Source organism: Macaca thibetana, chromosome 7 (genome assembly GCF_024542745.1).
Source record: "Macaca thibetana thibetana isolate TM-01 chromosome 7, ASM2454274v1, whole genome shotgun sequence".
NCBI classification, from domain to species: Eukaryota; Metazoa; Chordata; class Mammalia; order Primates; family Cercopithecidae; genus Macaca; species Macaca thibetana.
Window position 1 is genome coordinate 77,818,767 of NC_065584.1, and position 576,716 is coordinate 78,395,482.

Genomic DNA, 576,716 nt, shown 5'->3' on the forward strand with positions numbered 1-576,716 from the left:
GCAGCCCTGCTCCTGTGGCTTTTCAGGGGTCAGCCCCGACAGCTGCTTTTATGGGCTGGTGTTGAGTGCCTGGGGCTTTTCCAGGGACATGGTGCAAGGTGTCAGTGGATCTACCATTCTGGGTTTTGCAGGATGGTGGGCCTCTTCTCACAGCTCCACTAGGCAATGCCCCAGTGAGAACTCTGTGTGGGGCCCTCAACCCCACATTTCCCCTTGATACTGCCCAACTAGAAGTTCTCCATGAGGGAACCACCCCTGCAGCAGGCTTCTGCCTGGACATGCATGCCTGTCCATACATCCCCTGAAAATCTAGGTGAAGGCTCCCTAACCTCAACTCTTGCATTCTGCATATTTGCAGGTTAACACCACATGGAAGCCACCAGGCTTATGGCTTGTGTACCCTCTGAAGCAGCAGCCCAAGCTCTACCTGGGCCCCTTTGACCTACGGCTGGAGCTGGAGTGGCTAGGACACAGTGAGCAGTGTCCCAAGTCTGTTCAGGATGGCAGGGCCCTGGACCTGACCCACAAAACCTATTTCCCTCTTAGGTCTCTGGGCCTGTGATGGGGGAAAGGCCTTGAAGTTTTCTAAAATGCCTCAGAGGCCTTTTTTCCATTGTCTTCGTTATCAGCATTTGACTCCTCTCTACTTACGCAAATTTCCCCAGCCTGCTTGAATTCTTCCCTTGAAAATGGGCTCCTCCCCTCCCCCACATCACCAGGCTGCAAATTTTCCAAGCTTTTACGTTCTGCTTCCCTTTTAAGTATGTTTGAGTTTTAGGTAATTTATTTGCTTATGTATATAAGTTGTTAGAAGCAGCCAAGATACATCTTGAATGCATTGTTGCTTAGAAATTTCTTCCACTAGATACACTAAATCATCACTCTCAAGTTCATAATTCCACAGATCCCTGGGGCAGGGGCAGAATACAACCAAGCTCTTTGCTAAAGCCTAACAAAAGTGACCTTTACTCCAGTTCCCAATAAGTTCTTCATTTCCATCTGAGACCTCCTCAGCCTGGACTTCCCTGTCCATATCACTATCAGCATTTTGGTCAGAACAATTTAACAAGTCTCTAGGAAGTTCCAAACTTTCCCTCATTTTCTTGACTTCTTCTGAGCTCTCCTCCACACTCTTCCAATCTCTGCCCATTACCCAGTTCCAAAGCTGCTTCCACATTTTCAAGTATCTTTATAGCAATGCCCCGCTCCTCAGTACCAATTTTCTGTATTAGTCCATTCTCATACTGCTATAAAGAAATACCTAAGACTGCTAAGACTGGATCATTTATAAAGAAGAGAAGTTTAATGAGCTTACGGTTCTGCAGGATGTACAGCAGGCATGATGCTGGCATCTGCTCGGGTTCTGGGGAGGCCTCAGGAAACAGATAATTATGGTAGAAGGCAAAGAAAAAGCCAGTACTTCCCATGGCTGGAGCAGGAGGAAGAGTGGGGAGAGGTGCCCCATACTTTTAAACAATCAGATCTTTGGAGAACTCTATCACAAACAACACCAAGGGGACGGTGCTAAAGCATTCATGAAAGATCCACCTCCATGATCCAATCGCCTCCATGATCCAGTCACTTCCTACCAGGCCCCACCTCCAACACTGGGTACTACAATTGAACACGTGATTTGAGTGGGAACGCATATCCAAACCATATCAGGCTGGCATAACAAAATGCCGAAGACCTGTTGGCTGCTATCATTTGAATGTGTCCCCCAAATTTCATGTGTTGGAAACTTAATGCTCAAATTTATGTGTTGATTGGAGGTAGGGCCTTTGGGAGGTAATTAGGATTAGATAAGATCATCAAAGTGGGGGTCCTCATGATGGGATTGGTAGTTTTATAAAATGAGGAAGCAGGAACTGAGCTGAAACATACTCTTGCCCTCTCTTCACATCATGCCCTCTGCGATGTTATGATGCAGCAAGGAAGCCTTTACTAGTTTCCCACACCAAAATCTTGGACTTCCTAGCCTCCAGAAGTGTAAGAAATAAGTTTATTTTCTTTATAAATTGTCTAGTCTCATGTATTCAGTTATAACAACAGAAAATAGACAAAAACAGTGGCTGACGCAGCAAAATTTTATTTTCTCACAATTCTGGAGGCTGGAAGTCCAAGATAAAGGTGCTGGTAGGATCGGTTTCTGTGAGTCTTTCTCTTTGAACTGCAGATGGCCATCTTCTCGTCTTTGCACATGGTCCTCCTTCTGTGCACATCTTTCTGTGTGCCCTAAATTCCTCTTATAAGGACACCAGTCAGACTGGATTAGAGCCCACACCTAATGGCTTCATTTTAACTTCATTACCCCTTCAAATGCCCTATCTCCAAATGTAATCACATTCTGAGGTACTGAGGTTAGGGTTTCAACATATCAATTTTGGTAGGGATACAATTCAGTCCATAACATCCATATTCACAATTGTGACATTAAAAAAAAATAAATTCTGTATTTTTGTTTGTTTGATTTTTTTTTTTTCTAGAGGCAGGGTCTCACTCTGTTGCCCATGCTAGAGAGCAGTGGCATGATCACAGCTAACTGTAATCTTGAACTTCTATGGCAGCTAAGATTATTTGGAAGTTTGAGGTGGGAGGATTACTTGAGCATAGGAGTTGAAGACTACAGGTGCATGCCACTACACCAATTAACTTTTTATTTTTTTGTAGAGACAGGATATTGCTGTGTTGCCCAGGTTGGTCTAGAACTCCTAGCCTCGAACAGTCTTTTCACCTTGACTTCCTAAAGTGCTGGGATTACAGGTATGAACCACCTTGCCCAGCTAAATTCTGTATTTTTGAGATTAGGCTAAGAAGGCTATTTTATAATGCCTATAGGTTTAGTTTGACTAATACAGTACACGGGTATGAGTGTGTATGTTAGACATATTCATTCGAAAGAAGCTAGCCTTCTCTCGATTGTTGCAAAGCTGTGGGCTGCTAAAGTGTTCCACAGATATGCAATTTAACTACTTAAGTACATGGTTTGTTAGATATCAGACAGGCATAATTTGAAGATGAACCAAGCAAATGCTATAGGCCAAATAATTTTGTGTTGCTTAATTATTTTTAAACTATGCTAATTTAGGCAACTAAATTATTTTATCAATTATATCACTACTCAAGTCTATGACTTTGCAAGTTTAAAAAATAGATTTGATTGTTAAAATGAAAAGTTTTCATTTAACACAATTTTACTAGGCTTCACAAATCAGTTTTAAACATCCTTTTATTCCATCTGCTTTTGAACCATGTGCTGATGGTTTTTAAAGTGCTATACTTTAGCATTAAAAAGATTTGATTGGCACTTACATTTCTAGCCAATTAACAAAGGACTAGAAAAAAGTATGGTTGGGAGGACTAGAAAAAAATGCGGTTGGGAGGAAAATTAAATGCAGTAAAGCTAATACCACTTTACAATTTCACTTGACAGTGATATTTCATCAAGTTAATTAATTTCTGTCATAATAAAATACAGTAAAAATATATACATACATATTCTATCACTTACTTTCTAGATATAGCATACATCACCGTTTTGATTTCTGACACCAGAACTGAACTGATATTCTCTTGGGGTGTCAAATTTGGTTTGAATATTAAAAAAAAATTTTTTTTTTGAATATTCATCTGCCTCTGGGGTTCAAGCAATTCTTCTGTCTCAAACTCCCAAGTAGTTGGGAGTACAGGAGTGTACCACCACGCCTGGCTAATTTTTGTATTTTTAGTAGAGACAGGGTTTCACCATATTGGTCAGGCTGGTCTCGAACTCCTGAACTCAGGTGATCCACCCACCTTGGCCTCCCAAAGTGCTGGGATTACAGGTATGAGCCACTGCGCCTGGAGAGAATATTCAGTTTTTAAAAATCTACACAACGTCTTGATAATTAAAAAAATAATTTTCTAGATTTTATGTCATCTTAATGTGTTTCATAATTATGAATTCTTTGCAATTTCTTGCATCTTTAAATGACTGTATTTTAAGTCTTGAGACATAATCCTTGTTAGCACAGCCAATCCTTTCCACAATTTACTAGTCTTAATTTATATTTATTTCCTGCAACTGAATTTCTAAATCTTTGTTTCAGTTTACGATTATATTTTCTGACCAAGTAGCAGTGACCTTATTTGCAATTTCCAAGTATGCTAGCAAAAACCAAGAAAAAAGTAAATATTCAACCATAGGGAGTCACAGACCATATTGTAAAACACTCTGCAGCCTTCCCAAATGATGTTTTGGAAGAATATTTAATGACTTTGGAAAAATGCTTTGGTATATTAAGTTTAAAAATCAGATTACAAAACAATATTTATAATACGAGTCCACACATAACCTGTACATAGAAAAAATAAAGGAGGTTAGTATTAACACTGAATTGGGAGATTACAGATAATTTTTACTTTTTAATTTAGACTTGAGTTTTCCATATTTTCTAAATTAACATGTATTAGCTTTACAATCAGAAAGAGAACAATACATGTTATTACCCAAATAAAAACACCAGCCGAGGCGATTGATTTTTTTGGAAGCTAGGCCATTAAGTAATGCTGTCCATTTTGTGGACGCATTTTAAGTTCTGGTCATTGACTTATTGAGTAAATGTTTATTGAACTATTATCAAATATGAGTACCTGTTCTATGCCAGATATAATACTTTGTTCTGGGGACACTTGAAGAGGGTTATGCAGACATAATTACAAAATGGTTCTACCAGGAATAGGATACAAGTAAAATCAATATTATAGGATAGGTGCTAGAGTAATAGCCCTAAGAAAGTCCTATACCCAGATTAGGACAGGGGAGCTAACTATTTCAAGCAAGGCATACTGAGTCACACGAATCACAAGAATGGAACCTATCTGAGCCTCATTAACTTAGTCTCACAAGGATATGTCTGTCTGATTTACAGCTGATTTGTGTGACCTGAGCTTTTGTATAGGGTGGATATAAAATAAACCTGCCATCTTAAAACAAAAGTTTGCAAGTTTTGAATCTTTAAACTGTAGTTGAACAGTTTCATTTTAAAAGTACATTAATAAACATTAGCTATATTCCGGTGCTAAGGGATATAAAGGTCAGTGAAACAAGAGTCTTGTCCTTAGGAAGCCCAGAGTGTAAATCAAATGTTTGTCTATATCTTATACAGTATGAATATCTGTGATAATTGCATCTAAAATTTTTGCTAAAAATCAGACATTGAGAATTAAAAGCCACATTGTTTTCCTCTCTTGTTTTGGCTGTGAGGAGGCATAGAACTAAATGTTATATCAGGAATCGTGCTCATTATTACAGATATTTGTGGTAGTTGTTTTGATACAAATTTTCTGTGCATAAAAATGGTTTTCTTGTTTCTGAGAAGAACACAGATGATAAATCATAAATGAAAACTACATAAAATCTTTTGTTATTTAATTATATAGTATTTAGAATTCTATTTTAAAGCAAAGAAAATATGTTTGGTAAAAGAAAAAAAGTTAAATGCATTTTCCTCACTGACAGTTTAAATTGTTTTGTTTCTTGACAGCAGGTAGAATTTACTTAAATAAGTGACTTTTATTTTTTATTTTTTAATTTTTTAGATGGAGTTTCACTCTTGTCGCCCAGGCTAGAGTACAGTGGTGGGATCTCGGCCCACTGCACCCTCCGCTTCCCTGGTTCAAATGATTCTTCTGCCTCAGCCTCCCAAGTAGCTGGGATTATAGGCACTCGCCACCACGCCCGGCTAAATGTTGTATTTTTAGCAGAGACAGGTTTTTACCACTTTGGCCAGGCTAGTCTTGAACTGGCCTCCCAAAGTGCTGAGATTACAGGTGTGAGCCATTGCACCCGGCCAAATAAGTGATTTTTTAGAAGTCCAATTTGTAAGGTCAAATCTAGATGAACATGTATGAAAGAAAAAATAAAGAGAGAAGACCAAGATGTTCTGAGCATTGATAGAACTGCTGTTGCACAGACAGACCAACAAGCATTCAAATCCAATTATCGACACTTGTCAACTTTGGCATTCAATCGGAGCAGCAAAGTGCAAAGGTTAGGGACCCTAGAATGTTCTTCTTCATCTAAAAGAGTAAGAAAAGTACATAGTCCTTTTCTTGAATACACTGTGAAACAAATCTAAAATGTTATGCTTTTTTCAGTTTATGAGGACTTAAGTTTTCCTGGATACTCTAGATGACTGAATGATTAAATAAAACAAAATGTATTTATAAAAATACATAATACTATATTAATATAGAAAGACTTTATATAGTTAAAATAGATATAAAATCTTTAACTCATGAAGTAAATACTCTATTTATAGATGTATGGAGCAGAGCTTTTTAGTTCAAATACATATGAGATTAAATAATTATATTTTTAAAAAGTAACATAAGACAAAGAAGTTCAGTGTGCTTACAACATAAATAATTTTTGGGATTGTATGTTTGAGGATAAGAATTAGTAAAGAGAATGCAGATGATGATTAAATAAAATATAATTTCAATTCCATGTAAATGATCTTATTTTAATTATGTAGACTTTTATCCTAGTGGAATATGCATATTATAGTAATAAGTGAATTTTAGAAATAATGCCATTTAAAATTTTCCTAAGCCAAGAAAAGCAAATTATTTTTTCTTAAGCTATTAAAAACTATTTTTCCCTGGTTATGTCACCAAGAAATAAATCTTCCAGATTCTTTCCCTTAAAAATTTGTATTTTCCAAATCAAGCAACAGAAACCACACACAAGAAATTTCAGCTCAAAAATATTTTTTCCAGGAAGAAACCCAAAAGCAACTTTGAATTAATTGTACCTCCTTTATTCTGTTTCATTAAATTTTCAAAATTTAGTCATTGTTTTTAGTAAAACACACTGAATAAAAAATGTAAAGTCTCATAAAATGACATGTATTAAAGAGAATAAAGTAGCTTACAGAATAATATCAACAAATGGGATATACTGATATTCATACTAGAAGATGTCTCGCTATGACACTCACCCAGTGAGAATGGAGGAAAGTTTGTATTTCAGGAACCAATGGGCCTTGAAAATATGATTAGAAAAACTGCATCTTTATAAAACATAAATGTACTGCTGGTAATGGTTTCTGAATTTGAATGTTGGATTGACTTAGTAAAAGCCAATGTGCACAATTAGAGTTGGCAACTCTAAGCAATAGCCTTCTGGGTATACCGAAGTTGAAGGAAAAAGTGTTAAAAGTGGTGATTTCATTCTGTTTTCTACAGGGAACCTAAGCAAATTTTATGATACCTTGGAACCAGCAGACTTTAGTTCTTATAAGAATAGCAGAGTTTTTACTGTCTAGGATGGAATGATATTTAGGAAATCAAGTCTTACCAAAAAACATAATATAACATAAAAAGGCAAATGTAGGTAGGTATTTTGGATGTGCATAAAAAGCATATGGTTAAAATCATCAACGTTTTGGACAAAAGAATTTAAAGTTTACTCATGCCTTTAAAAGTTAGAGAAATATAGTTTGAAGAAACTATTAACAGCAGCACTTCTTTTTTACATTTTTTAAATAAAGATGTAATTTGTTCAATCCTCTTCTCAAGGCCCATTAGTTCCAGGGATACTAACTTTTCCTTCATTCTCCCTTCTTGTAAAGACTTAAACACTGGTAGCTGGATTTATTCTTTCAGCCTGTTGATGAACATAAGCAGATAAAAATGTCCTCCAATAGTGAAGACAACCAAAATAGTTCAATTTTGGTTGAAATTCAGAAAAAACAAATGTCTGTAATGTTCTCCTCCAATTTGAAGTTAGAATAGCAAGTAATATAACATTTATTTTAGTTAACTCATGCCTGCTTTTAGGAACACTTTTAATTCATAATTGTTCATGAACCATTTGTTTAAATAATCTGATTTAGAATTTTGCTGATTATTGATGCTAAACTCACTGGTCTACATTTTGAAATCTTTCTGAAAATCAAGATATTTGCTTCTCTCCAAGCACACTTTAAGATATTTGCAATACATCCATCAGTACAGTCTTGTGATTATTTTAATGCTCATCTCCTATTTAGACAATGTGTGACCATCTTTTCACTTATTTTGAGCTTCAGTTTTCTTTTAACCATCTTTTTACATCCTTTTATCTTGCTAGAGAAACCAAGCAAAATGGAGTTAGGCTTGCTTTCTCTGTTGTTTTAACATTATAATAAGTAATGTGGCTGGCAGAAATGATGTTTGGACTAATATAGTTGATAATAGCTAGCATTTTTGGGGTGATTAATGTGTGGCAGGCACTGTGTTATGTGCTTTTATATACACTAAATCATTTAATGTTCACAACTCTTGAGTAGTGTAATTTTTTACTTTACAAATGAGGTGACTGTGGCTCCAGCCACAGTTAGTGGAGATGGTTAGGTGAGAAACCAGCCATCTCTCCTCTGAGCCACAACACTAATAAGTGGCAGATGTAGCATCAAAATTAGATCAGTCTTTTCCCCAGAGCTCATTCACATCCCACCACACTAAAGAATTTCAGGTTTGTTAGCAATGGGAACTTTTATTTTCAAACATTTGTGGGACCCTGGTATATTAACAAATGAAAGGAGAGCTGCTTGGTTGAAAGTGAGGCAGGATGTCTAACTGTACCCATTAGGGTCTAGAGAGAACCCTAAGTCCTTCATAAGAAGCAGGTCATAAGCCCTTGTTCCATAACATAACATAAAATTTCCCAAGAGCACCGTTAATATATAACATAGACCTATTAAAGCTAATTGATTGTTTTTAGCTTATAATAATTTCTATTTACTCTTGTTCATATTCCCATCTCTATTTTTGTTCATTTTTTTGGCCTGTTCATACTCATCCAAAACTTGAGGTGTAGTCACACTGGTTTCTGCATTTATTCCTCACCTGGATCATTTGTGATTTTATAGTTGAAAGCTTTTCTTCAAGGGCCTCCTGTCCTTTTGGGGTCTCTGACTCTAGGATCATACACAGAAATTTGGCTTCTTTCTTTCCTTCTCTTTCTTTTCTTTCTTTCTTTATTTTTATTTTTTTTTTTTGGGGAGGGGAATGGAGTCTTGCTCTGTTACCCAGGCTGGAGTGCAGTGGCATGGTCTTGGCTCACTGCAACCTCCACCTCCCGGGTTCATGTGATTCTCCTGCCTCAGCCTCCCAAGTAGCTGGGATTACAGGTGCCTGACACAACGCCCTGCTAATTTTTTGTATTTTTGTTAGAGTCAGGGTTTCACCATGTTGGCCAGACTGGTCTCGAACTCCTGACCTCGTGATCCATCTGCCTTGGCCTCTCAAAGTGCTAGGATTATAAGCATGAGCCACTGCGTCTGGCTGAAATTTGGTTTCTTAAAGAATGAATTAGTTTTTCTTCGTGGTGAAAAATTAAGTTAACAAGTTTACCTTCTTTCCTTTTATTGTCCATGAAACCATCAGCAAGATAAGGCAGCCTTTTGTCACAAAATCAGGTTTTAGCAGAAGAGTTTTGGTAGGTGTCTGTGGTTGATGTCTCCATTTGGAGACATCTTATTTTTCTTTTGTGCCATTATCCTTATTTAACCTGGTCTGATGAACAATTATAGTTGAACATTCTAAAGCAAGTAAACAACAATAAATTTTTAAATCATATAGTCACCCATCTATCCATCTTTATCTTCATGCACATAACATCCAGTGCTCATTAATATATAAAGGAAGCATATACTGGAACCATACTTTCTCCTTCAAATCTTTGATTTCCACATTGGTATATAATTTCTGTAATCCTCAATTTCTTAAGCTGGCAAATGTTTGGACTAGGGGATATGATCCTTTCAGTCACAGATTTACACTTTTTTGTTTTTTTAACTCACTTTTCTTTCTCTGCTGTCCATTTAATTTGGACAAAGCATATAGTGAGTGAGGCTGAGTGCCACTCAAATAAGGTTATTCTCAGCCCTCTTTCTGATTATTGTGAATTATTGTATATTTCCAAAATGACTTGAACATACAACTATCTTTTGAAGACAACCTAACAAGATTAACATTCATCTTTGAAAATGGTTGGAAGTACCTCCACATACCTCTGCATACCCTTGCAGGTCCACATCACTTTTATGTGAAGTCGTGATTAGGGCGTGAAACTTTCTCCTTTTTTTTCTTTTCTTTCCTTTTTTTTTAAATTTGAGACGGAGTCTTAACACCGTTGCCTGGGCTGGAGTGCAATGGCGCGATCTTGACTCACTGCAACCTCTGCCTCCCGGGTTCAAGCGATTCTGCTGCCTCAGCCTCCCGAGTAGCTGGGATTACAGGTGCCCGCCACCACACCTGGCTAATTTTTTGTATTTTTAGTAGAGACGGGGTTTCACTATGTTGGCCAGGCTGGTCTCGAACTCCTGACCTCATGATCTGCCTGCCTCAGCCTCCCAAAGTGCTGGGATTACAGGTGTGAGCCACTGCACCCGGTCTAGGGCGTGAAACTTTCTTACCCTTGCAGGTCCACATCACTTTTATGTGGAGTCTTGATTAGGGCGTGAAACTTTCTTTCCAAAGTTGTGCTCCCAGTCACTGCTAGTAGTCCATTATTCCTGTCTTGTTAGCCAGGATTAAAAAATGAAAGCCCATTTCATGAAAATAATTCATATAAGCTACTATTCACTTTCTATATCCTCTTTTCTTTTCCAAAATTAAAACATCCAGAAGAGATTAAAACCAGATTTTCCCAAATTCTTCAAGTTTTCTTTTCTTTTTTTTTTTTTTTTTTTTGAGGCGGAGTCTCGCTCTGTCGCCCAGGCTGGAGTGCAGTGGCCGGATCTCGGCTCACTGCAAGCTCCGCCTCCCGGATTTACGCCATTCTCCTGCCTCAGCCTCCTGAGTAGCTGGGACTACAGGCGCCCGCCACCTCGCCCGGCTAGTTTTTTTGTATTTTTTAGTAGAGACGGGGTTTCACTGTGTTAGCCAGGATGGTCACGATCTCCTGACCTCGTGATCCGCCCGGCTCGGCCTCCCAAAGTGCTGGGATTACAGGCTTGAGCCACCGCGCCCGGCCCATCCTTCAAGTTTTCTATGTACAATTTCAAAGTTGCCAGAGATATACACCAGATTTGTTATAGATATTATCTGTTTATTCATTCCCTTGTCATTTAGCAAAAGTGAGTAGCAAGTGGAAAACTGTTAGATTTCAGGTGCCTACAATAGAAATTGCAATAACCAACTCCATGGGAATTTTCTGCTTGCGATGGGGAGGTCTGGTGGATATATATATTTTTTTTTTTTTGCTTTTCTTCTTGCTTTTCTTTATTTACTCTTTTGCATTCAGTAATATTTCACCTTCTTAAAGTTAATTCTCTAGGTCATCTTTAGAATTCCTTCTCCTGTTTCCTTCTCAATTATTTCCAACACCCTACATGAATCTTTCATACTATTGATAAATCATAGTCTAAAAAGGAGTTATTCATACAGTTTTTTTAAGTTCCTCTAAGTCTCATAACTGATAAGTGCTTTAAGCTGTTTCTCTCTAGAGCTCTCATCTAATCTCACATTGAAATGCCTTCTGCACACTGAGAAGATTTCTAAATGTATTTCTGGCCCTCTTCTCTTTTCTGGATGCCGGACCCATCCAGCTCTAGTTGTTATTTCTAAGTTGAATAGATAGCAGCATATCAAACTCAACATGGTCAAAGTAGAAATCTTATTTCTCCCTGAACTTGCTCACTCTGTATCTTCTGTCTCAATTATTGGTACCACCATCAGTCAAATTGCTCAGAAACTTGGGAGTCTTTTGTGACACCCTTGTTCTGTCACTCCTTGTAAATGTCTCTGATTCATTCAGCAAGAACTTCCGCTAACATACAGCCTGCAGTTTTCCATCTCTTAGCATCTCTTCTACAACCATAGGAGTCTAACCCATGTTTCTAGACTGAAAAACAGCAAGTCTCCTACCTAGTGTCTCCACTTTTACTCTTTTCTATTATAATCCACACAAAATCCAGACAGTAATCTTTTAAAACATGCTAATTAATCTTATTATTCCCTGCTTTAAAACCTTCCATAGGGTTGGCAGTGCACTGAGAATTAAAATAAAAACACTTTACTATGGCTTTCAAGACTCCTGGTAACCTGGCTTCTATTAGCTCTCCCACCTCATTTCATGCACTTGCCCCTCTTTTCCTATGCCTTGAAAATGTTAAATACATTTCTGTGTTAGAGTCTTTGCACTCTGTTACCTGTGCCTATGATGTTATTCCCCCAGTTCTTCTGAAGTTTACCCTTTCTATCATCCAGATTTTGGCTCAAATGTAAACTTCTCAGTGAAGTCTTCTCTCATTCCCAGTCCAAAGCAGTGCCCATTTCTTCACCCCCTCCTCCCACAAATCACTGTCTTCACCACTGGGTTTAAAAAATTTATTGCAATTATGAATATTAGAAATAATATCATTTGTGGTTTTACTCCATCCCCCCTCCCCTTTTCACTGTGATCTTTTTAGGGCAAGGACCACCTGTCTTCACAGCTGTACAACTGGTGCCAGTACAGTGCCTGAAACAGAGAAGTCCTCAACATGTAGCTGTGATATCTATAAAACATGAATGTCTTCAGCTCTCTAGAATCTCACGTGAAACTAGCTTTTTGTAAGTCTCTTGTAAACTGACCAGCAAGCTTTTTTTTTTTTTTTTTTTAATAGAAAAACTGTAGAATATTAACTTTATTCTGATTTGAAAGAAAATGGAAGTATAGTTTTGGACATTTAAAAGAAAAAAACCTCCTACAGAATGCAGAAAGGCATTTCATCAAGAAAAATTCCACCGTTCTCCTAGATTAGCTGAATCTAGAACATTAGGAAAATTACCTACCTGTATCATGGATGAAGAGGACCACCTCATAAGTAACCACGCAGGGAAAATGTAAATACAGGTAGACCTTATCAAACCATCAAATTCAGAGAATAAATTCAAGTCTCTTCAATGTAGTTGTGCAGCCTTGCAGTGTTGAGGCTCCATTACTGACCCTGGGAACACCGTTCTAAAGGAAGCCACCTTGCAATATCTTAGGCCACAGGCAGAAGACAATAAATAAATAAATAAATAAATAAATAAATAAATAAATAAATATATCAGAACAAAATAAACTATACAAAATACAAAATGTTTGCTTAGGTATGTATGTGTGTACTTAAGCAGGGGAAGGGGAAAGTCTAGGGAAGTGGAGAAGAGAGAGGCAGCGCTGACTACATAATCTGCGTGGCCCATTGCAAAATACAAATGTAAGACTCCTTGGTTAAAAATTATGAAGAACGAAACAGCGACAGCAGACTATTGTTCCAGAACATTAAACCAAACACGGGTCTTATGAGCTGTGGCCTATACAACTGCACAGTCGCACACCCATGAAGCCCACCCTGGTGGGAGGAGAGAGTTAGAATTCATCTCCAACGAATGTAAAACAATCCCTACCCTGCCAAAACAACAAAAATAAACGATCCAAATTAGGGCAGGTTGTGAACAATCCTGATGGCTGTGCTTGTGATCATGGTGGCGGGGCTGAGGTGGGAGCACTGCTCCTATATAACAGACTTTAGAGGAGAAGGAAAATAGTTTCTGAAGCTCCAAAGGAGAAACTTCAGGAGCAAAGAATAAGGTAAAGGAAAGGAAACCGCGTCAGACCCTCCTCCTGCCCTTGGGCAGTCAATGCCTTTTCTTTCCAAAGCGACCCTCTCTTTAGATCACTGTGTATATCCGGTGCCTTAGGAGCTGGGGTGGAGTAGGTAGGGTTGGCTGTAATGGCGTGTCAGAGCGACAAAAAGGGTAGGGACAAGTTTAAATCCCTTTCTGTGGATTGGCTTCTACCCTCTTTGGCAACAAACCCCAGGGCTCCCAGAGGGGCCTGGATGTAAGTGGTTTCCGGATGACCCATCCTCCCTTGACCCTCCGAAGGTAAGACCCGAGGGGAACCGCTGTGATCAGCATTCTTGAATTCCTCAAAAGTCACCTCACTTGTAGAAGTGCGTAGTCCTCGAGCATTTGGAAGAGGTGGCAGGGACCGTGGGGCCCGGGAAGTTCGCGACCCCAGGAAGCGGGTGTGAGGAGGTGCGCCCCATCCACTCCGTCCGCAGTCGGGGCAGCGGGACCCGCGAGGACTGGAGTCCCTGCAGGGAGGGAAGGGCCGCTCCTGCCGCGGCGGCTCCGAGCCCCGCCACTCGGTCCTATCCCGGCTCGCGGAGGCTCAGGCCTCGGGAACTGCGGGCGGAGGGGGCGGCGACCGGGCACCCTGCGGCCACTGCTCCTGCGACTCCCGCGCCCGCCGGGTGGTGGCTCCGCAGTGCCCGCCCCCAGCTCCCCTTCCCCGCCCCTCACGCCCCCGCCCGGCGCTCTGGCCGCGCCGACCCGCCGCCCCGTCCTTCCGAGCGCGCCAGGCGGCAGCTTCTTGGCGGCGGCGGCGGCACCTCCCCCGCGCCGGCGGCCCCGCGCCGGCGGCCGCGCTCCGGGCCGCAGAGTCCTCCCGCCTCGGCCATTTTCCCTCCTCCCCATCTCCTCCCCTCAGTCCACTCCCCTCCTGATCCTCATCCCCTCGCCCTCCCCCCGCGCGGGGACTTTTCCGGAAAGTTTTTATTTTCCGTCTCGGCTCTCGGAGAAAGAAGCTCCTGGTTCAGCCGCTGCAAAACTTTTCGGCTGCCGCGCCGCCGGCCCCCGCCCTCGGCTGCCCGGCCCCGCGCCCCGCTGAGCGATGAGCGCCCCTCCGGTCCTGCGGCCGCCCAGCCCCCTGCTGCCCGTGGCGGCAGCCGCTGCGGCAGCTGCCGCCGCACTGGTCCCAGGGTCCGGGCCCGGTCCCGCGCCTTTCTTGGCTCCCGTCGCGGCCCCGGTCGGGGGCATCTCGTTCCATCTGCAGATCGGCCTGAGCCGTGAGCCAGTGCTGCTGCTGCAGGACTCGTCTGGGGACTACAGCCTGGCGCACGTCCGCGAGATGGCTTGCTCCATCGTCGACCAGAAGGTAAGTCGCCGCGCCGCTGCCAGCCCGGCGCCTCCCCGCGGCGCAGGGGGCGCTGCCCAGCTGGCCCTCTCTGCGCCAACTTTCCGGCTCCCGGGGCTCGGCCGGCCGCCAGCCTCGTCGGCGCTCTGGAAGCGACTGGCCTCGCCGCGGCTGGACGCCCGCAGCCCGAGGCACTGCGCTCGCTGTTGCTCATCCTCCTCTCGCCCCATCTTCCTCTATTCACCGATTTGTCTCCAGTCCGCCTACTCCTCACCCATTTCCATCCTTCTCATGACAATTTCCAGGTATCTTGCCCTTTCCTCGCCGCGCCCCTCCTTGTCCTTGAGACTTCCCAGTTTTCTTCTCCTCTGTCCCCTTCCCCTATGGACCCTGGACCAGCGCATTCCTGGTGCCGGAATCCTACTTCCTGCACCAGAGTGCCCCTGGAATGGCCTGGAGACAAGAAATTTCTCACCTGTCAGCTAAACTGACCAGGACTGCAGCTACCCAAGGCCCTGTCATCTTTTAGTTCCACCTCTGTATGAACATGGAAACACATTTTCCAACGACAAAACCTGAAAGTTGCAACCTTCCTATTTTTCATTCCCGGGATGCTGATAGTAGGACGTTGAAGTGGTGGGGGTGATGTCCAGGAACATCCCAAGGCTGGCTGTGCCCTTAAGTTTGAGGCTGTGGGGCTCTGGACAGCGGCCACTCAAGGCAGGTTGGAAGAAGGGCCGTTATCTGGGGCCAGGCCACTCCCGGAGGAGACTCAGTCCAGCCACCACTGTTTACAGTTGCAATTTGGATTTTCAGGTTGCCTCTGGAGCTATCCAGAGGGATGTTGCATGGAAGGGGGTGATACAGATGTGAGGGAGAGGGGGCCATGGCGCCAGTCTTCTTAGTGTAAACAGCCAGCATTTCAGGGGGTGGAGACAGAGGTCTCTAAAGGTGCTGAATTTTTCAGCCCTGGAGGACTGGCTAGCACTCCTTTTGCTTTCCAGTTATCACTTGAATAATCATGAATTGCTTTCTTTAAACTATGTGTAACAGAGTTTGCTAAACCTTGAGGGTTGTGAGTTGCGGCACTGAGCACAGGGATGTTAAAAGCCCCAGGTGGAAAAAAATAACCGATCTAGAAAGTTGTGAAAGTTCTAGACTAAGGTAACAATGAGTGCCAGGAATTTATTTATGGAACTTTACTTTTATATTACGGGTAATGTCAACTGTTTGCAACTTCGAAGAAAATGACACATTTTGTCTAATGCTGATGCAAGTCATATCATGCTCCTTTTCCACATCAGTATTGTGGAATGTCTATTGTGGGTAAGCAGGAGCACTCTCCTAGGCACCGTGAAAGCCTTGTATACAACCCTCTCCATTTGGATGCAGACCAGTTAATTAAACAGCAATGCTTCATAACCACATATACAATGTACAATAAAATTTCTCAAAAAGCAAAGGTAATTCTGTACAATTTTAACTTTTCTAAATTCTAAAGCAAGTGATGTAGTGTCAGAGAATATTCAAATTGGGTCAAAGTAATATTGATAGACTTTGTTTTGACCAGCTTGAATTCCCCCTCCTCCCCGCCCCCAACTTCCTTATGGAGTTCAGGATGGAGAGACTGATCCATGGCTCAAGAGGTTTGGTAGTGGGATTTTAAAATGGAGGGTGAATTCCAGGTGTCTTGGAAGCTACCAAGAGGCGTGTTACATGGAGAGAGTGAGATGAGAGCAGAGGGAGAGGGACAGCAAGCACTTACGGAATGCAGCAGGCCTGAAGGTGGTGGCTGGGGTCTTTAAGGGAAGTACAGTTATGAAAAGGCCTTGAATTAAACTCAAATTGCGAGAAGCCTCAGTAATCTTTTCACAGCGACATCATACCAAGGACATCTGAAACATGGATTTGCTGTGTGGAGGTTTTAGAATGCCAAAAATGTTATGGCAGAAAGAGCACCAGAGTTCAGTCATGAGCAGTTGGAACATGAGCCAAGACTCTTGGGGGAGAGACCGGGAGAAATACTGGAAAGGGAAAACCATCAGCCCTGATAGGTGACTGATTTATAAGGGGAATCCTTTCCTTTTGTATTTGTTTTGGTAGTTTCTTCTGTCTCTCAAAGAAGTTTGAAAAGTTTGACTGTTTGGGATAGTTAAGGTAAAGATCTAACTGATTTTTTTTTTTTTTAAGATTATAAAAAAGTTGGGGTTAGATTTATATATGTGAACTTGAGGCTTATTTATATACAGAATACTGTAAATAAATATATACTAGATAGTGTTTCTGGACAGAGGACTTTTTCAATTTCTCTATCATCTGTCATCTCTTTCAGAATATATTGCTATCCCCGCAGAAACAAAATTAAGACAGCTGAAGGTCCATCACAGGATACAGGGATCTCTGTGTGTTGTGACAGTAGGAATGGCAGAGTGTCAGTGTGGAGTTAAAGAAGTGGGAGGGAGTTCTTTTGTCTTTCATTTCAGTTTTTTTTTGAAGTCCTTTATGAGGATGTCAGCTATGAGGAAGGATGACAGGAGTTTGGGGAGTGGATGTTTCAGGAGAAAGCAGAGGATTTGAAATCATTTACAATTTACTATGTGGGCTGGAGTCATATGAAACTTACAGCAGAAGGTTCTCCTGATCTTTCTGAGTCTTCCACATCTGTTGTCTTAAATGTGTTAAGTTTTTCATTCACTTTGTTCAGGAGCTCCCTAAATACTAACATAGATCATATGAGCATTGGAAATACTAGCTGACAGTTTCAGTAACATCATAGGACATTTCCTTTGAGATGAGCAACTGAGGTGTACAAGGCTGTGTAAGTTTCCCTGAGAAACTCACCTCTAAATTATTATTGTTATTATTTAGAATTTAGAGTATAGTTGTTCTCTACGTAGCAGACAAAATTGTACTTGAAACATTGTGATGGCATTTCAACAAAAAATATTTACTTAAAATAACGTACCCTAAGTATATACTGACATATAAGTAAAGAATTATTTCTTTCATCTTCTAGTTTAGGTGAAAAATCTAGTCTTGCTTTTTGTATGTAACAATGTATGGATATGTAATATGTTATTCTTTCTTTTTGAGAAGTATTGATCCAGGGTTTCATTTACATTATGTTTATTTATTTAGTTTGCAAGTGTGTGACATTGAAACCTGGTTGTATATAAAGATATGTATTCTGTTAGTTTACATGATTATTGTTTTCAGGAGGGTAAGAAATAATAACAATAATTGACTTCACTTTGAAACACTGTTACTTTCTACTATCAAAGAAACCTTGAATATATAGACTGAGGAGGAATTGTTTTAAAGCAAGGAAAAAAATTCCAGAGGAAGAGCTAGTTTGGTTTCATAGTACATCATCTACCTACCTACCACACAAACAAACACACACACATACTTTTTTTTTTTCAAATGAGCAGTGTTACTTTAGGGATGCTTGATGCAATTAATATGACTGTTCATTTTGGCTGTTACCTTATTAGAAAGACGACTGATATTTTACTCTTAAATGTACTTTAATAGAGTAATAGCATTTGTAAGACTCCTGGCATATAGTTTCACTTTTCAGAATCATCTTTTGGCCAAAGAAATTTAACAGTGAGATTTTAAGTAGATAGCTCACTAAAGAAGTAAGGTTAGTGTCTTGGTTTGAAAGTAGCGTTACTTTGCTTGTAATTGTTTCACTTTAATTATATTATACATTGTTTTCTTAATAGTTGTGGTGTTATTTTTCTCTTTATTACTAATTTTAGATACTCCACACATTCCATATAGATTGAGAAAGCCGAAAGTAATTAGGTGCTTGACCAATCCAACTTCCCTGGACCAACAAACTCCTTTTAAGCTAATGATCGTCTTTGGGGCTTAGGTGTATATATTTTTATTCTGATTGTATAATTGACTATATTATATGTCTACTGATTTCTGATTTAATGATGAAGTATAGACTTTGTCATTTTACTGTGATTCTTTTTTTTTTTAGACAGGGTCTTACTCTCTTGCCCAGGCTGGAGTGCAGTAGCACAATTACAACTCAGTGTAGTCTCGCCCTCTGGGCTTAAGTGATCCTCTCACCTCAGCCCCTTGAGTAGCTGGGTCTACAGGTGTGGGCGACCACGCCTGGCTAATTTTGAAATTTTTAGTAGAGATGGTATTTTGCCATATTGCCCAGGCTGGTCTGGAACTCCTGGGCTCAAGAGGTCCTCCGACCTTGGCCTCCCAAAGTGCTGGGATTTAAGGAATCCCATTGGGTATGAGCCACTGGGCCTGGCCTATTAAGTGATTCTTAAGTAATATAATTATAGTACTCTAATTTTATTTTTATTATTTTATTTTTTGAGATAAGGCACAGACTACAAGTACAGTGCACAATCATAGCTCACTGCAGCCTCAGATGCCTGGCTAATGTGATCCTCCTGCCACAGCGTCCCAAGCGTTTGGGACTACAAGTGTGTGCCACCACATCTGGCTAATTTTAAAAATTTTTCTATAGAGACAATGTCTTACTATGTTGCCCAGGCTGTTCTTGATTTCCTGGCCTCAAGTGATCCTCCCACTTCAGCCTCCCAAAGTGCTGGGATTACAGGCATGAGTCTCTGTGCCTTGCCTGTATTTTTAAAATTTAAATTTCTTTTCAGGTTTAAGAATGTCACAGGATTATATTTTGGAACTGTATATTATATATGTATTTATGTATTGCAAATGTGGAATATATATGTAGTAGATTATCTATGTTTAACTATATTTTAAAGAGCTTCATTATCCTTGTATAACCTCCAGATGCTGAAGTATTTTTTTATATTTTGTATTATAGACTGCAAAAAACGAGGGCTCAACACATATCTCACAATCCCAAATAGAAATTCTGCTTTATATTTTTCTATCAATTCACATACTTATAAACCTTTTTAAAATAGGTATATACTATTTGACAGTTTTCACAAGAATATCCTGTAAGACTGTGAAGTTAAAACCATTAAGCCTTGTAGTCCTCGGGCTGGGAAGAATTGGATGATTGGCTCATTTGATAAATGCATGAATTCATTTGGGCCTTTGGATTCAGAATTGAGATCAATCTGAAAGAGTAAAAGTACACTGTGTATGGTGGTGGTGGGGGTTACTGGAATATTATTAGTAAGATTTAAAAACTTGCCCCAGAAGACCATACTTCATGACTGTGCTGTTCATTTTGACCAGGCTCCTATCATAGCTTTTATGGGAGATTTATAACTTTATTTTCTAATGATTATTACCTTTTTTGTGAGATGATTGTATATAAGTCTTCACTAATTTATTTATGAATAACTGTTAATGACCTTACTAGAGAATACAGAACATTTGTAAGTCGATGAATGTATATTTGTGACATCTAAGATTACTTTGAGGTTTAAAGACAATATGTGTAACATATTACACATACTGCGTGGTAAATATGTACATGATAAATGCTGTTATTGACTAAAGCTTAAAGCTCTATAGACTAGCATACTGTCTTATTAACAAAAGAAATTTTTATTTATTATCTTATTCTTATCTCAATGTATAATTAAAATTATAATATTAAACAAGCAATATGGCTGTAAGGCCCAGGTGACATCTTTTTCCTGCCCTCTGTATCAGGGCAAATCTTAGAAGTAGTTATGTTTTGAAACAGTTTCTCAAATCTCAACCTGTCAGCATTCCTTAAGGACTAATCTAATTATTATTACATGAAAGACACATTTGCTGATAAAAGCAAAGCATATTTTCATTGCTTTTTATTATTTTTGACAGAAAGATGATTTAACTCCTTTTCAATTACAAGTGCAATGTCAATGGTGTTTCACTTGATTTTTAAAAAAGGAAATAAAATAGATGATGGTGCGGCCTTTGGGAACACAGTTCAAAATTCTGGTTCTCAAGACCAAAACTGAAAGCTTATTTGCAGATCATCGCTTAATACATGAGAAGGAAGGTGCTTGGAAATGACTTCGGGGGATTGCAATTCTGTGTCATGCTAACATCTAGAGGTTGTTTGCTAAATTGTTCCATCTGATGATAGCTAATATAACATAATTGGTTATGCATATGCAGAAATGTCATATTGAGATGAGAAGGCAAATTTACTGGGAAACAGTTGAGTTATCAGTTTGGCTAAGCCAATCACAAGTCTTTTTTAGATATTCCCGCTAACTACCACTTATCTCTCATGGAACTCCACGCCCCATTATAAAACCTTTAGAAAACCACAATCAGTAATTATTTATAAATATTTTAAGGAAGAGTGTAATGGATAATTACATGAAACTGTGTGTGTGTGTGTATGTGTGTGTATTAGACTGGAATCATTGAATAAGCTCTCAAACTATGCCAAAAAACTAGTATAATGATCAAGATTGCAAGGCTGGACTCAGACTGTTAGAAGTTGGTAGAATGCAGTCTTATAGATGTTGATGGTAACATGAAGTTTCTTTCCTTGCTTTGTTTTTATATTTGTTTGCTTTGATTTATGTATAACGGTAATTAATCTTTGACCTCTGATCTTGCACTATCACCTTGTTTAATGTGAAAGATCTAAACCCAAATGTGGAAATAGAGGTAAAAATATAGGGTGTTTCTTTAATAATAAAAGATACTACTCATCTTTTAGTTTCCCCAGGATTACTTTAGAGTGATTTTGAAAATGTGATTTCAATTTCTTAAATCTTTCCTTATTGTTGGAATATGTTGGAACAAAACAAGACAAGCCCTCGCCCTCGCCCTTGCCCTTGCCCTCTCCCTGTCCCTCTCCTTCCTCCCTCCCTCCCTCCCTCCCTCCCTGCCTCCCTCCCTCCCTCCCTCCCTCCCTCCCTCCCCCTCCCTCCCTCCCTTTCCTTCCTTCCTCCTTCCTTCCTTCCTTCCTTCCTTCCTTCCTTCCTCAGGGTCTTACTCTAGTCACTCAGGCTGGAGTACAGTGGCACAGTCTGAGCTCACTGCAGCCTCAACTTCCCAAGCTCAGGTGATTCTCCCACCTCAGCCTCCCAAGTAGCTGAGACTACAGGTATGTGCCACCATGCCTGGATGATTTTCTGTATTTTTAGTAGAGACAGGGTTTTCCCATGTTGCCAGGATGGTCTTGAACTCCTGCATTCAAGTGACCCACCTGCTTCGGCCTCCCAAAGTGCTAGGATTATAGGCGTGAGCCGCTGCGCCTGGCCTCATTTCCCTCTTTCTATTGATAGAATTTAGATACAAAGAAAATGGTGATTTTGCATACAGCTATTCAAAAAATTTTTTTATCTATAAGAATATGAGATATTTCCCACAGGAATTCTTTTAATACTATCAACCAAATATTTTTGTACCGTTAAAAACCAATTGTGATAGCACCACTTGAAGTTATTTGGCAGCAGAGAAATTCACATCATTCTGTTTCTTTCTTTTTCTGGTCTCACCTAGAAAAACAGATCATTAAATATACCGAGTCTTCAATTATATGGCCACTATGGCTGTTATGGAATATCATGTAATTTGAATAGTTAAGAATTGGTATAAAAACAATGCATTTTCAGACAAATTTCGCCTGTCCAAATCTACAGTTTCCTGTGTAGAAGTTTCTTCCAAAGTTATGAAAGGTTTTATTTGGCTTAAGCCAGACAATTGATATAGTAGCTTAGCAATGTTGGCAAACATGGAACTTAGATTTTAAAATATGCAATCACACAGGAATTTTGTTCAACTTATTTTGGTGAAAAGGAAAAAAATATACACCCTTCACTAGTTCATTGGCATCTATTCTGACTACACTGATTGATGAGGAACTAGTGAATTTATTGCTTGTTTTTAGGCACAATTTCAGGAATTTCTGAATGCTTCTCTCCTTATTTGTCAGCAGCCACTTTTCCCCACATGTATTATAAAATGGTTGAAAAGTATTAATTGAGTAATGAAAATTTGAATGTAAAGTATGAATGTGCATGATACCTGGTGTTGTTGATAATTAGTTTGATTTTTTTCCTACGCTCAATGTTCTTATAGTTAGGTGATTCTCTCAACCTGAGCAATTGCTCAGTATAGGGTGAAAATATTAAAGAGATTGCTTATTTGCAGTTACGTAAATATCCACTGCAATGATGAGCATTTGTATTTTTCAGTTTGTTTGGTTCCGTATCAATTCTGGATAGGAGTGGCATGTTATACAGCCTTTTGTGAAAGTATTGACATTATTTCACACAATGTCTTGTACAGTCAGAGAGATTGGGGAGGAGAGGACTGAAGGGGCAGTTAAAAACTAGAAATAAAGAATCGAGTGGTAAATTGAAAAGGCCAGAAAAGTGGAACATTAGATTAAAGGGTTACCACTTGTATTATGGCAAGTATTTTAGCTACTGTGGGCAGCTGAACATTGAGATCTAATGGTTAGCACCATCTGAAAAGATATTCAGAAGCTTCCTAATCAAATTGTACATATGGTACATATTCTTGGTGTCATTGGGATCATAATAAGTAAGTGGTGTTTTTATACTTTTGTAAATTAGTATTTGATATTTTCATAGTTCTGACTGTCTGAATTACCTGTCTCACATTGAGTTCCCTTTTTAACACTGCAGGTGATCCTACAAGATTCTTTCTCCCTCCCCAGCATTATTAAGGTATAATTTACTAATAAAAATTATATATACTATGATATATGATGTAATATTTTGATATATGTATGCATTGTGCAGTGATTAAATCAAGCTAATTAACATGTCCATCATCTCACAGACTTATCTTTTCTTGTGTGTGTGGTGAGAACATTTAAAATCTACAGTCAAGCAATATATTATTTCCTGCTTTGAAAAAATCAATTTTGGGGTACTAGGCTTAGTACCTGGGTGACAAAATAATCTGTACAGCCTCCCATGACACAAGTTTACCTATATAACAAAACTGTACATGTACCCCTGAAACTAAAAGTTAAAAAAATCTATTTTTTACTAAAAAAAATATCTACAGGTATGTAGCATTGCTGTAATCATACTCTTCAGTTCATAGCACATAGTTTTCATCAGTCCAAGTAAGGATCCTATTGTGTTATGTTTCATTATTTATTTTCAACCAGGCATTGGAAGAACTGTGGTATATGTATGAAGTATTATATATTGACAGTTGAAGCTTGTTTCAGTATACAGAATTTTCACAAGATAATAGATGGTTAAGATGAAATTAAAAGAGTATTCAGCATTTTAAATAAAGAGCTGTATCTCTTTTCTTTTTCTTTTTTTTTTTTTTGAGACGGAGTCTCGCTGTGTCGCCCAGGCTGGGGTGCAGTGGCGCGATCTCGGCTCACTGCAAGCTCCGCCTCCCGGGTTCACGCCATTCTCCCGCCTCAGCCTCCGAGTAGCTGGGACTACAGGCGCCCACAACCGCGCCCGGCTAGTTTTTTGTATTTTTAGTAGAGACAGGGTTTCACCATGTTAGCCAGGGTGGTCTCCATCTCCTGACCTCGTGATCCACCCGCCTCAGCCTACTAAAGTGCTGGGATTACAGGCTTGAGCCACCGCGCCCGGCCTGTATCTCTTTTCTTTTTCATAAACAATGGAATAAAAATAATCTGAATATAATCAAATTCTAACTTGATATGTCACAAACAGAAACATATTTCTACATCGAATAAAATAATGTGTTCAAATATGAAATCCATGTATCATTAAATGAGCTTGCTGTAAATGGCTTAAGCTGACTTTTGATAGGAATTTTTTTGCTTGAAATTTATTCATCGACATTTATGTTGATGTAAATTTCAAATTTTCTTAAAAACAAAAGCACTTTTCATTAATTATTAATAAAGATTAATCTGTTAGGTTAAAGTGTTAATCAAAATTTTTAAACTGTCAGTTTTGTACATACCAAAAATACAGAGCCGTTTCCTCGGTTGTCTAAATCCATCGTATTAATGACACAATAATTACGGGATGATTATGGAACTGTTTCTTTGTTTTGGGTGAATGACTAGCTAGAGAGAGACCAGGGATTCAGTTCTAGTTGAGGTGCTAGAATTAAGTTCCAAAGACTTGATTGAATTAGATCATTTATCAATAGTCGAATGTTTATTCAAGACCCTCTTTCTTAAGCTTTTTATCAATTAAGCATGACCATTTCCCCCCTCCCTTCTAACTCCTCACATTGTTGAGAAATGGAAGTAGGCTAGTGTTCTGGTAGGGCCTCTTGGATTGGACCAGGGAGTTCTTATCATTGCAAAAAGTGGCTATGTTCTTTTCATAGTGCTAGGAGATCATGGTTAGAATTTAGGGAGGAACACACTTAAGGCAGCGTTTGGCAGAGGGAGTAGGAGGAATTTGGAGACATTTAAGTGTGACTTCTTTGCCACAGGAAAAAGAGATTATTAAGATGAGACATGAGACTATTTCTTAGCCTACAGAAAGGTGAGGTCTACTGTCCATTTTGAGACATCTGTATAGTTCTGTGGTGCAAAGCTGGTATTATCTTTGTATTTAGCATCCTTGAAAGGCTTGGTCTGTGTCTCTAATATTGAAAGCTGCAAGTAAGAACATGGGTGACCAACAAGAGTTGCAGTTATTTAGAGATTGGTTAGTGCAGTTAGACTGTCAGAACAGTAACACTAGAGGTTACAACCACTTGACCAAACAGCTGTAGCTTTTTCACCGTTGTCAAAAGCAGGAAATTGTTGGGGAATGATATCAGTTAATCTTTGGTGATGACTTTGAATCAGTGGTGGTGAATAGACCTGGAACAGTGACAATAGGCAAAGTCTGCGGGCTTCTGAGATTCATGGCACCTGAGGGCAGAAAAGAACAGACAGCAAAGCTCTGACCTTCCTGTTCCTAGAGCCAGAAGAAATGGCCGCGCTAAATCACTTAGCGATAACAGTGGAAAGAGATCTTGGAGGTTGCTTTTTACAAGTGGAGTAGTCCTCTTTAGAAATTTTATGAGTGTCAAATTTGAGCTCCGAGGGACAACTTCATGATGACCTGTCTGTAAGAATTTTGAAAAGCTTATCCCAGGAGACTTGGGTCGTGATAGACAAGGTTCCAGGGCCTCTTCTGGAAAATTCCGTGAGTAGCAAAGGACCTTGAACTGGCAGTTTCTCTCACAGTACAATGGCCAGCAGAGGGGAGCCTCCAGGAACAAAACCTTCCTGACATTTACTTTGTGTGCCAATCTGTATCTTGGCTTTTCATTTGTCATTTCTGATTTTCACAGCAGCGCTTCGTGGTAGTAATTTTATCTGTTTTAAGGATGAGGAAAGTACAGGTTGGAGAGATTAAATTATTTACCTCAAGTCACATAGCTACTATGTAAAAAGCAGATCCTCCCAATACTTTATTCACTTGCTTGAAAGGCCATAGATTTGTACAAAGAGTTTGGAATTATCAGACAGTGGGAAGAAATTTAAATCTTCTTATTATGTTGGCTGAAATTTACTTAAAAATGCTTAAACTTTGACAATGTGGTATTATTGATTTATTGAAATTATTCCTTAGTCTAGAAGGCTTCCCTTGTCTGGAATTCACATCCCAATTAGTAGCCAGCTAGAATCCTAGTCACTTCGGAGGTCACTACTACAAGGATTCTCTTATTGGTGGCAAGATTCCCCCCACTTCCCACTCCTTCAGTATTTATAATCAATACAGCAAACATTAGAACTGGACTCTCATTGGGGAAATTAGTGAAATTCGAGAGATATTTTTATATCTCTTTTTTTTTTTTTTTTTTTTTTTTGAGACGGAGTCTGGCTCTGTTGCCCGGGCTGGAGTGCAGTGGGTATCTTAGCTCACTGCAAGCTCTGCCTCCCGGTTTACGCCATTCTCCTGTCTCAAGTACCTGGGACTACAGGCGCCGCCACCTGCCCGGCTAGTTTTTTGTATTTTTAGTAGAGACAGGGTTTCACCGTGTTAGCCAGATGGTCTCGATCTTTTGATCCGCCCGTCTCGGCCTCCCAAAGTGCTGGGATTACTTGAGCCACCGCGCCCGGCCCCTTTTTAGAGTTACTAAATCTGCCTGTTTGGGAGATACTCCTCACCCTTGAGGAATCGTATGATCTATAATACGTCTAATTGTTAATTTTTTTTGAAATAGATTTCTGTTTGTGTAGCAGAATTTGGTTTGGAATTTGCTTTTCTGGTAACAAAATTGTGGAGATAGCCAGTCCTTACCCACCTGGAAATTTTCAGATGCCACTGTCTTTATCCAAAGAAGTTAATTACCTTGTGTAATTGAATTGGCCTTCTTTCCAATAAGATGTGGCCACCAAGTGTTTTGGAAGAAGAGATTATGGTAAGACCATATATTGATCATTGTGGTTCAAAATTAGTAGATGTAAAGAATTTTAGCTACCAGTGTAAGTCAATGAATCATTCTTGAATAGTATACTGATTCTGAGCAGGTTCTGAGAAAACAACTAAGGGTCCTTAAGAAAAGTGCCTTTCAGGGTTTGCTTTTCGTATTTATTTATTTAGAGATGGAGTCTCGCTCTGTCCCCCAGACTGGAGTGCAGTGATGTGATCTCAGCTCACTGTAACCTCCACCTACCAGGTTCGAGCAATTCTCCTGCCTTAGCCTCCTGAGTAGCTGGGATTACAGGCACGTGCCACCACACATGGCTAATTTTTGTATTTTTCGTAGAGATAGGGTTTCACTATGTTGACCAGGCTGGTCTTGAACTCCTGACCTCAGGTGATCCACCTGCCTTGGCCTCCCAAAGTGCTGGGATTACAGGCATGAGCCACCGTGCCCGACCTACTTTCCTTTTAGAAGTAGTATTTGTGTCGTATATTTGCTAAGGGTCATTCTTCACAAATACGTATGTTTATTCTTTTAATAAAGTTTGTTTGCTTGCTTATTTTTTGTCAGTTATGAATGAAGCCACTTGAAGGTAAACTTACTCCCACTTGTACATGATCAATCACAAGCTAAGTAGAAGTTTTCTTTCCACTTCAGTGGTTGAATTTAATTGTGAATTGCCTTGCATCCCTTCACATTGTCTGTGTGCAGGGCTAATGCCAACACTTACTTCCCTTGTAGACTAATTGTACTTTCCTCAAACTTGGTACAAAAATGTAGATACAAGTGTATATATATAGAGAGAGAGATGACTTGACCTAAAGCACATTCATAATTCAGTTCAATTCTAAGGGTTCCTGCCCTGAATGAGTACTGAGCAGCATATAGTAAAGTAGTTTTCCCTAATGGTCTAGAAAGATGCTTTTCTTTGATGCGTTTGGAACTTTAGAACTTTAGTACAATGGACAACTTACATAGAGGCTTTTTGCACATGACTTACTGGTAGTGTCTTGGTAATGAAAAGGCAGCAGACATCTCCAGCTGTACTAGAGGTCTGAATTTACTAGATGTCTGTTAGTCAAGTACTGTGCCTTGTAAACTTTATCTTCAGATAACTCATGTCTAACTAGTTGGACACAGGGCATCAGTTGTTGCTTGAGTAGTAAGGCCAATCACTCATGCCTAACTTTCCTTTACCAGATTATAAGTACTCAGAAATAACTGATTAGCTTCAGAGCAACCTTTGTGACAGATGTTAATTTCATCTACTAATGTGGAATGTCAACTAGGATGTAGATCTTACAATATTTACATAAATCCAGTAGCTTCTGTACATTTTTGAAGAATGAAAAACTACATCTTACATGATTTTTGCTTTTTTTCAATTCTTTAAGAAGGTTAGGGAGCAAAGGTAAACACAGAGTGAGGATGGACTAATGGAGGGGAGTCGCTCTAATACACTAAATTAAATGGGCTGATCATATGCTCTGTTGTCCAGGACAGTCCCAGTTCCATGCCTGTTGTCCTAGAATTCTTTTAAATTGTATATTCACTCATAAAAACAAACGAGAAAGAAAAACAGAAAGAAAAACCTGAGTTAGGCAGACATTTTATTACCTTTTGGCCAAAAAACCTGTACATTTAAGGAGAAAGGTAAAATTTACATTTCATAGAAAGAGTCATCAAATCATGTATATTAACCATGTCATTTTGGGTAACTCTTCTAAATGATTCAAGCTAAAAACAAAAGCGAACACCCTACTTAGGTTATAATGTTATCCACTTTGAACAAATGTTTCTGTATAACTTAAAAATGAAAAGACAACTAACATTTAGAATTAATTTCATAAGCTAATTGCTTAGATCTCACTTTGAATGTAATATATAAAGCAGTTTCAGTGCTCTTTTTCAACCAGTCAGCAATCCAAGATACTATAATAGTACATTTGTATCAAACAGCAAATAACTTTGAGTATTGTGGTATTACATACTAAATTGATTCTGGAAGTACATACTACCTTTATTAATTCAGCTAGTTAAACAGAAAAGCCTGCTTTGAAGCTTTAGCATAAAGTGCTCTTGGCAGTCATGACAAAGGCAAAATACATGGACTTAGATGCAGAAGGGTGACACTGTTTATCATAGTTTCAAGTTGTACTTTATTGTGTTCTTTTCACTGGAGAAAATATGGTTGGCAAAAAATGGAGGAACACTATACACAGATGTCTTTGGTTATTTAGAAAATTCTTTATTTAAAAAATAAGTAGGCAAATAAGAGAGATAAAATTTTGGAAGTTGTATTGTCCCAAAATAAGAATGTATGGACTGTAGTGCATATTTGCTTAAGATGTTCAGAGTCATGGTCTGGGTGAAGCAGATATATGAGTTATACCTATTACTCTATACTTGGTTTCTGTTGATGAATATACTGTTGAAGTAATGTTAAGAATTGTAGGTTTGGAAGTCATGATGTTGAATATTCTGTCTCTGAAAAATAATGCAAGTCAGGGGACTAAAGCCACTTGAATAGGAACTTGATTTAATCATTCCTGTTTAGAATTTTCTCCACATAGAAAATCATAGACTTTTATACTTTAATTAAATAATTGGGTTTTTTTTTTTTTAAATTACAAAATTACAATTTGTGGTAGGCTAAATAATGACGCTCCAAGATGTCTACATCCTAATCCCTGGAACCTTTGAATGTTACCTTATAGGTCAAATGGAACTTTGTAGATGTTGTTAAGGATTTTGAAACAGGGAGATTATACTGTGTTATCCAGGTGGGTCCAGTCCAGTCACATGAGACCTTAGAAGTGGACAGTTTTCCTAGTTAGGTCAGACAGATGAATATGAAGAGCAGAAGTGATTCAAAGAATGAGAGAGATTCAGTACCCTTTTGCTGACTTTGCAGATGAAAGAAATGGGCCATGAGCCAAGGAATGCTGAGGTCCCTGTAAGAGGAAAGCAGGAGGAGTTAGAGTCATGTAGTAGGAGATGTGACAACAGAAACAAGATGTTGGAGTTATTTGAGGAGTAGCTCATGAGCCAAGGAATGTAGGAAAAGCTAGAAGCTGAAAAAGGCTAGAAAAGGTTTCTTCCTTCCAGAAGGAACCACATTTTGACTTTTGTCTAGAGAAACTGATTTGGACTTCTGATCTCCAAAACAGTAAGATAATAAATTTTTGTTTAGTAAAGTCATCAAGTTTGTGGTAATTTGTTACAGCAACAGTAAGAAACTAATATGCCACACTCATTGCAGAAAAGGTGAGAAATTCAGATAAGCCCCAAAATGGATCAGACTACTCAGAGTTAAACATAGTTAATATTTTGGTGGATATCTTATTTTTTTTCTGTAAGCAAATATGCTCATCCAAATTCAAATATGCTTTTATTTGCTCTTTTTATTTGATACTTCTCTGTCAGTTTTGAAATATAAAATGTTTAGTGCCCTTGGGGATAGTTTTGTGTGAAGAAAAGACTTCAGATATGTACATTGGTTTTAGAATTTAGTATTCAAGTTATTAAACTTGTAGGTTCCGATGTTACTTCTTAATCTTTCTAGTAGAACTTAAAAATATAAATTTTAATAAGTCTAGCAGATTTGAATAACCACATTTAAGAATCTTTGAAGAATTACGGTATCCTTTATGAACTTAATTATTAAATGCTTTCAAACATTTGAAATTGCACTTCTAAATTTAAGATATTTGATTTCCTTTAAATACTTCAATCATCTGCTTGATAAACTTTATACGTTCTTAAGTAGTCCTTACACAGCTAATAAATTAAACATAAGTATTGTAAAGTTTAAGTTTTTTAATATTCCGATACCATACACACAAGCCAAAGTTAATTACTTAATCATATGTATATAGTATGCACAAAAGTATTAATATTATGGTTTTGATTCTCTTAAACTTCTCTATGTTTAATTTCAAACCTTCCCATGTTTGAAAGATATTTTTTCACCTGTGAAATAATTGTGTGATTCCACACAATTTGTGGAGTTCCCTTCTCACCTTCTCATATAATTTTGCAGTTGTCTTCTTGGCTCAATTAAAGTTGCATAAACACTAAAGCTTTTAGCTGGGACAAAGATTGGATTTTTGTGACAAGTATAGATCAATTCCACAGAACCCTATTTCTATCAGTGATTCTATCACTTCAAGAAAGGGGGTAATCATGTATCCCATATCCCTGGATTCCATTCATGTATTACCTCTTTGTCCTAACAAGTCTCAAATTCCTTCCTTGATTGATCACTTGATTGGATTTTTAATTCCTTTAGCTCTTAAGATAGGCAAATCTCTTTTTTATCTACATGAAAGACTATTGAACTTGATGAAATACTGCACTTTCATAATCTTTCTTTCTCATAAGGCTATGCTAATTCTTATAGATATTAAGTGTGTGACTGAATGTTGGCAGTCTCTCAGGCTTTGGGAACCATCTAGTCACAACTCATAAGACCATTGTTCTTACTCAGTATCTTCCCCTGGAAATAAAAGAACACTCATGGCACCACTTTCTAGTGTCTAACTAGAATTGGTATATAGATTTATTGCAGTATATTTAACTTGTACCCTACTCTTTGAAATTTAGAATTCTATTTTTTTGTTTGTTTTTCTTTAAAATGTCCTTATGCATAAGCTGTGGCACATTTAAAAAATTTGTCGATGTAGGCCAGGTGCGGTGGCTCACACCTGTAATCCCAGCAGTTTGGGAGGCTGAGGCGGGCGGATCATGGGGTCAGAAGTTTGAGACCAGCCTGGCCAACATAGTGAAACCCCATCTCTACTAAAAATAGAAAAAATTATCCAGGCGTGGTGGCGGGCACCTGTTATCCCACCTTCTCCGGAGGCTGAGGCAGAAGAATCTCTTGAACCTGGAAGGCGGAGGTCGCAGTGAGCCAAGATCATGCCATTGCACTCCAGCCTGGGTGACAGTGTGAGTCTCCGACTTGGAAAAAAAAAAAAAAATTTACTGATGTAATATGCATATTTAACTTCTTTTGATATTATCTGTTAATATTACTAAAATTAATTCCTGATATTAAATTGTAGCTTTTATTTCAGAATTATAATGATTCTTTGCTTTTTTCCGTTTGAAAAGTGCAAGTGCATAGGTTTTTTTTTTTTTTGCTTTGTCTTTACACAGAAAGATCAAGATGATGTAAGTACAAGAGGCAGAATAAACTGTTAGACTCAATAGCCAACACTTAAATGGATTATTGAGTAGACTACATATGAAATATATCCAACAGTTTCACAGTGAACAAATAAACTTTAAAACCACAGCCTTACACTTTCAACTTTCCTGCTCTTTAATAAGAACTGGCTTGATTTTTAAAAATATGTATCACATTTCACTTTGATCTTTTAAAAACAGTTTGGAAAATATACATCTTTATAAATGTTTAAGAAAATTCCATAAAACAATTCCTTAAAAGTGAAAAATTCCATTTTATTCTTATACAGTTTGTTCTACTCTGCAGTATTCTTTAGAAATCTGAAGTACAAATCATATTTTTAGACATAAATATGAATGTCATCTTTGACACGTCCATGTTTCACTAAAAGTCCAAAAGAAACAGTTGCTTGCTTATTGAATACTGTAGAGCTGTCTTTGGTAATCTGAAGTACGTTTTGATTGAGAAAACTTTGGTTTATACAAAAAGTTTCAGGATTATCTTTATTCAGTAAGTTTAGTAAGATTGGGTCAATCACACGAGAGTGTAAACATCACACGACCAGGGATCTTTGCCTATTTTTTTCACTGTTATATCTCAGGTATCCAGAACAGTGTTTGGCGCTGAGTGATTGAATGAATGATTTGTCTCATTATTTTCTAATTATACTCTTAGAAGCAGAATTATGTGGTCTGTGCATATAAAAATTAAGTGTTTTGTTATGCCTGGGCTATTTGCTTAGTAATTGCTCTTTTCTACCTTTGATCCATCATTATTATTCAAATAATTTTTAAAAGGATTTTGTAAGACAAGACGTAGCTAGGATTTTGTGATATTAGACATTACTGGAGAAAACAAACAAAAGCCCCGGAGATTTGGGTCTCTTCTGAGGACATGATATTCCTCTCCACTAACTAGGCCAAAGATTTAAAGATAGTGAAAGCCTTCCTTTCTGAAAACATTTTATGGTAGGGCCTGAATAAATATTTGTTGAATTAAATTGAGTCTGGAACAGAAAGAGTCTTCTGTGGTTGTTAGTGCATACCTAGTTGAAATATTATGAAAAACATTTCAAGATTTTACTTGTCAAATCTCAGCCTAATTTACCTGTAGATTTTAAGAACATAATTATGCAAATAATAAAAAGTCTGACAAATAAAATATAGTGGTAAGAGAGACAGTGATGCAGAGGAAGCAATAAAGTCTTTGGAGAAAAACATCAGAAAATAACAGACTCACCCAATCACCCCATGTAAGGCTGGAAGTCTCTTTGTCATTGTTTGTTTTTTCTTCCCTGCTTCCCACTCACCTGTGAATTGAATTTGAGAAACTCAGATGGGCTGACAGGGAACATTCAGCAGAGTGGCCTCCAGCCGAGAACTTTTTAGTCACTTGTTTGGCTGTTTTGATGTGAGTCAGTGAGATTACAGTTTAAAAACATTTACCTTTTCCTTATTTCCTGTCAATTCACAACCTTAGTTACTTTAACTGTTTATATTTTACATCTCAGTTACTCTGCTCTGAATTTCTTAAGTCAGAGTTTAGCCCTTTTTTTTTTTTTTTTAATTGATACAAGGTCTCACTCTGTCCAGGGGGTGCAATTGGCTCACTGCAGCCTTGACCACCTGGGCTCAAGCGATCTTCCCACCACAGCATCCCAGTAGCTGGAACCACTGGAGCATACCACCATGCCCAGTTAATTTTTAAATTCTCTGTAGAGCTGGAGTCTCCCTGTGTTGCCCAGGCTGGTCTTGAACTCCTGGGCTCAAGTGATCCTCCTGCCTTGGCTTCCCGAAGTGCCGGGGTTACAGGCATGGCCTACTACACCCAGCCTAGATTTCAGCTTTTAAAATGACTTAAACTCAGGCTTATTTTAAAAAATCATTTTTATTTATACTTTCAATACTTACTACATACTAGATGGTGGGTATTAAATTACATATCTATATCCATTTCTGTGTGTGTGTGTTTATTGTCTTATTTTCTGGGATTTTTAAAAGCCTTTTTCTAACTTTAAAAATTTTCTCATTGATTTTAGCTCTTGACAATCCAGATTTACACCTCATGTGTTTTAAGTTTTCTGCCTTGCTGTTTTTATCTTTTTTTCTTTACAATTTATTTTCTCATGCAGTGTTTCAGCCTTCTCAGATATTCTTAAATGTCTCAGGGATACTCATGAGTTGACTTTCTCCAGAGTTATAAGTCCCGCTGGGTGTATATTATATTTGATTTTCTGGAACCCTGTTGCTCGTTAACATAACATTCAATTCTTGAATGATGAATCTGTGGTTTCCTAAATACATAACCACTGTGTTTTAAGCAAACAGTTGCGTGCTGTAAGCCTGAAGTGAGTGTAACTTCTGCAGTCACTCTTGAGGAGGGCTTCTCCCAGCCCTCAGTGCATGTCAATCATTTGTGGGAGTGGAACAGTAGTGATTTTCAGCCATGTTTCTAGTACTGTTTTTAAGCTGTCTTACTTTTAAGATACTTATTACAAGGCTGGTCAGTTTCCTTTCCTGGCAAGGTTTTAGAAATAGATGAAGAAGCTGGTCAGAAGATGGTTATGCCAACTTGGATTTTCACAAATCAAAACTTTTTTTTTTTTCTGCTGGCAAATGGTTCAAGTTATCAAGTATATATTTTAGCTGGGCATTTTAAGAGTAGGCCTCTTGATATACAAAAAGCATTCCTCCTATTAATTTTTGGATTATAGACCATAGGACACCCACATTCATTGAAGTGCAGGGACATGGAAGACTAGAGTCCCTGCAGGGAAACTTGGTCAAATTTTAGGAATTGGTCCAGGTTCCAGCCCTCTTGATGATGTAGTGTGACTCCACCTTTCTCCTTCAAGAGTTTTATGTCTGACTTCTCTTTCATTTTTGGGGTGAGAGAGATGGAAACAATCCCCCCTGGTTTAGCACCAAGGCCTGGGAGAAGCCCTTCTCAGGGGTGACTGTAGAAGTTACACTCATTTCAGCTTGTAGCATGCAACTGTTTGCCCAGAGTACATTGGTATGTATTTGACAGACCACAGTCCAGTAATTCCCGCTGTGGTGTACCTGCAAATCAGTTTAGGAAGTGTCATTCGTTTGGCAGATTCAGAGTACAATGTCATCCAAAAAAGTGACCATGTGTTCCCCACAAATTATTGACTTACTGGCTTTTTGTCCAAGTTGATTTCCAACTGAAAATTCAAATCTGAGTATTTTAGACTGTTGATTTTACAATAGGAGTGTTAGGATTTAGGTATCATTCTTGTACTGCCTCTTTAAACAGGGAATAATATTAAGTTGCTTTCACGTTTTATTAATCTCACCTTGGCCTTTGAATCTGTGGATAAGAATTGTGAGCTAAGCTGTATGAACTCAGCATATATCCCTGATTATTTAAGCTCCATCAGAACCTGCTGAGTAAGCGGGGTACTGGCATAAAGATCAATAGGAATCCACTTCTCATAAGTCAGTTAACATAATAATAACAATTACTGCTATATGGCAGTAATAATAGCAATTATTACTAAAAGAACCCAAGAAGTAAACATCTATTACCCTTATTTTGCAGGTGAGGAAATTGGGGCACAGAAAGAATTGCCCTGGATTATGTAGGTAGAGGCAGAGCTGGGATTTTAAGTTTAGGCATCGAGCTCAAAGTTTGTGTGTTTAAATAACTACCAGACTATATTTATGGAACTTAAACTTTTTCAAGTGGTTTAATAAATCTGAATAAACAATGGTTCCTCTTCCCTTTTAACTTTTTTCTTAATCATTTGACAATGCTTTTGATTGAGCCTCAATTACTGTTGTGGTGAACACAAAGACACTATTCTTTTATAGGTAGATCTGTTTTATTATTTGGAATTACAGGGATTTCAGCCTAGAGGCTGACTCTGTTAATTATTACCATAAAAATAAGTACCTATAAACTTTTCTAAATCTAAATTTCTTATGATGCTAAATGTTTCCAAGTTTATAGTTGGTTTAAAAGAGACAGTTATGTGTATGTGTGTGTGTGTGTGTGTGTGTTAGTATATGAAAAAAATACATCCGTAAATATATGTGTATGTAAAAACACATGTAGTTATATATAAAATATATATGTATGTCGTAAGTTTCTTGGTATCTTTATTTTTAAGATAAATTTAAGTTTATCTTAAAGAGCACATTAAAGCTAGACTGTACAAGGTTAGGCTTTGTTTTCACTTTAAATGATGGACTTCATATACCATCTTCAGTACCCAGCCTTAATAAACATCTAAATATATTCAGTCTTTTTTCATTAATAAATTTTTTGTTCCTCAGTTGTCACCCCTTTATCCCTTTCTCCTCAGATTATTTTAAAGGTAAGTGTTAAGATTTATTTTTAATCCAGGGTTTTGAGTCTTCAGAATGACTTTTGGAGAACATCAGGATGTTGGAATAATACTCTCCCTGTTGGGGGATATCATGTGTTTAGATGCTTGGTTCTGGAAGACTACCTTTTACAGTTCTCTTATATGTTATGGCATGTGGTTCTCTATTTAACTGGCAACAGAGAGAAACTATACTCCAGTCATTATACTGATGGTTGTTCCTCAATATTATCTGTGAGAGAGAGCATGTATGAATAAATTGGTTGAAGGGCATACATTGTCCATTCTCCCAGATTTTTAAAAACATAGTCCTGAACCAAGTTATATTAAAGGGTCATGGGCCCAAGGTATTGCATTAATGAAACGCAGAATGATTTGTGGTGATGCCATTAGCCCATTTCTAGGCTGGTTGGACAGTATGCTCCTGTGAAACTGAGGTCTTAGGGAAGGCCCAATACAGTATTTGTTATACAGTCTTCTTTTGAGGAACCTGGAGGAAAATTCTCTGTTAAATTTTAATCGCAAGAATAGTTGTTCATCTCTTGAGCCATTCCTATGTTTTTAATCTTATTAATAGTGTGAAGTGTGTTATTAACATTTTTCCATCTTGTGTTGACTGCCCTAAAGCTGAGAGCCAAATCTGGGGCCCTAAGAGCAGGAATATAGGGCATTATAGCATGGATTTTAAATTCTCTTCCCACTTTTCATTTGTCTTCACCCTTATATTTCTTTTTTCCTTTTAAGTTAAAACAAAATATAAACAAATTCATGAAAATTCTAACAGTTGTTATATCTAGCTTGAGGTTAAGATAGATGATTTTATTTTATTTTTTCCTTTTCTAAATTTCTTATGATATACATGATAATAAAAGTAATTAGGAAAACAGTAATACTTTTAAAAATTGAATTTAAGTGACAAACTGCTAATATAAAAATGATTGGAAAGCCAGGTTCATGTGACAATTAGAAATCTATGGGTACAGTTTTCATTTTGAATTACTTAGACTTATTTAAAATGATTAAATGAATGTTTATTAAGCAGGGCTCCATACTGAGTACTTTCAGAATAACATCTCAATCTTGGAGCAGCCATGTAGGAAAGAAATGTTTATTCCCTCCTCTGTGGGCGAATAAAAAACTGAAAAATAATGAATGATACATGCTCAAAAATACCTTCTAAAGGAAATTATAACATCAGCTACACAATTAACAACTGTTAATTTGATGCTTTCATTTTACTAGGTGGACCTCACTTTTAAAAGGCATTATATGCTTTTCTTTTTTTTTTTTTTTTTTTTTTTTTTTTTTGAGACGGAGTCTTGCTCTGCCGCCCAGGCTGGGGTGCAGTGGCTGGATCTCAGCTCACTGCAAGCTCCGCCTCCCAGGTTTACGCCATTCTCCTGCCTCAGCCTCCCGAGTAGCTGGGACTACAGGCGCCCGCCACCTCACCCGGCTACTTTTTTGTATTTTTTAGTAGAGACGGGGTTTCACCGTGTTAGCCAGGATGGTCTTGATCTCCTGACCTCGTGATCCGCCCGTCTCGGCCTCCCAAAGTGCTGGGATTACAGGCTTGAGCCACCGCGCCCGGCCTATTAAAAGGCATTATATGCTTTTCATAAGTCATATTACTGATAAATATATTTTTACATATTTTTTCTAGTAATAAAATAATGTACAGTATTTTGAATCAGAGATTTTGACCATGAAAATTGATAAATCATAATTCCTTTTTTTTTTTGGAGATGGAGTTTTGCTCTTGTTGCTCAGGCTGGAGTGCAATGGCACGATCTTAGCTCACTGCAACCTCCGCCTCTCAGGTTCAAACAGTTCTGCCTCAGCCTCCCAAATAGCTGGGATTCCAGGTGCATGTCACCATGCCTGGCTAGAAAATTGATAAATCATAATTCCTATGCATTTTGCTCGAAGACATGCATTGAGCCCTGTGAGAGTGATATGATAATGTGGCAAGAGAATATTGGTTTACAAATAGGAGACTCAAGTTATTGTCCTATATAGATGTACATTGAGTTTGTATGTGTCAAACTCTATTCTAAGCTTTGAAGGTATAAAGTCAAAGAGCTTTGGAATCCTTGGCAGCCTCCTAACCTCTAGATATGGAGTTTCTGCATTTTAGTAATCTTGTTAAACAGGGATGGCAATTCCTGTTTTTCCTAACATCAGAGTTTATTGTAAAGATCAAAATAAATATGGCTTGAGTGAGTGTTTTTGAAAAAGGGCCCAGCAAAGTTATAAAAAGAAGGTAATATTATTGATTGACAAAGTTTGACATTTTCTACTATTGCTGTTGCTGTTGTACTGTTGATTACTATTGATATAGATGCAAATGTAAGTTGATTAAAGTATAAATTTAGATTTGAAGACTCAAAGAATTAATGAACTATGCTGTATCTTTTTTATTTTTATTGTTTATAATTTCAGCTTTTATTGTAGATTAAGGGGTACATGTGCAGGTTTGTTAAATGGGTATATTGAGTGATGCTGAGGTTTAGGGTACAAATGATCCCATCACCCAGGTAGTAAGCCTAGTACTCAGTAGGTGATTTTTCAGCCTCCTTTCCCCTCCCTTCTTCTTTGTCTAGTAGTCCCAGTGCCTATTGTTCCCATCTTTATGTCTATGTGTATTTAATGCTTAGCTCCCATTTATAGGTGAGAACACATGGTATTTGGTTTTCTGTTCTTACGTTAATTTGCTTAGGATAATTACCTCTAACTCCATCCACGTTGCTGCAAAAGGCATGATTTCATTCTTTTTTATGGCTGCGTAATATTCCATGGTGTAAATAAGTAGATTTCATGTCTTTGCTATTGTGAATAGCAGTGCAGTGAGCATATAAGTGCATGTGTCTTTTTGATAGAATAAATTATTTTCTTTTGGGCATATACCCACTAGGAAGATTGCTGGGTCAAATGGTAGTTTTTTAAGTTCTTTGAGAAATCTCCAAATTGCTTTCTGCAGCGGCTGAATTAGTTTGCATTTCCCACCAACAGTGTATAAGCATTCCTTTTTCTCCATAGACTCACCAGGTTTTGTTATTTTTTGACTTTTTAAAGTTGTTATTTCCGCCAACTGACTGGTGTGAGATGGTATCTCATTGTGGTTTTGATTTGTGTTTTTCTGATGATTAGTGATGTGGACCATTTTTTCTTATGTTTGTTGTTGCTTGTATGTCTTGTTTAGATAATTGTCTTTCATGTTTTTTGCCCACTTTTAAATTGGATTGTTTGTTTTTTTGCTTGTTGATTTAAGACCTTTTTCGATTCTGGATATTTGACCTTTGTCAGATGCATAGTTTGTAAATATTTTCTCCCATTCTGTAGGCTGTCTGTTTACTCTGTTGGTAATTTATTTTACTCTGCAAAAGCTTTTTAGTTTAATTAGGTTCTATTTGTCAATTTTCATTTTTGTTGCAGTTGCTTTTGGGGACTTAGTGATATGCTTTACCTTTTAAACTGCTCTGTTGTCAAGATTTTTCTTTTTTCATTATTAAAGCCACGAGTTTTAAATGAACACTTGGTCTCACTATGGACTCTATAAGGGAATGGTTAGGAAGAGGAGCCTGGTTTGAAGTCTGATTTTGCCACTTGCTTTCTGACTAACCTTGGGTAATTTACTTCAGATCTCAGTTTCCTTTTCTGTAAAGGAAGGATAATAAACATCTGTGCAGTAGACATTTAGGATTGTTATGGGAGTCAGTAACATCTATGGAACACTTACATATTAGTCCAATTTCACACTGCTATAAATTCGCAAGACTGGGTAATTTATAAAGGAAAGAGGTTTAATTGACTCACAGTTCTGCATGACTGGGGAGGCCTCAGGAAACTTACAGTTATACTGGAAGGTGAAGGAGAAGCAAGCACTTTCTTCCCAAGGTAACAGGAGAGAGAGCTCAAGCTCAGGAGAAACTGCCATTTATAAAACCATCAGATCTCGTGAGAACTGACTATTACAAGAACGGCATGGAGGAAACTGCCCCCATGATCCAATTACCTCCCACCAGGTCCCTCTCCCAACACATGGGGATTACAATTCGGATTACAGTTCGAGATGGGATTTGAGTGGGGACACAGCCAAACCATATCATAGTGCTTTGCATGTCCTAAGCAGTCAGTCCATGCTAGTTAGGATGACACATCCATTAATAACATTGCTGAGGTTATAATTTAAGGTCTGTATGGGCAAAATCCTAAATGGCAAATTTTTACTTTAAATTTAAGTTTTTGAGACAGAATCTCGCTCTGTCACCCAGTATGGAGTACAGTGGCACAATTTCAGCTCACTGCAACCTCTGCCTTCCCGGTTCAAGCAATTCTCATGCTTTAGCCTGCTGAGTAGCTGGGATTATAGGTGTGGGTCCCCATGCCCGGCCAATTTTTGTATTTTTAATAGAGATAGGGTTTCACCATGTTGACCAGGCTGGTCTTGAACTCCTGGCCTTAAATGATCTGTGCACTTCGGCCTCTGAAAGTGCTGGGATGAGACACCATGGAGCCTCTGTGCCTGGCCAAATTCTTACTTTATGTAAACAACCTCCCAGTGTATAAGGTGTATTGTACAAAATAGATTATGTGTTTTTTTGACAAGGTTTGAAAACCAATAAATTAATTTATAGAATGAATCATGAATGATTTCATGAAATTTCTTATGAAAAAATGGTTTAACCTTATTTCTAAATGTATCTAAATGTGATGTAATTAAAATACTGTATTTATTTGATGTAAACTGTATTCTATTGATGTGTGCTTGTATTGATTCTTAGTAAATTGTGGATTGAACTCAAAATAGCAAATGCTAATCTTGATATAAATATTTTCATATTTGCATAATAAATATGAGAATTTGCATTTGGAATATTTTATAAATATTAATCATTTAAACTTCAGAACACTTCAGTGATCGAGATATTATAAATCAACCTTCTGGATGAGTATTAAAATTTGCCTACAGAGAAATTCTCTGCCTTCTGTATTCTAAAATAGCATCCAGATAGGAATCTTTAATATTAAATGGTTTTTTAAAGTTTCTCTCACTTTCTTTTTGCTTATAAAGAAATATTTTAAAATGTCCATACTTAAAAATCAAAGAAAGGCTCAGGTAGTTTGTATCTGTGGACACAACTGATGTAATAATTTGTACAGGATTGAAGTCAATTTAGTCAAATTCTCAACCAGCTCAATTAAAAACAACACCAACAAGAACAGCAATAACAGTGGCTTCTATTTTGGTCTGAATTATCAATCTAGTGGTGTTTGAAGACGTAATGAAAATGACCTGATGATTTGCTTTGTTTTAAGTGGAGAAGTCTAATAGCTAAGTAAAATGACACAATGTGATATGTAATATTAATGAAAAGCACAAATACTTGAATAATGTTGGAATTCGTTTATTCAATAAACACTTTGTAATGTACCTTTATTTCCCCAGGCACTTATGGACCTGTTGATGTACATAGAGAAAAAAAATACTATGCCCTTCCCTGAAGAACTTATTTACCATTCTACTGACTGCTTTCTTAGACATATTGGCTAAAATGTACTGAAAATTTTAAAATTCTTTAAAAAAAGTAGACTGTAGACTCTTGCTAACTCAAGCTTAGATTCTTATTATATTTAATGACCATCAGAAACATACATAGAATCTCTTATTTTCTTGTATTAATGTGTAAAAATACACACAAATGTAGAACTGCAAAATCTGGAATTGAAAAGCTAGATATACCACGGACTTCAAAAGCAAAAGGAGTATAAAAAAATCTTCTAAACTCAAAACTTATAAATTCAAACTTATAAATTCAAAAATTTCTAAATTTGTGAAATTAAATAATTTGTAGTTTTTAGGATATGTTGTTTTTAAGTTTTAACTTATTTTAAATTTAAAGGGATAATGTATAACATATTTTCTTTATATTTTAAGAAACATAGATAGCTATATATTAGTATAACATGGTTGTTTTCAAGAAAGTACCACAATAGGTAAGAAAATGTTAACTCTTATTTCTTGGACGTTAGTATTGAGTTTTATCTTTTATCAAAAACTATTGAGTACCATTGAAGTAAATAACTTTCTTTTGAAAAGTTTTCAAAATACTATGAGATCGTATGGAAGCAACCAGTTTCTGTGAAGTGAGTAAGTCAGTCTTTCATAGATGCACCTCTATATCATAGCTTTAAAAAATATCTAGGCACCTACCAAGTACCCAACTTTACCTGTTTTCCTTTTATCTTTACAAAAATCCTGTGAGGTTGGAATTTTTCTTCTCCTACAGATGAGGAAACTATGACACAAAGAATTTTATAACAGGGCTGCATAGTTAGTAAATGATGAAGATCTGTTTGCTTCAAAACACTTGCTTTTCCACTGGATCACGGTTCTACAAAACGGATCATTGCAGTGCAATGCCTAGGATTGTCTGTATTTGGCATGTGTTATCATATGTGCAGGAATATCCAATTATTTGTGCGGTAATACCCATTTTATAGTTGTTTATAAAAGGAAACAAATTGCAAACAACTCAAATATCTTACAATAAGAAAGTAGGTAAATGAAATTTGTTATATCTATTATAATTAAGATTGTGCAGATTAAAATGTGGATGTGGAAATATATTTTTATTTACATGAAATAGGCTTATAAAATAGGCTTATAAAATGAGCCAATTAAAAATTTGTATAGATATATAGAAATCTAGAAAGATACTCTTATTATCTAAAATTGTAAGTGGTTTTATCTGGCTAGCAGGAGCATAGATATTTTCATTTTTTATAAAATATGAAAAAATTATAAATTTTTTATTATTAGAGAAATATAAGAAAGAAGTTTTTTACTTTAGAAAGGAAAAATATTTAGAGAACATACACTTACATTATTGGATAATATTCTCATTGTCTCTCATACTTTGTGCCCCATATCCCTTCTACCCACCTACCCCCTATTCTTCTGCTAAACATTATAGTTTATTTTCTTCCAAGGCTCTGACAAGATTCGTTTGCATGTCAGTTATGGTGACAGAAGGCAAGGAGGTTCCTACTCTCTCCCTGCTTTTTTTTTTTTTAACTGTTTAATTCTCATAATAAATTGTAACATCTTCAAGCACAGCCTTTTAAACCCATTTTGTGTAAGTAGCCTGATACATACGTTTACTTGGTTGCCACATATCTTATTTGTTTTGAATTGTGTTGGCCCAGCTTCACAATCTGAGATTTTTTTTTTGCCGATGCAGGCAGAAATCAGTCCTCTGTCTTTATTTTTCTGATGATTTACTGATTATCAGGGAGAGCAAAACCACTGAAGTCCATTTCCTCTCCTATCACCTAAGTAAATGTTACTCGTTCAAAGGAAAAATAAACCTTCATTTAAGCTAATAGTCTTGATGGGTGTGTGTGTGTGTGTGTGTGTGTTTGCCTGTGTGTGTGCACATACACATGCATGTAGAAACCTTAAAAACCTTATAATTGGGAAACATTAATGGAAAACAGGTTTTCTGAAGTTAAGAGTAAATCTGGATTTAAGCTCTGGCGTCGTATATTAATTACATAGGAAAACCACCTAAATTTTCATTAGTTTTCTTTTCTCATCTACATAATGTTGATAATTGTTTGAATATTACCTTACAGGGTTTGCGGCATGATTCACTTGGATAATAGTTAGTTCTTAATTTATTTATTCACTCATTTGTTCTCCAAATATATATTGAGCTCCTATTGTAAAGTAGATGTTATTCTAGGCACATAGGTGTATCTATAAACAAAACAGACAAAATCCCTGCTCTCTTGAAGCTACATTCTAGTGGATAGAGATAAACAATGAAAAGTAAGTGTAGTGAGTAAGAAAGTTAAATATAATTAGTGCTGTCTATAAAAGTAAAAAATATGATTAAGGAAAACTGGGACTGCCATGCATGGGGCAGGGTAGAGTTGGGGAGCAGGTTGCAGTGTTACCTAAGGTGGTCAGGGCTGGCTTCCTTGAGAACGTGACATTTGAGTAAAGACTCATTTGAGTAAAGACATTTGAGTAAAGCAGCCATGTGGACATGTCGGTGGAGAGTGTGCCTTAGGCAGAAAGAACAGTCAGTGCAAAAGTCCTAAAGTGCTTGCGGGACAGCAGCGGGGCTGCCAGGCTGGTATGGAGTGAGTGGGGAGATGAGGTAAGAGAGGTGAAAGTTGGATTGCTCCTGAGGGCCTTGCGGGACACTTCAGGACTCCAGCTTTCCCTCCAAATGAGACTCTAACTGGTGTAGGATTTTGAGAGGAGTGATGTGACCTAATTCAGGTTTGTAAAGGATCGCTCTTGGCTGCTGTGTAGAAACAAGTGTGGGGGTGAGAGTGGGAACAGGGAGGGTGGTTAGGGGCTTTTTATAGGAATTTAAATGAGAGATGATGGGGCTTCTATGAAAGTGAGCAGTCAAGGTGGGGAGAAAAATCCATTAAATACAGTATAAATGAAGGTTTTGTTTGTTTGTTTGTTTGTTTGTTTTTGAGATGGAGTCTCACTCTGTCACCCAGGCTGGGGTGCAGTGGCACGATCTCGGCTCACTGCAACCTCTGCCTCCTGGGTTTAAGCGATTCTCCTGCCTCAACCTCCTGAGTAGCTGGGATTACAGGTGCCTGCCACCAAGCCGAGATAATTTTTTGTATTTTAGTAGAGGTGGGGTTTCATCATGCTGGCCAGGCTGGTCTCGAACCCCTGACCTTGAGATCCGCCTGCCTCATCCTTACAAAGTGTTGGGATTACAGGTGTGAGCCACAGCGCCCAGCCATTTGTTCTTATACGTGGTGTTGAGCTAGAGAGTATCCAGTTCTCAAAGTTACCAGTTTTTCTTTGGGGCTTAGAATTTAAATATAGACTGTTACTTAAATGTACGTGTTTTGACATCATATGTCTAGAAATTAAATAGGACATCTTAGTTTAAACTACTTTTAGTAAAGATCTTGTGAAGAAATCAAGTTTCAAGCTCAATAAAGCTTGCTTCTGTGCTTCTTGTGATCACATAGCACACAGTTCAGGGGTGATTCAGTATTGCTCTGGCTTGTTTCAGAAACTGAGAAACCATTCTCAACACTACTCTCTCTCCAACCTCTCTCCACCATGTAATCCAAGTTTTGTCCATTGTGTTTTCAAAATATATCTAAAAATCTGTTTATTTCTCTCCATTTCCACTATTAACCCCATGGTCCTAGATGTTGTCAATTTTGCTGTACTACAAGTATCCTCATCCGTTCTTTACTTAGCAGACAGAGAGTTTTGTACAAATGTAGGTCTTCTTAAATCATGCTGCAGTATAAAACATTTCAGTGATATCTGCTAGAATATTCTCCATTTATGTCCCCATCCATTATCTGCCTTTCTTTGCTCTGTACTCCAGGAGGATACAGAATACATCCCTGGAACTCCTTTGGCTTCTGGCTTCCCATTGAGGATGGTATACTTCCCCTTGCACCTAGAACAAAGTCACAATTCAGGACATGGACAATCATTATAAGGAAGGCTCTACATGATTTTGCTGATCTACCCATCTCACTTCTTTCACCATTCCTGGCTTTGACAGTTGCCTTTCAGTTCCTTATACTTCCCGGCCTCCTCCCACCTCCTTGGTGTACACTCTCATTATTCCTGACTGAACCACTTTTCCTCCACCTCCCATCCATTTCACTTGGCTCACTCTTGCTCATCTTGAATGTCTCAACTTTAACATCACTTCCTCAGAGAAACCTTCCCTAGTTATATACTCCCATTTCTCACTGAATTTTTCTTTTGTAGCAGGTGGTGTGACTATGTATAAATATTCATGCAACATATTTGCATAGTAATTCTCTTCTCTGATAGATTCCAGGCTCCATGAGGTCAAAGATATGCAGGTTTTTCTTTTAAAACTAAGTCTCAGAAGCAGTGGTTGGTACATACAGAGCACTCACTAGCTGCCTGGCGAATGCATTTAGAAATTAAATATAGTCTCACAGGCAGTTTTCAGTAATTGCCAAGGAGATTGTAATGTGTTAGTGTAGAGTCGTATCTAGGAGCACACCTAGAACTGAAAATTAGAACGAGCACTGGAGCCCGGGAGTCTGTGTATTCTGACCTGAAACCGAGAAACCGACATTCATAAGGCTAGTGATGTTACGGAAGACACTAAGAACTACATGCTGAAGAAAATGACGTCAACAAGGTATTTCTTGTCTTTTAGTATTAAAGTTGAAAGTGTTTATATATATTTTTTTGTTACATATGCTTATTATAACTTTTGTGACTGGTATGATTTACTTATTTTTTCTGACTTTAAGAGCAAGATTCCATACATTTAACAAGTGGAAATAAGGTAGGAAGAGCTTTGGCACCAAATATGTGAGTGAAGACCAAAAGAATGACACATGCCACTAAAAAGATATGAAAACCAAAAAAACCTCTCTCCATTATAAATAACTTTTTATTTTAGAAAAAAAACTATTATAATTATTTTAGAAAGAGTAACTGTGGTTATTAACATCTTTATTAAAGTATAAATTTTCCACAAGAAAATTTGGTTTTGTTGGTAATAAACTATTCTTATATATATTAAATATTTTGAAATCTGATCTTTAAAATTTTGCTGAAATGAAATTTTGCCTTTCTACCATCTCTACTAGAAAATGAAAATATACTATTCTGTCAGAGTATTATTAATAAAATGAAAATTTATTAATCTGTCCATTTTGTCTTATTGATTCATTTAGAAAAGTTTGAATTGTATCCTGGGAAAGGTCCATTACAAGCCATTTCAGAAGAAAGTCAATATATATGTTATTGAAATGCATATGGTATTCTAAGGGTTTCAAATTCATAGAGCTGAATGGAATTTATTTTTAACTTTATGAAGAAATAGTCTTTGATGGATTTTTTAATGGTATTTCTATTCCAACGTAAGTTTGATGGCTGTAACATTTTAGAAATAGATGTGTTTGGTGGAAATGTTGAGATTCTTATTTGTAAGCAGTGAGTGAAGCCACCAAGAATTTTAGTGACCTCCCTTTTGATGAGTGACTATTCATATTTATTCTTATTCATTCTAATAATAATCAGTTTTAAAGTACCAACAGGACAGTGTATAACATCTCAGTCTGATGGGTCCACTTCTAAAGGTACTATGTCTAAAGGTACTGCATTTCGGCACACTGAAGCCAGTGTATACCTGAAAAGATGACTCAGCCTTGAGCCTCTACCTTTTCCACAAGTTAATATGTGATAGGAGGCCAGACATTGTAGCATTATGTCATTCTTGGCACTGAAAGGAAGGTAATTTGTGTAAGACCTTTATTGTGAGATCTGTCAACATGGAAACTGCAAAACAAACTTCTGAAAGAGATGATGTGTAATACTGTTTTTTTTTTTTTTTGTATGGGTGGCCATGAAATGATTTCACATTTAGTGGAAAAAGGCACAGAATGTTGTTCTTGATACAAAGAGAAACTTCCTCAACCATTTGACTAAGATATTTGGAAAACTTGAGTTCTTTAAAGAAAAAGGAAAACCCAGTTAACAGTTACCTCGTATCTACTGCATGCTTATCAAGCAAGGTGTTACACTAAGTACGTTGGTGTGTTTGTAAATGAAAGAAGGAATGGTTGTATGTACATACGTGGATGCGAAAATGAAGGAAATTAATATGTTGAAGAACTGTTTGTAGGAAAAACATTTGGAGAGTGTGGAATCTCAAAGAAGTATGTGATACAAAATCCTTCGTATATTTGGAGGGCATAAGGTTTGATGAAACTAAGTAAATCTTAATTTATGCCAAAGTGGAGTCACTACAATTAATACCAAGGCAATGAATTGTGTGACATATTCATCAGCATTAGTGGGTCTTTAAACTTTGGATGAAACTCTTTTAGAAATTTTAAGAGGTGAGCAGGGAAAGTTTTTAGAAGTTTTAATAAAATATTTAGATTAGATTATTTTGGTGTATTTCATATGCATATGTATTTGGAATAGTTAGCTACATGTAAATTCTATTTCTGAATTGAATTCCATGAATTTGTTTCAAGTACCTACTTTTAGAGCAGTGTATATTTTCTGAGTGATAAAAGAGGAGTAATACATGCATTGTTTAGAAATTCACCATAAATATGGCAAACAAAACAATCTAGAAAGAGATTTAAAAAAAACCCAAAAAACCCAAAGTTTACCATCCAGTAGTAAAGGTGGATTGTGAGGGACCCTGCCTTAGAGAGTCGTAGGAGAGCATGGTCCTATTCAGTTAGAGCCATCAGGAAAGCCTTCACAGAAGAGGAGGGGCTGAAATAGACTCAAAGGAAAAGGTTTATTTGTAATATGAAGATGAAGAAGGCAGAGGCATAGAAGGTGGCCTGCAATAGTGACATAGTGCATGCGTGCATGCATGAGGCGGGAGGTGGATGGGGGGAAGGAAAACTGGTATCTAACCAAATATTTCACCTGTGTTTTTTGGTTTTTGCTGCTGAATTGGACAGAGGCTGTCACCATTCATGATGGTTCTGAAAAAAAACAAAAGCCACTCCATTCCTGATTATTACTCTAACTAGACTGTTGTTGCTCTCTCTTGAGTTTTGGAGTAGTTGTACCTCTGTCACATCAGTGAAAATTATGCTACTTTAAAGGAGTTTTTCTTCTCACTTGTTTTACATTTGCTGCCTATTACATAGCTGTCCTTTGTGCATCTGGCTAGCATCTGTGAGCCATGTGTGTGCCCTATGATGGGACATGTGTATTGGTACATTTCTTCCTTGATAAACCCCAGTGTCTAGGACAGTGCCGGGTACATAGCAGGCATTTGTTAAATACATGATGAATATTTTTGTAAGGATTCTCTCTTGATTTTTATTATCAGGTATATTTTGCGTAAAATGCAAATAAAACTGATCACAAGAAACTGTGACCTTGGTGATAGATACAATTTTCAAAATCATATGGAACATTAACTTTTATTCGATATTAATGTTAACATTAACTTTCATTCAACATTAACAGCATATCAACTTACAATAAAAATTATATCTCTTTATTAAGAGTATGCAGTGTCAAAAGGCAATCAGGTTTCTTAGTATAATTTGTTTCTGTGTTTGTACTTCATCCAATCATAAACTAGGTAGGCACTTTCTTCCCTTAGAAGGGTTACTGAATTGGAAGATTATCTTTCTTTCGAATATGCTTGCAATGTATTATCTTTAATTATTTTACTGAAGAGAAAAAGAGAGAAAGACCAGAGAGCTTGTTTCAGTCCTGTGAACTTTTTAAGGTTATTGCCTAACTCACCTTCATTCTTTATATTGAGGCAGGAGTTCTGTCTATCTATGTATCTATCTATCTACATATTTATCTACTTATTTGTTTTTGGATAACATTTATTTATGTCAGGTACTGTGCCACGTTTGTTATTCTTCCCAGAGTATTTGTTTTATGGATGAAGAATAGAGGATTCCCTTGCTCAAGAATATACAATGAGTAAGTGATGGGTAGGAATTGGGTCTAAAAGTTCTTTATTTGATGAGACACTCACTCTCAAAGATGCCATCCAGAGATTTATTGCTTTAATTAAAACAGGTTGGGAGAATTAATAAAAGTTTTCAACCGTGAGAAAACAAATAAAACGCTTGAAATAATTGAACATGCCGGAAACTAGCAGTTCTTTGCTTTTTCTCAGGAGAACAGAATTATTCTGGAGAGAACTGCATTTGATAAAATACTGGTAAAAGTATTAAAACATTATTAAAATGTATCAATAATATAATCTAGGGATTTAAGAAATGCATATGTGTAATTAAATGACACAACTTATTTGAGAACTTCATTAGAAAATTAGACACTGTTCCTTTCTACTCCCTTTTGTATCCTCAGAGCCTAGATAAATGTCTGCCATAGAATAGGTGCTCTATAAATTCTTGTTGGATGAATGAAAGGATATTTGAGTGATTTTTTTATTATTATCATACTTTAAGTTCTAGGGTACATGTACACAACTTCCAGGTTTGTTACATAGGTATACATGTGCCATGTTGGTTTACTGCACCCTTCAACTCATCATTTACATTAGGTATTTCTCCTAATGCTATCCCTCTCCCAGCCCCCCACCCCCCAACCCTGATGTGTGATGTTCCCCTCCCTGTGTTCATGTGTTCTCTTTGTTCAACTCCCACTTATGAGTGAGAATCTGCAGTGTTTGGTTTTCTGTCCTTGTGATATTTTGCTGAGAATGATGGTTTCCAGCTTCGTCCATGTCCCTGCAAAGGACATGAACTCATCCTTTTTTGTGACTGCTTAGTATTCCATAGTGTATATGTGCCACATTTTCTTCATCCAGTCTATTATTGATGGACAGTCACTCACAGCTTCCCCTGGCTAGGAAAGGGAGATCCCCTGACCCCTTGCTTTCCAGGTGAGGTGACGCCCCACCCTGCTTTGGCTTGCCCTCCATGGGCTGCACCCATTGTCCAACCTGTCCCAATGAGATGAACCAGGTACCTCAGTTGGAAATGCAGAAATCACCCGTCTTCTGTGTCAGTCTCACTGGGAGCTGTAGACTGGAGCTCTTCCTAGTCGGCCATCTTCAGGTGTTGTTTTCAGTGGGCCTCTTGGAGAGGTGACAGTTGAGTGGAGTCTGAATGAAGTCAAGGCTCTGTATGCTTGTGAGCTCAAATTTATGTCTTGAACTTTAGATGCTTATATCCAAATACCTATCAGATAGCTCATTTGAATGTCTCAAATAGTATTAACGACTCGAGGACTAGAGGACCAATGCTATTAATTTTAGCCAACTGAACAGAACCCAAACATTAAACACAGGTTTTTGCACATATTAGGAACACCATAGTTTAGGGTCTAGGAAAAATAGATGCTTGAAAGGTTCAGGTGACTGCAACTGCTTATGCAGTAAAGAGCTAGCTTTGCCCAGCTTTACTCAGTATTGCTGTTATTTTCACCTTATACAAAGTCTTAGGCTTTTCTGTGATTGCTTTTTACATCAATTTAGAAATAAGGGTGAGTATATGTGAATTAATGCTCAGGACTTTGAAACTAGATCAGCTCTAAGTAACTTAGTGATATAGTAATAATAAATTCTGCATTACTGAGGAGCTGAATTTCTGATTTGTGTGGTGTGTCTGTTTTTTGCATGACTCCTCTACTTTCTGTATTTCATCACCATGTACAGTTTTATTTCCAGTATTCTCCTATGTCAACCCTGTTGGTCAACTTTGATGTCATAGACTTTCCTCAAATACCACTTCGGATTTGCTGTTAACATTGAATTATATCATGTAGGTCTGATTATTTTTCTTCTCTTGAACATATTTCTTTATTAAAATATAACCTGTGTTCCACGTTTCAAGCATACAGTGTTTACCTTCATGATGCCTTTCCAGTCATTCCGTGTACAAGTTGTGTCTTTCTATAGGCCTTCTTGCATTTCTGTGATTTTCCACTTAGATGACATTTATTTATTTATTTAGGTTTTATTTTATTTTATTTTTATTATTTTTTTAAATAGGTTTCCGCTCTGTCACCCAGGCTGGAGTGCAGTGGCAAAATCATAGGATCACTCCTGGGCTTAAGTGATCCTCCCACCTTAGCCTTCAAGTTGCTGGGACTATAGACGCATGCCAACACACCTGGCTAACTATTTTTATTTTTTTAAATAGAGATAGGCTCTCCCTATGTTTCCCAGGCTGGTCTCAAACTTTTGGACTCAAGTGATCCTCTTACCTCAGCCTCCCAAAGTGCTGGAATTAAAATTGTGAGCCGCTGCACCCAGCCTCATATGGCATTTATACATTGCTTCAACTCTTACAAAATGAGACTTATGTCTATTTTGACATATTCCTTTGTACAGTAATGCATCTCTTAACAACAAGGTTACATTCTGAGAAATGTATTGTTAGGCCATTTTTTGTTGTGTGAATATCATAGAGTGTACTTATGCAAACCTAGATGGTCTAGCCTACCACACACCCAGGCTATATGGTATAGCCTGTTGCTCCTAGGCTATATACGTGTACAGCACATTACTGTACTGAATGCTGTAGGTAGTTGTAACACAATGGTAAATATTTGTGTATCTAAACATATAAAAAGTACAGTTAAAATAGGGTATTAAAATCTTCTAAGACCACCATTGTGTATGTGGTTTGTGGTTGACACAAACATCATTATGTCGTGCATGACTATATACTCATAACCTGAAATCTTATTCTTCTTGATTTTAAATTATTTTGGGGAAGGACCTAAAGTTTATGTATCATTGTATCTGTCATACAGCCTAGTGCTGTTCCTTCCATATATTAGTGCTCAGTTTTTCCATAGTGTTCTTGTTTGTCACATTGCAGGTAATTGTTTAATGCTTATTTGAAAGTAATATTGGTCTAATTACATCAGTATTATGGACATATTGAATACACACACACATCATACAGATAAAATCTTCATGCAATATAGAGGGCATGCTTTTTGTTGACTCCCTCTTGTGTACCTGTCACACCTCTAGACTTGACCATCTTTGTGCTAGAGGAAAAGAGAGCAGTAGTGGCAGGGATGTGCCATAAAGCTAATTCACTATCACCTGTAGGACAGTCAAGGTTGCTTTCTGGGTTTCTTCCTGAAATTTGAGCTGATAGTAAGCATTATAACCACCACTATAAAATTTTATATTAACATTTGCAAGAACAAACAGTTGACATCAGGCATAAGTCTTACTTTGCATTATACTTTTGGTGCATCATTGCTGGAAAAATTATGCTAATTCACACCATCTGCAGCTACCAGATGTGCTATTGAGATGTGCACAAGTTCTTTTCCAGAAGACTATTTGATGTCAAATGTCAATAATGTGTTGAAATGACAGCACCTACTATCAAAGGATGAGGAACAATTACAAGTCATGTTTTCTCTTTAGGCTCACATACCAAGCTGGATGATAATACTGTGATAAATTAAATATAAATGACAAAGTAGAATTAACAAAATAATTCTTCAGTCTACCTTTTGGTCGGTTGCAAAATAACTATAGAATCTACTGAAGACTATCTTATTGAGTATATTTTTATAGTGAGTGTGGTGACATCCTGCCATCTACCTTGCATTTCTTGGCTTGTATTTTATTAAGAGAATTGGCTGAAAGGATATCAGCTGATGGTGATAGAATAAGTTTTTTCATTGCATGGCTGAGTACGCTTCTAGAAGCTCTCTCTCCCAAATATGATTGTTGAAAGTAAATTTGTTCATTTGAATACACTTAAGTTCTTCATCCACATTATGTCATAAAAGGCATTGCCACCAATTTAGTAGAACTATGGTTTTGTTTCCTTTGTCTGGGGGAGAGAGGACGAGAGAGTGGGAAGTGGCTCCTTTCATCTGAGATTTTTTCATGTTCTACCTGGATCTGGATGCATCTACATTTGGAGAGAATAGAAATCCTTTATGTTCCAGTTTCACTGCTTTCCCATTTTGGCAGCCACTGCTAAGAATTAAAAATGCCTGGGCACAGAAGCAGTTTGAGCTGTTGAACATACCAGGTAAACTCTGAAATTTTGTTGGTTTCTACAGTATTAATGAGTAATAGTGTTTGACAGCAGCTAGTACTTACTGAAAGCTTTTCCTTGTGCAAGAATGTGTCTGAGTGGAGGGCAAGTCTCTTTCTCTCCTTCCGTCATTTTATTCCTGTTCTGAAGTTCCTCCTGGACACATATCACTGCTGCCTCAGGGGGCTTTGTATGGACACCAGAGAGTATTTTCTTATAGCTCAGGTATTCTATAAACATATTACAACCATTGTTACAGAAAAAAATGTTTATTTTTTATTTCATTTGAGACAGAGTCTTGCTGTCACCCAGACTGGAGCATGGTGGTACAATCTTAGCTCACTGCAACCTCCATCTCCCAGGTTCAAGCAATTCTCCTGCCTCAGCTTCCTGAGCAGCTGGGATTACAGGTGCGTGCCACCACACCTGGCTAATTTTTTTTTTTTTTTTTAGGAGAGATGGGGTTTTACCATGTTGGCCAGGCTGGTCTCAAACTCCTGACCTGAAGTGATCTGCCCACCTCAGCCTTCCGAAGTGCTGGGATTACAAGTGTGCACCACCACACCCAGCTGAAAAAAGTGTATTTTGATTTAAATTCTTCTGCTTAGAGAATGAGGAATTCCCCTTAACCCTGGTAAATGCTGTTCTTATTCAGATTTTGCCAGGATATGAAGCATTTTTTGTTTTAGTTTTTTTTTTTTAATAAACTGTCTTTGATAAATATCTAAAATTGCCATTTTAGATATTGGCAAGTGGTCAATGTAAGTGATATATGACATATACTTTTAAGTACAGAGTAAATGGGAGTTTATAAAGGAACATGAATGAAGAGCCAGCTTAGTTAAAAACATAGGTTTCATCTGGATAAGCAGGACACCGTAAATGTCAAAAGAATTGCACTGCTTTGCTTTTTTGAATATCACTCCCCATTGATAACTCATCTCATAGAAATAAATAAAGCTATACATTTTATTTTCTCAGGACCAAGGAATAGAACTTACAAAGGATACTATTTTTAGCAATTTTTGCTTGCCTCTGTACCTTTATCCAGGTCATTCCCTTTGCCTAGAGGATTGTCAGTTCCACCATGCAGTCCCTGGGCTCAATCCCTGGTGAATTTTTACTCATTCTTAAGATTTAATTTACTTCTTTCTGGGATGCCTTTCTTGACTTCTCAGGGAAGAATTTGCTGCTTGCTCCACTCTGCATCGTCAGCTTCCTCCTCCACTCTCTGTGAACTACTTATATATATAATAATGTCCTAGCATGTGTCTTTGTCACCTAATCGAAGTCCATGATATGTTGAGATTGACTTCCTCATCTCCTTTCTTTTTAGATATATTTGTCTTTGGGACAAGTAGGCATCTGTTAGATGTTTGTTGAATGACTGAATAGTTTTATATCATTTTTATATGTAAAGTTCCTACACATGGAAAATCATCTTTGCTATTTTTATCTTCAGGATTCATGAGGGTATAAAATTGTGGAACATAAATTGCAGAAAAATAATTTGTATCCCTTTTAATGTTGAGAAATGTAATAACATATTGTACTAGTGAGTGATTATTGTTATTGCCAATATTAGACAGAAATATTAATACATTAGTATACATTTGTATGTTTTTGTAAAGTGCAATTAACTTTCCTTTTCGTGTTTTAGCCCAGTTTTCAATTTGAGATATTATTATATATATATTTTACATTAAAAATTTAACTGATTGAAAACCTAACTGGTAAAAGTTATATTACAAATTGCATTCATTAGTTTTAAAAAAGTGCTTTTAGGCCAGGCGCGGTGGCTCAAGCCTGTAATCCCAGCACTTTGGGAGGCCGAGACGGGCGGATCACAAGGTCAGGAGATCGAGACCATCCTGGCTAACATGGTGAAACTCCGTCTTTACTAAAAATACAAAAAAAAAAAAACTAGCCGGGCGAGGTGGCGGGCGCCTGTAGTCCCAGCTACTTGGGAGGCTGAGGCAGGAGAATGGCGTAAACCCGGGAGGCGGAGCTTGCAGTGAGCTGAGATCCGGCCACTGCACCCCAGCCTGGGCGACAGAGCGAGACTCCGTCTCAAAAAAAAAAAAAAAAAAAAAAAAAATTGCTTTTAACCCCAATAACAGGAAATGACTCTCAATATTTTTGCGTGTAGCCTTGCAAACCTTTGAAAATGTATTTATGTTCAAGGAGATCACACTGCACATATTGTTCTTTAACTGAGCATCACTTTTGAGTTGACCAAATTACACAAAACATTTTAGGGTAGGAGTTGCCATTTGATGATCATCTCTGCAGATGATGCTCTCATTGAAATTAGAAGGTCAACCATATGGGGAGGTTAAAAATAAAATCTGCTGGCCTTCAAAATCCTCTTATCAGCCACCTAACGGGGTCAGATGCTGACAATGATGCATCCGAGAGCAGCAAGTAAAGACAGATTGCAGAAGTTTTCATAATTGTGAATTGTGTTCTTGATTTATTCATTTTTACTTGTCTTTGTTTCCAATCTTGGGGATCTCTGGACTATGAATTTAGGTGGCAAATCTCAGGTGCATCTCCTAAAGACTAATAGTCATTTACACATTCATACATGAGATAAAGTATTTGGTGATATGTCCATCAAGTATAACTCAGAATCAGTAAACAAGTCTTTTCCCAAAGTAAGTTCCTTCTAAATGTAGCTAAAAAGAGCTACTTTGTCATTAAAGTGAATGAATATTCAGTTTTAGAACAGACTTGATGTTTGGATTGTGTTAAACATATGTCTGTTAGTGAAAGTGTTAGTCACAAAGATAAAATTTCTTCTAAAAATAATATATAGAGAAAAATGCAATAAATATACACATGGTAAAATACTTCTTTTTTCTGTAAACTTTTAGTTCTTTATAAGGGTTGTGATATCATTTAAAAATTTTCTGTTATTAAAAGAAACTGGAGATACTGTTCCTCGTAGCTGATAGTTTGGATATTTGTCCCCACCCAAACCTTATATTGAAATGTAATCCTCAGTGCGGACATGGGGCCTGGTGGGAGGTGTTTGGGCCACAGGGGCGGAGCCTCATGGTTTGATGCTGTTCTTGCAATAGTGAATACTCATGGGATCTGTTTTTTTAAGTGTGTGGCTCCCTTCCCCACTCTCTCTTGCTCCTGCTTTCACCATGTGGCATGCCTACTCTTGCCTCACCTTCCACCATGAGTAAAAGCTCCCTGAGGCCTCCCCAGAAGCCAGGCAGATGTCAGCACCATGCTTGTACAGCCTACAGAACTTCTTTTCTTTATAAATTACCCAACGTCAGGTATTTCTTTATATCAGTGCTAGAACAAACTAATACAGTAGCCAAAAGGTAGAAGCAACCCAAGTTCCATTGATGGATGAATGGCTAAACAAAATGTGGTATATACACCTGCACACACACACACACACACACACACACACACAGTGAAATATTATTCAACCTTAAAAAAGAAGGAATACATATACATGATAGACTATTGATGAATCATGAGGAAATTATGCTAAGTGTAAAGAAACCAGTCACAAAAAAACAAATACTCTCTGATTTAACTTGTATGAGGTGTCTAGTATAGTCAAATTTAGAGAAAGAGAAAGTAGAATGGCAGTTGGCAGGGGCTGGGGAGAGGGAAAGTGGGAAGTTGTTTAATGGATATAGAACTTCAGTTTTTCAAGATAGAAACGTTTTGCACAGCACTGTGAATACACTTAATAGTACTGAACTGTACATTTTAAAATGGTTAAGATGGTAATTTTATGTCATATATATCTCACCACAACTAATAAAAGATAAATAAACTGGAGAAAAACACAATTTTTAGAGTAGTTTGGACTGGGACTTATTTATTTTTAGCCATAATTGTTTCTAAAGAATAATACCTAGGACTGGTCTATGGGCCTTTAACAGAATCTCGTATAATACATAATAATGGATTAGTTGGAAATATATTAGAAAACTTTGGTTAAGTTTCAGTGCAAGTCACTATTTGTCCTATATTGCCCTATTTTATTTATTTTTGGTGGAAAACATGGACATGATAAATTATTATTTGTAGATTAATTGAAAGCTAGCTAATATACTGAAATCACCATATTCAAATATGTATTTAGCAGAGATCCTTTGCTTTTATGATTATCAATTTGTAATCAAGAAACAGTTATTATTCATGTATTTATTGACTGCTTACTGTTATGTCAGGAACTGAGCTGAGTTCTGATATGTATTGATGTATAAGTTAAATCTTGTCCTTAAGGAGTCTGCAATCAATTGCATTTGGAGATGGGAGAATAACACAGAAATAGAAAATTATGCTAAAAAACTATAAAACTATGGAAGGGGTAAATAAAATGTGATTCATGAGAACAGATAGAAAGTTTTGGGAGTTCAGGATTTCTGGTATGAGGAACACTTTATGGAAGAAGTAATAACTTCTTTGGGTGGAGAGGGAAAGGTAAAGGATGATATTATGACTTGGGTGAGTAATTGAGCAGTTCAGTGAGATAAGGACAAAAAAAGGAGAAGTTTTGGGAAACACATCCATATTAATTAAAGTTTTGGGAGAGAGGAAGAATAAGCCCAGTGAAAATTCATGGGATGGGATCAAGAGAGGTCCCCAAACTGGAACCTGATGAAAGAATTAAAGAATTACTAGTGAATGGCCCACAACCAAACTTAACCAAAACAAACCACCAATAAAACAAACCAGAAACAAAACAAAACAAAAAAGAAAAACTGAGGAGGAGTGGGTCAGAGATGGAGGAGGAAAACTGTGAGTGTCATTTCAGGAAACTAAGGAAATGTGATGTGTTAGTCCATTTTCACGCTGCTGATAAAGATATACCCGAGACTGGGAAGAAAACGAGGTTTAATTGTATTTACAGTTCCACATGGCTGGGAGGCCTCAGAATCATGGTGGGAGGTGAAAGGTACTTCTTACATGGTGGCAGCAAGAGAAAATGAGGAAGGAGCAAAAGTGGAAGCCCCTGATAAACCCATCAGATATTGTGAGACTTACTCACTACCACAGGAATAGCATGGGAAAGACCGGCCCCCAGGATTCAATTACCTCCCCCTGGGTCCCTCCCACAACCTATGGGAATTCTGGGAGATACAATTCAAGTTGAGATTTTGGTGGGGAAACAGCCAAATCATATCATTCCACCCCTAGCCCCTCCAAATCTCATGTCCTCAATGTTTCAAAACCAGTTATCCCTTCAAAACAGTCTCCTAAAGTCTTAACTCATTTCAGCATTAAACCAAAAGCCTACAGTCCAGAGTCTCATCTGAGACAAGGCAAGTCACTTCCAGCTATGAGCCTGTAAAATCAAAAGCAAGCTAGTTACTTCCTAGATACAATAGGAGTACAGGTATTGGGTAAATACAGTCATTCCAAATGGAGAAATTGGCTACGCAAGGGCCCATGCAAGTCCAAAATCCAGCAGGGCAGTCAAATTTTAAAGCTCCAAAATGATCTCCTTTGACTCATCTCACATCCAGGTCACACTGTGGAAGAAGTGGGTTCCCATGGTCTTGTGCAGCTCTGCCCCTGTGGCTTTGCAGGGTACAGCCTCTCTCCTGGCTGCTTTCACGGGCTAACATCGAGTGTCTGAGGCTTTTCCAGGTTCATGGTGCAAGCTGTCGGTGTATCTACCATTCTGGGGTCTGGAAAACTGTGTGTCTCTTCTCACAGTTCTACTTGGTGGTGCCCCAGTAGGGACTCTTTGTGGGGGCTTTGACCCCACATTTCCCTTCTGCACTGCCCTAGCAGAGGTTCTCCATGAGGGCCCTGCCCCTGCAGCAAACTTTTGCTGGGAATCCAGGCATTTCTATACATCTTCTGAAATCTAGGTGGAGATTCCCAAAGCTCAGTTCTTGACTTCTGTGCACCCGCAGGCTCAACACCATCTGGAAGCTGCCAAGGCCTGAGGTTTCCACCCTCTGAAGCCACAGCCTGAGCTTTATGTTGGCCACTTTCAGCCACAACTGGAGTGGCTGGGACACAAGGCACCAAGTCCTTAGGCTGCACTCAGCAAGGGGACCCTGGGTCTGACCTGCAAAACTACTGTTTCCTCCTGGGCCTGTGGGCCAGTGATGGGAGGGGCTGCCAAGAAGGTCTCTGACATGGCCTGGAGACATTTTCCTCATGATCTTGGGGATTAACATTAGACTCTTTGCTACTTATGCAGATTTCTGCAGCTGTCTTGAATTTCTCCTCAAAAAATGGGTTTTTCTTTTCTACCACATCATCAGGCTGCAAATTTTCTGAACTTTTATGCTCTGTTTCCCTTTTAAAATGGAATGTGTTTAACAGCACCCAAGTCACATTTTGAATGCTTTCCTGTTTAGAAATTTCTTCCGCTAGATGCCCTAAATCATCTCTCTCAAATTCAAAGTTTCACAAATCTCTAGGGCAGGGGCAAAATGCTGCCAGTGTCTTTGCTAAAACATAGCAAGAGTCACCTTTGCTCCAGTTCCCAACAAGTTCCTCATCTCCATCTGAGAACACCTCAGCCTGGACCTTATTGTTCATATCGCTATCAGCATTTTTGTCAAAGTCTCTAGGAATTTCCAAACTGGCCCACATTTTCCTGTCTTCTTCTGAGCCCTCCAAACTGTTCCAATCTCTGTCTCTTACCCAGTTCTAAAGTTGCATCCACGTATTCAGGTATCTTTTCAGCAGCGCCCCACTCCTGGTACAAATTTACTGTATTATTCTATTTTTGTGCTGCTGATAAAGACATACAGGAGACTGGGAAGAAAAAGAGGTTTAATTGGACTTACAGTTCCACATGGCTGGGGAAGCCTCAGAATCATGGCTGGTGGCAAAAGGTACTTCTTACATAGTGGCAGCAAGGTAAAATGAAGAAGAAGCAAAAGTAGAAGCCCCTGATAAACCCACCAGATTTCATGAGACTTACTCACTATCAAGAGAATAGCATGGGAAAGACCAGCCTCCAGGATTCAATTACCACCCCCCCAGGTCCCTCCCATAACATGTGGGAATTCTGGGAGATACAATTCAAGTTGAAATTTGGGTGGGGACACAGTCAAACTATGTCACAGGGTATTTTAGGAATGAGGCAGAAGTCAGTGAGCATAACAAAGAAGAATTTGGCACAAGGTGCTAGGTGATGTCCTTGGTGGAGAGCAGGTGAAAAGAGCTAGGAGACCAGGCAGGCTGAAAGTGGGAACTGAGCTAGAGCAGATGTGGAGGTTGTGAGCAAAGACAACCATTTCAATAACTTTTACTATAAGAAAGAGAGAGTATACTATAAGAAAGCAAGAGTTATACTGTGGAGGAATCTGGGTTTAAGGAGGTTAAAATTTTTATGTATTTTATTAAAATTTTCCATTGTAATGAGAGATACATAGTATAAGTTACCATTTTAATCATTTTAAATGTACAATTTAGTAAAATTAAGTATATTCTCATCATCACAATTACCTAATTCCGGAACTTTTTCATCACCCCAATCAGAAATTCTGTACCTGTTAAGTAATAATTCCCCATTCCTGTCCTCCTTTCAGCCCCTGGCAACCTCTAATCTTCTTTCTGTCTCCATGAATTTGACTATCTTAAATATTTCGTATAAGTGGAATCATACAATGTCCATTATTTTGTATCTCATTTATTTCATCTAGTGTAATGTTTTCAAGGCTTATCCATGTTGTAGCATGTATCAGAGCTTCATTCCTTTTTATGGTTGAATAATACTCCCTTCTCTGTATATACTACAGTTGGTTTATACATTCATCTATGAACGTTTTGGTGGTTTCTCCCTTTTGGCTGTGGTGAATAGTGCTGCTGTGAACATTGTTGTACAAGTATTTGTTTGAATCCCTGTTTTCAGTTCTTTTCAGTATATACCTAAGAGTGGAATTGCTGGGCCATATGGTAATTCCGTGTTTAGTTAGTTTGTTTGTTTGTTGTTTTTTTTGTCATTAGAACTCCAGATTTTTTTAAAAAAAACTTTTACTTTAGATTCAGGGGTACATGTGCAGATTGGTTATACAGGCAAACTTGTGTCACAGGGGTTTGTGGTAGAGATTATTTCATCACCCAGGTACTAAGCCAAGTACTCAATAGTTATTTTTTCTGATCCTCTCCCTCTGTCCACCTTCCACCCTTAAGTAGGCTCCAGTGTCTGTTGTTCCCCTATTTGTGTCCATGTGTTCTCATCATTTAGCTCCCACTTATAAGTGAGAACATGCAGTATTTGGTTTTTGTTCCTATGTTAGTTTGCCAAGGATAATGGCCTCCAGCTCCATCCATGTTCCCACAGAAGACACGATCTCGTTTTTCTTATGGCTGCAATAATACTCCATGGTGTATAATGTACCATGTGTTCCTCATCCAGTCAGCCATTTATGAGCATTTAGGTTGATTCCATGTTGTTGCTATTGTGTGTAGTGCTGCAGTGAACATCCACATGCATATGTCTTTTTGATAGAATGATTTATATTCCTTTGGGAATATACCCTCTAATGAGATTGCTGGGTTGAATGGTAGTTCTGTTTTTACCTCTTTGAGGAAGTGCCATTCAATATAATGGTTCTGGGATAACTGGTTAGTCATATGCAGAAGAGTGAAACTGGACTCTTACACTATATACAAAAATCAACGCATGATGGATTAAAGACTTAAATGTAAAACACAAAACTATAAAAACCCTGAAAGACAACCTAGGCAATGCCATTCTGGACATAGAAACTGGCAAAAATTTCATGACAAATATGCCAGAAGCAATCACAACAAAAGCAAAAATTGATAAATGGGATCTAATTAAACTTAAGAGCTTCTGAACAGCAAAATAAACTATTAACCGAGTAAACAGACAACCTACAGAATGAGAAAACATTTGCATAGTACGCATCTGACAAAGGTGTAATATCCAGCATCTGTAAGGAACTTAAGTTTACAAGAAAAACAAAGCAATCCCATTTAAAAGTGAGCAAAGGAATGTTTACCTCTTTGAGAAACTGCCAAACCTTTTCCCATAGCAACTGCAACATTTTACATCCCTACCAACAGTGTACCAGGGTTGCAGTTATTCCACATTTTTGTCAACACTTGTTATTCTCTGTTGCAATGTACCTACTTCTGTTTTTGTTTTTTTGTTTGTTTGTTTTGTTTTGTTTTGTTTTTTAAGACTGTGTCTTGCTCTCTGACCCAGGCTGGAATGCGGTGGCATGATCTCGGCTCACTGCAACCTCTGCCTCCTGGGTTTGAGCAATTCTCCTGCCTCAGCCTCCCAAGTAGCTGGGATTACAGGCATGCACCACCACACCTGTCTAATTTTTATGTTTTTGGTAGACACGGGGTTTCACCATGTTGGCCAGGCTGGTCTTGAACTCCTGACCTCAAATGATCCTTCTGTGTCGGCCTCCCAAAGTACTGGGATTACAGGCATGAACCACCATGCCTGGCCTTCTTTGTGGTTTTAATTTCCATTTCCCTGATGACTAATGACGTTGGACATCTTTTCATGTGTTGTCTATTTGTGTATTTTCTATGGAGAAATATCTATTCAATCCTTTGCCTGGTTTTTGATTTGGTTGTTTTTTGTTTTGTTTTTTTCTGTAGAGTTGGAGTTTTTATAAAATAGATACTAGAACTTGACCTTATATATGAAATTGGCTTTTGTTTTTTTTGCAAGTCCATTTTAGATATTGTCTCACTGTCATGATAATGGCCTTTGATGAACAGAAATTTAAATTTTGATGAAGTTCTGTTTGTCTATTTTTTCCTTTGGGTGTACATGCGATTTTTAAATTAAAAGTAAATTCGCAGTAAAATTTACTTTTTTTTGGAGTGTAAAGGTATGTGTATTTTAACACTTGCACAGATTTGTGTATCTACCACCAAAATCAGGATACACCCAAATCAGGATACAGAAAATTTTCATCATCCTCCAGAATTCCCTCATACTGCTCTATTTGTAGGCAAACTCTTACCCCTGGTTGGCAGTGACCTGCTCTTTATCCCCATGGTTTTGCTTTTCCAAAAATGACATATAAATGGAACCACATATAGTAAGATAATTCTCCATGGGTCTCGCATTGCTGCATGTTTTGCAAGCAGAGGCACTGACTGTTTTTGTTCTAGACTATCACTTTGAGAATGTTTGAATAGTGAATAGCCTTGGAAGATATAGTATGTTTCTCCCTCTGAAGCAAACAGCAGGCATACTCACTGCCCATTATAAAAGATTTGAGTTTTCTGAGATAGGGTTCCTCTCTTGTAACAAGTCAAGGTGTGTAACTTTCGGTTCTCTTCACCTTGCCCTTTTGGAATTGGGGCTCAGGGAACCAGCACTCATGTAAAAGTGCTGATAGTCTGACCAATTCTGTTGCTACAAAAGAGAGATAGGAGGGAATGGATTTGGCAGTTTGAGGAGCTTGGAGAAGACTTGAAATAGTTGTGGAAAATGAGAGTAAGTGTTACTGGGGAAATGTGGAATTATATATTAAGTAAAACAAGCTGATTGTAGCAATAACTAGTTATTATTTTTACAGATAAGCAAAGAAAAAAAAGAGAACAAACCAACAAGCCTTTTTAATACATCTCCTTATGCTACCATAAACCTTATAATGTTGTTTAAAGGGACATCAGCAGTTCATAAATAAAATAAACCTAAATTGTTGTTTGCCTTTAGTGAATAAATTGCTTATCTTTAACATGTCATTTATTGGAAATAATATTTAACACAATCATTAATTCTTACAATTCTTTTGTCAAGGCTGTCAGAATTGTCATTTAAAATGCATAGCGCAAACAATATTATGCGAACAATAACAGAAATGAGAAAAGGAAAATAACTATGCACAGTTTTGCCTCTAATAAATTACCTGTTTTCATGTGTTTTTATGCATTCCTAGTCTTTGTCCACATGCAAATATTATGATATTGAATCACTTGTTGGTTGCATCCTAGGCACAATTTAATTTACTTCTTTTTTATCAACATCATTTTATAAGCATTTTTTTGCATATTATTCCTGGACCTTAACAGTAAGAGTTTCTATTATCTGGGCTTTTGTGTACTTCCCCACCCCCCACCCCCCACCATTTTATCTATCTCTGGGAAAGGCATTATTATCTCCATTTTATTGATACAAAAACCAAGGCTTAGGAAAGTTAAAAGATTTGCCAAAGATAAGTGCGTTGCATCTCTTAGGGTAAAATCTTTACAAGTATAAAGAATTAATATATTTACCTTATTCATAATTGGTTTTCATTTGTTTTTTATTGATGCATATTTTACATATTTATGGAGTACAAGTGAATTTTTATATATGCCTATAATGTGTAATGATCACGTCTTCTAGCTACTTTGAAATGTACAATATATTGTTGCTAGTTATAGTCACCCTGGTCTGCTATGGAATATTAGAACTTCTTAATGTAAATTTGCACCCAACCACCAACCCTCTCTTTATCTCCTCATCCCACCCTCATACCCTTCCCACATCTGATATATCTGTCATTCTATTTTCTATCTCCCTGTGATCAATTTTTTTTTTAAACTCTTATGAGTGAGAACATATGAAATTTGTCTTTCTGTGCCTGGGTTATGTCACTTAACATAATGACCTCCAGTTTACGTCCATGTTGTTGCAAATGACAAGATTTCATTCTTTCTGTATGGCTGAATAGTATTCCATTGTATATATGTATATGTATACCACATTGTCTTTATCTTTTTGTCCATTGATGGACACTTAGGTTGATTCTGTATCTTTGCTGTTGTGAGTAGTGCTGCAATAAACTTGCAAGTGTAGGCATTTGATAAGGAAAGTTTCTTTGATATACTGATTTCTTTTTCTTTGGATAGATACCCAACAGTGGGATTGCTGGATCATATGATAGTTCTTTTAGTTTTAGGAGAAATCTCCATACTGTTTTCTGTAGTGGTCATACTAATTTACATTCCCACCCACAGTATATAAGAGTTCCCTTTTCTTTTCATCCTCACCAGCATCTATTATTTTTATCTTTTTAGTAGCCATTCTAACTGGGATAAGATGCTATCTCATTGTGGCTTTGATTTGCATTTCCCTGATACTTAGTGATATTGAGCACTTTTTCATATATCTGTTGACACTTGTGTATCTTCTGGCAAAGATTGTTATTTTTTCTCCCCATAAACATCAGCTAAAACTCAAAGCTGAGATTATGAAAAACTCTTGATTGTTCAGGATACGTGCGTCTTTTACTGTGTATATTACCAAGCAATAGAAATATATATTAACATAGTAGCCAGTCACATTTGTGAAGAATGTTAGAACTGTAACAAATAAATCTTCATATTATGTAAAATAACAACATAGATTTGATCTGTGAATGAAGGATTTTTCATTTTATATAGTGTTTATAGTCTTTTAAACACACACACTATTGGCATAAACAAATTTGGCCACATATTCCAGTGCAGGTGTGTGTTTGTGTGTGTAAAATTATATATGTGCTACTTTATTAAAATAATTTATATATTATATACAACTATGTATTTTTAAAAAATAAGATTAATATTAATAAGAACATAATCTCTAATATTTTATCTATTTTTGCAGTATTTTTTCTTGCCCATTTCTGGGATGGGTGTCCCCCAACTTGTGTAAACTACTGATTAAAAAATAGCTAAAATGCATCTTATAGATTTAGGCACTTTAAATATTTGTTTAGTATATAACAAAACTTTTGCACTGAAAACTGTTTATTGAAATGAGTTCACAAATGCATGTTGAATATCTGTTATGTACAAAGCATTTTGTATAGATAGTGATCTTTCTTTTGCTCTATGCAAGATTTGACGTTTTTTTTTTTTCTGTATCAGTAACCCCTTGTGAAATCTGATTTTGACCTAATATCTAGCTAAAGCTCCAAAAGTTTGTCCTTGAGAGAGTGCCTGAAATTGTAAAAGTAGTATAGCTGGGTGCAGTGGCCCATGCCTGTAATTCTAGCACTTTGGGAGGCCGAGGCAGGCGGATCATCTGAGGTCAGGAGCTCAAGACCAGCCTGGCCAATATGGTGAAACCCCATCTCTACTAAAAATACAAAAAATTAGCCGGGTATGGTGGTGGGTGGCTGTCGTCCCAGCTACTCGGGAGACTGAGGCGGGAGAATTGCTTGAACCTGGGAGGCAGAGGTTGCAGTGAGCTGAGATCTCGCCATCTCCAGCCTGGGTAACAGAGTGAGACTCCACCTTAAAAAATAAAAAGTAAAATAAAAAAATAAAAGTAATATAAGCAGCATCAAAATTACTTGTAAAGCAGTGTTTGCTAAGGCTTTGCACTCCTCACCTATGCATTGTATAATATTTAATTTGCCTTTGGAAAAGTGAATATGGTGATAGTTTATCACAGAAGTTGTTTGTGCTGATGTTTTAGCATTTTCAAGAACAACACAAATATGTAAAATGTAATCAAGTGCCAAAGGGAAACTGACAAATGACTCTTTGAGCTCAGATAAATAACAGCTTCTAAATACACATGTATATGTCAGTAGCCTGAATTTTCTTGAGTATGTTTCTGTTTTGACTTCTTTTGTACATTGATTTGTTCCGTAGCAACTACCAGGTAGAAATATTCTATAGGGCAAGAAAGAAAAGTGATATATTTGGTGTGGAGATTTTTTTTTCTTTTTTTCTTTTTAGAGACAAAGTCTCACTCTGTTGCCCAGGCTGGAGTGCAGTGGTGCAATCTTGGCTCACTGCAGCCTCTGCCTCCTGGGTTCAAGCACTTCTCCTGCCTCAGCCTCCCAAGTAGCTGGGACTACAGGTGCACACCACTACGCCTGGCTAATTTTTGTATTTTTAGTAGAGATGGGGTTTCACCATGTTGGCTACGATGGTCTTGATCTCCTGACCTTGTGATCCACCCACCTTGGCCTCCCAAAGTGCTCAGATTACAGGCGTGAGTCATCCAGCCTGGTGTGGAGATTTTAAGTGACTTTTGAGTCATAGCAGTGAGCTGTTTTGCTTTTGATTCTAGTAATTATTTAGGAATGTTTAAAATGTATTTTTGTCATTATATTTTAAGTACACTAATGTTTTTTCTGAATTGTATGCTTTTGTTTTTTAATTGCATGAATAACATGAATTTCCTCACCTGAAACAACCTCAAATTCAGTTTGTCAAAGTCAGAACACATAAACTTTTTCCTCAATGGTTTCTGTCAATCTAATGACTTAGCAGAGGTGATTATATACCTCAATTCCAGAGATATAAATAGATGATGAGAATAAGATCCTGGAAACTGTTTTTCAGTGAACCCAGCTGCTGCTGTATTAGGTCTGCAATAAACTGAAAATGACATTTTTTTCCATATATGCAGGTGAATCAAGAACATAAACATTCTAAGAGTGTTTTACATCTTTCACATACCCCTTTCATCACTTTAACTGGATTAGTAGGTGGTAGCTTGGGCCAATTGTTTACCATCTCATGCAAAGCTGACTTCATTTCCAAACATGTTATTGTCTCTTTTGGCAAGTAGGTCAATACACGTGACCCAAGAGGACCCAGAGCAAGAAACAAGCACTCAATGGACAAGTCATATGAAGCAGGGTAAGAGCACTTATCATCATACTCATACCATGGACCTACAACTGCTCTTTCAAATAAATGGTGATGATAAGGCAGCTATTAGTTGAGAATTGACTTGAAGCTGCTTTGCTCAGATCTTTGTGTATATTATCTCATTTAATCTCAGGATAATCCTATATTAGTTACACTTACAATCCCCTTTTTATAAATGAGCAAGCTGAAACATAGAGAGGGCAAGTCACTTGTTCAAGGTCATATATTAAATGGCAGATTCAACATAAGAACTCAGACTTTCTGAATACAGAGCTTGTGTCTACTACACTCTCCTGCCTCCCATTTTGGCAATAAATTTTTTGGCAGATGGTGATCACAGAAGTTGCTTAAAGTCACAACTTTTAAGTACTCTTTTTTCTAAAGTCAAATTGTGTAGTTCTTATCATAAAAAATTATATTATCACTTTTGTAGTTTAGAAGAGGAAGGCGTGAAAATTTGAAATGTTATCTATTCTCATTTAATTTCCTACTTTCCGTGGAGAGTATTCCATACCCAGATCTAAATGTCATTTCCAATTGTTGCTCACACTTACAAAAGGGAAAGTCTATGCTCAGTTTTGAGCAGAGGCTCCCTGTGTAGGAGTATGACAGTCCTCAGTAAAGTTTTGCCACTTAAGTTTGGCAAAACATCCTGGGCAGATGAGCGATTCATGTGACAAGAGCACTGCCAATCGAAAAGGTGCTTTAGTATGAATATTCGCACCTCTAAGTGTTTGTGAAATAGCAATGGTAGAAGGACTAGAATATTGACAAAGCATTTTCAAAAGATTATACTATTTCTAATAGCTTAACATATTGATAGAAAAGGTGATTTAGTGTAAAAGTCTGTGATGGTTCAATTCCAAGTTGTATGTAATAGAGTTAAAGTCTATAATTATATTTTAGAGGAATATTAAACAATGTAAACATGATCTGAGTCCTAAATGTCACTATTACACTGAGTTTTATATATAATTCATCTATAACCATATAATAGACACATAATGTTACTGTGTGACAAGCAATACTCTTAGATGTAGCGAGAAAAAATGGAAATTTCAAACATATGTGATTTCAAAATAACTCTTAACATTTCTTCAGGGGTTATTACAAAGCAAATGAAAGGAATTTTTACAAGGTGTAGTTCAGTTGCAGTTTCCCTCCTCTGTATTCACGTTATTGCCACAGCTTACGAATGACAAACATTTTGTGGACTATGGCAGCAATCTGTTGGGTGTTTCAATCTATTTTGAGCTGAAATTGATTAGCACTTTATGAAAAGTGTACAGAAAATTACCATGCTTATCAAGGCAAATCAAGCCATAATTCTGCCTTTTTTTTCTACACCTGCAGCTATGAATATTTTTTGGTGGATACATTGAGATGTGCTCAAGAATATACATATTGGACTGCATATCATGCAATTTATTCTGATCTTACTGACAGTTTGCAAACAAAAACTCAAAACAAGATGCAACTGTGTGCAGCTCCTGAACTGTAGGTTCTGATTTTGGCATCCATGAATGCACGAGGAAAGGGGGTGCAGCTGAAGAGGTGTGCTTTTGCTCATCTTACAGTGAAATATAATCTGGGCATTTGTTTGATGGATTTCATGAAATATGGAGGAAATCTGAATCAAGGGTTTCACCTGATTGCTTTTATTTTGCCCCACCTCGGTAATAATGAGAAGTGAAAATCAGCTGGAGTTGATGATTGTAGAGCCATAAGTTAACCATATTCAAGGAGAATCATTAAGAATGAGGAAAGGAGAAAGTGGGCAATGATGGTGATCTTCATTTTTTGAGAAGAAGGTGGCCCCCTCTCCCCAGTCACCCCCTGCCATGGCAATCTTTCAAAGAAGAACAAATACTGTAGGCCAAAAGAAAAAGAGGAAGAACATGGACTACATTGGGCTCCTTGTTTGAGTGGGTGTTTAATACAGAAAAATGGTATAGAAATAGGTTAGTTTTTATGCTGTCACTCTGGGCAGACTTGAGAATAAATACAATGAGATTAGAAAAGACTGGGGGTGGTGGCTCACGCCTGTAATCCTAAGACTTTGGGAGGCCAAGGAGGATGGATCACTTGAGGTCAGGAGTTTGAAACCAGCCTGGTCAACATGGTGAAATCCCGTCTCTACTAAAAATACAAAAAAATTAGCTGGGCATGGTGGTGTGCACCTGTAATTCCAGCTACTTGGGGATGTAGGGGGAGGGAGGCTGAGGCAGGAGAATCACTTGAACCTGGGAGGTGGAGGTTGCAGTGAGCAAAGATTGCATCACTGCACTTCAGCCTTGTCTACACAGCAAGACTGCATCTCAATCAATAAATAAAATTTAAAAAGAAAATTATTGAAAATTTGCATGTGCTTTGGAGTAAGCTATTTACCTAAAGCCCAGTTTAATTCTAGCAATTGTTGTAAGTTGCTAATTAAAACTAGCATATTATGTACAAATCTGTTACCTTATGCCTGACTCTATCTAGAAAAATATCATGAATCATCAGTTTTATATTTGCAGTGAGTCTATATTGATTAAATTCTGTGCTTTACATGGAAACACATTTCTGATAAAAATCATCTTAAAAATACTTATGAAACTTATGAATACTTATGATACTTATGAAAAATAGAAGAAGAAAATGTAAATCACTAATTTTTCTAACACTCAGTTGACACTTTTTTTCCTTTTTAACATTTCGAACTACATAGCTTCAGTCTTTTTAATTATAGATTTGATGTGGTAAGCTGTTTTGGGATTCTCTTTTTTTATACAATACACTATGAACCTATTTCTATGTCATTAAATATTCTCCTGTATTATTATATTTAGAGAATGTTTAGTTTTTGTGATATGGAGTTTCCAACATTATATCCAATCTCTATGTGGTTGGAAGTTTAGCTCTTTCAGGTATTTTCCAGTTAACAATTACAGTAATAATTATTATCATCATCCAACATTACAAACATACTTTATTGAGGTGAAATTCACATAATATTCACGTTTTGAAATTGTCAACTCTCTCTAGTTCCAAGATTCATCACTCCAGAGTAAAAATGCCTACCCATTAAGGGACATTTCTCTTTCTGGCCCCAGCCTATCTCTCCATTATTATTTCTGCTCTCCTTAAAATTAAACTCTTAAGGTCTTATCAAGACCTACACTGGTCCAGCAATTCCTGCCCTATCACCATTGTCAATGGCATTCACTTCTCCATTTCTCTCCATCCATTATTCAAGCCCAAGTCAATTTCCACCTCTTTTGTTAAAACTTCTCCTACAACTAAGCCTGAATGATCTCTCTTCTGAAAACTCTTAGCACATATGACTATGCTGTTCATTTGGCTATTTTTCATCTTATCTTGTAACGACAGTTCAATAGCATGTGTTGCATGCTTCTGAAATTATATTGCAAACAGCTTCTGTTTTTCTTGTGTGGCATCTTATCTATTTTATTTCCCCTGATAATTATCTTAGTAAATGACATAACAGAAATGCACCATAAAATTTTTGTCAAAAACAAATTAAAATTCCGTTTTTTCCCCTTGTAGACCAAAGCATAGTGCTTGGCACACAGTGAAATCTGCAACAAATATTTGCTGTTTGATTTTTAAATGTATTTGTACTTTAATTCTCTTGTGGTCTCAAATTCTTTATAACTAACAGCTTTACAAAAAGTACTATGTATTCTTTTCTGTATGACCTTATTTATGAGATTCCTGTTCATTTTTGGTTACTGAGATTTACTCAACAAGGTGATGTTCAACATAGGCAAATGTTTCTTTCGTTCTTTTTTTTTTTTTCTTTTTGAGATGGAGTTTTGCTCTTGTTGCCCAGACTGGAGTACAATGGCGCAATCTCTGGTCACTGCAACCTCCCCCTCCCAGGTTCAAGCAATTCTTCTGCCTCAGCCTCTCAAGTAGTTGGGATTACAGGCATGTGCCACCATGCCCAACTAATTTTTGTATTTTTAGTAGAGATGGGGTTTCACCATGTTGGCCAGGCTGGTCTCAAACTCCTTATCTCAGGTGATCCACCTGCCTTGGCCTCCCAAAGTGCTGGGATTACAGCCATGAGCCACTGCACCCGGCCTCTTCTTCTTTTTTAAAATAATAGTTTGATCCAGTTTGTTTTCAGCCTTCATCTTTGTATGCTTGATGTTTGTTTGCACACACCAAATTCCAAATGTAGGATTCTAGAGTTTAGGATTATGTTTTGCTTTGATTTTCATAATGGTACTAGTGGCTAATAACTTCAGAGAACATTCCTCAGTGACTTTCGAGTTCTTTTTTTGCTATTATTTCTGATAGCTATGAGCACATTTTACTAGAGACATAAATTATATGATTTCTCCCTAAGTGTATTTGCCTTGCACTTGTGTCCATATTGATTGGCCTCAGTAAGTAGAGTGCATGTTTCCATAGGAACTAGAAAAATAACTTGATATTACTGTGCCTAGAGTTTCATTGTTCCATGAAAACATTTGCAAAGCAAAAGAATGTGAATTTATATGCCAAGTAATCTATCAATTTTTGCTTTTTAAAAATGTATCTTTTTGAAAAGCTGCCCTTTACTCCAAGAAAACCTATTTCTCTTCTTCATTATTTTTGAGGAAAAATTGTTAGTAGGAATTATTGGATTTTTCACCTCTTATTCCTCTATTATATAAGTTTATGAAAACTAAATGAAAAAAATGCAGTGAAGGTAAGATTCAGTGCCAAATCTCTCCAAGTGTATGTACCTCCATATATTTCATACAGACTTCTTTACAGCATAAGGCTACTATTTATTTTTATTGTTCTTGAAATCAGTGAATAGGTTGGGTTTAATTTTATTGACACTCCTTTTTAAAACAATTCAGACTGATTTCAGAAGAGACATCTTTTGCATCAGAGAGGGCTAAACTATGCAAAGTGGCATCTTTTGAAGAATGCTTATTACCAGAGTGGTAGCAAGGAATTTTGCTCAAGCAGTTCCTATAGTGATTGCAAACTGGCTCACTTCCCAGCTCTTAACAATTTCAGCGTGGGTTTTTCTTGATTGACCATCAGTCATCAGCATCTCTGAAGATATACATTACACACACACATACACACTCACAATATACACATAAACACACTTGGCCAGACATAAGATAAACAAACAAAAGACTGTTATTGAACTCGAGGAATAGCTTACACAGAGCAATTTAATCTTTTTGCATAAATAAGATCCCTATTCCGTTATGCTGTTTTGGAATATGGAAAGCCTATAAATGCTGACTTTTAATTTTCAGAAAGCAGAATCAACTGTAGAATGCTTTCTAGTGGTTCACATATTCAGGGTCTATGACTAATCCCACCTTGTTTCCTTCATAGATTCTTTATACTTTAAACACAGTCAGATTAAGTATTCTAAAACTAATTTGTGGCTGCCTCTCCCAGGTTTCTGAGTTGTTGGCTCATTTATTCATTAACTCCATCATCTACTTTTGGGACATTTCCAATATGCCAGGCTCTGCACTAAGCAGAGTGTCAGACACCTTCCTGCAGATACCGCCTGACTCATTCTGCCTCTGTACCACTCCTTCATGGCACAGCCATGGCCATCTTTTAGCAACACAGATTTGATCACATGACCGTCCTGCTTAGAACTTTTCAATGAAGTCCCATTACCAAAATTCAGAGTCTGTCATAGCTCACAGAGTCCTGTGTGATGTGGACCCTACCACCCTCTCAAACCTTATTTCATCTTTCGCCCATTGAGTTCCAGCAACACTGGCCACCTTTCTGTGGACAGATGAGGCCACGATCTTTCTCAGTTGAGCCTTTGCACGGTGAGCTTTCACTGTTCTTCTTGCTAGAATGTTCTATTCCCTGTTCTTTTCAAAGTTTCTTCCCTTTTTTCCTGTCTTATCTTGTTACATTTGAATGTCACTCCTCAAAGATTCTTTCCCCAACCGCTATTTAAATGGGCCTTCCCTACAACTCTCTTTTGTTACACTGATTTCCTTATAGTACATAACAGTTTTAAACATATATTTATTTGCTTTATTATTTTCTCTCACCCCCACTACAGAATGATGTCAGGAAGGAATTTATAGACAGTGCCAAAATTATGAGATTGAAGCGTCTATCCAATTGAGGAGCAGGTATAGTGGGAATGAGTGGTTGAGAGAGCCAGAAAGATAAAAGATTGTAGCTAGATGACATTAGAAGATTGTAAGTGTCCAGCAGTTATGAGAACAATTTTGGGGGTGAGACTGTGGTTATAAGAGGCCAATGTCAAATGGAGGGTAAGTGAGGATTGTTAGATTTGAGTATCCACCATGTGTGAGGCTTCATTAGGCACTTGGTATATAAGTCTCAATTCATGCCTTCAAGTGCTCCAGACTTGTCTATAAAACAAAATTCAGTGCTCACAACCTGCCACAATATTTTTCTCATTCTAACTTGACTCTTCAATGATGCCATTTAGTAACCTCCTACCTCTGCTACATTCTTCTTTGTAAATCCTGTTTAGATCTGCTCTATGCCTTTCCTTTTTCTCTGTCTAAATCCCATCTATTCTGTAAGCCTCAAATCCTGAAAGTCATTTCTAATCACCTCTTTCTGCACTGCCCCCATCCCCTGTTATGTCATCTGTCTTTCCCCTAAACATGCAGAGAGCTGTGTGTGCCTCCTTTTGTCTGTGCTTTCACTGTATTTTATTCTTTGTCTCACAGATCTTATTTTCCCAACTAGACTTAAACACCTTGAGTTCATAATAGTTTCTCATACGTCTTTGTAATATGTCTCAATAAAATATGTTAGGAAACACATGGGGAAAACATTTGATCATGGAAGATTAAGTTAGAACTTTTCTCATGTATAGCTGCTAAATAAAAACCAACCACATAGTATAAAATGGTATATAATGCTAATATGTAGCCAATTAAGAAATTAACCATTTGGGGCACACCCAAGATGGCTGAATAGGAACAGCTCCAGCCTCCAGCTCCCAGCGTGAGCGACACACAAGACAGGTGATTTCTGCATTTTCAACTGAGGTACCGGATTCATCTCACTGGGGCATGTCGGACAGTTGATGCTCGTTCACGGGTGCAGCCCAACCAGTGAGAGCTGAAGCAGGGTGAGGCATTGCCTCACCTGGGAAGTGCAAGGGGGAAGGGAATTCCTTTTCCTAGCCAAAGGAAAGTGAGACACACAACACCTGGAAAATCGGGTAACTCCCACCCTAATACTGTGCTTTACCAAGGGTCTTAGCAAACGGCACACCAGGAGATTATATCTCACACCTGGCCTGGAGGGTCCCACGCCCACGGAACTTCCCTCATTGCTAGCACAGCAGTCTGAGATGTAACTGCAAGGCAGCAGCGAGGCTGGGGGAGGGGCGCCCACCATTGCTGAGGCTTAAGTAGGTAAACAAAGCCTCTGGGAAGCTCAAATAGGGTGGAGCCCACCACAGCTCAAGGAGGCCGGCCTGCCTCTGTAGACTCCACCTCTGGGGATGGGGCATAGCTAAACAAAAAGCAGCAGAAACCTTGGCAGAGGTAAATGTCCCTCTCTGACAGCTTTGAAGAGAACAGTGGATCTCACAGCACGGAGCTTGAGATCAAGGTTGAGATCTGCGAATGGACAGACTGCCTGCTCAAGTGGGTCCCTGACCCCTGAGTAGCCTAACTGGGAGACATCTCCCGCTAGGTGCAGACTGACACCTCACACCTCACACGGTGGGGTACACCCCTGAGATGAAGCTTCCAGAGCAAGAATCAGACAGCAACACGCACTGTTCAGCAATATTCTATCTTCTGCAGCCTCCGCTGCTGATACCCAGGCAAACAGAGTCTGGAGTAGACCTCAAGCAAACTCCAACAGACCTGCAACTGAGGGTCCTGACTGTTAGAAGGAAAACTAACAAAAAGGATACCCACACCAAAACCCCATCAGTACGTCACCATCATCAAAGAGCAAAGGCAGATAAAACCACAAAGATGGGGAAAAAGCAGTGCAGAAAAGCTGGAAATTCAAAAAATCAGAGCGCATCTCCCCCTCCAAAGGAACGCAGCTCATTGCCAGCAACGGAACAAAGCCAAACGGGGAATGACTTTGATGAGTTGAAAGAAGAAGGCTTCAGTTGATCAAACTTCTCAGAGCGAAAGGAAGAACTACGTAACCAGTGCAAAGAAACTAAAAAACCTTGAAAAAAGATTTGATGAGTGGCTCACTAGAATAACCAATGTAGAGAAGTCCTTAAAAGAACTGATAGAGATGAAAACCATAACACGAGAACTACGTGACAAATGCACAAGCTTCAGTAACTGACTCCATCAACTGGAATAAAGAGTATCAGAGATTGAAGATCAAATGAATGAAATGAAGCGAGAAGTGTAGAGAAAAAAGAGTAAAAAGAAATGAACAAAGCCTCCAAGAAATATGGGATTATGTGAAAAGACCAAACCTATGTCTGATTGGTGTGCCTGAAAGTGATGGGAAAAATGGAACCAAGTTGGAAAACACTCTGCAGGATATCATCCAGGAGAACTTCCGCAACCTAGTAAGGCAGGCCAACATTCAAATTCAGGAAATGCAGAGAACACCACAAAGATACTCCTCGAAAAGAGTAACTCCAAGACACATAATTGTCAGATTCACCAAAGTTGAAATGAAGAAAAAATGTTAAGGGCAGCCAGAGAGAAAGGTTGGGTTACCCACAAAGTGAAGCCCATCAGACTAACAGCAGATCTCTCAGCAGAAGCTCTCCAAGCCAGAAGAGAGTGGGGGCGAATATTCAACATTCTTAAAGAAAAGAATTTTCAATGCAGAATTTCATATCCAGCCAAATTTAGTTTCATAAGTGAAGGAGAAATAAAATCCTTTACAGACAAGCAAATGCTTAGAGATTTTGTCACCACCAGGCCTGCCCTACAAGAGATCCTGAAGGAAGCACTAAACATGGAAAGAAACAAAGGTACCAGTCATTGCAAAAACATGCCAAAATGTAAAGTCCATCAAGGCTAGGAAGAAACTGCATCAACTAGCGAGCAGAATAACCAGCTAATACCATAATGACAGGATCAAGTTCACACATAACAGTATTAACCTTAAATGTAAATGGACTAAATGATCCAATTAAAAGACACACACTGGCAAATTGGATAAAGAGTCAAGACCCATCAGTTTGCTGTATTCAGAAGACCCATCTCTCATGCAGAGACACACATAGGCTCAAAATAAAAGGATGGAGGAAGGTCTACCAAGCAAATGGAAAACAAAAAAAAAGCAGGGGTTGCAATCCTAGTCTCTCATAAAACAGACTTTAAACCATCAAAGATCAAAAGAGACAAAGAAGGCCATTACATAATGGTAAAGGGATCAATTCTTCAGGAAGAGCTAACTATCCTAAATATATATGCACCCAATACAGGGGCGCCCAGATTCATAAAGCATGTCCTTAGAGACTTAAAAAGAGACTTGGACTCCCATACCATAAGAATGGGAGACTTTAACACCCCACTGTCAACATTAGACAGATCAACGAGACAGAAAGTTAACTAGGATATCCAGGAATTGAACTCAACTCTGCACCAAGCGGTCCTAATAGACATCTACAGAACTCTCCACCCCAAAGCAACAGAATATACATTCTTCTCAGCACCACATCACACTTATTCCAAAATTGACTACAAAGTTGGAAGTAAAGCACTCCTCAGCAAATGTAAAAGAACAGAAATTATAACAAACTGTCTCTCAGACCACAGTGCAATCAAACTAGAACTCAGGACTAAGAAACTCAATCAAAACCGCTCAACTACATGGAAACTGAACAACCTGCTCCTGAGTGAATACTGGGTACATAACGAAATGAAGGCAGAAATAAAGATGTTCTTTGAAACCAAAGGGAGCCAAAGATACAACATACGAGAATCCCTGGGACACATTTAAAGCAGTGTGTAGAGGGAAATTTATAGCACTAAATACCCACAAGAGAAAGCAGGAAAGATCTAACAGCATAGTTAAAAGAACCAGAGAAGCAAGAGCAAACACATTCAAAAGCTAGCAGAAGGCAAGAGATAACTAAGATCAGAGCAGAACTGAAGGAGACAGAGACACAGAAAACCCTCCAAAAAATCAATGAATCCAGAAGCTGGTTTTTTGAAAAGATCAACAAAGTTGATAGACCACTAGCAAGACTAATAAAGAAGAAAAGAGAGAAGAATCAAATACACACAATAAAAAATGATAAAGAGGATATCACCACCGACCCCACAGAAATACATACTACCATCAGAGAATACTATAAACACCTCTACGCAAATAAATTAGAAAACCTAGAAGAAATGGATAATTTCCTGGACACTTACACTCTCCCAAGACTAAACTAGGAAGAAGTTGAATCCCTGAATAGACCAATAGCAGGCTCTGAAATTGAGGCAACAATTAATAGCCTACCAACCCAAAAAAGTCTGGGACCAGATGGATTCACAGCTGAATTCTACCAGAGGTACAAGGAGGAGTTGGTACCATTCCATCTGAAACTATTCCTATCAATAGAAAAAGAGGGAATCCTCCCTAACTCATTTTACGAGGAGAACATCATCCTGATACCAAAGCCTGACAGAGATACAACAAGAAAAGAGAATTTTAGAACAATATCCCTGATGAACATCGATGCAAAAATCCTCCATAAAATACTGGCAAACTGAATCCAGCAGCACATCAAAAAGCTTATCCATCACGATCAAGTGGGCTTCATCCCTGTGATGCAAGGCTGGTTCAACATACGCAAATCAATAAACGTGATTCAGCATATAAACAGGACCACATGATTGTCTCAATAGATGCAGAAAAGGCCTTTGACAAAATTCAAGCCCTTCATGCTAAAAACTCTCAATAAATTCGGTTTTGATGGAACATATCTCAAAATAATAAGAGCTATTTATGACAAACCCACAGCCAGTATCATACTGAATGGGCAAAAACTGGAAGCATTCCCTTTGAAAACTGGCACAAGACAGGGATGCCCTCTCTCACCACTCCTATTCAACATAGTGTTGGAAGTTCTGGCTAGGGCAATCAGGCAAGAGAAAGAAATCAAGGGTATTCAGTTAGGAAAAGAAGAAGTCAAATTGTCCCTGTTTGCAGATGACATGATTGTATATTTAGAAAATCCCATCATCTCAGCCCAAAATCTCCTTAAGTTGATAAGCAACTTCAGCAAAGTCTCAGGATACAAAATCAATGTGCAAAAATCACAAGCATTCTTATACACCAGTAACACACAAACAGAGAGCCAAATCATGAATGAACTCCCTTTCACAATAGCTTCAAAGAGAATAAAATACCTAGGAATTCAACTTACAAGGGATGTAAAGGACCTCTTCAAGGAGAACTACAAACCACTGCTCAGTGCAATAAAAGAGGACACAAACAAATGGAAGAACATACCATGCTCATGGATAGGAAGAATCAATATTGTGAAAATGGCCATACTGCCCAAGGTAATTTATAGATTCATTGCCATCCCCATTAAGCTACCAATGAGTTTCTTCACAGAATTGGAAAAAACTGCTTTACAGTTCATATGGAACCAAAAAAGACCCTGCATTGCCAAGACAATCCTAAGCCAAAAGAACAAAGCTGGAGGCATCACACTACCTGACTTCAGACAACACTACAAGGCTACAGTAACCAAAACAGCATGGAACTGGTACCAAAACAGAGATATAGACCAATGGAACAGAACAGAGCCCTCAGAAATAAAGCCACATATCTACAACCATCTGATCTTTGACAAACCTGACAAAAACAAGAAATGGGGAAAGGATTCCCTATTTAGTAAATGGTTCTGGGAAAACTGGCTAGCCATATGTAGAAAGCTGAAACTGGATCCCTTCCTTACACCTTATACAAAAATTAATTGAAGATGGATTAAAGACTTAAAGTTAGACCTAAAACCATAAAAATCCTAGAAGAAAAGCTAGATAATGCCATTCAGGACATAGGCGTGGGCAAGCACTTCATGTCTAAAACACCAAAAGCAACAGCAACAAAAGCCAAAATTGACAAATGGGATCTAAGTAAACTAAAGAGCTTCTGCACAGCAAAAGAAACTACCATCAGAGTGAACAGGCAACCTACAGAATGGGAGAAAATTTTTGCAATCTACTCATTTGGTAAAGGGCTAATATCCAGAACCTACAAAGAACTCAATCACATTTATAAGAAAAAAACAACCCCATCAAAAAGTGGGCAAAGGATATGAACAGACACTTCTCAAAAGGAGACATTCATACAGCCAACAGACACACGAAAAAATGGTCATCATCACTGGCCATCAGAGAAATGCAAATCAAAACCACAATGAGATACCATCTCATGCCAGTTAGAATGGCAATCATTAAAAAAATCAGGAAACAACAGGTGCTGGAGAGAATGTGGAGAAACAGGAACACTTTTACACTGTTAGTGGAACTGTAAACTAGTCCAGCCATTATGGAAAACAGTGTGGCGATTCCTTAAGGATCTAGAACTAGAATCCTTAAGGATCTAGAACCAGCCATCCCATTACTGGGTATATACCCAAAGGATTATAAATCATGCTGCTATAAAGACACATGCACCTGTATGTTTATTGCGGCACTATTCACAATAGCAAAGACTTGGAATCAACCCAAATGTCCATCAGTGACAGACTGGCTTAAGAAAATGTGGCACATATACACCATGGAATACTATGCACATATAAAAGGATGAGTTTGTGTCCTTTGTAGCGACATGGATGCAGCTGAAAACCATCATTCTCAGCAAACTATTACAAGTACAGAAAACCAAACACCACATGTTCTCACTCATAGGTGGGAATTGAACAATGAGATCACTTGGACACAGGAAGGGGAACATCACACACTGGGTCCTATTTTGAGGAGGGGGTAGTGGGGAGGGATAGCATTAGGAGATATACCTGAGATATACCTAATGTAAATGACGAGTTAATGGGTGCAGCACACCAACATGGCACATGTATACATATGTAACAAACCTGCAGGTTGTGCACATGTACCCTAGAACTTAAAGTATAATAATAATAATAAAGAAATGAACCATTTGACTGCTTTGTATATAAAATGATTGTGATGCCTGTTATTTCAGTAAGAAGCTGATGGAGAGAGATACGTTAGATGTCTAAATGGCATAGTTAAGGTATTCAAGGTTAAACTTTTTTTTTTTTTTTTGGTCTGAAATATCAGCAGTATAGCTTCTAAATTTTTATGGCTGATTTTCTGTATCACTTTCTCTTATGTGAAATTTCAGAATGATTTATCTATAATAAACATCATCATCTGACATGGCTGAAAACCTACTTTTTGTTCATTTTAATTTTTAATAATGCAAAATTATAGATTTAAAAAAAAATTATATTCAAGAATACTGAGTGCAAGGTAATCTTTCTAGGTTAAAAGGTATCTTATAAACCTGAATTGTCAATTATTATTGTATCCCAGATGTATGCAAGTTAATGGATAGTTCTAGTCAGTAAGATACGGGACTAGCAGAAGGTTTGTTGTTATAGGTAATCTGGAGAGAAGCCAGGTAAGTGGAATTTGGGATTTGCTGCTGCTGCCAGAAAGCAGCATAGGGACATGGTAAGTGGAAGACCCAGATAACTAAAACAACCATGTCTTAGTCCTTTTATGCTGCTATGACAGAATACCACAGACTGAGTAATTTATGATGAACAGAACTTTGTCTTCTGGTTCTGGTGATGGGGAAATCTAAGAGCGTGGCATTGACATATGGTGAGGGTATTTGTGCCTCATCATCCCATGACAGAAGGTGGAAATGCAAGAGAGATCAAAGGCAAGAGAGCAAGATGGGGCCAAACTTGCTTTTTATGACAACCCACTCTTGTGATAATGAACGAACTCACACAATAAAGACATAAATCTATTCATGAGGGCAGAGCCCTCAAGGATGAATCACTTCACTTCTTAATGGCCCCAGCTTCTAATACTATCACAATAGTAATTCAATTTCAACGTGAGTTTTATAGGGATATTGGAACCACAGCAAACTATAACCATTTTGATTTCCTTATTTGCACCATTTTTCCTGTTTATTCAGCGGATGTTTTTTCAGTGCCTATTCTGTTGTGTTGGAGACTAGAGGTAATTACAAAGGGAATAAGACAAACACAGTCACCCACTCTGGTGATGCTTACCTTATCTTCCTAATCCGTTTGTTCCTGTGATTCTTTGGCACATGAGTCCCTTACATCTTGCATATTAGTGTCCAGTAAGTTTTTCCTGGCCAATTGATAATATAGATATACATTGGTAGCAGTTTTGTGTATATTTTTTAGTTAGATGTTGTTCACACGTGACTTGTGTCTCAGAATAATGCCGAAAATGGTTAAAGACAGGAAGATACTCCCTGATTTCTCTGTTCATTAAAGAATAGCTATTTGGCTATTTGGGGGAAGCACTTGATACAATTATTTGAGCATGTGGCTTAAAGATTAGACCTATAAACAATTCAGGAGCATCTTCCAGCAAACTATGTTAGAATTCACAGCAATAAACCTGGTAAGTTTGTACTATGTTATTCACGTGGGCTGTTAACTCTATTCCATTCCTAGGTCCTTTATTTCCCTGCCCTCCTCAATCTCATGCTCTTGGGATTTTTAACTACATTACTTCTTTACAAAGTCATCTTCAAAATGAAATATTTTGGGTACCAAACTATCCCTCAACTTACCTACACACACTCATTCATATTCACATTCTGTCTTTAGCCTTTCTGTGTGGAAGGGAACATTTAGAATGTCTATTCTTTGCGATGCAAAAATGACAACACACTGATGATGAAGGGGGATATTTTTAGGAGAAAAAGTAGCTTTTCTTTTCATTATGCTGTCACTTTTGAGATTCTATAGAAAGAATAGGTATTGAACACAGACCATTGGGCTCTCTGAGGTATACTTTGGACACACTTAGAAGTCAGCTAGAATATGCCTTCTGTTTAAGGTCAGAGTCTACATTTAAAAAGAGAGAACTGGATTAATTGGCAGGAAAGTTGAGATTCCATAATTCAGGAAACCTTTAAGACTTTTAAGTGCAGGCTCTTTGTAGGTTGGAATGAAACTTAATATATGTATGTTCTTCAGTTCTTTCTGGACAGTTATATGGTTGTCTTCTGACCATGTTATATTGGTTGGAATATTCATATGTTACCTGTGAAATTCACATATGGTCATTGTCCAGTAGTGACAAAAATGTTTTAATTAATATGACTAAGTTATGTTATTTAATTTATAAAATAAATATTTTCTTTATTATCTTACTTCAGAGAAAAATTTTATACTTTAACTGATACCTTACATCTGAATTTAAAAAAAACAAGCATTTTTACTGCACGATGATATCATACTGTTTAACTTCAGGTTTACCATAAAAATTATTTTAGCTGTTCTTTACCACTACATTGTTTCCTAGAAGTCGCTAAAACTGCTGTTATTCATTGGTGTTTTTGAGATTATATTATTTTACCTTAGATTCTTTGAAAAACTCTGTATGCTCTACTGATTTTTGCTGGGGAAAAAGTGTGTATTTAATAACACGGTTCTCCAGATATAATGGACATTGTCCAAACATGGAAGGGAGTAAGATTGTAGAATTCTCCAAGGAAGCTTGAAAACCAAGAGGGAGAGAAAGTGGTCACATTTTCCTCATGTGCTTTGGTTAACGTTTCACTATATCTGTATTTATTTTTCTCCGTTTTTCTTCAGTTATAGTAAGTCACTTTGTGATCAGAGGAGATATAAATCTCCTCAGGGCTTGTCTTAACATTCAACATTTAGTCCTAAAAGCCAAATCGAGTCCTGAAGTCTAAAATTCATGCTTGTTTGTTTTAAACAAAGTGAGAGTGAGAGATTTGGAGAGAAAGGAAAAACCAGATTTGACAATAGAACTGAAGAATAAGATGACTCATTTCAAGCTCCAGGGGAGTGGTATATTTTCTTCACGTTGGTGAAATATTCAGTTGAAACCACTTCATTTTTAATTCCAGTGTCTTCAAAACACTTTTATATCTGATATCTTGTTTTTTCCTTAATCGGTGAATAATAATTTATACCTAGCTTGTTAATTAGAAGACAAAGATAATGATATTGAAAGGATACTAAAGGGACCTACTTCATTGTCTACAATGTGAAATAAATAAGCTGTTTATTTTTTGACTCCTAAACTGACTCTTTTCTGCCAATTTTACTTAATATGTGTGCATTTCCCACTTGTGAGATGATTGAAAGGAAACCTTGAACTATGCTACAGCCATTCAGTAAGAAATTCTCTATAAAGAGTTGCAAAATAATTCAGATTATTATTAAAATGTTGCCATCTTTATCAAAGTCAAAGCTAATTTTGCTTTATGAAGCCGCCAAAAGAAAATGCTTGGGGAAACTCTCCAGGACGTTGGTCTGGACAAAGATTTATTGAGTAATACCCCACAAGCACAGGCAACCACAGCAAAAATGGACAAATGGGATCACATCAAGTTAAAAAGCTTCTGCACAGCAAAGGAAAAAATACAGTGAAGAGACAACCCACAGAATAGGAGACAATATTTGCAAATGACCCATCTGACAAAGGATTAATACCCAGAATATATAAGGAGCTTAAACAACTATAGGAAAAAAATCTAATAATCTGATTAAAACATGGGGAAAGATTGGACTAGGTATTTCTTGAAGACATGCAAATGGCAAACAGACATATGAAAAGGTGCTGAACATCATTGTTCATCAGAGAAATGCAAATCTACAGTGAGATATCTTCTCACCTACTTAAAATGGCTTCTATCCAAAAGTCAGGCAAATAAATGCTGGTGAGGATGTGGAGAAATGGCAACCCTCGTACACTATTGGTGGCAATGTAAATTATTACAATCACTATGACAACAGTTTGGATGTTCCTCAAAATACTAAAAATAGAGCTACCATACAATACAGCAGTCCCACTGCTGAGGGTACAACAATAACCCCCAAAAGGAAATCAGTATATTGAAGAGATATCTCTCCCATGTTTTTTGCAGCCCTGTTCACAATAGCCAAGATTTAGTGTCCGTCAACAGATGAATGGATAAAGAAAATGTGGTACTTGCTAGTCAGCCACAAAAAAGAAAGAGATTTAGTCATCTGAAACAACATGGGTGGGACTGGTGGTCATTATGTTAAGTGAAATAAAACAGGCACAGAAAGATAAACCTCACATGTCCTCAGTTGTTTGTGGAATCTAAAAGTAAAAATAATTGAACCCATGGGGATAGAGAGTAGAAGGAGGGTTACTAGAGACTGGGAAGGGTAGTGAGGGAATGGATGGTGGTTGGGATGGTTAATGGGTACAAAAGAATAGTTAGAATGAATGAATAAAGCCTAGTATTTGGGCCAGGCACGGCGGCTCACACCTATAATCCCAGCACTTTGGGAGGCCGAGGTGGGTGGATCATGAGGTCAGGAGTTTGACACCAGCCTGGCCAGTATGGCCAGAGTATCCCATCAGAGTGTCCCATCTCTACTAAAATACAAAAAAGGAAAAAAAAAAAAAAAAAAAACACAAAAAAATTAGCCGGGTGTGGTGACAGGCGCCTGTAGTCCCAGCGACTCAGGAGGTGGAGGCAGGGGAATAGTTTGAACCCGGGAGGCAGAGGTTGCAGTCAGCCAAGATTGCATCACAGCACTCCAGCCTGAGTGACACAGCAAGACTCCATCTCAAAAAAAACAAAACAAAAACAAAAATTAAAAAACCCCCAAAAAACCTAGTATTTGATAGCACAACAGGGTGACTATAGTCAGTAATAATTGTACATTTTCAATAAATAATATAATTGGATTGTTTGTAACGGGAAGAGTAAATGCTTGAGGGGATGGATACTGCATTTTCCATGATGTGATTATTACGCATGGCATGCCTGTTCAGAATATCTCATGTACCACATGAGTATATACATCTACTACATATGAACAGAAATAAAATATAAAAAAAATTATAAATACAATTTAAAAACACTTGAAGAGGTAAGGTCGGGTTATATATGGTATAAAATCTTCTAGTGATGGTGTGTCAGGATATAGTTTGTACAAGTCAGGGCATCTGGTATTTGAGATTACCAAGCTAAAACCATCTCAGTTTGTGGGAAGTGTCACCAATCAAACTGAAAGCCCTTTTTTCTCCTTTCCATTCTTTTTCCCTCAAAGCTATCATTTGCTAAAAGTTATACTCAGTTTAAGAGGTGCTAGTCATAGTTTGTTGAGCTAAATTTTGCCATTTGTACTTTATTCTGGCAGACAAATGAGTTTAATTTGGCGTGTTTAGTATATTTTGAAATAATTTTTAATACAAATATTAAAAAGTAAGTAATGGAAGGGGAGGTCCGTTTCATCTAGGTTTGAAAATTGGACTGGTATATTCTTTTAGTAAGTGTGGAATTTTTAACCTAATTACGGAATTAACACATAATTGGGGAAGATAAAGATCTGGGAAAGTTGTTTTACTGGAAGGTCAATTGCTCCTGGAGTCAAATAACCTAAATTTGAGTCCAACTTCTTATCCAGTGCACTTAGGAATGTCATTTAAATTATTTAAGTATCCGTTTCCTTATCTATGAAGGGAGAGGAAAAACACTTACTTAAAAGGACAGGAGGTAATATTTTAAAGGCAATTCCTAAATTGTATATGTTTAAATACACATCAGGTATGTTTATTAAGTGAAAAGGCATCTGCAATACATCCAAATCTTAAAATTATATCACTAATTTAAATTTAATTTCTAAAGTTATAGCTGTAAAACAAGTATCTTCCTGTATCAGCTCTGGGCACCAGCTTCCCAGGTGAAATTTGAGCTGAATGAGCTAAAGTTTGAACTAACGTGATATCTCAATGTAGTGCTTCTTGGGTTAGTTGCAGCAAGTCTGAGTAGCTGGTTCTCAGGCAAGACCTCTTTCTTATCTTGCAGCTTTTACCATCAGGAGATAGATCATCTATCTTGCCTTACCTTAAGAAGAGTATCTTCATGTCCCTTTCTGAGCTACACACTGACTGTGTGATTTAGTTTGGATTTCATTCTTTCAGAAAAGTGTAGCCATTTGCTTGCTACAATAGAACTCTTCTTCCTCCACAGCCTTCACTGCAACACAGTGGGTCATGTCTAAAAAAACAAGGTGCTTGTTTTATAATCGTTTTGATTTTTTCAGGAATAGTACCCGCAGCAGAAAGAAGTGTACTTGTTTTGCAGATTGTAAATGTGGCACGTTTATTCACATGTATTCTGAGTAGTAAAGTGTTAATTTTTCAAAACTACTACTTAAACCTTGCAACCTTTTGCCCTTAAGTCTCTAGGAATGAAGAGTTAATTTGACTCGTACTGAATTATATAAGAAAGTGTTCTAAAAACCCACAAGTACCCTTTAATATATTTGATTCAATTCAAAATCTGTTTACTCATTCAGATATATGTGAATAATTTTAATTATGCATAGTTTTTAAAGAAATATCTTAGACTGAGTATGTTATAATTAATTATTTTAAATAACTGTATTTTTCCTGTGCATTGTCTCCAACTGAAGAATTACAAGTCTTTTTGGAGGCTTTGCATGTTTACTACCAAGCCATATAATTTCATAATAATTAGTAATTAGTTAATAAATTTCCTTTTCTGTGTTCGAATTCTTATAATGAGATTAGGGTTATAAAATGAAGTTTATTTTATTTTACTTTTTTATCTACATGAGGAAGCTTGATGACTGAATACAAGGAAATTATTACTGTCAGACCTTTAAATTGATTTACAAGCAGCTGGGCTTTGACTATTGATGGCCTAATTGATTTTGAGAATTATTAAACATTTAATGTATGAATCTTTGCAAGTGGGGAAATGCTTTATTATTTTATAACAGTTAGTATGACCTGCTTTTTGCCATTGGTTTAATAGTAAAGACCTTTTTGTAATTAAAAAGATAGTAATCAATTAGGGGGAAAAGGTATTGTGTCGTTATTCAAATAGAGGAGACACTTACAAGTGCAGTAGGTTATAGTGCCCCCTCCCAGCATTTTCTCTAAATAGCAGTTTTTTTTTTTTTTCTTATGGAAAAAGAAATGAGAATATCTTTCAGTTCTATGTGATTTGGCTTCGAGATCTTCTCAAAGATAAAAGATAATGAGTTTAAGATACTTTAAAAAAAAAAAGCAGGGAAAGCCATTATATTTATGTGGAATTTTCTATTTTTGATGCAGGTGGAAGCTCTTCGAAGATTTGCCATTAAGAAAAAAACAAATTCCAGGGGAAAAGTAGGGACAGTAACTAGTATCATGACAAATAATCTCTAGTGTTTCAAAGTGATCCATGAGGCATTATTTAAAAGGAAATGATCACAAGCTCAGAACGTAGTCATGTTCTTGTGGTGTGAAACAAGAAATGGGGAACTGGGTGAGGGAGGGAACTGCAGCATTACTCTTAAAGGCTTAGTGTTAAACCTCAAAGGTCTTATAGAGACATTTCCTGTTCAGTTCAGCTATTCACTTATTCAACAAATATTTACTGAGCATGTACAATTTGCCATGCACTATTATAGGTGAAAATCAGTTTGCATCCTCATAGAGTTTATGTTCTAGTAGGGAAGATGGTCGATGAATTATGAGGTCAGATGGTGATAGGTGCTTAGAAGAAAACCAAACTGAGATCAGGGGTGAGTCTTAACCAGGAAGCCCTCCCCTTCCTTTATTCATTTGTTTATGTATCTGTTCATTTATTTGTTTAATGAAATAATTATTGACCTTAAACCAACAGTTTAGTTTCTGCTTTCAGTGACTCATGTAAGTGAGTTGTATGAACTCAGAACTAGTTTTCTCAGACAAAAACATGTTAAACAAAAAATTAAAGTTAAGTTTCCTAGCTGACTCACAGAATCTCCTTGAACCCATGTTAAAAATTTCACTGTGCTACTATGATAGGAGACTCCACTCTGGTTCTTAGGAGGACAGAACCAAGGAAAATGAGGGAAAAGGTAGAGAGGAGTCTTTTGCTGTATAGTTGGCAGTCATCTTTTGGGGAGATTTTTAAATAAGCTAGTTTTGGTTTCACATTCTTCTATCAGATTTTCACCACCTTAGACTCCCCCTATTTCCCCTCACTGCCTTTTTCAGTCCTTTCTCCTCCCCCAGCCTGCTTTACTCATAGAAAGTGTTTGTGGCATTCTAGCATTTTCTTAGAGGGGAACAGTTTTATTGAATAACTTCTTCTAAGTGTATGAATGATACATAATATGAACATCACCCTAACCTGAACGAAGGTATTTGCGTTTTCTGAAGAGGACACTTGAATCACTCATTGCTGGGGTTTTGAGCTGCCTGAAAAAGCTATATGAAAATCCTCAGAGATTGTAGAGGACCTACTGTGGGCAGGAGGCCATTGGGTCTGTCAGGAAGGCCAACAAATCCTTTCAGTCTCCTGCCCAGGTAAGGTGTGCAGCCTTGCTTTTTACCTTTTTCTCTTCCTCCCGTGAAAAAAAAACTGTTTTTGTTTTTGTTTTTTTAATTGTTGTTGTTTTTCTCTGATGGCTCTCATGCATTTTTTATTTTCTGCCTTTTATAAGCTGGGTGTTTGCAAATGAGGGTAGTGTGGATAGGGTTCATGCTCCTAAGGCCCATATTCTTGCCTGTCAGCATGTGGAGCCAGTAACAATGACAATAACAATGACAATATTAATTACTATGTTTTCTGACTGCCTAAATATGCTAGATATTTCACATATATTCATGACACCATTTGGTCTTTACTACAATCCTGAAGGGTGCATAAGAAGACCATTTATAGATAAAGAAGGCAGGGGTGCTGAGAGGTTAAGATATTTGCCCCTGGTTACAGAGCTAGTAAATGGGGTTGGGTTTGGTCACAGTTGGGTTTGTTTGATCCTGAAGTCTCTTTTCTTTTCCCTACTATTATCCCAGAAATAAGTGACTGGTGATTCCAGGAGAACTGTTCCCTTGTTAGGCTCAAGCTGTTTTAACTCAGGACCACCAAGTGACTCTTGATGTTCTGCATGCCAAGGCAAATGGATTAGGCTACAGAGAAGAAAGACTTGCAGCAGGAGTTCCAGTGGAGTGATTTTACTCACGTTAGCTTACCAGCCTCAGAGATGTGCTCAGGAGTCTGTTCCTACTTTAGATACCCAAACTTCAGCAGGTCTTCGGGATGCGCGGTACTTGGACTCTTTCTTGGATGTGATAGTATCTGGGCTCCTTCTCTCTTGAGTATTTAAATAAACATATGAATGGTCAGTTAGTGCATGGAGCTCATGATACATTGATTGGTTCCTCTTGTGGTATTAACAGAGCTTATTGCTGCACATTTTACTGACAGATAAAACTGGAACAAAAATTTATCTATTTGTATTTCCCTCTCCATGGAGACACTTTCAATGATTATTTACTTTTATCCCCCATAAAAATACCTAGTGAGAAATCTGTGTTTTTAGTGTCTTTTTTCTTCTGCTTGGGGACCATGGCAAACCTTTGGTTGTGGTTATACAACCAGTTATTCAAGTATTTCAACAATTGGCTGCATTAATTTTTTTTTCTTTTTCAAAGGGGTTGGGGAATTGGCAGTGGTGCCCGAGTTGCTGTATTTGGAATATAGAATGATCTGCTTGTCTCAAGTGAAGAACTCCTTGTAGACTTGGAAAAAGAGTTTGCCTTTGACTGTATAGGCTGGTACCTACTTTTTGATTTTCTAGCATTTTTCCAATTGGCCCATTCAACTTCCTTTATACCCTTTGTGATGTGAGGTATCGGATGCAATATTCTTTGTATGGTGCCATCCTTCATCCAGGTGCATGTGTTCTAATGAAGCCAAACTGGAGGAAGAGAATGACTCTATTATGATGGATTTGTGTGCACATATTAGTCTGTTTTCATCCTGCTAATAAAGACATACCCAAGACTGGGCAATTTACAAAAGAAAGAGGTTTAATGAACTTACAGTTCCACATGGTTGTGGAGGCCTCACAATCATGGTGAAAAGCAAGAAGGAACAAGTCACATCTTACATGGATGGCAGCAGGCAAAGAGAGAGAGCTCGTGCAGGGAAACTCCCATTTTTAAAACCATCAGATCTCATGAGACCCACTCACCATCACAAGACTAGCATGGGAAAGACTCGCCCTCATGATTCACCAATCTCCCACTGGGTCCCTTCCACAACATGTGGGAATTATGGGAGCTACAAGATGAGAGTTGGATGGGGACTCCAAGCCCAACCATATCATTCCATCCATGGCTCCTCCCAAATCTCATGTCTTCACATTTCAAAACCAATCATGCCTTCCCAACAGTCCCCCAAAGTATTTACTCATTTTAGCATTAACTCCAAAGTTCACAGTCCAAAGTCTGATTTGAGACAAGGCAAATTCCTTTCACCTATAATCCTGTAAAATCAAAAGCAAGTTAGTTACTTCCTAGATACAATGGGGACACAGGCATTGGGGCATTGGGTAAATACAGCTGTTGCACATGGGAGAAATTGGCCAAAACAAAGGGGCTAACGACCCCATGCAAGTCTGAAATCCAGCTGGGCAGTCAAATCTTAAAGCTTCAGAATGATCTTCTTTGGCCCCAAGTCTCACATCCAGGTCATGCTGATGTAAGATGTGGGCTCCCATGGTCTTGGGCAGCTCCGTCCTTGTGGCTTTGCAGGGTTCAGCTTCCTTCCTGGCTGTTTTCATGGGCTGACATTGAGTGTCTGTGGTTTTTCCAGGTGCACAGTGCAAACTGTCAGTGGATTTACCATTCTGGGATCTGGAGGATGGTGGCCTTCTTCTCACAGCTCCACTTGGTGGTGCCTCAGTAGGGACTCTGTGTGTGAGGGCTCCAACCCCACATTTCTGTTCCACACTACCCTAGCAGAGTTTATCCATGAGGGCCCTGCCCCTGCAGCAAACTTCTGCCTGGGCATCCAGGTGTTTTTATACATCCTCTGAAATCTAGGCGGAGGTTCCCAAACCCCAATTCTTTACTTCTGTGCACTCACAGGCTCAACTTCATGTGGAAGCTGCCAAGACTTGGGGCTTCAACCCTCTGAAGCCACAGCCTGAACTCCCTGTTGGCCCCTTTCAGCCATGACTGGAGTGGCTGGGAGGCAGGGCACTAAGTCCCTCGGCTGCACAAAGCATGGAGACCCTGGCCCCAGCCCATGAAACCACTTTTTTTCTCCTAGGCCTCTGGGCCTGTAATGGGAGGGGCTGCATTGAAGACCTCTGACATGGTCTGGAGACATTTTCCCCATTGTCTTGGGGATTAACATTTGGCTACTCGTTACTTATGCAAATTTATGCAACCAGTTTGAATTTCTCCTTAGAAAATGGGACTTTGTTTCCTATTGCATTGTCAAGTGGCAAATTTTTTGAACTTTTTGCTCTGCTTCCCTTTTAAAACCGAGTGCCTTTAACAGCACTCAGGTCTCCTCTTGAATGCTTTGCTGCTTAGAAATTTGTTCTGCCAGATACCCTATATCATCTCCCTCAAGTTCAAAGTTCCACAAATCTCTCGGGCAGGGGCAGAATGCCACCATCCTCTTTACTAAAACATAACAAGAGTCACTTTTGCTCTAGTTCCTTACAAGTACCTCATCTCCATCTGAGACCACCTCAGCCTGGATTTCATTATCTATATCACTATCAGGCTTTTGGTCAAAGCCATTCCACAAGTCTCTAGGAAGTTCCAAACTTTCCCACATTTTCCTGTCTCTGAGCCCTCCAAACTGTTTCAAGCCCTGTCTGTAACCCAGTTCCAATGTCGCTTCCACATTTTTGGGTTATCTTTTCAGCAGCACCCCACTACAATTTACTGTATTAATCTGTTCAGCAGCACACCACTCCAATTTACTGTATTAGTACCAATTTACTGTATTAATCTGTTCTTATGCTACTGATAAAAACATACCCGAAACTGGGCAATTTACAAAAGAAAGAGGTTTATTGGACTTACAGTTCTACATGGCTGGGGAGGTCTCACAATCATTGTGGAAAGCAAAGAGGAGCAAGTTAACATCTTACATGGGTGGCAGCAGGCAGACAGAGGGAGCTTATGGGGGTAAACCTGCATTTTTAAAACCATCAGATCTTGTGAGACTCATCCACCATCATGAGAACAGCATGGGAAAGACCTGTGCCCATGATTCAACCATCTCCCACTGGGTCCCTCCCACAACACGTAGGAATTATGGGAGCTACAAGATGAGATTTGGGTGGGGACACAGAGCCAAACTGCATCCATGCAGTTCATGATATATCCTCTATTATCAAAGATGAATCCTTCCACAAGTGTAACTTTGCATCGGAAACTTCACCACTGGTAAATTACTTGGAATGTAGTGCAAAGAGCTTCAGTGTAGGAATGCAGATGGTTCGTGCATGATTTCATCTCTGCCACTGTCTAGAAGTATAAGCTTTGATAAGTTTGTTTATTTTGCAGGCCTTGGTTTCTTAGTTTAATTTTAAAGCTAAAGTAACCATCTCTGCCACTGTCTAGAAATACAAGCTTTGATAAATTTATTTTGTGGGCTTTAGTTTCCTAGTTTACAAATTAAAGGTACAATTAAGATAGCCTTTAAAGCTGTCATTATATTCTGTAATCCAAGGCTGAAATAAAATAGGGTGCACAGAAGTGCATTATTGTAGTAAAGTAATAGGACTTTCTATATCTCCCTTTATGTTTGTCAGTTTTTGCTTCATATATTTTGATTATCTGTTGTTAGGTGTATAAACATTTATGATTGTTATATTTTAATGCTGGATTTAACCTTTTATTAATAAATAATGTTCATTGTCTCATAACCTTTTTTGATTTAAAATCTGTTTTGTCTAATATTAATATAGCTACTTCTGCTCTTTTTTGGTTACAATTTAAATGAACTATCTTTTTTCATCCTTTCACATTCAATTTACTTGTGTTTTCGATCTAAAGTGAGTCTCATGTAGACAGAATATAGTTGGATCACATGTTTTGATCCATTCTACCAATCTTGGTATTTTTGATTGGAGAGTTAGGTCTACTTACATTCATAGTAATTACTGGTAAGGAGGGACTTACTTTGTCATTTTGCTGTTTGTTTTTTATATGCTTTCTAGCCTTCTCTCATTTTCTGCATTAGTCTGCCTTTGTGTTTCATTGATCCTTTTTTGAAGTGAAACATTTAAATTTCCTTTTGGTTTCTTGCATTTCATTTTCTTTTCAAAATCTAATTTGATTTTATATCAGATTAACTTCAGTAACATACAAAAACTATACCCCTTTTACAGCTTTGTTCCCAGTCCTTTCAGTTGTTGATGTCACAAAATTACATCTTTATCAAATTTGGGAAGTTTTCATCCATTATTTCTTGAAATACTCTTTATGCCTCTCTCTCTCTCTCTCTCTCTCTCTCTCTCTCTCTCTCTCTCTCTTTCTCTGTCTCTCTCTCTCTCCCCACCCCTTCTGGTACTCCCACAATGCACTTGTTAGTTCACTTGATGGTGTTCCACAGGTCCCTTTGGCTCTGTTCACTTTTCTTCAGTCCTTTTTCTTTCCTTTCCTCAGAATAGATATTTCTAGTGTTCTGTCTTCAAGTTTGCTGATTCATCTGCCTGCTCGAGTTTACCTTCTAATTTCTCTAGTGTGTTTTTAAATTGTATTTATTATACTTTTAAGCATCATAATTTCCTTTTTCTTTTAGGTTCTCTGCCTCTTTACTGATATTTGCATTTTATCCACACATTATTTTTTCAATTTTTATTTTAGATTCAAGGGATTTATATGCAGGTTTGTTACATGGGTATATTGCATGATTTGGGGCATGATTTAACCTGTCACTAGAGCAGTGAACATAGTACGCACTAGGTAGTTTTTAAACCCTTGTTTCTCTCTGTCATTCCCTGCCTTGTAGTCTCCAGTGTCTGTTGTTCCTATCTTTATGTTCATGTGTGCCCAGTGTTTAGCTCCCACTTATAAGTGAGAACGTGAAGTATGTGATTTTTTGTGTGTTAATTTGTGAAGGATAATGGCTTCCAACTCCATCTATATTGCTGCAAAGGACATGGTTTTGTTCTTTTTTATGGCTGTGTAGTATTCCATGATGTGTATGTACCATATTTTCTTTATCCAGTACGCTGTTGAAGGGTGCCTACACTGATTCCAAGTCTTTGCTATTAGGAATCGTGCTGTGATGAACATATGAGTGTGTGTGTCTTTTTGGTAGAATGATTTATTTTGGGGGGGTGCAGATCCAGTAATGAGATTGCTCAGTTGAGTGATAATTCTATTTTTAGTTCTTTGAGCAGTCTCCAAACTGCTTTCCACCATGGCTGAACTAGTTTGCTTTCCTACCAGCAGTGTGTAAAATTCCCTTTTCTCTGCAGACTTGTTAGCATCTGTTATTTTGGGACTGTAATAATAGTCATTCTGACTGGTGTGAAATTGTTGGTATATCATTGTGTCTTCTCATGAGAATTGTCTATGCCTTCTGCCCACTTTTAAATTTTTGTTTTTGTTTTTGTTTTTTGCTTGTTGATTTAAGTTTCTTACAGATTCTGGATATTAGACCTTTGTAGGATGCACAGTTTGTGAATATTTTCTCCCATTCTGTAGGTTGTTTACCATGTTGATTGTTTATTTTACTGTGCAGAGGCTCTTTAATTTAACTGAGTCCCACTTGTCAATTTCTGTTTTCATTGCAGTTGCTTTTGATGTCTTAGCTATAAATTCTTTGCCAAGCCTGATGTCAAGAAGGACATTTTCTAGGTTTTCTTACAGGGTTTTTATAGTTTGAGGTTTTTTATTTAAGTCTTTAATCAATCTTTAGTTTGGGGTCCCATTTGATTCTTCTGTGTATGGTTAGCCAGTTATCCCACTACCATTTATTGAATAGGGAGTCCTTTCCCCATTGCTTATTTTTGTTGACTTTGTCAAAGATCAAATGGCTGTGTGTGGCTTTATTTCTGGGTCCTGTATTTTTTTTTTTTTTTTTTTTTGGTTTGTCGTTGTACCAGTACCAGGCTTTTTTTGGTTACTGTAGCCTTGTACTATCATTTGGTTTGAAGTCAGGTAATGTGATACTCGTGGCTTTGTTCTTTTTGCTTAGGATTGCTTTGGCTATTTGGGCTCTTTTTCAGTTCCATATACATTTTATAAGAAGTTTTTTTAATTCTGTGAAAAATGATATTGCTGTTTTGAATAGTAACAGCAATAGGAATAGTGTTGAATCTATAGATTGCTTTGGGAAGTATGGCCATTTTTATTATATTGCTTCTTCCAATCCAGAGCTTGAGCGTTTTTCCATTTGTTTGTGTTATCTGTGATTTCTTTCAGCAGTGTTTTGTAATTATCCTTGTAGAGATCTTTCAACTCCTTGGTTAGATGTATTCCTAGGTACCGTGTGTGTGTGTGTGTGTGTGTGTGTGTATGTGTGTGTGTTTGTTGTGAATGGGGTTGCTTTCTTGGTTTGGCTCTCTGCTTGAATGTTATTATTGCATAGAAATGCTGCTGATTTTTGTATATTGATTTTATATCCTGAAACTTGATTCAAGTCATTTATCAGTTCCAGGAGCCTTTTGATGGGGTCTTCAAGGTTTTCTAAGTATAGAATTGTATCATCAGCAAAGTGATAATTTGACTTATTCTTTTTCTTTGTCCATTTTGATGCCTTTTATTTCTTTCTCTTGACTTATTGGTCTGGCTAGGACTTCCAGTACTATGTTGAACAGGAGTGGTAAGAATGTGCATCTTTGTCATGTTCCAGTTCTTAAGGTGAATGGTTTCAGCTTTTGTTCATTCAGCATGACATTGGCTGTGGGTTTGTCATCAATGTTTCTCACTATTTTGAGGTATGTTTTTTTATGCCTAATTTTTTGAGGGTTTTTATCATGAAGGGATGTTGCACTCTCTCAAAAGCTTTTTCTTAATCTATTGAGATGATTTTATGGTTTTTGTTTTTGATTCTGTTTACGTGGTGAATCACATTTATTGAATGGCATATGTTGTACCAACCTTGCATCCAAGGAATAAAGTTGACTTGATCCTGATAAATTAAGTTTTTGATGTACTGTTGGATTTAGTTTGCTAGTATATTGCTGAGGAGTTTTAAATCTGTGTTCGTCAGGGATATTGAACTGTAGTTTTGTTTTTTTCTCATATTATCAGAATGATGCTTGATTTATAGAATGAGTGAGAGTAGAGTTCTTTGCCTCTATTTTGGGGAATAGTTTTGGTAGGATTGGTATCAGCTCTTCTTTGTATGTCTGATAGAATTTGGCTGTTAATCCATCTGTTTAGGGCGTTTTCTGATTGGTAGGTTTTTTTTTTTTTTTTTTAATTACTGATTCAATTTTTTAACTCATGTTCTGTTCAGGGTTTCAGTTTCTTCCTGGTTCAATCTTAGGAAGTTGTCTGTTTCCAGGAATTTATCTGGATTTTCTGGTTTGTGTGCGTAGAGGTGTATTAGTCCATTCTTGTACTGCTATAAAGAAATACTTTAGACTGGGTAACTTATAAAGAAAAGAGGTTTAATTGGCTCATGGTTCCACAGGCTGTACAGGGAGTAGGGCTGGGGAGTTCTCAGGAAACTTACAATTATGGTGGAAGGTGAATGAGAAGCAGGCACGCATGTCTTCACATGGCCAGAGCAAGAGGAAAAGAAAGAGGAGGGAGGTGCTGCACACTTTTAAACAACCAGATCTCATGAGGACTCTATCATGAGAACAGCACCAAAGGGGAAAATCTGCTGCCATGATCCAGTCACTTCCCACCAGGCCCCACCTTCAACTCTGGGAATTACAATTTGACGTGAGAGAGATTTTGCTGGGGACATAAATGCAAACCATATCAAGAGGTGTTCATAATAGTCTCTGAGGATCTTTTGTATTTCTCTGGGATCAGTCATAATGTTACATCTTTATCATTTCTGATTATGCTTATTTGGATCTTCTGTTGTTGTGGTTGTTGTTAATCTAGCCAGCATCCTGTTGATCTTGTTATCCTTTCAAAGAACCAACTTTTGGTTTCACTGATCCTTCACCATATATTATTTTATTGACTTTATCTACATCTTCCTTTAGTTCTTTGAGCATCTTTAAGACAGTCGTTTTGAAGTTTTTGTTAGGTAGATCTGTCACCAGGTGTTTTTTACAGTCTCTGTTAATTAATTAATTTTCGTTTGGATGGGTTGTAGTTTTCTGTTTCTTTATATGGATTGTGATTTTTTGTTGAGAACCAGACGTTTGAATCTGATAATGTGGTAGCTCTGGAAATCAGATTCTCTCTCTTTTTCAGGGTTAGCTGTTTTTTTTTTTTCTTATTCTTTTTAAAATTGTTGTAGGCTGTCTGTGTGCCAAGGATCAACCTGAGGTGTCAACTTAAGGTCTTTTCAAGTCCTTTCTGAGCATGTACCTTTCCCTGAGCATGCACAGACATTTTCTAATTTTCCCCATATATGCAGTTGCTTTTGAATGTTTTAGTCTTTAATGCCTGACTTCTAAAAAGGACTGGGTGTGGAAAATGAGTAGTTGTTACTGTGTGAAGAGCTGACCTTGACCAAAATTAACCTCATTGACCATCCAAGCATTCTTATGGAAGTTGTAAGCCTTCAATAGACATCCGAGTTCCAAGATAATTATGTAAGACCTATTCTGCCAGTGTAATTGTTGTCTAGTTGGGGAGACACATTCCACATTCCTGTGCTTCTTGCCCCACCATCTTTCACCAATCCTAGAGAGAGTGAAAGGTTGGTGGGGGAAGAGAGAGAGAGAGAGCATGCGTGCATGTGTGTGTGTGTATGCTTTACATAGAAAGTGGTGTTCAAGATCTATGGATTGGCTGCAATATCTTAGAGACACTTCCTGCCCCTTCAAGAACATAGTATAGGAATCTGAATTTAGTGAGGCCTTTGTGAAAGGCAATGGAAGCATGAATCTTAAACTGGCTTAGCTGATATTTCAGAGGATTCTGGTTGCTTTGATCTCTGTTTGAGCATAACTGAATCCTTTTGTTAGTCTGTTGCATGAAATATATGATCAGAGTCCCTACAAAAAATAGAAAGCTGTAAACAAGTTTAAAGATTTGGTTTTTTTAATTTTTGTTTTTGCACTTTTGTAGTTGTTGATTAATACTCAGTGGATCACAGTGTATTCGAAGATTTCCTTTCCTACCTGCTTTTGATGTCCAGGGAAGTAAATTTAGACTCTTCACTTACTTCTCACTATTGGAGGTTGCTACTAAAAAAGAATCTCATGTTGTATATGGTGAAATTAGCTTAGATAAGTTTGCATAAGAGGCAGAAAATGTCACCTCTGCCACTTACCCAGCTGAGTGATGAGTTGTTTAGCATTTATGGGTCTTGTTTTTTCCATTTATACATTACCACAACTCGTAATTACTGCGATAATATATGCAATGTCCTTGGCACAGCTCTTGGAACAATGGTTAGAATGAAGAGGGGTGGGTTGATTATAGTTAGGATTTGCCTGGCACATTTGTGCCTATGAAGATCCGGGAAGAAGCTCATGCATGATATTAGACACAACCCCCCTGCAGTACAGGAGTTACAGAAATTGCTGGGTCACCTGATCCAAACTGGGCCAATCAGTTTATATTTCCTAGGGATTTGGCTATTGAACCTACAGTTGGTCTCTATTTGTAGCCCGAACTGTGTAGCATGTTTAAACTTGGGAGCTGTGGGGTTCTCCATCATGAGGTCACATTAACACAGTTGTCATGCTTGACATCTCTCTTTCACATTTATTCTGTATCCAGTTCATCAACAAGTGCTTTCAGCTCTATATTTACAATGTATCCCAACTCTGGCTCCTTCTTCTCATTTTTATCACTTCCTTGTCCTTGCCACTATCACTCACCTGGCAGTCAACCAGCTAGCTGGTCTCTGCTTCTGTCCTTGTCTGTGTATGGTTCTTTCTTCTCAGCAATCAGAATGATCCTTCTAAAGTGTGCCCATCATGTCCCTGCTCTACTATAAACCTTCGTCATGGCTTCCATCTCATTTTCAGTAAAACCAAACACCCTTAACCTGGCCCACAAGAGCCTGCATGGCCCAGCATCTGGCTGCTTATGTGCCATCTGTGACTTCCCTCCTTGCTCTTTCCAGTCTTGCTCCTTGCTGTTCAGGTGTGTATGGTGCAGGGCTTTTGCACTCATTCAGCTCTCTGCCTGGAGTGGCCTTCTCCTGGATATTCATAGGGTATCCTCTCTCCCTCAGTCAGAGCTACAGCTAAATGTCACCCCCTCAGAAAGACCTCCCTTGACCAAATTCAAAATACTCCCTCCTTCCCTTCATGTTTCACTTTTTCCTTACCAGTTTTTTTGGAACACTTATTACCACCTGAAATTGTATTTATATTTGTTAATTGTTTCCCACAGTAAAATGTAAGCTCCATAAATCAGGGATTTTTCTTGTTTGTACCTGTATCCTCAGGGACTAGAAGAATGCCTAACATCAGTAAATGCTGGTTTTAGTTTGATATTGAATGAATAAGTATGAGCAGGAACTGTCACTACTTAGATGTTGAAAAATACAGTACTGGTTAGGTATAACGTATTTGTATAGCATATTTTCTTAATTTTAAGATTTTTTGTTCTATTATTTGAAATCAAGTTGTACTTTACAATTGACGCCTATATTTAATATGGTAAGATAAACTACTGAGCTGTTATTAAATAGATTCATCAATATCCCATTGTAGATTGTAAATTTTAAGCAAGATATTGGGCCTTCAGTTGACAGGGGAATCAATACATTTCTGTTCCATAACAAATATTTAATAACAATAGATGCATAGTCTGTTGTTCAGAAGTCTTTGTTTTTCCTCAACCGGATAGAGGGTTTTGCTGATTATTCTATAGTATTCTATAAACATTAACATATTCTTAAACATTATTTCTGTTATACTGTAAACGATGATTACACTACAAATGCTACATGGGTAGTGATTTTTTTCAGTTGATTAGATTTATCAATTTAGCAAAATATGCTAGCATGTAAAATGTGAGATTTTCTAAGTCAGACTATTAAAATTATATGCCATCTTCCATTTACTCATGTTTTTGGAATTGTACGTTTATTTCTACCCTATTGTCTTATGCTTAGAGTTTATGTAAGTATTTTCCAAATGTTGAACTTCAATATAAAAAATGTAATTTTGCAACTATTTTTAGAAGTATGTTTTATAACCTAATAAGTCTATCTGTGAATAGCCATATTGGTAATGTGCTTATAGGTGGAAAATACTTTCAACATGTACAGATTTTGTGTCTAAGATAGTATAGCTCCTTAATATTCATTAACAAATAGACATTTAGTTAACCTCTGAATAATTTAGTTTTTTTATTTAACTTTAAGCATTTTTTTTTACAGACCAGTTATGTTTTAGTGTCACTCAAGAACTTAACATACCTTAAACAAGAAAACATTTATATCTTTAGAATTGTAAATATTATCCAGCATTGTAGAAAAATTGGAGAACATAGAAAACAGTCTTGGCAGTGACTACTAGATGCTTTCCTAATTTAGTCTCCTTTTCTTTATTAATTAGAAAAAAAACAGCAATAATAACAGTTAGATTGGCATGCTGCACCCATGTAAAGACTATATTTCCTTGCTGTGCTACAGGAGATTATGTTGCAGCCAGAAATGTTGTGTGGTCATTATGGAAAATCATCTTAACAGCAAAGGGGTGCCTTTCTTCCTTCTCTTTTCCTCCATCTTTCTGACCAGAATGGATATCTGATGGATAAAGCTCCACAGCCATATTGGACCATGGTGGCAGAATGAGGAACTAGAAGGAGCCTGGGCCATTGACAATTTGGTATAAGCTTCTGCCAGCCTTCAGACTTCGAATTTTCAATGTGGAAGAAAAATAGCTTCCGTATTGATTAAACTACTGTTATTTGCAGGTGATCAATCATCTGTTATCCTGCTAAACAGGGATAAAAATTGCTTTCTTTCTTACCTATGTCTATATATGATATACATACATGTCCATACATTACCCACAAACCCACATAGAGTGAGGCTAAACAGTTTATAGTGTACTTTTCTGAATTCATATATTTTTGGCTTATAGTATGTGCTCATTGTTTTCCCATATTATTAAAATTATTTTTTTTAATTTTTATATCTACTTAACATGTGTATGTACCATAATTTGTTGAATTGGTTCACTATTTTTGGACAATTATTTTGTCTTATGATGTAGAAGTCTTCTTAAAATCTATCCTAGGAATATTTTTCTTCCATTTTAACTTACTGAGTATTTCTTATGCCAGAAGTTATTTATACACAACACATGCAACTCACTTCTCCAAGAGCTCTTCTGTCTTAGAAAGTTGTCCTAGTTTTGCTGCACCTTTAGTCTCCTGTAGTTCCTTGCATTTTGCCTCTAATATATCACTGGCATTTCTGCTATAGTTATTTATTTTCTTCCAAGTTTCCCTCACTTGCCCTTAAAGAAAATCTGGAGCCAGGTTTGGTTACTGCCAAATACTTGGTTCACACAGTTATCCCAGGCCCTCCGCACAATAGCTCTGTGGCTTTTCTAAGCTTGAGCTTCTTTATCCTAAAATAGGTTTATTTTTCTCACTATTAGTATCTTGATGATAAATGAGATTATATTTGTATATTTCTTTCTACAATACTGGATCCAAGGTTGACATGCTTAATTGCCTTCAAGTCTGCTCAAATGTCATCTTTTCACTGAAGCCTGTCCTGCAGCTGTATTTAAGTTGCAAACAACTTTTACCTATTACTCTTAATCTCCCATACTCTTTTCTCTGTAACATTTACCATTTTCTAACATACCTTATAACTCATTTGTTTACTACTAGGTCTATTCATTATCTGTTACTCCACACCAGAGTGGAAACTCCACTGTGGGTAGGAATGTTTGTCTGCTTTTGCTTACTGAAGTCAAGTTCATAGAACAGTACGTGGCACATAGTATAGATGCTCAATACATGTTGAATAGTTGTGTTCATTTAAGATGTTTTGAATGCATAAAAATGTTTGACGAAGATGGCCAAATAGGAGCAGCTCCAGTCTCCAACTCCCAGCGCTAGCGACACAGAAGACCAGTGATTTCTGCATTTTCAACTGAGGTACTGGGTTCATCTCACTGGGGAGTGCCGGAAGATCGGTGCTGGTCAGCTGCTGCAGCCCCACCAGCGAGAGCTGAAGCAGGGCGAGGCATTGCCTCACCTGGGAAGCACAAGGGGGAAGGGAGTCCCTTTTCCTAGCCAGGGGAACTGAGACACACAACACCTGGAAAATCGGGTAACTCCCACCCCAATACTGCGCTTTAAGCAAACAGGCACACCAGGAGATCATATCCCACACCTGGCCGGGAGGGTCCCACACCCACGGAGCCTCCCTCATTGCTAGCACAGCAGTCTGTGATCTACCGGCAAGGCAGCAGCGAGGCTGGGGGAGGGGCGCGCCCGCCATTGCTGAGGCTTAAGTAGGTAAACAAAGCTGCTGGGAAGCTCGAACTGGGTGGAGCTCACAGCAGCTCAAGGAAACCTGCCTGTCTCTGTAGACTCCACCTCTGGGGACAGGGCACAGTAAACTAAACAAACGCAGCAGACACCTCTGCAGACGCAAACGACTCTGTCTGACAGCTTTGAAGAGAGCAGTGGATCTCCCAACACGGAGGTTGAGATCTGAGAAGGGACAGACTCCCTGCTCAAGTGGGTCCCTGACCCCTGAGTAGCCTAACTGGGAGACATCCCCCACTAGGGGCAGTCTGACACCCCACACCTCACAGGGAGGAGTACTCCCCTGAGAGGAAGCTTCCAAAGCAAGAATCAGACAGGTACACTCGCTGTTCAGAAATATTCTATCTTCTGCAGCCTCTGCTGCTGATACCCAGGCAAACAGGGTCTGGAGTGGACCTCAAGCAATCTCCAACAGACCTACAGCTGAGGGTCCTGACTGTTAGAAGGAAAACTATCAAACAGGAAGGACACCTACACCAAAACCCCATCAGTACATCACCATCATCAAAGACCAGAGGCAGATAAAACCACAAAGATGGGGAAAAAGCAGGGCAGAAAAGCTGGAAATTCAAAAAATAAGAGCGCATCACCCTCGGCAAAGGAGCGCAGCTCATCGCCAGCAACGGATCAAAGCTGGACGGAGAATGACTTTGACAAGATGAGAGAAGAAGGCTTCAGTCCATCAAATTTCTCAGAGCTAAAGGAGGAATTATGTACCCAGCGCAAAGAAACTAAAAATCTTGAAAAAAAAGTGGAAGAATTGATGGCTAGAGTAATTAATGCAGAGAAGGTCCTAAACGAAATGAAAGAGATGAAAACCATGACACGAGAAATACATGACAAATGCACAAGCTTTAGTAACCGACTCGATCAACTGGAAGAAAGAGTATCAGTGACTGAGGATCAAATGAATGAAATGAAGCGAGAAGAGAAACCAAAAGAAAAAAGAAGAAAAAGAAATGAACAAAGCCTGCAAGAAGTATGGGATTATGTAAAAAGACCAAATCTACGTCTGATTGGGGTGCCTGAAAGTGAGGGGGAAAATGGAACCAAGTTGGAAAACACTCTTCAGGATATCATCCAGGAGAACTTCCCCAACCTAGTAGGGCAGGCCAACATTCAAATCCAGGAAATACAGAGAACGCCACAAAGATACTCCTCGAGAAGAGCAACCCCAAGACACATAATTGCCAGATTCACCAAAGTTGAAATGAAGGAAAAAATCTTAAGGGCAGCCAGAGAGAAAGGTCGGGTTACCCACAAAGGGAAGCCCATCAGACTAACAGCAGATCTCTCAGCAGAAACTCTATAAGCCAGAAGAGAGTGGGGGCCAATATTCAACATTCTTAAAGAAAAGAATTTTAAACCCAGAATTTCATATCCAGCCAAACTAAGTTTCATAAGTGAAGGAGAAATAAAATCCTTTACAGATAAGCAAATGCTTAGAGATTTTGTCACCACTAGGCCTGCCTTACAAGAGACCCTGAAGGAAGCACTAAACATGGAAAGGAACAACCGGTACCAGCCATTGCAAAAACATGCCAAAATGTAAAGACCATTGAGGCCAGGAAGAAACTGCATCAACTAACGAGCAAAATAACCAGTTAATATCATAATGGCAGGATCAAGTTCACACATAACAATATTAACCTTAAATGTAAATGGACTAAATGATCCAATTAAAAGACACAGACTGGCAAACTGGATAAAGAGTCAAGACCCATCAGTCTGCTGTATTCAGGAGACCCATCTCACACGCAGAGACATACATAGGCTCAAAATAAAGGGATGGAGGAAGATTTACCAAGCAAGTGGAGAACAAAAGAAAGCAGGGGTTGCAATACTAGTCTCTGATAAAACAGACTTTAAACCATCAAAGATCAAAAGAGACAAAGAAGGCCATTACATAATGGTAAAGGGATCAATTCAACAGGAAGAGCTAACTATCCTAAATATATATGCACCCAATACAGGAGCACCCAGATTCATAAAGCAAGTCCTTAGAGACTTACAAAGAGACTTAGACTCCCATACAATAATAATGGGAGACTTCAACACTCCACTGTCAACATTAGACAGATCAACGAGACAGAAAGTTAACAAGGATATCCAGGAATTGAACTCATCTCTGCAGCAAGCAGACCTAATAGACATCTATAGAACTCTCCACCCCAAATCAACAGAATATACATTCTTCTCAGCACCACATCATACTTACTCCAAAATCGACCACGTAATTGGAAGTAAAGCACTCCTCAGCAAATGTACAAGAACAGAAATTATAACAAACTGTCTCTCAGACCACAGTGCAATCAAACTAGAACTCAGGACTAAGAAACTCAATCAAAACCGCTCAACTACATGGAAACTGAACAACCTGCTCCTGAATGACTACTGGGTACATAACAAAATGCAGGCAGAAATAAAGATGTTCTTTGAAACCAATGAGAACAAAGATACAACATACCAGAATCTCTGGGACACATTTAAAGCAGTGTGTAGAGGGAAATTTATAGCACTAAATGCCCACAAGAGAAAGCAGGAAAGATCTAAAATTGACACTCTAACATCGCAATTAAAAGAACTAGAGAAGCAAGAGCAAACACATTCGAAAGCTAGCAGAAGGCAAGAGATAACTAAGATCAGAGCAGAACTGAAGGAGACAGAGACACAAAAAACCCTCCAAAAAATCAATGAATCCAGGAGTTGGTTTTTTGAAAAGATCAACAAAATTGACAGACCACTAGCAAGACTAATAAAGAAGAAAAGAGAGAAGAATCAAATCGACACAATTAAAAATGATAAAGGGGATATCACCACCGACTCCACAGAAATACAAACTACCATCAGAGAATACTATAAACACCTCTACGCAAATAAACTGGAAAATCTAGAAGAAATGGATAATTTCCTGGACACTTACACTCTTCCAAGACTAAACCAGGAAGAAGTTGAATCCCTGAATAGACCAATAGCAGGCTCTGAAATTGAGGCAACAATTAATAGCCTACCAACCAAAAAAAGTCCAGGACCAGATGGATTCACAGCTGAATTCTACCAGAGGTACAAGGAGGAGTTGGTACCATTCCTTCTGAAACTATTCCACTCAATAGAAAAAGAGGGAATCCTCCCTAACTCATTTTATGAGGCCAACATCATCCTGATACCAAAGCCTGGCAGAGACACAACAAAAAAAGAGAATTTTAGACCAATATCCCTGATGAACATCGATGCAAAAATCCTCAATAAAATACTGGCAAACCGGATTCAGCAACACATCAAAAAGCTTATCTACCATGATCAAGTGGGCTTCATCCCTGGGATGCAAGGCTGGTTCAACATTCGCAAATCAATAAACATAATCCAGCATATAAACAGAACCAAAGACAAGAACCACATGATTATCTCAATAAATGCAGAAAAGGCTTTTGACAAAATTCAACAGCCCTTCATGCTAAAAACGCTCAATAAATTCGGTATTGATGGAACGTACCTCAAAATAATAAGAGCTATTCATGACAAACCCACAGCCAATATCATACTGAATGGGCAAAAACTGGAAAAATTCCCTTTGAAAACTGGCACAAGACAGGGATGCCCTCTCTCACCACTCCTATTCAACATAGTGTTGGAAGTTCTGGCTAGGGCAATCAGGCAAGAGAAAGAAATCAAGGGTATTCAGTTAGGAAAAGAAGAAGTCAAATTGTCCCTGTTTGCAGATGACATGATTGTATATTTAGAAAACCCCATTGTCTCAGCCCAAAATCTCCTTAAGCTGATAAGCAACTTCAGCAAAGTCTCAGGATACAAAATCAATGTGCAGAAATCACAAGCATTCTTATACACCAGTAACAGACAAACAGAGAGCCAAATCAGGAATGAACTTCCATTCACAATTGCTTCAAAGAGAATAAAATACCTAGGAATCCAACTTACAAGGGATGTAAAGGACCTCTTCAAGGAGAACTAGAAACCACTGCTCAGTGAAATCAAAGAGGACACAAACAAATGGAAGAACATACCATGCTCATGGATAGGAAGAATCAATATCGTGAAAATGGCCATACTGCCCAAGGTAATTTATAGATTCAATGCCATCCCCATCAAGCTACCAATGAGTTTCTTCACAGAATTGGAAAAAACTGCTTTAAAGTTCATATGGAACCAAAAAAGAGCCCGCATCTCCAAGACAATCCTAAGTCAAAAGAACAAAGCTGGAGGCATCACGCTACCTGACTTCAAACTATACTACAAGGCTACAGTAACCAAAACAGCATGGTACTGGTACCAAAACAGAGATATAGACCAATGGAACAGAACAGAGTCCTCAGAAATAATACCACACATCTACAGCCATTTGATCTTTGACAAACCTGAGAGAAACAAGAAATGGGGAAAGGATTCCCTATTTAATAAATGGTGCTGGGAAAATTGGCTAGCCATAAGTAGAAAGCTGAAACTGGATCCTTTCCTTACTCCTTATATGAAAATTAATTCAAGATGGATTAGAGACTTAAATGTTAGACCTAATACCATAAAAATCCTAGAGGAAAACCTAGGTAGTACCATTCAGGACATAGGCATGGGCAAAGACTTCATGTCTAAAACACCAAAAGCAACGGCAGCAAAAGCCAAATTGACAAATGGGATCTAATTAAACTAAAGAGCTTCTGCACAGCAAAAGAAACTACCATCAGAGTGAACAGGCAACCTACAGAATGGGAGAAAATTTTTGCAATCTACTCATCTGACAAAGGGCTAATATCCAGAACCTACAAAGAACTCAAACAAATTTACAAGAAAAAAACAAACAACCCCATCAAAAAGTGGGCAAAGGATATGAACAGACATTTCTCAAAAGAAGACATGCATACAGCCAACAGACACATGAAAAAATGCTCATCATCACTGGCCATCAGAGAAATGCAAATCAAAACCACAATGAGATACCATCTCACACCAGTTAGAATGGCAATCATTAAAAAGTCAGGAAACAACAGGTGCTGGAGAGGATGTGGAGAAATAGGAACACTTTTACACTGTTGGTGGGATTGTAAACTAGTTCAACCATTATGGAAAACAGTATGGCAATTCCTCAAGGATCTAGAACTAGATGTACCATATGACCCAGCCATCCCATTACTGGGTATATACCCAAAGGATTATAAATTATGCTGCTATAAAGACACATGCACACGTATGTTTATTGCAGCACTATTCACAATAGCAAAGACTTGGAATCAACCCAAATGTCCATCAGTGACAGATTGGATTAAGAAAATGTGGCACATATACACCATGGAATACTATGCAGCCATAAAAAAGGATGAGTTTGAGTCCTTTGTAGGGACTTGGATGCAGCTGGAATCCATCATTCTTAGCAAACTATCACAAGAACAGAAAACCAAACACCGCATGTTCTCACTCATAGGTGGGAACTGAACAATGAGATCACTCGGACTCAGGAAGGGGAACATCACACACCGGGGCCTTTCATGGGGAGGGGGGAGGGGGGGAGGGATTGCATTGGGAGTTATACTGATGTAAATGACGAGTTGATGGGTGCAGCACACCAACATGGCACAAGTATACATATGTAACAAACCTGCACGTTATGCACATGTACCGTACAACTTAAAGTATAATAATAATAAATAAATTAAAAAAAAAAAAAAACACAGGAGGAAAAAAAAAAAAAAAATGTTTGACTAGCCATTCAGAATTTTCTCTCCATTTATGGTTTTAGAGACTCTGTAAAAGAATCTGTAACTTTACCAGGCTGCAGAAGACATTTTTCAGGCTCTATATCCTGTTTTTTTGTGAATATCTGCAGCTCCTTGGGTCTGATACCTATAGTTTCTACCTTGCCCTTATCTTCTATGTTTATTTTCTGGAGCTGCCATAAAAAAAGTCCCACAGAGTGTGTGACTTAAACAATAGAAGTTTATTTTCTCATGCTCCTGGAGCCTAGAAGTACAAGATCAAGATGTCAGCAGGGTTGGTTTCTTCTGAGGACCTCTGTCTTTGGTTTGTGGATAGCCATCTTCTCTCTGCATCTTCACATGGTCTTTCCTTTTTGTGCTGCTGTGGCACAACCTCTTCTTATTATAAAGACACCATTCATATTGGATTAGGGCTTACCTATTTACCTTAATTGCCTCTTTAAGGGCCCTGCCTCCAAATACAGTCACATTCTGAGGTACTAGGAGTTAGGACTTCAACACACACATTTTGGGGATAAACAATTCCATCAATAATACCTTCTATTTCTCTGATTGGCTCTTTCTATAAGTTGCTTGGTTGGGATGATTTGTTTGAGTTTTTGTGTACCATTTCACTTTCGGATACTGTCTTTTTGATGACCTTTCGCTCCAAAGTTTGAGTTGCCAGCCATTCTTTCTTCCCTGCTATACCCGGTCCCCTCATTTATCCCTCTGCCTGGTCCGTACTCCCAGGAGTCTTTCAGAAAAAGAGGTTCAAAGGAAAGACTATTTCCATGCTTGGTATGCTCATAATCCTATAGACATATCAGTTTGGAGGCTAACATGGGTCAATCGATGGACGATTAGCATACAGAAAAAGGATTAGTTTATTAAATGTTTAAGGAACATTTCACCAGAACAGTACGACAGTTTGGATGGTGTATATACCCAAATAACATGGCCTTTAAATATCTAAACAAAGCAAACAGAATAACAAGGAGAAACTGACAAATTCTCAATGGGAATAGATGAGTTTTTAGCATATAGTCATGCACTGCATAATGATGTTTCAGTCAACAATGGACTGCCTCTACATGATGTTCCTATAAGATTATAATGGAGCTAATGAGGATAATTCCCATCATCTAATGACATCATAACTATCTTAATGATATAGCACAGCACATTACTCATGTGTTTATGGTGATGTTCGTGTCAACAAACCTGCTGCATTGACTGCCAGTTGTGTAAAATATAGCACATACTATTGTTTGCAGTATATAATACTTGAAAATGATAATAAACTAGTATGTTACTGATTTATGTATTTGCTATACTATTTATCATTATTTTAGATTGTACTTCCACTGATGTAAAAACAAGTTAACTGCAAAACAACTTCAGGCAGGCCCTTTAGGAGGTATTCCAGAAGAAAGCATTGTTATCATAGAAGATGACATCTCCATGTTATTGTCCCCAAATACATTCCAGTGGGACAAGATGTGGGTCTGGAAGACAGTGATATTGATGATCTTGACCCTGTGTAGGCCTAGGCTAATTGTGTGTTTAGGCTAATATGTGTGTGTGTGCCTTAGTTTTTAACAAAAAAGTTTAGAAGTGAAAAAATAATTTAAAATAGAAAAAAGTTTATAGGATAAGTATATAAAGAAAGGAATTTTTTTTCTACAGCTGCACAATGTGTTTGTGTTTCAAGTAAGTGTTATTACAAGAGTCAAAAAGTTTTAAAAGTTAAAATTAAAAAATTTGAAAAGTAAAAACAGTTACAGTAAGGAAAGATTAATTTATTATTGAAGAAATAAAACATTTAAAAAGTTAGTATAGCCTTTGTATTAGTCTCTTTTCATGCTGCTGATAAAGACATACCTGAGACTGGGAAGCAAAAGAGGTTTAATGGACTTACAGTTCCACATAGCTAGGGAGGCCTCATAATCATGGTGGAAGGAAAGAAGGAGCAAGTCACATCTTACATGGATGGTAGTGGGCAAAGAGAGCGAGAACTTATCCTGGGAAACTTCCATTTTAAAAACCATTAGATCTCGTGAGACTTTTTCACTATTAGGAGAACATTATTAGGGAAAGACCCACCCTCATGATTCAGTTACCTCCCACTGGGTTCCTCCCACAACATGTGGGAATTATTGGAGTTAGAACTCAAGATAAGATTTGGGTGAGGACACAGCCAAACCATATCATTCTGCCCCTGGCCCATCCAAAATCTCATGTCCTTTTTACATTTCAAAACCAATCATGCCTTCCTAACAGTCCCCCAGATTCTTAACTCATTTCAGCATTAACTCAAAAGTCCACCGTCCAAAGTCTCATCTGAGACAAGCATTTTGTCGTGAGACAAGGCAAGTCTTTTCTGCCTATGAGCCTGTAAAATCAAAAGCAAGTTAGTTACTTCCTTGATACAATGTGGGTACAGGCATTGGGTAAACTCAGCCATTCTAAATGAGAGAAATTGGCCAAAAGATAGGGGCCATGAGGCCCCATGCAAGTCCAAAATCCAGTAGGGCAGTCAAATCTTAAAGCTCCAAAATGATCTCCTTTGACTCCATGTCTCACATCCAGGTCATGCTGATGTAAGAGGTGGGTTCCGGTGGTCTTGGGCAGCTCCACCCCGATGCGGTTTGGCTGTGTCCCCGCCCAAATCTCATCTTGAATTCCCACGTGTTGTGGGAGGCACCTGGAGGGTGATTGAATCATGGGATCAGGTCTTTCCCATGCTATTCTCATCATAGTGAGTGAGATCAGATCTCATGAGATTTGATGGTTTTATAAAGGGGAGTTCCCTGCACAAGCTCTTTTTCTTTGCCTGCTGCCATCCATGTAAGACGTGACTTGCTCTTCCTTGCCTTCTGCCATGATTGTGAGGCTTCACCAGCCACGTGGAACTGTAAGTCCATTAAACATGTTTCTTTTGTAAATTCTTCATTCTGAGGTATGTCTTTATCAGCAGCGTAAAAACAGACTAATACAGTAAATTGATAGCAGGAGTGGGGTGCTGATGAAAAGATACCCATAAATGTGGAAGCAACTTTGGAACTGAGTAACAGGCAGAGGTTGAAACAGTTTGGAGGGCTCAGAAGAAGACAGGGAAATGTGGGAAAGTTTGGAACTCCCTGGAGACTTGTTAAATGGCTTTGACAAAAATATTGATAATGATATAGACAATGAAATCCAGGCTGAGGTAGTCTCAGATGGAGATGAGGAAGTTGTTGGGAACTGGAGCAAAGGTGACTCTTCTTGTGTTTTAAGAAAGAGACTGATGGCATTTTGCCCTGCCCTGGAGATTTGTGGAACTTTGAACTTGAGAGAGATGATTTAGGGTGTCTGGCGGAAGAAATTTGTAAGCAGCAAAGCATTCAAGAGGTGACTTGGGTGCTGTTAAAGGCATTTAATTTTAAAAGGGAAGCAGAGTATAGAAGTTTGAAAATTTGCTGCCTGACAATGTGATAGAAAAGAAAATCCCATTTTCTGAGGTGAAATTCAAGCTGGCCGCAGAAATTTACATAAGTAATGAACTTAATGTTAATCCCCAAGACAATGGGAAAATGTCTCTAGAGCATGTCAGAGGTCTTTATGGCAGCCCGCCCATCACAGGCCTGGAGGCCCAGGAGGAAAAAATGGTTTCATGGGCTGGGCCCAGGGACCCCATGCTGTGTGTAGCCTAGGCACTTGGTGCCCTGCATCCCAGCTGTTCCAGTTGTGTCTGAAAGTGGCCAACATAGTGCTCAGATCGTGGCTTCACAGGGTGCAAGCCTTAAGCCTTGGCAGCTTCCACGTGGTGTGGAGCCTGGGAGTGCACAGAAGTCAAGAATTGGCATTTGGAAACCTCCACCTAGATTTCACAGGATGTATGGAAATGCCAGGATGTCCAGGCAGAAGTTTGCTGCAGGGGCAGGGCCCTCATGGAGAACATCTACTAGCACAGTATGGAGGGGAAATGTGGAGTGGAGACAGAGTCCCTACTGGGGCACCACCTGGTGGAGTTGTGAGAAGAAGGCCACCATCCTCCAGACCCCCAAATGGTAGATCCTTTGACACCTTGCACTGTGCACCTTGAACATCCCCAGAAAGTATTGCCATAACTTTTGCCTTTGGCGGATCTGCTTTTGCTTTGACAGATCGACTTCCACTTCTTGGTAGCGATTGCTTTGATTGTGCTTTGTTTTCAGGATAGTACTGGTGGAACCATGATTCATCTCCTATTACAATGCTTTGAAGAAATGCTTCAGGATCATGATCACAGTTGTTTAAAATTTCCATCGAAAGCTCTGCCACTGTCTGTAGCTGATCTAGGTGCAACAGTTTTGGCATCCATCAAGTGGAAAATTTGGTCAACTTTAATTTTTCAGTAAGAATTGTGCAAGTTGAACCACCTGAAATGTCTGTGATGTTATTTATACTGTTAATCATCAGTCTTCTTCAATTAGGACATAAAAAAGAGGAATTTTTTTCTTCGCTTATTATTATGAATGGTCTGCCACTGTGGGCTTCATCTTCAACATTGTCTCATCCCTTTTAAAAGGAGTTATTCATTTGTAAACTACTGATTCCTTTGGGCATTGTTTCCCTAAGTTTTTCATAAAGCATCAGTGATTGCATCATTCCTCCACCCAGTCTTTTCCATAAGTTTGATGTTTGTTTTTGTTTCAGTTTTACAGAATTCATGTTGCTCTGATGGGGACTCTTCTCAAACTGATTACTTAGTCCTCTTAGTGCCTCAAACTAGATCCTGTTCAAACATGTTATGACAAGTTAGTATGAGTTTAGTTTGGTGTAAAACTTTTGAAATTTATGCCTAATTTCTTAATAATATGCATTTTCCATGAATTATATCTTACATTTATATACATATCCTCTTATATATAGATCCCTGTATCCAATAATTAGATAATAAACCATATTTTCAATTTTACAGTGAATATTTACAAAGTGGACTGAGTAATGTGGCATAAAGACAACTCAGTAAGCACCAAGTATTGTTATCATACAGAGAACTTTTTTTTTGATCACTGTGCAATTAAAAGCCAATAACCAAAAGCTAACTAAGGAAATATCTTATGTGTCTATAAACTGTTTTTACAAAACCCTGTATTTTAACCAATTTCTTGGAAGGATTATACAGGGGACCTCAATTTTATCTCTAATTTTTAATTCCTTAATAAACAAGAGATGTGAAGCATTTATGGCATGATATTAAGAATGGACAAATTAAGTTGGTGGTCTGTTGATGTTTGCTTGATTATACTCTACAGTTTTCTGTTTTGTATTTTTTTAATTAAAAAAGATAAGTGATTTCTAACCCTATGCCCATGTATTTAAACTTTAAGTAGGAGGGTAGAATTCAGGCATTTTTCCAAATTTAGGGGTCCAGAAATTTCATCCCCCCAAAACCTATCTAAAGGTATTATAAAAATCAGGAAAACTTCAGAATCCATTTCACTTCACAAAGCATGCTGAGGTCTTCTCCTATGAAAATTAGTATGTGAATGCAAACAGGGGGAGTTTTGTGCTGTGCAGTTTTTTGCTTTGCTGAGAAATCCAAATAGCTCCCCAAAGCCCACAGCAATGAAGGAACAGTATTTTCTAATGTAGTACCACAGTGACTAATCAAGAATGTTTACAAAATTCGTACTGATGGAGTAAATCTACCATACCCCAAATTAATTAAAAAGCTTTTTACAGCAATGCTTGAAATTCAGTCAAATCTTCCTAAAATATAGGTATACAGTATTTTATATATATGTTTGTGCATGTCACAATACATACAGTTAGCAAACCTTAATGTCTCTTACTGATGATTGAGGAATTGAGGATCAATGTTTTAGTTATGATTACTCACATGAATTACTATTGCTGTATATATTGCTATGATTAATGGTAGTACTTTATATTTGATTTTGCTTATATAAGCTTTAGGTATAAAATCGGACCTTGTATTGAATTTGTACTTGACAAAGCCATAGATTATAAATACTCATTTAATATAAGTCTTTTATGCTACTCTATTACATCCTAATTTGTCTTTCTTGAAAGTAGGTTTTTAGTTACTCAAGAGTTTTTACTTTACTTTTATAGTGTTAAATAGTAAGCTTCTTTAAATTCACATAAGAAAGCTGAAGAAACAGTCATAGTGCTAATGGCTAGTATTTATTAGAAAATAGTTGATTGAAAGTACAATGGTTTATGTATTATGAACCAAGTTAAATTTTTAAGGCACACCAATCATGTATGTCATGCTGTAGCAAAGCAGGAAGACCTAAAATTAGTAGAGTTTGTTTGTTCATTTTTGTTTTTCTATTAGTTTTGGAAATAGTTTGATTTTGAATTCTTTAATTAAAAAAACACTTCATGAGAAAGAAGCGTACTTAGTTGCCTTTCACTTCTTTTACAGTTAGTATACTTATCAGAATTATTTATGATGTGGAGGCGCATGACCCCTTTTACAGTTTTTAGGGCCATTTAAGGTCTTAATCCAGCTATGGATATAAAGATGTCTTGCTGGGTAAGGAAGTATATGAAATTATTTTAACTATACTCACCAGAAACTAAGCCAGAATGAAAGGTAACCATCCTGTGACTGTGATTTTATTATGAGTTTTATGAGTACTTCATGGAATCATGTGGCCTGCCATTTCTTTCTTTTACTTTTTTCCAGCTACACTTAATCCTAACCTTGTCTAGCTTACTCACCTGTGGCCTTCTCATTCTTAGCATTTTCATTGGCCCTAAGGCATTCAGGTTTCGTTGCTAACCCAATAGGACCTTCATGATGCCCATGTGCTCCCCTTTCCTGAAATTTGGATCTTCTCATTTGACTGGTCTTCCTCTCAGAACCCTCTCTGGGGGAGAGTGCTCTTCTCACTGCCTTTGAGTATGAGGAGCAGGCATTGGCGAACCTTTGCTCCTGAGACTGTGGTTATGCAATTTCTCAGCAGTTGTAGTTCCCACTGCCTACTCACACTAACTACTCACTTCATTAGCATGGTCTGGTGGGCTCTGAAAACATCGTTCTAGCACCCAAGCTTGCCAATGCCTGGCTTACAGCTCTCTTTACCTGTCACCTACCATCATTCTTGAGGAGCACCCCACCTACAACGTGACTAAATAGTTCCTGAAACTCCTCCAAACCACTGACCACTCTTTCAGCCCCTAACCTTGTAATAAGCTTTCCAGGCTCCATCCTACTTCCAGTTATCATATTAATTTTTCTAGTTCACTGCTGTGACTTCAGACTTAATGGTTCAAAAATCTTCAATAATTCTTCACAGTTCGCCAGATAGAATCCCAGAACCTCAGTCTGACCTCAGCCCCTCAAATCAGCTCCAGCTTGCTTTCCAGGCATGTTTGTTTTGCAGTTGGCTAGCTGTATTTGATATTCCCAAGCAGACCTCTTTTTGTTTGAAATGTCTTCTCTCTAGTCTGTTTCGATTTAGTCATGCTCTCATGCCACCTCCTCTGTGATGCTTGTCTTGATTGTCTCATCTGGGGATACCTCTCTTCCTTCTGATCTCCCATGATACTTAGTTCATACCTTTTAAATAATATTTCTTATACATTTTTACTTTTAATACATTGTATTGGGTTTTATGATGACTCGGACTATGAAAAGGGGTCCTGGACTAGAGGAAGAATATATTATTGGTTAAACCTAGATTTAAAAGTATTTTGTTCAGGCTGGGTGTGGTGGCTCATGCCTGTAATCCCAGCACGTTGGGAGGCTGAGGCGGGCGGATCATGAGGTCAGGAGTTCGAGACCAGCTTGACCAACATGGTGAAACCCCGTCTCTGGTAAAAATACAAAAATTAGCCAGGCATGGTGGTGTGCGCCTGTAATCTCAGGAGGCTGAGGCAGGAGAATTGCTTAAACCCAGGAGACAGAGGTGGTGAGCCAAGATCACGCCACTGCACTCCAGCCTGGGAGACAGAGCAAGACTCTGTCTCAAATAATAATAATAATAATAAATAAAAAGTAATTTGTTCAAAAGGAAAGCCCAGTGGTAACAAGCTTTCAACGAGGCTGGTCAGTGGAAACTGGGGAAAGGAATCTTTCAATGAGAAGCAGCAAATTTTTAGTCATAGTTGGTTTAAAATAGTAACTGATTTCTCTAGGTCTACAGTATTATGGTTGTGAAGGTAAAGTGTACTATGTATTTAAAAGTTTTTACCCCATGAGAAAGCAAAAGTTGAACCTGTCACCTGGCTTTTAATTGTTCAAGCCAATAAAAGAAGGAAAGAGATGTGAAATGCAAATTATTATTAGTGTCCATCAGCACAACCAAGATGGTAAGTAAAATCAATGAAGAGTTTTGATCTTGTTTTCTTTAACTGCCCCACTCTTTCCATAAAATGAATTTATGTTTTTGTTTTTCAGTATATGAACAGCATTCACAGTATGAGTACATGACACATTTTTAATTAAATTTACTTGTTGGTTAGGATTCTTTAATTTGTTTATATTTCTTTGTATGTTAATTTTAATTCATCAGATTGTAAACTCACAAATACAGAAGGACAAGTTCATCCCTTAGAGAAAAAAAAAACAAGTCTCAGCACTGTGCAACTCAGGTCTCTAGCTGTGTAATAAGAGGTAATCATGGCCTGTAAAAACATTGACTATAGAGTTCTCTGACTAAATGAGAGTATTAGCTCCGCCACCTTTATCTGTATGACTTTTGGCTAATTACTTAACATGGATGAGTCAGTTTCTTCCTTCCTAAAATGGGAATAATAGTATTTTTACTTTATGGGATGTGTAAGCACGAAATGAGATAATTGTTTTAAAATACCATAGTGCCTAACAGGTAAGAATTGCCTCATAAATGCTAGTAGTTTATTATTGTGACTGGCATTTTAGTACATCTCTTGCAAGATTAATAACACTAATATTTAGTAAAACAGAAAAAAACATTGGGAGAAAAATTAATTATGTTCATTACAGTAAATTATCTATAAAGTGTACATCCAACCATTAAATTCTTAAGAGTATGCTTTTTTAAATTCACTTTGTTTCTAAAATTTAGGTCTAGCTAAACCCAGAATTTAGGTATATGTGAGGACTTGGGTTAATGAAAAAAAATATTTGATTGAAATGTGTGGTGTTTGCACTATATAAAAGAAACTAAAGAGAATCGCATTAGAGGGGAAAAGTCAGTTAAAAAATCAGGCCTCTGTTTCAAGCAAATGAGAAAAAAAGTTCCACAGTATGTCAAAATACAAACAAAGTAGATCAATGGTACAGCTATATTTTTGCCCAAATCACAACTTGGATGAATTCATTCTTCTACTAAAACAATGAATGGCTAACAGCTTCTGTCTAGAGCAGAGACAGTTTGATGAAACTCAATAGTGGTTTTACTGAGAAACTCTACTTTAAAAATTCATGTAATTTAAAACAAATTAAAGTTTTATGAACACATAGTATTTAATTTTTAAATTCATATAATTACTTTTTAAAGGAAGAATAGGTCTCTTGTAGGAAATCTGTTGAGGCGATCTCCATCAGGGGAAGATTGAGAAGGACATGCTCTTTAGGAAGTGAGCTGTCTTCCTTTTCTCTATATTTTGCCTTGAGAGGTTTGAATAGCTACTCTCTTGAGAGCTTTTCTTTTTTTTCATCCTTTTTTTTTTTTTTTTCAGGCTCACTGCTGTATAGTCTGTAATGGGTCTGATGGATAGAAAATAGAGGAGTAAAAGGGATTGCTTTTTCATATGTGAAATTGAAATTGGTTGAATTCAACAAATAGCAATTTCAATGTATAGGAAGATAAGTCAACCAAAGTAAAGTTATTTTGAGATCACTCAGAAAATGGATATGGAGTCAATTGTAAAGTAGAATACTATATTATAAATATTCTTATACTGAAATGTTTCCTACGTGATGGGAAAGGAAAGGCTGTTCAATTCTGCCTGTTCCAGAAGAAACAATAAATATCTGTCTGACATCATTAAAATCCATTTCCTCTGAGGCACAGTGCCTTTGGTTTGTTAGTAATGGTTTTTATTTCAGCAGATATAATACATTAAAAGAGGGAAGTTGCCTATCCCATTTTGGGTGGCTGAATGTTAAAATGAAATTTTAGTTTCATAGCTGCTGTAGGTGCTCTTTTGGCTTTTAAGAATAGATTGTATGTGTGTACTTTAACAGGTTTATTATGAAAGAATAGAATTTTGACAATCATTTTGGCTAATTATATTATCTTATAGAGAAAGAAAATAAAATTGATTTACCTGTGGTTACACAATTAATGGTAGGTTGTTAGATCTGTAGAGCTACTTAACATACTATTTATTCATTCACATGATTTCCCAAAGAATAACCTGGGACAGGATAAACATTCTTTAAGAGCCACCTTTCAAAAGTTAGATGGTTTTTTGCTCTAACCTTTTGAGATATATTTTTAAAGAAATATTTTATAGTTAATAAATTGTAGGAAAAATCAATCTTATTCTTATAATTACTTTTCTTACATACCATTCTTCAGGTGTGTATGTAGCTTGTATTTCCAACTTCGCAGGAAGCTTAAAAATAGGAAGTGTTACTATGTAAAAAAAAACTGACTTGAGAGAAAGAAGGATGCATATGCAAAGTGTGATATCTAGGTACAAAAGGAATAAAATAAAATTCCACAAATGGGGCCATTAATAAAATTTATACTAGTAAGTCACCGGAAGCCTTGGTAAGATGGATAATGTTATTTTAATAAAAATTGTAAATATTTCAATATTTTTACTTTAAATAAAATAGAAAATGAAAGGATAATTCCACTTAAAGCAAATGAATAATATTCAAAGATTGAAATAGTCATTCTGGAGCCTTTTGCTCAATGCAAAAAAGTAACTAGTCTAATTTGTGTTCTCTTCTCAGTTTTCTCTGAGGAGGTTACAAATAAGGGTGTCCATTTGTAAGCATTTTGGATGAAAAAAGTATGGTTATATAAATTTGATTTTATTGAGCTAAATAAGAAAAGGTAGATCAATTTTATACCACAAGTAAAGTCTCTGTATAATAAAGGATACTATTGAAAAAGCTAAAGGTCAATTTTTGTCTGAAGGAAAACAACATATATAACAGATAAACAGAAAAGTCTTATAAATCAATAAAAGAAATGCAAACCTGCCAATGGAGAAATGCATGAATGATAAATTACTTTAAAGGAAAGAGAATCTAAACAATTAAATTAACATGCTAATGGTACTCAGGGAAATGCATAAAATAAGGATGAGAGCAACATTTCGTATATCCACCAACAGAAATTTAAGAGTTTTGATGATGTCATGAATTAGAGAAGTTTTGGTGGTGGTGGTCGGGTGGGAAATATCTCTATATTGGGTGAAAGTGTGAGTTGATACAATCGCTTTGGAATAGTATTTGGCCACATCCAGCAAAGTTGGAAATACACAAATACATTGAATCAGAAACTTCTGCAAATAAGCCCAAGGAGACTGTACAAATATATCCACTGTAGCATTGTTTGTTCATGAGGAAAACAAAAACAACTTAAATAATAATATGGTATGATAGTAGGATAGATATAACTAGAAATTAAAAATAATGACCTGGATGAGCTGGATGTACATACATGTATTAACATGAACAGGTCCCCCAACCATAATTTTGGACTAATAAAGCAACATACTTATGGTATATAACATGTACATAAATAAAAATAATTCTCTATATGTTGGTTATGGACATCCATAAGTGGTTATTAAATAATCAGTAAATGATGAAATCTTAGCCTAGAAGAATACGCAGCAAACTTAGGAAGGGATGAATGTAAACGAGGAGAACAGAAGAGAGTAAGAAGTTGAAAACTCATAAACAGAATGAGAAAAATAAAAACATGGTGAAACCCCATCTCTACCCACAGTACAAAAATTAGCTGGGTGTGGTGACACATGCCTGTAATCCCAGCTACTTGGGAGGCTGAGACAGGAGAATCGCTTGAACCTGGGAGATGGAGGTTGCAGTGAACCGAGATTGGGCCATTGCACTCCAGCCTGGGTGACCGAGCAAGACTGTGTCTCAAAAAACAAACAAACAAACAACAACAAAAAACCCAAACATTCTAATGACTACTGGACTGTGAGTGAGAGAACTGGCTTTAGATCTCATTCAGCTACTAACTTAACTGTGACCTTAAACTGTTCTGGCTTCAGTTTTCTCATTTACAAAAGACAGTTTCATTATCTCATCTTAAATGTTTCTTCCAAACTTGAAAATTCTATAAGCTTTTGTAAGTGTGTAACTTAGGCCTATTTTGTAAATAAGCTTTGCCTCAGTTTTCTGATCTGTAAAATGGGGACAATAGTATTACCTAACAGGGTTGTATTGAGGCCTTTATGAAATAACCCACGTAGAGCACTTAACTCTGCACCTGGCAAGTATTATATCACTCAGTAAATGTTAGCTACTGATGTGATGACTTTAAAGTATAAAGTCATGAATCAGATCAATTGTGGGATACATTAATCAGAAATAATACTTTCTTCTTTATAGACTTCTTTTAGATAACAAGTTTCTGCTGGGTGCAGTGGGTCATGCCCATAAACCCAACACTTTGGGAGGCAAAGGCAGGCAGATCCCTCTGGCCCAGCAGTTTGAGACCAGTCTGGGCAATATGGCAAAATCCCGTTTCTACAAAAGAATTAGCTGGGCGTGGTAGCACTTGCATGTAGTCCCCAGCTACTGGGGAGACTATAGTGGGAGTATCACTTGAGCCCAGGAGGTCAAGGCTGCAGGGAGCCGTGATTGTGCCACTGCACTCCAGCCTGGGCAACAGAGGAAGACCCTGTCTCAAAAACCAACAGATGAGCCAAAAAAAAAAAAAAAAAAAAAAAAACAAGTTTCTATGGGATATTTTGTTAAGCTAAGTGTATTTATGACTCCCAATTGTACTAAATATGATTTTTTAATGTATTGATTAGAAGATAGACTTCGTCTACTTGAATCATGCCCTTTCTTAAGTCTGCTGATTGTTATGGTTAAATACACACACAGAGAGAGATAAATATATGCATTTGAGGAAATACAGAGTACATCCTGGGTAGACCTGACTTAATTCTTAGATTAATTCAGTAAAATATGGATTCCTTAAATAAATGAGAAGATTTGACAATGTGCATAATTTAATTGTACAAAGACACTCCACTCTGAATGTCTTCTTGGCAAACGAAGGCCCATTAAGCCATATTTCAATACACACTCTGGGATGGAGGGTGGGGAAGGAGGGAGGGACAATTTGTAGTACACTGTATCTACTTTATGGCTACTGATTTTAAACAAATTTCAGATTACCCTTATTGTCTAATCATATGTTTGGGAGGATGGGCTATTTATGAGATGTTAGCTTTCCAGATGCTCGAACAATGTGCTTTAAATGCTATATTCACAAATCAGCCCCCAAAATGCAGCAGATTAGCTGTTTCTAATCTTTGAATTCAGAACAAATGTTAGAAAAAGGAACACTTGCAGAGCTGTGTAGTCTCTATTACCTCATTAAAATGTATTTATAAATGAAGTAGACAGAGGAGCAAATGTCTGCACAAAACATTGCTACTTCATTAATATTTTTTTTATTACAAAAGCACTTTCTATGAAATCTGTCAGCGTAGAGGAAATAAGTGAATCAGTTGGCTTTCATTTTTGTGTTTTGTTTATTTTCCCTGATATGCAAATGAAATTTTAAAAGAAATATTTTAGCAGTAAATATGAACTTAGTGAAATGAAGAAAAAGTAGGACATTGTGACTAGGGACAACATCTGGTTCAAAGTGTGTATAATGTTAGGATTTAAGTGGGGAAGTTGAACAAGATTCTAGTTTTTTCTAATGTGAGGTTTCTGTGTTAGTGGAGAAATACTATGTTATGATGGTCTTCCTGCCTAAGGGTAATTATTTAAAAGAAGGTCTCTTATTATATCAAGAGTAGCTAGAAACAAACGAACATACAAAGAAACCTTTTCTTCCCCTCTGCATTAGAAATTTCATTTAAAATACTTATGGTTTAAGAAGCACATCATCAAAAAGATTAAAAAGAGTCAAAACTAAAAGCACACTGTGACACTCTTCCCTAAATAAGAGACAGTTAATTTGATATCCTACTTGAGGAAAATCTGGTATTGAAATGCCTAAAAGATCTAATAATGGATTTTATTTCTTTTAATTATGGACCTTATTCCAGTATCTATTGCTATGTAACAAATCACCCTAAAACTTAGTGACATAAAACAACTTACTTTTAAATTTTGCTTATGGATTTTTGGAGATCAGGAATTAAGACAAGCCACAGGGTGCTTTTTAATCTCGATTCCACGACGCCTGGGGTCTCAGCTGGAAAGACATGTATGGGTTGGGGCTGGAAGCATCCGAAGGCTTCTTCGCTCCCATGTTTGGCTTGTGGCCAGGGATGATTGTAGATTTGGGTTTGCTTGGGCCATGGACCGGACTGCCTACATATGTTCATGATGTGTGGCCTGGGCTTCTCACAACATGGCATCTGGTTTCTGAGAGAGGCCCCTAAGAGAAAGCTTCCTAAGAGGGAACACTCAAACAAAAAATCCAAGAGAAAGTTCTATTGTCACTTAAGGACTAGCTAGGAAATTTTACATACCACTATTTCTACTGCATTCTATTGGTTGAAGCAATTATAAGCCTGTCCAGATTTCAGGGAAAGTGATATAAACCTCACATCTCCCTGAGGGAGTGTCAAAAATTTGTGGCCGTTTAAAATCTTCCACAGGTGGTTTCAAGGTGTTTATATCTAATTCGGCATATGTTTTGTTGGTCCAATCTCTGATTATCTTTAAGATTTATATGATGAAGCTTACAAGTGCATGTGTGTATGCATTTTAAACATTTGAGATCGATATTATTCTTTTATCTGTTGAATTTCTTTATGAATGTGTACATTCAGAGGTAGAGAATCTCTTTTTCTTCTAAAGATCCAAGGACTAACAAGGCCTTGTGTTAGTCAAGGAGAATAGAATATTGATGTGGTTTGGATGTTCTGTCCCCTCCTGTTGAAATGTGACCTCTATGTTAGAGGTAGGCCTAGTGGTTGGTGTTTGGGTCATGGTAGGGAATCCCTCATGAATTGCTTGGTGCTGTCCTCACAGTAATGAGTGAGATCTCACTCTGGGAGATCTGGCTGTTTAAAAGCGCCCGGCACCTTCTCTTTCTCTCTCTTGCTCCCTCTCTCACCATGTGACATGCCTGTTCCTCCTTCGCCTTCCGCCATGATTGTAAACTTCCTGAGGCCCTTACCAGAAACAGATACTGGCACCACAGTTCCTATACAGCCTGCAGAACCATGAGCCAAAATTAACCTATTTTCTTTATAAATTACCCAAGCTCAGGTATTCCTTTATAGCGGTGCAAATGGACAAACACAAATATGTAAAATGTGATTTACATTTATTATTAGATAAGAGAATTATAGGGATGAAATTGGGTGAGAGGAAGACATAGAGAGGAGAATAAATGGAGGAATAGATGAGTGTCAAAGTAGAATGAAAACAAAAGGAGGCCAAGGAAAAGCAGGTGGGAAAAAAATGAGGGAGGGAGATACAGTGGGAGGAAGAGGAAGATCAAAATAGGAGAAGATGTCAGAGGAAGAAGAGCTCTCTGGGTAATCAGATGAGTGTCAAACAAATGATAGCACTGCCATTTGGACTGTGAAATATTTAATTCTACTCTTTTTGCCTCCAAATAATCCTATTGCTTTACTTGTCAATATTTTAATAATTCCACTCTGGAATGGGAAACCAGAGAATTTATAATAGTGTAAACAGTTTTGTTATGGTTAGGCTGTATTCTAAGGTAGTGTTTCTCAAATTTTAATGTGCAAATGAATCACCATGGAGCCTTTTTAAAATAAGAATTTTGATTCAGTAAGCCTGGGGAAGAGCCTTCGATTCTGTCTGTATAACATATTTTCCAGTCATACCACTGTTGTTATTCCTTGACTCACACTTTGAGTAGCGTGGTACTCAGGGCAAGATGAACGGGAAGAGAAGGCTGACCATAAGGAAGCATGGCCCGTGAAAGAACACCAGTGGAGGGTCATGGTCTCTGGACTCAGAGTCCAGAGTATGCATCCAATTCTTTGTCTTTGTGCCATCTAACCATAACTCCCACGTGCTGTTGCCGTTGCAAAAGAGTAGATAGTAATATTTACCTCACTGCATTGTTAGGATTTCATGAGAATTCTATTTATGGGATACTGGGTCTTAAGAATATTTGATGACTGTTATGAATCCCCTGTCTTTTTTAAAAAAAAAAATTATTTGCTAGATATAGGGGGAACAGGTGATATTTGGTTACATGAGTAAGTTATTTAGTGGTGAACTGTGAGATTTTGGTGTACCCATCACCTGAGCAGTATATGCTGAACCCATTTGTAATCTTTTATCCCTCATTCCCTTTCCACCCTTTCCCCTGAGTCCTGAAAGTCCATTGTATCATTCTTCTGCCTTTGCATCCTCATAGCTTAGCTCCCACTTATGAGTGAGAACATAACAATGTTCAGTTTTCCATTCCTGAGTTACTTCACTTAGAATAATAGTCTCCAATCCCATCCAGTTGTTGCAAATGCCACTAATTCATTTCTTTTTATGGCTGAGTAGTATTCCATCATATATACATACATATATGTATGTATATGTATACATATATACATACATACATGTATATGTATGTATATATATGTATTTATATATACAGTATATATAGCAGTAAAGAATGTATTTAACAGGGTATCTGATAGAATAGTTTCATCAGTATACTGAGTGAATTTCCTGCATATGAATATATTCTGTTGATGTCAGCCAAATTGTTTGTTTTTCAAGTATACATACATATATGTATATATGTAAGTGTATAGAGGTATATATATGTCTATTCCATCATATATGTGTATACACACACACACACACACCCCACACAGTTTCTTTATCCACTCATTGATTGATGGGCATTTAGGTTGGTTCCACATTTTTGCAGCTGTGAATTGTGCTACTATAAACATGCATGTGCCGGTATCCTTTTTGTATAATGACTTCTTTTCCTCTATGAGTCCATTGTCTCTGAAGACCTAGCATAGTGCTCTCAAGAAGCCTTGGTTTTAGAGAACAAAAGTCAAGTATAGATGTTCATTTTTGTTTTAGTGGGGGAAAATAAAACCCTCAAAACAATGGAAAGCAAGGGCTTGCCTGCCTGTATTGTGGAGGAGGAGGAAATGAACAATATAATTTTTTTCTCATAATTTAGCTTAACACAACTGGATAGGAAAAAAATATCTTTCAGACAGCACTATGTTGACAAAATATTGGCAAACCTATTTGGAAAGTTACAGTTGATAAACAGTCCAGGTCTTAAAATTCAATTCTGTCTAAGAGGACTAAAGTGCAGTTGAAACCATGTCACTATCCTCTTTACATTATTTAAAATAACGATCCCTTTGTGGATTAAGTTCATACCTTGGTATAAACTTGTAAATCATCTTTGATGAACTGGCAAGTATCTACTTTACATCTTCGACCCCACTGAAATGTGTGCTACTTTTACTAGAGTGAATTTCTCCTGCGTCATGGTAGTGACTTCTTCCAAACACACACACACAAATGCATACATATACACACACATACACATTTAAATATATGACCCTTTACCTGACCAATGACTACGTCTTATAGTCTGTCAAGTGTCAGCTCAAAATTACTTTGCAGACCTTATATCTGCCACATAATACCCCTTTCTGAGCATACCTCTATCATGTTGTAAATAAACAGTCTTTTATACATTATTTTGCCCTTTTGACTGTGTCAGTATTCGTATTTCGTACATACCACATTTCCTGGCACATGTAACCTGAGAAAATCTGTCTTCTGAAATTCAGGAAAGACCACATATCTTTGAATTCCACATTAAGGAAAACTGGCGGTTCATTAGATTTTGAACCAAAAGTCTTAAATTTCTTTGGAAAATTTTAGACTCAATAAAAATTTGAAGCATGGATATTCCAGTCCTTCCATGGAATACAGCATTAATCTGAAAGGATCTTCTATTGAGGTGATAATTATCTGGCTTTTCAGTCTACTGACAAGCAGATATCTACTGAGTTAGTGTCCAGTTGAGTGAAAGAATATGGTGTCACCGTTACTGACAAATGCTGGAATGTCTGCAATCATAAGGCTCTCTAATTTAAAAAAATATGTAAGCAAGACACATCCTCAAGGATATACCTACAGATTTCATGTGGCCGATTTCATAACTATCTCCAAATCACTGACCTAGACTGTTAAGCAGTAAAGAATGTATTTAACAGGGTATCTGATAGAATAGTTTCATCAGTATACTGAGTGAATTTCCTGCATATGAATATATTCTGTTGATGTCAGCCAAATTGTTTGTTTTTCAAGTACCATTTTTGAAAGATCATTTGATACACAGTTTATAATTGGGGAGCCTAACATTTTTTGCCTGAATATTGGTGCTGGGCCCTGAATAGAAGAAAATGATGTTGATTCTAAATTGACTTCCAGTTGAGAGATCTCATTTATCAGGTAAGGAAAGAGGGCACTATGCTGCTCCTGCTCCTGTGACTTAAAAAGCGGTGGTTGGGGTTTTCAAGGAGGATGGGAAAGTTAAAAGTTAAGTTTACATTTTAAATCATGTGGTGGTTCAAAATAATAAAGTATAGTTCTTACCTCTAATTTTCATAAATGGAAAATTGTGAATACTTGTTTTAGAAACTTGGACAAGCATTATTTAGCTTAGTTGGCTACCACTAAGTTTGATCCTTGTAGACTTTGGCAGAAGGTAGCAAGTGTGACAGAGGCTGTTTCTCTGAAACGATAAAGGAACATTAGAACATTTGGGTCCTATTATTTCCTTTTAAGAAACTTACAAATACAGAATTGCTGCACCCTCGCCATGGCTAATAACTCACTTAAAATTCACACAGACTGATTTAAAAATGCAAGGGCCTCAAGCACTGCGTTCCAACTGTGCGTATTCTAATTATACTGAATGCATGCAGTCTGTGTCCGAAGAATGTGTCAGCTTATAGAGAACAGGGGGTGTTTCTAAGGCTTAGCCCCAGAGTTCTCAAATTGAACATTTGGAGAGCCAAAATACACAATGGAAAATACACACAATCTTGCTGTCTTCAATTAGGAGTGAGCTCCTATTTCTTCGACTTCAGCAGGTGGCTATTCATCATTCAAATGAAAAATGTTTAGTAATGTGAATGTGATATTTTGGAATTTTACAATTGAGAATCAAAGATTAAAAACTTTATCTTTCCTCTTCTATCAGCAACTTATAATGGTCTCATCCTAACGTTTCTGTCCTCTGACGTGTTACTTAAGAGCTTTTCAAAAGTGGACTTGACCTTCTTCCCTTTTATGTCAGTGGTCGGTTATATAATGAGGACAGTGCTCCATTAAAGAGTGTTTTGTATTTGTATTTGTAGCACAAAAGAAGTGGCAATACAGTATTCATTCAATGATTCTATCATTTAGAGCTATCAATTCAATGGGGTCAGGACCCAGGATATTTTAAAATTATGAGCTTGTTTATATTTATTAATTAAATACATACTTTAACATCTGCATTTGAATGGGTTTTTCTTTTGCGTTATTCTTGGAACACATAAACTCTACGAATGACAAATATTAAAAATAACAGCTTGTGAATTCACTTGTGATGGGAATTTAACATATACCAAAAGGGAATATTTTGTGATATTCTTTGTGTACAGACTGGCAAATAATCACTGAAATATAAACCAAACCACACATTCACATAATGTGAAAATTATGGAATTCTCTAACGATGTTGTTATTTACAGTATCAAATGGGAAGCCAAGGAGAAAGTGAGTGCCTGTGGGTACTCAGTGCTGGGCTTAGTTGATTCACACATAGTATATTCAATTATTTCCAGGTGGAGTCCAAGCAAAATCAAACAACTTGTCTAAGGTTACCTAGCCTGTAAATGTTGGAGTTGGGGCCTGTTTAATTCAAAATGTGACTTTTAAACCTGGCTGCATTGTTTCCAATTTTGAATCCATCTTTTGTTAATTTACTTTTGGCTTTACTTTAAAATTTCTTTGGAGATTTTTTTAAAAAAACATTTTGATTCTTCACAGAAATATCTAGCTCTTCTTTAGTTAGATGTCCCTTTAAGAATGTCGTGGGACTGAACTAGAACTGTGGGAGTATTTTCTTTGTAAAAAGTATCAGTAAAGAATGTTCCTTTTGCATCCTAGCTGCTTGTGGGATATTCCTTGCTTGTTGAATCAGTAAAGAATGTCCCTTTTGCAACCTAGCTGCTTGTGGGATATTCCCTAAAGAGAATAGTTTCCAGATATGCATGAACAAAACCCAGGATTCTGTACTTAGATCTGCATTTTATAAAATGTTGATGAAAATCTAGATACTATATACCTAAAGTAAAGGGCAGAACATTAGCTGCCTGCAAACACAGTGATTGCTTTCTTCCTTAGGAAGCTAAGGATTTCTCAGCATGAGATTTTATTTATAAACAGTACTGTCTCTCTTACAGGAGGTTCAAAATAAGGTCATCTTTTTGACTGTCCAGATTGAAGCACTAAAATAATTATTGCTCTGTTAACATGCTAGACAAACGGCAAAGCCATTTTGGATCTGAGCCTTTATTTGCCGAATTAGAAAGGCATAAAGTGAATATTGACCCAAGATAAATACTCACTAAATGAAAAAGGAAAATTGTGCAATGCCTACAAGATGAAATTCGGATCATTTCTGAAGAAACCACTTCAAGAATTCTATAGAAATCATTCTGCATCATTTGTTTTGAAGCTACTAAACTTGATCTCTGAGTGATTATTTTCTATAGCTCATGTGTAATGAATACTTGCAGTCAGATGACTGGGCATTATTTATTCAAATGATTGTACGAGAAAAACAGATTGCTTTCCATAGTGACCTTGGAGGCCAAAAACATTGAAGATCTGGGCAGTGCATTAATCATAAAATTTAAAAAGAAAAATTAAATATGAAACAAATTGGTTCATGGAGTTAGTTGTAAAACCTGGTTGCTATGCTGAGCTACTGATTACAGGTATCACGGTCTCTATGAGAGGGTAGATGATTGCACTAGACTGGTGGTCTCTGTGGGTGATAAAGGCAAAGTGTTTAAAAGGTTGCTCTGACTGTGAAGTCTGTCTGCTTGAGGAGGTTGTGTGTGTGGGTGTGTGTGCAGGCACACATGGTCTCAGCTGTGCATCTGCAGGCATTCATGTGGAGGATGCTATTGTTTAACCCAGAATTGCCTAGAATTGCCATGTTGCAATCAGAACATTTGTATTATTTTAACAATGGTTTATTATGATATTTTGCCCATCAGTAATTTTTAAAAGAGGGGTGAATGTGTTCAAGAATTAGTTTGTGAACCTTTTTTCCTTTGTGTTGCTTTATAAGCCCTGAATGTCTATAAAAGTTCCAGTGTGTCCCTGATTTTGCTTCCTTTTAAAATAAAGTCCTTTGTTTAATTTTGCAATTCAGTGTGTAAGGAGAGAGTGAATAGAATGAGAACTTAACTTGAACTCTGTCTCTATTCAAACTTAAAAGTCACTATGTCATTCAGATAGAACAGAAAACAGGCTAATATGATAGCAGCCAGGATCTAGCAAAGCATCCGGCACTTCACTAATAGACCTTAGTGAATTGAGTGTTAGTGGAACCGTGGTCACTGAGTACCTAACCCACATACCAAGAGCTGTGTACTCTGAGTTACCACAGAATTCTGGCTGCTGCTCATTCTCCTTCCTTCCTTTGGATTGATATCTTTCTGACAATCATAAGATGTCTATCTCAACTGTCTCCTCAATCTATGCAATCAACCTTAGAGAATACAAGAACACAGTCGTGTATTTAATCATCCTCAGTGTTACCCTAAAATCTATTCTGAACAGGTAAAAATTCATTATATTTACCCTAACTTCTACTCTGAAGTTCAGTGTATCTCCTGTAATTATAAAGTCTCTATTGAACATCTCTAAGCATACTACACTTGAATTTCAAACTCAACATGTTCAAAACTGACTTCATCTTTTCCCACTTCCCTCCATCACTGTTAATGACTCCCAGAGTTTAAGCTAGAAAGCTGCATCATCTTAACCCCCTTCCCCCATTACATCTCATCCTACACAATCAGTGGGTTGCTGAGCACAACTCATTCCACTTCATATGTGCCTCTTTCCTTGTCGATGTTGTCTCATTCAAGCTCTGATCACATTTGAAGACTATGTGAGCTGCTGTTCCTTTTCTCCCTCCCCTTTCTTTACCTTTTTAATGTTGAAAATATTCTACCATTCTCTCCACAGGATGATCTTGTGGCTCCTTAGCGTGTTATACAAGGCCATTCAGCATCTGGCCCTAATTGGTTTATCTTCCCCATTATCCATATTCCCTGGAGATGCTGTGTTCCCAGCCATACTGATCTGCTTATTATTCAACGAAAACTCCTTTACTTGGTTGACTTCCTGCCATTCTCTTGTGTTATTAGTTGATTTTCCCTGGAATTCCCTTCTCACTTCTTTTCCTGTCAACTAGGGGAGCACGTACTCCTCCTTAAGGTTCCTTTCTCTGACGCGGAGTAAATATTTATTAAATAACTAAAAAAGTTTGGTCTCATCTATTCACTGAAGCCTTCTCAGAACACTTGGCACACACCTTTGTTACAACGGCATTTCATAGATTCTATTTTAATTACAGAATATATGTGCTTTTTTCTGCTTAGCCTGTGATTTCCTTTAAAGCTAGTGCCAAAGTTTATTAATCTTTTCCTAACACATAGCCTGGTGCCTGCACATAGTAGGCATTAAATAAATATTCGCTGAGTCAGACCACTCAGGTAGTAGCCAGAAAGTATTGCCTCTATATTGGTGGTATGAATGAACCTTATTTCCAGGGGTAATGTGGGGTGTCCTTATGATTCCGTAACCATTGTGTTTAGGGTGGATATGCCTCACCTTCTCATTGTGGAGGCTGAGTTTATAGTGGATGAATCTTTCTGGAGAGACCTTCATATTAGAAATAACTGGCACTCTCTGTGGACCAACATCTCTTCCGACTTGAATGTCTGCGACTGTCTACAAAGTAATATCAATACCTTGAGGGCAAACATCAGGGACTCTGCTTTTGTGTTCTTCGTGGAGTTGAATTCATACTGTTGGTTCAGGTCGATAGTGTTTCATTGTTGTTGTTTTTACTTCTAATCTGGAAATAATTTCAAATTTACAGAAAATTTGCCAACAATAAAAATAACACAAAGAACATTCCTCTAGCTTTTACCCAGATTCAGCTAAACATTTTACCCCATTTGCTTTATTTTATTTTATTTTATTTTATTTTATTTTATTTTATTTTATTTTTTGAGACAGAGCCTTGCTCTGTCACCCCAGACTGGACTGCAGTGGTGCGATCTCAGCTCACTGCAAGCTCCGCCTCCTGGGTTCACACCATTCTCCTGCCTCAGCCTTCTAAGTAGCTGGGACTACAGGTGCCCGCCACCACGTCTGGCTAATTTTTTGTATTTTTAGTAGAGACAGGTTTCACTGTGTTAGCCAGGATGGTCCTGAGCTCCTGACCTCGTGATCCACCTACCTCGGCCTCCCAAAGTGCTGGGATTACAGGCTGAGCCACCGTGCCTGGCCCCTATTTGCTTTATTATTTGTGTGCTCTCTCTCTTTCTGTCTCAGACTTTTTTTTATTCCTGAACTGTCTGAGGATATTATACACCATGGCCCTTTGTACCTATCCACATCAATATGTGTTTCCTAAGGATCAGGTATTGTTTTATAAAACTACAGTGCAATGATCAATATCAGTAAATTTGTCATTAATAAAATACTTTAACCTACCATTTATATTTCAGTTTTATCAATTGAGCCAATAACTTCCTTTAGAGTATATTTTTCCTTCCAGTACAGGATACAGCCTTGGGTCAGGCAGTGCATTTTGTTGTTGTCTCCTTACTTTCCTTTAATGCAGACATTTACATAGCCTTTCTTTGTATTTTCTGACATTGACTTTTTGAAGAATACAGTGTACCCCCACCCCCTTTTTAATAGGAAATTTCTTATTTTGGGATTTAATAGGTCAGTAGATTTTGCTAATTTTTCTTAAACTAACTGGTAGCTAGATTTGAAGTACTAATTGGTTATTAGTATATCTAATATGAATAAGTAGTACATTAAAGTTATTGCTTAATTTTCTTAGAGTAAATTGATACTAATTATGAAACTTCACCTAGAAATAAAACATCATTTTTTAAAAGGTTTACATCTAAGAGGAACAGATTGAATATGCCAATATTTTGTAAATAACTAGGCTCTTTCTGATACTGCAAGGAGAAATAAAATAATTATTACTGAGTTTCCATTGATATTAAAACCAAACGAAATAGTTGTACTGGAGCATAGGTTAACTTTTCTTTTCTTTTTTTTTTCAAATAAAGTATTCTTTTCAGTTTTGAAATGTTAAATGCCAAGAAGATCGAATTCTCTTTCAGACCCTTATTTTGATCAATTAATTGATATTAAGTCTTTGAATAAAGGCTTTTGTTGTTATTTTGAGGAAAGTGCACTATTTTGACTACAGGTACTTAAAAAATTAATTCCTTACAGAATGAAAACCTGAAGGTATTAAAACACAATACATGAATATTTAATAGATAGCAAATATTTAGACTGGTTAAACAAGAAAGAAAATTAGCATCAAATTAAATAAACTGCTGTGGATATTTATCCCCAATATTGGAGAGAATTGTGTGGTATGGTGTTTCTGTTTGTTGTTGTTTGTCATCTGTTCTGCCATCTCAGCTAAACTCATGAATTGAGAAGCAGCCTGGGCTTATTTCCACAACATTCAGACCTTACTGTGCATTTACACTTGCTTACAATATGCTTCTCTTTTCTTTCCAAGCGTGGTCATCTTTCATTTTCACACCCTAGGGTGCTCTGTACAGCCACTGAACACAGTGCAGTCAAATTGTCATAGGCAGCAAGGTAGAAGAAATACTGTCAAATGCCATTTTTTTTTACAACTTTAATTTGTTTTTCTGTCTTCATTGTTTATGATAACCTCCTAGAAACTTGAAAATAGCATTTCCTTCCCTGCTGTTTTTGTCATTTGTGTTTAGAAGACAAATCTTTTTTCAATGAAAAAATAGTTGCCTTTAACTGAGAAGAAAAAATGGCAAAGCTATACAATTTTATTTTCCTTTGTAATCACAATGTTTTCTTTTCTTTCTTTATTGGATTTTTGGGTGGAATTTATAAGAAGAATTAGGGAAGCAGTGGCTGGCAGAGGCAGGATAAGGCACTTGTGAGCATGACTCTGGAGTCTCGCTGCTTGGGTTCAAATCCTGGCCTAGAAGTTAACAAGCCCAGTGATCTCCGGCAGGTTACCTCATCTCCCTGTCCTCTGTATTGTCATTTGTAAAATAGAGGTTACATAATGATACCTAACCATAAAGTTAGAGGTCACCATAAAGTTAGAGGTCACGAGGATTATTGAACCAATACTTACAGATACTTAAAACAGTGTCTATAATATAGCAAATGATATGTATTTGTTAAATAAAAATAAGTCTCCTTCCTCTTAATCTTATTATACTGTTCCTTTTTCCCTTGTGGTGTGAGTTAGTGAAAGCCAATGTTCACAGCTTTTCAGAGGGTCGTCTTCAGAGTGATAGGGGACCTTTCAGTGAAGAAATCTGGATGTTTTTTGAAATCTTTGCAAAAGTCAAAATGTGTCAGTTTGCCACACATCCTTGTGCTTGGCTTAGTTGGGAGAAGGCATTATTAAAAGGTTACATATGTTTATGTGCCAGTGGGCCTCTGATCACTCACAGCCTGCCCTCATTTTGATTTGGCAGAAGCCCACTGTAGTTCTTGTGAAGAACATTTATGTTCGTTCAAAATTTCACAGATACCAGGTATGTAAACTTGAAAGAAACATACTTTCAAAGATGACCCAAGGAAGCATGTCCTCAACCTTCCAAAAATGCTCAAGCCAACATAAAAAGTAAAGTATATAAATATATATTTGAAAAAATTAGTTGTAATCCTTCAGGCCTTAATATGTCATCTTTATCTAAATGTATTTAAAATGAATCATTTTGGGGGCCTAGTAGGTCCCCAAATACTACAAATATACGTAGTTTACCTTTATTTTCTGCTGAAGGAAGCAACAGAGAAAATATAGTCTCTTAGAATTCCAGGAATTTGAGGGCATTTCAATATGTGGGAACCATTTTTTAGTAATCATAGGGTCACATAAAATAGATTATTTACAACATCGAGGACACAATATCCTGGATGACAGCTTTTACGATCCATTGAAATATAAAACTGTCAGTGAAGCTAAAGACACCCTAAAACCAAAGAGGTACAAAGTCAGAGTAAATGTAAACTTCTGGTGATTCGTCATGATATGGCTGAGGCTATATTTTAAGAGAAAAAGGTCACCTAGCACTTAAGGATAATAGAAAATTAAACGAAGTTCACATATTGGACTTCATATCATGAGAACTTAAAAAGCAAATAACTCTCCAGTTTATTTAAATGTTGCATTTATGGTAACAATTTTTCTCTTAACTATAATAACAATAGATTTAAATAACAATAAAACATTTTTAAAAACAGTGAAATCATCTCACTACCACCATGTGTCTGTTGTCATTCCTGAATGTGTGGCACATAGTTATTTGCTTTATTGTTCATTGTTGGTAGCTCAGGAAGCCTGGTTTTCTTTCTGGACCGATTTCCCAGAACTGCTGATAAAAGGCTTCTAAGAAGAGTTTTAATGAGCTATTGACATGACTAAGCTGTTATTTATTTATTTATTTATTTTTTGAGACGGAGTCTCTCTGTCTCGCTCTGTTGTCCAGACTGGATTGCAGTGGCGAGATCTCGGCTCACTGCAACCTCCGACTCCCTGGTTCATGTGATTCTTCTGCCTCAGCCTCCCGAGTAGCTGGGATTACAGGCACGTGCCACCATGCCCAGCTAATTTTTGTATTTTTAGTAGAGTCAGGGTTTCACCATGTTGGCCAGGATGGTCTCCATCTCCTGACTTTGTGATCCGCCCACCTCAGTATCCTGAAGTGTTGGGATTACAGGCTTGAGCCACCACACCCGGCCTGACATGACTAAGCTGTTTATCGAAATGCTCCCTTTGCTTATAGCTATATTGAAGGTAGCAAGAATGTCTTAAGCTAATGAAGAAATGAGTATTATTAATATGTAAAGAAGAGATACTACATTTAAACTGGTAGACATAAATGCCATTATGATTTCTGTAGTTTACTGGAAAATAAACATGGGGCTGGAATTGTGCTATTTGAGAAGCACAGCTGGAAGTGTTTCGTGGACTATGCATCTACTTAGACTTTTAAAGTGTATACATTCTTAATAGTCACTTAGGAAGAACCTTGAGACAAGGAGACATGTTCCACTATCCGGAAAGGGTGGATGTTACAAGATGTGTTAAGCTGAATCCTCAGTGAATGTTCCATTGCATAGTTCTGTAAATTGTTCCAGGATCTCATAATGGTTAGACTACTATCAATAAATTTCTCCCACGTTTCGTTTTGTTTTTTCACGAGTTTGTGCCAAAGGCATGTATTTTAAACCTGGATTTTCCGCCTCACTGTCATGTTTTCCATGTTGCTCTCAACAATTTCCCTCTAGGGACATTTTGATCGTCTGGAATGGAAAGGTGAGAATATGCTGGAAGGATATAAATCATGAGACTCTCTACAGGATTCGTGTTAACTATGATTTACTAGAGGAATAGAAAGAAATAACGAATTATCTTATGTTTAATTTATCTTAAATAATTTAGATGTTTCTAATGGTAGTCTTGCCATAACAAGATTAATTCTTTACTGTTGTAGTGTGCAGTCAACTGTGGAATTTTTTTTTTCCTTGATGATTAAAAGGTCATTTGGTGCACTTTTTAAAGAAGGCTTTTCATTTTAAAGTCAGTGAGAAACCTCTCAAATAGATCTGAATTAACCACAGTTGATTTTAATGACACAATTTAGAAAATGAGAATAAACACAAAACACTTTGGGTTTGTTCATCTATGTTAATACGTGCATTCTGTCATCTTCCTTTAGACTGGCACTTATTTAAATATTTTTTTTTTTTGAGACGGAGTCTCGCTCTGTCGCCCAGGCTGGAGTGCAGTGGCCGGATCTCAGCTCACTGCAAGCTCCGCCCCCCGGGTTTACGCCATTCTCCTGTCTCAGCCTCCTGAGTAGCTGAGACTGCAGGCGCCCGCCACCTCGCCCGGCTAGTTTTTTGTATTTTTTAGTAGAGACGGGGTTTCACCGTGTTAGCCAGGATGGTCTCGATCTCCTGACCTTGTGATCCGCCCGTCTCGGCCTCCCAAAGTGCTGGGATTACAGGCTTGAGCCACCGCGCCCGGCCTACTTATTTAAATATTAAACCATCCTTTACACTGTTTATGTGGTGATATAGTTCAAGTTGGCTCTTTTCTATATTTTGCTTAGTCATTAAAATTTTTGCATATAGTTAATTAAATTGCATAAAATATAATTAGCTTAGCTTCGAGTGCTAAGGAATCAGTGAGAGAAGAGAACAGATTCAAGGTTTTTGTAGTGAGTAGATACAAAGCTGCATTTGTGTCGGTGCCAGCAATGGAGGCAGCAGGGAATCATTGAGACAGGGCAAGCAGCCAGCCTGGGATCTGAGCCTAAGCTGAGTGGAGAGGGTTTTGCATATACCTTTGAAAAAGTGCATCAAAGTCAGGTATGCAGACTGCAGTTGGAGCACATGCAGGCATAAGAGGTTAGCTATTCAGAACTTTGAGTTCCCCCGACCAGGCAGGGAAAAAGCCCAGTTCCTTAGTACACTGGTGTAGTCAGGATCCCTGCCTTGGGAGGTTCTTAAGTGCTTTTTGCTAGACTCCAGGCTGAAACTTGGAAAGAGGAAGATGCAGTAATTTGCCACACCTGGCAAACCCTGACACAGTGTTGTTGCCATACCCACATTTGACTGGGGTTGGCAATGATTAATTATGTAGTGGGACAGACAATATAGTCAAGTGTGGTCCTGAGCAAAATACCTGTTTTATTTGTGGTTCCTTCTCTACTACTTTGATATTTTAACTTTAAAATGAAGCTGCAAGGGAGTTTAGCTGGTAAAGAGAAAATAGTTTTCTATTTACCAGCTAAATAGAAAAAGTTGGGTTGGAGAGAAGTCTGCACATATCCATTCATTAATTCAGTCTTTCATTCAACAAATATATTTTGAATACCTTAGTATGTAATTACCCAAAGTAAATGAATATTCATTCATCTTTGAAATTCAAATTCCATTTTGCTAATGAACAGCTCAGTGTTTACCCAGAGGTACAGAGTTAGCCCTGGCAAAACTAATTTGATCCCTAACTTTTTTTTTTGTTTATACAGTTCAGGTCTCTGCAAAGTCCTGGCTGGAACCAAAAGGTGGGTTGATCTTGGCTATGAACATCATCTGACAGAGCAAGAAATGGTAGCTATAGTAATTGGATGTGTAATTTACATTGAGAGTCAGTGTTCCCTTAACAGGTCAGAGTGCAAGCATGCTGACATTGTTGATATTAATTGCTAATACCTGTTGAGTGTTTCGAATGTGCTAGGCCCTGTGGTATTAAGCAAGTTTTTTCCATTACCTCATCTAACAGTTTAAGTAGAAATAGGTGCTCTTTGGGTAGTGTCTGTCTCTGCGGCCCTACAGATTTGGCCTTACCCTCTCCCTCTCCCTAGAACTGTAGTGAGAATAATCTCATTTGGTCATCTACTTGCAATACACAATCCTAAAGAGCAGCATAGAATTCTTGTCTGGCTCAGGTCCTCTGGGAAGTCAGCCTGAAGAATTCAGATTTTCCCTATTACGTTTGTGATGTTTCACCATCTGATGGGCAAGATGTTTTGTCTTTTGTATATAAAATTTAAGCAACTGTACCAGCATCAAATATGTACTTCCAGTTGAAAATGTATGTAGATCAGTTTTCTATATTCAAGAATTTAACATTTTAAAGTTGATTTTGGGCTTTTCCACATACAATTGTCTCCTTTTTTTATAAATAAAGATATGCTTTCGCATAGACACTTGTTTCCAGAGTATTTTTGTGGTTTCTAGAATGCATATTTTCATTTTATCTTAAATAGATGAGAGAAGTTTTTTTCGTTTGTTTGTTTGAGACAGAGTTTCGCTCCTGTTGCCCAGGATGGGGTGCAATGGCATGATCTCAGCTCACTGCAACCTCCGCCTCCAGGGTTCAAGCAATTCTCCTACCTCAGCCTCCTGAGTAGCTGGGATTACAGGCATGTGGCATCATGCCTGGCTAATTTTTTGTATTTTTAGTGGAGACTAGGATTTCACCATGTAGGCCAGGCTAGTCAAGAACTCCTGACCTCAGGTGATCCACCTGCCTCGGCCTCCCAAAGTGCTGGGATTACAGGTGTGAACCACCATGCCTGGCTAGATGAGGTAAGTTTTAACAAAAAATATAACTGATATGGTTTGGCTCTGTGTCCCCACCCAAATCTCATCTCAAATTGTAATTCCCATGCATGGAGGGAGGGAAGTGATTGGATCATGGAGCCAGTTTCCCCCATGCTGTTCTCCTGATAGTGAGTGAATTCTCACAAGACCTGATGGTTTTATACATAGAACTTTTTCCTGCACTCTCACTTCTCCTCCTGCCTCCTTGTGAAGAAGGTGCCTGCTTCCCCTTCACCTTCCGCCATGATTGTAAGTTTCCTGAGGCCTCCCTAGACATGCAGAAGCTCTTTCCTTTGTAAATTACCCAAGTCTGGGTATTTCTTTATAGCAGTGTGAAAATGAACTACAATAACTGAACACTTTCCTTCTGACAGGAGGAATAACATGGTGAACATAGTGTTTGCAGATTTTGTATTCAAGCAAGTTATTTTAAGGATTGCTCTTTTACATATTAAAGTCAAATTATATTCAATTTAGTGTTCTGGTTATATCTAGGTATAGGTAGTTTTGCTATTGATTTCCTGTATGTTGTATGTGTCCTTTTAATAGGCCTTGGGTCTTTTTTTTAGCAGTGGTAATTAAAATATGGAGTTGTAAGACATAATACAAAGATATCCTTTGTAACTCTGCATGTTTTTCTCAATGACATTTTGCAAAACTCTAGTTTAGATTCATAGCTAAGATATTGATATGGGCACTCAATCCAGATTTCCCAAGTTTTATGTGTTCTGTTTTGGGGGTGTGTGTGTGTGTGTGTGTGTGTGTGTGTGTGTGTATTTAGTTATATAAAATAAAAATATGAAACACATAACAAATTTGTATGCCATCCTTGTGTAGGTACGATGCTAATCTCTCTATTGTCCAATTTTAGTACATGTGCTAAAGAAGTGGGCACAGGCCTTGGGTTCTTAGGCATCAGGACTGGCTTCATTACTCAGTGATGAGAACAATTGTTTGGGGTGTAATGCTCTGAATTTCCTGTCTTGAAATCCTTGATTTTATATTTGTATTTATGTTTTATAAGTGAAGTCTGGTGGGATAGTGGAGCATGCCCAAGACTTGAAGCCTTAGTTCAGGTGACCATTTGTGCTGTTGTCCAGTTCTGGCTTCCCCACCACTGAGGATCACAAGCCCAATCTGGCCTCCTTCCCTGATCCTGCGCAACAATTGCTGCTGTCCTCAGCCCCTGGCAGAGAGGGTCAGGGTCTGAAGCAAGAGCCCCACAGGTCTTAGAACAGAGCATTGATGTGACCATAACTTCTAGGAGTGCCACCGTGGTGCCTCAGTGGGGCAAACTTCTGATTTCTGAACTAGATACCTAATGCATCCTCGTGTAGGGACTGTAGTGCTCCTGGGGGTCATTCTTCTGCTTGTGGGCTTGCGTAGTAGAGTTGTGTGTGGAAAGGGAGATGCCCAGCTCACCTCTCCTGGGTGGTGCACAGAGCATTGCTCTGGCAGCTGGAAGGAGAGAGAACTCATCTGCTAGCCAGTGGGCAGTTTATGTGAGCGGTGGGTGGGCATGTGGGGTAGAACTCTGGAAGGTCTGCATTTATTGTGCAGATATCCCTGTGCCTGAAGGATGTCAACATCAAGTAGCAAATAACACCATGGCAGGCTGAGGGGAAGCTGCGGAAGAAAGGAAAACACTTGATATTTTAGTACCTTTAATGGCACTTTTCCTCTGCTTTGTGAACAAGGGGCCCTGCAAATGATGTAGCCCATTCTGATAAGCATAGTGTTATCTTCAGCAATCATTTACTATACACAGTGCCCACTTGTTTTCACTGCATCATCCTGTATTTGCTTCAAATCTCAGTGACATAATAAGAAGATATTCAGTGAGACTGTGTGGGGACTAGAGCAGCACAAAACCCATAATGATATAAATATGTGGTGGAAAATTACAATAAAACCCTTGCATCTTCCACTTTAATTTTGCCTCAAGGAAATGGCAAAATGCCCAGCTGGCAATAACCAGTTCCAAATGAGCTGCCAAAACTGCTAGGTGCTGAAATACGTAGTTTGTTGCACTTCCCCATTTTGGTGCCTGACTATAGGTTTTGAGGTTGGCATTTTAAAGCCAGAGCAGGTGCCTGCCACCTGGAAGCATCTTCTTGAGTGCCAAGTTAATGTCACTACAATAAGACCAATGAAGTGTATTTTTATATAACATTGAAACTGCTTTACATGTGTATACATATCTATTGAAATAAATCCTAAATAGGCCTAAAATGTTTTCATCTGGAATTCAAAGGGATATGATTTGTGTCTTGGAACAATGAAGGATTCTTATAAAAAGGAGCATGCTGATAGAAAACATTTAGATAAAATATTTGAAAAGTTTGTAAATGTAGATTGAACTATTAGCATAAGAAAATTAGATTGCATTACCTTAAAACCTGACATTAGAGGTGCTGAGGTGACGGCGAAGAATACATACAGGCACACATCTGTATATTGCTGTTCACTTGATTGTCCTTTGCAGATTGTGTTTTTTTTTTTTTTTTTTTTTTCAATTCAAGGTTTGTGGCAACGTTGCATCAAGCATGTCTATTGGTGCCATTTTTCCAACAGCACATGTTCACTTCAAGTCTCTGTGTCATGTTTTGGTAATTATCACAATATTTCAAACTTTTATTATATTTTTACGGTGATCTGTGATGAGTGATTTTTGTAATTACTTCTGTAATTGTTTTGATATACCAAAAATTGTGCCCATATAAGGCAGCAAACTTAAGTGTGTGTGTTCTGACTGGTTCATCCACTGGCCGTTCCCTCATCTCACTACCTCTCTTTAGGCCTCTCTATTCCCTGATAAACAACAATATTCAAATTAAGCCAATTAATAACTCTACACTGGCTTCTAAGTGTCAAGTGAAAGGAAGAATCACAGCAATGTGTGGTGTCTCACACCTGTAATCCCAGCTCTTTTGGGAGGTGGAGGAGAGTGGATCACGAGGTGAGGAGATCAAAACCATCCTGGCTAATGCGGTGAAACCCCGTCTCTACTAAAAATACAAAAAATTAGCCAGACGCGGTGGTGGACGCCTTGTAGTCCCAGCTCCTTGGGAGGCTGAGGCAGGAGAATGGCATGAACCCGGGAGGCAGAGCTTGTAGTGAGCCGAGATCGCACCACTGCACTTTCAGAGACTCTGTCTAAAAAAAAAAGAAGAATCACATGTCTTTCATTGTAAATCAAAAGCTATAAATGATTAAGCTTAGTAAGGTGTGGCCTCTTGTGCCAAACACTTAGCCAAACTGTGAGTGCCAAGGAAAAGTTATTGAAGGAAATTAAAAGTGCTACTCCAGTGAACACACAAATGATAAGAAAACAAAACAGCCTTATTGCTGATAGGGAGAAAGTTTTAGTGGTCTGGATAGAAGATCAAAGCAGCCCCAACATTCCCTTAAGCCAAAACCTAATCCAGAGCAAGGTCTTAATGTTCTTCAATTCTGTGAATGCTGAGAGAGGTGAGGAACCTACAGAAGAAAAGCTGAAAGCTAACAGAGTTTGTTTCATAAGGTTTATAGAAAGAAGCCATAAAAGGGCAAGTTGTAGCAGCAAGTGCTGATGTAGAAGCAGCAGCAAGTTATCCAGAAGATCTAGCTAAGATCATTGATGAAGGTGGCTTCACTAAATAACAATTTTTCAATGAAGACAAAACATCCTTCTATTGGAAGAAGCATCTAGGACTTTCACAGCTGGAGAGGAGAAGTCAATGCCTGGCTTCAAAGCCTCAAACCAGAGGCTGACTCCCTTGTTAGGGGCTAAGCAGCTGGTGACTTTAAGTTGAGGCCAGTGCTCATTGGCCATTCTGAAAATCCTAGGGCCTTTAAGATTTATGATAAATCTATTGTCTGTGCTCCATAAATGGAATAAAACCTGTGTAACAGCACATCTGTTTGCAGCGTGGTTTCTGAATATTTTAAGCCACTGTTAAGACTTACCATTCAGAAAAAAAAAGATTCCTTTCAAAATGTTGTTTTTCATTGACAATGCGCCTGGTCACCCAAGAACTCTGGTGGAAATGGACCAGAGTTAAATGTTTTCATAGCTGCTAATAGAACTCCATTCTGCAGCCCATGGATCAGGGAGTAATTTCAACTTTCACGTGTTATTATTTAAGAAATATATTTCATAAGGCTACAGCTGCCATTGATAAGGTGATTTCTCTGATAGATCTGGGCAAAGTAAATTGAAAACATTTTGGATAGGAATCACCATTCTAAATGCCATTAAGAATCTTCATGATTCATCAGAGGTGGTTAAAACCGTAACATTAAGAGGAGTTTGGAAGAAGTTGATTTCAACACTTATGGATGACTTTGATGGGTTCAGGACTTCAGTAGAGGAAGTAACTGCAGATGTGGTTAAACTATCAAGAGAACTAGAATTAGAAGTAGAACCTGAAGGTGGTTCACGCCTGTAATTCTAGCACTTGGGGAGGCCAAGATGGGCAGATTGCCTGAGGTCAGGAGTTCGAGATCATCCTGGCCAACATGGTGAAACTCCATCTCTACAAAAAATACAAAAACTAGCTGAGTGTGGTGGCAGGCGCCTGTAATCCCAGCTACTTGGGAAGCTGAGGCAGGAGAATTGCTTGAACCCAGGAGGCAGAGGTGGTAGTGAGCTGAGACAACACTATTGTACTCCAGCATGGGCGACAAGAGCAAAACTCCCGTCTCAAAAAAAAAAAAAAAAAAAAAAAAAAAAAAAAAAAAAATGTAGAGCCTGAAAGTAGGACTGAATTGCTGCAATCTAATGATTAAACTTGAATGGATGACTAACAGCTTCTTACGGATGAAAAATAGAGTCATTTCTTTTGATAGAATCTACTGCTGGTGAAGATTCCGTTAACGTTATTCAAATGACAACAAAGGATTTAGGGTTTTACATAAACTTAATTAATAAAGCAGTGGCAGGATTTGAGAGGATTGACTCCAATTTTGAAAGACATTCTACTGTGGGTAAAATGCCATCAAACAGCATCACATGCTACAGAGAAATCTTTCATGAAGAGTCAATTGATGCAGCAAACATCATTGTTGTCTTACATTAAGAAATTGGCTGGGGCCAGGCACGGTGGCTCACTCCTGTAACTCTAGCACTTTGGGAGGCCAAGGCGGGCGAATCACTTAAAGCCAGGAGTTTGAGACCAGCCTGACCAACATGGTGAAATCCCGTCTATACTAGAAGTACAAAAATTAGCCAGTCTTGGTGGCACACGCCTGTAATCCTAGCGACTCGGGAGGCTAAGGCACGAGAAGTGCTTGAACCCAGGAGGTGGAGGTTTCAGTGAGCCGAGATCATGCCTCAGCATTCCAGCCTGGGAGATAGAGCAAGACTCTGTCTCAAAAAAATAAAAAGAAAAAAGAAAGAAAATAAAAGAAATTGGCTTGGTGTGGTGGCTTATATCTGTAATCTCAGCACTTTGGGAGGCTGAGGTGGGTGGATCACTTGAGCTCAAGAAGTGTGAGACCAGCATGGACAATGAGATGGTGAAACCCCATCTCTACAAAAAAATACAAAAATTAGCCAGGCATGGTGGCATACACCGGTAGTCCCAGCTACTTGGGAGGCTGAGGTGGGAGGATCACTTGAGCCTGGGCGGCAGAGGTTGCAGTGAGCCAAGAAATTGCCAGTGCACTCCAGCCTGAGCCATGGAGTGCAACCCTGTCTCAATTGAAAAAAAAAAAAGAGGAGATTGACACAGCCACCTCAGCCTTCAGCAATCACCACTCTGATCAATCAGCAGCCATCAGTATCGAGACTAGATTCTCCACTGGCAAAGAGATTAGGACTCCCTGAAGACTTAGATCAAGAATCCCCAAACCTCAAACCATAGACACCATAGGAGTTGAGTGGTGGGCCAGTGAGCATTACCGTCTGAGCTCTGCTTTCTGGCCTTCTGTTAGATCCGTGGCATTAGATTCTCATAACAGCCTGATGATCTGAGGTGGAACAGTTTCACCCTGAAATCATCCCCTGTCAAGAGATCACTGGAGACGATTGTCAGCATTTTTTAGCAATAAAGTATTTTTTTCTTTAAGGCATGTGGACTTTTTTTTAGACATAATGCTATTGCAGACTTAATTGACTACAGTATAGGGTAAGCATAGCTTTTATATGCATTGGGAAACCTGAAAATTTGTGTGACTTGCCATATTGCGACAATATGGTTTTATTGTTTTTATTGTTGTGGTCTGAACTGAATCCGTAACATATTCAATGTATTCCTGGCACGTTTTTGTAACATTTCAATCTTTGAGACCAAAGGACCTCTCTTGTTTCAGTTGCAAAAGTATGTCTGTTTTGGTGCCTGTAAATACATTTGCAAATCTGATGCCTTCAGGATGCTTACAGGCAGTGCTTTGTCTCCAGTTAAGCTTTTTCTTTCATTTAAGTTTTCAGTAGAATGTTTCAGGAATCTGCATACTTCAGGAGTTTTCAAGGTTAGCTTTTTGTTTTAATACTTGCTTGAACAGTCTGAACCATTTTCCAATGCTCATCTAACCAAACAGCTACTTTGTTTATTTATCGTTCTGCCTGACCTGTAATGTAATCTGCATAATGCACTGGCTGTTTTCTGATTCAGACTACATATTTCAGACTGGATCTACCTGGTGTATTTTTTTCCTCCAGCAACCTGAATGCCAGGCAGAGGGTTCATTGAAATCTAGGATTAATAAGGTTGTATTTTAATCAGTTTCACAGCATAATCTCCTTCTCCCGAGCTTATTGCCCAATCTCAGAATGAGATCAAAATAAACTGAATTGTCCTTACTCACTTTCACAAAGTTGCTAGTTAGAAGCAAAATATCCAATCCATCCTGTAGGAAGAAGAAAGAGACCCAGCAATGGGCCCGGATAATCTGTAAATTGCATATTTAACATAAGAATAATCATGGCTCTTGTGATTGAGAGCTTTTCAGTATATTTGGTGGAAATAAATTGTGTCCTCCAGTGGTTGATGAGATCCGGGTCTTGCCTTGCTTTCCTCTCCTGGACATTTATTTGCCAAGCAGATTGATCTGTTTAGCGCATCTATGTCTGGGTGGGTGATGTCTCCGCTACTACAGTACACTCTTCTACATTTATTATTTCATTAACAATTACTTCCACTTTCTTGTTTTTCCCTTCTCTGGCTTGTTCTCATGCTCTGTCTTGCCATAACTTAAGTTTTCTTTTCTCCTCCTCATTGCATATTTCCCTTCATTGGCAACTTACAAGTACTTACATCACTTTGTGGTGAATCACACTTTCTGTTAATAATGAAAAGTGCTTATGTTCTAGAGAGCAGAGGCCATGCTCTGGAGGCAGCCTGCCAAGGGTTGAATCCTGGTTCTTGGCTCTACCACCCATCAGCTCACTAGCACTGTGAACTTGGACAAGTTTTTAAACCTCTTCTTGCCTATCTTTCCACATCTGAAAAATGCAATGCTCTAGTTCCCACCTCATAGAGATGCTGTGAAGATTAAAGGAGTTATTCTACATTATGGATTTAGAACAATTCTTGGCCCATAGTAAGTGCTCAACAACTATTAGCCATTGTTATGACTTAATTTCATTTAGCTCAGTTGTATGACCATTCATTCAGCTTTCTATTAGCATTCTATTTTTCTGGCAACACCTATTGATATCCCAGATAATTGATTTTCTTTTTTTGTAATGCATTTAGAAAATGCTGCTCTTTGAAGTAAGTTAAGTATTGCCATTTTTCTCTGTTATTTTGCAAGGAGGACAACTTAGGATGAAATATCTAGAAGTAAAATCTCTCTGTTATGGTCAAATCCCTCTTAGTATCCCTCAGCCAATGTGTGTGCATCTTGCTACTGCAGGTGTTCCCTGCTTACTATTAATAGCAGCATGGTCAATACCTAGGAGGTGGTAGAAATGCAGATCAGAGGCCACACTGCAGACCAACTGGATGATAATCTATAGTCTAACAAGATATCCATGTTATTCTTAAGCCTATTAAAATTTGAGAAACACTATACCAACATTTCTAGGTCTAGAGCACCATAATTCTGCTGTAGGGAAATAGGAAGAAACCAACCTGAATTCTATTTTAATAACACATAATATTGACTATTTCTACAATTTAGCACTTTAAGCCCTATGAGATTTCCTGGGAAACCTATGATGGCATTCTCTTGGGTGTAATTGTTATCGATTAATGTCATGATTAAAAGTACAGCTTAGGTCTACTGGGAGTTTTAGCTCACTGAAAGGAGAAAAAAAAAACCAAAAAACACCTCATTGATCTGAAGCCCTCAGTCAGTTATTCTTAGCTTTTCAGAAAATACTTCAGATAAATAGCAATAATCTTAGCACTGAGAGGTTTATCTCAAGGGATAATCTTTCTAACAATGACTTGCATTGATTAAGTTCATTGCTTCTTAACTGTTCACTTTGTTACTGTGGTAACTCTATTTTAAACATTAGGATACATTTTTTTTTTTTTTTTTTTCCGGATTGTGTATGGATAAAGTAGCACAAGGAGGCATATTTGGGCTTCTTGTACTACTGGTGAATTACTTTTTGATAGTCTAATGCTCCTGTTGTTTTCTAAATATTGCTTTGTTGAGACCAGGTTCTGGAAAGAAGAGGCATTGGACATGTTCATGGGTTAGACACCTGACATAAGAAAAGTCAGGCAACTGTTATGATTCTTGGTATCTGTGTCAGCTCTCAAGAAAGGACTAAAAGTGCTAGATTTACTAGCTGCGGAACATTGCTTTTTGAACAGTTTACTCTTGTGAATCTTGTATAGCAATGTTGTTAGATTGTTCTCTTGCCTTTTGCATATATATATATATATATATATATATATTTTTTTTTAGTTTTGCTCTTGTTGCCCAGGCTGGAGTGCAATGGCATGATCTCGGCTCATTGCAACCTTCGCCTTCCAAGTTCAAGCAATTCTGCTGCCTCAGCCTCCCCAGTTTCTCCCCCGTCCCTGTGAAGAGACCACCAAACAGGCTTTGTGTGAGCAATAAGGCTTTTTAATTACCTGGGTGCAGGCAGGCTGAGTCCGAAAAGAGAGTCAGAGAAGGGAGATAGGGGTGGGTCCGTTTTATAAGATTTGGGTAGGTAAAGGAAAATTACAGTCAAAGGGGGTTGTTCTCTGGCAGGCAGGGGTAGGGTGTCACAAGGTGCTCAGTGGGGGAGCTTTTGAGCCAGGATGAGCCAGGAGAAGGAATTTCACAAGGTAATGTCATCAGTTAAGGCAGGAACAGGCCATTTTCACTTTTGTGGATCTTCAGTTGCTTCAGGCCATCTGGATGTATACCTGCAGGTCACAGGGGATATGATGGCCTAGCTTGAGCTCAGAAGCCTGACATTCCTGTCTTCTTATATTAATAAGAAAAATAAAATGAAATAGTGGTAAAGTGTTGCGGCGGTGAAAATTTTTGGGGGTGGTACGGAGAGATAATGGGCGATGTTTCTCAGGGCTGCTTCAAGCAGGATTAGGGGCGGCGTGGGAACCTACAGTGGGAGAGATTAAGCTGAAGGAAGATTTTGTGGTAAGGGGTGATATTGTGGGGTTGTTAGAAGAAACATTTGTCGTATAAAATTATTGGTGATGGCATGGATATGGTTTTCTATAAATCGAAAAACTAAACGGAATAAGAGAAGGAGAAAAACAGGTATTAAAGGACTAAGAATTGGGAGGACCCACGGCATCCAATTAGAGAGTGCCTAAGGAGGTTCCTCATAGCCCTGCCAGCAAAGATTATTTATTTACTTTAAGAGTTAAGGGGATAGCACCAGGAGATATCTATCAGCTGTGATGACTTGGAAAAACAGTGTAATCCAGCAGTGTAAACAAGAGCAGGGCATTTATGAGTAGTTGAGAACGGTGAATAGGAGTATGACTAGATAGAAGATAGTAGGGATGACAAGTTTTTTGGGGTGCAGTCCAAGTTGGTCTGGTGTCTGGAATGAGACTGGGGCCTAATAAAAAGGAGCATCCGTACAGGAGCTCAAATAGTCTGTACCCTGTAGCATTCTGAGGACAGGTCTGAATTCTGAGAAGGCAAAGTCTTAAAAGTATTGTCCAGTCCTTTTTAAGTTGGTGGCTGAGTTTGGTGAGGTATGTTTTAAAAAGACCATTAGTTCACTGGATACCAAGAGCCTGAGAAACTGCTTGGGTGATTTGACTAATAGAGGCTGATCCGTTATCAGACTATACAGAGGTGGGAAGGCCAAACTGAGGAATTATACTTACAAAAGAGAAGAAATGACCACTATGGCCTTTTCAGACCCTGTGGGAAAGGCCTCTTCTCATCCAGTGAAAGTGTCTACCCAGACCAAGAGGTGTTTTAGTTTCCTGACTTGAGGCCTGTGAGTAAAGTCAATTTGCCAGTCCTGGGCAGGGGCAAATCCCTGAGCTTGATGTGTAGGGAAGGGTGGGGGGCCTGAACAGTCCCTGAGGAGTAGTAGAATAGCAGATGGAACACTGAGAAGTGATTTCCTTAAGGACAGATTTCCACGATGGATGGAAAGGAAATGAGAGGTTCTAAGAGGCAGGCTAGTGGTTTGTAACCTACATGGAAGAGGTTATGAAATGATGACAATAGAATGGGCCTGTGAGGCTGGAAGGAGATATTTTCCTTGGTCTAAGAACCATTTGCCTTGTGTGGGAAGAGATTGATAGGGGGAAGTTTTAGTGGGGGAGTAGGTAGGAGTGGGTAGATGAGAAGGAGAAAAACTGCCGTGAGGGATAGAAGTTGGAATGCTAGCTGCTTTTTTAGCTACCTTATCAGCATAAGCATTGTCCTGAGTGGTGGGATCTGATGCCTTTTGATGGCTGCTTTTTTAGCTACTTTATCAGCGTAAGTAAGTGTTGCCCTGAGCAATGACATCTGATGCCTTTTGATGGCTTTTGCAGTGAATGACTCCAGCTTCCTTTGGAAGTAAAGTGGCTTTGAGAAGTGTTTTTATTAAAGAGACATTAATGATGGAGGACCCTTGCGTAGTGAAGAAACCTCTTTCAGCCTGTATAACAGCATGCTGGTGCAGGATATGGAAGGTGTATTTACAGTCAGTGTAAATATTGATGTGTAGTCCTTTTGCAATAATGAGGGCCCGAGTTAGGGCAATGAGTTTGGCTTGCTGAGAGGTAGTAGAGGGGGGCAGAGCGGTAGCCTCAATGATAGATGTGGAAGATACTATAGCATACCCTTCCTTTTTTGGTGAGTGGCAATTAGGCCTGGTGGAACTGCCATCGATAAACCAAGGGTGTTAAGGGTGAGGAACAGGAAAGAAGGAAATATGGGGAAATGGAGTGAATGTCAGGTGGATCACAGAGATAGAGTCATGGGGGTCAGGTGTGGTATCAGGAATAATGTGGGAGGCTGGATTGAAGTCCAGGCCAGGAACAATGGTAACTGTGGGAGACTCAGCAGAGTGAGTATAGCTGAAGGAGCTGGGGAGCAGAAAATATATGCATCAGGTGGGAGGGAGAAAATAGATTTTAGAAGTTATGAGAACTGTAGAGAGTGAGTTGAGCATAGTTTGTGATTTTGAGGGCCGCTAAAAATATTAAGGCAAAAGCAGCCACCACACGCAGATATGAGGGCTAGGCTAAAACAGTAAGGTCAAGTTGTTTGGATAAAAAGGCTACAGGGCGCAGTCCCAGCTCTTGTGTAAGAATTCTGACTGCACTAACCATGCCTAGGAAGGAAAGGAGTTGTTGTTTTGCAGAAGGCATTGGGGTTTGGGAGATTAGTCGGACACAATCAGCAGGGACAGCTCGTGTGTTTTTATGAGAATTATGCCAAGATAGGTAAACAGATGAGGAAGAAATTTGGGCTTGACTGAAATGGAGAAATGGAAAGACTTGAAAGAAATGGAGGCTGTCTGTGAAGCCTTTCGGCCATACGGCCCAGGTAATTTGTTGAGCCTGATGGGTGTCAGGGTCAGTCCAAGTGAAAGCAAAGAGAGGCTGGGATGAAGGGTGCAAAGGAATAGTAAAGAAAGCATGTTTGAGATCCAGAACAGAATAATGGGTTGTGGAGGGAGGTATTGAGGATAGGAGAGTATATGAGTTTAGCACCATGGGGTGGATAGGCAAAACAATTTGGTTGATAAGGTGCAGATCCTGAACCAACTTGTAAGACTTGTCCGGTTTTTGGACAGGTAAAATGGGGGAGTTGTAAGGAGCGTTTATGGGTTTAGAAGCCCATGCTGTAGCAGGCGAGTGGTAACGGTCTTTAATCTTTTTAAAGCGTGCTGTGGGATGGGATATTGGCGTTGAGTGGGGTAAGGGTGATTAGGTTTTAATAGGATGGTAAGGGGTGCATGATTGGTCACCAAGGAGGGAGTAGAGGTGTCCTATACTTGTGGTTTAAGGTGGGGGAGATACAAGAGGAGGATGTGAAGGAGGCTTTGAACTGGGGGAAAAGGTGGCAATGAGGTGTGGCTGTAGCCCAGCAATAGTCAGGGAAGCAGATAATTTATTTAAAATGTCTTGACCTAATAAGGGAGCTGGGCAGGTGGGGATAATTAAAAAGGAGTGCATAAAAGAATGTTGTCCAAGTTGGTGCCAGAGTTGGGGAGTTTTAAGAGGTTTAGAAGCCTGGTCGTCAATACCCACAACAGTTATGGAGGCAAGCGAAACGGGCCCTTGAAAAGAAGGTAATGTGGAGTGGGTAGCCTCCGTATTGATTAAGAAGGGGACCAACCTACCCTCCACTGTAAGAGTTACCCAAAGCATCTGTGGTGGTCCTGTAGGCTTCTGAGGCAATTGGGCAGCGTCAGTCTTCAGCTGCTAAGCCAAGAAGCTCTGGGAAGGAGTCAGTCAGAGAACCTTGGGCCAGAGTTCCAGGGGGTCTGGGAGTGGCTGCTGGGCGAGTTGGACAGTCCGATTTCCAGTGGGTTCCCGCACAGATGGGACATGGCTTAGGAGGTATCCCGGGCTGCAGGCATTCCTTGGTCCAGTGGCCAGATTTCTGGCACTTGTAGCAAGCTCCTGGGGGAGGAGGTTCTGGAGGAACCCCTGGCAGCTGTGGTTCAGGCGTTTGGAATTCTTGTGTGCTGGAGATGTGGCTGGGGTTTGTCTCACAGTGGAGGCAAGGAATTGCAACTCAGAAATACATTGCTACTTGACTGCCTCTACTGTATTATTGTATACCTTGAAGGAGAGGTTAATTAAGTCCTGTTGTGAGGTTTGGGGGCTGGAATTTAATTTTGGGGGCTTTATTTAATGTCAGGAGCAGACTGAGTAATAAAATAAAATGCATATTGAGAATAAGATGGCCTTCTGACCTTTCAGGGTCTAGGGCTGTAAAGCGTCTCAGGGTTGCTGCCAAAAGGCCATGAACTGGACTGGGTTTTTATATTTGATGACAAACAGCCTAAACGCTAACTAATTTGGGAGAGGTGGGATAAAGAAAAAGGGGCATTAACCTTGACTATGTCTTTAGCTCCAGTCACCTTTTAAAGAGGAAATTGTTGGGCAGGTGGGGGAGGGCTAGTCGCAGAACGAAACTGTAAACCAGACTGGGTGTGAGGAGGGGAGGTGATAGAAGGATTATAGGGTGGGGGAGCAGAGGCTGAGGAAAAATTGGGACCTAGCTTGGCCTGGCGAGGAGCAGCCTGGGGAGGAGGGGAGAGGTCAGATGGGTCCATAGAAAGGGAAGATTCAAAAGACTCAGAGACTCTTAGGGTTGGGACTGAAGGGACAGGCGGGAGGGAAAGAAGCAAGATTTGGGACAAGTTGCACTAGGAACAGAGACTAGGGAGGGACTAATGTGTAAAAAAATGCCTAGATGTCAGGCACTTCAGACCGTTTGCCCATTTTACGACAAGAATTTTCTAGATCTTATAGGATGGAAGAATCAAAAGTGCCGTTTTCTGGCTGTTTGGAACCACTGTCGAGTTTGTATTGGGGCCAAGTGGCATTGCAGAAGAAAATAAGGCATTTAGGTTTTAGGTCAGGTGTGGGTTGAAGAGGTTTTAACTTCTTGAGAGCACAGGCTAAGGGAGAAGAAGGAGGAATGGAGGGTGGAAGTTTGCCCATAGTGAAGGAGGCAAGTCCAGAGAAAAGAGAGGGTAGAGACATGGAGAAAAGGGGTGGGGGGTACTTGCCCCCCAGAAAAGTGGGAAAGGGGTGGGAGGTGCTTGCCCCCCCAGGAAAGTGGAAAAGGGGTAGAGACATGGAGAGAAGAGGTGGGGGTACTTGCCCCCCAGGAAAGTTGAGAAGAGATGTGAGGTGCTTGCCACCCAGGAAAGTGGAAAAGGGGTATAGAGACATGGAGAGAAGTGGGGGGTGCTTGCCCCCCAGAAAAGCGGTGCTTGCCGCTAAGGGTGAAGGACCAAGGCAGGCATCCCCGCGTGGTCAGACACCTCTAAAACGTGGGTGAATTATCAAGCAGACGTCCCCGCGTGATTAAACACCAAGGGAAGACTGTCTTCCTGAGTCCGTGACCGGCGCCGGGGTTTTGGGTCCACAGATAAAACGTGTCTCCTTTGTCTCTACCAGAAAAGGAAAGGAACTGAAATTAGGAGAAGGAAGAGATTGAAAAGTGGCGCCAAGATTGAAAGGAGAAAGAGGCTGAGGGATAGTGAAAGGTTGGAGAAGAGAGTAAAGAGAGGCCTGATTTAAAATTGGTGAGATGTTCCTTCGGCTGGTTTGTCTGAGGACCAGAGATCGTAGGTGGATCTTTCTCAAGGAGCAAAGAGCAGGACAGGGGGTTGATCTCCCAAGGAAAGTCCCCCGATTTGAGTCACGGCACCAAATTTCACTCATGTCTGTGTGAGGAGACCACCAAACAGGCTTTGTGTGAGCAATAAAGCTTTTTAATCACCTAGGTGCAGGCGGGCTGAGTCTGAAAAGAGAGTCAGAGAAGGGAGGTAGGGGTGGGGCCGTTTTATAAGATTTGGGTAGGTAAAGGAAAATTACAGTCAAAGGGGATTGTTCTCTGGCAGGCAGGGGTAGGGGTCACAAGGTGCTTGGGGAGCTTTTGAGCCAGGATGAGCCAGGAGAAGAAATTTCACAAGGTAATGTCATCAGTTAAGGCAGGCCATTTTCACTTCTTTTGTGATTCTTCAGTTACTTCAGGCCATCTGGATGTATACATGCAGGTCACAGGGGATATGATGGCTTAGCTTGGGCTCAGAGGCCTGACACCCAGTAGCTGGGATTACAGGTGCCAACTACCGTGCCCGGCTAATTTTTGTATTTTTAGTAGAGATGGGGTTTCACCATGTTGGCCAGGCTGGTTTCAAACTCCTGACCTCAGGTGATCCGCACCCTTCAGCCTCCCAAAGTGCTGGGATTATAGGCATGAGTCACCGTGCCTGGCCACATACATTTGTTTTTATGGGTGGTAGAAACATCTGGAAAATCTTCAGCTCACTATTTGTTACAGGATAGCAAGAAAGATAAAGAGATTGGGTTTAGGCATTTTGAATTTGGCTTTAAGTGAATCCAGTTGCAGATGTTAAATAATGATATTAAGTCAATCTAACCATTAATGTAAAATGATGTTCAAAAGTTATAGAACAGCATATAAATAATTGAAAAACAAAAGATCATTATTTTACTCCTAATTACTAGCCGTGGAGTATGGGTTAACCTTTCCACATCCCTCACCTTTCACATACAATGAGATGCTCAGTGAATCCCAACAATTATCCTTTTCTTAGAGTCTCAAGTTCTTATCCTCTGTTTTTATTAGAACAGCTGTGTTTCCAGCTTGGATTATTATTACCTCCTACTTGAACTGTTGAAATTCATGGGTCATTCGCTCCTTCAGAGGTACCAACTATGTTTTTAACAAGTTGATTATGCTAATATAGAGTTACAGTTTTGATGTTAACTAGCTAAAAAAATTAAAACTTGGTGACTTCTCATTGTCAGTAAACAAAAAAATCATTTCCCAATGTGGTCAATTAAAATCTCCCCAAATGGTCATAGTTTACCTTAAAATATTCTTGCTAGACCTTTCTAAGTATGACCCTTATGTGCCATCAAAATGGGGTTGTTTATTCTAGTCCATATGTACATTGTATTTCACAATATTTGGACCTTAGCTATGTTTTTCCCTCCATCTGGAATGGTCTACTCATAATTTCTGCCCACTGAAATACTTCTTATCCTTCATCCTTTTCCTTAAGCCTGTGGGTCCTTTCAGCCCTCAACACTCAGGTATGACCCAAATACTACCATTTGAGAGGGGTATATAGAGGCTAGTCATGCGTGGCCTTTGACCTGGCCTGTCTCATGACTGGCTCATTGAAATGCAGTTTCTGGTTGTCAGATTTTAAGTTCTAGAAACTTCATTTTTTAAATAAAACTACAGTGGCTATAGTTTCCAGAAGACAAATTCAGGCTCGTAAGCCCCCAAAATTATTTTTATGTTCTGGAGTGCCTGTATACTGACTTAGAGTAAGTGACGTGCTTTTCTTGGATATTGCCTTTCTGCAGCAAGTTGTCTGCAAAGCAGATTCAGAAACTGGAAAGTTGCTCAATTGACTCAGAATTGAAACATAAGGAACTGGTTGATCTTGAAGGATATTCCATCCAGGTTGTGGGAAAATCTTATTGAGTCACCTGATAAGATTCTTTTCCTTGGATAATTTGATGTAAACACTGGAAGATTCCTCAGGTTCCAATCTTTCATCTGTCGCTCCAACTGACTGAATTACAGTTCTCCTTTACATCTTCCATTCTGATAGTATCATTCTAAAGATGTCACTTTGTTACCTTGTTTTAAATTTAGCAACTTCCTGTCCGTATCAATGAACTTGTAAAGTAATCCAGGTCTAGAAAACCACATTTAGATCTATCTAGTCCATCTACTATGGTGCCAAAATCTTTGGATGGCTGTTCTCATACATCATGTGTTTGTTTTTGAGCCTTTGTAGTCTCAGAATGTGCTTTTTATCTGAACTTACACAAGAATTATTAAATTGCCTTGTGCATTAGATGTATTCCCTTCTTCCTTTCTTAATCTATTTGTATTATGGTTATTGGCAAACTGGCCTTATTTACTAGTCAGGTCTAAATTTCTTAAAAGCTGGGACTATTACTTATTCTTGTTTGGTTTTTCTGTTGTCTCAAGTAGAGTCACTTTTTCTTTTTTCAGAAATGTAGCTTTACGTTCATTTCTTCATTTATTTATTCATTCTCTCCTTCCCTCTTTCCCACCCTCTCTCCCTTCCTTTCTTCCTTCCTTCACTCCTTTCTTCCTTTCACAGACATTTATGAAACATGTACTATTTGCCAGGAATGTGTTGATGTCTGAGATTACAGGTATAAAAGATGTAGACCCTAATAGCATAGTTACTGCCACTCATTGCCTTAAGCTCTTCACGTGATTCATGTAAGACCACCAAAAGGTAAGTGTTAATACTCCCCACTTGTTTTTTGTTTTGTTTTGTTTTCTAATAAGCATACTAAGGTTCAGAGAGAAAAAATTGACTTTCTTAAAACCACAGTTAGTGAAATAGCTGGGATTTAAGATCAAGGCGGTTGCCTCAAGTCGTTCTTTTTCCCTACTGCTTATTCATGTTCATTGGAGGCAATTTTATGGTTTAAGGTACTGTGATGGCTAGCTACAAGTGTCAACTTAGCCAGGCTGTGGAGGCCAGTTGTTGATTAAACACTTATCTGTGTGTTGCTGTGAAGGTTTTTTGTAGGTATGGTTAACATCCACATTCAGTAAGCTGTAAGTAGAATCATTAGCCTTGATAATGTGGGGAGGCCTCATCAATCAGTTGAAGACCTCAAGAGCACAAACTGAAAAGAAGTTTTGCCTCAAGATTGAAGCACCAATTCCTGCCTGAGTTTCTAGCTAGCTTGCCTGCCCTGTGATTTTGGATTTTCCAGTCTCTACAATGGCATGAGACATTTACACACACACACACACACACACACACACACACACACACACACACACACGGGTCCCCTTTCTCTGGAGAACCTTGACTAATGGGCTGATACAGGTTCTGACAGTTAAATAGACAAAATATTACACTAGCGTTTTTACTGCATTACTTGAAACTCTCAAATTAAAAGTGTTTTAAAGTTTAAGATGTATATGCCATATAGTAATTTTATTTTAAATAGGGAGGATTGGTGCCAGGGGTCTTATCATGAAGGGACCAAGTGTGGAGATAGAAGGAAAGGGATGAGGGACTGGACTGTTTTTCAAGGTGACTGAAAAAATAGAGGGATGTCACAACCTAAAGGTGGTCACATTATAGCTGTCCAGGGAAAGATTTATAAAATTGTTGAAGACACTCATTTCAAAAAAATCAAATAACAAAACACACACATTTTTTTTTCCCTGTAATTTGACATTAGCATGTCTATGTGTAGTCTGTGGTGTTCACAATTTTACTTTTAGGTTTCATAAGGTAAAGCAAGTCAAATATTTTCCTGCATGTAGAGTTGAAAAGCAAAAAGTAGTGATTTTAGGAATTTAGATTTCAGTCAAAAATTTCATTATTAGGCCCAAAGTTATTGTGGTGAATCCATAAGAGTTTTTTTGTCTGTTGCAAATCAGAGTTAACCCACCAATAAAACCCCACGGTCTAGAACACAGGTTTTAATGAAATAGAAATGGACACATGGAGGAACAGAGTGTTAAACAAATGGAAGCGTGCCTCTATGCAACCAGTGGCGGCTCTCCTTGGAATGGGATATCACAGCCAAGTTGATTGGAGACATACAGTTGATGCTTATTGTTTGTGGAAGTTCTGTTCTGTCGCATCATCTTAGTTAGCAAATGCTGAACCATTTCTCCTGGGAGAAATACAGGGTGGGTTAGTTCCTGTGAGGCTCTTGTCACATTTTTCTGAACGATCTATACATAATCTCATTTATATGTGTTTCTGTTTTAGAGACACCTTATTTAATCTACTCATGGTCAATAGCGGTCAAACTCATGCCTGAAGTGAGTTTATCTAACACATGTATTTTCTCTGTGAGACACATAACAGCCTTCTTGCACTTAGGAACACTAGACGGCACTTCAGCACTATGCTTGGGGCTCCTTTCGAGCAGCATGATCACCAAGAAGAAGCACAAAATGCAAAAAATGTGGCATTAAATAGACCATGAAAAGAACACTGTTGAGAGCATGAGAACTGAAACAAGAAGGCAGTGTAAGCTGGGAATGCGCACATTGGGCAGCTCATTTTTTTTGTCACTCTGTGCATGTCTGCAAATGACCTCGAAAGCACCGCAGTATTTATTTTGCTGTCATAAATACATTTTAGCAAGTAGATGAATTTGCAAATAAGGAATTGGCAAATAATGAGGATCGGATCTACATAAGTAGTTTGGGTCTTCCTGGAAGATAAAACTATTTGTAGTTAAATAGCTCCCCCAAAGACACTCTGTAAGAGAGTGCAGTGCTGCCAAAGAGCAGTGTTTGGCTTCTAAAGATTTTATGTTCATTTGCAAGATTATTTAATAAACATTTTTAATCCTTGCTATTGCAGCCTTTTAGAAGAAAATCTGTGCTGTAAATAACAAAACTTTAACAATGGCAGTATGCTTTCCCCAGGAATCCCTGAGCAATTTCAGGTGTCTGTTTTGAACCACTGGAATGATTAATAAAATCAGCACAAATAAATGAAAAATCAAAATGCAAGTAAAGTAATTTGTTATCTTTTCCAAAATATTAGTAGGGAAGCAATTTGTTTTCTTTCACCAAGATTTACAGAGTCAGTTCATTAAAATATCACTTATTTAACCATGTTAAAACAATTACTTGTTTAACTGAGGTTTTCACCTTTTAATGACTTTTGTCATATTGAAATTTGCCAAGAAATTAGCAAGTCTACAACTTTGATTCTTGCATACTATTTTAGTACTTTTAGGTTGATGCCAATCCTTTAATTCTTTATTTGTCCAACACTTAGTATGTGCAAATTTCTTTGCTTAAGAATTCTGAATTAGCAAAGCAGGGATTTTCTTGACTTAAGCAGCTGCCAAATCGTGGAGGTACTCCCACCCAAGAAAGAGGAGTAAAAGTGAGATGAGCTCTTTTACGCTCCTGCAGCAAAATTAGAACTCAAGGACAGAGGGGGTACGACAGCTCAACTACTGATGAGATTATTATTTAAAAGAAAAGAAAAAGAATCAGTGATGTGGAAGATTATTGAATTTTTTTGTGAATCAAGATTTCCTCCAATAGCTCATTGTACACTGAATAAAAAAGGTTGGGTTATATTTTTATTCTGAAAAGATATTGCAAGCCATTTTTCTCAGCCATTTCATAAATTAGAATGGGAAAAAATAGATTTATATTATAGCAAGTACAATTTAGTTTAGACTAGTGGTGGGGGGATACTACCAGAGGACTACAATTATGAATATTTATAACCTGAAATAGATGTAAGAAGTAAATTAGAGAAATTAACATGGGCAATAATCATATTCATACAGTGACACTGACTTGGAGAGAATTATATTAGGTAGTCAGAGGACTTTAGCCTATTGCTGCTTGAAATTATGTATACATGGATCCTTAATGTTCTGGGCTTGAATTTGAAAGGCTCACTCATCAAGATTTTTAGACACATTATATTTGCTTTTGCAAATTAGAAGCTCCAACCACAGATGCAAGTATACATTGCCATGTGTGGAATTAATGCTTCAGACAGCTTATGAATATGTATGTGTATTTTGGTGGCGCTTCTGCCACACGAGTCTGAAAAGCAGTGGGAAGTGGGTGGAACTGCGTGGAACTGCATATTGCTGTCAGAAAAGTGCAATTCTCAAAGAAAAAAATATAGGGGCAAATTTTCATTTCAGACATGTCTGCAGAAACATAAAATTTTCCCAAAGAGGAAAGCTGATATTTGTCCATTTTAATTGTTAAAATTTCTGTTGACATCTTCACAACTTGGAAATATTCTGAGGCCAATCCTTTATATTTAAATATACATACATCTTCAAGATGGTTTCTGGAATGCCTGAAGTTTCGATATGTAGTGAGATTTATATGGCATTGAGTTCTGTAGTTACAGTTGCAGCTGATTGAATTCCTGGTATATAAGGGTTGGGTCTAGCTTAAGTTATAGGGGATGATTTTGTGTCTGTATTTCACCAGGATGTTGGTATTAACCACTGATTACCTCAAAATCATGTTCATCTTGAAAAAGAAATACAATATAAATGGTAGTACATTTGTAATCTGTTCCACTTTATGGGCACCACTTGTAAGTCATGGTACCTGGGCGGGTTGGGGTGGAGGGACAGGAAAGCTACGGTCAGTAGCAGCTCCTGTGGTGGTGTGTGTGTCTGCAACAGTGCACATGCTTCCAGGTTCCCTGGGCCCAAGAGGACGAAGGGTCTGCACCAACTGATTGTGGCCCCCTTGGGTAGTTTGAATTAATTACCCGTTATCATCAGCCCCCTTTTATAAAAGTTTTAGGGTGTTCCGGAAAACCCTGTCACTCAGTGATGGTTTGGTGTAAGGGTCTGGTTAGAGCAGAATCAGATGATATTTACATGTTTCACATGCTCTAATAGTACAATTCTGATACTTCAAACAGATGTTTAAACAATTCCTAACAGTACGTTTTAGACAACAAATTGAACCAGTGACAGATAATAACATAATTCCTATTGCTCTGTTTTATTGATTTAAACTTATTGCATCTGATCAATTATTACCAAAGAGATTTTAATCCATCACTTAACACACGATTTGTTTACAAGGCATACTGATATCCTCCTAAAAGACCTTTTGTTACGGCTTTGCATATTCACTGTTCTTGAATTAGTCCCTCAGGCTAGTTCCCTTTACCCAAGTTATCATTTAGAAAAGGGAAAAGAACACTTGGCTGTTGCTTTTGATATGTAGTTAGAGTGCCTGTAAATTACCTTTTATCATAGGTCTGGTCTAATGGAGGGTCCAAAGTTTTCTAGGCAACAATACTTTCTTCCATTTAGCCTTAGTCATCATTTCTTAATGGCCTCCCTCATTAGAGCTTTAAATTGGATTAAGGTTTTATGTTATCTAGGAACTTTATAAAGAATTAATTGTTATAAATTTTCATTTGTCTTAAAAAACAAATAACAATAAAAACTCTCACATCTGTTAACCTCCCTTACCCTTCTAGCTTCTGTGCCATTCTTCATTTCCCTTTGCAGTGCAACTCAACATGTCTACCCTTGTTGTCTCTAATTCTCCTTTAATTAACTCCTAAACATACTTAAATCAAACTCTTGCCCTCACCATTCCCCTAGAACTCTGGTCAGGTTAAACAGTGACCTTTAAGTTACTATATCAGTGGGTTAGTGTTTGGCCTTCATCTTACTTGACCTATCCAGAGCATTAGAGACATGTATCTTCCTAGAGGCCTGTGGCTCCCTTGTTCCTCCACATTTTTCATACCTTTTAATTTTGGAATCCCTGAAAGGTGAGCACTTAGTCTGCTTATCTGTTTGCAGTTATTGTTGGGGATCTCATTCAGTCTCATGACATTAAATATCATTTATAGACCGATGACTACCAACTTAATGTCATTAACCCAGACATTTCTTCAAAACAATCAATTTTCCTATTTCAGGAACTATAGGAATTTTTAGCTCTACATCAAAAATTTTAATAGACAAGTTTTGGATCTTCCACCAGAAACAAAAAGGAGTCAATAAAGTGATAATTTAAAAATTTTGATATTGTTATGATTAAACATTCATACTAATTTCCAAATTCCAGAGTTAGGGAGTTTAACCTAAGATAGAAAAAATAAGATAGAGAACCTAGAATCACTCAATTCAGGAAACTGCATCATGCATATTTACATAATTTTTATGCATACTTGTTGATTGCTATTTCATATTTAAGGTTATTTACCTAACAAACTAATTCATGCCAACACAATGTACCATGTAATCCAATGGGAGATGTCATTTAGTGAGATAAATCATTTGCTTGTTTAGAAGAGTATTACAAATATGAGTATCACTGGTATTTATATATCAATAGATGAAAGAAGAGTATAGCATTTATAACTAAAGAAGAGACACATATACTGATATGACCAGCTGATACATTTAAAGTGATCTTAGTAAATTATGTTTATTTTGCTTGCCTTCCTTTGTAAACTTTGTCCCTTTTGCCTATCTGCCAATAGGCAGTCAACTGCAATGCTTAAACACATTGAAAGTTGATTTATAACTCAAATGCATAGTCCACAGACTATTTCTTATATTTTTGGACATAAAAATGTCCAAAAATTTTTAATGATGAGCATTCTAGAACATTTTTCATTCTGAGTCTTACATGTTTGTTTTAATATCTGGAATTGGGGAATATTGCACATTGTTGTATTTATCATTATTCCTTAGTTGGTCAGTTTTGCTACAATTTTACGGTAGAAAAGAACTCTGATTTGAAAGCAATTTCAGACTGATTCATTTCAAGCTTAGAGTCACCAAAATGTTTACTCATCCTCTAAGTTACAATAATACTACTTATGTCGAAGAAAAAACAATGTTTAATTAAAGCTTTCATAAATGTTTAATAGTGTTTATTATGTGAAAATTAGGTGAGCATATAATGGGAACATGAATTATTTAAAACACGTTCTTGCAAAATTGAGGTAAGAATACAAAGGAAGATAAACTTTCCCTATAGCTCCTTTAGATTCAATGACAGGATGACATTTAGTATATAAAAGATACTGAATGTAATTAAATAAGTGTATATAAATAAATATGTACTTCAAATATATACAAAGAGACAAAAGCAATGGGGTTTAGGATGTGACATTTTCTGGATTTCTCTATGTTTAGAATCTTAATAAATTTAGTAGTTTGATGAACTATTGATCCATTTAGTGACTAGAAAATTGATACTGATGTCATTTAGACAATTAATGAAAATGTTTAAGAGTAATATTCAAAGGACAGATGTTCAGAGAATGAAAACAAATGCTGGTATAAATGAAAACACGAATAGTAAATGTGAAAGGAAAAATGTTCAACTTAGTAATATTATAGAAATGTAAATTAAAACCAGGGTGTGTACTGCTGTCCATCTACTAAATTATTAAATCGCTAAAAAGCATAAATCTGATTTTTAGTGAGTCTGTAGGGATGTTTATGAACTCACACATTGCTGCTAGTATTATAAATTAGAAGAATTTATCAATATTGGGAGGGTTACAACTGTGATCAGACCTTTGATTCTATCTTTTGGCTTCTGTTTTTGAGATTTCCTCAAGAAAACAACTCAAAATAAAATACAGCAGCAAAGACTTAGTCACCAGACAGACTGATACATATATATAGGGAGCGTGGGGGAGGGTTATAAGAGGGGAGGAAAGGGAAGGATAAGAAGGGGCAGAGGGGAGAGAGAGAGAATGAGCCTGTGTGTGTGAGCTCTTTGCCTTTCAAATATGTATTCCATCAAGAAGTCAGATAGAAGCTCAGTATGCTTTGTAAATTGTTTATATCCATTAGGAATGTACAGTATAGCCTGATGAAAATCTATGTTTTAAATAAATAAGTAAATCACTGTACAACATTTTATTTACACAATTATTGTAAATTTCTAAAGAGTGTGTATGTAGAAGGGGAATGAAAGGAATTGCCAACCCCCCCCCCAAAAAAAAACCCCTGATAATTTATAGATGTTATTTAGGGACAAGAGTACTTTATATTTCTATTTGTCTTTGTTTACTTCACAAATTTACATGTATATTTATAATAATTATTGCATATTTTATACTTTAAAAAGAATATAATAATTTTATATAATAAAGTATACTCTGCTAAATAATGTGCATTATAAATCATGGCCCTTGTTTTGTATGAATAAAATAAAAACTCAAAAATAGTCTAAAATACCTTTTAAAAATTCTGAGCTTCCTTTTATAGAATCAGCATTGTAACCTAAAATTATAGGTGAGATTTGAACTTAAAATACTTAATAATACATCTGCATTCTATGGCAATGAAACAGACTTAATCACCGTACACAGCAGAGCCTTGCACACGGCTAATACGCTTGATTTAAAATGGCCACAGTAAAGATCTGCTTGTGTTAGGGAAAACATTGGATCTTAGTAAATTCAGAACACAGCTCATGAATCGCCATGTTCAGAAAAAGTATTACCCTAGCTTGCCTCCATTTTCTCTCCTTAATTTTAACATTAGTGCAAAGATACACCTGTCCATGGAATAAAAATAATAGTATATATTTAAGAAAAAAATTCTAATTAACAAATTGTGTATTTCCTTTTCTGTGGGTAAACAGCAGCTGTGAAGCCTTTAAAATCCACTGTTTATTCAATAGAGTTATGTAGAAGAGTTTTGGAGACTAGCTTCATTTTATAAAATCTTTAAGGAAAAAACCAAAAAACTTGTGTTCATCTCTTCCTATTTGAATAAGAAATACCCACTGTTCATGCACATGATTATTTTGAACATTGCTCCCATATCAATGTAAGAAACCAAATTGTGCAAGCCAAATAATGTTTATACCTCTTCCCACAGAACACACATGGAAAAGATAGCTGTGATATTCTTTACAGAATGTGAGATTTAGGGCACACAGTATCTTAGAACAAATCAATTCTTGTTAGTAGCTTTTGTTTTCTTTAAGAAGAATGTATCTCAAATTTATCTGAAGGAAGACCAGGGAACAGATGAAGTGTTTCTTTGGTTATTATAGTTTGGATAATTAAAAAAAAATTTTCTCTTCTTATTTTTTCCTGTGGACATTTTTTTTTGGTCAACAGCTTAAAGATTACTACTATATATGAGGTATAGAATTGGATGTCTTTTTAAGTGCGATTGCATTCTCTATTCTGTAGAAACACCTACCATTTAGATAAAATTATAGTGCTCCGACAAGCAAAAAATAGGCTTTTGTTACCCTTGTATATTTATGCATATTTTGCTTTTATTTTAACCACAAGAACTTTCTCCAATTTTGGCAGCTCTAATAATCTGCAGATTGTCATTTTTTTCATGATAGAGTGTGAAGTTTTTTCCAAAAAGAATCTGATTTGTAGCTATCTCTATTTTGCCATGACATTTCCGTGTATGCTTTTGAATGCATTTTGTGATCATATCACTTTGATCCAGCAAACATTAGGGGAATGTTTGGCTTTTTAAAGCAATGGCCTCAAATTGGCAGCACTTTAACACTGGTTATTTTACTAAAACCTTGCTAAGTCAATTTGAATTATTTTTTCTGTCTAGTTTCCGTCATGTTATTGCTTTCTTCACAAGTATTGCTATGTCCAGGTATTTGTGAGTTGCAAGTTTCCATATAGAAAATGAACCTAGTCTTTTTGCCTGAGTTTTTCAACAATGTCATGTCTTGGGTCTTAGAAATTTTCCTGACTGCTGCTGTCACTGAGATACAAAATTATTTCCTTCCCACTTCTGTTGACTTATTTATAATGGTCACCAAATTTCACAAGCACAAATTGTGCCAAGGTTTGATCTTCGAAACTTTGAATAGTGAATACAATTATTCTCTATAAATATTTGTAACAACATTTGAGACTAATTGATATATGAAGTGTTCACAGTGTTAACTAATGTTGAATAATAACACCAAAGCAGTATCTCATCCTCCCTACATCTATAGAATTATAGTATTAAAATTTGGACCTTCTGACCTTACATAAGATATTTCATTTTAATGCAATTTCATGTTCTAGTCTGTGCTTGGGATTAAAACTAACTTGTGTGCTAATTTTACAGTGACATAAATCTATAGAAAGGAAGTTCAGCCGGGCGCGGTGGCTCACGCCTGTAATCCCAGCACTTTGGGAGGCCGAGGCGGGCGGATCACAAGTCAGGAGATCGAGACCATGGTGAAACCCCGTCTCTACTAAAAATAGAAAAAAATTAGCCGGGCGCAGTGGCGGGTGCCTGTAGTCCCAGCTACTGGGGAGGCTGAGGCAGGAGAATGGCGTGAACCCGGGAGGCGGAGCTTGCAGTGAGCCGAGATTGCGCCACTGCACTCCAGCCTGGGCGACAGAGCAAGACTCCGTCTCAAAAAAAAAAAAAAAAAAAAAAAAGAAAGGAAGTTCAATTATATATTAGCTAACATAAAAATTTTGACTTTATAAGTTTCATATTTTCATATTAGAGCATGATTTTGTGTACTTTGAAGGAACTTTTAGTAATTTATTGCATTGGAGGGAAAATGTTGGCAGAGCTTCAGTTTTGTTGATCTGTAACATGGGATTATATGTCATTTTTGTAGAGTAAGAAATCAATAAGTACACCTTTAAAATAGCTAATATTAAAATGATTTACTGTACCCAGTGTTGGTGAGTATCTGAAGGAACTGGAAGTTTCATACACTGCTCATGAGAACATATAATACCACAATCACTTTGGAAAACAGCCTGGCAATTTTTTAAAAATGTTAAATACCTGTCATATATTCCAGCGATTCTAATCCTGAGTATGTCTATACCATGAATTGTATATAAATGTCTAAAATAGCTTTATTTGGAATAACCTAAAACTGAAAATAACTGACATGTCCATCAACAGATGGATGCACAAATTGTGGCATATCCATACAATAGGATATTATTTGGCAATAACAAGGAATGAAATACTGATATGTGCTACAACATGGGTGAATCTGAAAATAATTATGCTGAGTGAAAGACATTACACATAAAAGAGTACATATTCATTTTTAGAAAATTCTAGAAAGTGCAGTTTAATCTATGGTGAGGAAAAGCAGATCAGTGGTTGTCTGGAATTGGCAGGTAGGAAGGAGCTAAGGGAAAGAGTACAGGGGAATATGAGAGGTGATGGATTTGTTTCTTTGGGATGAAGGGTATGTTCACTATCTGGTAATTTCAATGTTACACTGATATAACAAAGTTTATCAAATTGTCTACTTTAAATATGTGTACTTTATGTCAACTTTACCTTGGTTAAGTAGTTTAAATAATTAAACAAGGTAACACATATGAAAGCACCTGTCATGTTGCTTTGGAATTATAATGCATGTTATTACATGGAAATGATAAAATGATGAGGTAGAGGGAAAATCAGAGACAGTTTCACTTTCCCTACAAGGAAAAAATGGTCTAACAATAGTTTTCTCTTTAGATGGGAAAATCACGGTGTATACTTAAAGACTGGTTTATACACTGGTTCATATTTATTTTGTGTATGTATTCATTAAAGTTACCCCTACCCTGTTTTGGTCACCTGGTTTTCCACACATGTGAGTGAATACAATAGGAGACCATGGACTCTATAAGTGACTGGTGAGGCTAGGGCTCATTGAGGTCACCTAGACTGAAGAGGAGCTGTGTCAGAGCTTCCATTTTACATGGTCTCATAACATCCTGTACACCTCTGTAACACTATGACTGTCATAATCATGTAATGAATTACATAATTAGTAGATTAAGATCTACTCTTTAAAATGCAAGACCTATTTTTTTTTTCTTCACAGGACTTTGTGTATAGTTAAAACTTAATACTGTTTGTTCTGTGAGTGAATGAATAAAATATCATCATAAACTAATTATGGTATGGGCAATAAAGGCCTTGTGAAACAGTGATTCCAAGTTCTTTAGAAGGATGTATAGTTTAGAGATCATTCTAAGCTTAAAAATTGAGAAAACTATACAGAAATATGAGCAATGAGATTAAAAACTAGCATAGACATTGGGAAATCATGATGTTGTAGATAGGTTAAGCCAAATTTAAAAATCCTCTGGGGCTGGCTAATTCCAGGGATTGTTAAACTCAATCAATTGATTAGTGCTTGTATCAATAAGAGGGATCAACTCTTTCTTTATTCAAAAAGCAAAACTAAATAAGTAGCCGTATTTATAGCACATGATCAGTATGTTGTTGAATAAATTATGAATCTTTTTTTTTAGCTGGAATGATGAAATCTAAGTAATAATTAGACTATAGGCCGGGCACGGTGGCTCACACCTGTAATCCTATAAACACTCTGGGAGGCTGAGGCGGGCAGATCACAAGGTCAAGAGATCGAGACCATCCTGGCCAACATGGTGAAACCCCATCTCTACTAAAAATACAAAAATTAGCTGGGCGTGGTGGCATGTGCCTGTAGTCCAAGCTACTCAGGAGGCTGAGGCAGGAAAATTGCTTGAACCCAGGAGGCGGAGGTTGTAGTGAGCCGAGATCGTGCCATGCACTCCAGCCTGGCAACAGAGTGAGACTCCGTCTCAAACAGAAAAAGAAAAAAAGAAAAAAAAAACCAACTTGCTTGGTAATGCTTCTAGCTAGTTTGCATCTTTATTATGAAATAAACAGTGAAAATGTGTTATCCAAGGGCCTGGGGATTGATCCACCCAGCTTGCTATCACTTGTGTCTGCATACACTATCAGGGAGCCTGAAGACAGGTCCACCCCACCTGCCGTGGCTGGCACTCAACATGTCATTTGGGTGCCTGGGAATTGACACACCTTACTCACTGGCACTACTGGCTATACTTCCTGTCCAGGGGCCTGACAATATGCCCACCCTTCTTGCTGCCACCGATACATATGCATGCTGTCTAGGGGTGTAAAGATAGGCCCATGTGCACTGGTGCTCATGTGCCTCCTGGGCACCCAGAGACTGGCCTGCCCAGCCTGCCGCCATTGGCATTCACTCAAATGTACCACCAATGTGCCTGGAGACCAGCCTGCCAAGCCCACTACCAGCAAAGTCTCATGACAGCGCAAGCCACTGAGGAACTCACAGACACCACTAATGCTGATAGAGTCACAGAAATTATAAACACACTATACTAACACAGCCACCCAGAATCAAAGCCTAAGCACTCAACCCAACCAGCACTATGGCTATATCTATAGGAAAAAGTCTTTCCCCCAAAAAGCCATCCATAAAATTGGAAGGAGTGAATGTTAAACTAGATATGCAGATATCAAGATAAGGGCACAGAAAAGTGAAAAAGCAAGGAAACATGACACCTCCCAAGGTTCACAATAATTCTTCCATAGCAGACACCCCAAAAAAGGAAATCTATGAAATGCCTAAAAGATAATTCCAAGTAATGATAGCAAAGAAACTCAATAAGGCATGGTGGCTCATGTCTGTAATCTGAGCACTTTGGGAGACTGAGGCAGGAGCATCACTAGAGCCCAGGAGTTAAAGACCAGCCTGGGCAACATATGAGACCCTGTCTCTACAAAAAATTTAAAAATTAGCCATAGTAGCACACACCTGTAGTCCCAGCTACTTGGGAGGCTGATGTGGGAGGATTGCTTGAGCCCAGGAGGTTGAGGCTGCAGTAAGCCATGATCACGCCACTGCACTCCAGCTGAGTGATAGTGTGAGATCTTGTCTCATAAATAAATAAAGAAATAAAAGAAAATAAAGAAACTCAGTGAGATATAGGAATACACTGATAAAAATACAAAGAGATCAAGGAAACAGGTCATGATCTGAATGAGAAGTTCAGCAAAGGCTAGATATCATAAGAACCAAACAGAAATCCTGGAAGTGAAGAAATCAAAGAGGAGAATAAAAAGTATAGTTGAGACTTCAACAATAGACTAGATCAAGCAGAAAAATGAATTTCTGAATTGGAAGACAGGTCTTTTGAAATAACAAAGTAAGAATTAAGAAAAGACAAAAGAAGAATAAAGAAAGCCTACATAACATATTGGGCACCATAAACCAAATACTCAAATTTTAGTTCCAGAAGGAGAAGATATGGCCAAATGCATAGAAAACCTGTTTAACAAAATGGTGGCTAAAAATTCCCAAGTCTTACAAGAGATATAGATACTCAAATAAGGAAGGTCAAAAATCTCCAAACTGATTCAATTCAGAAAGGTCTTCTCCAAGGCACATTATAGTCAATCTGCCAAAAGTCACGAAGAGAGAATTCTAAAAACAGCAAGAGAAAAGTGTCAAGTCATCTGTAAGGGAATCCCCATTAAAGTAATAGTGGATTTCTCAGCAGAAACGTTACAAATTAAAGAGAATGAGATACTATATTCAAAGTATTGAAAGAAAAAACAATGGCAGCTAAGAACATGATACTCATGAAACTTCTCCTTCGAAAATATAGGAGAAATAAATTATTTTTCAAACAAGCAAAAACTGAGGCAATTCATCACCACTAGACCAGCTCTTCAAGAAATATTAAGGTAGTCCTTTATCTGGAAGCAAAAGGATGACATCTACCACATGAAAACATATGAAAGTATACAACTCACTAGTATTACAGATATACAAATGAGAAAGAGAAAGGAGCCAAATGTTATCACAACAAAAAGCCCACCAGTTTGTAAAGGTAAACAATGAAAGAGGAATAAAGGAATGAAGCAAATACAAAACAATCAGAAAACAGTTAACAAAATGACAGGAGTATATCCTCATCTATCAATAGCAATCTTGAATGTAAACAGTTTAAATTCCCCAATTAAAAGATGTAGACTGGGCTGATTGGATTTTAAAAAAGACCTAACTATAAACTGCCTGCAAGAAACTTGCTTCACCTATGAGAAACTGTAGACACACATAAAGTGAAAGTGAATGCATGGAAAAAAATATTTCACACAAACAGAAATCAAAAGCGTGCAAGAGTAGCTATAATAATATTATACCAAATAGCCTTTAAGTTAAAAGATATATAAAAAGAGATAAAGAAGGCCATTATATAATGATAAAAGGATCAATTCTACACGAGGGTGTAACAGTTGTAAATATAAATGCACTCAGTACTGGAGTATCCAGATATATAGAGTAAATATTATTAGAGCTAAACAGATAGACTCCAATATAGTACTAGCTAGGGACTTCAGCACCTCACTGTTAGCACTGGAAAGATCATCTAGAGTGAAAATCAGCAAAGTAACATTGGACTTAATCTGCACTATATGTAAACCAAATGGATCTAGCAGATATTTACATAATATTTCATCCAGTAGCTGAAGAATACACATCTTCTCATCAGCACATGGAACATTCTCTAGGAAAGACCATATATTAGGCTTCAAAAAAAGAAAAAAAAAGAAAAAAAAAACACTGAGCAAATTATATCAAGTACCTTCTCAGACCACAGTGGAACACAACTAGAAATCAATACCAAGAGGCACTTTGGACCTATACAAATACAATGGGAATTAAATAGCATGCTCCTATATGACCACTGAGTCAATGAAGAAATTAAGAAGGAAATTAAAAAACGTCTCAGAACGAATGAAAATTGAAGAACAACTTACCAAGCATATGGAATACAGTCAGAGCACTGCCAAGAGGGAGATTTATAGCAATAAATGCCTAAACCGAAAGAGTAAAAAGTTTCAAATAAACAATCTAGTGATGGAGCTCAAGGAACTAGATAAGCAAGAAAAAAAAACAAATCCAAAATTAGTTGAAGGAAAGAAATAAATATCAGAGCAGAACTAAACAAAAAAGAAAGTAAAAAAAAAAGAATCAACAAAAAGAAAAGTTTTTTTTGAAAAGATAAAGAGCAATAAATCACTAGTTAGACTAACCATGAGAACAAAAGAGAAAACTCAAATAAATAAAATCAGAAACAAAGAAGGAAAATTACCGCTGATACCACAGAAATAAGGATCATTGGAGACTATTATGAACCACTACATGCTAAAAAATTGGAAAATCTGTAGGGAACAGGCAAATTCCTGGACACACACAGCCTATCAAGATTGAACCAAGAAGAAATAGGAAACCTGAACAGACCATTAGCAAGAAATGAGATTGAATCAGTAACAAACAGTCTCCAGCCAAAGAAAAGCCCGATACCTGACGGCTTTACTGCTGAAGTATACCAGACTTGAAGAACTAACACCAGATCTTCTCAAACTATTCCAAAAAATTGAAGAGAAGGCAATTCTTCCTAACCCAGTCTAAAATGCCAGCATTCCCTTGACACCAAAACCAGACAAAGAAACAACAACATAGAAAGAAAATTATAAGCCATATTCTTGATGAACGTATGTGCAAAAAACCCCAACAAAATATTATCAAAATTAATCCAACAGCACATCAATAAGATAATCTTCCATGACAAAGTGGGATTTGTCCCAGGGATTCCAGGATGGTTCAACACACATAAATCAATAAATGTGATACATCACATCAACAGAATGGACAGAAATTATGCAATCATCTCAATAGATCCAGAAAAAAACCATTTGATAAAGTTTCACATCCCTTCATGATAAAAACTCTGAACAAATTAGATATAGAAGGAACAAACCTCAATATAATAAAGAACAAATATGACAAACATATATGACTAACATGATACTAAATGGGGAAAAACTGAAAGCCTTTACTCTTAAGAACTGGAACAAGATAAGGATGCCCACTTTCACCACTCCTTTTCAAGACAGTAGTGGAAGTCTTATTCAGAACAATCAGGCAAGAAAAAGAAATAAAGAGCATCCAGATTGGAAAGGAGGAAGTCAAATTGTCCGTCTTTGCAGATGACGTGATCTTATATATAGACAAACCTTAGAATTCTATCAAAAATTCTTAGAACCGATAAATTCCTTAAAGTTGCAGGATACAAAATGAACATACAAAAATCAATAGCATGTTTATATACCAGTAACAAAGTAGCCAAAAAAGGAAATCAGGAAAGCAAACCCATTTACAATAGTTACAAAAATAAATTTAAAAAATACCTAAATTTGACCAAAGAGGTCATCATCCAAAAGACCACCAGAAAGGCTAAGTAGTAGAAAAGAGGTCTTTATTGGCAATATCGGTTTACAAACCTCCCTTCGAAGATGGAAAAGGCAGGTTGGGTTTTATACCTCACAGGGCCTGTATCACAAAGTAGACATATTATTCAGCAGGTTTGGAGGGACAGCTGTACATATTTGTGAGGGAAGTTGAGTGCATGTGTAATGGGTAAACATATTTAACATACATCCCTTGATCACTTTTGAGTGGGGTTATAGCAGTAAAAGGAGATGGAATTTGGCTCTTTACATGAGAAGGTGAACAATAGGACACAAAGACAGTTTGTATGCAGCCTCTATAAGCTGGTTGAAGCTGCCTTGAAGTCTACGGTTGTTTATCAGGAAAGAGCATGTGTAAAGCCAGTTCTCTTTTCAATCAGAGTTATAGTGGCCTGGGTTGTAAATCAGAGTTAGGAAGCAATCTGATAATTTGTTTGATATTGCCTGTTGTTAGAGAATTTAGCAAAGGTGTGTTTTTTCTTGTAGCCATAGGAATTTAGGCAGTTGCCATGCCAGCTGATCCCTGAACGCCAAACCCTGAACCCTCAGACCATAGGCAACTTTTGTATCCTTAAGCTTAGGATTCATCTTAGTTGACAAAGGGACATCTATTTTGGTCTCTCAGATCTCAAAGTGAAAGTCTTTTACAATGAAAATTACAAAACCCTTTTGAAAGTAATTGAAAAGGACAGAAACAAATGGAAAAACATCTCACAGTCATGGATTAAAATAATTAATATTAAAATGACCATACTACATGAAGCAATCTACAGATTCAATGCAATCTCTATCAAAATACCAATGACATTCTTCACAGAAGTAGAAACATCAATTCTAAAATTCATATGGAACCACAAAAGACCCTGAATACCCAAAGCAATAATGAGCAAAAAGAACAAAGCTGGAGGCATCACACTACCTGACTTCAAAATATAATACAAAGGTGTAGCAACCAAAACAGTATGGTATCTTGGTGACAAAAGTACCAAGTACATATACTGGGGAAAGGATGCCCTCTTCAATAAATGGTGCTTTGGAACACTGGATATTCATATGCAGAAGAATAAAACTAGACCCCTGTCTTTCACCATATAGAGAGTCAATTCAAAGTGGACTAAAGACTTAAATGTAAGACCTGAAACTATAAAAGTGCTAGAAGAAAACATAAGGAAAATGCTTCAGGACATTGGTCCAGGCAAAGATTTTATGGCTAAGATCTCAAAAGGACAGCCAACAAAACCAAAAGTAGACAAACGAAAAAGCTTAGGCACAGCAAAGGATACAGTCAACAGAATGAGTAGACGACCTATAGAATGGAAGAAAATATTCGCAAACTATTCATGTAACAGCTGACTAATATCCAGAATATACAACCAACTCAACCAACAGCAAAAATACAAATAATCCCATTTAAAAGTTGGCTAAGCTTCTGAACGGACATTTCTCAACAGAAGACATACAAATGGCCAACAGACAGAAGAAAAAATGCTCAGCATCTCTCTAATCATCAGGAAAATGCAAATCAAAACCACAGTGAGATGTTATCTCATCCTGATTAGAATGCCTATTATGAAAAAAATAGCGTGCTGGCAAGGAAGTGGAGGAAGGAAACTCTTGTACACTATTGATGGGAATGTGAATTAGTATAGCTATTTTGGTAAACATATGGAGGTGTCTCAGAAACTTAAAATGGAACCACCATATATATATAATCCAGCAATCCCACTACTGGGTATGTAGCCAATGGAAAGGAAATCAGTACATCAAAGGGATATCCGCATCCCATTTTTATCAGCACTATTCACAGTAGCTAAGGTATAGAATCAACTTAGGAATTCATCAATGGATGAACAGATAAACAAAATGTGGAATGCATGTACAACAGAACACTATTTAGCCATAAAAAATGAAATCTTGTCATTTGTGGCAATACGGATGGAACTGGAGGTCATTATGTTAAGTGAACTAAGCCAGGTACAGAAAGACAAGTACTCCATGTTCTCATTCATATGTGGAAGCTAGAAAATTTGATCTAGTGGAGGTAGAGAATAGAAGGATGGTTACCAGTGTCTGGGAAGGGTGGGATTGCAAATAAAGACAGGTTAGTTATTGGGTACAAACACACAGCTAGAGAGAAAGAATACATTCTAGCGTTTGATAGCACAGTAGGATGACTATAATTAACAATGATTTATTTTATATTTCAAAATAGTTAGAAGAGAACATTTGAAATGTTCCTAACACAAAGAAATAAATGTGTGAGGTGATAGATATCCTAAATACCCTGATTTGATCAATACAGATTGCATGCTTGTATCACAAATATATACAATGTTACATATCAATTTTAAAAACTGAAAATTTCCACATCAGATATGTACAGCAGAAAACAATATAGGCCAGGCGCGGTGGCTCACGCCTGTAATACCAGCACTTTGGGCGGCCAAGGCAGCGGATTACTTGAGCCTGGGAGTTCAAGACCAGCCTGAGCAACATGGCGAAACCCCATCTCTACCAAAAAAAAAAAAACAAGAAAAAAATTAGCTGGGCATGATGGTACTGGTGGCATGTGTCTGTAGTCCTGGCAACTTGGGAGGTTGAGGCGGGAAGAACGCTTGAGCCTGGGAGGTGGAGGCTGCAGTGATCCATGACAGCACCACCACATCTAGCCTAGGCATCTAGAAGGAGACCCTGTATCAAAAAAACAAAAACAAAACAAAAGCAATTGAAATATTTTTAACTGTTACATTAGAATTAACATTTTAATAAAAACTGAAAAAAAAATTGTTCAAAGTTTAGACTCGTAGTTATAATTTATCTTATATAAAATTGTAGTCAGTAGTTTGTTTAGGACCTTTAGGTTTTTGTTGCTAGTAATGCTCAAAACTCAGGGAAAATCATCAAATTAATATAGTCTTCAAGATAAAGCAAATTGCCCTCAATGCATTTGTGAGTTAGACCCGAACTTAACTAATGCAAGTGCTTTTGAAAGCAGACCACTTGACTAAGACACAGAAAACCATTGAAAATGCTAAAAAATGTTTACTAGTACATCAGAGTACCACTGATAATGTCTCTTTTCCTTTATTCAGAACCTTCTCAAAACAAGTGGGATTCCAGTGCTCAACTGAACTGAGCATTATGATACACTGTTTTAGGAAAACAAATGGTTTTAGGTATTCAAGGAATATTAGGGCATAAAGAATATATTGTAGACATACATCTGTTTATACATGTAATATAGATATTCTTGACAAGATAAGAGAAAAGATCATTTAATCACAGAGGAAGAATTTAAAAACCGCTACTTTTTAGAAGTGGCAACAGATTGAATTCTATATCTCAGTGCCTTTTTTAAAGAATTCACAAATGATACAGTTGTCTCCTTTTCAATACTCTTCAGGAGAATATGTTGACTGCCCTTTTTTCTCTTGTCAAGTTACTTTAGTAAAGGCGTGTTCTATGGTATGTTATGGAAATGTTCATGTGAGGTAGAATCTGTGAATATACAAAATGAACTTTCAAAATGTTTCTACTTTAACTTGGTGGTAGACATTTCTCATTCTTTTGGGTTCTCCTATATTTTAAAGACTCCCTTGCCTTTTGAAGGAGAGACCTCAGCCATTATCAAAACTGAAGACGCCTTTCCAGTCTTCTTTGTACCTTGGCTCAGGCCGGATAAATTTTGATCTTGTGAATCAGGTGCCTCCCTGACTATTCTGGCGTTTGGTGGCTGCAACTGTAGTAATTTCATCCAGTTTCCAGTAAAAGCAGTGGTAGCTGAACTGATGGCGTGGCCAGCCAGAGGCTTGTCTTGGAAATATTGAGGGTGTAAACTGGTGTGTCACTGGCAGTGATAGGACCTCTGTCTTACAATTTGAGACATTGTTCATAGCTGCTGAACTTCCAAACTTGGTTTCCAGTCCTTTCAAGATTCTATAAGTATTCACATCTCTTTCAGTAAGTTCATTTTTTTTCCCACAAATCAGACAGAATTTGTTTCTGCTGCTTCCAACTAAGAACCCTCAATGATACAAACTCTTCTATCCAAACTATTACCAAATGTTGTCATTTGATGCCTCAAAATGACCTCTGCTACACCTGATTGCTCATTTCTTTAGGCATTATAACTACAACTTCTTGGTAAATAAGTCTGGTTTTCCAACCTCTCCCCTAATTTATCCTTCACAGACATCTTCATAAAGCACCACTATTATCATGTTGCTTTCCTGTGGAAGAATCCAAATCACACTTTCTTAATATCTTCTAACTGTTTTGAAGCTTTGGAATCAGGTGAATGTGAGCAGTCATCCTCTTTATACTAGATTATGTGACCATGAGTAGGGTACTTCATTTCCCCAAAGCACAGTTTCCTCCTCTTTAAATGAAGATAATGACTTATAAAACGTATAGTTGCTGTGGAAATTTAGTTGAATGATATGAGAAAATGCAGAATGATGTCAACTCTTTGTGTCTTAAATTCCAGTTCCACCACTTAATAACTCTATTCCAGCAAATTGCTTTACTATGCCTTAGTATTTCCACCCGCAAAATGGTGATGATAAAACGGCACCTAATTCATGCATATGAAATGCTTAGGAGGGTGCTGGTCATAGGAACCCTCAGGAAGTGTTGTTATTATTATTATTATTATTATTATTATTATTATCATCAGTAGTAGTAGTAGTAGTAGTAGTAGTAGTAGTAGTAGTAGTAAAATGTTCAAGTAATGGTTGCACCGATTTCCTCCCCTTCCTTTTCCTCTTCTTTCTCCTTGTTCCTCTCTTCCTCTTACTTTGCTACTACTACTGCAAAGTCAATTGGCGTACATATTTTCAGGAGGTATGTTTTAATAATAAAGAAAGAAAAACGTCATAAAATTATTTCTTAAATATAAACTTTTCCCATTTCACACTTCTGCAGCGCCCATCCTCCCTGGTCAAGTGCATCTCATTCTCTCCAGCAGGTGCCACACTAGCTTCCTGTCTTTTGTCATTGCCCTGCACATTCATTCTTTCAGTGCAGATAAAGTGTTTGTTTTTGCAGTTGATTATCCACTGAGCTTATGCACACCCCAGGATTTTCAAGTATCCGTTTAGATATCGCCTTTTCTGGGATGCATTTCCCATATACTGTAGCTCAACTGATCTTTTCTTTCTTCAATCTAATGTTTATGACATATAAGACTTAACCCTTGATTGCTCTATTCCTTTTATGAATGTATATTATTAGTTTGTATCTAACTTGGAGAATGAGGTCTTGGAGGGTAGAAGTCACAGTGTCACACTCACTACTGGTCATAATAGCTTATTTTTATTAACAAATGGTACAGAAGTAGTCACTTTGGAACTATTTCCAGGTTGCCTGGGTACATTTCACTGTCTTGTGTGCAGCTTGCAGTCTCTTATGAATTTAATTCTCTCAAAATAGGAAAAATCCATTTACAAGCAATGGTCATAACTAAAGAAAATTTGGATTCAATTGCTGTGTTCCTTTCTGTAGAAATATTATATCAAATGGGATTGTATTGTATGAGATTATATATTTATATTTTCAAAAGGAATCAACAAACAGATCTGATGAGCACAGACAGCTCCTCAGAAAAATAAATTTGAGCGTAATTCATGGATCACATAGAGACATATGTGTATTACCTACATAATATAATGGTTTTTGCATTGTTTTTAACTCTTTTTTTTTTTTTTTTTTCTGAGACAGAGTCTCACTTTGTCACCAAGGCTGGAGTGCAGTGGCACAATCTCAGCTCACTGCAACCTCCCAAGTTCAAGTGATTCTCCTATCTCAGCCTCCTGAGTAGCTAGGATTACAGGCACATGCCACCATGCCTAATTTTTGTATTTTTAGTAGAGACGGGGTTTTGACATGTTGGCCAGGCTGATCTTGAACTCCTGACCTCCAGTGATCCACTTGCCTGGGCCTCCCAAAGTGCTGGGATTACAGGCGTGAGTCAACACACCTGGCCGTTTTCACTCTTTTAAAAAACTAGTTATGTATAAAAGGGTCATCTAAAATGATGATTGGAGAATGATTTCTCAACAAGTATCTTAGTTTGTTACTGATCCTTTAAAATATTTTCAACAGTGCAAACATTTTAAGATTTTAGAGGAAAATTTAAGAACTAAGAAATCTTAAGGCACTGAGTGCCAATAAAATTAAAATTATTAAAACAAAAAATGAGCCAAAACAACTAGACACTGTAAAGTGAAGATAAAGAATGTATTCACTCAGATTTCTGTGGAATAAAATCTTATGAAGAAGAGTCTTGTTATCAGTTGTGCTTTCTAAGGAATGTGTGAGAGTTGAAATTGTGAGGTTAGACATACAGGAGATAACAGAGAAATGGCATCATTTTTGCAGGAAAGGTGAAAGAAGCTAAGATGCCTGAGAAATTTAAGTCTGCAGTCTTTGGAGGCAGGGAAATATGATGCTTTCTATTGCTGATCTAATGTGTACAGTCATGAAACATTTTACGTTAGGCAGAGCTTTGCAACCTAGAGGCAGTTGTAATATGTCAGTAAAGATGTGATTGGCATTAAGTAGGTATCAAGAACATTTCAGATGATAATGGAAGAAAAATGTATACTCATACACATAAAGAAATATGAAATATAAAGTACATACGGTATTGCCTTATTCCATTGGGGCGGCTATAACCAAATACCTTCGACTGGGTGATTGATAAACAACAGAAATGTATTGCTCACAAGTCCAAGATGAAAGCACCAGCAGATTTGGAATTGGGTGAGTGCTTGCTTTCTGGTTCATAGATGTTGTCTCCTAGCTGCATCCTCACCTGGTGGGAGGGTTGACAGGCCTTCTTGAGGCCTCATATATAGGGTTACTAATCACATCTTAAAGGCCCCACTTCTTAATACTCTTGTATTGGGGATTAGGTTTCAATATATGAATTTTAGAGGGACACAAAAATTGAGACCATAGTATGCCACCTCTCATCTCCTAAATTAATATTCTTCTCACATGCTAAATACATGCATTCCATCCCAATATCCCCCAAAGGCTTACCTTGTTTAAGCATTAACTCACAAGTCAAAAGTCCAGTCTCATCCAAATATCTAAATCAGATATGGCTGAGAGTCATTGTATGATTCACCCTGAGGCAAATTTCTCTCCAGTTGTGAGCCTGTGAAATCAAACAAGTTATGCATTTTGAAATTACAGTGGTGGAATAGGCACGAGGTAGATATTCCTCTTTCGAAAGGGAGAAATGGGAAAGAAGAAAAGAGTACAAGTCACAATAAGTCCAAAACAAAACAGGGCAAACATTAAATCTTAAGGCTTGTGAATAATCTTCTTAGATTCCGTGTCCTGCCTTTGCAACACACTGGGGTGAGGGTTAGGCTCTCAAGTTTGCAGGCATTCCAGCCCCCATGTCTTTGCCGAGCACAACCCTTATGGGTTGGAGTGGCATACTCATGACTCTCCCAGGCTGGAGATGAATGCAGGTTGGATCTACAGTTCTGAGTTTTCTGGGTGCCTGCACTCCCATGGCTCCACTGGGCATTGCTGAAGCAGGGACTCTACCTGGGCCTCAATGCTTTCCAAGGAAGCCTTTGAAGTCTAGATGGCTGTAGCCATGCCCCTGCTGCTTGTGCACTCTGTGCTTGGGTAGAGATGGCACCACACAAACACCACCAAGGTTTAGCACCTGTGCTAACTGGAAGAGCAACCAACGTGGAGTGGCCGAGGAGCACTGTGCCAGAATGTGGGAGGCAGAGACTTGAGGCAGTGCTAGGCGGCAACTGCCAGAGTCCCACATGTGCCCAAGAGCCCTTGTTTGACATAATTCTGTTCTCCAGGTCTTGGCACTCTGGGCCTGTGATGAGAGGGGCAGCCCAGTGATCTCCAAAATGTAGCTGGGGCCATTCTTCCATCATGTTGATGAACAGCACCTGGCTTCCACAGAACCATAACAGTCTCTTTATCAAAGGGTTGCTTAGCCACACCCTTTGTGTTCTCTCCTGAACTTGCCTTTTCATTCTTTAAAATGTGGCCAGACTGAGAATTTTCCAAATCTTTAAGTTCTGCTTCCCTTTTGATTATAAATTTTGTCTTTGAATAGTTCCTATCTTTACTATTTAGAGAGGAGCTGTGTTGTACCTTCAACACTTTGCTTATTCTTTTTCTTTAATTTTCTTTTCTGGTTTTTTGTTGTAGTTTTGTTTTGTTTTGTTTGAGACAGTGTCTCACTCTATCAGTCAGGCTGGAGTGCAGTGGCATGATCATGGCTCCTGGGCTCAAGTAATCTTCCCACCACAGCCTCTCAAGTAGCTGCGACTACAGACACGTGCCACCACACCTGGCTAATTTTGTTGTTGTTTATATTTTGTAGAAACAAAGTCTCACTGTGTTGTGCAGGGTGGTCTGAAACTCCTGAACTCAAGTGATCCTCCCACCTCAGTCTCTCAAAGTGCTGGGATTACCGGTGTGAGCCACAACGCCTGACCTCCTTGGATATTTCTTTCACCAGATATCTTGTTTCACTTCTCATAAGTTCTACTTTACACAGAAACAGCAGAACATGGACACAATTCAACCAATTTTTTTGCCTCTTTATAACTTGGATGGCCTTTGCTTCCATTTCCAGTACCATGCTCCTCACCTCTGTCAGATTTCATCAGAATGGCCTTTACCGTCTGTATTTCTGCCTAGCATTTTGATCACGACCTCTTAGGTAATCTCTAAGAAGATTGAGGTTTTTCTCTGCAGCTCTCTTCTTCTGAGCCCTCACCAGAATCACTTTTTCTAGTCCTTTTATAGCAGTGTAGGCTTTTTCTAGCATTCACTTCAAGACTCTCCCAGCCTTTACTCATTACCTGTTTGCAGTGCTGCTTCCACGCTTTTAGGCATTTGTGATAGCAACACCACTTTTTGGTACCAATATCTGTATTCATCCCATCGGTTGGCTATAACAAAATACCTTAAACTGGGTAATTTATAAACAACAGAGATTTATTCTCTTTCAGTTCTAGAGACTGGAGAGACCAAAATCAAGGGTGTTGACAGATTCGGTGTGTGGTGAAGGCTTGCTCTCCGCTTCATAGGTAGCGCCTTCTGGCCACGTCCTCACAGTGGCAGAAGAGGCAAACAGGTTCCTTCAGACTTCTTTTATAAGGGCACCAATCCCATTCATGAGGGCTCCACGTTCATGACCTAATCACCTCCTAAAGGTTCCACTTCTTAATACTATTGGAGATTGAGGATTAGGTTTCAACATATGAATTATGGTAGTACATAGACATTTAGATCACAGCAGGTATCATGTATATGATTTATAATACATAATTTATTGCATATTATCTTATATAATGTACATCTACAGTGTTTAATAATGTATTGTCTGAATTCTGAATGTTTATGTTCATACATATAAATAAGTTTATAATATTCCATACCACTGTTGTACAATATATTTGTGTATATGCCTGTGTATGTGGTATATAGTTTGTTAGTTTCCTAAATATACAGTGGGTTGGGTGTCAAAGTAGTTAACTGCTGCCTTTTTCCACATGGAGAAAATTACTGACATGCATGGACTGTCTATCCCTGTCTCTCTCTCTAATTTTTTTTTTTCTTTCAAGAGACTGTCTTGCTTTCTGCCTAGGCTGGAGTGCAGTGGTACAATCATAGCTCATGCAGCCTCAAGTTTCTGGGCTCAAGTGATCCTCTTGCCTCAGTCTCCCTGGACTACATGTGCATGCTGTCACATCTGGCTAATATTTAAATATTTTGTAGAGATGGGGTCTCACTATGTTGCTCAGGCTGGTCTTAAATTCCTGGCCTTGAACAATCCTCCCCCTCAGCCTCCTATAGTGCTGGAATTACAGGTGTGAGCCACTGCATCTGGCTGGTATGGATTCTTTTATATAAAAGAGAGAGAGAGAGAGAGAAAGAGAAAAGAGTTACATGTGGAGGAGTCACTGAGTGTGTCCCATGAAGGATAGGCCTATGGTGCTTTGGTTTTCACCTGTTGGTGATACATAAATTTCCCTTGACCTGTATGTCTGTCTTTTTCACTTTTTTCCAGGACTCTTATCTGTTGATGCTTCTGTCATTTCCTGGTGTTTGTACAAGTTGCTGTAATGCTTTTAGCTTCCTCCTTATAGGCTAACATTTGGCTCTGTTTCAGAATGTGAGAGTGGTGGGAGGGTGGTCAGAAGGAAATGTAGAGTTCAGGGATTACAGGTGACTTGACTTGGGCTCCCAGATCCTGGATAATGCACATCATGCTAGTCCTGAGAAGCATGTAACCAAGAATAGTTATACAAGAGAAGGGAAAATCTTTTAAAACTGGCTTTTGAACCCAGTTTCAGAGTAACATGGCCATGGAAAGGTAGGCTTATGTTTGAGGTCTGTTTTGTAGTGTTTGTAGATGACAAAGAGAAAGCAGAATGCTCAGTTGTTTTGCTTTGATTTTTTTTTTTTTTTTTTTTTTTTTTTTTTAAATCAGGGAGTAAGAACTTCAAACTCCAGAGGTAAAACAAACCTCTGGAGCTAACGAATGTTATGCCTTAAAATATTTGGAAATAGTGAGTGAACTCGTAGGAAATGAAGTAGTTCAGTTTTGAGGCCAGATATACATGTGGGGATCGTGGAAGCGTCAGTGGTCATCTTTACAGATTCAAAGAACTGAACAGGTTCTAAGAAATTAAAGATAATTTTCCAAAAGGGATAATGGAAGAATTTATAAATTACTGAAGGGTAAATTTAATCTCAAATGGTAACAAAATTTCAAAACATATTATGAAACTGAATGAGCATTTACAAATGTAGCAGTCATTAATAGAGGATGAATTAGCTTCCAAAATGCAAGAACAAATCATGCTTTATTAACTTTTCATCTCTTGTTAAATAGTTAACTTGATTGGAAATGCAGGGAACTTTATGTGTTTGGTGAGTTTGGATTGGTTTTTACAAAATTTCTTATCATAGTCCTACAGAGTAGATGGAAAAATATAAACTTGAAATGATTAGCTTAGTTCTTATAGTTGTGAAATTAACACATTCAATGAGTGTTAATGGGTCAATGTGTCTTCCTCTGGGAGGTTTCTAGTGATATGTTGCAAACAAGATTCCATCCTTGGGTCTTGCTCCATTCAGAAGTTTATCAATGACTTAGGTGAATACTAGAAATACTTGTCAATTCTTATCTTTAAAATGACATACTTGTTTGCTGTGTTAATAAACAGTAGATACTCAATAAATGTTAACCCATTTACCTCTTGCTTGAAACAATGAAGATAAATATTTCAAGCAACTCAAAAGCAACAATTGTTAGTTGTTTGGTTTGTAAAGCCAAACAACTTTAAAAAAGTCAATCATTTACAAAATATAATTGTGATTGAAATCAATCACTTAAAAGTGAAATCAGTCACTTTAAAATATAATTGTGCCTGAGAGAGAGATTCTGAGGTGTTTGTTAATTGATTTTCAGGTAACAATGTGACGTTGCTGGCAAAATTGTCTTTATTCCATGCCGCATTAATAGGAACGTGGTTTAAATATGAAATATCATATTCAGTTTGAACACTTTAGTTTGAAGAGAATACTGGCTAAAATGGAGTGAGGAATGAATCCAGTGATGGATCCTAAAACCATGTTGTTTGAACAACAGTTGAAGGAATGAAATGTGTTTAACCTGAAAATAAGAAAATAGGACTCTATTCAGATATATATATATATATATATATATATGAGACCAGCATGAGGTTGAGAGATTAGAGATATTTTGCATGGCTCCAAAAGGTATAACCACAGGGCAACTGATACTATTTATAAGCATTAATATTAAGATCCTTATAATTTAAGCTACACAGATTATGGATCCTACCTCATGGGCGGCTGAAGTCATCATTGCTCAGATTTTTCAAGCTGGATACATATTTATCAGAGATAAATTAGGTGACATTACTGTGCAAGTTTTGGGAGACTCTCGGAATTGTAGTTCAATAGACAGATTAAACAAGGACTCCAGAAACTGGACAGATTGTTCAAGTGGAGCAGACAATCTGGACAGGTTTTTTGTTGTAGGAGAAGGAAAGATTCAGGAGAGTCTGGCGGCATGAAAATCAGGATTTGGAGGTGAGGTCTGGGGTCTGCAATTAGAAGTAGTAAGATTAACTGCAAGAAACTTTCAAAATTTACACATGATAAGGAATATAAGCCATTCCTTTTTTGAGAGTGTGTCATAAGTGAAAAACAATTCAACTGAGAGAAGAAACAAATTCCTAACCTTCAGTAGAATTTGTCCCTTAAGACAGGAACTGATTAGTAAATTTCTAAATCCAGTGCATTGAGTGACACCAGAGTGCCCCAGAGAATATGTAACAATTTGAATAAATATTATAACAAAAGTTTTTGTTTTCTTCCTCTATCCCCCAAAGAGCTATAATCTTAAATTCTGAATTAATGCTCCACATTTAAAATATCTAATTTTTTGCATTCTAAAATGTTATCTCAGAATCTGAAGAACCTATGAATTGGATCATATTTGATAGCCACATTTTTCCAAATACATTTTTAAAAGATATTTCAAAATACAGGTCCATTGGAGTATACATACATAAATTACAGGTTGTGCTTCTTCTGCTGAGGTTGAGAACCATGTGACCATGGCATCGATTAGCATATTATCAGCACTGTTTAGCATTGATGAAATTAGTGGGCAATACTCATGAAAACAAAGCGACAGTTGACGTTGTTATCATACCTGTAAGAATGCTGTCTGTAAGATTAAACAAAGCTAAGTTGCATTAAGCAAGTGTCGTCCTGTGATATCATGTTTCCCTGTTCCTTGAATACTCTTTGCAGCATGTATTGTGCAAGGATTTGCTGGTTGAGAAAGCTGTCAAGGAGAATCAAAAGTCAGAACAATAGCCAAATTAAGACTTTGATGAACAGTGGGGAAGTGGAGACGGTTTCTTGAAAGGCATTGGATAGTAAGAACCAATATGACATTGTGTACTCAAGGGAAAAAGATAGTCTCAAGGCTCACTAGTCTCATGAAACTTTGGATTTAACTCAGTGCAGCTCGCTTATTCACCTTTCTCCTCTCCTCCTTCTCTTCCTCCTTGCTCTTCTCTTCTTCTCTCTTTCTGTTCCTCCTTTTTCTTCTTCTTCTAACATTGTCTTCACTGTGAAATATAACATACACCCAGGAAAGTCTATAAAGCTGAAAGTATAGTTTAATAAATTATTATAACACACAAACCCATGCAATCACCCCCAGGTCTAGAAAAGGAATATTGCCAGCTCTCCTGTTTCCCTTTTCAGTTATAATCTCTCCCAAGTCCTTTCCTATTCTTTAAAAATGTTACCACCTATGTGTACATACCTAAATAATATTCTTTGGTCTTGCTTGTTTTTGAATTTTATATAAATGGAATCATACTGTAGATGCTTTAATGACTTGCTTTTAAATTTACTATCATGATTTATTTACATTGTTGTCTGTAGTTGTATTTGTTTATTCTCATTGCTATATGAAATTTCACCATGTGCCTATACCGAAATCTATTAATATTTATCCGTTATGTTAGTGGACATTTGGGTGGTTTACAGATTGAGCCAAAAACAATGCTTTTGTGAGCATTGTTATGTATGTCTTTTGATGTTCCTCACACGTGATGTTTTGTAGGGTATATGGAGGAGTGGAACTTCGATAGCATATGTGTTTCTTCACCTTTACAAGAAAAAGCCAAATGTCTCTGAAATGGTTTTTACCCATTTATATTTGTACCGGAAGGGTAGGAGAGTGACTGTTTTTCAGTTCTCAACAGCATGTCTTGTTCTCAGGCTTGATACTAAGTGTTCAGGTGGGTGTGTTCATTAATTGTAGTTTTATTTTGTATTTCCCTGTTTATTAATGAAGTGAAGCACCTTCGCATGTGTTTATTTGCGATTTGGATTCCCTCTTTTGTGAAGTGTTTATATAAATCCTGTATAGGATTTTGTCTTCTCGATACTAGTCCTGTGTTTTTATCTTCTGGATACTCATTCTTTGTCTGTTATATGTGTTCAGATTTAGTTGAGTTCTAGAATGAAGGTACATTCCCACAGAGATAATCTATATTTGCTTCTACCAGGCACCTGGAGACACTTTGAGTCTAACAGCAACCAAGTTCAAGGCTTGAGTTTCTTTGGGGGTTTTAGTAAAATCTGGGCTGCCAATTCATTCTGTTTCACTCGTACCTGAGTTTATGATGGGACTCCAAAAAGAATCTATATTTTCTTCTACCAGGATGATCTCCTATTAGATCCCCTACTCTTTGTCAGTCTGAGACTTTAATTTTGATCCTCTTCCACTAGTAAGGCCATCCAGGTAAAAGTTCAAATCCACAGGAATTTTGAAATTTGTCAGAATTGGCAAGTGCAGTTGCTATGATTTGAATGGTTTGTTCCATCTAAAGTTCATATTGAAACTTAATCCCCAATGCAAAACTCTTAAGAGGTGTGGCCTTTAGGATGTAATTGATCATGAGAGCTCCACCCTCATAAATAGTATTATGTGCTTTTATAAATGGGCATGTCAGAGGGAGTTAGCTTGTTTTTGCCTCTTTCGTTCCTTCTGCCAATGAGGATGCAGCAAGAAGACACCATCTTTGAAGCAGAGAGCAGCCCTTACCAGACATCAAGACTGCTACACCTCGGTCTTGGACTTCCCAGCCTCCAGAACTGTGAGAAATGAATTTCTATTACTTATAAATTACCCACTCTTAGGTATTGTATTATAGCAGCAGAAATGGAATCATAGAGAGGTGTCTTGCAGTCTAGCTAACTTCTGTTGTTTCCAATATTTCCTTCAGTATTGACCTGATATTTCCCTCTTACCTTGTCAACTCTTCAATGATTTAAAGAGTTTTATTTATTTTTAAAATAATGCCTTTTAGATATTGTTTTCCAGTGGAGAAAGATTGATCTGAAAATTTAGTTCATCATTACTGAAAACTGGCAGTTCTTCAATGGTTCTTTACAAAGCATGTACATTAGAATCAAAATTCTCCCCAAAGTAATACTCAGGACCCTTGCAGAGATTTTGACTGAGTATATCTCTAGGATAAGACCCGTATGCTTTTAAAATTCTCCCCAGGTGATTCTCTTCTGCAGAATGATTCAAGTATTATTGTAAAAGAAAAAAAAATCTATATACACACACACATATGTATGTACCCGCACAAAGAAATAATACAGACAATTCTAACTTACAAGTTTAGAGCAGATTATAATCAATAAATCAGAAGAAGGGAAGGGTAATTTAGGCTGCCAGGGTTGCTCATCCAGGGATCCAGGATGAGCCAAAATCAAACAGATAGTATGTCCTAAGTAGAGTAGGAGCTGCTGCAACTAGTTCTGTACTCTGTGTAGATTCACAGACCACAGGAAAGAGGGAGGAGAGAGCAGAAAGAATTGCAACTGCGAAAAGGGGAATGTTAAGTGCTCAGTTTCCTGTCCAGTATCCTCTCTTGTGGCCTGTATGAGACACAGTCTAAATCCTCAGTTACTTTGAACATCTGTGGAAGACCCTGGGGCAGAGCCCAAGGCTACAGGAGCATTTGCTGCCCTTGAAGCTACTTCTGCCTTTCTTTCTCTGTCCTTCACCTACCACCAGGAACATAACATTAACAACAATCACAAGGCCTCTCTTCTTTCTTATTACTAGTCTGTTTTTTTTCTGTATTTACCCTTCCCTCCCATCCTCCCTCCCCTCCCCTCCCCTCCGCTCTGCTTCCCTTGCCTCCCCTTCCCTTCCCTTCCCTTCTCTCCCCTCCCCTCCCCTCCCCTCCCCTCCGCTCCTCTTCCCTTCCCTTCCTTTGCCTTCTCTTCCTTTCCCTCCCCTCCTCTCCCCTCCCCTCCCGTCCCCTCCCTTTCCTTCCTTCCTTCCTTCCTTCCTTCCTTCCTTCCTTCCTTCCTTCCTTCCTTCCTTCCTTCCTTCCTTCCTTCCTTCCTTCCTTCCTTCCTTCCTTCCTTCCTTCCTTCCTTCCTTCCTTCCTTCCTTCCTTCCTTCCTTCCTTCCTTCCTTCGTTTTGTTTTGTTTTGTTTTGTTTTGTTTTGTTTTGTGTTTTGAGACAGGGTATTGCTCTGTCATCCAGGCTGGAATGCAGGGGCACAATCACAGCTCACTGCAGCCTCAACCTCTTGGGCTCTACTGATTCTACCAACTCAGCCTTCCAAGTAGCTGGGACTGCAGGTGTGCCTGGATAATTTTTAACTTTTTTTTTTCTTTCTTTTTTTTTTTTTTTTTTTTTTTTTTTTTTAGAGGCAGGGTTTTGCTATGTTTGCTAAGCACAGGTCTCCAACTCCTGTGCTTCTCATTTACTTTTTAAATACCTTCGTATAGGCTGGGCACAGTGGCTCATGCCTGTAATTCCAGCCCTTTGGGAAGCCGAGATGAGTGGATTGCTTGAGGCCAAGAGTTCAAGATCAACCTGGGCAACATGGTGAAACCCCATCTAACTAAAAATATAAAAATTATCTGGGCATGGTGGCATGTGCCTGTAATCCCAACTACTTAGGAGGCTGAGGCACTAGAATTGCTGGAACCCAGGAGGTGGAGGTTGCAGTGAGCTGAAATTGTGCTTCTGCGCTCCAGCCTGGGCAACACAGAGTGAGACTCTACCTCAAAAAATAAAATAAAATACCTTAGTATAGATAGCAACATATGTGTATGTACAAATTTATTTTCCACCACAGGCATGGTAAGTTATATAGGAAGGGCCTTAGTGGGAGTCTGCAATCTAGAAGTGGTCACTAAGACATTTCAAATATTGTCACATAAATATGACCATGAAATTCATTTATTAGTGAAATAGATGTCAGAAATAATTCTTCAATGTTGAGAGGAATGTTGTCTGTTAGTAATTATACAGTGCCTTCATCCTTTGCATGAGAGACATATAAGAATCTTGCAAGTAGAATAGCTAATACCTTCAGAGCAGAGCCTCTAAGTTGAGAATTCCAAGGGGTTCACTCAAAGGAGCATCTCGTCTTCTGATTTGACTAGAAGAGTAGCTGGTCATTCTAGAATGGTGACTCTTTCATGTGGAGTGGTGGCTGGAGTGCCTATGCAGACAAAGAGAGTGGAGTTCAAGAGTCTATAGTAATAAGTAGTATAGTATTTATGCCTACTTTGTAATGTATGTTTGAACTTGTTGCCAAGTTCAGTCTAGAGCTTGATTTCATTACACACGTAGTTTCCTGATTATACTATAAAACTAGTGTGTTTATCCAAAGAATTGGAGAGTTACGATTGGCCAAATTGGCTTAAATTAGTTTGTAGTACCTCTTCTTCCCCTATCTTCATTCAAGAACCCCACTGTTAAGGGCCAAGTGTAGTGGCTCACACCTGTAATCCTTGTGCTTTAGGAGGCCAAGGCAGGAGGATTGTTTGAGCCCCAAAGTTCAAGACCATCCTGGGGAACATAGTGAGACCCCCTCTCCACAAAAAATAAAAAATAGCTAGGCTTGGAGGCACAATACCAGCTACTTGGGAGCTGAGGTGGGAGGGTTGCTTGAGCCCAAGAGTTTGAGGTGACAGTGAGCTAGGATTGTGCCACTGCACTCCAGCCTGAGCAACAGAGTGAGACCTTGTGTCTAAAAAAAAAAAAAGAACATCACTGTTAGGGCAACCCACTTCTCCTGTGAAAGGGTAAAAAGGAAGAACTTTTTCTGCCTTACACGGGGAGGATCCTTTTCTAAAAATTGTATACTGTACTCTCTTTTTTACTTATTAGACCACTGAGTAACATAAGTGTATCAGTGATAATAATGAGCTTATAGCACAGGAAAATAGACAGTAATAATAACATCAGGCATGAGAACTTTAAATATGCACTGGTTTGGATCTGTCTAGAGCAGAGGTGGAAGTCTCATTGATCTCAGCAGATACTGAAAACACCTCAGCCTTCCAGGTGAATGACACACTCTTACCCTGTTTGAGTGCTATTAGTAATCGAACAGTCTCAACAATGAAATGAGAAATGTGCTCTTATTTCCATTTTGTAGATAAGCAATCCAAGACTCAGACAGTCCCAAGTTACTTATGAATTTGAGCATTGAACTCGGGACTTTTAACCTGCTTGTTCTTACAGTGCTCTACTGTGTTGTTTCCAGTAATTGTTGATGTTCACTGTGATCAGTTCAAGCTCTAATGTTCAAAATTTAAACTGTCTTTAGCAAAATATACTTAAGGGGGCAAGGAAGCATGTTTTCTATATTAGAAAGATTTTAATACTGGTTGCTTAAAATAAGGGAATAAAATGGTCATTAAAAGTAAAAAATCAGCTGAGTGCAGCGGTATGCACTTGTAGCCCTAGCTGTTTGGAAGGGTGAAACGGGAAGATGGCTTCAGCAGGAGTTTGAGGCTGCACTGAACTATGATCACACCAGTGCACTGCAGCCTGGGAGACAGAGCAAGAAACTGTCTCTAAAAAAAGAAAAAGGTAAAGATTTTGGCTGACAAAGATATGTCTAGGATGAGCAATTCTATTAGGATAAACTTTTATTATGTAACTATATAAATGTAAGCTACCCAAACATAAACAAGAAGATTGTTATTATCAAGGCAAATGCTGTGTTTAAAAGGGTTTAGAAAAACTGAAGAACAAAGTGGAATGACTTGTGTTGTAAGGCCTGGTAGAATGGAGGTACTAGGTGTAGTAATCCAGAAATAATTCATCAATATGCATTTTAACTGGTATGTTTAAGAAAGTGAGAAAAGGCCGGGTGTGGTGGCTCACACCTGTAATCCCAGCACTTTGTGAGGCTGAGGCAGGTGGATCAAGAGGTCGGGAGTTCGAGACCAACCTGGCCAACATGGTGAAACCCCATCTCTACTAAAAATACAAAATTAGCTGGGTGTGGTGGCACAAACCTGTAGTCCCAGCTACTTGGGAGGCTGAGGCAGGAGAATCGCTTGTACCTGGGAGGCGGAGGTTGCAGTGAGCGCAAATGGTGCCACTGCACTCCAGCCTGCACTGTGGAGCAAGATTCAGTCTCCAAAAAAAAAAAAAAAAAAGGTGAGAAAATCCCAGATAGTGAGACTTAGGTGTCATCTGAAATTGAGTTCGAAATCCAGAAGCTGTTTTAATGAACCAGTGGTACAAGCAGGATTGAAACGTGTGTGGTCTTTTTTATTGGCATAATGAAGTGACTGTGCAAATTAGAATGCAGAACAATTTCTCCAATATGAGTAAAGAGGGAATTTAGAGTTGGCTGAATGGAATGCTATGTATTAAAGGGAAAAATAAAAGAGCTATTGAAAACTACCAGCATACCAAAATAGTAAACAATGATTCTTACCCATTAACTGGACACAGTGGCCTCTTATTTAATAACTTTGGGTAGCTCTGTATTTCTAAAGCCTTTGCATGTGTTTATAGTCAACGGTATGGCTGGCCAGACTATTTTAACTTTTGACCATAAACCTCTGAATATGAAAAAGTTGACATTACTTTTATAAATAGAAAATATTTTGCCTGTGACTGATATGCAGTCTCCCTTAGTCACAATGAGAATATACATACAGAATGTTCCATATAAATGCTCTCTTTGAGAGTTTTCACTTAATGAATTTTCACTTTCAGCTAAGGCTTTCACTTAGATGAGCCCGATGACTTATAGCACACAATGTCAATTTCTGCCACCGTGCTGTGACTCTCAAATTTTCTATTTGCTTGGTAAGCTCTCGTATTTCTTGCATCAAAGTACTATGTTACACATTTTAATAGAAGCTTTCCCATTGTGCTCAAATGACACTCAAACTTAATCCAATAATCACTAAATTGCACAACTTCTAAACTACTGCTAGACTATGGAGGGATAGTGATGTAGTTATTACTCGGGCTTTGGTGGCTTCTGGAACATTTACATTTTTGTGTTAATGTTATGACAGTGTTTAAAGTTATCTGAAGTATGAAGATACTTAACACATTTATCAATATGACCAGTTTAATGAGTGAGCTGACTTTCACACTGATAGAAAGATTGCTGTTTTTAAATTAATTAGGATCTATTTCATGGGCGCTGTGCTTTCCACCACACACCAGGTGATTGACATGCTCTTTCAGGTGTGCACATGGAATATTACCAGTTACTCTCTCTGTTCATTTTTTTCTCTTCTTCTTCTTCTTTTTTTCTTTTTGCATCCTAATAATATACTTCTTCTTACTAGCACTCACTGCCTATGCAACTAATCCACACTCACTGCCTATGCACCTAATCTCAATATAATGTGTTAACTGTGATTGTACAACACCACAGAACCCAGCAAAGTTACAACAGTCTCCTTATACTAGGGAATGCTTTGATGATGGTTAAGACCAAAAGGATCACATGTGAGTAACAGTCACTATTTCTAAAATGTTTAGACACTACTGCTTTGGAGCACAGCTTTCTTCTTTTTTTTTTTTTTTTTTGAGACGGAGTCTCGCTTTGTCGCCCAGGCTGGAATGCAGTGGCGCTATCTCGGCTCACTGCAAGCTCCGCCTCCCGGGTTCAGGCCATTCTCCTGCCTCAGCCTCCGAGTAGCTGGGACTACAGGCGCCCGCCACCTCGCCCGGCTAATTTTTTGTATTTTTAGTAGAGACGGGGTTTCACCACGTTAGCCAGGATGGTCTCGATCTCCCGACCTCGTGATCCACCCGCCTCGGCCTCCCAAAGTGCTGGGATTACAGGCGTGAGCCACCGCGCCCGGCCTAGCTTTCTTCTTATATATGAAACATTATAAATTGGGAGTTTGTAAGTATAGAAACTCTCTAATAGAAGTGAATGTGCTTATACCAAATAAATGTATTTACAGTATGGAAAATAACTGATGTGACAAGAGTATTCTTAAAGTGTGATAGACTGAGGCTCCAAAATTTGCATGTTCTCTATCTGGAGACAGGGACTTCTCTAACCCTGGCTTTACATGTTATGGAGGAAGTGGGCTTTATGTGGCCAGATCTTGTAATTTTTGAAGAGGGATCAGCAATTATGTGAACCCTCCCAATTTGAAAATAATGGTTGAAAAAGTATAGACTAAGTATAATATCTTTGTGGAGTTTTTCTCTTGTGCTCTAGAGCCCAATTGAAGAATTGACCTTTTACAAATGAGATGTAAATACGTCCTGATATTTCAGTTAACCTTCTCTACTAGCTATATATTTGCCAACTGACTACATCTGTGAAAAGAGGAGTGAAATATGCCCTGCTCTGTCCTTTCTAACTTGGCTCAGAGGGAGACGAACAGGCCTTTACTACCAAGAGGTGCCTGAGTTCTCTGACCTCCTGCTGAACTGCCAGGCATCTCTGGAAGTTTTACTTTTGGGATTTCCTGGGTCAAAAAGCTTTTGAAAACTTTCACTGTAGCCACCTCTCGGTCAAGTCTGTGTAGTTGCTAAGGTTTGGCTCAGTCTTGCTGCTGCTGCTAATTATTCTCTCTCCACCTTCTGTGGTTACCACTTCCCTCTTTTTCTTCCACAATGCACAATCCACTCATTGAAGTAGCCTTTTTTCCTCTCTCTCTCTTCCATGCTTTAATCTCCCTCTCTTGGTAGGGAGAGATTTTTATTTACTCCGTTAGGAAACTATAATTTTGGCAGAAAATTACTGGCTTCCATGCAGTGCAATCAGAAAGAGACACACCCAGGAAACAAATTTTGGGTTCTGCATTTCATAGGTCCTTAGAACAGTTCCTCATCTTTTCCCCTATGTCTACTCTTCCTCCTGTAGTCCCAGCTTTAGAGAATGTCAACATGATTTGGTGGGTGAAGCCCCAGATCTGAAAGCTTCATGTCCTATCTCTGTCATTTCCTGGTAAACACTACACCCTCCATATCAAATCTGCTGCCCTTCCCTTTATCCCTACTGGCTCTGACTTTGGCAGGGTCCCCAAAACTCTCTATTTGGATTATTGCCATTCACCCCTGTCTCCACTCTCACTCCCTTTAAGCTAGTCTTTGAAAGACCTCATTTATGATCAGGCCCTGTTTTATTTTTTAAAAATTGGTTTTTAATAATTGGTTTTATTGTGGACAGAAAAATTAATTGGTTTAGTTTTTAAGAACCAATTAATTTTTCTGTCCACAATAAAACGAATTAAATTTCGTGGCCACAATAAAATGCAAAGTCTTTGTTTTGGCACTCAGAACTATTCCCAGCCACCTCTCCTGCCATTTTCCTGTAATAGGGTTTATCCCAGGCATATTGAACCATCAGTCAGTCTTCTGGATTGCTGTGTGTTTGCACATGCCTCTTCTCTCTTTGCTCAGCTACACATCATGCTTCAAACCTCAGGTGAGATGATAGTTTCTCCATGTAACCTTCAGGTGAGCCTAGGTACCCTGCATCTGTACTTCCTTGGCACCTTACATTTAGCTGCATGGTTCTGCAGCTCTTTCACTAGACTTGAAACTCCTCAAAAGCAGGAAATAACTTTCATCCCAGAATCCTTTCATCCCAGAATCCTTAGGGTTTAGCATGATGTTTGTCTACATGGCCAGGCACTGTGTTAGACTCTGAGATTGGTGATAATAGCTAACAGACCTCAGTTTTTTTTTTCCTTCAGGATGTAGAGCTGCTCCCATTACTAGCAATATGATGTGTTAACGCTGCTGATACTTATTAAGAACAATTCACACATGGTTGATTCATTTAACCCATATTACAATTAAATATATAATTGAAAACTTTGGGTTACAAATAAATGATAATTTACTCTTTTAATTACACCGACAAATAAATCTAAAGTTAAAAAACACAGAGTTTATAAATTACTTCAAAGACAAATAATCTGTTCTACCAGAGGATGTTAGAGTAAAAGACACATAGAGGTTCCAGCCACTCTGCCCTTTTCATGAGGTTGTGAATAGCTAACTCAAAGAGCACTTTCATATGAGGAGTCCTGAGCCTTTCAGATAATTTTTGAAACACTGTATCCCCCAATCTGGGGCTACCACCTTGGCTTTGCAACCAGGCAGGCTCACATAGCTCTGTCTGTAGGACCTTGAACTTTCTGATTGTGTGGCAAAGTCCCTAGTCCGCTGTGGAGCACAGGTGGGACTACTGTCATTGTTCCTGAAAACACATGAGTACCCAGTGTCCACACTGGTTCTAGTGCCATCAAGAGGGATCAAGGACAGACACTGGGCAGTTTCTGGTGGGAGTTTTGTCTTGCTTTTTACTTTAACGTTCCAAAGAGCTAGCTGTGCTATTAGTGTTTTTTTACACATAGCATTTATTCTTAAAAGTTAAATTGTAGAGACGAACTATTAAATATGCATGCATATTTAAAAATTCTAGACACACACATATGCACACACAAAATACCTCAAATTTTTGAATACACCTTCATCACTGAGTAAATTTTGATTTAAGAACATAGAAAGTCTTTATGCATAGTACAGAGAAAGAACACTTCAAACAGACTTTGGCAGCATGTGTCATTGTTTCTAAATGTAAAGTTTTTAAACATAGCTTGGTACAACAGTTTGTTACAGTTAAAATTCAGTTTGTGTCACTTTTGGAAATCTAAACATTGTTTCTCTGTCATATGTCTTTGAAATGATATCATATGTTCTGGAAACTCAATGGGGGTATTGAGAGTGCCAGAACTTACTAGAGGAAAAATGCATATGTATAACCTTATAGATATAGATATAGATATGACTATATATAAACATGATTTTTTTTCCTATTTCTTTCTCATTAGGTTTGTGAAACAGGAGTGTCACAATTGGGGAGTAGCTATGGAAATTAAATGGTAAATTTGTGTGATAATAATAAATCTCCATGTTACCTGCAAATCAATGACTCTGTGACCTGGGCTGACTGGGCAGAGAACTAAAGAGAAAGTTGGTTGTTCACAGGTTCCAAAGAAAGTCAAGGGCTGAAAGTGAGATCAGAGCTACTGCATATAATGCCTTGTCTAAGCACGTATGAGAACAAGTAGAAAATGGGTTCTCCTGATATCAAGGCAAAGGCTACAGAGTTAACAATTTCTCTCTGGTCAGAAAAAGGGCAATCTTTTGGAGGGCAGGAGGGCAATGACCCATGAGCCAGGAAAGATCCATTATTCAGGCCATGGAGTTAGGAGCAAAGTTTTAGAAATCCTATGATTACAAGTGACAGAAACCAGTTGAAAAATGTCTCTTGAGAGACTCTCTTGGGATACAAAACCATATCAACGAAGGGTAAGTTTGTTTTTTTCCAGCACCCTGTGTCACCAGGGTTTGTCTCTTGGCTTTGTTGACTTAGCATGTGACTCACGGGTTTGATAACTGCTAATGAAAAATGTATCTTAGGAATAAAGGAATAGAAGGCCACATCATTAATTTAGAAAATGTGAGGTACAAGAAACCTAGAGAAATACTTATATTTTATGGAGAAATTTAGCACATGTTTTTAAAGCTATGAAACAAGAAAAAGGTAATAGATACAGGAAAGCACTTTTAAAAAAAGAAAAACATGGAAGGATCAGAATGGGAGAGATAAGGCTCTCATTATTTGCAGATGAAATGACCACCTGTCTTAAAAAGCAGACACAGAATTCATAGATCAATGGTTAAAAGCTATGAAGAGTTAAGCAAGGTCTTGGATCCAAGATCAACTTTTGTAAATCAATAATATTTTTCTATACCAGGGAAAATCAACTAGAAATTTTAATGGAAAAAACACCACTACAAAATATAAAGTATCTAAGAATTAATTGAGTTTATGTAAGATGTCTGTGTGAAATACTAAGACCTTAATAAAAATATAATAGATAATGTTTATAAGAAGAAACTACCTACACTTTGGGGATGATATAAGTTAGTATCATAAAAATATCAATCTCCCTAAATTAACCTTGATCTCAATATCAGTTGGATAAAAAATACTAAACTTCAAAAATTTTATGAAAGAATTAAATTCCACAAATAGCTGAATCAACCTCAAGAAGAGAAAGGCAGAGGTATTTGGTCTTTAAGTATTAAGATGTAATACCAAGTCATAGTAAACTTTTTTTAAAAGAGTGTTTTACTTGTATAAGAACAGAGAAATAGACTGAAGAGATTGAATAAAGGACTTAGAAATAAACTGATATAAACAGGAAAATTTTATATATGATAAAGAGTTATACCATAATCAATGGAGAATGTATAGATTGATTAATAGATGATTGGAAAAATTGGTTTACTATATGGAAAAAATAAAACTGATGCCTAGTTAATACAGTATACAAAGCTGTATTCCTAGCAGATGGGAGACTTAAATATGAAAGCGAAAATTGTAAATTGAATCAAAGACCATTTAGGAGACCACCTTGGTAATTAACTTGGAAGAAGGCCATCTTAAACAAAATTTTGTAAGCAAAATTATAAAATACATAATTGATGAATTTGATGACATCACTTATAGGATTTCTGCTCATCAAAGGACAGCATGGACAACATTAATAAACATATGATTAAATGAGTGAAGTTATTTGGAATATCTAAAAATAAGCAATGAATATGAAAAGCTAATTTATAGAGGAAGAAACTTTTAATGCCCACAATCTCAAATTATTTTGTGATTAGATAAATGCAAACTAAAGGAATTATGGCATGTCATCTCTCACCAATTAAGCTGCAAAAAGTTAGAAAAGTTGGGTAATAGCCAATGTTGGCAAAGAGTTTTGTATTTAGGAAGCCTTAGGCACTGTTGGTAAAAGTGTAAACTGTTGCCATCATCCTACAGAACAGTCTAGCACTATTTAATTAAATTAAGATAAATGAACACTGTAACTCAGCCCTTTTGCATACATATGTTCCCAAAAATTTCTCACACAGGTACAAGAGGAGGCATGCATCAGGCTATCCATTGCAGCATTGTTTGGGCAGCAAGTTAGTAGAGATCTAGGTGTACATCATTGGAACAGTGGGCAAGTAGAATATTCTAGACATCAAGGTATATGATGCAGCAGGTAGAGGCTATGGACTTATGTACCTATGGCAATATGGATACATTTCAAAAGCTAAAAAGGAACAAAGTGATGTGTTGCATACTGGTATTTATGTAAATCAAAATAAATGCATACTCATACAAACAAAAGATACACGTGAAACATTATGATGGCTTGCACTGGGCTGGGGAGGAGAAAGGATATGTAGAAATAAAGGAGAAAAATAAAGGCAAGAGAGTAGGCATAGACACCATTTCCAAAAGAAAGGGAAATGAGTTCTGTCTGGCCAGAAATGACAAACATGTATTGTTTCAATTATATTCAAGAAGTCAAAAGTGGACCCAAATAGGCAGAGTATGTAAGAATACTGTGTGAAAAACCAGCCTACAGTACATGATGTTGAGTCACTTTCACATATAGAGCCACCCAAGGACTGGGACATCAAAAATGTGGAGAAAATGAGCAGCTACTTAAGTTTAAGGTAAAGGTTTGGCAAGCATTGCAGGCAGTAGACACTCATTATGACATAGTAAGTCCCAGCACCATCATCATTTTTACAAGCAGAAATTTCTTTCCAGCTCTGTAAAATTTGTTTCATTGTGATTGTTTCTTTCTCTTTGTCTGTTTTGAATCTTATTTGCCCTTCTACACCATCATTCACATTTATTGGTTCTCTCAATTTTTTAAACCATATTGTCTTGCTTTTTCCATTTGCATTTTCCCCCTTTCTGTCTATGTTTTGAAAATTCTATTGTCTTGTTATTTCTCTTTCAATACCCTCATTTCTTTCTACTAAGAGATTTTCTTCAGCCTGCAGAACTCTCCTGCACACCTCCCACACTCTGTTCCTAATATGACTTTGGGAGGAAAGTGGTAGGAGTGCAAAAACTACTAGGTTTTTCGATCTTATTGTCATGCACATATTTCAGCAATAGAAAGTAAAGGTTATGAAAAAAACAGGAAATCAGAAAAGTTTGTTTCTAAACATATTCTTTTTACTTTTTTTAAGTACCATAGGTTGCTCTTTGATGATTTCACACAAGCAGAAAAGTGAAATTAAATCACTGTGTCAACTGGCATCATTTTTTGGCCTTTGACCTCATCATATTAAGTTGGTGATACCCTCATGGGTTCTTAAAAATGCAGCTTGCATAAGAAAGTGTTATCTGATTCCTATTTCTAATTGGTACAAACATTTCAGAAATTATATATGTGTGTATATATATGTGTGTGTGTATATATTTATATATATGGCTATAATAAGAAATACTTGTCCATTCAAAAGGAGGAATACAAATAAAAAGTGCTCATATATGGAAATCCACCTACTGACTTCACCTCCAGCCATTACTTTATCTTTTCCTGCAGGTTTATAGGGAAGTTACAACCTACTTCCACTGCTTATGTCATTCTTTTCCTATAGAGTTGAGCAGCATTCTCTCAGGGAAAAATAATTTATTATCCTTTTTTTAAATGGAGAACTGGAAGAATCACTTCTCTAACTCAGCATACTGACCCTTGAGGGAATAAATGTTTAACAACTGACTCTGAAAGAAAATTTCTTTATAAATTTTGTTGATATAAGAGGTATGTAGCATATGATTTACAAATATTAATAAAATGCAAAACACTTTTATTGTAAATTCTGTATACCTAAATATATCTCAGGGATTTTTTTTTCTAACATCTTGTATCTGTAGGTAACCTATGATTGCAAGTATCAATGAGTGTAATTCGGACATGACTATTGGTTGATAATTTTATTTATGTTAACAAGTAAGATGAAAAGGAAACAGCAAATATTTCTGTCAGAACCTCAAATGTTCATAAGTGACAAGTGAATTGTTTGCTCACTTAAATGACAGCTTTGAATACTGGAAGAAAATATCCCCATTTATTTGTGTGTACACATGTGTATGTGCTGTTTACATGGTGATGTCAAGTTTTAAGAGCATCAAGAGAGACAAACCCTAATCCGTGGAGCTTTTCAAACTTCCGTTTGAATATTTGCTTGTATCCCATTAGCCAAAGCAAATCACATTGCCAATCTCGAAGTCTGAGTGAGAGGGCACTTCAAATTACAGGGTGAGGGAACCAATATGGATATAGGAAAGAAATAATTTTTGGCTATGTATATATTCAATCCATCATAGATGCCTTCAGCCGTATGTCTTAGAAAGCTCACATAACAATGTTAAACTATAAAGATACCTAATGTATTTCACATGGAGTTAGTAGGTAGGAGCTTCTAGAGTGTCTTCTTCAGCTCCACAATCTTCAGTTGTAAGTTTGATATCTCTGATTCCCTTGACTTTATCCTCTTGGTCACAAGATGGCTGCCAACATCTAGACATCATGTCCTTATAAATCTCTGAGTAAAGGCAGAGGCATCTGAGGCATTAAGGCAGTGAGAGAGCTTAATGTGCATGCCTCATCTTTTTATCAGGAAGGTAAAAGATACCCCAGAAGCCAGCTATAGACTGCCCCTTGTGTCTCATCAGCCAGAACCAGATCACATGGCCTCCCCTACTTTGGGAAACGAGAAGAGCAGTTTTCAGGCTTTTTCAAAGAAGTAGTGGAAATACCTAATGGATATATGTCAACTAACAGTTTTTAAGAAGGACTCGAAAATACCCTAGGATTCTGTAATTGATCAAAAGTTGAGTCAGTGTCCCCTCTCATGCCTTTCTGTCAAGGATTAGAGACACAACAGAGTTTAATTTGCATAGCCTGGTTCATGTTATTACCCCTTGACCATAGAGAACAAGGTTCCAGTTTTTTACATTCAGTGAACAACAGATGGAAGAGTAATTCTGTCCACCAAAAAGTGAAATGCCAGTCCCCAAAAGAGGAATGGATGTAAAATGGCAACAATGAATGTCCACCGTCATGGGAAAACACATCTTTTGAATGGGAAGATACATTTTTAAAAATTACTTGCAAATATCTCCTATGCTTCATTTCCTACTCTCCTGGCCCAAAAGTACAGCGGATCCTCAAATAACATAATTTCATTCAACATTATTTCATTATAATGTTGAGGGGAAAAGGAATCAATTCTCAGCCAGGACCACTGTCTGTGTGAATTTTCTCCAGGTACTCCAGTTTCCTCCCACATCGCAAAGATGTGCACATTAGGTGAACTGGCATGTCTCCATGGCCCCAGTCTGGGGTGTGTGTGTGTGTGTGTTTATCCTGGGATAGGATGGTGTCCTGTTCAGGGCTGGTTCCTGCCTTGGCCTTGAGTTGCTGGGATAGGCTCTGGCCATTCATGATCCTGAACTGGAAAAACTGGGTGAATACATACCTTACTTGTTTTTCTTCATCTTTCTTAAATGTATGTATAGCTCACATTTAATTCCATGTTTAGTATTAGAAGTGTTTTGGTCTTTACTTGGAAGTTTGGTGATGTTTTTGTAACCAGAAATATGCTGTAGGAACTAAAGTTTTGTTGATATCAACTCACTTATGGTAAAATTGGTTTTGTTATACATTATTTTGCATAAAGTTGCAGTTCCCAAGAACCTATCAATGACATTGAATGAGGAGTTACTGTATATAATTTGGAGTTCTGGCAGACTTAGTATTTTAAAAAAATTCATAGTTGATTTTTTTTAAACAAATTTGCTTTACTAGAATGAATGGATCCTCTTATGAAGCGTCCTTTGTTTCACATTTCACAGAATATCGATCCTGCCTCTGAGGGAGAGAGAGTCCTCAAATCATGACCTGTGTTGCAGTGACCCTTGTTCTGCTCAGAGCAAGGAGGGGGAGATAGTTCCCCTGGCCATTGATCAGATTCTGTTCTGTGGAACTTTTTTAATTACAATCTTGAACACATTTTCTAATATTTTTGCTATATAAGTGTTCATGTTTGTATGGCATACATCCCCAACTAATTCTGCCAGCAACTTACATTTTCTCTAAAGCAACTTGCACATAGTAGGAAAACAAATACTGAATTTATGATTAAATAAGAATTTGGAGGTATAAGGTTTTATCTATTAGTCATTGATTTTTTTATATCATCTCCTTGTCCTATATAATAATTATGATAACAATGGTTACTTATTAAACTTTACTGTGACTAGACCCTGTACTAACAACTTTACAGATGTAAAGCTGTGCCAACGACTTTACATGAGTTATATACACATGGTTAAGGGAGGTAACACCCAGCATGGATCAGTAATGACCCATTAAGTAAATAGTTGAGTTAAATGTGCCTGACTTGCTCTGCCTCAGTCATATTCTTCCCATGATTGCATTTTGGTGCTGGTAACTGTACTGTGGGTGGAGAGAACACTCCAAAATGTTGGTAGGAAATGAGTCACTGGAAGAGTGACCCCTGTGTGCCGTCCCCAGCACAGACACACACACATACTACAGACATATCTGGCATGTATTCCAACCTGAATAGGCTGCAAAACTTCTATCCTGGAAGACGGAGCACAACCCATAGCCTGGTCCTTGCCTGTCTCTGTAACAACCTGTTTCCCACCCCTCCTTTTTTCCCTACTTCTTTCATGCTTTTTTGAAGAATGGGACTAAAGACTAGCACATAACATGGCATGAACCAGCTAGCTGAAGAGTGGGAGAAGCGATAGTGTAGTAGGTCTAAGATAACGGGAGAATGAAGTCCTTCTGTTGTGCAAAAGCTTATTCCCTCTCCTTAATTACAGAGGGGTTACATATATGTAATGGAAAGTTTGAAAAATGCAGAAAAGCATAAAAGATAATATAATCTTTATTATCCCACTCCCACATATAATCCCACTCCTACATATACTTACAGTTAGCATTTTTGATTTCAAGTCTTTTATCTATGAGTGCATTTGTTTTTTAATAAAATTTGAACTCCAAAATCTAAATAATTTTATAATTTTATTTTTACTTACTGGAATCTCATAACAAAACAATATTAAGGATTTCGTTTTTCACCACTCTCTCATTTACTCATTCCTTCAGAATATTTTAATTGAAAACTTAATGTGTAATAGCCACTGGATTTTGAAGATGGCATAGTACATTAAGATGATTCATCTTTATTTCTTTAATTTTACTTACAGTTAGCATTTTTTATTTCAAGTCTTTTATCTATGAGTGCATTTGTTTTTTAATAAAATTTGAAATCCAAAATCTGTATAATTTTATAATTTTATTTTTACTTACTGGAATCTCATGACGAAACAATATTAAGGATTTCGTTTTTCACCACTCTCTCATTTACTCATTCCTTCAGAATATTTTAATTGAAAACTTAATGTGTAATAGGCACTGGATTTTGAAGATGGCATAGTACATTAAGATGATTCATCTTTATTTCTTTTTTTCTATTGATGGCTATATTTATTCAATTGTCACGTATTTACTGAATACCTATTATGTGCTTGGCATGTCCTAGGTGCTAAGGATACAGCAGTGAATGTTGTAGACAAGATCCCTGCTTCCTGGAAGCTTACATGGTGGGAAATGGTAGACAGGGGCTTCAAGTTAACATAGTTACATGCCCAGAAGAGCTGAGGGCCTATGTGAGATCTTATCCCATCAGATGTCCATCTTCTTAATATCTGTCAAAAATTTTGGTCGTTGATAGCTCTCTCCACTCCCACGTTCAGTGGTGATACGGTGTAATTTACTGTTGTTTCAGTCACGGAAATGATGAAAGGTTAATGTGTATGCTTCATCTGCCAACTTGAACCAGAAGGCTTCTTGGCTTATGTGATTTGAAAAGACTTTCACCAATCAGATAAATACATTCATATTTCTTTCTAATTTATTTATTTAGCTATTTATATTTAATTCATTTAGCATGCATTTTGGTTGGTTGTAGACATTAAATTTTTTTCCCCAAATATTTTGAAATCCCAAACCGTAGCATATCACATACATTCAATAAATTATAGCTGTGAATCAGAATATTTTCTATTGGGAAAATATTGCAAATAATAATTCTTTAGTGAGATCGCACAGTGCTCACAGACATGTTACAAAAAGTATGTCGAGTATCAAGTGCATTTGGGTATTTATTTAAGAAAACTGTAAAGCTTTTGGCCGGGCGTGGTGGCTCACATCTGTAATCCCAGCACTTTGGGAGGCGGAGGTGGGAGGATCACTTGAGGTCAGGAGTTTGAGACCAGCCTGGCTAACCTGATGAAATCCCATCTCTACTAAAAATTCCAAAATTAGCTGGCGTGGTGGTGGGCTCCTGTAATCCCAGCTACTCAGGAGGTGGAGGCATGAGAATCGCTTGAGCCCAGGAGGCAGAGGTTGCAGTAAGCCAAGATTGTGCCACTGCACTCCAGCCTGGACAATGGAGCGAGACTGGGCTCTCAAAATAAATAAATAAATAAATAAAGTAAAAAATGGAAAAATTTTAAATTTTTTGACATTTCTATCTTGCTTATTTTAGTTGGCATAGTGATTCCGAAGCTCATCCACATTGTAGTGTGTAGATCAGTACTTTATTTCTTATTATAGCTGAATAATATTACATTGTATGTATATACCATAATTTGCTTACCCATTTATTTGCTGATGGACATTTAGGCTCTTTCTACCTTTTGCCTATTGTGAATAGTGCTGCTGTGAACATGTATTTACAAGTATTTGTTTGAGTGCCTCTTTTTAGTTCTTTTGAGTATATACCTAGGAGTGGAATTGCTGGGTCATATGGTAATAATATGTTTAACTTTTTAAGAAACCAACAAATGGTTTTTCATAATGGTTGGAAGTAGTTTACTCTTCTATCAGCAATGTACAGGCGGTCCAATTTCTTTACATCCTAACACTTGTTCCTTTCCCCTTTTTGTTTTTATTATTGTTAGAGCCATCCTAGCACTGTTACTGGGTACCTCATTTAAAAAAATTTAATTTTTAATGTTATGGGTACATGGGAGGTTTATATATTTATGTGGTACATGTGATGTTTTGATACAGGCATTTAGTGTGTAATTATCACATTTGGGTAATTGGGGTATACATTACCTCAAGCATATATCATTTCTTTGGGTTAGGAACATTCTAAGGATTTTTAATTTTTTGATGTAACCTTTTGAAGCTACTTACATTGAAATTACTTACAGTATATTGCCAATAGAATCTTGTAGAATAAAATCAGGAAATTATTCCAGAGAAGTAGTGAAATATAATCACAGATGCTTAAAATATGTCAATTTACAAATTAATAAGATATATTAATATTTGTTAGCTCTGAGTAATATTTGTTTGCATTCCAGTCTTATTCTCCAAATCAATAAACTGAATCATTTCATCGCTGAGAAAGGTAGTTATATTCTAATGTTGGTATCAAAATAGTCTGCTTTTAGTAGGTTCATAATGAACAGAATTGGGAAGGGATGATGAAAATATGCTAGCTACTTATTGAGCATTCATTTGATGACTGTTTATTGACTGCTCTGAGCCTGGGTACTAGGGATACAGTAATGAACCAAAGCACACACAGTTGCTCCCCAAATGAGCTCACATGTTGATGAGTAGAGAGATTATATATATATGTGTAAATTTTTTGACATTTCTATCTTGCTTATTTTACTTGGCGTAGTATTTCTGAAGCTCATCCACATTGTAGTGTGTAGATCAGTACTTTATTTCTTATTATAGCTGGATAATATTACATTGTATGTATATACCATAATTTGCTTATCCATTTATTTGCTGATGGACATTTAGGCTCTTTCTACCTTTTGCCTATTGTGAATAGTGCTGCTATGAACATGTGTTTACAAGTATTTTGTGTGTGTGTGTGTGTGTGTGTATAATTAGATAAATAATAGAAGGATATTTAAACAGAAACCTGAATCAGATGACAGTGTGTACCAGTGGACTTTTATGTGGAAGAATGTTCCAAGCCAAGCTAACAGTAAGAACAGAGGCCATGAAGCCAGGTGCTTGGTGGTTGAAGGTTCTAGAGAAGAGTGACTGAGGGGATCGTGGCAGGTGATAGCAGATAAATTAGCAAGGTGAACCAAGTCAAGTTGGTGTGGTTATCTATTGATATTAGGAATAAGTGCATTCAGTTTTTCCCTGCTTAACTAAAGTTTTCTAGAGGGGTAAGATGAAGATACTCTGATAAGGCAAAGAAGGAAATTCCCACAGTGGCACCAAAAATGAGAATTAGGCCCTCAGAGACCTGGAGGTTCCACACTGGGGAAGTGTGCTGCTTTAGTGTGAGTAGTCTCCCAAAGTCATCGTAAACATTTGAGTGCTCGAATGTGTCTGAGCTGTAACCTCTGCAGGAAAGGAAATCCTGATTTCTAAAAATAAATACTGCTTTTATTTTAAGAGTCAAAGGGGAACAGGCCGTCCCAGTAAATACAGGTCGTTGAAATGTTTTAATTGTGGAATTGGAATAGGAAGAGAGATAATCTCTTCAAACCTATAGATAGTTAGATACCATTTTCTTAAAATGTCTCCAGATACAGGGAGCCTAAAACTTCCATTGATAAATCATGAGTCTGTTTTCAGTGTTGCTTGGGTTGGTAATGTTTTAAAAAATGGACTGGGTACAGGTGGCTCACACCTGTATCCAAGTGCTTTGGGAGGCCAAGGCAGCAGGATCACTTGAGGCCAGGTGTTTGAGACCAGCCTGGGCAACATAGTGAGACCCCCCCTGTCTCTACAAAAAAAAAAAAAATAAAAATAATAATAATAATAATTGGTTGGGCGTGGCAGCATGTGCCTGCAGTCCTAGCTACTCAGGAGGCTGAGGCAGGAGGATTGCTTTAGTGCAGGAGTTCAAGGTTGCAGTGAGCTATGATTGCACCATTGCACTCCAGCCTGGGGGATGCAGCAAGATGCTGTCTCAAAAATAATAACAATAATTAACTAATTCCTTTAATACTTTGTGAGATAAAAGAGCTCACGTTATGACTTATTCATTCATTTATTGATTCAACAATATATACTGAGCATGTACAGTGTACCAGACACTGTTCTAGTCTCTTGGGATACAACAGTGACTAGATGGAAAAAGTCCTCACTCTAATGGAGACAGAATTCTTTTTTAAAAAGTTAGATATATCATACAAGTATAGGTAGTCATGACTTATCAGATTAAAAGGAAGCAGGACAACAGAAATGAGTAAGAGGAACTGTTATTTTCCTTGTGGATGGTCAGGGAAAGCCTCTCTAAGGAGGTGACACTTGAGCAAAATGAGGATTTAGAGGAAAAGCATATTGCAATCCTAGGGTGGTGGAGGAGTCACAGGCACAAAGGCCCTGAGGTAGAATTGTTTATTTGAAAAACAGTAATAAGGCCAGAGTGGAGGAAGAGAGGTAGAAGAAGATGTGGCGGTGATGTAATAGTTTGGATGAGAGCCTATGAGCTCTGGTTGACTTTGGGATGATTCTGTGTGTGAAGGGAAGCCATTAGAAGGCTTTGATCTGACACATGTTTAGATGAATGACTCCATGCTGGGCACAGTGGCTATGCCTGTAATCCCAGCAGTTTGAGAGGCCAAGGCAAGTGGATCACCTGAGGCTAGGAGTTCAAGACCAGCTTGGCAACATGGTGAAAGCTCGTCTCTACTAAAAATACAAAAAAAATCAGCTGGGTGTGGTGGCAGGCACCTGTAATCCCAACTACTCAGGAGGCTGAAGCAGGAGAATCACTTGGACCTGGGAGGTGGAGGCTACAATGAGCTGAGATCACGGCATTGCACCCCAGCCTGGGCAAAAAGAGCAAAACTCTGTCTTAAAAAAAAAAAAAAAAAAAGAATGACTCCAATTCCTCTATGTAGAGTAGATTGTTGGGGGCAAGAGAAGGGGCAGGTGGCTTGTGCAGTTAATTGCGGTTTTGGAGAGGTCATGGCTTGGACTAGGGAGACAGTAGTAGAGATGGTGACAAACTTTGGATTTGGAGTATATTGTACTTTTAATATACAGGCAACAAGATCTGGTGACAGATTAGATATGTGAGAGAGAAAAAGAAAATTCAAAGATAAATCCAGGGTTTCTAACTGAACAACTGGATGGTTGTGACATTTCTTGAGATGGGGAGCAGCAAAGAGGGCCACTGGGGACTGATAATTAAGAGTTCTTTTCTGAACATGTTAATATGTGATACCTTGTAGATATATCTCAGCAGAGATGGTGTATCAGTTAGATAGATGAGTCCGTGTTTTAAGGGGAGGCTCATTGGTAGAGTTAGAAATTTGTGTCACCCGAGTATAAACGATATTTAAAGTCTGGAGACTGGATGAGATCCTCTAAGAGCGTGATGATAAATAGAGAAAGTCAACTTTCTGAAGAGTGAGTCCTGAACACTCCAGCACCTATCTAGAGATTGGAAAGAAGAGGGTTCAGTAAAAGTGACTAAAAAGTGATAGCCAGTCAAGTGGGAGGAAAGACAAAAGAATACACTATTCTGGAATCAAGAGAAGAAAGTGTGTTGTTTGAAAGAAGGAGTGATCCACTGGGTCACATGCTGCTGAAATGTCTGTGAGGAACTGAGAATTACCCGTAGAAGCTGGCAATGTGAAAGGCATTGATTGGCAGTTTAAAGAGAGAGATTTGAGAGTAGAGGTTGGGCAGACAGCCTGCCTGGAGTCGACTCAAGGGAGCGTGCATGCAGGGAACTCAGATCCTTCTTGTAAGGAGTATTTCTATAAATGGGGTGGAATCTGAAGTGCAATATATCTTGAATGTTTTGTCTGCAATCTGAATTTTGATTGTTGTGTTTGAAGTTTTGTGAGGCAAGATGTTCTGTTTCCTAACATGTTCTTGTCTCCACTAGTGAATTTTATGTCCTACGAATTTAGAGTGAGACATCAAAAATTTTTTTGGTTCTCTTCTTGGTTCTCTGTGTTCAAACTAGCTTTCTCTCTCTCTCTCTCTCCCCCCATATATATATATGTATTTATATATGTATATATCCATATATGTATATATATGTAATACATATATATGTGTATATGTAATACATATATATGTGTATATATGTATATTTATATAGGTATATGTATATATATCTCCATATATGTTTTATATATCTATAAAATACCATGTTTAATTCAAATGTTTCAGCTTTAATTTTTATATATACCCTTTCTCTCCCTTCCAGTGAAAAGGCATGTGAATTAGTGCAGTGACTGAATCTAGATGAAATGACACACTCATGCAGCCAGCCTCTTCTTCACTCCTGGTTTCTTCTAGAATATGATAAAGATTTTTGAGAACTTCCAGTTACCAGCCTATTCACAAGCCTAGATTTCTCAGGTATCTCGGGTGTAAACTAGATTTCTCTCAAGAAAAGTTTGTTCTGCCCTCTTTTAAAGGCAAAGAAATTTCTCTCAAAATATCTTGCTTAAAACATTTCTCTCTCTGACTCCTTTATAGTCTCGTGATTATAAGCAAATTGGATTACAGAAGTATAAAGGGAGCAGGATGAAGAAGGTCAAGATGTTAGCTTTTTGGGGATTGACTGTGACAGTCCCATGAAACTCAAGAATTTTAGGCATATCTCAGACCTTCATGTGGGTAAGGGCTCTTTGTATTGTTTACTACTGTGTTCCCAGTTACCCAGTAAAATGAAGATACAAACTTGTACTGAGTAACTTATGTGACAAGGTATTTATCTGGCTCTACGTAGGTAAGCTGCCATTGTTTCTCTAACAAAATTGAAGTTATTTCATATTAGCATGGATATATATTGATCAATTATATGCATGAAAAATGAAAGGAATTAACTATTTTATGCATAGTCACAGTATAACATTTTACCTTGATACTCATTTTTTACTGTATCCTAAAGCAAAGAACATGAACATGTATAGGTTTTTTTTTCTCAATATCTCATTTTTTATTTCAACCTTTCATGGGGTCAAGTGTAACTTGCTATTTTTCACTGTTCTTTAGATTTAGTCTTTGTAAATTATATCTGCCTTTAAGAGAGACAGTAACAGACCATTAGTCAGATTTGCTGGAAGTATGATACATTTCTCTATGACCTACTAACCTGAATCAAGATCCCAGGCATCACATATTCATAGAACCTTTGCAGATACCCTTTTAATACAAGCATAGAAAGGCCTTTGTAGGTGGGCAAAATCTGCTACTGGCTGTCAGTTCAGCTGAGGACATCTGGCCACTTGGGAGTGAACGGAAAGACCAAAATAATAAACGTCACTTATGTTGGGGTGGCAGGTGGTTTTATTGTGTTTGGCTCTCCCTTCCTCTCCTACATACTACGACATTTTTTTTCTAGAAGCCGTATAGCATTTTACAAGGGGAGAAGAAATTCTTTCCTATCTCAAGGAACATCAAAGTAAATGAGAGAAATTGTTTTCATTTTGATCCTTTAAATCAGATGCACTGCCCACTTATCAGTACAAAGAAGAAAGAAATACACCACCTCCTTGGGGATTTGACTTTGGGAAATGAGATTTTTATCCTTGGAACCAAAGGATCATTTGTAGCACAGTCAGAACAATGGAATTCCACTGAATCAATGCCAGCATCCAAATCTATGGCCCTTGTTTGATTCTGGTACAATACATGGAATTAATGTAAAAATGTCATAATATTAATAAAATAAAGGGAGTTTTTTAAAAAAATCAATTTTTCATTACATATAGGTTAATTTTGATGAAAAGATATACAGATATAACGAATATATGTGTTAGTAAAATTAACAAAATGGAAGTTCAGAAAACCTTTGTTTTTAGCCTTAGGTTTTAGGACTTAGGTAGAGCCAACTGGAAATCCTGTGGAGCTGTATTGCAGTCATAGAAGCCAAGCAGAAATAGCAGACCACCGAGTGTACCTGATGTATGTGGCTGTGTCGTTCCTCATGTGACGTTTTTAACTAGAACAGAGTGGCCTAGAAGAACTTCTCAAGGTCATGGCTACTTATAATAACAACAACGAACATATATAAAGCATTTACTATGAGTCTGGGTCAATAGTAATTACTTTACCTATGTTTGTTCATCTAATCTCTGCGTGGTCCTGGGAGGCAATCAATGAAGAAATAAGTATACCAACAAGTAGAAGTATATATGCAAGTATATACACATGACATATGTCATATATGTATCCATAAATGTGTAAAATATAGAAATATGATTGAGAGGCAAGTTTATAAACAGGAATTACGATAATATTCATGGTGAACTTAGTCATTTTTTAATTTTTATTTTAGGTTCCAGGGTACATGTGCAGATTTATTACATAGGTAAACTCGTGTTATGAAGGTTTGTTGTACAGACAATTTTATCACCCAGGTACTAAGCCTAGTACCTAATCGTTATTTTTTTCCTGCTCCTCTACCTCCTTCTACCCTCCACCCTCAATTAGGCCCCAATAATGTCTGTTGTTCCTTTCTTTGTGTCTCTAAGTTCTCATCATTTAGCTCCCACTTATAAGTGAGATGTGGTGTTTGGTTTTCTGTTCCTGTTAGTTTGCTAAGGATAATGGCCTGCAGCTCCATCCATGGTCCTGCAAAAGACATGATCTCGTTCTTTTTAATGACTCATCATATTCTGTGATGTATATATACCACATTTTAAAAAATCCAGTCTGTCATTGATGGTCATTTAGGTTGATTCCATGTTTTTGCTATTGTGAATAGTGCTGCAATGAACATTCATGTGCATGTGTCTTTATATGGTTGAATGTTTTGTAGTCCCCTGGGCATATACCCAGTAATGGGATTGCTGGGTCAAATAGTAGAATTGAAGATAGTGGGGAACAGCTGCTACAAAGCTCATTAAATCGTTTACTTTAGTTTTATTCAAAATCCAAAAGCCTGGGTCCAGGATTTTCTGGCAAAGAAAAGTGCTCAGGGGATTTCAGTTCTGAATCACTGTTTGTTGGACATTTGGCCATTCTTTCTGTATTTCGTTTGCAAGAGAAGCAGAACTGGGAGGAAAGATCAAGGAGTAAGATTCAAGAGACTAGCTCTTAGCTGTTATTCTGGCACTACCTAGTCCTGCCACCTTGAACATATTCCTTAGTATGTTCTGGACATCAACTTACTCATCTCTAAAATGAGTGTTTCTTCTCTAAAGTTAATGATTCTTAACTTTTGGTTAAACTTTTTTAGTTGCTGTCATAGCCTTCATTTTGTTCAGTATATGCGTCCATTATTTTTAATTTGTTAAAGTAATAAACATTTAGCCTTTATGAAATATAAAAAGTCTTTCTTATGCTATAGTGACAGTTTTATTCAGAGTGAGACAAAGAGTGTGAAGTGTGAAGTACATTTTTTTCATTTCCAAGCTGCACATCCACACGCCTAATTACTGTTGTGTGAATAATTTCATAGTGTCTACTAAGACTTCTAATAGCTATCACTAACTAGTAATCTGTCAAGGTATAATGCAAGATAATATGTTTTTACACAACAATAGTGAGGCTCTCATTAATTATTACCTCCTGTAATTGCTTGATATGAACGTTTATTTTAAAACTTAAAAATTATATACAACAAAATAATGATTTAAACTACCGCCAGGAAGTCTATACACAGAAGTTGCTGCATTAGAGTTAATGATTTATTAAGTCATATCTTCCTGCTTTTATCTTTTTAATAGATGACATGTTATTCAAATTAAAATAAAAGGTTTTTGCCAACTATTAAGTATCTCACTGAGTCACATCTGCTATCTGTTGCCTGAAAGAGAAACCTATAATTTATTATACTTCTTTAGCAATACTTGATACAAAACATCAATATATTTATATGCCCAAGGAAGGAGGATTTACAGTCTAGCTTTATTCCCCAAAGGTTAAAGGAGTTCAAGTTATACGTGTATTTCTATATCTTGTAGTACAACAAACTTTAGAATCTCATAGCTAAAATCTGCCATTTCATATTCAAAACTTTAGTTTCAAAAGATTCCAGGCAGACCTTTCTTTAATTAGATATATTCCTTTTTGTCTTAGATACCTTTTCCCATTTATTTTATTTTATTTTTTCTATAATGCAAATAGAGGGGGTAAAGTTAAGGTCCATATTTAAAATTATGAAGGAAAACAGTTTTTAAACAATCAGATTTTGAACTTAATAGAAAGGAGAGTGGCTTATGAAAAAGAGATCTAAGCAGAAGATTGTGTATGGGTCAGATTCTAGCTCTGCCTTTAGGAAAACAGAGTGGAGTAAATTAAAGTCTTATCTTGAATGAGAAAAGGATGTTATTTTGTCAATACAGTGAAGAGAGGAAGACTAACTAGAGTGATTTTTGTGTTTCTAAATTTGGACCCTAAAGATTTCTGAAGTTGATAGACACCTGGTGTTAGGCATTCCTTTTCAAAAGAAGCATTGGGGCGGCACGGTGGCTCATGCCTGTACTCCCAGCACTTTGGGAGGCCAAGACTGGCGGATCACTTGAAGCAAGGAGTTTAAGATCAGCCTAGCCAACATGGTGAAACCCTGTCTACTAAAAATACAAAAATTAGCCAGACATGGTGGCACACGCCTGTAATCCCAGCTACTCCAGAAACTGAGGCAGAAGAATCACTCACTGCAACCTGGGAAGTGGAGGTTGCACTGAGCCAACATCACGGCACCACTGCACCTCAGCTTTGGGCAACATCAAGAAAGAAAGAAAGAGGGAAAGAGAAGGAGAGAGAGAGAGAGAGAGAAGAGGGAGGGAGGGAGGGAAGGAGGGAGGCATTGGGTTTGTGGAGCAGTAGGTTAGGTGACTGCAGGTGCTGGTGTGAAACAAAGAACCACAGAAGGAGCATTACAAGGTGTGTGATTTTTCTCAGTTATCTGCATTTGAACAGCGTGCCCATGGCTCAGAAAATAGCAAAGTAAAATGGGTTAAAAAAATAAAAAAAGGTAAAATATTTTAAATAATATTTTATATTTTATGAAAATAGGTATTACAGATTTATCTTCACAAATCAGATTTTCTGCACAGAAACCTCAGTAGTTCAACCAAGAGTCTAAAGTGTAAGTTGCCACTAGGAGAGACAGCAAAGCCCTATCTTCGATGGTGGTTTTTAATTATTGTATGATAGAACATCATTTTCTGCCTACTTTGGCAGGGAGTGGTAGTGCTGGTTGGGAATTGGCATAAGTGGAGGAGGGAGGGGAAAAAGGTGGAAGAAAAAGAGGGAAAAGGAAAGTCTTTTTTCTGGTTTCTGTTTGTTAAGATTACATTCAGAAACTAGACACATAGCTATGTGGTCACAGTGCGGAATTCTTTTTCATTGCTCCTCCTTTTGAGGATATAAAATCACTAAATAAAAGCCTGTACCCCAACTTGAAGACATTTCAGAAATATGTCTCCAAATAATACTGGATTATTCACTTTCTCTTTACTTCCTTTCATTTATACTTTAAAACATGGTTTCTAAGTAGAACTCTAGTGGTAATGCTATTGGTGGGCTTAAAGCATCCCATACATTTTTGTTGTTGCAGCTATATTGCTACATACTTGATAACCACCCAGTTTGGTAAGTATTTGTTGTCTTTTCATTGATATACTTAAATCTCTATGATCTGGTGTTAGATGACTTTTTTAAAAATTGAAAGGGTGATTAAAAAGGGGATGGTTTTATTTCCTGGGCAGAAGTTAATACAAGTTTATGACTGCTATCTTGGTTCTCTCAAATGATCCAGTAGACCTCAGGATCTACCGCTTTCAGAACAACTTTGGACTGTCCCTTACAGCTGAATGCTAGAACCACTCCACCAAGGGAATTAAGAGACATTTTCACCCAATTTTTTAGGCACTCTTGTTAAAACAGTTGATCACACAATGTGTCCTTATCATCTACCTACTCCTGGGACACAACGCTTAAGGAGTGTTTCGGCTATATTAGAAAGTGAAAGTACCTTTTAAATTTCTTTGCTCATTAAGGGGGAGCAGTCATGTCACTAATTATTGTGGAAAGGAAGAGTTCTTGGAAAATGACTTGAGAATCATATTTAATGAGAAGGTTGCAATATTCAGCTGCCTGATGTATTCCATTATTGACCAGAATAATTTAATTTCAGGACTTTTATTGAATTCTCACCTTTTAACAAAAGTAAACTGGTAGAGTATTTTCATTTCCTAATTGGGCCATGTCTCTCTTTCCCTTTTTTTCCACTTGACTGAGTCATGGATTAATTTGTTTCTTGTATTGCTTTCCTTTTGTGATTGGCCCAACTATGGAAAAGCACCCTTTGTTCCTTAGGTTTCCCGTTGGCCAGGTCACATTTCAGCTACTCATTAAAACATGTATTTACTCTACTCTGGAGCACATTGTCTGGCCAACCATGAATTTATAGTGAAATGTAACAGTAAATTGTGCTCTGTGGTCAAAAACGCCAAATGATACACACAGCAGCATAAAGGTTTCCAGCATAGGGTAGAATTAAAGAGCTTAGGACCAGTGCCTGGATTGTTGGCCATATTTTCACAGTGGCCAGTTTTGTTAGATTCAAACTTGGAGAGAGCTTGAAATCACTTGTCTCAGATGTTTGCACTCACAACCACAAAGCCTCTGAGAAACACAGAACTGATCTTGTAATAAGTGCCTGCTGAGTTTCCAAGCCTGTGAGCCTTTCTGAAAGCCTGTTTAGTTTAATGAGGGTTTTCAGATTTCAAAGCTCACACACCTTCACATAAAAACAGATGATTATGACCAAATTAGGGAATGTTGTTCTCTGAGTGTGTTCCCCCAATATGTTCTCTTTTCAGTTGTCAGGCATTGTTTCAGTACACTTTTCGCCTTCCAGACATCATTTTAAAGTACAATTTTGCTAAGTTTTATTGTATATAGTTTTTATTTAGGCAGAATGTTATGTTCAATAAAACAGATGTTTCTCTTAACAGTTAAAGACCAATAGGCATATTTTATCCAATAATAAAAGGAACAATCTAAAAAAATGTAAACCTTCAGCTTCTGCTACCGTGAGAACTGTCCTAAGAGACTAGGCCTCCACGTTCACATGTGTAGCCTACTTCATAGGGTTCTACAACCTGTTTCTGTATGGCTTGAAGGGAAAGAGCCATGTCTATGAAACAGATGGATATAGGAGAGAGAATATTCATACTTTAGTCATTTTGCAGGTTACCTTTATGATCACTTATAACACTATCTTCACTGAAAAATATAGTGTTTAAATGATAACTTTAGTATGTGCAGCATAGTTTGGTGTTATTCTACCTATCTTTTTTAATGTCTTCTCAGCCACCCTTAGAAAGAAACATAATAATAATTAGGATTTGAGGCATTCAAGCCTTACTTGGACACCAAATTATTTATTACATTGTAACCATCGTTTTACAAAGAAGCACCACACAACATGTGAGGTTCAAATGTCAGCAGTACAGAAACAGAGAGAAATGGAATATAGAGTGGTCCTTGAAGAAAGCAAGAGGCATGTGAATGAGACCAGACTGCACTGGAATGGTGCTGAGCTGGTAGAACCCTTGCCTCCTAAGCCTCTTCAGTTTTCCCACCTGACTTTTGCATCACACAAGCAAATTGTGTGATGAATTAGAAATCATCACATTAACACATGAGTTAGAAATCTCTATAAAGAGCAATTATTCAGTTTGCTGTTTTCATCTTTCTCTCCAGCTATTATCTTCTTACACACCCAGCCCAAACACTAAATCCCTTGAATTTTCTCTCTACTCTTTAAATCAGAATTAGCTACGCAAGGTTTGGGAAAAGGTATGGAAAGAGGATGTGTGTCTTAATTACAGTCCTGCATTTTAATAAGTATTTGTTTTCTAATCAGGGACAACCTTATAACTGTTAAAGTTCCACCCAGTGTAGCTCAAACTGGAGCCTGAGAGTTATATGATAATTCATACGTTTTGTATTTTTATTTCATTTTATTGCTTATCCTAAAAATGCACTCTTACCAATTATGGAGATTACCTTTTTCTTTCACTTTTCTTGTAAAATGCAGCTTACATAGAATTAAATAGTCAAAATATTAAGTAGACAGTATTACTATTCTCCGTTTTAAAAGTGCATGAGCAGTAACTGGTTTGGGACATGCCCTCTTGCTCTAAACAAATAGGTAAACAATACAGAATTTATAAAATACTGTTTTAGACATTGGCCAACACACCGTGCAGTAATGTGATCCCTCAGAAAAGGGAAACAAACAAGTAAGTACTGCAAACACCCGAGCTTCCTGCCTCGCAGCAGGACCAGAGTGTAGCATAGAAAGGGAGAACCCAAGCAGAGCCTAATTGTCTCGCTGCTTAAAGATGACAGAGATAAGAGCTCAGGGAGGCCAAGCCAACAGGATTTTGGGGGAATAATAATGGAAAGGTTGGACTTACACAAAGAAAGAGCTCCAGAAATCTGTGTAAGGATCTGGTTTATTATTTGACTGAATACAAATCTGTGTATGCATAGGGTGGAACTCTAAAGCAGGAGAAAGAGCAGTTGTTGGTAATCTGTGAAATGACCTCTTCCTAGGGCTCTCGTAGGGCTGAGAGGCATTTGAGTTTCTATCAAGAAAATAGGAGAAAGTTCACTAAACACTTGGGAGAATATTTAGAGATATTCAAAGAGTCGTTAGTACTAGGAATAAACTATCCCCACAACAAAGACTGCTATAGAGCTGTCCTAACAAAGCTTAAAAATAGGCCTTGAAAGGATAAAACTGATCTGCAATTAACTTAATGTTCTGCCAAGACAAATATCAATATCCATTAAAAGAAGACAACAAAGTCCAACTGCTCATATTAATTTATAATATCTGGCATCTAACTTACACATACAAAAAAGCAGGAGGCTGGACACAGTGGCTCACACCTGTAATCCCAGCACTTTGGGAGGTCAAGGCGGGCGGATCACAAGGTCAGGAGTTTGAGACTAGCTTGAAGAGAACAGCCTGGCCAGTATGGTGAAACCCCTCTCTACTAAAAATACAAAAATTAGCCAGGCGTGTGGCGGGCACCTGTAATTCCAGTTATTCGGGAGGCCGAGGCAGGAGAATTGCTTGAACCTGGGAGGTGGTGGTTGCAGTGAGCCAAGATCGCGCCATTGCACTCCAGCCTGAGCAACAGAGCTAGACTCCGACTCAAAAACAACAACAACAACAACAACAACAAAAGCAGGAAAATATGACTCAAAACCAGAATATAAACAGTTAATGGAAACAGACCAGAAACGGTAAAGGTGATAGACTTGATGGAAAAATAAATCAAGGATTTAAATGAAAACATGAACATACTAAGGAGAGAAATGGAACACATATAAAAGAACCAAGCCGGGCGCGGTGGCAAAGCCTGTAATCCAGACTTTTGGGAGGCTGAGGCGGGCGGATCACAAGGTCAGGAGATCGAGACCACAGTGAAACCCCGTCTCTACTAAAAATACAAAAAATTAGCCGGGCGCGGGGCGGCGGGCGCCTGTAGTCCCAGCTACTCAGGAGGCTGAGGCAGGAGAATGGCGTGAACCCAGGAGGCGGAGCTTGCAGTGAAAGATCGCGCCACTGCACTCCAGCCTGGGCAACAGCGTGAGACTCCGTCTCAAAAAAAAAAAAAAAAAAAAAAAAAAAAAAAAAAAAAAAAAAAAAAAAAAAAAAAAAGAACCAAACACGGCCGGGCGCGGTGGCTCAAGCCTGTAATCCCAGCACTTTGGGAGGCCGAGACGGGCGGATCACGAGGTCAGGAGATCGAGACCATCCTGGCTAACACGGTGAAACCCCGTCTCTACTAAAAAATACAGAAAACTAGCCGGGCGCGGTACGCCTGTAGTCCCAACTACTCGGGAGGCTGAGGCAGGAGAATGGCGTGAACCCGGGAGGCGGAGCTTGCCGTGAGCTGAGATCTGGCCACTGCACTCCAGCCTGGGCGACAGAGCGAGACTCCGTCTCAAAAAAAAAAAAAAAAAAAAAAAAAAAAAAAAAAAAAAAAAAAAAGAACCAAACACAACTTTTAGAACTGAAAAACATAGTTATATGATAAGTTTACTGGGTATATATGATTAGGCTCTGTGTCCCCACCCAAATCTCATCTTGAATTGTGATCCCCATAATCCCCACGTGTCAAGGGATTACTGGGTGGAGGTAATTTAATCATGGGGGCAGTTTCTCCCATGCTGTTCTCATGATAGTGAGTGAGTTCTTATGAGATCTGATGATTTTATAAGGGTTCTTTCCCTTCACTCAGCGCTTCTCCTTCCTGCCACCTTGTGAAGAAGGTGTCTTGCCTTCCCCTTCACCTTTGCCATGATTGTAAATTTCCTGAGGCCTCCCAAGCCATGCTGAACTGAGTCAATTAAACCTCTTTTCTTTAGAAATTAACCAGCCTCAGGTATTTCTTTATAGCAGCGTGAGAACCGACTAACACTATATATTTAAATGGCAGATTAGACATTATAGTAGAAAATATCAGCAAACTGGCTGGGCATGGTGGCTCACGCCTGTAGTCCCAGCACTTTGGGAGGCCAAGGTGGGCAGATCATGAGGCCAGGAGATTGAGACCATCCTGGCTAACATAGTGAAAACCGGTCTCTACTAAAAATACGAAAAATTAGCTGGGCGTGGTGGCAGGCGCCTGTAGTCCCAGCTACTTGGAAAGCTGAGGCAGCAGAATGGCATGAACCTGGGAGACGGAGCTTGCAGTGAGCCAAGATTGCGCCACTGCACTACAGCCTGGGTGACAGAGTGATATTCTGTCTCAAAAAAAAGAAAAGAAAAGAAAATATCAGTGAACGCATAGCAATAGAAATAATCCAAACTGAACCCCCCTTAAAGACAAAAACAATGGTGAAAATTTTCTAAATGTCATGAAATGTATAAATCTATAGATTAAAGCACAGTGAACCTCAACCAAGATAAACTGAAAAAAAAAAAAAAAAAAAAAAAAAAACACTTAAAGGCACATCACTATCAAATTGTTTAAAGTCATTGATGAAGATTAAAACTGTAAACTAATTAGGGAAGAAAAAAACATTGCATACAGGGGAACAGATAACGCACACTTCTCATCAGAAATAATTCAAAGCAGGAGACAAGGGAATTATATTTTAAAGAGCTAAAAACATTAACATACAACTCTATATACAACAAAAATAGCTTTCCAAAAAAAGATGAGATAAAAACTTTCAGAGAGAAAATCTGAGAAAAGTGTTTGCCATCCAGCTTATATGAAATACTAAAGAAAATTCATCAGATTGAAGAAAATGATACCATGTGAAAACCTGGATCTATACAAATCCATAAAGAGTGAGACAGAAATAGTAAAATGAGATACTTTTTTAAGAATTATTTTAAAGGTAATTAATTATTTAAAGCAAAAATACCATTCTATTTTGTTTTTTTTTAACATTTGTGTATGTAAAAGACAGAAAAATAACATAAAGGAAGGAAGAGGAGAAATGAAAATATACAGTTTTAAGGTCATTGTATTGTATGTGAAATAGGATAATTATCCAAGGAAGTACAACTGGGTAATAAACCAGGAGAGAAGATAAAAAGAAGTAAAGTACCAACAAATAATATCAAATAATATAGAAAAGGAAAAAAAGTAACAACAAAAAAACAGATGTAACAAACAGAAAAAAATTGGTAAGATAGTATCCTTAATTGCATATACATTAAAATATAAACGATAGAAACAAGTTAAAAGGTAAAGATTGTTGGCTGGGTGCCATGGCTCATGCCTGTAATCCCAGCACTTTGGGAGGCAAAGGTGAATGGATCACCTGAGGTCAGGAGTTCAAGACCAGCCTGGCCAACATGGTGAAACCCCATCTCTACTAAAAATGCAAAAATTAGCCAGGCGTATTGTGCATGCCTGCAATCCCAGCTGCTCGGGAGGCAGAGGCAGGAGAATCACTTGAACCCAGGAGTTGGAGGATGCTGTGAGCCGAGATTGCACCATTGCAACAGAGTGAGACTTGGGCAACAGAGTGAGACTTGGTCTCAAAAAAAAAAAAAAAAAAGGTAGAGATTGTCAGACTGCACAAAAAGATGAGGGAGACATATATATATATATATATATATATATGTTGTGTACAACAACTTTATAAAGACACAGGGATTAGAAGAATGACAACACAGTGCCATGGAAACATTAATTCTTAGAAGTTTAAAATGGTTATATGTTCATGAAGGACAATAAATAATGCCAGATATAAAGAGGGACACCACATATTATGAAACGGATAAATTATTCAAGAAAATGTACCAAGTTTCATGTTTATACACCTAAGAGCAGAACTTCAGAATACTTAAAGCAAATAATAGAATTGAAAGGAAAAAGAGAAAAAAAAAATCTACAAGTATATGTGAAGACATCAATATTTGTCAATATTTGTCATTAATTTGTAGAACAAACAGAAAATTATTAAGCAAATAGAAAATCTGAAAAACTATCAATCAACTTAATCTAATTGATATTTATAGAACTTGCCACCCAACAACAACAGAATACACATTATTTCCAAATGCACATAGAATATTCACTAAGTTTGACCTCCTGGGCCATAAAACATCTTAGGAAATGTAAAAGTGTCAGATTTATGCAAAATAGGATTTGGACCTTAGCAGAATTAAATGAGGAATTAAGAACATAAAGATATCTGGAAAAATCTCTTGAGTATTTGGAAATTACACAACACTCTTCTGAATAACCCATGGGTTAAAGAGAAATTCACAAGGGAATTTAGACTATATATATTTAAAATTAATTAATTGTTTTAGTTGACAAAACTTATGTATATTTACCATATGCAACATCGTGTTTTGAACTGTGTATACATTGTGGAATGGCTACATCAAAGTAGTTAACATATACATACCTCACATACTTACTTTTTTTGTGGTAAGTATACTTACATTTTTCTACTCTCTTAGTGACTTTCGAAAAATACAATATAGTGTTATTATCTATAGTCACCTCATTATACAATAGATATCTTGAACTTATTCCTCCTAACTTAAATGTTATATCCTTTTACCAACATCACTGACCATTTCTCACCCACCGTTTAGCCCCGGTAACCACTATTCTACTCTCTGCTTTTATGCATTCAGGTTTTTAAGATTCCACATATGGTAGTTGTTTTTATGTGCCTGGCTTATTTCACTTAGCATATTATTCTCCAGGTTTAATCATGTCCCAAATGTTAATATTTCTTTCTGAGGTTGAGTGGTATTCCATTCTGTATCAATACACCACATTTTCTTTATATATTTATTCATTGATGGACACTAAGGTTGATTCCATATCTTGGCTATTGTGAATAATGCTGCAGTGAACATGGGAATGCAGTTTTCTCTTTGAGATCTTCATTTCAATTCTTCCAGATATTCCTTATGGATATCCAGAAGTCAGATTGCTGGATCATATGGTAGTTATATGTTTAGTTGTTTGAAGAACCTCCATACTGTTTTTATAGTAGCTGTACCTATTTACATTCCTCAGAGTGTACAGGGTTCTCTTTTCTCCATATTTTCATCAATACTTGTTATCTGTTCATTTTGTTTTTATAGTAGCCATTTTAACAGGGTTGAGGTAATATTGTGTTTTTAATTTGCACTTCTCTGATTGGTGATGCTGAGCAATTTTTTCATATACCTGTTGTCCATTTGTATATCTTCTTTTGAGAAATGTCTATTTTTTTATATACCTATTGGCTATTAGTACATCTTCTTTTGAGACATGTCTATTCAGATCTTTTGCCTATTTCTTAATTGGATTATTTGTTTTCTTGCCATTGGGTTGTTCCACAGATGATCTCATCACTCTGTTGATTGTTTCCTTTGCTGTGCAGAGGGTTTTTCGTTTGATGTCTTAACATTTGTCTATATTTGCTTTTTTTTTGTTTATGCTTTTGAGGTCATATAAAAAAAATCATTGCCCATACCGATGTCATGGAATTGTTGCCACATCTTCTAGTAATTTTACAGTTTTAGGTCTTATCTTTATGTCTGTAATCTATTTTGAGTTTATTTTTATATATGGTGTGATAGAAAATATTTTGAACTGAAAGAAAATGAGACATAGCTTTATCAAAATTTGTGAAATATTGCTGAAATATTTATTGCATTAAATGGTCATATTAGAACTAAGTCTCAAATGTCTCAAATCAATAATACAAGCTTCCACTATAAGAATCTAGGAAGAAAAGAACAAATTAAAGTTAAGTTAAAGAATGGAAATAATAAAGATAGGAAAAGAAACCCATGAAACTAAGTATAGAAAAATAAGAGAGAAATTCCATGAAACAAAAGCTGGTTCATTACAGCTTTTGAAAAATTGATAAGATTGACAAATTTCTTGCCAGACCAAACAAAAAAGAAAGGATATAAAAATTAATGAAGAGATATCACTACAAACTAGATAGTCATTAAAAGGGTAGTAAGGGAATCACATGAATAACTTTATGCCAATAAATTTGACAACTTGGATGAAATGCATAGTTTTCTGAAAAGAAACAAACTGCCAAAAGTCACTTAAGAGGAAATTGAAGTCTAAAGTGTACTACACAGATATTGAATATGAAGTTTTAAGCCCTCAGCAAAGGAAAATCCAAGCTTACATGGCTGCAGCAGAGAATTCTACCAAATGTTTACGGAAGATATAATACCAAGTCCTTACAAATCTTCCAGAATATGCAAAAAAAAAAAAAAAGAACCTCAATCCATATATTTTGCCCTATTCAAAACTTACCTCAAAGTAGATCATAGACTCAAATGTAAAATTTTAAATAATGCAATTTGTAGAATAAAATATAGGAGAAAATCTGTGTTATATTTGGTTTTGCAAAGATGTATTAGCAAAAGCATGGTCTATAAAGAAATACATGATAGAGTGGGCTTTTTATAAATTCACAACTTTTTGTAGAAATCAACAAAGCATTTCTAAAATGTATATGGAAATTCAGCGGTCGTATATCCAAAACAATTTTGAAAAGGAAAAAACATTGGAAGGCTCTCACTACCTGAATTGCAGGCTTAGGATAAAGCTACAATAATAAATAAAATGTGATGTTATATTTATTAAAGATAGACATATAGCTCAAACATGAATTTATTATATGACCCAATAATGCTGCTTCTGGATATTTACCCACAAGAAACGGAAACATGTACCCACTGAAACACTTGTACATAATATTCATTGCATTTTTATTTGTAATAGCTGCAAACTGGAAAAAAAGACTACAATGTCCATCTGTGAGTGAACAGATAAACAATTATGGTAGATCCATTTAATGAAATACTAATACATAATAAAAGGAGAAAGAACTCAAATGTATGTATGAATCTCAAAAACTTTATAATAAGCAAAAACAGCCAGCCAGAAAAGAGTACATATAACCTATTGTATGATTTCATTTACATGAAATTCTATGCCAGACAAGGTAAACTAGGGTGACAGAAAGTAGATCTGTGCCTGAGGTTAAGATTGTGGGTTGCATAGATTGCAATAAAACTTTTGGGGTTGATGAAAATGTCTCATGGCTTGATTGTGATTTTGGTTATATGGGTAGTTATATTTGTCAAAACTCATAGATTCATCCACTTATATCAATTTATTTCATGTAATTTATTCTTCAATGAAGTTGATTTTTTAAATGGTACATGAGGTATCCATTGTTTTTTAAAGTGGAGATGTTATTTTTATTTTCCCTTTGTTTCCTTGTGCTCTAATAGTATTATTGGAGATATTTCTTAAAAAAAAAAAAAGTGAACTAAGTTTTTATTCTTTTAATTAGCACACTGGAAGCAGTGACATCATTTCAGCTGTTGTGTTTTTTTAGGGAAGTTAACTTTACTAAGTGACATGCAGAAATAGTTTTAAGCCTGGTCATCAGCACTGACTCCTAAGATGTTCTCATTATATTTATTTTTAGTTCATACAAAATGATTCATGTGAATTTAACCCCTAATTCTAAGACTAAGAAAAAGAAAGAGAGGTTTATAATGTATTGTTTTTATCTCCAGAAGGTATTAGATTCTGGACATTCCTCCCCGACAGTAGCTTCTTAAAGTCCACCTATATTGACGTAAGTGTCAGATCTGTCATCAATTCCAGGATAAAGAAAGATAATTTTCTTTTTCCCTGAGTTTGCATCTTTTCCCACTGCATTACAAATGTCAATTTATGGCAGAAATAGCATTCTTCAATAATTGTGTGAAAAAGTCATTACAAGAAAAGGGCCCTTTTCACATAATGAATTAGCCTAGGTTGTTTGCTTTAACAAAAACCCTCCATGCTGTGCAGATGGACCTTCTCTTACACTGCTCATGAGATTGTGGATTGACAGATTGCATGAAAACGGAATGGAATGGAATGCAGTAGGGGCAGCAGAAGGGAGAGTTGGGTTGCCTCCCCTGGTCTCCTGATCAAAGGACCTAGATAATGCTACTGCTCACATACAGAATATGTTTAGATTTATTGAGTCATCTCTTATTTTTGAATATGCCAAAACAGACAGACCCAGTTTTTTGCAAACAAATTGCCATTATTATGTGTAATAGAATTGGAATGAAGCGACTCCCATTTTTTATGTTATTGGATTGCTCTAAATCACGTGAAGGTGTACACCTCTTCCCACCTATATTTCTTAACCACTTTACTGCCAGAACTTATTTTAATCTTATCTCATATTCTCTTGTTTTCTTGCTCTCTAATTAGAAAACCACTTGACCATTCCTGCCCCCATGATCTATGTGATTTCTTTCTTTCTGATTTGGAGTCTTCCCAATATCAACTCTACCATTTATTTATTTTTTAATTAAAAAAATTTTAATGATCTAGATACTTTGAACTTTTCTAATTAGCTTGTATTTGTGCCCTGAAATATTTAAAACAAAATATTTGAAAAGATTTTGACATTTACACTCTCATGGTATTTGTATTTGCAGTTCCCTGAATGTGGTTTCTATGGAATGTATGATAAGATACTGCTTTTTCGTCATGACCCTACCTCTGAAAACATCCTTCAGCTGGTGAAAACGGCCAGTGATATCCAGGAAGGCGATCTTATTGAAGTGGTCTTGTCAGGTAGTATACTTTTATACTTTTTCTTTATCCGTAGATTAGAAGTTGTATTTGAAGAATTCTTGGGCATATGTTTTTAAGACAACATAAAAAGCATATCTCAAACTCAGCTCCAAGAGGAGATGTTGGAGCTCTGTCCACATGAAAAGGGGAAACAAAAGATTTCCCTTTAATTGGCTGTGTCCATACCCAGTACTGCTCCAATCACGTCTCTTGACTTAACGTTTCCTCCCAGCCCTCTCTCAACTTCTGGCAACGTACAGATGGCGTCATTCAGCACCTTGAATCATTTGGACAGCAGCAGAAGCAAACAAGAAACTCACCAACAGTGAAGCTAAATTAGCTGTCAGGGCTGCAAATGTACAGAGTGTGTGGAAGCCAAGAAGTAACACAAGGGCTAAGAAGCCATTGACTTACTAAGGTCAAAAGTCCAGTAGCTGTGACGTAAGCCAAGACCAAGGAGGAAGCCAGAGCCCAGGAGTTAGAGCAGGTCAGGTCATGCCATGTGATGCTAGTTAACTCAGTCCCTGAGAAATGGCTACATTTGCCTCTGCTCACATTTGTATTTCTTGTTTAGGATTTAGCAGTTAGTAATAGGACTGTGCCTATCCAAACAGAAAAAAAAAAGGATGTATTTAACTTTCTTAAAAAGCACCAGAGAACAACAGCTAGAGTGGAGATCCTTGCAATGATACTCAATGCAATGATAATGTGTCCACATTTTTATTGTTAATTTTTGTTAAAAAGATAATAATTATTGAGAAACTTGGATTGACTTGCTGTTTTCTCCTCTCCTGACTTCTTTGCTTACCATCTCTTTGAATAAAGGAAGTCCAGTAGCATTACAGAGCCTCAACTTTATTTCCTCAAGTTCCTCAACTTGTTCAGAGCCCAGTAATTGGATGCACTGATTATAATTCAATTTATCTTTGTTTTATTCACTTTGCTTTGATTCAGTCTAGTTATCTTTTTATCTTTATTGGTTGCCTACTGTTGTGTGAGATCCTGGGATTGCCACAATTTCATTGTGTAGGTGGATCCTATAAAACAACTTTTATGCAAGATAAAAGTAATTATTTTTCTATTGTCTATAGGGTTGCCAGTTGTTAAATAAACAAACTAAAAAAGCAAAAGCTTTGATGGTTTTTTATTAATTTTTTTTGAAGAAGTCACTTGCTTTGTCTGGGTTTTCCTTTTTCCTTTGGCTCTTTTGACATTTGCTTACTGCACCTGACCTCTCAAAACTACAGACTAGACATGTTGTTTTCTAAGTTTCCTGTTTCTGAACACTAAATTAATTATTCAGGGAAATCATGCGCTGGATCAGTTCTTGCCATAATTCATATTAAACTCATAGCTAGGCTGCTTTGTAAATAATGTAATATGTTTTATGAATCCTTTTGCCTTATGTCAATGTCCAGAAATATATGAGGATTTTTAAAATTGCATTTCTAAATATAATGTATTATTCTTTCCATTTTACTTTTGTTATCAAGCACTTTAGAGTAGTAGCAGACAGATTGAATGCAACCTGTGTGTGGGTGTATTTATGTAGGAGAGGACTGCCTATTTGCATATTATCCCAGCGTTAATGAGCCAGACCTGCTGTTCCCTTGTGTTGACCTGATATAGCCCTCTAGAATTCCCTTGCTGCATGAGAACAGCTTTCTGCTTTTCCTCTCCTATCTTTGCAAATTGAGAACTTCATTGTGCATATGCCCCACCTCCCCTGCCATCTACCCTTTATGTTCCATCTCTCCTGTTTTCCTGGCCACAGTTGTTGACAGAGCATTTAAAAGCAGCCCGTTTCCTTACCTGCTTTCCCAGCACCAGATTCCAGAATGGCTCCCTTACTCTTACCAGCTATTTTGCTGGTATTTAAAAGGAGCTATTCTGTAACAGTTTAATTCTACTTTTGAATGACATAGTGCCGTTTTCTCAATGTCATTGACCCTTTAAATTATTCAATTATGTATATCAATTGCACACACACACAATTACGTTTAGATCGCCTGTGCTTTCCCATGACCATCGGCAACAGTGTTCTCCCAGCTCCTCTCCCATTCTATTGCTTAACATTGTGATTTGCTCAATAAGTGTTTATGTTTACAATAGTTTTTTTAAACCATTACACCGCCCTGTATTACAACTCTGTTTCTTACCCATATCTCTTATCTCTTTTCCCTTAGCCTTTTTAGGCCCTGAGTCTATTGTGATCAAATGCCTGATGTTCCTTTCTTTTTCCCAGTCTTTATGTCTTCCTTGCATCCTGACTCTCCTGAAGGTGATATCCCATTTCCAAGAGGCTTTGCCTCTTATTTTCCTCCACTCTTAGTCGAGGAGTTGAGTGATATGGCCCTCTTCTGATTTCCCATTGCCATTTAATTATTTATGTCATCTTTGCAGTGAAGTGATTTATTTTCCTTGAAGACTCATTTCCACTTAAGTATGCAATAATTGGTGTCAGATTTCTAATCTTACTTTCCATTTTAAGTACCCATTCATCCTTGGTTTTGTTAACATTCATGTTTATGATTCCTCAGATTCCTTATTGCTTATTTTTGTTATCAGTCACCCAAAGTACCATTCCTGACTTCACCAATAAGACAAGGCTCCAGCTTCAAAATCTCCACTTGGTAGCACTCCTCTTCTCCTACTCTAGCCTGTCCATCTTGTCCATCTCTACCAAGTACACATTCCTGTTCCCTGTCTTTTTCACTGTATTTTAATCATTAACTCCCTAGCATTTTTGACTATATTTTTCTATTTCTTTTTTCTCCACATAGCATGCGGCTTATTATATTCATGTCTTACACTACACTTTGATGAAATTTCAGTGACCTTGTATACCCGGGCAGGGCCTGTAATACCTGTTAATAATCTGCATTACTTTACCACCCATTTTTGCCACTCTTTTCCTGAGCCACATAGGACACACAGTTCCCAGCCTACCTGAGTAAATGCAGATCCAACTTGCACCTGGCCTAACCATTGTTCAGCAATATTTTCCCCACCTCATCCTTTTGTTATCCATAGATGTGCAGTTCTCAATAAATATGTATGAGTTCACATATTAACTACTGGCTATGAGAATAAAGTTACTACATATACAACATTTTATAAAAATATCAATTTGTTGTAAAATATTGTTTATAGATATATCCTCAAAAATAAGCTGAACTTCAAGTCTTCTTGCTATGCATTCTTTTGGCCCACATAAGAGAAATTAGGGCCTATCAAGTGAGCAGCATTGTACCATGTTATAATTTGAGGCAAGGCAAGTGATAGCAGCAAGGACACTTCAGGCCATAGGTGCAGGGGAGCTTGGATTACATACTCATTCCTGACCCAGTCCCAGGAAGGGTGCTGATTGCCCTGGGATATATGGAGGTGTAGTTAAGCATCAGTTTCACCAAAACTGCAGTGGGTAAAGGAATAAACAAGCTGTGGACATTTTCCTTCTGAAGCCCTGTAGTTTTACTGTTAAATTTTATTTATCCAAACTTTCTTTTCCTTATCACAAATTAAATTTTACTCTGTAGTTTGATGTAAACATAACCTGGTTGTTTTTATATTTAACAATCTATCAGCAGGAACATTTTCTGACATAGGACTGCCGTAAAAATGAGAGAAAAAAATGGGAAAAATTTCAAGGTTAATTTTGTTTCTTCAGACAACATCAAGATTTTTTTTTCTTTGCTTATATCATTTTCTGCTCAGACTTTTCATCATCTTTTAACTGCTTTGGGAGTGAAAACTAACCAAGCTGCTTCTGGCTAATTTGCTGATTTTTTTCTCCCTCCCTTTCTTTTTGAAAAACATGACTAGTGTGAGCTAGTACATTTAAACGCAGTAAGCCAGGAAAAGATTGCTCATGAGTAAATGGATTGGGTTATTGAGGAAAAAAATAACAACTGCATGAAAGTTCCCTACCCCACCTATCCCCACTCCTGGCAAATTCTCTTTGTGTGTTAAACAAAGGACTAGCATTCTTACTATTCTTACCAAGTAGGAAAACACTGAACATGGAAATTTTTTTTTTACCAAAGCCAAAGTCAAGTTCAAGTGTATGGTACTGAACTGTAAAATCAAGGTTATGGAATGTATTTGAAGCCTTCTTCTTGATGGGCCTCTATCAAATTCTGATAATTCAGCCTTAGCAAACAAATTAGTAACAGGACTACATCTACGTGACTCAAACTCTGTTTGGTTGGTTTTGGCTTGATCTCTAATAATTATCAGTGTGTATATGTGTGTGTTTATGTATGTATGTGTATGGATCTTGTAGGTCATTAAATAGAGACTAGAAAAGGACTACAAGAATTCCTCAAATAAAGTCACAGTTTTAAAAGTTTGAGAGATAAATGTTGAATCTTTCTTTCTTACATTTAAGGTTAAAAAAGAGATGTTTTTCTTGGGCTTCTTTCATTATAGATTTACAGTAGATTGTCGTGTATTATAACTTTTGCAAAAAGCTGTTTTCACATGTAGTTAGTTATTTGGTCCTCACTATCAAGAGAAGGGAGCCTCATTAGAGAGCTGGCCCTGTAGTCCAGGCAGAAGAGGCGTGGGCCTATTCTCGGGCCATGACGGAAGAGCTGAAAATGAGGCAGAGAGGTCAAGACATATTTTAGAAGTAAAATTAAACAAACATAATAACCATTTTTGATGGAGTTGATGAAGGAGAAATGAAAACATGAATAGAACTCTCAGGAGAGCTAGAGCATTGTGAGAGTGTGATGGCATTTCCTTTAGCCCACCACAAGTCTTGCCCTCATACATTGTTCAGTGTGTTTGCCAAATGGTTCAGGTACTTATCTGAGGGGCTGAAGAACTAATTTCTCAGGAAGGTAGTACCATTGATTTTCTTCGTGATTTTGTACACGTTGCAAAACCTTTGAGCTTCAGGATTTTTTTTTTTTTTTTTTTTTTGAGGCAGAGTCTTGCTCTGTCACCCAGGCTGGAATCTTGGCTCACTGCAACCTCCGCCTCCCGGGTTCAAGTAATTCTCCTGCCTCAGCCTCCAGAGTAGCTGGGATTACAGGCACATGCCACCATGCCTGGCTAATTTTTGTATTTTTAGTAGAGACAGGGTTTCACCATATTGGCCAGGCTGGTCTTGAACTCCTGACCTTGTGATCCGCCCATCTCAGCCTCCCAAAGTGCTGGGATTACAGGTGTGAGCCACCGTGCCTGGCTTGGGCTTCAGGATTTTTTTGTTTGTTTGTTTTTTAATCAAACAAAAAGCTTCTACTAGATGAAAATATCATACAGTGATAATATTACATGCATTCTATTTTGGTTTTCATTCTGGAAATAAAGCATTAGACATGAGGATAGAGTATAATTTCCAGGGCCAGAACATATGAGTTCATATCCTTTTTCTATTCTTCACTACTTACATCATTGCCAAGACATGTAATCATTCTGTGCCCACGTTTCCTCATCTGTAAAATGGGGATAACCCTAGCACCTATATTGTAAGGTGTTTACATAAATTAAAATATATTATTGCTTGTAAAGCACCTCAGACCGTTTCTATACACAGCAGCTCCACACCAAATGCAAACTATTAAGATTACTTCTTCTCCTCACACTCTAAGCAGCCTTTAAATGTGATGTGTATGCTTATTAAACATACCACAAAAGGGAATCCTGGTCTGTTAACTTTGGGACATGTTGGACTAAACAACTTTAAAGGAATTATTTGCTGCAAGAATCTTCAGACCTTTGATGCATGCTAATATGAAGCATAATTCTCCAAAATCATGCCCAAGTTCACTTTCTCATGGAATACTTTTTCCCTCTCTGAGCATCTGGTGAGTCCTGGTTCAGCAGGCCACTCTAGAGATACTCCTCTGGGTTATGACCATGGAAGAAATTGTCTGAGAGGATGATCCAGTCTCTCTACACAGAAGATTTGAGCCATAGAAAAGTAGGAGTTAGGAAGCATGAAATCTTTGCTTACATAACATGACAGGTTTTTGAAGCAGTTTATATAAGTAATTTGTTTCCTTCACAATGACTCTGGAAAGTAGAGAAGTCAGATATTTGAAGCTATAGAATATAAATTGTAACTTGCCTATGTCCTGTAGATAGTAGGAGTAACACCAGAGTCTGAATCTAAGTGTTTAGTCACTATTAATGCCATTTCAATACCATTTAGCCCTTTGAATTTGAATAAGTAAACAGAAATAGTTGAGGACTTGTTCAAAGAATTCCTACTACAGTATGAGTTTATATTTCAGGGACCATTGATATTTGTAACAGCAAAGGTAGCAGTGAGCTTCAGGAACCATTGAGATGATGTTTATCATAGACCATTATCATCCTCTTCCTCCTAAAAATGTAAATATTTAATTCATATACTCAAACTTTAATGAGTTAAGAAACCCTGAAGCTTCTTCTCTATAGTTATAATACAAAATATAAAGCAGTATAACCGTGCCACTGCATCACCAGGATCCCATCATGAGCTCACAATTCTGATCAAAATGGAAATAATGTCTTAGGGTCACTATATTTAAGAAATCCTTATAAGCGTATTTTTCTCCTACTAAGATTCAGTGCCTAAACCAGAAACCAGAAAAAAAAATATGTGGTAACACCATTTTATTAAACTTCTTTTTTCTTTTATAGAAGGTGCAAATTACTGACTTTGTATAGCATTGTACCAGTTATATTAATTTCTCTTAGATATAAAACATTGGTTAGCAATGTAGCAATATTTTATCTTCTCTGAAATTTAGGCAGAAGATAAAAACCCCAAGAGTTTATTAAGTCACTGTATTATTTCGTCAAAAGTACATTACATAGATAAAGTTTTTGTTTGTTTGCTTTTAAGAAAGCAGAATTAATTATAGGCAACACCCTCTCAGCCCTGCTACTCCTTGGGCAATTAAGGTTTTATAAGACCTGGCCTTCAATGCTCAATTTATATTTCTTTGTGTTTGTACTAGTGTCACAGGCTGAATGGAGCCAACTCTTATCTAACTTCAGTTGCAATTATCTTTGCAGGTGGTTTTGTAACAGTGGAAACTTTAAATGTGAAAATATACATCATTTCTCTTTTCTCCCAAGTATGGCTTATGTTAAATGTGTCTTCAGCATTTCCTTTTTATGACCGTTAATATTCTCTTTCCATTCTTATCTTTCAAGTAAACCTGTGTATTAGTCCATTTTCATACTGCTATAAAGACACTACATGAGACTGAGTAATTTATAAAGAAAAGATGCTTAATTGACTCACAGTTCCACATGGTTGGGGAGAGCTCAGGAAACTTGCAATCGTGGCAGGAAGGAGAAGGGGAGGCAAGGACCTTCTTCACATGGCAGTAGCAGACGTACCTGTGAGAGCTCAGGGAAAACTACCGTCTCTAAAACCGTCAGATCTTGTGAGAATTCACTCACCATCATGAGAACAGCATGGGGAAAACCACCTCCATAATTTAACCACTTCCCTCCCTCGACACGTGGGGATTACAATTCAAGATAAGATTCGGGTGGGGACACAAAGCCTAACTGTATCAACGTGGTTTTAATTTCTTTGTGCCACACTAAACCATTTTCTCAGAGAAGAGAATGCAGACAGCAAATAGATTGGAATGTTTCCATAGACTCCCACTTTTCCCTACTTGTGACTTCAGTAGGGATATTGTGCTTGGAGCACTTCTTCCTCCCTTTGATAGTTTTCTTGGTTATTTATCTCCTTATAAAGTGGATTCTCCAGGGAGGAGATGTAACAGCAATGACACAATAGTGCTGGAAATTCTGTCCAGGTCAACTGGGGAATAAGACAAACCCCGAAGTGAAAAGTCTTTTGAAGCCTTTTATTTCATATGAAAATTTTATGCACATTTTCCATTCTGCTGCATTATATTCTTCATGCTGTATACTTTTAAATAAATAATGTTTCTTGCCACATATTGTTATTTTAGAAATAATAGTAACAATAGTGATGGTAATATAAGGACATATAGCATTTATAATATGTTGTTATGCACTGTTCCAAGTGCTTCACATATATTAATTCAGAAATATGCATCATATTTATGTTATATCTCCACATAGCTTCAATTTCATAAGTAGCTGATTTTCAGTCAATACTTTGGAGTTGTCATTTATTTCTTATATAATGTTCAGCAAGTCCACCTCATTTCCCTGAATCTTGATCCATCTCCTGTAAAATAGCATTAACAGTATCTCCAATATATAGTTGGTCTGTAGAATTCATGAGAATAAATATAAAGCATTTCACAAGATTGTTGCCAAATGTAAAGTACTCAATCCTCTCACACACCCCCCCAGCCCACTGCACTACACATTTCTTGAAATAGGAGCGATTTGTTTTAATATTTGAATCTTTAGGATCTGGTATATCACATGCGATCAATATCTATTTATTGAGTGAAAGAAGGAATCCTTAAATCAGTGAAATGTACAAGCCAGCAAATACATGAATAATTAAATTGATGTCCTATATATGATATCCAAAAGTTAATGTTGTTGTATAGGAATTGAATTTTAGTGTCTACCATTAGTTCTTCTTGACATAATCTATTAGTAAAATTAATATTATAATCTGATTAATTCTTTTTTTCTGGACTCTTGTTATCACCTAAATATTGTCAAAAAATATATTTTAGAAAATTGTTTATTTTAAAAAATCCTGTTTTTAAACATTGCAGTTTGTTTCACAGTATTTCTCAAGCAAAATTATACTTAATTCATGGAATACCAATTGTTTTCCTAATTTCTATGACTCCTGGATTGTGTTCATCACCATGACCAAATAACCCCATTTGCTGTTGTACTAAATTCACTCTTCAGTGAATCAGTTTTCCCAACCATTGCCCTTTTCTTCCTAAATATTCTTGCTTGCTGTCTGAGATATATTCAGTAGTTACTCCTTTTTGATGTATCCCCCAGTACTCATCTCATTTGACTTCATCAATTTATTCATTGTCTTTTCCTTTCTGGAGCCTCTGTGTTTCATATCTGTGTTACAGCTCCTAAGAGGTGGCCCTGAAGATGGCCTTGGGCCCTGGCCTTTCTATTTCAGAGTCTGGAAGGAAAGAGGATTGTTATCTTGAAGTCTGGCTGACCTCTCCTGCTGTTCCTTCTTCCCCTCCTCCTATTAGAGCTCTGTAGTTTTATCCATTTAGCAGAACAGCTGTCCCTGCCTAAGGGTCAGCTAGCAAGACCTACAGAAAAAGTTGAGTCATGTGCTCCAGAACTGGATTCGAAATCTCCATAGATCTCTGTCAGCAGTACATGCCGTGGTTTTCATGGAAGAACATATCAAGCTCCTCTCTTCACACAGAATTAGCCTAAGGCCTAGTTCCTCAACATCTGGCAAGTGGATTTTCAGCCAGAAATTATTGTTTCTCCTTCTCTTCTCGTTTCATCTATTACTGTGCTAATTGAAGACAGTATTATAACTGTCTCCCATGTAAACAGGAAAAGAACACGAGGGCAATGAAAACCACACAAAGGGGACTTTCATCTCTATTCTCTGGTTACTGTGAGGCTAAAAATTCCTTATATTTGCTTCTTAGATTGGAAGTTTAATGGTCTGGTGTAATTTACGTAAGTGCCATGTTAGGGCCTCGATGGCACAGCAGGACTTGGGATATTAAGAATCATTCTAAAAGATACATAGTAAGGCATTAGGTTGTTATTTTTGTCTTTATATAAATTGGCTTCTAAAACACACGTGGCTTATTTACTAAATTTGATTCTGGATTATTTGGGGTTTATTTTCAAAAATATCACAATCCATGTCAAAAATGAAAGCTTGACACATAGGATGTAATGAAATGTATGAGTTATAGAATATGACAATACTATGAAAAATGTTTTAGGCACTTACAGTATCTTGCAAAGAGGGATTATTTTGGCTCACTTCAATAAAGAGGTGATAGGATTTGTTTTTAGTTAGAATGTTTGAAAAAAACCTTTGGTTTTCTGCTGAGTTGGACAGCACAAATTTCTTGTGCTTGAGGCTTAAACGAGAGAATAACAATATTTGGGTTTTTATTTTGCCTATTTGTTACAAAAGTATGAAATTCCACTGATGAGAATTGGCTGAGAGATACACAGTGCAACCATTTATCTAGGTCTGCACTGTTCAGTGTGGTAGTTTTAAACCATATGTGACTATTTACATCTAAGTCACAATAGCCACATTTCAAGTGTTCAATAGAGACATGTGACTAATGGCTGCCATATTGATATAGAACATTTTCAGTACCTGAAAAAAGTTCTATTGAACAGAGCAACTAGATAAATCAAATTTCACTCCAAAGAGGGTACAAACCTGGATCACACTGTTTACACACATGCACAGCCTGCAGAAATACTTTTGCTAAAACGACCTTTAGTGTGACATATTGAATGATGTTGTAAATAACACACTTGTAAATTTTGGTAGCATATTTATTTATTTATTTATTTTATTATTTATTTTTATTTTTTAAATTATACTTTAAGTTCTGGGGTACATGTGCAGAACGTGCAGGTTTGTTACGTAGGTATACATGTGCCATGGTGGATTGCCGCACCCATCAATCCATCATCTATGTTAGGTATTTCTCCTAATGTTATCCCTCCCCAAGCCCCCTATCCCCCAACAGGCCCTAGGGTATGATGTTCCCCTCCCTGTGTGCGTGTGTTCTTATTGTTCAACTCCCACTTACGAGTGAGAACATGCGGTGTTTGGTTTTCTGTTCTTGTGTTAGTTTGCTGAGAATGATGGTTTCCAGTTGCATCCATGTCCCTGCAAAGGACGTGAACTCCTCCTTTTTTATGGCTGCATAGTATTCCATGGTGTATATGTGCCACATTTTCTTTATCCAGTCTCTCATTGATGGGCATTTGGGTTGGTTCCAAGTCTTTGCTATTATGAACAATGCCACAATAAACATACGTGTGCATGTGTCTTTATAGTAGAATGATTTGTAATCCTTTGGGTATATACCCAATAAAGGGATTGCTGGGTCAAATGATATTTCTAGTTCTCGATCCTTGAGGAATTGCCACACCGTCTTCCACAATCGTTGAACTAATTTACAGTCCCATCAACAGTGTAAGAGCATTCCTATTTCTCCACATCCTCTCCAGCACCTGTTGTTTCCTGACTTTTTAATGATCGCCATTCTAACCGGTGTGAGATGGTATCTCATTGTGGTTTTGATTTGCATTTCTCTAATGACCAGTGATGATGAGCATTTTTTCATGTTTGTTGGCTGCATAAATGTCTTCTTTTGAAAAGTGTCTGTTCATATTCTTTGCCCATATTTATTGTGGAAGCATATTGTGGAAGTCTCGTGGAAGAAATTGTTTACTATATCACCCAGTGATTTCCTTACCGCACAAATTCCTCATACCTTAGTACCCCAAACAGCTCTATTTTATGAGAAATATTACTCTTATTACATCTAATGTTTGTTTTTGCTTTGGTTTTGGACTCTCAAATCTAATTTGTAGACTGTTTTTAATAATGGTATAAGTTAATACTGCATTTCTTTTATTATACTAACTTGTTGTATTTGGCATAATTCCCAATTTCTCCAGGGTTTTAAATTATCTGTATCTTATTTAATTCTGTGCTACATAGAATACCCTACTGATTAAAAGAACAGGTCTAGAAGTAACCTGCCTGAGTTTAATTTCAGTAGCTGCTGTGTTTACTAGCTGTGTGGCATTAGGAAAATTATTTAGTGTTTGAGTACCACAGTTTCCTGATCTGCAAACTGAGAATTGATCATGGCTATGATGTAAAGTATCGAGCACATTCCTTAGAACATAAGGATTTGTAAAATCATCTTAGAAAGAAAGGATACAGGGAAAGTAGAAAGGAGAAAAAGAAATAGATCAGGAAGAACAATGCAGTATTATGGTAAAATATATAGCCTATTAGTACCATTTATGAATGGCTTTGTTTCCCTGTTTTATCTCATATTTTCCCAAAATGCATGGTGTAAGTTTTGGTGGCTTACAGAAACATACAAAATATAATAAAATGTCAGTAACTGACAATGGATGTTGTCTAAGTTAGAAAAGACAACATTTGGTTAAGTATATAAATTCTAGAATATCCATTTAAAAAACAGTCATATAACTTTATTTTTATACTTCATAAGCTGCCTTGAATCATATAAAAACCTGCTCTTAAAGACCAGATCTTTCTTTGGTGAATTCCTTGATGTTTATTCACAAACGAATCATCTAGATTTTGGATAAATGTACCTAGTGGCATTCTGAATGCAGGTTTAAAAATGTATTAATCAGGATTGGTCAATGAAGGTCAATATCAATCAAGATTGTTTTATGGTTTTATGTGGATAGATGCTCTTTTTTACTAAGAGGTCATATTGGAATGCCTTTTGATTTCTTCCTATGCAGTGATGAAAAATCGTAACAAATACTTTATTTCCATATTCAATTCTCTCTTTCTCTGTACACACACACCACCACCACCACCGCCGCCCCCCCCCCCCCCCCCAACACACACACACACACACACACACACACACACACACACACACACACACACACGACAAAAGATCCTGGAAGAGGAGAGGAAGGAAAGGCAGAATACTTCATACCCTCAGGATCAATGATCATTAAAAGTCATTGAAGGCTGCCTACATTAACAAAGCCAATTGGAGAATGGCTACTAAATGGCTATCTGAAGACTTCATGGACACTAATTATTTTTGTTGGAGGTAAAAGATTGGGCTTCACTTGAAAAGCTGCCAGATATTCCTTTTGTTCCATGATTGGTGGCGCATAACACTTCAGTTCAATAACTCAGCCATGCCACCATCTGCCCAGCACTCTCATTCTGCTGGTTGGCATGTCATTTATTTGCTTTTAACATGCAACCCATATAAAAATCCCTCATAATCTGCCAAAATTAGAAATGCAGCTGTTTTAAGTCTTAAACAGCAATAGCACTATTCATTATGCCAGTATAGAGGAATAAAATAGAAAAATGTATTTGAAAAGAGCAATGCTACACCAGAATGTATTTGTACCTTCACTTTTTTAACATTCAAGACATCTACAGTCTGCTACCAGTGCTGACTTCAGGCTTAAAGTTGACACATAAATATACCAAATAGCTTCTTTAGTACATATCTTTTAATACAAGAATTGGGATTTGAATCAGCTCTGAATTATTTTTCATGTTATAAAGCAATTTCAGCCTTTCAGTTTCTAGAAAATGAAAAATTTCTGGCTAACCCCGGGTCTCATCTTATCCTATTTTTATTTTCCTCAGAAGTTTCTTGAGGTTCTGATCATTATAACTTGTTAATCCAGAGAAAAACTTATCATGTAGAGCTGTGTGGAGAATTCTCAATGAGGCAAGCAGTTAGTTAGTCCCCTATTTAGGGGAAAAAAATGATGAAGAGAAAAAAAAGAATTTTCTCCCCCATACTAATCTTGTGGTGCTGAAAAATGAAATCCAAAAACTACCTTTTGTTTCACTGTGCTCTCTGCAATCATATTATTTGGGAATGATAGGTGTTAGGAAACAATGAAGATCTGGTATTACTTTCCAAAGACACCTTTCTTCAGAGTGAGTTAGACATACTTGTTCTGGGACAAAAGTTGGATAGTTTGAAATTGCTTTGCTTAATCCTTTTCAATATTCATATAAGTTTAAAGGTCTAAGTTGAATTCATTTGGCTATGTGTTAATGGTGATCCCACATGAGCTCTTTCATCATGTGAATTTCACAGACTTAAAAACATAATTTATATTTGTGAGAATCAACCTGTAAAAAGTTATTTTCTTTCTATGAAGTCAGGGCATGAAAAGTAATGGTTGAGCATGACACAAACTTACTAAAATAGATTTACTTGATAGGCGTTTATTTACCTTTTGTCTCCATCAAGATTAACAGTACTAAAGAACAAGGACTGTAAGCTGTGGTTCTTAAAAGATCCATATGACAGTTAGGTCAGTACCAGATAGAAGGTAGTCATTCTGAAAAGACTTGTTCATGATTGATATGTTTGCTTGGCAATTTAAGATTTCATAATTGGATCTCAATTTTTAAAAATTTAAATTTGGTTTTAAGCAGTTAATATATTTGGAAAATCCCAAAGTTAAAGTTCTGTGACTCTCGTTTCATATTGCATGTAGTGGTTTCTAACCACTAATGAAGGAAAAAAAAACCCACATTATTCCACTGTCTTATTTACTTCTGTATTTGCATTGTATATTGTGTTGGATCTAGTTTATAGCTGTGTGACTGTCAATTGCTGTCTTAACTACCAAATAGTGCAGTGTAGTTTAAGTCCATGTATTCTTAGGTTTCTAAAGTTAAAATATTATTCCCTTCCTTTACACTAATTAGCATAGTCCTGGCCTCTCATACTCTTTAGAATGCATTGGACTTTCTAACATGTTATAACAATTGTTATAAAATTTTAATGAAAAATATTTAATTATATAGCCTCAATATGCCACCTTTTCTACCCAGGACAAATGTGTAATGTTTATCTATTGAGCCAAATAGATTCATCTATTTTGTCCTTTAAGGTCAACAGCAAACTTGGGCTTATCTCATGTATAAATCTCTATTCTTGTTGGTTCTTTGCTTTTAAAAACTTTTAGTGCTGAGCAGAGGTCTTGGTTTGCCATCTCTAATGACTGAAATCTATTCTTGGTCTCCTGGAGTACTTAACATGCAGAACGAGGGAGACAAGCACAAATGCATCTTTCTAGTTTTGAAATCAGATTGTCCTTCATAGATGATACGACCCTAGCAAGGGTTTCAGTAGCCAACCTAATATATTTTGTTAACAAACTTGTATTTTGGAATAATTTTAGATTTACAGAAAAGTAGCAAAATATACACAGTTTGCCTCACCCAGATTTATTTTCCCCTAATATTATCATCTTACATTGTCATGGTACATTTGTCAAAACTAAGAAATCAACATTGGTATATGATTTGAACTTACCAGTCTTTTTCATTAATGTCCTATTTCTGTTCAGGACTCAATCTCTAGCACATTGCATTTTGTTGTTATATTTTCACAGTCTCCTCTGGTCTGTTGGGGGTCTGGTCTGTGACGGTTTCTCAGACTTTCCTCATTTTTTTTTTTTAAATTTATTTATTATTATTATACTTTAAGTTGTAGGGTACATGTGCATAACGTGCAGGTTTGTTACATATGTATACTTGTGCCATGTTGGTGTGCTGCACCCATCAACTCGTCATTTACATCAGGTATAACTCCCAATGCAATCCCTCCCCCCTCCCCCCTCCCCATGATAGGCCCCTGTGTGTGATGTTCCCCTTCCTGAGTCCAAGTGATCTCATTGTTCAGTTCCCACCTATGAGTGAGAACATGCGGTGTTTGGTTTTCTGTTCTTGTGATAGTTTGCTAAGAATGATGGTTTCCAGCTGCATCCATGTCCCTACAAAGGACACAAACTCATCCTTTTTGATGGCTGCATAGTATTCCATGGTGTATATGTGCCACATTTTCTTAATCCAATCTGTCACTGATGGACATTTGGGTTGATTCCAAATCTTTGCTATTGTGAATAGTGCTGCAATAAACATACGTGTGCATGTGTCTTTATAGCAGCATAATTTATAATCCTTTGGGTATATACCCAGTAATGGGATGGCTGGGTCATATGGTACATCTAGTTTTAGATCCTTGAGGAATCGCCATACTGTTTTCCATAATGGTTGAACTAGTTTACAATCCCACCAACAGTGTAAAAGTGTTCCTATTTCTCCACATCCTCTCCAGCACCTGTTGTTTCCTGACTTTTTAATGATCGCCATTCTAACTGGTGTGAGATGGTATCTCATTGTGGTTTTGATTTGCATTTCTCTGATGGCCAGTGATGATGAGCATTTTTTCATGTGTCTGTTGGCTGTATGAATGTCTTCTTTTGAGAAATGTCTGTTCATATCCTTTGCCCACTTTTTGATGGGGTTGTTTGTTTTTTTCTTGTAAATTTGTTTGAGTTCTTTGTAGGTTCTGGATATTAGCCCTTTGTCAGATGAGTAGATTGCAAAAATTTTCTCCCATTCTGTAGGTTGCCTGTTCACTCTGATGGTAGTTTCTTTTGCTGTGCAGAAGCTCTTTAGTTTAATGAGATCACATTTGTCAATTTTGGCTTTTGCTGCCGTTGCTTTTGGTGTTTTAGACATGAAGTCTTTGCCCATGCCTATGTCCTGAATGGTACTACCTAGGTTTTCCTCTAGGATTTTTATGGTATTAGGTCTAACATTTAAGTCTCTAATCCATCTTGAATTAATTTTCGTATAAGGAGTAAGGAAAGGATCCAGTTTCAGCTTTCTACTTATGTCTAGCCAATTTTCCCAGCACCATTTATTAAATAGGGAATCCTTTCCCCATTTCTTGTTTCTCTCAGGTTTGTCAAAGATCAGATGGCTGTAGATGTGTGGTATTATTTCTGAGGACTCTGTTCTGTTCCATTGGTCTATATCTCTGTTTTGGTACCAGTACCATGCTGTTTTGGTTACTGTAGCCTTGTAGTATAGTTTGAAGTCAGGTAGCGTGATGCCTCCAACTTTGTTCTTTTGACTTAGGATTGTCTTGGAGATGTGGGCTCTTTTTTGGTTCCATATGAACTTTAAAGCAGTTTTTTCCAATTCTGTGAAGAAACTCATTGGTAGCTTGATGGGGATGGCATTGAATCTATAAATTACCTTGGGCAGTATGGCCATTTTCACGATATTGATTCTTCCTATCCATGAGCATGGTATGTTCTTCCATTTGTTTGTGTCCTCTTTTATTTCACTGAGCAGTGGTTTGTAGTTCTCCTTGAAGAGGTCCTTTACATCCCTTGTAAGTTGGATTCCTAGGTATTTTATTCTCTTTGAAGCAATTGTGAATGGAAGTTCATTCCTGATTTGGCTCTCTGTTTGTCTGTTACTGGTGTATAAGAATGCTTGTGATTTTTACACATTAATTTTGTATCCTGAGACTTTGCTGAAGTTGCTTATCAGCTTAAGGAGATTTTGGGCTGAGACAATGGGGTTTTCTAAATATACAATCATGTCATCTGCAAACAGGTACAGTTTGACTTCTTCTTTTCCTAACTGAATACCCTTGATTTCTTTCTCTTGCCTGATTGCCCTAGCCAGAACTTCCAACACTATGTTGAATAGGAGTGGTGAGAGAGGGCATCCCTGTCTTGTGCCAGTTTTCAAAGGGAATTTTTCCAGTTTTTGCCCATTCAGTATGATATTGGCTGTGGGTTTGTCATAAATAGCTCTTATTATTTTGAGGTACGTTCCATCAATACCGAATTTATTGAGCGTTTTTAGCATGAAGGGCTTTTGAATTTTGTCAAAAGCCTTTTCTGCATCTATTGAGATAATCATATGGTTCTTGTCTTTGGTTCTGTTTATATGCTGGATTATGTTTATTGATTTGCGAATGTTGAACCAGCCTTGCATCCCAGGGATGAAGCCCACTTGATCATGGTGGATAAGCTTTTTGATGTGTTGCTGAATCCGGTTTGCCAGTATTTTATTGAGGATTTTTGCATCGATGTTCATCAGGGATATTGGTCTAAAATTCTCTTTTTTTGTTGTGTCTCTGCCAGGCTTTGGTATCAGGATGATGTTGGCCTCATAAAATGAGTTAGGGAGGATTCCCTCTTTTTTCTATTGAGTGGAATAGTTTCAGAAGGAATGGTACCAACTCCTCCTTGTACCTCTGGTAGAATTCAGCTGTGAGTCCATCTGGTCCTGGACTTTTTTTGGTTGGTAGGCTATTAATTATTGCCTCAATTTCAGAGCCTGCTATTGGTCTATTCAGGGATTCAACTTCTTCCTGGTTTAGTCTTGGAAGAGTGTAAGTGTCCAGGAAATTATCCATTTCTTCTAGATTTTCCAGTTTATTTGCGTAGAGGTGTTTATAGTATTCTCTGATGGTAGTTTGTATTTCTGTGGGGTCGGTGGTGATATCCCCTTTATCATTTTTAATTGTGTCGATTTGATTCTTCTCTCTTTTCTTCTTTATTAGTCTTGCTAGTGGTCTGTCAATTTTGTTGATCTTTTCAAAAAACCAACTCCTGGATTCATTGATTTTTTGGAGGGTTTTTTGTGTCTCTATCTCCTTCAGTTCTGCTCTGATCTTAGTTATTTCTTGCCTTCTGCTAGCTTTCGAATGTGTTTGCTCTTGCTTCTCTAGTTCTTTTAATTGTGATGTTAGAGTGTCAATTTTAGATCTTTCCTGCTTTCTCTTGTGGGCATTTAGTGCTATAAATTTCCCTCTACACACTGCTTTAAATGTGTCCCAGAGATTCTGGTATGTTGTGTCTTTGTTCTCATTGGTTTCAAAGAACATCTTTATTTCTGCCTGCATTTCGTTATGTACCCAGTAGTCATTCAGGAGCAGGTTGTTCAGTTTCCATGTAGTTGAGCGGTTTTGATTGAGTTTCTTAGTCCTGAGTTCTAGTTTCATTGCACTGTGGTCTGAGAGACAGTTTGTTATAATTTCTGTTCTTGTACATTTGCTGAGGAGTGCTTTACTTCCAATTACGTGGTCGATTTTGGAGTAAGTACGATGTGGTGCTGAGAAGAATGTATATTCTGTTGATTTGGGGTGGAGAGTTCTATAGATGTCTATTAGGTCTGTTTGCTGCAGAGATGAGTTCAATTCCTGGATATCTTGTTAACTTTCTGTCTCGTTGATCTGTCTAATGTTGACAGTGAAGTGTTGAAGTCTCCCATTATTATTGTATGGGAGTCTAAGTCTCTTTGTAGGTCTCTAAGGACTTGCTTTATGAATCTGGGTGCTCCTGTATTGGGTGCATATATATTTAGGATAGTTAGCTCTTCCTGTTGAATTGATCCCTTTACCATTATGTAATGGCCTTCTTTATCTCTTTTGATCTTTGATGGTTTAAAGTCTGTTTTATCAGAGACTAGTATTGCAACCCCCGCTTTTTTTTGTTCTCCATTTGCTTGGTAAATCTTCCTCCATCCCTTTATTTTGAGCCTATGTATGTCTCTGCGTGTGAGATGGGTCTCCTGAATACAGCAGACTGATGGGTCTTGACTCTTTATCCAGTTTGCCAGTCTGTGTCTTTTAATTGGATCATTTAGTCCATTTACATTTAAGGTTAAGATTGTTATGTGTGAACTTGATCCTGCCATTATGATATTAACTGGTTATTTTGCTCGTTAGTTGATGCAGTTTCTTCCTAGCCTCGATGGTCTTTACATTTTGGCATGTTTTTGCAATGGCTGGTACCGGTTGTTCCTTTCCATGTTTAGTGCTTCCTTCAGGGTCTCTTGTAAGGCAGGCCTAGTGGTGACAAAATCTCTAAGCATTTGCTTATCTGTAAAGAATTTTATTTCTCCTTCACTTATGAAACTTAGTTTGGCTGGATATGAAATTCTGGGTTTAAAATTCTTTTCTTTAAGAATGTTGAATATTGGCCCCCACTCTCTTCTGGCTTGGAGAGTTTCTGCCGAGAGATCTGCTGTTAGTCTGATGGGCTTCCCTTTGTGGGTAACCCGACCTTTCTCTCTGGCTGCCCTTAAGATTTTTTCCTTCATTTCAACTTTGGTGAATCTGGCAATTATGTGTCTTGGAGTTGCTCTTCTCGAGGAGTATCTTTGTGGCGTTCTCTGTATTTCCTGGATTTGAATGTTGGCCTGCCCTACTAGGTTGGGGAAGTTCTCCTGGATGATATCCTGCAGAGTGTTTTCCAACTTGGTTCCATTTTCCCCCTCACTTTCAGGCACCCCAATCAGACGTAGATTTGGTCTTTTTACATAATCCCATACTTCTTGCAGGCTCTGTTCATTTCTTTTTCTTCTTTTTTCTTTTGGTTTCTCTTCTCGCTTCATTTCATTCATTTGATCCTCAATCGCAGATACTCTTTCTTCCAGTTGATCGAGTCGGTTACTGAAGCTTGTGCATTTGTCACGTATTTCTCGTGTCATGGTTTTCATCTCTTTCATTTCGTTTATGACCTTCTCTGCATTAATTACTCTAGCCATCAATTCTTCCACTTTTTTTTCAAGATTTTTAGTTTCTTTGCGCTGGGTACGTAATTCCTCCTTTAGCTCTGAGAAATTTGATGGACTGAAGCCTTCTTCTCTCATCTCGTCAAAGTCATTGTCCGTCCAGCTTTGATCCGTTGCTAGCGATGAGCTGCGCTCCTTTGCCGGGGGAGATGCGCTCTTATTTTTTGAATTTCCAGCTTTTCTGCCCTGCTTTTTCCCCATCTTTGTGGTTTTATCTGCCTCTGGTCTTTGATGATGGTGATGTACTGATGGGGTTTTGGTGTAGGTGTCCTTCCTGTTTGATAGTTTTCCTTCTAACAGTCAGGACCCTCAGCTGTAGGTCTGTTGGAGATTGCTTGAGGTCCACTCCAGACCCTGTTTGCCTGGGTATCAGCAGCAGAGGCTGCAGAAGATAGAATATTTCTGAACAGCGAGTGTACCTGTCTGATTCTTGCTTTGGAAGCTTCCTCTCAGGGGTGTACTCCACCCTGTGAGGTGTGGGGTGTCAGACTGCCCCTAGTGGGGGATGTCTCCCAGTTAGGCTACTCAGGGGTCAGGGACCCACTTGAGCAGGGAGTCTGTCCCTTCTCAGATCTCAACCTCCGTGTTGGGAGATCCACTGCTCTCTTCAAAGCTGTCAGACAGAGTCGTTTGCGTCTGCAGAGGTTTCGGCTGCGTTTGTTATTGCCCTGTCCCCAGAGGTGGAGTCTACAGAGACAGGCAGGTTTCCTTGAGCTGCTGTGAGCTCCACCCAGTTCGAGCTTCCCAGCAGCTTTGTTTACCTACTTAAGCCTCAGCAATGGCGGGCGCCCCTCCCCCAGCCTCGCTGCTGCCTTGCCGGTAGATCACAGACTGCTGTGCTAGCAATGAGGGAGGCTCCGTGGGTGTGGGACCCTCCCGGCCAGGTGTGGGATATGATCTCCTGGTGTGCCTGTTTGCTTAAAGCGCAGTATTGGGGTGGGAGTTACCCGATTTTCCAGGTGTTGTGTGTCTCAGTTCCCCTGGCTAGGAAAAGGGATTCCCTTCCCCCTTGCGCTTCCCAGGTGAGGCGATGCCTTACCCTGCTTCAGCTCTCGCTGGTCGGGCTGCAGCAGCTGACCAGCACCTATCATCCGGCACTCCCCAGTGAGATGAACCCAGTACCTCAGTTGAAAATGCAGAAATCACCGGTCTTCTGTGTCGCTCATGCTGGGAGTTGGAGACTGGAGCTGTTCCTATTCGGCCATCTTGCTCCGCCCCCCGACTTTCCTCATTTTTCATGGACTTAACCATCTTGAGTAATACTGGCCAGGTATCCTGTAGAATGGTCACCAATCTGGGTTTATCTGATGTATTTCTCATAATTAAACTGGGGTTACAGATTTTGTGGAAGAATACCGTAGAAGTGAAGTAGCTTTCTTATCATGTCACGTAGGGGTACATGATATCCACATGACATCACTGATAATGTTAACCTTTATCACTTGGTTAAAGTTGTGTTTGTCAGGTTTCTCCACTGTACAGTTTCTATTTTCTTCCTTTGCCCAACTCTGTCACTAAATCTGTCTCACCCTCAATGCAGGGAAGAAAAGGTCCACCCTCTGGAGAGTGGAGTGTCTGCATATATTAAATAGAATTCTTCCATCAAGAAGATTTGTCTCTTCTCCATTTATTTATTCAAAACCCAAGTTTAGGTCTTTATTATTTTTTACTGCATTTGATAACATGAATTCTAATGCTGCTTGCCATAGTTCTGTTTTTTAATTCAACTTTCCTTCTTAAACATAGAATAAACACACACACACACACACTGTGTAAGAAGTAATCGTGAACGCTAGTGACTATCAGTATAACCAACTGGGATTGCTAATTTCGTGTCAACTTGACGGGGCCGTGGAGTTCTCAGATGTTTGGTTAAAGGTTATCCCGGGTGTGTCTGTGAGGGTGTTTCTGGATGAGATTACCATTTAAATTGGTAGACGGAATAAAGTAGATTGCCCTCCCTGATGTGTGTTGGCATCATCCAATAAATTGAAGGCCTGAATAGAATAAAAAGAATGACTAGGGGAAATGTTGCTCTCTCTGCCTGTTTCCAAGCTGTTGCATCAGCCTTCTCCTGCCTTAGAACTTAGAGTTGGACTGGAACTATACCATTGGCTCTCCTGGGTCACCAGCTTACCAACTGCGGATCTTGGGGTTTCTCAGACTCTATAATTATTTGAGCCAGTTTCTTATAATAAGTCTTTTTATGTATCTGCATCTGTATCTATCTATTTCTCTTATTGGTTCTGTTTCTCTGGAGAATCCTAATACAACAACTGTCCCACTGAACAAGGAGAGCAATGCTATAATCCTGAAAAACCCTTGTGTGCCCCTTCCCTGACTCTGTCCCTTCTCGCTGTCTTGAAATTAGTGTTAATAATCTCCTTGAATTTATTTTTTATATGGTGGGATTTAAAAATTTATGAATTGGAATTCTGGGATGATTAAGTAGGTATGGTTCTTAATGCGACAAAAACTGTAAAATAATTACTTTATATTTTTCTATTTTTCCCTTTTACTTAGGGAAGTAAATTGTATGTCTTTTAAAATTCTTTACTAGTAACAATAATGAAACATACTCTGTTTACTGAGTAAACTAACTTTATGGGACAACTTTATTCCATAACTAATCTGCTTCTGAAACAGGTGCTAATCATAGATATAGGAAGCTCTTCTCTTTAGATCTGAATTTGCCATCAACAAAGGGAATTTGCTTAATAACAATTTCCAAGCATGCAGTACATCTTGAAGAAACTTGGCATATTAATGCTATAGTAAAAGTGAATAAAGTACACCAAAATATATCTTATAATAAATATTAAAAATTTTGCTATCTTGGGACTGGTTGTAGCTTTATTTTTATTTAAAGACCTAAAGTTTTGTTTGTTTGTTTGTTTTTGTGCCAGGGTCTTGCTCTGTGACCCAGGCCAGAGTGCAGTGGTGTGAACATTGCTCACTGTAGACTAGACCTCCGGGTCTCAAGTGAACCTGCCACCTCAGCACCCTCCCCACTTCTGTAGCTGGGACTACTGGCATGCGAGCCACCATGCCCGGCTAATTTTTGTATGTTTTGTAGAGAGGAGGTTTTGCCATGTTACCCAGACTGGTCTTGAACTCCTGAGCTAAAAGGATCCACCCACTCCCAAAGTGCTGGGATTACAGGCGTGAGCCAGTGCACCCAGCCTAAAGTTTTTTTTCTTAAACAAATATTCTAACTTGTGAAGATGCTTGATCCTTTTACCTCACTGAGACTAATTAGTAAGAACAAAATATCTAGACAAACCTTTTATTTAACATCATGGCTACCAATACATTTTGAAATTAAGTTTTCAAAAAATTCAAATGCTCATGCACTTAAAACAATACCTATTCAGTCACAAAAATGAAGACTCGTAGATTCAAATTCTAATAATAGTTTCAATCCTCTGTTTCATTATTGGTTCCCTCTGAAGATATATAAAATTATCCTAATGCCACTCTTTAATGTCATCCTTTAAATATTCAGTGCCCTAAAGTCTTATTATTTCTAGGTTGTGCTTTCTCAGTTCCTTCAACTCCCCATTGCCTCATTTGGGGACTTGATTTGGTCATCTTGTTAAATTGTCCTTCCTAATGTCATCTTATCTGCTTGATGAGGACATCATTATGTGTTAGTTAATTCCTTAGGTAGGAATGATAAACATCCTGGAAGGACTAACAGCATTTATTCAGCAACATTTGTGTTTTTGATAAAAGGTGAGCCTCCAAATGTAAGGTTGACAAAATTACCTTTGATGGTCAAGGAGCTGCTGTTAGAAGAGATGGGCGGTTGGTTAATGAAGATTGATATGTCATTAGCCAGATATTTTTGAGAGGTCTTGGCAGGGTCAGTAATCTATTAGCCTGAAAGATGTATCCCAGGGGCCATCTTATGATGATGAATAAACAATGATCCAGGATGGAACATCAACATTCATAAAGCCAACAGACACAATCTAGAGTCAGGAGTCAGTGAAAAGTTACTAATATCATGAAGTAATCCAGTAGTGAGTTTCATATACAAACTCAACTCTTCTAATACATTAGAAGAAATGCCTTGCCTTGCTTCCAGTTCCCTTTTACACCTGCTAGTCCTTCAACCTGTACTATTTGTATGCATTTTCATCCTCATTTGATTTGCCTGGCTAATTTCAATTCATCCTTCATGACTCACCACATATATCCTTCCCTAAGAAACTCACCTGAAATACCACATTTGGGCAACTTTTTCTGCCAGTTGTTCCCTTCATTAACATTTATCTCACTTTGTTTATAATTACACTTTTGCTGGTATTAAAGTAGATGATACTCTGTGAAAGAAGGGACCATGATTATCTAATTTGTAAGTGTGATAATAATATCATAGGATTTTTTGGTAAAGATTATATGAGATACTATAAGCCACTTACATGTTTTAACATTTTTTCTTCTTCTTATCATCCTTGGTGCCTTGTGCAACATCTGGCAATAAGTGTTGCTAAATAATTATTTTTGAATATATTAAACTTTCACACTGATTGTTGTCATGGGCGCTTAAGTCAGATTTGAATTTAAATTTGATATGGATGATAATCAGTTTAGAACATTATCATTATTACCTGTCACTCCAAAGACAACATTCTTTTAATGGATGTTAGCATGGGGTTTTAAAACTCATAACTTTAACAGCATCTAACAAGATTTCCTGGAAAACACTCATCAGTGAACAAGAATAATGAACACATGGATTGAATTTCCATTGAAATTCAAAGGCTTAACCGGCCGGGCGCGGTGGCTCAAGCCTGTAATCCCAGCACTTTGGGAGGCCGAGACAGGTGGATCACGAGGTCAGGAGATCGAGACCATCCTGGTGAACACAGTGAAACCCCGTCTCTACTAAAACTACAAAAAACTAGCCGGGCAAGGTGGCGGGCGCCTGTAGTCCCAGCTACTCGGGAGGCTGAGGCAGGAGAATGGCGTAAACCTGGGAGGCGGAGCTTGCAGTGAGCTGAGATCAGGCCACTGCACTCCAGCCTGGGCGACAGAGCGAGACTCCGTCTCAAAAAAAAAAAAAAAAAAAAGAAATGAAATTCAAAGGCTTAAAAAGAACTGGGGAAACCAATTTTATAAAATGGGCAAAGAATTTGAATAGACATTTATCCAAATAAGATACACATATGACCAATAAGCACATGGAAAGGTGCTCAGCATCATTCGTCATTAGGAAAATGCAAGTCAAAACTATAGTAAGATACTATTTCACATCCAGTAGGATGACTATAATCAAGTAGACAGACAAAACAAGTTTTGGCAAGAATGTGGAAAGATTGTAACCCTCATAAATTGTTAATGGAATGTAAAATTGTGCAGCTGCTTTGGAAAACAGTTTGGCAGTTCCTCAAGAAGTTCACAGCAATTCTACTTATTGGTTTATACCCCAAAGAATTGAAAACATATGTTCATACAAAAGCTTGTACACAAATATTCATAGTAACATTATTAATTATAGCCAAAAGTAGAAAAAATTGATACTCATTAACTAAGGAGTGGTTAAAGAAAATGTGGTATACCCATTCAGTAGAATATTATTTGACTATAAAAATGAAGTACGGATACTTGTTACATCATGGATGAACCTGGAAAACATTATGACAAAATGAAGAAGCCAGTCACAGTTTATATGTTTTATGACATTTATATGAAATGTCTGGAATCAGTACAACCATAGAAACAGAAAGTAGATTAGTGGTTGCTATGGGCTGTGGGAGGGAAGAGTGTGTCGTGACTAATGGTGATGGGGTTTCATTTTGCAGTGCTGAAATATTTTGGAATTAGATAGCAGCAATGGTTCAGCAACCTTATGAATATTTTTAAAACCACTGAGCTATATACTTTAAATGGGTTAATTGTATAGGATGTGAATTATCTCTCAATAAAGACAAAAAAAAGTAAATAGAATCTGGCTTTTCTTTTCACCAAGAGGATAAAAGTTTGATAAAGGGAGGGTTAGGTTGGTGCAAAAGTAATTGCAGTTTTTGCCATTACTTTCAATTAATCTCTGAAATGAAAGCAGTGGCGAAAACCACAATTACTTTTGCAGGAACTTCCTATATTAAAATAGCATGGAGGTCATTCATAATTTTAATTGCTTAAATTCTGTGGAATATAAGGATTAGAATGTCGAGAAGCTGAAATAAATTTATTTCTTGGGACCTACATACGGATTGTGGTTATTCAGATCATCCTCTTTAGAGGATAACATATTGACGTGAGTGATTCAAAGGATTTGGCTACAGTACCTTGCAGTCCTGAAGTACAGTTATGCTTTGCTTCTGTGAAGCAGAGGCTTTCCACTCTTGTCAGTGCAGAGCAATCTACAGTGGCATTTTGTGCAGTGGTATTTTTAATGGAATAACACTACATCTTTAGCCTTGATAGGACAAATATCACATAGATCGAATTGTGTGAGTCTATTTTTGTGTGTGTGTGTGTGTGTGTGTGTGTATGTCTGTGTGTATAAAAGAGATATACCAAATCCTTCTAGATACACGTGTCTGCTCTTTCAACTTATTTAAACTTTTTAATTATGCCATCTACACACAAAAAAATGAGAAAAAAATAACTCATTTAAAATACCTGAGTAAATGTGCATAAATATGAAGTCATTGAACATATAGAATGGAAGTTTGGGGTCTCAAACAAAACAAAACAAAAAACCAATTATTGTTGAGGGGATACCCAGGCTCCCACGTGAATGCTCTTGAGATTTGCATTAAAACAACATTGAAACTGGGGCAGGGGGTGGGCGGAATTATTGTGCAGTGGTAAGGGCTTTGGAGTCAGATGCACTTCGGTCTGATTCTCTGACCTCTTTGAAGGCTTTTTGAAGGATTCCTTACAGTGTAGTTCTTCAGTCAGAAAGTAAATTTCTTGTCATTCAAAGTAGGATAGCAATGTATTGTAAATTAGGATTTTACTTTGGCAAGAATGATAAAGAGATTAATTGGACTAGATACCAAATGCTGTTATCCAGATATCCAGGTATAAAGGATGAGTGGCTAGTAGTACAAAGATGAGAGACCATTCCATAGGAGTTGAGTAGCCCTTATTTTATATTTTTCTGATGATGGGTCCTTTCTATGGTTATGCCATAAGTATGTGTTTTATTTCTGAGTCATGGGTCTTCTTTTATAAACAGGCCTTTCCCCTGGGTCTCTGTCAGATATAGTAAGGAACATGACTGTCTCTTCACTAGACACCCTCCTCAGCCTCAGCTCCTCACAGCCCAACAACTCTTTGTCGAATGGTTTTGTCCCGTATTCTATTGTTTACATTTGTTGTGGAAATATTCAGTATTACGTATCATAAAGATATTCAAATATAAGATCTGTGTTTTCCTAAATATTTTGATACTCCAAATCCAGCACCCAATGAAAGCATTAGCTTGCTCACTCTGATGTTTTTACTTCAGAATACAAACAACTCTGTATGTGTTTTGGGGTTTGGGAGAGGCCGTGTGAAAGGCCATGGCCACAAATACTCAAATCTTGGTTCACAGGAAAGAGTTTGAGAGCATCCCTTGAGCCTGGACCTTTGCTCTGAAGCATCCCTAGAGATGTTTATTCCCTCTGTCTTGTTTATGTTTGCATGACTGATTAGTTGTCACCCCAAAGATATATTCATTAACATGCATTTATTTGAGTACATAGACTCTAACATGAGGGGGGAAAAAGATATACACATAAATCTTATCATCTTCCTTTACACCTACGTCTTCCTTTTCTACTCTCCAGTATATTCTTCTAAATTCTTATTTTTTGATAATGGAATAGTAATCATCAAAACCCTTCTAAATTTGTTATTTCTTTCCCAAAGAAGAATAAAGTTATGTTCAATGTCTCATTTTCTGACATAACACATAACATCTAATACTACAATCATTTGAGTTAAGAGCAGTGGAAACCGTCCCAAAACCCAATGGAGTGTAATGATTCACAGGTAGCACGAGGCTTTCTCACCCTGTGCCGCGTAGGGCTTAGTAGAGTTGAAGTGGATTTCTTGAAGGCTGAAAAGGGAGAAAGTAAAAAGTAGACATTAACTTTATTCCAAAGTCTAGTAGGCATAGTTAGAGATGTTACCACCGTTTTTGCATGGAAGGTGATAGGAGATGCTGGGATTTAAATAGGAAAGCTTCTTGGATTGAGGATTGGTAAATATTGAAGAGGAACTGAGAGGAAGGCATAGACAAAGAATGGTCAAAAACCTATGGGGAAAAAAAATCACAGATTTGACCATGTGGCAAAGAAAATCATAATAAATTCCTCAAAGTAGAAACCTCCCAGGCTATGTGCCTCAACCTTAGTGCAGTAAAATAAAATAAAAATACAAAGGACAAACAAAATTTATTAACTTGGACATTTTAAAATATCATTCTGAAACTTCAGGTTAAAAAGAACAAACAAATCATGAAATTATAGCTAATTTGAAATGAATGGTGAGAGCACTATGCATTATGCACTTTTAGGATATTGCTAAAATGATCTTAGGAGGAAAATAGATACCCTTAAATGCATTTATTATTGTACAAAAATATTTAGAAATAATGAATGAATCATTTCACTAAAGAACATTTAAGAGAACAATAAAATAAGGGAATTACAAAATATTAAAGATAATACTATGCATAACTTTTTATCAATACCTTTGAAAATCTAAATGAAGTCTGTTCTAGAAGTGAAGGGTGGTACAGTTTCTATAAATGTATTATTGCAAAATTCTTACATTAATAGATTAAAAGAGAAAACGATATGATCATTTCAATAGGTACTGGAAAACTTTGCATCTATTTCTGAGATAAATGTGTAGCAAGTTAGGAATAAAGATAAACTTTCTTAACCTGTATCGAGTACCTCATATAACAAGGAAGTGAGAAATAATTATTTTCATAAAAGTCTGAAATAAAGTAGAATGGCCTAATATCACATTACTAAATATTATACAGGAGGTCTTAGCTAATGACATAAGAAAGAGAAATTGTATATACGCATTAGAAAGGAAAAAACCAATAACTATTTTTTCTACACAATTTGATGGTTAAACCTAAGAAATTAAACTGAAAAGCTCCTACAAGCAATTAGAGGGTTTAGAATGAGGTTCATAATAAATCATAAATCATCAGAGAAATCCATAAAATACTTAGGATTACACCTTAGAAACATCCATACTTCTAGAGGAAAACTGTGATACATTCTTGGATTACAATGAAAGAAGAGCAAAGGAGACGATTCCGTATTTCTAGATAGAGAGGTTCAATAACATAAACATTTTAGTTCTTCCCAGATTAATCATTAATTTATTGCAATCCTGATAAATATCAAAGGAATTTATTTCATTTGATAAACTGATCTGAAAGGGGAAATGTGAAAGAATATCTTCAGTATCTTAATTTTGGGCTCTTGTGATTCTGAGAAGACAGGAGGATTTAAGTGTGAGACCAGAAACATAGAATAATGGCCTCAGATCATGTTGTGCTAGGTACCAAAGAAATTATCAAAAACTGAGTCTCATTGAAAAGATATAGTTACCAACTGAAGGATCACCAACTGAGTAAATGTGGAACAATTTAAGCATCAAAAAGACTAAATAATTCAATTGCTGGAAACATACTGAATATACAAAAATCTGTGAGTTCATAGTATGTAAGAGTTAAAAAGGAAAAAAAAAAGTATTGACTACCACTAGAAATAATTAGGGTACCAACTAATTATTGGGAAAAAAAAACAAGTATAAGGAATTCAGAATTTATGTAGCCTTTCATGTATGAACTGAATTGCAAATAACCAAATAGCACTAATTTATGAGGAAAAGATATTCGTTATGAAAAACAATTCAGCTAGTAATGTGGAATGAATGGGAGAAAGAGAAAGTCATGATTTTGCAGCCTTTAATAAAATCATTGATCCAGGCAGTGTTCATCAATGGATAAATGATTACGGCATTGGTTCTCAAATGTACTGTGCATCAGAATCTCCTGGAGGACTTGTGAAAACATCGATTGTTGGGCCTCACTCCTGTAGTTTCTCATTCAGTATGTTTGGGGTGTGGCCAAGAACATACATTTCTAACAAATTTCCAGGTGATGCTGATGCTGCTAGTCTGAACATCATACTTCAAGAGCCTCAGTTTTAGATAAAATTTTGGTAAGGAAGTTCAAAATGAAAAGATCGAGTATAACCACCTGAATCTACTTTTCAGTCAGTACTAAAGTAGACATTGTGGGCCTCAAGATGTTATGCAAAATGAAATACACAGTTCTGAACTCTATTAGGTAGGGTTCCGAGAGTTCCCACACACACAACGGGGTGTATGTGTGTGTGTCTGTGTGTGTATGTGCACACGTACACACAAATGCCTTGGGAGGAAGGGGAGGGAGAGAGAGAGACAGCGAGAGGAATTGGTACAGGTCACTGTGGAGGCTGACAAGTCCAAAATCTCTAAGATAGGGTAGCAGAGACCTAGGGAAGAATTGATCTTGCAGCTGGAGTCCCAAGGCAGTCTGCTGACAGAATTCCCTCTTCTTCAGAGGCAGTCAGGCTTTTCTCTGTTAATGCCTTCAACTGATTGGATGAGGTTCTCCCATATTATGGAGGGTAAACTGCTTTACTGAAAGTCTACTGTAATCTTATCAAAAAATACCTTCACAGAAATATCTAGAATAATGTTTGACCACATGTCTGGATAGCATAGTTTAGCCAAGTTGGCACATAAGATTAACCATCACACAGACACAAAGCATTCTTGCCCAAAAAGTTGAACCTGAATTTAATTAGTCCTCCAGAGGTAACTTTCTTTTACATGAAATACAGGAAAAATAGGAACAAGTTAAATGAAAAAACAAGGCGCAGAAGTGATTAGGCTTCTTCTACGTGTCGGCAGCATTTAAAAAATAAAGAAAAAGGAGGTGGACTGCTCTAGACCAAAAGAGATTTAAGAGACATAACAACCAAATGTGATGTATTGAATTTGTTCAGCTCTTATTCAAACAAATCAATTATCAAAACAAGTTTTAAAACTATTGGGGGACATTTGTTTATGGAGTAGAAATTAGGTGATATTGATAATTGAAATTGTTAGTTTCAGTTAATATGATTATTGCATTTTTAACTATATATGCGAATGTCTGTTTTTTTAAAGAAATGCACTCTAAAATTTGTAGGGGTATAATGACAAAATATCTGGAATTTGCTTTAAAATACTTCATCAAAGGAAAAAAAAGAAGGGATAAGCTAAGCAAATGTAGGAAAATCTTGATAATTTTTGAACCTAGTGTGAGATATGGGAGCTTACTATACTTCTCTTTCTTTTGGTTTTAAAATCTTTTAAATAAAAATTTAAAATACCAAAAAGAATACGTTCCAAAAGAAGAATGATAAAGGAGCACTTATTCATCCAGATATCAAAATATGCTATACAGCTATATAATTAAAACAATGTGGTTTTGCCTTAAAGATAGATCTATAGCATCTAGAGATATATTTGTGTATAAAAATGTAGTGTCACTTTGAATCAATAGAACAAAGAATGTATTATACAATAGGTGAGTTTGGAACAATTGGATATCCATTTAGAAAATAAATTCTCATAAAATGAGTTAGGGATGATTCCCTCTTTTTCTATTGATTGAAATAGTTTCAGAAGGAATGGTACCAGCTCCTCCTTGTACCTCTGTTAGAATTCAGCTGTGAATCTGTCTGGTCCTGGACTTTTTTTGGTTGGTAAGCTATTAATTATTGCCTCAATTTCAGAGCCTGTTATTGGTCTATGCAGAGAATGAACTTCTTCCTGGTTAGTATTGGGAAGGTGTATGTGTCCATGAATTTATCCATTTCTTCTACATTTTCTAGTTTATTTGCAGAGAGGTGTTTATAGTATTCTCTGATGGTAGATTGTATTTCTGTGGGATGAGTGATGACATCCCCTTTATAATTTTTTATTGCATCTATTTGATTCTTCCCTCTTTTCTTCTTTATATTAGTCTCACTAGCAGTCTATCAATTTTGTTGATCTTTTAAAAAACCACTGATTTTTTGAAGGGTTTTTTGTGTCTCTTCTCCTTCAGTTCTGTTCTGATCTTAGTTATTTCTTGCCTTCTGCTAGTTTTTGAATGTGTTTGCTGTTGCTTCTCTAGTTCTTTTAATTGTGATGTTAGGGTGTCGATTATACATCTTTCCTGCTTTCTCTTGTGGGCATTTAGTGCTATAAATTTCCCTCTACACACTGCTTTAAATGTGTCCCAGAGATTCTGGTATGTTGTGTCTTTGTTCTCATCAGTTTCAAAGAACATCTTTATTTCTGCCTTCATTTCATTATGTACCCAGTAGTGATTCAGGAGCAGGTTGTTCAATTTCCATGTAGTTGAGAGGTTTTGAGTGAGTTTCTTAATTCTGAGTTCTAGTTTGATTGCACTGTGGTCTGAGAGACAGTTGGTTATAATTTCCATTCTTTTATATTTGCTGAGGAGTCCTTTACTTCCAACCATGTGGTCAGTTTTGGAATAAGTGGAATGTGATGCTGAGAAGAATGTATATTCTGTTGATTTGGGGTGGAGAGTTCTGTAGATGTCTATTCGGTCTGCTTGGTGAAGAGCTGAATTCAATTCCTGGATATCCTTGTTAACTTTTGGGTCTCATTGATCTGTCTAATATTGACAATGGGGTATTAAAGTCTCCCATTATTATTGTGTGGGAGTCTAAGTCTCTTTGTAGGTCTCTAAGGACTTGCTTTATGAATCTGGGTGCTCCTGTATTGGGTGCATATATATTTAGGATAGTTAGCTCTTCTTGTTGAATTGATCCCTTTACCATTATGTAATGGCCTTTTTTGTCTCTTTTGATCTTTGTTGGTTTAAAATCTGTTTTATCAGATACTAGGATTGCAATCCCTGCCTTTTTTTGTTTTCCATTTGCTTGGTAGATTTTCCTCTATCCCTTTATTTTGAGCCTATATGTGTCTCTGCACATGAGATGGGTCTCCTGAATGCAGCAGACTGATGGGTCTTGACTCTTTATCCAATTTGCCAGTCTGTGTCTTTTAATTGGAGCATGTAGCCCATTTACATTTAAGGTTAATATTGTTATATGTGAATTTGATCCTGTCATTATGATGTTAACTGGTTATTTTGCTCATTAGTTGATGCAGTTTCTTCCTGGCATTGATGGTCTTTACAATTTGGCAGGCTTTTGCAGTGGCTGGTACTGGTTGTTCCTTTCCATGTTTAGTGCTTCCTTCAGGAGTTCTTGTAGGGCAGGCCTGGTGTTGACATCCTGATACCAAAGCCTGGCAGAGACACAACAAAAACAGAGAATTTTAGAACAATATCCCTGATGAACATCGATGCAAAAATCCTCAATAAAATACCGGCAAACCAGATCCAGCAGCACATCAAAAAGCTTATCCACCATGATGAAGTGGGCTTCATTCCTGAGATGCAAGGCTGGTTCAACATATGCAAATCAATAAATGTAATCCAGAATATAAACAGAACCAAAGACAAAAACCAAAACCACATGAGTATCTCAGTAGATGCAGAAAAGGCCTTTGACAAAATTTAATGGCCCTTCATGCTAAAAATTCTCAATAAATTATGTATTGATGGGACATATCTCAAAATAATAAGAGCTATTTATGACAAATCCACAGCCAATATCATACTGAATGGGCAAAAACTGGAAGCATTCCCTTTGAAAATTGGCACAAGACAGGGATGCCCTCTCTCACCACACCTATTCAACTAGTGTTGGAAGTTCTGGCCAGGGCAATCAGGCAGGAGAAAGAAATAAAGGGTATTCAGTTAGGAAAAGAGGAAGTCAAATTGTCCCTGTTTGCAAATGACATGATTGTGTATCTAGAAAACCCCATTGTCTCAGCCCAAAATCTCCTTAAGTTGATAAGCAACTTCAGCAAAGTCTCAGGATACAAAATAAATATGCAAAAATCGCAAGCATTTCTATACACCAATAACAGACAAACAGCGAGCCAAATCATGAGTGAACTCCCATTCACAGTTGCTTCAAAGAGAATAAAATACCTAGGAATCCAACTTACAAGGGATGTGAAGGACCTCTTCCAGGAGAACTACAAACCACTGCTCAACGAAGTAAAAGAGGACACAAACAAATGGAAGAACTTTCCATGCTCATGGATAGGAAGAATCAATATCATGAAAACGGCCATATTGCCCAAGGTAATTCATAGATTTAATGCCATCTCCATCAAGCCCTCAATGACTTTCTTCACAGAATTGAAAAAAACTACTTTAAAGTTCATATGGAACCAATAAAGAGCCTGCATTGCCAAGTCAATCCTAGGCCCAAAGAACAAAGCTGGAGGCATCACGCTACCTGACTTCAAACTATACTACAAGGCTACAGTAACCAACACAGCATGGTAATGGTACCAAAACAGAAATATAGACCAATGGAACAGAACAGAGGCCTCAGAAATAATACCACGCATCTACAACCACCTGGTCTTTGACCAACCTGCCAAAAACAAGAAATGGGGAAAGGATTCTCTATTTAATAAATGGTGCTGGGAAAACTGGCTAGCCATATGTAGAAAGCTGAAACTGGATCCCTTCCTTACACCTTATACAAAAATTAATTCAAGATGGATTAAAGACTTAAATGTTAGACCTAAAACCATAAAATCCCTAGAAGAAAACCTAGGCAATACCATTCAGGACATAGGCATGGGCAAGGACTTCATGACTAAAACACCAAAAGCAGTGGCAACAACAGCCAAAATTGACAAATGGGATCTAATTGAACTGAAGAGCTTCTACACAGCAAAAGAAACTACCATCAGAGTGAACAGGCAACCTACAGAATGGGAGAAAATTTTTGCAATCTACTCATCTGACAAAGGGCTAATATCCAGAATCTACAAATAACTCAAACAAATTTATGAGAAAAAACAAACAACTCCATCAAAAAGTGGGTGAAGGATATGAACAGACACTTCTCAAAAGAAGACATTTATGCAGTCAACAGACACATGAAAAAATACTCATCATCACTCGCCATCAGAGAAATGCAAATCAAAACCACAATGAGATACCATCTCATGCCAGTTAGAATGGCAATCATTAAAAAGTCAGGAAAAAACAGGTGCTGGAGAGGATGTGGAGAAACAGGAACACTTTTACACTGTTGGTGGGACTGTAAACTAGTTCAACCATTGTGGAAGACAGTGTGGCGATTCCTCAAGGATCTAGAACTAGAAATACCATTTGACCCAGCCATCCCATTACTGGGTATATACCCAAAGGATTATAAATCATGCTGCTATAAAGACACATGCATACATATGTTTATTGCGGCACTATTCACAATAGCAAAGACTTGGAACCAACCCAAATGTCCATCAATGATAGACTGGATAAAGAAAATGTGGCACATATACACCATGGAATACTCTGCAGCCATAAAAAAGGATGAATTCATGTCCTTTGTAGGGACATGGATGAAGATGGAAACCATTCTCAGCAAACTATCTCAAGGACAAAAAACCAAACACCACATGTTCTCACTCATAGGTGGGAATTGAACAGTCAGAACACTTGGACACAGGAAGGGGAACAGCACACACAGGGGCCTGTTGTGTGGTGAGGTAGTGGGGAGGGATAGCATTAGGAGATATACCTAGTGTAAATGACAAGTTAATGGGTGCAGCACACCAACATGGCACATGTATACATATGTAAGAAAGCTGCACGTTGTGCACAGGTACCCTAGAACTTAAAGTATATATATAAAAAAGAAAATAAATTCTAAGCAGTTAAGAGCTAAGAAACAAATGTCAAAACTCTAAAATATTAAGGGAAATCATTGCCCAATTCAAACCTACTAAGATATTTAAACTCCTGAACAATTAAAAATATCTTAAATATAAAGCTTTAGCATAAAAATTGGAGAAAATTTTGCTATAAAAGGCAAAGGATTAACAAGATACACATGGAGCCTCATTCAGAAATAAAAACAAGTAGATAATCAAAGGAAAAATTTGCAAAGGTCTGGACAGACCTTTCACAAAAGAACTAAAAATATGTGAAGACAAATGGAAGATGAATAAGCCATTGAAAAAAAAGGTCAACCTCATCTGTCATCTACAAAATGCAAATTAATTTTTCAACTAGCAGATAGTCAAAAATTAAAAGCCCAGTGTTGGATATACAGTACTGATGAGGGTGCAAGGAAATATGCAGCCTCACAAACTGTTGGTTGGAAGGTAAATTGGTAAAGCTCATTTGTTAGGCAACTTGATAGTACTCTTCAAAAATTGTAAAACAAAAACTCATTGACCAAGCAATTCATTTTTACTCTTTAGAAATACTCTCACATGTAGAGATACTTCTTAAAAGGATATTAGCAACAAATTAGAAATCCACTATGATAAATGCCTATCAGTAACCAAATTTTGATATGTCATTGCCATTAAATGCTATATAATAGAAGGAAGACTGAAGGAAATCTGTAGTGATTGACATGGCAGTATTCATGGCATTAAGTGTAAAAGAGTAAGCAGATTGTATTCCGTGGGTTGCACTTTGTCAAAGGCTATACTTAACAATGAGAATCTATTTTTGCACTTTAGCATCTAACAGGAAAAGGCATTATTTACTTCATCCCAAACAGTTTCTTTTACTTCATAAGGTCAGTGCAGGCTGAATGTTGTGATGTATTTTTAAATAGGATCCTGGATGCTATTGATTTTGTCCTTAATTTTAGGGAAAAGAGACCATGATTAAGTCAATTGTCAAGACTCACAAATCAGCAAGCAGCTCTGTCTCACATTGCATGGAGCTGTGTCTGGGAAGCGCTTACATTATCAAATGGCTTTAAATGCAAGCAGATGAAGGTGTTGGATGACATTCTTCTAAAGAGGAGGGCCAGCCCTCTACCAATTTCGAGAGTAATAAAGAGTTTCATTATTTGAAAGCTAAAAAGGAATTGGAAAAGTTAGGGTTTTCTGTACTATTTAAACTTACATGACAACCTGGAAAGCAGAAATTAAGTTAGAAGGCCAATCTGTATCTACCATCTAGGATTTTTCCTTAAGAAGTAACTTTTAATACCTCTTTTCCCCCTTGTCAAGCTTGATAAAGCTTGCTTTATGAAATTTCAAAACTGTAAAAAAAAAAAAAAAGCTTTCCTTATAAATAATACTGTTATACTTGTTACTTTTGCTCCCTTCATTAAAAAATGACATCCTGGAGAACCATCCATAGTTTGCTTAATTTTAACAATTTAAAAAGTTGTATATCATATGTGATTATCCAGATAATAGTGATTATAAACATTTGTTTATGTTTCAAATGTCATTTTTCAATTTTTCCAAAACTTAATTTCAAATACCCAACTCTTTGAAGTGGGGAGACAATAGGTTAGTGCTGTAAACATCTGTGCATTGACAGATCCCATGTGAATACTGACAACAGTGTTTGGGAAAATTTGAAAGATAAGATGTAATCAGAAAAACACATTTCAATAACGTTTATTTGAACATCTCTTGTTTTCTTGTGAATTTTGACCTCAGGTTACTTTAGAAATGCATAGTGCATCTTCAGATATTGCTCTACAAGTTTGAATAGCATTTATTCTCAGGTGCTCTGTCTTCTCTGGCATATAAAATTACAGGGTTCTTATATAATATCAAAAAAGCAGAAAGTCGTGGGAGTTATACAATTTCATTATGTCAAACAGGAATACATTAAAGCTTACTGTTTGTTAAAGTTAAAAATACATTTGCTGAAATTGCTGGAGAAATTCAAGCACAATCATGTCAAAAAAAAAAAATGAAAAGGAACTAAAGTGTGATCTTCTAAAATTTTCTTAGTCCAATTCATGAAACAACATTGTGTATTACAATGTTATTGCCTTTCCCAAAAAGTGATTTTGCACATAAATTTTAATAAAATAGATGTTTGCAGTGGGTTAACACACTGCTAAGCAGTGACTGTCCTGAAACTACTTTGTGGAATTTAAAATGTTAGTAAAAGCAAATCTGCATACATGATGCACACACACCACACTGATTTTAGAAAATGTTATTCAGATGAAAGTTTAGCTTTTAATTAAATGTTTAGTCTTGTGTACATGTATTCGTTTATGCTATAGAAACGTTAGGAGTTGTGCTAATGCTGTTATTTGCTCTCTGAGTATAAGAGCTCATTTGCCTTGAAACATGGTGTAAGAAGAATAGTTTTCAAAAGATATAACTATATGTATTAGTTCGTGATACCGTGAATGTAACTTACATTGTCAGAGTAGGAATGGATTTAAATATAGGTACATGTGTTTTTGTTGGTGGTGGTGGTGGTGTTTGGTTTTTTGTTTTTTTTTTTTTTACTATGTTTTGAAATGTGGTTACAAACTGTCAGTGCATGGGCCAGATAGGACCTGCAGATGGGATATCTTGGGCCCAAACAGCTTCTTTTTTTAGACAATCAGGGAAGACATGAAAAAATTATAGGGATTTCACATAAAAAACTGGACTCCAGGGTTTTCTTGAAAATCCAAAGGAAAATGGCACTCAAGCACGGCATCCCGTGGTTGCCACTATGCGAAGTAGGTGGCCTCTGTTCTGATGGTTCTTGAACTCCTCTGTTCAGTACAGTCACCTCCACTGCAGCATCTTCCTTCCATGGAAGCTGAGTATAAGTTACCACTCATTTTTGTAATTACAAATTATATCTCTCACAATCCAGAAATATTTAGCAGAAACTGCATGTCTAGGAAATGAGAAAACAACAAATTGAGATGACTGAATATTTCAAACAGAATTGTTGAAGTAACAGAAAGTGATTTACTTCATTTATTTTGGTTTATTTCCTGCCAAGTTTTAGAGATAGTTAAAAAACATTTTATTGGGATGTAATTCATATACCATAAAATTCAGTCATATAAAATTTACAAATCAGTGGTTTTTAATATATTCACAAAGTTATGCAGTCATCACTATCTAACTTTAGAAATTTCCATCATCACAAAAAGGAACCCATAATGATTAGCAGTCTTTATAGGCATTTTAAAGTATGAACCTAGTAGAAAATGTGAAACATAGGAATCAGCTCTAGTCTGTAATCCAAATTTTATTTCAAATTTGGGAAACTTGATTTTCATATCTTATAAACAACTGTCCTTTTCTAGCTTTGCATATCTTTTATATTTTATACTAAAGAGCATTTTATCTCTTCATCTAAGATACTGATTTGAAAAATAAAAAATAAAAACTTTGTACATATGCACATATATAGGCTAAGTTCATGACTCTATTACTAGATAATTTCACGGAGATAGACATCTGTTCTATCTGTGTAATGTTCAGCTCATGCTTTGTTTTGTTTTTTAACTTACTAGACTACCCTGAGTCACTCTAACATGCGATTTGCTGAAAATGCAGTGCGTTATTTGCTAGTTATTGCTTTATCTTTCGAAATTGCAAAAGAAGACTAATGTAAGACTCAGTCACTCCTAAGAAAAAGTGATTTTATCTGGCTCAAACTGATCACCTAATTACTATTTTTTCCCCTAAATGCTCTCAACCTCTGATATTCCAAAAATTTCCATTTTACATTTATTGTAAAATGCTCTCAACCTCTGACATTCCAGATATTTTCATTTTACATTTATTGATCTGTCATTTTCTCTCTTTGTTTCTCCTTTTTAAAATCTGCAATAGCACTTGCCAGTTTGCATTGGCTGGCACTCTTTCTCTTTTCTGGTGTTTCCCTAAAGATTAACTCTAAACTCTTTCCAGTTTAAAAATGTCTCTCCTTAGCTTCAGACTCTCATACCCGGCTTCCTCTAACTCAACATCTCCGCTTGGCATGTCTAAGAAGCTTTGCAAAGGCAACGTACCCAAAACCAAACTGCTTATAGTTTCCTCCAGACCTGCAGCTCTTAGGCTCTTCCCATCTCAGTAAATGGCACATTCAGGCTTTCTGTTGCTTGGTCTACAACTTTGGAGTCATCTTTGCTTTCTCTTTTTCATACTCTACCACTGTTCTGTTATCAAATTGTATCTACTTTCCATTCAACATATCAGTTCGCGCTTCCTCTGCTGCTTTTACCCTGGTCCAAGTCAGCATCAACTCTCACCTGCCTCTGCCCTTGCCATCAAGCACATTACTCCTGATACAACAGCTAGAAGACCAGATTAAATTATACACTGGATCATGTCACTCTTTTGTTCAAATGTCTACAGTTATTTTCCACCTCATTCATTCACAGATATACCAATTGCCAGTCCTTTTTTTTTTTTAGATGGAGTTTTCCTCCTGTTGCCCAGGCTGGAGTGCAGTGGCGGGATCTCAGCTCACTGCAACCTTCGCCTCCCGGGTTGAAGCGATTATCCTGCCTCAGCTTCCTGAGTAGGGGGGATTACAGGCATCCACCACCACGCCCCGCTAATTTTTTTGTATTTTTAGTAGAGACGGGGTTTCACCATACTGTGCAGTCTGGTCTTCAACTCCTGTCCTCAGATGATCTGCCCGCCTGGGCCTCCCAAAGTGCTGAGATTACAGGTGCGAGCCACTGCACCTGGCCCGGCAGTCTTTTTAAGACTGTGACTTACATGGCTTTATATTCTCTCATTGGTCTCTTTGTTAATCCTTGAATACACCAAGTCTGCTCCCCCTTCTGGGTCTTTGTGCATGCTGTTCCCTTTACCTGGAATTTTCTTGCCTCAAACATCTACCTGGTTCACTCTGCATTTTCTCATTCTTACTCAAATGGCATCTTCTCAGTGAGTCCTCTGGCCACCCTTTCCAACATTTTTCTGTCTAAGAATCCCTGATACTTGCCATCGCCCCGCTTCCTGCTTTATATTTTCTCCTCATACTTATCACTACCTAACATTATTAGGTATTAATCTATTTTAAATTATCTGTCTCCTCCAGTGGAATGCAGTCTTTACTAGAGGAAACATCTCTATCTGTTATTTTTCACTGCCTTATCTTCAGTGCTTCACAGTTTTTGGAACATAGTAGATGATCAGTAAATATTTCTTGCTTAGAAGAATGCAACCTTTTCATCCTTTAATATCAGAACATTGAGAAATGGTCCACAAGAAATTTCACCCGTGGCATATTAAGCTGCTGTTAAGCAAACTCTGTTCTGTCTCATAATTGGGCAAGTTAACTTTTTTAGCTGAAGTGTGTGACAAATAAATAGTGGGTTTAGCTGACCCATATTCTATGTGAACTAACAGTGTGATATGTCTACCTAGAAAATGAAAGTGGTTATTTGTTAGCATAGAAGAAAGGCGATAACAATTTTACTGTATTCTGCATAGTTGGAACATGTATTATTTTCAGTTCTGGACACCACATTTTTAACATTATTTCAATAAATTGTGATATTCTACAGAGGATGCTTGCCTGGCAAAAACCTAGAAACAGTAGGAAGAACTGTTGGAGGATCTAGAGTCTCCTCCTGTCAAAGGTAGAGATTCAGACTGTAGAAGGTGGAGGGTTCCTATGAAGGCTGATGCATATTTTCAAATATTTGAAAGATTTATTAAAAAGGGTAAGGATGAGATTTAGCTTCTATAGCTATAGTAAGAACAAGTAAGACCAGTAGGAGGCGTATGTTGGCTTAGCCTGTGGAAAAGTCTTACTGAAAAGACTATCCAAAATGGAGTAAGTTCTCTTCTGAGCAAATAAATTGCCTATTGTGGGAAACCATCTGGGTAATGGTCTGTGAGTGATAATGTTGAGAGGTTGGATTGGATGACCTATAAAGTCTTATCCTCAGACAGTAATTTCTTCTTACAAGATAATATGGATTTGAAATTTACTTGTCCTTATTGTAATGATATCAGGATTTTTAGCCATGGTGTTGATTTTTTTTTTTGACTGATGTCATAAAGTGCTTACAGTCTATGGAAGACTTGAATTCCTGCTTGAAATTTGGAATTGATTATATCAAGACTTTTTTCTTATGTGTAACAGTTTACAAAGTCATTCAAACTTTCCAACAATCTCAGTAGCAACTTATTTTTCATAGTTTACACTGCCATTTTTTTGCGTTGATTTCTGGGTTCCATGGGATTAATATTTGTTATAATATGGAAATTTACATTTTTTACATCTCTAGGGAAATAAATGGACTGATTTGACCCAAGCTCGCAGCAAATAATATGAGATTTAACAGAGTTCTCAACAATCCTTGGCCACCAAAATTGAGACCTGATAGCGTTTAGAACACAAAACACTTGAAAGTTCCAAATTTCTGACTTAGAAGAGGTATTTTCTGAATATCAACATTAAACTGTGACAACATGAGTTTCAACATTTTTAGAATTTAACCAGTTAGTAAGAATACCAGAACTGCACTGTTTGTTGAGTTCAGATACTTTCTAGAAATTGTTTCTAAGTAAATAATAGATGTTTCTCATTTGCATCAAAAAATGCCGAAATTATTTACCAAGTAACAGATTTTAAAATATATCATGCATTGTATTACTGAGCAATCGTTTAGGAAATGTCAAGGCCATAAGATAATTGCCTTATTGCATATGGCCTATACTTCACTTCTTTATATGTGGATATTTGTTGTGATTTACAGTTTAGTTACGAGGAAATGAATCAATATTAGCCAACACATAAAAAAGTACTGCAGTTATTTGGCCAAGTTATATCTCAAATAACTTCTAAAGTTGTAAAATTTTTATTTATCAGGCCCCCTATAAGGACATGATGACATTTGTTTTTTGAAAGGGCAAAGGGGAAGGATGAGTGAATTAAGTGTCTGTGAAGTAGCATTCAGAGTAATCTGAATTAGTGAAGATGTGGAAGGTGATGCCATCTTTTTTTTTTAAGCAGGTACATGTTTCCTGTAATACACATTTAAACTGAACTTTAATTACAAAAGGAAAATATTCAGATTTCCCCCTCTTACCAAACAGTTTTACATTCCTCTTTCTGGTGGCCACCAAATTTTGTAATTCTTTTCCCTCCCACCTGTAAATAAAAGCAATTCTTTCCTAAAAAACAACTAAGAGGATGACCATTCTGAAAGTTTCTCCTTCATTAAAACCCAGTGCTTAAGTCATAGAGTTATCTGGCTTTCAGTATTACAACTGAGGTCAAATGCTGACAAAAACTGAAGTGCTAGGGGCATTTAAGTTTGTATTTAACCGTGTACACAGGGAGATTTAATGGCAGGAATGGAATCATCCAACAGGTGCACTTGAACTAAAGGACCTCTACATTTTAAAAAAGGAACAGGAAGTTTTTCTGAACTCCATTTAAAGAGATTTTTATGTTTCTAAAATGACCCACTTTTATAAGGGGGGTAACTCAATAAATTAATGACTCACACATAGGAATATTTAAGTTGGACTCAAAATATGGGTTAAGTTTCACATGTAAAATATTGAATTTATACACATCCATGAAAGCTGAATATGTTACTTGTTCTGGTGGAGCACTGACCTAAAATTGTATGTTCGCATCTTCAAAAGCCCTGGAAGAAGGCTGCCTCGTCACTAAAATAGATGGTGGGGAGGGTAAAACCTCCTTTTTTAGCTCCCATAACTTGTATTCCAGCTTAGACCATTCTAAATATATCTTCAAAGTTTGTGATATGGTGATGACAAATAGCAGGAATCTTTGTTTTAATTATAGAAATATTAAGTGATCATCACTTTTTACACTTCGTATATACCTAATCCAACTAATTCTTCCCCTCAAAGCACCAGCCCTAGTAGGAGATGCTGTTATTGTATTAGGTTGTTGCAAAAGTAATTGTGGTTTTACTTTTGCACCAACCTAATTACTTTTGCACCAACCTAATAATTGCACCAACCTAACAATTGTTACTTTGGGTGCGATTAATTTTGCACCAACCTAATAATTGTTTTAGCCATCCTCTGCAAGGCAATATGGACTTTGAGCTGTTGAGGTCACTTTGGACCACGTACTCTCAGAAAGCCCTTAATGTCATGGGAGTATTTTAAAATTACACATTAGTGGTTTTTAACTTTGACTGCTCATTACAATCACTTGGGGAACTGTTTTAAATACCTATACTTCCCCACCCCCAGACATAATCAATTTCTATAGGTCCAGCATGGATATACTTTAAAAGTCCCTCAGGTGATTTCAATGTGCAAACACAAGTTAATCACAAGTGGGCTGTATAGAACCACTAGCCATGGGAACTGGTCTGGTGTTCTAGATAGTTTGGGTGGGAGTTTTAGGGAGTCAGAAAACTAGGGACAACTAGATGTATGAACCCAATAGAATTGTATTAAAAATGACTGGGCTCCTTCTCGCCCTGCATTTGAATTTGGAACTTAATATAATTGAACATGTCATTTATTCATGTTACAAGTGTGTATTGACCATGTACTTGATGCCATGCCCTGTGCTAAGCCTGAGGATAAAACGGTGCTCAGGACAGCCCTGCAGTTGTTCAAGTCAAAACTAAATGATTCACCAGTTATCATAGATTACCACAGTAAAGACAAGCACATGGGGGAGATATTTATCCAGAAGGAAGAGAAAAGAGAAGTTAAGAGAAGTCCAATGAAGTTTCAGCTGAAAACTGAAGGATGACTAGGATTTAGCCAGATGAGAGTGTGAGAATGGGAGTATTCTGAGATACTGAAAGGCCAGAACCTAGAGAGTGCACATACGTGTCACAAAATAGGAGAATGCAAATTGTGCTGGGGAGAGGAGTCCCAAGATTAGAAGAGTTAGATGAGTTTAAACAGATCAACAGATTGAAGGATTACATAAAGGGTCATACCATTATCCATGCAAGCATTGCTTCAAGTTTTGCTTTAGCGTTGAGAACAGATTGGAAAAGCAAGAAGAGTGAAGCAGGGGAAAGAGACACTGAAGCAGAAATTTAGGTAAGAGATGATGGTGGCTTTATTCACAGAAGTAGAATTGGAGAAAAGTAAGCCGATTTGAGAAGTAGGAGTTTTGGATACTGAGTATTTGGAGACAGAAAAGTGGAAAGAAGTAAGGATGACACCCATGTTTTGATGTGGGAATTTGACAAAATTAAAATAAGCATAGAAGAGAAACAGGTTTAGAGAATTTGATGTTGAATATATTCCATTGAAGGCTCTTGTGAAATGAACAGACGAACTGTGTGGTAGATAGCTGATAACATAAATCTAAAGTTTGTGGCAGATATTGGGGGTAGGGGTGGACTTGGAGGGTATAAACATTCACAGAGTAATTAAACCATGGGAGTGGATGACCTTATCTAGAAAGTGAGAAGAGAGGGAGACCTCTCTTCTTCTTTTTTTTTTTTTCCTTCAACTTTTAAGTTCTGGGATACATGTGCAGTGTGTGCAGGTTTGTTACATAGGTAAACGTGTGCCATGGTGGTTTGCTGTATAGATCAACCTGTCACCTAGGAATAAAGCCCAACATGCATTAGTTTTTCTTCCTGATACTCTCCCTCCTACAACCCGGTGATAGGCCCCAGTGTGTGTTATTCCCCCACCTGTGTCTATGTGTTCTCACTGTTTAGCTCCTACATATGAGTGAGAACAAGTGGTGTTTGGTTTTCTGTTCATTAATTTGCTGAGGATAGTGGCTTCCATCTCCATCTACATCACTGCAAAGGACATGCTCTTGTTCCTTTTTATGGCTGCATAGTATTCCATGATATGTACGTGCCACATTTTCTTTATCCAGGCTATCGTTGATGAGCATTTGTGTTGATTTCATGTCTTTGCTATTGTGAAGAGTGCTGCAATGAACATACACATCCATGCATCTTTATAGTAGAATGATTTATATTCCCTTTGGTATGTACCCCATAATGGGATTGCTGGGTCAAATGGGTATTTCTGACTCTAGATCTTTGAGGAATCACCACACTATCTTCCATAGTGGCTGAACTAATTTATACTTCTACTAATAGTGTAAAAGTGTTCCTTTTTCTCTGCAACCTTGTTGTTTCTTGTTTTTTGTTGTTTCTTGACTTTTTAATAATTGCCATTCTGACTGGTATGAGAAGGTATCTCATTGAGATTTCGATTTGTATTTCTCTAATGATCAGTAGTAATGTTAGGCTTTTTTTAAAAAATGTTTATTGGCTGCCTGAATGTCTTCTTTTGAGAAATGTCTGTTCATGTCATTTGCCCACTTATTAATGTTTTTTTTTTCTTGTAAATTTGTTTAAGTTTCTTATAGACTCTGGATATTATTATACCTTTGTCAGATTGGTAGATTGCAAAAATTTTCTCCCATTCTGTAGGTCGTCTGTTCACTCTGATGATAGTTTTTTTGGTTGTGCAGAAGCTCTTTAGTTTGATTAGATCCTATTTGTCATTTTTTGGCTTTTGTTGCAATTGCTTTTGGCATTTTCATCATGAAATCTTTGCCTGTGCCTATGTCCTGAATGGTATAGCATAGATTTTCTTCTGGGGTTTGTATAGTTTCGGGTTTTACTTTTTTCTTTTTCTTTCTTTTTTTTTTTTTTTTTTTAAGACAGAGTCTCGCTCTGTCGCCCAGGCTGGAGTGCAGTGGCACAGTCTCCGCCTACTCCAGCCTCCGCCTCCCGGGTTCACGCAGTTCTCCTGCTCTTGAGTAGCTGGGACTACAGGGGCACACCACCACGCCCGGCTAATTTTTTATGTTTTAGTAGAGACGGAGTTTCACCGTGTTGCCCAGGCTGGTCGTGAACTCCTGAGCTCAGGCAATCGGCCTGCCTTGGCTTCCCAAAGTGGTGGGATTACAGGTGTGAACCGTCATGCCCGGCCTCGGGTTTTAAATTTAAGTCTTTAATCCATCTTGACTTAATTTATGCCTCTCTTCTTAAAGTTTAAGGAATAAAAGGGATCGTGGTAGGAATACTAGGTTACTACACTGGATATCACTATAACTAGTTTGTAGTTCTGACTTTGCCACTGCCTATAACTATGCCATGGGTAAAGGATTTAATTGTTCTCATTTCATTTTCCTAATCCATACCAGGAGAAACTCCCACCCCCACCTACCTTGTAAAGTTGTACAATGGGCTGAATGGTGGTACCTCAGAGATGTCCATGTTCTATTTCCTGGAACCTGTGAAGTTGTCAGGGTATATGAAAAAAAGAGAATTAAGGTTGTATATGTAATTAAGTTGCTGTCAGCTGATGTTAAGTGAGGGAGGTTATCCTAGTGGGCCCAAAGTAATCACAAGGGTTCTTAAATGTGGAGGCAGGAGGCAGAAGAGAGAGAATCAGAGAGACGATAGGGTGAAAAGGGATCGGCCTGATGTTTTCGGCTTCCAAGGAGGAATGTGCCATGAGCCAAGAAATGCAAAAGCTGGTAAGGTAAGAAAACATGTGATTTCTAAGAAATAATAGAAGAAGAAATGCAGCCTGCTGACAGTTTGATTTTAGCTCACTGAGACCCATTTTGGACTTCTGCCTTCCTGGACTGTAATAATAAATGTGTGTTATTTTAAGCCACTAAGTTTACAGTCCTATTGCTGTAGCATCAATAGGAAACTAATATAAGTATTAGGTAGATGAAATCAGATTATGGATATGAATTGGTCTGGAAGACAGCAAATGGATAGACAAATGGACATGCTTATGAGGGCATGTTTATGTGCTCATCTACTCATTCCAGTGACAGATATTGAGCACTAGATGTGGGTAAATTGTTGTTCCAGGTGTGGTTGGTTTTAACATTAGACTCTTAAGCAGTTACTGTGTTAACAGGGAAGATGATCAGAAGACAAAGGCACATAAATACTCATTTAACAAAGAGAATGCTGGTATTTAGATATCTCTGGACTTCTAAGTGGCGTGTCAGAGCGGTTGTAGTAACAAAAGACAACTTCCAGAAGGTCGGCCCACATTCAGGCCCCCCTTCCAGACTGTTCAAGGGCTTAACTGTCTCTGCAACGACTTGTGCTGGAGTCTTAGATGAGCTTGAGCTTCAGGCTATTGACCTTGAAGAAATTAATAAAACTTTTTGAGTCTCTGGTATACCTAGCTTATAGAGCTACTCTGAAGAGATAAGTATATATTTCATTATTTTCCCCTTTTCTCTTCTCTCCACTCCTAATCTCAACCAATTTCTCTTCCCATAAAAAATCTGAAGATTACTGGTTTCAGCTGGACTTTAGTAGTGCTGGTAGAATTACCGCAAGCACTTTGCTTTTCCTCGTATATCATCATAAGAGATTAGAGTGTGTTTTTAAATACTATGCAAGTTCTCTGTTCTGTTCTTTTTTTTTTTTTTTAAGTTCATGGTATTAAAAGAAATATGTTGCAGACAATACCAGACACCAGACCTTAAGAAAAACAAAGTTGGGGTCGCTGACCTGAGCATGACCTTTGCCCCAGGAGGACTTAGGCCAGCAAGCCACAGAACCTGGGAAGGATATAGAGAATGAAGTAAAACAGACTGAGCTTTAGAAGCTAGGTAGAAGAAGGCTGTGACAAAAAAAGTCATGGTATGTTGTTAACAGTCAGGTAGCGGTAAGTTCTGTGCCATGATCCACATCAACCCTAACCTCAAGTAGCAAGAACAGCAATGAAAATAATGTATTTCCTTCTGGAGTACTTAATTGTTTGCCAAGGATTATCTCAATGATGTTACAAGTAATCCTCAAAATATTTCCTTAAGTAAGTAATGTGATTATCACTCCCACTTTACAGATGGAGAAACTGAAGTATAGAGCAGTCTACTAATCATCCAAGGTCATACACCTGGTAGGGGGCTAGTAGAGTCACGTGGCATACTGGCAGAGCCCTCAACCTGGAATCTAAGAACTTGCGTTCTTTAGAGTAGAACACCTATCAGACAATAGCAAGGGCCTGGCCCCAGTTTAGTTTCTGAGGCTGAACCTCCAGGAGGAAAGCTGACATCTTAGCATCAACAATGGGAATATAATGCAGCCATCAGAAGTGGGTATCTGGAGTACCCTGATTGTGGAGATGATGGCTAAAGAAGCACAGTTGTCAATTGCCTACCAAGAGTAGCTAGATAACATGCCAGAGTGTAGAGCTTAAGGCCCCTCACTCCCAACTGACCACACTGCCTGTGGTCATTCACCTAGACGCTTCCACCTCAGGCGCTGTTTGAGGATCCTGGTGCTTGCAAGTCCATCCAGTCAGAGTTGGGCACATCAAATGTATCACCAGCCAAGTTGTGGACCACACTCTCCATTTATACAAAGAGAACCCCAAATGATTCAAATAATAAAGAAGAAAGCGTAGAGAGGTTTCAAGCTATCAGTGGGACAGGGCCTCTGTATCCTATTAAAGGATTTTCACAAAACTATTAAAGAAAGTAGGAAGCCTTTTATAAGAATTGTGCAAACCAAATCCAAAACGGCATCGTGTCTTCCCCCCTTATAATACTGTTACTATGGAAAGATATTATATGTGCGTTTTTGAAGACTTTAAAATGGAAATAAACATTTTCCTCAAATCAGCTATCATCATCAAAATGAGAATCTGTCTTACTGTTAGAAATTCTGAGTTAAAAAAGTTTCTATTTCTAAAACTAAATGCTGATGAGAGCTTATACAGTCCAAAATAGAAATGTTTTTTTCCTAAGCATAAACATCTGAACTTGAGTTATAGTTAGCTGGTCCAGTATTGCATAGAAAAGACTGTTCACACATACACACAGATGAGGATAAAGATACATCTTTTGCTCATTCTTTGAGTTATAATTGCTCATCTTTCTAAAATATTAAACCAAAGATCCACAAAGAATGCTATTGGCCTCCAAAAATATATCACCTTTACTGGAAAATATGTTAGAATGTGTATCTCAATATTTGGAATTTTAACCATCCCCATTTTTGTTCAGTTCGAAGAATCTCAAATAAGGTGAGGCCAAAATTGAATAATATACTCCTGTTACCCTAAAAGAGTGTGGAAGATCAGCTTCCCTTGCAATGGTCTTTTTATTTTTTCACTAATACAAAGATTTTCTGATGTTTCAATGTGCTATTCTATCCCTTTTATCAGAATGAAGCTTCCCTGCAGATGATGAAAGAAGCACCCTTTTAAACGCATTTAGTTTGGCATTCACTTTCTCAGATACATTTGGAATAACATAGTGGAGTATACTTAATCAAGCTGAAAACAAGCACTCAATGCAAGGGAAAGACATGCATCCTAGCAGTCATCAAGTTAGATATTCTGTATACAAATAAGGTGCCCCTAACCCCGAGGGCAGTCAAGCTTCTACCAAGTGGACCACTCTTCTCACTTTGAATGGGAAATGGCAAGAAGCCACACTGGCCCTGAGGCCTGAGAAATGCTGCCAAATAGATATAAGCCAGGGAATCCGAGGGATTACATTTTAGAGTTTGTCTAAACATTACACCAAAGAAGGACTCCATCCTATAAACAATAATAATAAAGCTTTGTTTGAGATATGCTTTTTGTAGAATACGCTCTATAAAGGGGGAGAAGGTTCTTTTGGAATTTAGAAATCAAGCATGAAAGGCAAGAAAACCATCTAAACTAAGCTTAAACTGTTAGTCCACTGGAAAAATTGCATGCCTTAATTTGCTAACAATCTCAGGGGTGTGGTAACTGCAGGAGAAGCCAAGTATATTTTCAGAACTTTTAGCAAGGAGCAGCCTGCCTTAGCCCTACCCAATGAACACTGTCTTTCCTTCCTAGTCATTGTCCATTCAGGCCTGCACATTTTAGCAGACTGAGACTATCCTTCTGTTGTCTTAGAATCATCTTGGTAAACACATATAGCTGGGGACATTTCTGCCTGATTAACCCTCAGTGCAATTTTGATTTCATTTAGAATCTGAAGACATGAGTTGATTCATAACAAATGTTTCCTCACTGGGCATGCTGTTTCACTCACTGACAATTTGCTACGTAGGATACAGAAGAAATATGAAAGGTGATAAAAATGTCTGAAGGAGATAGCTATTTAGTTCAGAAAAGAACAATAGACTTAAATTACTGGTGCAAAATATAGGACATGACATATAATTAAATGTTCATCTATGTCTCAAAGACCGAATGCTGTGAACATTCTGCCAGGCCAAAATGGTGAAACCCCTTCTCTAATTAGCCAGGTGTGGTGGCACACATCTGTAATCCCAGCTACTTGGGAGGCTGAGGCCGGAGAATCACTTGAAACCAGGAGGCACAGGTTGCGGTGAGCCGAGATGGTACCACTTCACTCCAGCCTGGGCGATAGGGTGAGACTCCATCTCAGAAAAAAGAAAAAAAAATTCGAAAGAAAAAGTACTGGAAGAGTCTGGGGAGACTTTGTGGAAATGATGGTTCTTGAACTAGACTCTCAGGGCTGGTTTTGAGGAGTGTGAGGGACATTTTAGCTAAGGAAATCCCATGGCATTAGGACATTTGGGCATAGGGGTTTGTTAATTGTGAGAAAATGGCCATTGGGTTCAGATACCACTAGGCTCATTTCTGCTCTGTCCATACTTATAACATTATGTCCTAGGACAGATTCTTTAAATTCCAAAAGCCTTAGACTTCTTATTTGTTGATTGACAATGACACAAAAATCAACCTGGCTATGGTCTGGGATCAGGATTAAATAAGATCTAACATATAAAGTGTTTAACATAGTGCCTGCATTTGCACTATGTAGCCATGCCATGGGATATGCATAATAATGTTATTTTGTATTATTTTTCAGTCCATATTTTACCCAATAGTCATCTTTTCCATATTTGATAGTGTTTTTAAAACCCTTCTATTTGGATATTACTTCTCTTTTATCATCCCTTGAATTCTTGCCTCCTCTTTATGGCTCTTTACTTGGCTCAGAAGAACTTCACTTGGCTTCTTTCTTCTTTGTATTGGTGATTTTTTTTCACACACATGTCTTTAAGAACAATTTTACTCTTTCCCCTAACCTCTGTGCTGAATTACATTTCTAGACATCTGCTGGACTTTTCCACTTGGATATCCCACTGGCCCTGGAGCTGAACATATCTAGAGCAGAGCCCATCATTCCTTCTGCTCAACTCACATCTCCTGCTGGTGATCACTCATCATTAATGGTACCAATTGGTTCCTGGTCAGTTGTAAGATCTCATTGTCAGTGTTGACTGCTTTTTTCAATTCTCATCATATTAGTTGTCAAATCTATAGCTTGCATTTATTTTTATCTTTTCTGTTTCTATTGCTACAGCCCCATATGGGAACCCTATAACTCTTTCTGACTAGTGTCCTCGCTCTTCTATAGTCCATCTTCTCTGCAATCCTTCCTCTCTGCAGTCCATCCTGCACATCAGTCTTCCAGTAACCTGGCCATGATCTCACACCATCTCTGCTCAGAAGCCTCCAGTGCTTTCCCGTTCACTGTCTGCTGAATAGTTTCTTTAAGCAGGCATCCAGGCCTTTCTACACAAGACCTGGCTCCCCTTCCAGCTTTACTCTGGCACACTTGCACACATATCCTTTGGGCATTCTGTTAACCAGCCAAACTAAATAACTGATACTCCGTCAACTGCCCTTTGCATTTTGACTCTGGGCATGTCTTTCTGTCTACAATGCCTGCCTCCTCCCAGCTTTGCATTTTAAGCATCACATTTACCCTTTAAGACTCAGCTGAGATGCCAAGTTCTGCATGAAGTTGCCCCTTTATTCTTACAGAATTTGTCCCATTCTACCTATAATTGTGTTTATACATTTTTTTATCTTCTATTAGGTCCTAAATGCCATGAGCACATGAATGGTATTTTATTTTTCTTGTTTCCCTGCTGCTTCCTAAAACTGTGTCTTTCCTGTAACTGCTGTTCAAAAAATGTTTTCTGAATGAATAATATAGTGGGAAACATAAAGCCATTTAATAAAGCAAGGAGGGATATTGATGAAAGTGGGATTCAGGAAAGGTTAGCCCGGTACAATCACATGAAGGATATGAGCTAATTTTTCAGAATATTTGAAAGTTACAAAAGAATAAAATTATGTTAATGAGACTCTGAACCTGATTTATACTTTAAGTAGTAGGGAGGCTTTAAATAAAGCCTTGGAATAGAGGTTGAAGGAAATTCTTCTAATTTGTATCTTCTCTCCTACCAAAGTTTATAGTTCAGTATACCCACTTTAACTGATGCTAAGTAAGTAAGTGCATCATAGTCACCAAGCCACGTTGATATTCCCAGATGTGGCGTTTAAATTTTTGGATGACCTATTATAACAAAAACCAGGAGTCAAATTGCATATCTAAATTCTCAATTACAAGAATACTAGCACGTACAGACACACAGACTTTATGATTCAGTCGATACCAAATTACGTACAATCATCCATGGCCATTTTTCTAGTTCTCACTTTCTATTTGTTCATTATCTTTAGATGCAGCGTAGATTTTTGCTAAGGAAAATGTCATTGGTAGTGTAATTGAGAATTGCCATCTATACTCAGCAATTTTGAAAGCTTAACTGTTCATTTTCTCAGCATACTGTTAGTTATTATTGGCTTGTACTAATCCTTTTAAAAGCATTTTTACCATTAAGTATGTGAATGCTGGAATATAAATTGCATATTGGAATCAAAAGGAAAGAATTAAAGCTATGATCCATGAGAGTGAGTTTGGTTTTTACACAGGACAATGTAACTATGACAAAAAAGGAAGCCTTTCTCAGTGATATTATTGTTTATTTTATTTGAAGATATTTAAGTGTATAATTACTTAACATATCTAAGTTCCCTCCTAATAATTTCAGCGTAATAAATGCCTCTGCTTGGTTCCTATTCCTCAGGATGCATTGGAGAATAATGCTGGTCATAAGGCCATTTGAAGCCAGCCCTGACTGGTACATGAGGGAGGGAGAGTTGGTCCCATGCAGACATTCTTTATAACAGTGACACACACAGCTTATTCATTCTTCCCTTCATCCCATGTGACAATATTATTCATCTCAGTTATGGAAACACATAAATGTAATAAAATTGTGATTACTCAGAAGCAAAATAAATTTTCCAGTAATCTAACTTCTCCTATTTTTTTTTTCCTTTTGCTTCTTGAGCTTTTTAACTCACCACATATTCTCATTTTCATGAAGTGACAGAAAGGGCCAGGAAGCCCACTTAAAGACACAAGAAAACTTTGTTTTATTTGCAACAGGAAATTTGTCCCAGAATACCAATATAGAACTCAACAGAGCTATGAGGAAATAAATGAAACAGTGCTTGTCTATTTTAATTTTCTTTTGCTGCTTTTACAAATGATGAGAAACTTACTGGCTTAAAACAACACAAGCTTTTCTTACAGTTTTAAATAATGGAAGAAGTCCCTAGACCATCTCTTATTCTCTCACCTTTTTCTTTCTCATTTGCAGTAGGCTGGATTCAGCTCCTTTGCTCCCTTTTACAAGCATCTGTAACTAACCAGATGGTAAAAAATATAGAAGCGTTTTCTTAGGCCACCCAATTCATCCTTTTCCAAAGGCTTTCCTCTTTCTTTACCTGTGACACTGAGTACTCCTGGTTCTCCTCCTCCCCGTGTTTTCACATCTTACAATCGATTCCTCCATTTACTTCTTTCTTAGCCCTCCAACCTCAAATCTGAACTCTTTGGTTGATTTTTTATATCTCAAAAGACTCATTTGTCTCATCTTCGTCAACAGGCAGTTTTTAGAAATTGTTTCTTGAACCCCTGGGCTTCATCTTGGCTTCATTTTAAATTTACTTCTGCTAATGGAGTTTTCACACTTAAATGTCTTATTCCCTCAACCGTGGGTCTAAAACATGGGCTTTCCTTTCAAATGTTCCTCTCTTATTTCTGTTAGTAGTACCAGTATTTTGTTTCTTTCATGCAAAAATCAGCCAACCTAAAACAACCCCAACAATAAACAAAGAAGCAAGATAAACAACAAATGGAGTCATATTTGCCTTTCCGTACTTAGTAACAGTGCGTTGTAGGTTTTTTTCTTTCTTATATATTCCTCTTGTTGCTTAGTTTAAGGCAACCAGGATTCTTTTTTTTTTTTTTTTTTTTTTTTTTTTTTTTTTTTTTTTTTTTTTTTGAGACGGGGTTTCGCTCAGTCGCAGCCTCCTGGGTTTACGCCATTCTCCTGCCTCTCTGCTCTCAGCCTCCCGAGTAGCTGGGACTACAGGCGCCCGCCACCTTGCCCGGCTAGTTTTTTGTATTTTTTTTTAGTAGAGATGGGGTTTCACCGTGTTAGCCAGGATGGTCTCGATCTCTTGACCTCGTGATCCGCCTGTCTCGACCTCCCAAAGTGCTGGGTTTACAGGCTTGAGCCACCGAGCCCTGCCAACCAGGATTCCTACTCGTCTCTAAAGTGTCTCTATTCTTTCTGCATCTCCCATTATATCCTCTTAAATAATACTCACTAAACACTGACACTTCTCTATTTAATCTGCGTAGTTGGGGAGGGGATCACAAGTCAGCTTCAAAGATAATGGTGTGTCCTTTACTTTAGTTGTATGGAGAGTACAATTGGGGTTATTATTTTTTAAATTGTACTTGTTATATGTGCTCTTTTACATGTGTGGTACTTTTAACTAAAATAAATGATAGTACATTTTTAAAGACTCCCGACTATGTTATTGCATTCTAAATCCTCAACTTGAAATGCTAAAGTTGTCCATCAGCGAATTCCAAATCACTGAACCACAGTCTTTACCACTGCTTACCTTTATTAACCTTCCTTTGCAGTGATGTTGATTCCTTCAGTACCCCTCACTTCCCACATTTTTTCTTCTTCTGCGCCTTATTCCACTGTGTTTCTTCCTAAGAAATTCTTTTTCTTGTTCCATCCAAGATTTGTACCTTCCATACAAAAATTAACCAGGCGTGGTGGTGCATGCCTGTATTCCCAGCTACTCGGGAGGCTGAGGCAGGAGAATTGCTGGAACCTGGGAGGCAGAGGTTGCAGTGAGCTGAGATTGCACCACTGCTCTCCAGCCTGGATAACAGAGTGAGACTGCAGATCAGAAGAAAAAAAAAAAAAAGATTTGTATCTTCCTTCATCTTTTACAGCTAATCTTTCTCTATACCCTCCCTTTTCTTTGCCTGCATCTCTTCCTGATGTTGACAATCTCCAAATCCATGTTCACTTATATTATGTTATAGTTTACTTGACCTGTTTTGTTTGTTATTAGATTTATCACAGCTCTTTAGCTAGAATATATAATCCTAGAAGGTTGACTATGAATCTACTAAATAAAATATGAATTCCACTTTGTTTTAAATATGCTGGAGAATGCTGTATTTGTTTAGTTTTATCATGCTGAGTGTTGAAATAATCCAGAGAATGTCACTGTAAATGTGGAAGGAGCCAAAAAAATTGAAGGTTAGATACAATCTTTGAGTGCTGAGAACAATGGCTTTTGAAAATGACATCAAAGCTCTACCAAATGTAAAAACCCACAGGCAAAATCACCTTTTGGAACATTTTTGCTCAGAATCGTTTATGCTAATGTTATGTTTACAGCACACTTTAGGAAGATGGGCTAAAGTTGCCATATGGTACATGTTTAATCTACTCTTTGCTTATTATTAAATTTTCTTCCATCTTAAATTTCCATTTTTAGGTTCATTTTTATCAGCTTTTTACAAAATAAATGCAGCACTTGGTTAGTTTTCAGAGTTTTATACTTTTTTTCTTTATCACTTTTGTCTAGGACAAATACTAAAAAAGAGTCCAAGAAAATGATTGCCCTGTGGCCTTCTGATTAACAGGCAGCTTTTAATAGTGGTTGAAACTTTTTACTTACCTAAAGCTGGAAGTTAGTATACAAATTGTCCTCTGTTTTTAATATTTATTTTAATGCTTACTTATCATTTCTAATAATATTTCTGCTTTAAAATTAGGATTGTCATGTTAAATGTGTGCTAATTACATTGTGATGCAAATAATCAGTTTATTAATTTAGACCTGCATATATATGTTAAAATGCATTCTTTTTTATCAGAGATACAATTAAATTTAGTTAAGTATTGAAATATATTTTATTAGAAACATACCTACTTTATAATTTAGATTGTGAGAATTCATTGGAATGTCCTCTTTACCCTAAAATGTGCACATACATAGTTTTTGAAATTTGAATTGGAAACTTTTGAAACACTTTGAAGTTGGAAATGTGTTTAAGATGTACCAAGTTCCCACCTGCCCCTCTCACCCAGAGAGCACTGTTTCAGGAAACCTTAGGTGAAATTTCTGTCAAACACAAGCAGAAACTGTTCCAGAATGCATACAATTTAAAAAACTTGTCCAATAAATTATTCAAACATTGCAGAATTTTACTACCCAAAAGCTGGAAAAGACTGTACAAGAAAAGGAAAGAATACTATAGATCCTGTCCACTTATGGAATAGCTGATGTTTATGAGCATTTAGTATTCACTACATGTGATAATGAGCCTTTTACCAAGATGTAGAGACATCAAGGAATTTACTACTAACTCCTCAAGTTAGTGGCAAAATTGTACATAAATTCCAGGGATATCTGAATTTGGAGCCTACATGCAATTAATGATGTTTTATTTTTGTCTTCTGGATGCAAAAATTCTAAATAAAATGTTTGAAAAAAATGGAATCAATAAGCTTACAAAAGAATAATATAAAATATCCGAGTAAGTTATTATAGAAATAAGATGATTTGACATTACTAGTGAATCAGTTTTTATAATCTAGCATGAGTTTTATAATTATTTATAAATTCAACATCAACTTACAGTGAAAAATCATTGGTTAGAAATAAAAATGTCCCCTTTCAAAATAATAAAGAATAACTAACTCAAATCAACAGCATCATGTTTAACTAGATAATCTAAGGCACAGTCCATTCAAGGTTAAGAAAAAAAGAACTGGGCTGGGCACGGTGGCATATGCCTGTAATCCCAGCACTTTGGGAGGCCAAGGCTGGTGGATCACCTGAGGCCAGGAGTTAGAGACCAGCCTGGCCAACATGGTGAAATCCCATCTCTACTAAATTAGCTTGGCATGGTGCCACATGTCTGTAATCCCACTATTCGGGAGGCTGAGGCAGGAGAATCACTTAATCTGGGAGGCGGAGGTTGCAGTGAGCTGAGATCCCGCTGCTGCACTCCAGTCTGGGTGACAGAGGGAGATCCTGTCTCAAAACAAACAAACAACAACAACAAAACAGGACTGTTTGTTAAAGTTAAATACTTTACTAGTATTTAACATTCTTCAGGAAGTTCTTTGCAAATGGAGTTAACACCACAAAATGAAATGAAGTGGAAATACTGGAGAAGGACAAAGTGATACTTACTTGCAGTTGATATGATTACTTAGAAAATCCATGTGTAGGCCTGGATTGATCTATGTGTAGGCCTGGATTGATCTAAATTATTCTCCAGAAATTCCCTATTATTAGTTTGTAGCCTAATTTATCCATACTGAAATCCTTAATTTCATCATCTATAAAAAGTGGAAAATAATAGCACTCATTTTCGGAGTTTGGGGGTTTAAATAAAATTAATAATATGTTTAACACAGAATCTGACTAAAAGTAAGTGCTCGATAAGTGTTAGCCAATTTCAGTAAGTAAATAATAAAATTTAAGAATAAAAATTAAACTTGAGCTTATCAAATAAATGGAGAAAAATTAATATGTCGTATATGCTGGCTACGTAGTCCAAAGTTTTTGTTGCTGTTGTTAAATTCTCTCTTTAGAGCAGTGGCGTCCAGTTCGACTTTCTGGAATCATGGAAATGTTCTGCACTCTGCAATTTAGTAATCACTAGTCACATGTAGCTATTGAGAACTTGAATGTAGCCAGTGTGACTGAGGAACTGAAATTTTAATTGTATTAAATTTTAATTAATTTAAATTGGAATAACAACATGTGGCTAGCGGCTACCATATGGAAAATGAGAGCCCTAGAGGATCTCATAAATTCACATGGCTTTATTTACTATTGTGACACTGATGACCCCCAGATTAACTCTGTAGTCCATGTCCTACTCTAAATCTAAACTTTGCTGTGTACCCTATGTATTTATTTGCCTACTTTTCATCCACCCCTACCTGAATATCTCAGTTATCTCAGTTGCACCTTGTACTTAACAGGTCAAAAACTGAACTTGGCCGGGCGCGGTGGCTGATGCCTGTAATCCCAGCACTTTGGCAGGCCGAGGCGGGCGGATCACGAGGTCAGGAGATCGGGACCATCCTGGCCAACATGGTGAAACCCCGTCTCTACTAAAAATATGAAAATTAGCTGGGCTTGGCACATGGCTGTAATCCCAGCTATTCCGGACGCTGAGACAGGAGAATCACTTGAACCCGGAAGGCGGAGGTTGCAGTGAGCCGAGATGGCACCACTGCACTCGGCCTGGCAACATAGGGAGACTCCTTTGACCTCCACCTCATTGGAGCCTACTACTCTTGACTTGATCTCCGCTTTCCACAAATCCTAGCTGACCTTCTACCCTAATTCCCAGGTGAATGAGTAAACTGATGCCACTGAAAGGATTCAGCTGGTGAATGGATGAGCAGTAGGATCTTAACAAAATGAAATACAACTCAGCAAAAAAAATGTAATGAACTATGCATGCCTACAACGATGTAGATGACTTTCAAATGCATTATACCGACAGAAGCTAGACTCAAAAGGTTACATGTGTATGATACATTAGATAAGGGACAGAAAATAAATCAGTGATGGTCAGAGGAATGGGGATGGGGAAGCGATTGTCTACAAAGGGGCACAGAAAATTTGGGAATTGTTCTGGATCTCAATTTTGGTCCTCAGTTGTGTGTATGTGTTTGTCAAGAATGTACACAAAAAGGAATAAATTTTACTTTATATAAGCTGTTATCTCAACCTGATGAAAAAGCAGAAAATCAGATTTTTCATAAAGTTCTTCTTTTATTCTAATGAACCAGAGTGGACCAACTGAATCAGTCAGCTTTGTTCTTCATGAAGAATAGGGGGAGTCTCTAAGTACCAAGGTTCCCTCCTTTCAGTGCCCCTGAGCCATAACTGGGACAATTCCTGCACACAGCAGGTTGCTTGGCCAACAGCGCTGAATTGGATTCAGCAATTGTTGAACTGTTGCTTCTTCTGGAGTGGGTATACCCTGAATATTTCACAGCTTTTAAAGGTTTTGTTGTTCGTGAATCAAAAATAAGCATCTGTTTGTATGAAAAGTACAGTGAGACTTAAAGCAACTTGAAGTAAAAGCACATAGAACCTCGTCCTGTGTCTGTAACTGCAAATGTATTGTATTTGACAACAGTGATGCTATTTGTCCTGAGAAGCCCTGCTGCCTATCAGAATATTTCTGAATAATACTGTACCTAGCCTTTGTCTACCAACCTTTTGTAAGAAGTTTAAAGGTAATTTGCATGCTGGTGTTCCTCATGTAAATTAGGTCATTATCCTTTTAAAGGTATAAAGCCTCCTGTACACGATGGAGCTTTCTAAGAAAAACAGATTTGACCTTTCTTTCCCTCTATTCAGGGTGCCTGCAGTGCTTGTACTCATTAGCTAGAATTTGACTCCATGACATTTTTACTTAATTTTCTTTTTCCTCTATGTTGGACACATGGGGCAACCATTTATAGTCTTTCTTGACCTAAGATGCTCTCTAATCTCTTTCCAGCTGTGGCATTTGTCATTCAGTCACATCAGGATATGGTGACCCTTCTTTCCCCACTGCAATTCCCAACTGTTAATTGATTCATTTTAGGGAAGGAACTAGACACAGCCCTATGGACCCAGCTCCATTTAATTAATGTTAACCAGAACAGTAGATAGAAGAGCAGTTTCCTCTGGAGTGGAAACATAGGCTTTATAAGGTAGTAGAAGGAACAAATAATGCTAGTTTTTATAGCTCTTAGTTTTTAAGGGCTCTGAATTGGCAACAGACTTAGAAACAGCATTCCCCTTCATTAGTAATGATGATTGTGCCAATAATTATTATTAATAATAACTGGGATTCAAACCCAGGTCTTTCTGACCACAAAGCCCATATACTACATCCTTGTGCTAAGAACTCTTTGTGACAGCTCCCACTAGTATGCTAAGGATGATACTAATTACTTTATATCCTCCTTATAATCCAGTGAGATTCATTACACGAAGCCTGTTTTATAGAAAAGGACACTGAGGTTCAGAGAGGTGAAGTAACTTCCCCCAGGTCATGCATTTGCTGTGACCAGGATCAGAGCCCAGGTCTTCCCTGGCACTCTGTCCGTGCTTTTTATCACTACTGACACCATATTGCACTTAGAATAACAAGGTACTAGCCAAAACATCTCTGGAAGGCAATGCTAGACACTTTTAAAAATGTGATCCAAGATATTATTCTGATGGACTTTACTTTTGAACTTGAAATACTGTATTTACTGATTACTGAGACTTAAATAAAATGTAGAGCCTTAGAACTGCAGGGAAGCAACATGTTTATGAGAATTAATCACTTTTATATGTGCATGCGCAGTTAGAGAAGTTGTGGTCTTGCAATGTGTAATGCTATGTGTGAACAAATAAACAATTAAGGGGTGGCAATATTCAGTGATACATTTTATGACAGAAGTGTCCAGGACGCTATGAAACAGAGAAGAGGGCAGTCTTCTGCAGGTGGGGGTAGGCATATCCCAGAATAGGTGACACTGAGCTGAGGTGTGGGTCGGGTGGAACGTGGCTACCTGAGAAGTGTGTATGCAAAACAGAGGGAGAGACTGACGTGAAAGACAGTGAAGCATTCTTAGAAATGGCTGGAGAAAAAGTATGTTGAGGAGAGTATCCTTGGCCAACTCAGTATGGAGGTAGATGGCATAAAATAATCCCATTTTATAGCTCTCTCGTCCTTTAGCTACATAAGGCTCCATTTTGTAAAAATAACTTTATTTTTTATAAAGCTTTTAAAAATAAATTTATTTATTTTAATGGACAGATAATAACTGTGTATATTTTGTATCTGTTTTATTCAAGCAACATCTTCCTGGCAGGAGGCATTGCTGCTTCTCAAGCAGATGTTTTGCAGCAGCCATAGAGCTCAGTTGCCTAGAAAAGAACTAAAGGATCGTTCACGTGTTAACTGTAACAGCTCTGTGGGTTCATGAGTAGATCCTAAGCTATTTCTTGAGCAAGGCTTTAGCCCTGCCATCAAACACTCCTGCTGTCCCGGTGCATCCTTCTGGTTTTAAAAAATGAAAAAAATAATTTCTTTTTTTTTCTGAGAAGTAAATACATGTTAACTTTCTTAATTTTCATAATAGAACATAGGCCTTGTTACCTGCTTGTCTGGAATCCAAAACTGCCTAGGGATCTCTCCTTGAATGTTAGTAATTATGTTCTATATACCTGGAGTTATTAAGCATAATTAGATTTCTGCAACCTAGAATATATAATTATTATAAATAAATCTACTCTAACTATGCTAAATTAAAGAGACTATTATATGACTCCTTGGCAAGTCAACCGGTAGTGCCTACATGATCATGCTAATGAGTCTTTCTCATTTGATTTCTTGCATCACTGCAGATTTATGACCTCCTGTTTCTAAGTCATCTTGTCACCAGAGATTTAATAAGATTTCACTCTGTTCTCTTCTAGGTTTTCTATGATTTTATATTTTTATTTAACTTTTTGGTCAGCAGGTAATTATTTTAGTATAAGAGAGGAAATATTGTTTCAAGTAGTATTTTCCCCTATATTGCTAATCGTTACTAATTGTTAATTATTTTTTTATTTTATTTTATTTTATTTTTTGAGACAGAGTCTCGCTCTGTCACCCAGGCTGGAGTGCAGTGGCACAATCTTGGCTCACTGCAAGCTCTGCCTCCCGGGTTCACGCCATTCTCCTGCCTCAGCCTCCCAAGTAACTGGGACTACAGGCACCCGCCACCGCGCCCAGCTAATTTTTTGTATTTTAGTAGAGACGGGGTTTCACCGTGTTAGCCAGGATGGTCTCGATCTCCTGACCTCGTGATCCGCCCGCCTCAGCCTCACAAAATGCTGGGATTACAGGCATGAGCCACCGTGCCTGGCCAATTTGTTAATTATTTTTAAATGATATCTCCACCTTTGATGCTGATTTCCGTTAAGACTTATATTTTAGATATATAATAGAGTAGATTTCTGGGTCACTAATTCTAGCCTACTGATCTCTCTCTTTTGTCTTTCACAGCCACCCATATTTTAAAATATCAACATTTTATAGAATATTTTAATAGCAAGTAGAGCAGAATTTATTTACTTTTGTTACATTTTTCAATTCTTATTAGAATATGTTCTATTCTTCTTACAAAAGGGCTTTAGAATAATTTCATTAAGCAAACATCATTCTGTTAGGATATTGAGATAGATGTTTTCTTAAATGTTGCAGGAAGTTAGGGACCCCGAACGGAGGGACCAGCTGAAGCCGGGGCAGAAGAACATAAATTGTGAAGATTTCATGGACATTTATTAGTTCCTCAAATTAATACTTTTATAATTTCTTACACCTGTCTTTTCTGTAATCTCTGAACATAAATTGTGAAGATTTCATGAACACTTATCATTTCCCCAGTGAATATCCTTGTGATGTCCTATGCCTGTCTTTACTTAAATCTCTTAATCCCGTCATCTTCTTAAACTGAGGAGGGTGAATGTTGCCTCAGGACCCTGTGATTGTATCAACTGCACAAATTGTTTGTAGAGCATGTGTGTTTGAACAATATGAAATCTGGGCATCTTAAAAAAAGAACAGGATAACTGCGATGTTCAGGGAACAAGAGAAGTAACTTTGAACTGGCCGCATGCAAATAGGAGAAACATCACTGAATTCTTTTTCTCAGCAAGGAACATCCCTGAGAAAGAGAACGTGCACTGAAGGTAGGCTTATAGATGGCCCCTTTTAAGGCGTCCCGTCTTTTATGGTTGAAGGGATGAAATAAGCCCGGGTCTCCTGTAGTGCTCCCAGGCTTATTAGGTGGAGGAAAATTCCCACCTAATAAATTGTGGTCAGACAGGTTATCTGCTCTCAAACCCTGTTTCCTGATAAGATGTTATCAATGACAATGCGTGCCCAAAACTTCATTAGCAATTTTAATTTCACCTCATCCAGTGGTCCTGTGATCTCCTTTGCCTCCATTTGCTTTGTGACATATTATTACCTTGTGAAGTATGTGATCTCTGTGACCCACACCCTATTCGTGCACTCCCTCCCCTTTTGAAAATCGCTAATGAAAACTTGCTGGTTTTACAGCTCGGGGAACATCACAGATCCTGCCGACATGTGATGTCTCCCCCAACATCCGACTTTAAATTTCTCTCTCTTGTGCTTGTTCCCTTTATTTCTCAACCCAGCCGAGACACTTAGGAAATGGAAAAAAACCCACGTTAAACATCGGGAGCGGGTTCTCCTGATACTTAAAGTTAAAAATAAGCTTTTAAGTACTCGTCTATAATTCATTTGGGCCTATTGAAAATAATTTCTTTAAAGCCCCTTTCTCATCCATCCTAGACTTTTTTTTCTTCTTGATATGTTACTTCTTATTTTTTTTCTTTTAGTTTAACGATGATCTATTTTTCTAGAAAAGATAAAAACGAAAATATAATCGAATAGCTTTTTCTATTTTGTCTGTTTTCATTAAACTATTTATTTCTGTGTTTGAGGCCTATCTCTGCTTCATTCTTTCCACATGAAACACACAGCTGAAAGCCCTTCTGTTCTCTTTTAGCTTTTAAAAAGCTTCAGCTTTTCCTTCTTTTGGCCTTCCTAGGGTGGTTCTCTGGCTGGAGCCATTTACTTGCATTCAGTCTGACTCTGTGCTGCTCCTTCTGTTGTTGATACTTTACTTTTGTGAACCTGAGCTTATCAGACAGTTCCCTGGGCAGTCACATCATTTATCTAGTTACCACTCCCTTTTCTTCCTAATTAGGGCAACTTGCTATTGTGTTCTCAGTCTGGCTTGTGAGACCTTTTTCTCTTGTAGCCATATTTTTTTTTAAATCTCTAACCACAAACTTAGGAAATAACTTCCCAGAAACTTCTGAGCTGCCTAGTCAACATATCTAAATACATTTTTTTCTCTTGACTACTATGATCTCTGAGATGATATACTCACAGCCTCCCAAATTCCCATCATTGCACCTCACTAACAATTTTCTGGTCAGATGTTAAGTCAAAAATGGAGATGCCCTTCATTTCATCACCCATCTGAAAGATGTTATTGCAAGTCCCTCTACAGGAGTTTATTGAATGTTCTTGTTGTTGGAGAGTTGTGAGGATGTTTTCAGGTATAACAAAAATGTGAAATGTGAGATTAATTTGAACAACGGTTGCATGAAGGGAGAATCTGAAATAAAACTGGCTTGGAAAGACTGGGACCAATAGAGAAGCAGGAAAAAATGACCAACCTTGGGGTTTGGGTATGTGTGTATTGCGTGGAGGGGAGGGAGTATGGACATGTGCAAGCTTAATTTTACAAGCACCGTCACACACCTGGGTCACAATAGTGTGGAATTGATCTGTTGTCATCTCTCAGTTCCCTGCCTCATGGACAATTTGTAGTCATTCTTACTGATTACCCTGACAGTGCACCAAAGATGATAAAGTGTCAAGAACCCACAATAACTGTAAAGAAATATACAGACAATCCTATGTTATTTATAGTTAAAATCAGACTAGATAGAAATGTTCCCTCTTTTATCCTGTTCTCTGCTTTTCAAAATACTATTCAACCTCCAGGATTCTGTACAATTCCTCTCTTGGATGAAACTTTCCCTGACAGACCTAGACAGACTTAGCCACCCTTTGTCTTGTGTTCCATCCCTGCATTTGGTATTATAAATATACATGGAACTGTCATCCTCATTTTGACTTTCAACTCTCAACTACAGATATCGTTCCTTAGTCCTTTTTCTATTTTCAACATATACTATATTACCTAGTAGATTCTAGATATATTAATAACACATAACATAAATAAACTATGTTAGCTTGAAATTATTAGGACTGCTTTACTTACATGAGCTCACTTAAATGCATAAAAATGCCTTATTTTTAAAGGCTTGCTTTTAGCACTGTAATTAGTAAGTAAAAGTTAGAGAAGTATATTAGGGCCTCAATAGAAAGAACTTTCTAATAATTTGAGATATTCACAAATGCAATAAACTGACTATGAGTAGTGATCATTCCACCAGTGATGTGTGTTTATGGGTGAATGAAAGGAAGTTTAAAGAAGATATGGCCGACCCCCAAGGTTGGTCATTTTTTCCTGCTTCTCTGTTGGTCCCAGTCTCTCCAAGCCAGTTTTATATCAGAGTCTCCCTTCATGCAACCGTTGTTCAAATTAATCTCACATTTCACATATTGGTTTTTTGTGTTGTTTTGTTTTTGTTTTTTGTTTTTTGAGACGGAGTCTCACTCTGTTGTCCAGCCTGGAGTGCAGCAGTGCGATCTTGGTTCATTGCAACCTCTACCTCCCAGGTTCAAGTGATTCTCCTGCCTCAGCCTCCTGAGTAGCTGGGATTACAGGTGCATGCCACCATGCCCAGCTAATTTTTGTATTTTTAGTAGAGATGGGATTTTACCATGTTGACCAGGCTGGTCTCGAACTCCTGACCTCAGGTGATCTGTCTGCCTTGGCCTCCCAAAGTGTTGGGATCACAGGCGTGAGCCACTGCGCCCAGCCAATATTGTTTTGTTTTGTTTTGTTTTTAATCTACAGAATACCTTAAAAATGGCAAGTATGTGGTTTTGTGTAGGAGTGGTATCCAGAAACTATTTTCAATATTCTAGACACTAAAGAAATAAAAATTGCCCACAATAAAGCTTCACAGCTTTTGGAAACTTCAAAGTGTTTTGCTTTGGAACAGAACAAACTAATCAATTCAATGTAGTGACATGTTATCATGTGGACACAAAGCTTCAGTTGGCTGTTAGCTCACCTATGTATCATTACCATTGACTTTTGTAAAAGTTGAAAAACCAATTACTGTTCCTCAATTTGTTTGGAAAGGAGGATTTCTAAACATGGAGCTCATGCAAAAAGCATACTAAAAGAATTTTTGATCTTGAGAACTGGATACATTTTTTGTATACTTTATTTCATGGCTTCTTATTTTCCCAACATTGTTATAAGATAATAATGCGTGTTACAAGGGGTTATGATTTATACATATTTAATTGCACTCTCTAAAAAATATTTTTCAGTGATACATAAAATAAAGGTACAGCTTATAATCCATAGTGTTTAAATACTCAAAGAAATATAAGTTGAGTAATAGTGGCTGAGAGAGTTTATATGGTTCTGGTGTCAGGACTGCCTGAGTTCAGATTCTGTATTACCTAGTGTAGCTCCTTAATTTCTGAGTATCAGTTTTCTCATCTGTAAAATGGGGGTAGGCATAATAACTACCTTACAGATTGCTTAAGCATTTCCTCTCATTATATCAGTCCCAACTTGTCATAGCCAGAAAGAGTTTATGCTTCTCCCATTGACAAAATTACCAGTTTTAAAAAACAGTACTGAAAATCTTGGAAGATCTGACATTATTTTATTTTACTATGCAAATAATTTTGACCTTCAGAGATTATTTTGCTTCAGAAGCCTTATTTCTTCTGTACTGCTAACCAAACAGTTTACTCCATTTGTGCAACAATTTATAATGAACCATTAAAGAACTGATTATCTTAGGGTTTTTGGCTCAATTACCTGTTTCAAATGCTCAATGACTAAGAAAAGCATGTCATTTTCTCTTCTCTTGCACACTGGAGTATAACAATAGGCTGTGAATAGAGCAAATCAGAGAGACACAAATACCAGTATAAGGGGCCTATTGTGTTTAGTTTGTTGCCCTGTCATATGGTTTTAATTTAGGTTGGCTGATTGATTATGACAGACTAACAGATAGCCCATTGTTCCTCTCTTAGAATCTTTAGACACTTTAATATTCCTATTCTTATCTGTCCATTTTGATTCCTAAACTTAAATGAAATGGAATTACAGCATTCACTTTGTTTTCCTGTGCTAAGTGATTATCTGTGAAGTGCAATTTTGTGATTAGGCGAGATGGCATGCATACTCTCAACTAATGCTGATTTCCCCCAGGGTGCAGAACAGGTAAATTCATAATGAATGGATGTTGTGCTTTGATTTCAAATGGATGTAAAACCTCACCACACTGCGTAGTTTTATTTTTAAAATGTATTTAATCATTCTAAAATTAACAGGAGAATATTAAAATTGAACTTTAGAAATATGGCATTTAAACATAAGTCAAGGGTGCTAACTGCTTATGAATGTTAATCCTCTTCAAAAAATAAAAAAGAAATTACCTGGCATAAATTGGGGGAGTGTCACTGAAAATCTTTAGTTTAATTATTTATATTCCTTCTCATTAATTCCAAAAATGTCTGAATCCAGCTTGGTATTCGTATTGTCAAATTCTAATGTTGCTTATTTTGAATACTACAGTAATTATTCAACTAATCATTGTCATATTATTGTCATAGTTGTTTGGTCTGGAGGGATGATTTTGGGACTGAGGGGAGAAGCTAGAAGTTAAGAATTGGCATAAAGTTTTATCTTTGATTATTTTCTTTGATATTTTAAAAATAAATTTTCTACATGAGTATGAGAGACCAGTTTTAAAGAGAATTTAGCATTCTCCCAATTGGACACATTTTGACCAAACCACCAAAGTAGATGATTGGTACCCAAACCATAGTTTTTTTTCTGATCTACTTGGAGTAAGCATTGACAATTATATTGTGGATCTTGAAGTGGGAAATGTGATATGCAACTTCCTAAACTTATTTGAATTTAGGAGGAAAGGAAAGGACAGCAGAAGACAAGGAATATATTGAAGGCCTCAGTTTTCCCCAAAATTATCTTAAAATAAAATCTTACAAAATTAAGTTCATATGGTTCTGTTCTTACATTAATGGAAGTTTAAATTTTAAGGGAATGGAGAAGTCGTCATCAGACAGACTGTCTCTTTTTAGGTATGAGAAACTGAGGCTTGTGCTTATTGAGATGTCACTCCAGTAAAGGTCAGGCTTCCCCCAGGTCTTCTTACTGCCAGGTGCTATACTGTGCAGCCTCAACCTCAGGCTTACTGCGTGCACATAGGTCTGGAAAGATCCACCACTTTCCATTAGGATGTTGAGAAAAAAGCTAATCTTTCTGCTGTCTATACCTTTCTATTTCTTGACAACAAAAAAAGCACAAACCACTTTTATAATATAATAAAAAATATCATATGGAAAAATGTAATAAAAATGGATTTTAATATCCTGCATGAGTACCATACAGAATAAGCAACAGTAAGCAACACCAAAAAGTTCCCTACAACATGAATATGGTTGATTAAGGTGTATTTCTCAGAATGGACTGCAATTCACCAGTGTATGTATTAAATCCCTCTCTTTGGCATGTTGGTGAAGTGGCTGCTTGGTTGTTGCTCAGTCATGATTTAAATGCTTAGTTATTATACATTGCCCAAGAGTTCAAACAGCTCTATCCCTATATAAGGAAGCCACTCATATTTTATATCTGTCTTGACCCTGTAATGTACTTCTTCATGGTCATACTCAAGTGTACTATTTTTCAGATCTGTCTGAATTCAATTCATCAACTTTTCTTTTCATTAATATTTTTGAATACCTTTCTGGTTCACTTAAGTAAGATAAAAAGTAACATATTTTTTAAGTATCATCAGATATTTGTAAATCAGGTTTACTTATACTTTCATTCATGCTTTCTGCTAGTTTTTTGGCCATTTTTAAAGTGGTCTGAAACTTGATCAAGCAGGAAGAGGAGAAGAGAGATGGTTGCTGTGCCACCAACTGTAAAACTGTGGCTGGGAATAATGTCTAATGGCTGAAAGTGCAAGCTTTGTTGCATCTTATCTTCCCTAACTTTGGCTAGAGAGTTATATCTGTACTGGCATATTTATTATCTTGCATACTTTTTATTTACAGATCAGAGTGCCTATTCAATTTACTTTTCAACGTCACTATTTTTACAGCTTCCGCCACCTTTGAAGACTTTCAGATTCGTCCCCACGCCCTCTTTGTTCATTCATACAGAGCTCCAGCTTTCTGTGATCACTGTGGAGAAATGCTGTGGGGGCTGGTGCGTCAAGGTCTTAAATGTGAGGGTAAGTTATTTTCTTCCCATGCAAGTTAAATGTGTGCTGTTCTCCTATGTTTATCGCAGCAGAATTCACAATTGCAAAGACATGTAAAAGCTAAGTGCCCATCAACCAATGAGTGGATAAAGAAAATGTGGTACATATATACATATATATACGCACGTATATATACATTTATTTTCATCTACTCGGTTGAGAAAATATGTTTTTTTTGTGTGTGTGCATACATAGATCTATCTATATATACACCTATATATATAAGTCTATGTATATATACACCTATTTACATAGATCTATGTATATATACACATATATACATACACACACATATATACAAACATGTATATACATTGGTATGTGTGTGTGTATGCACTCCACATTCTCTGTATCCACTCATTGGTTGATGGGCACTTAGGTTGATTACATACCTTTGCAATTGTGAATACAGTTCACAATATGCATTTTATATATATATACACACACACACACACACACACACACACACACACACACACACCATGAAGTACTACTCAGCCATGAAAAAGAACAAAATAATGTCTTTTGCAGCAACTTGGATAGAACTGGAGGCCATTATCCTAACTGAAGTAACTCGGGAACAAAAAACCAATTTCTGTGTGTTCTCATTTTTAAGTGGAAGCTAAGCTGTGGGTACACAGGGGCACAGAGTGTGGTGTAATAGACATTGGAGAATCAGAAGCAGGAGGTTCAGAGGTGGCTGAGGGATGAAAAACTGCCTATTGTGTGCAATGAACATACACTATTTGGGTGACATCTACACTAAAAGCCCAGACTTTACCACTATATAATTCATTCATGTACTGAAAACCACTTGTACACCTAAAGCTAATAAAATAGTAAAAAATAAAAAATAACGCATGCTGGAGCTATCTGCTTATGTTGTGCACTCTACAGTAATGTAGCAGTATCTCCCTCGGAAGTATCTTCCAGGCATTTAGGGGTACATGGATTGTCTTCTGTTCATTTCTTTAAGTTTCCTGTCTTGAACAAAGTTGGTCTGACCTGGGAGCCCTTATTCTCACATCTTTTCTCCTTTATCATGTGGACATGTTTCACCCCTATATGGTGCTCGATATTTTATCAGCCAACTAAAAATAAAATTTGCCTAGTAAGTAAGTCAGAAATTGGAATAGTAGACATTGAATACACATTTGTTGAAATGAGCAGAGATTTGGGAAATTAAACCATCTAAGTTCACTCAGCTGTTGAGTCGCGAACTAGAACATGTACCCGCATTTCTGCACCAACAACATAGTTTTATTATAATGTGGAAAGAACATTTTGAGCTGCACAATTCAAGGTACTAGGACACCATGATATAATCTTTAAAACTTGTGCAAATGTACTCTATTCTCTTTGGATTGGGAGGGCAGGGATAGAGCTCTTTGAACTTTGACAAATATAACTGAGCATTTATTATACAACCTACAAATAAGCTATCTGCAATTTTTGAACTTCTCTCTGTGAGGAGGGAAGCTAGGAGACAATGAACTGGAAGAAACTCTGCCTAAAATGTAGTTTTATGAAAATTTGTCTGTCCGGACTGCTGTGTTCTAAGTAATGGCCTCCAGCTACATGGGGAATATGAATAGTAAAAATATTGAAAGGACACTGACACTTGCCTAGGTGGGAAATCTGTTTCCAATTATCGATCACCTACCATGTGGAAACCAGCATGTGAGGTACTTTATATATCTTCTTAGTAATTCTACAAGGTTTTAGAATTACCTCCATTTTAGAGATGAGAAAACTGAGGTGAAAACTTTGTTCAAGGCCATGTAGACAAGCAAGTTATGAGACCCAGATTCAAATTAGTGTTGTCTAAAACTTGTGATGTGCTGTGATTAATATTCCTTTATGTGTCCACTCACATTTGAACTTGTGGCAGCTAAAAGTGGCTCAGATAATCTAATTTGAGTTAATTTCTATATCCCTTAAAGCCTAACTCTGTTATATCACAGAACATTTTTTTTAAAATGATAACTAGTATAGTTCCTGAACTTGTGCAATAAGATCAGAATTCAAAACCCATTAACAAATGGGAAAAAAAATCAGAGAATATTCAAAAGAAAATTTGAATTTACAAATACCCTCAAGAAAAACGGAAGCTGTACTATTTTTTTGAAATTCTACTTTACACTAATATTGGAATCACTTTTTAATTTATGGCTCAACAAAAATAATTTTTATTTTCCCTTTCCAGGATGTGGTCTGAATTACCATAAAAGATGTGCATTTAAAATACCCAACAATTGCAGTGGTGTGAGGCGGAGAAGACTCTCGAATGTTTCCCTCACTGGGCTCAGCACCATCCGCACATCATCTGCTGAACTCTCTACCAGTGCCCCTGATGAGCCCCTTCTGGTAAGGCCTCCTGTTTACCCATTTCCCCATTTACATGAGAAATCTGTGGGATGATGTGATAGCAATGTCAATCCAAGACAGGGCCCTAGGAGGGAGAATGCAGCCAGGGTGTTAATGACAGTGTTTCTTCGGGGCTTGTGCTGTAGATTGGTCAGTGCCTCATCAAATATCCAACAGTTTTGAGTTTGCTTTTATCTCTGAGCTTAGGGAAATTGTAAAATATGTGAGGTTTTATCGTGGTCACAGGGCCAGAGCAGCACGAACTAATGTGTTAATGTTGCAAAACATCGCTTGTCAAAATTTGGAAACCAGAGAGATACAAAATGTTCTCTGAAGATTATTAGAGGAATCTGTGGCATGGCTGAATATTTATTTTGAGAGGAAACTTGAAATTTGCTCTTGTGAAACCATGAAAGTCTTTATGTCTTTATTGCTTGGCATACTGGCATACATGCAGGCTTATTGTCAAAAACTGATTGATATGTCCTGTGAGAAAATTAGGACTTAACACTTTAAATATTTCCATTAGCTTTAGACTGTGTGTGTGGGTGTATATATATACACCCGCCCCCCCACATGCACACACATCTTATGGATATGGTTAATATTCTTCTTTAAGAAAGTTAAATTTGGATTTTCCAAACATTCAAAACAAAATAAAAATTGTGGTAATTATGTGAATTATTTAAAATAAAAATACATTCTGAAATAGGCTAATAGTTTGAGGATTTAAATTTCCCATATTTACCCCTTCTATCTCCCAGTGGATATTACAACGATGCTTCATAATCCTGTTATTGTAAAAATCAATTCGAAAAAAATTTTGAAAATACTAAAACATTTAGGTTGAATAGATCCCTCTTGGAGTGGAGAGTGGTAATAAATTCTGAAGACATCTATAAAAAGTATAAGAAGTTATATAAATTACCTGTTTGGAAAAAAATTTTTGCGATCGTGATCTTTATATCACCAAATTTTTTTTACAGCGTAAGCCAGGAGTATAAGTCAAATGAATTATATTAATAATTAGGAAAATCCTATACTCTTTTATAGGGCTCTCTTTTAGGAGTTTTTTGTGTTTTCAGTACATCATTAAGTGAACCTAGTTGGAGAAGGCAGGTACTAAATTTCACCAATAACTAGAAGAACATATTATAACTTCGTACCTATTCAGAATGTGTATGCGTGACCATATGTTATTCCATAAAGTTCTATTAATTGAAATTATGATAATCTTACTGAAAGGTGCTTAAGTCAAAGTCGGTGTTTTAAAATAATCCTGTGTCATCTTCTCAGCTCAGAAGTTCTTTGAGTTTGAATTTTCGCAATTAGTGATTTTACAAGTTACAGCAGTTACTCTTGCTTTTAAGTATAGCTGCTGTGAGTCATGATGTTTATAAGATAGACGTTTAAAAATAAGTTTAAGAAACAAAATTGTAAATTATGCATATATGTATATAAATGTATGGTTTCTATATAAATCTAATTTAGCTTATGTAAGTATAATTTAACACAGATTTTTGTGTTTTTAAACCAACTTATTTTATTGCTTTATGTAACCAAATTAAATAACTACTAAATTATCTGAATTACTTGGTACATTACATAAAATGTTGAAATTAAATGGTGAATTAAAATTTTTTGGTAAAATACTTAAAATCTATTTTTTAAATACATATTTTTAAAATTAGACTTTAACTGTGTCTGTCAAGAATGCTTGTAAAATTATGATCAAATCAGATGTTTACTAAGTGAGAAAATATTGGAGCCACAAGGCACTTTTTAAAGCTACTGGGATGGGAGTCATAAGCTTTCATAACCTTGTATAAAATGCCTTCAGGTAAACTTTAAATGAGAAATGCCTTTGGAAGTAATGTTTGTGACACTATTTGACACACTGGTTCTCGGAATCATGTTTTAAACACAGCAAAGCCCTTTGTGTCCTTATGGGGTGCCTGGTTGTCTCTGTTTTTATCCAATCCCAGAGAAAGTAGGAAACATTGGCCCACCTTGAGGAGGGCACATATTTACATGTTGCCTTTGTTCCCTTTCATGTCTTCACTCCACATGGGAACAAAAGCACCCTGTTCGACCAAGGCACACTGGGAGTATCATGCCTATGTCCCTTTTCAACCCAATAACACCAATAACTATAATTTAAAAGTTATAGTGGGTGCCTAATAAGAAGTGATATTATGGCAATAATAGTAAAACCTTTGGGTTCTATATACACTAAAGAATAATTTCCATTTCCAAAAAGAATGATGGCCTGACCCTTGTGAAGACGGCATTGCTCATTAATGCCACTAGACCATCCATTTTGCAAATCTGCCATAGTAAGTATATTTTCTCTCATATATAAGAAAGTCATATTTTCCATAAATGATCACCTATTTTGACTATAAAATTCCTTTTTCAGATACAGATTACAACATTGGTAATTCTGTTTGTTTATCCATTTGGGCACAGAAATTCAATCTCAGATTTCTCTAACGTTAAGACAGAAAAAATATTATAACAGCATAGATCACATGACAAACTTCAACTGTCATCAACTTTGGCAGTAAACTATCCATTTTGCCATCCATAAAGCAGTCCATCTTTTAAAAAATCCAGACTATGGTCAATTTATAACAGTTCTGTGGGCATGGATTTTTTTTTTTTTTTTTTTTTGTAAACTATCATCAGTATTAGAAGGAAACAAGAAACACTCAGCGGATCCTTAAGTGGAACACATTAATACACTGTATCATTATTTGTAAGTTTATTTATCAAATTATATCAATTTTATGGACTTTTGGGCAATTGTAGAGGAAGTTAGTATTAGATGATTCTATTATTTCTATATGTTTTACTCATCTTTTTATTTTATTTACATGTGTTCTTGTGGTATTTGGGAAAAGTCAAAGCCAATTGAACCCACACCAGGCAAGAGTTAGTCTTAGGTAAAAAGTTATTACAATATAATAATCTGTTCTAGAAGGTCTATTCCTAGGTATAAAGGAAAACTTTAATCAGATAAACTGTCCCATGAGGGACAATGATAAAAGCCGAATAAAATACGACATAAAAGAACAAAACACTATTTGAAGGCGCCCAAGAGAACCAAGGATATTGGATTTGAGTGATCACTTACAGAGAGGTCAATACACAGGGCAGCCTCCCACAATGAACAAGTATCCAGCCCAAAAATGTCAATAGTACTGAGGTTGAGCACCCCTGATGTAGAACAAACCAGAGAATTGCCAAACATATTATAGAGGTGCAGTAAAGACAAGGTAGCATTACATAAAGTTAAGTATAAAGTATTAAGGCAATGTGCTGTTACACAAAGACAGAAAAATTAACCGATGAAATAGAGTCCAGAAAGTATGTGCATACACAGACCAACTGATTTATGACAAGGGAAAAACTGCTGTGAGAAACGAATGGTCTTTTCAACAAACATTTCTGTGACCAATTGGATATCTACATGGCAAAGAAGAATCTTGACCCTATCTTATATCATACACGAAATCAGTTGTAGGTAGATAGGAAGCTTCTAGGAGGTAACACAGAAAGTATATCTATAAGAACTTCGAGTAGGAAAACCTTTTTTAAACAGGATTTAAATCACTGATGACAATGGAAAAAGATTGATAAATTGGGTATCATTAAAACTAAGAAATCATTTTAATCAAAATGTCATTAAGAGAATAGAAAAGTGAGTGGGAGAAGACATTTTCAATACAATATATCATATAAAAACTCATATACAGAGCACATAAAGAACATTTACAAATAGGTTAGAAGACAGACAACATTATTTAAAATATAGCAATATACTTAACCAGCACATTACAAGGTAGACAATTAAACATGAAAATGTGCTTAACATCATTAGTTATCAAGGACTGTAAAGTTAAGTCTGTAATGACCTATGTCTGCATCAGAATGTCTGACATTGAAAGAGCACCTGTTAATAACAAGTACTGGGGAAGATACTGAGCAACTAAATGTACATACACTACTACTGGGATTGTATATTGGCCCAAACAACTTTGGAAAACTTGTTGGCAGTTATCTTGTAAAGCTGAACACATGCATATGGCGTGACTCACCAGTTCTACTTCCAGGTATATATCCAAGAGAAATATAGAGTTATTGACAGAAGGATATGTTATAAGATGTTTTTGACATCTTTATGCATAATAGCTAAAAATTAGAAACCAATAGTGATGTAGTCATACGATGGATTGTATGAATGATACAACCATGGAATTAATGAACTGTTGATTCACTCTACAACATTGTTGAATCCCACAAAATGATATTTAAAGAAAGAAGTCAGACAAAGGGTACATAGTTATGAATCCAGTATATGAAGTTCAAATCAAGCAAAACCAATTTATGGCAAGATACTTCAAAATAAAACTAAGGTAGGATGTCAACTGGGAAGGAGCAGAAGGGAGCTTTCTAGGATGCTGGCAGTATTATATATCTTGATCTGGGCAGAGGTTACATGGGTTTATGCACATGCAAAACTTCATGAAGCTATACACCTAGAATGTTGTATACTTTATTCCATATGAATTGTACCTCAGTAAAAATGTTTTAAAATGATAATAACAATAGATCTCCAAATAGCAAGTTATAAAGTCATTGAGATTCTTCAACACAGGTCATGTGAGAAAAGAATGAAATGTTATATCATAATAATTAATACATTATGTTATAAGATTCCCATCAGTCAATTAAAAGAAAATGGAGCTATAAAATTTACATTATTCAATAATTGGAAATAAATTCTTTGGGTGCTAAATTAAAAGTAATATGCCACATCATCCTGGGATACATTCTAGTATTCATTTGCATAATAAACATTGTCACCTACAGTATTTTCATCACAGATACAAAACTGTAATTATATGACCTTCATTTAAGGGAAACACCAAACAAAAACAAAACTGTGGTATAATTTACAACAAATTAGGAATGAAACAGGTTGCTCTCTTTTCTTTGGTGATTTATAGACATTTCTGGTGATTCTAACTTGATAACAAGATGAAAAGATAGAGCTGTCTCTGTGTTTCTCAAAGTTTTTCTTAAAAATAATGGCCCCATAAAATATTCTGAAAAAAATATTGGTCAAATAAGATTAGGAAATGCTTCTTGGTCCATCTAAATATTGGGCATCCTAGGAATTATTATGCATAATTAAGGGTCTAAGAAGTCTGACAGTGCTGAAATTAGTGTTCTTAAATCCACTCCAACATGGAACCCTTTTCTCATAAAACCCATTAATATTGTGTGGGAAACGCATGCACTCTGGGAAACAATAACTTAGAAGGATGAGTACATGAATGCATGTTGCATAGACCATCTTCAAATATGAGCTTCAAAAATGAAGCTGAATTGTGATGACAGCCCAGAAAAAGGATATTCAGGGCTGCTAACTGGGGAAAATACATACGCTTTGGATATCAGATATGTAGATTGCAAGGATAATATCTTACTTTGGAAATGAAGAAATTGATTTCCTCTCCCAAAGAGCCAACTTTGCCATTTCTGCATGTGAATGTGCCCTAAGAATACCTGCAAACAAGGTTATAATTTTTCCCTGAAACCCGTGTTTGGTTATTTTCAAATGAGTGGTTGTTGCCCTTGAGCTCTGCACATGCTTCATGTCAATCCAGAAATGTGGCAAGTATTTTTTTTTGTATTTTTTTTCGAGACAGAGTCTTGCTCTGTGACCCAGGCTGGAGTGCAGTGGCACAATCTTGGCTCACTGCAAGCTCCACCTGCTGGGTTCACTCCATTCTCTTGCCTCAGCCTTCTGAGTAGCTGGGACTACAGGCGCCCGCCACCACGCCAGGCTAATTTTTTGTATTTTTAAATAGAGGTGGGGTTTCACCATGTTAGCCAGGATGATCTTGACCTCCTGACCTCGTGATCCCCCTGCCTTGGCCTCCCAAAGTGCCGGGATTACAGGCGTCAGCCACCACACCCAGCCTGTAGCAGGTAATACTGGATAACCAATCAGTCTTGGTAGAACTTCAGTCTAAATGCTCATGACTTTCCAAAGTTTCTGATAAAATGGGTTAGCTGCAGATTTCAAATGAGGACTGAGGATTCAAAAAAAAAAAAAAAAAAAAAAACAGATACTAGGATTTTTCTCAATGTGGGGTCTTTTATTCAACACTGCAAAAAAATCACATTTCAAAGCTCAGTCATGCATTTTTGTTAAGAAAAAGAGTGAACTATATTGAAGTTTTGATTTGGTTTCTAGTTATCAGATAGAGCTGCCCCAAAAAAGCTTGAGAGAACAGAGATGAAAAACAACATACACAATTTAAATTACCAGTTAAGTGTTACCTACTTAATTAAGCTCTGTCATATTTTTCATTGATATTACCTCTTGTCTTTTAAAAAATCATTCAGAGTAACCTTACTGCTTTTGAATTATATTTCAACCTTGAATGGAATCAGATAGAAAATAATTATATGCAACAAAGATTGTAAAATGAACAAAGAATACACCATAGACATACTTTTCTCCTTAAAACTCTAACCCGCTATTGGACTTTCTAGGTTTGGAAACCACTGACTGCTACTGATTATTCATCAGCTTATTCTTGCTTGCAAGCATCTAACAACTTTGTATCATTTGATTACTTTGATGACCTTTTTCTTTCTTTTCCCATTGAGAATATGAATTATTGTGAAGAAAATCTAATCTTTCACTTAAAGGTCAAAAATGCTTCATTTTGACTGTAATTTATTTTCAATAAGGTGAAAGAACCATCGTTCATCACTGAGACCATGACAAGTAGAGTTGTTTTTTTTTTTTAACATCTACCAACTCACAACTGTAAACTATTTTTGCAATTTTTACTTAGTGTCTATAGTTCCATTTAAATATTAAATGTAGTTTCCAACTCAGATTCTCTGTAGTTATAAAGACTGATTAGTATAACATTTTGCTTTTCTTTTAAAACATGCCTATATGAAACATTATTGAATAATGTGCTTTACTTTCATCCAATAACGTTTTCCTGTCTTTTTCTCCTTTGATTCTGCACCTTTGCCTGCTTTTTGCTCTTACAACTTCATGTTTCAGTCTCCTGTGAGTCCTGGCTTTGAGGTAGGTACTAATGCTACCTGGCACTAGAAATTTGCTTCACTATCTTTTTCAAACCAGCGTATTAGGCTGACATCAGACAATTGTCTGTGTTGACTTTATGAGAATAATCAGGTCAAAGTTTAGCTCAAAATTCAACACATTGACCCACAGAAAGCCCTCAGGTTTTCCTTGCTTTTGTGGTTATGTTTAACTTTTCACAGTCCCAATAAGCTGAAGGCCAATGAAGTCATTAGAGTAATAGAATTAGGTTTGTCAGGTCAAATTTTGCCCTGTGACTGCTTGATTTCATAACATTGGTGTTTTTTTAATGAAACTGAACAGACACGTTGAGAATAAAGAAGACTACATCAGCCCTCACTTATACGACGTTATGTTAAATGAATCTCATGCACATCGGAACTATGTCCTAATCCCAGGTACCACAGAGGCCTCCAAAGTGAGGACGCCATCCCAGTATATTGCCTAAAGATGGCTGTAACTGCTTATTTACAGTTCTTGAACTTACCTTTTCAATAAAGCATCTTTCCATCCTTTTGTGTTATCACAATCTATTAATTGTTTTTTAAAAATGGTATACAAATGGAAATGTCAGTCTCTCAATCAAGACAGAAATTATATATGGAAAAGACACAAATTTCCTTCAAAAAAGGTTTTAGTTAAGCCCCCCTCCAAAATTGGCCTTTTTTCTATCTTAAGCAATGAATTATATGAACATAGAGGAGAAGTATTTAGGTCAAGTATTAGAGCATACAACAGTGCTCTTCTTGTGATGGTTTGTTTTGGTCAGTTGACTTGTGAATGTTTAGTGTCTTTTATTTCTGTATCTTGGTCAATTGAGAGTTGACATACTGTTATTTTCCCTCGTGGGACTATAAATTTTAAATATTATTATTAGTATGCATTCTAAGATGGATTTGTTAAGGTAACTCTAACAAAGGAAGCTAATGAAAACACAACTAGAACATGTTCTGGGTTAATTAAGATTGATGAGTCAGGATTTCTGATTCATAAGCTACAGGATGAAGACATCTGCTTCAATAATAGTAAATTTCTATTTTTGGAAAATCATTCTTATTCAAAAAGTGTCCTACTTAGAATAAGTCCAGTGTGAAAGCTAGGTGAGTGTAATTTTTATAGTCTTGTAAATTTGGTTTGTAATTTAAAATGCCTTCTAGACATAATTTTAAATGTGAATTAGTATCTTTCCCTTCAGATAATCCTTTGGGCATAAAGCCAAAGAAGGACGGGAAACATTTTTCACTTCTTTCTCCCACATTGCAGTTGGGAACAGATTGCATAAAGGAGGACTGAAGAGTAGTCTGATTTTCTGTGCAAGTCGTACAAATTAAAAGCAACCAGGCCTTCACAGGCTAGCTCCTGATGGAAATAAGATGTGTTTTCGGCATGAGCTATTTTTCTTGAACTTTGTTTACGTCTAGTTTGTCAAAAAGATAACAGACTTTTCTCTTTATAAATGTCTTGGAAGAAACTGATGCATAAAATTCGACCAAAATTTCTTCAGAGAAATGTCTTAGTGACAGTTGTGCAAGTAGCAGAATGGTTATAGAAACCTGGCCATTGCTCCATGTTCAGCATGTCCTGGTCAGTTTACACTTTTATGTCTGTAACCCTGAGGTGCACAAGTATGCAAAAATAGATAAATTATCTGCCTTCATGGAGCTTGCATAGGTAAACCATAAACCAACAAGTAAATACAGTATATGTCTTTGTATAAGCTTCCTGGTATTATATTACAATGAAATATATTGATTTATGTAACCAATCTCTCCTCCTGTTTCCATTTTAAATTTGAAAATAATGCAAAAAATAAGCATCTCTACATATTTTTTGCATATTTGTAAAAGCATTAGTTAATTCTGAGTAAATATTTATTTGGCCAAGCACAGTGGCTCACACCTGTAATCCTAGCACTTTAGGAGGCCGAGGCAGGCAGATCACTTGAGGCTAGGAGTTCAAGACCAGCGTGGTCAACATGGTGAAACCCCGCCTCTCCTAAAAACATACAAAAATTAGCCATGCAGGTGTCACACACCTGTAATCCTGGCTACTCAGGAAGCTGAGGCATGAGAATTGCTTGAACCCGGGGGCAGAGGTTGCATTGAGCCGAGATTATGCCACTGCACTCCAGCGTGGGTGATAGAGTGAGACTGTCTCAAAAAAATAATAAAATAAAAATAAAAATTATTTACTGAGTGAGTTAGTAGATAATATTATTATAATCCAAATAGGTTATACTGCTTTTATTTTTTAAAAAAAATAGTTATTCAAAAGTGTAAAAGTTTACATTTTTAACTCTACTAAAAATGGTATATGAGAGTTTCCATTTCCTTAGATGCTTCCCAACAACAGGTGTTGTCAATATTTTAAAAGGCTTTTCCTCGCTGCTAATTTGAAATATATATAACCTGTGCCTAACTATATATATCTTTATTGGAGAGAATAAAGGCTTTTCATACATTAATTGACCATTTGTGTTTCAGCTGTGGTGAATTGCCTTTCCCTTTTTCCATTGAATTGCTTGTTGGTTTATAGTCTTTATGTATTGTGACTGTTATCCTCCATCAATCTATGATCTGTATGTTTTTTATGTCTTTTCCCATATTGATTTTTTAACATGGAGAAGACATATTTTCATTCATTTGCTTACCATATAGAGACTTAACCATATGGAGACATGTTGAAAATAAATCAACACGGCCAGATTAAATATAATATTTTTGTCAAGCGATTGACGAGAATGATCTTTTCTTGAGGTAAAAGAGCTGAAGTCAAAGTAGAAAATGAAGCAGAATTTAAGATATTGGATGACTTTTGTGACCATAGGATATAATTGACGACACAGCATTTTTTACATGACGGACTTAAAAAAAAATTAAATAGCTTTACTAAAGTTATCTTAAATGTTTTTCAGTGACTTTAAGGTGTTATCTACTAATTTAGCTTTGAAGTTAGGAGTCTCTACAGAGAACTTCTTTTTCTTGGGATTAAATGCTTCTAGCCTAATCTTTTTGGTTATTCTTAACATTCAGGCCACCTTACAGAAATTATTAGGAAATAAATCACTCATTCTAAAAGGTTTCTCTGTGTTTGACCATTTTATATCCTTTAATTTTATGAAATTTGGACAATATTCAGTTTAACATTTTATGTGAGGTTGCATATTTTCTAAATAACAATTTGCCATAAACTGCTATTATTTTCATACAGGTTTACTGACTCACATGTAATTAAGACACGGATTGTACTAAAATGAGTGCTAGGCTGCATACGTTCATAGAAAATCTCCCCTCAAAAATGATTCATTTAGTTACTGTTTTCATTTATTTAAAAAATGAAAACAAGAGAATACAGCATTGCATTTTCTATCTATAATTAGATATGATCCTGATACATTTTATAATAGTCAAAGTAGTTTCTTTTCAAATATGCAAATAATGGACAAAAAGCTATTTCTTAACTATGATGATATTTATTGCCCAGGTGAACATTTTCCAGGATATTTTTCAATGTAGTGAAAGTCTATTTAGAGGTAGAGACTTACCTCTCGTGTTCTGGAATTCCAGGAATCCTGGTGATTTCTCTGAATTAAAAAGTCATTTTTCCATTTAAATATGCACCATGACACCCATGTAGTACATTTGCCAGATATTACAAATTTTCCTTTGATGATTGTATAAACTAGTTTTTCAAATTCAAACCTGGGCAATATGTACTTTCAGTGAGGAAAGATGTCCAAAAATTTTTTAACCAGAACTTCCCTGCTTCCTGAGACTGTGCAGTAGTGAGTTTCTGGGGAAAGTGTCCTTTAGTAAAATGAAGAAGATTGTGAGGCCTGCTTTGAGTTACTGTTACGTGATTTCATTCCACAAGCCTGGCTTATCATATATGTCCATTCTTAAGTTTGTTCATGCTCTGAACAAAACCTTGCAGATGTGTGATTGTAAATGTGAATACTACTAGAGAGTTCTTCATGAACCCTGCTGGGAGGGGCTGGCATCATATACCAATTGCCCCACACTTACTAATATGTAGGTCTTAAAAGCTATCAGATTTTTAGTAACAACTCTGAAGGTCCTGTGCAACTCTCAGGCAGGTACCATGACCTCCATAGCACCCCTGACAAGACACAAAACAGAGCCTTCCACTGTTACGAAGCACAGGCATTTACTTAGTGGGCATCTGCATCCATCTAATGTTCTAGGCTGGGACAGATTTAAGTCTCTTCTCCCTTAATTCCTGACTGCTCATAACCTCTGAACTGCTACCTGAGTAATATGAAAAAAAGGGCCAGGCACGGTGGTTCACGCCTGTAATCCCAACACTTTGGGAGGCCAAGGCAGGTGACTCACCTGAGGTTGGGAGTTCGAGACCAGCCTGGTCAACATGGTGAAACCCCATCTCTACTAAAAACACAAAAAATTAGCTGGGCATGGTGGTGTATGCCTGTAATCCCAGCTAGTCGGAAGGCTGAGGCAGGAGAATCACTTGAACCTGGGAGGTGAAGGTTGCAGTGAGCAGATATCACAGCCATTGCACTCCAGCCTGGGCAACAAGAGCAAAACTCTGTCTCAAAAATAAATATATAAATAAAATAATAAATAAAAATATGAAAAAAGGTTACTTATGTTCACTTCCAGAGTTTATATGTCCTCATGAATGTGCCTACCCAGGAAAAAAAAAGAAAGATTTGTATAGAAGAAATAATAATGAGAAGGAGAGAGGAGAGTGGAAGATTGGAATTGGTGCTATAAATTAGACTTCTAGAAACTAGGGAAAATTCAGCCTTTAAAATATTTGTGTCTTTTCACAAATATTTAGATACATTATTTTACTCAACCCCTTAGACATAGTATTCTGATACTTGATTTAATCTAATCAGATGAATTCCTTCTTGCCTTCTCAAAAAGAGTGACGATGTTGCCATTTTGATAATAAATATAGTGAAATGTAAGATGAGACAATGTCTGGGAATTATGAACAAATATGCCTCTTTCTCTAAATAGCCAAGTGTTTAGTGGTATCTATTTTTGTGTAGTCATGCACTGAAAATATCACTTGAGTGATATAATTTCATTGAGTGAGTGCTTTTCTATATTTTTAAAACCCAAAGCTCTTTTGGGGGTGTGGGATAGATAGAGGAAAAAAGTCTCTTATCTTTTGTCTCTTTCTCTTTTGTAATTAAGTTGCATTAAAATATAGTCTTTGGTCTTACCATGTTGTTTCAGAAGCACATGAGCACAGACACACACAGCACTACCTGTTTGACATTGAGTGTTATGGGCTAGGATTCTATAATGTACTATTGAAGTAGAAAAATTAAAGAATTGATTGTCCTTGTGAAATAGAAAAAATAATAAAAAGTTTAGCTGTAATAGGCATTGGTGAACCCCTTGAAGTAAAAGTTAGAAAAGAATATTAACTGCCTTTCTGTAGAAAGTGTAAGACACCTTATCTCTTTCCCACATATATTGTAAGGTCTGTAAGTTTCTCTTTTCCTTCTTGCTGTGCAGCTGCAAGGTCACAAAATAGATAAGCGTAAGTTACAAGATGTGTAAGCTGAATCTCAAGAATGTTACCTAATGATTAACTGCTTTTGTTCTTGCTTCTGTAAGCCTGGTTCCTGCATCACGTAATTCCTGCCAAAAACTGCTTAAAAGGCAACTGCTTTCTTTGTTTAGTGCTCAGTCTTTCAGGACGCATGTCCACTAAGCCAGTATACACCTTAAATAAACTCTCCTCCACCCCTGTTCAGTCTCTCTGGCCCCTTAATTCCCTGCAACATTTCTGGTGCCAAAACCCGGGACTGGAGATGGCAGATTTCCGTCTCCTTTGCCTGTGAGACTGAGGCCTCGGGACAGGGGAGACCTGGGAACCTTGGTGCCAACGAGAGAGCTTCAGCTCGAAAGGGGATGGGCCCTCCCATGTCCTGGTGCTCTTCCCAACAGTGCAATGGAACCTGTACAGGGGATTCCTGGATGGTAGCAGGAGCAGCACACAGACATCTGAACCGCGGTAAGGTTTGGGACCTGAGGCAGGACCTGTCCCTAAGGACAGAAGGGAAGCCTGATCACCTCCAGGGGAGTGACAACTAATCTGACCCAGAGGGGCTGGGGACAACGAGAGTGGCTCATTAATTTGAATGAAACTCACACCCCAACAAGACAGGACACGACAGTGGCTTGCTAAGTCAGTTAGGAAAAGAAAACTGGAGGTGGCGAGAGTGGCTCGCCACCCCAACTAGGAAACTGGAGGTGGCGAGAGTGACTCGCTACCCCAACCAGGAAAGGGAGCTGGAAACAGGAAAGTGTGTGAGTGTGTGTGATAAAGACAGTTCCAGAAGGAACCAACGTGAGGAGTGACATGTAGAAGGCTACAGGTCTCTTAGTAGAGGCTGTATGCTTTGAGCAAAGTGTAAGACCAACTGGTCTGATTGTTCTAAAAAGAAAGGAAAAGTGAATGTGCTGTGTTGTTACTGGGAGGAAATGGGAGGGAGGAAAATCGTCAAAACCCACTCCATTGGAATGCATATTAAAAATCTTTGAAAAAGGGCTTTTTGGGAAATTAAAAGGCCAAGTTAACCCCTCAAATGCTGAAAACTCTGTATGAATTAAAATAACCCTCTTTTAATGTCGAATGACCAGCCAAAGGCACTATAAATAAAAACAAAAAACAATGAGCCATGTATTTAAGGTAATAACCAAAGTCAAAAAACAGTCAAGACATTCAAACCAAATTTCCTTACATTAACTCATAGCTAAATACAGCACTGTTTAGCACCTTATTACAAAAGTCTTGCAGCTCAAGCCAAAAAAAAAAAAACAACTACATTAGCAACTACAAAAATAAAGTAAAAACTTCACCAGTAAACACAAAATTAAAAAAAAAAATCCCAAAAACTTATAACACAAACCAAACCAAAAATAAAAACTTCACCGGCAAACACAGAGACAAAAGGAAAGCCACAGGAAAAACCAGTTTTGCAAGAACTACTTGAGGGAATAAAGACCCCTCCTCCTTACAATCCAATTTGCCCCCCTTTACCAAGGCTAACTGCCTCTAAAAAATCAAGCTCAAAGAAATACACACCCCCAGTATCACCTGGGAAAAAACAATCAAAACTGCAAGAAATTAAAATAAAAGGCTCAAAAAATCAGGCAGGCCATCCCAAGTCTGGCCATGCCAGAGTCATACAAATAACTCTCAAGGAACAAAAGGACCGCCCCTGGGACCCAAATAAGGCAGCCCAACTACAGCAGCTGCAGAGATACCAAAAGATACTCCTGCAAAATTTAAGAAATGGCAAAAAAAAAAAAAAAAATCAATGTACAAAAAAATATCAAAGGTGCTTCAGGGTGCAGATAAAAGCCCCATCCAGGCCGGGCTCGGTGGCTCACACCTGTAATCCCAGCACTTTGGGAGGCCGAGGTGGGAGAATCATGAGGTCAGGAGATTGAGACCATCCTGGCTAACAGAGTGAAACCCCCATTTCTACTAAAAATACAAAAAATTAGCCAGGCATGGTGGTGGGCCCTGTAATCCCAGCTACTTGGGAGGCTGAGGCAGGAGAATGGTGTGAACCGGGAGGCAGAGCTTGCAGTAAGCCAAGATCGCGCCACTGCACTCTAGCCTGGGCGACAGAGCGAGACTGTATCTCAAAAAAAAAAAAAAAAAAAAAAAAAAAAAAGCCCCAGCCAGTTTTATAAAAGACTTTGTGAGGCCAGCACATGGTAAACACAGTGTCTATAAGGCAGGCCCAGGGAAAATGGTTAAATTTGCTCATGTCCCAGTTCAAACCTGGAAAAAGTAATCCCCAGATTCACATTTTAGTGAATGATTCTTGTCTTTCGATAATTTCAAGACTCTAATAAAAAGCTTTATAGTTATAGTTAAAAGATGTCTAGTTCTCCCTTGCCTCCTGCCTCTATTAATCAAAAGTATCCAGTCAACTGTAGAGGCAATGGTAACAAAGCATACTACTACTCAAATCATGGCCTTAACCAAGTACGTACCGGGACTTGCCTCAAAGAAAATATGTACCCACTCAAAAAAAGCCAAAAAGTTGTGGTGCTCTTTATTAAACATCATTTACACAGAGCACCAAAGGGGGGATTGAAGCAGAAAAGTTAAAGAATTGATTGTCCTTGTGAAATAGAAAAAATAATAAAAAGTTTAGCTGTAAGGCATTGGTGAACCCCCTTGAAGTAAAAGTTATAAAAGAATGTTAACGCCTTTCTGTAAAAACTGTAAGACATTAATTAACCTTATCTTGTTCCCACATATTTTGTAAGGTCTGTAAGTTTCTGTTTTTCTTCTTGCTTTGCAGCTGCAAGGTCAAAAAATAGATGAGCATAAGTTATAGGACATGTTTTTCCCAAGGTGTATAAGCTGAATCATAAGAATGTTACCTAATGATTAACTGCTTTTGTTCTTGCTTCTGTGAGCCTCATTCCTGCATCACGTAGTTCCTGCCATAAACTGCTTAAAAGGCCACTGCTTTCTTTGTCTGGTGCTCAGTCTTTCAGGACACATGTCCACTAAGCCAGTGTACACCTTAAATAAACTCTCCTGCACCCCTATTTGGTCTCTCTGGCCCCTTATTTCCTGCAACACTATAAAGTTATCCTTATGGGCCATTTTTGAAGGGAGAGGCTTTGCCTTTGTGGCCTAGGACTGTGTTTATGGCATACTTTCCCAGCTGTTCGATGTCTCCAAGGCAGCAGTAATCAATGCCACAGTCTCTTTTCAGACTATTTCATTCAGCTTTCCAGTGAGATCATAAACTCAGGTCAAGTCCCTGTCTCTTCAGGCAATGTCAAATACTATGGGAATACTTACCTCTAACATTGCTGTCCTTGGTTTTCCCACATAATCTGTTTACCCTCCATTTCACTTTCTGACACTTAAAGCCCCAAAGTAGAAGTTGACATGCAGTTATATTCTTCCTCACTGGAAATGTACATGTAATTTGCCACAATTTTTGAACAATTCTGGTGCTTTTCCTGCAATGGGTAGATCACTTAAGAAAATATCAAGGTTCCTTTACCTTTCATTTTGGTTTACTTGAGAAGAGTGAGGCAATATAAAAGTTAATGTAACTTCCACGATTACTTTAGCACTCAGCAAATCTAGATCCCCTTGTATTTTAGTAAGAGATCATATATATTATTACTTTGAAAGCTTTCACAAATTGCTGCAAATGTTAAGATATGGATTCTCCACGGTATAACACAGTATCTGTCACCGCTAAGCAGTGGGCACATATTTTTTTTACTTGCCCGGTAGCCACCCTTTTACTGTTATGAAAAGGTGTTGATTAGCTTTTATTTATTATTCTATATATTTAGGATATTTGACAGGTAGCTCAAGGGATAATCAGAATACCACCAAACAACCTGAAACTCAGCAAACAACCTACTCTCTACTGCCTGAATTATAGTGCCTGGAAACATGTTCATTCCTATATGAACTCCATTTCTCAAGGGGTTTCATATTTTTCTGTTGTCAAAGAACTCTGTGCTAGAAAATCCCCACTCCTGTGTGAGAGGTCATATATTCATGTAGGTGTTGTTACAGATGACTGTGTGGGGTTTTTCTTTCTGTTTTGTTTGTTTGTTTGTTTTTTGCTTCAGAAAGTAGCCTCAGACTGAGTGTTCACAGCGATGTTTTCCTGACAGCAGGTTAGGTCATCATCCCTAAGTGAGATGGACAGTTTTGAAGTACAAAAAAGAAATCTCTGGACAGTTTGCAGATTGATGGGACTGAATTGTCCTGAAATATTCTATCTATCTATCTATCTATCTATCTATCTATCTATCTATGTCTCTATCTATCTATCTATCTATCTATCTATCTATCTATCTATCTATCTAATTTTTGTGGGTACATAGTAAGTATATATATTTTTGGGTTATAGGAGATATTTTCATACAGGCATGTGGTGTTTAATAAACACATCGCAGTAAATGGGGTATCCATTCACTTCAACGATATGTCCTTTGTGTTACAGACAATCCATTCGTACTCTTCTAGTTATTTAAAAATGCACAGTTAAATTATTTTTAACTATAGTCACCTTGTTGTGATAGCAAATACTTGGTTTTATTCACTGTGCTATTTTTTTGCACCCATTAGCCATCCCTCCTTCCTCCCCACCCCACACACGAACAAAATTTTAATTACTAATAATACTCAACATAGTCATGGTATGTCAAGACTCACCTTGGGGTCCATGCAAATGTCTTTTCTTCAGGAAACCCCCATTCTGAATGACCCCCCGCCTCCACCATGAATATGGTTTATCTTTCCTTCAAACTTTCATATATATATATATGTGTGTGTGTGTATGTGTGTGTGTGTATATATATATATAAAAGCACTTATTCTTTGTGACACAGTATTCCAGAAATTGATGATACAATGATGAACAAAATAATAAAGATGCTGCCCTCCTGGAACCTATATTCTGTTGAAGGGAGGCAATAAAAATCCAGTAAACAAATAGGTAAATGCAGTTGCATGCCGCATTAATGACTTTGGAGGAGACAGGATGATGCGAGAGAGTAATAGAGTATGGAGTGGGGGTAAGCAATAAGTTAGGTGGTGTGGAGGCCTCTCAGAGAAGGGGTCATGGAAACTGAAATCTGAAGAATAAGGAGGAAACCATCTATGAAAAAGGGAAAGAGTAAATATAAAGGACAACAATAATAACAGTTATGCTGTGCCTAGGACTGTACTGGCTAGTAAACTAATTGGGCACAGAGCATGTTATTTCCTCATTTTTATAAGTCCTGAAGCCTCTGAATTGAACTTTCAGGTAAAATTTTCCCCAGGAAACACTTGCTAAATTCGATAGATCCATCTCGATGGCAATAGGAGAGAACTGTCTTAAGCTGTTACTCAGCACTGTTCTTTGAATGATAGTCCAAAATGCTAGATCTTGAAACTTCTGGGATAAAAGATTAACATTGGCTTGCGTCTATTTTTGCATAGTTATGCTAGTATCTTTTAAGCATAATAACACCTGAATAGGAAAGTAGGCAGCCAACTGAGTGATGTTTATGGAATAGCAGCCCTTTATTCCACTAGTTATCGTGTTCTGGAAAACATACATGACTCAGGTCCTATCATCTAAGCACAGACAAGCTGGTTAGAAATCTCTTCTGTAGGTCAAGGCTAAGGGGTTCATGATATTCTGCATTCCATTTTTGGCACATAAAACACACTACTATCTGATTGTTCTTGTTGTCTTATTGCCTCTTTTGTCGTCCTGATTGACTGAGAGGAAGAAAATATTTGCTGTTTTCTATATTAGCATAAAATCAAGGAATGTGAGAGCGGGGGAGGATCAAAGGAGAAAGGAATCATTGTTATCTGGAGCAAAACTACCTGAATTCATAGTTCTGCTACTTACAAGTGTGTGATCTTGGGAAAATGATTTAATCCCTCAGTAATTCAGTTTCTTTAGGTGTAACATGGAGGTATACATAAATGAAATTGATGTAAAGTGCTATAAAAATAGTTGTATAAAATGTATAAATAGTTGTATTTATAGTTTATTTATACATGAGGTATAAATAAATGAAATCTATGTAAAGTGCTATGAAAATAGTTGTATAAAATGTATAAATTATTGTATTTATAGTTTATTTATACATGAGGTATAAATGAAATCCATGTAAAGTGCTATGAAAATAGTTTGGCATATATGAAGGTCTCTGACTGAACTAGATAATGATAGAAAACACTTTTTATAACCTCAAAGATCTCCATTTGAACTAGATTTAGTCCCCAGATAAACTGACAGGCACAAAGTTTTTAAATTTCTTTTTTCAGTTGCTAACATCTGGATCAAGTTATTTTATAACACACCTACATTCCCTGCTTCTTTTGAAAAACTAAAAAATCCATCAACAATGGATTTACATATTCACAGGGCAGCTGTTAGAACTAATTGAGCTGTAGCCATCCCTTTTACAGTGACACTGTCCTCTCCAAATTATTATAGTCTCAACCATTCCCCATTGCATCCTTGATGCTGAGGACCACCCATTAATATGAACAGCCTATTAAGTGTTGGAGTTTGGTAGCAGAAGAGTTTTGCACAGATTTTCATGTTGAAGTCGGGGCGAGGAGCAGGCAGACAAGTACAGAACATTTGCAGTGGAAAACATTCCTTAGCCAGGTGTCCTCTCTTAAAACTGAAATCCTGTAAAGCAAGTATGTCAGTGTTACCGTTTATGTAACTTTAAATTGCAAAAATCTTTTAGTACAGCCTGTATATTAAATATTTCTATTGAAATGTCTCATGAACTAATCTTATGCATTTACTTCTTGAAAACATATATTTATCTCAGGTGAAACTTCTTACTGTTTGTCATGAACATTGTTCTTCCATAGGAGCTTATTATCAAACGATTCAGACAAATCCATAAAGAGATATTCGAGTGTATGCTAAAGTATTCTCTTTCTATTTCTCTTTAACTTAAAGGGAGGTTGTCTCCCAAACTCCAGACACAGTGAGTGGCTGTGAAATGAATTTTCATTAACACACAGAAATATTTTAATAATGCACACATTTTCATTTGAATCATTTTTTATTGTCAAGTGACTTTTATCTCAGAGAATTTTATGTTTGATTTTTTTACACAAGTGACAATAAACAAACCACAAGTAAAGGCAACTTTTCTTCTGTGTTTTCTAGCTTAACTCATGAAGAGAGTTCATTTTGAACTGCTAAGTGGAATATACCTTGTTGGGAAATTATTTCAGTCCTGTTAAATGTTTAAAGACGTGCTGGCAGTTGGAGTTTCCACAATGTAATCTAAGCAATCATTTCCTGGGAAGGTTCCAAACTTGCTGAGTCATTAATTTAGCACACTAGGTTAAAAAATTCAGTCTCTAGAAGAGCAGGATACATTGTCTCTCTGAGTAGGTGTTCAGTGCACAGAGTTCCAGCTTTAGCAGTAATTTAAAATGAAACACTTGATAAAAGAATGTTAAAGATGTTTTGTGAAACCACAAACTAAAAAAAAAATTGATCTCCGTAATTTTTTTTATTTAATCTCTATTCCTGGCTTTAAAATACAACTTTCATCATTATGTTCTCATATTATCTCCCATGCATGATGTGTTAACTCTTACACTTCTAACACAAAAAATACCTTTATATTTGTCATTATATATAATTTGTCAAATAAAATCATTTATATGCATCTATCTCAATACCATATTACAGTGATGTCAATTCTTACAAAAGTTCCACACCTGTAAGTTGATCCAAACTCCTCCAATTCATAGAACATATGGCTAATATAAAAATATAAAATTTTTTAAAATGCATTCTCTTATATGTGTTTCCCATAGTTATAGAAAACGAAATTTTAAATGTGCTCTTTAAGTTTTGAGCCATTTTTTTCTCTGAACATATTAATGAAGCAGAATAAAACAGACGTTCCAAAGCATTTCAACTTTCCCTCCTCTTCTCGCTAAAAAAAAATCATTCTGCAGATTTTTCAGGTTCACCAACTACATGGGGTCAAATTGGAATAGGAACTAAGAGTGAAAATTAATTTAAACACCATTTAGTTAACCTAATAAACCCAGTAAAACCTTCAGTAGTGTTGATGGGTAGGGAAGAATTTTCACTTTATTGTAGTTAGCTTTAAAGAAAGGTGTTATTTAAAACTCTAAAGTACTGTGCACATTGTAAGTAAATATAAAAGTAAGGCAAGAAAATGTAGTAAGTTAATGAAGAATTTGAATTTTATTTATGTATAATAAAGTTTTTATAACATATACACTTGGTATATGATGAAATCTCTTTACTTTGTATAATAATGCATTTCATGCAAAAATTTCCAGTTATTTCTGTCAACATTATGATTCAAATTACTATCTAGTTTCCTGTTGAAATTATCTTAAAATCCAAAGATCAATGAGATTTTTTTTAAAGTATCATTTCCCTTAAAACTATTAATTTCTGAATTTTTGCCTGCTCTGTAGCTTGATATATTAAACAAAAACATACTGTAGTTATGCTTTATGGTGTACATGCCTTCACATAAAACTTCACATAATAATTGGAATTTTATATTTTTGCTCAAAATAACAACTGGTTATTAATTATTAATGACAAAATGTGTCATTGATTCTGAAAATCTTTAAGTCTTAGTTTGTGATCACATCATTAGAAATACTTTCGCCAGCTGGGCGCAGTGGCTCATGCCTGTAATCCCAGCAGTTTGGGAGGCCGAGGCGGGAGGATCACCTGAGGTTGGGAGTTGGAGACCAGCCTGACCAACATGGAGAAACTGCGTCTCTACTAAAAATACAAAATTAGCTGGGCGTGGTGACACATGCCTATAATCCCAGCTACTCAGGAGGCTGAGGCAGGAGAATCATTTGAACCTGGGAGGCAGAGGCTGCAGTGAGCCAAGATTGCCCCATTGCACTCCAGCCTGGGCAACAAGAGCAAAACTCCATCTCAAAAAACAAAAATAAAAGAAGAAATATTTTTAAAGGGATGATGGCAGTATTACAGAAAGGGTGGTTCTTAAACATTTAGGTAAATATTGATAAATATATATTACAGGGTAATGGCCTTATTCCATAGCCAGTTGGTTTTTTTAATAATCTGTTATATATCAACAAAGTCCTTGTTTTACATTTTTGATTGAAGGAAGGATAAAAACCCTATAGGAAATCATCAGATAATGACCCAGTTTTTCTTTTTTGTTTTCGCACTTTAGATTTGCCTCGTGTTAGGGAAAGCACATGCAAATGTGTGTGTATACACTCCCAGAAACATAGAATTGAATAATGAAAATAGAACTTCAGACAGCTTCTCCATGCTCCCTTTCCCAAGGTGTTTGTTATCTAGTAAAATTAAATGACTCAAACAGTCTCCTTCCAGCAGTAAATGAATTTCTACAAGATAAGTTACTATGCATGCCCCCTGTGTCAAGATTTAAAGCTTTACTTTTTCATTTAGAAATATGGGCCATATTGAAAATGATTACTTATATTTGGGACTATAAGAAAAGGTAATGATAAGTCTAGTTGGATTGCTCTCTGATTTTGAAATTTAAAATGGTGTGAATGGTATGAGGGCACTGTTTATTAATGCTATTAAAATCTTAATTTCTGACACTATAAATTACATATTCTGTGCCAAGGACACATGTGGCTGGCTGTGTAAACCTGATTATTGCCCCAATATGTGTGTAGTATAGTCTCTGGGCTACAGAGTGACAGCTAATTTCTTTTGCCTAAACTTGGAATATTTTTAAATTTCTTACATGATCTTGCCTTGAAGGTAATAAATGAAACAACCTCTCAAAAATAATTCTAATTCTTATAGTTTATGGCAGCGTTTATGTTGGATGAAAAGAAAATATTCAGTTTACTAGATTCCCTCTTGCTTTTCTAATGAATTTGCACCATGGTATAGTAAATGTCAAACTGACTCTGTTAGCACAGCCTTCAATTAGGTATCTTAAATTAAGGAAAGTAACTGAACAGTGATTTGTTCAGCTTTTCATAGGATTTTCCAAATCTGATAACGTGTTAAATCTGCTAAGAAAGTGTGACATCAGGTTATCTTTTATTCTGAGTGTTAAAACTTTTCAACTATGGAAAAATATCATTTTCATTTTAGTCTATGCTTAAAACTGGCCCATTGGCTACAGTTACTAGAGGACACTAGAACAGGGACCTTACCCTGTGGATTTAATTATTCTTTAATTCCATTGAAGGTATTTATTCAATATATTCATGATTCTGGTTTGGCAAACCTTTGGCTATTTTTATAATCTCCCTAGACTTCTCTGCAAGAGTTGAACCTTTCCAGAATAATTATGCTTTACAGTTTTTCTTTATGGAGTTATACTTGTGAATGTAGCTGTAGGCCTAATATTCCTGTGTAGAACTTCATTTTAAGTTTACTGTAGCTGGTGAATCTGAAAATAATAGTTTTCACTTTTGGTAATAGTATTTAACCTTTTGGTGCAGATAGGGATTGAAAGGGATAGAAATTTTTTGTAAATGTGATTTATTGCTTGTCTTATCAGTAATCATTTAAAATTAGAAATTAACCGAGTGTGGTGATAAAACAAGGGCTCTGGAGGCAAACAAATGTAGGTTCACATTTTGGCTGCACTATTTACTAGCATTTGACCCAGAGGTATCTATTTAAACTTTATGAGCTTAGATGCCTCAACTGTAGATAATAAGGCCTATGTTTTAAGGCACCTAACACAGTTATTGCTATAGAGTAGGAACTTAATAACTGAGATATGTAAATGAGATATATAATTATAACAACGGTTCAAAAGCAATTCGGTTTATCTTATTCTGATGATTCTAAAATACATTTATTCTGATGGGATATATTTATTCTCAAATAGATCACAGGATATAAGAGGTACCATCAAATTATCCAAAAAATTGAAAACATGGTTAACTTTAGTTAATTTAATTTTTAAAAATCTATATACTGAACTGATTAAATAATTCCAAAATGACGGACAAGAGAGCACAGAGATATAATTATATCCAAAACATCCACTTTTATATTCCTTGTATAGTATATTAGTTCTGTTTTTGGTAATACAAATCTTTTGTTGTATGGCTGAGGAAAAATTTAAAATCATGTTTATTTTTTTTCTTTAGGCAAACCAAAGGAACTGTAAGCCTGCCTTCCTTCCCTCCTTCCCTCCCTCCCTCCTTACCTCACTCCCTCCTTTCCTTCCTTCCTTCCTTCATTCCTTCCTTCCTTCCTTCGTTCCTTCCTTCGTTCCTTCCTTCCTTCCCTCCTTCCTTCCTTCCTTCCTTCCTTTCTCTCTCTCTCTCTCTTTCTCTCTTTCTCTCTTTCTTTCCTTCCTTTCTTTCTTTCGAGTTTCACTCTTGTTGCCCAGGCTGGAGTGCAGTGGCACGATCTTGGCTCACTGCAACCTCCATCTCCCAGGTTCAAGCAATTCTCCTGCCTCAGCCTACTGAGTAGCTGGGATTACAGGCGTGCACCACCACACTCAGCTAATTTTTTTATTTTTAGTAGAGACAAGGTTTCACCATGTTAGTCAGGCTGGTCTTGAATTCCTGACCCCAAACGATCCTCCCGCCTTGGCCTCCCAAAGTGCTGGGATTACAGCATTTTTTCAATGAAGTACCATGTAGGGCAAACAGGAAGCATTTACTTTTCATTTTCTGTCCTTCTTAAATGCTTGCATTTTGTAACCATGTGCATGTAATACTGTAGAAAATGTCAACGGTATATGTGCACTGTTTATTTGCCTCCAACTTTGTATTTCTGTATTAGAACCACTTTTTTAAAGCAAAAACATATTTGAAAGACCTAGAAATCATGTTTAAATGTTCTGATCTCCAATTCTCTCTTTTTTTAAGATTATACAAGCAAGGTAACTCAAATAGAAATGGAGAAAGCAAGTAAATTATATTAATTAACAGAAATATAGTATTATTTCTTTCATATTATTAAACATCAAAGTACTAAATACAAGAGTAAACCGAGATCTTAAAATATATAAATATATAAATCAAATAGCCTCTTACATCTTACTTCCTTTATTGTTTTCCAAAATGTAGCAAAAATCACCATCAGAGTCATTTATTGGTCGAGAGAAGAGGTCAAATTCTCAATCATACATTGGACGACCAATTCAACTTGACAAGATTTTGATGTCTAAAGTTAAAGTGCCGCATACATTTGTCATCCACTCCTACACCCGGCCCACAGTATGCCAGTACTGCAAGAAGCTTCTGAAGGGGCTTTTCAGGCAGGGCTTGCAGTGCAAAGGTAAGGATGATTTTGTCACCTGTCGAACTTTGATCACCCTCATTCATCTGACATAAGTATTTTCTGGTTACCACTTCTCTTTCTGACAAATTCTCATTTTGTTTTGTTTGAAAATCACTGGGATTAGATTGCAGATTCAACTGCCATAAACGTTGTGCACCAAAAGTACCAAACAACTGCCTTGGCGAAGTGACTATTAATGGAGGTAGGTAAAAGATCAGCTGTCATGTCTGTGCTTCTTCCCTATTAGAGAGTGTGGTGATGATGATTTTAGTTGGGGTTTTTGGGTTTGGTTCTGGTTTTGGTTCAGATATTTCAGACACAGTCCAAAAGTGAATTATGGCCAGTGTTTGTTCTATTTTACTATAGAAAAGCATCCATGGAGTTTTGATAACAGTCAAAGACCCTTTCATGATCTTTACATGGTGAGCAGCTAGTATTGAAAACTTGGGTAGCCATACTTTATTTCACAGCTTTATTTTCTTATACTCTTATCCTAGTTTGCCCAGAAATGTGGATGTTGTTGGGCTGCCTACAAGTTGTAGCTCTCAGTCTCTTCCTCTGTCCTTCTCATTTCAGTCATCTTTAATAATAAAAGGAACTTTGTCAGCCAACAAAAAAATATATATATTTTCTATATTTGGCATTATTCTTTCAAGAAAATTCTAACTGTATAAATTAACTTTGAAGGACTGCTAAGAAAAATGCCATATCTAAACAAAGAGCTTACATTTTCTTCCTAGGTAGCATGCTAATGGATCACTACCAAAATATTTGACTTAGAATCCCAGGTTAGCTTTTTCTGCAGATAGTGGTCTTCTTTGTACCTTTAGTCTGCTACCAGTTTTCCAATTCCTCTGGAAAGAAAAATGGCTATAAAAGACCACAGATACTTTTAGTTGAGTATTTTTGTTACTAAGAAGCTGATGAATGATGAACTAAGAAGAATGAATGAGTATCCTTGCTCTAGAACTTTCTTCTCTAGAAGAAATATATACTGTACCGAAAAGAAGAAGAAGGAAGAGCTCTCCAGGAAAACATTGTCACACTTGTTTCTGGCTTGGAGATTCATGAATTAGCTGCCAAAATTGAAAGCTTGGCGATCGTCCCACTTTCTGTGGCATGTGGTGTTGACTTTGTTCAGGCTCGGGGAATGTCAGTGTGTACTGGATAACTATAACAAAGGGGAAGCAGAACAGTTTTTGATGTTGTTGATTACTTTGAAATGGTATTTTCTCATACATCCAGAAAAATCTGGTAAAATGTGAATTTTCCAAGCTTGGCAGGCTAGAGTCTCTCATTAATCTATGTTTTAATTTTAAAATGAGTACTTTGCATCAGTAAGTGATTATAATTTTTAACCATTACCATCAACTGCATAATGACAGGGTTCAATATTACTTCAAATATCAAATGTCGGCCGGGCGCGGTGGCTCACACCTGTAATCCCAGCACTTTGGGAGGCCGAGATGGGCGGATCACGAGGTCAGGAGATCGAGACCATCCTGGCTAACACGTTGAAACCCCGTCTCTACTAAAAAAAAATACAAAAAACTAGACAGGTGACATGGCGGGCGCCTGTAGTCCCAGCTACTCGGGAGGCGGAGGCAGGAGGATGGCGTAAACCCGGGAAGTGGAGCTTGCAGTGAGCTGAGATCCAGCCACTGCACTCCAGCCTGGGCGACAGAGCCAGAGTCGGTCTCAAAAAAAAAAAAAAAAAAAAAAAAAAAAAATCAAATGTCTTATTTAAAAGCTGTAACTATGTGACCAATTTAATATATTGGAATTCGTGATTTTCAAAGTTACTCCAATAGTAAGAATCAGTGGCTTGAGTCTTTTTTCATGTGAAAGTTTCTGTCATCCTCTTACATATGTTTTTTCCCACCAGGGCTGTGTTTCTAAAATATGAGCAGCTTCCCAGTCACTGGGGCCTGGTATCACTTTGCCTTCTAGCATTTTACCTCTATCCCAGCCTTGGCTTCCTTCCAAGGCTTTTCATGACTTTTCATGTTTTCAGGCTTAGAAGAACGGAAAACGAGCATCTACCTATAAAATTACATATTCAACCTCTCATAAATTAAGATGCTTATAAACTGAAATAAAAAAGGAAATTGAAAATCATGGATGGATCTGGAGGCCATTATCTTTAGCAAACTAACCTAGGAATAGAAAAGCAAATACCACATGTTCTCACTTATAAGTGGGAGCTAAATAATGAGAACACATGGTCACATAGTGGGGAATAACACACACTGGGGCCCTTCGAGGTTGGAGTGTGGGAGGAGGGAGGATCAGGAAAAATAAATAATGGGTACCAGGCTTAATACCTGGGTGATGAAATAATCTGTACAACAAACCCCTAAGACACAAGTTTACCTAGGTAATAAACCTGTACATGTACCCCTAAACTTAAAAGTTAAAAAAATAATAATAATAATCTCTTCACAGAACTGCCTTTTTGGGGCTTCCAGTTTATTTGTTTTAGGATCACCTGACTGTCTCTTAAGCCCTGATTCCAAGATTCCAGGCTTATCTTCATGGGTCAAAATAATTTTCTAGATTTGCTTAGCCCTGGGGCAGAGTCTGATGTGGTCATGGAAGAAGGGAGTGATGACAATGATAGTGAAAGGAACAGTAGGCTCATGGATGACATGGAAGAAGCAATGGTCCAAGATGCAGAGATGGCAATGACAGAATGCCAGAATGACAGTGGTGAGATGCAAGATCCAGACCCTGACCACGAGGATGCCAACAGAACCATCAGGTGAGAGCAGTACTGCCAGCCTCAGCAAATGGGGGAACCCCAAGCAGTATTTTCTCTTTAAACCTCTTTGATATTTTAATAGATTATAGTAGAAATGTGAAGTACATGTTTAATTTCTTATGAATGAGCTGTGTGCTGTAGGTGAGAGCCTTTGAAGTTAGGAGGTCTGGGTTCCCTGGGAGAAGTGTGGTTTCCATCCTTTCCTAGCATCACCTCATTCATTGACCCATTTTCTTTTGCATGTGAGAGATGCTCATGCTTGCCATCCACAAGTTTATTACTAAGTTAATATTAATTCGAAGCTCATTGTGTAGAAACAACAAAGATCAAGATCAAACTCAGCAGACATCATCTATTTTATTAGCTGGCCCCTGTTACAAATATCATAGTCTCTCTATACTTCACTGTTCTTGATATTATTTCAGAAGTATGTGCAATTTTATATCTGTTATCTAATTTTTGCTTTTGGTTACTGGATGATCCCCACGTTTTATATCAGGAGTCAGCACAATGTGGCCACCAGGACAGACTGGACTGATGCCCAATTTGTAGTAAAGTTTTATTGGAACATAGCCGTGCCCATTCATATTGTCTCTGGCTGCTTTTGCACTATATTGGTAAAGTTAGGTCTTTTGCAAAAACTAAAATATTTATTACCTGGCCCTTTACAGAAAATGTTTCCTAGTCTCTGATTTATATCATAAAGCCTATTGAAATTTTTGTGTCCATTTTACAAATGCCATGTTTATTGACAAACAGAAATTGTTCATGAGAGTAGAGCAATGAAATGATTTTTTTCCATTTAATGGCATAATGAACATTTTTAAAATAGTGGGAAATAATTGTCTTATGACCTGTCTTTTGAAGACATACACTTCTTTAGTGCCAAAGAGTTTGCATGGTGGGGGGTGGGGGAAGTGGGTGAAATAACATATATATTCATGTTGTGGGGAGGGGGACCAGGAGGGAGGGATGAAGAGAGGAAGAAACAGAGACTAGCAGATTCCAATTATTATGACATTATGCGAGAAACTAAAAATTCATGTTGAATAATGTAATCTCTAAATGATTGATAATGTACCTATAATAGGAAATAAATAAGCAAATAAGCTTTCATGTGTGAGTCTGAATAGTGTGGCCTCAGTAGACTAAGAAGTATTCTTCCTCAGGTTGACCTGAAAACTGAACACCATATAGTTCAACCCAAAAGATGAGGTGCTTATTACCCAGCCTTGGGTTTTTTTTTTTTAGACGGTGTCTTGCTCTGTCACCCAGGCTGGAGTGCAGTGGCGCAATCTCGGCTCACTGCAACCTCCACCTCCCAAGTTCAAGCAATTCTCTGCCTCAGCCTCTGGAGTAGCTGGGATTACAGGCGCCCGCCACCATGCCTGGCTGATGTTTTTGTACTTTTAGTAGAGACGGGGTTTCACCATCTTGGCCAGGCTGGTCTTGAACTCCTGACCTCGTGATCCACCCGTCTCAGCCTCCCAAAGTGCTGGGATTACAGATGTGAGCCACTGTGCCCGGCCGGGATTTTTTAAGGTGTACAAATGAAGTGCCTATCACTCTTCAGAGTAACCCACTTTCAGAACCATGGTGCCTGACAATACATTTTACTAAAATTGAGATGTGAATTTTTGTAAAGTTTCACTTGGATTAGCTAACATAAGGTTTTATGCATGAAAATACATAAAATGTACCTGAAAACATTTTTCTCCTACAATATTTTGACTTCTCAAGTCCATCAACAAGCAACAATATCCCACTCATGAGAGTAGTGCAGTCTGTCAAACACACGAAGAGGAAAAGCAGCACAGTCATGAAAGAAGGATGGATGGTCCACTACACCAGCAAGGACACGCTGGTAAGATCCACAGGGAACAATGTTCTCTTGCCTTGCTAGCTTTAATTAGAGGAGTTGCTAATGTCCTGTGAGGGCTGTGAGATGCCTTCATTACTCAGAGTAAACCTCAGCACAGGCATGACACAGGATTAGGTAAGGTGCATTACAGTCTCAGGGTGTCAGATGTAGTTGAGCAAGCAATGGAGTTAGGAAAAAATGTGGAAAGCAATTTCAGGCAAACAAATTCATTGACCTTGATTACCTGAGATGTCTACCTGCCATTTTATAGTACTTGTGGAAGCCACAGTATGTGCTTTCAGAACGTTCCACTGCAATTTAGAATTTTATAAGAAATACTGCATTCTAGGCAGCGAATAATACAGTGATAACTATCTTATACTTCCTAAGTCCTTAACTGAGTTTTCCCTGAAGAACCGACCCATTCAGGAACATTGGAAGCCTGTATCCTGAGTGTTCATGTCTCCAGATTTTCTTAATAGTTGATGAATGAAGTTGTGTGTGTACATAAGAGAGAACAACTTGATTCACGTTTCAAAGTTAAATTGACAATTGGCTGATTTATTTTACTGTATTGCTTTTCTCATCTCTTACCTAAAGGATCACTACAGATAAGCAGACACCTATAATGTAATTGATCTATCTATAATTTCGACCATCTCTGTTAGAGAGAGAAGACTTACCTGATATTATAGGGCTCAATTGAATACCGCCTAGTTCTTTTTAGACATGGTGTAATATATTTAATATATTTGACTGGCCTGAAATTGGTTGTGGAGAAGAAGAGCAGAATAGAGCTTTGGGGTCTTTTATAAGATAAAAATACACACACAACCTAAAATCCTGAAAAATATACCTACAGTGAAGAAGGACCTGATCACCAAATCATAGTGGTTAGATTTCTAGTGAGCTGGAGAGAAGGTAGAGTTGGTTGTTTGATGCATTCCCCTGACTTTAAGTTGATGTCATGGAGTCAAACTTACTGTCCAGCAAAATATTCTTTACTTCTACTCTAACATTCAGAATTTGCCCATTGCCAATGGAAGTGAGAATACCTGGTTCCATCAGCATGGCATTTCTTATGTCCTAAAATAATAATAATAAACATTGCATCTCCTAGTAAACCTTATTTTATTATAAACTATACATCTGCCTTTAGCCCTTCATGCAGTGAAATAAGCTTAAAAATGATGTTTTCTGTTTACTATGCACTTTCTAAATGCCAGGCTCTTATTGGGTGCTAATACTTCATCTTCTTTATTACTCACAACCCTGTAACATAAATCCAGATACTTATCAGACATGTGGCTAAATAGCCTCCAGAGCCTGAAATTGAGCATGAGTCTGCCTTTTCCAAAGCCCATGCACTTTCCACTCTCAAATCTTATGTCCCCATTGGGGAAATCTATTTGTTTTATCAATGGTGGATATTTTTGAAGTTTTTTAAAAAGGATCTTGGATCTAACTTGTGTTTCAGCGGAAACGGCACTATTGGAGATTGGATAGCAAATGTATTACCCTCTTTCAAAATGACACAGGAAGCAGGTACTACAAGGTAAGAGGGGGCTCTTTCTTTGGAGTTTCATACCTCTTACTGCTTTTTCTTGGGAATGTAGAGTGTAAGAAATAGGAAATACATCCAACAAACGTGACTATTTTTGTGCTTCCTCCAGGAGCTATTTTTTTTTTCTTTTCTACAGTCTACAAATTTCTTGGGATTCAGGTTGGGACCCCTTGATTCATCTGTGAATTTTACATTTCCCCAAGGAGTGCTTCTGGTACCATGGAATGATGGGAGAGGGAGGGAGGCAAAGATTAATGAATATTTTAGCAAAGATGTGTGATTTAACTAGAAAATTAATGGTCACAGCAGATAAGCTCAAAGTAAACTCCTGATATCCACTGCATCTAGCACACTGCCAGGAGGGAAGAAACATTGTATGATTTCTCCATGCTTGTCAGTATTCACAAAGAGCACTTTCCTCTAGAGAAAAAAATGGCAGCAATTTTTATTCTGTCCCTCTACATTAAGTAATACAGATATGGCATATTATATCACCCAGAAAAACACAACTCCAAAAAAAAAATCTTCATAGAGAAAAGGGTATGCCGGGCGCGGTGGCTCACACCTGTAATCCCAGCACTTTGGGAGGCTGAGGCGGGCAGATCACAAGGTCGGGAGATCGAGACCATCCTGGCTAATACGGTGAAACCCCGTCTCTACTAAAAAATACAAAAAATTAGTCGGGCGTGGTGGTGGGCGCCTGTAGTCCCAGCTACTCCGGAGGCTGAAGCAGGAGAGTGGCGTGAACCCGGGAGGCGGAGCTTGCAGTGGGTTGAGATGACGCCACTACACTCCAGCCTAGGCAACAGAGCCAGACTCTGTCTCAAAAAAAAAAAAAAAAAAAAAAAAAAAAAAAAGAGAGAAAAGGGTAGATACGTGGTCCTTCAAAATGAATGCAGACTGTGGAATGGTTGATTTGATTCTCCATAGCCATTTTACACAGCTGTCACAGAAAATGGAAACCTCACTAATTTTAAAATTAAAAGTTTGTTTTAGAAGTTATTATTTTTAGTCCCTGCATACTTCCTGGAAGACACAGTAGTGATTAATTTTTTTTAATATGAATTGCCTTAAAAATGATGACTATTGGCCAGGTGCAGTGGCTCATGCCTGTAATCTCAGCACTTTGGGAGGCCGAGGCAGGTGGATCACTTGAGGTCAGGAGTTCTAGACCAGCCTGGCCAACATGATGAAACCTCATCTTTACAGAAATACACAAATTAGCCAGGCGTGATAGGATGCACCTGTAATCTCAGCTACCCAGGAGGCTGAGGCAAGAGAATCACCTGAATCCAGGAGGCGGAGTTTGCAGTGAGCCAGGATTGCACCACTGCACTCCAGCCTGAGCAACAGAATAAGACTCCATCTCAAAAATAAATATAAATGAATAAATAAATAAATAAATGGCTGGGCATAGTGGCTCACTCCTGTAATCCCAGGACATTGGGAGACCGAGGCGGGTAGCGTGAGGTCAGGAGTTCAAGACCAGCCTAGCCAACATGTTGAAACCCTATCTCTACTAAAAATATAAAAATTAGCCAGGTGTAGTGGCAGGCGCCTGAAATTCCAGCTACTTGGGAGGCTGAGGCAGAAGAACTACTTGAACCCGGGAGGTGGAGGTTGCAAGGAGCTGAGATCACGCCACTGACTCCAGCTCAGGTGACAGAGCAAGATTCTGTCTCAGAAAAAAAAAAAAAAGACCGTTTTAAAACCAGTGTCTAGTTGTCCTCACTTAAACTATTCACTTGGCTATGTTATTACATTAACATGTATTGAGTGCCTTAAAGAATAGGTTAAAATTTAAAAATAGCCATGTCTACCTAAATGCATTTCAAAAGTGTTGTGATTCTACCTCACTGTTATAAAAATTATCATTTATTTTCTAAGTCTTAGATTGTGGTGAAGATTCAAACTCATTATTCCTAACCATACTTACTCTTGCCACATGAACATAGCATAAAAAGTCACATTTTCTAGAAAAAGGAAATAAGGTTTCCCATAGTAAAGCTATTTTTTTAAATTTGGCTTAGCAATATTCTGTGTTTTATAGTTTAAAACTATTTTATATAAATGGTGGTTATTTGTGATGTCATTTTTCACATGTTCTTGGCATGAACTTTCTTTGAAAGTTTACATACTTTTGGTAAACTACCTTTAGCACTTTTTTTCTTTCACAGGAAATTCCTTTATCTGAAATTTTATCTCTGGAACCAGCAAAAACTTCAGCTTTAATTCCTAATGGGGCCAATCCTCATTGTTTTGAAATCACTACGGCAAATGTAGTGTATTATGTGGGAGAAAATGTGCTCAATCCTTCCAGCCCACCACCAAATAACAGTGTCCTCACCAGTGGCGTGGGTGCAGATGTGGCCAGGATGTGGGAAATAGCCATCCAGCATGCCCTCATGCCCGTCATTCCCAAGGGCTCGTCCATGGGTACAGGAACCAACTTGCACAGTGAGTCTGCCAGTTTTCTAATCAGCCCAAAGCTCATCATGTGCCTACCCATTGCTTAGTAAACATGTGCCCTGTCCTTCCTAAGAACAGAATGAACAAAGACTCCTTGGGGATGATTTAGTTTATTGGAGAATGTACGGTCTCTAAATAAAAGCTGCTGCACATACTAAGATGTTTAGTTTGTTAAATTATCCTATTTTATTGTAGGTATTTTATATTAAAATTTAACAAATTCAGATAAACTCTATGTATTAGGCAATTACAGACCTCTAGAGCTATTGGTTGTAAAAGAAGAAGCAATCTGGCCAGGCTCAGTGGCTCACACCTCTAACCCCAGCACTTTGGGAGGCCAAGGTAGGTGGAGGACTTGAGCCCAGGAGTTCTAGTCCAGCCTGGGCAACATGAAGAAACCCTGTCTCTACAAAAAAATACAAAAATTAGCCAGACATGGTGGCATGCGCCTGCGCTCCCAGCTACTCTGGAGCCTGAGGCAGGAGAACTGCTTGAGCTCAGGAAGCACAGGTTACAGGGAGCCAAGATCAAGCCATTGCATTCCTGCCTGGGCAAAAAGGAGGAGAGGAAGGAGGGGGAGGGGGGAGGAGGAGGAGAAATCTAGCCAGCTTCAGCTTGACATGGAATGTGAGAGAAGAAGAAGAAGATAGAAGGAGATGGAGAGGATGAGGAAGAAGAGGAAGAAGAAGAAAAGAAGAGGAGGAGGAGGAAGAAGAAGAAGAAAGGAAAGAAAGGAAGGAAGGAAGGAACGAACGAACGAACAAACGAAAGAAGAGGAGAAAGAAATCTAGTCAACTTTAGCTTGACATGGAGTGCAAGTCTTGTTATTTGCAAATCTGAATTAATAAGTTTCCCTAAAGACACCTCACCTAGTATTCTGTGCAGGATATGGTAATTTGATGTGCAGAGTACATGGTAATTGGTAATTCTTGATCATTTTATCCCAGGAAGAAATCTCTGTTCATTAATTGAATGAGATACATTTGCTAAAATGCAACCTAGATCCAGTATTGAGGATAAATTTTAAAGAAGAAATTTTAGAGAAATATTTGAATAAAAAAGTCATTTATTTTTAAATTTCGTAATAGTTACTTATAATGAAACCTATGAATTAACCTCTGGTTTTTTACATTATAGTGTTATCTGTTGATGTGTCATAATTTTTTAGTTTATCTCTACAATCAAAATACATATTAATAGAATATATACGCCTATTTTGGTGCTAAGCACTTTACATGAGATCTCTATTTTAGTGCCTAATCCAATTCCAACAGGTAGACTTTAACGATTGGCCTGTTTTACAACTAAGGAAATCAGTGTCTCTCGAGCGAGATTAAGTTGTCCGAGTTTGTACCAAAGCTGTGAAGTAGCAAAGCCAGTATTTGAATCCAAGTCCTTCTGGCACCAAACCCTAAATTCACAGAATGTTATTTTTCAAAACCAAGTATGGTGAATATGTAATTTTGAAAAGAAATAAATATTCTAATGACATTTTCTTAGAAAACCCTAATTGCTGTGATTTATTTAAAACCACTTTTGCAGGATGATTTGTAAGCATGTATTTACTTGTGTTGCTATCACATCTCTTACTGACTTTTTGTGTGCATATTGTTTTACATGCATTTCCAGGAGATATCTCTGTGAGTATTTCGGTATCAAATTGCCAGATTCAAGAAAATGTGGTAAGTATGTACCTACTAATATAAAACTTGGTAATGTGATTACTGGAAAATAAAAGCATCGTAAAATAGGTTTTAAAATTCATTTTAATTTTTTAGTAAATTTTGAAAAGCAAAATAGAATTTGGATACTTTTCTGTGATATTTTAGAAACATTAAATGATATAGATTTGTTTAGTAATTTTTTTATAATCAATTCTGTAATATAGAGTCATATATCTGTTTATCTCAGCTAGGCAATTATAATGTGATGCCTGATTTCTCACATATTTGCCCTTCTCGGTACTGGAATTTTAATGGTTGATATTACACAGTAAAATAAATACAGCAGCAGAATAAGATAAATTTCTTGCTTTGCATAAGTAGCTTAAAAATGCCATTGTTCTCATTCCTTAGTTGCTACCTAGAAGTGCTGTATTATGACAAGGAGTTGCAAATGTTCTTATAGTCACTTGTACACATCAAGGAGACTTTAAGAAAGTTGCATAAATCGAATCTTATGGGTTCTCATTTTAGCACCCTAGTCACCTGTGCCACGTAACTCCATCCTTGCAGCTTAGTTTTTGAAAATTGTAGATCAGCCATATTATGAAATATTTTACAGTCTGTCAAATGTTTGCTTTATTTGTTATATTTTATCCCTAAGGCAAGTAGCCAAAAAGTAATAAGGCCTTCTACCTCCTCCTGTGACCCAGACCCTTTTCTCTATTTTACCTGCTGTACCTATGGCCAAAAGAATGCAGTTTACAGCTTATAGTTTATAAAAATTTGTTTAAAAAATTAACTTCATGAAACTCTATTCATCCTTACTTTATCTTTGAAGCCTACATTAAAGTGACATAAAGTAAACAGCCAAATACGAATTAGAGAGGACTAGGTAAACTTTATAGTGAAGGTTAGATAAATTCTTGTGCTGTCAATCATGAGATAGATTCCTAAAAAAATTTCTTTTCTGCAGACTCCTATTGCCTTTGCTTAGCCAGGGACATTTTAGGAAATACAAGTTATTCTATAAGCCTCTTGGGAAATTCCTGATAGCTGTGGAGTTGTTCCACTCTCTTCAGCCACTGTTGTCTACTGAAAATTTTGGATCAGCCATTGAGTTATCAGAAAGCCTAAAGAACACTTCTCTTAACAGATGAAGTAGCTTGAAATCAGAATAATAGAATAGTATTAATATTACTTGTCTTGTCCCTAGACAGCCTTGAACTCATCCTGTGGATACTTTGAAGAATCACAGGATGGAGACAACTTGTAGTTATTTTCTAGGGGGAAGAACAAAGGAAAAAGATAAGGATTTGTAGGATATGGAGAGGGTAGGATTTGATATTAAAGGACTTCTTTTTTTATTATACTTTAACTTCTAGGGTACATGTGCAGAATGTGCAGAAGGACTTTAAAAAATAAAGTCAAGTATAAGGGTAGAAGATAGGTGGAAAATCTGATAGGATGTAATAGGAATATATAAAGGAAAAAAGTATTACCTTGTGATTTCGTCAGCATGAAATCACAGACAATAAAACATAGATTTAAAAGATGCTTTATTTAACAGTTATTATTTCAAAGAGAAAGCATTAGACTTTTGGAACTTGTTAGCTCCCGAAGTGATGAAATTGGACGAGTTTAGCTACTTCACAGATGAGAATTTCATATGGGTTGCCATCCTTCTGCAGCCTCTCCAGCTCACTCACAGTGATTCAGCCTCCTCTTCCGTCACTTTAGGTTCATCTGCATGTGGGTGACTAATAAGGGAGCAACCTTTTCATTCTAGTCATACGGGGAGAAGTGGTTGGAATCAGGATTCACACAGACATGTGATTGGGAACCGTGATTATTTAATGACATTTCCAAATAGCCATCTCAACAGGCAAATATCTTTTTTAATACTTACAGTAAATCACATTGTATGGTTTTTAGTCATCTTTCTTTCTAATGAAACATATGTGCTAGCACATTAGAAAACCTCTGCCACTTAAGATCAGAATAGTTTTCATAACATTATGTTATTACATTAATTAAAGAGTGTGCTTTGAGGCCACACATGGTGGCTCACACCTGTAATCCTAGCATTTTGGGAGGCCAAGGCAGGCAGATCACGAGGTAAGGAGCTCCAAACTAGCCTGACCAACGTGGTGAAACCCTGTCTCTACTAAAAATACAAAAATTAGCTGGGCGTGGTGGTGCGTGCCTGTAATCCCAGCTACTCAGGAGGCTGAGGCAGGAGAATCTCTTGAACCCAGGAGGTGGAGGTTGCAGTGAGCTGAGATTGCACCACTGCACTCCAGCCTGAGCAACAGAGCGAGACTCCATCTCAAAAAAAAAAAAAAAAAAAAAAAAGAATGTGCTTTGAATATTACAGTCATCTCAGATTTCTAGCATTTCTGATTTATTTTAAAAATATTTAATGTTTATAATATATTTAATAGAATTGTATTAATTTTTAGGACTAATGTTTTGTTCTGCTTCATGTTTTTTTTTTTCATTGGACTTGTACCTCTAGGACATCAGCACAGTATATCAGATTTTTCCTGATGAAGTACTGGGTTCTGGACAGTTTGGAATTGTTTATGGAGGTAGGTTATCTCACTGAGCATTTTTATGAACTTAAAGTTTTCCCTAGTTATATTTTTAAAAGCATATTTCCAGGAAAAACATAAAAGGGAAGACCTATGTATATATATTTCTGTGTATCTTTCTGTGTTCTGTCTTTAAAAAATTTTTTTGAGATAGTTCCTACTTGGAAAATTGGTATATTTCTGTTTCGAAAGAGAAAGTTTCATACTCCCGAAAAACCTTTCTTCTTAATATAGACAAACTCTACACACAGTACTGAAGAAGTTTGGAATATCAGACAAAATATTGAGAAAACAAGGAAGTTATGATTTGTAAACAAATTAATTCCATTTTCTTTTGGCATACTTGATCAGAAGTCCATTCATGTTAGTAGACAAAACAAAATTTAACCTTCCAGTGTCTTTAACAATATATTTGTTTCCTGAAGGATTGAATTTTTTTTAATTTTTGAGGTGAAATATCAAGTCTTTACCTATTTTCTTATTGTCAAGCTCTTTGGTAAGTTTATTATTCTAACTTCTGCTATTTTAGATTCCAGCCAGTTAAAGAATATTTTTCAAGTCTTTAAAAAATATTTAATATTAATGCTTTATTTGCCCTGTAAAATGACCTCATAACTTTCAGTTCCTTAATATTATCAGTAAGAAATTATTTCTTGTGGTGAGGTTGAGTGTTCTGATATAATCACAATGTTCCATTCAATTTTATTTATCACCATATAATATTGTACTTTTTAATTTAAAAGGTAATTAAGTTCTACTCTATTTTACAATGTAATGTTGAGTCTTATAAAATGCTCCAGTGGTTTCTTTGATGAGAAACCTATCATGAGCCACTAACCATTGTACCATTTGTTAATGCATAACTGTATAATAGAGGGGACCGATTTGTTCAATTATTGCTCTACAGTATAATAGTTGCATGCCAAAAAAAATTATGGTAGATAGATCATGGTTAATATACATAACTGCACATCATATAGGGGTGAGACAAGGGTGACAAATGAGAGTAGAGAGACCACCAGATGCCACAAAATTTGGGACGTCCAACACTGAAGACCAGGAATAGGAGGAGGCTGCCACATGGAAGACTGAAACTTTAAGATTAGACACAAATGGGGTAAAGTAGATGAGAAGAGTCTTCGAAGAGAGGTCAAGTACTACAGTGATGGAGGAGTAGAGACATTATGGCCTTGAAAAAAGTACTTGCAGGAAAATGGCTGAGTTGAAATAGAGACTGCAGTCAATCATAGAGTAAGAAATGATGTTAAGGAAGTAGAGAACATGAACACAAGCTGATTTGATAGTGAAGGAAAACAGTCTGGAAAGAGAAAGAATAGTGAGAGTGGGATATCGGGTGAGTGAACACTAGATTTACAAGTGTTTTCATTTCTTATTTTCAGATTCAGTTAACACTGCTACCTACCACAATATAGTAGTGTAGAAGTTAAGAACTTGGGGGTGCCCCGTAGAATTCCTGAAAAGTTTGTTGCAGTAGTTAAATGAGGTGTAATACACATAAAGGGCCTATTATGTGGTGATGATGATGATTATGATAACTAACATTTTTTGAGTGTGCATAGTTACCAGGGTATTTTGTATACTTTATATGCCTTCTTTCATCCAATCTTCTCCTCATTGTAGATGAGGAACCTAGAATTCAGAAAGAGTGAGGGATTTGCTCACAGCTAATAAGTGGCAGAGCCAAGACTTTAATTCTTTCCCCTATAACATACATTATCTTATCAGGACTTTAAAGTTATACTTTCTAAAGGGGAGTTAATTTACTGGTAAAACAAATATTTTCTGTATTAAGTAGCTCAATATTCTGTTTCTAAGACATACATTTTTGTGTAAAAAATACCAGGCTGTTGATACATATAGGTTTTAATACCCCAATTCTTTTGTGTTCTAAATTACGGCTAATTTTAAAGCACATATTTGATTTAGAATAATGAAATCTTTATATATATGTGTAAGTCAGTGCTCTTTAGAAATGTTAATTTATTCAGTGAAATATGTTTATCATTTCTTTAAATGTCCTTGCAAATTTTAGTGTTCTTTAAGATAGATCCTATTTAATAACATACTAATGCTCCCCTTTTTCATTTTAAAGGAAAACATCGTAAAACAGGAAGAGATGTAGCTATTAAAATCATTGACAAATTACGATTTCCAACAAAACAAGAAAGCCAGCTTCGTAACGAGGTTGCAATCCTACAGGTACTTCTTTGGTTCTCATTCAGGGGAAGGGCATGAAAATCCCTCATCCTTTACTTCTGCAAAGCGAAGAAATTTCTCTAAAAAACCTGTGGCGTAAATATTTGGGAACACTTTAAAATAATTGAAACGGCAGATCAAGTATCAGAACTTGCCTGAATAGTGTCTTTCCTGAGTCTAGGCAGCAGTTGTTCTTTTTTATGTATTTAATTCTAGGTTTCAGTATATAATTAATATTCATTAAATGGGTAATGTTTCAGCATTTACTCGTAGTGGACATGCTGAGACCATTTTATTTTATATTACAAATGACCTTGCTGTCATAAACACGTCGTCTTTGTGCTGTGATAATTATATGAATTGGGTGTGTAACTGTCAGCATATCAGTTACGGGAGTGAGATGTGTCTGAGAAGCAGATCATCTTGATGTTATTAATGCCCTCTTTGTCTCTCACTGTAAGCCTTTCATTTGACATCGAGCATGTCACTTAACTTCTCTCGTTACTAACAGTCCCTTTTTTCAAACCAGAATTTGATAATAAAATATATTATGCGATAAAGATTTTTGTCACCATTAAAATTTTTTTGCAGACCAAAGGGAAATAGAGCAGTTGTTTGCTAAATGTAGTCATCATGGCTATCTAGGACACTCAATTGAGATCATTGATAAGTTCCTGTTTTTATATAACTGACATAATTTTTTACTTCTCATGCAAGCATGTCATGATTTTTAATTCCCCGTTTTAATGGACAGTTTTTTTCACAAAACAGAACATTTCATTTCTTCATTTATAGTTTCATTTAACTGCCATTTGTTGAGTTTCATATAAGAAAAAGCTGAAAAAGATATGATTTCTGCCCTAAAGGAGCTCATGTACACAGAGACAGCCACAAATATTGCCTGCTATACAGAGAAAAATAACATAGACTTTTCTGGGACTTGGAATTTCTAAAGATGATGTTTTTGTGGCTCTAGACAACTAATGTAGCACAGAGAACTCACAATGCTGTATGCTTACGTGGGGAAGAAAAGAACCATGGATGTGAACATACTAATTAATGGATTCATGGCTTAGTGTCTGTTAATCAGTTACAAACAACTGGAACATTGAGGTGCAGATGACATCTGAAACTCTAGTAAATGACATCTTTCCTAACCTGGCCTTTGCACTTCCAGTGTCCACCTCACTGTGGTCTCCTGAAGGAAGATACTATTGCAGGGAAGGAATCCAGAGTCAGCATGTGTACAGGAGATATTTATTCTTCATTATACGATAGTAGAAGAGAGCTTCATGGTTAACACGGTTACATCTTTCTCTATTTTACTGCAATTGCAGAAAACTAACTAGATGTTGGGGTTCTAATTTTCTGTGTCTTGGCCTTTTAATTGGCTTTCCCCAAGTCTGTCAACACAGTATCAGCAACTGATTCCAGAGGTAGAAAAATAAAATACGGCCGGGCGCGGTGGCTCACACGTGTAATCCTAGCACTTTGGGAGGCCGAGGCGGGCAGATCACCTGAGGTCAGGAGTTTGAGACCAGCCTGGCCAACATGGTGAAACCCCATCTCTACTAAAAATACAAAATTAGCCGGGTGTGGTGGCAGGTGCCTGTAGTCCCAGCTACTTGGGAGCCTGAGGTAGAAGAGTCACTTGAACCTGGGAGGTGGAGGTTGCAGTAAGCCAAGATTATGCCATTGTACTCCAGCCTGGGCAACAGAGCAAGACTCCTGGAAAAAAAAAAAAATGGAAGGAAGGAAGGAAGGAGAAAAATACACCTGAAATATAAACTACCTCCCAATTCCTCTTCTAAAACAGAGGTCCCCAGTCCCCGGGCCGTGGACCTGTAACTATACGTGGCCTGTTAGGAACTGGGCCACACAGCAGGAGGTGTGTGGTGGGCAAGAAAGCATTACCGTCTGAGTTCCGCCTCCTGTCAGATCAACAGCAGCATTAGATTGTCATAGGAGTGCAAACCCTATTGTGAAGTGTGCAAGAAAGGGATCTTCTGGTTGTGCACTCATTATGAGAATTAAATGCCCACCCTCCCCCACTCCTGCCGCCATGCTCCCCTGGAAAAATTGTCTTCCACTAAGCCCATCCCTGTTGCCAAAAAGGTTGGGGACCACGGCTCTAAAATATTAGATGCAGACAACTCAGATGCAATAAATATACATTTGGAAAATCTTCATCATAATAAGGTTTTCTAAAGAGTTTAGTTAGGTTGAAAGTCCAGTTCTGCTCCTAGAGCACACGAAAAGGTCAAACATCTCTGATAGCCTGAAATCTCAAAAGTTTCCGTTACTTATACTTAACCTCACTGCCCCTAACCATTCTTTGCCTTATTCATCAAACTAGTATTTATTGAGTACATATGATGAGCCAAGCACTGTTCTAGGTCCAGGAGATACAGCACTGACAAAGGCACACAGGTCTTTGCTGTCATGGGTCTTTAAATTGTATCACTCAGCTATGCTTAGTTATGCTGAGTTGGATATTTGCAACAAATTTATGTATTGAATTTTCAATCTCATAACCTGTACAATGGGTCATGTCTAGGCTTGGTTTAATTATATACAGATACTAGGTTCAGTAGTTCATGCTTTATTATAAAACTGCCAATTATTTTAAAATATGTCCATCAAGAATAGGAAACTAATCATGTCTCCCAAATGAAAATAAACCAAGAAAGAAAGAAAGAAAGAAAGAAAGAAAGAAAGAAAGAAAGAAAGAAAGAAAGAAAGAGAGAGAGAGAGAGAGAGAGAGAGAAGAGAGAGAGACAGAGAGAGAAAGAGAGAGAGAGACAGAGAGAGAGAGAGAAAGAAACCCTTTTGAACTCCTTTTTACCATTGTCAAATACATTAGTCTCTCAGGAAAGATAGTAATTCAGTATCCCAAGACAGTGAAGTTCAAGCTCACCTGTTTTGAGTCCTTGCTCATATATCACTCTCTACAGACACATGAGCACTATTCTAACACCCTATTTAAAATTGCAGTCCAAACCCCCTTCTCCATACTTCTCTTACCCTGATGTTTTGTTTTCTGTAGCAGTTATCACTTTCTAACCTGCTATAGAATTATATTTATTATATTTGTTGCAAGTTCCTCTCACCACTGTCAACCTTGACCCTACCACTAGAATACACACTTCGGGGGGGACAATTACCGTTGATTTGTTTAATAATGTATCCCCACTGCCAGAAATTGTTCCTGGCATACATCAGCTGCTAAATAAATTTTTGTTGAATTAATTAATTAAAGTTGTACAGAAACACCATCTTATCATATAAAGTATCCACATTCATAGTATCCAACTAGGTAGCAAAAGGCTGGTTAGTTAGTTAGAAAGGATTATGTTTGTTTGCTCTGCAGAAACCCTCACCGTGTCATTTTATATTATTATTAAAACTAGAGCTCACCATTTTGCACCTGAAGAGATAAAATATTAATGAGGATGGGAGTGGGGGTTGGCTTCCAACTCACTAACTCTCATATGTTAAAAAAAAAAAAAAAAAAAAAGTACCATGATTGACGTCAATTGAATGGAGAGGAAGATTTTCTTTTACTAATCTTGAGAAATAAAATTCTAATCCTCTGCATATAAATAGGTAATATCCAGAAGCATTTGGTGTCTTCTACTTTGTGGTCCTCTAGCTTATGGAAGCTGGTGCCCTAGTAGGGCCTAAGAAGTTTTGCCCTCCCCCTTCCTCCTCCTTGTTCTCCAGAGGCAACCATGTGGGTTGAAATGCCAGTGGGGCAAAATCCTCCTCATTCAGCTCTGCTAGGTCCTCAGATCAAATTTTGATTTGTTTCTGTTCTTGTGAAAAAGCACCTGAGCTTGTAGAAGACTTCAAAGTTGTGTAAATAGGGAATGTGAGAAAAAGTAGAGCTCTCCATTTTTTTTTCCATTTCATTTTCTCTGTATAACTTAGATGAAGGCCTTCCAAGATCTGATTTAATCATTAGAAAACTAAACTCATTAGATATTTTTGAATAATTGAAATTAAGGCAACTCTAAGTGTTAATGGCATATCATTTATATCTCATACCATTTGGAATAGCTCTATTTTCATTATCTGTAAATACTTTGTTATTATTATGTTTCAATGGGTGTTAATTAATGTAGATATTGGCCAGGTGCACTGGCTCATGCCTGTAATCCCAGCACGCTGTGTGGCCGAGACAGCCAGATCACCTGAGGTCAGGAGTTTGAGACCAGCCTGACCAACATGGTGAAACCCCATCTCTACTAAAAATACAAAAATATGGTCAGCTGTAGTCCCAGCTACTCAGGAAGCTGAGGTAGGAGAATAACTTGAACCCTCCAGGAGGCAGAGGTTTCAGTGAGGCGAGATTGTACCACTACACCCCAGCCTGGATGACAGAGTGAGACTCATCTCAAAACAAAAAAATTACTGTAGACATTAAGCTTATTTCATAACATTTACATCATCCCGTGTATATTGTTTTTGAATTTTCTGTTATTCATTTCAAGATAAAAATAAAAGGATGTTTTATGATTATTAAGGATATCACAGAAAAGTGACCTTCATAAGGACATGCAAATATATCTTAGAGCATTTAAAAGCTTTTTTTGTTTTTTGGGAGAAAGGGTCTTGCTCTGTCATCTCACTGGAATGCAGTGGCATGATCACAGCTCACTGCAGCCTTGACACAGGCTCAAGCAATCTTCCCACCTCGGCCTCTTGATTAACTGGAACTACAGGTGTGCCCCACTAGGCTTGGCTAATTTTTTTTTTTTTTTTTTTTTTTTTTGTAGAGACAGAGCCTCACAATGTTACCCAAGCTGGCCTTGAACTCCTGAACTTAAGCCATCCTCCCACCTCAGCCTCCCCAAATGCTAGGATTACAGGCATGAGACACTGCACCAGGCCAGTTAGAAGGTTAAAATCTGAAGCAAATAACACTAGTATGATATATTTTATGTATTTTATAATTTAAATCAACAGACTTATTCAGTCATAACTAATTTTTATTTTCTAATTTTAGAATATCACAGTGCATATGAAGGTTAAGAAAAATACATGTACATAAAATTCTAATGGATTCACTAATATTTTTCCCCTTTTCTTGTATTGTAACTTTCATTTATTGATACAAGGAACAATACTAGAGCTCCTATTGATAATACATGAAAGCATTTTGGAATTTTAAAAGTACTGAATATAGAATACAGAATGTAGAAAAAATGAATTTTATGGTTCATAAATTATTCTCCTGTATTTATCTCATAAAATTACCTCCACTTTCCTGGTTTATATTCTCTTCTCATCCAAGTCTGTCTTCATTTAAAAACAGAACAATGGCTTACACCTATAATCCCTCTCAAAGTGGGAGGATCAGTTGAGGCCAGAAGTTAGAGACCAGCCTAGAGGTAACTCACAACTCACAATAGGAAAGACACAGAATCAACCTAAATGGCAAAAAATGGTAGACTGGATAAAGAACATGTGGTACACATATACCATGGAATACTATACAGCCATAAAAAAGGAGATCACGTCTTTGTAGCAACATGGATAGAGCTGGAGGCTATTATCCTAGGCAAACTAACACTGGAACAGAAAACAAAACACTGCATGTTCTCACGTATAAGTGGGAACTAAACACTGAGTACATGTGGACACAAAGAAGGGAGCAGTAGATACTAGGTCCTACTTGAGGGAGGAGTATGGGAAGAGGATGAGGTTTGAAAAACTACCTATTGAGTACTAATGCTTATTACCTGGATAATGAAACCATCTGTATACCAAACCCCTACAACACTCAATTCACATATATAACAAACGCTATGAACCTAAAATAAAATCTTTTTAAAAGGTGTGAAATATTCACATTAGCATTTTTGGTACTCAAATTCAAGGGAAGAAAACAGATCCCCCTCTAGAACCTCCAGAAAACAAGACAGCCCTGCCAACCCTTTGATTTTAGTCCAGTAAGACCCATGTTTGTTTTCTAACCCCCAGACTGTCAGACAATAAATCTGTATTGTTCAATAAAAAATTAAGTCGGTGTGGTAGTATGCACCTGTAGTCCTAGCTACTTGGGTGGCTGAGGCAGGAGGATCACTTGAGCCAGGGAATTCAAGGCTGCCATGAGCTATGATCACACCACTGCACTCCAGCCTGTGCAACAGAGTGAGACCTTGTCTCCTGGAAAAAAGCCACAAACGATAACAACGAAGTGTGGTCTTGATTTGTCTAGGCTGCCTCTCATAGCTATGGTCAAATCTCTGCCACACTTCAAATTTGTACTCTGCTCTTCTTTCATTTCTTGTTTATAAATTCCCCTCTTGTCATTGATTTCTACACCTTTCTTAAAGAAAATACACGACAATGCATGGCTTCTTTTTTTTTTCTTTTTTTGCCATACCCTTGATTTCTAAGGCTCATTCCTTCCTTTTTAAATCTCTCTTCTCACTTCATCCCTGTACTTACCAGAACCAACTTTTCCTTCCTTGCTAACTCCTCTATCTTCCTAAACTTCTCCCTCCATTCATCTAAAGGATTTACGCACATTCGAAGCTCATTCCCAGAGCGAGGTCATCCATTTTGAGAGAGTCATCTGTCATCTCTTAGGCCATTCCTTAATACAGCTCTTGAGTCCAGTCTTCCACAGGCACTTCAGTCTCACTTTCCATCCTTAGGACATCTCCACTTTGCTGTGCTGCCCCCACCCGAACCCAATCAGCCTAAAGCCAAACATGTGACCCTAATGTTTTTCCCCACAAGATATTCTCTCCCTTTGTGTATTTTTCTATCATCCTTCCAATTTCTCAAGAAGGCAAGAACTCTTCCTTCAATTAATGAAAATATTAAGTCATTCGACAGTACCTGTGAAGCCTTTCATTCCTTTATACAAAGTGATTTGCTGGGCCTTCGGGCCATATAAACATTAATAAAACCCTTTAAAATGTTGATACTCTGGGCAGTCAGATACAAGTAGTTAGAAGTCAGAATCGCTGTGGAAGCACAGGGGAAGAAGTCATGGATTACCACAGATTCAGGGAGAGCTTTGAAGAGAAGCCTGGCATTGGCAAAACCTGGAAAGATTCATGCGGTTTTCATAGGCAGAGAAACGGTGGAAAGGGTCATTAGGGCCAAGCAACCACCTCAGCAACATAAACAGTTTTGAAAAGCTGAGCGGAAAACTTTGGATTATTTTATAAGAGTGATCTTCAAACATTTTTCTTCATGTGCTCTCAAAAAGAATTCTGAAAACTTTGTACCTCCTTGTGTATTTTTAAGTTGGCATCTAGAACTATTTTGTCAAAAATTGTTTTAATTTTCTAGTGGATGGAAAATATTGGTATTTCACAATAAAGCTGTCATATCACTCCTTCAAATGTACCCATTATAATATAAATATTATAGACGTTTGATACCCTTTATCAACTATTTTTTAAAATACGTGAAAAGGCTTTTCTTTAACAACAGTACATTTTGCAACATTCCTTGTTTTCCTTGAACCTATTCCACTTTCTCCACAGAATTATATTTCAATTTAATGAGTTTTTATACTTTAAAGTCTTTTCTTGCCCTACTTTTCATAATTCTTTGCAATAAAATTTTGTGTATATCGGCTGGGTACGGTGGCTCCAGCCTGTAATCCAAGCACTTTGGGAGGCTGAGGCGGGCAGATTGCCTGAGCTCAGGAGCTCAAGACCAGCCTGGGCACCATGGCAAACCCTGTCTCTACTAAAAATACAAAAAAAAAAAAGTAACTGGGCGTGTTGCCACATGCCTGTAGTCCCATCTACTCAGGAGGCTGAGGCAGGAGAACCTTGGAGGCGGAGATTGCAGTGAGTCAAGATCATGCCACTGCACTCCAGCCTGGGCGACAAAGAGAGACTGTGTCTCAAAAACAAAAGTACATGTGCGTATTTTTAAATTTCTTGACGGCAACATTTTAAATGTTTAAAATATTCTCCATGATTAATTTATTATCATAACTCTTGTCACTTATTACTTATATAACTATATAGATATTATTCAGCAAGATAAATATTCTATAAATCTTTATGCTTGTATAACATAAAAATTAAAATATCACTGGAAATGCATTATTTAATGAAATTGATTTAAATTTAGTTCATAAATTGGTGAGTGAACATTACTTGTTACTCAAATGAGACAGGGTTCAGAAATAATTTTATTCCTTTTTTTAAAATATAGGAGCTGAGTTGTAAAAAAAAGAAAAACCTCAGTGATTTATATTTATCTTCAGAAGTTCATTTTAATCCTCCCTCTGTTTATAAATCCATTAAATCCTTCTTTACTATTGTTGAAAGCCTGAATTAGAAACTAAGTTGCGAAAGAATTGATTTCCAATTCATTAGGGTCATTTACTTCATACCAACACAGTATTTCAAATTTTCCCATTATTGTTCTCCCCATGGAAGAAAGTATTTTTCTCCCCATGGCAAAGCACCCTAGTAATATTTGGAATATATGACATCCATGCCTTCCTTTTAGAAAACTGGAGAAAAATCATCATGAAAGCAAACTTCGGGATGGAAAATTTTCAGACCACAGGATATTCTTAGACAGATCTGTATTAGAAGAGTATGTGTGGACTGTTAGGATTCATTCATGCATGTGTTCATTCAAAGTATAATTATTGAATGGCCAGCGTGTTCCACATAGTAGGGATACAAACGTAAACAAAACAGATTTTCTTAAAACCATCTCTGTGCTCACATATCTCGTAAAAACTCCTTTTTCTCTCCCAGAGTATGCCTTCCTTAGTTTGGAGACTGCTTTAGTGGGACAAAGCCTGCAATGAGACGAGGAAATGGGCTTAGTGTGAGTTCGTGGAGAACCTTTGATATGTTACCAAGTCAGTTGGATTTTATTATGCCTGGGCAATGATGAATTATTGAAAAGTTTTCAAAAAGAAATTGTTATGATCAGATCAGTGTTTTGGGTTTATGTATTACAGAGAAGAAAGTTTAAAGGCAAGAAAAAATTTTAAGTGGGATGGAGCTGAACATGCCTTAGCATAATGCTGGCCCCTGGTAGGCACTCAGGAAATATTTGTTGAATGAAATATGGGCCGGGCGCGGTGGCTCAAGCCTGTAATCCCAGCATTTTGGGAGGCCGAGACGGGCGGATCACGAGGTCAGGAGATCGAGACCATCCTGGCTAACACGGTGAAACCCCGTCTCTACTAAAAAATACAAAAAACTAGCCGGGCGCGGTGGCGGGCGCCTGTAGTCCCAACTACTCGGGAGGCTGAGGCAGGAGAATGGCGTGAACCCGGGAGGCGGAGCTTGCAGTGAGCTGAGATCCGGCCACTGCACTCCAGCCTGGGCGGCAGAGCGAGACTCCGTCTCAAAAAAAAAAAAAAAGAAAAAAAAAGAAATATGTAGCCACAGCTGAGGGAACCAGGGGATACAGATTTGCAGGGCATGGCAATAAAAGAATAGAGCATTTCTTACCATCATTCTTTTTTTTGTCTAAAAAACATAGTAACTTGTCTTCATGGAACAAGATTAAATATATATCTTCTGGATGATCAGGAGTAAGTAGAGAGGAGATAATTATGACAGAAAACCAGAGAATAATCTTGCTAAGTCTGCACGGGAAAATGAAAATTTTTGGAAACTAGAGACTTCTTTTTAAATCACAAAGAAATCAATTATTTCTCTAGAGGAAAATGTGCAAAATGTGGATGCTTTCTCTTTCAGTGTGTATTGAGATGTTGGTTTATATTTCTGTTGTTTCATCTAATTTGTACTATATTTCTTCAAATATTTCATTCCTTGCATTTTATTACATGAAGGATTTTTATGAAACTGTTTCTATAGGCAAGACATGTTTTGGAGCTCTAAGGAAATCTTACAGTCTTTTGCATGTTCCAAAAATAAAGTGTATAGGTTATATATATATATATATATATATATATATATATGTCTAAAATAGAGAAAAACAACTATCTATTATAAGAAAAAGAAAATTAATTTAGAAAATTTTCCAGATAGATATTCTGTTAGAAGTAAAGTCATAGTGAAAAGTTAAGTGTCAAAAGGCTAGGTTTCAAGTAAAAATTTTCCGTTTTTTAGTAAATCTCTTTCAACCTTGGTTTCCTTAACTGTGCATTGGAAATCATGCTGACTTGGTCTATTTCCTTCATAGGAGTTTTTGGGGACTAAATTAAATCCTATATAAAACATTTCAAAAATCATTATTTCCCAGTATATCTTTCAAAGAACACTAGTCTTTTGAGCTCCTTCATAGAAGGGGCGAAAGCACATTTTTTCATCAAGAAAATTTGGAAAATGTTGTATATGTTGTGTATGGAAAATGTTCTAAGACTCGTGTCTTAGAAGTAAGCATAGCCTTTTACTTATTAACAATTCTGAGAAATCCCATAATTGGAAACTTGTTTAACTTTAAGAATATGTTAGTTAAACTCATTTTGCCACAGAAGCTTATACAGATGTAAGGTATTACCATTTGACTTTTTGCACATACTATTCTGTCATCTAACCTTGTCCAGTAGACCCTACATGCTCACTTTAGTTACCATTATCTGGTATGTAATACATCTGAAGGATTATGTGTCTGCACACATTATTTAACACATCATGGAATGTTATGCTTTTTGGTGTGCTGACATCTAAATGTAGAAGCTATACTACAGTAATAGGATTTGTCAAAAATTACACTTAAAATCTAATGCCAAGCCTAGATTGGATTTTTGTGTTACTGTTTCCAGCCAGGTAGATTAACAGGAAATAAAAAGTTTTCCATAGGTGTCTTCATTTCCAGACATTTCATGCCAAGTAGAAGAAAAATCCAAATATTTGCTCCATTTTTCAATTTTTGTAAACAATTAAACAGCTTCATGTAGATTCCAGTGGTTTTTATTTTTTGGTAATAATTCACACTTTTAATATTCTGTGTCTCCTAAACACAAACCCAATAATGATATGAAGGGAAGGGGGTCATACTTGAAGAATGGAATGTTTATTAACACCAAATTTTTAGAAATGAATTAGTCATTAATTTTCTGCTTTTGTGGCCTTTTTGTTTTGTTTTGTTTTTTGCTGATTTTCCAACATTACACTCTTTTGACCTTGGTTGGGAGTTAGAAGGTGGGAACTGGGATGCATGCATACAAGATCCTTGCTATGTGAATCTTTCTTGAGTTCTCACTCCCCCCACCCCGAAAATTACAGTATCGAATTCAAGCATCTACAGGCATTAATGCCAATGATTCCTCAGTGTATGAGTCCAGATGATGGGCTTAGAGCATCTAGATTTCACTGGGGTTTTATTGTTTCTTTTATTTAAAGTGATATTTTTAAAAGACTTTATTTTTTAGAGCAATTTTAATGTCACAGCAAAATTAAGAGGAAGATACAGTGATTTCCCATATACACCTTGCCCCCACACATGTATACCTTCCCCCCTATGAATCTCCCCCACCACAGTGGTACATTTGTTACAGTGGATGAACCCACCTTAACAAATCATAATTACCTAAAGTCCATAGTTTACATCATGGTTTACTCTTGATGTTGAACTTTCCATGGGTTTGGACAAAAGTATAATTACATATATCCATCATATAGTATCGTACAGAGTATTTTCCTTGCCTTAAAAGTCGTCTGTGCTTCACATATTCAACCATCCTTTAGCCCAACCCCTGTCAGCCACTGATCTTCTATTGTCAGCATAGTTTTCTCTTTTTGTCTTTCCAGAATGTCACATAGCTGTAATCACATAGTATGTGGCCTTTTCAGGTTGCTTTCTTTCACTTAGTAATATACATTTGAGTTTCCCCCATATTTTTTCATGGTTCGAGAGTTCAGTTCCTTTTAGCACTGAATAATATTCCCTGGATGTACCACAGTTTGTTCATTCACCTACTGAAAGACATCTTGGTTGCTTCCAGGTTTTGGCAATTATCTCTGCAGGTTTCTGTGTGAATGTAAGTTTTAAACTTCTTTGGGTAAATACCCAGAAGTATGATAGTATATTAAGTATATGTTTGGTTTTGTAGGAAACTACTAAATTGTCTCCCAAAGTTGCTGTACCATTTTATATTCCCACCAGCAATGAATTAAAGTTCTTGTTACTCCACATCCTTGCCAGCATTGGGCCTTGTTGGAGTTCCAGATTTTGGCAATTCTAATAGGTGTATAATAGTATCTTACTGGTATTTTATTTTGCATTTCCCTGATGACATCTGATACTGAGCAACTTTTCATGTACTTATTTTCCATCTGTATAGCTTCTTTGGTGAGGGGGGTCTGTTAAGGTTTTTGGCCCATTTTTTAATCTGGCTGTTTGTTTTCTTGTTGTGTTTTAGTAGTTCTTTGTATATTTTAGATAATAGTTCTATATCACAAAGACATTTGTGTCTTTTTCGAATATCTTCTCCCAGTCTGTGGCTTTTTTCTCATTTTCTTGATTGGTTTTGTTTTTAAAATTTTCCATTCATCTTTTCTGAAGGATGCCTGGTGATGGGTAGAAAATGTCAAATATTTTTATACTATTTCTATGTGGAAAAGTCAAAAAAGGCTAGAAAAAATGAAAGATGATGAAAGAGTATTTATAAGTGTTGCTTTCTGCATACTCCTCTCACCCCTCTACATTTAGCTACTTCTCCTTTTATAGGGAAAAGAGAGGACTCATTATATTTATCATGTGTCTGCAGCAATCCTGGATCTAAATCTAGATTGAATCATTTCTAGAATGTATGAAATGAAGAATGACTGTGAGGTGTGTGGATAGGTTTTTGAATATACATGGATGTTGGCCGGGCATAGTGGCTTATGCCTATAATTTCAGCACTTTGGGAGGCTGAGGCAGATGGATCACTTGAGGCCAGGAGTTGGAGACCAGCCTGGGTAACATAGTGAAACACTGTCTCTACCAAAAATACAAAAAAACAAAACAAAAAAAAAACAAAAAACCTGGGTGTGGCGGTGCTCGCTTGTAGTCCCAGCTACTTGGGAGGCTAAAGTGGGAGAATTCCTTGAGTCTAGGAGGCGGAGGTTGCAGTGAGTGGAGATCACAACACTAAACTCTAGCCTGGCTGACAGAGCAAGACTCTGCCTCAAAAAATTTTAAAAAATATATATATGTGTATATATATGCACACACACACACAGATTAGTCCTCAAGTGATTTATTTTGCTGTGCAAACATTGAATTGGTCCTCACCTCTCCCCAGCACTTGGGGCCAATTTTACTTAACAGAATGCACAATACTACAACTAATTTAGGATGAAAACATTGTAATCATACTTTGTGCATTATAAGCTAGCCACCTCAAAGTTGACTCCCTTTCTAGATACGAGGGCACAATATATATGTTGTCATTAACAGTTAATGGAGATGCTTCAACTTACTATTTTTTCTACAAAATTTTGAACTATATTAAACCAGGATAAATCTCTGCTAATTAGTGGCACAACAAAAGTAGAATTATACTCTAGTTCCAATGGATGGTTTGAGCAAACTGTTCTCAATAGGAGTGATGTGAGAATTTCTGAATTCTCAGAGTCCAGTGAGTTAAATTTGATCATGACCTCATTGATATAACAGTCAACCAGTGACACCTGTTCACAAGAGGGTAGATTGTTCTATTTGGTCTTGTTGAAGTCATATCGTGTGCATTTATTCCTCTGACAGTACGTATTAACATAATTTGTTCTAAGTTAATATCAATGTGAATTTCTAAAATACTGTAGATGAAATTTCTCAAAACCATGCTACCCCCGAAAAGATGATTAATGAAGAATAATCCTGTTTTAATTGTAAACTTTTTGCCAGCCAAAGATGAAACGGGGACGTGTTCATAGGCAATAACCAAATGACCTCTGTTCTCACTTTAGACCAGGAGAACTTCCATGTGATACAACACACAGCCTTTCCCTTAATTGACCTCAGAGTAGAAGCACCTCTGCCATTACTGAGCTCTGAAAACACAGCAAGGTACTCCATGATGGGAAATAATTATGTTATTATAGTAAAACATCTTCATAAGTAAGTTACATAGTATCCTGAAAATACCTTAGGGTTAGCAACAAGAAAAAAGGGAGAAAAGTAACCATCCTTGAGAAAAATGTATAATTTGGGCTTCATATTTTTAATTATCTGAGAAAAAGCAGCCTACTTTTCTCATTCCCTTTCATTCATCTTTCCCTTACATAACTGCATAAGAATAAAATAAAAGATTTTTATGTTAGTATAAAATATTAATGAACTATAATGGTAATATGTAAGTTGGGCAAGATTTTAATACCTGAAAGTTTATTTTTCTTTCACTAAATGAGGATTAAGTATGAGTATTCTTTTTGTTTTGTTTTACTGGTATCCTTTTGTTCTTTAATTTGTATTATTTGAAATGATTACAATTTCCAATAAAATATGAAGCCTTTTACGTCTTCACAAATAAAGATACTGTCTTCCATCTGAAGATACATCAAAAGAAAAAAAGCAAGCTGTGAAAAAGTAGATGCATCCAGATTGGCAAAATGGATGCATCCAGATTGGCAGATACATGGATGTCTTTATAGTGTTCACTTTACTTTTGAGTATATTTGAACGTGTTCATTTATAAATAATATAACTAATAAATAAATCTTATTGCAGTTGTTTGTGAACTCTTTCCCTCAGTTCCAAAGGACAAAGACTCCTGCCCTAGAATTGAGGAATGTGTTAGGCAGACCAAATCGTGGAGACTTTGTATGGTGTGGTAGGCAGAATGCTCTCCCACCCACCCCCGCACCGCCAAAGATGTCTGCACCTTAATCTCTGGCACCAATAAATATGTTACCTGAGGTGGCAAAAGGAGCTTTACAGGTATAATTAAAGTTGCAGACCTTATAATAGGAAGAGTCATTTGGATTATTCAGGTGTGATCAGTCTAATCACATGAGCCCGTAAAAGCAGAGCACCTTCTCCCACTGGAGGCAGAAGAGACGCAGTAGTCACAAAGATTCGAAGTGTGTGAAGGACTCCACGCACAGTAGCTGGTTAGATGTGGGGAGCAACATCATGAGGAATTCAGGCAGCTTCAAGGAGCTGAGACAGACACTTGGCTCACAGCCAGCAAGGAAACAGGGACCTCACCCCTGCAGCCCAAATAACTGGACTCTGTCAACAACCTGAGTGAGCTTGGAAGTGGTTCTCCCCCTCAGAGCCTCCAGATAAGAGAGCAGCTTGCCAACAACTTGATTTCTGTCTATGAAACCCAGACCAGTCAAAACAGCTGAGGTCACCAAACTTCTGACCTACAGAACTGTGAGCTAATAAATTTGTTGTTTAAAAAAACACACACACAGTAAGGGGAAAGACAGGGATTGACTAACTAGAAGGTGCGAGTCTGTGGCAGTTTATACTTAATCTGATACAGCCTCTGTTGGGTGAAAGGCTAAAGGAAGTTTTCTTCTCTGTGGCTTACTGTAAACTCTCAGTTATCAAGCTAAAGAGGGACATTGGGCCCAAATCATTTTTAAATGCCATAATATTTACCCAGTAATAATAACTAACCCTTACTATGTGCCAGGCACAATTCCAAGTATTTTGTTACATTAACTAATAAGACCTGACTATGTTATGAGTTGACACATTATTATCATCCTATTTTATATAAGAATTGGAAGCACCTCAGAGTTTAGATAACTCACCTGAAGGCAGAAGCTGGGAAGAGGCAGAGCTGGAATTCAAACTCAGGCCATCTGTCTTCAGAGAACTTGCTCCTGAAACTAAGCTCCAGGTCTCCAGGCTTTTACTTGTAGTCATACCTGTTCTGGGTTAAATAAAAAAATAAGAGGAGTTGAAAGACCTTTTCTAAGTAAGAAGTAAAAGAGGTACAGTGACCATTATCATCTGAATAGCCCATTTTCAGTTCTTTATTCTCATTCTCAGGACAATGATGGAATCATAGTAATGTTTTCACAATGTAAAGGAGGGTTGGCATGGAGGGAAGGGAATATCCTGACTGTGCTACTACTTTGCTTATCTCTTGTTGATAACTGTTTCCTGGTGGCTTTTGAGAATGATCTGAATCTAAAGTATCTCCTTATTAAGAGCAGATATTAAACAAATACCAGTCTCCTAGATAGTAGGAAAATCATGTTTCTTCCTATCAAAGATGTTGAAATCTTAAAAAACACTGATCAAAACTGGTAGATTTTGAGGGGGTTGTACCTAGAAAGTGAAAGAGACTGTCTTTATCATATCCTTGGTCCTAGGGAAATCGTTGCAACTCATCAGTGGTGGCATCTCTCAGAGTCACATCCATATTATTAGTATTTATCAAAAAAGTCATTACTGGCCAGGTGCAGGGTGGCTCATGCCTGTAATCCCAGCACTTTGGGAGGCCGAGGCCAGCAGATCACTTGAGGTCAGGAGTTCATGACCAGCCTAACTAACATGGTGAAACCCCATCTCCACCAAAAATACAAATATTAACCACACATGGTGGCAGGCACCTGTAATCCCAGCTACTCAGGAGACTGAAGCAGGATAATCACTTGAACCCAGGAGGGGGAGGCTGTGGTGAAGTGAGACTGTGCCACTGCACTCCAGCCTGAGCAAGAGTGAGAATCTGTCTCCAAAAAAAAATCATTACTTATGAGCATATTTGTCCTCAGAATCCTGAAATTTCCTACTAACAGATTTAAGAGAACTCAACTAAAAAGCCATGTACTGTATTTTTTTCTGAAGAGAGGCTGTCACCATATATCATATTTGATGCAAAATGTACTGTCACTAAGTATGTCAAACATGTACTAGCATATCTAAAAGCCATGGAAATCTTAAAGAATATTATTCACTTAATGAAAAGTAAGGAGAAGTAGAGACTCTTCATCTTTCAATCAAATTTAACAAACTTGTGTTGAATATTTAGTATGTACCAGTCCACTAGACTTATACTGACTGGGAATACAAAATGATAAATTATAGCCCTTATGGAGCTTGTAGTCTTGTAAGTAAGACAAATAGGTCCACCAATAATCAAATATGATAGGATAAGTGTTACGAAAGGGGATTATAGCAAAGAGTGAGAGTAGAGAGACATCCGAGACAGACTGAGAGAGTCAATGAAAGCTACCTGACAGCTGAATATTCACACCAGACAAATGTTCGTGTTCAGGCTGAAGGGTAGTATGTATGAAAACATAGAAAGGAGAGAGTGTGGCTTGGTATAAAAATGGTTTTAGGGTGGCAACAAAAAGGGTGGATATTTGGGTGAAGAAGAGAAGAAGCTGGAGAAATACTTCAGCAGAAAGAGAAAAAGGAGCTGACATTGAAGTGTTTCATATGCCTCACTAAGGGTAGGCACCTTATCCAGAAGTTGGTGGTGATTCACTTGTGGGCTTGAAGCAAGATGGTAACATCAGAATCACCTTTGGGAAGATCACAGTGGCAGCTTTTGAAGAATGGGTTGGAGAACAAGACCTAAGGCAAGATCAGTTGGGATGCTATAGCGGATCCCTATAAAAGAGATGAGGGCTCAAACCAGGCAGCAGTGGTGAGGATGAAGGTAAGGCGTCAGTGTGAGAGATGAAGGAAGTGGGCTCTATTAGTTTTAGAGACCAGTGGGTTGTTGGAAATGAAAGAGAAGTTAGCATTTAGGATGAGCTCAAGGTTGCTGACCTAGGCGATTCACCATTCACCAACTGAAGAAATACTAGAAGAGTAAGTTTGGGTGGAGAGACACTGATTTCATTGTTGGACCTCGTTCATTTAAATGAACATACCCAAAAGACAATTGAATATAAGACTGTGGAATTCTGGAGATCTTACTATATCAATGTGGGTATCATCTTTAACAAGTACTTTTATAATTGTCTGTTCTCTGCAAGATGACTTTTTAGTCTCTATCAGGTAAGTATAGTCTATTTCCCTTTAATAAGGTATTAAAGTATTGTGATTTCTAAGACCATGACATGAAGCATAAATTATAAGAGACTGTAATTAGAAAATGGATAAGAAGGTATGCTCTTCTCTTGACCCTGGCAAACTGGCAGGAATGAGAGTCAACAAGGCCACTGCTTCAGTACTGTACCTCATGCCCCCACCCATTCCATTGTGTAATGGAATATTCTTCCTTCTGATTTGCATGCCATTTAGAATTTAGATCCTAGGCTCATCACATTTTTATTTAGTTTTTCTATCTCATTATGAACTAAGTCAGTTTGTTCTTTGACAGAAAATTAGTCAGAAGTCCCCATATTAAGACTGCACTGCTCCTAAAGACCTGTTGAAAAGATAGGTTGAATCTAATTCTCGTCTATCCTACCTCTCATATGTTTGAGTAGAATAATCCTAAAGATAGAAGGTGGAAACTACATATATGGAATAAATTATAAACTCTAGATTTACAATAAAGCAACAATGTTAGACTTAAAAAATATTAGTACTTAGATATCAATATTAAAGAATATCCTTTAATACAAATCAAAAAATATAAATGAGAATTAGATATACACAAAAAAAGTAGAATTAGTCAATTCTTTATTTTCTTGAGATATTACTTTTATAAAAGTCTTTGCTTCCAGTGACTAATTTCCATTGATTATATACACATTTTCTAGGCAACTTGGGTCAGGAGAGTTTTTGTCTTTATCTACAAATGATATTTCCTCCCAGGCTTCGAAACAACTTATATTCACCCCGTGGATATGTCATCAATCTGTTATGTGTGAATGGACACTATTTTTTCCTGTACTTGGCCAAATGTTTCATTTCCTGAAAATTAAATTACTTAAATGCAACAAACAGATGGCCAGAGAGTCCTGTAGTAGCTTGCTCTGCCATGAAATTTATCTGCATTTCTGTGGAAAGCCTGAGAAGTTGGGCAAAAATCTCTTTGCACACTACTATGCCATAGTTGATGTTGCAGTCTTCTTGCCATTTTAAAATTATTAATAATTCTGTTACTTTGGACATTAGGAGGAAATGGTTTAAAGGCTATTTCATAATTTATATGAAAAATTAAAACTGTTCATGAAAAGTCACATGGACCACCTTGGTTGAACTTATCTTAAAGTTGTACTTAAGGTATTAAAAAAAAATTACGCATGAAAATAGAGAAATAATAGCTAAAACTTTTTTCTTATTTCCAGTCTTCAAATGTATTCTGTAGGCTAATGACATATTCTTATCAGTGCAGTATAAGAAGTTTGACTAAATAAGTCATGATCTATGTATTCTGTTTTATTTTCTTTTGTTACTATCAAATATAAAAGCAAGTTTGGTCATTTGTTTCAATGCAAGAAAAAATAGAGTTCATAAGCAAGTATCTATGATGACCTTGTCTCAACCATATACAATAAATGTTAAAATAAACTTGTTGTATATCAACTCTTCAGATAAAGCAAAATCACTTTGCTACTGGGAAGATTTTTCAGCTGTCATTCAATATGTACTTTGGGAAAACTGTAAAGTATAAATATGCTCATAAAAGAGCAAGGACCAAGTGAAATGAATTTAAAGTTTTCTAAGACTTCTTTTTATCAGTTGTGTATACTTGGCCTTGAGTCTGAGGTTTCATTGAATATGTATTTGTAAAAATCTATATATCTAACCACATTCAAAGCCCATTATTGGGAAATAACAAAATGTTCCCTTATCCTTTACATCAAGATGCTATTAGAGAACATTTGTAGAGCCCTTCAGAGCTGACAGTGAACATAGCACAAAATAGTTGACAGTGAATAAACACTGTCATTAATCTGTCCCTTACTTTTGACTTAGAACATTCTGTAAATACCCAATTCTGGAAATCAACAGGTATTAAAGTTCTACCCTCTGTACAGGGGCACCTCCGGTCATGTCGTAGAGTAGGAAAAAGGAATAAATTGAGTGAAGGACTTTAGTCTCTAAGAACTCATGTACTGGCCAGGTGCAGTGGCTCATGCCTGTAATCCCAGCACTTTGGGAGGCTAAGGTGGGTGGATCACCTCAAGTCAGGAATCAGACACCATCCTGAGCAACATAGAGAAACCCCATCTCTACGAAAAATATAAAATTAGCCAGACGCGGTGGCACATGCCTATAATCCCAGCTACCCGGGAGGCTGAGGCAGGAGAGTCGCTTGAACCTGGCAGGCAGAAGTTGTGGTGAGCCGAGATTTGCCATTGCACTCCAACCTGGGCAGTAAGAGTGAAACTCCATTTAAAACAAAGAAAAAAAGAGGAATACAGGTAGAGGAACATAAGGAATCACATCATTCCGATAATTTAATTAGGAGGGCTCCCCAGTCATTACGACTCTCCCCTCTTCTCCAGCTTTCAGAACCTAAGATCAGCAGAAGCAGCAGGCTGTGCAGCTCCAACACCTCTCCTGTGCTCCCTGCCCTCCCTGGGCCCCCGAGGTCACTCTCCCTTAACCTTTATCTCTTGTTCATCTTTCTAGTTTTTCCTCTGCACACACACAGAGGACACCTACCCTTCCTGTCTACTTCTGTTGCTCTGCTCCTTTCCTATTCATTGCTTCTGCTTCCCACCCATATGGCAAACCTTAGCCATTTAAGGAAGCCAGACTCCCCAGAACACTGCTTAAGTGTTTACAGTTATATTAAATAGAAAAATAAAAGAATGAAGAAGATGCTCAAAGAGGAACGTGTACTTTGTACATCTCATAGTGGACTTGTCCTAGGAGAATCAGAACTCTAGCAGAACTCATGTAATCCTTAAAGCTCATGCTATGATTATTGATTAAAAGAGGACAGCTGAGACCGTTGACAATTCAAAGGCCAGTGGTCTGTGCAGTTAGTGTGGCTTCTCTAACAGGGAAAGGCATATAAAGAAAAGGAAATGAGACAGCCTGGGGCACAAGTTCAAGTATGAGCAATGTTATCACATGTTCCATAGTGCCTATCAAACAAGTGTATATGGTCATATTAGTCTCCTCCTTAGCAACTGGCACTCCCATAATATTCAAAGCCATCTGGATATCTGCTCTTATTTGCAAGTAGTCAGGAAAAGTAAAGTAAGAGGGTTGATAATACGAGCTTTGTGAACCCCAGCTCTCTCCATGTGCTTCAGCTCTGACCAGGAGAGAGCAACTCAGGAGGTGAGGTCTATCCGAAGTTGCCAGATTTGACCAGTTAACAGTGCAACGATTTAAAGAACAATGACTCTAGCCCTTTAGAGGTTAAAGGCTATTAAGTAGATGTGTAGGCATCTGCTCAGATCACATTCATAATAAACTTGCAATTCCATGGCTCTATTATGCTGTATGATTTGACCCCAAGGCATCAGAATCAAAGAGGCCCGTCGGATGCCTGAGGCAGGGATCAAAATGGGCAAAGTAGAAAAAGGACTCTCTAAGAAACAACTTACCATCATCAGATCTCCTGCTAGCCATAGCCTGGTTCTATATCCAGTTGATGCCAGGCTTTCCTTGCAAGTGGTAGCGAGAGGACAACTACAACAATGTAGACTCACCCACAGCCCCTTCTGCTGCTCACCACCCAGCATCCATCTGTGAGGTTTCTGAACAGTGAGCCATTTCAGGTTTTAAATTTCATTTTACGTACAATTTTATCACTCACTGAGATTTTTTTTCTAAAATAAAGAAGCATTTAATTTTTTTCTCTCTTCAGCTGTTAGCACATTTAAGTTAGTTCCTGCTTTTTTTGTTTAGGTAGTTTTTGTTCACGATGATTTTTTTCTTCTCTTGCTCATTGGGATAGAAGTGGAATATATAATTATTTTTGTGATGTTAGGATTTGTTGTTGTGCGGAGAAAAAAGATAAAGGTCAAATGATCAAAGGCATTTGTCGATGACCCAGAAGAGCATTCAGATTTAAGCATTATTACAAGGGATCATCTAATACTAAGAGTAATTTTACTTGACACGTGGCAATTAATGTGTCAAGCAAAATGCTGCTTACCATTACTAATCATTACTTTATTGTGGAAATACAGTAGTCCCTTGGTATTGGCATGGGATTTGTTCCAGAACCCCCGCCCCAGATATCAAAATCCATGCATACTGACATCCCACATTTGGCTCTGCAGAACTTCCCTGTGGGAAAAGTTGGTCTTCCTTATCCGCAGGTTTTTGGATACTGTGAACACTGTATTTTCAATCCTCACTTGGTTGTGGATGCAGAACCCACAGATACCGAAGGCCAACTGTGGTTATTGAAAAATATCCACATATAAGTGGACCCATGCAGTTCAAATTTGTGTTTCTCAAGGATTAGCTATATTTGTTTCATGCTTGAAAGCCAAGCAGGTAGGATGGTATCATAGACAAAGCATAGGCTCAATTTTTTTTTTTTGGCTGTTTTTATGATCTTCACTTAGTATAAAAGCTTCTGTCAAAAACTGCAGCCTCCAGTACCAGTAGCAAAGCATTTCTAAAAGGTTTTGACTAAGGTACTTCATCAGTGCATGGCCCGATGCACTACATGTATAAATTTCATCTTTACTACATTAGATTTCTACCAGTTGTATAGAAATAGCCTAGTAAGCTTAGTTAGGACAGTATGTTTAATATTGGGGATGATCTTAAGAAATTATAGATTTCTCAATATGGTATTCTAATTAAAACCTAATTAGCAATTCACTGTGCTAGAACTTGGATTTTTTCACATGGAAATAATTTCACTATGCATGGAAAGTAAAGATGTATTTTTTGGAGACATTAGAATTTCAAAAATATAAGGCAGCACATGTGGAATGTAGAGGTGTTAAAAATCTTAAGTGTGGGTTTCTCTATAGCTCTAAGCTTGAACAGTTTTGTATAATCAACGAGCTTGCCAAACAGTATCAAAAAACTCATTTTCTTCAAGTGCTTTATTTATCTTTAATAGAACCTTCATCACCCTGGTGTTGTAAATTTGGAGTGTATGTTTGAGACGCCTGAAAGAGTGTTTGTTGTTATGGAAAAACTCCATGGAGACATGCTGGAAATGATCTTGTCAAGTGAAAAGGGCAGGTTGCCAGAGCACATAACGAAGTTTTTAATTACTCAGGTAAGAAATAAATTAGAGACTAGAGACAGAAAAAATACAATATTTAATATCAAGTGTGATCACTGTTTAACCACAGCTTTCTAGCCTTTGTTGTTTAGTCCCTACTTCCAGTCTAAACGACACTAGAAAAGGTTGTAGTGGCTTTATGGTATTATGTGATTTATATCTATATTAATCAGACTCTACAGTATACCAAATTAGTAACATGTTTGCAGGTCCATGTATTCACACTTCTCATGAAAATTTAAAATGTACATTGGTTTAGTTTTGATTCTTTGAGAATATTTAAGAATGGGTGTCCCTGTTAGATATAGGTCTTTTATCTACATCTGTCTTGGCTGCTGTATGAATACCATCATAGGATAATTTTTTCATTGAAATTTATTTAGAAACCTATGTTAATCTAGCTCATTTCAGTGTCTTTAACATAAAGAAATTTGAATGTTCATTGTCAGTTTTTTTCTTGGCCTTTTAACTGGTAGCAGACATTTTGAAATTAATAAACTGGAATGAAATTATTTTGGTGATTTTTCTTCTTTATAGATACTCGTGGCTTTGCGGCACCTTCATTTTAAAAATATCGTTCACTGTGACCTCAAACCAGAAAATGTGTTGCTAGCATCAGCTGATCCTTTTCCTCAGGCAAGTATAAAAGCCTCTCTCAGCAAAAAGCCAGTTGACAGCATCGCTGGCTTCCATGTGGCATCTTGTCACCTTTCATTTTTCCCTTAAAACCTTTATTTGTTGCAAGTGTTTTCTATTCATTTTTATCCATTTGTTACCTTCTTATACCTTTGGGACTATGGCCTTGTGGTTTTTTGGTGAAGCCAGCCTAATTATACACAAAAGTTCCTTCTCATTATGCCTTTTGGCTTTTCTAGAAGTGGCCTGAGTGACAACACCTGAGAGTCCCAGAGATGTTACCAGCTCACTAATGGGCAAGGTATTAAACCTCACTGTTGTTCTCAAGGACAAGGGCAAAACTTTTTTCCTTTCCTCAACTTAGAGAGTGGGAAACCAGCTCTCTGCAGGGAATTATAGATCCAAAGTGACCTGACTGAGATGACTGTCCTGCCTTGCTTCCCTAACACCTTCCGGTCCTGCCTATATATGTGCCCGTGCAGAGCTAATTTTGAGGATTATTGTGGATGACATGACACATCTTTGTACTTATCCTTCATCTTCTACTCATAATAAGCCCTTGAGTGAAGTCATCACTTCCCTGATTTGCATAATGCTTTCATGCCTTGTATACAGTATTACCCACTTCTGAGTACACTTACCTTCTTCATATTTGTCTCTCGGGTTTTGGAGAAGGAAGACTGTTTTTTGTTTTGTTTTGTTGTTTTCATTTATTTTTATTTTTTATTTATTTTATTTATTTATTTATTTATTTATTTATTTATTTATTTATTTATTTTCAGACAGAGCACTCTGTTGCCCCTGGCTGGAGTGCAGTGGTGTAGTCTCAGCTCACGGCAACCTCTGCCTTGCAGGCTCAATCAATCCTCCCACCTCAGCCTCCCGAATAGCTGGGACTATAGCCACACACCACTATGCCAGGCTAATTTTTAAATTTTTTGTAGAGATGGGGGTCTCTCTATGTTGCCTAGACTGACCTTGAACTCCTGTCCTCAAGCAATCCTCCTGCCTTAGCCTCCCAAAGTGTTAGGATTACAGGCATGAGCCACTGCGCCCTGCCAAGGGAGACTGTTTAGATGATATTTTTATGAATGAAAACATACTTTTGTATCACTACATAAACCACTGTCTTCAAATACCTAAAATAGAAAATAGCTATTACTTTAAGAAATCCATATCATTTCATGTAAAGGTGAAGTATTTAAAATATTATGGTTGTATCTGGTGAACATGAACTAAGATACACACACAATTGCGAACAGAGTATTTCTGCAAATCCTTTTATCAACAGGTGAAACTCTGTGATTTTGGTTTTGCCCGGATCATTGGAGAGAAGTCTTTCCGGAGGTCAGTGGTGGGTACCCCAGCTTACCTGGCTCCTGAGGTCCTTAGGAACAAGGGCTACAATCGCTCTCTCGACATGTGGTCTGTTGGGGTCATCATCTATGTAAGCCTAAGTGGCACATTCCCATTTAATGAAGATGAAGACATACACGATCAAATTCAGAATGCAGCTTTCATGTATCCACCAAATCCCTGGAAGGAAATCTCTCATGAAGGTAATATCTTCCATTCAAAAATGATAATGATCTAATCCTTATGTATTTATGTTATTAATTTAAATTAATTTAATTGTAAATTGTTAACTTGATAAATGCTCATTGTAAAGTGCCCACCAGAATGGAAACACAAAGACACGAATTAATTTGGGTGGGACAAGTACATATAACAGAAATTGGGTTATATATATTAAGAAGTAAGTGAACAACCAGAGAGAATGTATTTTGGCTCATTTCATTAGAACTTATAAATATTTATACCTTAATATAATGGTAATAATGAATCATTAGTAAAGGCTTACTTATATGTGCCTAGTTCTGTGTTAAAAACTTTTCAACTATTGTCAACACAGGAATGTTATGATATTGATATTTTAATGATCATATTACATATATTAGTATACCAAGTTCTTTGTCTACTGATTTTCTCTCTGTGGCATTAAAATATGTGTAATATTTTACCTGGCCATTCCCCTGGAATTTTTAGGTTATTTATTTATGTTTAGTATTAGAACATCCTGATGTATCATTCCTATATATATCTCTGATGATTTCTTTAGAATAGATTACCTTGGCAATGTTGCATTGTTTAGAGTTATATTCTTAATAATCACTTCCTTCCTCTTAAAGGAAAAAAGATTGTTTAAAAGAAATTGCAGGGGCTGACAGGGCAGAAAAAGTGACTCATTCAGTACTTCGGAAACGAGTTCCTCCGTTAACATACGTTGGAGTGTATTTAATTCTCATAAAAATTCCACAAGATAGGTGTTACTATGGTGGCTATATTTCAAGTGTGGATCATGAGGTCAGAGGTTCGAGACCAGCCTGGCCAATATGGTGAAACCCTGTCTCTACTAAAAATACAAAAATTAGCTGGGCATGGTGGCACACACCTGTAGTCCCAGCTACTCAGGAGGCTGAGGCAAGAGAATCACTTGAACCTGGGAGGCGGAGGTTGCAATGAGCCAAGATTGTACCACTGCACTCCAGCCTGGGCAACAGAGTAAGACTCTGTCTCAAAAAGAAAAAAGAGAGAGAGAGAGAAGTGACACCACTGGTCAAAATACAAAGCTAGTAAGTAGCAGGGGCACAATTCATACCCAGGTAGTCTGAACATACTTCCTTTCACTAGTAGCCCTACTTCTTTTCTAGTTTACCGGCAATATCTCATTCTAGGTTCATTCTATTTGTTCAGACGTTCACCATGTAAAAAGGCTAGTACATTTGTAAACATCTCTTATGTGACGTCTGTTACTGCATATGTTGGTATAGAAATGAGAAAAGAATGTATAAACTGCCTAGGAGAAATTAAGTTCTTAGACTGCTATTGATATTAAATGCCAAGAGCTATCCATTATCAGAGCTTTAAGTTACCATTAGCAACAACCTTTAACATCCTCTAATTAGTTGTAAATCATAGGTAGATGGATATATCTTAAAGGAAACTGCGGCCTACAAAAGAACTACCATGTTTGCCAAAGGAATAATTAAACATTTTTCACAATTCAACAAAGATGAAAAGTAAAGTGTAATTATGTTTCTTTCTCAGGAGACAGAATTATCAAATAACCTTGTGACCCTTGTTAGGAAACATTACATCTAAATAGAGCTCACCATTATGCCTGATACTGCTCATTCAGAGATCCAGCAAAATAAGTTGATCCTGTTATCAGAACGCAAATCTGGAATACCACTGAAGCCAATCAGACACTTTCCTGTTCTACAGGAATTGGGCGTTGGGGAAATAACCTTCACGTTTTTAAACCCTTTTTCTTGGAGTAGTGGCACAAATGATGCCCCTCTCTCTGCTTTTGTGAAAATTTGACTTGCTATATAGCTATAGCCTATTAAGACAAAACCTATCAGGCCAGAAATGAACAGTTACAAATTATGAACTTTTAACTATCACTAGTAATAGACACCAGAGGACTAGATATCAAAGGCTCGGGAAACACTTGTTGGGAAACCACAATACACGTACGCAGTAGGTAATACGAAAGTAGAGGACAGAACATCAGATGTGCTTCACAGAACTTGAATGTTAGTTGGGGAGACGAGTTATGTGATGTTGGATAAAATAATAATTTATTTCCTTGAATTGTTACCTAGGTGGAAAATCAGAGCCTCCAAGTTCAGGGGAAGGAGAATCACTGTGGACTTTACCAGTTAGGACTCCACTTTCAGAGGAGATAGAATTTAGGCCAGTCAGTGAAGAATAGAAAGAAAGAGACATAGCATTTTAGCGAGAGGGAATTATACAGGATAATTCAAAAGGCATTTATATTTGACTAGGAAGTACACATTTTACTTGGCTATGGAAATGTCTAAGCACTAAAAATTTCCTACCACTCAGATGAAGTGATATGGAGACCAGCTCATATGGGAGATAGAACCCTCACTTTTCCAAATGACTCAGTACCTCCTTATGGCTCACTCTTGCCTTTGAGGCACAGGCATTATACTGTTTGCGAACTAAAGCTCTGGATGGCAAAAAAAGTTATCTAGCTGCTGATGTATGCATAGAACTCATGCTTGAATATAGAGAAAAGTTAGTTAAATTACATCATAATATCAGTTAAGGTGTCACAAAAGTAGTTATTGGCCCAGGTTCTATCCCATTATCGTATTGAGAACAAATAATTCCATCATTAGAAGTTATAATGGAGTTGAGACCAAATAATTTTAATTTTAAGCATGTAGGACCTGACAAACACACCAGCAAAACTATTAATAGTATCTGGCACAAGGTGGTCACAACTGATATTAGATTAATTTTTAGTCTCAGGATACTTTAAACCACACCAGAAACACTAAGAATCCAGATCCGGGGAAATAAAAACCCAAGCACCTCCATGATTTTGCCAAAGATAAAATGTCAACAGTCGAGTAGTTTGAGATAGAGAGTCCTGTCTGCCATTCTGAGTAGTCATCACTTACCTTCTTTGGGCTTCAGTTCCTCATCTGTAAAATGGGAAATGATTCCCGCCTACATAATGCGGTTTTAACAAAGACTGAATAAGATAAAGGTTATGAAAGGCATCTATAAAGGCAGGCGTGGGGTGAGCCAAGAATTTGCATCAGAAGGAAGACAGCAGAACACTAAGCACTTGCCCTGGCTGGTAACCAAAAATTGATTGTATCATTTTAGAAACGATGTGCAGGATTCCTTAGTGTTCTTTGGACATATTACTAGTTGTAATGTATTTTTTTTTCCTGGTATGAAAAAGCAAAAGAAAATGTTGTAAGGTAAGATCTTAATAACTTGCATAGATGTGTCAGAATTACAAATTTCTTTATTATGAATTTTTTCTGTTATTTTAGATGTTGACTTGATACAATATGATACCTATATATTGGGGTGCTTGAGTAGTCCTTGCACTGCTTGATCCTCACAGCAATCCTCTGATAAGTGATTTGCTTTAGTATCTGCATTAGAGAGAACCCAGAGAGGTTTCATGACCTTGGAATCAAGGGCTTAGACTGGAAATCATTTATAATTTGTCTCCATTCTTTACACTATACATTGTTGTATACCAAAAGGGTGCTAATTTCTTATGGCTTGATATTTAGGAAGCTACAGAATATTTTGCTCATTAATTATTCCTGCTAAGATGATTTAATAAGCTGAGTACTGGCATTCTGGATATATGCCTGATAATACTTTATCAATGAATTAACAGGACTCTTGTGTTTACATAACAGAAACCTGTCTCTAACTTAGGCAAATAAGATACTTTATTGGCTCATGCAACTGGGAAGTCCAAAAGGTAAACCTCTGATTCAGCTAGATCTTACAGCTCAAGTGTTATTGTTTCGCCATCTCTCACCTCTGCTTTACTTTAAGATGACTTCTTAAAGCAATGATACCCTAGCAGCTCCAAGCTTATGTGCTGCTTATTGTCCATGAATCAGAGTGGAAGAGGGATCATCTCTCCATAGCTGTAGGGTCTCTGGAAGGGGCACTGATTGGCTATGGTTAACTCCCTTAATACCCAGGGAACAATCAGTCAGCAGCCCCAGGAGCCTGGCTCTGATTGGCCATATGGATGATGATGACAACCTCCAGGTGGAGGAAGGAAGTTCCTGCAGGGAAAAGATGCTAGGCTAAAAACAATCACAAAAGCATTAACAGATGTCCTTTATAAAAATAGATGTTTTGGGTGCAAAATAAGGTATGACTTGAAAAATGAGAGAAAATTTGAAGAAAACTTACCAAATCGTGCTTCCAGTAAAATGGAGATAGTGAAATTAATTAAATGATGAAAGAAAAAATATGACTAGCTCACACTTTTACAGCATTTGCCCTGTAGCCAGGCAGTATTCTAAACACTACATATGTGAATTTGTTTAATCACCCCAGCCTTTGAGTATTTACTCAGAGGATTGTTTTATTATTGTTTGCATTTTGAAGATTAGGTAATGCAGGCATAGAGGGTTAAGTAGCTTGTCTGGGTTGGGCCAGGGTACAAATCCTGTCTGCTGGCTCCAATGCAGATGCTCTTATGCAGGATATTGGCATCCTCTTGATTATCTTTCTAATAGATTTAGCCATGCTGTCACATTAAATTTTTAAAATGCTTTCACAGGCATAGAGCTAGAGTAGTAACACAAATTTTAATAATTTCTAAAAGTACTGGGAAATAGGATCACACTGTGATAAAGAACTGAGTTGTGAGCTGTACCATTTAGTATCTTGGTGATCTCATCCACATTACTTGTTCTCTTAGGTCTCAGTTTTCTTTTCTGATATGGTGATGCTAATTCCTACCTTACTGGGTTATTGTAAGTATTAAATGAGATTGTGCTGGAAACTGCTTAGCACAGTGATTGGCATGTCTATATTAGTTTAAATATTGATCATTTTCCATGTCCCAGTCACTTTACAATCTTTTCTTCTGTCTATCTGTATGTATGTATTTAGTTTTTTATAAATGTAAGCATTCATATATATAAAACTACAATTGTGTATAGATATATAACTGAATGCATTTATGTATAACTTACTATAGTTAAGTAATATAAATTATTATAAAATAAATACATTATAAACAATATATAACAAAATACATACATACATCATATATATAGTTATGCATATATAACTATATAAAAATGCATGCATACAAATGAAACATTCCAGCATGAATTATATGTTTACAAACAGTTGCACAAAAGGAGAGTCTAGCTCATCATGGTGAAAGAGTGTGGGAACATTTCAGTCTATCCCAAGGCAATGTTGTATATTCTACCATATTTCATTTCATCATTATGGCCGTGTCAGTGGTCATTCATTATCATCCAGTATATCCCTCACTACCCATCAGTAATTAGACGTGGCCTTGCCTCATCTCCAACTTTATCTCATACTGGGTTAGGCTTAGTGGTCAACACATTCATTTTGTTACCTTTCTCGGTTCCTTGAAAGAACTTGTGTACCTATTTTTAAACATTCGCTTTAAATTTACTTTATCTGTGGAAAGGGCAGCTCAGTATCACTTTAACATATTTTTAGATGACCAGGTACAACTAAGGAGAATTGCACCTTATCGTTTACCAGCATGCCCCTCCTTTCATCATATTTTTAAAAACAGGAACAAGAAATAGATCAAGATATCCCTCATGTGTGTAGTGTCTGGTATGTCATAAGGGTAAATCCCAGACAGTGCTAAAAAACCTCAGAAAATTGCAAGCAAGACTCAGTCTATGACTTAAGAAGTAGGTCGCAGGGGTGTGGAGCTTAAAAATTCAAAATGGAAAAACGAGCTATTACTCAAAACAAGAATATTTGTAAGGCAGGAGATTTCTAATAATTTTGCCAAAGAGCCTCTTTGATAATGCCTTATTTTAAACAACCTGTCATGGCCTAGCTATAGATCTATAGCAGACATTTTTTAACTTTAGCATGCCAGCAGTTAATTAGAGGAGCTAGTTAAAAATGGAAGTTCCCAGGCTCTACCCCCTTAAACTGCTGTTCTGTACTGACAGCATAAGAAGTCCATGGTCCATGGACTACCCTTTCAAAACTGCTGCTCTAGAGCCCAGATCCCCTGAAATAACCTAGAACTCTAAAACAATTTTGAATTAAGTTTCTGATATTCAAAGTTAGATACATTATAAAATTTATAAAATCATTTATAAATTTCTGTCATTTCTAAAATATTTTTGTATCTATATCATCTTTATCAGATATATAATATCAGGACATGTAACTTGTTCAAAATGTCAAATATATTCTAGTACAGATTGCCACGAAAATAGTAAGAATACAGAAAAAAGCACAAGTATCTTTTGTCAGGAATAAAGAAGAAACAACTATAAACTCCAGGGAAGTACAAAAAGTTTTATAACAAAGTCGTGTACAATAAAGATGCAACTAACATATGTGTCACGATTTTAAGCAATTAAAGGATTGTAGGGGCTGGACATGGTAGCTCATGCCTGTAATCCCAGCACTTTGGGAGACCAAGGCAGGCAGATCACCTGAGGACAGGAGTTCAAGACCAGCCTGGCCAACATGAAAACCCCATCTCTACTGAAAATAACAGAAATTAGGCAGGCGTGGTGGCGCGCACCTGTAGTCCCAGCTACTTGATAGGCTGAGGCAGGAGAATCACTTGAACCCAGGAGGTAGAGGGTGCAAGTGCCTCTGCACTCCAGCTTGGGCAACAGAGCCAGACTCTGTCTCAAAAAGTAAATAAATAAGTGGAATAAAGGAATGTAGGAAAAGAGAATCTCTTTAATACTTAAATTCTCCTTTGGGTATAGGTTTAAAGATTTGGGGTTACAGGCTATAGGAGGTAAGGGTTATAACCTAGAATTTATCAGTTAATAGTTATATATAACTTACTCTACATATTGCTTATTTATTTTGTTTTATGTGACCTGTAAGCCAAGCATGTCTGAGTTAACTATAATTATGCAAAAGAATATGAATAATGAAACTTCTACAACACCAGGAAAAAGGAGAACAAAGAAGTGAAGAGAGCCGTAAGAGCTCTCACATCCACCGAGTTCATGATGGGATTCTGCCAAAGTAAATGAGTGGTGTTATGTGTGTTTATCTGTATCATTTAACATAAAATTTAACCATCAAAGCTTAAAGTTTTTAGTAACTATCACATAGATTATCTAATATCCTCCATACTGTGTGCCAGGCACGATTCTAAGTTACAAAGGTGGCCACTACTATAATTTAACATATCTAAATTATTTGGGAGAAAGAGGAAAACAATAAGATAGGAAAAACTGGAATGAAATTATTCATCTGTGATGGAAAGAAATCACACTTTTTCAAAGTGGTTCTTCTCAAACTATCTGTGATAAAGACCAGTTTTATTTCAATTTCTAAACATATGGACCAGTACTTTGTAAAATGTATTTAAAATGTGACAGCAATGTTAAATAGCTATAAAAATTTCCAAAGACATAGTCTCACTTTATATACTTATCTCATCATTGATTGATTACAAACAATTCAGACCAGCACTGATTCCTAGATCACTTTGAGCAGCACTAGTTTAGGGTCAATGAAACAAGTATAGAAGATACTGCATTTATTATTTAGAGGTATGGAGCTAATTAGAAGAAGAATTTTAAATATTTAAAATAGGTAGTCTCTAGAAAGCAGGTCCAATAATGAGATATAAGAGTTTTTTGTTTTTGTTTTTGTTTTTGCTTTTGTACATGTCTTACTGATTTAGATCCTTTATCAGGTGCATACAATAACTTTCATTAAAAAACTAATAAAAGGTCATGGCGTGAAAGATAAATGGAGTAAATAGAGTACAACCTTTTGTAGAATTCTAATTCTTCCATGCATGGTCTAAAAGGTGTCTAAAATTTGAAATAAATAATGTATAATAATTTATATGTAAATATTCACTCAGGAGCTGTAGTATTACAGTTCTTTTTCTGTAATCGCTGCAGTGTGACTGAGCAGTTGAAGAAAGATGCAATCTTCAGTCACTCAACTATCATGTCCACACAAAGAAGAATAGTCAAGTGTGAAGGTCAAATGAATTCTGTCTTCCTACATTCCTTTATTTGCTCAGAATTTTAACACACATCGTAAATGATTTTTCCCTACAGCTGACTTGATTATATAGCTGTTGTTTTCCACAGAGTTTATTCTTAGAGGAAAAGAAATGACACAGATAACCAAGCGATATGAATTGTATAGTTGGTCAAGTGAGATATAATTTGCTTCAGTGCAAGTCATTTCACTAGGAAAATGATGACAGACCTGTAGTGATGGATTGGAAAGCATTTGTTAGAGTCATAGTACATTTCCATTATCAAATTGAATTGATGTGTTCAATTAGAGATACACAGTAAATTTGAGGAATGTTAGTAATGGACCATGAAGATTCCCAGAGAAGTTGCTATTTTTTTCCTTCTGAGTTATGATATTCCTTTATATGCCATTAGAGAGGCAAGCAGGCAGTAATCAACACAGAGGCAGCCTCGGAAATTGTCTCACAATGAGCCCCTGACCCCTGCAGACAAAAGATCATTTTCTGTGTTCTCAGGTGAAGTCTGAAGAAGCACCTATTCCCGAGTCACCTGCTGAGTTGTTTCTGCTCAGCTTCAGAGTCACATGGTTAGTCGGTATTCTCAGGAATTGAGACCAGACAGGAAGCCTTGACATTTGGTGACACACACACACACACACTTTAGGTTTAATGCAAAGGCATAGGAAATGCCTTTAGTGCATCATAATGTGATAATTCTGCCTTTAGTGCCTTTAGTGCACTAAAGGCAGAATTATCAGATTGTGATGATGCAAACAGCGACGCAAGTTCCTTCCACTGGTGTGCTCTGGCAACCTCCATGGTAGTATTTATGCTTCTTTTTCCTGATAAGCACAGCTATAATTTATTCTTCCAATTAGTCTCAATCCTCAACTATAGAATATAGAATACATGGTATCTCAAGGCATAGAATGGCTATCATAATATACCACTAAATTTATCAAGGCATCTTAATTTTATTTAAAATATTTTTGCCATTCAACTTGGTAAATTCAAATAAAATTGGTCACAAGTGTGTTTTTCTCTAGAAATTGGAGATTGAAAAATACAGCCAGTACAAACACAAAGCAAAGCTAAATAAAAGCCTAGCACCATTACCACATGGTATGTTTTCAAAATCCAACAGTGTTCCAGAACGCTAAACACTTAAGTTGGAAGTAGCACTTTGCCATGAAAAGGAACCAGCTGTAGGTCCCTCTTTCACAACATATTGTTCAAAACAAAAAAATAACCCCATTGAAAATAAGGCTCGGGTAGATGAGACCCAGAAATCCAATGGTACGAGAAACAAAAGAAAGACAATTGTCATTTTAATAATTAAACTGTGTTTGTAACAGTTTATGAGCCTTGCAGATCCAGCGAGCCTGCTGAATATTTATGAATAGATTGATTTGTCAACATATTAACACACTGTCAGACATAACGGCATGGAGGAGAGGCGAGGAGACTAGCCAGTGAACTGCTTAAAAATGCTGACTGGTTGCCAGGAAATTTAATCAGAATTGATAAGATAAAGTGACTTATGGAGGTCAGAACCTCCAATGGGGTTTAACATTCTAAACAATCTCAAGATTCTGGAATTAATTATGTTTAATTTTAATAAAAGAATATTAATTTTATACAATTAGTAGGAACTTTACAATTATGAGCCAAAGGCATACAATGCTTTGAAAAATATCTACCAGTAGAGTGATTTTTTTACATATATACCTATGTATACATATTTCAAAATCCAAATAAGGTAATATCTGCAAAGCATGTCCCATTAGGAAAAGAATCATTTATTTTGATAGCAAGTAATATACAGTTAATGAGATTTTCTCTAACAAATGATATTTATAGAGAGAAACTGCTCAGAGGATTTAGCAAGCACATTGGCATTGTAAATGCTCAAAATTGGCTGCTTATTTGCCATTCAAAATAGAAATACTTCCTGTATATTTCAGTTACAAAGTTAAAGTTTCACTTCTGAATGTACATCATAGTTTAGTTGAAATATATGACACCTGAGTATGTGTGGAGATGTCTGAATAGAGGATCAACAAAGGTTAAATATTCTGTAAGTTTGCTTTCTTCCATAACAACAAAGAATAATGCTTCAAAATAAAATCTTATCTAACCCCTATACTGCTCCCAAGTGCCAACCCACTGAGTAGTTATCTAGAATATTATTAAATTGTTCTAGTGATGGAAAATACACAATTTCATGAGCAGCCCAGTGTCTTTTTAATCTGACCCCAAAACAATGAACAAAATGTTCATGTATTGTATACACACTGATAGAACAAACCCAAACCCTTTCCAAATAAAGATTCATCTCAGAGGTTTGAAAGCAGTCATCATGTCTCCCCTAGCCTTCTCTTCTCCTGCACAACTTAGTTTTTTATATTCACCCTCCTGTTCACTGTAGCAGAAGCACTCTCTGCTTTATCTACATTCTCTTATAGTCAAACCTCAGGACTGATCTGACTTAAGGGTCGATGAGTCTAATTAAGAGTAAAGTGGGCCAGGCATGGCGGCTCACGCCTCTAATAACAACACTTTGGGAGGACGGGGTGGGCGGATCGCCTGAGGTCGGGAGTTCAAGACCAGCCTGATCAACATGGAGAAACCCCATCTCTACTAAAAATACAAAATTAGCCAGGTGTGTTGCCTGTAATCCCAGCTACTCAGGAGGCTGAGGCAGGGGAATTGCTTGAACCTTGGAGGCAGAGATTGCGGTGAGCCAAGATGCCATTGCACTCCAGCCTGGGCAACAAGAGCGAAACAGAGAGAGTAAAGTGAAACTACTACTTCCCTCATTACAAAGTACACATTTCTGTTAGCACAACATAAAATAACATTTGATTTGGGTATAATAAATAAACTCATACTGGGTTTACTGTGGATTTAGAACCCAGAATTCATTCTTACATATATTCTTGATAAGCCAGATTTTCCAATTCTGTACTTAGTCCTTTTGAGGAGACTGAGAGAGAAGGACCTAAATAGAGGACATAGTTTCAATTGTCTCCTTTAAGTTATTTACTAGCATGACCCATTGCTCCAGTCTGTAGTTATTGGGAAATTATTTGTGTAATCCAACTTGTTTGCTCTTCGTGTTGGCAACTTCTGAGCAGAAATTATGCTTAAACCCTTCTATCTCTTCATTCCAGATACTGAACAAGATGGAGCTGAGGACAGATACCTCTGTGATTAGATAGCTTTCTGTATATTTATGTCCATCTATTGAAGGGCCCTTTGGGCAATATTAAGCCAGTTTTTAACCACTATCAATATTCTCATACCTCTAGTTCCTTGCTACTCAAAATGTGGTCTAAAGTCCAGCAATATCGGATTGCCTAGTAGCCATTAAAATACAGACTATCAGACCCCACCTCAGAACTACCAAATCAGAATCTTCAGTTTAAGATCTCTTAACTATTTTTCATATGTATGTAAAAGTCAGAGAAACACTACTTAGCACAGTCATGCTCAACTCTAGCTGCACACACCTGAGGCACTTCTACAAATACTGATACAAATATCAATATCCTCTCCTAAAGATTTTCACTTGACCTTTGGTTTGAGTATCAGTATTTAAAAATAAAACTTCCCAAAGGATTTTAGTGTGCAGTCCATTAAAACAAACATTGTAAAATAAACATAATCTGCATGGCAGTTACTGTCAGCGTCATTACGATTTTCTAAAAGAAGTCACTGATCTTATGATCTGTTATATTTTGTAAGGTTGTAATGCCCTACCATCCAGAAATATTTTTAGCCAAATTATGCAAACCATATGCATAGTTCATTAAAATGAAACAAAGTCCAATATGAACACGATCAGAATAATATAAATATATTTTGATTTCTTCTTTAAAGTTTGAATCAATTGGGCTTCAGTTTGGAGGTTGCTGTATGGTTGTGTTTAAACAATTTATGATTTCCAAGATCATATCCCCAGTTTTCAGGAGGAAATGAAATTGGATGAAAAGCAAAGGAGTAACCATTGATAGAATAACTTTCTACAGAGGAAAGAACTGAAAAAGGAAAGATGCCTACTCGAGTCTCTAAAGGTCTTGCACTTCATTGGATTCCAGTAATTGACTCCGGAGCGAGTGAGATGATGATTTCCAGTGGCCTTGTTTGCTGCCGGCAGCCTCTGGTTTCAGTCCCTGAGAGGAGCGTCCCAGTTAGTGTTGCTGAGCAACAGCATGCTGAGTTGAGAGCTGGAATGTGAAGGGTTGCAAAACGATTTTTAAAATAAACACACAACTTCCCATCAGCATGAAGCAAGCCAAAGGGAGAGAAGTACTAAGCACTACACTGTGACAGGCAGTGAGGCAGAATTGAAAGGGAAAAAGAAAACACTTGCCTAAAGGCAAGGAGCTTGAAGGTTGATTGGCAATGGCTCTATCACCAGAATGATTGTTCTCATCTGGTTTCTATTTTGAAAAGATACCTGAATAATTTGGGATGGAGAGAAGTCAGGGAAAAATGTATTGTGTCTTGACAAAAGAGATCAGCCTTGCGGTTTCACAGGTGATTTCCTGCCTGAAAAATACACATTGTAAAATAAACATAATCTGCATGGCAGTTACTCTAAGCATCATTCTGATTTTCCAAAAGAAGTCACTGATCTTATGATCTGTTGTATTTTGTAGAGTTTTGATGCCCTACCATCCAGAAATATTTTTAGCCAAAATATACAAACCATATGCATACAATATGGGTATTGAAATTTAGAGCTAAGAAAATGGCTATTTAAATTTCTAATTAATATATTCAGTCTACCAAATGCTACCTAGCAAGCATTTTTCTAATGCATTGTAGTTTAAATATATTTTACTTAAAATATTTGTAAAACTTATGTGCAAAAAATGAGTACCCAATCTGTGTGACCTTAAAGGAGCTAAAATCTAATGATGAGAGTGTGGGGAGATAGGCATGTATTGAAATAATCAAAGAAAATAAAATGGGAAATGGAACATGATTGAAAGGTGTGACCTGGGGAACCTATTAAGAATTTAAGCATGTCCAGTTACAGTTTTTTTGTAGAGTTTTCTGCAAGCTTTGGATGCCTTTCAGTTTAGCCACAACAATGACACCTGCAAATCTACCTTCTGCATACACAGAACCTGTTGTGTCCACACACTGGTATTTGCCTTGAAATGGAGAATGACTGCAATATAGTTTGTGCAACTTCAAATATAATTCTGTATTTTGTTGTTATTGTTAGAAAAAAATGGAATCTATATCATATTCTGATGGAATGCTGCTTTTCATCTTAAAACATAAAGCCCTCTGCACCTGCATATACCATTTAATTTTGTCTTTGTTCAGGTATCCTTGTGCACCTAGCAAATAGGCTACACAGACTTCAGCTATCCTAATATCTGCTGAAAGTCCCATTCTGCTAAAAGAGAATGTTTGATAAAATTTTCTCTTTGCTTTCCTGACATTTTTGTCTCTAAACTGATAGGGCAAGGAGAAAAAATGCTGTACAGGAAGTTAGAAGGAGAGTAACTGTGTTAGCCAAAAATTTATTGTAGCACAAAAGAAACATTAGATTTCAAAAAATAGGTATTTTTTTTTTATAATTTGTAGGGAACATTATTGTGAATCTATGGCTAGAGACATTTTATAAAGCACAAAACTCTGCTCATGAGGAGAAAATTTTTAAATGGAAATTTACACCATACAATTGTTTAAAATTTTTCCATAAGAAGAGTAAAAAAAAGGACTTCCCACATGCCCGGATGTGGCTATTTAAGAAACTTTAGATAAGACAAGGTATTAAAAAGATGGAAGGAGAGGATTGAGCTTAAGCATGAATAAAGATAGTAAAATTCTCAGAATAATGTTGGAAAGACTCACCCCCCAGAATAAATGAGCAGTTATAATCAGAAAATAATTATACTGCTCTTCAAAAAGGTTGGTGTCATGTTTACTGCAAAAAGAATGATGAACTAGCCACTGCCTATTTTACTCCTGGGTCCTTCAGGAACAAAGTGGTGGGAGGTTGGGGGTATTCAAACTGAGAAAATAGTAGGGGAAGAAGATACAGGGAACCCAAGAGAATAAAGGATTCTCATTTCCCCTACTGCTTTGGCCCTTGTTCCATCTCTGCTATTTAAACGTCATCTGTTTATTGCCTGAAACCACCAAAAGACCGCACTGTGTTGCAGTACATCTTACCCCAAGAAACCTAGGTGTTTGGATATAGTCCTGTTGCTGTTTTTATAGAAGGAGGTACAGGGTACCAAGAATTTCTGAGACATTCTTCCCCAAGTGTCTCTTTTGCATAGGGCTCCAGATTCCTGACGGACCCAGCTCCTTGTGGAGATACAGGTAACTGGAGTTTCAGCATTTCGCTACCCTTCCCCACTTGGGCACCAGCATCCTAATCTGCAGCTGTGCCAGATTATGACATTTCATTCTGCTCCACTCCTTACTTCCCTCTCTCCCGTAGCCACACCGTGTTCCCTTTCTCCTTTACTTTGTTTTTGAGAGGAATTGATAGAATGGCCCAGTTTTGTATCTGTCACTCCCATTGTCCCTCTCCCCTACTCTCCTGCAGTTCCAAAGGCATGTCCTACTACATTCACTCTAGATCTAAATTCTGAATTTTGATTTTAGTTTTGGCACTGGACTCCAGACCCCCATTGGGCTTTTTTCCCCTCATTGTTGGCTCTCTTCTGGGACTGCTGTGACTTCTCCAGCTTTACTAGACTGACTGCTCCTTTACTACTGGCTTCCCCTTTCCCTTGTCTTAGTGTCTTTATCCTTGATAAATTACACATGACAGTCTCTGCTGGGAGCTGGCACCTATGGGAAATGAAAGTATCACAAAAATGCACTCAGTAGCAGCTATGAGATGGGTAAATGTTCAGAGCTGGACACACTGCATATTGAAGAAACTAACGGATGTGCTCTTAGAGCCATGGTAATTTTTAATAAATCATAGACAAAATGAGAGAGATACCAAGGTATTTAAGACAAGTAGAATTTCTAAAAGGGGGAAAGAATGGATTCTGAAATTATTCAACAAGAAGCTTAGTATTTATCCTTGACAAAATTCTAGAATTAATGAATGATTAAATAGATGATTTGCAAATATTTAGAAAGCAAATCTTGGCCCTTAGAAGGAAATGACTGAAAGTCAGTATTTGTCAGTGTTAATTTACTTAAAATGTATTATTCCAGAATGACTGCACTTTTTTTTAAGTAGGATTACCAGATTGGTAGAATGAGTCTTACCAAGAACCGATGTGTCTCAATGATAAAGCATTTGGAAAAAAAAATTGCCTGAAATAGCCTTTGGAGAAGATGGTAAATATGAACTACATAGGAATACTTCTAGGAGGAAGCATTGCCTGCTTTTAAGGCTTGCTCAGAGAATAATTAATAGGCCTGGCAGTTGGTAATGCGTTTTTGTGATAGAGTCAGAAAGCCCTATGTTTAAGCCTTATCCTGAAAAACGTTTTAATAATTATATTAATACATAGCAGATGGGCTTACTCGGTGTGGACGTGACAGAAAGCTAGGAGAATTAACGATACAAGGGTGTCATCACATTCAGAGCTATGGTCTCAGAGATGCACATACACATATACACACCTCCTTGCATTCAAGCACATAAAAGTATGGTGGAAACATAACTAAGAATTTATCATGACTGTAATAACAAAAAAAATTAGTTAAGTTTTGAGATTGTTATCCACTTACAATGATGCGTTAATGGTATAATATGGCTGCAGTCTGCCGTAGTGTTTAAGAGCACAGGCTTTGAAGTCCATTCCCCCCGGGTTTCAAATTCAGCTCTATTGCCAAGGAGCTGTCTGACTTTAACCAAGTCACATGGCCTTTTGAAGCTTCAGGTTTTCCTTTTATATAAAATGGAGATTAAAATTATAACTACTTTCAGGGGGTTGTTATAAGGACTAAATAAGAATATGAATGTAATTTTTTTTAAAAGAATGAAAACCCTTGAATCCTAAGCTATATGAATAATATATTTGTGTATAAATCAAATTGGCCATTAATGAGGAAAATGTTGGTCAGTGATGATTACTGAATTTTAACAGGGACATTGAGTAAAGCTAGTGAATATTAAAATCGAGGTTACAGGAGGACTAAGGAGGCTAAAGATCTGAAGGAACTATAGAGGTGAGATGAAGGGGAATGCGTCACCATCTCCAAAGATGTAAAGAATTGTCATATAGAATAAAGTTCTCCATTGCATCTAAAACATAAATAGGACTAATGACAGTAAGTTATAAAAACACTTTTTTTTTTGTTTTGCTTTGAGTAGGATATTAATTAAAGGTCAAATATTCAAAATGGTGTGTTGTGTCATGATATAATCGGTGGTCTGGGGAGGGGCATGCACGTGCCTTTGTAACTAGATTGTGAGCTTTTCAGGGCCAGGGCTTGATCATTAACTTTTTATTTCATAAATAATTGCCAACAAGAATTAAGGAAGATTTGGTGAATGAAGAGTTAAATGAATGATTTATACATACATAATGTGAGACAATTTTATTACATGAATATTGTAGCAATATAGACATGGCCAGTAAAGAGAATATTGGAAGGAAAAAAAACCTCTAGACTGTGTTCAAAAATGTTTAGCAAAATGCATTTTGGATGGTATAGTTAATGCTGGATTGTATACAACTTGATTAATAAAAAGGATGTTTTAAGAGTTCCAGAAAAGTAACAAGTAGAACAGAATTCTCATCTACAAATGACGGACCTATTTTCTCACTAACACCATGGTCCCAACATTTAGCTACAGGTGCTAACATTTAATAGTTCATTATTTCTGTTGTGTGCTTCCAAAAGCCACAAAATAATGTATACACACATACACATTTATTTGTACACACACGTATCTCCTCTAATTCTCTCCTTATATCCTTAACCATTTTCTCTTGGAGGTACTTGTCATTGCCTTGTTGTGCTTATTGAGGTCACTTGGGTTGGGTACTGTGGCGTAGTCAGACTAATGATTGTATGCTTCATTCAGCAGAACAATTTTTTCATTTTCACTTATTCCATTCCCTTCAGACACTTCTCGTTTCCCCTCTGATAGTACTTCCCTCCCCATTATGCAGTGTGGTTCACTGTTGGGGCCCGTTTGGGCACAAACCAGACCTTTTGTTGAGTTACTGTACTCCTGCCTTTCTAATTATAGAATTCAGAACAGAATGAGTGAATTAACATCATGAATGTATTCCCTGCAGTGTCTGGGGCAGTGTAATGCTGCAGCATGCTTGCAATAGCACATAAGCTCTCCCTTCACTCCTTGGCCTCCATTTTTGCTGTGTGGTTTCACAGCAGCAAGAATGGAAGGTGCACTTTACTCACCAGTGAGTAAATCATGTGAATGGATATTTTAAAGCACATGCCCTATACGCAGTTCACAGAGAGAACTATACGTTCAAAAGCTCTCTGAGAACACATGCTTGGAATATGAAAATGTACTAAGTACTGTATTTCCTCATGTATCCTAGTTGCATAGGCAACAGTTAAATGTATGTTGTTGCATTTTGTTTCTCCAAATAATTGTTTGGTATTTGACTCTACAGCCCTTCGGGGCAAGCAAATACTTGGAGTAGTAGCACCATAGAGATATGATTCTCAATTACCAAAAGACTGTAGAAGTCACTTTTCTTTTCCTGACACTAGGAAGGATTCTGATTGAAGGAAGCATTCTTTGTCCCTCTCGTCTCATGTGACAGTCTGTATCTTCAGGTCCATACAGGTTGATGCACACCGAAAAGTGGATTCAAAGCTGCCTATTCAAGACTTGGTGATTGGGGAAGATGAGGAGTTAATTTTCATTTTTGTTTATCAGCTGCCTGTTTGATTAAGATTTTTGGTAGGAAGAGCCATCTTTCAGACATAATGCCTAGGGTAGGTTAAGGGTGAAAATTAACTCTTTGAAATACAAATGCTTCCATTAGGTTGGCAGATTTCACTAAGCTCTTTTTGGGAAGAAAATACTAAAATTCAAAAAAAGAAACATGGAAGTTATTACAAGAATGAGAAGTGTAAGGGAATGACTTTAGTAAATAATGAACTATTAATGACATATACTGAAAATGTAATGTCCAGAAAAGGAGAGTGAGAACTCCATTGCGTGATACTGTGGGTAACTAGGATGATTTTCAGACTAGATAATGATGATTATTACTTTTTCTTCGTAAATTACACTCACAGACGCCCCCAATCACAAGTAGAGTACTAGGCCGGAAGGACTGTGGTTCTAACCCCTCAGAGAACATTTCTTGTTAAATAGACTTCTTTCCTGTCTTCCTCTAGAAAGTCTATGAAGGCTGATACAGTTACAATACATTGGTTATTTTTTAAAGCAAAAGCAAAGTGAAAGCAATTAAAGTGTTTTCTTCTTGGGTTGTTGATTTTCAGGCTCCAAGTTTATCATGAGATATGATCCATATTACCCGTGTTATGATGTATTTTTTCCATACATATATGATGTTCAGATGTCTGTCATTAATTCAATACTGTGTGAACCACTGTGTGTATTCAAACATTCAGCATGTTTTATCACAAAATTAGTAAATGCTTTATCTTGAATATTAGTTTTATCCTGCCCATATTGTAAGACGTGTTTAAATGATGTATATATAAACAAAATTTCTGAAATAAAGTGTTAGTAGACCAATTGAAATTCATATCATACTATTCCATAATTACTTCTAACTTCTTTTTTTTTTTTTTTTTTTTTTTTTTTTTTAGTATCCAAAATAAATGAAGGCCAAGGCCAAGGTTTTAGTGTTCTTAAGAGGATTATTTTTTTGTTATTCTAGTGCCTTGTCACTATGCTGCATTTAACTGTGTGAAATAGCAGATGTAAAATAAACTATAAATGAATTAGGCATATGTTACAGATTTGTCATCTATTTTTACTGATAATTTTTTTCAGCCATTGATCTTATCAACAATTTGCTGCAAGTAAAAATGAGAAAGCGCTACAGTGTGGATAAGACCTTGAGCCACCCTTGGCTACAGGTAAACAACAATCATTGAGTTTTCTTAGTTGAATGAGCTTCTAAATATTTATAGGATTTTGATATTTAGAAATCTTTTGCAATAATTTTTAAGGTGTGATTATTCTAATATCAATTTATTTGCTCAAATGCATGCAACTTCATAGGATTTAATAACAATTTAGTGTTTCTAAACATTTTTCTCTACCAGGATAATTTGATAGAGGAGATACATGCACACATACACATACACAGCCCAAAACCAAAAGGCAAAACCAAATATAAATAAATAAACCAAGGATCATAACAGACCTCAGACGACCAGATTTCAAAAGCATCTGTATGTGTAATCCTGATAAATGTACACATAGATGCCCATCTGGTCATGCACTGTACTCATTTAGAAGCTATATTTTTAAATGCTAGGTTATTATGTATGGAACAAATGCATGGCAAATACGAAGTATATGCATGTGCTTCTGTTCACGTAAATATTTATTATTTTCACATTGAATTTAAAGTTTAGAAAACTAATACTCTGAAATACTGAAGGATTATTTGTAGGCATTACATTTCAAAGGAATACCGACATTCCTGGTTGCTTGACTACAGACATTAATTGCCCACTCTTTGATCCATGGTATCCTATAAACAGTATGTATTTGCAAAGGTTAGGCAAATAGGATGGCTTTGGTGCCGACGCTGTCGCTTGAGGATGCGTGATGAAAGATTCAGCGCTGTTACAGTGGAAAGAAAAGGGTAACTCATAGATTGCAGAAACTGACATCATATGACACAGCATGTTGAGTCATAATGTTCTCTATGGTAATATTTTGGAATTTCCTCTTCAGGACTATCAGACCTGGTTAGATTTGCGAGAGCTGGAATGCAAAATCGGGGAGCGCTATATCACCCATGAAAGCGATGACCTGAGGTGGGAGCAGTACGCAGGCGAGCAGGGGCTGCAGTACCCCACACACCTGATCAATCCAAGTGCTAGCCACAGTGACAGTCCTGAGACTGAAGAAACAGAAATGAAAGCCCTCGGTGAGCGTGTCAGCTTCCTCTGAGTTCCATCTTCTATAATCTGTCAAAACACTGTGGAACTAATAAATACATACGGTCAGGTTTAACATTTGCCTTGCAGAACTGCCATTATTTTCTGTCAGATGAGAACAAAGCTGTTAAACTGTTAGCACTGTTGATGTATCTGAGTTGCCAAGACAAATCAACAGAAGCATTTGTATTTTGTGTGACCAACTGTGTTGTATTAACAAAAGTTCCCTGAAACACGAAACTTGTTATTGTGAATGATTCATGTTATATTTAATGCATTAAACCTGTCTCCACTGTGCCTTTGCAAATCAGTGTTTTTCTTACTGGAGCCTCATTTTGGTAAGAGACAGAACGTATCTGTGAAGTAGTTCTGTTAGGTTTGTCCCATTGGTGTTGTCATTGTAAACAAACTCTTGAAGAGTCGATTATTTCCAGTGTTCTATGAACAACTCCAAAACTCATGTGGAAAAAAAATGAATGAGGAGGGTAGGGAATAAAATCCTAAGACACAAATGCATGAACAAGTTTTTAATGTATAGTTTTGAATTCTTTGCCTGCCTCGTGTGCCTCAGTATATTTAAACTCAAGACAATGCACCTTGGTGTGCAAGACTTAGTGCTCTTAAGCCTAAATGCCTTAGAAATGTAAACTGCCATATATAACAGATACATTTCCCTCTTTCTTATAATACTCTGTTGTACTATGGAAAATCAGCTGCTCAGCAACCTTTCACCTTTGTGTATTTTTCAATAATAAAAAATATTCTTGTCAAGATATGTGTCCACCTGATTGAATTATTTTCATTCATAGTTCACACTAGGGTTTTCAGGCCAACTAGGAGCAGAAGTGTCTGCTCAAACAGCAGGAAAAAAACTCATAGTCTAGAATGTAGTTTTATGTACTCTGAAGCAGTAAACGTATGTTTCAAAGGGGAGTGAAGCTTTCCTGTCTTGCATGTGGTTTAACTTCTAATAGAAAGGAAAGCTTTCAAAGCGAAAAGTGACCAAAGCCAAACCGAGTGCTTGGAGGGATAGGTAGGATGACTCTGAGTAGTTGGAATATTGCAAATAGCATCTTAATGTAGCTTCCTGATTTAGTCAATATAAGCTAGAGATTTATTAGAATATCAGATCTGATTTCTTTTCATATTATCTAAAGATGGTTCTAAGGTGAACCAAAAAAGCATGAAGACTAGAAAGTAATCCATAAACAGAAAGACATCTCAAGTGAAGTTCTATAGCCTGGAGAAGACTAATTGGACCTAACAGATTTTAGGTATATAATGTGAATAATGTGGGTTGTTTTCCTTAGTAGCAGGATGGGAATAGCATACTATGTAACAGAAAAAAAAAAACTGTAATTAATGTTTGGAAGAATGTTACAAGAGTTGTGAAACACTCGAATATATTAGATAAGTATGTTAAGACTGTACTCTTTCCACTTGGAGGAATGAGGGGACAATAGATTATCTTTCCAGTGATTAGTCTCTGTTTTGTATTTTTATTGAACTTTAACAAGTATAAAAATTTAAAAGTTCCTTTATCTGCTTTTCTCCAGGGGTAGGGTTGTGTGTGTGCGTGTGCTCACGCATGCACAAGTGAATTTGCATACACAAGCATACATACATGTACCATCAACTTGAAAGAATAGAATGTTAATCAGTAAGACAATAACTGTCTTGCCAACCTAGGAATATAACTGACACCTTTTCTATGACACCTTTTCTAAGCAATTTCAGGAAAATGGAAAAGGAGTGGAAGCATATAAATTTCTTCCCTCTTCAAATGGGCATAATATAAATTAGAGGCTTATTGTTTGAATTATAATTTATATAGTTTATATGCCTATGTTTCATCAGCTGCAATATAAAATGAAATCAATAACTTTTCTTGCTTGATATGGGATTCTAAAAAGATTATAGGAAAAGAAACTATGATAATATTATCCATATAGTATAAAATATCCTAGAATCCTTGATGATTGGCAAGAGTAACAAAATATTACTGTACATTATAAAACCACACAGAAGTCAATTATCCATGCAGCAAAAAATTATTTTGCATCTGTTCTACACAACTCTTTGCTAGATTCTAAGATTTTGAAATGTGAATAAGACATGGTCCCTGCACAAAATAAATTTATTAGATAGACCTGAATAAACAAATTGTTGGTGCTTTTAGAAAATGAGATGTAAAGGTATAAGGCATCATGGAGAACAGTTAATAATGGAGGAAGAAAGCAACAGAATGATGTGTTTGAGCAGAACTAGAAAAAATTATAGGAATACACCTGGCTGAAAGTAGGAGAAAACAGCATGAATGAAGAAATGAGGGTCCAAAGAGGACTGTTACAAAGACAAAACTACCTCTTTATAACAGAAGAATAAAGGTAAGGAAGAACTGAAGAAGTCCATCCAGTAGAAATGGGTGATGAGCTTGATCTGGAGGCTCTTGTGTGTTATTCTGGGTGTTTGGGATTTATTCTGTGTAAATCTCAGGAAACCAGCATTGTTTAAGCTGAAAGGAACTATTAATCAGAAGTTAGAGATTTAGAAGGAGTGAGTTCTCATTTTAACATTTGTATATGAAGTTCCTATAGGACACCCAAGTTTGAAATGTTCTAAAAGTAGTTAGATATGAGTCTGGGGTTTAAGAAATCTGGAATTGAAGATAGGGATTTGAAGGTCAACAGCCCACAACATGTTAATGGGAATGACTCATCCCTGGGGGAAAATAAATATAATGATAGGAAAGTGGTCTTAGGGCACAAACCTGAGAAGTATTGATATGGAAGGATCAGTCAGAATAAGAGAATTGAAAAGGAATTTTCAGAGGTAGAATGAAATGGAGTAATATTACAGAAACCAAGAGAAGAAATACTTTCAAGGATTAAGTTGGTAACAGTAGAACATGTTATGGCAAGACCATGGTTTTAGCCTTTTGGGGGGCACCCTTACAAACTATTTCAGCAGTTTGTAGTGAACAGGCCTTTCCTGCTGCATTCAGAGTAGCTATGTAAAAAGAATCTCTGTGTGGCAATGATGCTGACACCACCTATACTGCAGTGTCATCAAGCAAAGGAATGAGAAAAGAACTGCCAATGTCAAGGGAAAAAGTGGGCCACTAACAGTCATGCTGCTTTCTACCACCAGTAATATTAGTGAAGTTGCAAGGACTCCAATTGTAGTAAATCAGCAACCACTTTTGTACTAAATACCAGCAATAAGTTTGCCCACTTCACATCCGTGGTATGTTATAATAAATAACATGGACAGGTGAGTAGCTTATATTTAATACAAGATGCAAATTAGCATTTTTGGTGCAGAAAAGGTATCTTTTATCATTATGACAAAAGTAAAAGAAGTGACAAACTCATTTGAGGAAAGATGTGTTCTCTATTATTGTCACAGAGGTAATATTTCCTCAAACAACAGTATTGTCAGCTCACCCAAGTTGCTATGAAAATTGCTAGTCTCTATGTATCCAGAACCATTAGAGCAAACTACCACGGTTCTTGCTTTTGGCCTGAGCAAGGGGACAGCCCTGAGAGAAATGTTTTTATCAGTGATGCTTTTTATATGTCCATTATCCCTAAGGAAGAAATAATCATTGAGTTTAGTGAGTACCCACTCTGATGGAGACAATTTTGAGAAATATATGGTCAGCTGTTTCATTGAATGTATATAATAAGTACAGTGATTAAAATAAGAAAGCCATCTGTCCCCTGCTCTCTTCATTCATTATCCAATCAATATTCAGTTTGATGACCTTCATAAAGTAAGTAAATTTTGCATACCCTTTGGTTAGGCCCATCTTAAGGCACCAAATACTAGTTGATCTGAAGACACATTAAGGCCCATGGAGAAGGGTCTGCTGCCTTTAATTGCCAAAAGGTAGCACACTCTTTCATCTCTGATCTTTCCACATTGCCTGAAGCATTGTTCTCTCTGCCCCCTCCCTTAATAATTAATTAATAATTAATTATCCCTGATTATTAATAGGCATAATTAATGCCTATTAATCCTTTTGCCATTTATTTGCCTTATGTCTCCTGTCTTTTCTGTTCCCCTGCTCCTCTTTAACTGCCTCTTTTGTGCTAGATACATATTTTTAGTGTAACATTTTAATTCCTTTGTTGAATTTTTATGATTTGTTTTAGTTATTTTCTTGATGATTCCTCTAGGGATTATAATATGCATATTTACTTATCACTACTTCACATTAATGCTAACTGAATTCCAGTGACATACACAAACTTTGCTCCGGTATAGCTCCATTCCCACCACTCTTCTTTGTGATGTTATTGTCATAGATATTACAGTTGTATGTGTTGAAACCACTTTGTAATATTGTTTTATGCAATTATTCTTTAAATCAGTTAAGAGAAGAAAGGAGAAAAATATTTTTTCCTTTACATTTACTTACCTTTTCCATTGTTCTTTATTTTTTCATGTACATTAAAGGTATTATCTATTGAGCGTCATTTCTATTCTTCTTGAATATCTTTCTTTAGCATTTCTTTGAGGCAGGTCTGCTAACAACAAATGCCCAGTCTTTGTATAACTGGCAATGTTTTTATTTCACCTCTGTTTTTGAAGTAAAATTTTGCTGGGCATAAAATTATTCATTGACAGATGTTTTTCCCCTCGGTATTTTAAATATGTCATCCTGCCACCTTTTAACCTCTATTATCTCTCATAAAAGATCACCTTTAATCTTATTGTGGTTTCCTCACATGTGATGAATTGCTTTTCTCTCACTGCTTTCAATATTTTCTCTCTGTCTTGCAACAGTTTAACTATGATGTGTCTAGTCCAGGTGTTTTGGTTTGTTTGTTTCTTTTTTTTTTTTTTTTTTTTTTTTTTTTTGCAATTAGCCTACTTGGGTTTGTTGCAATTCTTGAATGTGTAGATAAACAGCTTTCCATCCAACTTGAGAAAAATTAGGCTGTTATTTCTTCAAAGACTTTTCTCTCCCTTTTTATCTTCTCTGTCTGGGACTCCCATTACATATAAATTGGAATGCTTTGGTGAGTGGCAAAGGTTTCTGAGGCTCCATTCATTTTTCTTCATTCTTTTTCCTTCTGTTCTTCAGATTGGATAATCTATATTGATGTATCTTCAGCTTCATTGATTCTTCCTTCTACCAGAACAAATCTGCTGTTAAGTACCTCTGGTAACTTTTTCTTTCTTTGGTTCTATTTTATTATGAAATACACTTATCTTTTTTTAGAAATATTTTATATTGACTGAGTCACTGTTGTTATACTTTCCTTTAATTCTTTAAATGTGTTCTCCCAAGTCTTTAAAGCATATTTTTAATAGCTGCTCTGAAGTCTGTCTATTAGCTCCAACATTTGAGTCTTCTCCCTCTCTTTTCCACCTCATCGGAGACAATTTCCATTGAAATCCCCAAAGTGTGATGTATGCATTCACACGTTGCTCTTGCTTCTTCGTGTCTTGTTGAAAACTGGATATTTTACATAATGTATCATAGCAACTCTGTATTGTGATCCATCCCCCCCACCCCCCGCCTCCACAGTAGCTGTTGCTGTTGCTATTTGTTTGTTTAGTAACTTTCCAAAATTAATTCTAGAATCTATCTTCCCCATACTTGGCAGCTGCTGATGTCTCTAGTGGGTGTTTTGTTTTTTTAATTTTTTGTTGTTGTTGTTGTTTTTATTTTTAAATCTGGCTGCCTAGGAGCCATGTCTGTAACAGAATAGCTTAGTGATCAAACAATAATAATTCAGACATCGTGTTTAAGTGCCTTGAACCAATAAAGTTCTGCACTTTTCTGGTGTATCTAAGTGTGGGTTAAATTCAAACAGTTAATAAGTTTCCCCCAGCTCCTTTTACTTTCTGTGTGTGCAAGGCCTTACATTCAGCCAGGGAAGGGTAGATGCCTAAGGCTTTCTTCAGTCTCTTCTGAGTGTGTATGGAGCCTTGTAAATACGTGTAGCCTTTCAGCCACCAGGGATATGTAGAAACTTTATCTGTATCTTCCTATTAAATTTCTGATTGTTCTGCTAGTATTTTCATTGCCCCAATCAGTATTCTAAACTAAGAGAGTTGCAACATTGGCCTTCCATGAATCAGTATTCCAACTTAAAGAGAGCTGCAACATTGTCCTTCCATGAATCAGTATTCCAACTTAAAGAGAGTTGCAACGTTGTCCTTCCATGATTGTTTGCAACCGACATTGCTATTGTCAGCCCCCTCCATTAGCAAGGTTCCTTGTTTTTCCCAGCCTGCCTCACCCTAGTAGAACTACTTTTTCAGAGTGCAGATAATAGAGGAGAATGAGAGCAAGCTAAAAGGCCGTAGATTCCCATTATTCTTGTTTAGTTTTAGTAGTTTTCTCGAATAAATGCTTAGAAATTTGGCGTCTGCTCTTGGCCAATTTCTAAAGTCCTAAAATTGTTGTTTCAACAATTTTTCCAGTTATGTCATTGCCCTTTGGGAAAGGATTTGCTGAGGGTTTCATGGTACTATTCTAGAAGTCCCCAGAGACTATAATATTAAACTAATTTAAGAGTGTTCATAAGACATTAAACAAAAATTATATAATCTATTAGAAATAAAAATACAAAATGAGTTAGAAATATTCAGAGAATTCCAAGTTTTTTCTTGTTTTCAGATTTCTCATGATGAGCTACTAAACTATCAGGTCATTAAATGTTAATTCGCTTGAAAGTAAACCATCTAATTTAAAAACTACATTTAATCCATTTCTTCCTCTTTTGGGCTCTGAGTGTCTGAACATTATGACTCCCTGTACCCGAGTGGGTAAAAGCATTCTCTATCTATGAGTGGGTGTAGATATAGCTCACATAAACCTTTAAACCCTAAGACCTAATCTCATCTAACAGCAGCATGTCATTCGACGAGGACCTGCCGAATTGTTTTTCCATATACAAAAATGTAGCACCAGGGATAACTATTCTGCATAATTTCCTCAGCATTGTGAGCTCCTTTTTTCTTTTTTTTTTTTTGTCTTCCTGTTTTGAGTTGTTTCTATTTCAACTCACTCTAAACTTTTCTTGCACATTCAGTGAAAAAACTGTTTTTGGTTTTGTTTGTTTGTTTAATTTGAGTAACCCTTCTAACTGACTCTTCTCCTTATGCTTTCTTAACTCCATTGAAACAGACTCCACCACCACAGTCACCAATTGTTCTTGGTGTGTTTGGTTTCTAACAACAAATTATTGTTTGATTTTCTATAAGCTCAGTCAAACACACTCCCCCACACACAGACACACATGCACATATATACATATGTCAGCATGGATCTTCTTTATCCTTCTAGCAAACATTTTCTATATTGTCTTTCTCTTCCAAATTTGTCCCATTTTTTCTCTTTGTTTTCTGTGTGTATAGCCTATAAAATAAAATACTATTTTTGTTTAACTTTTACTTTAGATTTGGGGATACATGTGACGGTTTGTTCCATAGATAAATTTGTGTCACACTCCTGTCATAAATTTGTTCTACAGACTTAAAATTCTAATTTTTGTCACCAATAATCTCTTCTCATAAGAATGATCAGTGGCCTTTAACTTAATATTGATCAATTTTCTCAATATAGTGTAGAGGTTAAAAACCCAAATATGTAGACAGATAAAACTTGGCTTGAATTCTGGGTGATAATGAGAACACTGTACTGTCATGTCTTGTTCAGGGTGTTTAAGAGATTAAATGGAATAATGAATCTAAAACAGTGAATATTTGTCCCATGGCATCGATAACAGCTTCAGTAAGTGATAGTTTATTATTATTTAGCCATTCAACAAATATTTTCAACCACTTTTTATGTGCTGGCAATGTAGTAGATGAAAATACTGATGTGGTTACTTCCCGTATTCCCTATGGGCTTCCTTCTCTGATGTCCTGCCTACATCTGTTTTGATGAGGTAATGAAAAGGGCATGAACTTTGAAGTTTGACAGGTATGGATCCAAATCCTAACTCCAAGACTTGTGTGAACTTAGGCGAAGTACTGTAAAGTCTCTGAGCATTATTCTTCTCAGGAGTAGGACTATGATGATACATAATTTACAGTGCAATTGGGATAGCTAAGTAGACACATATTTAAATTTCTTAGCCAAAATGCTGGCATATATTGCAGTTCAGCAAACACTAATCTACTCCTCACACCTACCTCTGTATGTGGTTCCTAATGTTTTCTTATTTTGTCTTTCAATATTTTTTCCTCTGAAATGATTTATTTCCATGAACTCAGCTATTACCTTCACTCCCACAAGTACAATCCAATTTCATCTCTACAAATTGATAGAACTTTTTTTATCTGAAGATCCCACCCTGATTTTAAATTCAACAGATCTGAAATCACATTTGTTATTTTAGCCTCAAATCAATTGTACTACAGACTTCTAAGTGTAACCTTTCAGGCTCTTCTTCCTCTAATGCACTCTACACTCCACTGCCACATTTATTTTCCTCCAAATTGCTTTCATCATTGTACTCACATATTTTGAAATTTTCAAAGACTTTGCTCACAGTTATCTACAAGATAAATGAAAATGTCTTCGTGTTACAAAAACTGTGAGGTCCAAAAACTAATAAAGTACTGATATGGCTTCGCTGTGACCCCAACCAAATCTCATCTTGAATTTTAGCTCCCATAATTCCCATGGGTTGTGGAAGGGACCTAGTAGGAGGTAAATGAATCATGGCAGCAGGTCTTTCCTGTACTGTTCCCTGATACTGAATAAGTTTCACGAGATCTGATGGTTTTATAAGGGGAGATCCCCTGCACATGCTCTCTTGCCTGCTGCCATGTAAGATGTAAATTTGCTCCTCCTTTACCTTCTGCCATAATTGTGAGGACTCCCCAGCCATATGGAACTGTGAGCCAATTAAACCTCTTTTCTTTATGAATTACCCAGCCTCAGCTATGTCTTTATTCCCAGCATGAGAACAGACTAATACAATAAATTGGTACTTGGAGTGGGGTGCTGCTGTAAAGATGCCCAAAAATGTGGAAGCAAGTTTGGAACTGGGCAGCAGGCAGAGATTTAAACAGTTTTGAGGGCTCAGAAGACAGAAAAATGGGGAAAAGTTTGAAACTTCCTAGAGACTTGTTGAATGGCTTAGACCAAATGCTGACCATCTCAGATTGAGATGAGAAACTTGTTGGGAACTGGAATAAACATGACTCTTGCTGCATTTTAGCAAAGAGACTGGTAGCATTTTGCTCCTATCCTAGAGATCTGCAGAAATTTTACCTCAGAGCAATGATTTAGGGTATCTGGCAGAATAAATTTCTAAGCAGCAAAGCATTCAAGAGGTGACTTTGGTGCGATTAAAAGCATTCCGTTTTGCGTATTCACAAAGATATGGTTTGAGATTGGAACTTATGTTTAAAAGGGAAACAGAGCATAAAAGTTCAAAAAATTTGCAGCCTGACAATGTGATAGAAAAGACAAAGGTATTTTTGTGAGGAGAAATTCAAGCTGGCTGTAGAAATTTGCATAAGTAGTGAGGAGCCAAATATTAATCACCAAGACAAGGGAGAAAATGTCTCCAGGCCATGTCAGAGACCTTGTTGGCAGCTCTAGGATCGCAGGCTTAGAGACCTAGAAGGAAAAAATGGTTTTGTCGGCCAGGGCCAGGGCCCCCTGCTCTGTGCAGCCTGAGGACTTGGTGCCCTGCATCCCAGCTGCTCCAGCTATGGCTAAAAGGAACCAAGGTACAGTTTGAACTGTGGCTTCAGAGGGTACAAGCTCCAATCCTGGCAGCATCCATATGGTGTTGAGCCTGTGGGTGCACAGAAGTCAAGAACTGAGGTTTGGGAACCTCTGCCTAGATTTCACAGGATGTATGGAAATGCCTGTATGTCCAGGCAGAAGTTTGCTACAGGGGTGGAGCCTTCATGGAGAACCTCTGCTAGGGCAGTGCAGAAGAGAAATGTGGGTTCAGAGCCTCCACACAGACCCCACTAGGGTACTGCGTAGTGGAGCTGTGAGAGGAAGGCCACTGTCCTCCAGACCCCGTAATGGTAGATTCACTGACAGTTTGCACTGTGTGCCAGAAAAACTGCAGACAGCACCAGCCCATGAAAGCAGCCAGAAGAGGGGGGTCAGGGCAGGGGTCACTGTACCATGCAAAGCACAGAGGCAGAGATGTCCAAGACCATGGGAACCCAGCTTTTGCATCAGTGTGACCTGGACATAAGACATGGAATCAAAAGAGATCATTTCGGAGCTTTAAGGTTTGTCTGCCCCACTGGATTTTGGACTTGCACGGGTCCTATAGTCCCTTCATTTTGGCCAATTTCTCTCATTTGGAATGGTTGTATTTACCCAACGCCTATAACCCCATTGTATATAGGACATAACTAACTTGCTTTTGATTTTACAGGATCAGAGATGCAAAGAACTTACCTTGTTTTAGATGAGATTTCAGACTGTGGGCTTTTGAGTTAATGTTGAAATGAGTTAAGACTTTGGGAGGCTGTTGGGAAGGCATGATTGGTTTTGAAATCTAAGAACATGAGATTTCGGAGGGGTCAGGGTGAAATGATATGGTTTGGCTATATCCCCACCCAAAACTTATCTTGAATCTCCATCTGCAAATTTTCTGAACTTTTATGCTCTGCTTCCCTTTAAAACATAAGTTGTAGTTCCTGTAATTTCCACATGTCATGGGAGGGACCCAGTGGGAGGTAATCAAATTATGGGAGTAGGTCTTTCCTGTGCTGTATTCATGATAGTGAATAAGTCTTATGAGATCTAATGGTTTTGTAAAGGGGAGTTCCCCCCTGCACATGCTTTCTTGCCTACCACCATGTAAAACATGACTTTGATCCTCCTTCACCTTCTGCCATAATTGTGAGGCCTCCCCAACCATGTGCAACTGTGAGTCAATTAAACCTCTTTACTTAATAAATTACCCAGTCTTGGGTAAGTCTTTATTAGCAGTATGATAACAGACTAATACAGTAAATTGGTACCAGGAGTGGGGTGCTACTGTAAAGATACCTGAAAATGTGGAACTATGTCCATAAAATCTCCAGGGATCCCATGGATTTCTGGACCATAGAAATGAATGTCAGGGCTTTGATATAATTTTCACCTCATTGAGTTCATTTCTCATTTTGATATCAAGACAAGAATCTAAACAAGATATCTTCTAACATATGTTTTAATTTATAAATTTTTATGAAAGCCATGATTTAATTTGGATGGGTCCAAGTCTTAACTTCAAGACTTGTATGAAATTAGACAAACTACTTTAAACTCACTGAGCCTTATTCTACTCAGGAGTAGAACTGCAATGACAATAACTGCAATTCAATAACAGTATATCAATAATGCATACATTTTGTCAACTCTTTTAATATAAATTTATCTATTTTTAACTGACAATAATTATGTATACTTATGGAAAACAATGTGATGTTTTTATCTATGTGTACATGGTAGAAAGATTAAATCAAGCTAATTAACACACTCATCAACTCACCAACTTATCTTTCTTTATGGTGGTAAGAATTTTAAAAATGTATTCTTTTAGCAATTTTGAAATATACAACAAATTATAATTAACTGTGGTCACCATGCAATGCAACAGATCACTAAAACATATTCCTCTAGTCTGACTGAAACTTTGTAAACTTTCATCAACATCTCCACTTTCCCCATCCCTCTACTTGCTACCTCAGCCTCTGGTAACCACCTTTCTACTCAGTTTCTATGACATTGAGTTTTTTAGATTTCACATATAAGTGAGATCATACAATATTTGCCTTCCTGTGTCTGACTCATTTCACTTTTATAATGTCCTCCAGGTCCATCCATTTTGTCATAAATGACAGAATTTTCTTTTCTCGGGGTGTGTAGTGTCTCATCATGTATATATACTGCATTTTATTTGTCCATTAACCTGTTGATGAATACTGTTACTTTCATATCTTGGCTTTTGTGAATAATGCTGAAATGAACATGGAAGTGCAGATATCTTTTCAACACCTTTCTCAATTCCTCTGGATATATACCCAGAAGTGGGATTGCTGAATAATATTTTCAATTTTCTTTATGTTTTCTAATTCTCTAAGACAAATGCTGTTTTGAAAAAGGAAATTCATATCCTTATGTAGACCTCTTTTGTATCATAGAATGTGTTTAGGAACTTCTGAGAATAGAGTTTCTTTAAGTGAATATGGACTACGAGCTACTCCCTGATGTAAAGTGTGAACATTTTTTGTAAATTTATTTCTGTACCTAAAGTGAAATAGTAAGATATTGAATTAAGATTTTTTTTCTGAGAATGGAAGAATCTTCATGTCTTATGTGGTTTTAAAGAATGTATTGGGTGGGGATGGTGGCTTACATCTGTAATTCCAGCACTTTGAGAAGCTGAAGCAGAAATCACTTTGAGCCCAGGAGTTTGAGACAAGCCTGGACAACAAAGCAAAACCCTGTCTCTACAAAAAATAGTAAAAAATAAAAGTTGCCAAGTGCAGGGGTGTGTACCTGTAGACCCCAGCCATTCAGGAATCTGACAGGGAGGATCCCTCAGTCAGGAGTTTGAGGTTGCAGTGGGCTATTAGCACACCACTAACTCCAGGCCTGTGCGACAGGGTAAGACTCTGTCCCCACCCCCAATATTTTTTTTCCCACCTCAGCCCCCGAGTAGCTGGGACCACCAGCGCACACCACCTCACCTAGCTAATTTTTGTATTTTTTGTAGATACAGGTTTTGCTGTGCTGCCCAGGCTGATCTCAAACTCCTGAGCTCAAGTCGTCCACCCACCTTGGCCTCCCAAAGTGCTGGGATTACAGGCGTGAGCCACCATGCTTGGCCTGAGTCTTTTCTTTTAGAGATACTGAGCTTAGCTTGCTCAGAGAACTGAGGTTGAGCTTTATTTCAATTTCAAATACTGAGTGATCTCAATTATTAAGGAACTTCGAATGGATTATTTTTATTTTCTCCTCATAATTTTGTCTCCACACCTGAAGGTAGATAATATCTAGTATTAGTTGACTACTGGATTCCACTAGCTTCCCAGAGATAGGGATTGCTAGAGACAAATTCCTGAGTGTGACCCATATATGTAGGTCTCATATAAAATATCTAACAAACTAGATTTTTTGCAGGAGTTTTTGCTCCTCTGGATGGAGGCAAAGAAGCAGGAGCATCACTTGAACTAAAATACAGAAGGAATAATGAACCTAACATGCGTGGGGGAAAGGTCCTAATGAAATGTTGCGTTCCTATAAAGGTAGACTCAGGAAATAACATTGTCCAGGTTAAGCAGAGATAGATATCAAATAGATAGCCTCAAATATCAGAAAGAACCATTCATACTTAGTCCAGAATAAGTACCGGAGATCTTTGACAAGAGGAATTGTGGATTTTTTTAAATTTTGTAATTAACAAAAAGGCTATACAATTTTGGTTTGGAGTCCATGAATTTAAATAATATCTTTAAGTTGTGCTTATGTTCATAAATAGATTAAATGATTTAAAAATAGTAATAGAAGTAGAGTCCAAATTAAACTGACTGCATTTTTATTACTTTATTTTGAAGGTAGTGTACTCTTTTATTATCAGACTTTCATTTCTTTTTACTTGATTCCCTCATTCAGAAACCCAGATAAGCTAAGGACATCTCAGAGGAGATACCAGCTTGAAGCATGCTCTGTAGGCAAAACTGTGAAGAATAAGCCACATTTGGGCTTCAAAAAATTGTAGCTTGTGTACATAGAGAAATAATCATTAGAGCCAATTATCTTTGGACAGACTGATATTTCAAATTCTAATTACAAAGTTTTAGCTTCATTAACACATGAGTTTCATTTTATATCTTGGCTACCACATTTTATTGTTACAATTCATTAAAAATAACTTGAAAAATGAAGATGATCATAGGCTTCAGCATACAAGCAAAATAAAAAACTAGTGCCTGGGTAATGAATACAACACTTTATATTTGTATGGCAACTTCCTTTTAAGGAGCTCAAAACATTTCACGAACGTTATCTCATTAATCTTATGAGTACCGCAATAAAACATAATTTCTTTTTTTTTTTTTTTTTTTTTTTTTTTTTTTTTTTTTTTTTGAGACGGAGTCTCACGCTGTTGCCCAGGCTGGAGTGCAGTGGCGCGATCTCGGCTCACTGCAAGCTCTGCCTCCCGGGTTCCCGCCATTCTCCTGCCTCAGCCTCCTGAGTAGCTGGGACTACAGGCGCCCGCCACCGCGCCCGGCTAATTTTTTGAATTTTTAGTAGAGACGGGGTTTCACTGTGGTCTCGATCTCCTGACCTTGTGATCCGCCCGCCTCGGCCTCCCAAAGTGCTGGGATTACAGGCTTGAGCCACCGCGCCCGGCAAAACATAATTTCTTATATCTCTGAACAAGAGAAATTGATAAATGAAATTGCCACAGTTTGCTTTCATTGTTGAACATTAAATTATGAACATATACAATATTCATATTTATTTATCATTATTTTAAAATTTTCAGTAAATTGACCCCTTTTGGTATACATTTCTATGAATTTTAACACATTTAGATTAGAATAATTGCCACCATATTCAGGATACAGAACAGTCCTATCACTCCAAAGATCTTTATACTACTCCTTAATTATCAAATATATTCCCACATTTACTTCTGAAAAACACTGAACTGCGCTACATCCCTATATGTTGTTTTTTTCAGAATCCCATATAAATGGAATCACAGAGTATGTAACCTTTGGAGGTTTGCTTCTTTCTCTCAGCATAATGCCGTTCAGATCTACCTGTGTTGTTTGTTAATCAATAGTATATTTATTTTATTGCCGAGAAGTATTCCCTTGTATGGATGTATCCAGTTTGTTTATCCATTAATCTGTTAGAAGACATTGAGGTTATTTCCAGTTTGGATTGATCATTAATACAGCTGCTATATATATTTGTATACAAATTTTTGTGTGGCAATAAGTATAATTTCTCCAGGTTAAATACTCATGAGTAGGATTGCTGGGTTATTGTATGGTAAGTGCATGTGAACTTTAAGAGAAACTAACAAGCTGTTTTTCAGAATGTCGACATCATTTGGAGTTCCCATCAGCAATTTATGAAAGCCCTAGTTTTTCTGCATTCTCACTAGCATTTGGTATTGCTACTTCTTCTAATCAGTATGTAGTGGTATGTCACAGTGACTTTCACTTGCATTTCCATGATGGCTAATAACACTCAATATCTTTCATGTGTTTACTTTTCATCAGTATGCCTCATTTTGTGAGGTGCCTGTTCAACTATTTTGCACTTATAAGTTCTTGGAGCTTTTTGTATATTCCTTAGAATATGCTACACAGACAGTCATGTGCATGTATAGTCGACTTTCTTTCTTTTCATTTTTATTTATTTCTTGACCAATTTCATCTAAGTTATTAAATTCACGCACACAAATTTATCTGCATTTTTTCCTTGTTATGCTTTTAATACGAGGAGTCTGCAATGATTTTCTGTTTTTCACTCCTGTTTTTGCCAATGTGTCTTCTCTTTGTTTTTTTTGTTATTCTAGAGGTTTATCAATTTCATAATTTCATTGACCTTTTCAAAAAACCAATGTTTACATTTAATTTAATTGATTTTTGATTTTTTTTTTTCTTTTTTATGAGATGGAGTCTCACTCTGTCACCAGTCTGGAGTGCAGTGGCCTATCTCGGCTTGCTGTAACCTCTGCCTCCAGCTTCAAGTGATTCTCCTGCCTCAGCCTACTGAATATCTGGGATTACACGTGCGTGCCACCATGCCTGGCTCATTTTTGTGTTTTTAGTAGAGACAGGGTTTCACTGTGTTAGCTAGACTGGTCTCCAACTTCTGACCTCAGGTGATCCACACACCTCAGTTTCCCGAAGTGCTGGGATTACAGGTGTGAATCACCTGGCCCAGCTTGTTTTAAATTTTCTTGGTCAAGCTTTATTATTTCCTTTATTTTTCTTGTTTCAAGATTATCTGATATTCTTTTTCTAAGTTCTTATGCCACAACTTACACTTTTGGTTTGAGACTTTTACTTTTAATATAGCATTTTAATGCTATAAATTTCCCTCTAAGCACTGCTTTAGCTGTGTGTCTCAAATTTTGGTATGTTGTATTTTAATTTTTTTACGTTCAAAACATTTTCTAACTGTTCTTTAGTCTTTCTTTTTGACCCATGAATTTTTTAGAAGTGTATTCTTTACTTTCCAAGTATTTGAAGACTTTTCTGTATCTTTCTGTTATTGATTTCTATTGTAATTCCATTATGATTAGGCAATATACTTTGTATGATTTTAATTCTCTTGAATTTGTTAGTATTTATTTATGACCAAGAATATGACTGACCTTGAGAATGTTTCATGTGTACTTGAAAAGTATCTTTATTTTTGTTGGGTGGATCACTCCACAAATGTCAACTAAATCTAGTTGATTGATGTTGTTGTTCAGTTTTTCTAAATTCTTGTGGTTAGTGTTTGCATAGTATATTTTTTCCATTCTTTTGTTTTAAACCCACATAAATAATTATATAAAATGAATTTCTTGTAAATAGGTAGGTCTTGCGTTTTTTCTTCTATCTGCTATAAAGATATATTTTTAATTCTTATATTCAGATTATCTAAATTTAATATAATTATTAATACTTTTAGATGTTGGTTTACCATGATGTCATTTTTAAAATTTTATTTCTCTCAGTTTTTTATTCCCTTATTTCCCTTTTCTGCCTTCTATTGAATTATTAGAATATTTTTTAGTATTCTATTTTAGTTTGTTTATTGAGTATTTTACTTTTATAATTGTATTGTTTGGTTAGTGGTTGATCTAAGGATTATTAAATACATACTTAACTTTTCATGGTCCATGTAAAACTTGAATATCTTACCATTCAGGTGGAATATAGAAACTCTACTACCTATTAGTTCCCTTTACTCTTCTTTCTTTATGTGGTGGTGGTTTTAATAGGCATTATATGTACATATATTGAAAACCACATTATATTATTATAATAATTGCTTTCAATCATCGTACACATTTTAAGAGTTTAAGGGAGGGATTTGTCTACTATAATTACCATGTTTCTCTGAAACATAGTCCTTCTATTATCTTTCTGGGATACTAATAACACAAACTGCAGCCTTTGCTATTGTCCCACATATTCCTCAGTTGTTGTTGTTATTTTTAATCTTTTTTTTCTATTGACCTATATTCAAGTTTCCTGACTAATTCCTCTGTCCTATTCTGTTTTTTGTTTTTTCGCTGTGTGTGTGTGTGTGTGTGTGTGTGTGTGTGTTTGAGATGGAGTCTCACTCTGTTGCCCAGGCTAGAGTCCAATGGTGTGATTTCGGCTCACTGCAACCTCTGCCTCCCGGGTTCAAGTGATTCTCCTGCCTCAGCCTCCCCAGTAGCTGAAACTACAGGTACGTGCCACCATGCCTAGCTAATTTTTATATTTTTAGTAGAGATGGGGTTTCACTATGTTGGCCAGGATGGTCTCAATCCCCTGACCTCATGATTCGCCCACCTCGGCCTCCCAAAGTGCTGGGATTATAGGTGTGAGCCATCTCACCTGGCAACCCCCATTCTGTTCTTGAATCCATCAGGTGAGTTTTTATTTATTGTCATTTTTCAGTTCTCACATTTACTTTTGATTCCATTTTTATGTTTTCTATCATTCTGCTGAAATTTTATGTTTCCATTTCGTTTCAAGAGTATTTGGCATTATCTCAGAGTGCAGTTAAAATAGCTGCTTTAAAGTCATTATCCATTAATTCCCATATCTGTGCCACTCAGGATTGACATCTGTTCTTTGTCATTTTTCTTGTGTGATGTTATTATTTCCTTATTTCTCTGTATGTTGAGTAACTTTTGGATTTTTATCCTGAATATTTCAAATATTATATTTCTTGTCTTATTTAAATGTTATGGAGAATATTGATTGTTTTATTTGTTTCTTAACTTTAGTGGTCTTTAATTGATCCTGTTAAATTCAGGCTGCAAATTTCTAGTTGCCTTCTGTGGGCTATAATTCTGAAATCGGTTCAGTTTTTAAAATCTTTGCAGTGCTATTTGGATCTGTCTTTTGTGTGCACCACCCAGTGTCAGTTTAGGACCCAGGTAGTTTACCCCATAATCTAGTTCTCAAAGGCTTTAATAAGCTGAATAGAGTCAGATCTAGGTATTATAACCTGAGACCGAGGCCAAAAGTTTATATACAACTTTCCGGAGTTACTTTCTTGAGCTCTCTCCTCTCTGTGATCTTCCTCATGCATTCTGTTTTTCAGAAATCCCTTTTGTGATTTTCTGGCTAGAAAGCCAGAGCTTAAGATTTTCTGCTCAGCTTCATAATTACTATGACTGAATTTCTCCAGGATCAACCAGCAGGATACCTAGAGAAAAAGAAACAATGGGTCACCTTTCATACTTTTGGGACCACAGTTATTCTGGCCAAAGAAAAGGGTTCCCTCATTCAGAGTTGTTAGTGACTGCCTGACTGTCACTGCCACTGCTGTCACAGCTGTTTCAGGATTGCCTTGGTGGCTCGGGTGAGAAACAACAGTAAAGGAGGAAAAATGACAACACGAGTTTTCCCCACTCTCTCTCACCACAGTGGGCCTCATCTCTGCTCCTTAGTCAAGAAATAGAGTTTCTCTTAGAGGTTTTCCTGCTGACATTCAATGGGCACTCCCACATTTTAGGCTGTCTTTGAGTTCATTTCCAGAAGATGCTAGAGAATTAGAATGGGCAATTCATTGCTGATTTGGTGATGATTCAAGTTCTGGTTTCTGTATCCATTAGGCCTGCTACCATTTAATCTTCAGTATCCTCAGATAGCTGCCCTATGCAGTATGTTGAGGGTTTTTAGTTGAATTTGGGAGAAGAGACAGGGTGGAATGTGTTTACCCCATTTTGACAGTAACCAGAAACCAAAGTTTAGATTTCTTGAGTCCTAGTCATCGAACCAATCTTGAAAGTATGCTTTAGTCTAGAGCCTAATATAAATGTCCAAACAATAATAATATGTAATACTTAGGTAGCTTAGGTGCCAAAAACTCAAGCATTTCATTTAACCTTTGTCATAATTCTATGAGAGTTTGGTAGACATTCTATGTATTTCCACTTTACAGATAAGTGAATTCTGGTACAAAGATATTAAGTAAATTACCCAAGGTCACATAGCTAATTGCTAATGGGGTCAGAATTTGAATCCAGGTACTTTGCCTCCAGAGTCCAAAGTGTTAGTCACTACACATGTTCTAGGTTCTCTATTTTGTTTGGTTTTGTTTCAGCATACATGATGTTGCACACTTCTGGAAAAAAATTTGAGCCTAATTGTTACTGTTACTGGCTTAACTTATATTACCCTAAGTGCAGGGAGAAATAAGGATTAGTTGACAATGAGGTGATATTACTACTTCTGAGATGGGCCAAGGAAATACTCTGGGAATCAAAACAATTAGAAAGCCCCATTAATACTTTAAAAATGTGTGTTGTATCAGCTGAATTTATTCACACAATTCTCCTCCTCCCAACCCTCAGATTTTAAACCTCTAATGTTAAATAGAGAAGGTCATAAAGAGAGGTTTCTGCAGGAATCATTCCCAGCTCCAAAAAAAAAAAAAAAAAAAAAAAATCTTACTTAAAAACAATCAGTAGCTTTCACGTATTCATAATATTAACTCTCTAATCAAGACACTAAAGTAGTATTATACAAAGTGAAATCTATGGAGTAGGGCTGGTCATTGGGCACTACAAAATAAGTACAAAAATGGAAAGTAAATGCTTAGGAATATTTAAAATAATTTAGTAATTTTATGCTGTTGAGTATAATAATAAAAAAATCGGAATTCTATTTTATTGTCCTTTTTATTTTATTCTTATAGCAATTCATTTTAGTATGCTTTCCAAAAGTATAACTATGCAATGAACTAGACACTTTTTTAAAAGTGATTTTTCACCACAACCAATTTGACTCATGCTACACCAAAGCACAGGGCCTGCCTTCTAATTTTAAGAGATCCAATGGCAAAATTAATTAGAACACAAGATCCTTGACATGGTTTTCTTTCTTCAACTATTCTTAACGTTTCTCAAAAGTGTGCAGGGAATTTTAAGTAAGACTGTGTTTATTTGTAAGAGACAAAGATCTGGAGAAGGATCACAAGAGTTCGTTCTGAATGTGCCTCAAAGCTGGTGTTTATATTCATCATTTCTTCTCCTTCAAATTTAGACTTGGAGAGTAAGGCCTTCTAGTTGCATGTGAAGGGCCTAACAGCTTCTGCAGCAGGTGTGAAATACTGAGGCCCAGAAAGGTCCCTGCCTGGGTGGAATATGCCACCCTAAAATATGAAGAATAGGTGAGTTGAAGACAAAAAGCAGCAGATGCAAGAAAGCTCTCTGCTCTCCTCCATTTGTCTAAAAGCGTAACACACATTTACAAACACAAAAGGTATCCTGCCCCCTCTTCTCCCAGACAGAACAAGATTAGCCCCTGAAGATAACTTTGGACCTTTATGGTCCTGGAGATAGCACAAGATACATCTGCATTAACAAGCTTTACTAACTTTTATCTGCCAATTACTTGCCTTCCCACAAGTCATTGCCCTGAGAAACTCAAAGTCTTTTTCCTTTGTCTTATCATTTATCTACAAGTTTACTATTCTTTGTTGAATTTGCTATATAAGCTGAAATTCAAAGCCACCTCTTTGAAAACTACTCGTTCTCTGGATGTCTCCTATGTGTATATGAAATATACATGTTAATATACTTCTGTTTGTTTTTCTCTTATTAATCTGCCTTTTGTGACGGAGTCCAGTCCGGCTAAGAACCGATGGGGGTTATGTTCCCCTACAGGTTTCTCAGGGGGCTGGATGTCCCTTTGGAGCACTGTACTCTCAAACCTTGCAAGATAAAAGGGAATGAAGACAAAGGAGAGGGAATGGAAGGCCAGTGCAACTCAGTGTGTGTTCACTATTTCCTGCTATCTCAGCCTGGTCACTAACACACAGGTCTCACTCCTTCAATTTGATCTGCTCAACTAATACCCATTAATAGTTTTTTTCACCCATATATTATATAAACTAACAATAAACTCAGCTAATACCTACTAATAGTTTTTTTTCACCCACATATTATATAAACGTTGGAGTCTGGTTAAACATGAGAATCAACTCATGTCTGTGGAGGTTCTCTTAAGTATCTAGAATTAGAGCTTAATGTAAAGTAATGTATTACTACAAATACGCGATGTGTTTTTAGAGACAAAACTCACTCTGTGGAGACTGTGTTCCTTGTAAACATTTTATTTTATTTTACTTATTTTAATTATTTTTTAAACAGAGTCTCGCTCTGTCACCCAGACTGGAGTGCAGTGGTGCAATCTCGGCTCACTGCAACCTCCACCTCCCATGTTCAAACGATTCTCCTACCTCAGCCTCCCGAGTCGCTGGGATCACAGGTATGCATCACCACGCCTGGCTAATTTTTGTATTTTTAGTAGAAACGGGGTCTCACCATATTGACCAAGCTGGTCTCAAACTCCTGACCTCAAATGATCCACCCGCCTCGCCCTCCCAGAGTGCTGGGATTACAGGCATGAGCCATCACACCTGGCCCCTTGTAATAAAATTTCCCATTAACATTTAATTAGAAAAACCTTATCAAAAGTTGTTCAAGATTTTTAAAATTCTAATTGATTCAAATCTCTGTACTGTAAAAAAAGAAAAATTATTCTCAGAATTGGGGGAAAAAATGGGATGTATAAATGTCTCAATCTGTACTAGCCAAAATACTGATAAGAGTCATAGAATACAGAAAAGACAAATCATTCATTCATTATATATATCATATCATATGAACTAGTCCATTGATGTTGCTTTAGAGCCTTCAGATATCAGTTGCCTGAGTCTATTCAAGTCTTTCAGTCTTCTCGAGCCGCTCTATCCTGCAGAAATTAAGCACATACATATCCTTTTTAAGATAGGAAACACAATGTTTCATCGAGGATTTCTTGGGGATTCTTGGGGGTAGTCTGATATTTCTCCCACTGTGACATCTCTTCCTGCTTGCAAAAAAAAAAAAAAAAATTATCTCCCTTGCGTTTTCTCTAATCTATATTTACCCAAAGGGAATATATTGCCCTTCATTTACCGACTTATCACTTCCATGAGACATGTGCATTTTGTAAACCTTTCCTGAAGATTGGGATTCATAATAGTTCATATCCCATAGAACTGTTAAGAGAATAAAGTGAAATTATGCATATAAACTGCCTATATACCATAAACATCTAATAAGTGTTAGCTGCTATTATTTGTTCAAGGATAATGATACGGGCCTATGTGACAGCAGACAAAATGATATGAAATATTAGACATCCTGTTCTCTTTGAAAGTCCTTTAGCTTGTTCAATTATGGGAACTCCTCATTAGGTGGAACTTGCTTCCACAAACTTCTTATTTCTGTTTTCATCTAGCTTCCACATCTCAATTCCCATTACTTTTCTCAGACAAAGGAACTCAGCATTCCTCTCTCTCTCTCTCTTTCTTCCTCTCTCTCTCTCTTTCTCTCTCCCTCTCTCTCTGTCTCCCTCCCTGTTTCCCTTCATCCCTCCCTTGTCTCAAGGCAACCCATGTCCAATGGTACAGTACGGAAAAAAGAGGATTGGGGTCAGAAAAGGAGCCAGTAATGTCTTCATGGACCCTCTCATCTTCCTGTGAAGGGAGAATTGTTCTGCCACCCTAACAGCTAGGGTCAACTAGGCCAATCAATGATGAGGCTAAAGTGATGCCGAAAGTGATAACTTTGTCTCACCTAAAACTGTTTTTAGAAATGAAACATCACTGAAGAATGGAGAATTGAATAGAGTAGGGAATCACTCTAGAGAACTAGCATCAAATATTGCTACACATTTTACCTTGTAATCAGCTATAAGCAGCAAATTTGAATATGAGATAAACATATTGAATTTACTTGCAATCAATTCAGTTAACATTTTATTGAAATCATTTTTTCGAAGGATATCTGATATTAACAGACTTTTAAGTAAAAAGGCAATCTTTAAATATATAACCAAAGTAATTCTTCTATTTAATTAATTTTTAGAGATTGCTTTTGTATTAATTTCCTAGGTTGCCTTAACAAATTACCACAAACTTGGTTTAAAACAACAGAGGTGCAGGGCCAGGCGGGGTGACTCACGCCTGTAATCACAGCACTTTGGGAGGCCGAGACAGGCGGATCACCTGAGGTTGGTAGTTTGAGACCAGCCTGACCAACATGGAGAAACCCTGTCTCTACTAAAAATACAAAATTAGCCAGGTATGGTGACGCATGCTTGTAATCCCAGCTACTCGGGAGGCTGAGGCAGGAGAATAGCTTGAACCTGGAGGTGGAGGTTGCAGTGAGCTGAGATCACACCATTGCACTTCAACCTGGGCAACAAGAGTGAAACTCCATCTCAAAAAAAAAAAAAAAAAAAAAAAAAAAAAGGCATATTCTCTCACAGTTGCTTCAGGCCAGAAGTCCAAATAAAAATGTGAGCTTTCTCTGACAGCTGCAGTATAGAATTCTTCCTTTCTTCCTCCACCTTCTGGCGGCTCCAGGAGCTCCTTGGCTTATGGCAGAATAACTAGAATCTCTGTTTCAGTCTTTACATGACCTTCTTATCTGTCTTTCTTCTGTTTGTCTCTCATAAGGACATGTGCCATTGAACACAGGGCCCACCCCGCCAGAATGGCCTCCTCTTGTGACCTTTAACTAATTACCTCTGCAAAGACCATTTTGTTAAATAAGGTTACATTCACAGATTCAAGTAGTTAGCCTGTGGATACATCTTTTTCGAGAAACAAATCAAACCACTACAGCTCAGAAAATGGATAATAAACTGAGTTGGAAAGATGAAATTTTCTAGTGAAGTTTTACTAAATTGGTGGAATTAGGGTAAGTAGAAAATTTTTAAAAACCTGGTTATATTTCAGTATATATAATAATTTTAATAAAGCTAACAATCTATTAAGTGAATTACAATAGTGAAATGAGAATGGTGCCCTATAAATTTGAAAGCAATCTCTTTTTTTCCCTTTAGGGGATTTTTTTTTTCCTTGGGGATATTTTTTAGCAAATATTTTTTCTTTTCATTTTTGAGACAAGATCTAACTCTGTCACCCAGGTTGGATTGCAGTGGCGTGATCCTGGCTTACGGCAGCCTTGACCTCCTGGGTTTAAGTGATCCTCCTGCCTCAGTCTCTCAAGTAGCTGAAACTACAAGTTCATGCCATTACAGCCTACTAATTTTTGTATATTTTGTATAGATGGGCTTTTGCTAAGTTAGCCAGGCTGGTCTCGAACTCCTGAGCTCAGGCAATCTGCCTGCTTTGGCGTCCCAAAGTGTTATGATTACAGGTATGGATCACTGTGTCTGGCCGCAAAAACTTTCATCACAGGTAAAATCAATTAGAGTTGAAACTCTTTGAATAAAATAATCACAAATAAGTTTGGTTTTAATTATAAAATATAATGCATATATTTTAAAATTAAATGGGAAAGTCCATAGTTAAGTAATTAAAACTCACCTGAATTCATCTGGAGAATTGCTTATTTCAACACAAATTTCTATACATTAATATTATTTCCTATACTGGAAGAAGTTCCCATTTTGATGAGATTAAGAGGGGATATGAGAACATTAAGTTCTTAAATCTTGACTTACAATATCACAGGTATATCAGAATATCAGTAATTTCAAAGTGTTGGCTAATTAAACTAAAATTGATTACCTTTTATATCATAACATAAGTCACAAAAGCAATTTTAAGTCTTTCATGCCTACATATGTAAGTTAAGTTTTGGTCTAAAGAATTCTCAGTCACTGTCAGAATAAATCAGTAGACTATCATAATGTGCTTTTAATTATATCCATTAATATTCATTTGGAAAAAGTATATCATAGTTTCTATTTCAAGAACAAAAGCTGGAACATTAAATCTTGCTTTTGTCTAGAAGGTTCAGTTTAAGATTAATCTTTTCAAGACCTTTTCTCTGAGGAGATCATTGTGCTTTAATGATTCCGTTAGTGAAATGTAACAAATTTGTTCTATTGAATTATGGACCAGTTATCTAGGGAGTGTCCTATTTAGACCAAAGGTGAGTGATTTTAACTTGGTTTAATAATTTGCCTCATCATTTTCCTGAGACTACATGAGCGTGGGGAATTAACCAAAGGATATGATCGAAACGATAACCAACATGGGGTGTCCATGGTTTAATAGCCACAGGCAAAATCACGGGAACCCCAGACCTGACTTCCACCCATCAATAATGTTTGCATGCTTTTATTTAACTCTTCCTATGTGCCAGCCACTGTCAGCACCCTACATGCATTAAGTGTTGTAATACTCATAATAGCTCTATCATTTTCGTCTCCATTTTATAGATGGGAAAACTGGGTAGAGAGAAAAAACAACGTACAGTGAGAAAGTGACAATGACAACAAGCGGGTTTGGCTTCAGGCTCCTTTCAAATGGTTTATGAAATCTCAGAGGGTTTCTCACATTATCTCCTCAAAAGTCAGACTTGCTTTTTAGGAGCCTCCTGGGGTCTGTCTCTGTGGAGTCGCCCTAACGGAGACTAGGAGGCTGCATTTTGTCAGTCTTCCCGGCGTGGCCTGGGCTACTTCTCCTGTTGTCTTGAGATAGATGCAATCAAGGTGGGACTTCTGCTTTACCCCAGTGTCCTTGGCCACTAGCAGAATACCTTCTCTTCATTCCAGTCACATTCATTTACTGAGACACAGTGTATCTTGTGTCCTAGTTTCTACCCGGCTTTTGTTGTATAACGTTTTCCTTTGGCCCCACGAGTGCTCTTAGACCCATCACTCCGGGAATAAAGGACAGTCACAATGGAGATAACAGGGGGCAGTAAATAGTGCAGTGAAGTGTAGGGGACTGAGAGGAAGGGTGGGATGGTGGGGTGAGACATAGAGAAGTCAGGGTGAAAGTGGAGCAAGAGTAACGATATCATGTGCTCCTCAGTGTGCCAGCTGCTTCACACGGGTAACTAATTCAACTCTAACATTCTGTGAAATAGTTATGCTACATCAGAGGGTATAAATGAAATCACCAAGGTCACCCAATAAAACTAGAAAAAGACATAGCAAAATTTCTGATAATTTTATGGGTCTGGCTAAATTCTATAAGTTCAGAATTTGAATATATAAAAACAGCAACATATTATTCTGATAAAGTGATTCATAGACTATCTGTTTAGGAAGAACGGTGTGAGAGACAGATTAAATAAAAATGAAGATAATTATAATACCACGTGCCAAGTGCAATTATGCTATTGGGTTAGGTCTAGGTGTGAAGGTTGACTGAGTTTTCTTTGTTAGGGGAGATAAAGCAGATCACATTTAACAGTTTTATTCTAACATTGCTTTTTACTTAATATTACATCACAAACATTTTCCATGAGATTATGTATTTGAAAATACCATTTACATAGCTGCGAAATCTTTTTTTTTTCTTTTTCTTTTCTTTCTTTTTTTTAAAATTATTTTTATTTCTATTTTTTTTTTTTTGAGACAGTGTCACCTGGCTCTGTTGCTCAGGCTGGAGTGCTGTGGTGGGATCTCGGCTCACTACACTCTCTGCCTCCTGGATTCAAGTGATTCTCCTGCCTCATCCTCCCAAGTAGCTGGGATTACAGGCATGCGCCGCCACACCTGGCTAATTTTTTGTATTTTCAGTAGTGACAGGGTTTCCGTGTTGGTCAGGATGGTCTCAAGCTCCCGATCTCAAGTGATCTGCCCGCCTCAGCCTCCCAAAGTGCTAGGATTACAGGCATGAGCCACCATGCCTGGTCACTGCAAAACATTCCTAGAAGTTTAAGTTTTCTGGGTTTTTTTCCTATTATAAATAATATTTACAAAATGTTAGATCAACTTTTTCATGACTTCATTTTTAGAAATGGAGTTGACAAATACAGGAATATGGATTTTCTGAGGTATTTTATACATTATGCCAAAAGCTTCCAGAAAGCATGTCAATTTACAACCCCAGGAGTAGTAGCCAGGCAACAAAAAGAAGCATGGCCAAGCCACAGAAGGGCGGGAGAACATGGTTAAGTTTGGGGAAAGGGAATGGAGAAGTAGAGACCAAAGAAGTGAGCAGGATCCAGATGATGAAGGGTGCAGAGAAACAAAAGAATAGATACTAAGCAGTCCCGGGTTTCAGCCTTGGGTTAACAGGAGAGAAATCAGATGAAAGGAGGAGATCTTTTGGGAGAAAGACAATGAGCTCAGTTTTAAATATATTAATTATAAATTATGTATGGCACATCCAGATGGATATTTTAGATTTTCTTGTCTAGGACTCAGGAGGTCAGGCCTTCAGTTATAGATTATTATATACTAGATTGAAAACTGGCCAGGGATGGTGGCTCACACCTGTAATCCCAGTACTTTGGGAGGCCAAAGTGGGTGGATCATTTGAGGTCAGGAGTTCTAGACCAGCCTGACCAACATGGTGAAACCCTGTCTCTACTAAAAATACAAAAAAAAAAAAAAAAAAAAAAAAAAAAAAGCTGGCACAGTGGCACATGCCTGTAGTCCCAGCTACTTGGGAGGCTGAGGTAGGAGAATGGCGTGAACCTGGGAGGTGGAGGTTGCAATGACCTGAGATCATGCCACTGCACCACTCTAGCCTGGACGACAGAGCAAGACTCCATCTCAAAAAAAAAAAAAAAAAAAAAAAGAAAAGAAAAAAGAAAAAGAAAACTAATTGATCTCTCAAACTACATTATAGGGGAAAAAAAAAAGATCACAGAGTTTTGGAAACAACAATATTAAGAAGAAGTCTTATAATCTAGCTGTTCCAAACTAAAAATTTTTGAAATATAAATAGCTGTAATTTTATGATAACTAGCACTAATCATATAATCACATAATGGTTCTGAATTTGAGGAGCAATAACTCCCATTCTCCGATTGACTCGTGTATACATATCAAATGAATTTAAAATGCTGTGAGAGACACCCAATAATTTGGATTTTAAAATATATATTTGGGATTTAAGATTTTCAATTTTGCTCTAAAACAGAAAAATTTGTAATAAATTAGAATAGTAACATGATACATACATTCATCTCAAGAACTAGGAATTTGGGGTAATTACCAATTTTTGAGAAATTAGTATAATTTTGCTATTCTCTAGCCAGCAGACAATCATAAAAGAAGCTGTCCCCTCCCGCCCCAGCCCCACCTGCTTGCTGCAAGACACTTTCTGTTCTGGAAGAGCCCATCTGAATGATGTAGATTTGTATACTTTGCCACCTGGTGGTCATTTTGGTTATTTGCATGACTCCATCTGTATTGTGGCCTGAAGATATTCCTGTTAAAATGGCTCCATGTTCTTATATACAGTATTTAATTAACAACAATACCAACAAAACCATATTAGAATAAACTTGAACAACAGTGACAAAAAGTTGATGATGTCCAAGATGAATGCCTATCTGATGGCTTTATTATGGTCTGATGTGTCTGCTCGACACCCTTTTCTGAACCTTTCTTAAATATTTTTCCCACATATTGCTGTAGTCATTATTTTGACACTGAATACATGTCAATAACAATAAGAAAAAGGCATAATCTCCTTTTGAAATTCACTAAGGTTTTTTTTTCACTACAGGCTTTAAATAGAAAACCACATGGCTTCATATATATGTAGCATGTTGTTAATAAATAAGAGAATTTTCTGCAAAACTCAAACTAAAGCATCCATAAATGCTTAGGTTAATCTGTAGTTTCCATGCTTTCTAATTCAATCCATATGAAACAAATGTGCAGGGGAAATGAATTATTGAAATATTTCTAGTGGTACAGTGGCCACTGCCAGATAACTAATGTGGACAGATGCATTTTTAAAGATTTGAGCTACTTGCAAGATAATAATTACTGTATGTTTTATATATTTTTGTTCCATTTTCTGATTGTTTTTTACAGGAGATTTGATATTTTCTTTCTCTTTCTTTCTCCTCCTTCCTTCCTTCCTTCCTTCCTTCCTTCCTTCCTTCCTTCCTTCCTTCCTTCCTTCCTTCCGTTTCTTTCCCTTTCTCTTTCTTTTTTGAGAGCTTCTTGCTCTGTCACCTAGGCTGAAGTGCAGTGGTGCCCTCATAACCTACTGCAGCCTTGACCTCCTGGGCTCAACTAATCCTTCTGCATTACCCTTTTGAGTAGTTGGGATGATAAGCATGCATCAGAATGCCCGGATATTTTATTTTATTATTATTGTTTATGTTTTGCAGAGACTGAGGTCTTATTTTGTTACCCAGGCTCTAACTTCTGGCTTCAAGTGATCCTCCCACCTCTGCCTCCCCAAATTGCTGGGATTGCAGGTATAAGTCATCATACCGGCCTGATATTTTCTATATTTGAAAATCTACAAAATATTCAAACATTTGTCTTAAAAGCTACTCAAAGAGCATCATCTTGGTTTTACTGGTCTTTCTAAAGCATAAATAGAGAGGTTTTCACCATTTCAAGTCAATAGTTCCTTGTATCTTAACGGAAAAAAGTGGGTTTTGAATAAGAGTTTCATAGTCAGGTCATTCTTTTATTTTTTATTTTTTGTTTTTTGAGGCGGAGTTTTGCTCTCGTTGCCCAGGCTGGAGTGCAATAGTGCAATCTCGGCTCACTGCAACCTCTGCATCCTGGGTTCGAGAGATTCTCCTGCCTCAGTCTCCTGAGTAGCTGAGATTACAGGCACCCACCATCACGCCCAGCTAATTTTTTGTATTTTTGGTAGAAATGGGGTTTCACTATATTGGCCAGGCTGGTCTCAAACTTCTGACCTCCGGTGAGCCATCCCACAGTGCTAGGATTACAGGCATGAGCCACTGCACCCAACCAGTCAGGTCATTCTTAGGCTGAATTTTGTTTCTCACAATACAGGTGATATTAAAATTTACTAAATTTTTAGTAAATTAAAATTTACTAAATTTACAAAAAAAAATTCATTTTTTTTTTTTTTTTTTTTTTTTTTTACTTTTTGTTCATTATAAAAACTGCATACACTTTGGACTCATTTAAGCTTTGGTAATAGGATTGAAATAAAATACATTTACTCGTGTTATTCCACGGAAAGGACTTGCTTTAAAGTTATACCAGTAGGCGGGGCGCAGTGGCACACGCCTCTAATCCCAGCACTTTGGGAGGCTGAGGCAGGTGGATCACCTGAGGTCAGGAGTTCGAGACCACCCTGGCCAACATGGTGAAACCCCATCTCTACTAAAAATACACAAATTAGCTGGGCGTGGTGCAGGTGCCTGTAGTCCCAGCTACTTGGGAGACTGAGGCAGGAGAATCACTTGAACCCGGGAGGCGGAGGTTGCAGTGAGCTGAGATCATGCCACTGTGCTCCAGTCTGGGCAACAAAGAGTGAAACTCCATATCAAAAACAAAACAAAACAAAACAAAACAAAGTTACACCAGTAGTATGGAGCCATGCACAACTCTTGAAAACACACAGCCTTGCCTACAAAAGATAAATATGGGGAGAGATATTGTCATTCACTTGCTATTACTAGAAAACCAATCCAAATTACAGGTGCTAACAATATTAGGTCCATAGCACCTATTGTAAATGATAGGCTCTCAAGAATTACTTTGGTTCATGTGTCCAGTAAAGACCGAACTCCCATCAGAATCATCAAGTAGCCAAGATATATGGGCTTTTGCCCCTTATTTGTTTCCAATTACACCCAGGCTTTAATTGGAATGGGGAGAGAGAGTTCTTCTTAGAGACAGATTTTCCTCTGCTACATATTGGAAACAAATTTTAGTATCTTGTTTAACTCTGTATTGAGGAGGAAGGACTTTTCCTTATAGAATAAGGAGGCTTTACTTATGCAGTGAGGATGGCCATAGTAGGGATACATTGAAAAACTTAAGGATAAAAAGGGACAAAAGGAATCAGTTTTATTCACGTACCAGGCATATTTTATGCAAAAATAGTAGATTCATTCACACATAAGCCACATTATATATGATATAAGAAATAGTTTCAATTCAAAAAATATCTTGGTTCAAATGACAGCTGGATTTAAATCCCATCTGGACTGCTTTCTATCCAGAAAAGTTATTAAATCTCTTCAAGTCTCAGCTTTGTCATCTGTAATATAAAAATAATAATAAATTACCTCGAGTGAACTCATAAATACACAGATGTATTAGTCAGGATAGGATAGACTGCGCCGTGGTGACAAATATAAAACCCAAAGTCTCAGTGGCTTAACGCAAAAAAGCATTATCCCATTATCCTTTCAAAATTCCAAAATTTTCAGACTTCCCACACACATGTTTATATAAATTTAAGTGATTACACAGGTTTTCAATAAATACTGTTTTCTTCTCCTTTGAGACTCTACTCATTTCTCTTCCACTCAAGTAAACATGCAAATTGGGAACAAAAATGACACTGTAGAAATAAACTTTTCTGTTCTAATTTCTTTAAAATGTACATCATTTACCCATGTAAGTAATCATTGGCAGCGATTACTTGTGGTACAACTTTGACCTATGTCCATGAGCCAGTGTGTTTAGATTCAGAGAATGAGAACCCCTTACTCTGCAGAACTTGCCAGAAGGATTAGGCAGTGCTGGAAAAAGCCATTTAATTTGCACTATATTTCCCCAGCTAACCATGTTGCTACCTTAATGTTACATGACAAAGTGGTGTATGTGAATTTTCATTGTTTTCTAATGATATTTGTATATGCAGTAAGTCAAATTACAGCATTCAATAAATCCTACATTCTTGTTCAAAACAAATTATAGTGCACACAAGTTTATTTTTCTTTCTCTGGTCTCACTTCAAATCAGGTAACTATTATAAATAATACAAAACAAACACTTTATTTTTGAAAATTACAGAAAATAACATCACCACTTACAATGTTACAAAAATATGTGGCTATTTAGAAACCCTAAATCACAACTCTTATGAATTAATATCCATGGACATAGGAGAATTAAGATTGAGTTTTTATCACCTTTTCTGATTTTTAATGCTGAAGTAGATTTTTGTTGTGTGTTAAGCATGACTGTAGACCATATATTACTGTCATTAGGACAGTGAGGGTATTGTTAAATGGTTTTAGCGGTTTATTTCTTAATAAAAAATATTAAGTCCTGAATGACAGACTCAGAGCTAAGAAAACACACTGTTGGAGTCATAAATACACTCATCGGAATTTACTTAAATGTTCTTTTCTATTGAATTTAACTCCAAGTAATAATAGCAATAGATGCCATTGGTTATCTGTCTGCTGCATACCAAATGGGAGCTACTCAGTGCTTTTCCTCACATATTCGCAAAAATACCTCAGCAATATAGCTGTTAGCTTCGTCTTACAAATGAAGAAACAGAAGTTCAAAGAAGTAAATATAGAATGTGATAGAACCACTCTTGAAATTCATGTCTTTTTGCTTCCAAAATTCCTCTTTTCCACATGTTTCCTCAATAAGCATTTTCAGGTCCCTATTCCAGGTGGATGGTAATTCTTGACACTTTTATGTCTATAATTTCTCCTAAAATTATCTAATAAAAGCCTCTTGCTATACAGATATGAAAACTGAAGACATGTGAGGTTTCCTCAATATGACACAGTCACATATCAGGAGAGCCATACCTACATTCTGAAGTTACAGGTTCCCCACACAGTGCTCCCTTATGGTTATTGCAAACTAAGGGCATCAAGCAACTGAAGATAAGAAACTCACGAGGTCAGGAGATTGAGACCAGCCTGGTGAACATGGTGGAATGCCGTCTCTACTAAAAATACAAAAAAAATTAGCCGGGCTTGGTGGCACATGCCTGTAGTCCCAGCTACTCAGTAGACTGGGGCAGAAGAATCACTTGAACCTGAGAGGCAGAGGTTGCAGTGAGCAGAGGTGGTGCCAATGCACTCAAGCCTGAGTGACAGAGCAAGACTCCATCTCAAAAAAAAAAAAAAAAAAAAAAAAAAAGAAACTTTGTAGCTAGAATTCAGGACTAAGCCATTCATAGAGTAGACAGTGTAAAAGAGAGCCAGGTCGGGGGACTTGAGGGGGTATAAAAATGATCAGAGAGGTGCAGAAATGGCAGATGAACTGAGAATGAGGTACAGGCACAATTTTTTCTGACTGTTGAGACTCGGACATGATGCAGAAAATAGAGGAGATGCTCACGGTCTGAAAATGGGAGGATACGGACAGCGCTTACCCTTGTCAGACATGAGGGGCCATCAGAAGATTGAGACTGAGCAGATCAACCTGCTAAGCTTACCCAGAATTCCGCGGTTTTGTGGTCAGTCACCAACAGTACTAAGCACAACCTACTTCCCCCTCTTTATCTTCATCTTCTCTTTGACTCCCAGTTTCCTGGATTTGCATCTTTCTTGTCTCTCTCTGGACAGTGCTATTCAGGTCCATAGGATTCATGATCTGTATTTAGGCCTAGGTACAAATTATTTCTCACATTGCTGTTGGAATGACCATGATCCAAATGAGACTGTGGAATCCCCTCAGCTTTCCCTAGGATGTCACATGGGGACATCCATGGCCTGGATTTTGCCTACTTCTCTAGGTTCCTTGTACCATACCTGGCTATCTTGAAGGCTTGCTGTAAATATTCTCTCTCCCTTGAAACCCATTAAAACGTAAATTGCCTTCTGCCCATATGGAGATGAACATTCCTGCATTTTAGTCTTCCCTCCCGCCTGTATCTTCTGCAACATTATAGAACATGACCTTCTGCATTGTTGCAGAACACTATCTTCTGTAACATTGCAACTCTTGCTGAGTTGTCCTTGTATATCTGATAGGAATATCTCTGCTGGTCTCTAAGCTCATAGGACAGGGACATTGTCCTATTCATCCTTGCACTGTCATCCCCAGTGCAATTGATGCATAGGCTCAGAGGGAAGCAGAACAGTCAGGATAGAAAGAGAGAAAGATTCTTTGAGATGAGAGAGCCTGTGTGCATTCAAAGAGAGAGTAGCTTCAGATTGGTCTCCTTCTTCCATGAGGCTCATCTCAAACAAGATTCCTGAGAGTTCTTCTCCAATTTTATTATCTTTTCTTTATTAACACTCTGCCATGATCACTTTTTTGTGTGTGTGTGTTACCTTGATTGGTGTCTGTGTTACCTGAGATGGAAGAGCCTTGGTTAGAATTGGGAGTCTTTGAGAGATGACTGAAAATATCCACAATTATTTGTCTCTGAACACTCCATGAGGCAGGACCCTTTACTTGGGAACCTGATCAATATTTGAAAAATCCTGAAAGCTGATTATATATCCATTTAAAGAAGGAGATTTATTATTATTATTATTATTATTATTAATCTAGAATAGGTAATTTGTTATCCCACTTGCATTCTGCAATCATTAGGTGGTAGGTAAGCAGAGATGAGTTGGGAGAACAGTGCCTATTTGGCCTGGCATAGTTTTAATCCTTTGATAGTGAAAATACTTCAACTTTTAGTGGTCTAAAAAATAGGGTAGAAGACTGAGCTTGAAGGTTATGAATTTCCAGTTCCAGATACTATGTTCTTGCCTTGGTATTATAATTTAGGAATGTATGAGATTCCCTTGCTCTATTTGTGTATACAGTATAAACCGAGAGTGGGCTGGAGTCATTACCTTTCACTATAAAGGATTGATATGAGTCAGGGTCTGGAAACAAGGCTATTTTTTTTAATAGAAAAATGAAGGTTTCTGGGACCTGGAAAAGATGTGTCCTGCTACAACAGTATTAGAATTGGGGATATACTTTAGGAGGTTTGGCATAAATCAGTGACAAAACATTTGCAAACCTTGGGAAATGATAATATATATTCAGGAAGCATAGTGTTTAACTTAAGCAGTAGGTGAATATAGAGGAGAGAGAATTATAGAGAAAGGATGTAGAAAGGGAAGGAAAGAGAGTTGGAGAAAGATAAACAAATAAGAAAAGCCAAGAAAGGTGGTCAAGTAGCTGCTTCAATTCATGAAGAGGTTTCTGTCCTAGTTCCAGGTTGTATATGACTTAGTTGTATTCCATTTTGATGAGCTTATTATATTATTATAATAAGCATTTTTTCCTGAACTAGTTTAACTGGGTTTCTCATCTTTGTAACCATACACACACACACACACACACACACACACACACACACACACACACACACACACACACAGAGGCCTAGATACATGCATTCATTTTCTAGGTGTTTTGAGAAAACCTGTTATGTGTAATGAAGGTCATGTTACTCCCTGCAGAGGGTATGAAGATAAACAAAATGAAAGTTTAATTCTGCTTGGTATGTTTTGCTACAGCCAAGATAAGACCAAACGGTGTGTTTGTCCTTTTCTTTTTGTTTTGCAAAAGATGAGTTTAGGGCTGGGCACGTGGCTCACGCCTGTAATCCCAGCACTTTGGGAGGCCGAGGTGAGTGGATCACTTGAGGTCAGGAATTCAAGACCATCCTGGCGAATATGGTGAAACCCTGTCTCTACTAAAAAATACAAAAATTAGCCAGGTGTGGTGGTGGGTACCTGTAATTCCAGCTACTCGGGAGGCTGAGGCAGGGAGAATTGCTTGAAACCGGGAGGCAGAAGTTGCAGTGAGCTGAGATCACACCATTGCACTTCAGCCTGGGCAACGCAGCGAGGCTCCGTGTAGGCAAAAAAAAAAAAAAAAAAAAAAGGAAAAAATAAGTTTATAGAGAGCCCCTGTTCTCTGGGGAGTCTTAGAGAAGCAATAACAAGACAATTTCCAGCCTGGAGAAGTTTGAATCCAGCAGTGGAGGTTCACAGTCTAGCAAACCCTGGAAGGTTCTGTTTTGGTTTGGAAATCTCTGCCACTGGATACATTCATCAAGCTGTGGGTTGCCTAGAGTTGGTAATGTCTGCTTTTGGTGTCAATATTTCATGTGTCAGCACCCTCTCCTCCATCCTCACTTACCCCCTGCCACTATCATTATTCTTATCCGTTAATTACAGAATATTAGATTTCTTATTCATTAATTACATCTATAAAGGAATTCATTATCAACCCTGAATTCTTCATCAGGAGATTATTGTGTTTGTGAAGAGACCAAACTCTCTTGCACAAGGTCACCTTTAAAACAGTTATTTGTTAAAGATGAATAAAGTGTCTGACTTCTTGGGAAAATTTTAGCTAAAATATGAAATGCAAACCTGTTCCTTTGTGCAATTGAGATAAACATACTTGAATCCTCTTTCCAGAAATCTAATCAAATGGAGAGTTCTAACCCTGGCCAAGTTTTCTAAAACATTCAATATACTCCATTGACCTACATCTTTGTACATTGTTAGCAGTTGAAAACACAATATTGTAGTATGCTAAGGCTAGAATCACAAAGTATTTCAAAATAGTTCTGGAGACCCGGTTATCCTTAAATAGCTCTGCAAAAAAATCAGTCCTATGTGTATTTATTGACTTTCTACATGCATTTTGCTGGCACTGTGCTGGCATTTGAAAATAGTCTATACTACGATTCTAAATGAGAAAAGACAAAAAGGTAGAGAGTGAGGATTTGGTCCTCAAGTACATTTTAATCTAAAAGCTTCAAAAAACAAAGGTACAGTAGGTCAGAACTATAAGAGATATGGCCATTCAGATGAGCATTGTTTCTTTGCCAGATAGTGGGTACATGCCATAGATCCTCAATGAATACATTGATTTGTTCTGGGAACTCATTTACATTCCTTGTTTTCTCATTTTTAAAAGGAGTCAGAATCTCACAACAATGAATATTGTGAGAATCTAATTTCAAAAATGAACCAGACAATTCTAAGAAAGATGTACAGTACCAAATTTATAAGATATCATGTTTGTTCTCGGTATGTTTGTATTTTAACCCCTAGAAGGAAAGACTCATCTAAGCTGGTACCCCCACAATGTGGAACGTGACTGGTGTTAAGTATCAAGCTATTAGAAAAACTAACATTTAAACTAGGGACAGGGAAGTGTAAAGGTGGGGTTTCAGAAAGAAGGGACTAAATTGTTCTCAAAATAAGCTTACCTACCAGCAAGTGTATCCACCTGAGTTATAAATGACTGAAAATAGTACTTCCTGTGAAAGCCTAAATCTTATGTTATAGTAGCCTTGCCAAGCAAAATTCTAATAAGATTTTCAAGGAAAATGATACAATCGATGACAGAAAAATGAGTGGTATGATGCAGAGGTTAATGCAATGTCCTTGCTTTTTGTGCTTTTGGGTTTCAGACACACTCAGATTGAACCTCCACCATTAAAAAGACATCTTGGTCTCTTCAAAGGTACCGGCGGGACTTCAGTAACCTTTTTCTGTTTCTATGTAACTCTCCTCTGGCCTACTCCTCAGGACATGAGCTACAGCACAGAGCCATGACTGCATCTGCAGCAGTTCCAGGAGGGGCTCAGAAATGATGGGAATGATTGGCATCACCAATAGTTCTTCCACGATCACAGAATTTCAAATATTTTTTTTCCTTTAAAAGTTCCGAAATGAGCTTCATAGACACATTCATATTAAATTGCCTAATTCTCTCATTTGACCAAAAAAACAAAAAAGCCTTCAAATATACAGAACATTAACATTTGTTTAAAAGGCGTGGGTTTATAAAAATAAGCCCGAATTTCCCGCAGGTGCAGGACACACACACAACGCCAATTATTTGAACAAATACTTTATTAATATTATTATTATTTTTGAGACGGAGTCTTGCTCTGTTGCCCAGGCTGGAGTGCAGTGGCATGATCTCCCCTCACTGCAAGCTCCACCTCCTGGGTTCACGCCATTTTCCTGCCTCAGCCTCCCGGGTAGCTGGGACTACAGGCACCCGCCACCATGCCCAGCTAATTTTTTGTATTCTTAGTAGAGATGGGGTTTCACCATGTTAGCCAGGATGGTCTTGATCTCCTGACCTCGTAATCCGCCGGCCTCGGCCTCCCAAAGTGCTGGGATTATAGGCGTGAGCCACTGCGCCCGGCCCTACGAATACTCTTCATTTACAAAGTAATTCAGAAACTAAAAGAAAATAATTTAAGAGTTTTTATCAAGATTGTTGCTGAATATTTTCCATTTTTCCTTCCAGATTCACTCTGCTGCTCCTGACCCCTATATTGGGCTACAGGAGGCTGAGCTGTGTAGACTACTTTAGCTGGGCCTCCTGCCCTCTGGCTTCAGTTGACTTCAATCCATTAAGGGAAACAGCAGGAAAAGGAAGGAGGGAGAAGCAAGAGATGTCTGAGTTGATTTCCTCGGTCCCTGCTCTTAGACGACACTGCATGCCGACTGAATCCCCTTAATGAAGGCCAGGGCTTCCACGAAGCAGTCTTCCCCAGACAAACACCTTGCTGCTTCTTCCCTTTAACTCTAGAGACAGGGAAAGTAACAGCTCCCCACCTTGTGAGCCCCAGGGTGTTGCACTCTCTCATGTTGGTTTTCCTTCTGTGGCCTCAAACAGAAACAGAAAACTGAGGCAAAAACATAGAGTTAATTAAACTCAATAGAGTCAGGAATTTCTGTCTGTTTTGCTCAGGGCTTAGAAAAGTACCTAGCAGAAAGTTTGCACTCAACGCGTATTTGTTGAATTAGTTATTAAGCATTTGTATTTTTATTACATTATAATTGTTAAGTAGATAATGATCTAGAAGCTGGGAGTATAATATTAGCTAGACCCTACTCCTTCCAATCTGGAGTAGATGGAGTACTGAATATTACTGGAGCCCATGAAAGGGATTATGTTATCCATATGTTAAGACCTCTTTCTTTTTTTTTTTTCCTCTGAAAAGGAGTTTTGCTCTTGTTGCCCAGGCTGGAGTACAATGTTACAATCTTGGCTCACTGCAACCTCTGCCTCCCAGGTTCAAGGGATTCTAGTGTCTCAGCCTCCTGAGTAGCTGGGATTAAAGACTCCTGCCACCTGCAGCTACTTTTTGTATTTTTAGTAGAGACAGGGTTTTGCCACATGGGCCAGGTTGGTCTCGAACACCTGACCTCAGGTGATCCGCCTGCTTCGGCCTCCCAGCGTGCTGCGATTACAGGCATGAGCCACTGTGCCCGGATGAAGACTTCTTAACATGGAAGCTAAGAGATAAGAAGGTCAGTGACAGGTGACACAGCAGCCAGGGAGAGAGGAGAGGTGTTTCAGGCAGAAGAAATAAAAGCATGCACAACGGCCTGAAGAGTGAAAGCATGATTCACTCAGGCAACTGGAAAGTTCATCATGGCTGAAACACAGTATTTGAAAAAGAGAATATTGAGAAATAAAGAACGAGAAGTAGACAGTCAGATTATGGAAGGGTTTATACAAAATTTTAGGAAGTTGAGATTTCATGTCAATTAAGCACTCATAGAACGGGACAGAGGGAAGGTAAGGAAAATAATAGTGTGCTCTTCTACTGCAAAATATAAACAAACACACACACACACATTCATTTTGTATTTCTCAGTTGAAAGAGGCTAAGAATCCCAAGAGTTACTGTAAAGTTATGATTCTCTCGTTTATATTCTTTGACATGCTTAAATAACAACTGTGACAAAACAGTTAACAATTATTGTGTTTTTGTTATGTTATGGAACTATTCTATTCTAAAATCTTTATACCTGTGATTTCCTTTAACACTCAGAATAACTCTTAATCCTATGGAGTGATTACTATTATTATCTGCAACTTACAGATAAGGAAAACTGAGCCACAGGGAAGTAAGTGACTTGCTCAAGGACATATAGCTATGCTTTTCCTTACCTCTTATAGAGGCAGGTTGAGAAAAGACCAGGGAACAGCATTAATATCAAACACAAATGATAAAGGCTATGCTGATAAGCTTGCTTTATAAAAAAATCAACAAATCGTACATGTACCTTATACTATGGCACAGAGACCAAGTTTAGCAAATGGATGAATAAAGCATGTTGAAACCAATGTAATCACAAACACAGCAATTAAATTGCTTTTCTGTAAGGAAAATTTAACAAAATTTTTTTTAAGTCAAGAGAGCCATAGAAACTAAAAAAATAAATAAATAAACTTGATTCCAAACAGGTCAGGAACCAGTAAGTCAAAGCAATGCCTTGTGCCTCCATTTTCCTAAATTAAGAATAAAGTTATACCTTATTTTATATTACCATATTGGAGTGTTTAAGAATTATGCATCAGACAACCATCTGGAAATAGTCTATACTATAATTCTAAATGAGAAAGGACAAAAAGTTATTTAAGTCAAATTTCTAAGTCTAGTTTAAATAGAAAAAATAATTAATTTTTCAGAAAAAAAAAAATGCTCTGGTTGTTTGATACCAGCAGATGGCACCCTAACAAAATAATTTGTGTGCCATATGTAAACTTCTTACAGCCCTCTGTACCCTGAAATACCAGTCAAGTTCACTGTGTCCAGACAGACAGGGTAGGAAAGAGGAAAACCAAAGTCAAAACTTCCTGTTTTCAAATCAAATAATTTTTATTTTGGGAAGAAAGAGTAGAAAAAGAATTTTCTGTATTAGTCTTCATTTTGTGAATACCTAGTTAGCTTGAATCACTGTTGTAAGAAAATCCCCTATAAATCTGCATAAAAATCCCACTATAAAAGAACAACATGACTACATTAAAAGGAGTAAAATGGGCTGATCCATGTATTTTCCAGCACCACCCCCCAGTAAAAGGATGTTAGAGAAACAAATATTCTTTCTGAATGCTTCAACTGTCAGAGATGACATAATGCTGGAGATTTTTTAAAAACAGTTTGAGAAGAACTTAAACATAAAGTTTGCATTAAGACTACTGCCACAATACCCATTTCAATTTCACGCCTATTCAATTTGAATTGTTCAAAATAGATAATGGGTGTTTGAATTTCACCCTCGTCTCTTCTCCCCCTCCCCACTATTCTTGTGACTATTGTTATTGTTATTTTTATTTATTTATTTGTGTGTTTTTTTTTTTTTTTTTTTGAGACGGACTCTCGCTCTTTCGCCCAGCCTGGAGTGCAGTGGCGCGATCTCGGCTCACTGCAAGCTCCGCCTCCCGGGTTCACACCATTCTCCTGCCTCAGCCTCCCGAGTAGCTGGGACTACAGGCGCCCGCCACCATGCCCGGCTAGTTTTTTGTATTTTTAGTAGAGACGGGGTTTCACCGTGTTAGCCAGGATGGTCTCGATCTCCTGACCTCGTGATCCGCCCGTCTCGGCCTCCCAAAGTGCTGGGATTACAGGCTTGAGCCACCGCGCCCGGCGACTATTGTTATTTTTAAAGCAAATATAGGATATTATGTCGAGATCACGAATAAGTGGGTCTACAAGGTTCTGGAAAAAGTCAGGGTTACCACTTTTTCTTTCTTCTTCCTTTTGTCTCCTCTTGCTTAATTCCTGGTACAGTTATGTGCCATCTAATTAATGACATCTTGGTCAACTACTGACCACGTATACTACAATGGTTCCATAAGATTATAATATCATGTTTTTACTGTACCTTTTCTATTTTTAGGTATGTTTAGATAAAAAAAACACCATTACATTACAATTTCCTACAGTATTCGGTACAATAACATAGGCTATTTCATATAACCTAGATGTGTCCTAGGCTGCACCATCTAGATTCGGGTGAGTACACGCTATGATGTTCCCACAAGGATGAAATCACCCAGTGACGCACTTCTCAGAACATCCCTGTCGTTAGGTGTCACATGACAACATTTGATTTAAGAGTTCAGCCAGATTTGACAGGGCGCGGTGGCTAATGCCTGTAATCCCAGCACTTTGGGAGGCCGAGGCGGGTAGATTACTTTATGTCAGGAGTTTGAGACCAGCTTGGCCAACATGGCGAAACCCCGTCTCTGCTAAAAATACAAAAGTTAGCTGAGCGTGGTGGCAGGCGCCTATAATCCCAGCTATTTGGGAGGCTGAGGCAGGAGAATCGCTTGAATCTGGGAGGCGGAGGTTGCAGTGAACCAACATCGCGCCACTGCACTCCAGCCTGGGTGACAGAATGAGACTGTTTCAGAAAGAAATGGAAATAAATAAATAAATAAAAAGAAAGAGAAAGAGAAGGAAGGAAGGAAGAAAGGAAGGAAGGAAGGAAGGAAGGAAGAAAGGAAGGAAGAAAGGAAGGAAAGAAGAAAGAAAAAAGAAAAGAAAGAAAGAGAAAGAAGAAAGAAAAAAGGAAGGAAAGAAAGAGGGAGGAAGGAAGGAAGGAAGGAAGGAAGGAAGGAAGGAAGGAAGGAAGGAAGGAAGGAAGATCATCCAGCCAGATTTGCAGTTTTCCTACTATTATTGTTATTTATTATTATTATTATTACTAATTTTGAGACTGCGTCTCGCTCTGTTGCCCCAGGGTGGAGTGCAGTGGCGGGCTCTCCGTTCACTGCAAGCTCCACCTCCTGGGTTCACGCCATTCTCCTGCCTCAGCCTCCCGAGTAGCTGGGACTACAGGCACTCACTACCATGCCCGGCTAATTATTTTTGTGTGTGTACTTTTAGTAGAGACGGGGTTTCGCCATGTTGGCTAGGCTGGTGTTGAACTGACCTCAGGTGATCCGCCTGCCTAGGCCTCCCAAAGTGCTGGGGTTATGGGCATGAGCCACCGCGCCCGACCAATTTTCCTATTATTTTCTTTTATCTGAGGAGTAATGACCAAAGTTATTAGCCCTTTTTAAAATTAAGCCTTCTCATCTACTTCACTCTTCTAACAAATAATTGTCACCTTCTAAAAAGATGCCAGCTATAATTAACTTTCAGGAAACTGTAAGAAATGAACTGAACTTTGGTATAAAAACTACCCAGGGTCGGCCGGGCGCAGTGACTCACGCCTGTAATCCCAGCACTTTGGGAGGCCGAGGCGGGCAGATCACCAGGTCAGGAGATCCAGACCATCCTGGCTAACACGGTGAAACACCGTCTCTACTACAAAAAAAAGAAAAGAAAAGAAAAGAAAAGAAAAGAAAGAAAGAAAGGAAGGAAAGAAAGAAAATTAGCTGGGCGTGGTGGCACGCACCTGTAGCACCTGTGCTACAGTAGTAATCCCAGTTACTCGGAGACTGAGGCAGGAGAATCGCTTGAAGCCGGGAGGTGGAGCTTGCAGTAAGCCGAGATCGCGCCATTGCACTCCAGCCCAGGCGACACTCTGAGACTCCGTCTCAAACAAACAAACGAACAAAAACAACAACAACAACAAAAATGACCCAGGATCCAAGATGAGCCTTTGTTCTAAGATGGAAACTCCAGATATGAGGCAGCAGCAAAAGGCAGCATTCACGAGCAATCTACATTCGTGGTATACTAGCTACAGAGAAAGAAGAAAGACAAGGAGGATTGAGGACGCTGATTCCCAGAGCAGACACTAAGATGTGCCAAGTTGTGAAGATCATAACGATGCAAAAGGAAACTGCAGCTTCCTGTTCGTTTTCTCTGCCTTCTAGGTCTGTTCTACAATGAAGTCTTCTGCTCTTACAGGAAAGGCTGAAATCAAATATACAATTTCATCTTCTTTATGATCTTGAATGAGAAAAGAGAAAGAATAGCCCAATCGGTTATTTTAGAGATAAGAGTGTGTATGGGAGAAATCAGGGTGTTTTTCTTGCTGAAAAGATGGAATGGCTACTGGAGGCAAAGCCCTGTCCCAATGAAAAAAGAAGCTACTTCCCCAAAGCTTCGGGAAACAAATAAAACCAGTGCTTTGTAGATGAAATACATGACGAAGGCAATGAAGCTCAGTGCATTAACGGCGAGACTTGAGAAGACTATCAAGTTTGCAAACAATGATGGTTAACATGTACTGAGCACAATGTGCGACTTAAGGAGACTTCTACACTTTCTGCGTTAATTAATTGTGTATAACAATCCTATGATCTTGTTGCTCTTGTACATACATTTTAAACCTGAGAACTCTGCAGCACAAACAAAATTTACTCCAAATCACTCGGGTGCTCTGGGCCCACCTTCAACCACGAATCCATAGCAACTCTCTAATAATTATCTGGGAAATTTTTGTAAGCACTAAGATTTTTTTTCTGGGAGAAGTTGATACCCTACTCTTATTACCACTGTCTGAACAAAGATGAAGAAAGACTGGGCTTTTATAAAGCAAAAAGAGAAGGTATTTTTCTTTCCCTAATTTTGGCACAATGGAACCTTTTGGGCTGATGACAAAGCTCAAAACTACCACCATTTTACACCACCTGAAAATGTGAGTCAGCTGTCCTTATTTCAGAGTGCCTGGTCAGCATAACTGATTATCAGTGTCTGCAGAAAGGAGTTCCCACTCCTCACCAGAATGATGTCAAGGTTAGGAGGCACAGAGAGAAAGGTAACAGCAGGTAGAGATTGAATAAAGGACACCAGTGCTTTCAATAAATGCAGGAAGGCTGTTTTGGAAACACCGCAAAGGAGCAGTCAGCAGAGGAACACATCAGGATGGTTTCAAGCCAATGAGAGGGGCCTCAAGACTTCTCTCTCTATCCAAAGAGACCTTTTCTGGGGATAAGAGAGAAGTTCTATCAGTTTGGAGTCTCCCACTCTCTTGATGACTAGTCTGGCATTCTAAAGTTAGAATCATGTCTGAAGACTCCTTGGTCAAATGTCAAGTTATGAGTGCCATTTGAGAGTCTGTTCTTCCTCTAGAAAGATGTAATAATGCCATGGAATACTACTCAGCCATAAAAAAGAATGAAATTGTGTCTTTTGAAGCAACATGGATTAACCTGGAGGCCATTATCTTAAGTGAAAAAACCCAGAAACAGAATGTCAAATACTACATGTTCTCACTTATAAGTGGGAGTTAAATAATGCATACACATTGTCATAGAGAGTGGAATGATAGATACTGAAAACAAGGAAGAGTAATGGGGATGTGAAAGAATAATTACTTAAAAGGTACAATGTGCACAATTCAGGTGATGGTTACACTAAAAGCCCCAGCCTCACCACTATGTCCCATATCCACGTAACTGCACTTGTACCCCCCAAATCTATTAAACCATTAGAAAAAAAGACTTAATGATGCGGGCGCTGCCAACTAATTCCTTGATGAAGAAGGAGCAGCTCAAACCCATTCACCTTTCTTTCCTTCTTGGGGTACCACAATGGAGATTGTTCCTAGGTCTTCTCTTTAACTACTATCTTTTCACACTCACTTCCCATCAGCCCAATTTGTTTTTCCACTTTATACTAAATAACTCCAAAGAGAGAAGCTAACAAAACCTATTAAAGGTAAAAGTTGGGTAAGTACAGTCATTTGCTTCTCTGAAGTTATTTTCCCCCATCTGTGTATTATCACCATCAAGGCTAGGCTGATGTTTAGCAAAGAGCACCTGTCAAAACAAAAGAAGAGTTTCACACCTCACAATTTTAAGCCCCAGGTAAGAAACTCAGCCTGGTGGATCGGCAGAGGGGAAGACAAGAAACCTGAAACTCCAAGACTTGAAGTAGAGTTAAATGAGTTTCCTCTGGGTACCAACAGGCTTTTGTTTAACACGATTAAATCCTCTTTGTTTCATTACAGACATCAATGTGAAAACAAACAGTGTGATCAAGATAAAGGCCTGGAGGAGCATTCTGTTTCTCTTTTTCACTCTTTTTCTTGGAGAACTATCACCACCTCTCAGTGGATAGGCTTAAAGGAACTTAACTGGCTCACAGAAAATTGATGAGCTGAGTAGAGCAGGTGTACAGGAAAGATTTGAGCTGTGGGGTTAGGGAATGGAAAAAGTGTGAAGCACTATGTCCATGACCAGATCGGGTGATAAGAAGACTGGCTTCCTTTGCGATCTAATTAATTGTCTTTCTTTTCAAAACAACTCTTTGATTTCAAGAAGCACCTGCAGAAGATAAGAATGACTCCTACTGAAATGTAACAACCAAAAAGCCCATATTGGGGTTGGGGATTGAAGGTGGGAGTGTAGAGCCGGGGAACAGGAGGATAGAGATGGAGGAAGGAGAAGTTACAGCCAGGAACCAAAACAAAAAAATATCGACCAGTCAAGAGACAGCAGTCAGCTAAATGCTATCAGGGATGTGACAAAATTGAAACTAGTGTGCGTTTCCAAAGCAATTCTTTCTATATTATTAAATTGCTTATTTCATTGTTTTTAGACAACACTAACTCCTCTTCCTAAACAAAACATGGACGTTGTCAGCATAACAGCTACACTGAACTGACAGAAGCTGGGGTCATCCATATACACATTTTAATTACCTCTTTTCAGTCAGGAACATCATTAGAAGTTTATTATTACCAGCCACTATCTTGTGATCTTAATTGGCTTCCTTCACAGACGACACCCTGAAGCCAATGCAGAAGCTCTGGCAGCCTCCCAGAGATAGTGACCAGATCAGTGGCACTTTACACTGATACTGTCTTCCGCTGAATAACAACCATCGGTTTAAGTTTTAATGCTAGACATGAGATGGAAGCTTCTTTTAACACCTGTATGCAGAGATGTTCCTGATTCAGTGGTGTTGAAACACACACTGAGAGGCAGTGACTTTTCACACACCTTTGTTAGGGTTATAGAGAAACTACCAAAATGGAGGAAAGGGATATGCCAAGCAGCCAGTTACTCCCTGTGGCTCTCTCGGAGTCTGGTAAGAAGAAAAAAAAATGCTTACTGAATCTGGATCTGTTGATACTCAAATTAAATCTGCAGCATGGGCCGTGGTTATCCGGCTGCTTGCTACTCAGAAAGTGTGGAAATACCCTTAAGTGAATAGTTTGCATTGGACCTGAATCAATAATAGTTTTTAAGTTAGTTTCCAAAAGGGTGTTAGAGATAATGGCAAAGTTTGAGGCAAGGGGAAAAAGAGAACGATTTATGAAATAAACATACTGTGACGTTTTATGGTGGAAGGGAAAAGGAAAGAACTTTCTGTGAACAGAATTAATAATTTTGTCTTTGTGAAAGGAAAATAAGTAAGTTCCAAAATTTTAAACACTGGGGTTCAACTCCTAGGAGATCAGGCTGATGATACCCCTGGGAATGTTACCTGGATACCTTTCTACACATTATTGATTCCTGGTTCTGTGTCTTCAGGTATTCACAAAAAATGAGCTAAGTCACAGATATGCTCACATTGAATAATCCTCACAATTCAGCTAAATTTTGAACTCCTTCAAAGAGAAAATAAGTTTTTAGAATGCTACGTATATTATTGCATTACTTATGCAGGATAATAATGATTAGAAAGTTTGTTTATGTTTTTATGGTTGAGTCAAATAATATTTGTATTATTGATATATTCCTGACATTCTTTTAAAAGTTATTCTTGTCATTCATCATTATCTGCAGCTCTGAAAGATACAGCTACAAACATGTTTACAGAAAGAGCATAGTATTATAAATGACTAGACTCTTAGAAGTAAAATTTTTCATTCAGTGAATTGAACTAGTGTAGACATTAAAGTGTTTGGAAAGAACCACCAATTCACTTTGTTATCTCCTCAGGTTTTTGGCTATCAGAGGATTAATACATCTGTTTCCTTTCTGGCAATTACTATCCAATAACCCTGAAACATAGGTCAACTTTTTCAGAACCTTATATTTCACTATTGTAGCACTCAATTATTTAATTATAAGTAAATGCTATAAAAATGTAAAAATATAGGCTGCGTGCGGTGGCTCTCTCTTGTAATCCCAGCACTTTAGGAGACCAGGACGCGTGGATCATGAGGTCAGGTGTTCAAGACCAGCCTGGCCAAGATGGTGAAACCCTATCTGTACTAAAAAAATACAAAAATTAGCCAAGAGTGGTGCCAAGCACCTGTAATTCCAGCTACTCGGGAGGCTGAGGCAGAGAATTGCTTGAACCCAGGAGGCGGAGGTTGCAGTGAGCAGAGATTGCGTCACTGCATTCTAGCCTGGACGACAGAGCGGGACTCCATCTCAAAATAAATAAATAAATAAATAAATAAAAATAAAAAATTAAAAATTAAAAAATTAAAAATGTAGATGATAAAACTACTTCAGTTTATGAAATTTATGGAATGTGAAGTTTTGTTATCCATATGTAAGTATAATTTCTATGTCGTACATATAGGTTTAACTTTTAAAATGTGTCTTTTAGGACATGATATTGATACGTTCTTTCCTCAAATACAGCTGAATTCTCAATGAGAAGGAGCTTAAAAAATAAATAAAAAAATTGGATGATCAATTTAAATCACGGTGATTATTATGAGATGGCTAAATATGATTTAAACCACACGCGCTGAAATGGGGATTAAATAAAATTCCTCTCTTCCCTTCACTACCAATCATGACCTCTTGGCGGCTCCACTTCCGCTATTGGCGTGGTCGGCCTTAGCCTTCAGAAAATAAAGGGTTTCCTTCACATGTTCGTTTTGTGTTTACCTTACGGATTTCCTCTTTTAGGAAGATAAGAAAATTAGTTTTGTATTTCAACTGCTTCTCTGTATTGAAACAGAATGGTGAAAATACAGCTGTTTGAAACATACTGTGAGCAAAAAGGCAATGAAATATTATTTTTAAGAAGAATTATCAAAATCAGGGTGCCAATCACTCTTAGAAGCAGGGTAAAAATTACTTGCACTTCAATATTTATATTTATATTTATTATAAGAAAAAAGTTTCTTTTTGTGGAAAGAAGGTGCAGAAAAGGGCACAGTATTAGCTAAATATTGTACCTTAGAACATCAGTCATTTCCTTCTCAATAGTACTGAAAGGGTCTAATTTATAAGTTTTTCCATCTCCCTGTTATGCTGGTTTGTAAGTTCTGACACTGCTACTGGTATGTTAATGAGAAGCTAGCGTTCCATTAAGAGAAAACCATATGCTCTGCTGCCTACTGTGAAAGAGAAAGCATGTAATGTGGCTGTTGCCTTAGTAACACATTAATTCATTTTGTCAGTGTTGGCACAGATCATTTCATTTATAAGAAAACAAGTATAATAGTTTACCACATCTATAATATTTACAGTGTTTCTGTTACAAAACAGTGACAAAATGAGTTTAAAAAATAGAGTTGGTATAATATCATTAAAATATGGAATTTGTGGTAAAAATTTCCCTGTAAAAATGAAAAAAAATAAAGATTGGTGTAAAATTTCTTTTCACAATCCTACTTAAAACATTTTAACACCAAACTGTTTGCTTTTTAGCATATTTGTATTATACTAATAACGTGCGTCTGCTGCAAAAAATTTAGTCCATGAAAAACACAAGTGCATTAACAGTTTTTAATGAATGCTAAACAAAATATTTCATACAACAGTTTTGTTAAATTACAACCATTATAAACCTAATCGTATGCTAGTGTGTTACTCATAACAAGGCTAAACATTTATCTAGTTTTATCTGTTCTTCCAGATGTTTATTAGTATTCTAGCACTCCTAAAATATTTAAATTAAACCACTCCATTTTCTCATGTGAATGCATTTTGGGTTTTATTCATAGAAGATCTAGTCACATGTATACCTAAATAAATATAGTACACTGTATATGCTTTATGCACAAGTGATACTTAATGTGAATTGAGATAATCCAAAAGCATGATAAGGGAGAGAAGTGATTAGAGGAAAGACAAGTTCCTGTTTATTAAAGTCTGCACCTGCAGCAGGGTATCAGTTCTACCCATCCTTAGGGTATTCCACACCTGTAAACACACATTCTTAACAACAAACATTTTGCATCTGTGATGTTCACCTACTTTTTTTAACCAATAAAAAGCTAACTGTGTACAAGATAGCGAGCAACTATCATTTATTAGTTTATGGAGTGATTTAGGTTTTATGTCATTTCAAAGGAAGCATTTATGCATTTACATAAGTTACACAAATGGGTGCAAACCACTGTGAAGCTGGTCATCTAAGTAATGAATGGCCAATTATACTTTCAACAGTAAGAAATACCTTCCTAAAATATCAGTGTTCAATGGGTTCATCCAAAGCCTCATGAACAAAATGTGAGTGTTTTTGTTTTTGCTCTCCTGACTATCATCACGGCAATGCTCCCACGTTTAATGGGATTCTTTCTAATTAGAACCCAAGACCAGAGAGTACTTTTAAGAGTCTCCTTTACAGACCTGCAATGTGAATACTCTGGGAGACACTTAAGAAAATAAAATTTATGATTAGCTTTGATGAAAATGACTTTAGTTTTAACTTCATAATATCTCTGCTTTGATATGAGTAAAATAGTTTGAATGGCTACATCACCAGAAGAGAAAATATAACTAAACATCAATGTGATTTTATATGATGAAGAATTAAATGTCTCTGAAATGTAATCATATCACATTGACTTACCCAATAAAAGTAACTTAATGAAGTATTTTATCTAATTCATATGTTTTTGCTTATTAGTTTGTGGTGCTTGAAAAAATAAAGCTGTAAACTTTTCAAGATCCTTCTTTTAACTCATGCTATTTCTGTCAATAAAACTGGTTTGTCAGCAGTTAAATGACACCACATTTATGTTTTAAGTACACTAAATTATGGGTAGCTTTATAATGAGATTCACTGATTAGACTTACTATAAATAATATGATACATATTACTGTGATTTTGGTTAAATCAAAAATTATCTTGAGGTGTATATCACCTCAAATTTTAAATCATTTTGATCTTAACAGTTTTATTGCTGTCCATTCCTCCCTCCAAAAGCCTTCAATGATTCCAAAGTTCTTAGAATCAATGACTTCGTTTCTCTATAAAAATCAATATAGAAAATAAGGTTATAAACTGGCAAATATATATACACACATACATATACCTACATATGTATATATTTTTCTACTACTTAATACATTATCTTCTTTTGATAAAACCACATATTTTATATTTAATATTGCCCTAGTGAATTATCTTATTACTTTCCCATAATGATTTCCAAAATCCACATTTAATTTTAAGAGCAAAGGAAACTATTGTTGTACCTACATGACCATGAAAAAAAAGAAATACAAAATCAGAGAAAAAGGATTTATTATGTTTGCATATATTATACCCTACAACTAAGTTAACTAGTCTTTCTCTGCTGGTATTATCAATACAGAAGTTATGACGGCCAAGTACACTCAAGGCCAGAGTGCTCTCTTTCTCTCTCTCTCTCTATATGTATATATATATACATATACACACACATATTTGAGTCTAAGGAGGTCAATTCTGGTAATATAAATTATTATGCTGCTTCATAACTATGTACCCACAATATTATAAAATAGATTCGGTCTTTAATACACAAATACTATTTACTATAACCACTGTTTGAAATTTAGATGTGAAATATAACCAATACATGAGATAAAAATTGCTATTTTGAACCTATGTATTTTAAAAACTATAAAGGAGCATGTAGTAAATACTATTAAAAATCAGCATTAAAATGTATTTTAAATGATAACATATGAAATAATACATGCTTCATAAATGCTTGTTGAATAGATAAATAACCATTACATATATGAGTATACTTGAATTTATCCCTTCCTTCTTGTTACATAGTCACTAAATTCATGGTATACGTAGTCTTATTAATGGAGTGTTTTGAAGACAAGAGTGATGAATGTAAGCATTTAAAATTTAACAGCAGCTAATCAGGCTTAGCTTTTGGAGTTAATTGTTTATGGAGTAATGTTTCAGTTCAGTTTAATTCAATGTGAATTTGCTAAGTGGTGGGGGAAAGAGGAGAGAATTAAATGACCTCCCAAATCTTTCAGAATTCTGAGATTTGGACAGTTTAAAATGCCATTATTAGGAGAAGACCTAAATAATTTTAGTTTCACCTTTATGCCTCTTCAATATTTATCTTCACTTTTAAGGGCCTATAATTGGACAAAAAAGTTGGCCAATAGTTGCACGTGAATTCAAATTAACTATGTGCTGAAAACTCAGCTTCCTCAAGAGATTAACCATGTTAAGTAAATATCTTAATATTACTATTCCTGAATTTAATAGAGTGGCACGTTTATGTAATATTTTACACAAAGTATAAAAATTTTTACTTATTATGTATTTTAACACTAAATTATATTAAAATAGCTGTATATTAAACATGCACATTTTCATAGATTGTATTGCTTAAATCATGTTAGTGTCCTCGAAAGATATTTTAACCTGACGTATAATTTATTATTGTTACAATTTATTTAACACAAAATATGTAATGTGATGCAAATGATAACCTTTAAAAAGTTAAAATAAAGAACAAATGGCCTAATACATTATGGGAATAGAGTTAGAAATATGTAAGTGCTAAAGATAGTGATATGATTTGGGATCTGCTGTTTTCTGGGCAAAAACAGATCCCTGTCTTGTTTTTCTTACTTATTTTCCCCTCTAAGTGAATAATATTTCCTAATTAAGTGAGAAGGATATTAAATTAATATACAAGCTATAATGTTTTAGAAGATATCTGTAATATTATTAGATTTTTTCCATTAATAGAGGCACAGTTACTGGTTATTACATAATTTCCTTTTTAAATTCACAAATAAAAATTATATATTTTTATTGTGTATGTTTTGAAATAAGTACACATAATGAAATGGTTCAATCAAGCTAATCACCATATGTATTACCTCACTTAATTTTTGTTGTGAGAACACAATCTGCATCTATCTACTGTTTTAGTAATTTTCAAGAATACACTCTATGATACGTTGAAATTAACTATAGTCACTATATTGTACTATATTGTACAGTAGAACTCTTGAACTTCTTCATTCTCTCTAACTGAAATTTTGTATCCTCTGACCAACATCTCCTTAACACCTTCCAGGACAAGCTGCTGGAGACCACCATTCTACTCTCTTGCAATGAGTTAACTTTTTTGGATTCCACATATATGTGGGATCAGGCAGTATTGTTTTTTCTGTTCCTGGCTTATTTCACTTAATGTCCTCTAGTTTCACGCATGTTGTAGCAAATAACAGGACTTATTTTTTAGTGCTAAGTAGTACTCCATTGTGATTATATACAGCGTTTTGTTTATCCATTTATTTATTGATAGATGCTTAAGTTGATTCCATATCTTGGCTATTGTGAATAATGCCACAATGATTTATTAACTTATTTCTAACTATTTTAGTAATTAGAGTATTTTAAAAGATCTAGTCCTGGGATATTGTTTTCTAATCTTAACTCATATGATATAAAAGAGCATAGTACAGCACATGAAGCACACACTTTTATGGATACAATTAGTATATAAAATGCTTTATTTAGACATATTGAAACTATAAACAGTTATCTTAAGTAATTCTTTAGGTTGACTTAAAAAGAACTTATTGGAGACAGAAATTTCTCCAAGTTGATGCTAAGATTGTTCAAACACACAGTATGAATATTTTGAGTCATCTCTTTTTAACTTTTGGTCAAATTAATAAGTAGCCGCGTTTCACAGCAGTATTATGAAAGCATGAATCATATCTGCAGACTGGACTTTTTCCTTATAGAATCTTACGTTTCAGCCAGTCCAACAAGAATTTTTGTTTGTTTGTTTTGTTTTTAACATCCCAGTATAAGAGAAAAGCTCTTATGCTTCAAAAATACTCTTATGGAGGGAAAAAAAGTAGTAAAGAAAAATATCGGCAGGGCGTGGTGGCTCATGCCTGTAATCCCAGCACTTTGGGAGGCCAAGACGGGCAGATCGCTTGAGCTCAGGAGTTGGAGAACTGCCTGGGCAACATGGCGAAACCCCGTCTCTGCAAAAAAATACAGAAGTTAGCCGGGCGTGGTGGTGCGCACCTGTAATTCCAGCTATTGGGGAGGCTGAGGCAGGAGAATTGCTTGAACCCGGGAGGCAGAGGCTACAGTGAGCAGTGATCCCGCCACTGCACTCCAGCCTGGGAGACAGAGTGAGACCTGGTTTCACAAAAGAAAAAAGGAAACATATACAATATCAAATTTGAATAACACTATAGAAAAATATTATTTAGGCATCTAAATAGTTTTATCAAGAACTCTGTCTCTGTTGACTGCTCCCTATTTTGCAAAAATCAAATATTTTCATAAACAAAGAGTATATACTCCAAGCGAGTTATGCCAGAACTGAATTTAAGATTTTTATTTTTATTTATTTATTTATTTATTTATTTATTTATTTTGAGACAGTCTCACTCTGTTGCCTAGTCTGGAGTGCAGTGGTGCGGTCTCACCTCACTGCAGCCTCTGCCTCCTGGGTTCAAGCGATTCTCCTGTCTTAGCCTCCTGAGTAGATGGGATTACAGGAGCATGCCACCACGCCCGGCTAATTTTTTGTATTTTTAGTAGAGACTGGGTTTTGCCGTGTTGGCCAGGCTGGTATAGAACTCCTGGCCTTTGGCCGGGCGTGGTGGCTCACGCCTGTAATACCAGCATTTTGGGAGGCCAAAGTGGGCGGATCACGAGGTCAGGAGATCCAGATCATCCTGGCCAACATGGTGAAACCCTGTCTCTACTAAAAATACAAAAATTAGCCGGGCATGGCGGCACAAGTAACTAACTAATCCCCCAGTTACTTGTGAGGCTGAGGCAAAAGAATCGTTTGAACCCGGGTAGCGGAGCTTGCGGTGAACCGAGATCGCGCCACTGCATTCCAGCCTGGGTGACAGGGCAACACTCCATCTCAAAAACACCTGGCCGTAAGTGATCTGTGGGCCTCCACCTCCCAAAGTAGTGGGATTACAGGCGTGAGCTACCACACCTGACCTAAACTGGATTTGCAGAAAAATTACCGTAATAGTATTTTCTCATTTGTCAGTTAATCAAGATTAACATACATTTGCTGTAAATCCACTCTGTTCGAGTACCTTCAGAACTATTTTACTAGTCATGTTTACAAATTGTTTATCACTCATTTAAAGGTATTTTTTGTTGCTTTTTTTTTTTTTTTTTTTTTTTTTTTTTTTTTTTTTTGAGACAGAGTCTTGCTCTGTTGCCCAGGCTGGAGTGCAGTGGCCGGATCTCAGCTCACTGCAAGCTCCGCCTCCCGGGTTCTTGCCATTCTCCTGCCTCAGCCTCCCGAGTAGCTGGGACTACAGGCGCCCGCCACCTCGCCGGACTAATTTTTTGTATTTTTAGTAGAGACGGGGTTTCACCGTGTTATCCAGGATGGTCTCGATCTCCTGGCCTCGTGATCCGCCTGCCTCGGCCTCCCAAAGTGCTGGGATTACAGGCGTGAGCCACCGTTAAAAAATGTTTTATAGAGACAGGTTCTTACTATTTTGCCCAGGCTGGTCTTGAACTCCTGGACTGAAACGATCCTCCCACTTCAGCCTTCCAAAGACCTGGGATTACAGTCATGAGCCATAGCACCCAGTCTGTTTATAACTCTTATGCTAAAACACTTTAAAAAGTATTATAATGATGTCACTCAAAACAATCAGTAATTATTTCAAATTTGACATATTAGGAATGGCTAGACTGATGGCCTCACAAAAGAGTTTATCATATTTTGAAAGGTAGGTTCTCTTACTTCGGCAAGATTAATAGTTGTAAAAACAATTAGTGTCTTTCCTCATTTCTTGTTGGTTTGAAAATAGATGTCTAATTTTCCTGCTTGGTTTGCTCATGCTCCAAAAGAGTGGGGATTTTGTCTTCCTCATTTGTGTATTCTTCATAGTATTAAGTCATTGCTCATTAAATGTTTGACAAATTGAATTTAATTCAATGGTAGGATAGTTTTCCTTATGAAAGGTTTGCTGCATCTTGTGTTAAAATATTTACTAATTTTATAAAAATTCTTACATAATTAACTGTGTATAATACATTTAGAAAAAAATGTAATTCCGCTTCTTAGTTTTCATGTTCTAAATGTGAAAGTAATTTTGATCGTAATTGCTTTATTGAACTGTCAGCCTATGTAAAATTTTAAATAATATCCAATTGATTATGTACTAAAGGTTTCAAGAAATACAGAGTGACATAATATCTCATGCTAAAGTAGCCAAATAAGCAATACTCATACAAAATAATTTTAATACAATTAATTTTGACATTTAGGAGTTATTTAATATACATTTTCTTCATTATCAAGTTTTCTCAATGAAATTGTGAAATCTCCAGATTACATAGATAAGTTTCCACTCGAATTAGTATCTAACTTTTTGAGTCTTATATGTAATTACAGAAAGATTAGATGGTTTATTCAAGATTGTAACTTAAATATGGCTCATAATTCAAAATTTTCTGTTGCTTTAGATTCTTTCTACATATAGTTAATTATTTTATTTTATAATCACAAACTTGCAACATTAAGTACAGTATGATTGAGATGAGGAAGTAATAAATCTACATTGAAAATTATAAAACAAACATATTTTCTTTTTACCTTTTAAATATTCATTTTGTTTATTTTATTTTCCTGTTTTTAAACTCACAATAAATTATTTCACTTAATATGATACCATATATGTACAATGGTCAACTATTATTTAAAAACAGTGTTAATTCATTGAGATTATATGTTTGCTCAAGTTATCTGTTTAACTTTATCCCTAAAACAGGTGCAGAAGACAATATTACCGTAAAATAAGAATACAATCCTAGAATTTTAGGTTTTATCAGGAATGCTAATGGGACAAGTATATGCCAACTTGGATTCGTAAGCCCAATATCATTTAGAAAGTTCTATCTTATAAATAATTCCAAGTTAAAATTTGGAAAGCAAATTTCTGGAACTTTGGGTATATTTTTTCTACAGAAATACTATAATGAAAAAGAAGAAGGAGGAGGAAAAAGCTGAGAGAGAGGAAGAGGAGGAAGGAGAAAGAGGAAAAAGAAAGGCAGTGGAGAATGTTTCCTGAATGAGTGAACAAAAGTTGAAACAGAATAACTAGGAAGTTTAGAAGGATATGTGTGTACATCTAAGAGAGACTTAGTTACGTGTTTGACTAAATAAGGGAGAAAGGTGAGGAATGTGCACCACGGGCCTGATTCCCTACAAAGGAGATGGAGAGAAATGTTGAGGCAGAGAAGGGCCAACAGGTGGCAGCGTTGCATTAACACAGTCTAGTTGTTTGGTAAGTATAGCTGATTAGTTTGGAATTACGAAGAAGGGGGGAGAATAAAAATATTGTGCAGGATATATATTTATCCTGAAGAAAGATTAAACACGGAATGATTTTTCTAGCAGAAAGAAAAAAAGAGTTAATTTATTCAATGAATAATTGTTGAGCATCAGTTATGTGTCAGGCCCTGTTCTAGGACCTGGAATTATGGTGGTGAGCAAGTAGATCCAGTCTCAAGGAGCATACACTCTAACGACACCAACAGTAGGTACTTATCAATGGACCATCAAATAAACATTTAAGTATAAACTATTTTAAGTTGTTTGGAGGAAATGAACCGGAGTATGTTAGTTTATAGCACACATTGTATTCTTGTTCTGAGGATAGCAGGGCTATTCTCTGGAAGTGATATTTGAGCTGGGATCAGTTGAATAGACATTAAGCAAACGGTGGCAGAAGAAAAATGTGTGGGAAATCCCAGAAACAGAAAATAATTTAAGGTATTTGGGGGACTAGACAAAGGCCAGTGTCTCCCACAATTTGCTGGGAAGAGTAGATAGACACAAGATTGGAGAAGGAGACATGGAAGTTCGGGTAGACAATTTAGGCAGTTAGGATTAGGTGCTTTATTCTATGTGAAGGAAAATCATTGAAGGTTCCAAAGTCGTGTTTTATTTCATTATATTTGTGTTTTCAAAATATAACCCTGACTATAGTTTGGAGGCAGAACTCAGCGTGTGTGTTTGGTGGTGGTGGTGGCGGGAGAGAAATGGTAGTAGCAAGGAACAGAGTGGATTCAGAAATACTAATCTGGAGGCTCTTTCAGTAATCCACATGGAAGATGATGCTGTATTTAATAGGGTAGTATTGGCAAACATGGAGATAAATGGGAGGATTCAAGGTATATTTAGGAAGTAAAATGTACAAAAAAGGTAATAAAGTAAGGAAGGTGAGGGAAAAGGGGACGTCAAATGCTACACTTGGGATAGGGGAACCTTTTCAAATGTCATAATCGATATTCAGTTTTTGGTATCATCCTGAACTCTGGTTTGTAATTCATTTGTGATTGTGAAATTAATGACACAATTATTTGTCAGGGCTCCTAAAAGAGAAAATATGATTTTATTGGTAGCTCTCCAAAATATATTGTGTCCATTTCAAAAACGGTGGGAAATTCAGGTTCCGTTGCTCCCAAGATTTCCATCCTGAATGTAACAATGGCAAACATCCCTGTTTCCTGCTTTCTCCACAGTCTTTCTTTGTGTAGGATGTCTCTGAGGCGCTTTTTTTTTTTTTTTTTTTTTTTTTTTTGAGACGGAGTCTCACTGTGTCGCCGAGGCTGGAGTGCAATAGCATGATCTAGGCTCACTGCAACCTCCGCCTCGTGGGTTCAAACGATTCTTCTGCCTCAGCCTTCTGAGTAGCTGGGATTACAGGATGTCTCTGAGTTCTATCATAGATCACTGATTTGTATTCTCTACATCTCTTTCACCCTCTGTTGGTTATGGTAAGACTTTGTAACCTAAAGATTCTATCAGCCACAGGAAAAAATTATGGAACTCTGTTACTTATTGGCAGGTTTTATTATCAAGCAAATTAGGTTCAAACAAATTATTTAAGTTAACAAAATAAGTATAAATAGTATTCACATTATTGATCTTTTTTATTTTCATGTGCTCTAAACATTAAGCATGTCTATATAATTATAGTATTTGAAAATCTGAGGGACAGAAAGTGATGAAGTAATGAATACTTATTAATGTGTGGCCATCTTCGCCACAAAATGAACTTAGATTGCATTTTTTTGGAGTCCATATCACAAATTTAAACTTTTTTTTTTTTTTGAAATGGAGTCTTGCTCTATCGCCCAGGCAGGAGTGCAGTGGCGTGACCTTGGCTCACTGCAACCTCCGTTTCCCAGGTTCAAGCGATTCTCCTGCCTCAGCCTCCCGAGTAGCTGGGATTACAAGTGCGTGCCACCATGCCCAGCTAATTTTTTTGTATTTTTAGCAGAGGGGGCAGTTTTACCACATTGGTCAGGCTGGTCTCAAACTCCTGACCTCATGATTCGCCCACCTTGGCCTTTCAAAGTGCTGGGATTAGGGGCGTGAGCCATTGTGCCTGGCCATAAACTTTTTACAAATAGTAATGGCTATATAGTGTTAATCTTCTACTAAGGGCAAGGGCTATGTAAATATCATGTAGATCTCACTAAAGCCCTATAAGTAGGTTACTATTGTTCTCATTTTTCAGAAAAAGAAATTGATATGTGTGTGTGTGTTTGTGTGTGTGTGTGTGTGTGTGTGTGTGTGTAATTTTTAAATCTAGTAACTACTTGTCCAAATATAGGTCTGGCTATTTTCAAAGTTCTATATTACAGCATCTTCTTAAGAAAAAAATTATGATTTATTTCTTCATGGAAAGCTGTTTTAACCTAAATCTTGAAAAGAAAACAGTCTTCAACATTCTTTTTGTGTTCTACAACCAGAGAAAGTTAGATATTCTTGGCATAAAGCAAAGGTTCAGAAATAAACTTTAAGAAATATACACCAAGTGCCCTTTGAAAAGCTTTGCTGTCATCCGCCTTCTGAATACACGTATGTTTAAAACCCATAGAAAGTCAGTGTTGGCCCATGGATCATACAGTGATGCACTCACTTTTTACTCTGGGCAAGTCAGTGAACTGCTTTAGTAATTGTTTGTTTTATTTTAAAATGTAAATAATAACATTTGCTTCCAGGAACTCCAAAGATGACTATACAATATAATTGAGATAATTTATTAAAATTATCAATAATTGTGAAAGAATGACTAGGGCTAATTCAATGTGTTTATTATATTTAACTATCTCACTGGGAAAAGTTCTATAACCCTGGAAGTTTTCAAGAAAAGGTTGAAAAAGAATCTTTTCACATCTAGAAACTCCCTCACCATGTACTCCACTATGTACTTACTCCACCAAAGTGGAGACCAGTGGCAGTAGAAGGAAAGTCTTTCCTAGGCCACAAGAAATATTACTGTCACATGTTTTTCTGCCTAAATTGCAACGCACTCATAGCTTATTAAAAATAGATGAGTTAGTTTCATCAGATAAAATATGAAACTGATTTTTTAAAATCAAAACTGTTACACTTTGGATATATGAAATTGTTTTAGAAAAAAAGGAAAAGTGTAGTAAATGAAGGAAAAGGCAGTTGCATTTTTGGAGACTGTCACAAGAGGGCATTTATGGATTAACTCTACATTTTTTCTACATTCGAAAATACCAAAAGGCATTTCCAATTCTCAAAAGCAAACTAAGAATAATTAATTAACTAAAAATGAAAAGATGAAAAAGATAGTCTCTAAAATTTTCCTTTTATATTAATTCTGCTCCAGAAAATTGGTTGTTTTTAGAAGTTTGCATCAAATGAAAACCAGCACATATTTATACATTTTAGATGTCAGGAACTCATTTCTTCAAAATATTGAGATCCTAAAAAATAATATCAGCCAAAAAAACTACTTATATTTTGTTTCTAGCATTTGTTTGTATACCGTTGAAAAACATATATGTAAAATAAATCCTATTATTTCAACTGATAGAAGGTAATTGCATTTTTAAAACATGATTTTCTCCTTTGTGCTGAAGAACAAGCTAATTAATATTCCTAAGTATTTTGAAAACAGGTGCCATTTAGAGAATACGTGCACAAATGTTTTAATAAAATAATGAAAATCTTAGTTATATTAAGAAATAGGCAAAGTAAATTACTAGAAAGAGAATGGTTTGGGGCTCAGTTAAGGGGAAATAGATAAACTGAAGCCAATGCTAAAATATTTTTACTCATAATATCTTGAGCCCTTTAAAAGCAAGGCCTCTGATGTATTCATCTTTGAAACCCTAATCCTAGCATGGTGGTGGGCATACAGTAGGTACTCAATGAATATAGTTAAATAAATAAATGAAACCACTTCTTTAACTGAGGATAAATTTAGAGGTGGCAAGGCAGAAGAATTTTCTGTGATTATTAATTAAATCAATGACTTTCTTATTGCATTAATTGATGTGAAAACTTCAAATGCAAAGGGAAAATTTCATTCAGTCACCTGGGGCTTTCAAATAACTGCCGAGTTGGTGCCATATAAACAAAACATTAGGAGAGCTAACGCGATCACATTTAATCCTCAAGAACAAAGAAGATGCAAATATGGACCAACACTGTGTTTCATGCAATTTGGGAATCCTGGAACTATAAAACTCTTCATGCTTATTCAGTTTATCCCAATAACACCCAACTTATATCTTTATGTAATTTTCACTCAGTTTATCTAATAATTTATAATTTTTTCAGCAAAAACAAGTAATGGGCTATTAAGAGTTTTTAATAAGCATCAGATAATCATTGTCATCATGTGATTTTATTTAATTTCAATCAAAAGTAAAGAGAGGTTGTATTTTAGATAACCTGCAGTCTTTTTACATGAAAACATACAATTTCCTTTAGGCATTTTAACAAAATTAAAAACACATTTCAGATTTGTTTTCCTACTTATGCTAAAGCACAAGCTTTTGAAAACCATTTTCATTATATCGTACTTATGAAAGACAGTAAAACATGGAGAAACAAAGTTATTTGGGTTAAATAGCCCTGGATTCAGAGGTCAACTCCAATAATTGCTGGGAATATGGTTTTCTCTAAACCTATTTTTCATCTATGAAACTGGGATAACATTGGCTATTTTAGTAGATCATTCTAGGTAGTAAGTTTTAACATATGTAAATTGCCTGATAAGTAGGAGGTAGTCAGTAAATGCCAGACTTTATAACTAAAGAATCACAAATTTTACAATCCTTGTTGAGAAATTCGAGATTGTGGTAGATATAGAAAAGGTCACATAATATTATACATGCACCTTTAAATTTCTCATATACCGTTGCAATGAGTTGGGACCATGAGAACAGTTCTGACCAATTGGCTATGATTGGAGGGATGTATGTCACATTCTGGCCAAGGAATGAAAAGCTATGAGCCCCTTGATCAGTATCTTTTTTCTATCATGGTGACCCTTAAAGCATGTTACTGAGATGCTGGTATCTCAATACAACAAGGCTTTCCATATCTGGGTCACTGATTGACTAAATGTAACAGAAATTGCAGACCAGTATTAGACATATGCAAGATATGAACATTTGTTGGGTTAGGATATTTAGGAGTTAGATTATCACTACAGCATACATAGCCTAACCTGACTAATAATACGATCTAACCAAAACACTGCATTTTATTAATAAGAACACTAAAGTCCAGAGAAGTCAGTTTGTATAAAAGCCAGTGGAACTAGACCCTTATCCCTCACCATGTACAAAAATCAAATAAAAATGAATTAAAGACTTAAAGATAAGGTCTAAAACTAAAAGATAAGGTCGAAACCTTAAAGATAAGATCTAAAACAACTAGAGGAAAACATTGGGGAAATATTCAAGGCATTGGTCTGGGCAAATATTTCTACAGTAACACCTCAAAAGCACAGGCATCCAAAGTAAGAAATGGACAAATGAGTTCACACCAAGCTAAAAGTCTTCAGTGCAGCAAAAGCAAACACACACACACACAAACTTAGAAACAATAAACGAAGTGAAGAGACAACTTGCAGAATGGGAGAAAAATATTAGCAAACTATTTAACTGACAAGTGATTAATAACCAAAATATATAAGGAACTCAAACAACTCAATAGCAGGAAAAGAAATATCTGATTTAAAAATGGGCAAAAGTCTTGAACAGACATTCTCAGAAGAATACATACAAATACCCATGGCTTTTATCAAAAAGACAAGAAATAACAAATGCTAATGAAGATGCAGAGAAAGGGGCACCAAGGTAAACTTATGGTGGGAATATGTTAGTATAGCCACTATGAAAAAATGTATGAAGTCTCCCCCCCCACCAAAAAAAAACTAAAAATAGAACTACCACATGATCCAGCAGTCCTACTGTTGGGTATATATCCAAAAGAAAGAAAATCAGTATGTCAGAGAAATATGTGTACTTCCACGTTTATTGCAGCACTATTTACAAAAGCCAAGACATGAAATCAACCTAAGTGTCAATCAATAAATAGGTGAGTGGATAAAGGAAATGTGGCACATACACAAACCGTAATATTATTCAGCCATAAAAAAGAATTAAATCCTATCATTTGCAACAACATGAATGGAACTGGAGGACATTATGTTAACTAAAATAAGCTAGGCAAAGAAAGGCAAATTTCGCATGTTCTCACTCCTATGTGGGAGCAAAAAAAGAAATGGTCTCATGGAGGTAGAGAATAGAATGATGGTTACCAAAGGCTGGGAAGGATAGTGGGGAGGGGTTGCATGAAGATAAGATGGTTAATGGGTACAAAAAAACCCCCAAAACCCAATTAGGCAGTAGGAATAAGATCTACTGTTTGGCAGCACAATAACACAACCATAAGTATCAATAATTTATTGTACATTTCAAAATAGCTACAGGAGTGGATTTGGTATATGTCCCAAATAAAGAAATGAATGATTGAGGTTATACATATCCCAATTACCCCAATTTGATCACTGTACATTGGATACTTGTATCAAAATATTACATGTACTCTATAAATTGTACAGCTATTATGTAGCCATAACAATTTTTAAAAGCCAAGACAAAGCGCAAAAATTACATTAATGTACAGGTATTACAGACCCTTTCTCAAGTGTTATCTCTTAAAAATCACAGTACAATTTTTATAATTCTTCTGCGTATATCTAATATACATTTCTATATTCCTCCAGGGAAACTGAAATATCAAGGATTTTTTTAAGTCATTTTTTTCTTCCTTCTATATATATACAATACAAAGTCCTCCTCAGTTGCAATCAGGCCAGAAAATCCTCTGGGAAAATACCTTCTTGTCTATCTATTCTTGTCTTTATCCTTATCCAAATCTTTTTGCATGCATATTAGTGCATGCGTGCATGTGTGCATAAGTGCGTGTGTGTGTATCAAATCCTATTAATTAAGAACATATTTAAAACCAGAATTTGTTTTCCAAAATACTTGTTTTCTGACTAACCATTGCATTAGTTTTTTAAAAATATGACTTTATAGTACTTTAAGTTCTATATTGAGTTAATCAGTGATATGGTTTGGCTGCGTCCTCACCCAAATCTCATTTTGAATTGTAGCTCCCATAATTACCACATGTTGCGGGAGGAACCCAGTGGGAGATAATTGAATCATGGGGGTGGTTCCCCCATACTGTTCTCGTGGTAGTGAATACATCTCACGAGATCTGATGGTTTTACAAGGGGTTTCCTCTTTCACTTGGCTCTCACTCTCTCTTTTATCTGCTGTCATGTTAAGATGTGCTTTATCCCTTCTGCCATGATTGTGAGACCTCCCCAGCCACATGAAACTGTGAGTCCATTAAACCTCTTTTCTTTATAAATTACCCAGTCTCATGTATCTCTTTATCAGCAGCATGAAAATGGGCTAATACAATAAGCTGGTACCAGTAGAGTGGGGTGGTGCTGAAAATGTGGAGGCAGCTCTGGAACTGGGTAACAGGCAGAGGCTGGAACAGTTTGGAGGGCTCAGAAGAAAACAGGAAAACGTGGGAAAGTTTGAAACTTCCTAGAGGCTTGTCGAATGGCTTTGATCGAAATGCTGATAGTGATATGGACAATAAAGTCCAGGCTGATGTGGTCTCAAATGGAGATGAGGAACTTGTTGGGAACTGGAATAAAGGTGACTCTTGCTATATTTTAGTAAAGAGACTGGCAGCATTTTTCTTCTACTCATGAGATTTGTGGAACTTTAAACTTGAGAGTGATGATTTAGGGTCTTTGGCAAAAGAAATTTCTAGGCAGCCAAGCATTTAAGAGGTGACTTGGGTACTGTTAAAAGCATTAGGTTTTAAAAGGGAAACAGAACATAAAAGTTCAGAAAATTTGCTGACTGATGATGCAATAGAAAAGAAAAACCAATTTTCGGAGAAGAAATTCAAGCAAGCTGTAGAAATTTGCATAAGTAACGGGGAGCCAAATGTTAATTGCCAAGACAATGGGGGAAAATGCCTCCTGAGTGTGTCAGAGACCTTCTCAGCAGCCCCTTCCATCTCAGGCTGAGAGGCCTAGGAGGAAAAAAGTGGTTTCATGGGCTGGGCCCAGGGTCCCCCTGCTCTCTGCAGCCTAGGGACTTGGCGCCTTGTGTCCCAGCCGCTCTGGCCATGGCTAAAGAGGCCAAAGTAAAGCTCGGGCTGTGGTTTCAGAAGGTGCAAGCTCCAAGCCTTGGCAGCTTCCAGGTGGTGTTGAGCACATGGGTGCACAGAATTCAAGAACTGAGGTTTCGGAACGTCTGCCTGTATTTCAGAGGGTGTATGGAAATGCTTGTGTGCCCAGACAAAAGTCTGCTGCAGGGGCAGAGCCCTCATGGAGAAGCACTGCTAGGGCAATGTGAAAGGGAAATGTGGGATTGAAGCCCCACAGAAAGTCCTTACTGGGGCGCTGCCTAGTGGAGCTGTGAGAAGAGCACCACTGTCCTCTAGACCCCAGAATGGTAGATCCACTGACAGCTTTCACCCTGTGCCTGGAAAAGCCAGGGACACTCAACTCCAGCCCGTGAAAGCAGCGGGAGGGAGGCAGTACCCTGCAAAGACACAGCGGGAAAGCTGCTCAAGGCCATGGGAACCCACCTCTTGCATCAGCGTGACCTGGACATGAGACAGAGTCAAAGGAGATCATTTCGGAGCTTAAGATTTGACTGCCCCACTGGATTTTGGATTTGCATGGGGCCTTTAGCCCCTTCATTTTGGCCAATTTCTCCCACATGGAATGAGTGTATTTATCCAATGCCTGCATCCCCACTGTATCTAGGAAGTAACTAACTTGCTTTTGATTTTATAAGGCATAGGTGAAAAGGACTTGCCTTGTCTTAGATTAGACTTTGTTTTGTGGACTTTTGAGTTGATGCTGAAATGAGTTAAACCTTTGGGGGACTGTTGGGAGGGCATGATTAGTTTTGAAATGTGAGAACATGAGATTTAGGAGGGGCCAGGGGCTGAATGATATGGTTTGGTTGTGTCCCCACCCAAATCTTGTCTTGAATTGTAGCTCCCATAATCATCACTTGTTTCGGGAAGGACCTGGTGGGAGTTGAATCATGGGGGTGGTTTCCCCATACTGTTCTCATGGCAGTGGGTAAGTCTCATGAGATCTGGTGATTTTATAAGGCATTTTCTCTTGCGCTTGGCTGTCTCTCTGTTGTCTGCCGCCATGTAAGATGTGTATTTCATCTTTCGCCATGATCGTGAGGCCTTCCCATCCAAGTGGATTTGGGAGTCCATTATACCTCTTTTTCTTTACAAATTACCCAGCCTCGGGTATGTCTTTATCAGCAGTGTGAGAATGGACTAATACAGTCAGGTACGACATTATGTAAAGAATCATTTTATGCCATTTGCCCTCAATGGAACTTTTCACTGTGCTAAGATAGGTGTGGACTGAAATTTTTGGTTATAATTTGAATTCGTCTTCCCAATGTTTTGCTACCTTTTGAAAGGGTCGACTCATTTTTTAATCATAGTACACTAATGAGATGTTGGATTATTTAAATTCATATTTGATATACTCTTTGATTTAATCCTTGAACCTCTTATTTGTCCAATAATTTGAAAGATTAAAAAGTAGTTTCCTGAATATTTTATGGCAGTGGGAATGGCTGTTAAGAATGAAAATCTACGCTGGGCATAGTGGCTCAGTCCTGTAAACCCAGCACTTTGGGAGGCCGAGGTGGGAGGATCATGAGGTCAGGAGATCGAGACCATCCTGGCTAACATGGTGAAACCCCGTCTCTACTAAAAATACAAAAAAAATTAGCCAGGTGTGGTGGTGGGCACCTGTAGTCCCAGCTACTCGGGAGGCTGAGGCAGGAGAATAGCGTGAACCCGGGAGGCAGAGCTTGCAATGAGCTGAGATCATGCCATTGAACTCCAGCCTGGGCAACAGAGTAAGACTCCATCTCAAAAAAAAAAAAAAAAAAAAAAAAAAAAAAAGAATATCTAGGAAAGAAAGATAACTTTGTAGGACGCATACATTTAAGGACAAGAAAGATGAAGAGGAGTCAGTGGGAAAAAATTAGGACTATTCACTTGAGTAGATGGGTAGTCAATAAAATAAGTTCTCAAGAATTATAGAGAAGAAAGAACTTCAGGAAAGAAGATAAATGTCACAGGGATCTGAGAGGTAAAAGATGGCAACTGAGGAAAAACATCTAATTTTGATGTTGAAGACATTTTTGGTGGTTTTTGAACATAGTGATTCCAAAACTCCTTTTATCTTGTAACACATGTAACTAATGTATATGTTACAAACGAGAAGGGAGCTATAGAAACACTGTTATGTTTAGAATCACTATGTTATATCATATGTTACAAAACAAAACTCTTATCAGCAACAATGTATTACCATGGCAGGAAATTCATCAAACCAGTTTCCTGTATTAGAATCTCAAGCAGGAAATGTATAGTTTAGAAAGGTTTCAAGTTGTTCTGATCCACTGCCCTAGGGACCAAGTAACTCTTTTGTCTACCCCAATAAGAACCATTATTCTAAAGTGGTTCTCTCAAACTGCCTTCTGTGCAGTGCTTGGGTTCATAGATACAGTCTTGGGATCCGTGAGTTCACAATGAAGTTCACAATTCTGTGTTTTAAAATGTAAAATATATACGCATATATATTTTAGGAAATGAAGAACAGATGTCATCTTCATCAGTACATGATGTACTCATGATAGTTTCATGGTACCTAATGGGGAGACATTGGATGGAGTTACAGTATGACCAGGCACTTTAGCGTATAGACACCTGCACTAGAAAGAAGCAAGGCAGTAGCAGGTCATTTCATAATTCACTTTGTGTGCTGCGTTGTACAGATTCTGTCTTTGTCACATCAATCATTAACAGTAATACTAAATCTAAATACCTTGTGAAGAACTTTTCTTTTTCTTCTTGTGGCACTAATTAGATGACATATGCATTTAACACAGATTTCGACAATACAGTGGAACTAAATTTATCTTTAAGCAAAGAAGACAAATTTAGAGAGTTCTCAAGGGACATTTAATTAACATTGGCATTTTAAGATTGCTTTCTCAAAGACTTTAGGTTAAGCATGAGGTCTGATTATCATGAACCAGAATTTGAAGAGTTGATATTATTCATGTATTTTCTAAAACTGGACTTTACAGAAAAGTATAAGTATTATTGATATCAAAATAGAGAAGCAAATTAGATATAGAAGCATGTATCATGTTATATTATTTTATTATAGCTAAATATATCTGAAATATATATAGAATATTACATTTATATTATTAATTTATAATTTATTGGTTTCCCAGTTTAATTTATAATTTTATGGTTATGTTATAATTGATAACAGTTATAAGGAATTTAAACTTAATTTGTATTTACACATGTTTAAATAACGTAACAATATAAAAAATTTAATAATGCCAATGTGTTGGAAGGGTATTATGTTACAAGGGGTTCATACCTTCGATATAAGAAAAAAAATTCAGAGTTTACAGTGTAAACTAATGGGGATGAAAGCAACACTTATTTTATCTAAGGAAAATCTGTAGAGAGAAAATAGTGATTGTGATGATATAAAACATCCATTAGAGAAATGTGATGAAAAAAGGAAGAAAAAAATAGGGCTATTGCTAGAGAAATCAGCTGAGGCTGGAAGGCTGAGTCATGATAGAGAAGGCCCAGCCATGAAAAGAAGACAAAGTGGTTAGACAGACACGGAGACGGAGAGGCCAGAGACAGCAGATTATGGTGCAACAAGATTCTCTCCTGACCCTTGCCATATGGGAACAGACTGATAACACATGTTAACTTGCCACATGGCTTCAGTCCATGAAACAGCACTATGCAAAAAACTCAGATGCCATCCCCACTGTCCTTCACTTTCTGCCAGAAGTCTCTTGATGGTAGAGATCCCCAAACTTGCCCTTTGAGAAGAATAATTGAAGATAATTATCAAAATAAAATAAAAATTTTCCCATTCCATGCCAAATACTGAAACAAAATCTTCATAAGACTAGTCTGGGAAGCTGTTATTAATAGATTTTTATGGTGTTATGATTATCGGATACTTTCTGTGACACTGTTTAATACTTTATTTCTCGACATGTGGTCCCCAGACCAGCAGTACTTGCCACAGTTACAAATGTAAATTCTCAGACTCCACCATGGACGACTGAATCAAAAATTCTGGAGGTGGGGCCTACACATCTACATGCTAGCAAGCTAACCAGGTGATTTTGAAGCATGCTAAAGTTTGAGAACCACTGGATTAATGTGGGAACCAATTGAAACAAGACTGTTGGACATGGGGCCCAGGCGTGGAGGTATTTTAATAGTTCCCTCAGTGGTATTAATGTGTAGCTGTGGTTGGGAAACATTGCAATACATCACAGAATAGACTGTCTCAAGAACATTTAGTTGATAAGGGTGGAGAAATAAATCAACTTACAGCACAGAGGGAAAGCTTAAGCCTCCCTGCAACTCTCCATCCTATATATAACAGGCTAATCAAAGCACCTCTTTCTTACTCCAAGGTGCTCCCTCACATCCACCATCTCCTTACTATGATCATCTCCTTTCTATTCACCACACACACGTTCCCATCTCAATGGTTGCTTATTGATTAAATTAACTATTAAATGCATGAATTCTCAACAATATCTTTCCTATAACAGACACGAAAGGTGATGTTTACATGAAGAACTCATGCTTAATTTTATGCATGTTTTGCTCTAATTTCATCTTTCTCATTCCAGAAAAAATTTGAGATACAGATTATGAGAGTGACATTGTAGTTAAGTAACCTTGAGTCTGCTCCAATTTACTTGAAACATAATTATTTGTAAAATTTGGTAATTTATTTGTAAACATTTCTTTTTTTTTTTTTCTTTTTTGAGACACAGTTTCACTCTGTTGCCCAGGTTGGAGTACAGTGGTGCGATCTCAGCTCACAGAAACCTCCGTCTCCCGCGTTCAAGTGACTCTTGTGCCTCTGCCTCCTGAGTGGCTGGGATTTCAGGCGGATGCCAGCACGCCCAGCTAACTTTTGTATTATCAGGAGAGATGAGGTTTCACCATGTCAGCCAGGCCAGTCTAGAACTCCTGACCTTAGGTGATCCACCTGCCTTGGCCTCCCAAAGTGCTGGGATTACAGGCGTGAGCCACTGTGTCCGGCTTGCAACAAATTACTTAAGGCACTTCATGATTAATCAAGGTGCACTGTAACATTCAGCTATTTCAAGATTGGGAACAACAAATTTACATATATGGAAACTTGTCAGGCCTTCGATTCCTGTTTACAGCCTTTTAGCCTGAGAAACTCAAAATTATTTGGTCCAGGAAAGAGTAGGTACAGATGGGTTAGGTCTTGGTCTTCCTCTGGTCCTCATTCCTTGTAGAATCACAGTGGGCCCTAAGGTAACAGACTGAAGGCTTCACTCATTACCCTCACTTCCATAATTAGTTTATTTAAAACGATACTCCTCCATTCTTGAGACTTCTTAGGAGGGTTTCAAAAAAGAAGTTATGCAAGAGAAAGAACTGGCAATTTTCCGGGTATATAGCATGGAACTAGCATGAGCTGGTACAAAGTCTTTATAGGATCATGCATCAGTTGTTGTCAGGATGATATATCTGAGGTCTTTATTTTACACATGAGGAAACTGAGGCCAAGAGAGCTTGTCCCTCCATGCCTCCCTTCTCATGCATGCCATTCTCTTCTATGTCTGAGCCAGCTCACCATAGGCGATGGTGAGCAGGCTCATTTCTTCTCTTTTTAAATCATTTCCTGGGATTCTAGTTCGTTATCCAGAGCCCTGGAAAGCTGAACTCTTACTGCGTTTCAGAAGGCAAGAGGAAGACTTGTCACTGAGAAAAAGAAAGATCCTGAATTACAGGAAAAAAGGAAGGAAAGGACTGAGATAATGGGTAAACAGTGGGAAGGGAATAAAGACAGAGAAAGACATGAATACTTCACAAAAGGCAGCTATTTTTGTAATATATCAAGCATTACCTCCAGTTTGTGTGGAATTCTTCATAAAACAAGTTAATATCATATACTATCACAAGCTTCTTAGACCAGAAATGTTGTAGTCAGGTAGGACATGGCTCTTTCTCATTACAAATACTGAAATTGCTTCAGATATAATGCTCAATTTCTTATATAATGGTCACAACTGTATATATTTTGGTGGATATATTCCCTAAAGTTCAGCCTCTTGGTGTAAAATCTTTTCCCACAATCAGAAAACATTGATTTTGATAATTTTTCTTCTGTAGATCTGCCGATTCCCTGATTTTAGCTTGCTATACTGGTTCCAATCTGTATTTTTTTTTCATTTATTATCAAGAGTCCTTTACAATTATTTTTCTGTCATGTTATCTGTTCTTAAGCCTCATATATGATAATAATTTTACTTTCTCCCATTTTTCCCCTAAATGGCCTATTTTAAATTTGTTGAATTTTATAGCTTATTTTGGCTATAAACCAAGATATTTAGCTATAAAGAATGGCACATTACTGATATGCTGCCTGACTTCTCTGTGTTACCTTTCAACTCTGTGAATATCTCTATTTTGTTTTAATTTTCTTTGTATATGTATGTCCCATTATTACAGCATGAGCTCCTTGCAGAAAGGCACTGTTTCTTCTTTTATTTCTTTTTGCACAAAATCTTGAACAAAATACATATTTAGTAAGGCTTTTTAATTAATTATCAAAGCACATTTTACCCCTTTTATTCCAATTATCTATTTAATGTGGTCTCTGGTAGCATCCAAGATCCCTGAGGGCACACAGGACTTTTGCCTGTTTTAACTGCTTGTCCCCGTGACCTAGAAAATGACAAGGCAATGTTACAATATAAAACAATTATTTATTTTTTGACACACTGCCTGTTATTCTTCTGTCTTTGATGAAATTATAGCAGCTAGTTTTCCTAAAAGTAATAATGCCACATTTAACACCAGCCACAATTGGAGAGCATCCCTGAATAAAAGAGACTTCAACTGCCATGTTAGCATTGTTTGACAGATAAATAAATGTTACATAATGAACTATAAGGTGCTGTGATCGTTATCAATTTTAAGCTGGAGGGCTTATAGTTGTTAAGTTTATTCATATGCACTGCATTCTGAATCAATGTAATACATTTGAGGTAATCTGATCTTTAATACTTTGGAACTAGCATCACTGTGCAAATACTTCTTAGCCTTTCTTCATTAGGCATGCCTGAAGTAATTATTGAGCAAGTATATACGGCCTGAAGACATAGAAATTATTATGATGGTTTTCCTGCCTTCAAGAGCTCTTAGTGTATTAAAAAGAGAGAAGGGCAAACAAATGATTGTGATAAATGCTATAAGAGACATAAGTGCCACACACACAGGTAACACAGGCACAAAGGTGAGACAAGTTTGCCTTCCTTGGGAGGTGAGTGAAGGCTTCTCAGAGAAGTGTTGACAAATGAGTGTAGGAGTTGGCCAGGCTGATGGGGATAAAAGACTGAAATCAAAATCTTAATTGTACTCCCCAACACACACACACGCCATGCACACACACGGGGTAGAGAGAGAAAGATAAGAGAGAAAAGAAAAAAAAGGGATTTACAATATTAGAAATGAGAAAATGATCATAATTATGATAAATATAAGTATTGAATGAAAATATTTATAAACACATGTCTATAAATTTGAAAAGAATGATAACTGTGGGAGAAATTTAAAATATTATCAAAGATATACCACTAGAAAAGCCGGCAGAGCAAAATAATTTCATATGTGCGTTATATTTAATTTCCAAAGAACCAGTATGTCCTATATTATTTCAATGATTTCTGAGCATCAAAAAAGATGGAGAGACTCTGAATTCATCTTATTAAGAAGTAAGATATCATTAATGGTAGAATCTCATACATTTCATTTTCATACAAAATTCTATAGGCTAATCTCATTTATTTATACAGAACTAATAATGTAAACCACAGAATTATATTCTGTGCTGAGTTAAAAGATTAATATATAATGATAAAGCATAGTTTATCCCAGGAATCCAAACACTGCTAAACTTGAGAAATAGGCGAACATTATAGAGGTGGTATTTATAGTGGTGCTTAGTGTAGGCTCTGGAACTAGGCTGCTGGCTGTGAATCCCATTAGGCCACTCAAAACTGTGTGACCTCTGTGTGACCAGCTTCCTCATTTCAAAGTTGAAGATAATGATATGGAGAACCTCAATAAATTAATACAAATAAAATGTTTAATTAGGCCTGGCACATGGTGAGAAATACGTAAGCATTAGCTATTATCAGTAAAGTGATGGCAAAAAGCACATGATTTAATAAAAATGATCCCAACACGCAGGTGGCAAAATTCAGTCATTTCTCATAAATCAAGATAAATTTTGCCTTATGGCAATTCTGATAAAGTAATTCCAGATAAATTCTGCCTTATAGTCAAAATAGGAATAATAAGTACACCCTAAATGTTATAAAATATTTATCAAAACATCAAATATCTGAACTCATATTAAACTTTGAAATACTACATATTTTTCTTTTAGGTTGACATTGAGACAAAATATTCACTACTATCACTATTATTTAACATCCCCAGAGGTTCCATTAATGCAATAAGATTAAGACAAAGCAAAAAGTAGAATAATTACCAGGAAATATTAAAATATACTAATTTTTCTGTTGATATGAAAGATATAAAATTTACTTAGAATATGTTATAGACTCTACAAAAGCAAGTTCTGCAAAGTTGAAGGATACAAAATAAATGTAAAATGTAATACATTTTTATTTATACTGAGTTAAATTAGCTAGAATGTATGTACAAGCAAAGGTATAATGTCTACACATTTATTTGTATACTTATACATAATACATAACGTGTGTGTGTGTGTGTGTGTGTATGTGTATCACCCCAAGACTTTGCAAAGGATACATTGATTGGTCTAAGTAAATAGGTAGGTAGAATTTTAAATCTGTAGAGAAAGTAAGGCTTTTTTCAATAAATTGTTTGGGAAGAATTAGCAATCGTTTGGAGAAAATGAACCCGGATCCGTATTTCGTGGCATATATGAATTAAAATTCTGAATGCATTAAATGTATAAATATGTTTGTGTATAGTATTTGAAATAAATGTAAACATTTTCCTTTAAAATTACAGAGGGTTGGGAAAAGAGGCTTTGGAATGCAGATGGATAAGGGAATACTAAATGGAGTAAATGGAGTCCATAAGTAGACATGAGGGGAGCTGATATACCAGTTGTGAGAATTCTTCATTTGCAGCCGCAGGGTTGAGCTACTACATGTGTGGTTACGCTTTAGTCATGAAGAAAAGAAAAAATAACTCGATATATATCTTTCATATTTTTCTCTATGCAAACTAGAGATTACAGGTAAAAAATTCATGCCTGTGAGGATTTCTTCAGAAAGGCTCTTGAGAGAGTGCCCTTTATCCATAGGAATGAGAAAAGTCAGAAAAACGGGAACATCTGCATAAGAACACCATGATTTCAATGGTCTAAAGCTATAAGTACTGTTTTCTAGCTCTCTCTCCCACTTTCTCTGTCAATATTTGTGTGTGTGTGTGTGTCTGTGTGTGTGTGTGTGTGTTTCAAGGAAGTAAATCAGTAGAGAAACTAATATGTCTTCTGCTCCTATCCATAATAACCCTTTTGAGATTTATCTGACCATTTTTTTAAACATGTTTTCATTTCTCTATTATACTTCTAGCCTATGTAGACTGAGAAAAACTTGCCAGCCAGGAGTTACTTTGAAAAGGAATGATTACTGTTCCCCCAGCATTTTTAGGATTCTCTTGTAGAGATGGGTCAAAAACTAGCACCAGTGAAATTAGAAAACATTTTTGATGAATTAACTATTAATCTGAAACTCATTTTCCATGATTCATAGCATAAATTATTTTTCTTTTTTCTTTACAAGCTGGAGAGATGGCCAGCTGACTTCTTTTGGGACAAAATAGCTGGAAGAAAAATAGGAGCTGTTAAGCTAAAATCTCCTATGCCAAGTTGTAAACTACAGCACATTTTCATGGTTGAGTGAAAAAAAATCCTGAAAGACCAGGCTTATTATAATGGAAGTGCTTATAAAACCAGCTCTAGCAGCACAAACGGCAGGACTATTACCAGGCCCTTAGGGTGGACTAGTTGATATCATTTGCACTTTAAGCAGTTTAGGTGTTAAATTGCATGCAATTGCACAGTGTGATAAAACACCCTTCAAAGATATCAAATAATCCCTCTTTTTTCTTACACTATTTTCTTACAGGAAATCTTAACTCATAAATGGTAGTATTGGGTAATTTGTTTCTAGTAAAATGCAGCATAATCCATTTAGTTACAATGCTTATCCCATTCCAGTGGCAAAATGTAACAGGTGTAGGGTGTATTCAATAGACAGTGAGCCTAATTTCACAGATCTGGGTTTAGAGTTGGATTTTCATTCTCATTATTCTTTTACTGAGTTTTAAATGGTGATTTAAAACCATTTTACCAAAAGAAAATAGGGAAGTAGCCAGAAGTGGATTTTTTTTTTAATGTGAAAAATGTAAAGTAACAACTTCTCTATTATGTCGCCTTTTCTAAGATTGAGAACACAATGAAAATAATCTGTTCAATTCTGGGATATGTAAGGTTTGCTTGCTCAATTTTGCTCACTACTGTCATTTTGGTTTAATTCAGTGAGCAACGGTTGTCATTGGATGATAAACCTGCATTTGGGATGTTGATGTATAGCTAAAGTAAAAATTATTTTAGGTTTTTGGTGAAGGCTTCTTGAGAGAGACAGGATTTTGAGGAGTATTTTCTGTATCAGTTTATGGAGACTGTCAATATTGAATTGGTCAAATAAAGACACATATGGCAAGTTTCAGCTCTTTTTTTTTTTTAGGGAGTGTCAAGGAGATGGGGGAGGAAACAGAAGAGGTGAAGAAGCAGAGGCAGGCTTCAGCTCTTATGTTGTTTAAAATAGTTTTAAAAAACTATATTTTAGAACATTTCTGAAATTAAATCCTAGAATTATTTGATATCTCTTGTAGGAAGAAATAGAAAGATAATCTTTTGGAGGATGTAAAAGAGAAATAGTAAGAACTGATGAAAATGGTTGACCAGAAGGAGAGAAATAGACTGTGTTTTTCACAATTGGGTTTGCTTATTAATCACTTGGATTAATTGTTTTTTTTCTTGGTTGGAGGGAGTTGAAACCTATGTTTTTCCTATAACATATAAACATGGTAGTCAGGACAATACATAATGGTTAGCAAAGGCCATATCCTACACACGATAACCATTTTCTTCCCTGAGGAAACAAAGCTGAAAGTTGAAAGCAAATTCATCTAATCCATCCATCCATCCATTCATCATTCCACTGGCCCGTAAAATATTTATTTTCTATCTCCCTATGCCAGATATAGGTAAGAAGATGTTAGGTACTAATGATACATTAATGAATAAAATTTGATCTCCATCCTCAAGAAATTTATAGGACAGTGAGACCATAGTTCAACAACGGTAAATACATTCATAGCAAAACTGAAAAACAAAACTTTTAAAAAGTTTATGTATTAAAAAGACTAAGTAACTGGCAACACTGTTTTTATGAATGGATCCAAAGTGAATACGATGTGATTGTTTACATGTATCACTTTCTAGGTAGCTATGTGAACTGCAGGAACTCAGAAATAACAACTCTCTCAACTCAGTGGGCTGTCTTAGGGAACCACAGGGAATCAGAACAATTGCTACTGCTGATTGAGCCACAAATACATGGACATTACAAAAATGTTGCAACAAAATTTTCAAAAACTTTAATGACACATTCATGTCTCACTGAAGGTACTATAGTGAACTTCAGCTACGAAACACGGCTGGAAAATAGGATGATCTTTTAAATGACGCTTTCCACTTAATTGATCTATGCAGTGAAACTGCCTCAGACAGTTACCCTGGTTTGAATGCCGGTGCTTGCAGTTTTCCCTTGCACTTTAATTATGTTGCTTGAGTGCCGAGCATTGGGTGTCTGTCTATTGTCCCAGATGAGGCTGAAAATAGTCTTTAGCTCAATAGTTTGAGTCGCCATGAAGTTTTGACTACCTCCTTCAGGTAACCAATCTTCACTGCATGTATGTGTCCTTCCAGTTCCATTCTGTTTATTTATACGTGTTCTTGCTCATGTGCGCGTGCGTGCACACGCTCGCGAGCGCACGCGCAAACACACACACGCACATAGTTTTTTTTTTTTTTTTTTTTTAACTTAAACAAGATCATTGTTCTGTAATTTGTTTCCAAAGGCAAACTATCAAACCGTATGCATTTTGTGATTGTTATCAGGTTTTTTATAGCTTCATACTTGTGATTAACAAGGTGAACAAGTTTTGAAATAGAAACAAATGTTCATGAGATGTGTTTAGTCATGTTTCTCCTTTCATTTTGCCTGGTACCAAGTGGGCTCTTTCAATTTCGACAATTGAATATTTAGTTTAGAGAAATTCCATTTAAAAAATTTGATTCTTTCTTCTGATCTGTTTCATCTTTCTAGAAAAATATATGTGCATATATATAATCTGTGTATATTATATATAATCTTCTGGCACTATCTTCTTTTATCCCCTTATTTTTATCACTTCATTCTGCTGTAAGAATATATATAGCTGATATCTGATTTTCTTTACTATCTCCACAACATTTTAAAATCAGTATATTTTTCCTTCAGTTTTAGAATTTATTTCTGAAATGAAGATAATAACATTTTCCTTGTAGCAATGTATGAATTAAATTAGAATGCAAAATTAGTGCTTAGTAAATTCTAGTTACTGAATTGCAGTAAGAGAATGTGTTCTATAAATGTTCTGTCTTTTGAAAATTATTGAGGCTTATTTTATTTCTTAGTAGATGATTTTTTTTCCTGAGTTTTTAGAAAAAAATGTTTTTTAATTAGGTACAAAGCTCCCTCTGTATATGTTTACTAAGTACCTTTGTCAATATATATTTTTTTCAGTTCTAGTCGTGTCAGATTTTAAACTGTCACTCCACAAGTTTCATCACATTATTCTTATATTGCTTATGCTTTTTGCTGTGAATACTCAATGATATATTTATTGGCACATAAAACCTCCTATATATCTTTGAAAAAAAATTTTTTTTTTTCCTTGAGACGGATCTCACTCTGCCACCCAGGCTGGAGTGCAGTGGCACGATCTCGGCTCACTGCAAGACCCGCCTCCCAGGTTCACCCCATTCTCCCGCCTCAGCCTCCCGAGTAGCTGGGACTACAGGCGCCCGCCACCACGCCTGGCTAATTTTTTGTATTTTTAGTAGAGACGGGGTTTCACCGTGTTAGCCAGGATGGTCTCGATCTCCTGACCTCATGATCTGCCCTCCTTGGCCTCCCAAAGTGCTGGGATTACAGGCGTGAGCCACTGCGCCTGGCCATCTTTGAAATTTTTAACCTTATGAGAGATCTCCCTCTGTCTTTTAAATTAACTAATTAATTAATTTGTATAAATCTAAGAGATACACATGCAGTTTTGTTTAATGGATATATTGCCTAGTGGTGGAGTTTGGGTTTTCAGTGTTACAGACATCCGAATATTGTACATTGTATCCATTCCGTAATTTCTGATCGTCAACCCCCTACCCTCCTTCCGTTCTGAGGCTCCAGTGTCTATTATTCCCCTCTCTACGACCATGTGTACACATTATTTAGTTCCCACTTTTAAGTGAGAAGACACAGCCTTTTGTTTTCTGTTTCAGAGTTATTTTACGTAAGATAATGGCTTCCAATTCTTCCATGTTTTCATTTAATGCTTTTAAATGGAATTCTCCTTTACCTTTTATTGTTATTTGTGCTGAAAATCTCATGTTTTCCATCCATATCCACTCTCTGCCCTTTTTTATCCCGCTCTGCTTGTGAATGCTGGTTTGTGGACCACATCAAGAGGTCCTCCTGCCCTCTGGATTCTGTTAGATTAGACTAAGGGTAATTACTGGCAGAATATCCCAGGAAGGGCGGAGAATGAAATTGAGTTCCTAATTTTACAGGCTTCTTCTTGTGGAGTTGCCATGTAACTGTAGGTTTTGATCAAAGGTCATTGCTCTTGTCAAATGGCCCTCTCCTTATAAACTTGGGGTTTCAGTAATGTTTCCCTCCCTTTATCCACTGGGACCTACTGGTGCCAATAATTTCCAGCTATAACTAGTGTTGGTTTTCCCACACCCTAACCATTCTTTGTAAATAGTTCTTTCTTCTTTGTTGGAATTGGGGTTGCCTAGGCTGGAGTGCAGTGGCTATGCACAGGTTATCCACTACAGCCTCAAACTCCTGGGCTCAAGGGATCCTTCCCCCTCAGCCTTCCAAGTAGCAAGAACTACAGGCAATGCCAATGTTTGGCTAGTTCTTTTATTAAACTCTCCTCAAGTTATCCAGTTTTTATGTGCTGAATACTTTGTGCCAGCAAAGTTGTTGATATATTATTTTCAAGTTTACTTTCTCTTTATTTCTACTGGCTCAATATATTTTTAGCTTTTATTTATTTCAAACCATTCTATGTCATTTTGTGTATATTTCTGTAAAACAGCATTTATAGATTTTCCTTTTTGTTTATTCAAATTGAATGTTTGGTCTTTTAAATATAAATGGCTCTCAGTCCATTTATATTTAATATGAGCTCTGAAACATCTTATTCTTAACATCTTATTTTTTGCCTTTTTCTTATTTCCCTTTCTTTAATGTTCACTTCTATGAAATTATCGTGGTGACATTGCTCCTTAAATTTTTTAAAGACACACCCATAAAATACATAAAGTATGATTCCATTTATATAAATTTGAGAATAGGCAAAGCTCAACTATTCTTCAGATATGCCTACTAAGGTAGTGTGACTAAGGACCATAAAAACAAAGATGGTAGGCAACAAGCTGCAAGTCAGGTCATGGGAATGGTTTTGCTGAGAACACTGGAAACTTCTAAGGGGGTGGCAATGAAGGTGGTTGCATAAATGTCCACTTTATAATCATCCATTAAACTCTATGTTTCAAAGTCTTTAGTGGTTTGGTAGTTTACGTCCCGTTTCTGTGAAATACTTGACTTTGTGTTTCATTATCAGCATGATGAATATTAATAACCCAATTCTCAAACAAGATATGACTTTAGCATACCTTTATTCATCATCCATGGCTTCCAATTACTTAAGGAATCAGCAAATTTACTTAAAAATTATCATACAAGTTCATTTTACAGCATTTTTTCATAAGAACAATTAAATATAATGAAATAGCTTAATTAAAGACCATGATCAGTATAGTAGAATTTTATTCATTATAAAGCAATCTTAGTGGAAAATATACTTCATGCTCACATTGGGCAACATGGATGCTTTGTTTTGTTTTCAAATGGGTATTGAAAAATGCAATGAACAACAATGGTGAGAAGAATGTTCAGGATAGCTATAGTCTTGGAGGTGCTGAAAAACCTGGTGACTCCTCTTGATAAAAAAGCTGCATGTAGTTAATACTGGAATGATGTGGTGGTGATGTATATTCTTGGCTTTTTTTTTTTTTCTTGGAAAAAATGTTGTTACCAGTTTGAAATTCTGTAGCCCTAGTTCCAGCCACTTTTTTAGTAGTAGATTTGCATTATAATATAGATGATTTTTTAGAAGATTGACCTGTATTTTTAAATATTTTATTCATTAATTCAGCATGTATTATTGAATGCTTACTGTATATCATGCACAGGCATATATCACCAAACAAATGAGACATAACATTTGTCCTGGGAAGCTTATATTCAAGGAGTGGAAAACATGTAAAAATTATGTGCATAATGAATATAAATATCCTTATTTGACTTCTTCCATAATTATGCTATTTGGAACTATTTGTTTCAGGGCACAAGTGACTCTTCTTGCTTTTCTTAGACCTCATTTTATTTGGTCTCATTTGAAGTATCCAACAACGTTGACTTACCACCTTCCCTTTTTATAAATTATTATTCTAAGCTGGGCGCGGTGGCTCATCCCTGTAATCCCAGCACTTTGAGAGGCTGAGGTGGGTGGATAACTTGAGGTCAGGAGTTCCAGACCAGCCTGGCCAACAAAACAAATCCCATCTCTACTAGAAATACAAAAATTAGCTGGGTGCAGTGACATGTGCCTGTAGTCCAAGTTACTTGGGAGGTGAAACAGAAGATTCACTTGAACCCAGGAGGCATAGGTTGCAATGAGCCAAGATCATGGCACTGCACTCCAGCCTGCGCGACAGAGTAAGACTGTCTCAAAAAAAGAATAATAATAATTAATTAATTCTTATTCTTTTACTGTCTGAGACTATAATAGCTGGACTCTTCTATCTCTTTTTATTCTTCCTTTGTGAGTTTGTCTACCTTTGTCTGTCCTTTGGCTGAAGTTATTCCAAAAGGCTAAGATCTTGACTCTTCTCTTTCTCATTTATGCTCATGCTTTAAATGATCCCTTCTAGATAAAATTTTCCAGACTCATGTTGCCAAGTCTCTACTAGGTATTTCTGTCTTAGCTGATTACTTTCTCTTCAAACTTGCTGCTTTTCCCCTCATTTTGTCAAAACTATCCTTATTTTCTTCTTTAGCAACCCTCAATATAAGAGTAATACAATGGTAACACAAATAATTGTAATAATAATACTTAACCCTTTCTTTGTGACAAATACTGTTCTAAGCACTTTACATTTAATAACTCATTCACTCCTCAAAAAGGCCCAAAATTTCATCATTACAGATGTGAAAACCAAGGTATGGAGAGGTGAAAAGTTTTCTAACTGAACTCTCAAAATCTACAGCATCTATTGTCTTTATGCAGGTCAACCACCAAAAAGTCACTAAATCAGTATTTCTAAAACTTTGTTTTTATTATGTCAAGCTCTTAAACTTTTAATTGTAGACACTTTTAAATGTGTCTATGTTGCACATTTACTGATAGTAATATTATTATTTATCATTCATTGAGGGTTTATTATATGTGCTAACAACAGTTCTAAGAATGTAAGCCAAAACTTGAAATTTGCATATATTAGCAAGTGCTTTTTACTTTTTCTTCTTTTGTTTTGTTTTAAACAAATGTCTATTCAAGAATAGTTAAAAATAGAATAGCAAATTCCCATATACCCCACACCCATTTTCCTGTATTGTTAACATCTCATATTACTGTGGTACTATTGTCACAACTAACAGATAAACTTTAGAACATTATTATTAACTAATCTTCACATATTATTATTATTGATTAAACTCCAACAGATTTCATTAATTCTCCTCTAAAGCCCCTTTTCTGTTCTAAGTGTTTTAGGTGGAAAAAATACATAAGTAAAATCTACTTTTCTTTAATGTCTCGTAACCCACACTAATTTACTGTTTTATCAGGCTTTCTCCTCAAGTATTTCTGTAATCCCAAAGGACATTTACATGCCACACATTTATCTTCTGGTTCTTCTGTCTCCGCTCCCTGAGCCACGTCATTATGAATCCTTCTTCACCTGTTCCCTTGTCATCTGGTAACATGAGCCAGACCTTCCACAATATCTCTTTAGGTTCTGGCTCCCATTGGGGAAGCCAGGTTGTCTGCCTCTATTTGGAAGACAACCAATATTAAACCAGTTCCTTGTGAATCTCTTGTTTCTGTTGTGGCCGTGAAGTATAAAAGAGCCACTTTATTAATGGAATGAAGCTAAAATATTAAACAATCTTCAGATCTTCAATTCACATTCAATATCTCCCTCTTTCTATGTACCCACTTTCCAGATCAGCAAATCTTGATACATCCTTTGCAAAATCTTTGGGATTATCCATCCTTTGCTTTTCATCCTGTTGTGATAATAAGCCAAAGTTTCTTTCTTTCGTTCCTTTCTTCCTTCCTTCCTTCCTCCCTCCCTCCCTTTCTCCCTTTTTCCCTCCCTCCCTTCCTTCCTTCCTTCCTTCCTTCCTTCCTTCCTTCCTTCCTTCCCTTCCTTCCTTCCTTCCTCTCTCCTTCCCTCCCTCCCTCCCTTCCTTCCTTCCTTCTCTTCCTTCCTTCCTTTTTCCTTCCTTCCTCCCTCCCTCCCTTCCTTCTTTCCTTCCTTCCTTCTTTCCTCCCTTCTTCCCTTCCTTCCTTCCTTCTTTCCTCCCTTCTTCCCTTCCTTCCTTCCTTCTTTCCTCCCTTCTTCCCTTCCTTCCTTCCTTCCTTCTTTCCTCCCTTCCTTCCTTCCTTCCTTCCTTCCTTCCTTCCTTCCTTCCTTCCTCCCTTCCTTCCTTCTTTCCTTCCTTCGTCTCTCCCTCCTTCCCTCCTCTCCTTCTTTCCTTTCATTCATTCTGTCTGTCATGGATATATGAATCTTACTTTGTTTCCTAATCAGATACAACCTTCACCTTTAAAGACATACATATTAATATTGAGCAGTGTGGGAATCAGACATAAATTGTAAGTGGTTGACATAAATGACTGGAGTTATTATTCTCTTTTTAAAACACAACTTCCAAGAAATAGTCCCGTGATTAACAGTGACCCTTCCCACATTTTCAAGATTTAGCATGGTATTTTCTTCACTTATGAAATAACTTGCACACACAAGATTTATTATTGGTGAGGTAAGCTGGTTACTGGTGAAGTGATAGAACTTCAGCTATCAGCAGGGCTGTCATTGGTTACACTCATGACCCGTTTGAAATAATTAGATGTAAAAGACTAGAACAAGTTTATGCTCACAATCCTGGAATTACAGTCATTTAGAATATGACATGACATAAAGAAATGTGGAGTCTTTCTACTTAGTTATTATATTTCAAGGTTTGCTTCAGTGTGTAGGAAATGAGCATGAACTAAAAATTCTTTGCACATCAGAAGTGCCCTTTGTTATTTCTTTACAGTAATCTGGGTCCTGTGTAATGCTAGGTAGATACACATTCAAGCAGATGTAAAAAAAAATCCTTTGAAATATACATTTGTAGAGAATGAGCATGTAAAGTAAGAGTGTGAAGTCTTATCAATTGTCTCCTCTGCCCTTTTTGCCAAGGCAAGTTTATTTCTAGTTTAACCAGAATGACAGAAGTCAGTTTTGGTATGTTTGTGTGGCCACATCATAGACCTGTCCTATGGCACATCTGAGCGCCAATCCTGTTTTGGAAACATCTATTGTACTTGTAGTTTTTTTCTTTTTCTTTTTCTTTTCTTTTCTTTTCTTTTTTTTAGAGGAAATTACCTGGGGCCTGGTTAGACATCTCTGGTTATTTTAAAACATGGTGGATTAGCAGAGAGGAGAGAATTAAAATACTTTTTTGTTTTCTCTGACCAACTTTATGTCCGTTTCTTTTAGGGAAGAAGCATTGCTACTGGTCTCTCTCAGATTGGTAGGACTTTGACTGAAACACTTTTGTTAGTGAATGGGGCACTGAGGAATAAGAAACAGGCACCCTTCCCACCTCTTTTCTTCTCTGATCTCTTCTTTCTTCCCCTCCCTTCCTCTTCTGCTTCCCTTTTCTTTCCTTGTTTTTCTCCTCCCTCTTTCTCTCATCCACTCCTTTCTCCTCCCCCTTCCCTCTTTTCTTTTTTTCCTTTCTTTTCCCCATGTCCCACTCTCTACTCACCCCCACTTTTGTACATTCACTAAATTGGTTTAGGCCTTTCCTTGGGGCTAGATTATTCCTTTTTTCCCCCCTTTTCACGTTAGTGTACTGGTCACTGCCTTGAGTTCTTAGAACATTGGGCAGAATGGTCCTGCCAAGATTCAGGTGGGGAATAGATGAAGCTGGTTGGAAGGTAGAGAGCTCTTCTCACATATATTCCAACAGATTTTCCAGAGTTCCATACACCGGAGAATTGGGTGCTGGTTCAACTATTATAACAGTGGTCCTTTCATTACCATTTTGAAATTGTTTCTTGCCTATTGTGCCTACACTATGAGGACAAGTAATTTGTAGTGTAAGATTCTAGCATTCCTGAACATAATCCCACAAAATTCCTGCAAAATCATACCTAATTCTCAACGGTGGGATGATTCCACTTGGTTCCAAGAATCCCAGAGGGAGAATGGGAGCGGACAGGCTGGAGGTATTAAAATAATTTCTCTGGCCGGGTGGTGGCTCACGCCTGTAATCTCAACACTTTGGGAGGCCGAGGTGGGCGGATCACCTGAGGTCAGGAGTTTCAGACTAGCCTGGCCAACATGATGAAACCTAGTCTCTAATAAATATACAAAAATTATCTGGGCATGGTGGTGCATGCCTGTAATCCCAGCTATTCGGGAGGCTGAGGCAGGAGAATCGCTTGAACTCAGGACGCGGAGGTTTCAGTGAGCCTAGAGTGTGCCACTGCACTCTGCACTCCAGCCTGGGTGACTGAGATTCCGTCTCAAGAAAAAAAAAAAAAAAAAAAAAAAGAATTTCCCTGTATTCTGATTCCATATTAGCCTTCAAGCGTATACTTAGTGTCTCTGCCTTGTGGGGAAAGCCCAGGTGGAGACTGAGAACAGACTTGTCATGGCACCTCCCGCTCTTATTTTGTTATCTTGAGAATGCCATTCCTCCCACCAAGGAGAAGTGTGATTACTTGCATGTGCCATCTGCTTACAAACCCCTGTGAGTTGTAATTCTCCCCCAAAAGGTTTATATAAGCCCCCTGTGAACTGAGACTACTATGTTTTGCTCAGCTCAAATAAACATCGAAAAAGTATCTAAGCATTTGAACTTATAATAACATATTTATCCCAACACATGAGGCTACTCATCATTGGTGTATGTGTAATATATAATTGCAGCGTGCAGAAAACAAACAGCTCTCGATCAGAGAAGTCTCTGGATCCCACGGGGCACTAATCATCTACCAAAAATAGAGATGGTTGGGGAAAATAACTTATAATTGCATTGGCAATCCACTATTAAAGTATAATTTCATGTTGTTTTCATTTCCAGCAAATAAATAATATAACAACCGACTTGAAAAAATTGCTCGTTGCACTTAGTTGCAGACTAAAACATGAAATCTAAAAATTGAGTATGTATACACATTTGACTAAGAGTGCATTTTAAAATTCGAGGAAAAATATGCACATGTACAGCCATACATGTATGTATAAGAACTTATGTCCTTAATTTATGAGTAAAAATTGACTTATACCCCTTATAAAATTTAAATTATGCTTTTTAAAATAGAAATTTATTCATTTGACTTATAAATAAAATTATGAGTATGTATATAATTTTCTTTAATGGTCTAAAGTATTTATATTTTAAAGATCCATTTTTGTTATGCTCAAGATGGAGGAATTACATGTCAACTGTATAGCCAGCAAACTGAGCCTAAAATTACATAATACTAAGTGAACCCGGAATTATTTGAACTGAATAACTTATGCTAATGAAAATTATATAGGCTTAATCAAAGAAGAATAAAAAATGATACTATAAGGCAGAGAAAATAAAAGGAGCTTAAGATAAAGGGTGACCAAATGCCCAGCTGTGAATGTTTTGTCCTTGTTTCGTCTTGTTGCTATTTCACTAAAATGTGTTTACGACATGGGTCAAGACTATACTATGATAGGGAATTGATCTCTCATCTCTAAAATATTATCCATGTAAATTTCATTTAAGGCTATCTGCCTCATGGCTAGTTGTAAAGACGAACAAAATATATGAAGTAAGGCTTTGTTTTATAACCACAATAGAATAAAAGGCATCATGCAAAGTTAAAGTAGTAGCTAGAGTAATAAATAATTAGAAATAAAATCTTATTTCCCACCTTGTTAAAAGGAGACAAGAGGGCCCTCCAATGATGTTCGTGGAATAAGACTTTGAATCTAGACATAGCCAGCAACAAATCTCCTCACTCCAATCTATCACTGCAGAGGTTTGTGGTGTCTTTTGGTGCCAGGACACACTGAATTAAAGGAGTCCTTACCTTTAAATATGTATAAGGCAGACTTTCTAGTTGCTGAGATGAACTAGTAAGAAAACACGTTCTGCTGAAGCGTCCAGCTGCAGCAGGGTGTTAAATCCAGTTGACCCATAGGTTAAGGGAAAGATGTAACGATGACTCCAAGAGATTTCTATCAATAAAAAAGCAACATTTTTGGGTATAAGTCGCACAGTATATTGGTTTGATACACTAGTCAAAAGAAAAATAGACTCCCTAGAGTGTTGCCTTTTGAATTTATAGTTAGCTTGTCAACTGGCAGCAGCAGTAGGTTTTATTGATGAGCTGAGCAGGACTTCCAATGGCTGCTACCTTTGGAAGGTGGGTTACTAAAATAAACATTGCTTTATGGGTGACAATAAATTAGTTAGTCTATAGTTAAATATGGAAAATATAGAGGAAACCCCACAGAAGTTCAACAGGGATAGAGAAAAATTTAAGGCAGCTACTTGTGTGGGTTTTATATAACATGTAACCTTTTAAAATAAAGTGATCTGCATTGGCTCATGTAGACTGTGGGAAGACTTGGCGAGGAACACTTTTGGGTATATTCAAGGCTGTATAAATGACTCCCAATGTGTCATCTGAAAGCTGTTAGGATTGAAAAAGGCACTGGAACCAATTCTTTCTTTTGTCTCCAGGAGGATTCGAACAGCCCACTCTCCTGGACTCAGAGAGAAATCTTTTTCACACCTCTCCCAAAGACACTGGTGCCGGAAGCATGCTCTGGGCCATATGTAAGAAGCAGCTACTGCAAAGGCAGCTTTGCCAGTGTATTCCCACTGGCCCTTAAAGGGCAGGGGAAATGTCACCCTTATACCTGCTCACACTTTGCAGATTCTCCTGCTTATCATGCCACACTTGGGTACCATATTCACAGAGGTTAAGGAAGTTTTATGAAGCAAAACCTCATTGCTACATACGGAATGCTGTCCCTGAATTTGAATTTCTAAATACAGGATCTTAAATGGGAATAAGATTACTCTAAAGCTCAAATGAAATAATACAAATATTTCAAAACTTGTAAAGTGCTAAATATAAGCTATTATGTAGCTGATATAAAAACTCTGTTTTGAGAAGAAATTAAAGCCACACTGCATTGTGAAAGGAGTCCTATATCTAGCCACTAAATGTCTGCATAATCTAGCTTTATATTATCACCAGCAATTCCCATCATGTAAGAATCATCAGATTCCAAGACACTGGACTGGTTTTGTGGCTCTTCAAGGACATATAGATTTACAGAATTCTTACCTTTCTTACTTTATATGCCAGCATGGGGGCTGTATCCCCAGACTGCCAAATTTCATGTAAACCAAAAATATCTAATATGTGAGCCACACGTAGGCAGCCAGATTTGAACTGCACTGCTCTGAGAACAGGGTTGCAAAAAAGGAGCAAGGGACTATTGGGAAAAACAGGTCCCAAGCCATTAAGTACTTTGAAGAACTATTTCAGAAAATAAAGAAAACAAGCAAATTCAACCCAGAGACTGGCACTCGGGTGTCTGTGCTCCTAGCAGCTCACCCCACTAAGAAGGTGAGCAGCTGCATTCCCACCTGCAGGAAACGCTGGGTGGTCTTGAAACTAGCCTTGTATAGAGAGCTTCACAACAATTAGCTTGGAGGTAACAAAAGTCTGAAGAGATGGGTATTTCATCAATTTTATATGAATAGTCCCGTATCAGATGTTACAGGAAATGTAGAAATGTATATATTTCTAGTTTCTTTCTTTAAATGTCAGAGTTCTGTGTTACTTTATAATTTCTTTCCCATTAAGTATACTGTAATGCAATTTAGAAAAAAAAATTAAAAACCAAAAGCAAATGCATTGTAAAGGCCTTGGATACATACAAATTTGCTTTTCAGAAAAGTTATATTTTGACCAACTCAATTTAAGATTCATGTTTTTCAACATTGAATATTAGACTTAAAAACGCAAATTTAATAGGTCAAAAATGCTACCTAAATATTTGTTTGTATTTATTAGTGAATTAAATATTTTTATGTGTTTACTATTAATTCATGTTTATTTGCTTACGTATTTGAACTAATTTAAGACTTTCAGTGAAAAAAATCTATAATTCTCACACTCAGTGACAAGTCGTTGTCAGTAAACTATTATTTAATCCAAACGATTAAAATTAAATCTCACTTATTATCAATAGTAGTGTATAATATTTATTGAATGTTAACAATGTGGCATACACTCTGGTAAGGACTTTCATAGATCACTTTAATTCCCTCCAGTCACTGGCCTACTTCTCAGCTCCTCTCGACAGTAAAGCTTATCAGAAGTCCATACTCACTGCCTCCAGTTTGTTACTGCTGCATTTTGCCACAACCCAGCTGAATACAGATTCTGTCTGCCATTTCATTCAGCTGTAAGGACATAATCTCCTGATCAGCAAATTGAAAAATCACTGTATATTTTTAATATTTCTCCACCCCTCAACAGGCATTCACAAAGTTGGACAGTTGTGAAAACGGATTTAAAAGGCTGCGCTGCTCTCTTGTCTTCTGTAACTCTGCAATTTCCTGGTTTATCTGCATCCTTCCTTGTGGCTTTTCTACTTTATTTTCCTGAGCTGCACCTCATTCTGTCATGCAGTCAAGCTGGGAATGTCCCAGAGATCAGTCTTGGATCCTCTTCTTGCCTTCTACATCTTCCTTCCAGGGGAATTCTCATCATAGAATGCAAGCCCTATAAGGGCAAGAATTTTTAGCTGAATTTTTTTGCAGTGTTGTATTCCTAGCACCTAGAATAGTACCTGGTTCATATTACGTGCTCAATAAATACTTGTTGAACAAATGAATGAGTAACTCCAGTCTCAAAGTATATGTATCATTTATATGTTGATGGCTTTCTTTATTATTATTATTATTATTATTTGAGACGGAGTCTTGCTCTGTCACCCAGGCTGGAGTGCAGTGGTACAGTCTTGGCTCACTGCAACCTCCACCTCCAGGGTTTAAGCAGTTCTTCTGCCTCAGCCTCCTGAGTAGCTGAGAAGACAAGTGTGCACCACCACACCCAGTTAATTTTTGTATTTTTAGTAGAGACAGAGTTTCACCATATTGGCCAGGCTGGTCTCGAACTCCTGACTTCATGATCTGCTCCCCTCGGCCTCCCAAAGTGCTGGGATTACAGGCATGAGCCACCACACTCGCCCATGTTAATGGCTTTCAAATGATAACCAGTTGCTTGACTTCTTCAGCTGTGAACTCTAGACCTGTGTTTCTGTTCACCTCTCACACCTCCACAGGGATGGGTAAAAAGTGTCTCCAGCTTATCATGTCTGAAACACAACTGTTAATAACTCTTAATGTTTTGTGTTCTAGTCATTCTCACCATATGACATAGTTACTCAAGTGAAAAACCTAGGATTCCTCCTTCATTTCCTAGCTTCCCAATTTAGTCCATTGGAAAGTCCCTTTAGTACTATTCCCAACATATCTCAAATCTTTTCACATTTCACCATCTAGGCTGCTACCACCTTTGGTGAAACCACCCTCATCTCTCATCTGGACTAAAACAGAGTCCTCCCTCCCCATTCTCACACTTATCTCTTCACCTAATCCACATGGGATCCTGAAGGGGCATCATCTCAATACCCTGCTTAGTATTTTCCAATGGCTCTTTGCTCCTCTGAGAATGCAATCTAAGTATCTTACCTTACCAAGACCTGTAAGATTTGAATCACCTTCAGTATCAATTCAGAATGTGAACTGGATAACAGAGTATGTCAATATCTGCAAGACTGGAACTTTTTTTTTTTTTGAGTTGGAGTCTCACTCTATCGCCCAGGCTGGAGTGCAATCGCATGAAATCGGCTCACTGCAACCTCTGTCTCCCAGGTTCAAGCGATCCTCCTGTCTCAGCTTCCTGAGTAGCTGGGATTACAGGAGCCACCACCATGCCCAGCTAATTTCTTTTAGTTTTAGTAGAGACAGGGTTCTACCATGTTGGTCAGGCTGGTCTTGAACTCCTGACCTCAAGTGATCCACCTGCCTCAGCCTCTCAAAGTACTGGGAGGTGTCAAAGTACTGGGATTACAGGCGTGAGTCACCACGTCAGGCCACATTTGCTATTTTTTAAATGAAATGAAAAATTTTTGAGATTGAGTCTCACTCTGTCGCCTAGGCTGGAGTGCAACGGTGTGATCTCGGCTCACTGCAACCTCCGCCTCCCAAGTTCAAGCGATTCTCCTGCCTCAGTCTCCTAAGTAACTGGAATTACAGGTGCCCACCACCATGTCCAGCTAATTTTTGTATTTTCAGTAGAGATGAGGTTTCACCATGTTGGCCAGACTGGTCTCGAACTTCTGGGCTCAAGTGATCCGCGGGCCTCAGCCTCCCAAAGTACTTGGCGTGAGCCATCATGCCTGCAGAAAGTTTGTTATATTTTCTAGTGGAAGGTGGCAATCTCTCTCCAGAATAGCCAAGGACTAACTAATTAGATTTATTAGTTCCAGATTTTATTTCCTGAAAGCTAGTGTTTTACAAAGAGAAGGACGTGAGTAGAGGGCACTACACTGCTATTAGCACAGGTACTAAGGTAATACTTATTGAAAATGAATATGTCCATACTGTAGGACTTAAAGCAAATGCTTGAAGAAAATATTGCATTTAATACTTGAATACTTAGGAAAACTGCAGCATCAGAAATGACTACAGGCTGTTGTTATTTATCCACAATTTGGGGATTAGGTAGCACTTCTAGTTATATGATAATTTCTTTAAGACTGTCATTTAATCGGTGTATAGTGATTAGTTATTACACATATTTTATGTATATAATTATGCATATTGAATGTATGCATAAACATACATTTCTCAACTTTGCCCTATTTTGTGAGTTTTTTTATTTGTTTATTTGTGAAAATATTGAAATCTCCTTTTTTTTTTTTTTTTTTTTTTTTTTTTTGAGACGGAGTGTTGCTCTGTGGCCCAGGCTGGAGTGCAGTGGCCGGATCTCAGCTCACTGCAAGCTCCGCCTCCCGGGATCACGCCATTCTCCTGCCTCAGCCTCCCAAGTAGCTGGGACTACAGGTGCCAGTCACCACGCCCGGATAATTTTTTTTGTATTTTTAGTAGAGACGGGGTTTCACCATGTTAGCTAGGATGGTCTCCATCTCCTGACCTTGTGATCCACCCGTCTCGGCCTCCCTAAATGCTGGGATTACAGGCGTTTTAAATAGTCTACCCTTAGTCTCTCCTTAAGTCTCTCCTTAAAATAAGGAGATTTTAATGTGCAGGTATTCTAGAAGAAAATAGTGTAGAATACATGATTTTTACTTTTTTCATTTTTGGAACACTATTTAAAAATATAGTTTAATATTTTCTCCTGAATATTCACAATTTGACATGTATTTTATAGACTCTTAACTCACTGAAGAAAACATAGGCATATTATTTTCAAAGGTGTATGTATTCACATCCGTATGTATCCCTATAGTACATTTTAAAGACAGCTCCAATTAGGAATTTTTAATTCTACTGTTACTGTTATCTACTTTGTTTTTAAATGATATACACTTATTCAGATTGAAATTGTCAATCTCTTCAAACACTTTTAGCTTATTTTCTCTGGATTTTACATTTTAGTATATTTGTAAAAAATAACTAAAGATTTAAAGAAATTAATTCACTAATCAAGCCTGTCCACTTCACATTTTGTAGAGATAAATTAGCACACTGTTTCAGAACTCAGTATCATCTGTTTTTAAATCTTTAATATTAATATTAAAAATAAACTTCCTTTGGTGTTTTCCAGCTCTACGCAGATATTTAAATGGTTTTAAATAAAAACTTTCTATTTGCTGTTAATTTGTATGTCTTTTAAAATTAATTCCTTAACTTTCTCTGATGTCTGACAATCTTTTAGACTTTGGAAATCTTTGATTAGGAAGTATATGTTAAAATAGTCAGTCATTAATTCCACATCAACTTGTTGGTTTGTATCTTCCACCAACACTAAAAAAAAAAAAAAAAAAAAAAAAAAATTGAAGGGAATTAAAACTTTACAATTTAAAAAATAGGAACATCTACCTCCAATGTACACCCGACATTGTTTTCTTTTGTTTTGTTTTTAGACAGAGTCTCACACTGCCACCAGGGCTGGAGTGCAATGGCACAATCTCTGCTCACTGCAACCTCCGCCTCCTGGGTTCAAGTGATTCTCCTGCCTCAGCCTCCTAAATAGCTGGGATTACAGGTGCCTGCCACCATGCCTGGCTAATTTTTTTTTATATATGTGTGTGTGTGTGTATATATATATGTATGTATATATATATTTAGTAGTTACTGGCTTTCGCTATTTTGGCCAGGCTGGTCTCGAACTCCTGAGACCTTGTGATCTGCCCGTGTCGGCCTCCCAAAGTGCTGAGATTACAGGCATGAGCCGCTGCGCCCGGCCCGTACACCCTGAATTCCAAAAGCATATTTGACTCTTAGGAAGACTCAAGCTCCATACTAAATGCAATAGAATCTAACTGAGGGTTCTGTAGAGGGTTGATAGGTAGCAGGTTGTGAATGCCACAGCTTTACTGCACTGGCATGATGTAAAACATTATCAAAAATCTATTATTGATATGAGTTTTAAAATTGTAATCAAGTTACCTCCCTTTCTGACCATTTTATACTTAGTTAACAAATATAAATAATAAATTAAATATAATAATAGTAATAAATGCAATAAAATCCCCCATAGCCTTTAACTGGGTGTACTTTACTGGCTTAACACTGTGTAGGAATTTTTCTTTTTTTCCTAACAAACATACTTTTTCCAGCTTTATTGAGGCACAACTGACAAATAAAAATTATACATATTTGGCCAGGCTCGGGGGCGCACGCCTGTAATGCCAACACTTTGGGAGGCAGAGGTGGGCAGATCACGAGGTCAGGAGTACAAGACCAGCCTGACCAACATGGTGAAACCCTGTCTTTACTAAAAGTACAAAAATTAGCCAGGCATGGTGGTGCATGCCTGTAATCCCAGCTACTCAGGAGGCTGAGGCAGGAGAATTGCTGGAACCCGGGAGGCGGAGGTTGTAGTGAGCCGAGACCGCACTATTGCACTCCAGCCTGGGTTATAGAGAGAGACTCCCTCTCAAAAAACAAACAAACAAACAAAACCAAATATATATATACACACACACACACACATATATATATACACACACACACATATACACACACACACACATATAAGGTGAACATGATATTTTGGTATACAGTATGTGTATATTGTGAAATGATTACTATATTCAAACTAATTAACCTATCTATCACCTTACATAGTTGCTTTTTAGTGTGATGAGGATACTTTAGAGCTACTGTCAGGAAATTTCAAGAATTTCTTAATTACTTTACTAAATTGGCTTTCCCTCAAAATTTGAAGAAAATTTTAAATTATGAATATTTTTAGGAAACACAAGTAAAATGTATTATAGAAAAATAACTTGTATTTTCACTATCAAGATTTACATTGACTTTTTAACTCATAGGATGAGTCATTATGAAAGAAGTAGATTTAAAAATTATTTTTTGACTGGGCAAGGTGGCTCATGCCTGTAATCCCAGAACTTTGGGAGGCCCAGGCGAGTAGATCACGAGGTCAAGAGATTGAGACCATCTTGGCCAACCTGGTGAAGCCCAGTCTTTACTAAAAATAAAAATATTAGCTGGGCTTGGTGGTGTGTGCCTGTAGTCCCAGCTACTTGGGAGGCTGAGGCAGGAGAATTGCTTGAACCCAGGAGGCGGAGGTTGCAGTGAGCCGAGATCCAGTCACTGCACTCCAGCCTAGGTGATAGAGCAAGACTCCATCTATATATATATATATAAAATAATGAACAATTATTTTTACTTTACAAAGGCCATATAAAAGAGTCAAAGACAGCGGACACGGTGGCTCACATCTGTAATCCCAGCACTTTGGGAGGCCACGGCGGGCAGAACACCTGAGGTCAGGAGTTGGAGACCAGCCTGACCAACATGGAGAAATACCGTCTCTACTAAAAATACAAAATTAGCCAGACATGGTGGCGCATGCCTGTAATCCCAGCTACTCGGGAGGCTGAGTCAGGAGAATTGCTTGAACCCAGGAGGCAGAGGTTGTGGTAAGCCAAGATCGGCCATTGCACTCCAGCCTGGGCAACAAGAGTGAAACTCTGTCTCAAAAAAAAAAAAAAAAAAAGTCATAAAAATTACTAGTATTTGCTTATATTGAAAAGGTTGGGTGATTAATAAAGTACAGAGTTTATGAAGAAGAATGCAAAATTTTGGAGAAGAAATTATGGAAATAAGTATTTGATTGCTTGTCCTTAATTTTCAAAATTTTGATTTAGGTCTATTTTAAATTAAAAAATACAAAGATCTAAATATAGACATGGAGACAGAGAGCTAGATGCTTGAATTTTAAGTTATGACTGATGTTGACATAGAGTAAAATTTTATTGATTTAAATTTCTCTTTATCTTTCTCTTAAGGGGAATATTGCTCTTTCTGTGTTATTAGAACATTCTAGAGAGGTGATGGATGAGTGCTTGTTGTGTGTTAGGACTCATTATTAGCAGTATCTTTTCATAAACATGTATTTCATTTTGTTTTACCAAATCCAAATCCTTCTGTCAGTAGTACCAGCTATCGCTAAATTGAGACAAATATGTTATTCAACCCTAGACTCTGGAAGCTAAGTAACTAATTTTTAAGATGATTGATTACTACAGAATCTAAATTTTTGCCCAAATTATATTTTTATGAAGGTTTTCTCAAAATAAATGTTCTAGGATAAACCTCAGAGGAAAGACAAAACTCATGCAGAAGTTATTTTTTCTATATTGTTATAAAACAATAATTTAAAAATTATGTAATTTGGTAGAATAATTCTTATAACATTATTAGACAAAATATTTTCAATATTGATAACGTCTCACAATAAATGTTTCTGAAAAGTTATTATAAAATCTATATAGAGGTATCACAATAACTCATTGAGCTATAAAGTACAATACAATTTTTGATATCAAATTCTAGTTTTTAAATTACTGACTCTTTCAAAACTTTCTTGATTCCTAAGTCACATCTTCCATTTTCTGTCTATTTGCATTGCTAAAGTTTAATTTATGCCAAGCACTAAGTACTTTGCATGTATTAACTAATTTATAGTTCTGATACTCTGTAACTTATGTACAATTATCATCCCCTTTTGCAGATGAGGATATTGAAAACAGGTGAATAACTTGCCACATTTGGGGACCCAGAAAGTTATCCCTTACAACTGCTAGCATCGTATTTTCTAGTTTAAAGACGAGGCCAGCCTCGTCGCTTATATTAAGGAATGGAGAATTTTATGGCATAATCCACTCACCAAATCCTTCTGTCAGTAGTCCTAATAAGTAACAGTTATTGATATTTTCTAAAGTGCCACTGTGTATAAGTCTTAGAGCGAAGTCCTGGAAGGATGCATAGATAGACTGTCCTTAAAGAAATCTAGACACTTAAAGAGAAGCGAGATGTGTTCACCAATAGAGATACGAGCAAAATGTTGTGATAACACAGAGAAAATTAAAAAAAATTAATCTGAGATGGTTGTGAGAAGAGAAAAAAAGCAATCAATGTTAAGAGGGTCTGGCATAAAAATTGAGATAACGTGCATATTTGACATCAATCAGAGCATTTTTTTAAAACAAGAAAAGTAGAGCAAGAATAAGAAATATAAACATTTATGTTAATTAAATTCTTATTTATCTTCCAAAGGACAAGGGTCAATGAAACTAAAGATAGTTCCTTTCCCTGTCCTTGAGTACACTCACATAAATACCCAAAGAGAAATAAAAATTGCCGTTACTTAAGATGAGCCAGGGCATTCATCTTTTTAGGTTAATTCACAGGACAGGGACAAGCTGCAAACCATCAGGTAGAGTGGGTGAGGCATTTCTAGTATACAGACAAGACCTGTGGAGAATCTCCAGCCTGTAGGACACTCAGATGTCAAACTGAAGGGGTAGAAGTTCACTTGAAGTCCAAAAAGCGGAGCATAACTACTTTCTGCTTTGTTAGGGTGTGGAAGGTGGTTTGCTGAAGTAATAAGTCTAGAGGTCGTTAGTCCCATTCCTTCCAGTTTTGTGTATATGATGATAGTAAATTAAATTTAAAACTTATTATTACAGATCCTCTTTGAAGTAGTGTTTGTGGTTTTTTAAAATAACTTCGGCATTAGCCTCCAGAAAAATAATGTAAGTTTTTTTTACCTTAACTTTGAGAAAGATGTTTTTTAATAAAACTTAAAAAAAAATCATCTATTTACTTTCCGAATGGATTGAGGAAAACTTATTTAAAAAGATGTGTACACAAAAAAGCTTATTTATTTATTTATTATGAGTAAGGGCACCAGGACCAACAATCACCAGTGATATGGTTTGGATCTGTGTCGCCGCCCAAATTTCATGTTGAATTGTAATCCCCAATGTTGAAGTTGGGGCCTGCTGGGAGGTGATTGGGTCATGGGAGTGGATTTCCCCATTTGTGCTGTTCTCACGATAGTGAGTGAGTTCTTATGAGATCTGGTTGTTTAAAAGCATGTAGTACGTCTCCCCTCTCTTGGTCTTACTCCGGCTCCAGACATGTAAGAAGAGCCTGCTTCTCCTTTGCCTTCCGCCTTGAATGTAAGGTTCCTGAAACCTTCCCAGAAGCTGAACAGAAGCTGCTATGCTTCCTGTACAGCTTGCAGAACCATGAGCTAATTAAACCTCTTTTCTTATAAATTACCCAGTCTCAGGTATTTATAGCAGTGTGAGAATGGACTAATTAACAACCAGCTATCAACCTACCAAAAAGTTACACTTCCAAAATTCCTTGATGTCAGTTCTGCACTAAGAGCAATCAAGTTGCCCTGCATGTATCACTCACAACAGCAGCTGTTTTGGTTTTTTTTCAAAAAACCTTTTAGAATATAGAAAAAAAATGTTTTTTTTTGAAGTCGAAAATATATGATTACGGTAGCAAATATATTAACTGTGATTAAACCCACACATAGAAATTCCTGGTAGCCAGTAACAAGGTAAACAGGATGGATTTTATAACTCCTATAATCTTGTAAAACATATGGATTACTTTTTCAAAGGAAAAAAATTATGTGTAAGCGACATTGAACAAAATATGTAGATGGTACCCAGTGATAGTTTTATATGGTTTGTCCTATAAAGACTCTAGATAAAAATCAAGGACATCACATCAAAATTCTAATACTTGTAAATTATTTGCAATATTTTTACTTGTCATTTTTTTGGTAAATAATTTGCAAACCATTTACTTAGGAAATCTATTATCGTGGGAGGCTTAGTGAATGTGGCCCAAGTTTACAGCTTTCTGGTTTAATTTGCTGTGAGGTAGTTCTTAGTCTGTCGGACAAACTACTCATACACTCCTCTAAATATTATATTTTCTACCACTTAGAGCTTTTGAAGGGAAACTAGATAGGAGAATGTGTTTATATCACTAATAAAACACGGTTTGCATGTAAGTTCTGGTTTAGGAATTAAAAATGTCTAGCTTGCAAAGGTTTATTGTAGCAGTATAAAGTGCAGCTGTAGAGACAAAATGCCAAGGTTCAAATGCAAGATTCGCGGCCGGGCGCGGTGGCTCAAGCCTGTAATCCCAGCACTTTGGGAGGCCGAGACGGGCGGATCACGAGGTCAGGAGATCGAGACCATCCTGGCTAACACGGTGAAACCCCGTCTCTACTAAAAAATACAAAAAAACTAGCCGGGCGAGGTGGCGGGCGCCTGTAGTCCCAGCTACTGGGGAGGCTGAGGCAGGAGAATGGCGTAAACCTGGGAGGCGGAGCTTGCAGTGAGCTGAGATCTGGCCACTGCACTCCAGCCTGGGCGACAGAGCCAGACTCCATCTCAAACAAACAAACAAACAAAAAAACAAATGCAAGATTCGCCCTGTTTTTAGTTGCAGTACTTTAGCGCCTATGCATCCTCTTCTATAAAATGGAGGTGATACTAGAGACAACTATAAGTTCTAGGCAATGATTAAATGCATATATCACACCTAATCAGTGCCGTCTAATTGAGTGCTTTTATTGTCTCAGATGAGATAAGTTTCACATGCTGTTATGACATGAGTCAGACTGAATTCTTCTTGTAGAGAGGAGCTCCCTCCTGTACAGAGGTGAGTAAAAGCCCTCAGGGCTTATCTTTTCCTTTAAGAAGCAGCTTGTGAGCTTATCAAATTCCTGAAGATGCATTTGAATAAAAGTATAATTACACATCAAAGTATAGGACAGAAATAATTTTACACTGACACTTTCAGGGTAAGCCATCTACCTCAGCCAGGAGGGAACTATAGTTTGGAAATATTTGACTTTAAATTGTATCAAAATTACCAGCTAAACTAGCAAAAGTTAGTAATTTAATCCATTTCTAGAAACTTTAAAGAAATTGATGTACCGGAGTAGGTAGTTTAATTTAGGAAACACCAATCTGAGGTTTGGCAGAGTTGATATCAGAAATGTTTGAGTTAGCTATCACAGAACCAATGACGTGTGTATATAAACACACATGCATTGTGTATATAGATACACACGTATTGGTATATATTTATGTGTGTGTGTATATATGTGTATATATGTGCCAAATATATATCTATATATCTATATCTATATCTCTAGATATATATGTACGTGTGTGGGTGTGCATGCGTGCATGTATGTATGGAGATTTATCACATAAATTAACTCACACAGTTATAGAGACCAAGAATTATCGTGATCTGCTGTCTGCAAGCTAGAAAGTTGGTGGTATAATTCGTTCTAAGTGTGAAGGCCTGAGAACTGGGGGCCAATGGTATAAGTCCTGGCCTGAGTCCAAAAGCTCAGGAGCTTGGAACACTGATATCTGAAGGGAGGAGAATATGGATGTCTCATCTTAAGCAGAGAGAGCAAATTTGTCCTTCCTCCACATTTTCTTCTATTTGGGACCACAGTGGACTGGATGATGCCCACCCACACTGGTGAGAAAGGATCTTTTTTACTCAGTCTGCTGATTTAAATGTTAATCTCTTCTGGAAACACCATCACAAACACATCCAGAAATAATGTTTTACCAGCTGTCTGGGCATCCCTTAGTACAGTTATGTTGATATATAAAATTAACCCTCACAGCTATAACAAGGCAAGAGCTTGTGAAATCTAAAGATTCAAAGAGCCAGGGAAAGGGTAATTAAGCCTATTTTATGACCTTTCAGTGGGGCTACTTAAAGCATTTCAGGAATATAGGAATGGGTCTCATTGTAAACATGGCTTAGGTGAGAAAAGATGCAATACCACTGAACATAGAGTACCTCTGTATATTTCCTAGTAGGTCCACTGGAGAACCCAGTCACTCAGCAGATCCTTCTCTTCTTTCTTTCTGGACTGAACTGCTCACAAAACTGAGGGGCACAATAATTAATTAATAAGCACTGTCACGGGTAGATTTTTTAATTATCTGATATAATCTCCTTTCTGAAATTGCCTGCTGTGACCTAATTAACAATAAGAAGAAAATCATTATATCTCTGGATACTTGTTTACTAAGCATGGATTTTTAATGATTGCCATGTTTTATCTGTCTTTAATTTGAGTCAACCCATTGGACCTAGAACATATTCAAAAGCTATTCTCAGGCACTAGGATCCAAAGGAATTCAGTAAGTATTAACTATTATTTGAGTTTGTTTGAGAGGAACTAAGGAAAATTCTAAATCATCTATTGAAAGATTCTTTGAATATGATAAATAATTTGATGTTTAAACAAGAAGGACTTTGGGTGGATGGCAGCAGGAAGAGTGGAGTAAGGAACTCCAAAAATTCACTCCTGCATCAAGGAATAAAAACATGAGCAAAAATGGTCTAAATATCTTTTTTAGAACTCTGGAAATTACCTAAAGACTTGCAACGATCCAAGACACATCTATTAAAGAAAAATGGCTGAATCTGGGTAAGAACAGCAAACTTTGTGGTATTTTAATTTATCCTAATTCTACCCCTGTTTCTCCAGCTCTGCACTAGCCTTGCAAACCAACAGCCCCAAAATCACAATGAAAACAGGGCATTCAGCAGTCACCGGAAGGGTCACAATGGGTTGATGCCTTTTCAAAACTCCATTCTCAGAGAATTGTCATCATTTGACTTATCTTGCTGTTCTCTGAAACTCTCTACTTGTGGGAAGGGTTTGTCTATATGTGAGGCAACTCAGAAATCACTCTGAACAAAGCACTTTTTTCCCCTGGGAGAAAACTATCAGTTGCAATTATTTGATATCACCTCTGTCTGAGGCAGCAATAACAGTTGGAGCAAACAAGAAGCTTGCCAAAGAAACAGCTAGAGATGAGATGTCTGTAGAGCACTTTGAAAAGCTTCTACAAATTCCTGGGAATCTAGGATTCCACAAGGCTACGTATATGCCCAGGAAACACCTAAAAAGGCCCTAACCTCTCATCTCTGGCTGATCCTGAGGCTCTGTTAAAACAGAAAGTGAAGGCTAAAGCAGAATTGAAAACTGACCAGCTGAACACTTAAGGGATGACCCAACATGTATACAGAGTGTCTCAGCAAAGACTGGAAGACCTATTGCTTTCAGGGATTTAAGGAAATCTCTGTCCAGTCATTAGCCAACCACTAAGCTAACAAATGACAGAAACAAAAGAGAATACAAATTTTAAAGGATCAGAATTAGTTCTGGAAAGTCACTGAAAAAATATATTAGAACAGCAACAGCAAGAATAATAAACCGTGGGATAGAGAATATGATTTACAGAGTTGTCACATTAGATTATTGCAGATGCCTAGGTTTCAAGAAAATAACTGTGAGGCATGTGAAGAAACAAGAGTATGATTCATGCACAAGAATAAAAGCAGTCAATAAAACCTGCCACTGAGGAAATACAGATGTTGGATTTACTATGCAAATACTTTAAATTAGCAATTTAAAATACATTCAAAGAACAAAGGGAAAATATGCATAAAGAACTAAAGAAAAGTATTAGAATGGCATCCTATCAAATAGATAATATCAATAAAAAGAAATTATAAAAAGACACAGATATTCTAGAATTAAAAATTAAAGAAATTGAAATGAGAAATTCACTAAAGGGCTTAGTAGCAGATTTGAGATGGCAAAAATAAAATTTAGTGAACTTGAAGATATGTCAATTGAGATTATCCAAATCCAAGAACAAAAGAATGAAGAAAAATAAACAAAAATCTCAGAGACCCAAGGGATAGAACCAAGCATACCAACATGCTCATAATAGGAGGTCCAGAAGCAGAGGAGAGACAGAAAGGAGCAAAAAGAATACTTGAAAAAATAATGGCCAAAAATGTCCTAAGTTTGATGAAAAACAATAATCTGTGTAACCATGATGCTCAATGAATTCCACTTAGGATGAACTCAAGAAGATCCACACCTAGATGCAACATAATCAACTTCAAAAGCTAAATAAATAATCTTGAAAGCAGCAAATTAAAGTGACTTTTTATGTCCACAGGATCCTCTTGTTATTACCTTTATGTGCAAGTTAGCTCTTGTAACAGACAATTTCACAACAGAAATCATGCAAGTCAGAAAAGAGTGAGGTGACTGACTCAAGGTGCTGAAGGAATAAAACTATCAAATGAGAAATCTATATCCATCAAAGCTACCCTCCAAAAATGAAGGGAAAATTAACATATTCTAAGATGAACAGAAACTGAGAAAACACACTGCTAGCTGACTTGCCCTAAAATAAATAATGAAGGAAGACATATAGGCTGAAATGAAATAGACAGTAACTTAACTCTACAAGAATAAATAAAGGGCACTAGTAAATATAACTGCATAGCTAAATGTAAATGACAATAATAATGCAGTTTTTAAATTTGTGGCTCATTTTTAATTCTATCTAATTTACAAAGAAAACTACATGAAACAATAATTATAAATCTGTGTTGATGGGCATTTAATGTTTGAAGGTTAAATTATACAACAATAGCACAAAGGAGCAGAGAGTGAATGAGACTACACAGAGCAATTTTTTGTGTACTATTGAAATTAACTTGGTATCAATAAGAAATAGATTATTATAAGTGAATATGTTAATTGTAAATTCCAGGATAGCCACTAAGAAGATAAATGTAAAAAATATAGTAAAAGAAATGACATTGGATTAAAATGGTACACTAGAAAATACCTATTGACACAAAAAATATTCTTATAATAGAGAAATAGAGTAATAGAGAAATGAAAAAAGACGTGACATGTAGACACAAGACATAAACAAATAGTAAAATGCCATATGTAATAAAATATGAGCAATTACATTAAATATAAATGAATTCAATTCTAAAATCACAAGGCAAAGATTGGCAGACTGGATTAAAAAATACGATCCAACTATATGCTGTCTATATGACACATGATGTTAAAGAGGTTGACACAAAGAGGTTAAAAGTGAAAAGAATGGGAAAAATACTGACAGAAGTGAAGAGAGAAATCAACAATTCATCAATACTAGTTGGAGACTTTAATACCCCAATTAGAGTAATGTGTATAACACAGACATAAGATCAACCAGAAAATAGAATGCTTGAACAAAACAATAAACCAAGTAGACCTAACAGGCATCTTATATAACAAAACAACACCTAACAATGGCAGAAGGCACATTCTTTTCAAGTGTGTATAAAACCTTCTCCAGGATAGTCTATGTATTATAAGAATTTTCAATAAATCCCCAAATACTGAAATTATACAAAGTGTTCTATGACCACAAAGGGTGACACTTGAAGTCAACAATGGATAAAAATGTGGGAAATTCACAAATATGTGAAAATTAAACAACAAAATTCTAAATAATAACTGGGTCCAAGAAGAAATCACAAGGGAGTTATAAAGTACTTTGGGATGAACGAAAATGAAAACACAATACACTGAAACTTGCGGGGTACTGTTAAGGCAGTGCTTAGTGGGAAATTCATAGCTATAAACATCTATATTAAAAGTGAACAAAGATTTACAATCAATAACCTAATGCAGGAACAGAAAACCAAATACCACATGTTCTCACTTATAGGCGGGAGCTAAGCATTGATTACACATGGACATAAAGACGGGAACAATAGACTCTGGGCACTGGGGACTTTTAGAGGTGAGAGGGCCAGAAGAGTCAAGGGTTGAAAAACTACTCATTGGGTACTATGCTCACTACCTGGGTGATGACAGGATTATTCATATACATATCACTCATGTAACGAACCTGCACAGGTACTCTTTGAACCTAAAATACAAGTTGAGGAGAAAATAAAATCTTAAAAAAAAAAAAAAAGTAAACTAAGCCAAAAGCGAGTAGAATGAAGTAAATAATAAAGATTAGGGTGAAAATTCATGAGTTAGGGAATAGAAAAGAAATAAGAAAAATCAATGTGACTAAAAGTTGGTTCTTTGAAAATGACAAATCTGGCAAATCTTTAGATAGCCTGAAGAAAAAAATAGACACAAGACTCAAATTACCAAAATAAGGAATGAAAGAGGAGACGTTACAACTAACATTACAGAGAGAAAAAGGATCTTAAAGGAGTACTATGAACAATTGCCTGTGGACAAATCAGATAACCTACATTAAATGAGCAGATTCTTAGGAAATCATGACCTACCAAAAACTATATAGGGAAGAAATAGAAAATCTGAGTAAATCAGTAAGTAAGGATATTGAGTTATTGATTTAAAAAAGCTGCCATTTAAAAAACATCCAGGTCCGAATGGGTTCACTATGAATTGTACCAAACATTTAAGGAAAAATTAACACCAGCCCTTTTCAAACTCTTCCAAAAATAGTAGAGGAGGAACCACTTTCCAATTCATTGTGTGAAGCCATTATTACTCTGACACCAACACCAGAAAAGAATATCACAAGAAAAGAAAATTACTGACCTATATTCCTTATGAATATAAACACAAAAATCCTCAGCAAAACAGTAACAAACCTAATCCAGCAACATATACAAGAGATTATACACAATGACCAAGTGGAATTTATCCTAGGCATACAAGGTTTGTTTAACATTCAAAAATAAATCAATCTCATACTTCATGTTAATTGAATAAGGGACAAAACCCACATGATCCCTTCAGCAGATAATGGAAAAGCATTTGACAAAATCCAAATCCTTTTACAAGAAAACATTTCACAATCTAGGAATAAAAGGGATTTTTTTTTTCATCTATAAAAAAGCACTAATGGGAAGGACATCTGTAAAAAACCACAACTAACATAATACTTAATGTTGAAGTAATGAATGATCCTAAGATCAGACAAAACGTTAGGGTCCACTCTCATCAATGCTATTCAATTTTTCCCTTGAGGTTCTAGCCAGAGAAACTAGACAAAGGCAATAAATAAAACACATGAAGATTGAAAAACATGAGGCGATCTGTATTCACAGATGACATGATCTTCTATGTAGAAAATTCTAAGAAATTCACAAACATAAAACTATTCAGTTCAGCAAGGTTTCAGGATGCAAGAATGGTATACAAAAATTACTTGTATTTGGTTGGGCACGGTGGCACACACCTCTAATCCCAGCATTTTGGGAGGCCCAGCCAGGTGGATCACCTGAGGTATGGAGTTTGAGGTCAGCGTGGCCAACATGGTGAAACCCTGTCTCTACTAAAAATACAAAAATTAGCCATCTCTGGTGGCTCGTGCTTGTCATCCCATCTACTCGGGAGGCTGAGGCAGGAGAATCTCTTAAACCTAGGAGGTAGAGGTTGCAGTGAGTTGAGATCATGCCACTGCACTCCAGCCTGGGCGACAGAGCCAGACTCTGTCTCCAAACAAACAAACAAACAAACAAACAAACAAACAAAATTGAATTTCTAATGGCATCAAAAGGAATGAAATGCTTAGTAACAGGTTTAAGAAAAGTGCAAAACATACACTTAAAAAAATAAGAGACATTAAAAAAATTTACACCAATCTTTTATGAACTATTCCAAAAATAGACGAAGAGGGAACACTTTCCAATACTTCTATGTGGCCAGTATTCCTCTGACACCAAAATCAGACAGAAATATCACAATGAAAGAAAATTACAGACCAATATTGCTTATTAATATAAACACAAAAAGTCGTCAGTAAAATAGTAACAAACCTAATGCAATTGTCAATATAGAAAATTATGTTATCTATGAATACATCAAATACCTAATAAATGTGAATAAATTAAAGACCTAAAAAATGGAATGACATTCTGTGCCAATAGATTTGAATATAATATTATTAAGATGGCAATACTCCGTAAACTATTCTACATTTAATGCAATCTGTATCAAAACTATCAAATAAGAGCTGATTTTTTTTCCAGGAAATTAAAAGCTAAAATTTATACAATAGAATATTATTCAGCTATGAAAAGAAATGAAGCTTTGATACATGCTACAAGACGGATGAACCTTGGCAACATTATGCCAAGTGAAAGAAGTCAGACCTCAAGGCCATGTATGGTATGATTCCATTGATATGAGATGTTGAAAAGAGGCAAATCCTATTAGTGGTTGCCAGATATTGGGAGAATAAAGCATGGGAAGTGACTTCTAATTGGTAAAAGGTTTATTTTTGGGTGACAAAAATGACTGGAATTAGATAGTGATTGTGATTGCATAAATTTGTAGGTATACTAACATCTATTAATGTGTAAAATTTTAAAGAGTAAATTTGATGGTTTAAGAATTATAATTTAAATGAATGAATGAATGAGTTGAATCACTAAAAAATTTCCACCAACCTTTGACTGCCATTTCATATCTGTTTTCTCACATCTAGTAATCAATGATAAAATATAATTATTTGAGTCACAGGTGACTACAAATGACAGTATATACTAAGTCTGCTATGTGCTAGACTAAATATTGTATTTATTATAATTGGGAATTGACATGATACAATTCTAAGAAGAATGTCTTGTGCTTAATTAGCATTTTTTTTACATCACCGAATTGTTAAAATTCTTTAAAGCTCTTATTTTTAAGTTTTGGGAAAAATTTATTTTGGTAACTATCTTTTGCATTAGCCCAATTATTCCCAGGTAAGGGCATCTTCAGGGCTACTATAAACCCAATATTAGAAAACAAAACAAAACAAAATTCTGTATAAAACAATACTTACCTCATTATTAAACTCTAAGCTAAATTCAAATGTAGTCATTCTGATAGATTAAGTTCATATTTTGACAGTAATGATTCATTGACCTTTTATAGCAATTAGGGGGTAGCCATGAACTATTTCATGTCATCAGGGAACTCAATTATTGTGGCCAATTATTTGCCAAATGTTAGTGACTTTTCTGTGTGTTTGCATAAGGAAGTTTATCATGTCATGTTTGGAATTGAAATGCCTTTTCCTAGTTGGATGATAGTGTTGTGCAGTAGGCATTTATGGACTTTTTGGTAGATTAATGTGGAATACAGCAATATAATACATCTATACAACAACACATTTCTAGTTGAAGCAAGCACTTCTGTTGATTTTTGTGAATAGTACTTGTATTAGAGCTGGTAAATCAAATGAAACGTTCCCTTGATCTGGATATTTTCTAACAATGCCAAATTAAACAAATTCAAGAGAATTTTTTTATCTGTACTCCTAATCAAGGCAAAGTTTTTAACTTACAAACCTGAAGGTTTTCCTCTGTGAATTCATGTTTACCCTTGTTTACCTACAGAGTGACCTGTTGGTGGATATAGTAGATATTCATAACTATAGAGACTATTAATACTAATTAATCAGAAATAGTATATTTACTATTGTTGCTGAATATATGCTTAATATAATTTAAATAGTAATAATATGTCAAACATTTGTTGAAATCTTTTTCAAAGTGTTTTGCACGTGTTGATGTCTTAAAGGTGATGTAACTAAGTTACAGAGAGGATAAGTAAGTTGCCTGATGTCACCCAGACCATCAGCTAGTAAGCACTTGAGCTGACGTTAAAATTTCAGTAGTGTGACTTCAGAGGCTATTCTCTTAACTATTTGTAATACCATTTCTCAATGTTTAAAAAAGTTGGATACATTATTATGTACTACTTACTTTGGTGAAGGAATAGGGGAAATATTAGGCTGAAAGGGTTACTGAAAGATGAAAGTTCTGTGATTATTTGTGAATTTCCATAGTTATCAGCCCTTAGTGTGACAGCCATTCCCTACCTCCAGTAACAGGACTTGAGTATATGGAAGTCATATCTGGTATGTCAGGCATTTGGTCAACCACAGACTCAAACGTTAGCAGACATTATCTGGTATGAGTATTAGTAAGAACAGATTTTCCTCTGCTTTACAAATTATTCCACCCAAGCACCCCAACCAAGAGAGAAGAATGAACCAGCACTTCATGACACCTAGGGAAGGGCCATGCTATAGTATTTTCAAATGGAAACTTTTATCTTCACAAATATATGTGATTAATTCTTTTGCAAAATGGATTTAATTCCAAAAACTCTCTTCTTTTAATACAAAAGTAGGTTTTACCATACTTTGCAATAATTTGACATTCTAGGTATATGAGCTATGTTGACTCTGGATATACAAATTGTAGCTTAAGAAACACAGGATTCCACTCCACACCCATTAGATTGACTAATATCAAACAAGCACACGGAACAGAACTAGTCACCAGAGTTGGTGACACTGTGGAGAAATGGGACCCGTGTGCACTATTGCTGGGATACAAAATGGTGCAGCAAACTGTGGAAAACAAATGATGTTCCTCAAAAAATTAAAAATAGAATTATTATATAGTCCAGCAATTCTGCTTCTGAATATATACCTAAAATAATTGAAAGAAGGGGCTCAAAAAGATTATTGTACACCCATGTTCATTGCAGCATTATTTGAAATAGCCAAAGGGTGGAAGCAACCAAATAGTCCCTGATGGATTAATGGGTAAAGTGTGATATATACTTTATACACAATCAAATATTATAATCAAATATTATTCAGCCTTTAAAAAAAGTAAATTCTGACATACTTTACAACATGCTTGAACTTTGATGATGCTATACTAAGTGAAATAAGCCAGTTATCAAAGGACTAATATTGTATTATTCCACTTACATGAAATACCTAGAGTAGTTAAATTCATAGAGATAGTCTTATGGTGGTTGTCAGGTACTTGAGGAAAAGGTAATGGGAAGTTATTGTTTAATGGGTATAGAGTTTCAGTTTTTTAGGAGAAAGAGTCGAGATAGATGGTGATGATAGTTGTGTAAGAATGTGAATGTACCTAATACACTAAACTGCACACTTAAAATGATTAAAATAGTAAACTTTTCATTGTATGTATTTTACCACAAGAAATAAGATGCAAGTTAAAAAAAAAAGGAAATCTAGGATTATGTGATAAGTATCATCTCCTGTGCAGAATATGCTTTATTTCACTGCTACCACCATGATCCAAGCTACCTAGATCAATCTCTTACTGCATTACTTTTATTGTCTTGTACTTTAGGGTGACCATATATTTGTCATTCATACTGGGGCACTTTTGAGAGTGAAAAGGTACACTATTAATAATTATGTGAAGACAATTGGCGTAAACTTGATTGCACTAATCTCAACAGAGAAGCCATAGTGGTCTTTGAAAAATATCACATCGTATTCTACTGAAAACCCCCATCACCCGCCTATTTTCCCAAGTGGCTAATGACTACCATATTGGACAGTGCTGATCTAGATAATTTAGATACCTGAGCTTTCTATTTTTCCTCAAACATTGGGCTATTTTCCCCTTTAGAAGGTTTAATAACTTTCATAGTTTAGAGCTAATATGTAAGTTCTACGAGAGCAGGAAACGAACTGTTTATTCTCTGCTACATCCCAGGCACTTAGTCCAGTGACTGGGATGAGGCAAGGACTTCATATATGAAGTATTCAAGGAAACTATGATTTTTGCCTTAAACCAGAAAAATGTTTAGAAATTCAACACATAATTTGAGAAATTATATTCTGGAATGATATTTTTTTAATTTCTAATTTATCTGATAAATATTGTGATAGGTAATGTAGAAATGTTTGAACCCAAAGATAAACAAGTAGACATTAGTGTATCAAGATTATGTCAATGTAATTGATGCATCCTGTTGGAAAAATGAACAAAATTTTGAACTTTGTCTTTTCTTATCCACTACTAAGTTGTTAATTTTGTGCTATTTTTTTTTAATGAACCAGAGCTATCCATTATATTGGCTTTACTTAAAATATGTTTATCAACTGGGTCATATTTTACCATTCACCACCCGTTGTTACTTTCAATTTTGGGGAGGTAGGTGAAGTGAGAAAGGAGAATATTGATGGCGTTCAGGGCTCACAAACAGGTACAAAGAAATACTTTGTGAAATCATGCTCCTTTTCTTCATCTTTATTTAACTGGGCTCATGTGAAGAATGTTTAAAGCTTTGTGTGTGTGTGTGTGTGTGTGTGTGTGTGCATGTGCATGTGCATGAAAGAGGGAGAGAGAGAAAAAAATGCATGACAGTGCTTACCTATGAAAGTTAGAACATGAGAGTATGGTACAGAAACGTCTAGCATTCTGACTATATTATATCATAAGCAAATCATGAGTTGTGTCTGTATTTTGTTTATTTCTGCATACTTCACAGTGCCAAGCCCTCAGTAGTCTCTCAGAAAATTTATTCTAAAAAAGAATGCATTCCCAATTAGCATTTGTTATCAACCAGCAGCAACCAAAATTACATTTTGATAACAATATGTGGATATTGCCCAAACAAGCAGATTTATTGGATGAGTATTACTACAACCATAGAGCATTTTAATAGAGTAAGATTTTATGTATGCAATGTAAATATCTTCTTGATACATTGAATATTATGACAAAAAGTTTTATTACTTCAGAACAGATGAATAATGATTCAAGGATGAATTTTGAAGAACATTCTTGCTAGATGGATAGACAAAGTGTTCAAATGCATTTGAGAAAAGAATTTACTAAACGTTATCTGCATGTTACCGCAAGCAATTTGTGATGAAACGTGTATGTGTGCACGTGTGTGTATGTGTAGGAAATAAACTCAAATGGCAAAGATATATATATACACACACACACACACAAAAAATATACACACACATATATATGCATATGTATACATATATGTATGTATATATTTTAATTCATTGCATTGAATTCATAATTAGCTCATAGGCATACAGAACTTAGTCTCTTTCTTCTCTGCCATTCTCTTCTTTTATAATTTGTTTTACCATAAAGAGATCAGAGAAGCCTGTTAAGGTGCCATGGCAGGAGAACAGGAGATCACAGAAGAAATCCAACAATTAAACCACTTTGCCTGGCAAGTAACCCGTTGGAAGGTAATGGTTCTGGAGAATAAGTTGGTAGGAGCACTTAATTATGGCAGCCTTTAATTCAGTGTGAATTGCCTGAACACTAAGAGTTTGATCAGTATGTGTTAACCTAGTTAAAATAAGCACTTTTTTCCTCAAAGTAGACTGGGTACCTAAAGGTATGCATCTCAAAAATCTGATTTATAGTAACTCCATATTTTAGAGATAAAGGTTTAAGTAGGGTTGCATTTAAAACAAACCACTTGCCGTTATCTGAAAAATGTGGTTATTCTAACTTCAGGATTTAGTCTTAGCCAAGTTTTTTCTTTTTATATACATATGTACTCACACATATATGTAGTGAATGATGATGACCTGTAATGAAATAATACTGCATTTTCAAAGCCACTTACCTTTTAACCCACTCAAAACAGTGCCCACGCATGCTAATTATGTGGCAGTTGAGACCAGCTGCCCTATGGCTTCTTTTCTATTGAAGTTGCATTCTAGAAATGACAGAAGCCTTAACCTTTATTTAGTGAGAAAAGCCATTAATCTGTCTTCAGACTTTCCCCTACCTCCCACAGAAAAAACAATTTGCTCTTCAAAAGTTTGTTTGGAAATGAAACCAAATTCTGTGTTTCCTCTACAGATGGTTGACCTCTTTCAGTTGGTGACTGCATTACTCATTTAAACAATTATACAGGTCAGTATAGTGTAATCTAAATTATTTAGTCTCTTAGTGTTTTTCAGACACTACTGACAGTTGGAGAGGCTCCAGCTGCTTGTGGTACCTGGATTTGAACTCTACACAGTGATAACAGAATTTTAGTCTGAATTCAAGAGCCCATCCATTGACGGTGCCTACGAACTCGCTTGACAAGCTTGCACACTGGTCCCAAGGGAGTTATAACTGAAGAATCAATATGTCGACACATACAAATTTTCCGAAGAAAAGTTTAAAATTTGTATGATTTTAAAACAATCATTACTACCTGGTTGATCTTGCTTCTGAAGCCTAACCTTGAAATACCTTTCTTTGTTTGTCCGCCACAGGGAGCAATTCTAATCTACCAAACAGATTAGCAAAATATTATGATAATCTTTTCCATCTTAATTTGTACTGGAGGCCTAATGTGTCCCAGTATCAACCTTAATTACTGTATAACATTTCAGCAGTGTAGTTCATGAAAATGTCAGGGAGTTAGCTAAAGGGGACTTGGGGTCTTGGAAACATCACCGGGGAACTAGTAAGAGAACGTGTGCTCCACAGGACAATGGAGATTTACAAATACAAAATTTAGGACGGAGATGGAAAAGAAACCTAGGGCTAAGGTGTTAACACCAAGCAAATCCAATAAAGGTTGAGTTTCTCAAGGTAGAGAGAAGGCACAATACAATGTAGTCTGGTGGTCTTTCTAATACCTTTAAATAATTTTAAAATTAGTAAAATTCAGGTTCCAGCAGTTAACACAACAGCTTGTAAAATGACTCTTTATAATGAGGGATCTAGTATGTTCAAGTTAATATATCAGTTTGAATTAATGAATTTTTAATTCAGATTCCTTTTGCAGCTTGAATTCAGACTAATTACAGGTTTTAAATTGTCACTAGTCGGAGCTCAGCCAAGGCATATTTCCTCTCTTCTTTACTTGCACCCTGAGAATTCATGAATCAATTTTTTTCTGGGTCATGACTTTGCCCCACCAGGAGCAGATAAAACCCTTTAGTGAGAAGAAAATGCAGTGGCAGGGATCCCAGTCAGTCAGAATTTGTACGCAAAATGCAAGGAGGTAAAAATGACAGAGGAAATTTCCCAGCTATGAGGAAAAAAAAGCTTAAAAATCACGTATATAATCGAAACAGTAATGAATTTAGTAAATACTTTTAAGCACAGCAGTATCCACTTTTATCCTTGTAATTTAGGATTATTGAATATTTTGGGAGAGGGACTGCCTTTTGCAAACCTTATTTTTAAACAGCAGAGGTCACCTTAGTACAAACCTCTTCGGGGGGGAAATGCTTTCTGTTCAGTGGTGATAAATGAAGTACTTTTAAACGATCAGCAACCCTTCTCTTATTTCATTGAAACTCAAAAATCAAACTCACATGGTTAGTTGGGAATTTTAAAAAGTTGAGCAAAATGAAATTGTTTTAAAGTTCAATTACTTTTTGTTTATATCCATTTTAAAAATGATTCTTTTCCAAAAGAAGAATTATATGAAATAATTTAAGTAATCATAGGGTCTGTTATATTTCCAGCTTGGTTAACAATATTCCATTTGTGTTTACTATTAAAAATATCCAGTAACTCATTCTGGCTCAACCATTATGGCTTATTTTTAAAGCTAATTGTATTTATAAAATATACCTCTTAGGAAGGAATAGCTAATAAATAGCTCACTAAATGTAAAGTCTTCCAAAAGGCAAAAAGTAAAAAGTTATTAAATAAAACTTCATTTAATAAAACATAGATCTGTTTAGATAAATTGATAATATTCTCATGTTTTGTTTTGTAACTTTCATAGCTATAAGCTATAGTTTACCTAATAATGTGCAATAAGCTAGTTTGGGCGTTTGCTTTTCAGATGTTTGAAGACCAGAAGATGTGAAGTGGAATATTTCTGTATTACAAGACTTGATGTAAACATATTCTTTTTTTAGTAGTCATAAGTTCATTAGAATACACTTTTAATTAATAATTATGTCGGGTTACATTATATGATCTTTATTGAATTCATATTTTAAATAAATTGACCTATAAGATATAATCAATTTTTGATAAGTAGTTCCAATAATCCTTTTATTGCACATGCCAATATGTCATTTTCATGTTATAATGAACAACAATAACTATTCTGACAATAGGCATAAGATTTATTAATACTCCCTCCTTTCTCTGCCTTTTCCTTCTCTCCCATCAGATGACAAAGTTGTGTAACTTTTACATTGACTGCTAAGACAATTGCCTCTTACAGGGAATGGAAGGGAAATTCAAAGAAATAAAAATTCCCAGGAAATTCTTAAATGCTATTTTAGATTTTAATCACTTTATTAGATTTCTTGCTTGAGTGATTTGTGCAGAAAACATTTTATCTATTTTGTTTTCCTCTGATTACCGAACTGTGTTAGACACAAAAGTCTACTTGGAACTAGCTTACAGTTTAAAGACAGGTTTAATAACAGGTGAACACTGGAAAATATGCAAACAAAATGGCAGACATGAATGACTTCATTTAAAGCATAATTGCTTCTCATCAACCCAAGAAATCATGCAGAAACAGTCTCTGTTTTATCCAGCCAGGAAGAGACCAGAGAAATCACTCAGGCAGAGATACTAAAAGGAAGGTCCATTCTTGGGTCTCAGCCAGACAACCACTCTACACACAGATCCAAGCTTAAAGACAATAGTCCTTAGAATCACAGTTCATCATAACAGATAATTATACAGCAAGTAAGACAATAAGGTTTTTTGGCCTCTGACTGTATAGACTAATTGCTGGCTATGGAGCTCTGCCTGGAAGGCATACAGCACAGCCTCTGCAATGTCTTCCTAATATGTGGGGACTGGTGTAATTTGGGTGGACAAGAGGTTTACTGTTTAGTGAATTCCATATGGTGGCTCTTTCTCTTTTGCCGATTTTTTTCCCCCGACAGACATATAAGAATTTCAAATGATTCCTGACATATCTACCTGGAGGGAGTTGAAAAGGAAATAATCCTGCCTAGTATTCCAAGGAAGTTTCCCATTGATTTAAAAAAAAATCAATAAAAAAGGATGCAAAAAAGTCTGGCCACTTAACTATAGTGTTTAACATTGCACATTTTAAAATGTTAAAAAGTTAGGATATGATATCAACTTTTACTTAAATGCATATGGATGTCAGCACTTTTGCTTGATAATATAGGCAAAACCAAGAGTTAACGAACATTGCTTTCGAATATGCACCTGGAAGGAATAAAGTCCCACTCTCGTTTGTGTTTTGTTTTGTTCTTTTTAATCTTTTACAGAATCCATCATGATTACACTTGTTATTTATTTATTTATTATCAGGAAAGATGAGAGGTATCAGCTTTGAAGATATTTATTCACCAGAGAGAGTTCCTGACAAGCTAGCAAGGGGGTGCAGAGACTCAAGAACAGTGATCCTGCCTCTCCCCATCAGAAACAAATATGTCTCTCTTCAATTTGTGTAGCCCCAAACACCAGCCAATTAACTTGAAGTTGAGTTTTGACTCAAACTCGTGACCCTTCAGGCCATAGAGCCCTGTTCTGCATCTGGTGTCATCGAACCAAGTTAGGATAAAAATAATCTCTGCTATTGTTTTTTGTGTGTGTTGCTTTTTCTTTCCTTGCTTTTAAAAATAAATAATGCTTTTAAGACCTACTGAGGTCTTTACGATTCCTAAAGCTTTCTACATGATATTTGTATGTTTTCTCTTCTTTGGAAGGAGAAAAAAGCTGGAACACAATCATTTTTATTGAACAAAGTTTGCAGATCATTAAAGGCTTTCTGGCTCCCATGTGCAAGTGCTGACCATTACATCACGCGCCCTGAGGGTTGTGCTAGAAAAGAGAAAAGAAGGCGAAATCAGCAAAAATAAAAGAGTCTCCCTGACTTGAATTGAAAAATGTGCTTGTTTTTTGTTAAACACCACAAATTTGCAGGAAGGCTGGCAAGTGTAATAGCATTCTGAGCATATGCTACCTCGGAGGCACAAAGCCCTCGCTTAAAGAAATACACTCAAAACGTACACTTTGATCCCCAAGATTTGATCAAATAAAACAATAGTTTCCAAGCTGTGTCACCTATTACAAAGTTAGTTTAAAGATTCTGTGAAATAGGAATGAATATGTACCACCCAAACCATTTTCATTTCATTCACTTTTTTTTTTTTTTGTAAAATAATTGTAAAAAATTCCAGTGGAAAGGAAAAGATGGATATCTTTCCAAATAAGGTGAACTGAGGAGCAAAACAAAAAAGAGGGGGCTGAGGATAGAAAATTTACTCTTTTATTCTTTCTTGTTTTCTAAGAATTCAGCAACATTTGGTTATTGGGGATGTCTGGAACTTATGACTATGTATAAAATCTATGCTCAGACGTTATAAGTAGTATCATAATAGAGGTCTGGAAGTGTAATGAGGTGGATGTGTACAAAAGGGGCCTCAAGCAGTGTCTGCAACCCAGTGGCTATTAAATTCTGATATCATTTTGACCCTAAATAGTGTCTATTTTTTTAATTGAGAATGCAGTGAATTCACCATGCCTTTGTGATTTGATTTTCAGAAGAAAATAAAAGCAAAATCAAGCCCAACAAGGCCAATAACATTGCTATTGAGGCGATATTTTAATGTATTCTTTTATTGTGTGAATACTTTTTTGAAAGTACACAGATCTTAAATATCATAGCTAGAAAGTTGATATGGCTTAGATTTCAGATGATAAACACTACCACACGGTGTCATATTAAAATGTAAAAACTATGTATGCATGCCACAGCCTCTGCCTGCTATGAGTTTGGTTGTACGAATGTTTTTTTGACTTCTAAATCACACATTTGCTAAAATGAGCTCTGGTAGATATCAGTTTGCGCACAGGCACAATGTGTCTCAGTCAGATTCATAAAACAGATAGCTGAACTATACTTTGACTTTTGACATCAACAATCTGACTTCAATATTTCTCCACAAAAAGAGACTCCTGACTCTGTGCTGTTTCAATGTGATGGATAGCTTTTCAGCTGCTGACAGCACTGAACGTAATAAATGCATTCATCAGCGTTGGGGGCTGCATATCCCCATGTCTTAAGTTGTATAGCTAGTGGTTTTGAAATGCCACCCAGAAACACCTGCAGCACTGCCCTGTTTCTGCAGAACTGCAAAGCCACTGTGAAAAAATATTATTCTAAAGTTGTCTGTATATCAGCATTTCTGTGCTAAACAACCTTTTAATTGCCTACCCTCTAATTTTTCTTTGCCTTGAAACACTTGCACACACATATTTTAATTTAAGCCGCTCTGTTTGACTCCTCTGATCATCTGGGTTTTCATTGTCATTACTTCACAATAATTTAATGTCATATATAATGGCATCAAATTGGGGAAAGCCCTAAAAGCTGCCAATCCAAAGTGATCTGAATGTTCCCGAGTACAAGTCTAGATAAGCTTGACTTGTTTGTGCCAACATTATTCATCACATTCTGTGTCTAACTGGGCCAGTGTTCTCTTGCTATTGCATTTTTAAATCCTCTTTCAACACACTCTGAAGCTTCTCAATCAGTGTGCTTTCTATGCTACAGTTAACAAAATGGTTGCAAGTATACATATGCACTAAAAATAAAAGAAAGAGTATTATGACAATGCTTCCTATACTACTATCTAAACGTTTTACCATATTGTTCTTTAACTTGGTTCCTGTTAAACAAATCGCATTTTGTTTGCCGCTAGAAGAGGAGAGTTGGACCACATGTGCAATTCCACATTGGTTTTAGATTTTAATTTAATAATATTACAGAGAGCTAACTACTGTTAATGAAAACTTATTTGTGAGGCTACTCCAAAGTTGAGCATATATGTCTTCTTGGGAGGAGAAGAGTTTTATTTTATAGCTAATTAAAAGTTTCTAAAGATGCTGTGGATTTTTTTTGTGCAAATTAAAATTAATTAGAGTTATTAAGGAGCCATGAAAAGAAGGATTTGAGAAATAGTGAGAAATATTATTTAAACCCTAATGGAATTCAGTGAAACCCACAGGTCTATTACAGGCCCCTGATTTGCCAGGATCACTGCAGGGAATCTAACATTAATAAGCACACTGGTAATTAAATCATTTGTTACTTTGTCTGTAATGTTGTAATGTTTCACTGATACTCTGTCAGAGCTCTTTGTGCAGATCAGAGCTAATCAAAGGTAATCAATTTTCAGCATTTGAGAAATCTGTAAATGATTATACATTCATCAGATCATTTAGTGGAGTGCAAGGAAAGTGCAATGCAATTAATCTTCCTGCATGAGGAGGAATTACCCCCACAGAATTCAACAGTTATAATTAATTTCATTGTCTTGCTGTGAATTTTGATTGCTTTTCTTTGGACTGTATAGTACAAATGATGATTCATTGCAAAGTATTTGCAAAGCAAACACACCAGTGTGCTATGCAAATTAAAGTAGCTGTATAACAGATAGGTTTCAAACTTCCTATTTACTCAGGCTTGTTGAGTACTAATTTGGCAAATAATAATTGCTTGTTAACTTTATACACTCTTCCCTTGAATATCAAGATTGGTAACCAATATAAATAGAAAGCACGTGCTATTTTGTATCTTATGGTATGTATGCAAAATACTAGTTAGCACTTAAACTTGTTCGCTTTACCAAATAATTTAGCCATTAAAAAAGGTTATTTACCTCTGAAATCATTTGCTATTTATTTTACTTAAACAAAATAGCAGGAGTAGAATTATGCATAGAAGTGGGTGTTGCCTTTCCCATTAATTGTAACTAGAAATGTTTAGGAGACTTTCACTTGAGACATTTGACTTTTAGAACCTATTTGTAATACAGAATGTTGCTATTTAACAGAAATATGTAATTTTTGGTACATGGTATAGTATTGCTAAAACAAACTCTTCATCATTTACAGATTTCCTACATAATCTCCTTCAGTTTCCCAATATTCTGTACATTTAAAAATATGCTTGCAGAAACAAATATCAATCCAGAAATGGTCTAAAAACTTCATCTCATATTTTGTGATAAATAAAATACTTTTTTTTTTTTTTTTTTTTTTTTGAGACAGAGTTTCGCTCTTGTCGCCCAGGCTGGAGTGTGATGGCACCATCTCGGCTCACTGCAACCTTCCACCTCCTGGGTTTAAATGATTCTCCTGCATCAGCTTCCCAAGTAGCTGGGACTACAGGCGCCTGCCACCACACCCGTCTAATTTTTGTATTTTTGGTAGAGATGGGGTTTCACTATGTTGGCCAGGCTGAGCTTGAGCTCCTGACCTCAGGTGATCCACCCACTTCGGCCTCCCAAAGTGCTGACATTACAGATGTGAGCCAACCACACCCAGCCAATAAAATGATTTTTTAAATGAAATGAAAGTTAATGATAAACAATAACAATGTGCATAATGTTAATGCTAACTATTTGCCAAATGACTCCAATTCCTGTAATAATTAAAACATGAATCATGATTTTTTTCTTTAAATCACTTTGTGAGATCCAAGTCTCTAGTGTTTTTTCCTAAATTAAACTTATCTAAGTGTTAAAATCAGCTCCAATCCTTTACATACATATACATCCAAAAACATGAAACCTCATTTTAATATTTCTTAATCAAGAATTTGAACTATGTACTTGAATCCCAATTGAAAACCAATATAAGATGTTATATTTTCCTCAGATATGTTCTGTGTGCGATGTTACTTTTGTAACTTCTTTGTTGAATGAACATTGAGGAATAAGTAACTTTTTTCACATGTTAATTTTTAAAACTGTGACTTAGTTTAAGTTAGTTCAAACAGTTACCTGTTAAAATCAGAAGGAGTACTATAAGTCTTTTCTGTTCTGAAAAACAGAAAGAAAAACAAAAACCTGAACAAAACTCTAATGGGTTAACTGACTAAATTAACACTTTCCAAATCATGTGAAATTAAAAAGTCAAGATATCATCATTTAAAATTCATGGTAAGGTAAATAATACAAGATGTAGACTAAAATAATGCAAACTTAATGGTAAATTAATACTTTTTTTTCTGAGAGAATAAATTAAACTGTCTGGAAATCCAAATAAATATTCAAATAATAAATGAAGCCCCAAACCACTATTTTGCTGTCAAAATCCCTAGAGCGAGTATGGGAAAACTCTTTATAGCATCAAATCTGTCATATGCTTTAAAACATTTGTCTAATGTGGGGATGCGATGAATGCGTCATTTAAGATTTTGATAAAAGACAAATATTAAACAAGATAAATAATATACAGGTATACTATATAAAAATTTTCCTATTTCTTAACCATCAATGTACTTATATTATCTCTTTTTTATAGGATTTAAAAAAAATTTATTCGTTACTTCATTTTAATCTTCGTTAATATTTCTCTTTTAATGATTTTCCATTGTTGCCAGCATCATAGCAATCTTGTTTTATAATTCTTTCCAGTTTCCATGTTTGATGCACCATGCTGATTTTAGGTATTGAAGTTGGTTCAAGCAAAATTATGTGTCAAATATAGTTCAACTAATTTAAAATTATTGAACTATGTTTAAAATTATTTCTGCAAAGTTCAGAAAATTCACTTAAGAAAAACTAGTCTTTTCAATTGATACATTGCCTAATTTATTTCAGGTTGAATCAGCAGGTACTAATTCACTTGATCATTTTGACTAGGTTTACCAGTCAAATCATTAGAAAAATATAGTTAATAGAATAAATAGAGATATAAACACAAGATAGACCGAAGATGGAAAAAGGATTAAATACATAATATAGAATGTTTTCTATGAGGATCATGGGCTTTCGAGTGAAAAAGACTTGGTTTAAATCCTGGGTCAACTTCTTTCAGGTGGTGTGACCATGTGAAATTTTCTTCACATAAACTTTCTATGTCTTGTTCATAAAACGAGACCAGTACTCTGTTTTGCAGGAAGTTATTGTATTGGAAATGCATGTTAAACTGACTGGTACATAGTAGGTGCTCAAAGGGTGAAAGCCGTTATTATGACCCCCAGAATGAAGAAAAGACATGTGTTAGGTGATGGTGGCAATAGAAGAAGAGAGAGCCATAACTTTGGGCTTTTGTAGGAATGTAAAACAAAATTTTCCAACATATTGGCCTGTTTGTTACAAAAATCAGGCAATGAAAAATAAACTGTTATTGATTAAAGAATTTGAAACACATGGTTTGGGTTGGGGATATAGATGTTATGAAGTTCTTCATTAATTGTTTCTGAAAAGGTTTTCTTTTATTTTTAATTAATATGTTTGAATTACTTCAATATTCTAGTCCTGCATGTTCCTCAACTCACATTTCTTACATATCTACTTTTTAAAAAGTTTCTATAGGGTTCCTGAATTTTGACCTCCTTCTTCAGTTGCATTGTAAGAGAAAAGTTTGAAATGGCAAAAATATTTCAATAATTTCTACTAGCTTGTCTCAGTATTATTTTTAAAGTAATAATAATTAACAAATTTATTTATTAGATTTATCTTTAATTTAGCTAAGCAATTATTTTCTAGGTAGGATTGTAGAATCCAAGACATTCAGAAACTTTTAGTTTACCACAAGTCAATTTGAAAAACTGAGTCAAGGGTCAATATTAAGGTATCAAAATGCAACATAATAATTTTTTAAAGTAAATATATCTCTGAAAAGATAAATTTTCATAATACAATTTTCCCACAATTCTTGGCTGGCTCTTTTCTAAATCTCCTATAAAGTATAAATCAAAATATTTTGTAAGTAAAACATAAAGCCAGGGCTAGGTTTATTGGAAAAATATGTTTTATTTTTATTTTAGTAACTGCAAATTCAGAACATGTTCCTTATATAGCATTTAATTAATCATTTGATGAGACTTGATATTTCACCCAGTGTAAATTTTAGGGAAGCTTTTTATAACTCAGTAAATATATTTATTAACTAAATATGATTGTTGAATATATGGTTCTGCTGGTGATTTCCATAATCCATCTACTAAGTAAAAACACTGTTTTCTCTTTTCCTATTCTTAATATTCAGAAATTCTAAATTTATTTTGTTGGACATCCAAGTGGCCTTGAGAAATTCCCAACTATAATAATGAATGAAATGCAATTGGTGAATGAGCCATATATAATGTTGACAGATTTTACAAGTGTTATTCTGCTATTTTAAAGCAGCAGTCTTTGAAATTTTCCTTTAATGTAAGATGGAGAGCTATATAAATAATATATCTGACTTAAAGGATATGAAAATAGGAAAAAAAACTTGATAGGTTCTTGCAATATCATAATTTATGTGAAACATGCAAAAAAAAAATGCATACATAGCACCTTTCCTGTCTGGCTTCAACTGCATTCATTTGTTGTCAAAACAGGTTTCCATATTTAACTTCTTTTTTTGATTATGCCTTTTCCTTTATTTCATGGAATGATATGTTATTATCTCTGAAGTGTAGATTTCTGCCAAGTTCTATGCACTTCAGTGTTAAGAGTATGGCCCACAACTCTGGGAATCTTTGTTGAAGCTGTAGAAATAAAATGAATAGTATCAAAGCTTGATGGCATCTGTGGATAGGAAGCTCATTAAAGGCCCCAGCCCTCTGTTTTATTTCTAACCACATTTTCCCTGTGGGATTTCAATGTCTTGCAGGATGAAACCAGCAGGACTCATTACTTACAAAACAATGTTTAGAGTCCTTTCGTGGTGCTGGAATGCTTCTGCCAGTCAGGTAAAGAACCTAGGCCTTTATCCTTTTGGGGACAATGCCGGCCAGCTCACAAACTGCTTGGAAAAGTCATGCCTTTGAATGTAACTGCAGGTGTTGCTCCCCAAAGGCTGTTGGTTGGTACCCTCCTATGCAATGTACAATGGGATAATAGAAAATTCACTTTGGAATTCAAACAAAGTCTTAGAGAAATGGAAATAATAGGAACACGATTTTGAGACTTCCTTAGTTTTTCCCACGAACTATGGACCATGACTAATACCCTCGGGGCAAAAAACATCCCTTTGCCTTTAAGGGATGTATACAATTCAGTGTTTCAGATAAGTAAGTTTCATGACCTCATCAATTTTGTGGCTTCTATTCATTTACCAGAAAATAAATTTAAGCAAGAGAAGAAAGCCATGTTATGGGATAGAACTTTAAGACACCCAATCTAATAAAAGATCAATGCATTTGAATATAAAGTACAATATACAGCTTTTTTTCTCCTAAAAGAAATCATTGCTTTTACTAGATTCACTAAATCAAATTAGTATAGTTCTGAGTGAATTGCCTGTCTCTCTTTGGCAATGTGGCTAGTGGCATTTTGGAAATATTCTCAGAACTTGTAAAATTCCTGCAAGAATAATAAGGACCTTGCCATTGTGGAATCAAAGAGATTCAATCACTTAAAGTAGTACTATAGGCTTGTCAAGTGGAATTGCTTTTACAGATTTGCTGAATAACTCATCCATAATGGCTGAAAATTTCAGCCATTTTGTTAAAACATCCAAGGCAGGAGAGATTAGTGCACACTATAGAATAGCATATGTATAATCACGAAGAAATTTAGACCATGTCTGCACTGTGAAGTACCATTTAAACATCCAAGCTCTAGTCATTGCATTATGGAAAACAATGTGAGCTATCTAAAAAAACGAAGTGTGGTTTGTCCTTTGCTAGCTGATGAGACTTCAATAGCATTTAAGCCTGGTAAAATGTATTTCTAAACAAAGTTGCTATCATTACAGCTTATCCTTACAGATGAGAAGTTCATGTAGAATGTAACTGGAGGGAATATAAAAAACAGTTAAATGTGGCAACCATAGAGAAGTTAATCAGTGAGAAAGTGCTACCCTGGTTGTTGAAGAATTAATATCAGTTAGAGTCCTATTAATAATAATAGGATGAGTTGACAACAAACATCTGAGTTGCTAAAATGAGAAACCGTTAAGCCTTTCTCTTTTAAACACATTGTTGACAATGGAGACATGCATGTTATTTGCCAATGGGTAAGTTTCAACTTGCAGTATTTGTTTTCACAATTTTATCTTAATTCTGAAAGTGCAATCAGCAAATAAACTGTCATTTTAAAGACTGTCCTTCAAGCTTGGTGTGCTTTGAAGAAATGATCATGAAAGTAGCTGCTGGGATAGGAAGAGAGAATCATAATTTAAAACGTGAAATTCATCTCTTATTTTCCATGCAGAAAATGTCAAGAATATGATACTTGATATTGTACAAAGGTGAAAAAAATCTTAGTTGAGAATAAATATTTTCCCCACCTATATTTCAAATTTTACATTTTGAGGGTTATATTTGGCTTGAGTTGCATATGGCGTTCAGTAGAATAAAAACATGTCTGTAAAAGTCATCTTCAGCTTGAATTTAAATTCATCTGCTTGTTACCTTGTTTAAACAATAAAAAGGGAAAATATTCACCAGGAAAGATGTTTAAATATCAGGATGTAAATAATGATGTAACCCTGTAATTTAAATAAAATTTTAATGGAAAGAAGAGCAGATGAATATCACAATATGTTATGAATAGAATACATGCAACGGAAGGGTATTTCCTATCAAAAGAAAAGTGGTAAGAAATTTAATAGCTATAATTTATAGTCCCAAAACTAATGCATTTGGAATAGGATATATAGAACTCTTTTAGCTTCTCTCTTCCAAGAATCTCAAGAGTCTATACACAGGCAGATTATAAAATTGAGTCAGAAGGATGTTAACACAATCAACAATATATTTTGGTTTTCGCTGTTTACATAGCTTTTGCCAGAGACCATGGAGTAGGTCAGCTGCACTACCAGAAATCAAAACTTTAATTTTAGCACTTTTTTCTGCAACACTTCTATATTCTCCAAAGCAAAGTTGCTAAAAGGATTAGAAAATTCCTCTTAAAAGCACACAAAGCTATTTAGAAAAAAAAAAAAAATCAACTAATTAACCAATCTAATGAGTCATTCAATAGTAAAAGCAGGATTTATTTTACATGTTCCAAATATGCCAGCAATCGCTGCCTCTTCTTCCAAATCATATTGAATCCATCTTTACCAAGCTTTCCCATCCCAGTTGGCTGTGCTTAGGGAACTTAGAGAAAGCCAATAAATAACACCCTCTTTTTTCCTCCTAAGTTTAGGATCAATTAAAAGATGGGTAGTAGAGGAAGCAGAAAGAAACTCAAAATGTCAGCTGTATTACTGGTAAATGGTGGGAAATAGGACTTGACTAACAAGTAAACCACTAAAATCATAACTCTGTAAACAAACCTCCCACAGAGCCACAGGCAAAGTCCCATACCTGCAAACATCCCTAGCATGGCTGGAGCCTCTTGACTATAGGAGAGTGAACCTAGACCTATTCTCCCCATTGGCAGACAGATCTGAAGAAGAAAATTGCAGAACCATCTTCCTCCTAAAAGCACCTGCACAGAAGTTGCTCTCCCTCCCCTGGGACCTGAAAATGAAGGCAATGTGGGTCCTCTTAGACCTCTGTCCTTCTAAGAAATAAGAACAAATCAATCAATCAACAAGTAAATAAAATAAGAGGATACTTTTCTTCTCTTCTTAGGAAACAAGAGGAGTGGGGAGTAAATATGCCCTTTAAAACTGTCAGATAAATCTTTTAGTTTTGCTACTGAATTGAAAATCTCATTTGTTTTGTGTACTTATTTTCTCTTTCTTTCCCTATTCTAACTTTATTTATTTTGTGCCTTTTTTTCCCCTTCCACATGCACATTTTTTTTCAAATAGCCTAGACTGTTTTATTATGTAGCTGTTTGGGGACTAAAGAGGAAGGTTTTATTTTTTAAAACCTACATATAACTTCTTATTCCTCACTCCACAGTATGGCTTTCTATAAGAGAATGTCTGAGTCAGATGCTGCAGTTAAAAGAGGAGTGATATTAATAAGACCAATGAATTTTCTTTTGAAGGGACTAAAGTATTTAGGTGTCCATATTTATATCTTAATAAATCCTAGTATACCTTTTCATCATACACATATTTTTATAGGCCCTTTTCAGTTTCATTTCCCACTGGTGAGTGACCCCGTTGCACTGATTAGATAAATCAGTTGTTTTACAAACGTGAACTTATATGAGAAGGATGTGGATCCCTACTACTTAAAAAAAAAAAAACGTGTCATTAGATCAAACCACTGCATGCCAATACAAACAGGCACTGAATAAAACTGATTTCTGGTTTTCACACATAGAGAACCCGTTATTGCTACTCAGAGTATGGTCCGCAGGCTAGCAACGCCAGGATCATGGATAGCTGTTAGAAATTCAGAATGTTGGCCGGGTGCGGTGGCTCACGCCTGTAATCCCAGCACTTTGGGAGGCCGAGGTGGGCGGATCACGAGGTCAGGAGATCGAGACCATCCTGGCTAACACGGTGAAATCCCGTCTCTACTAAAAAACGCAAAAAATTAACAGGACGTGGTGAAATACAAAAAACTAGCCGGGCGAGGTGGCCGGCGCCTGTAGTACCAGCTACTCGGGAGGCTGAGGCGGGAGAACGGCGTGAACCCGGGAGGCGGAGCTTGCAGTGAGCTGAGATCCAGCCACTGCACTCCAGCCTGGGTGACAGAGCGAGACTCTGTCTTAGGAAAGAAAAAAATATATACGGAATGTTGTGTGCCATTCCAGCTCTCCTGAACTAGAATCTGCCCTTTTACAAGCCCTCCCAGGTGAGAGGTGGGCACGTTACCTTTAGTGAAGTACTGGTTTAGGTAATTATTATCTCATCTCAAGAAGCTCCCGTTACTCAAACTCTTTTTGGAGCTGTGCCGTAGAGAGGTTATGGGGATTTGTTCTGTTCACATGGTTGCCAGGAGGGTCTCGGTCCAGTAGCTGAGACAGGGGGTGGGTAGGCAGAGCCTTATAAAAGAGGTCCCTGACCCTGAGTTACTCCAGGGCATCGCTGAAACAATGTGAACTGTGGACTCAGACCTGGGTTTGAGCCCCAGCTTCACCACTTACCAGCACTGCAAACCTGGTAAGTTCCTGGACCTCTCAAAGCCTCATCATCTTGTGTGTGAAATTAGGAAAATAATACTGATTGTTTAGATTTATTGTAAAGATTACATTAGGAGACATATGGTAAGTGCATGCCATACAGTAGAGAAATAATATATTTTAGTTCCTTTCCCTCATTTCCTAAAAGTGAAAGTTGTCCTTATTTTAATTTTAATAGTCTCAGATTCAGCCTCATGATTCTACACTAGCCAATGGGAGAGGTGGGGAGGGAGGAAGCTTTTCCCCTCCCTGTACAAGGCCCTTCAAGGTTGAGTGAAGATTATTGTATTCTATTCCGATCTACCACAAATAGGTCTCATGCACGGATCACAAACTGTTCTCACAATCATCTTATTAAGTGGAAACTGTTCCTATATCGCCTATTCATAGGTGACATAGAGGCGCAACGGTTATGTAATTACCCAAGGTCACACAGCTTGTAAGAGTTCAGACTGAGATTCAAACCTGTGCTCTTTCTAGGGACCACGTTATTCACAAGTGTGTTAGACATAGAAGTGGAAATATTCAGTCACTTTCTTTCATGTGGTCTCCTTAATGACCCAAGGGTTTGTATTTTTAGGTTAAGGGTAGAATCCAAAATCTGTAAAAAAAAAAAAAAAAAAAAAAAAAAAAAAAAAAAAACAAAAAACAAAAACTGAAATGAACTATGAACTGGCACACGCAGGAGAAGCCGTCTTAGATGTTGGCCTCATTTTTCTAGGTAAGAGTCACACTGTTCCATCAAGCAGCAACAATTTCTCTACACTGAAAAGTTAAGTCACCTCATATTCCCTATTCTCTTAGGAAATAAATAATTCTGGCTTCACATGGCTACTTTAAAGAACTCTGGCTCAACAATCAATGGTGAAGGAAGAGAAGATGGAGTCAGCTGCCTCCCTGGCTTTCTTTTGCGGTCAACAGGAGGCTATAACCAATGCCTGTTTACCCATATGTGGAGAACGAAAGTGAATGTGAGCTCATCTTACTTTTTAGACCCCTTTATGAACACCGTTCTTTTCAAATTTTGTTATAGGCAATCATAACATTTATGAAATATGATGTACTTCTGATCTCTTGAAAATTTTAAAACTGTACTTAAGATGATATTATTTTAAAGAAAATCTAAAACTTCTGAATTTAATTGTGTAATTCATTCATTTATTCATTCACTAATTCATTCAAGAAACATATATGGTACATCTTCCTATGTGGGCCTTAGCATAGTCACTGACACAGCAATCAATGAGAAAGACAAGATGTCTACTTTCACAGAGCCTGTGTTCCAGTCAGAGGAGACAGAATTCCTGCTCAAGAGGTAAAGCTGCCCCGTTTCATCTATCTTGATCATTTTTAGCTAGGGATGGGGAAAAGACATAAAACATTTAATTTAGTGAAAAACACCAAATGTTTTGTAATTACACAAAAAAATAGTTGTAACCTTTCCTGGTGAAAACTAACCCATTACAATATGCATATATTTTACCATAATCAGGTTCTGTCTCAGAAAGCATTGAATGATGATGATAATTTAAATTAACAATATCATTTGTAACTGTATGTAAGGTAAATTGATTAACACCTAAATATGGAAACTTGAGTTTCTAGAAACATCTCAAATAATGTCCAGAAAATGTGGTACATAGCATAGAAACATCTATCTGTCCATCTATTTATCTAACTGTATTCATAATATCTAATAAGTTTACTGTTTTTGATACAACTGGATTCTTTGCCAGGTGCCATTACTTATTCAGGTAAATGAATATCTTAGACATCTATACTTCAATAACAACTTTTGGAGAAAAAGGTGCCTGGGCATGTTAAAGATTATTGTTATGCTGTGGAAAAGTAGTATTGCACATTGCCTGAAGAAGGTGCTCATAGTTTAATTCTCATGCAAGACCCTGAAATTTTCTATTTTGAACATTTCTTTTCCACCATTCTTGACATTTGAATTCATCATTCACGTCTGTGACATGTTTTCATATTATCATTTAATACCGATGTCAGTACCAAACAGTAATAAGGGTGCAAACATCTGTTGTTTACTCTGAAATCATTAGCTTCCATATATAATAATAAAAATTTACCCCATTGCAATAATGTTTAAAAAAAAACCTTGCAAATATTTTGGACTCTGGTGATACCTTTCAAAAGTCAATGGAAAATCACTTATATAAAGTTTGCTTTCTATCTACTTAATCCCAGGAAAATCTAGGATGAATGGGAATAAATTTCATTGCCAAAGATGTTTATGTTAAGAAGAGCCTATTAAATATATTCTTAAGCCTGCTTGCTGTTGATTGACTTCACTGAGACCCAGAAACAATGCAACTGAAGTGACAAAATCACCTTGACATCTGGTGAGGCAGGTCTATTATTTTATTATTTTACTGTCCTTTCCCAACTTTGCTGGTTGTTTCTTTGGTGACATTTAAGGACAAGACACAGCTGATTGATAGTAATGCTGACTTTAAGTAGAAATGGAAACATCTGGAGGAATCACATTTCTTTGCCTGGATAACCTTTATCTGTCCTTTGAAATTCTGCTTAGACGTCATTTTCTAAAGCAAGCTTTCCCTAAACCCATAAATTAGCCTGAGTGTCCCTTTTTGGAACTCACAGCACTTAGTGTGTACTCCTGGTTCAGTGTTAGAATCATATCATAGCTGAAAATCCTCCTTATTAGACTGTAAGCAGAGCAGCACCAGCCTTATTATCTTTGTACTATGGGTATCTAATATAGCAATATACTGCCTGATCATGCATAAAGAGCCAGAATTAGGACACAATGATGAGAGTTAGAAAATGACATCAGGCAATATGTTAGGTAGGCAGAGGATGAACAAGATATTTTGTTTCCCTCAAGATCTACTTGGATATAATCTGCACATAAATAGATACTACCATGAGGGTGTGCACAGGCTACTACAGGGATTAAAAAAGGAATTTAATCAGCCTAAGGGGAAAGGAACGCCAAGGAAATCTTTCAGAAGAGCTAATGTGGGAACCAAGTGCTCATGGATCACCTCAAGCATAAGTGAACAAGACAAATTTTGGAACTGCCAATAGTTAAAGGTATTTTGAATTTAGGATTTTAAATGTAGAAGATTGTATTAGAAAAGTAAATGGGAGTTAGGACAGGATGATGTAAACCGAAATGCCAAGTACTTAGTTTTGTAACCTGCAAAATGAGAAGTCATTGAAAAGTTTTAAGCAGAGCAGTGCTATGGTAAGATGTAAATTTGAGAGGGCTAATCTAGAATAGCGTGATAGAAGATGAATATAGGGGTGCACAAACTGTAACAAAGAGACAGGGAAGAGAGATGACTCCAGAACTGAGGTATAAGAGTCAGGGATAGACTAAAGGTATTTTAAATAGGCAAAATTAAAAGGACTTGGTGAATTAAAAAATGAGGTGTCTGGCAAGGTGAATTGAGTTTTCTGGATTGGACATAGCGGTTACAAAGGGGACATTCATTGAGAAAAGTACACGAGGATAGGCAGGAGAGCTCAGTTTTATACAAGATGTGTTTTGGGAGCCTATAGATGAGGAAGTCCAAAAGGCAATTTAGGTATGTAAGTCTGGAGTTCAAGGGCAAGGTCTGTGGTAATTATACAAATTTGGAATTTGTCATGCTGGTTGAAGTTATGGGGTTATAGAGGGCACTGATATTTTTAACACAAATCCCTTGCGATCCCTTTTGCCCTTTGTTTTCTATCCAGCTCCTCCACCCCACTCCGTCATGGTTTTGGATCTAGTGGTGTGGAGGGCTGCCCTTGGGTATGGTGGCTGCTTCATCTGCAGGTACAGAGAGCTGGAAGCATCTGGTTATTCCAATCCTAGAAGCAGACATTAGACAAGGATCAACAAGTACAGGAGTATGAGCTCAGCTCTCTTGCCTCTTGTCAGGTGCAAAGTGTGAATTGTATTTTGCCCTCCAGGACTTTACCCAAAATTGCACCTTTGCTTAATTTTTTCCCATTCCCTGTCCTGCTTCTTCATTCCTTTACTAGTCTCCTTGGGAAGAACTTCTCTAATGAATCACTGGAACACAAATTCTCATCTCGGGTCTATTTCTGGGGATGTCTACTTAAAACATATTGTGAGTAAGACCATCCAAGTGGAGTATTTAAAATGGAAAGGAAACATGTCAAAAAAAATCAACCCCCAAAAAACCCACAGGGGTATCACTGGTCAAAGATGGGCTGTGAGAATCATGATCTTGGATTGTGTGATTATAGGTAGGGCCATCTTAGGTGTTGAAAAACGTGCTCTCAGACCGAGTGGTTTTTTCATCCCTTGCTCTATTTCTGGCAGGATGAATTCTTGCTGCTGGTAAACGTGAAGAAATGCAGGATTATCTGATAAGGGTCACAATGACACTGTTAGGAAGGATGCTGATAAATATATCTTGGCCACAATAAAGAATTAATCCTAGACTGGGACCAGTTGGATTTTGTGGATTGCTTAATACATGAGAAGGCATTGTAATTTCACCTCCGTTTTCCACCAGTGTTATGTGGTGACATCTTTCTATGGACATAAATATATAGATCTACATCATTATTTTTAATTACTGCATTGCATAATATAGCATATATGAATTATGGTTGAATAAATAACTTGTCTTTCATAGATATCTTGTTTTTCCTCATGTTTTTCTTATTATAAAGGATGCTGTGAAGAACAACCTAACACACGCATCTCTTTTTGTAAAGTTGATTAGCTTCTTCTCAGGGAATATTTTTAGAAGTGGGATTTGTTTGCTAAATGATAGATGTGTTACACATTTGGACACAGGTAGTTCTATAAGTTTTTTAATTAACATGACACATATATTTGTGCATACAAGTTATAACTTTATTTTCTCATAATTCAACAGTACCTCTATTGTAAACCCCCATTTCCAATTTACAACAGAAAATCTTATGTAATAGTCAGTTTTAGGTTAAATAACTCCAATAAAGTAACCTTAAACTTAGTTAATGTGATTTAAAAATGCCACCATGTGGAGGTTTAAATTTTCTGTTCTGGGCCTGTCTTATTATATCTTCTCTGGGACCAGTTCTTAGTTCCAGGGTGCTTATGCAACTGTCACCAGGGTCTGATCTGGATCTGAGTTGGTTCTGCACTGGCATTTTCCCCAGATGTGATTTATTGAGACTATCCTTTGGCACTAATGGAATACAGTGTTTCTTCAATGATGACATGTCTGAAGTTTGAATGGAACGCTGCTTAGGTGTTTGGCCCAGCTGATTTTTCTGCGATGCAGTCTTGTTGTTCTCAGGTTTCTGGTTGGAACAGTAACCAACTCTGTGTGCCGTCATCCCAGTCCTAGGATTCCTCAACTGTCTGCTGGCTCTGTCTCTCAGCAAATCTTCCCATCGCACTGGACACATGGAAACTTTGGATCTCTACACAACAATCAAGGGGAACAAGCAACTGTAGGGAAAGTACAAAGTCTAACAATTTCTTCTTCATGGACCTTTTTGCTCAATCTTTCTGAGGAAAGAGGTAATGCCACTAGGTAATTCTGAAGAGATTGAGGAGAGTAGTCAAGCTTTGAAGAAGCCGCTGAAGAGAAGAAGCCGCTGAAGAGAAGAAGCTAACTATGGGAAGAAGTGTCAGGCAGTGTTGATAAGCTCCAGACTATACATTTCTAGTAGGCAAACAAGGGCAAATATGTGACATTTTCTCCATCACTGCCCAATGATAATAGCAAAGGGTTGAAGACTGGGAGAACAACCAAGGGAGGTGGGACGGGGAGGTTGAGGATGTCTAAAAATAGTGGGGATAAAACAATGAATGAGCTGGACAGATCCACAGCAGGCTGTGGTCAGATTAGGGGATAATGGGTTTTCATAGTTTAAACGTAGAAAGTTTTCAGGAGATGAAAAACCTTGTGGGGGAGGTTTGAAGTAAAGAAGTGAAAACTGATAAATTTAAAAAGTCGAATCACCGTAAGGCTGGGGATTTGCTTGGAAATTGAAGCTGGTTAGGATGAAGGTTGAACTTGGTGTGAAGAGCAAGACACATTTCCAGGTTCTAAAGACATGGAGGGAAACCACTGGGAGTTAAATAGAATGAAATTAAGACAATGTGCATGACAACAGCAAGGAGGGTTAACATATATCAGAGGACAAAAGCCTGCAAGGAAAACAGATTTGAGAGGAGTTAAGAAGGTAATGGGCTGAAAGGGAAAACCAGGACAATGGAATACTAATCAATCTCTCCATCTCTCTTCCCCAACTGCAGAGCTAGAAGATGTAGATAAGGAAGAGAAGAGCTATTCTTAGGAGAGAGCCAGATTTCAGGTAAGGAGATAGAGGTAGTTCATTTGGCAAATGACTCAGAGAGCAGGAAGAGCGAAGCATGAAGAAAGCGAAAGCACAGAAGAGAAGAAAAAGCTAGTGAAGCTTGCATTTTGAATGACAGGCAAAGCAGAGGGGATTGGGAGAGAAATTTAGTGGACTGTTCTGAAGAGAGCCTTCTGAAGAGAACTTTGGTACATAACCACTTGCTGTCCCTGGCTGAGGTTGTCGGAGTTTGTAGCTCTATTCATTCTCTCTGTGTCCTAGTCGGCAGGCAGTGACTGAGCTTGAGGTTCCAAAAAGAATATTGATTAAAATACATTTTAAGGTTTACACCAGGAGTTGTGTGCTGCTAAGTGTGAATATGCTTAATGTTTTGAATAGAAGTAAAATTCACTTGTGGGTCAAAGTTGAAATTTGCATGTGAACCTAGCCAAAATTGATTTGAGTTTTTTGGGTTGTGTGATATAATCAGCAAAAATATTATTAAAGCCTTTAAAGTCATTTTTCCCAAAGCAGATGCTAATGGCAGCAAAAGAAGCAGTCTATTTCATCTAGAATTTGAGGATTATAAGCGAGGGTGAGGCGAACAGAAGCCCCGAAAAACATCACAGCTAAATTTGATGAATTCTATTGGTATCTTGTCATCGTCAATTCTTATTTTTTTAGTTAGCATAACAAAACTGAACCCTCAATATCAAATTAGGAAAAGAATTTTTAAAAACTGTAGAGAAAGAAGAGAGAAAGAGAAATGACAGCAGGCCCATTATTTTCTTGCTATCATCCCACTTCTCCAAGAGAGTGGCAGTAGCTATCAGGCAAGTGTAGGTGCTTTTTCATGTTACCGTTCGGTCATCCCAGGGCACAGCTAAAGATATCAGACTGGAGTTGGATCCTGGCTTTGCATTTCTTTTCTGTCTTTAATCAGTCATTTCCTGTTTGGTGTTAGTTAACAGTTCCTTTGGTGGATTTTTTTTTCCTCTGAGTCATCTTACTTGATAATGTCAGCCATGGACTCACTGGCACATGTTGTATTGTCAATCTGTGATTCTCACTTTGGGCCATTTCTGTTGCTTGTGTCTCTTCTACTTTCAATTTCCCTTTGGTTGCCATCCCCTATTTTAGGAGAACTCAATCCACGTGCAGAGAAATATTATAGGTTAATCTCAGCAGGATGTGTGAGAAAGAGACCTTGGAAACAGGATGAAACTTGGAGTGTCATAATTCTATTTGCAGAGACTTGATCCTTGCTTACATGGACTGATCACAGTTGCTGAAAAAAAATAACTCTGTGATATTTTCATGGATTCAGCCATATGGCACCGCCCTACCTGAACCATCATTCTGTTTTCCCTTACAGACACTGAGGAATGCAATATGGACATCCCGTCTGACTACACAGTATACAAACTCTTTACCTAATGTTGCAGATGGGTTTCATATATCCGAGGGGCTGTTTATTAATGTGGATATTTTTTCTCTCGCTTATTTACATATTGCTCACAAGCCTGCCTACAACATGGAAATGATTTGCATGCATCTCGTTTCTTAGGAGTAAAAGCACACTCCTACACAATAGGGCACATCATTTCACAGAGAGGCAAGTCATTTTGGGGTCTCCATTTTCATGTTTTGTGGGGGCAGTGCCATAAAAGAACTCTACACAAAGCAATCTCTACCATTTACTTGGAATGTGAGCAAATATAAAGAAGTGCTTAAATGCTTGGAGACAGTAAGGTATGGTAGAGAAGGTGGTAGCAAGAGTGAAGGTATTAGAATAAGGCACGCTGAAGAAATATTCCCGATTTTGTTATTTACCACCTGTGCAGTCTTGGAAAATATTTAACCTGAATCAACCTAATTCCTCATCTATGAAATAGGAAAAATAGCATATAATGTAAAGTTGTTGTATGAATTGGACACAATGCATGTGTTATTAAAAATGAAATTGTTAAAATTATTTAGGAATTATTATTATTATTGTTTTCCCAGGACAGGTATGTTGGTGCTTTCAGGAAGTAAAGATGATTTTATTTGATTATTTGTCTTTACTCCACAACAATTTTTGAGGTGTATATTCCTATTACCTACGAAAGTGCCTGGAACATGATCTGCCATGTTCATGGATTATCAATGTATGTTAGTTTACTTAATTGTAAAATAGATCCGTCCAAATGAAAAACATATCCCTAAAGAGACATTCATATTTAGAGAGATGGAATCAAAATTTTTATAGATGATTACTGGAAAACTTGTTGGCAGAAAAAGATGGAAAATATAAAAAGAAATGTTGATTTTTTTTCTTTTTTTACTGTTTACTTGCCTCAAACTCTTTGGTTTAGAAGTGGAAACTTGAAACTTGGAGAATAACAACAACAACAACAACAATAACAACAACAACAACAACAGAATAGGAACATCATACAAGGCATTTCTTCATTTGTGTATACTGTCTTCCACCAACAGAATGTTAACCTACCTGAAAACCGGGATTTTGTCTGTTTCCCTGTCTGGTAAAAGCCTGCCCACTGCCTTGAAGAGTGTCTTGAACATAGTAATTGCTCAATACGTATTGAATAGATTTTCATTTCTTCATATCTAATATCTAGAGAGTTCATAATAACACGTCCTTTCTACTCTTCATACCTAGGATTAGGAAGTCTATTTGTCTTTAAATTCAGGATTTTTAAAATTTCAGTATTTATTTTCATTTTTAACAGAAATATTTATTCTTTGACCATTAATTTTTATTTCTATCACTTGGCAAAATGTTTATCCAAATAATTTACCCGACATGCCTAAATTTGTTTCAATCAAAACACTTACATTTGGCTACCCATAACAATCAAATTATTATTTTTTATTGTGTTTGTATCTCAGTCATGATATTTCAGTTATTTCTATATGGAGAAGACCGTGGCTAGCACAGCAAGTTTTGTGGAAAACATGGATATTAATTATTCTCTCAGAAATTAATTTTTTTATCAGATAAAACTTCCAGATGGATGGCAGATCATAGAATCACATTTTTTTCCTGCTATCTTATGGCACACTGAAACACTTGATTTGCAAGCTGGAACATGATGATCTGACCATGTAATTGTCAACAGCATAACTGGTTATACACCTTATGCCTGGATCCTTTAATTTTCACATTTATTCTGACACATTTAGAAAGCCTATGGTCTGAATTATTCAATTCATGTTCACTGAGAAGTTAGTGAAGTTCTCACCTGTAGTCCCAGCACTTTGGGAGGCTGAGGCGGGTGGATCACAAAGTCAGGAGACCGAGACCATCCTGGCTAACACGGTGAAACCCCATCTCTACTAAAAATACAAAAAATCAGCCAGGCGTGGTGGCATGTGCCTGTGGTACCAGCTACTTGAGAGGCTGAGGCAGGACAATCGCTTGAGCCTGGGAGGTGGAGGTTGCAGTGAGCTGAGAGCGCTCCACGACAGAGCGCTCTCAGCCTGGACGACAGAGTTAGACTCTGTCTCAAAAAAAAAAAAAAAAAAAAAAAAAAAAGGTAGTAAGTTCTAAAGTATAAAAACTCTAATAGGAGCTTAATGAAAACCAATAAACAAAATCATAGATTATTCCCCAAGACAATTATTATCTTTTTCTGGAACTAGAGTAAGGTTTGACGTAAGTTGAATTTCTTGCTCTTCTTAAGTTCTTTTTACAGTAAAATTTCCAGTAAGCATAGCTGGCCATAACATGAGAAGTCAAACACATTAGGAGGGACTGAATGATGCAGCAGAAATGTGGATTCTAGGTCCCTCTTGCCCATTTTTTGGTTGTGTGACCCTGGGCAAGCTGTTTAAAATTTTGTGACCACTGATTCCTCACAGAAAAAAAGCAAGGTTTTCAATAAGATAACTTTGACATCCTTTGTGTTTCTAAAATTTTTATAATCCACAAACCAGGTAGGCTAACTCCAAATTATTGAAAAATCAATACATAGTTATATGAAATGAAGATGGTCTTTTTTTTTTAAATCACAATGAGCTCTGTGAAATAAAAGCAAAGACTCCTTAGTTTTGTTTACATTTATATGACAAAATACCATCTCAGCGACAGCCTTGTCCTAGATGTTGTCATGAATGAGCAATAAATTTTAAAACGTTTGAGGGGTTCAAAAGATCACTCAGAATTCATCTCTCACAATTTGAGGAAAAACAAACTCTGACAAAAATAGGTTCCAAAGTCTCAGTTAGTGTGCTCTGGAAAATATAAAATATTAAAAAGATAGCAATAGCAAATATACCAGTAATTTATAGATTGTGATAGAACTCAGGCATGTGTGTGGCGTATCTCTCTATATTAACATGTTGACAACAGAGCAATAATGATGTTTAATTCAAACAGTCTTTTTATGGCAGGCAGTATGTGAGAAATATTTTTGATGTATTCATCATGTTTTTGTGTTCCGGGATCATCTTGCAAAAGCAGACTTGAATCTTTCCTAAATGCATGGTCCTTCGATTTGAACTGATAGAATATTATGACTTCCTTTGTCTTCTGTTTTGTGATTTTGCCAGTAGTTGAAACAAGGAGAACAATAGAGTGTACATGAATAGAATTGAGCATTACAGAAGGTGTAAAGATACTGAAAGCTGACAAAAGAGGAACACTAATGAACCAAAAAAAAATTGGCTTAATTTTTTTGAGTTAGGAATTTCTGCATCTATATCTCTGTCTTTTGTTTTCCTTTAAAAAGAACAAATAGTTTATTTAAAGGGAATTAATTCCTTCACTAATAGCCATATATGATTTATTTAAATTCACATCGAGTTTCTTTAATAAATACCTAAAAGAAAAAGATAAAATGTTGCTAGTCTTTGTGGGGAAAGGGTTCCACAAGAAAAACAATGAAAAATTGTTTATTGATTTCTTATGCAAAATTATTTATTGATTTCTGTATACATGCTTTCTATACATAATGTGATTCTTTCTCTAGTCTTTGCCATTATCAACCTTTAGCAGAAAATCAATTCCGGCATCAAAATGATCTTTCATAACATACAAGCAGTTTACTCTAGGAATCCAGGTGCAGTGGTCCATGGGAACCTGAATTTTGTCTTAGATGCTCTCCCTACATTTCTTCATCTTTCTGAGAGCACCATGTCGCCTCCTACTCTCTGTTAACTGGGAACTTACTGTATCTTTCCCTGGAGCTCTATGCTGCCAGTTTCTTCAACGAAGTACTCCTTTCTCCAGAAGTAACACTTCAGACTCTTCTCCACAGTCAATCTATTAGTTTGGATATATTAATGCATATTGAAGTATGATTAGCTTTAGCTCTGGTGTAATTTGCATCTTTAATATTAGTTTTTAATCGAAAGGGATTTCTAATTGTTGGATTTGCTTCATTCCCACCTTCAACCCCTGTTAATTCGCCACCTTAAACTTCTCATCCTGCTAATAAAAGACTTCATTTAGTTATTGTGAATTCCAATATTTGTTGAAAAATAGTTTATTTCTTCACAAAAATATATTTTTCAGGGAGAACTCTTTTTTTTTTTTTTTTTTTTTTTTTTTGAGACATAGTCTTGCTTTGTCACCCAAGCAGGCTGGAGAGCGCAGTGGCACGATCTTGGCTCATTGCAAGCTCCGCCTCCCAGGTTCACGCCACTCTCCTGCCTCAGCCTCTCGAGTAGCTGGGACTACAGGCACCCACCACTATGCCCGGCTAATTTTTTGTATTTTTTGTCAGAGACCGGGTTTCACTGTATTAGCCAGGATGGTCTCGCTCTCCTGAACTCGTGATCCACCCGCCTCGGCCTCCCAGAGTGCTGGGATTACAGGTGTGAGCCACTGCACCTGGCCAGGGAGAACATTTTTATGTCTTTCCCCCTGGGTTTACATTGCCCCCAGTTTTTACTTTGATGTTTCTATCTGTCTGTTGTTACACTAGATCCCACAGCTAATGGGTCCTAGGTGAAAGCACTTTAGTTATTTGTTCCCAGGCACCATGATTCAACTGCTAAACAGAACAATCCTTCCTCATCCTCTTTCTTTTGGGATCTTTGTAGGCATTTCCAAAGGAGGTGAGAAGACTCAGCATTTCATCCCCAGTTTCTGCCTTTGCATCTGTATTAGTTCACTCTCATGCTGCTAAGAAAATGTGGCACATATACACCATGGAATACTATGCAGCCATAAAAAAGGAAGAGTTCATGTCCTTTGCTGAGACATGGATGAAGCTGGAAACCATCATTCTCAGCAAACTAAGACAAGAATAGAAAACCAAACACTGCATGTTCTCACTCATAAGTGGGAACTGAACAATGAGAACACATGGACACAGGGAAGGGAACATCACACACTGGGGCCTGTCAAGGGATGGGGGTCAGGGGGAGGGACAGCATTAGGAGAAATACCTAATGTAGATGATGGGTTGATGGGTGCAGCAAACCACCATGGCACATATATACCTATGTAACAAACCTGCATGTTCTGCACAGGTATCCCAGAACTTAAAGTATTTAAAAAAAAAAAAAAAAAAAAAAAAAAAGAAAGAAAGAAATACCTGAGACTGGGTAATTTCTAAAGGACAGAAGTTTAATGGACTCACAGTTCCACATGGTTGGGGAGGCCTTGCAATCATGGTGGAAGGCAAAGGAAGAGCAAAGGAACATCTTACATGGTGGTAGGCAAGAGAGCTTGTGTAGGGGAACTCCCTTTTGTAAAACCATCAGATCTCATGAGACTTACTCACTTTCATGAGAATATCACAGGAAAGACCCTCCCCTATGATTCCATTATCTCCCACTGGATCCTTCCTCCAAAACGTGGGGATTATTACAATTCAAGGTGAGATGTGGGTAGGGACACAGAGCCAAACCATATTATTGCCTCTCTCTTCTCCAGCTGTGCCTTATTTCTTAGCTTACCTCCCATCTCTCTCACTTTGACATGGTAATGATGGACCTCTCCTGATTTACTGTTTTCCAAAGTGTCTCAGAGGCCACTTAGGGCAGCTTCCAGCTGCCCCTACATATCTGATCTTTGGTAGTAAAGTCTCAGTCACTTTCTATCCAGCAGGGGAACATCTTCCTTTCTAGGTCCAGATTTTGGTGAGGCTAGTGGTCCCACGTTAGTGAGAATAGGTCCAGAATAACACTGAGCTTTCAGTTTTACTGCACCAATGCTCTGTACCTGAAACTCCATCCCATAGATGTGGTACTGAATTTGCCTGGCAACACCAGTGTTGAGCCTTACTCATGACACTTTTTCTCTTAGAGCACTCATTGTTTCTGTCTGTCGTCTGGCCTCTGTTTTCACCCCCGTTAGTCTATAAGACATATTAGTATATGTTTGGAATCCTGTTGAAAATTGGGTTCAAGTTCTTCCCCACAATGTTCAGGCAATGGCTTACAAATCAGAGGATGTGGCTGTTGACCTCTGCTTAAGTTACTGTAAGCGGATAAGAAGGCTTTGTCTTACCAGTGTCAGCTCCGACCCAAATAAATCATGTTACACCACATTTCTTCATTTGGTCAGACTAATTTATTTATTCAGAGTACAGAAGGGAGAAAGATCTTTTTCTTCACTGTTAGTCTAAATATTATATTAGCTGAGTCACCTGCTTTGTTACTGGCTTGGGGAAAGTGAATGGTAGGGCATGTGGGAGTTAGCGTGACTCCATGTTTTTATTATAAAACATCAGTTGTACATTGTAGAGCAAAAGATAAGAATGGGGTGAATGGAATCCTCCTCCATAGCCAGGATCTGATGAGAAAAAAAAAGGGGGAAACATAGTAAATATCAAATAGGTATGACTTTAGAAACAGGAAAAGAAGTTTTGCAAGCAGAATAGAATTTTGTGGCATTCAAAGATGGAAAAGAGAAAATTTAGAAAGCTGCCCTGAGTATGAGTTTGGGAAACAAAATGAAACCAGAGAAGGTTTTCGTAAATCATACCCCCAAAGAGCTTCATTTCCATCAGCAAGTATGAAATTGACAGCAGCTTAAGAAAGCAGGGCCCAGAGAAATAAAATCTGGCTGGCTAGAAATAGAAGTCTCCAGTGGTAACCCAGAATATTAAGAGTAAATAGAGGAAGGAGGCTTTAAAATTGGAACTAACTATTCCTTAAACCTACCTATTTTAAATTCTTTTCTTATTTTAAAATCTTTATACCCCAAATTTTCTGGACATTCACAGGGAAGCTGGTGTTTACTGACTTGCCACATTTGGCCACTGGGCTGCAATGGACACCATGAGAGAAAGGAAATATAAGTTACAGAAATAATTTAGCATCAAGAAGTGGGCTTTGAGAAAGGGAAAGATGTCACTAGTCCTCAGACATTGAGATGGGAACTCTGATGTTTGGGTAAAACAAGAGGTTCCAGGGCAAAATGCATATATACAAAATCTCCTGCATACATTACAATAATGCTCTTATTAATCTATAAAATCTCTGTGAATTAATAATTTGTCTCCCTACAATTTTCTTGTGATATTAAAGTACTCATTTTTATATAACCTTCAGTGAATTTTTACCCTATAATTAAATGTTGGTAAATGTGATCAGAAGGTAATCATGACCGCCACAACCAAGAACAGGAAATTTTAAGATTTTAATTTCTTTAACGAGAGATTACCCAACCCACAGAATGTATTTCTTCAAAAATGATTTCTTTTGCTAAAAATTTAGTGAGGTTATTATATGCATATATGTGTTGCCAGAGAACAGTTATTAATAATTAGAGATCCTTAGGTCAGTATCAATACAAGTTTCAAGTAATATTGTTTCATAAAAGGCCTTAATCAGTGAGTTATTTTCCTGCAAGTGGTTCTGGAGAGTCTGAAAAACAAAGTATTGAGTGTTCATGAATGTGCCTCTGATTATAGTCCCTGTGTAATTGTATCAGTGTTTCAAGCCAAGAATCACAATGGCGGGGATTATGTCATAAAATTGGTACAGGTCGGCCCGGTGTGGTGGCTCACACCTCTAATCCCAGCACTTTGGGAGGCCAAGGCGAGGGGATCCCCTGAGGTCAGGAGTTTGAGACCAGCCTGGCCAACATAGCAACACCCCATCTGTACTAAAAACACAAAAATTAGCTAGGTGTGGTGGTGGGCACCTGTAATCCCAGCTACTGAAGGGATTACAGAAGGCTGTGTCAGGAGAATCACTTGAACTTGGGAGACAGAGGTCGCAGTGAGCAGAGATCATGCCACAGCACCCCAGCCTGGGCAACAAAGCAAGACTCTGCCTCAAAGACAAAACAAAACAAAAAATTGGTCCAGGTGTCTTCATTCTCCAGGAAGGTTACATCTTGGTGTTTCTATAATATGAAAGCCTCCATATCACACTGATGTGGAAATCAAAGCTCTAACCTGGTTGTCTTCTTTTTTTTTTTTTTAATTATACTTTAAGTTCTAGGGTACGTGTGCACAATGTGCAGGTTTGTTACATATGTATACATGTGCCATGTTGGTGTGCTGCTCCCATTAACTCGTCATTTACATTAGGTATATCTCCTAAAGCTATCCCTCCTCCCCCCCGACCCACAATAGGACCCAGTGTGTGATGATCCCCTTCCTGTGTCCAAGTGATCTCATTGTTCAATTCCCACCTATGAGTGAAAACATGCGGTATTTGGTTTTCTGTTCTTGGGATAATTTGCTGAGAATGATGGTTTCCAGTTGCATCCATGTCCCTGCAAAGGACACGAACTCATCCTTTTTTTATGGCTGCATAGTATTCCATGGTGTATATGTGCCACATTTTCTTAATCCAGTCTGTCACTGATGGACATTTGGGTTGATTCCAAGTCTTTGCTATTGTGAATAGTGCTGCAGTAAACATATGTGTGCATAACCTGGTTGTCTTCTATCTCAGAGTAGGCATAAATAGTACTGCCCTTACTGTGCTAGACTTGTCTGTAAATTGAATAGATTCAACTGGATCTTTAAGGTCATTTCCACTTCCAAATTCTGTGACTTTTGGCCTGAATCTTTGCACTGACTTTACCGTTATTTGGAGTTGGGATGTGATGGTTGACTTGATGTGTCAATTGGCTGGGTTAAGGGATACCCTGATAACTGATAAATGAATATTTCTGGGTATGTTTGTGAGGCAGTTTCTGGAAGAGACTGGCATCTGAATCAGTGGATTGAGTAGAAAAGATCTGCTCTCACGTAATGTAGGCAAACAGCATCTGACTGGTTGAGAGCCGAGATAGAACAGAAAGACAGAGGAAAGGCAAACCCTCTCACTCTCTCTTTTCTGAAGCTAGGGCACTCTTCTTCTTCTGACTTTGGATGTCAGAATTCCAGTTTCTTCTACCTTTAGATTCCAGCACTTGCACCTTTGGACTCCGGAATCCCTAGGATTTTCGGCCAATAGTGTAAGTCTTCAGCCTTGGACTGAGAGTTGCAGTATTGGCTTCTCTGGTTCACAGGCCTTCAGACATGAACTGAGCTATGCCACCAGCTTCCTGGGTTCTCCAGCTTGTAGACAGCATATTATGGGACTTCTGAGTGTTCATAATCATGAGCCAATTCCTCTAGTATATAAAAGGGGATTTCTCTATACACATATATCCTCCTGGTTCTGAATTTTCCTATTTTTTTTCTGGAGAATCTTAATACATGGAGACCTTTAAAATATTGAACTTTTCGATCCAATACTTATTGAATTTTCTATCATTTTATTAAAGTTCTATAGTGTAATACCTATTTAGTATTAATTTTTTAATTTGATATTTTAGTGTTTTATTGTTTGCTGAGGACGGGAAAGCCAACATGGTCCCACATTGCCAACCTCTCTCAGAATTTTCAAGAGATTTTTCTGTTGACAGTCTAAAGTTTTCTAAGTTGACACCATGGCATACCTCACGGATTTGACATCTAGAATGGATCATTTTTGAGCACTCCATCCTCTATGTGACAAAATTGTTTCCAGCAATAATCATGAAAGGAAGTGAGTAATAATAATCCCCAGAAAAGAAATGCAGATAGATTAGTAATTCTCTTTATTTAAATTTCATATGTATATAATGCCACTTAAAAATTAATATTAAAAATAGGCCAAGTGCAGTGGCTTATGCCTGTAATCCCAGCACTTTGGGAGGCCGAGGCGGGCGGATCACAAGATCAGGAGATCAAGACCATCCTGGCTAACACAGTGAAATCCTGTTTCTACTAAAAATTCAAAAAATTAGCTGGGCATGGTGGCACACGCCTATAGTCCCAGCTACTAGGGAGGCTGAGGCAGGAGAATTGCTTGAACCCAGGAGGCAGAGGTTGCAGTGAGCCGAGATCGTGCCGCAGCACTCCAGAGCCTGGGCGACACAGCGAGACTCTGTCTCAAAAAATATACACATGTAAGAATAATAATACAAGTATTACAGTACATAAAAGGAAAAATGTTATAGATTAGCACTTTTAATTACACTATTGTGTCTTTTGAAAAGGGGAATTTATATTTATAATGTTCTGTTTCAGTAATAATAACTTCATAATTTTTATTTCCAAATTTTAACTTCTATACATTTTTCAAGGACTTTGGAAAAATTAATCTTTACTAGTCAGATTAATTAATCCATCTTTACTCCCAGTAGATAGAACATTTTTCTTACTTTTAATTAAAATTTTTTCACATGAAGCTACAGATGTATAAATATGAAAACTCTTAAATATAAGGATAAAATTGTCAGTGATTTACAAAAATTCTATTTCTTGAAAAATTCCAGAAATTATAATACTGCCCATTTCTTTTTTGTAGAAGAAATTCTGTGAATTTCATTATTGATAGTGTTTTAGAATTGCTTACACATGGGAATAATAAAAACAGACCGAGTTTTAGTTGGCCCTGCTCCTGTTTTAAAAATGTCTACAGATAACATACCTTTGTGCATCTGAAGTCCACCACTCTTATCACTTTTCACTTGATTTTTTTCTATAACTTTTCAATATCTATACATTTTGTTTATTCTTCTAGTCTGGCCAGGCTAGAATACTATTACATTGTAACAGTGATAATGAGCATTTCTGACTGGATCCTGACTGATACGAAATAGTCTCTAATTTTTCTATTATATATCTTTTTGACAGCTGTTTTATAAACAACCCATTGTTTACAGGAAGATTCCTTATATTTCTAACTTACTCATTTTTTAAAAATCGGAATTGCCTGTGGAATTTTACGACATAAATTTCTGTATATAGTGTATATCATTTGACTTTTATCCTTCTACTTATAAATTTCACATTAATAAGTTTTTTAAGTTTGAAGCATCATTTAACTTTTGGAGTAAAAACTACTTTTTAATGATGTACCATTATTTTGTATAATGCTTTTAGATATGTGCTGGCATTTTGTTTAAAAACATTTATAAATAGTATAGGTCTAGAGGTTGCTTTGTGTGTGTTACTCTTAGTTTTGATATCAGGATCACAAAATATCATAGGATGAGTTTGGAAAGTTGTTTTTCATACTCTTTAGGAATTTACATAAATAGTCATAGTCTATTCCTTGCAGGCTTAGTTATTTGTTCCCCTTTTTAAAAAACAGTATTTATGTATTTTGGTATCTTACTTATATTAGTCTCAGAATTATTTATGATAGTATAATAGTGAGCCTATCTGGATTTTAAAACATAGATCTGTTACCCCCTTCAATGTTTCTCTTGGAGACATTGTTTTAATTATTTTAAAGTTATCAGTTCCCTCCATTAGCACTGTTTTATTTGCAGTGGGATTTAGCTCTTTTCTGTATTAAGTTTACTTTCTCTGTTGCTGGTGGTTTTCCTCAAATGCCTGCCAATTCTTGGTTATCTCTTTTCATGGGTAAATGAGGTTCTAGGTTGAACAGTATTCGTATCTGAGACAGAGTTTCAAGATATCTCCAGACAGAAAAAATGTTGCTAATGGAATTTGAAAGCCTCCTCATCACTTCACACTTTTCACTCTCCAACCCTGAGAACAAACGGGCCCTTAGACAGTTAGAGGGAGGATTTCAGTGGATAAAAAACAACTACGGCTTCCTGGTGCAAAAGTATTCATTCTTAAGGATGAGAGTAAGTAGTGGGGATCCATCTCATCTCTGTGATGCTGAAGACCTACACCATTACAAAAATCTAAGTTGAATTCATCTTTCTTTTTCTCAGTGATTCAGAGAAAACAGGATTTCTAGATGTCCTTATACATAAACATGGAGAAGAATTTTCCATTTAGGTTGACATATCCAAACCTAGGCACCTGCCCTTGGAAAAGGAGTTATTTACAAATTCTCTGTTGTTCCAGATAGAACTGCAACCTATTTGCTACAAATCTTCGCTTAATGTCTGTGTCATGGGATATATAGGGGAAATATATTAAAAATAAAAAAATTAAAAAATAATTAAATCAGGGATTTCCTTTGAATTGCCTGGAGAGGAAGACTCATCATGTGGAGACATATTACAGTCAGTCCTCTGAGTCCCAATCTGTGCCTTTAAAAACATGAGTAGTTCCCTAGGGAATGTGAGATTCATCTTTTTTAAGGTGAATGTCAGCACTAGATGAGACCTCTGTAGAGGCTGCGGAATTTACCCAGAGTTGTTGTAAAGCCACTGTTTAACATTTCAGATGGCTGTGAACCTGACTTTTACCAGAACATCCACAAAGACATCTGTGCAACTACATTGGCCAGTTTTTACATTTTTGTGGATGCTAAGGTACCAATATTGATTATTTCACCAATGCCATCCTGTGTCATTAGTGTCTTAGACATCTTTCATTCAAGCAGGTATTTTAGATTTTTGTCCTAAAACTTGGACAATCTGGCACATATCTCTCAAATACTGGCCTAAAACCCTTGGATCTCTCTTGAGTTATTCACTGACTTCTAAAAGATGATGAGTTCTTTTCTAGTAAGTTCCCAGGTCTTTTCTGCAACTAAACCATTGGCAGATCTATAGAGTTTCCAGATACGAAGTTTTCTTAGTTGTAGAGTGCAGGCAGTTTAGTTTGCCTAGCTTGGAACCAGACAAAAGGATGGCTAAATAGTAGTGAATAAATAACGTTCTGTTTTTAAAATACGGGCCTGGAGTAATGAATACTGATGTTCATGATACTTGTCTTTTATAACTAATATAAAAATAACATATTCATTCATACATACATATATAATATTTCAAAAATAAAAACAAAATAGGCTAAATGAACCAAATTTATATATCATTCTAGGACCTCTTCTTACCCCTTAGAATTAATTTTTGAAATTACATGTGTTCAGACTATGACTCTGCAGATAAGTTTATGTAAGTGATGGTTAGTTTGTATGGTACACCTTGAGAAGTCTATTAAATTTCACCTATTCTTTAGGTTTCCCACTCTGTTTTATATGAGAGTTCAGAATTATTCTACCTTAAACTCACCTCTCACATGGGCATTGCCACCAAGAGAGGGAACTGAGGCTGAAGTTGACCCTTTCTCTTTAACAAATGGTTAATGTATATCAAAACTACTTTTGTTAACTATCGTTTTGAAAGAGGCCCATTTAGGAAAAGTCTGAGCCTAGAGGGGCATAGGAGGAGCAACATAAGCCTGTAGGTTTCAGGGGAGAGAGGCACAGCAGACAAAAGTATCTAGTCCTAGTTGGCTGGGAGGGAGGCAGGAGTAAGAGTGCCTGGGAAGGAATCCTGTGAATTCTATTTCTAAAAAGTTTCTTGGCCAGGCACAGTGGCTTACACCTGTAATCTCATCACTTTGGGAGGCCGAGGCGGGGGGATCACCTGAGGTCAGGAGTCTGAGACCAGCCTGGCCAACATGGTGAAATAACCCCGTCTCTACTAAAACTACAAAATTAGCCAGGCGTAGGGGTGCACGCCTGTAATCCTAGCTACTCGGGAGGCTGAGGCAGGAGAATAGCTTGAACCCTGGAGGCGGACTTTGCAGTGTGCCGAGATTGAGCCACTGTACTCCAGCCTGGATGACAAGAGCGAGACTCCATCTCAAACAAACAAACAAACAAATAATAAATGAATGAATGAATGAATAAATAAATAAATAAATAAAGTTTTCTTACATCCCTGTCAATGCATCATTGCTTTGGTTACTCTTTCATCATCTCTCTGTCTAGATTATCACTATTATTTCCTTATTATTCCCCCTGACTAAAGTCTCCACTCCACTCTCGTCCATCCTCCGTGTTATCTTTCTTAATCACAGGTTGGAGCAGCCATGTTTCTTCTTAAAAACCTTCAATGGCTACCCATTATTACAGAATACTACAGAATAAAGTTCAAAGTTATTGGAGTGACCTCATTCTGTCTTTTTAATTTAATTTAATTTAATTTTATTTTCAGTATGTGCTCGTGTTTGGGAGCTTATTCTCTGGAATCACTGGCTTCAGAGCTTGACTCTACCACTTGACATGGGGTGAGACACCACGTCCTTCTCTCTCAGTTTCCTCTTCTAAAATAATGACAATAATCCTATTTTTCATGGGTTAGTAATAAAGATTAGTTTAAATAATACTTGTAAAGTACTTAGAAGAAGTGGTACATGCTAAGGACTCATAAGTGTTAGCAATTATTATTAATTATTATTAATAACATGTTTTGCCAATCTCCTAGGCACTGTCTATTCTACCAGTGCCATGATTTTGCTTATTCTATTCTGGGAGTTGAAAATTTAAGTATTTTGTAGGTGTCTGGTAAAGCACAAAAAGGAATCATGTGAATTGAGAGCATATGTCCTTTTCCCACAAAGGCATGCAAATTAAGTTTTTTTTTAATTTTTTTTTTTTACTGCTGTGCTGACAAAGGAATCATCTCTGTGGTTCCTCCTTTACATTTGTGGCAAATTATGACCCATCACCTAAGGTCAACAGTAAATAGTGTCTCTTCCATTGACTTCTTTGACTTCTTCCCTCCTCTGTACTCACAGAATATTCATTCTCCCATTCTATTGCTTATTATCCATTCTACCATAATGCCTATCTTCATTATTGTATTGAATATGTTCATTTTCCCATTGTCATGCTTATTGTATTATCACTTAGTTATTTACATAATTGTCTGTCCATTTGGAGTTTTTTGGTCCTTGAAAGCAAGCAAAATCATTTTTCCATTTGTGTATTTTCAATATCTAGCCAGTAATTATTACATTTTTTGAATAAATAGTTATAGATAGTATCTAGGAGATTTGCAACATAGAAAACTAATAATAAGTAGGGATAAGAAGGTTAAAAAATAAAACTGATGGGACCATGAAGGTAGACTTAAACTACTTTACATGTTTGTATTGGCTTTGGTTAGAATCTCTCTCATGAATTGTTACCCTTTACTGTTTGGAGGCAAATATCATCAAGGACACATCCTCTTTTAAGCCTCTGCCAATTCAACAAGGCAAGAAATTGATAGAGTAATCAGCTCTTACTTCCTAATGGAGATTGGCTGGTTCTTACATAAAAATTATTGAGTTATCCGTCATTGACAGAAAACACTCAGTAAAGGATTATTTTTGAGATGTGTTAAAGGTGGCGATTTTCTTCTGTTTCATCAAGATAGTTTTTCTAAAACAAAATTGCTGAAACTGAAATGACGATAATTTACCAAGTTGAAGTGCTTCTTTTTTTATATACAACAAACGCACAAGCAGACAAACAGGTAAACAGCTCCCTCCTCCCCACAAACACAGAAAATAAACAAAAAACAAAACCAGACAAACCAAAGCCAAAACTATCAATGGGAAGGGTCATAGCAAGTGTCCTGGATTTGTGGCTACCTCTGTTGGACTGTCCAGACCCCATTTTTAGTTCAGGAGTTCTTGGAAGCAGTGCTCAACTTCCACTGTCCAATCCCCTCAAGACTCAATAGCAGCTTACAGGGGGTTCTCACTTCTTTGTGAGGTAGTGTGCTCTTAGCAACTGGATCTGAGTACCATTTCCCAAAGTAATTTTCTTCCCTTTTGACCAAAGCATGCTTTCTTCAGGTTAATTAAATCACGTGTATTGATTTTCTATCTTTTGAACCTATTTAAACATTTTATCTCTCATTTTAGTGAATTTTCCAATTTTTTATTTTTATTGGGGGAGGTTCTCAACAAATAAAATATTATTTAAGACCATAAATAATTGTGCATTAACAGATGAGTGGATAAAGAAAATGTGTTTTATTTACACAATGAAATATTAGCTTGGTGCAAAAGTAATTGAGGTTTTTGCCATTGAGAGTAATGGCAAAAACTGCAATTACTTTTGCACCAAACTAATACTTTTCAGTCACAAAAAAGGATGAAATCTTGTCATTAGCAGCTACATGGGTGAGCGTGGAGGACATTATGTTCAATGAAATAAGTCAGTCATATATAGACAAATAGTGCACGATCTCACCTACATGTAGTATCTAAAAAGTTGACTTCGTAGAAGTAGGAAACAGAATAGTGGTTACTAGTAGCTGGGAGGGGTAGTGGGGAGAGTGGGATGAGTGAGTGGTCAATGGATACTAAGTTACAGTTAGATAGGAGAAATAAGTTCTAGTGTTCCATTGCACAGTAGATTGACTATAGTTGATAGTAATATGTTGCATGTCTCAAAATAGCTAGGAGAGAGGATTGTAGATATTCTCCCCACAAATAAACGATAATTGTCTGTGATAGATATGCTAATTACCCTAATTTGATTGTTACACATTGCATGTATATATCAAAACATCACACTGTACTCCATAAATGTGTACAATTATTATGTATCAATTAAAATAAATTTAAAAATTTAAAAAGCATTAATAAAGACAAGTATTGTAAAGGCCTTTCTTCTTTTCCTTCTTAAACAATTTTTAGCAATGTATTTACACATATTGATATGATGTCACTTAAAAATATCTTAGAATTCACGTGTCATCAAATTCAACATGAAAAAATAGTGCCAACAACTTTTTGCTGATTCTCCCTGGCCCAAATTCTTAAGAACTCCAAATCTGATGATATGAATACAGCTTTGACGAAATAAATCAATTGATAACATGATGCACTAGATTAAGAAAAGAAAGGAAGAGATGTTTTAAATCCCTCTTCTTTTTGGTGTTTCTAATAAAGCTCATTTTATTTTTTCATCTGCCTGAGACATCCAGTTCTTCCTAGAAACTTTGCTGTCATTGTAGTACCTGCAGAGTGATACCACTAACAGACCTGGCTGTTTGTTTCTGAGTAAGAACAGCTGTGCAACAGACTGTCTGAACAGTCCCCATTTCAGGATGCAGCACAGATCTCTGACACTGAGGCAGCACCACACCAGCTGGCTCTGCGCTCGGTGCATTGCTATTCCTGGATGATTTACCTGTTCTCAGTCCTGTCACCTTACTGTTTCTGCCATCTAATTAAGAACCCATGTTATTGAATTCACTCTGCTGCAAATTAGCAATCCTATCTGTGTTCTTTCTGAGCCTAAACTGACCATTTTTACTTTTATGATACATGATTTATTTTTAAATTCATACAAGATGCTTGATTATTTATTTGTGGTATATTTTAGCTCTCTTGTGAAGTCTCGATCAGAGTAATCCTCTTCTAATGTATTCATATAGCGTGAAGATCTAAATTTCCTAATCAAAATCATGTCAGCAAAAGTAGAGCTGCTCTTATGATAACATTTTAGTCTAGAAAATGATTTTCCTTTAAAAGGGATTCAATGGACATGATGACATAAAAAGAAGTGGCAAAATTACACACAATCAGTTCACATAATCAAAACAGCAATGTTTTGTATTCAGCAAGGATTTCTTTTTACTATAATAAATGGAACAAAATAGTCCTTTTGGAATTCTGCAACCGTGTTATGGCTACAAATGAAATACTACTAGCTTCCTATAGGATTAAGAACAAGCATTTTAAAAACTTTAGGGGAAAGGATCCCATTGAGATATAGTACCTAAATATACATTTGGATAACATTTCATCACTGACACTGGTGCTCTACCTTCACTTCAACTTCATTAGGAACTCACTATTAAACCAAGATTAGTTTACTTTTAAAACAGGGCAATTCATGCAAGCAGTTCAAATGGTTGCATTTTGATCCTAGTTTTCTGGAAAAGAACTATTATGTTATTCTAGTATGTGCTGTGGCAGTGTACACGATCTATGGAGCATTTCTGGATTCATCAGGAAAAGCTGGTACTGTCTTGAGGAATGCTTTAGTAGCCTTTGTGCATATTCTATCAGTATGGTATTCTGAAAGTGTATGTTATAAGATGCATTTAGTTTCTCAGAAAGATTAAGGTTCTGTGCAAACAAATATCATGTATTGTACATCTTTATAATCCTTGAATCTAGAGTCTGGAAGCCTGACATATGGTAGGTGTTCCAAAAATGATTGTTGACTAACTTCATGGAAGCTGAAGGGACATTAACTAGAACTTATATGAATTAAGATACTAAGTTAATTGGCTTCATATACTATAAAATTATAGTCACATCTAAATCCCCCAAAAAGTAGTCAAGTCATTTACATGAATAGATGTCCATATTTATAATCCTGCTTTTTAAAATTCAAGGATCTGTGAAAATTGATCATATGAGTTGGAGACTCAAGTCTTATCATACTCAAATAAAAAGGAGTTGAGAAGCCAGCGGGGGAAAGCATTCACGGCCCTTAACATTGCTCCAAGAGTGTAATTTTCTGCAAGCCTGGTTGCTAGAACTGCATGCTGTAACCTGAAACAGTTTTACCTAATGGCTTCTGAAACAACCTGCTACAACTTTAAGAGTGGTTTTACCCAACATCGTCACTCACCAAACAGAACTCTCCTTTTTATAAAACTTCCAAGCTCCTGTTTGTTCTTTGGACATACCGAAGACCACCTGGTCTGTGTGTATGCCCTGAATTATGATTCATCTATCCCAAGTAAAATGTTAAATTTAGAGATTTCTCTCTACATATTTTATTTGACATTGATAGATCTCTTGATTTGTAATCACAGATTTATATATGAATTTGATTTGGTCGGACAACCACTTCCTACTGAATGATCGAATTATCCTTTGGTCTTTTAACAGTTTTGATTTTAAAGAATTTATTTACATAGTTCATTTCTTCATTTTTTACCATGAGCTACAACAAACTGTGTGTGAATTCTGGAACCATTACTTTACGTACTGCAGTAGCTATATTTGAGAAGTAGAGATGGAATGACAGAGGAGCTGGAGAATTGGAAAAGTATTGAACGTATCTCTCAGTGGTCAGGCTGCCTTTATTGTGCAAGGAGTTACTTCAATCCAGGACAGATACATACTGCCACAGCTGGCTACAAAAGCTTTTTCTATGAGTCTGGAAATCATCAAGAAATTTTAAAAGAGATAGAAGAAAACACCATTGGAAAAGGACTTTTTTCTCCAGGGGACGGTCGGCCTCACTTTCCTTCTCTCAGAAGTAATTTCTTTCTTTCTCAAATCACAACGGTGTGAAGAAAAGAAGACTTTCTGCTTTGTAAAGGCAAACTATATAGACACATAAAGATTCATAGGTTGGAACAGGGTAGCCTGCTAATGGGAAGTTTTCAGAGACTACTTTGTGAATTGACTACAATTAGCATCATAACTGGCTGAAATTAAACCGGTAAGTTTATAGCATCTGGGGATCTAGGCAAGGTGGTCAACAAGACAAAAACATAAGTGAACAATAAAGTTATTGTTGACCAGGAAGATCATTGGTTTTGTAGTCATTTGGAGACCTCAATGGAGAGTCTAAAATGCTAAGGAAACGGCTTAAAATATGGCCGAAGAGAAAAGAAACATTAAGAACATTGAGAATCTACGCTAACAACAGCATATAAAAGAGAAAGCAGAATGTCAGGAAATGCACACGGTGAAGAGGATAAAGAAAAACACACTAGTAAGAAAGTGCTCATATTGTAATGAAAGATCTCTGTGAGTGCATAGAGGGAATCTGAGGTCCTTTACTGCTAACAGGAAATGTCAGCGTAGGGCGCAAGAACTGGACCACATGATTTGGGAATGAAAAGAAAGAAGGTAGGACAGGCACAGTGGCTCATACCTGTAATCTCAACGCTTTGGGAGACCGAGGTAGGTGGATCACCTGAGGTCAGGAGTTTGAGACCAGCCTGGCCAACATGGTGAAACTCTCATCTCTACTGAAAATACAAATATTAGCTGGGTGTGGTGGTGCATACCAGCTACTCCGGAGGCTGATGCAGGAAAATTGCTCGAACTTGGGAGGTGGAGGTGGTTGTGAGCTGAGATTGTGTCACTGCACTCTAGCCTGGGCAACTGAGACTCAGAAAGAAAGAAAGAAGGAAGGAAGGAAGGAAGGAAGGAAGGAAGGAAGGAAGGAAGGAAGGAAGGAAGGAAGGAAGGAAAGAAAGAAATGTAAAGAAAGAGAAAGAAAGAGAGAGAGAGAAAGAAAGAGAGAAAGAAAGAAAGGAAGACAGAAAGAGAGGGAGGGAGGAAGGAAGGAAGGAAGGAAGGAAGGAAGGAAGGAAGGAAGGATGGAAGGAAGGAAGAAAGGAAGGGTGTGCCAGCTCATTAGTCTAGGGGTATGATTCTTGCCTTGGGTGTAAAAATAAAGGGGGACAAAAAATGAGGACAAAGACTATGATCTTGCATATAATTTTCTTACAAAGTTGTGTAATTCTCTGGAGGGACAACATGTGTTTTTTTTCTTTTTTTTTTGGTTTATTATAGTAGAAACTTGTGGTTTGTCTTTATGCTTTTTTTAAAATATTTTTGAGTTCAAAAGAGCTTCTAATTCATATTTTTTGTGACTCTCATTTAATGTAAAAATTATATTTAATTATATTTTGTATCTCTTTGCTTAAATATTCTCAATTATTATAGATTAAGGTAGACAATTTGAAAATAAAAGTAAAAACATGTGTCTAAGTTAATTATATACATAATATCATATTATATACATTAATACATTACTTATATACATATAACAATTTCTTTAAGCACAAATGTAATTCATTACACATTTATATTTTATATAAAAGTTATAATTAGGTATAAATATAAATAGGTACATGTATTTACTTAACTATTAATTTAGACATTTTATAACTAATTATAAAGAGTTATAAAATATATTTATGTACTAAAAGTTTTATTTAGTTTCTGAAATGATCAGATTTTTTTCTCCTCTAAATCCTAAAGAACTCCTTCAAATGTTATAAACCATGCACAACTGAACTTATGGGGAATGCAACCAACATTTGGCATCATTTTGGAATTTATCCAAAATAAAGGCCAAATTATTACACTTTACGTTATCTATCAGGTAAAAGCATGCACAATGCTAGGTGAGCCTCTCTGGAACTAGAAGCATCATAGTCCACACATTTGAGTGTTATTTTAACCTACATATTGATGTCATAAAATGCTGCTATTTGGGGCTCAGTAATAGGCTCTGCATCAGTTCTAAATTTTGGAGGCTTGCCACTTTGTCTATATGTTCTGGTAAATCCCATGGTATTAGATATATCAGTGGCGGAAGCACGGCATATAGGTTTTATATGCCCCAAAGGACAAATCGCAACACAGATGGCAAGGGTTTTAAAGTAAGGGCATCCCTTTTGCAGTGAACAATTATACACCTTGTGAAAAACAGCTACTCATTTGCTTCTGGTCCTTAGCAGAGAAGATGCCCTAGCTGGTTGGTGAATTGAGCCAGCTAGGACTGGCCATCTGAGAAGGCCTGACCTGTCAGCATTGTCTATTCCAGAGGACATTGCCTTGCGCTTGACTCTTTCACCACTAGTCTGATACAGAGACAAATCTTGAAAAAATAATTTTGAATATGCTAAGTTGAACCATATGAAAATTGTGGGGATTTTTGCAGATAAAAATAATATCACTAATTTCATATACTTCAAACTAGCAGGGAAAGATTAACTGACATTTATTCAGTGCCTAGCATATGCCTAAGATATGATGCCTTCCTCTTTCCCTCCTTCCTTCCCTATTCCCCACTTCCTCCCTCCCTCCATGTCTCCCTCTCCCTTTCTTTCTTCCTTCCTTCTTCACAATGTATTTTTCATCTGTTGTATGGTTTGAAACTTTTATTCCTTTTGAGCTACTAAACACATTTATATTTTTGCAGCATATACTGTCTTGTGTTTTGCAATTATGATTCATAGTTATGATTTTAAAATTGCATGAAAATCATAACCATCTCAGTTTTAAATGGCCAGCTTACACATTGATACAAAACCTTCTTTTAAGAAGTCCCCCAAATATATGAGGCACACATCAATAAATATACTATTAGAAACCTGAAGGCAATAAAAGCAAATGCTAAGGAATTAGTAAATAAAGTTTCCCCGGGTTAAGTATAATTCTAGCCAACAGCACACATTAATGGTTTAGTTGAAAGCCTGCCTGACTTTTGGTTCATTCTTTCTTTTTATTGTTAAGGTGTCCTAAAGACAAAATAACAACTTTCATACCTAGAATTTCCACCAACTAAAATTTTGCACTGCTAAAAATGCACAGAATTGCGGGGGAACTGCCCTTGTCATCTGTTAAGTTATACAAGCACGTATGCTGCTGAGAGTTAAGAAACATCTCTCTTCAAAAGAGAAGGACAAGCTCCAGTACAGGGAAAACCAAACCGTACTATTTTTTTTTTTTCCTTCACAAATGGTACAATAAGATTAGCCCAATGATTTTTTATTTAACATAGTCGAACACATTACTAATATTAAGAGGCTATCTTATTCTACTGTATTTGCTATAATAATTGCAGAAATAACTGCAACTAATAAAATATTCTAAAATATCCATTAAGGCATTTATCATAGATGTAGCCTTTTCATTTCTTATTTTTAAAATAAGACCTTAACAGGAAGAATTATATAAGTATGAAGAAAAGAACATTAAAAAAAAGCTAGTCCAAGTTCTTTTATTTTTCAGATGAGAAAACTGTGGTCCAGAGAAGGGGACTTGATGATGCCAGTGATGGAACCGGGATGAGAACTCGCATCTGCTGATTCCCTTGTGCTTTATTTCATCACACACATGAAACAAGAAGAGAAACGTTTAGCATTCAGTAGTGAGGACCACTTTGAGATTAGTTTGTCAATTGCCATATAAGTATGCTTTTGCTCGGTATATCTGTGCAAAGCAATAGGTACTCCATGTACTAAAAGTACATGATAATTATGACTTGAGGATAATACAAAGACTGACTGGTTTGTGATTAAACATTTCACATAGTAGGAGGTGCTTGGATATTATTATCTTTAAAACAAATATAAAATTGATTTCAAACTAAAGCATGAGTATTTTAACAAATATATTGATTATCAGAGAGGAAGGAGGAAGGATTTTAGAACAATGAACTTGGAAAATATGATTATTTTTGACATGTTTTCACATTCCTACAACTACAAGTCACTTGATAAAAATGACCTAAAAAGTTTTTCTTCTTTTTTTTTTCTGTGCCATCTTCTCAGCTTCCAACCATGTCATTTTAACTAACAGAATTGCAGCCTATTTGTACTTTTTTCCTTCTGCATCAGTTTCGATTCCTTTTTATATACTTGCTTTTATCTAGGTGTCACATTCTCTCTAAATGATAGATTGTAATCTTAGCCATAGGAAAAAAAAGAAACTTAGAAAATGGATGGATTTGATTTTAAGAGATGTAGGCTAGGCACGTGGCAGCTACAGAGAAATGAGCCTCTAGTGAATGCTAGCATTATATGTGTTTTATATTAACCCTTGGTTACGTGCATATAAAAATATTTTGTAAGAAATTTCTTCATGTATTTTGTAAAATTGTTTTAAAAGCCCTTCCTCCTTAAGTCTCTGAGGATAATCCAAAACATCTGGCAGTTTTAAGGTCAGGAATATGAATTTTATTCTCAAATACATTTCATGTCTCACTTTAATTATGTGTAAAATGGTCATGTATTCATTTATATATATAATATAGATATAATTTACTAATGTCATATAAAGGAAATATTTAGCAATGTGAATGAGAAATGAATAAAACTTTCATAGAACCTATAGTCTAATGGAGGAGGCACGGAAGTAAAGAGACAATTATAACATAACGTGACAGACCTTAACCATAGGGGAGTAGAAATAGTGCTGGAGGGAATAAAGTTGTGGCTTCTGTAAAGCAGGGACTATGCTGAAAACATGTTTTGGTTTTGTTAAAAAGAGCATATCTGCTCATTGAGTTGAAGTTCTGTGCATAGACAGATGATTCAAGGATCCTCATTCAATAAATCAGGAAGGCATCATGCTTTCCAGTTCTTATTGACAGTGTGTAAAATAGATTTTAAAAACAGCTGAATCTAGAGGGGGAATGCAGGGCAAATCAAATTATTTAAATGATTTCTCCACCCCAGTGAAGTTTAAAGAACCATATTTAGAAGAAGAATCTAATTTCACATGCAACTGATTAAGTTTTACATGAGTTTGAAAGGGAAATGGTTTGGGGCATGAGAGAAGTCGGGGAAAATGTCAAATTCTGCTGAACCAGATTTCCCAGTGTGGTTTTATTTTCAGTTTTGTAATGGAATTTCAGAATCTTACACTCACATTTTAGGTATAACTGTTAACACAGAAACCTATTTAATAGTTATACAAAATATTCTTAATAGTATTAACAATGCAGTTTCTTCATTATTTGAGCAGATGATTGAGAGGTGATTGTTTTGCAATGAGAATCTTCCATAGAATACAATCAGTACCAGTTATTGAGACCTGAGTCAGGCATTGTTCTACATGCCTTATATGTATTCATTCATTTAGCTTTGTAACATCCATAGTAAGTACAGGAAAATGTTATCTCTATTTTATGGATACAAAAAGTGAGGTCAGAGAAAGTGCTTTCCCAATGTCACACACCTAGTAAGTGGTGAAAATTTGACAATCTCTTTAAGGAGTCACTTGGCTATCTCAAATTCAGGAATTTAAATTTTGCATTCAAGCTTCCACAGCTCTATTTTTAACAATAGGCCTAGATGTTCAGAGAATAATTTAAAATTTTTATGTTTTCTGGATACCCTTTATATTAGAAAAATTTGGATTTAATTCTCTGAGTTCATATAACCCCACTTTAAAATTTGATTTTATTTAACCAACAGCAATAGCAAGGAGACATGTACTATCAGACATATAATGAAAATAATCATTAGAAGGAAAATTGACATATAGTATTTTTAAATAACTCACATTTATTTAGTCTATTACAGTTTACAAAGCACAAATATCTGTCTGTGGTAATTTTACACTTATTCCTGCTACCACATTTTAATTTGTACCAACATCTTGCTTTATGTATCCTTTTACTTTCTCTCCATGTCTTTCCACCAGTTACTCTTTTTTCTATTTTTATTTCTTAGACTCTTTTGGTGAAAATTTAGCTCAAAAGTTCAAAATGAGTAGGGTCTTTTTTTCCATATGCTTAGGTTGGGGTCTAGTCTTCATTCTGGATCACCATTATTGATCCACACAGGGGTTTAAGTTTCTGTCTGAACCTGGGATGGAGACAGGTAGGAAGGCAGAATGAAGTTCTACACACACAGAAGCTTACTGCCTTGGTTGCTACAGACTAACACTCTGCCTATGTTCTTTGTCCCATGTCCCTAGCTTCTAGGGATAGTGTTCTGAAGTGCCCTCAAAGTAATTTTAAATCCTGACCTTTCTCAATGTACCACACAACATTCTGATGTCACTTCTGTTTCCTCATCATCTGGCCGGCAGAGTTGTGACAAGTATGTATTTGACAATCAAATGAGACAAGCCCATAAGAGAACTCATTAAGATTTTATCCTGATAATCAGACCTAGAATCTTATTTAAGGGAAAATCAAAAACGATAACAACACACCTATCACATAGGAATCTTAGATCAAAGTCATCCAAAATGCCTTCAAACAAGCCACTTATATCCCCAACTTTTTTTTCATTTTGTAGATCTTGCTGGAGTACACATATGGACTATGACAGAAAAAATAACAGCTAGTGTTTGATAAATTAGTCTGAGTGATTATGATTTACAATAATCCATTGTATAGCTCAAAATAACTAGAAGAGAAAAATTTGAACGTTTCTAGTATAAACACAATTATTTAAGGTGATGGATATCCCAGTTATACAAATTTGATCTTTACAAATTATATGCATGCATTAAGTTATCACATGTACCCTGAAAATATGTAAATCTATTATGGATCAATAAAAAAGAAACAGTTGTGATTTGATCAGGAGGATTAATCTCTTGGGGATTGAAGCATGGGAGGAGGGAGAAGACGGAGTGTTTCTACCCCTTCTCTGAATCAGGTTTGCTGCAGTTCCCACAATAGTTGTGTTCCTCCATAGCTTTCACTTTCTCTGCCCTACAGTAACACTGTTTCTTCCCTTCAGCCCTACAGCCCAAAGAGGCTAACGGCTTCCCATTCTTATCAACACCTATGTGTTTCAGATCCTCAGTTGGTTCCATTAATCCTGTCCATACTTATGTAAAACATATCTCCATTAAATTCTCAGAAATTCAGCTGAGTGTGTCATCTGTTTCCTTCTGGCATCCTCACTGATGTACACCTATTTTTAAAATCCTGAATTTCCCTAGTAAGTATCCTAGAGCTACAGCCTCAGTGAGAACATAATCTGAGCACCTGGCTGGAGCCAGGCAACATCTGAAGCAAGTATTGCCTAAGCACATTACAATGATGGACAGCCTCACAGCCTGGTATGTAGGACATGTCTTCACTGTATTCAGTTCATTCTGTATTATTGTTATTTACATGGTGCCCCTCTTAGGACCAGATACTGTACCAATTATTTTTTGTTTATTTTTATTTTGTAAGTGGCAGAAAACACTAACTAAATCTTAAAGAAGATGCATTATCTTCTGTAATATAAATCCAAAAGTAGGAAAGACTTCAGTCAAAATTTTATTAGGGCAAAAATCCTGTTATTTTTGTATCTTCCCTCTTCGGTTCTCATGCTTACTTCATTCTCAGGGTGGCTTCCCTCAGGGTTCCAACATAGTTGCCAAGAGCAAACAGGACTACAAGCTTCTTGATTAACACTGGGCAAAAGCCCTTGGCCCCTCACAACGATTATACTTATGTCCTTGGCTTTATGGTGTGTGACTAACAACAATTATTTTTAAAAATTACGTAGGAGACAAAGATCTCATGTGATTTGGTATAAAATATATAAATTCTGGATACTTGAATATAGGAGGGATATTTTTATTTTTCCTTAAATATTAGATGATAGAAAAATACATTCAGAAACTTAACTATATTTTTGGTGACAAAATGACTTTAATATTGTTTCATAACAACTCTTCCAACTTGTGCCAGCCTACACTTAGCCTTTTTACTTACATTAGCCTTGAGAAACAAGCCATCTTGCTCACAGCATCACTTTTAAATATGTATATAATATATAAAATATAAATAAAACATGCTTTCATGAGAATAGCAGTGTGCCTAGCTTTTAATTATTTAAAAAACAACTATGAAATTAATGCTGCAGGTCGAGTACTACCAGAGAGTATAGGAAGATGACAATAGATTGATATGTTCTGTGAGAAAATGCCTCCACATCTTTAGCTGAGCAGCTTCCCATCCACCACCCACTTCTGCTGAAGATAAGTGTTAGATTCTGTTCCAAAGGGCCACTTCAATTTGTTTCCCAAAGTATGATTCAAGTAACAGTAATTTTAAGACATGATGGTAAGGTTACACGGTTCAATACATTTAGGAAATTATGAGTTAAATGCTGGGTTTAAAATGTGTTCACACTTGGATTTCTGAGGACTTTTAATATGAAAATGTGCATTGCAAATGGTTAGATGGTATGCTACACTGTATTTCTCAAATATACATTTACAATGAAAACATTTTTGAGACTACTGTTCGAAGGAGTGCACTTAGAAAAATGATAGGTTAGGTTACTGACATCTGAGTCTGGTTATCTTGTATTTATATTTAGAATTCACAAATGTCTATATTGTTTGAAAAATTATTTATTCATTCAGCAGAAATTTAAGACTGCCTACTGTCTCCCCATTTGATACGGTGAAAGGGAATAAGCAGGAGTTCCATAGACTTTGGTATAATCTGTATTAAAACCACTAACATCTATGGATATATTGACAGTGTCCCATTATGCTTGGAGCACTATGCTAAAAGTCCCTGAGTGTAAGGACCTTATTTATGATTAGAAAGACCAGACCACCAGAAAAAGTAATAAAATCTACCAGGTCATGTTAAATGACAAATATCATATAGCAGGTGTTCAAGTTAGGGGGTCATCACCAAGGAGTGAAAAGGTGAGAAATGTCTTTTTGAAGAGTATGGGAGTTAAACTGGACTTTGAAGGAAGGATCGGGCTTTTAAAATGTCCAGGTGAGAGGGGCATTTTGAGATTCTATGAGAATAGTTTCTCTGATAAACAGGATGATTCTTCTGAATTAGATTGTCTTTCTCTATCAGACTAATAATCAACCTTATTCTTCATCAATGCAGATAAAGATGTAAAGATATGTAAAAAGATGTAAAGACAGGGTCTGTTGGAGGAGACACAGATATCACCTACTATATAAAAAGTTCATTATATCAGGAATGGTTTTAAAACATTTATATGACTTTGGAAATAAAAAAAGGTATAGCGTTTTGAGGCATTTTGGGGCCATGCCAAATCTAAATGACTATTGGAAATCTAATAAGAACTGACATACTTGTCACAGAAAGCACCTCTTATTGTCACCTAATTTCAGGGTTATTGAATTGGGATAGTGGAAAATAATGAACACCCAAAATTGTAGATTCTGTAATTTCCCTGCCTTTTGCAATTTTTCTTGTTTTCTTCTACAGCTAAGTTTTCATTTTAAAGAAATACATTTCCTTCCTTTCTAGTAGCAAAGATAAAAACCTTTAAAATCTCTCAAATTGAGACTTTATTTCTCAGCTATCCTAGTTTCCACTAAACCAGAAAAAAAAAACTATAAAGTGAACTATAATTATTTCTTTTCCACTTTCAAAAGTCATACAGAATGTTGAGTCCTTTAAATCCTGCTTTCTGATTCTGAGAAGTTGATTGTTTCATAAGCATTCAGCTGGAGTTGAGGCACCTAAAATTACCAAACCACTTCTAGCCTGTTTTATTCTAATTGGCCATTTTGATTATTCATTAATACAAGTTGTTGACTCTAATCACTGAAGTCATGTTTCAGTAGTTCACTTACTTCATTCTGGCAAGTGACAAGCCTGACAACATATGAATGTGGAAGTAAATTATCACCCAAAATGTAAGTCATTAATCAGAAACCATAAAACTCTGGGATTTCACTAATATGATTAAACAAATCTTTATGGAACCATTAGATTCCAAGGTACTATCGAAGTCATACTGAGGGTCCCGAAGATGGATGAACAAATCATAGACTACTTCTATCAAGTGGTTATTTGGCTATACTGGGGAGGCCAAATAACCAAGCAGTGATGAATCAGTGCAAATATGTTAAACAACCTTAAGGAATAAAGTGAGAAATAAAAGTAGGGAAGGAGAACAACTGGGGTTATTGATTAGGAAATAATCCATGTGATAAAAAGAAATTCAATTTATGCCATAAAACAAAAGTGAAAATTTCTATAAGAAAAAGTAGTATCTGGGAGAAAGGTCCAAGTGATGAGTCTGTCAAGAACAACAACAGAGGGATAGGAAAGTAACAGGCCTCAGAAGTTTGTGAGTAATTTCAACTCGATTGCCTCATGGGTTGCAAGTGGGGAAGTAGCTGGAGCTAAGGCTCCAGGGTAGGTTGGAATACTGTGAAGTGTCCTAGGAAAGACAGGGTTGGGATTTTGTCTTGATTTGATTGATAGTGGGAAGAGGTTTACTTAAGAAACATTATCATTTTAGTCAAGTGTAGATAAAACTGCACTTAGATAAGTTAGGTTACCAGGGTGCAGGATACTACTTTAATCTATGGACATACCCTGGGCCATGCGGTAGAAGGAGATTTCTTGTGCAAAGCAAAATAACTCAGGTCAAAGGTAAGAAGGCATTTGAATCTAACAAAATTTTAACTGACCCTTGATTCATTTTTTCTTATTTCAGATATAAAACATTGAAAGTTTCCTTTAATGTACAGTTTAATGCATATATGTATATATAAATTACTGTTCCAATGATAGTTATTAAAGACAACAGTAATTTGTTATTGGTTAAAATAATGCTTAAAAGTGTTTCTATACTAGTGACTTAAAGGAAAATAAGTATTTGGCCACTAAACTGTAAGTGGCTCTCTATCTCGTGCATTGCCTGGAATTTGGCATTATTCATCATTTATTCTTCCTTTTCCTCCAGTATTGTTGTGTATGGGGATTCAAAGGCATTTTTTCCCCTTATTAAGTGCTCAAGCACAGTTTGTTTTCCCATATGAAACCAGATTTTACAAAATCTTCCCCATATTCCCCCACACCTTCCATCAATTCAATCTCTCTCTCTCCCTCCCTCTCTCCTACTTATTCTTTCTTATACGCAGAAAGAAAAGATAACATATAAAATATATTCATCAATTTTACTTCCTAATAAATTAATTACTTTCATTCGGCATTACTATTTTTGGAGCATAATTCATTGTTTTTGTGTTAAATTTCATGATTAACTTAAGAGCAATTTCTTTACAAGTGACACATTTTATTTGATCCCTTGAAAATATTTCTAATAATGTATACATAAATCTAACAGTTACATAGTGGGCTATATTTTTCTTTTAACATTTTAAAAATATAAGACTTTATAGGAATAGCATTGGATTTGTAAATTACTTTGGGTGGTATGACTGTTTTTATAATATTGAGTCTTTCAATCCATGAGCATGGAATGTTTTTTCATTTATTTCTGTCATCTCTGATTTCTTTCAGTAGTGTTTTGTAGTTCTTCTTGTAGAGATTTTTCACATCTGTATTAGTCCATTCTCACACTGCTATAAAGAATACTACCTGAGACTAGGTAATTATTAAGGAAAGAGGTTTAATTGACTTACAGTTCTGCAGGCTTAACAGGAAGCATGGCTTGGAGGCCTCAGGATCCCTACAAGCATGGCAGAAGACAAAAGGGAGTAAGCACCTTCTTCAACAAGGCCACAGAAGGGAGTGTGAGCCTGTGAAGGAGGAACTGTCAAACACCTATAAAACCATCAAATCTTGTGAGAACTCACTCACTATCATGAGAACAGCATGGGGAAACCACTGCCATGATCCAATCACCTCCCTCCCTCGATATGTGGGGATCCTTGTCTTGTTTCAATTCTCAAGAAACATGTAAAGATGCCTCCTCCTCTAGTTTCTATAGAATTGCTATCAGTTCTTCTCATATGTCTGTTAAAATTCAGCTGTGACTGTATCTGGTCTAGGGATTTTCATTTGTTTGTTTTTGATTGGTAGCTTACAATTTGAGATGAGATTTGGGTGGGGACACAGAGCCAAACCTCCTTGATTAGCTGTATTCTTAGGTATTCCATTTTCTTTGTTGCTATTGTAAGAGGGATTGTGTCCCTGATTTTACTCTCAGCTGGGATTTTGTTGGTGTATAAGAATGCTACAATTTTTTTTTTCTTTTTTTTTTTGAGATGGAGTCTCACTCTGTTGCCAGGCTGGAGTGCAATGGTGTGATCTCTGCTCACTGCAACCTCTGCCTCCTGGATTCAAGCAATTCTCCTGCCTCAGCTTCCTGAGTAGCTGGGACTACAGGAGCGCATCACCATATCCAGCTAATTTTTGTATTTTTAGTAAAATTGGGGTTTCACCATGTTGGCCAAGATGGTCTCGATCTCTTGATCTCGTGATCTGCCTGCCTCGGCCTCCCAAAGTGCTGGGATTATAGACATGAGCCACTGCGGAATGCTACTAATTTTTGTTCATTGATCCTGTATCCTGAAACTTTGCTAAAGTTATCAGTTGTGGGGGCATTTTGTTGGAGTCTTTAGGGTTTTCTAGGTATAGAAACACATTATCAGTGAAAAGAGATAGTTTGACTTATTTTTCTTTTTCTTATTTGAATAATCTTTATTTTTTACTCTTGCCTGATTGCTCTGGCTAGGACTTCCAGTATTATATTGAATAGGAGTGGCAAGAATGGGCATCTTTGTCTTGTTTCAATTCTCAAGAAACATGTACAGATGCCTCCTCCTCTAGTTTCTATAGAATTGCTATCAGTTCTTCTCATATATCTGTTAAAATTCAGCTGTGACTTTATGTGGTCTACAGTTTTTTGTTTGTTTGTTTTTGATTGGTAGCTCTCTTATTACTGATCCAGTTTCAGAAATCGATATTTGTTTATTCAGGGTTTCAATCTCTTTCTGACTTAATCTTGGAAAACTGTGTACTTCCATATCATGCTTCATAGAATTAGGAAAAACTATTCTAAAAATCACATGGAACTGAAAAAGAGCCCAAATATCAAAAAAAAAAAAAAAAAAAAAAAAAAAAAATCCTAAGCAAAAGGAACAAAGCTGGAGACATCACACTATTCTATTTCAAATCGTGCTATAAAGCTACAGTAATCAAAACAGCATGGTGCTGGTGGAAAAAAAGACACATACACCAATGGAACAGAATAGAAAACTCAGAAATAAACCTGCACACCTACAACCATCTGATTTTTGACAAGGCTGATGAAAACCAGCGATGGCAAAAGGATTCCCTATTCAATAAATATAGTGCTGGGATAACTGCCTAACTATATGCAGGAGATTGAAGCTAGACCCCTACCTTTCACCATATACAAAAAGTATCTAAAAATGGATCAATGTTTTAAAGGTAAGACCTCAAACTAAAAGTCCTGAAAGACAACCTAGGAAATCCTCTTCTTGACATTGGCCTTGGCAAATAATTTTTGGTTAAGTCCCCAGAAGCAATTGTAACAAAAGCAGAAATGGACAAGTGGGACCTAAGTAAATTAAAGAGCTTCTGCACAGCAAAAGAACCTATTAACAGAGTAAACAGACAACCTATAGAATGGGAGAATATATTAACAAACTATGTATCCGATAAAGGTCTAATATTCAGAATCCACTGGGAACTTACACAAATCAACAAGCAAAAACCAAATAACCCAATTAAAAAACAGGAAAAGGACACTAACATATATTTCTTAAAAGAAGACATAGAAGTGGCTAACAAACATGAAAAAATGCTCAACTTCACTAATCATCAGAGAAATGCAAATCAAAACCACAATGAGGTAACATCTCACACTCGTCAGAATGGCTAATATTAAAAAAATAAAAAAGCTGGCAAGGTTGTGGCAAGAGGGGAACACTTATACACTGCTGGAGGGAATTTAAATTAGTCCAGCCACTCTGGAAAACAGCCTGGAGATTTCTGAAAGAACTTGTAACAGAGCTACCATCAGACTCAGCAATCCCATTACTGGGTATATACCCAGAGGAAAAGAAATCATTCTACTAAAAAGACACATGTACTCATATGTTCATCCCTGTGCTGTTTTCAATAGCAAAGGCATGGAATCAACTGAGGTGCCCATCAGTAGTAGACTGGATAAAGAAAATTTGGTACATACATACCATGGAATACTACAGAGCCATAAAAAGAATGAATCATGTCCTTTGCAGCAACATGGATGCAGTTGCAGGCTATAATCCAACCGAATTAATGCAGGAGCAGAAAAATAAATACCACATCTTCTCACTTATAAGTGGAGCTAAACATTGAGTACACATGGACATAAATATGGGAACAATAGCTGCTGTGGACTACTAGAGGGGTTGGGAGGGAGGGAGCAGGGCGTGTGTTGAAAACTGTAGGGTAGGCTGGGCACAGCCTATAATCCCAGCACTTTGGGAGGCTGAGGTGGGCAGATAACGAGGTCAGGAGTTCGAGACCAGCCTGACCAACATCGTGAAATCCTGTCTCTACTGGAAACACAAAGAATTAACCAGGCATGGTGGTGTGTGCCTGTAATCCCAGCTACTCGGGAGGCTGAGGCAGGAGAATCGCTTGAACCTGGGAGACAGAGGTTTCAGTGAGCTGAGATCGCACCACTGCACTCCAGCCTGGGCAACAGTGTGAGACTCCATCTCAAAAGAAAAAAAAAGGAAAAAGAAAAAGAAAACTGTAAGGTACTATGCTTATGACCTAGGTGATGGTATCTGTACATCATGCAACATTCCTATGTAACAAACCTGCACATGTACCCCCGTTTCTACAATAAAAGCTGAAATTAAATAAACAAATAAGTAAATAAAAATAAAAGTTATGTTTACACTATAGGGAATGTTAGATGACATACAGGTTAAATGACATCCAGTTAAATTTGAATCTCAGATAAACAGCAAATAATTTTTAGTATAAGTATGTCCCTGCAACATTTGGGGCATTCTTATAGGAAACTATTTGTCATTCATCTGAAATTTAAATTTAACTGGTATGTTGTACTTTTTTTTCTTTATTTGTTTGTTTGCTAAATCTGACAACCATCTATGTTATTTAAATGTAAAATAGGGCCAGGTGCTGCGGCTTATGCCTGTAATCTCAGCACGTTGGGAGGCCGAGGCAGGTGAATCACATGAGCTCAGGAGATTTGAGACCAACCTTTGAGCCAGTCTGGCCAACACAGTGAAACCCAGTCTCTACTGAAAATACAAAAATTAGCTGGATGTGGTGGCAGCACCTGTAATCCCAGCTACTCAGGAAGCTGAGGCAGGAGAACTCCACTACACTCTAGCCTGGGTGACAGGACAAGACTTTGTCTAAAAACAAATTAAATAAATGTAAAATAATTATTCTCCCTCCATTGAGAGATCTTTTAGGTCTAAGCTGCTGAGTTCATTAAGACATTACTACAGGTATTTAGCAGAACTCCACCAATTGGAAAGAATGCAGAGAAATGCTTTTTCCATACCTCAGCCAATGTAAACAGGTTTTTTTTTTTTTTTAGATGGAGTCTTGGTCTGTTGCCCAGGCTCAGCTCCCTGCAACCTCAACCTCCTGGGTTCAAGTGATTCTTCTGTCTCAGCCTCCCAAATAGCTGGGACTACAGGCACGCACCACCACACCCGGCTCCGTTTTGTATTTTTAGTAGAGACGGGGTTTCACCATGTTGGCCAGGCTGGTCTTGAACTCCTGACCTCAGGTGATCCACAGGCCGCGGTCTCCCAATGTGTTGGGATTACAGGCATGAATCACCAGCCTGGCCCCAGTTCTTAATATCACTTAACAATGAAGAAATTGTAGTCTTCTTAATAAAATAAACCAAATCTCACTAAATAATGGCAGGGCACGGTGGCTCATGCTTGCAATCCCAGCACTTTGGGAGGCTGAGGCAGGCGGATCACCTGAGGTCAGGAGTTTGAGACCAGCCTGGCCAACATGGTGAAACCCCCTATCTACTAAAAATACAAAAATTAGCCAGTCACGGTGGCAAGTGCCTGTAATTCCAGCTACTCAGGAGACTGAGGCAGGAGAATCACTTGAACTTGGGAGGCAGAGGTTTCAGTGAGCTGAGATCACACCACTGCACTCCAGCCTGGGCAACAAAAGCAAAACTCTGTCTCAATAATAATAATAATAATAAATATTTCTTCAGGTAAAATACAAAAAATGTTGACAATTGCACTCTACTTCCTAAAACTCTTTAGAAAATTTTACTATTCTTCTGAAACTCTATGAGCCCTCAATTCAAGATATTTCATTGTTTTTAGGTCGTTCAGAACTGGAACTGTGTAATGGCACATTTTCTAGCTTTCAGAAGGAAAAAGATAATGTTAAGGTCAGTTTATCAACATAGGTTTATTTTTGCTTATCCAATTACTCCCAAACTAAATTGACCTAAATTTTCTTTATTCTTTTTTTTTTTTTTGACAGAGTCTCACTCTGTCCCCCACGCTGGAGTACAGTGGTGCGATCTTGGCTCACTGCAGCCTCCTCCTCCCGGGTTCAAGCAAGTCTTGTGCCTCAGCCTCCTGAGTAGCTGAGACTACAGATGCACACCACCACACCCAGCTATTTTTATATTTTTAGTAGAGACGGGATTTCACCATTTTCACCAGGTTGGTCTTGAACTCCTGACCTCAGGTGATCCACCCGTTTCGGCCTTTGAAAGTGCTAGGATTAGGGGCATGAGCCACCGCGCCCGGCCGACCTAAATTTTCTATTGAGGAACAATTTCTATTATACACTGAGTGGAACTTCACTAACATAATACATAACCAACGTCATTATAAATTATAAAAATAATGTTGATCGATTTCCCCTTTTAGGAAGATACACTTTTCCCTGAGTAAGACTGAAAACCTTGGACATTTTATATATAAAATAAACATAAGATGACTCTGAAAACTGAATTGAAAAAGGCATGCTGACTAGAGGCTTTAGGACTAAAGGCCAGTTCTCTAATTTTCCTTTTTGTTTCACGTATCTCATATTTGGAACTGAAGAAGTTGGTAAACTGGAAATACCAGTGGGTGCAGACAGAAAAAACTCCAATAAAAGTCTGTTCTTGCTCAGGAAGGGTCAGTCTAACACGACTGGAAGCTATAGACAATAACTGCTTTACATCAGCCAAAACACAGCAGAAAAAACTGTGGTCCCACCCTACTCATACCAACAAAGGCTGAGCTAGAAGACTAGACCTCCACCCACTCTAGGCTGCAATGATGCACCTCAAATTCCTTGCCAAAATGGTATCAGAAAAGGCTGAGTAGGGAACTAAGACTTTAATTCCCTTCTTCCCCTCAAGCAGTAACGAACTCTCTCCCTTAACCTGTTCTGTACTCCTGCCCTATGATGTCAGTAGAGATCACTTGGAAAGCCTACCGTGCCTTAATGAGGTACGAGGGCAGTCTCCCAGATATGGTTTGGGTGTGTCCCCACACAAATCTTACCTTGAATTGTAGCTTCCATAATTCCCATGGCTTGTGGGAGCGACCCAGTGGGAAGTAATTGAATTATGGTGTGGGGTCCTTCTTGTGATGTTCTCATGATAGTGAGTAAGTCTCATGAGATCTGATGATCTTATAAGGGGAAACCCCTTTCACTTGGTTCTCATTCTCTCTGACTTCCCATCATGCAAGACATGCCTTTCACCTTCTGCCATGATTGTGAGTCCCCCCCAGCCATGTGGAACTGAGTCCATTACACCTCTTTTTCTTTATAAATTACCCAGTCTCAGGTATGTCTTTATTAGCAGCATGAAAATGGACTAATACACTGGCTCCTAGCCAGATCTTTCCATCCTTTTCTTCCCATCCCTGTGGTGTTAGTAATGAAGCACTCCAACCTTTCATCCAGGAATATAACAGTGGAAATAAAAACAAACTCAAAGCAAGTGGAAGAAAAGAAAGAAGAAAGGAAATTATTTAATAAAGAGTGGAAATAAATGAAAATGAAGGAAAAACAGTAGAGAACTATTCATGAAATAAAGAACTCGTTGTTTGCAAAGGTTAACAAAGTTGAAACCTCTAATAAGTCAAAGAAAAAAAGAGAGACAACACAAATTGCCAATATCAGGAATGAGATGGGAACATCACTACAGATTCTGTGGACGTCAAATGAATAACCAGGGAACAATACAAAAATTCTATACATATAGGCTTGACAATTTAGATGAAATGAACTAATTCCTCAAAAAATGCAAACTACCATAACTTATCAAACATGAAATTCAAAATGAAAATAACCCTGTAACAAGGAAATCAGATTTGTAATTGATAAAGCAATTTTCAAGCCCAGATGGTTTCACGGGAGAATTCTACCAAATGTTTAAAGAATTGTTAACACCACTACTATACAATTTCTTCCAGAAAATAAAAGAGAAGAGAATACTTCTCAATTCATTTTTGAAGCTAGTATCCCCAGTACAAAAGTGGAAAACTAGACACCAATATCCCTCATGAATATAAATGCAAAACTCCTTAATAAAATACAGTTATGTGATGCACAGCGATGTTTCAGTCAACGCAGACTGCATATGCGATGGTAATCCCATAAGTAATCCCATAAGAAATAGTATCAGATTTTTACTTTACCTTTTCTATGTTTCAATACACCAATACTTAGCAATGTGCTATAACTGCCTACAGTATTCAGTACAGTGACATGCTGTACAGGTTTGTGACCTAGGAGCAATAGGCTATACCATATAGCCTAGATGTGTAGTAGACTTGATTATCTCGTTGTGTAAATATGTTCTATGATATTTGCACAACAAAATCACCTAATGACACATTTTTCAGAATATGTCTGTCACTAAGTGACATATGACTGTATCAGCAAATGAAATTCAGCATCGTATAAAAGAAGTTATACACTATGACTAAGTGGGGTTTATCCCAGTGATGCAAAGCTAGTTCAATATCCAAAAGTCAATCAATATAATCTTTACCATATTAAGAGGTAAAGAGGAAAAATCACATGATCTTGGCAATTGGTTCTTAAGAAGGATTTGACAAAATTTAATATCCATTTGTGATGAAAACTCTAAGAATTCTGGAAATGAGGCTGAACTTCCCAGACTCGATAAATAGCATCTACAAAATACCTTCAGTTAACCTTATACTTAATGGTTGAACACTGAATGCTTTCTCCCAAAGTTGTGAAACAAGGATGTCTGCTCTCGCCACTGTTATTTCACAAAGTACTAGATGTTCTAGATGTATACTTTTAAAAAATTAAAACACAGATCAGAAATAAAGAAATAAGACTGCCCCATTGGCCAGTGGCATGATTGTCTACCTAGAAAATTCCAAAGAAGCTACCAAAAAACCGTCTTATAAACCTGATAATTAAGTTCAGCATGTTGAGTGTAAGTTAAATATACAACAAACAATTGTATTTCTAAATGCTACTAATGAATATGTGGACATCAAAATTAAAAATACAGTACCATGTAAATTCACTCAAAATAAAGTGATTAAGTGTAAATCTAATAAAACACAAAACTTGTATGAAGAAGACTGCAAAACATTGACAGCAGAAATCAAGAAAATCTCAACAAACAGTGGGAGGTACTGTGTTTGTGCATTGGGAAAATCAAAGCAGTATAGATGTCAATTCTCCTCAAACTAATATGCAGGTTTAATCCAATTCCTATCAATATTCCAGCAACAGTTTTTGTAGATATAAATAATACTTTTATAAGTATATATGGAAAGTAAAAAAAAAAAAAAAAACTAGACAAGGTAAAGCAATTTTGAAAATAAGAATAAAAATATAATTCTTATTCTCATATTCTTCTTCTTATAATGCCACAATAATCCAAGCCTGTGTGGTGTTGGTGGAGGGACAGTCACATCGATCAATAGACCAGAATAGGGAACTCAGAAATAGACACATACAAATATGCCCAAGCAATTTTTGAGAAGGGTGCAAGAGCAAGTTAATGGAGGAAAGATAGCCTTTTCAATAAATGATGCTAGGGCAATTGAACATCCATAGGGCAAAAAAATAAACCTTGAGCTGAGTCTCATGCCTTATATAAAAATTAGCTCAAAATAGATCATGGACTTTAATGTAGCACATAAAACTACACAATGTTTAAAATAAAACATAGGAGAAAGTATTCAGGATGTAGGCTTAAGACAAAGAGTTGTCAGGCTTGACACCTAAAGCAAAATCTATAAAGCTAAAAATGAATAAATGTTTCTTCTTCAAAATTATAAATTTTACCTATGAAAGACTCTTTAAGCAGATGAAAATACAAGGTACAGATTGTGAGAAAATATTTGCAAACCAGATATTCATTATCTAGAATATGTAAATAACTCTTAAAAGTCAGCAATAAACTAAATAAAATACAACAAAAAATCCACTGAAAAAATGATAGAAAGATATGGAAGATATTTCACTGAAAAGGACACACATATGACAAATAAAGATATGCAGAGATGTTCAACATCATTAACCATTAGGGAATTGCAAAGTAAACCCACAATGACAAGAGTAAGAAGCCAAGCCCCAAAATGGGAAAAAATATTTGCAAAATATACATTTGATACAGGACCGTTATTCAGAATATACAAAGGAGGCCGGGCACGGTGGCTCATGCCTATAATCCCAGCATTTTGGGAGGCCAAGGTGGGTGAATCACTTGAGGTCAGGGGTTCTAGACCAACCTGGCCAACATGGTGAAACTTCGTCTCTACTAAAAATACAAAACACGAGCCCGGCGTGGTGGCACCCGCCCGTGGTCCCAGCCACTCGGAAGGCTGAGGCAGGAGAATCACTTGAACCTGGAAGGCAGAGGTTGCAGTGAGCTGAGACTGCACCACTGCATTCCAGCCTAGTCAACAGAATGAGACTCCATATCAAAGCAAAGAAACAAATAAATAAAAACAAAGGGAGGAAAACAAACAAACAAAAACACAAAATATACAAGGGAATCTTAAAACTTAACAACAAGAAAATGAACAATCTGATTTAAAAATGGGCAAAATGGGCACAGTGGCTCACGCCTGTAATCCCAGCATTTTAGGAGGCCGAGACGGGTGGCTCACCTGAGGTCAGGAGTCCAAGACCAGCCTGGCCAACATGGTGAAACCCCATCTCTACTAAAATACAAAAATAGCTGGGCATGGTGGCGTGCATCTGTACTCCCAGCTACTCGGGAGGCTGAGGCAGGAGAATTGCTTGAACCCAGAGACAGAGGTGTGTAGTGAACTGAGATCATGCCACTGCACTCCGGCTTGGGCAACAAGAGTGAAACTAGAAAAAAAAAAAAAAAAAGAAAGAAAAGAAAAGGGCAAAAGACTGCAGCCTGAACAAACTCTTAACAAATAAGATATACAGATAGCATATGACAAGATGTTCAATATGTGTCATAGAAAATTACAAATTAAAATAATGAGATATCACTATAAACATATTGAAATGGCCAAAATTCAAATCAGTGACAACACCAAATGCTGGCGAGGATGTAGAGCAATTAGAATTCTAATTCATTGCTGATAGGAGTGCAAAATAATTTAGTCACTTTGGAAGACTGACAGTCTCTTAGGAAACAAAACATACTCTTAACATATGATACAGAAATTGTGTTCCTTGGTATTTACCCAAATGAATAAAAAAACTATGTCCACACACAAATCTGTACTTGCATTTTTTATAGCAGCTTTATCAATAATTGTCAGAACTTGGAAGCAACCATATCTCTCAGTAGGTGAATGAATAAATAACTAGTGGTACATCCAGAGAGTGGAATATTACTCAGCACTAAAAAGAAATGGGCTGTCAAGGCCAGACAAGACATAGAGGAAACCTAAATGCATATTAGTAAGCAAAAGTAGCCAACTTGAAAGAGTTATATACTGTGTGATTCCAATTATAAGACATTCTGGAGAAATCAAAACTATGGAGACAGTATAAAGATCAGTGGCTGACAAGGGTTAGGAGGTGGGGAGAAAGAATAAATAGAGCACAGAGGATTTTTAGGGCAGTGAAATTATAAAGTATGATAATGCATGTCATTATATTTGTGTTACCATACCTTTGTACAACACCAATGGTGAATGCATGTTATACTTTTGTTACTATACCTTTTCTCAACACCAAGAGTAAACCCTAATGTAAACTATGGACTCTGGGTGATAATGATGTGTCAATGTAGCTTCATTGACTGTAACAAATATATCACTGTGGTGTAGAATATCAATAGTGGTGGCGGTTGTACATGTGTGGGGACAGGGGATATTTGGAAATTCTCTGTACTTTCTTCTCATATTCTCTGTGAACCTAAAACTTCTCTAAGAAATAAAGTTTATTAATATAAAAAAATACAAGATATCATATAAGCTTTTCAGAATGACTAAAATATAAAAGAGTGACAAGACCAAATGTTAACAAGGCGTCAGAGAAACTGGATAATTCATATATTGCTGGTGGGAATATAAAATGGTACAGACACTGTGGAAAACAGTTTGGCAGTTAAAGAACTAAGCATGCAACTACCACATTAACTGTCGATTACACTCCTGGGCATTTATCTCAGAGAAATGAAGACTTATGTTCATACAAAAACTTGTGCATAAATGTTGACAGCAGTTGTATTTATCATCTTCCTACCCTGGAAATTATACAGACATCCTTTAACAGGTGATTGATTAAACAAACAGCAGAACATCCATACCATGGGATATTACTCATCAATAAAAAGGAAGGAAATACGAATACATGCCACAACCTGAATGACTCTCCACATAATTTTGCTGGATGAAAAAATCCTAAAAAGTAACATACTTTATGATTTTGTTTATATAACATTATTGAAATGGCAAAATTACAAAATAGAGAATACATTAATATTTGACAATATAAGGAGAGGGTAGAGGTGGGAGGAAGTGGATGTGGTTATATTTGGCAGCATGAGGGATCCTTGTGGTGATAGAAATATTCTGTATCTTAATACTGTCAATGTCAACATCCTGGTTGTGCTATTGTACTGTAGTTCTGCAGAATGTTATCATTGGAGAAAACTGGGGATAGAATCTTTCTGTATTATTTCTTACAATTGCATGTGACTACACAATTATCTCAAAATAAATAATTTCACTAAAAAGCAACCTGGATTCTGAAGACATATAAAGCAAAAAATGTTTCACAACTAAGAATCTTAATAGTAAAAGGCATCAGAGCATCTGAATCAACAAACTTAGAGGAATCAAAGTTGATGAGAGATCACAACAGACTCCATTTCAGACATTTCCCGCCTCTACTAGAATGCTTCTCAATTAATTCTTTAAAGAATATTTAAGTTAAAGTCATCAAGTTTCTACCTTTGTGACTTTCATGCTCAGCTGAATTGATTTTGAGGCTTATCTCCATGTATTTAATTAAGGCTATTTTGGTGGATTTCCGTAATTCTTCACATTGAGGAAAGAGGGTTTACTAGATATTTAATGTAGAGACGGAGAGCATTCTTTATAGGTCATTTCAAGGAATATATTTGCTTTTCACATAAATTATTCAGGTACTTGTATTGAAAAGATTCTACTTTTTTCCTTAAATGTACATAACTCAGGCATAGAAACAGGCACAATTTTTCCTTTTTATTTTATTTTTCGGTTATTAGCTTTCCTAACTTTTTGGAAACAACTGAATTCAGGTTTGATTACAAGTCAGAAAGATGCTAAAAGAACTCATGACGTCTTGAGAAATCTAGGAAGTGCCATCAATACTGTTTTTACTTGTCTATCTTTACTTATCTCAACCAGTATTATTTTTGAGCTGAACCAAGGTTAAAAATGTAATTATGTTAAAGATTTCGAAGTTATTGAACATTTGTAGGGTCCACTATCATTTTCCCCTTTCCATTTGGCTGGTGATAAGCTTATTAAGAACAATTACTGTAGTTTGGTGATTCAACTGGTGGCTGGTCAGAAGTGATTGCCATGACTCACCTGTAAACTTCTTCTGACATTTTCCTCCAATTTTACTTGGATATGATATGACGAAGATGAAACAACAAAGCTAAAATAAAACAGAAGGTAGCTGGCTCTTCTAGTGTCCAAATCCGCACAATGTCTCTGTGGGTTTCTGAGAATATTTGCTTCCATATTACCTCAAAAGTCAAAAATTGAGTTACGCACGTTGACTACATGGAACCAGTAGCAGTATTACAGGTTCCTAAAAAGCCTACAATAAATGTCTGTATTTCAATTGGAAATATTAAATGTTGAAAATGGTATTTTCTTTATAAGCTAAGAGTTCTATTTTGCAAAACAACCATGTATTTTTTTCCCCTCTATTTTGGTTTGCTTTTACATCAAGGCCTTTATCAGAGCTTTTGATGTATCAGTATATAGAGTGTTTAAATAAGCGAGTGGGTTGTTTGAAAAACATGTCAAGACTGGACAAAAAGGTGGGTGAATTTGGAAATGTCTTCTTAGGAAAATCATTGTTCATGCTGGCATCACAAATTGTCATGTTCCTAATATATAGCTATATACAGACACAGGGCCCAAATATATCAATTTTTGAACTATATGCTTTATGTTTTAAGGTGTCATTCCTAACAACAGTTATTATCATAAAGACAAAACATATGATTCCATCCTTGCCCTCGCAAGTGTGTCTTGTTTACAGAGTTAGTATTTTCTAAGACAAGATCTATTGAAACATATTGTTTATTCCTGCTTGCTAGTAGAAGGTTATTTCTTTCAGGAGATACATTAATAGATAGTTTTATGTATAATTATGACAAATAACACAGACGGTTGATTACCTAAGATAATGCTTATTAAAATGTGAGACCTTTAGATGCAGTCTGGGGGATCCATTTAAAAATAGGACTATATTTATTAGAACTCTATAACCTTAAATTTGTAAGGAACTCAAAGTTGTCTTTGAAGCAGAGTGATTTAAATATTGGATATATTTGAATATAGCAATAAGTGTAGAAGCCCAAATATATGCTTCAGTTGTTCACTCAATTAATATCTAAACTTTAAAACAAACAGGTTACAAAGATACGTAGACAAATTAGAGTTATTTTGTAAAGAAAAGAGAAATCCGAGTGACATTAATTGATCTCAAATAAACTGGTGATATAAGTAGTTTCTTCTTCCATTAAGGAAATGAAGAATACCATATCATTTGTCATCCAAACTGGGATATGTTTGAAAGTGAAATAGGCCTATTAGTAAACAAACAGGCATAAAGGCATAAAGTCAAAATAAGTATAAATCAGGGTATGTAGTTACCCGAAGAATTATTTCCTCATTTATTAATTCAACAGACACTTTGCTAAGTAATTAGGTAAAAAAAATGAAGAAGATAAATTCCTGTCCTCAAGATTAAGACCGTGTGGGTGAAACATGTATGCTTTTATTAGGAACTAAGATAGCTTTTACTAGGAACTAAGATAAAACTCTTTGTAAGGAGCACAAAAGAAAGATTTCTATCTCTTAAACATGATGGGAAAAGATACTGTTAAGCCATTAAAAATCCATAGAGTTGAGAATAACACTCTTACTCCCGTTTGACCGCTGGGGAAACTGAGGCTCATGCTACTCAGCAGGCTAATAGCAGCTTTGAGGCTAAAGCATACGGCTCCTTGAGTCCCATCTATAATTCTTCATTGCACTGTTATTCTTATGGGAATTGCCAGAAAGAAAAGATATGAAATTTGGTTTACATTTTTCTGGATACGAAGGATAGCATGAAACTTATTTGTGATTTATTTTCCTTGCAATGAGAGAGAAGGACTAAATGGCCACACTTAGTCACTTGTAACCTGCTTTCTAAAGCTTTGAGATATCATTTTTTTTTCCTTTGGAAGATGCTAACACAAATTTTTCTTGTGAGTCGAATCTCATGACAAGGGGAATTGCAATTTGCATACTGCATTACACTGAGTAACTGAGTCTTTCACTATACTGCATTAGAAGTCGAATTTTATTATATGCAAGTATAGCAAGAGCAGATTAAACTGTGTATACTTAACTGAAGTCCGTTATGAAAATATTTCTCGGAATGTGTTTTATTATATCTTAGAAACCTACTTGCTAGCAGGATGTTGTGCTAGCCCATAATATCTGCGGTGAGCATGCCATCGTGTAGGAATACACTCACTTAGGCACACATAAAGTCGTCAAGTTATTCTGCTATTCATTATTTATCCATTGCTACTCATTTCATTATTTGTTTAGTTAACTCTTTTTTTCAACTCAATTCATAATATAACCATTAAATCAATCAAACCGACACTAATACCTGAACCCTGTTTTTAGTATCACTTCTTGTTGTGATTTTAGTATAAAAATATTAAGTCTTGGAGATGGCTTATCAGTTCAGTGTGTTTATTTGGAAGATAAAATTTTGAAAATAAAAAAATGGTAATTATAAAAAAGTAATAAAATGTACTCTGTTTGAAGTGGAAAGCGCAGCACTTAGACAAGACAATCGCCTACGTTCTGTGACAGGTGGATATTACATTAGATAAAAATGATAAGATTTAGTAGAATGAAGAATAACTTCCCCTTGACAGTGCCCTGACCCTTGACCTGTGGCCTGACCCTGTTGGCTTCACTAACACAGGGCAATTGTCACAGGTGTAGGATAAAAGACATTTCTGTAGAAGCTACCAACAGTTAGAGATTTATTTCTTTTGATGATCACTAATGTGCTGCTGGGATAAAACTGTAAATTCTGACCTTCTCTAAACTATAAGGACATAAAAATTTACTCGCAAGAAAGCAAAATTCTAAATACAAAGAGCTTTCTTTATTGTTTGGCTGGAAGAGCACTATGTAACAGAGAAGGTACATGCATTGGGGCAAAATGATGGCACTTGTTATTGTCATTACCCTGAAAACATGTTTCAAACATAATTGTGACACAGATCTAATAAAGAATACTCCATTTATCCCTGCATTTTTATCGTTATTAGTAAACTCTTACCATGTCATACCCTGGAAGTTTGTCCTATTCTGAAATGATTCTTTTGATTTATATGGTAATCACCATTTAAAAAATCAGTTCTTTGACTTTTATTTAAATTTTCTGAAAGTGGTAGCTTTGAGAGTACTTACGGATGATGTGGTAACAATTGTGATTTCTCATGAAAGTTAATGCCTCCTGCTGTAAGGAAATTTATTGTATACTCCTTTTTAAGTAACACAAGCAAGAAATTCAGAAAATACAGTGAAGCACAATGAGTGATGCGAATCCATGTTACAAGAGAAGAATATTGCAAGGGAAAAACAAATGACTGTGACATCCATTAAAGTGGGTAAATCCATGATTGAAAAGGAAAAAATACCTGCAGAAGAATGAATTTTACAGGTAAAATGAAAATGACTTCACAATTCATTAAAATAAAGCCAAAGCAGCAACCTGATAGTGTTTCCCAATGTTTTATCATGAAGGAAATGGAGTCAAGTTTTTGAACACTTGACACGATAAAGTGATGTATTTCACTATTCTTTTTAGGGGTCGAGGGGGATGTAACACAAGAATCATCCAAATGTTTGTCACTTAATGTGAAAAAACCATAACAATTTCCTTGCCATAATAGATTTCCAGGACCCAGTTGCTATTCAAAACTGTGTGAAAGGCATAAATTACTTTTAAATTCATTGAGGGTTATTATTCAGGTCATAGGTCTTGCCCTTCAACATTTTTTATCCACGGCGTGCTTTGATGACACAAAATTGGTATATGTAAGCTTTAGGATACTCAGTCAAGGAAAATACAAAGATTATGTTTATCGTAAAGTGATTCTATAGGTAAACTACTTCAACTGGTTTAGTAAAGGTGTAGCTAAATCCATTTGTTTCCAAAATATCACACTTTCTTTTTATTAAATCATGAAAATAAGGGATTATAATCATGTAACTTATTGTCATGCATACTTGCTATAATAATGCCTTCTTCCCAGACTACCATCGTTGCAAATGTGATGAGATCATCAGGTAACAGTGTAGGATATGAAGGCTTAGCGTGCTGTGTTGTTAGCACATTAAAAAAAGAAATTGCTGGGATAATTAACAACTACCTATTTGTCTGTGGGATGCATTCATTATGGCTCTACAAATTGGAGGTCTCCAAAATCTGTGCAATAAAATTTACTCTTTGTTCAGGAAGTTCCCCTTGGATTTGGGGAAAATTCTGGTTTGCTGTGTCTATTGTAATTGTGACAGGCAGTTGACATGTCTCATAGTCTAAATGTAGTGGCAAGCAGGGGGTGGTACAATGATGAAAAAACTGCCATTCATTCTTGTGCAAAGGAAAGGTGTTTCTTAGCATATTCCAACCTATGTTCAGACTGGAGTTGGGTCTTTGGGGTTGAAGGTCAAATCTGTGAGGTCAAAGCTATTTCTTGTCAATCTTCGTTCACTAATGACACATGAATTGGAAATTAGAACAAAGTAAGTAAAACGAATAGCCAGAAGGTGAGTGTCTGTTTTATTACTCAGAAGAGCTGGGAAATCTGGCCAATTGTTGCCCTATGTGGCTTGAATGACAGTTGTTAAGTTGAAAAAGGGACAGTGTGATGGGAATGCCACTTTAAATCTCAATTACCTCCTCCACTCCAATCAGCTTGGTAGAGCTTTAATGAAGTGCAATTCTCTGTCCTTTTCCTCATACTTCTATCTCTAGAATAAGCCTCACATTCAAGTTTGACAGCAGTACAATCAGTTTTCCATTCATCACTGGCCCTGTTTTAACCCTGCTGAAAAAGGGCCTAATGTACGTGGCAGTGATGGCAATTAGGCAGAAAAGTAATATTAGAAACAGACAAAAGCCTGAGTCTTTTAGCATTACAGGTGTTTTTTTTTTTTTTTTTTTTTCAGCCCGTTCTAGACATAAAGGAATAGGCAGTGTTGTTAAGTTCCCTTCTTCAGTCTTCTCTTAAGCTGAAAGTCCAACGATTTCAAGATTCAATTAATTAGAGACATGGAGAGCCAAAGTACAAGGTAAAAGCTAAGTTCTTTCTAACTGAAGACACACTTAGTAATTGGCCCCTTATTCAAATGGATATCTTCTGGGTGTATGTTTAATAAGGTTGATAAAAACTCGTCATTTCCTCATTAGGATAGCACATGAATACACTCTGTATGTAGAAAAGAAATCTTAAAGAGAACAAACAGGAAAATATCAATCTGTTAAATATAGGAATGTAAAACATAAAAATTCAAAAGCCTGAGAACTATAACTTTGCAGGATGGTGCGGGGCGGGGGGTGGGTATGTTAAATGCATTGTGTGTGTGTGTCTGCACGCGCGAATGAATGAGTGTGTAAGCTGAGAATTTTTTTTTTAAGACAAATCTTGGCTCTTCAATCAGTTTATCTAGGAATGTAAAATATTTAAGCAGTTGAGTTTTATAACCTGGATCAACGGTGTTTACTATGACTTTAAAAAAAAAAAAACACAAAGATGGATGACACATTTAAATGGCTTTCTCATATGGAAACAAAAGCAAGGTTTCCAAATCTATACATTTGTGTCTGCATGTGTAAGTATCCATGTAATAACCATGCGTGTATCTTTACACGGAAAAGTCACATACATGTGTTTAGGTACCCACAATGTATTCTTTTATCTAATTCTGTTTGTAAGTGTGTCCATACAATGTGTGAAATCTTAGGAAACAGAAAAGTTCATATATTTTTGCACGTGCATTTAATTGTTATATATGTTTTCCTAACGGTTCTTTTTATGCCAATTTAAAAAATGTCAGCCAGGTTGGGGTGTTTTTTTGTTTTGTTTTGTTTGATAGATTCCACAGGAACATGTGGCATCGGTGTAAGGATCTTGTTTAAGAGAATGGAGGCTTGGAGGAAAAAAAAAAAACAGATGCAGCAATTAGGCGGCTCTTGCTGCTCATTGGGGAGGTGACACAAGTGGGTGATAGTGGCTTTCACCTCTCACACTCCCTTCTCTCCTGCCTGATTCCTAGAACAATCCCTGTCAGAAACACTCTTTGAAAAAGGCTGCATTAGACAATGGCTCTTCACCCTTATTTTACGCTTTAAGTAGTGGAGCAGAATGCTGTAAGGGGCTGAAAACAAGGCGTAATCTGAGAAAGACGCGCAGGCATTGTTATAACTGTGAAAACCAGAAGAGCCCCTTTCAGAGCCGTGACTGAAAGTGCTCGGAAGACCTTTAGTCCTTTGCACTCTCCCAATCACCAATTAGACAAACATTAACATCAATTAAGCTGTTATACGGCACAGGTTCCATATAATTACCTTAATGGGTTGACGCTTTCTTTAGCAGCAATTTCTTAAACAAACTTCATCTTTTGTGCAACAGGCTAAGAAAATTTTCAGCAGGGAGCATTTCCTTTTGTCAAGTTTTCTAAAGAGACAGCTGAATTGTTCTATTTAACAACAAACACCTTCACTAAGGACCCTCGTCTTGTCCCCGTTCCCACCACATTTGACTACTAGGCTCAAAGCTTATTAACCATCAGAGACAAAAAAACGGACTGGCCAGGGGAGCCCAGACACATGCAGGGCGGGCAGTACACAAAGGACCAGTGAGTCTGGCACCGGTTTGCAAGCAGACCCTCGGAGAAAGCACCAATTGAATTAGTTGCCTATTTAGTATCCAAAGCGCCAGATCCGTCCTTACCAAAAGCACAAAGAAAATGAAATAGAAAAACAGGATCTTGCTCATAAAACAAGACAAATCTGTCTAATTTATTTTGTACCAGTAAGTGCTAATTAAATGCAAGCTACTCAGATTCTTCCTGTTCCTGCCTCACCTAATTCGCTTAGAATCACGACAATGCCAGTCTGATTTTTCCCCCTGTTTAACAAACATTCATTTGAAATGTACTCAAATACAGCTATAAAAATACAACCCTTATATCACTTCTATTTTTACTTTATATAAAGTCCATGTGTTTTTACTCTGTTGTGAAATTATTTGGTGGGGGGAGCTCTTGGCAGAAACAAGTCCTTAAACTATCCTTGTGCATCATAATGAATAAACAACTTGAGATGCATATAATGAACTATAATTGTCCCCCCCCTCACAGGGTTGGAGTAATGTATGTAACCAAATTTCACAGCAATTCATTAAAAGTCAGAAGCCTGACTCTTCCATGTACAGTTTTTAAAGCAGAATGTGGTTAAAAAATAAAATTAAAAAGTATAAAATATGTACTAAATACTTATAGCAAACCAAGAAATGTTCTCTCTCTCTCTCTCTCTCTTCTGTTCTCTCCTTCACATCCTTACTGCTCATTTTCACATACCTGATTATAACAATAACCTTGGGAGCAGGCAATTCATTTTACATCTTTAAGGTCAGTGCTTGGGCTCCAAAGACAAGTGTTTGCTCCATTTAGTCCTGCCCTAGTGAAACCCCAACCCCTCTTTGGGTCAAAAGCTCAAGACCACAAAATTAAAAGATGATGTTGAACTTACGTTTAGATTTTGACCGAAGGCCACTGCCACCCATGGCCAGAGGACTTTACAGGGGATGAATTCCAGACACAGAAAGATATGCAATTACAAAATAATGCTTCTCAACTGTATTGCCAAAAATTCGCATTTTAAAAAATATGTATATGACTGGGGTTAATTTATCTACAGTATCAAATTGGTAACCTATTTCCTGAAAAGTTTTATGATTATAAAATAAAATTATGATAACCTCACCGAAAGTTCTCCCTTAGTAAATTTATAAAGTGATGTTTTTCATTCTAATATTTGTCTATTATTTATTAAAAATTAGTCTTTTTCACTAAATTTATACTTTATAGTTAAAAAACATAATTTGAGCGTTCCTGGATTACTAACTATCTTGGTGTCTCATGACATTACTTTAAATATAAAACTGTATTGCTCCTATTTTTTTCATTGGTTATTTCTGTCTGCTCCAGCGCAAATACAGCTACAAATTGGGAATACCACACATAAATAGTGGGAAGCCCAAGTAAAGAGCTTCCATCACTGAATTTTCTCTGATTGGAGCTCAGCCACTCATGATATAGCATGAACATATAAGATTAAATCAGGAAAGGCCTGAAGAAGAGGAGACTGTGGGGGATATCCTTTTAACGTTTACTTTATTATTGAGGGATAATTAATCTTTCCAAAATAGATAACAAATTAGAGTCACAAAAATGATTTCTTTGTCAGCATCACGTGAGATTTGTACAAATTTATATCCTTCTTAAAACTTTTACTTCTGACAGATATAATAGGGCATAATGAGGATGAACTCATGCCAGGTGGCAAAGTCACCTCTGCAACCACAAAGAAAATGTGCATGGAATCTGAGATTCTTTTCTCTAATTTCCAGTATTAAGGATGAATCCGTGGTGTATGAATGGATTTTTCCCCCATTCAACACATCAGGCAAAGATCTGAATAAAGTTAATGTTCGCATTTTGACACCCATATCAAACTGAAAACACCTCAATCAACTGTTGGATGGATTTGGCATAATTATTGATACACTTTGCAGGATTTAAAGAGTAAGGATTCAGTGCTCACATACCACATTTGAAATGAACACAACTTATCAAGTAGAGTTCTGACATGTGTGACTCTTAGTATCATTTTGGAAGTGAAATAACCTGTCAAAATTTAAAATGTGTTAACAACTGGATAGTTAAATGGCAGGGACATAAAGAAGGGACATGGGCTTGGTTTGAGATCTTGTTCTGGAGTAGAGTCACTGACTGCCAGCCTAGAAGTAATCACAACAAAAGTTTCCCCCCAGGGGTTCTGAACAAAAATTCTATAGTAGAATAAATAAACTACTACACAGTTAGATTATCTTAACTAGCATCTGCAATCTTCCTTACAATAGCTATTTATTGATGTCTTTCCAAATGCATTAGAAGTGGCAGATGATTTATTTTGTCTTTGAAAAGTACTTATAACCATTCACTCATTCAACAAATATTTAAGTTTCCACTATGTGCCAGGCATTCTTTTCTAAGTACATTATCAAAGTCAAATAGTACAAACTGCCTAACGTTCTTTTATTGGAGATGTCTTCACTTTAAATGGGTTAAGGCAATTTATAGAGAAAGCACTTACCAAAAAATTTACTTTTCTCAGACTGTAAAATTCTTCACTTATTTAATTATGTCTGGCACCTGACACACAGTAGGTGCGTCAAATAGGATGCTCTGTTAGTTTCTCTATATTCTAACTCTAACTGTTTTTTTTGTGAATGCAAAATGATCAAGCAAAAAGGAATCCACTGACCACTGCCACTGTTCAGCTTCACTCGTCGCGTTGCCATCTATGACAATTACACTTTTTGTTTTATTTGAAAACATATTTTTCTTATTCTTTTTGTAACGTTCATTCTGAAAAGAAATGGGGGAGGCAGTGCATGTAAGGTAGGGTGGATGAGTCGTGTTGGGAGATGCGTAGTATTTACGTAGTTTTGAAATTTTTTAAATGAGTTTATGTGTGTGCTTGTGTTACACATCTGAATAAACTGGAGTCTTCCAAAAGTAGAGTTAGAAATTTTGACTCTTCAAGGAAAAAGTAACAGAATTGGTAGCAGTGAAACCTAGGCTGGATACAATTTCTCTCTTGAGAACAGAGTCAGTCAACACCCATGCTGCCGAGCATCCAGGGGACCGAACAAAGACTCTTGGTACCATTGGAAGAGATGTGGACATTTAAGATACAAGAATGATTGAAATTTTCTTCTGAAGGAATTCAGAACCTGGGGTCTGAAATATTAAGACCACAAGAAATTTGTATCATATTCCTTGACATTTTTTCTGCTTATTAGGATGTTTTTGAGGACATTTTGACCATCAGTGTATGCTGCAAGTTGGTATTTGAATCCACTACGAAAAACTGATTTCTTTGATTTGCAATTCCTTAAAAATAGATAACAATCATTATATGTCGTTTATCTAGAGGAAAATAAGGCCTGAAGCAGTTATCGGAGGACCAAAAATAATTCCATGCCAAAACTCATTCTACCAAAGTTCGTTCTTTCTTTCTATCTATCTATCTATCTATCTATCTATCTATCTATCTATCTATCTATCTATCTATCTGTCTGTCTGTCTGTCTGTCTGTCTGTCTGTCTGTCTATCTATCTATCTATCTATCTATCTATCTATCTATCTATCTATCTATCTATCTATCTATCTATCTTTATATATCTGCCTGTCTACCTACCTATCCATTTATATACTTATAATAAAAAATACCCCCATGAACATTAATACAATAAAGTGCGCTCTTCATCAAACATAATTATAGATTGCAATCATTCGATATGTGGTATATATACATCCACACACTGACAAATGCAAAGTGGCAATATTACTAATGACATTTGGAAATGCTAATATATTTCTAGCACTTCAAATATTCTGCACACATAGATATAAAGGGGCAAGTCCTTACAACCTCTTCGAGAAAAGTAAGCATTTTTATTCAAAACGTTGAGAGTTAAATGAAAAGGCAAAGACTTCTGGCAATAGGCATACAAATGAATATCTCCTCTGAAATTCCTTTCTCTGTATTTTACCATCCAAAAAAGAGAAGGGTCTTATTGCAAATGTTACTTTTTCGAGCTACTTGAGCCTATATATAGGTGTAGATCATTTCTATGGTCCCCAAACTAAAGGCATTTTATAACCCATTTCATCTTTACCCAATGTCTTCTACAGGAGATAAACCATGTAAAGAGGGACCAGTCAGTATATTAGCTTTGGACGACACTCTTGGTCTTTAACTTATAATAGAATTCTTTTATGTTTTACTTCCAAACATGTACATCTACTCTGAGTAAGAATTTAATGAAAACTTGGGGAGACGTATTTTAAGAAAATACTTTAAAATTACGCTTCATCTTGTTACTACTGTGGTATCCAAAGCCCAAGCACTATTGAAACCATTCTTTGATGATCAGTTCTGGAAGGTTTTGAACTTTATCTCCAAAATGTAAACATGTTTCTGTTCTTAAGTGGAGTATTGCCAGTATGCTAAGTACTCTTTCATACTCATAATTTTTTTCAAGTCTTAATTCAATTATTTAAACTTGAGCCTTTGGATGTCTGGGGGTCAAAACATTTCACCTGATTTAGTGAGTTCCCATTCAGTTAACCTGTTATGGCCCACATTCCTGAGAGTTTCTAGAGCTACTATGTTGTGTATAATCTTTATAATAGTTCAGCCTGGTTAACAAGCACTATTTCTGCCTTGTTTATCCCAGTCTATAGGAGAGGCCAAAGCTTTTCACTCTGTGTCAAGTTTGCTCCTCTTTTGCAGGTGGTGGTGTAAACAGAGAAGATCAGGGTGTGTCCTGGGGCATGTCCTTCCTTAGTGCCTCTCCCCTTTCTCTTTGACAAAGGAGTGACAAGAGCAGAGGAGACTTGAGGCATGTTAGTGTAAGAGAATATGGACCAGGATGGGGATGATGTGATCAGGGACAATACAACAATAATAGGAAAGTGAAATCAGGGAATACTGGAATATACAATTAAAAAAATGGCACAACCAAAAAGAGGCCCTAAGCGTTTGCACATACAGCTTATTTGTTTTGCTTTTGAAAAGGTGTTAGGATCAAGGTACAGTGGGTCAATTAGAGGTATCTCAGATCTTACAAAGGAAAAAAAAAAAAAGAGGGACGAGGGAAAGAACTCTCCGTAGTAGCCACCCCCTGCCCTCTTTATTTTGGTACAATACCTCAGGAAAGGATTATGACACAGTCACCTTGCTTTTTACAAATGCATTATCTTTTTAATACAAATATTAACTACGTTTGGCTTTTTGGGTGTCACACAATTAGCAAATTAGTCATTGACTAAAGCTATTAATCTAGGTTTTATAACACTTTCCCCACCTTAATTTTAGAATATTACATGCAAGGGGAAAAATCGCCTTCTTTTTTATTGCATTCATTGAAATCCCTTCTCTTAATGGTAGGCTCTAAAGTTATAGTGGCAGTTAGTTCTGTCATCAGAACCTCAGCACATTGAATGGAATTTTGAAAATTACAAAGACTGCACAGGCATATAGTAGAATCGATCATTCCCTCTATATGCTAAATGCACCCTCATTTGAATCTTATGCATTCCCTTAATATACCCTCCCTTTCAATTCAATTCATTGCATTTATTACAAGTATGAGATGGAAATTAGAAAGTCCCTCTAAGGCTTCATATCTTTTGTGTGCAGGATTTATGAGGAAGATAAATTTTTGCTGTTCTTTTATTTATAAAATTTAGTGAATTGAGCTAATACCCTAAGACATAAAACAAGGTGTTCATTTGTACTTACATATGCAAGTATGAAACACAATATCCATGTCATTAATCTTCTACTTATTATCACTTTAAGTGAAAACCTAGTTGTATGAGTCCAGAACCACAGCATAATATTATGAAGACAAGTGCATATATATTCCTTAATGTTCTAGTGAGAGCTTTAAAGGTTTATATAACTTGGAATCACCATTTTGAATATTATCGGTAAAACTATGAAAAGTAGTTTTAAGATCAAAATACAATGGCACAATATTCACTTTAATTCCCATGTTTAAAGTAACTTAATTTTAACAAGAGTTACAATTTGCTCTCTGTGTCCATGTATTCAGCATCCAAGGATTCAACCAACCCCAGACGGAAAATATTCAGGGAAAAACTCAATAAGAAATAACAACACAACTATAAAAATAATACAAAGAATACGGTATAACAATGATTTGTATAGCATTTGCATTGTATTAGGTATTATAAATAATCCAGATATGATTTAAAGTG

The 576,716-nt window shown here is 37.0% G+C and overlaps 1 protein-coding gene and 2 non-coding genes across 6 annotated transcripts; 1 reads left to right on the forward strand and 2 right to left on the reverse strand.

The window, feature by feature from the left end:
• The first annotated feature begins 14,341 nt into the window (after positions 1-14,341).
• Positions 14,342-386,928, forward strand: PRKD1 (protein kinase D1). Of its 4 annotated transcripts, none has more exons than XM_050798342.1 (19): positions 14,342-14,941; positions 228,145-228,283; positions 298,280-298,411; positions 300,648-300,808; positions 307,908-307,931; positions 325,554-325,764; positions 325,892-325,969; positions 328,324-328,528; positions 330,269-330,392; positions 331,867-331,944; positions 334,131-334,410; positions 336,052-336,104; positions 338,602-338,674; positions 340,791-340,897; positions 363,708-363,869; positions 364,413-364,511; positions 365,803-366,070; positions 385,037-385,122; positions 385,952-386,928. In XM_050798342.1, the coding sequence occupies exons 1-19, from the start codon at positions 14,678-14,680 to the stop codon at positions 386,168-386,170; spliced, it is 2,763 nt and encodes a 920-aa protein (XP_050654299.1). In that variant the 5' UTR covers positions 14,342-14,677; the 3' UTR covers positions 386,171-386,928. The 4 variants fall into 4 exon arrangements, with proteins under 4 accessions (XP_050654299.1, XP_050654300.1, XP_050654302.1 ...); XM_050798345.1 differs by lacking the exon at positions 14,342-14,941 and adding an exon at positions 15,093-15,225; XM_050798344.1 differs by lacking the exon at positions 14,342-14,941 and adding an exon at positions 211,388-211,832.
• Positions 141,510-141,612, reverse strand: LOC126960216 (U6 spliceosomal RNA). Its single transcript, XR_007727793.1, has one exon. It is a non-coding gene; the product is annotated as a U6 spliceosomal RNA (small nuclear RNA).
• Positions 386,929-483,933: 97,005 nt separating the features above from the next.
• LOC126960427 (U11 spliceosomal RNA) lies at positions 483,934-484,067 on the reverse strand. The gene has a single exon (XR_007727974.1). It is a non-coding gene; the product is annotated as a U11 spliceosomal RNA (small nuclear RNA).
• Positions 484,068-576,716: the final 92,649 nt, after the last annotated feature.

Coding starts and splice junctions, on each gene's coding strand:
- PRKD1 (XM_050798342.1), top strand. CDS start 14,678: ATGAGCGCCCCTCCGGTCCTGCGGCCGCCCAGCCCCCTGCTGCCCGTG. Junction 228,284..298,279: donor TATTGAAGTGGTCTTGTCAG/GTAGTATACTTT, acceptor CTATTTTTACAG/CTTCCGCCACCTTTGAAGAC. Junction 300,809..307,907: donor CCCCTGATGAGCCCCTTCTG/GTAAGGCCTCCT, acceptor TTCATGTTTCAG/TCTCCTGTGAGTCCTGGCTT.